The 576,716-nt window shown below is 38.1% G+C and overlaps 2 protein-coding genes across 6 annotated transcripts; one reads left to right on the top strand and one right to left on the bottom strand.

Moving 5' to 3' along the window:
* Positions 1 to 211,854: 211,854 nt before the first annotated feature.
* Positions 211,855 to 455,922, top strand: PPFIA2 (PTPRF interacting protein alpha 2). The gene is made up of 29 exons (XM_068402092.1): positions 211,855 to 211,935; positions 324,897 to 324,998; positions 333,084 to 333,248; positions 344,174 to 344,248; positions 366,737 to 366,853; positions 384,176 to 384,397; positions 386,296 to 386,442; positions 388,432 to 388,566; positions 397,520 to 397,603; positions 397,967 to 398,098; positions 399,071 to 399,133; positions 401,452 to 401,543; positions 405,128 to 405,263; positions 405,764 to 405,984; positions 408,708 to 408,945; positions 411,630 to 411,659; positions 412,506 to 412,636; positions 413,217 to 413,371; positions 420,273 to 420,366; positions 436,484 to 436,565; positions 440,068 to 440,268; positions 443,899 to 443,928; positions 445,562 to 445,737; positions 446,597 to 446,694; positions 448,504 to 448,679; positions 448,774 to 448,842; positions 449,828 to 449,987; positions 451,682 to 451,774; positions 455,583 to 455,922. Exons 1-28 carry the CDS (start codon positions 211,855 to 211,857, stop codon positions 451,738 to 451,740), a joined length of 3,471 nt encoding a protein of 1,156 aa, XP_068258193.1. The 3' UTR covers positions 451,741 to 451,774; positions 455,583 to 455,922.
* Positions 455,923 to 459,373: 3,451 nt separating this feature from the next.
* Positions 459,374 to 565,679, bottom strand: ACSS3 (acyl-CoA synthetase short chain family member 3). Of its 5 annotated transcripts, none has more exons than XM_068400853.1 (16): positions 565,072 to 565,679; positions 558,388 to 558,532; positions 548,043 to 548,231; positions 542,762 to 542,896; positions 542,323 to 542,463; positions 539,861 to 539,941; positions 539,681 to 539,776; positions 522,210 to 522,361; positions 510,299 to 510,402; positions 490,042 to 490,137; positions 485,972 to 486,035; positions 466,321 to 466,402; positions 465,220 to 465,342; positions 460,660 to 460,759; positions 460,405 to 460,580; positions 459,374 to 460,107 (listed from the first exon to the last, which is right to left on the bottom strand). In XM_068400853.1, exons 1-16 carry the CDS (start codon positions 565,383 to 565,385, stop codon positions 460,042 to 460,044), a joined length of 2,064 nt encoding a protein of 687 aa, XP_068256954.1. In that variant the 5' UTR covers positions 565,386 to 565,679; the 3' UTR covers positions 459,374 to 460,041. The 5 variants fall into 5 exon arrangements, with proteins under 5 accessions (XP_068256954.1, XP_068256957.1, XP_068256955.1 ...); XM_068400856.1 differs by lacking the exon at positions 565,072 to 565,679 and adding an exon at positions 549,764 to 549,862 and having other exon boundaries at positions 548,043 to 548,236; positions 558,388 to 558,468; XM_068400854.1 differs by lacking the exon at positions 565,072 to 565,679 and adding an exon at positions 549,764 to 549,862 and having other exon boundaries at positions 558,388 to 558,468.
* Positions 565,680 to 576,716: the final 11,037 nt, after the last annotated feature.

The raw sequence follows: 576,716 nt of genomic DNA, 5'->3' as shown, positions 1-576,716 counted from the left end.
AGAATTGATCTCACTTTATTATAATGTACTGGTAAATCAAGGTGTCTTTACATGCAAAGATGCAAGCTACGTTATGTTTAGTAATTACTTTTCAAGTCGTAGTGGTAGTTTTCTTGCACATTTCAGTCCTCTGAAATGAGCAGAGAAGCAAGCCAGTCACAGCCTTCTTTCACAGCTGCTTTCTAACAGACAGAGAAATGCATCAAGATGCCTGCAAAACTTCAATACACAGCCTAACTATTTTAACAGGTATGATATTTGGTTTGCTTCTGAAACAATGTTCTTCACTGTTCTTCTGTTTAGATTCCTTTGTTGAATGCTACTGTAGCTGATCTACAAGTGCATGCTCATGCACAAACTGAAAAATTGTGGAAAACAGAAGTTGGAAATGTTTGGAAAAACCTTTATGTATTTTGAAAAAGGATTCCTAACTCATGAATAGAAATATGTCCATCTTATGCCTCAGATCATAACAGGAACTCAAGCTCAATGTGTATTGTTTTCATTTACTTGAAAAATACAGTATTTACAATCGTAATTTATATGAAAAGAGACCACCTTTTTAAATTATGATATGCATTTTCACTGGCAAAAAAAATTTGCTATTTATTCCTACAGGCTGGCATAGAATAGTACCCAGCTATTTGAAATAAAAGTGATCCAAATAATAAATATAACTGATAGATCCCTAAACTGTAATCTAAAAAATAATGGAACACTTTTAGATCATTTTTAGTTTAAAAAGACCATGTAAGCAGAAGTCTATTTTGGACAGGCAGTTGTCTACTGCCCATGCATACTGGCTCTCAGAGAGCACATAGGCAATTTCTCTTCACTGCTCAGTTCATTGGTTAAATTCAAACCAAGCAGTAAAAATGATCATTTCGTCATGTGAACTAATGTGCAAATCACTGAACTAACGAAAAGCTGAGTGAGCAATACAGAAAAGATGGCATTTGTCTTAGAGATGAGGGCTAAGACCAAGGGGCTAAGATACACAAAGCATGTCTTAAAAGTATATGGCAAATTTATGTTATATCACCCCTTTGGGGTTCCAGTCTGGGGCCAGCTACACCACTTTCCCAAGCAGAATTTAAGAGCACTGGGAGGTTTCATCATCGTCTCCTGGATACGTAGGGAAGGGATGGATCAGCATTATAGAAGTACCACTGACTACTATGACAGTGGTGGGGAGTAGAAAAGCAGGGGCAGGGATGGGGGTGTGATCTTCCCCTCTCTAGCTAAGATGACAGTAGAGATTGCGTCTGTGGTGAAGCAGAAAATGACCACAAAAAAGGTCCAAACCAAGGCCACAAAATCTTGAGGTTGCAAAGACTTTCCTTACATGGAGTTGCCAGGGAGGCACCCCACTCGGAGGGCAAAACCAGCTGGGGACAGCATTTGATTAATGAAGATATCATGACAATTTTTAAGTATTAAAAGGAAATAAAGATGCTAGGGATGCCTAGTACGGAGCACAGAAATAATTCAGCATTTTTGCCCTTTTGCTTCATCAGTGTCCTTAGTGCAGAAACATGATAAAACTCTCTGTACATAGTGACTATGCAAGAGGCGTTTGCAGTAACACTCTGACATACCTTAGTGTAATGAGCTGTCTGGTGAACTGTCTGGAGGATTACTTCAAGGCAAAGTCTGTGCCATATGACATACCTTCTTCTAGCTCAAAGATGAGTCCAGTATTGCCTAAGCAGCATCTTCCTATAAGAAAGGGATCTTTTTTTCTCACTGTCTTTCTCTACTGAGTCCGTAGATCATGCATCTCCTTTGGGATCCTCTTTCCTTTAAACCATCTCTCTCCAGGAGATAAACTCTGCGTGTGTGTCTTCTTGAAAGGATAGGCACAATCTTCATTCTTTCTAATTTCAATCTTTTTTTCTAAAGATTGATTAACAAAACAACTGAAATAAGTAACTCACTGATATGGTTTTCCTATTACTAGGACCTCTGAAAAAATGATGAATGAGATGAAATCAGGACTCAGCAGCTTGAGCTTTCCTGCATTAATAATTTTTATTTGCATTACTCTTTGAGAGGACGGTGAAGATAAATTCAAAGGAAATATAGGGCTGAAGCTGGCATTAGTCTTAGCTTTACTTGTTTTTACCTCTGTAGTCAATGCTATTGAGTACAGCTATCTGGCACTCTTCTGAAACAATTTAAAACATTGATTCATTAAATTATTTTGATGATCCACTTATTAGGAAAAAAATCTTTGTCAAAACCAAATGAAAGCAAGAATGCATGCCTACAGGCTGCAGCACAGCCTGACAATTTCTCCTGTGTGTCTCCCCACTGCTTCGGCGGAGCAAGGTGGAGGGCTGGCTGGTTTTCACTCTGGAGTTAGTACCTTTGCCAGCTGCTGCATTACACCACGTGGGTGTAGAGCTCGGCTGGTGTGTCTTTACCTCGCTCTGGTTTATGGTGGAGATGTGTGAGACCAGCCGTCAGGCCACTGGCATTGCCAGGACTCTCTGCATCAGTCAGAGCAGAGATCTGAACCCCATCCTCTCCCACCAGCCACCACTGACAGGGTGCAGCTTTATCTCTAACTATCCATTTTAACAAAAATAAAATTTTAAGTTATTAAATATGTTATACTAGAATTACACTAGATGTAGTACTGCAAAATATATTTTATTTTCTTGTAGAACTGCTACCCAATAGGAAAATAATTTTTATTCCATGAAGTGTTCTAAGTATTCACAAACACAATCCTTACTTATGGTGTCCTATAAATTACTAAGCACATAAGTTACAATGTTCTATCTACCTATATGATTACTGTATCAGGTATATTGCAAAACTTCAAAAAGTCATGGAAGAACCATTAATCATGAAATCTTAGCCTGAATGTTAGTTCAGCTTCTCTTACCAATGCCAGTAAACCTGTTTAATTAAGAAAGGAATGCAGTAGCATTTTAAAACTTAAGATATCATTGGCTTAAACATCAATCATATTTTAAAAACAAATTTTAGTTTGAAATATTGGTAGTCAGCTTCCACATTGTAGAGAATATTTTTTTGCTTAAAGTAATTGTAACAGTGGATACATGTCCCTGAAAAGGAATATTATTTTATTATCACTACAAAATATTTTTACTCCTTCCTGAAGTATGATCTTCACAGAGATTGCCCAGCAATTCTTGCCTCCCCAGTGGGACAATTTAAACTCAATTGTCACCAAAGCTTTCCAAGTCTGAAAAAGCAGCAGAATACTATGGTTAATAGGCTTTGTAAGTCCTTAAAATAACTTTATTTTCAGTAATACACAGACACGCAATTTTACATTTCTTAAGCCCTTGTCCATATATGTTTTCCAGAAAAAAATGTTGTTCCACACCTGTTATCAAATGCAAAGATAATATTTTCATAAAAACAGAAATAGCTTGTAAAAACAAAGAAAAACCCCCAACCACCAACCCCAAAACAAACCAACCTGCAAAACCAACACCTAAACCTAGCAGATTTATAGTACGTTTACATGAAAGATTTTTGTGGAGTAAATGCTTTAGCAGAGGTTTAAGGTGCCGACACACATGGTGCTGGCATTTGGAGAGCGGCGCGTGGCAGGACTGACACAGGCTCCAATCACCCAGAGGCACGTCCAGGGGATGCCACCACTCCTGGTTGGCCCTGAGCCCTCCACAGCATTTAAGCAAATAGCCACACTGGGCTGATGGGCAAAGCCTTTCCTCTGCACTGTGCTTCCGTGTATGCTGGAGGCAGCGTTAACTGGCCAGAAACATTTCTACCCTCATGACAGTGTGTTTCTGCCACTGTGCTGCTCTCACCTTCTTTGTGCCAGTACAAGGACTTGTGTAGCCAAGCATTGAAGCCAAGGGGTGAAATCCCAGGCACTGAAGCAAGCCTCATTGAAAAACAGAGACAGGTAACTTCTAAGTTTATTTCAGAATTTAACATGTAAACTGATTCACCATCCATAAGGTTTCTGACCCATGCTAAAGAATACTATTGCTGATTTTGTTTGATCTTTCAGAATACGATTTGATCATTCTTTAATATTTAAACATTTAAATTCTTCTCAGCTCTTATTCAAGTTGTTATATATTGTGCAACCTTATCTCTACAAACACCCTGAGAACAGAAAGAATGTCAGTGACCCTTTACTAGGCAATGAAGAATAAATTAATGAGTGACTGAGTATGTGTGGTGGCTTCATTCTGTGTTGGCCACTGACTCCTCGACAGGAGACCAAATTTTAAAGGGATGATTTTCGAATATCCTTGCGTCTTTTTCTGATGTACAAGGTGTAACACCTTTTCCAGTGTAAAAATACAGGTTGCTGCATTCCTGCTGTCAGAGTCTGTGAAAGGCTCACTGCAAGTCGGCACAATGTCTGGGAATGGAAAAGTGAGAAGACAACAGTTTGAGAAAAATCTGCAATTATTCAAACAGGCAGGGTTTAAATGGCTGCAGTGATCTAAAATAAAGAAGCGTTATGTAGTGTAGGACAGAATAAAGGGCAAATTTTACAATTTTACAGTTGTATATTTAAAACCAAAGCAAATTCAGTTTGTTTCAGGAACATCCAAGTCACACAGAGCAGCCACCGTCAGGACCCTGAGGGATGACACCTACCTACCCTTCTCATAACGTTTATAAACACCTCCTTTTCTTAAAGAAATCTGCAATCCTGCATGGTTCTCATTTCCTTTCATTGCATGTGTATTGACTCTGACTAGTACTAATTATCCTTTTTAGTGCCTTATTTCAGATGGCTAATACTTGCTGTAATGGAAGTCGCATAAATTACCTCCCTTCTGAACTGGGAGAGTAGATTGGAAGATCTTTGGGGCAAGAATTATTCCTTCTTTTTCTATGTAAACAGTCCCTAAGGGTAAATAGCCTTTCTTATCTTGGTCAAAGGCTCAAAAGCGTTGCTGTAATAGAAACATCAAGGCCCACGTGCCATTGCCAATGCGCGATTTAATGAAGCTAACATGGTGCAGAGGGAATTACAAGTCCCGAGCTAGGACCATGAGAGACGTTTTGTTGCAACTTGGCCCCTGTTATAAATACAACAACAAATTTTATTGTGCAGCCTTCCTCAGCATTGTTGACCAAAACCTTACAAAAAAAGCATTATATTTTGTTGGCTTTACTAACATGATATTTATTATGAGAATAATTTAATTCATATTCCTGCTGTGACTTACGTTTTACAATTGTAACCCACTCTCTCAGTGTTATGAAATAAATGCTTACATGTAAAACAGGTAAATGTGTAATATTTTACATTTAGCTTCGGAGAAAAGTAAACATGTCAAAACCAACAACTCCCAGTGCCTTCATTGCTAAAAACCGCATAACCTAAAAAAAACATACTTTATTTTATTTTGATGAATATTTATGTTTGGATTCTTAAGAGTAAGCAGCAATAGTAATAATTCCTGAGGATGCATGGTAACAAGCAGGGTTAGAGGAATGCTGTAGCAGAGTTTTATCTCAATCACAGTGCAGAGAAAGAATTTCTTTCAGCTGAGATGTATAATATTTATGGGAATAAGGGTCACAGACTTCCTATCCTTTAATCTCCAGCCACTTAATGCTGAACATAATAAAAATGTGTTCATGTGCATACCTGCATATACATAAATATTTACAATACAGCCACCATTTTACACTCTGGCAGTGCTGGATGGGGTTTTGAGCAACCTGGTCTAGTGGAAGGTGTTCCTACCCATGGCAGGGGGGTTGGAACTAGATGACCTTTAAGGTCCCTTCCAACACAACCCATTCTATGATTCTATGATAACTACACTTCCCAGTAAGTGCAAAGGTAGAAATGAAGTGCCGCAGGGGAGTGAGGAGTGACAGTGAAATGAGGCACAGTTTGTACATTTAAGCTTCCAGTCTGGAAATTCAGGCATCATAGTTATATCCACAGCCACATATCCCTCTCGTTAGCAGTGAACAAACTGGGGCCCATGTCACAGAGGATTAAGTACAGGCCACAGTGCAAAAGAGCAACAGGAAAAAAAAAGAAGACAATTTAGTCCCCACTTGCTCCAACAGAAATAATTTTTCGGTGAGCTGTGCTTAACTTGAGCCTTTGAAAAATGCCTGTAGCAGCTGGCAAGTGGGGTGAAATTCATTTTGTCCTAAATTATGTCTCTGATGCATAGGTACTGGCAGGAGCATTAGGGTGCCCAGGCTCCCATTTGGGTTGTTCAGCACAGTGGGGGGAAGCAGGAGCTGCTCAGCAGGGTAGAGGGGAAGCTAAAACACCCCCATACCATGGCTGCAAAGCTGCAGTCAGCAGCTGGGATGGGATTCAGGTCTCTCCCCCAACATCTGTCTGCCCCTCAAGTGGAGGGTGTCCTCGGGTCCTGCACTGAACCCTCACAGGGGGACGGGACCACCACAGCAGCAGTGGGTGCCCACCTCCGCCCCTGGCGCCCGCCCCGCTCGCCTCTTCTCGGCCACCAGCCTGTAGAAGCCGGGGCTTCCTGGTGAAGGGCTGACAGGTTGGCACCAGTTCACAACTGCAATAATCGAAATATACACACTAGGGGAGGTCAGAAGTTTCTAGTCAAGGAATGCCTTTTAGGAGGGAGAATCATATTGCTATTTTTATGCATATTTTTCCCCACATAAGTATTACATAAAAGACCCTATTTTAAAAGGATGTTCAGATGGAAAAGGTAAGCACACAAATACTAGAAAAACACTGAGTTATTAATTTCTACCATTAACTGACTCTTCTTTTGCACACGCATGGAATGATTCAGTCTTAACTAGGCCACATCATTTTGATTCAGATGGCTGCTTGCATCGTTTGCTAAATAAGTAGCTATTCAGTATCTGTTTTTCTCCTCCTCATTTGACCTATGTTCCCATGGCCCATTTAGCGCACATCTTATATTTCACCTTTTTTTTTAAAAAAAAAATGGCTTTGTTCACCTTTCTGGAGAACACGCTGACTGAGTGTAAACCTGGCTGTATTGGAAAATGCCCAGGTCCCTGATACTGGTTGTCTGGGAAACAAAGTAATGGCAAATCTCATACTTCAAGAGAATATACAATTTTGTGATTCCATGATTTGGCCACCCCTTAGAATGAATGAATCCTGGGTTTCATCCTTAGGTGCCTGACTGTTTCTCATATTTTATCCCATGACTAGCTACTATAAAACACAAAAACAGTGTTTCCAGTAGCCTTAGTTCAAACTTTTTCTTTCTAATTAGTGATCTTGATTTAATAAGTTTTATAGGAGTTTTTTTAGGTGCTTAAAGGTGTTACTTCGATTCCTAGACTTTATTTTCCCCAAAATAAAATGCTATTAAAATTCTTCTGGAAGGCCTTGGAATATTCTATTATGATGGTATGTCCAGTTCAGCATGGATAATCCTCATGAGAAAATTTACTGAGAGCATTATTTTAACCCTAACACAGGACTCCTGGGGAGGACTATGCTGATGGGATTGTTAAAGCTATGATTGTTAGATACAATGACTGTAGAAAGCCTGAGACTTGAAGCCATAGGGGATGTTAGAAATGACAACTAATTTTAACTGTGTGCACAACTACCAGCTCTGTCTGTAGGATGGTACACCTAGGAGGGTGTCTATTTATGTAGAGAAACAAAAATTTAAAAATAAGTACCTATTAAGAAACAATAAATCCCTCATGAATAGAATTTGTGTATAAATATTTAGAGTATATTTTTGCCTGAACCAAATTACAAAATCATTATACATTGCTAAATCTGTGCTGAAAAGCATGAAGAGATCATTTCTGCATGTGTTTGCAATCTGCAGTGTATAGGGATGAGTGAAGTCCTGATTAGCGATGTTTTACTGTATATCTACAGATCAGTGTAAGAGTAAAAAGGAAGACAAAGACCTCGACACAAACTGCAAAATATAATAACAATTGCTTCTTTTTTCATGACACTTGCATTACTACTTAGCTTTTAAAACCTATGTAAAATGTGTACCTCAGAAATATATTTACCTACAATATATGCATTTCCTGATGCAAATTTCTTGAGGCTGACATGTTTCTAATACTTTTTGGTTGACTAGTACTGGACGAAAAAGTAGAGGGGCTGGATTTATTGGAAAGGACTGGTAAATAGCTATGAAGGGTCACAAATTTGACTGCAGGAAAATTTTATTCAACAACACTCAGTGATTGCGCTGAAATGATTCTTCATGAGGCTAAATTTAAAACAGATTTTTTAAGACTCAGGAAGTAACTACAGAAGGGTAAGAATGAGTGCACGAAAATTATTTTCAGCAATGAGCAATGACTACACGGGAAAACAATTCATTGTGACACTAAAATTTAAAAAAGAACTCTTTTTGACTTTAATTTCAGATTGAGGGGCTACTGAATGTCTTTTGCGAAAATAAATATTTGGGTCATGAAATTGTTGGGTGTCTCTGTCATTGCCATAAAAAGTATGAGAGCTTTCCTTCCAAGCCCAAATTTCCATGTGTAATCTATTTAGCATTCAGTGATGCCTCGTTATCATCACAGACTAAATGAAGCAGAATGGTCTAGTAGCTTGGTTTGCATTTTTCTACTCCATGATTCCTGACCCTAAACTTAATTCAGTTTAGCATAGCTGCATTGTTACTGTCTTTTGCAAATTGGGTTAATATCCTTGCCTCATTACTTCTTCCAGCACTGATTTATAGCTATATAGTAAAACATTGCTAATCAACACTTTATCCATCCCCACAACCTACAAATTGCAAACACACACAAAACTGACGTCTCCATGCTTTCCAACAAAGAATTAATAATAAATATGGTATGAAGTCTTCATAGAAAAAAAGAAATAGAACTTATGTAGACTATTGTAAAAGTTATTAGAAGTTAAATAATTACTTAGGAATTCCACAAACAATAGTCTGTGGCACTTCATTTTTTTTAAAGTTTCTTTTTTATTTCTACAAAGCCAGAAAATTCAGAGACTCTAAAGTTATGATTCAGTCCTCAATGCACAATAATAAAACTCTGCCGCTTTGAAAAACATGTTAGCATATATTCTGGTTTTTTTTTTCAAAGTAACTTGTTGTCTCTTCCATCTTACACAGAAAATAATGGGAAGATCCTATTAGTATGAAAACTATCTCACAATAAAAACAGAGAAGTCTCTTTTCTGTGAGTAAAATTAAAAAATTTTTAATTTCTGATTTTATTTGATTAAAATCTCTTTCAGTAAAGGATTGTAATTCTTTATGCCCCTCCTATCAGTTTTGACACATACATAAGCCATAAAGTGAATGTAAGTATTAATTTATAGAATTAAAGTGCTGCAAAATTGTTTTAATGTATATAGTAATGAGGCTCAAGACTGTAAAAATTGCTACAACCTCCAAGGGATTCTATTAGGACTCATTTTATAATGAGTAAATTTGCACTAATTTTCCATGAAAGGAGAGTATGAGCATTAACTTTTGGTCAGTTTTGGCAATATATATCTTCCTATTTGGCAATTTCATTATAAAGATTTATCACATGCAAGCAGAAAATTAATTTAATTCCTTCCAAGTCAAATATTTGTTTGAACAAATAGAAACCTATCTCCCACTTTTTTTTTCAGATAGAGATTTTTTTAAAAGAAAAATTTTCAGATCATTTAGGGTATGAAATTTATGCTGTTGAACTATGTCAGCCTAAAACTAGGATGCAGTTTTCCTGTAACTAGGAAAGCTAATATTTTTCATAACATTTTTTCTTGCTATATTTCCCAGGTCATATCTGGTTAATTTTGCAAAGCACATACAAGATTTTTAAGTCCATCTCTACTAAAAATTGCAGTTCAAAATAAGCAGATGTATTTAAATACCTTTTTAAGTGAACATACAGTTCCATGCTTTACTGACATTTTGCATCTACCAGTATTTTCTTTTAGGTCCGAAACTATGGCAAAGCGTTAAACACAGGTAAAACATTTTATGCTAATAACTTCCCAAAGAGTACTTAACGCTTACTTGGACTACTCATTACATTTGGTTGTGGATTTTTAACTTGCCATTGAAATAAGGTATTTTTTATAAGACTAAGGACAAGGGAAAGGATCAGTTCAGCACAACTGTTTGAATAAAAACAATCAGAAATTAAAAATTGCTTATTACTTAAAATTAGGAGTAGTTCCAGCAGGGAAGATTAAGATAAAGATAAAAAATGGAGATACAATGGGCAGATATTTTGTAAGTAAAGGAAGAATAATACCTAACCAAATTTAATCCTAGTGGTTCAGGTGGTAAAGGGAAGGATTCCTCTTATTTATTCTTCTTATTTAACTTTAGTTTAGCTATTCAGGGGAAAAAAAAAAGACACTTGAAAAGTGTGATTCACCCCACCTTGGATCCAGAAAGAGCCAGGAAGAAGACATTTCTTGATCATAATCATTATAAAAGGAAGCTGTGTAGTGTCCCTCTTTTCCTGAGCTATTTTACCTGCAAGACCACAGATGATACCTCGTGAGAATAATGTTTCTTGTACCCCTTAATGATTTACTTTCAGGTACTGCTGTTCCCTCCCCCAGTTTATCCCCAAAATATTCTGTTTATTAATAAACAGAAAGGTTCTACCGTTATTGTTTGCACAGTCTGCTCCTTATATGTTTAGAAAGAGAAACAACAGAAACGAAAAGTAAATTAAATAAATGGAAATACTGACTATGTCAGGGAGATTACATCAGTTTTCTTATTTGTCTCATAAAAAAATGAAGTAGAAAGGCAATTACGTGACCAATTCCATAGACAATCTTCTGCTAAAAAATGTAGAACTGGTACAGGCACTGGATTCTTCATGGTGCTAAAGGAAGCAACGTATGGTGCTCATTTTAGCTTTAAAGTCTCTGCTTACAAGTCAGTAGGCAGATAAGTATTTCAGAATCTATGATTGAGATGTGTCGTTACAGCTCTCTCTTCAAAAAATTACAGAATATAAAAATAAATTTCCTGTAGAAGTACTGATGATCTCTTCTGGGAGAATCTCAAAGAGAGCCTTTAGCTTTTTCTATGAGAAATGTCTTCAACACCTTTAAAAGCCATCACTAAAACCCCTTCAAAACAAGTCTGTGAGTGAAAGAGGGGAAAGACTACTTTCAACCTTTCAAATGCTCCATTCTCTATGCTGTGATCTTTTATGACTTAAAAAAGAAGGCAGGTGAATAGAAATAATACCTAGTTTGCCAAATGCCCATATACTTTTGAGAAAATCTGTCTCGGCTCCTTAGCCACTGAGTTTCAGATGTGTATAAGTGGTAGAATTCTTGCTTTGCTTTCAGCCAGCAAACACAGCAGCACAGTATATAAAAATATTGGTCCTCACCCAATCACTTCTGGGGGGGAACAGTCTTAGGACTAGCTAACTATCCCCTGATATGGATCAGGAAAAACTGCTTATCAGCACAGACACCAGACACCATGAGAGGATACAGATGGATTCATTTGAATATCAAGCTTATTTCTCCATTTCAAGCAAATGAATCTTAGGAAACATGGCACATATGTAAGTTCCAAAAAGACAGAAAATAATCAGCATCAGGAGTGGTTGGGAATATGTCGCAGTGAGAAGCCTTGTGGGAGAAAGTCAGAATTTGCCTTCTCATGAACAGCCTTAGAGCTGAGATGACGCAGTCCAGACCAACTGACCTCTCTAGGCATTACATGTTGGAAATTGGTTTATGTGCTTCACATTCAGATCCAGATGCAAAGTTAAAAGAGCTTTATTGCATGAGACATGTAAAAGCAGAGACTGTTTCAGAAATAGGCTAAAGGCTTTGCTCATATCTCTCTCCATGACTGAAAGTAAAGTTAGTAAAAAAGGATTGTGAAGGGACAAGCCTCAGTGATTACAATTGCAATCACATTACCCCTCAGGTCTTTGTTTTGTTTCTCAGTTTAAATGTAACTGAAAACCCTTCTCGGCAACATATTTGTGAAACAGTAGAACAGAGAACAGTCCTGAAATCAGAGCCCAGTGTTTGGGAGACGAAGGATAGTTGCTTACTCTAAAGGAATAAGTGCATTTGCTTCTCTCACTGAGAATATGGTAAAAAGAAAGACGTATTTTTGTTAGAGTGTCAGTTCTTATATTCACTAGGGAATAACTAGACCTCTATCCCAGAGCTTTCACAATCTTCCTCACACACCATGAAACTGCACAACTATGTAGAACAGTGCACAAGGACAGAGCCACATTTGAGGGATAATGTGCTAGATAAATTTACAAGCAATGATTACACAAATATATATAGCATTGACGATATTAAAGACAATTGTATTTCTTTATTATGCTAAGAGTATGCATGTTAAGTCATGTAGTATGCAGGCTCGGTAACTTTTCATCCTTTTTGAGACTCACTGACTGCATTAAACATCCAGAAAAATTGCATTGAAAATTACATTATAGTTATCTTTGAGAATTGTAATACCAGTTCAAATTTCTAAACAAACAAACAAACAAAAACCCCAGATCAAAATCATAAGAAATAAGAGAAAATAAAATGCAGGCACAGGCAGTTGCCTCTTGAACCACTGTAATCACCTATGAATACATCGTCTCTGAGTAGTTCTCTAAGCTGCATTATTCCCACTTAGATTTATTAAAAAACAACTTAGTTTCTTAGAATGTGAATAACACAGCAGGGAGCAGTTTGTAATCATTGCTTACTACTGAAAATACTGTTGAAAACTTTGTTTTCTTGTTTCACGTGTTCATTATCATTAAATCATCTGTTCACAAGTTCTTCCTCCTTTCCTTCGCGTTACTAATGAACAAAACTAAACAAAACTAAAAAAAAAAAATCGACTTGGCCCTCACTACTGAACCTGTTATCCAGCCTTGCTTACCTGAATTGTTGAAATAAATCAGTAACTGGCATATAAGAAAGTGCATATTTAAGTAAATTTACAAGTTACATAAATGGAGACAAATTTATAAATCTAAACTTCCAAAGAAAATAAATTGCATATTTGTCCAGAGCCATCAGGGGAAGCTGAATAAGCCACGGGTATTCAGTGGCTCATCCTTACTATATACTTCTTCTATATCTCATCCTCCCTTTTCTAGAGTATCACTTCCTATGGAGTACTGAAGAAGAGAGTGACTTAGTTACTTTTCACTGCCTTTCAACCCAACTAAGTCAGTCAACTCCTTCCTCCTTCTTTACAGATAAATGACTATGCTCCGTGTTCTGCTGGGATGTCTCGTGAAGGCACAGGACATGGCAGAATTCTGTCTTACTGTGAATTTCTTTAGAGACCAAAAACCTTTCTGAGATTAGTCATCACCTAAACTATGTTATTTTCACTCCTGTTTCTTGACAACTGGATATTATATAGAATGTCTAGTCCTTCCACACTAAAGATTTGTCAGCTCAAGTTTAAGTTTATATTCTACTAAAGAGACTTAGCCAGGTATGGTGATACAAACAGTACTACATAATATACTGATCTCCATACAAGTTCAGAGTTTTCACTCTGAGATGCACAAAAATTGTATTGTAATAAAAACTTGACACTATTGTATTCTTCCAAGTGTCATTTGAAAGAGTCCTTCAGTGTGTTGCATCTTTCTGTTAAAGTTACATCTAAATATTCCACTTAATGGTAACAGTAAGCAGTGAACAGAAGTTACAGAATTCTTTAAAATATCTGAAATTGCAGTGGAATAAGTTAATAAAGACTAAATGGAGTTTTCTTGTCAGCTTGAGGTAGAATAAGAATTTCAATATCTTATATTAGCCTTTGCAGAGTAGATTTGCAGTTTCCCAGGGAACTTCATGTAAATTTGGTATTAATAAAAAATATCAGAATTGCAGATGATATGAATTTTCAAAAGGGACAATGATAGATGGTACTGGCAATAAAGAATTATAAATCTCCCATTATTATTTTCCAAGTTGTCAAACATTTTTATGTACTTTTAAATTATTATTTCTTCTCCACATTATTTTTAATTGCTAGCTATTTTTAAAAGCTAAGAAATAAGCTATAAGGCATCATAGGATCATAGTATAGAATTGTTTTGGTTGGAAAAGACCTTTGAGATCATCACATCCAACCATTAACCTAGCACTGCCAAGTTCACCACTAAACCATGTCCATAAACACCACGTCTATACGCCTTTTAAATACCTCCAGGGATGGTGACTCCACTACTTCCCTGGGCAGCCTGTTCCAGTGCTTGGCAATCCTTTTGGTGAAGAAATTTTTCCTGATATCCAATCTAAACCTCCCCTGGCACAACTTGAGGTCATTTCTTCTCATACTATTGCTTGTTACCCGGGAGAAGAGACTGACATTCACCTCGCTACAACATCCTTTCAGGTAGTTGTAGAGAATGATAAGGTCTCCCCTGAGCTTCATTTTCTCCAGACTAAACCGCCCCAGTTCCCTCAGTCATTCCTCATAAGACTTGTTAGTTTCTCATCTTAGTTTAGACAGTTGAGGTAAGCAATTTATATTGGTATAGATCCCTAGAAATGTACTAAAATCCAGAACACACGAACTATTGGGTCCTTCAAACATAAGACAGCATCACTCACCCAATGAGTTCAGCAGGGGAAGTACTCACAGTGCAGCATGAGTTCCTCTGTCAATCCTCGCTTCTTTGCAGTTTTCCAGGACACTGATATGAATGAAATGGTGCATGGGCATGCAGTGACAAGGAATACTTCGGAGCAGTCTATGTATTCTTTCTGCAGTATGCCAAGAAAGTGAAAGGGGAGAAAACTTAAAGTGTTGAGGCCAATCTTTTGAAAAACAGCTGAAGTAACAGATTTTACACTTTCTGATGGAAGCTTGGATTAATTATAAGGACTGCAAATCTGGCATGACTGATATTCCATGCTATGAAACTGCGTTTCAGAAATAAGAGATAATAGTTAGAGAGTATATTTATCAATGTAGAATACTCACCTACTGGTCGCTCAGCAGGATTAACTACTGCTTTAAACACTGCTATTCCCAATGGTGTCACAGAAAAACTCCTGTTGTCTTCCATGGGAGAAAGAAAGAATTGTTCTGTCTTAAATTCTCTGGGAGGCAATACCCAAACATAATCACACTATCAAAATTCACCTGTGACATGATATTCTTGTCTCTCTCCCTAGTCAGGAAAGGTAATACAGACTGTCCAAATCACATTTCTGCTTTGAACAGCTTTCTCCTGGAGCCAGATTCTTTCTCCAATGAATGCAGAGAGAGTCTAGGGACTGATCTGCTGTTTGGGGCAAAACAGTGTTCTGGGCAATTTTTGTTTAGTCTCAAATTTTATATAAGGTGGAAATAATGTTTATTAGGCTTCTGAGTGACTGATACCATAATCAGGCAATTCTGCTTATTTTTTTGTTTAAAGTCCTGCCAATTGCTTTTTCCCACTCATCATTATGAGGACATTATGTATGTTTTAGAATGCGTTTATTGGCATGTGAGCTGTGCTTTGTTTTATCTAAATTATTATTAATGACAATGAAGACAGAAGAAGAAGGTACAGGGGGAATACTTCCATCAAATATCCAATATTTAGATGACTATTTTGCTGCTGCAGTTTCATTTCTCTACTAGAAAAAATATTTTTTGAGGGGAAATAAATAACTTCTAAGGTAGAAGTTCAGCTGAAGATAAATAGTGTTAAGAAAACACAGTAATGTGACTCATTACTTGAGTCAATCCCTAGAGCTATGGATTTTTGGCTGCTACCTTTATTAAAACCTTTTTCAGAGGGCAGGTAAAGCAGTTGCTGAAATGGTTTGATAACTTGAGTGAAACAATGAAATAGTATTGTGAATATTGTAGAGGAAATTACTCAAGCTAAACCAAAATTCTTTGCCAAACAGTTCAGTCAGGAATTGAGAAACTGCATATAATTTTTTTCAAAACTTATGATTAAGAAAAAAGTATACTTTTTGAAACTTTATTTTAATAGAAAAATGGACTGGTTTCCTGTACAGGTAGCAGAAAAGCACACTAGATTCATGCAGTAATTTTGTATTGGTTTTGATATTCAATTTACAATTGCTCTGTAAAAAATAGAGGAGTGAGTAGGAGTCTTGGATAAGTAAACTATCATGCAAAATCCTGCTTCCAATATTACACACCTACAGTAAAGTTTTAATAACCTTTGTTGCTGGAAGCTTCAAATCTTCTGCATTTACTGAAAGTTTAAGTATTATAAAGTGTATCACAGTACTGTGTTATAACGATCTCAATTCTCTTTCAAAGAACTATTTTATCTAATCTTTAATCTCAATTTCTTTTGTTGGCAAGGAGGTTTTTCCACAGGATTGTGAAGTCAGTGCAAAAAGGTCTTACTGACATCAGTAAGAACTGAATTGAGTTTAGAAAGCCCTATTTCTCATTTTTTCCCTCAGCCTTTAGTATTTGTCAATGTTTCATCTTTCTTTTTACACATAATCAATGATTCTAAAAGTTTTTGTTAGTGTTAGATAATCCAAAGAAAGTGCACAAGACAAAAACCATTAGTGTAGTACTTCAAAGCTAATTTACTACTGATAAATAAATTTGGGTTATTGTAACCTCAGAATCTAAAAATAACCTTCTAAAATTACACATATACTCTAATTCTTAGAAGAGACCCAAAGTTTCTCATTAATTCTTTTTGAAAAGACCTCGAGGAAGACCTGAACGTACAAGGATCTTTTAACTTTATCACAGTCTTTTCATCTGTCCTTATCCAGAAATTGCAACACTTTTAAAATATATATCTTTATTAAAATTTATGCTTTTGAAAGTGTGGTTGAGTCCAGGAGACATGCAGGGAGGAATATTTTTAATATTGTTTTCATAAAAATAAGGCATGTCACAAAAATGACTGATGCTGCTTACTCATAATACTCCATGAGAAGAAAAAATCCATTAGTCTTCCCCGTGCGTGATGCCTTCATTTTTTCCAATAAAATAAATAAAAAAAATGTTTGTTGTGTCTCAGACATGGAAGTCAGTTCTCTGGGGAACTTGTTCTCTTAGCATTGGCATCAGTATACAAGAAATCCTGTCCCTTGATTGACAGAGTGCTTTATTTTGGACTGTTGGCATCTGTGGAAAATTGTTTACCAAATGGTGGCACTCATATTGTCCTTTCATAAAGATGAAAACAGATATTTTTTTAGCATGGCAAATTAACATTAATACTCCTTCTGCTTTGAAAAAAATACAAAAGATAACAGTGCTGGCACTGAAGTTCTGCAGAAATATACATCCTGAAGTAAGTGTTTAAAAACACCTATCCTTGGCTGAGCTGTTTAAACCCTGATCTAGTGAGACAGTTTATGTTGCAATTTACAGAGTTCTGAGCTGATGTTTCCTTTTAAAACTGGGATTTTGTTAATATTGGTATTGTAAGCTTAAATTATATTTTTAAATTAAATAAACTGAGATCCAGAGCAGATGCAAATCTGTGTGACTCCAGCACAAATGAGCAATGTACACTAAGGATCTGGCCTTAGTACACAGTACAGGCCATATAGAGACCAAAATAAAAATTGCCTTAGCTATAACTTTTGCTATAACAGCAGATTTCCTAAAGTAACAGGAAGTTTGCATAGTAAGCCTTAATTACTAAAAATTTTCTAGTCACTGGGATAGTACTTGAAAAAGTCAGAATGGATTTTTTTAACTAAAGACATTTTGCAATATACATTCTCCTCTTCTGGTGGGGGGCAACTTTTTTTTGCACAAGTCTTATAATCTAAAAAAATGTCACTGAAATTACTTTTTTGGCCCTATTTAAAAGCAGTCTTCTTCGAGGGTATAGAGTGGGAAGCAAGGGAATTATGGAGAGAGGAGAACTAGTATTAACAGGATTTACTCATCCTGAAATGTCTCTTTTATATCTGTGCTTTTGAAAAAAAACCTGCAAGATTTTATAAGATTTAGCAATACTGCTGGCTAATAAGAAAGCCTTTGTTTCTCTGTTCCTAACTGCAGGATGATTTGATGAGAAGGAATTCCAGCCATCGCCTTTCTATAGTGAAGTTATCTTCATAAAACTTACATCTTTGTGAATATAGTTTTAATAACTATACCGCTAGGTGACTAACCATGATTTTTGCACTGTTCATGTGAAATGTATAGAATACTTATCAGTTATTATCCAAAAGAAAGATAGTTTTCCACAGCTTTTGCTTCATGACCACAAAACTTTTTAAAAAATACTAACAGATTAAAATAGAATATAACATGGAGCATAACCTGATGTGAAAGGAGACCTGTGGGAGTAAAGAAGGCAAGGTGGAGAGGATAGGAAGAACAAAAGTGAGAAAACTCATGGGTCAAGATGAAGGCAGTTTAACAGGTGAAGGAACAAAAAAGGAAAAAAATCCCAAGTGATGCAAAGGAAATCACTCACCATCTCCCATGGGCATACTGCTGCCCAGCCAGTCTCTGCGCAGTAGCCACCATGGAAGACAAAAAAAAACCCCTTCTTCTTCCTCTAACCCAGTTTTTGTTGCTGAGTTATGACGTTATATGCTACGGAATACCAGATTATGGAATACCAAAACATTGGTGTGTTATCAACCCTGTTTTAGTCACAAGTCCAAAACAGCACCATAGGGGCGGCTGTAAAGAAAGCTAACTTGACAGCCAGTGGACTGTCCCAGGTTCATTTAGCTGTGTGGATTGCTCTTCACACTATTTATATATCAAACCATCAGACATACCAGCAGAGATAACAGATTTATATAGGATTTTCTGATGCTTTAGAAAAAATATTCTACAAGTCACTGACCAAGTTTCAACCTTTTTAGGAATAATTCTGAAAATAAAAGGGAAGAGGATGTGAAGCTGGTTAAATGCCGACAGATTGTCACTGGCTGTTTTTCCTGCAAGCTTTACAAGTAGTTGATTATTTTGTACACAGTTGTACATTCTTTACACAATATAATTGTTCAAGTAAATTTTGCTGGTTAGGCTACAGATGTTTCATTCAGTCTATAATCAGGGCTAATAAAACCTAATAATACTGAATAATTGGTCATGCCATAATGAGATTTGACTCAGCATACTTTTGTATTTAAAAATGCTCTAGATACAGATTAAGTTTATTCTCTTGAAACAAGTAATTCAAATGATGAGGCAGGTGCTTTCTCTGGTTTCATTACAAATCCTCTACTTTCTGATTTTTTTTTTCCAGTTTGAGGATGGATGAAAATCTTTCTAAGGACAGAGGAGACAGCAGCCATGAATTACTCTTCCATTTCAAAACTGAGCAAACTAGACTATTTGTCCAGCTAAACTTTAATCTGTAACATTATGGATCTTCGTAGAGATATTGCAAAGCCCAGCTGGGTACTACTTCTACAACTGGTAGTTCTGTCACGTGGAAAGCAAATGAAGAATTATTTTAACCATTCATGGAAGTTTTAGCATAGTTTTAGCATAGAAGACACTCACATCAACTTACATTGAAGTTGAATACTGCAGTCTGTCATACTGAGCATGTCTCAAAATCATAGAACCATAGAATCATAGAATGGTTTGGGCTGGAAGGGACCTTAAAGATCATCTAGTTTCAACCCCCCTGCCACAGGCAGGGACACCTTTCCACTAGACCAGGTTGCTCAAAGCCCCATCCAATCTTTTGGCCCTCCTCTGGACTCGTTCCAACAGCTCCATGTCCTTCTTATGTTGAGGGCCGCAGAGCTGAACGCAGTAGTCCAGGTGGGGTCTCACGAGAGCAAAGGGGCAGAATCACCTCCCTCAACCTGCTGGCCACGCTGCTTTTGATGCAGCCCAGGATATGACTGGCCTTCTGGGCTGCAAGTGCACATTGCTGGCTCATGTTGAGCTTCTCATCAACCATCACCACCAAGTCCTTCTCCCCAGGGCTGCTCTCAATCCATTCTCTGCCCAGCCTGTATTTGTGCTTGGGATTGCCCCGACCCACACACAGGACCTTGCACTTGGCCTTGTTGAACTTCATGTGGTTCACACAGGCCCAGTTCTCAAGCCTATCAAGGTCTGTCTGGATGGCTCTTGGACTCTGAGCTTTCTCTTTTGAGCTTGCTTTTGAAGTTTTGTGATTGTATGGGGAATTTTTGATTCAGAACTATAAATACAGTAGAACATAAGTAGACAAAAACTATCTCTATCTCTATATTACAAAAGACCCCATACCTGATAACTAAATAATACAGAAGGAGTTTTGCTTTTTCTTGACAGTATCAGAAAAGCGGAGGTCCTTCAGACCAGGTGCAAACGCAACCCCCTCTGAATTCTGTATCTGCAGTAGCATGTTAAGGATAAAGTGTCCAGACCTCCTGGAAGGAATATTACATTTTTAATACAGGGAAAGATTAAAAATGCAATGCCCTGTGAATTATATATCTGCAATGGCACATTACGGGGAAAGAATCTAGACCTCCCGAAAGGGATATTTTTAATACATAGAAAGATTAAAAATCAACAAGAACAACTCATAATGAATGATGTTTAGGTTCTCTGAATTTTTCCATTGCCTCTTTGAAGGACACTATTCTATCCCATTTAAATAACTAAACTAATTGCCATATCAACATTTGCCCATGATAACAAGAAGGACAATATGGAAGCTTTACTACAGAGCAGAGTAACTAAATATGCCCACATTTTAAGATCCCCAAATTAAAATAATTCAAAATATATAAAAGGACAATAAATCATTAAAATAGAATTTGATTACCAGATAACTGTATCACAAAATTGGCTCAGTATAGTGATTTTTTTAAAAAAATCACAACTAAAGGTCCCTGTCATTAGATGCTGTAAATGGTGGGTGTCTGGATGGGTTCCAGCCCTGTTCCTTGCTCAGACAACAGTGTGGTCCCAAAACCTTTTTGTGTCTGATGCACATATTTAATGTTGGACATGATCACCACCTTTCCCTAAACATCTAAATTAGCATCTGAGCTTCCAGGTCTCCTCTTTCCTCAGCAGCCTCTGAGGTCTCTGGGGCAAGAGCTAGAGCCGTGCCTTGCCTTAGCCCATCCTGCGCACTTCGTCCTTCTGAATGCTGTTTTTTCTTCCTCTTTTTTTCTTCTTGTGTAAGTGATATTGGGCTACTCCCACACAGGGTAGGAGCATACTTTTACTATGGATACTAAGAGAGTGCATTGTGTCTCCAGCCTAGAGACCTCACTGGGAACTGCATGCAGTTCTACCTGTTAAGCTACACCCTGGGGTTTTACTCGGTTTTTGCCAAAGGAGCGTGTCCTGGGGGGTGAGGTCTGCCTGTGTATTGACAGAGCCCTGCTATACCTCCCCTCCAGCCTGCCCCCCTCGCAGCTTTAGGATATATTTTTTCCAAGTTTCTTTTGTAACCCAAATATCCAGTGAACTTGAAAATCAGAAATCCCTGTGTTTTTTTTTAAGAGATGATTCATACTCTGACCTCCAGATATCAAAAGTGGGAATACACTGTTTTATTTCCCCCTCGCCACATGACTACTTAAAAATCAGCTCACAGAAGACATTGGCACTGCCTATAGAGACTCCAAATGGTAGAGTCCCAGTGTTAAATATTTATACTCCAAGTACAGTTTGTATGAATACAAAATGAGTGCCACAAACTGAAGTATCTTCATTTTGAAAGCTATTACAATTACAATTAACTTGATAATTTATGTAAGACCTGCTATCTCTTTTTCCTCTGGCATTAGAGATCCAGGGAAGGTTTTCTTATTCTTCATGAGCTGTAGGGCTTGTGATATGCTTTGAATTGAAAAAAAATCATTATTTTGAGGATTTGGGGGCTTGGGTTTGTATTTTTTTTTTTTTTTAATTTGGACTGCTGCTTCATTCCCAGTACTTGATATTTAAAAAGATGTTAGATAGTGTGTGCCCCAACCAAATATCCCACAAAAACACACTTTCTTTGAACGAAGGATGTTTTGTTCACATGATAAAAAGCAATGATGTGCGATATCTGAAATCATTACTACAGGTGTGGTATATGTGAAATATAAGAATAATAAAGAGTACTTTTCTGAAGAACAATTAGTATAAAAATGCTGCTGTACGGATACAGTTCTGAATGTGGCAATGTATTTAAATCCTCATTAATAGCTGGGGTGTTACATTTCTAATTTATCTTTTTTTTTCTGAAGCATTCACAACGTTACATTTGTTATAAGTTCTAGAAAATTAATGCCATCATGATATGACTCTGAAAATGAAGGGTTTCTGTCTTTCAAACTTGAAGCTTACCACAGCAGAATTTATAAGACTTATAAGTCTTGCCTTATATTTTTTCAGTTAGTTAAAGCTTTGGGAAATGTTACTGTTAGGCCAGGATTTCCTTGGTAAGAATCTAATCCTGATTGACTAGTATGCATATACATATATACAAATATAGAGATTTATGTGTGTGTATATACATAAAAAAATTTCAGCACAAAAGATTCATCTCTTCAGAGAATGTAGAAAGGAAAAAGCTTTGGTTTTCTTAAAAAATCAGAGTCTCATATTGTTTGTAAAATGTTAGTTCTTCTTTGCTCTTGGAAGCAACTCAAAGTTTGACAAAGAATTCATCCTAGTGTCAAGAAGATGCTTTTATTGTTCTTCTGTAAAAGATCCCAGATTTGGTTGATTCCTGAATTCCTAAAAAAAAATCTCAGCATTTCTCACAGTTGAGCTGTCTAAAGGTCCCACTTCTCCTAAGTCCAGACTTTCCAGAACCATAGACACTCAGGTTGAGCTTTCCTGAAATTTTTCTTCTCTGCTCTGGGAGGCATTACGCTACAAGACACCAGGACTGGGAGCCTGGTCTCCCCAGTCAGATAAGGCAGTATACAAGAAAAAGAATGTATTCTTACATATAAATAAGTAAGGAAGATGCCAAACTCAGAAAAGCAGAAACAAACAGTGAAAAAGGAGTGGGAGGAGGAGAGAATAGGAGTAAGTATCTCCACAGGCAAAGTGAATATTACTGCAGCTGCAAGCAGTAAGAGAATGGATAGGAGGAACTCCCATCTTCCTCATTTTCTATACAGTAGGTGGGGATACTCTCAACCTGTTTTGCAGATGCACTCAGGAAAATAAATGCAATTAGCGGGAGCTCTGTTTTGAACCTAGGAAAGTATCACATGCTGCCAAATCCTCTGAAAAAAAAAGCCTTGGGCTTCTGCAATTAGCATCCACAATTAGTTATTACTTGGAAATTTGAGCATTATCTGTATACTTCAATTCCAGGTGTGAGAGTACGTATAATAATTCCACTTTTTTCACAGAGATGGTACTAAAATACATGCCTTAACATTTGCTCTCTATTTCATATATTGTGGAAACAGAAACCCTTAAAAAACAAGTTGTTATGTTTTCTGTTCAGGACATAGAGAATGTGTTAGTGAAAAGGGCATTTGGCCAAGAACTGACTGATGTTTATGAAAAGTAATACTGAGTAACTACACATTCAGTGAAGGAAGTAGGAACGCTGTGAAAAAATAATAGAATGAGAGCTTGCAGACGAAATCTGGTTTCCATAATCACAGAGGATCCAAATTAGTGTTATATAGACAGGAACAGAAATTATGTGCTGCTTAAAATTTGGCTGCTTGATCCAGCACTTAAAGACCACAAAGTTCTTTCAGAATAGATAATCTTTTATGTAATATTCATATACTTTAGAGAGCAATTATTCCCACTTATATTGAGTAAGTTGGTGCTGGTTGGCAATAAATCTTATAGCAGCACAATTTCTACAAGCTGTGCTCTACTCCCGAGGGTGCCTGAAAAGTTGAAAATCTAGAAAATTGATATTTTGCCTGGCTGTAAAAAGACATGCTGCCTACCAATCAGGCAGGAGACAACATCTGACAGCCTCACCAAGATTCAGGCATTCGTGTGAAAGCCAAAGTTAATTCAAAGATTCTGTAAAATACTGCCAGGATCTGAACAATGTGTGACAGCGTAAATCAACAATTTATTAATTAGTCATGAGAATCTGCAAATATTTATTTGCAGATTATCTCCACACAACTCCTTCAGGAATTACTGTTTGGAGTTGCTTATTCATTTGTGTTCACAGACTAGCCCCAAGAAAATAAAATATTTTTAAATATGAGAGAAAGAATGGATTGAAATTTTCTCCTGAGTTTCTGTTAAAATTTCTCTGACAAACACCTTTATATTCTACTCATTCATTCTTAAAGGGTGAGGTCAGTTCATGTTTAGGAAGAGCCTGATTAAACTATTTCACAGGCGAAAGGTATTTACTTTCGGAAATTCCCAGTGCACTGACTAATGACAAACTTATCTGTTGTATACCCAATAAAAAGCATTCTTCAAACCATTCACTTCTAATTCCTTAGGTAATTGATTGCATTTCCACCAACCATCTGTAGGGATAAATATTTTTCCCTTAAGAAATCTAACTTCCTAGCACAATTCTGAAAGTTAGTGTAGTCAATAAATATAACAGATGCACCCCATTAGTGTCTTATATACCTCAATAATGAAGAACGAGCAACCTGCCTATGTACTAACAAACAAGAACATCAGTTATAGCATAATATATATTTTCACAAAGAAGTTCTCAACTTGTGGCTCCTGAATCTATGATGGCAGCCTGTTTGCTGTTCCTTCTCGAAGACTTCTGCTTCTCACTTCCAATGGTCAAGTTACACCAGAGGTTACAAAAGAAACTTAAAAATAGCATTTCTTTTATAAGGGATGAGTATTTTATGAAGTCCGAGAACCAAACACAGGGTGTAGTGACATTTTTGACACTGAAGAGTATTCTGCCCAGTCTCCAGCATTCACTTGCAGAGGGCACAGGTTGCCCACAGGAGCAGATGCCTCAGTTATGGTTGGGCACTTAAGACAGAACTAGACACTTATGTCTTTGTGTGTGAACTGGTCCAAAGATCTCTCTGAATTCCCTTAAAACCTTAGCATATGGAAGACGAGACGTTTTACTCATTTGCATCCAGTTTACAGTGTTGAGCTCATGAGGCTGATTTACGTTAGACTAAATGAAAAGAGCACTGGTTATACAGTCCTATAAAGCACAGTGATGTCTTTTTATCATTTGTGTGCTCTGCCACTCTTGGATGTCCCATCTCTAAAAGGCATGTGATATTCCATCTTTGCTCCTTCTGATAATGTATTTGTTTATAATTTTTTTTAGTTACAACTGTGGATATTATCAAGTGTAGGTGGATGCTAATAAACCTTAAACGGATGTACGTAACAGAGACTAAAGATCTAAATGCAAGCAATACCTTTATTTTACCATTCACAACATTCAGTAAAATGTGTGTAATTCAATAAGGTTTTAGAGCCAGTAGAGATTGAAGGTGATAAATGTAATTTGAGCTGTGTAGGTAGGAAATTGCAGTGCACTTTGCACTTGTATTGGACAGCAGAAGCACCTTACCTAATGAACTCTTTGTCTCCTCTACCTAACTGTCCTGGAGAGTGCTAATGGCTATGTCTACTTCATTGATTTTGTTCAGAGCAGAAGTACAGTTTTGAAGCTAATCCCCTGCTTGTCTCCATTTACCATGTGTTGCTTCACTGCTGAGAGCAGTTTTGGTGTTCATGAAATAGATTTTTTTCAGAGGAAACTAAATAAGAATCTCTGCTCTCTAAGTGCTTCAGGACATTATGCTCCAAACCAATGCACAGGTTGCACCACCAGAAGATCTTCCACCATGTAATTAACATTTTTTGCTTACAAAATGAGTCCAACCGCATGAGTAGCTGAAACACTCAACCCAAAGAATGGGTTGAATCGCTCAATCCAGGCTGAATTTAAACTGAAATAATCCCAGCACTATCATATGGTGGGAGGGGGAATAGCCTTAGCTTCAGTCACTTCTGTTTGCAGATCCTTTCCCATTGTGCTGCATTGCCTACTAATCTAGGCATAGAGATATATTAAGTTTAATCTTTTAGCACTTAAATAAACTGATGATTTTAGAAACCCAGATGCAGGCACCACTATGGCTTTCTCTTTTTAGCAGTGGCAGAAGCTTCAACAGGAAACCCAGCAGTTCCTTTCCTCTTTCCATCTTGCAACAGATAGCCAAAACTAGTCCCATCCTTACTGTTGCAGTTAAATAGTGTATTGCAGAAACATCTGGAAAGAAAATGGAGTAAATTATTAACACTATTTGCTCAGATATGTTTCAAAAGTTTCTGATTTCTGTCAATCAGAAATAAAGGTTTTTTCAGTGTTTCTGACTTCTTATGAAGATGAGGCAGCCAAGGTTTCTATGCACTGTGGTACAGAGGGTTTCTTATAGTTTCTTATAAACACACTGAGAAGTGCCTTCAATAGTGCTTTAAGAAATCATTCTGAGAGTGGATACTTGGAAAACAATGGCTAATGTTGATCTAGAAGTCTGATTACAAGATATTGAGTTTATAGAAGTATTGAGCTGCAATGGGCCTCAACAAAGCCAGTAACTTTCTATTGACAAAACAGTAAGATCCTACACTGGTAATTGTTAGAAATCAGGAAATATATATAAAAAACAACTCCTACAAGGTTAAGTTCACTGCATAACATCTCTGTAAGTTCTGGCATATGTATATGCAAGATTACCTAGAAAGTAAAGAAGCTGTTAGCTTCAGATCTTGAAAAGTGCTGACATTATTAGTGATACTGATATAATTCAGATCCAGGCAAAAAAATTATAATTTCCGTACAAATTTTAAAATAATACAAAAGATTATTTTAATTGATAGAATATTCTGTTTGTTGTGAATTTGCATATCTGTTTTTTCCTACAGCTTATTAGATTTTATTCTTCCTCAGAATGAAAGAAAAAGTTCCTTTTTAAGAGGCTAGTCTTTTGTTACCAAAAATAGTTCAAACCAATAAAAAACCTCTTACAAAATTAAAGGGAAGATAGATAATTTCATGATCAGTAGCTAAAACTTTCTGCTAGCCCAGCCAACGTTGCTTAGATAAGGACTGCTTATGTTCATGCTCTCATTAAAGTCACTAGCAATTAGCAGTTAAAGTTGATTAGTCCCTCCCAGCAATTGCAAGTCATCCGTCCCTCTGAGCAGCAAATCTGCCTGGCAGAGGTATGCAGCCACACGAAACAGCCAGAGCTCTTGTATTGCTGAGGGAGGCCGAGAATTAACTAGCGAGTGTTGCCTGGGTGAGAGACATGCCTTGAACATCCTCTCTTCTGCCGTAGGAAGTATGACAGAAATGTAAAGCAAGCAGTGGAGTGCTGTCACACAGGCAGACCAAGTCCATTCACAGCTGAGACAGAATATTGAGCTTGCAAGAATTTGCTCATAACTCCTTTGAATCATGAAATACCTTTTTTTTTTTCTATTCATGAGCATTACACAATAATAAATGTACTGTAAAAGGATTCACTGTCCTCTGGAACATCTGATGGCCACTTTTGTAGTTAATAATAAGACCTAGTTTTAGTCAGAGCTTTTCATGATAACTGTAAATCCTTCACAAATGAGGCCTCATTATCTTCATTTTATAAATAGCGAAATGGATGTACAAAAATGACTTGCTCAAGTCATCACTGTCAAAGCTGGGAAGGGATATAAAATAGAAAAATTTCCCCTTTTGCTTTATTCAGAAGAATGGCTACATAACATGTGCAATATGTGCACCTGAGGGCTGAGCCAGCAAAACAATAGTTAGTGGATTTTGCCTTAAATTTAATGGGAAGAATAGGCTTTCCCCCTGCTCGTTTTATGCTTGTTTGGAAGTGGGTATTTAACAGCAGTAGGGAATGAAGGTTCTGTTGAAGAAATAATAGCAGGCTGATGGTAGGCACAGTATGGTCCTTCTCTGGTCTGCATTCAGCCCAGCAGGAGTGCCAGAACTGCAGTGTTCGCTCACTCGTAACTGTGTTAAAGTATCAGTTAAACCCTTTATAATCTTTTTTTTTATATTACTATTTTCAATTGGTTTTCAATGCATGGGGCTGTCAGCTGCATGCAAAATTTTCAGAAAATAGCCTTTCCATCTCTGTCTCTCATACACTGAATATTGAAATTTTGTAAAAGGCAGGGTACAATATCTTTCCAACTTGAAAAACAAGAGTTCTTTTTCATTGCATTTATGCACCATCATTATAGCACTCAAATGATGTTCAGCAAACCAAAAGTAGGTTGCAAAGCAATGTTTCAATTCTGGAACCTGAAGTTCTTGTGTATTGTATTTTTGCTCTCTGTTATCTCCACTTTTCGTTATAAGCTGTCACTACTTTAAGACAATTTTAATTAAACCCAAAAGCATGTGCAAAACTAAAATACTTGATAAAGAACAGAGGGCTCTGCCATTTGTAGGCTCAGTCCCCAAGATATTGCAAGAGTCCTTGCAAATACTGATTACTTCACAGCTGTCAGTACTCAATGTTTATTTATTAATAATGAGAATGTTTTTGGTTGTGTGTCTCTATAGTATTCTGCAAGCTGTCATGTTTCCAGTCTAATATGCCAATCCATGTTTTCATAGTTTATAAACCTTGTCATTTATGTATAAGGAGAAAATAGGAATAACCCTTATCATGGCATTTGCTTTACTTTCATCTCCATTCACCGTTATTCCAAAATATCCAAGAAGACATAGCCATGGCTGTGTCTGCCACTTTCTTATTTAAGAAAGTTACCTCCTCCTTCTCAGTTTCTGGTCCCTCTCAACCTTTCACACTGAGTTTTAAGAAATATTTCACTTGTGCCTGAGTGTCTTGAGTTTCCTCTTAGAAACTTTAAGATTCTGGCACTTGTAATTTAAAAGTATACCCATTAATTCAAATGGTAGAAATAGTGAAACAACAGCATAACGAAATAACAGCTCTCCCACTAACGTCAGCAGAAAATGTTTTTGAAGTATTTATTCAAAAAAGAAAAATCTGACTGAGAACGAGGGACATACAGGCATTAGTGTGTGACATATCAAACATTTTAAATTCTTTAATTGACTAATTAATCAATGTGTCAATTTTTTCCCTCTGATAAATATTGTGGGCGACAAGTAACTGGAAGTTACAGCACTCCAAACCAAGGAAGAAAGCACTTATCCTAGAGAGTATGTATAGGGTGCATAAAGTGTTATGGGATATTTAAAGTGTAAAGCCTTTCAGATACACAGAAGATGTAACGTTTTCTTGGAACTGAGCGCTCACTGAATCACACAATTAATTTTGATAACGGAATAGAGAGTCTGTAAAATTCTACAGGGAATTAACCAATATGAAGCATTTCCAAGAGACAATGTTCTCCTGCTGATTTATATACTCAGTCTTTGGAGAATTATTAGGTCTAATAGTATCAGTCAGTATTGCTTTACTTCTAATAAATAAAATTGCTGATTGCAGCACAGAAGTGTTAGAAACTGTGAACTATAATCACTAGATTGACTACTACTAGTGGTGGCTGTCAGCCAGTCAAAACACATATGTTGGGTTACTATTTAATACAATAACCTAAGGCAGAACTCCAGCAGAAATCATAATGCATGTTGCCTAAATAAAGAATATCAAAGTGTATCATTGTGGAGAAAATGACTCAATGTTAGGACAATAAACGTACTCTTACCATTAATATTACTTAACTTTTGAGTGCTTCACTTTGCAGGATTAACATTACAGTAGAACCATTTTCAAGACCAAATTTCCTGCTGAGGTCTGAATGCAAATTGCCATACCCAATGAGAGCAGTGAGCCTCTAATCCACGACTGTGCTCCAGGATCTGCAAGATCCACCTGAATGGCAGGGCTGTGCTCCAACACAGACAGCTACTGAGCAACGCACACCTTCCCCAATCCAGTACTCCAATATCATGGCAAATGCCATGACACATTACTGTTGACACCTCTTCTAACTTTTGACTAATGTCTTTAGCCACTAAACTTGCTATCCTTACAAATTGAACATCCTGCCTTATTACAGTTCTGCTAAGCTCTGTACTTATTGCTTTTGTACAGCCTTACTTCACCAGTCCTGTTTTTCCCTGTGACTGAGACCACCTAATCACTGTGATTCCAAAACCCTGTTGTTTTCTTTATAAGTTTCTCTGCATAAATTTCAAAATTACAGGTCAATCCTTTGATGATTTCACATGCCATTTGAGAGATCTGAACTAAACAGCATCTCTCTGGACAGCACAGAGGGCCTAAAGTCTCTTTCCCACTTTCTCTTTGTGGCAGGTTTGCAGGTGAGTAGTTCAGAAGTGTACTTTCACGAGTGGGGACGTCAAAGACGAATTCATCAAATAAGTCCTAATGCAATTTCAGTGTTACATACTATTGGTTAGTGAATATTTTAAATGGACTTTGTTTCAAACAATACCCTATTAAACCTGCTGGGAAGCTATGTCCATTTAGTGAAACTGATAATGAAATTAGAGGATACAGGGAAAAAATCCTCACATTTGAGGAAGTTTCTTTAGTATTCTAAAATAATACATTTTAGTAGTTATTGTACAATGCAAATTATCTTTGGAAATTTATATATAGAGAGGAAAGAAAGACATTACTCAAATTTTCTTTCAGTTAATGAACCATTAAGTCCCATTCTTCAAAAAATGTTATGAAGCCCCCCTCTAATGGAGCTTAAGTCCCTTTGTCCATCTTTCACTTCCCCATTTCCCTGTTTTAGAAGTTGTAGCTGCAGTCTGCAGTTCTTTGAGTACTACATGCTGACGCTGCTTGTGGACCCTGTCACTCTGACCTTGTAATGCTCAGTCTTTTTTTAAAATATCCAGTAATTCTGAGGATTGCAAGTGAGAAAAAGGAACTGGCTGCTTTGTGTCACTCATAATTGGTAACTGGACTGACAAAAAATCTGTGTGTAAGTTTATTTTATAAGTTGTAACAACTACAAGTTAGTTACTAACCAGTTACTATGGGTTAGTGTGAGAAAACCTGCATGCTGATACTGGAATGAAGAGGAACCTCTATAATGGAAATTGTTAGGGACTGTAAATTATTAGCTTCTCTTCTAATATCTAATAATTCTCAACTCTACATTTTATGAAGTTATCTGAAACACCTAATGTGTGTTAAGTATTTTAGGTGAAATGTCTAGCATGTTAGACATTTAACTGACTTTGTGCTACATGGCAAACACAGAGGCACCTATAAATATTAGACTTGAAAAATCTTGTTATGAGGGGTAGAGAAAATATACAGGTAGCTCAAAGCCTGTAAAAAGTGCAATAGTATTATAAAATATAAAAGCAAAAAGCAAAAGTACACATAAACAGAATATGTTTGTCAAATACAGATGCTTTTTCTTGTGAGAATACCATATCTGACTCCCTAGCAGTGAGCTATGCTCTCAGAATGAAGCAGTGTGGCAATGCTACTGGAACCACAGCCTCAGAAGACATCCAGAACACAAGTAATACAAAAATTAAGAAATAATTGCAATAAGAAAGTGTATACTTATGATTGGATTGTAGGAAATGATTAGGGGTTGCCACAACCAGATGAACAGTCACTTTCTGAAAATAAGTATGTTTCAGTAGCAAATTGGTCACCCTGAAATTTGTAATGCTCATTTCCTAGCTCTTTTCTTAGAAAAACTGATTCATAGTGATTTCCTGTAATGACTGAAAGATCCCTAAAGAAAAGTATGCTGTTTTAACCTTAAACCATAAATTTCTTATATGGCAGATACCATTTTATCGACTATGGCTCTTGTTTGTTTTTACTGTGGCATCTGTGTTCCTTTAAAACAATAGCAATCTTGTTCAATGCGAATGGTGACTGTGAAACACATTGTTAACATTTCCTTTTCCAGTAGAATAGTTTTGCTTTTGAGCATTTCTACTTTCTCTCTGAGACCAGTGACATGATTTTCAGCTGGTGGAAATCAGCAGAATTCTGTGGCCTTCCTCCAGAGCTGTAAATCAAAGCTATCCAGACAAGTATTAAAACTTGTTCATTCTGCAGTTCAACATCTACAGGGGTTATTACATCACTAGTAAACAAGATTTCTGCTTCAAGGTATTTTCGAAATACTTCTGCAAAGGAACAATGAAAAGAACCATGAACTTATAAGACATGAAAATACTTAGGGCTTCCTTCTAAGAATTCATACTCTGCATTGAAACATGCTTTTTAACTGTTTCAATCAAGTGCTTCTTATGTGCACTTCTGCAAGAATCTCTGCAGAATAACGACGTTGTCTTGTATATGTCAGATGTCAGTGTGGATGGAAGCAACTACTGCACTGAAGTTCATGAGTAGCAGAGGGTGATCGATTTCAATTGGCAGAAGTACTTTTGGTGTCCTGTAGTGTGTCACTTCTTGTTGACCTACTCTGTTGCTTTCTGGAGTAAAATCCAATAAATGGTGCCAGTCAGTGCCTCCTGTTATACTTAAATAATGCCATGCATACTGTAGAATGGTAAAACAGAAAAAAAAAAATCCGAGCTTCATTGGATTTCAAACTGGTGTTACATCAGTGTATCTCCATGAGATGGAAGAGAAGAGGACCTTGTTGTTAAGCACTGAGATATGATTCAGAAAATGTGGGTGAAATTTTCAGTCTGGCAGATTTTTTTGTGACCTTGAGAAAGACACGCAATCCTAACGTATCTTCACTTCTTCAACTTATTACAGAAATAATACTGTAATGTGTTAAAAAAAGCTTATGTAGGGATAAACTCACTGTCTTTTCAAGAGCTTCTGTACAATAACTAAGGAATGTACTGTTGTATTTCATTAGGATAAGACCTCCTTCTCTGAGCTCCTCTGAAATATCTTTGCTTTTGGTGGCTTCAGTTTAGACTGAACATGTAGAAACTGAATGTGCAGAATGATGTGCAGTAGAAATGGGAAGACTGGAAAAACGTTGCAACCCAAGGAAAGTGTAAAAAGAGGATGGACTTTGCTGTATTGTATGCTGAAAACTTAGTTATATTTGACCGTTCTGATGGAATTTTTAAGCATCTAGGGTTCCCAATGGCTTGCCAGCCCCAAACCACTATTAGAATCAAAACAAAGTCCCACATTTTAAGGGAAGTGTAGAAAATGAGGTAAAAATGGATACCTCCACTTTGGAGAAAGAGGGAACCCATGAGACACTAATCCCAAGGCCACGTAGGACAGAAGATTTTATATCCACATTGCTCAAAGCCATCTCTCTTCTAAAGAAGACAGTAGCATCCCCATCCCACAACACTTGGAGATTGCCTTGGCTGAGTATGTAATCCACAGCCCTTTGAGCTTGCTCATGCCCCATATACTTCTCTAATACATCTGTTCCCTGTGCAACATGTAGTGTCATGATCTTTATAAAAAAAAGGCCTCAGCCCTACATATCTTTGGAGTCTCTGTTCATCTCTTTCCAAAGCCTGATGTTGCCTATTGTTGTTGTGAACATAAAGATCACTGCTGCTGCGGGTGTATCTGTCATCTCTTCAGGTGTTAACCATGGAGAAGCCAGAAAATAGTGGATGCAGTTTTCGACCCAACCGTGAGTCTATCATTCTCTGCAGAATTGCACCTTTTTTCCTGTTGCAAACACCTTGTGGGATGACTAAGGTGAGATTCAGGGCCTGTGAGTCCAATGCTCACCAGTGGGCCAACATATTCTGTATACATAGGATAAACAGAAGTTTTGGGTGCACCTGTGAAGCTCTGCAGGGAGCCAGTGGCTACCAGGCAGCAGCAGAGCGGCAGTATCACTTTGCAGTCCTTGGTGCATAACTATGGGCAAAAGCAGACAAGCAGATGACTTCATAGAATCTCAGAATGGTTTGGGTTGGAAGGGACCTTAAAGATCATCTAGTTCCAACCTCCCCTGCCATGGGCAAGGACACCTTCCAGTAGACCAGTTTGCTCAAAGCCTCGTCCAACCTGGCCTTGAACACTTCCAGGGAGGGGGCATCCACAACTCCTCTGGGCAACTTGTTCCACTGTCTCACCACCCTCACAGTCAAGAATTTCTTCCTAATGTTTAATCTAAATCTACCCTCTTTCAGTTTAAAACCATTACCCCTTGTCCTATCACTATGTGCCCTTGTAAAAAGTCCCTCTTCAGCTTTCCTGGAGGCCCCCTTCAGGTACTTGAAGGCTGCTAGAAAGTCTTCCTGGAGCCTTCTCTTCTCCAGGCTGAACAGCCCCAACTCTCTCAGCCTGTCTTCATAGGAGAGGTGTTCCAGCCCTCTGATCATCTTCATGGCCCTCCTCTGGACTCGCTCCAACAGCTCCATGACATTCTTATGTTGGGGGCCGCAGAGCTGGACGCAATACTCCAGGTGAGGTCTCACGAGAGCGGAGTAGAGGGGCAGAATCACCTCCCTCAACCTGCTGGCCACGCTGCTCTTGATGCAGCCCAGGATATGGTTGGCTTTCTGGGCTGCAAGTGCACATTGCCAGCTCATTTGAGCTTCTCATCCACCATCACCCCCAAGTCCTTTTCCTCAGGGCTGCTCTCAATACATTCTCCGCCCAGACTGTATTTGTGTTTGGGATTGCCCCACCCATGTGCAGGACCTTGCACTTGGCCTTGTTGAACTTCATGCAGTTTGCATGGGCCCACTTATCAAGCCTGTCAAGGTCCCTCTGGATGGCATCCCTTCCCTCCAGCGTGTTGGCTGCACCACACAGCTTGGTGTCATGGGCAAACTTGCCAATGGAGCACTTAACCCCACTGTCCATGCCACCAACAAAGACATTAAACAGCACCAGTCCTAATACCGCCCCCTGAGGAACGCTACTCATCACCGGTCTCCACTTGGACATCGAGCCGTTGACTGCAACTCTTTGAGTGTGACCATCCAGCCAGTTCCTTATCGACTGAGTGGTCCATCCATCAAGTCCATGTCTCCCCTGTTTAGAGACAAGGATATCATGCAGGACAGTATCAAATGCTTTGCAGAAATCCAGGTAGATGACATCAGTTGCTCTTCTTGGAGTACAAGCAAGTACTTCTTGGAGTACAAGCAAGATTCGGGCCACAGATAACCCAGAAATCAGAAAATCTTACTTTGTGATCAGCAGAAAATGTTTATTCAAGGGACATGTTAGGAACAAATCAACTTTTCCAGTACCACCAAGAAATGTTGATTAATGACTGTATTTTCTACAGCTCATAGGACATTTTCTGTGTAACAAATGTGGACCTTTATGAGATGTTTCACTGTTATGAGAAGATTAAGAAGCAGAAAAATGCCAAAGATGCATTTTTTATCTTAGATTCACTTCAGTGCAGAGTATAACTTTATCTAAACATGTGGTCTCTGTCTAAATATATTGATCTTTCTCTCAAAATGACATTTAAAATTATCTTATTTGAATGAGATAGTCTTACCAGATATCTTTTTTATTCAGTCAATCCTTTTTGCAAAGTGAAAAAACATGAATTTTCCTCTGGTGTCTTTGTCTCAAGACTAGCTTTTAAATAGGAGAATATAAATTTGTTTTCTTTTGCAAAAACACCTCACCAGAGTGATGAATGAGAAACTCCAGTGTATCAGTCTTAAACAATTTAAGTGTGACTATAAATACTTTCTCAAATGCATATGAAATATTATTAGATGTCCACGGTTTTTTTGAGATGATAAAGATATGGGGGAAAGGTGGGAGGAGAAAGTGGATTATTCCTGGGATCTCTAGGGTACTTCTGTGGAAATATCTGAAATTTGAGCTTTTCTGTGTTTGACTGTTTATTTAAATTATTTCTGTTCCTTGATTAGATGGGTGTGATTGCATTCTGTTGGGTATTTTCACATTGACAAGTAGTGACTCTTAGGAGAATTTCAGCTGATGTCTCCTGATAGAAAATCTGGCAGGATGGAAAGATGAAAAGCCTTAAAGTTGTAAACATTCCTTTCAGATAGAAAGAGCTGTCTATTGTTGTGCAAGATGAGGGAAATTCAGAATAATTTTAATTCAGAATAAATTTAAATGATACATTTATCTTTTACTTTATATAGTCCTTATTAATTTTCTTAGAAAAAATGCATCACATCAAGTTTTATCAATAAGTTGTAAAGAATACAGGTTAGGTTTTTACACAGGAAAACATTTAACAATACACAAATTCCCCCAAATGGCTGCCATTCTTTACAGTTGAGGTGGGAGTCTTTTCTTTGATTTTAATGAAGATGTAATCAGTTTCCCAATGGAGACCTTGGAAGCATCTGTCTTTATATCCGTGCCCAGGAAGATTTCCCCAGACTTACTAGCTTGCACTGGTCTCTGTTTCTCTGAGACCTAGCTCCACAGCATATAATTTCATGCCATTGTTTCAGGAAATTTTGTGCTGCAACTGCTTCCAAAGGCTGCGGTGCTGTTTAAGATTTCGCCCATTTTTTGCTATCTCTTTAATGTAATAAGCTATGGGGTTCTTTCTTTGACGTCATGTAGTCTCATGCAAGTCATGGACCCCGTTCCTGTAACAGAAGCACTCTGCTTTCTTTGCCATCTGCCCTTTAAATTTGAACTAAGACTATCTCTTTTCCATTCTGTTAAAACAAATAGAAAACTCTTGCCATGAGTAACAATGGGGACAATGAATGATATGGCATAATACACATTGTTGGATTTTTTTCCCAGTTGTGATCAGGAAATATGACAATTATAACAAGAAAAAACAGCACGGAAGCAAAATGAAGAAAAGTCTATAAAAGAATACTTCAGTGTAAGATTTTATTTTATGGTTTGTATTGGAGCACCAAGTATATAAAACCTGAAGCAACTTACCTTCTGATTTCTTCTTTAGGACAGAACTCCTATTTGAGACTTAGCAAAAACTCATACTTTCCATTTTTCGCCACGAGTTCTGTATCTGTGATCACTGCTGCAGGAAAGGATACAATTAACTGCAACACAGATCTTTCCCCTTGCTTATTATGGTTAAATCTTAGATTCACCCTTTGAACCTTAAATGAATTGAGGTTAAATGTTTCTTTCTGAAGAAAGAATTTTTTGTGTTAGAGAACAGGTGGCGTGTTAATAATACGTTTCTTTGGAATAGCACTGCATATTGTATCTCTTCCCAAATGTTTGTGTCATTTTGTTCAGGGGCAAATATGAAACATAAGTACAATTTATTACCTAGGCGTTTTGCACAAGAAGATGTTTTGAACAAGGACAGTAAATGGACTGAGAGAAATTGTTCATGGACTGCTCATCGTGCAGCTATTGTCAGGTAACAGACAAAGGTGGATGTTTTCAGCATCATAAACTCATCATAAATCAAAATTGAAAGCTAAATCAGTCAATCAGTTAAAACTCATGTAATTTTTACACTCCCTAAAATGAATGTATTGGTGCCTAATTCCTTCCAGGTATGTATGGTCTTGCATAACTGTAAACGTCAGGGAGAGTCAAACTTCTCAATGCTTTTTGAGCCAGATTCTTTATTTCTCAGCTGAAATTGAGCAAGACAAAATGCAAGTTCCTATTTCTGGAAAATAAAAACTAGATTTTTTTTATGTCAGGAGCTCAGCTGTATCTAAGTAGAAATACAACAAAGAAGTACTAACGGATTGCAAGATGATTTGGGGCTATGATAGTAACAATACCCTCACAAGGTCTCACCTCTGTGTATATTTTTGTTCAAGAAAGATCTTAGAATTGCATAGGAGTAGAAAAAGATTGCTAAGCTGATAGGAAGAGTGAAATGTTTTCTATATGGAGACTAAAAAAATCTTAAATTCTTTCCTTTATCAAATGAAGGTTGAAAAGAAATATGACCATTGCATAAAACCAAAATGAAAAAAAAAAAAAAACAATGGGAAGAGAAGAAAATCTTTGCACTAAGAGCCAGGATTAGCACAAAAGGAAAATGGCAACAAATTAAACACGAAAAAATTTCTCCAGAAAGTAGAAAAAGGAAACCAAAATAACTCATTTTCTGAGCACACCAAAACCAGAAGTCATTGGCCCCAAAATTGTCATTGTTTTGTGAAAGAAACAATGCCTGCTGTCTCTGTGAGTCAGGTGCTGGACTCAGTGACTCAAGAGGGTCATTCTTCTTTCCAGCCTTACCAAATTGCTAAAAGACATTAGCTTTTGGGGTTTCTTTTTATTTTTTTCATTTTCTTTTTTTTTTCCCCATCCTATGTCTTTCAATGTCTATCTGTCTGAACACAATAGTAACTCTCGATTCTAGTGAACTAGGATAAAGCTTAATCATAGAGTTTATATATTTATTTACTTACAACCAGATTAATCCTAGCATGTGAGGAGGACAGATGTTAACAAGGTAAAATTTGCAACCATGTACATACACGTGCATATGCACACACATACAAAAACATTTCTGCAGAGTTGCACAATTTGATATTAAATTATTCTTCAGTTGATTTTCATTATCTATAAGCTATTTAAATATATATCATTGAGCAGTAAGCTCATGGAAGCAGCTGTCCCCAGAGGTGTCTAAAATGAGGCAGACACTGTTATTAAATCACAGATAGGTCTCCTAATTTTCTTGTTTCAAAATCAAAAATATTTATTGGTAAAACCAGTTGAGGGCTCTGAATAATAACTGCAAATGTACTTGTCAGTCATATACAAAGAAAGAAAATGCATAATTAAATCTATCATACAGAAATGAATCCACTAAAATTTTCTTAGCTATCAAAAATTAATTCATGTTTCACTGTAGAAACCTTTACTTTCAAATACAAAAACTCCAGCACCCCCGTTAGAAATTTCCCATCCAGAAAAAGCACGCACAAGTCTTTGTGTATTAACACTCTCTAATTTACAGTTCCATTTTGAAAAACAGCAGAAGCAACTGGACCGTGGAATAAATTATCAAGGGAAGTGGTCATGGCAACATCACTTCAGAGAGTGAAGCCTGTGACATTAGCAAGGATGGCTTAATGAACCGCTGTGCCAAATGTAGGTCGAGTTGTATTGTACAGATAGTTGGATTACCTGACCCTGAAACCAGAGACTTCAGTTTCTACCACCATCAGTCTGCACCTTTCCTTTTCCGCAGCCTTCCTGTCTCATTCTCAGGCTTTTTCCAGACAGAGGGGGCTGCCAGTGGTGGGGTATGGTTATGTCTCTCATGCAGCCCCCCAAGGGGTACCCAGCAGCTGGGTTGCCTGACTGCCTCCACTGCCTTCCATGCCCCTGGAGAATCCTTGTTTCTTGTTTTGCCTCAACGAGAAACCCACACATGAACCTCATGAGCACACCAGCCTGACAGCCTTCATCTGTCTGTGCCGTAAAGTAGATGAAGCAGGTGGCATAAGACAGCTCTTCTCCTGAACAAAAAAAAAAGGAAAGGAAAATCCTTGACCTATGCTGTCCCAGGACTTGGTCCAGGCATTTCTCAGGCTACTTCTGGTTGCCAAAGGCCAGAGCTGTACCAGGGAGCATGTCAACAATTAAATAGTATAGATGATGTCATAAAAATGCCTGTGCCTACACCATAGCTCATTTCATTAGTGTAGATCTAGCTACACGAGGAATTAGCCCGGCAGGCAGATGTGCTCTTCTGGTTTTGACGCCATCACCTCACAGCTTTTGTTTCTCTTTCTGGTTTTGTATTGTTGTCCCCAATGCCAAATTGAGAAAGGTGGTGTTTGCAGCTGTCAATGTGCAGAAAGAGCGCCATCTCAGTGCCTGGATGCACCACATGACATAACATGGATGAATATATTCATTGTGAATCTAATTATTCCCTTGGTCCCCTTTCTAAAACCTTGTCTATCAGCGTATCTTTCTTTAGACCAGGATGCTCCTCAAAGGAGAAATCTCTATAAGTGTTTGATTTTTTTCTTTCCCTAAACGTCCATTACTGACTAGAGATGGAGACAAGATAGAGGCTGGGTTAAATTTTGGGTCCTGAGCCAGTACTGCAGTTTTGTTCCATGGTCTACCCTTACCACAGGATCTTACTATAGGATTCAAGTAGAGTTTAGTTGCTTCATATTTCTTTAAATGGATGAAAGTTTTTTATAGGAATTACAGCATTACTGAAGCTGCAAAAGAGTAATTTTAGTGAATTATCATTTTAAAAAGAAAGTCTTTGCATGACATTTGCAATAACTTATTTTGTAGCTGAAGACTATAATTACTGCACCTCTTGTAGACCCTTAACAAAAAAATAAAATAACAAAAAAACTTCATGTCCTCAAGAACATGAAAGTGAAACTCACAGTTCACTGAAATGAAAGACTGCCTTGACTATTTTCCTTCCAGACTGTCTTCTTGTTTTAGTAGCTCCACCCACAAGTTCTAGCTATGAAATATGAAACATGAAAGGCCAGAGAGACTGAAACTTTCAATAAAAAAAGCCATATTCATCACAATAACAGAAAAGATTAATTCCACATCAAAGCGGAAAATTAAATCTATGCCTCCATATGTTGTAATAGATACCGGCCCAAATGAGGTACTACGTAAGAAGGACTGTCTGGACTCAGACTACATGTATCCGTGTGAGTGGATGCCTGATGCATTTATTACAAATATAAACAAATCAAACTTCTACACTCTTTAGTTACCTGAAATGCAGTCATGGCTGTGGAATGCAATTTACCTCCCAAATAGCCACAGAGTAGTATTCTGATGACTAAAGAACAACTAGAAAGAAAATAATTTTACTTTATTTTTCCTTTGTAATCAGTAACATCTTACTTTACTTCCCATTTCATGACCCTTTATTAGCTTAGTGACTGGAACAGATTGCCCAGAGAGGCAAGAAGTGACTGATGGTTGGACCTGATGATCTTTTAGGTCTTTTCCAACCTTAACAAATCTATATGTTTCTATATGTTTCTATAAGTGTGGCCAGCACGTCGAGGGAAGTGATTCCGCCCCTCTACTCTGCTCTTGTGAGACCCCACCTGGAGTACTGTATCCAGCTCTGGAGTCCTCAGCAGGAAAGTCCCTGTTGGACTGGGTCCACAGAGGGACCCAAAAAAGAACAGAGGGTTAGAACACCTCTCCTATGAGGAAAGCCTGAGGGAGTTGGGTTTGTTCAGCCTGGAGAAGAGAAGGCTCCGAGGAGACCTTATTGCAGCCTTTCAATATATGAAGGGGGCTTTTATAAGAAAGACGAAGAAAGACTTTTTACCAGGGCCTGTAGCGACAGGACGAGGGGCAATGGTTTTAAGCTAAAAGAGGGTAGATTTAGACTAGATATAAGGAAGACATTTTTTTACAGTGAGGGTGGTGAGACACTGGAACAGGTTGCCCAGAGAAGTTGTGGATGCCCAAACCCTGGAAGGGTTCAAGGTCAGGCTGGACAGGGCTTTGAGCAACCTGATCTAGTTGAAGATGACTAGATGATCTTTAAAGCTCCCTTCCAATCAAATCCATTCTATAGTTGTGTTTATGTCTATCCATTGATTTATCTATGCAAAACAGATCAAAACTTAATAACATAGTCACTTGTCCTATAGTTTGCTGGTGCCTCTAGAGCGAAAAAAGGCAGACAGAAAAAATGTAAAAGAGCATAGCTCAACTACAGTTGCTTCTGGCACATAAATATTTTATTGAAGTAAGGCATTTGTGTAGGTCACCATTTTTCAGTCTAAAGCATTTTCTTTATCTTTGCTCTCATTCACTGGAGAGAATTAAATGGGAAACTCCGACATCCCAGTGCAAGCATAATATAAATTTGTCTCTATTTTGAATGTGTATGAACTAACATGTCCATATTCTTGTCTTTAACAAAGCTGTACTAGTGCAGATTGAATAATGACAGTATTCTTCACTTTCTTGTTTTCTTTTAATAGTGTTTCCTTATCATATTGAATTCTACAGATTTGAATTTTTCAAAAGAATAAAAGAGGAATATGATTCTCTGCATGCCTGTATCTCCTGTATTCATTTATACTATCATTGCAAACTGGTTGTAAAGCATTACTGAGAGTGGCTAACAGAATTTTATACTCACACATTTTACTGTAAATGAAAACAGAAGGAGAAGAGCAGTGTAAATCAAACGATTTATGAGGGGTGGCTGCATGGTGAGAGCCATGTGCTGATAAACACCTGTCAGCAAACAGGTGACTCCAGGACAACCTCTTTCTTGAAAGCATCTCATGTTCTTTTGGAAGTGATTTTAGGAAGTTTGAGATGGTTTTGAATCCTGGCCACAACGCTTAGAAAGATGCCTTCCAGCCTCCCAGGTGTTCAAGGGAACTCAGGGAAAGATACGCTCAGTCACTCCTGCTAGGATCTGAATTTGTGGTTTGGAACAATTTTGCAACCTTGTACTCATACATTATCATTTCATAGTTTGTTTAAAAAACTCTGCTAATTAGAGCAAAGCCATCTTCACCTTGTCCTTGAAGTAATCAATATCTTCTGATACTAATATACTGATCCTCTAGGACTATGGCTTCCTTTCACAACAAGGGAACTTGTGCAAAGCAAAGAGCAAACTGACCTCACCTACATTCTTCTCATCACAAGAAGTGGTTCTGCATCCTGTAATAATTGAATAGTATGTCTCTAACCATTGTGCAGCTAACAGCAATATTATTAGTGGGAAATCTCTCTTAGTGCTGACAAGTTATCTGTTTCTGTTTGTGTGATTTCAATGGAATATATCTTATTAAAAAAAAGTACGCAAATAGACTTAACAGGAAGTTTCTCTTGCTTTTTCCTATTTATTACTAAAGAACACGTACTTTATAATTTAAAAAATGTTTCTAATACTGAAGTAAAAAAACGTTGCTTTAAAGAGTTTTTAAAAGGGTTTACATAGAAACTTATGTGTCCATGATGTATTGAAAAATATAAAATTTTAAAGTGTTCTTGTAGTACAAATCAGCAACAGATTTGCTTTTCATGCTTATACAATAGACTTGTTTGTCACAGGTGGTGTAAAGCAGTAAAGCCTGTACTTAAGGATGCCTACTAGTTTCCATTAAAAGACTCAGTCTGTAATTACTTTAAATCTTGTCGAACTTAATGTACTACTCAGACTGGAATTTTCCATGCTATGCCTACTAAAGAGAATTTGCTGAGGAAGTATCAGCTAAAATACTTTAGCCTTTGCCCAGGAAGAGATCAGGGAAAATATTTTGATTCCTTATATTAACAACACTCTTAAAGCAGAGATTTTTTTCTTTTGAAAGATGTCATGCTTTCTTATTTTATTACATATAATAAAATAACCATAATTTATTCTTTTTCTTAATGTTCTCCTAAACTTGGTCAACTGATAAACCGTTAACAAATTACAATACGCAGATGGCAATTTATGTTCTGCTCTGCCTGCTGTGACCCATCCACTCTCAGACTATTTGTGTGTACTAGCTTGGACTGGGAATATAATACATCTAGGCTGTTCACACAGTAATTGCCAGCAACAGGGGGAATGCAAGAAATGTCTGATTCCACAAAGCTTGCGGGAAAGCAGGGTTGCTTTGCTTCACAGATGCCAGGGCTGACCACTGTTGGCAACCTAAATGTATTCGTTTGCTCCAGGGAAGTGAGAGGAGTTGTTGAGAGCTGGAGCTAGTGAGTTACGACAGTCCTGTCAAGTCACTAAGTGGGAAAGGAAGAGATAATTGCTGGTGAACATGTGTAAGGATAAGGATGGCCAAGTTCCCTGAAGGGACAGCACTTGGTGCCCTTCCCTTTTGTTAAGTGTCCGATGCCACCTCCTCCTCCACCTCCTCCTCCTCCTTCCTCCAGGAGACGTGCTATGTGCATTTCTTCCTGGAAGGCTGTACTAACTAAACTGGCACTTACATTTACAAAGCGTGAGAAATGGTGATCCAGGGAGAGAAAGAGGAAGTGGTTACAGGTGGCTGGAGTCAGAAGAGCATATGAAAATGTTCAAGATCTGACTAGGCTGTGATGTGCTGTCCTGAGAATTATCAACACTGTTTGTCCCAGAAGTGCTTTCGAGTGCCATGGATCAGCAGGGTGCTGAGATGAGAGCTGGCACCCTCAGGAGGGAAGGCTGTGCTGAATGCCAAGAGCTTAGACAGCCAGGGGAAAGGGAGAAGAATTGGATAGCTAGGCAATGGAAGAAGGATTTTTAAGGAGGACAGGATGCAGGAAAAGGTGCTGGGATGGTTTGCAGATTGAGGGAGAAAGAGCAGAAGGAAGAGCTAAGAAGAAGGAACATAAAGGAAAGGAGGCTGGAGTGACACAAGAGGGATGGGCTCAGGAAGGTAAGAGCCTGAAAAGGAGGTGGGTTCAGGTATGCCCATGGAGCGCAATAAAAAGAGAGAGCATTCACAGGAGCATGGTGGTCTCCTCCACCACTCCAAAAGGGGTGGAATGAAGATGGAGGCAAAAAGGAGAGTCTGAGAATAGAGACAGTTCCCGAAATGTTTTCCCCCTATGAGGACCACACTCACAGAATGTGAGTCAAACAAATTATTACAGAAGTATTTATTATACAATACAGTTACATGATCATGAGCATGATCACCCCTTTCCACAAGATCCTGATCTTATTAAGTATGAAGAACAAAAAGAAGTAAGGAACTAGTAGGACAGTCGTAGGTGAAGAATAACTATGGGTTTGTGGTCTGAGTATTTCTGTTGCATCCATTCAGAAGCTCAGTGAACAAGAAGGTAAAACCAAACCAAACCAAACCAAACCAAACCAAAGAATGATGCTCTAGAGGAGTGGAGGAGGTTGTTGCTTCTGCCACTGAGTGCCTTTGTGAGAGGCTGGACAGTTCATTTAAACCAGACTGCTAGTATGTGGTTTTGGACATCTCAAAGAACACACCTGAGCTCTGTTTTGCAGAAAAGAACAAGGAGCTCTGCTTTCAGCATATAAAGATGTAAAATGCATTCAAATGCTATGAAAGTACTAAGCATTCAGAAAAACTCACCTCTGTGTGTTTCAAATTAGCACCCTGAAGAATGGATAGTTTGGATAATTTTGGCCTTAATCTATTTACGATAATTCCCCATGTGTGAAATGGAGTTACCTCACAGAAGGACTGAGTAGATAATTTCATTAGCATCTTTAAAAAATGCACTGGATGCACTGGCAAGCATTTAGAAAAGTTCATGAGAGAATGAACAATTCTGTGTTCAGAATGGGTTCAGAAAGTAACAGATGGATCCATACACCTAGAATACTGAAAAAGAGACAAAATAATATCAAGCTGTGCTTTCAAGGAATACTCTTTATTCTTGCACTTCAGCAGACAGGGTTCTGTGGAAAAAAAGTATATATGTCTACCAATCAAAACTGTATCATGAGATATAGGAAGTCTAGTTAAAGTAGCCTGAGCCAATTTTGCAATTTCAATGTGGATTTCAGGAGCAAGAGGAAGTGTGTTATTATATAACACTAGAGATTTCAATCACTACTTAATTCTTTGGTGTGAATACAGCAAGTATGGTTCCAGAAAGTTTTTCCTTAGTAGATACTTTCATTAAAAGAAAATGCTTTCTCTTGGGCCTCCACTGAGGTGGAGGTAAAGCTCTCATTTAGGTTCAGAGATGGGAAGACTGAAGCTGTTTACTATGCTCCTAAATGTGCAGTGCACATCTGAGTTTTCTATCATTATTATGAGTATTTGATAAAAGTCAGACTTTGGAACTGTACTGTTGTGTATACATTTTCTGGTGCTTTTTAAATGAATAATATCATCTGCGTGTATCTTTGGCATGCTTTCCAATTTTTCTCTTTTAAAAAGCATTGCATTTTGTGACTCCATCTCAAATAATTATCATATCTTGAAATATATTCGTGCTTTGGCATGAGGAAAATAAGATAAACCTGAATCTGTTTTCTTATAATTTTTCTGACCATTAGACACACAACATTCTTCAATAAAGACTTGACAGCATTTATACGGTTTTTTAAAGTTCCAGTGAATGTAATAAATCTCTTGAGCTCAGCTTCTCTGCTTGGCAGTTTCACCATGATCCCTTGTTACGAATAAATTTATATTCTAATCCTTAAGGACAGCTTGTGTAAAGGAAAACACTCTTGAATCAAAATAGTGACATAGCTGTATCATGAAAACCTTTCTGAACATAATGATAACTGTCAGGCACATAGGGAATTCCTACTACTGTGCTTCTTTCAGTTTTAAATTATAGAAAGGCTCAGAATATATTGTCTGAAAGTCACCACACAGAATCAGCAGTGACCATCTACTCCATAAACAGGTCATCATTTCATAATAATTCAAACAGTAGTGCCAAGCTGACAGTTCGTGAAGAAAGAGTGACAATTTTCAATATAGGAAAGTAATTTTTTGCTTTCCATGCCCTAATTCGTTGTTAGTGTGAGTGAATGAGAGCTCAGAAAATGAAGATATGCTCATGTACCTTGCCTCAAGTGTCTGCTCAGTTTAGCCATGAGAGAGTTTAGGTAAGTTTACCACTGAGTACTGACTTGTCACTTATTACTTGTTCATAGAGATGATGTCAACTCAGCTCTGTGGTTTGAATAACTTTATGGATATAGTTACAGAGAGCACAGTATGTACCTGTACACATTTCTTTTATGTATTATGTTGACTTTTTAGGAGCATGTTACCCGCAAAAGTCCCAATGATTGCAGCTATATAAGAATTTTATATTGTGTGAATAGCTGTGGCATGTATCTTGGTTTCTCACAGCATAGTGTGACATAACAGAAAATAACGAATGGTTTCAAAAGAACTGAAGTGTCCTATGCACTAATGAAAATAGCAACAGAAGATACTTTGTACAAACATCAGTGTTCAACATTGACCTGATTATTGTCAGCTTAACATCACATTCTTCATTAGAATAATCAGAGTTCTGCCTTCTGTTTTTAAACGAACTGGTACACTTCAGTCGCAGACTCTGCAGTCAACAAATATGTTCTGCATAGTTCCTCATTTGGAGGGAATCTCTGTTTTCTACTTTGAGAACAGCTGTCTCACCAAAGGAATATTCATGGATATACCAGCAAGAATGAGATTGCTTATGGTCTTGTGGCACTGTTCCTCCTGTTTAGATAATAAAATATCAGTTGAAGCTCCAAGAACAAATAAGTCCAATAAATCACCACCTAAACTGGATATACAAAACAAAGGTAACTATTCTAAAATTACATATATTTACATTATAATACAATTTGTAATTCATACACACAACATAAAGTGAAGAAGATAAATGTGGCCAGATTCATTACAGCCCTGAACCAGTTAGTGTGATGCTAATTATTCTTCCATTTCAAATTAGTTCTACTTGGGGGTAAGTATGTGAAGGCTTCTTGGGCAATGTAGTATGGCAACAACACAGCATGAATATTAGAAGATATACTTTTTAACGGTACTATGCCAATTTGTACGAGGAGGTGGGTCTCCTACCTCATGTCCTAAATACTTTATAGCCTTATGTAAGCAACAAATAGTTGGAGAAGAAGAGTACTAATCTCTCTGAAGAATAGAGACTCGCATAATACTCTTATTTTCTTGTTGCTTAGTTGTCTTGCTTACAATAAGTTAAAAATATGAAAAAAAATCCTTAATACCTTATCTTAGAAATTAAATATACAATTACGCTATAGTAAAATTTCATATCACTAATAATCTTTCAGGAACAAGAGAGAGTGAAACTTCTATATTCTAACAAAACAAAAAATCACCCTGCCTTTGGAACTGAACGCTACAGTTGAAATATTGATGGGCAGCATGAGAAATGCCACCAGAAAAAGCAGTAACTGCCCTAACCACAATGCAAAGCATGGAAACAAAAGAGTAGGTAAAACATCTGAAAATGGGAGTAATCTAGTCAAGATACCTGTAGACATAGCAATGAGCAGATTTTATGAGTGATCATCTTTAGCCTAACTTTACTTTCACTGAAATCAGTAGCAAAATTTCAGCAAATTCCCTGGGAGCACTGCTAGAACAAGACAGAGAGTCTTTGAAAGTCATGCCCTGGAGATTTGAGAAGAATTCTTTGCAAACAATACTTTTCAACTGCTTAATGTCTTCTTATCCTTGTTATTTGAGTATCTCTAAAATGTGGAATGGAAACCTGCTTCTGACTCTGAAGCCGTAGTGTGTTTCCTGTCTGTATCCTCGTGCCACACTGGGTGCAGCTCAGCACTACACCAGCCTGCTTCTTGCTTTGCTTTCCAGGAAACTGCGACAGCACTGTGCAGACCAGAAGGGAGCTGCAGCAGTCCCTGGGGAGGATCTCATCACAGTGACTGATACCCTCAGCGCATTGTGCTCACCTGCCAGTCTGTTTAGATGCTGTTTAGGATGAGCCTCTGGCAAGTCAGACATACAAGTAGAGGCAGGACATATAGAAGAAAGTAAAAATGCATACATATCTCCATACGTACACACTCATATATACACTGTTCTGAGTACCTCAGGGAAAGTTTGCATTCTTCTAATTTTCATTGTTGGTTCCTATCTGTTTCTATTTTACTTAAAGCATATAAGTAATTTCTGCTTCTTCAGATGCTATGGTTCCCTCTTGCAAACCATTACAAATTTAGGCAAGTCAAACAAACACAGATGACTTTCCCTGTAATTATTATTTAAAAATGGTGAATTAGGAAAAGCTATTTAAATGTTACAGTCTTCCAGGGTTTATTATCTTGTCTTTGTAGGAGGACTTTTCTGTCCAATCTGTCTCTATCTGATCTAAATGCTTATATGAGCCCAGATCCAGTGTAGCTCTTAAGCACTTATTATCTTTCAAACAGAAAATTCATTCTACCCTTGCAATTTCAGTGTATTTACTTTTACATACAAAATGCACGTGTGTTTGCTTTTCATTCAAAATGAAGCTTGTACTCAAATACTCTGCTCGCTCAGGACAATAACTGTCCTGTTGGTAGAACACACCTGGCCTGTGATAGCTTTATTGCCATAGACATGCAGCTAGTGCTTCAACTTCCTTCTGCTTTGGCTATGTGGTTTTGCTCTCCAAGCAACATCTCATGACTTATGGAGTCAAAAAATGGCTTTAAAATAATTCTGCATTCTATTCTGACTTTAAGCAAGCAAGGTCTATCCAGCCCTTAAGTATGGAAGTATGGCTATCATGGCAGCACCTCTATTTTAGCCTACAGAATTCTAACAGAGTTCAGGTTCCCTTATTTCTGTGAAGTACAACCTTGGATAAATGAGGAACCTACCTCCTCTATTTCATAAACACCTTTATTTTTCCTCTAGAGTAACTTGTTATATGGTATGCAATAAGGATAATTCCGGGAGCACAACCTATAACCAGCTGTCAGCTCTGTGCTCTGTCAAAGCCATCTTAATCTCAGATTTCACCTTTTCTTTACTACTTATAAAATTCTTCCAGGAATGGAAGTGAACAACTCCTAAAGTGTCTCCTCGAAATTATGTAGTGTGTCTCTTCCTAGTACGCCATGTCACATGTTATTCCCACGACGTTTCTGGATAACTGATCAGCAATTCTTATATTGTGAGCAAAGGTGAATCTCAAAAACATTTTTAGGTTTTTGAGAAAGCTTTGCACAAATAAATATGGCAAATAAAATGCAGCAACTTGTAGTTTATACCTTGGAGTACACCAGTGTGTTGCAGCACCCTAGGTGCCTTAGCTTTTGGTGCTGCTAAGGGCCTTCTCTCTGCAGCTCTGTAACCTGTCTTTTCCCTGACAGCCATTGAGGAGTTTTTTCTTTCACTTTTCTCTTCCCTCTCTCTCTCTCCTAATTTGTTTTCTTGTTTTTCCATGAAAATAACTTCCACCATTAGAGTCAATCTATGCCATCAGCTATGGAAGCCACTAATAAATCTTTGGGTATGTAAACATCCAGTTTGTGCAACATAAGTGATGAAGAATTAAACCCCAACACCTCTGAGTTTCAGATTGCTGCTTTTTGCACCTCTGTTGCATGATGAATTTTCCACAAAGTTAGGAACCTTATGAAACACAACTTGATCCACTTTCTAAATGTTCAAAATGCTTTGATATGTTTGCATGACAGTAGGGGTTGATTACATTATATGAAGCAGAAAGTGTTTGCTGAAGAGCAGACTTAATGTGCTGTTTAACAAGATCAAGGAAGTCTGTCAGAAGATGGAACATATTTTAACACCATCCTTAGATTTTGAAATGAAACTTTCAAAGCAAATTCCTATTAGGGTGGAAAGCTCCTCAATTCAAGCATTTTAAGAAATAATAGCCCTCATGTTGTCAGGATTAAGTTCCAGAAATTAGGTTTTATCTTTAACCACCTGTCAGTTGATTTCTTTGGCAGCAAAGAAATTGAATAGGAAGAACTCTTTTAAAACCTAGGTGAAAAGGCTTCCTACTACTGGCTTGAAAATATGAATTTCCAGTGTAGCTAAATAGAACACTCGGAAAGAATAAATATTAGAAACAGTCTCAGTGAAATGGTGTGAAACTCAAATGGACAATTACATTCACCACTGTTGCCACCTAACAGCTCTATTTACATCAAAATGGGTGGAAAAAGAACTGCAAATGATATTCTGGCACAGACATGCAAAATTATCCAAATGCTAAGAAATGAAGTAGTATTCCTTCATTCACATTTGCAAGCTTCATTAATTATCTCAGAGTTAAAATTAATTTTAACTATTTGCTCGTTAATCCAAAGAAATAAAGACACTGGGTTTATATATCATTAGGGTTTCTTTCATAATTTCTCTCAAATCTTCAAAACCATTGTAAAGAGCAAAAATATTGATAGTGAGTTTCAGAACGTAAAACTGTAAGTAAAACCTGATGTTTTATATTTCAGCAAACAAAATTTCCATCTTTTAATGCATGCTTAAAAAATATGCGTACAATTTTAGTGTTTCAAAAGAGCCCAAGTGACTTGAGGTTCACCTGTCTGTAAAATCAAGGGTTAGAATGTTAGGTGGTAGTGGGCAGCCTGCCTCTTAAAAGTCTCATGGAATCAATATGCTAACTTGAGTCAGAAGATTAATGTGGTCTTTTGGTCAAGGAAATGGACTTGGAATTAAGACATCCGGGTGCAGTTCTGGGGTCTTTTACATTGAGCTTAAATACATTTTCTGTCTGCCTACAAGTAATCCCTTCATTTCCTTGGTTTTTTTCTGTCCTGTATGATTGTAAAACTATTAAGGACAGAGCTGTTGTGAAGAGAGGAATTTCCTGCTTTCACAGCAAGAGGGAGAAGTGGTATCCATCACTATGCAAAGGGGATGTCATGTGGGAAACTCTATTTGAAAACTACTAGTCATTAAAAAAGACACTGATCTTGATATTGGTAAAGGAGGAGTGTGGGCATCAGACAGAGGCCTTCCTATTCCAGTATTCTAAATCCTGAAGTCAGTGAACTCAAAAGTGAAGAATTGGTGCTTATGGAAACATGTTATCTGAAACAGCTGTGCTTTTTCTAAGTGAGTGTGGCTTTTCATTCACTTATTCTAGACTGAGCTAGTAGGAGCTCAGAAGCAACCAAATTTCAGCTGCAAATTAAGTTGTACCTTCTGCTGCCTTGGGAATGTAGCTCTAAATAACACACTCATCAATTCTTGTGATTTTATAAAATCATAAGATTTCAAATTTTCTTATTTTCTAACAAAATTTAAGTTCAGACAATTTATATACTACAGATCTATTTGCAATATTGCTACGACAGGAAATGCCCATCCACCTTTGAACTTGCCAACAAATGTCATCATTGCCATTACCAATGAGTAGTGAAAGAGAAAAACATTCAAATAATCAGATTGCTGGAAAATGGCTTGTTGATCACTGCACATAATCAGAATGAAAAGGAAAAGGAAATATTTGCATAACTGAAACAGAGATAGTAACACATCAGCATATTAATTGCTCATCCAGAAGTTATCAGTTTTAGATATTGCTCTCAATGAGAAGCAAAATGGAGGTAAGTCACTTAGAATCTTCTTGTTTAATCACTTGTCAGGCTAAGTTAGTCGATAAAAGGATCAACTGCTGTATTTTGGTTAAAAAAATAGCATGGGAAATAAATACTATATTCTCTTGAACATAAATATCTTAAAATTCTAAATCCTATTAAAATAGGTTGAAAATAGGTTTTATGCTTGTATAGTTCCAGGCAGTACCAACTCCAAGGCATGTTTTGCACATGGTTATGTACCTATATTTTAAAGAATTTACTGTTTTGGTTTATGCATATTTCTCAGCTGTGCCATTGTGATTTTATTCTCTTGCTGCATGAAAAAAGGGAAAAATCTTTAACAAGCTATTACAAATAAAACTTGTTTGTGTCTGAGCTGTGGTATATGAAGTGATGCACAGAAATTGTCATCTCTCTAACTCCTTGAGAGTTATTCCTTATTCATATTAAGAAAAGTATAGCACTTTGTAAAAGAAAATCTCAGCAACTTCTCAGTGAGAACTTTAAACCTTTAAAATTGTTGTGGAGAACTTACAGGTCTATCGAGGTTATTCACATAAGCAACGGCTGAAGATTTAGGCGCACAGTATCTCTTAACCTTAAATGTTTCTACCTGCTACGCCTGTTTGAGAGAACCATGTATGTATGGCATACTATAAAAATTGTATGGCATACTATAAAAATTACTAAGTGAGGCTTCGGATCATTTTTCCCCCTTTTTTCATCACATCCTCTGTTTTCTAAAGAGCAGATGTGAGAGTGTCTATTTTTTTCAAGACCATGATTCATAGTAAATAATAACTAGTATGGTACTTTAGTTTCCAATGATTCTAAGGCTTAAAATAGAGGCTGTACATGAAGTTGAGATCAATCAACAGTGTCAACCAGCAGAAAAAAAGATATATGTTTTAAATGACCGAACTTTTCAAATGTTCTTGTTGTGTAAAAATAACACAGTTGCTGTGTTCCAGTTACAGTACTGACAGGCTATAAACACAGATGTCTAACACCGAAAACAGATGTTTTCAAAAATAGGCCAGAAACAAAACACTCTGACAACCTACAGTGATGACAAAATCTGACAAGACATAGGGTGCTCAATTCAGTCAGCTAAATTGAGGTGTCTAGTGCCCTCTGAGACTCTCTTGTGTGTCTGAAGCACTCACCTGGGGCTGTCCTACACACATCACCTGAAGGAGTCACATAGCCTTTTGGACTGGCAAAGCTCAAGCACAATACCACAAATGGCACTAGATGCTCTGTGTTTATAAAGCAAACTCGTCGACTTGCACTTAGATCAGCATCTGCCCTGTGATTTCAGAGACACTGTTAACAAATCAGAAGTTGAATCTGCCTCTCACAATTCAAAGACAAAGCAAACGAGACTAAACGGATTTCTCTAATCAAGGAAGGGTTTCAACTTAGGTGAGAAGACCCAAGTTTCTGTCTTCAAAGCTGCGTACCTTTGAGTAAACAATGCTTGGTTTTGAAGGCATTAATTTGATTCACCTGCATCCTAGGTGATTCTGGAGTAATGATATAAAATACATTTGGTCTGCCAATGTGTCCTAGTTTGAGACTGGCAAAATGATGTGATCCATGGAAAGGGAGGGGAAGGTACCCAAACCTGTCCCCACAAGAATGTAGTTGTGCATGTGTAAAATGACTCAAAAATACAACTCAAACTGCAACGTTTGTGCAGGTTGATTAGGACAATTAGTTTTTCATTTTTTTCAAAGGAATGTTTCCAGTTTGTGTGAAATAACCAAGTATCTGTCATTCTTTAAGCTATGGCTCTCAGGATTTCTAAGACATTTTTTGCCCACTCATCTGCAAAGTAGCAAACACTTTTTAGCATGCCTTCTGTGCATGTCTGCTGCTTCTTCTCTTTCTTTGTCAGGGCTTCCTTTGGTTTAAATTCTACTCTGAATAAATTTGTACATCACAGCAGATGTAAATCCATAGAAGGCTGTAAAGAGACTTGAGAAACAAACTGTAAGGAAGCTTGAGATATGCAAAGACATTTTTTGTACTGCTAGCTACATCCAAATAAACAATGGCACAGATAGACCATAGAAGCATATAACCAAGCAGCTACTTTTACCTCTCTGTTCATTGAGAACATATTCCATTAAAATACGTGGTGGCTTAATTCAGAGCCTTTAGTCGTTTAATTTCTCTTAAGAGAATGCTTTGACGCCAGTTTATCTGACAAGGCAAGACTTTAATAAATGAGGGGAAGAGCTTCGAAGACAGAAGTGTAATCAGTACACAGTGCAATTAGTCAAAGCTCTGTATCTGCTCAAAAAAGCAACTGATAATAATGCAAGTAATACTCATTTCCTTTTCTGTTTTATGCAAATCACACTTAAAAAGCTTTGCTCAGTTATACAGAAAAAAACCCCACTCTGAAGTTTAAGTGAAATAACTTTCCCATCTAGATGACCTTTATTGAAGGATGGACAGTGTTCTTAAATTGTACATATATGTCTATATAAAAGATAGCTCTAAGACAGTATTAGACAGTAAGTATTTGATACACTTTATGAAATAAGAAGAGATAGCAAAATAGAACAGGTTGTTTTTCTCATCCAAAACCCCTTTGGAAGTAGATGTAAAAGGGACTCATCTGCAAAGTGCTTTTGTAGCCCCCCCAGGACTGGATATGAACATGAGTAACATTATGAGAGGTATCAATACTGCCAAGAATATTTTGTTACAAGAAACTGTAGCTTCTGATAGTACAAAACCAATGTTAGGCTTTTCTGCAGTACGCATAATAACAGGTGTGATTGATAGCCTACAGATTTTTCTACCATTGTCACTGAACTGAAAAGAAGCTATCCTATTTTAAATGTGGTTTTCTTAAATAACGAGATCACTATCAAACAGCTAGAAGTAAAAGAGTAAACAAAAAATTCTTGGATTGAGTGACCATGGGCTGATTTAATTGAATAAAAGTATATCTATAAGTAAAGTTCTCCAGCCTGACTCATTTCCCATCAGACTTCTCTTGTCTAGGGAGAAAGTCATTTTTCATTAAGAGTTAAATCAGGATAGCTATTGGCAAGCAAGTGGGAAGGCAAAACAATGACTCAGAATAACATCCCACAGCAAACATTTGAGGGTAGTTTGAAGATGAGTCACTGGAGAGGCTAGTTCAACCTGCTGAATTCACTGAATTATTTTTCAATGGCCCGAATAAAAAAAAACACCAAACACAAAACCAGCCTGAGCAACAGAAATCCAGTCAAAAATGAAACTCAAAATGGAAAAGGAATGGAAGGACTGGTAAAGAAGTAGAGAAGATAGGTGTCTTTATTGAACAGTGAGGTTCAGCTGTGATTGACATTTGTGTGTGCAGTATGGTGTTTTAAATACCTTTTTCTTCAATACCATGCTTGAACCTGTTATTTAGATTAAATAATGTTTTCATTCGAAGAAAACTCTCCATTTAGTGTGTTTATCACCACTTACAGCCTCTCAAAGGGAAGAACACAGTCATACCTTCTGGCTAAGAACAGTTGATCCAGAAGGTATTGTTAACCAAGGTTCTGCCTGAAAACAAGAAGATTAGGTAGCACAAGAGATGGAGCATGAAAGATGGTAGCCAAGAAGCTGTATTTATATTCCTAAAAAAGGATTCTGTAGTGCCAAAAGGCCTAGGGACTGGTTTTGGCACTGAGGCCAGACAGCACTGAGTGGTTGCGTCCACATTACATAGTATTTGTCTCAGGGTCATTTTTTTTGTCCCTCATGAGGAACCCCTGACTGTAGATGAGCATTTTTTGTTTGCTCTTTCCAGATTATGTTGTATGCAACAACGTGAGGAATGTGTTGCAGTCCATCAGAATGGTGCTATTTCATATCATGAAACTGAGTGCATCTGTTACCTGCTGCATGGTATGGCATGAGGGCATGAGAGAGTTTTAGGGGTTGCAAAGCCTGGTGGGAGCATAATGTTGGAAGATGACATACAGTAGAAGGAGCTCAGCTTGGTGAAGTCTTGTCCGTGCTGCCTATTGGGAACAGTCTCTGGAATAAGCTATCTCCTGACCTCTGCCTGCTGTTGTCTCATGGGGTATCCACTGGAAAAGAAAATGGTAGCTGAGGCTGAACAGAAGACTCTGTGGGTTTCATTCACGATGCAGGAGTTGCATAGGGGAGGCAGGGCTGCCATCATCACCATCATCAGCTATTGTCCTATCCCCAAAATCAGAGGAAAATTACCCTGGGTTTTCTTGCAGCCCTATGTGATATATAATTAATTCCTGCTGGGAATACTGGAGATACACTTTAGACTGAGAAGCACTCTTCCACTTTGCTAGTGCTTTGTTTGGCAGACCTTGCATCTGACTTGCTCGTAAGAAGTTGTGTCCCCTGTTCTTCAATTTCTACACAGAAGGCACCTACCCAGTTTTTGGAAGCATGGTGCAAGCCAAAAGAAGCTTGGCCAAAGGGACAAAAAAGGTAAGAGGCAATTTCATGAAATATTTTTAAGAAGTTATTAATATGTTTTCAAAATCTGGTAAAAGAGAAATCACCATAGCCTTAGCAAAAAAGAGAGAGCCAAAATATGCTGCTGTGGGAAATAGGTGCTATGGAGCAAATTGCCATTGTACTGACAAAGTAAAACAGAGAGGAACACAATTGAGATAACCCATAGAAATGTTTATTATAATTTTGTATATTTCAGTACACTTAAGAATCACATGTCAAGGACTTAAAGGCTTAACAAACTGGAAACTGGTTGTCCTAACCCAAGGCACTGGAAACCCATGCTAGGAATTCTCATATGTAACTTAAATTCCTACTGAATCAATTTCCTACTGAAAACTAGAAAGAAATCATAAGAATAGCTAATTAGAAGGAAGTAATTTTACATGATGATTCTTTTGTTCAATGTGCACCCGCAGGGAGGAAAAAAACGCGACGCTGATGAGTCATGAAGGTTCTCAGGAAGGATGGCTGTTGGATGGCTTCTCTCTGTCATCCAGGTAGAGATTGAAGTGGAAAGACTAAGTCAGGAAATGATGAACCACGAAACTGTAGGCAGAATATAGAGGAAAACAAGTGAAAAAAAAAGCCAAAAGTAAAAAACTGGACAGAAAACTGAATACAGTGGAAAAAAAGCATTAACCCCCTGCATGTGAAGAGTATGTTACATGTATGTGAAATAAGTGGGAGAGCAAAAATTATAATCAGACGTGCAGTAGGTCAGACTTAGCTTGTTCCTCACTAACAGCATCTGTTTTCTCTCCAGCTATTTTCACGAAACTTGTAGGAATTAATATAGACGATATATCTTCCCTCCAGGGGAGACAGACATACCACATACAGTGTGTAATCATGAAATTTATTATCATATTTAAAATGAAATATATTTCATTATCTCAGCAGTGAAATCTTGTTTATGTAGTTAGCACAATGAAATGTGGCTGAAGTTTTTGACTAAAACAATCAAGATTAGCTAGCAATGATGGTTTATAATTGTTAGGAAAGAAACCATAGAATCATAGAATATCTTGAGTTGGAAGGGACCCATAAGGATCAAATCCAGCTAGAATTTACAGAATTCTTCTGATTTTGCTTTTTTCCCCCTTTTTAAAAATAAAATAATATTCTACATAAGCAATCTAATACAGAAATACTTCAACTCTATAGATAATAAAGCCAGTTCAAGTAATATCAGTGCAACTTTTTCATCTAGAAAACTCCAAAGATGAGAAAATGAAAGACCATGCTGTGCAGAATTGGAAGGCATTGGATTTAGACAAGACATGTGAAAGCAAGCGATTTGAACAAGCTCATTTTTATAAAAACTTCAATTACCAGATTTGCTTAAATTACTTGGCAGTTAGTGAGAAAATCAGCTGGTAGCTCTGTGAAGCTAATGACCAAAAAATTAATTTGAAGTCCACTGATGTCATGAAAAATCAAAGCAAAAATAACCTTCCTTGAACCTTTAGATTTATTAATACCTCCAGGGAGGGACTGTATTATTCATATGTCCTTAATTCAAAACAAATATTTCATTGGATTCCATCATGCCTACTAAGAAGTAAGCTTATTAGCAGTTTTCTTCATAGGAACACTAATAAGATATCTTTTCTCTATACAATTATCTCTTTTCATCAATATTTAAATAATGCATTTCCAAATTCTGAAGTGCTAAATTTGGTTGAAACTGACCAATGTTATCAGAAAATATTGGGTGAAGGCAGAGGAGGTGTCTTACCTACTCAAGCATACATGAAGCTGGGACAAAAAAACCTTGGGTACACCATCTTCACTCAACTATGCATTCTGGTTTCTGGACTTACATCATGATATTTTCAAGTTCATTCATTCAAAATCTGAGTAAAAGATCAGAAATGCAACCACACCATAAAATTTCACACCTCTCTACACTCAAGGGGACACATGGGAAATAATTGAAGTTTATAAACGACAGGAAGAGGGAGAATGACAAAAGACTGATGCTGGGCAAGGAATCCAATAGGGTATTCCTTGGAAAAGAACAGTAAACATTGGAACTTTAGTTCCTCAACAGATGCTCACTGAGATCAGGCTAATGAAAACAGCTTGCAAAATTAATTTAGTAGCCAGAAAATCTGTTTTAAATAAAATCATCTCATCTCAGCTTGTCCAAACATATCACAACACAAATACACCTATATCATTTCTATAAAAAGGTGCAGTTATAGTGAAGCTGGAGGTTTTTGCTACGTATCCAAAAGACTGAGTTTGAGTCTCACTTCACACTCATGTCAAAGCTGACCTTCAGTGGTCCAGCTCTAAGGGATGCAGGTTATCAGGTGGGAAAACAAAGCTGACTGCAATGTCGCTCATACATCACTGGCTATGAAAACTCTTATCATTTAACTATTTTTGCCCAACAAACTGCCTAGGTTTAAGACAGATAATTTGATGTATGTTAGGAATATAATGATGTAATTTTAACCATTATTTTAGAAATTTCTAACTGTTAGATAATGGTTCTCAACATATTTATGAAATGATTCATGCTGCCATCATACTGACCTTCCAAGTCTTCTGAAAAATGCTATTTTTGTAGCACATAAATTGCACAGCACACAGAGATCCCAGCCATACACTGATGCCTTAATATGCCCTCTGTATTTCAATATATAAGATATTTTAAAAACACAAACAAAAAAGGAACAGTGCCTCAACAGATCTTGTAGTCGACTTTGATATGATCCAGTCTTGCCTTTGCAGCAGGTTTTAGCACTTTTTGTGCTCTTTTGTAACACTGCATGACAGAAAATGCTACATGCTCATCTGGATTTGTATTGAAGGCAGTGTCCCCTGCTAGAGAATATGTGAACATCTGCCACTAGCATCAGTGAAGTTGTACAATTAATTAATTAATTAATTAATGTTCAAAGTACCTTAAAGATGAAAAGTGCTATGTGCTACTATTGCTTGTTGATGGCTTATGATGAGTGTATTAAATGAAAGTCTTTCTGCTAATTCATGAAATATCAGAATGAATCTTTTGCTGAACCATTAAGATATTTGAATGCTTTCTACAGGTAAACAGAAAAGAAAACCAGGTTATTTGTTTCCAGCACATCATCTGTAAGATGAATTATGTTTTTCTTTAATTAAACATAAGAAACGTGAGTTAAAATAAAATGAAATGCTTATGAGTTTTACTTATTGTGTGATACAATTTTTTACTTTTTTTACTTCTAAAAAATATATTCCATTACCGAATAGCAAATCACTTTTCATTAATAACTAAATGCACCGTCAACAGTTTTCAGTTGAGTTAATTGGTACCAGGATCAAATACTCTCTGTGACTCTCTGTCAAATGGCATGGTAACAAAATGCTGACTGGTTTAATGACCTGGAGTACACAGAGCACGCCAGTAATCTCAAGTGTTAGTGTAATTATCTGCTAGATTTCAACAGCAAATAATAAACTGACTATCAGAGCAAAGACGGTCTCTTTCTTCCTCAGTTGAGACCTACACATGAGAAAAGAGCAACTCAGTTTCTTTGTTTTCCATCAGTGAGGAAGGATCATTTAATTTTAGAATTTCTAGTTATGAAAAATAGTTATCAGGTTTATTGTAAAGTGCATTGATTTTGAATATATGTGAGAATAATGCATACACAGAAAAGATGTAAAAGAATTTTGATCATTTAATAATTTTTTTTAAATGGACTTCATTTCACCACCTCACCATGAGTAATATCAAGAGGGAGAAGCAGGGAAATAAATATTTTTCGTTCTAGGACCAGACTGAGCATTAATTTCCCCAAGGAGCCTCCTCAGAAGTAATTCCTACAATTTATAAATAAATTTTAACAGTTGCTCCCATTTCAGAGTAATAGCTACATTGATTCATATGTTTGTGTACTGTCCTACTAAGGTTGTTGATTAAGTTCATTTTTTTTTTCTAGATTTTCTAAGCTCTTGTCTTTTCAAATTTCTGATTTTCAAAATCCCTCTAATTCCTTTTCATAGAAGCATCCAAGCCCTACTTCTGTAAATACATGGGAAGAAACAAATATGCCTCTGTTTTCCAATTAATACGTCTGCCTCTTTCCATTAGAAATTTTGTGAGTATCTCTGCATTACATACCTACAAGCATGAAATATTTGAGAGTGAAGTTTGCGTAGTGCTTGGCTCTAGTAAAATATGGCTTTTTGCCTGTCACATTTTTATTTTATCTTCCAAGTAGATCAAGCATCCTCGTAAAATCTGTTTCTTAATTTTCATGAGGCATGAATTCTCTGGGGCTTGAGGCATGCTCTCTCTAAATGCGCTGACAACAGCGACTGCACAGTGTTGCCCACGCACACGCACACACTCAAGGACAGCCTGCTGCATGATGAAATGGCTGAGCAATAACGGATTTGCAGAGGGCATAAATTTGCTAATGGTGATTTGATGTTCTGCTTCCTTCCTTTAAAAGAGTAACAGGTTGGGAGGAAAGAGAGGTCGCGTGGCAGCAGGGAAGACATTTGGAAAGGAGATGGTCAGAGAGTCAGATTCCCTGGGGAGATGGGAGTTGTTTAACACAGAGTTGTCGTGGGCAGGTGGTTGAGAGCACTTTGGCACCTGCCAGGAGGCAGAGACAGCAGCTCAACTGTCTGCCTAAGCAGTGATGCACTGTGCATGCAACTGCAGAAATTTCTGCACAGGGATGTTACATCAAATCATTCCGTAACCACATAAACTGAACTGATGGCAACAATTATGAAAGTACCCACATTAGGAAGTAGAGAATTTTTACACCAGAACTTCCTTGCAACAGAAAGTTAAGTTTTCTTAACTAAGAAGTACCACAGCTTCTCTCAAAAGCATTATACTTGTCCTAGATTAATAACTATTTCCCAAATAGTTTTAACTGACATATTAATTTTGGTATGTAAAACTAAATACCCAACCTATGTAAAGGAGAACCTTTTTAATAAATTAATATTTTTTAAAATGTGACTATGTAGTGAAGTCATGTTGTCACTTCTTACAATACTTGAACAAGTGGAAATACAGAAATTCACCTGCCTGTAGAGATTTTACTTCACAGAAAAATAATGTTAATAGCAGCAGCACTAAGATTAGAATTACTAACAGTTCTTTATACTGTTATTGATAGTTGTTTTCTAAATTATATTATAGTATTGAATTGTAGATTGATGTGTTACTGTGATAACTAATTGTAGTTTAAATAACAGAAGTAAAACTCCGAAAGGTTCTTTTAGAGAAGGCAAGTAGAGGTACCAGGAGCAGAAAGAATCTTAACTGGTTATTACAAAATAACATTATTTGAACGTAAAAAATTAATTTATGAATATATTTAAAAATAATTAAGTGAAAAGTCTTACTGACATATTCAGGGGAGAAAGTTGAGAAGTATTTTGAAGATTTTTTCCCTTATTAGATTGATCAGTGAGATGAAAAATCCTGGGTTTATAAATATATTATTCTTAGAAAGAAATGCTAAACATGATGGGAACTCAGTTGTTCAGTTTGAAAAAAAAACATAGCTTTTAAAAATAACACCTTTCAATTCCCATCTCCCTATTTACATTCCTTTTAAATTTTGAAAAATAAAAAATTGCATTATTAATGGTAAAAACAATAAAGGAATCTGGTTTTGGTCCTGAAAGAGACAAGATATTTCTGATGAAGAAACTGGATGTCTAAAAAGTCATTGCTTTAAGAATAATATACACATAATATATTAACGCGATTGATGTAGTATATGAAAATAGCTTATTTATATCATGAATCATTGTAATAAGTGTCTTCAGCAGAGAAAACCACCATTGCAGTAGGCACTTCATGTCATTCTTCTTGCAAGTTATACTTCAGAGTAATGCTAAAACTTTACTGGAAAGTAAAAAGTCATCACCTCCTCAAATAATCTTTCAAGATGACTCCAACATCCTTTTTCTGGTATCAAAAACATGCCTTTGCTGAGGCAGCTCTTCCTACAGTACAATTATTATAGTAGCAGTGACATAGACTACAGTTTTCTAAAGTGTGAGCCTCTTTTTCCAAAAATTAAAATATTTTCTCTATTACCCATCCTACCTCCATTCTGATGGTAACAAACACAAAATACTATGGCTATAAAATAAGCCTGCGTAAAACTGCTCTCAGGCCAGTATTCTCAGGATCTGCATATATATCTAAGATCATGCTGACCTTTCACATGGGAGGCATGAGTGCAGCCTAAAAAGATATACATAATATAGCTTAAATTTAACAGAGTAAAGCAATCGAAAGTTAGCAGCTCAGGTTTCAGTACGGGCCTATGAGAATATACTTTCAGAAACTTAACTACAAGTTTGACTTCTGTGGAATGAATGCTTCAACTAGCTAGATGAAAGCACCTTTAAGTATAGTTAAAGCTGCTGCAATCACGCCCTCAGTTGCAATGTAGACATCATGTAAAGACCTCCTGTGGAGAGATAAATCAAACTCTGAAAGTAAAATACATTTGGTTTCTCAGATATGTTTCAGGTAATTTACAATTATAAAATTTGCACAGTAGGACTACTGCTTCAACATGATACAGGCTCTTCTGCTGTGCTACACCAGTTCTCTTTGCAAAAGGGAAAACAAGGATAAGAAGTTATTTTAAATTAGAAAAATAGATGCTAAAACAAGAAACTAATCTAAAGCAACACTTTCAGACAGCCACAGATCAACTCATCTGTGCAATTTTAAACTTCATCTTGAAAAGAGAGCTAGGGAAAAGTGCCTTTTATTTCCTTGATTTTTGTCCTCAACAAAAATCTGAATGATTTAACTTAATGATTTTTCATGCCACAAAAAGTGTAAACATGTCTGCCACTATGATATAGGCTTATAGTTGCATTAATTTGTGCAGTTATACCTATTACTGGTACTAATACAGTATTTTTTACGTTTTCTTTCTCTACGCAGAGAGCAGTACAACACACACAAAAAATCCTTCTGTAATAAACACAAGAACTTACAACAATATAATAGATTTCTTCACTGTTTTCAGTGACAAGTTATAAGATGATATACTAATTTCTTGTTTCACATATTTTTCTCATATTTGTTACAGATAAAAATGTGACCTAGTAAAATATACTTGAGAAGTTTAAAGAACAAAAACTAAGTTGATAACAGTCTGCTCCTAATTACTACTTTTTACTACAACTGCATGACAAGTGTGTACTAGTAAGATATATACGTTACCTCTTCGATAGATTAAGCTAGAACACCCTCTTTATTTTTATTCAAAACTGGATGGTATAGGGTATAAAAGAATTGTGACCTCTTTTGTGAGACAGCACTTCAAGCTAAAAGTAGTCTGAAGTGTTCATTTGTCCAGCTTAAAGTCTAAAATACACTCTCTATGTGGCAGTGCCTTTTCCCTGACTGGAGAAGTTCAGAGTTATTAGGCATCTAGTCAATGAGCTCATCCTAAGTAACAAGAGAGGATAAAGTGGGGAGAGGGATGTACAGGGAGGACAGGGAGAGTATATGCATATCCTCACGCCCAGATCCCATGCAGAGTCTGTAGTAGCTTCTAGTACTTCCTGCCTCAGGGGCCTCCAGCTCTCCCAGAACTTCAGACTTTCTGTCCCAGAGCATACCCCCAAATTCTTCCTTCCCAGAACTTTCAAATCCCGATCTCCTCTATGTTCATGCCTCCCTCATTCAACTTAATGCACAGTGCCCTACTACTTTTGTCCGAGTCCCTAGGCTTATTTAGTGTATTTGAGAGATACTCAGCTATTGCCAACCTTTCTCTTACAAATTAACTTCACAATGAACCATCCTATGAAAGACCTCTTTCCATATTTGCGTGAAGAAGGACAGGGAACTGCTAGAGAGAGTCCAGCGCAGAGCCATGAAGATGATTAAGGGGGTGGAAACATCTCCCTTATAAGGGAGAGGCTGAGGGAGCTGGGTCTCTTTAGCTTGGAGAAGAGGAGACTGAGGGGTGACCTCATTAATGTTTATAAATATGGAAAGGGCAAGTGTCATGAGGATGGAGCCAGGCTCTTCTCAGTGACATTCATTGACAGGACAAGGGGCAACGGGTGCAAGCTGGAACACAGGAGGTTCCACATAAATATGAGGAAAAACTTCTTTACGGTGAGGGTAACCGAACACTGGAACAGGCTGCCCAGAGAGGTTGTGGAGTCTCCTTCTCTGGAGACATTCAAAACCCGCCTGGACGCGTTCCTGTGTGATATGATCTAGGTAATCCTGCTCCGTCAGGGGGATTGGACTAGATGATCTTTCGAGGTCCCTTCCAATCCGTACGATTCTGTGATTCTGTAATTCTGTGATCCAAGCCCTTCCATTGAGAACCTCGTGTATCTTCCATTCACGTCTATGATCCTGGAGCTAATTCACAGAATTACATTAAATATTATCATGAACTCTTTGTACTAAGTAGAGAATTGTGTGTCCTAATAATACTGCGATTCCTGAAGAAATATAAGTGTCAGAGACTTACCAAAACGTATGGGTCCCAAAACGTATTTGATGATCTGGGCTTCAGTGATTCTCAAAGGTGACAGAGGAAGTTAACGGCAGAGAGAGAAATTACAGAAGAATACAAACTGCAAAATTATCTTTGTTTTTGTAATAAGTGCCCTAGCTTTAATAATGCATTGCAGATAATTTCTTGTATTCCTGGATATACTGCACTGAATTCTAATTTTTTCCAACTCTTCAGATGTATCCTTTCCTCCAGACCATGCCTTCTCATTTACTCACTTTCTTCTCTTTGATTGAATGTCAGTGTTCTATTTAGCAACTCGTCAAGCTATAGTCCTTAGCCCTGCAAAAATTTGCCTTTATGACTTGTGAAGAGTAATAGGGCTCAATGCTACAGTATTTCTTCCAAACAGCCTCTGATTTACAGCACTCATAGAAAGGAATTAAAAGTAACAGATCTCTATGTGTAAATACTCTCACTGTTGGCTTTCCCTCAAGCCTTTATTCAGACAGAATTTTATTTTGATGTTTCCAGTTGTCACCAGGACAAAATGATAGCCTTTTTGCTACAGTCTAAATATTATAGTGGGACATCTCTTGGTCCTCTTCCTTTTTTTTTTTTGTAGGTTGAAGCTATTTTCCCATTGATTCTTTTGGTCTGCAGATTCTTATTCTGAGCAAAAGAAAATGTAACACTGGGGTTCTGCTGCTTAACAAAACCATTCTTTCACTTTTCCTGCTATTAGCTTTTCATGATCTCTACCATAATTTAGTATAAATAACAAGCATAGCTGTTCAAAGTAATATATATTTTTTCTGTTATTCACAACGCTCTTCTCACTTAGGGTAGCATTACAATTTTTAAGCAATGTTTCTAAATTTGCGGTTAAACTAAGAATAGATTAAAATATCACAAAGTGTCATGTTCGCACTTTATTTTTGTTTTACTGATGAATACAGTGACCAAACTGTCTTATCTTCTTTTAGGTTGCCATTTAATCTTTTTCAGTTATGGCTCATACATTAAAAATAAACGATCAATATTTATGTGTATCCTGAGTTTGCTCTTATAAGGAAAGACAAAGATGTTCTCTCAGAAGATCTAAACCATTCTGTAGGCAAGTTATTTTTAAAAAATGACATATTTTTGAGTAAGTGGAGATCCTGCTACTGTGGGAATATTTGACTGCATGCAATCTTGGCATTGATTCCACCCACCTCAGGCAGAGTTATTTATTATAATGCTTATCGGTGCACTATAGCTAGTTAAGGGCATAGTTTCCTTTTTTTTGCCTAATGCAGTAGAAACCTTTACGTCTTCATTTTTGTTTTAATATAGCAACCAGATTACTAAAGAAACTCTGCTTCAGTTCTGGAACCTATAGAAGTACGTAGACAGGCTTGTGATGTAGATTCATTCCAACCAAGGCATTTTCTGTCCTGCTACTGAGCACACTAAACTCAACTGGAATATAACAGTAATTGTTATGTATATGAAACAAAACTAACGCTAGGAAATGAGTCATCTTTCAAACTGATGAAATATATATATACAATCCTTTATCAATAGTATATACCAATTTGTAAATATATCAATCTAATCTGCTCCTTCCACATTAGCAGCAGTGGTTAAAAATTGCATAGATTTTGCACTGCAATCCAAATCATATGAGGAGAGAAATAAATGCAGGTAGTACTTTTTCTAGTAGTGGATCTATGCCCTGTTTGTTTCAACTTGTAGCTGGCAAGAGAGAAAACATGTAAAATGGGATTTTTGATGCTATGATGAGATTGTTTCTGTTTCTGCCCTGTCTGCTGGTGAGGACACACCCACACAGTTTGGCTCATTACCTCTGAGCATGACTGATTCATTTTTGATAGAAAAAATGGCACAACACTACAAATTAGTCGGCTGGAGCTATAATTGAAAGAAAGTAGAGCACATGAAAGACTTAGTTTGAATGCCCAGATAAATCCACTTGACTTACTAGCATCTGACAAAGCTGGCAAATACTCTGGTGCTATAAAAGCTTAAGACATGCAAAAGCCTTTGATGCCTTATTTGTCAGAACAAGTAGTAGAAAATATTATGTATTTCAAAGAAGGAAAGTGAACGGCATGAAATGTGATGAGTTTGGTTTGCTAGGGTTATATCTGACTTTTACTTAGTGAATTACAGTAAATACAAGCTCTAGAAATTTTTCTTGACTTCAGCCTAGCACAACCATTTCTGTCCACCATAGGATCCTGGAAAATGGCCTGTAGTTTGCATTGACTATATTAATTAAGCAACCTCTTAGAATTTACTGTGGTACTTTATTTTTTTATTCAGCGTTACAACAGGAAGGTTATTGAGGACCTGACTCACAATAAAATAAATTCTGGTATTGGGAAATAAAATAAATTCTGATACAAAATCATGACAACACAAAAGCACAATAACACTTGACAGAGGAAAAGAATCAATATAAATTTTCAGTATCTGCAAATGCTCTACAATCTTCGCGTCTCAGCTGGGCACTAACACAGGTAATGTCTCACCAGAATTACAGATAACTGCTCCAGGAATGTATCAATCCATTTTGCCTGAATTCCCAGTCAACGGAGAGAAAGAAGCACCTCTGAAGACCTCCAGAGACAGATCCAGTCCATCTAACATAGTTGTGTTCTTTTTTTAAATGACTACACTGCAGATGCAGTCAACATTTTTTTTGCTTAAATCTCAGTATCAGCAGAGCCCTACTTGTGAGACAGGCGATCACTCTGTCCAAAGCAGTCACCTTTAAGTATCAATGACTAATGTTAAGTGCCAAGGGAACTATTAAAAATTAGGGAGAGTCCTGGAAAGTAGGTGGACTGCATTGCTACTTAGAACAAAGGGAATTTCGAAATGGACCTAGCTGCTAATTTAGGCAGGATTTAGCACATGACTAAATCCCAATATACATTACTTAGAAAATCCTTATGGGGACTCCTGAGAAAGAAAGGTGAGATGGTGATAAACAGCATTCTCAAGAATCTTCCTCCCAATGACACCATGTTGAGACATTTCCTTTTTAGAGTTACTTCTATCTGTACTCCTTCTCTCATTATGAATTTCAGAAGAGTTATCTTTGATTAGATGTACTATATATCTATGCTAACTATATATGTTAATTATGCAAATAAAAATTGTTAAAATATATTACAGAAATCTACGATGTTACTGTAAGAGTATTTTTTACTGTGATTTACACTTCTTCCATTAGCAGTTCATAATTTTTCACAATGTGTTAACAAGTCTTCTAAATTATTGAGCATTGCAGTAATAATACTAAATTGTATAATATAGCATCTTTGGGTATCTTGCAAACTTGCATTGAATTTTTAACACAGGTCTTCAGGCCTTTTTGTTCCCTGCTTACCATTCAGCCTGGCCATAAGTCTGTAATTAGCTGTGGATTATGATTTAAAACCTGGTTTCCTAAATATCAGTAAAAGCAGGCATAGACCTCTTTCAGAGGTTGTCTTCTTGTACTCCTTTAGTGTTTTTAAATACTTATATCCAAAAAAGGTATTGGGTTTCAAGTTACTTACACCACAGGTGAGGACTCTAGCTTTAAGGCATAGTTCTGGCTCAAAGAATACTTCGTTGGTTACGGTAAAATGGAAGAAATTCAACATGAAGGACTGAGATTCTCCACCTTTCCCATTGACGTTCAACTTAGGGCATTTGCCCAAAATATTGGTTCAGGGTCACTACCTTAACATCAGGCAGACTAGGAATCTGATCCAAAATCTCTCATCTGAAATGGCTCATAATTGATGTAGTCTTTTGCCCAGCTGCTTTCTGTGTATATGTTACATTTCATGAATAAGAAGTCTGATACAAAGTCCTTCGCAGGACAGGGCTCTGGTTCTCGGAGGTTCATGAGCTATGCCGTCAGTTTCCCATTTAACTGGCTGTGGGACAGCATCAGTGTTTAGGTACCTTTCCATCTGCTCACTGACATACAGCCACTGGTGCATACGTCAGAGGTGGAGCTATGGGCTTTGAAAGGTAAATTAGATCTTAAATATTTTGCAATTCTCATCTATAAATCGAAATTATTCCAGGGCTTTCAGAGGACAGGGAATTCAGAGGACTTTTTTCCATCTCCTCACCTCTGTTTAGAGTTTGACAAAAACAATATGAAATACACTTCTAATCAATGTGGATGGTGTTGCCCCACTAGAATATATTAGAACATAGTAAGTTCTAATAAGTTAATATATAGAGGATATATTATGCCCTTGCACTTACTTTCTTTGATCCATTTAAGGATGTTCTGCAGGTATGGCCTTGCATGCAACATTCTCCTTAAACACTGTAAACTAAATTTAGTAAAATTAATTTTTTTTTTGAGTTATATGCCTTTTTGTATGGGAGAGTTGCAAAACTAATTTAATTGGAACTGGATTTTTGAATTCTTGTCCACAAAATTGACTTGTCTAAGTAGAATTTATCAACTTCTCCCAATAAAATATAATAATAATAATGGGAAATTTCTTAAAATCTCTACAAATTACAAAAGGAGGTTTTTTTTCAGCTCTGCTACCATCCACTGTTCACATTCCCCAAAGCAACAGAAAATTACAACCAAACACATCCAAATAAAACCATTTGTACAATTCATGAAACACTGTAGAAAGCAACTTGCTCTTAAAATAAATAACAGTTTTCCTGTGATTAAAAAATCTACTAAGCAGTTCTGATTTCTATTCCAGATCACTCCCACACACTTACAAGGAGCCTGCTATATTTTTTGAACTGCAGAAGATACTAGGATTTGTAATTCTTCCAGCTGCACATGAGCATAAACCACATGGAGCCAAATGTCTTTTTATTGCAACTCTTGCTAAGGTAAGGGAGTTGCCTACTGAATAAAATGTCCGTTCCCAGTTCCGATTCTAAAGTATGCCAACATGACTAAGAGAATAATTTACTTCAACATGTTTAGTAATGAAACTTACTTAAACCTAAAAGTTTATCTCATAACCCATTAATTTAATATATAATTTTCTTTCTGAAGCCATGAAAAAACTCTGCATTACAGAGTTTAAACATGGAAATATTTTCCCTCTTTAATCCAGGTATAGTTCCTTCTTTGTTTCAGATTGCTTTCAAAATTTATTCTTAGAGTCAGTCTTGTTATAGCCACAAGTATTAAGAGCCCTTCATATGATCCCATTTTTGATGTGGTTCAGCTGAAGAGATAAGACATAATTTTAGTTGAGTGCAAATTTTATATCTAGACAAGGTCTACACTCCAACTGTTAAATATTTATTATTGGTAATACTATGACTCAAGGAGATACCACTGCTTGCTTACAATTCCAAGTGAGAACATTCATGCTTTCTCATTCTCCTTCCAGCCATACCTAACACTTCCTAGTTTTCAAGCATTGCTCATTTGACATGGGATATTAAGTAGTGACAAGAAATGTAATATCCATAATGTTATTTTTACAGAGGTATTTCCAATACCATTGGTCATTTTGTAACAGGTCACAAAATTTGGCTGAATTACAGGTTATTTGTTCATGTATTTATTTCTAACAATTTCATTTGCTTTTACTTTTCCTTTTACTGTTCTTGCTGAAATGATACTATTTTTGACTTTTTTTTTTATCAGACTGTTTTAGTCTTACTGCAATTTGTGTTTGCTATTCTAAATCCATTTTTTTTCAGCTTTCCCAGTGTAAATTCAATTTTTCCTCAAGGAAGTTACAGGCAGGAAATATTTACACAGATATTCCAAAGACTGAACCTTTCCTTTAGCTCTCTTTCCAAACTTTCTTCAGAGCTTGAGATCAAATGTCTCCCTGCATGCACAGAGTAGAAAAATAAATTTAAAGGTCTGTAGATATTTGATTGATGTTGGGTTTAAAGATGAACAGCATTCTTCATACCCCCAACCTAAGGATCTGTCTTCCTCAGGGAATAAAACAACACAGAGCAACAGAGTCTGTGCTCTTCAATGGCCATTAACGGTAACTAGAAAGCTTTTCTTTGGTGTATAGGGAAAAAAAGTCCCATTTTGGGATGTAAATACTTCATTCATATTAGACTACAGAAAATAGATAGCCCTGAAACACCTCAGACAGAAAATAAAATGCATTGAACTGCTTTTACCTTTTCTATATAAGCCCAAATTATCTTGTCTAAAGATTTATGATTTTAAAAAGAATGAGCCGGTACTTTCTTGAAGTAAAATATCTTAGCTCAGTGCTTGCAACACCTTTATTACTGGGCTGCGCTAGGATACAGGCCTTCTCATGTTGTCACACTAATTTGTTTCTTCTTTCCTTTCTTAGAGCTTCTTCTGTTTTTCTTTCTTTTGTCCATTTTTACTTCATGTCTTTTTCAGCTGTGCAATTCACTTCTGTATTTTTCATATTCTAATGATTATCTTTTTTTATATCCTGCTTTCATCCTTCAGTTCTGTTCTCAGTCCATCCTCTAATCATCAGAAAACTACAGAGTGGTGTCATCCACTGAGTTCTGCAGATGTAGCAACACAAAAGGTGACACTTGTCTCCACAGCCCAAGTCAGTACTCATACAACTCAACATGTATCAGCACAAAACAGGAGCTAGAAGAAAAGGTAGAAATATTCACACTAGACAGAAACCTTGTTTGCCTTTTTTGCAGACCTGATAAGGATGGATTTTGATTGTTTGTGATTATTGAAATCTGGTTTACATATCCATACTAAAATTTTTGTATTCAGTGTGTAACCTTCTCTCCCAATAGAGAGGATATCATTCTGCAAATTGTTAAATATCATTATAAAGTTTGAGAAAGTTAAAAACATCACAAAGAGGAAACCCGTATAAGCTTGCATTACTGACTTGGTGGTTTTCAGGTGATCAAAACACCTCTAGTGCTATGCTCTAGTACAGTGCATAACAACACCCACTAAGGCATGCTGAATAAAGGCGTGTAATTAAAATTGTAATGCTACTTTAGAAAAATGAAAAGGAATAGACACATATATATTTATTTCCCACAGGTACAGCAGCACTCCTCAATTGTCCAAAACCCTTTTTGGACAAGTCTGAACTCACTCTTTTGAGGGGCTACATCATTCAAGTTTTTTGTACAGCACGTTATCTCCATCTATGCTGGGAACTGTTTTTTTGTTGGTGGTGGGTTTTTGTTTGTTTGGGGTTTTTTTGTCTTAGTGTACTACATAAACTACTGCATAGGGAAAAACATGGTATCATGTAAAAATTAGAAGTGATATAATATGTTCTGTTTTCCTCTGCATAAAAACCCCTAAACAGATCAACCTACTCCCAAACTTCACACAACTAAAACAAGCTGTTTCTAAAGGAATGAATTCTGATACCACTCCATGTTCTGAACATGCCATTAGTCCACAACTAGGCCATCTTCAAGAAGGGTGCCACAGTAGCTATTGAAAAAGGATGTCCAAGCATGGTTCAAGAAAGAGGCAAGTGTGATATAATAGTACATGCAAATCAAATCGAAGCCCTGTAGCTGTAAATGTCATCCTGTGTTCATCAAAATTTGAATATGAAAGATTTCATTTTCTGCTCTATTTGCTGTCTTGGTGCAAAAGATATAAATATACTGGAAAGAGATGATTAATTTGTTTTGAAAAGTGATACATCCTATGCTTTATTTGCTGACCATCTAGAATCATATTCTGACACATTTAAACTCCTGCTGATTAGTATTTTACTTTGAGAACAGTTTCATTGATTTTTGGTCTGGCCCTGAGTCCAGGGAGAAAAGTGCCTAGTATGTGTTCTGATTTGGTTTTGCTTTACATCAGTGATGCAGAAGGAAGGACAACTGATATGTCATTTGAAAAGAAGTGATGTCAAGTCAGCATGTTTCTTTCTGCTCTTCTCCCACTTGCTGAAGAGTCACAAGGGCATATTTAGGCTTTTGAAGTTTGAGAAGTCTTTCCTGAACTCTTTTTATCAAAAGAAGACCATAGCTAGGTAACAATCTCTCTTCCCCCACTCCCTCCCTCCTTCCCTCTCTTTTTGTAAATACTGGAGCAACTGCTACTAATTGAGATGCTGGATACATGCCTACAATGAAGGACGCAACAAAAATGAAAAGGAATTCACAGTGATGCAGACACAACTTATTTCCACTGTAACCATGGTTTCATCAGTGACTACTTCTACTGTTAGTATACCATTTTAAAGGCAAGGAGGAAAACAGCAGGTCTTTCTGATAGCAAGATAGATTTGAACTCAACATGACAGAATGTCTTACACAAGGAAGACACAGGACTTAGGGGAGTATATTATAGTTCTCATTATTGCCAGGACATTCCTGAATTACTGAAAAAAATCACATGCTTGAAAACACAATATGCCTTAACTGATTTCCTAATACTTTGTAGAATACTCTGAAATTATGAAGACTGCATCATGCAGTGAAAAGCTAAAATAGGACAACATACACAGATAGATAGTTTCTAGTATGATCACTAGTATTGTATATGCTCATCAAATATTTTCTTTCAGTCATTTGATCTAACAAGCAGTTTTGGACTAATTTAATGAATTTAAACTACATTCATTCCCAAATAGACATTTTATAGCAGTTCATATTAATACATTTGGAAGATATTTCCATTCCTCTTGAAATTTTATCCGAAACTTGGAACACTACATCTGCACAGTCTGCATCTACTTCAGATATAATGGCAAGGATTAATGCAATATAGAATAAAAAGTGAAAACCAGTGAGGGAAGTTGTCAGAAGAAAAACAAACACACATGAAGACATCTCTATTTCCTAGAAATACTGACTGCAAGATAATTAAAAGTAATATAGTAAGAAGGCTGAAAATTCAAGCACTCAGATGGCAAGAAATCCCAAACATACGCAAAAAAAAACCTATGGGGGAGTATTAGCGTAGCTGTATTTCACTATTCTGTATTTTTAAAATACCTTTTATGAGTTACTTATAAATATAATGGGTCACAAGAGTTGATTCTCTGAAATCCAACAGAGTCAGGGTAGTAACTTAGTAAGAAAGTTTTATCCCTTTTTATACATACCAATGAAAGTCATGACAGAATCTACCAAAGTAGTGTGTTTAGAGATTCTACCACAGGAGTTTCTGTTTACCATCTGCAGGAGAGATCTCGGCTGTGGGACAAACAGCTTACATGAGCCTCAGAACCACTGACAGACAGGGGTGTCTCTCTTGATTTTAACACTTGCATTTCAGAGGTGACGTTTAACAACACATAGATGATGTATCTTTAGGCCAGCCTACCTGCTGTGGAGTTTACTGTTCATATGGAGAAGTCAGGACAAAGGCTGAACTATTTCTCATGCTATTTTTACTTTCTTCCCTAATTCTCCCAGGTTGAGATCACAATTTCAATCTCCTTGGAACTGTTTCATCCAGGTTCAGAAGCACTGACCCACATTTAAAAGGAAAACAAAACAATATGAAAGAAGACACTTATGTACTCGATGATTTTTTTCACAAGCATCACTCTAGGTGTCCTTATTCTGTCTCTCTCCTCCTCTCTACTCAGAAGACCTAGTTAAACTACAGGTTTGACATGCCTATCACTTCAAATCCGAGAGTCATGAGATTGCATGAGAGTGGATTTATTTTTAAACAAAATATGAAACTCTCAGGTTCCATTATGTTGCAAAAGAAGTCTGGAAAACGCAACCAAATGTAACAAATACAGCAATATGTGTAGAAAACCTGAAACCCAAGTTCTGAAATCTATCACAATCAGATACAGCCAGAGAGGAAAGCGTGGACCTCACAGCCGTGTGCCCTCTGCCATGCCACACTTGTGACAGTGCTCCTGAGAGCTCTTACCATGGATGTGCATCCCTTCAGCTCAGCATATTGTTAGCACTAGCTGCACGAGGACCTAGCAACAGTGTGGCAGCAGTGACAGGAGAAGATAAGATGCCTCTCTGGAGGTGAAAGACAGAGAAACATCCTGAAGCGAATGTCTGGTTTGCCCTGAGAGGGGTCCTTCAAGAGCCATTGACTTGTGTTGCACGTCAAGGCTACAGAGGGTAGCCATAACGAAGCACTGGGTGCTGGCTTGAAAGGATCAGTGATGGGATCACAGGCTGACATATATGCTTAGTGACACCTCACTCGCCGCAGCGTACCAACACGTGCTTCTCCTAGACAAAGCTCAGTCACCTCAAATGCACCCTCACTTTAAAACAACAACAACAAAAAAAGCAAGGAAGCTGCATGCACTTCTTATATTTCAGTTTGTTCCCCACTTATGTGGCTCACTATTTAAAGCGTTCAGTCTTTGTGTACAGTCAGTATGAAGTTATTTGTAAAAATAATGTGTGGTAAATTGGCAGACAAGTACAGTTTAAAATATAGAAAATCTGTTGAGTGATTTAGGAGAGCTGCCATAAGATTTCGTTTCTTACATTATAATATGTTTAACATTTTATGCAACATAGTACTTCAAGAAAAATGATAAAATTAAACCGTAGATTCATTGAAAATGCCTTGTAGGGAAGAACACCCAGAGTGACTGTCAGGGCACAGTGGGGGCTGGGGCTGGGGCGGCAGGGCAGGGCTTGGCGCCAGGGCCCATCCCAGCTCCAGCCAGGAGTGGGGCAGCGGGGGGGCACCGGAGCATCCCCAGTCCCGGGCATCGGGCACCTCCCTGGGGATGGGCTGGGACGTGGGCCCATGGGTGGGCCTGGCTCAGCAGGGCCCGTGGCCAGGCAGGGCAGGGCTGTGGGGAACTGGAGACCGGCCCTGCTGCCATGTCACTGGGGCAGGGGCTGACAGTCCCAGGGGGCTGACATGGGGTCCTGGGCTGTGGGCAGGGTGGGGGGAGCCCAGGGTGGGGTCAGGGACAGTCAGGGCTGGTGATGCGCTTGGGGCCCTGGTTTATTGAGCTTTCAAGGGAAAGCGAAATATCTACAAACAGTACCATTTTAACCTTTAAGAAAAGAGATTCTATAATACTCTATAATTCATAGAAAGAAATTCATAGAAAGAAATCTTCAGTGTATGTTTCCAGGGTGGAGTTGATCTGGTGAGTTCATGAAATAATCGGATTTCACTACTTGCACAGGACTACGAAAGATTGCAAATATCTTATAATATATTTGGGGCCTGGGGGCCCTGACAGCAGCTATTAACAAATGCTGGTAACTTTCTACTTACGTTCACCACTTGTTAAAATTCCATAAAGACTCAGAAAACAATCGTTTTCTACATGCAGAAATTAATACGGGAGTCAACACACCAAGTTGTTCAAACACATGAAGAAAAGAGAATACCAATTGGTTTTGTAATTGTAATTAAAAAATTAGCAGACATAAAGAATGATTCATTTGAACACTAAGCACTGTGAAATCCAAAGTCCATTGAGGCTAAAACCCCTGCCTATGTAGAGCCAGAATTTCATCCCTGTTCTTTACACCAATATCTAGCACACAATGTAGTAGTTTCTTTGTGTTCTTCTCGTTCTGTATTAAAAACTATCTCAAGAAAAGTAACAAGTCTACAAAACATTCTTACTTTATTTAGTTAAACTGAATAAGTTTGATTTTTAAGGAAAGTATATAGGCTTTTTTGTTCAGGTATTTATTAGTCAGATCTTAAATAATAAATGCAGGGTGAAGAGATTTGTTGGGGAGCTTTTACTACCTGGAAACTGTTTGGCAAAACACTCAACATATTTTTAAGTTCAAGTTCTGCAGAAACTTGCTCCATGTTTCTGATTTACTATTGGTTAGCATTAAGACTCCACTGGTTTTTGTGTTCCACATGTATAGGTTTTCCTTTATCAGTAAAATATTTTCTATGCCAAACTCAGGTTTCTTTATCTCTTTCCTGGAAAGAGTACACTTGAATGTTTTTCCCTATGTGCATCTGTAGTGTTGAAGACCCATAGCAGGGATGTTCTCAGCTTTGAAAGACCTAATTGGCCCCACCATACTCTTTAGGTCTGAGTTAAGTGTTAGGCGAAGAGGTATCCCATTCCTTCTGATGAGATTCACACAAGAAAATGAGCTAAGGACAGTTTGCCTATGCCAAGAAGACACTGTGAAGGAAAACAGGGTTTAGTTTAGTATTCTAAGGAGGTCATACAGCATCGTGGGGTGAGGCCGGTCAACAAATACTTATTAAATCAGGGTATGGGAAAAGAGCATCCTGTACTATGTCAGTGCTTTGACCACTGAACTGTGACACTAGTGGTAGTCATTGTCTTTACTCTTCTCTCCCTCCCTAGCAGAATGAGAATTATGACAGTCATCTTTTTAACACAGCTTCAATTTAATTGGAAAATAATTGACTAATTGCATTAATCACCCTATGAATGATAACGATTTTTTCATTCTGAGAATGCTAGGTAAGATGCACTCACTGGTTAGTTACATATCTCTCTCACTTTCCTGTCTGGTGTTTAAAATAATTCCTATTTGTGCAGAGCTGCATATTTTTCTCCTTTGCAAATTTCAGATAGTCTTTTTCCTATCACTTGAAAGATTTTTATCTTTTATAATAGTTATCTATGTGTATTAGATTTCTTCTGCTTTTATGTCAACAAATGAAGACAGACAGAAATGGAGTCCCTGGAAGCAAAAAGTAGAGTTGCTTCTTTAAAAAAAAAGGTTAATAATCAATAATAGCTGTTAATAGTCACCTTCAGCCTTCCAGTAATAAAATGGGAAATTATTCCTACCAAAATGAAATGAATGCTAAGAAACTAGGAACAAAAAATCTCCAGGATATAAAGGACACATGGAGGAGTAGAATGTGAAAAAAAGAAAATTTCTTAAGTGTGTAAAAATTTTGTTCTAAAAGGGAACTTCTATTGGTCACATTTTATAGTAAGATTTGCTCATTTTCATGTGATTAATATTAAAAAAATACTTAAATGATATTTGGGGTTTGATAAATTTATCCAGTAATTTTCTGCAGAATTCTTACTGCTTTGAGATTTTGTAGGCATGGGGTTTTTTTAAATTCTCTTGGGGATCTGTTAGTAGGTGTCTACGTGAGTATGTGTGCGTGCATGAAATGTGACAAGTCTCCTTCAGCTGGGATCTTGAGTCCTGCAAACTATGACTTTTTGTTCATCTCTGCTTTTCTGCTTGCCTTTCCTTTCCTTCTTCTGTTAACTAATGGTAGGAGAAGTGTGAAGCTTGTCATGCATACAGATGTTAAGAAATCTTTGCCATGACTGAAAATAGTTTGAAAGTAACAAAATAAATTGCTAGAAGCAATGCACATAATTAGCAGAAAATATGACTCACTTAAAGAGTAAAACTTAGAAACATTTCAAATACATGTATTTCACCCTACTACTGAATTTCTAGTCCGTTACTATTTTCTACTGCGAATTTTTTTCAGATAATTGAAAAAAGTAGAATTAACATTTTTATATCTTTCATTAAATATAATAGGCATTAAATAGAACTAAAAATTAAACGCAGAAGTAACATATTTGACAATAATTTATTATGCCAAGTGTGCTCTAGAATAGCTTACCTTTTGTCTAATGTAATCCATAACAATCTGACATATAGACAGCAAATAACGAGTAGGCTCAACATTACTGAGTTTTATGTAAAATTAAATTTGTAGTGATTCATGTTTAATGAACAAGCACTCATAGTTCTTTGTTCATGGATGGCTGATTATTCATGTTACTGTGTAAGTGTATAGAGAAGTACAGAAAAGAGCAAACCCAAGAGCCCTGTGTTGGTGTGCAGCCTGACAAGGGCAGAGGCTGAAAACTACCAACCCCGTTGCAATGTATTTAATGCTGTTTCGGTCACATTATGAAATATGCTTTTCTGGTTGCAAGAACAGTAGCATGCAAGCCACTTTAATTTCTCTCTCTTTTTCCATTTTTTTTTGGTTTTGTCTGTTAGTTGTTTGATTACTATTTGAGATTGTCAGGTATATTTTGTGGCAGCAAACTCAACAGGTACATAATAAAATGGTGTGTGTATGAAAACACATGTGAGTACTTGAGCTTCCAAAACAAGCAAATAGTTTTGGCTTTTTGTAGTCCCACACCTTTTGCTGTTTTTCTCTTATTGATGATGCTGAACCTAAGCTCATGCCATAAAGAAAATATACGGCTCATGTACTGGCTTCTCTTTCTCAGTTTTATATTAATGAAGAAAATACTTTGTACAGGTGGAACTCCCACAGTCACTCTTTTTCTAGAAACAAAACTGGAAACCCCTTCAAAGTACCTGGTTGTTAGAAGGCTGTTAGATACCACAGTGAGTAAAGAATCCAGCTTCTTTTTCTTGTTTTCTCTTTTTTTTTTTAAGGCCTGATTTCATAATTGGCTCCATGTACTATACAAAATGAATTTACATTGTCCAGAAAGCAAGAAAACTACTTTCTTTTGCTTTAATGTAATTCCTTTAATCAATAATTTGCACAAAAAAACAACCAACCAAAAAAAAAAACCCCAATCCAAACCTTAAAAAAGAAAGGGCCAGTAGACATATATGGTAAAGCTAAAAAAAATACCTTGGTAGAGAAAGACTTAAAATTGGATTGCTAATTTTTGCCCTGTAGGTATATGAATTCTTGATTTCAAAAAGTGACTAAAAACTGTTATTTCGCATATCTGTGATGGAGATTCCCCAGCCATAACACAGCCCCACAAACAACTCATCAGCTTGCAACTTTTTGCACACTGTAGTAATGAAGCACAGAAGACACTGGGAAGCCGTGCTGGAATCTCCTAAACTATTGTTTATTAGACTATCTATTAGACTATTATTAGACTATAGACTATTAGACTAACTTGTCTATTGACAAAGCAAGGGTTTGCTCTGTTGGCAACCAATTATCTTATGAAGTTCTTTCCTAACACCAGAAGTTACCATTCTCTTAACTGCACCAAAGTGGAAGTGGACATGCTTCGGCTACACATGAAAGTGAATGGTTGAAAGCTGGGGGAACATTCTTAAAGTAAAGATAAACAGATCATTTTTTGTGAAAATGTGTTTAGCATTTCAGGTAAGATATTTAACCTGTACGGTTCCTTACATCCCATTCTCTAGCATAGTACTCGTATACTTTCAAAATAATTCACAAAGCACTTTCACTAACACTTGTTTTAACTAGCATCTCTTGAGCATTTTTTCTTTGTCTTGTCAAAGGCAGAAGGTGTATAGTAAAGTGCCTTACTTCAGCATGTTTTCTTCTGTGTCTTTGTTTTGGCATGTTTATACACTGCTGCATTCAGCCCATCAGCTAGGAAGATCCTATGAGGGTCTTTCATTTTATTATTTTTGCTGAGCAGATGAGATTTTCCCAATAATGAAACATTCTGTTACAACAAAAGAGCATAACTGTCAAACCCTAAACTTTAATTAATCTAGAGTACAGATATCCAGAGAACCCACGCAATATTTGAAAGTACTGAGAATCAGAACTTATTTTAAAATTCCATATCCCCATGCTTAAAATCTAGAATGAGGAGTGGAGCGTATATTTTGGCTTTCTTTGAGTAACTCAGTCGAGCTGAGGAGCCATATTTCATGATAGAATCATAGAATGGTTTGGGTTGGAAGGGACCAAAGATCATCTAGTTCCAATCCCCCTGCCATGGGCAAGGAGACCTTCCAGTAGACCAGTTTGCTCAAAGCCTCGTCCAACCTGGCCTTGTACACTTCCAGGGAGGGGGCATCCACAACTTCTCTGGGAAACTTGTTCCAGTGTCTTACCACCCTCACAATAAAGAATTTCTTCCTAATATCTAATCTAAATCTGCCTTCTTTTAGTTTAAAACCATTACCCCTCATCCTATCATTACATGCCCTTGTAAAAAGTCCCTCTCCAGCTTTCCTGTAGGCCCCCTTCAGGTACTGGAAGGCTGCTAGAAGGTCTCCTTGAAGCTTTCTCTTCTCCAGGCTGAACAGCTCCAACCGTCTCAGCCTGTCTTCACAGGAGAGGTGTTCCAGCCCTCTGATCGTCTTTGTGGCCCTCCTCTGGACTTGCTCCAACAGCTCCATGTCCTTCTTATGTTGGGGGCCCCACAGCTGGATGCAGTACTCCAGGTGGGGTCTCACAAGAGCAGAGTAGAGGGGCAGAATCACCTCCCTCGACCTGCTGGCCACGCTGCTTTTGATGCAGCCCAGGATACAGTTGGCCTTCTGGGCTGCAAGTGCACACTGCCATAAGGCAGTACTTACAGTTTCCTGATCATAGAAGGATTTTTATCCAGATGAATAGCACTTCTGTAGCAAAGCTGAAAGATTATGAAAGTTTAAGTAGTTGAAGCTACCTCATTGACACTGAGATAGAGCTTATTGGCAAGCTAATGAAAAAAATTTTAATTTGAATACTGCTTTGCACATGTTTAGTGTAAACAGGTTTGATTTATCTGTGTGTGAAGGAGCTAGGCATCACCTGAAACATTTGTGAGATGCCTCAATGTCTTGACATTTTCAGATGTAGAGGTCATTCATCTTTACCTTCTTATCTTTTTCGGGTTTGTGATGGAGCAAGAATCTTGGGGTGGAAAGGTAGACTGATCATGTCAGTTAGTCTGTTGTGATGCTGGCTATGATGTCTGTTTTACTGCTAATTGTAGTAAGGGGAAAACCGGGGGAGGTGCGCTCGCGGGTGCTGGGGAACGGTCCGGAGTAAACTTCACAATCTCAATGTGAGTATGGAAGCTTCTCGTTTATTAACAAAGAAAGCAGTGGTTATATAGACTATGCATATGTTAATCACGCGCCCCGATCGCACTTGTGATTGGTCCATAGGTTTACATATTCAGAGACGTGACCGCCCCCTCCCCCCCCCCGACGCAGATCTGCTTCCGGCCGAAGCAGGCACCACGGGGTTCTTTCTTTTGCACTGTTCAAGGGGAGTCCAAGGTCGCTAGCTCTGGGCTTAACCCTTGCTCAAAGCCTGGGTTGCTCAGACTGCTCAGTGGCACAGGATCGTGCCCCTTCTCACTCAACCAAACCTCTACAATTCCCCCTTCTTGTTTGTGAGCAAGCCAGGCCTGATTCACAAGTTTCCTTAACGCTTTCTGCAAACAAGAAAATAAACATGGTAACATTAACAAGATAACTGCAATCACAAGAACTCCCATAAGAACCATTTTTTCCAGTTCCATCACCCATCCGATTTCTCGGGGAGGTGTGGTTTTACTGATCGTCTCGGCACCCAAAGTGGTCCCTGGTCGGTGGCCACGCACATATATCCCCGGCCACTAAGGATCACTGGCACCGGTCCTTTCCACTCCCCTGTAGCAGGTTCCCGATAAATCACCTGTAACTGAGGTATAATGGTGTTGTTATTAAATTTCAACTGCTGGTGATGTACAACAACCGGTGGCTCTTCTCGGTCCCCTGTTAAACACAGAAAATTCAAAGTAAACAACACTTTATGCAACCGCGGATGTTGGAATCAGTATCTTACCTCCTTCTGTCTCCTCAAATATTCCTTTAAGGTTCTATGGGTGCATTCGTTGATCCCTTGACCTGTCGGGCAGTGTGGTATACCAGTAACATGTTTCACTCCCCAGCATGTTAAAAATACACAAAACTTTTGGCTGGTGTATGCCGGCCCATTATCTGTTTTGATCTGTTCTGGCACCCCCATAATGGCAAAAACACGCCAACAAATGTTTACAAACCTGTTGCGCCTTTTCTCCGCGACATTGCAGATGCCCAGATTAACCTCGAGAAAGTATCTACTGTGACATGTACATATTTTTGTCTCCCAAACTCTGGAATATGTGTTACATCCATCTGCCATAGCTCAAGTGCTGCCAAACCCTTCGGGTTTACACCAATACCAATGCCTGGTCCCTGAGCCCCACACCTCGGACATGCTTGAACAATAGATTTTACCTCATTTTCTGTTATTCCAACACCCAAAAAGCTTCATCTTTATTGTGGCATTTGTAGTGGCATTGGTTATAGCCCTGGGGGAGTTCCCCCTTTTTGTTTTGCCACTGACAAATGACACCACAAACCATACTTTCGCTGTTAATTACAAGCAGAGACACAGGTAGATCAAGAATGCGTCGCGAAGACCATGCAGTTTGTAATTTGGCGATGATTGACCGCAACGCGCTTTGTTGAGTCTCAGACAGCTGTATGGTGTCAGCAGGGTGTGATCGTCGCAGCAGTTCGGTGAGGGGGGCAATCTCGGTATTCGAGATACCGACACAGTTACGGACCCACTGAATATCTCCGAGAAGTGTTTGTACATCCTTCAGGTTCTTCAAATCTGTATGTAGTTCCACCTTTTGAGGCTGGATTTGAGCATCCGAAATTGTCCATCCTAAGTATTTCCAGGGATCAGCTCGTTGAATCTTTTCTGGTGCAATCACGAGACCTTTCTCCGCCAACGTTGTTGTTAGATGGTGGAGACTTTCTTCTGAAAAAGGATCGGCCTGACATAACAAAATATCATCCATATAATGATAAATGATAGTCTGTGGCCATAGCTGGCGCAATGGTTTCAGTGCCCATACCACATAAAGCTGACATAATGTAGGTGAATTTTTCATGCCCTGCGGTAGAACTACCCATTCATACCTTTGAGCTGGTTCCGCTTTGTTGATAACAGGAATAGAAAAGGCAAACCTCATGGTGTCCTGAGGATGTAAAGATATGGTGAAAAAACAGTCCTTCAAGTCTACAATCAATATATGCCAGCCTGCTGATAACATGTTAGGTGACGGAATACCTGGTTGCAATGCTCCCATTGCTTGCATTTGCTCATTATATTTCCATAATAATCTCCACTTTCCACTTTTCTTAGGGATGACAAAAATGGGTGTATTCCAAGGACTAACTGAGGGTTTGATATGTCCTGCTTTTAACTGTTCCTCCACTAGTCCCTTAGTAATCTGCAGTCGCTCTTCAGTCATAGGCCACCTCAAAGCAGTTGTAACATTAGGTTGGTCAATTTAAATACTGTGTCTCCCTGTTGGATATACACACAATCTTTACACCCAAACGTTAATGCATAGAAAGCAACAAGGCATTGTTAAATAAATCAGCAACAAGTTAATTACTGCAACTTAGGCCCTGTGACCATTTACACATGATTAAACTTACTTCCCACATTCACATCCACAGTAGTCCTCCACCATTTAACATCTCAACCAAAACCTTACACATGTAAAACATTCACTAACAGGCAAAAATACTAAACCTGTATATTTGGTATTGTTACAGCGTCTGATTTTACTCCATACTGTGTAACTGCAGCTTTTGTTTGTTAAAGAATTTTCCAGTCACGTGGTTCCCACACCGGGAATCGAACCCGGGCCGCCGGGGTGAAAACCGAGAAACCTACCCGCTAGACCACTTTCACAACGGTGCTCAGCAGTGTTGATTGACAGGGCCAAGGCGGCAGGGGTGGGTACTCCGGCGGCGTGGAGGGGAGGGGCCAGCCCCCCCTCTCCAGATGCTGGCTGAGCAGGGTGAGGGGCTGACCACCCCTCCCCCTCCTGTTTCCGCTCCCTTTGCCACGCGGTCCCAGGAGCGCCACGTGGTTCTTTGTTCGCAACCTCCTCCTCTAAATTCTTGCTGCGCCATTTCTCCCGGGAGTTCGCCGCTTCTACCGCCGTACGGATCTCAGTGATAGATAGTTTTTTCGTCGCTGACATGCCCTTAACTGCCGGTAACCCGAAGAAACGAGCCAGAACCCCAGGTTTTTCTGTTTTAGCGGGGGGGTTGGGCTCCGGCGGCACCGGCCGCATCTCAGCAGCCGTGCGGGCGACCTCTCTTGCTGCCCTCATAGTTTTTAAAGTCTCTATCACGTTTTGCCAGAGTCCACGCACCTCCTTAATTTCTTTTTCCTCGGGGTCCCTCTCAACAGTCTTTTCCCACATAATGTCTCCCACTTCTTTCCATTCCTCCACAGAAAATACAAGCGCTGTGTCTTTAAAATGTCCCCAGCGCTGGCCCAACTTTATCAGCTTAATTAGCTGTTTCTCCGCTGTCTTGCTCCCTCTCTTATAGAGAATATCTGCAATCAGCACGACTGCAGCCTCTATTTCCATGGCTGCCCTTTTTCCAGTGTCTGCTCTGTCCTTAATTGAACCCGAACAGCACCTGAACTCTGGGAGCTGAGTGGCCAACTCTTCCAGTGTCTGTTCTGCCCTTTTTGACCCGAACAGCACTGCTCCCAGCTGTCTTTTTCCCAACACCTCCTTTTCGCTGCTTACCGCAGTCTAGGAGAGAGCATGCCCAAGGGAACCATCCTCTGCTACCAGTTGAAGTATGGGGAAAACGGGGGGGGCGCGCTCGCAGGTGCTGGGTGACGGGGTCCGGAGTAAATGACACAATCTCAATGTGAGTATGGAAGCTTCTCGTTTATTAACAAAGAAAGCAGTGGTTATATAGACTATGCATATGTTAATCACGCGCCCCGATCACACTTGTGATTGGTCCATAGGTTTACATATTCAGAGACGTGACCGCCCCCTCCCCCCCCCCGACGCAGATCTGCTTCCGGCCGAAGCAGGCACCACGGGGTTCTTTCTTTTGCACTGTTCAAGGGGAGTCCAAGGTTGCTAGCTCTGGGCTTAACCCTTGCTCAAAGCCTGGGTTGCTCAGACTGCTCAGTGGCACAAGATCGTGCCCCTTCTCACTCAACCAAACCTCTACAGCTAATGGTGTCATAGATTGGATTGTTTCTTAATGATAAGATCTTTTATCAGCATCGGTTATGGCTTATGTTATTCTTTGCTGATGCCTCTGGTCAACATCTACTTTGTGGTCCTCACGCTTGGCTTTGGAATTGGTTCCTCCTTAACTCACACTATGTAAGGAATTGCATTATGAATTGAACTACCTTTAACAGATGCATTATGATCATGAACTTTAAAATGTTTTAAAGTATTTTTAAGATCATGATACGTTTTTTCTTGATCACAGTTGCTATTTTGATAGTCTTCATGTTTTTACATTTCCATGGATGAAAAGGAAACTCCTTAGCTGAGCAATGACACAAATTCCTCTCATTTGCCTGGATTTCAGTGACTTTTAAAGACATCACCAGTATCCACTCAGATCTTTTCTATGCCACTGGTAAAGAGAAATTTAGAGCAATTTGTAAAAAAATTGAAACTAGACAAATGGAAAAATTCTGCCAGAAATGGAAAAATTGTTTTCTTGCCTTCATGCAGTTTTTTGCTTGCACCCATATGTTAAAGATAATTAAAACAATAATGAAATTGTAGTCTGAGAATCTGATAGCACAGGTAGATACTCTCAATAGCGCTGAATGCCATTTTTCATGTTTTATGGTAACAGTGATAGAGTAAAATTTTCTATTACACCTTAAGTATTTCAGTAGCAGACTGAATTAAAATGTTTACTCACATCTTATGCCACGTTAGTTGCAAGTAACGCTTCAGCTGAGTAACACGAGACACAGTGGAAAAAGACCAGAATGAGTGCTCTTAGAGAATGTTCCCAATCTCAGATCACAAAAAAGTTCCTCTTCGGTTTTCATGTCTCATATACAACAGTATGTGAGTAACTGGGATTTTCTAGTAGGTTTCTATCAGCCCTTAAATCCTGTCTCCAGAAAAAGCATCCTGAAGGAGTGTCATTAAGACCAGAAGATTCTAGTCCAATCAGCAATTCCATAGCCAGGAACTAGAACCTGCTCTGCAGATCAGACCAACTGAGACAGATATGAAACCCATCCTTTCCCAGCTGAGAACTTTTAGCTGTACTGAGGTGTGCTAACTGTGCTATCAAACTCTCAGGCTTGTCTTTTATTGGTCTTTAGTTGGCTTCGAACAATTCACATCTAAGGGTATGTCCCTGTTCTAAACTTTCTCCTCATCAAATGTCTGTAGTGATAGATTTTTAAGGTTACCATGATGATTTTTGAGGCCACATGTGGACTTTTTTTGTGTATGAGAAAAACTGGTTTATGACAGTCTTCTAGTGAAACACAGCCATCAAGTTATGGAAGGTAAAACCTACAGCTGAAATAAATAGGTAAGAAATGTAAAGCGAGGAACTACAGAGAAACCCTTAAAGCTGCGATAATATGCAGAGAACCTTTGGGAAATAAGCATGAATGTAATTGTAAAGTACAATTAGAATTATAACTCAAATTACATTGGAATGTAATTTATTCACACAATATTGCATTTCTTTTTTCCAGTATCAGCCAAGATCCTCTGAACTTTATTTTTGCACTCCTCTCTTAGTCTCTAATGACTTCTTTATCAAGTGAAGAATAGCTCGAAATATTGCTGCTTTTTTTTTCTATGTAACATTTCTAAGACAGATTGTCCTTTCTCCATCGCCATCTAAAAATCTTATGCAAGCCTTCATCATGCTGTAGTAGCTGTTGGCAAGCTTTAACCAATGAAGTGCTGCATCATCGACATCATGCAAAACAGGGCTACAGGAACCACTTTCTTATTGCTTTGACCACATCACATACCTTTGTAACCCTTACCAGCTCTTCTTGCACCGTATGTCTTGAAAGTAAAGGCAAATCTTTTCCAAGCTGGTTCTTCACCTCCCTATATGATCAGTCATTCCTTGAGAGCACGGTGGTGTCAGTTCCCTCTTTTACCCTGTTCATAGCAAAAGATTTCATTAGTCTCCACTTTATCTTTGATGGAGACAGCATGTGAGAAAGACCCACGGCGAGACTTACACAGGGGAGGAAGCCAGCTTTCAGATGTGTCTTTAAAGTATTCTTTCTGATGTAAGATTATATTTTCTTTTTTAAAATCACCTGGCAAATGGTAAGGAGGACTTCCTATGGTAATAAAGAGTACAGACTCACTGTACTCTTCCTACCTGTCTTTACCTACTTAATTTATCTCCCATAAGTTCCATATACTCAAATATCAGATGAAGCAGAGCCAACTGACAGAGAGATGGGGCATTTCATACTTCTGGGGTAATTAATAGATTTGGTTGGCATACTTGGAGCTTAGGTAAGCAAAACTATGTTTTTGAGATCTGATGGTCAAATTCTATTCAAGGGAAGCTTAAGCTCATAATTAAATAGTACGTTCAGTACCTTTCACTACTGAAGTTTCCATAAAATATATCATTATGCTTTTATGCTTTGATCAAAATTATCCATGCAGTTGTTTTACCAGAAGACGCCTTCCACTGTAGGGAGCATTCCCTTATTATGACAAAGCCCAAAGGACTTGCTCCGTCCCAGTTTTTGTGGTTCTTTCATAGTTCTTCATTTTCCATTTTAGAGTTTTTCCATCTTCCATCTCATTGACCTCAAAAGTGTACATGTTTGAATACAAGGAGGCTCCTTTTAAATTGGTACCACAAAGCACAGGTACTAATTGGCAGCTTCGGCACCATGCAGTAACCTCAGCACTCTGAAACACGATACTTCAGCCACTTACTCGTCTGTGAATCTGCCAAGAGAGGCTGAGGGCAGCAGGTCAACTAGGACAATACTCTGAGTAGCAATAATAGTCTTTCCGTGCTGTATTTTTGCTTTAATGATTGAAAGGCAGAAGGGCATGAGGAGCTGAGGGGCCAACAGACTTCCCAAAGTATTCCACAAATGTTTATAAATTGACTGATGATGAAGGAGGCCTGTCTGCTATACAGCTTTGCAAATAATTGATTCCTCCAGTCCATGGAACAGGAGCTGGAATCTTTTCCAAGGCAAGTGCTGAAAACAACCACCTTGGGTGAACATGGAGAGTGAGCTCAGACCTCCCACATGCCTGGCAAATGCTTTAATCAGTCAGTTGCTGTTTGAAAGAGGGGAAGAAGGAAGGATGTCATCAATGACACTCATCTTTATCAATGTTTAGAAGAGAGTAATACTTCCATGCATACAGATGCTGTTAAAAAAAAGTAAGTGCTGAGTTCTAGAGAGTTTGAAGTTGCAAATCCTGATCTGACCTACATACCTTATTGTACAGAGAGTAATGTGCTTTAACTCCAAAGAAAGGAAAAAAAAAAACCCTAACAATGGAAAAAAAAATCAGATATGCCCTTCTTTGAAGAAGTTCATACTAGCCAGCCTACGTGGCAGCCTGCTGAACACGCTTGCTCTCACGAGTGCTTTCTAAGCTGCTTTGGTTTTCCTCACTCACCTAACTCAAAGCTCAGATTTGTTGTGGTAGCCATGAGTATAGTCTCTGATGGATGATGGATCTTGCCCTCAGCTACAGTGTGATTGTCAGGCAACTGTTCCAATGGTTTGTATGCTGAAGATAAATCCAGATAAGGATCTGGAATGGCCAAGAAAAGTGACAAAAAGCCATTTGGAATAGTGGCACAGTTGGAGGGAAAGAGTTATTTTATTTTGGCTCTTTTAACCCATGCATTGCGCTGAAAGGCCAAGCTCTGGAAACAAACTCTGGCATGGCACCAGTACTTTCTTTGCACGTTTTTGAAATGGCCGTGTTGGCGACTCTTCTCAGCTATTCACCTTCTACCAGACATATGCATACTCTGTGCATTTACATTTGCCAAAATACAGTGTCAGGAATGAGCAAAATAATGGGCCAAACCTACTCCGAAGGTACCACAGCACCGAGCATCACTGAGCCTGAGCCCGCTGCTGGCCGTGGCTCCCCTGCCTCTCCAGCACTTTTCTAAGTGGATGAAATGACTTCAGGCTTCTGAAGCAACACAGTCGATCCTTCACAGACTAAACTCTTTTTGGCATGTGGAAGAAACGTAACAAATACTGAAATGTTTCTTGCAAGAACAAAGTTTCCATAGTTGATACCTACACAACATCCTCAAACTGGGATGAACTTAATTTCAAAGGAACACTCTGAAAACCCCGATTTTCAACGTTTTCTGGTACTCATTTATTCACGATGCGCAGTTCCTCAAAAAACCCCCGTCACGGTCCCGTCTCCATATCCCTTTTCTACCCGCCCGCCTCGGACCGCGTGGGCCAGCGCTGACGGGCGGGGAAGGGCACAGGACGGGAGGGTGACAGGGCACCTCCGGGGGCAGCAGGAGGTGGCGTCTGGCTGCTCAAGCACCGCAACCACCCCCCCGCGCCCTCGGGCTCCTCCGCGCTGCCGGCCTGGCTGGGCTTGTCTCAGCCGCCCGCCGGCCTCCCTCCCGGGGGGCGCGACGCAGCCGGGCGGGTGAGGAGAGGCGGGGTCAGCCCCGGGGGCAGAGGGGGCCCAACGGGCGGGCACGCACCCGGCCGCCTTCCCGCCTTTTCTGACGGCCAGAGAGGAGCCGTGGCGCTGAGGGGAGGGAAGCGCCGCTCTCCGGTGCGGCTCGAGCCATGGTGTCCCTTCCCCCTCCCCTCCCCCCTTTTTTTTTTCGTTTTTGGTTTTTTTTGTTTTTTTTTTTTTTTAGGAGTGGGTGTGAGGGAATTAGCGCCGCGCGAGCCGCGAAGCAGCAGCAGCAGCTGCATCTGGGGAGCCGCGTGCGTGAGGCCGGGGGAGCAGACGTGATTACTTCAGAATTTATTTAAGGACTGGTGGAAACCACTGCGGCGGCTTCCAGGGGAACTCCCCGCCGACGAGCAGCGCGCCGAGCCCAGCAGCGCCCGCCGCCGCTCCCTCCGCTTCCGCCCCCGCCTCTGCCTCGCCCGCTGCCGCGCACTCTCTCGCCCGCCCGCCGCCCGCCGGCGGTGCTGCACGCCCAGGCTTCGGAGCAGGGGAGCGGGCGCTTGCCCACGCCTAGCGTTTCCAAATGTTTAAGATTAATTACACGCCTAGACTATTCAGATTATAGCAGATTTTACCACTGCTTTGTCATGGTCGGATTACAGCAGATGATACGTTTTATTACACTACATATCCGATTAGATGAGATGTACTGGCGTTTGCCTGAACTCTTCAAATTAGAGAACACAGCAGTTCAGGCTCTCGTACCGCTTTCAACACAGGCGTCACCGAGCAGTCAGCCAGGACTCGGGCATTACAGCGCCCGGCAGCCGGTGGGGACGGCAGCCCCCGGCCCGCGGAGGGGAGCCGGTGGCGGTGCGGCGGCGGTAGCGGGTCCTGCCCCGCGGAGCAGAGGCGCTGCCGGTGCGCGGTGTGCGGCGCATGTTTCCGGGGCGGGCGGCCGGGACTCTCCCGCTCTGTACCGCTGAGATCAGGCTCTGTACGGTGCCTGCCATGCAGCAACGAGCTGTGGGCAGAGGATTTCTTTCTGTAAAGCAGGACGCGGTATGTGCTTTTGATCATGCAGGTAGTCGTGCGTGTGCGTGGACTTCAATCACGCATAGAGGCATAATTAGCCCGGGAGGTATTGAAGAACCAGAGCAGCCAGATATCGCTCAGTTAAGTTTAACAAAAGATGAGAAATAAAAGAAAGATGCTTTCCCCCTGGCCCCTCCCCCTGTAATCGCTTGCCTCCAGCTGCAAAGATGCTGTTGCTCGAAAGGGGCTGCTGGAGCTTTAAGAGCCGCTCCCCCCGCTCCTGCTCCCGACAATGGTCTGAGCCGAGCTCTGCTTCCCAAAGCAAAATTTGTAATATGCCATTTTTCCCATGGACGCTTCTCCTCTTGGCTGCTGACGAAGCGACCGAAGAGGATGCTGAGGTGCCAAGCAGCCAGTCTTGCCGGAGGACGGGTGCGGGGACTTGGGGTTCCTCGGAGCAACGCCTGTGTCACCATTGCTAGGAAGATGGTCCAGGAGTGCTCGGCTGTGTGAGTCCCCGCTTGAAGCCGGTGGAGACTGCGGTTGTTATTGATCAAGTGAAATAGCAGACGCCGAAATAAAAGCCACTAGGTACTGAACCTTCTATTTCTGAGTTAGACATTCCCTCCTTAGCCCCGATACCCTCCGGGAGGTGAGGTGCAAATGCAAAATCTTGCTGTCTGCCTCTTGCTGTAGTACTTGTGTGGTATTATTTAAATGCATTTGTGAAATAGGAGTTGGGGAATTTCAGACTAAAAAACGTGGAGCCAACTTTTTTTTTTGGTGCAGTTGAGGGAGATACGAGGCCGGAGGGATGACATAAAGAACAAATAGTTGGAATGAGTCTCTTTTTTAAGGTACTGTGTTGATCACCCCTCCTGTGTGGAAGAAGTGCAGGATCCTTCTGTTAAAGGTGATATCATAGTTTAGCGGAGACTGGCAGGTAAGGAGTTAACTAGGAGGAGGAATATGCGTGTAATGCAACTCAGACAATAGGAAGGATTTTCCTTATGGAATTACGCCGTGCTGCCTAAGAGTGATCTTGCTGAGAACATCTAAAAAGACATAATTGCAGTAAGAACTGGTTTTATCAGCCACTATATCTATTTAATGATTTGAAAAAAAAATAACTTGTAATGCAAAATATCCAGAATGATCCAATGAAATGAGTTTTCAAGCTGATTGTCACTGTGGACAGGCTAGAATGTATGGTAGTTAGATTGCTACTTCTTTTTTCCTGCAGCAAAATTACAAGTAACTTGAAATGACTTCTCAACCTTGGTGTGCAAATCAAATATCTGAGTGTACAGAAAACAAGCTTTTAAAACCAGTTATGGACAGAAAGGTGAGGGAATAAAATTAGATTCACATCTAAGGTGGTAGCCTTCAAGGTGAGCGAAATGAATGCTTGTCTAAGAGCCTTTGTCAGGCAGAAGCCAAGTAGTATTCTTGTCTTCTCATTCCCAGAGTTTACCCAAGTGAAAGAGGTCCAGCTGGTAAATTATTCTCAGGCTACATGAGATTGCAGAGATGTTTGTTACAGCATTCACTTAAAAAAAATAAATAATTCCAAGACTCTTGGACAATTGAGATAACAGAAGATGTCAAATAGGGTGGGGTCCAACGAGAAGAAAGATGACAACTTTTTCATCTTCTACCTTTATAGCAGACATACCACAGAAATTCAAAGTAGTTTTAGAAGAAGTCAGTATTGAGGATGCACTTTCACACCTGGTCCATACATGACTGTCAGCATCTGTAGACAGAAGATATATAAGAGAATTGCTATCAATTTATTTGTTCATGGAGTAGCTCCAGTAAAGGAGCTTTGCATAACCTTAACCAAGGGTGGGCATATCCTGTGCTGTTTGTTGCAGTTTTTGTCCATTTGTCTGCATCTGAGCTGCAGAATTCCTAATTGAGCTAATACTGAGTTCACTCTTGATGGAGACATAATGCAGCTAACGCTGTAGATTTGCTGTGACATTTTTTCATACAACTCGAAACATCTTTAATGAACCATGTTCTTTCCTCCTCTCATAGAACAGGTCACTTTAAACAATCGTTGCTTTTTTGCCAGTTAAATGTTGTGTGTTTAGAAGGGAAATATGTTCATGATTTCTTGTAATATTGTAGGCAATGGTCACATAACATCCAGCATGCTCCCTAGTCATGAACAACATACATTTGTGACTTTTATGCTCCTGTTTGGAGGTAGTAAAATGACAGGAGGTTGATGGCTTGCCGGTGTTAGTGAATTTTCCAACCATCTACACTGGTCCAAACCCACTGAAGTCCAGGATAGAATTTCCATGAATTTAAGCAGTTGTTGGATTAGGCTCCATGCAAATCATTGGAGAAAACGCTGAACTAGGAACCAATCAACCTGCAATAGATTTTGCAGTTGACGGTGGAGCTGATACAGAGTGGACAAGGAGGAGAATGTATTAAGAGAACTTTAATGTGCTGCTTCACAGTCTGCCATTCTGAATGGCTATGATAACTGAGCGCTTCAGGTATAGAACTACACTTAAAATAAGTGCTTAGGCTTTGTTTCAAATTAGAAGAATTCTAAAGTTATTACATTGCCTAAAAGTCTTTTTCTAGGGAGTGTGTATGTGCTATATGGATTTTAACGGAAGCAGTAATTTGACAGTATCCTGCTCCCCCTTCAGAACCTCTCAGAGGGTTTGGATAGTCGTAAGGTGCTACACAAGTTCAGTATGCACTGCAGCCTGTGAGAGTTTTGGGTACTTCATGTGCTCCCTGAGCAAGGGAATTGTGATGTCTGCTCTGTGGCTCCTGATGAATCTAAGAAATGGTTTTTGTGTATTAACAGTAAACTGCGGGTGACTTAAAGTAAATGCATATTGCACTGAGGGATTGCTTTACTTAAGTTCAGAATACCGGGTAAGGTGGTAGACGTTTTACTGCAGAGATACCAAGTTCAGTATTAATGGAGCTTATGTTTTTCTTTTTAGAGAAAGAGAAGCACATTTAAAAAGTCTTATTTTTGTTGACTTAGATCAGTCCAGCATAGCTTTAATTAAGTTGTGTTACTATAGGGCAAGTCAGCCTGTTTCCGGCAAAGGAACGCAAATTTTCTCTTTTTCTCCTGTGAGTAAAGAGGTATATAATGCATGTTTAGGTATTAATGAAGCATATGTCACCTTGTTAAGCCCTTTCCCTCCACTCTTTCCTCTTCTTTGCAGTCCTGGCAGTATGGGAAGTATTGCACAGAACAATGTACATGAGGGCTTACTCTGTTTTTATGGACCTCTGTGGTCTTGAAGATGCAGGACAGAGGTATTTAATCCACCACTTGCAGTTCCTAACACCCATTGAAAGAAATTCCAGCTCCCTCAGTGTTCTTTCTTGGATGCCTGTGTTCCCTCATATATAACTCAGCATGCCTTCTGTCATATCCTGACAGAACAAGATAGCTGCCACTTAGTAGTGGGTTGCTGCTACTGTAATAATCTGGTCTGTTACCAAATCACAGAATCACTGAATGGTTAAGGGTTGGAAGGGACCTCTGGAGATCATCTAGTCCAACCTCCTGCCAAAGCAGGTTCCCGTAGAGCACATTGCACAGGGCGGGTTTTGAGTATCCAGGCGGGTTTTGAGTATCTCCAGAGAAGGAGACTCCACAACCTCCCTGGGCAGTCTGTTCCAGTGCTCTGTCACCCTCAAAGTAAAGAAGTTTTTCCTCATGTTCAGATGAAACTTCCTGTGTTTCAGTTTGTGCCTCTTGTCCTGTCACTGGGCACCACTGAGAATAGTCTGGCCCCATCCTTTTGACACCTGCCCTTAAGGTATTTGTAAGTATTGATAAGATCCCCTCTCAGTCTTCTCCAGGCTAAACAGACCTAGCTCCCTCAGCCTTTCCTCATAAGGAGATGCTTCAGTCCTCTAATAATCTTTATAGCCCTCTGCTGGACTCTCTCCAGTAGTTCATTGTCTTTCTTTAACTGGGGAGCCCAGAACTGGACACAGTACTCCAGGTGTGGCCTCGCTAGGGCAGTGTAGAGGGGGAGGATAACTTCCCTCAGCCTGCTGGCCACACTCTTCCTAATGCACCTCAGGACACCATTGGCCTTCTTGGACACAAGGGCACATTGCTGGCTCATGGTGAACTTGTCCACCAGGACTCCCAGGTCCTTCTCCGCAGAGCTGCTTTCCAGCAGGTCAGCCCCCAACCTATACTGGTGCATGGGGTTATTCCTCCCTGGGTGCAGGACCCTGCACTTGCCTTTGTTGAATTTCATGAGATTCCTTTCTGCCCAACTCTCCAGCCTGTCCAGGTTTCGCTGAATGGCAGCACGGCCTTCTGGTGTATCGGCCACTCCTCCCAGTTTTGTGTCATGAGCAAACTTGCTGAGTGTACACTCAGTTCCTTCGTCCAGATCATTGATGAATAAGTTACTCTTTCCTCACCTTCTCCTGAGGAACAGGATGGTTAATGAAGGTCTTCATTATCTTTTCCCTCTCCTCTTCCATTCCTCCCCCAGTTCCTTTTCTGACTTAGTTTTCTGGGGGCAAGAGCTTGCAGTTCTCCTTTAGTAGCACAAAGATGCATGGGCTTGCTAGATACATGATTAGGCACCACTGGTATAAATAAGTAGGATTTGAGGTATCAAATTAGGAAATTAAGTTGGATGCTTGAAGTAGTCCTCCATCTTTTTCTCCTTTTTTCGTGTGACCAGTCTTGGTACCTAAATCCTTAGTAAATGACTTCAGTGGGAATTTACTCAGACTCTGCAAAGCTGACTCCTGATAGCTGGTTACAGATTTCTGAGTTTATTCCAGAACAAATAGCAAGTCTGTGTTTCTTGGTTCTTGGGTTGGTTTGTGGGTTGGTTTGTTTGTTTGTTTACTTGTTTGTTTTTTGAGAGAATGGTGTTAGGAAAACTTTTTATATGATGTATTCATATTTTTATTTCTCATTAACGATATAGTCAGAAAACTTCCTAAATGTACCAAGCACATCATGCCTTTATGTATATTGTAAACATTGACTTGATAACAGGTTATGACCTTGAACAGGAACAACTTCAGTGTTGGAATTTTGGGGAAAAATATTTACTTATGTTTACTATTTCTTCTCTTGCGTACATACCGCTTAACTACTGTCATACCATACATATGTGTTCCCCTGCCAGCGAGGCTTCAACAGTTTTTCAATCTTTATTCTAAAAATATATTTTCATTATTTGCTTTACTGTAATTCATGGGGTAGGTGAAAAAATGTAAAGCACTAAAATCTTTCTTTAGACCTTTATTTTGTTTAAACCATTTGAATGATAAGTAAAGCCAGAAAATAAGCAAGGCCGTACAAGTTAAATTATAAGACTTTTCAAACTTTTAGATTTAAAATGTTGTGAGACATGACATTTTATCATCCAATATAATATTTTTGGGGTTTTTTTGTGCGTGAATAATTTCTATCAAAGAATAATTGCCTACATTTCCAAAAATAACCACAGATTTTTGTTTACAATTTGGATGTTTAAAATGTATGTGTTCCATTTCCCATCATCATGTGGTTGTGTTTTCAGATTTCACTGCTTTGTAGGGTTTTTTTGGGCTGTTTATTTTCTTTTTTGAAACATCGCTCAGAAATCGTGACATGTAGTGTAAACAGCAATATCTGAAAATGTGGCCATGCTTGTAATCAAGCATAAATGAGGTTTATTTTTTATTTTTCAATGAAAATTTTGTTTACTTTTTATAGAGGTCTTTCAAGTGTATAGACACCCAAATTCTCCATAAGGCAGGCCATCCTAATAAAATCAAGTTTTTAAAAAAAATTTTTAATATGAATGCAATGACATGAGCCACAATGTGGGGGTTTAGTCTTGGTTGTTTTTTTTAATTTCAAATTTCCCTTCAGCCTTATTTAAATGTATATTAAATTTCAGAATCTATGTGGTAACTAAGTGAATTCTTTGAACTTAAAGCTCTCTGCAGACACATGGAATTATTCATTGTGGAAGGGACCTCTGAACACCTTGCCCAATGCGGGACCAACTTCAAAATAAGATCACGTTGCTCAGTGGTGGAGATTATTCTTCTAGAAAGAAGATTCAGTGATCATTGTAAATTTCTGAAGTTTAAGGCAATAAATATTTATATACTCCAATTTTGCTTATATTTCCTCACATTATCTGAGAATTGTAAGAGAAGTTATTTTGCCATTTAGAATTGAAGTTTTTTTCTGTAAGCTTCGGAGAAGGGATTCTGATGCTTCATGCACATTGTTTGTCTTTGCTCATCCCTCCTTTACCGTTACTGTCAACTCTGAATTCTTTTTCCTTAATAGCACTCATCAAAGATATGTAGCTGTAATTGCCTTGTAGTAGTTGCTAGGAATGTATTGGAATGGAATGGAAAGGAATACTACCCTGGGATAACAAAAATCTTAACATTGGAGCTGGTACGTGCAGATCAAATGGAGAGATTAAAATATATGCACAGACTTGATGAACATACTTTTACATCTGAATTTCAGTGTGCACATGGAGTTGAATGGGGAACTAACAACCCATTACACTGTATAAAACCAATTCAGAAGAGTAGAGGGCTGGGAAACTTCATCCTGATCTTTTGGGGCTGTCTCTGGTTATATAGTTGTATACAGTTAATTGTATGACAGGGGAGCAGGATCTTAAATCGTTGGCTGATAAGCACAATTAGAAAACATGGGATCATCCTGCTGAGTTCTGTTCTGAGTAGAATTGATATCTACATGAGTTAATAAAAACTGTATACTTGAGACAAATCTCTGCCACATATGCATGGACCTGTTATTCCTGAACTGAATGCATGTCCAGTAAGTCCAGGATGCATCTGAACTGTCTATATGAAATCGATTCATGCGTATATCATGAAATGTATCCGAGATGTATAAAAATTTCTGTAAACTCACAGATCAGCCACAAAATGAATGTGACATGGGAGGTCTAAAATGTAATAGCAGTGGGCCTGCCGATAGCCTTATTCTGAGCCTTTAAGAACTGCAGCATTGAATGTGGCTGTGTCTCCCCTAGAAATACAGTTGAAAAAGGCATATATTTTTCACAGAAAGAATGACTAATTCTGGTTATTTTACTAGAGGGATCTCTTTAAGTGTTTAATGGTTGAAATCATTCCTGTATGAAATATACTTTAGCTTAACATGGATTTATGGTCTGCGGTTAGTCGGTCAAGAGTAGGTAGTTACAGTGATTCTTTCTAATTTCAGTGTATGAAATATTTCAATTGATTATATTATGAAACTAGAGTAAAAATTCTGGGGGTTTTGGTGTTTTTTAGTTACCAAAATTAGATTTAAAATTCAAAGTTACATAGAAAGAAAATCAGAAGTTGCTTTCTTCCCCCACTAAAAATTTAAAAATAGAATTAAAATTACTCAGGGTATGACCACATTAGCAATCAGACCTAACTGTTCATAGCCATACTATTTTTATTTTATGTTTTAATGTGAATCCCTCAGTTGTTTCCATCTGCATTGTGTTGGTTTGGATCTGTATGTGCTTTTGGTGTGTGCAAACTAACTTCCTTTCAGCTATAATTAAACTGGAAGCTTGCTCTTAAATCTAATGTCCTGACCCCATGTGTGAACCACATCATCATGCGGTTAACCAGGGGTTGTCTAATACATGCACACGATCAGAAGGCCCTGGAAACTTCAAGAACTCTTGTAATTCCCTGACGTGATTCACTTGCTATATAAAGAACCAAATGCGTATGTGCCCTCCTAGTTGTCCTCAGCTGCCAATCTTCAACTACTAAATTGTGATCGGTCTGTTTGCTGACACTTCCTCTGTTTACTTTCGTTGAAGTCCTTTCTTTGCTTTACCTGCCGTAGCTTTTGTTGCAGCCCCTCTTGATGACCTCCCTTTTTTCCTTTTTTTCCCTTCCTTTTAAAATTCTTTAAATATTCTCAGTATTTTGATTCCTTCCTGCTATCAAGCAGAAAATTCATAAAGGGTGCAATAAGGTCCTGGGGAAGTGGCTTTATTCTTGAACATATGCTGGAAGAAGGCCAGCATTTCTTGGGTACAATGTTAAATGGTGGCAGCCTTAGGACATTGAAAGCATTGCATCTGCTGGCAGGTATAAGAGTGATAAATGCCAGATAAAGTTTAAAAAAAGATAATAAGAAAGTGCTTTTATAAAGGCAAGAAGACACAAATCATAGTAAATCAGAACACCATGGCATATATGTCTTTCATGAAGAGCTACAAGAAATCTTTATTTGGGAACCCCACAATAAACCTGCAGTTATTTGAAATGTTCTTTTTTTCTGGGTTGATAACCCTGGAACATCCTGAGAAGCCAAGTTCCCTTCAGAGTTGTTCTGGGGTCCTCATTGTTGGCTCCCACAAAAGATCCATGTGAGGACATGGCCCAGGATTCCGCTTTCCCATGTTCCTCACTGTTGCAAGTATCAATGCATCCCTTTCTGGCATGCCCTACAAGCACTTCTGATCTGGCCCAAGTTAGCATACTGCTTTTGTATATTTGTTTCTAAGCTCAGGGTGGGGAAAGGGAGAAGATGCATGTGGTTACAATGGAATAATGGCATTGATCTCCGAACTGCTGGAAAGCAATGTACATCACCAGTCTTGAGTGCAAGAACAGCTGTACCTTTTAAAGATTCTCCTGGGGCTGTGAGCTGTGGGAGAAGACTTCCAAATAGCAACTGCCTACGTCAGGAACTGCCCACCCGTTCCCTGCCTTCTCTGTGGTCTTACTCATAGCCCAAGTTTGGTACTTGTGCCATGTCAGGATAATGCAGCCCAGGCTTTCAAAATAAGCACACTGCATGGTCCACTCCCCTCCCTGAACGCAGCACCTTAGAGGGGGAAGATGTGGTAATACTGCCATGAGCATTCAACCCATGGATTCTATTGCTGCCCCACAACCACTTATGTATATATGGTTTCCCATGTCCCCCTAAATGCCTATAGGAGGAGATTTTCTATCTAGGTTGAATACAAGGTGCTAAGGTCGCAACAGCTGTCTGCACAGAGGTTTCCCTACCTGTTCCCCCACACACACCAGCACGTGTGAAAAAAACTGCACCACTGTCGCTCTGCCACTGCATGTGAGCAGTGGTAGTGTATGCTGTGCCATGCAGACCATAAACTTGATCTGCATGTGAAGGACATTGGAGATAATTTCTTGCATGATGAAGGTTCACTGATAAGAATCCCTGGGGCAGGAAGCATGCCCCGTGAGATGTTGATGATCATGAGGCAGGAAAGGTTCAGTGACAATCTGAATTTTTTTCTTTGGTCTTGAAGAATGGGCATGCAGAGACCTTGGTCTCTGGCCATCTGCTGCATACTGAAAAGTTAAAATTAAACAGAGCAAGTGGCAGATGGCCTTGGATGTTTTGGTTATCCCTTTGCTCACTGTGAACCTGACCATCCCAAACTGGTTAGCCACAGGTGGGACCTGGGTGGAGACACTCCACAGAGTAATGTCCATTTTCCAAGTCAAATGTACTCCCACAACATGGTGAGAGGATCGTGCAGGCTCCCCTCTGCTGGTGATCCCACATCTCAAGATATCTGTGGACAGTGAACAAAGCAAGAACTCCCCAAAAGCTGTTCTGCCTCTGCAGGGAAATTCAAATGTAGGATGATAGGTACTAGTTTATTCAAACTGTCCTTCTGCTGGTGCAGCTGCAGAGTTTACTCACTCCCCATCTATGGTGCCTCAGTACACACTGTCCATACTCAGAAGAGGAAGTGGTCGGTACCATGAAGATCAGTTGGTAATGGTGCGGGTATTTTTAAACTTGAAGTTTCTTATCACAGTGGAGGCACTGATATATTAACTTCATCTCAATGTGAAAGGACATTGTGATGCTTCCTAGTGAAGCCTATAGTTTAGGAGACGCAAAGGTTTCTGGAATAGAGAGTTTTGAACCTCATGAGTAATGGAGATACGTAGCATCAAATCAGAAAATCCTGAGTAATACCTGACCTAAATATATTGCAGATGTGAGGAACTTTTCCATATCTATCACTTCAAGCTATTAACTGCTTCTCTTGCATTAAATTAATTACTGAGTGGATAATAGCCATAAATAACCTTTACCTTGCCTCCAGTCCAGACACATTAAAAATCGGATCAAGACCCACCTGATACCTCAGTTGTGACACTATTGCCTATGAAAGCTACGCAGTACTAGCTGATAATTCATGCTGATATACCAATGTTTGGTGCCAATTTTGCTAGCTATCACATCTGCTGAAAAAGTAAAAATGAAGAATTCTGAATTCTGCATGAACATTCCGAATATGATCAAGGCCAGCTAATCTAAGTGAAGCTATGTCATTTTCCCAGTAAATCTTAGCAGCAAGCAGTGTTAGCACAAGGATTGCTTGTGACTTAGTGATGGTAGGAGGAGTTGGTTTTAATGAAATAAGTACAGGTGTCTTATCTCTTTTGGTCCCTGGTGTATGGCCTGTCTTTAAGTTACATTCTGTAACAGCTAGCTCTTCCATTTTTCATAAATTCCACTTTCACAAGTTCCATCTTCCTACTTTGAAAAGCAGACCAGATTTAAGAGAATGTAGAGCTAGTCCATCACAGTATTGAGACTGAAGTGGTGAGAAAGTTACATGATGGCACACTTAACAGTGGAAGTGTGTCAACCACGTGTTGTAAAGTTAACGTCCAGAAGGTCCACAGCAAACTCTTAGGTAAAATATTTTAACTTCCAGTAGATGAACCAAAAGCACTTTGATCCCATGTGCTGAGATAAAAGGCTTCCAATAGTTACTACAATACGAGAATTTCCAGAGATTAACCCTTAACTATGTATAAAATTAGGTCTGCTGTACTTCTTCAGTCGTACTAGAAAAACAGTTTCTGATTCTTTGAATGACTTTCATTGGGTAGATATCATCTATTATTAACACAGTTTTTTTATTTTTAAAAATTGAGCTTTATACCTGTCATATCTTTGAGGGTTTTTTTTCCCATCTGCTGAACCCAGTATCTCATAGCATAAGCTTCTCCCCATACACAAACTGAGGTTTTGAAGTTTACATAAGAAGATTTATAACTGAAGAATGGGATTGGGTGATATTATTTGCTCTGCTCAGGACTGTTTTTAGGAAACAACAGTGATTCTGTCCCTGGTAATTCAATTTGCACAAGCTATCACAGGGATGGTAATTAGCAGAAAGTTTCTAGTTCTTGACCTCTTACTGAACGAGCTCACTGGAGAATAATTTCCTCTGAGGGTGGGAATAACTAGACAGAAAAATAGATTAACCTGGCATTGTTAATGCAGCATGATACTGGATCAATGGTTAGCCTGAGTTGTACTGTAGAAATGCCTAGAGCAGGACAAAATATGGCAATTAATGGCAGCTATTGGCGTCAATACCAACAATTCAACAATGACATTAAGTAAGAGAGGGGAGAAAATCAACTATTAAGGAGACAACAATTGCAGAGGAAGTCTTTTCTGTCATTTTAAGAGAGCATTATTTGCAAAACTATTAATAGTTTATAATATTCTGTTACTCTTCATCTCCTTCCAGTCATTCTTCTCTGTTTGGGAAGCACACTCAAAGTCTTCGCAGTGTGGAATTAGTCACTGTATTTAATCCCTGTCTATCGACCATCTGATTAATATTGAAAGCACAAAGTTGAAAGAGGGAACAATGCAATAATCTACTAACTGTGTCCATGTGACAGAGTTAATTCCTCTTATGAAATCCCTTCAAATGTTTTTCTACTGAAGAGCTTTTCCTTGATTTGTGTTTTTTTAAAGCAATGATGTGTGAAGTGATGCCAACGATAAACGAGGACACCCCGATGAGTCAACGGGGGTCCCAAAGCAGTGGCTCAGACTCGGATTCTCACTTTGAGCAGCTGATGGTGAACATGCTGGATGAAAGGGACCGTCTCCTTGATACTCTTCGGGAGACACAGGAAAGCTTGTCACTTGCACAGCAACGCCTACAGGATGTCATCTATGACAGAGACTCCCTCCAGCGACAGCTTAACTCAGCACTGCCTCAGGTATGTAGTCTATAAAGATTTTATTTTAGGTTCACCAATTTTCTACTTAATGCCACTTACTTTAACCCTAATCAGTATTTATTCCTTGAGGCCCAAATTCTGCTCCTTTGAGGTTGGCTGCAGAACTCCTATTGATTTAATAGTACCTGATTTGACCTCTTTGGGACCTGTCTTCCCTTCCAAGTTATGAGTAGGAGTAATGCTGTTGACGTCAAGGAGAGCAAGACGAAGGACTGTAGCTACTGGTTCTTTTGGCTGTTGCTCTAGCATTTATAACAGATGAGGGATTATTTAAATTAAAGATGTAATGATGGGGATGAAGAAAAAAGAATGACAATGTTTCCTGCAGACTCTGTTCCAGATAAGAGTTTCTAAATAGTGTTACAACAAATAAAATTAGCCTCTGTAGGTTAAAGAATGAATTACACACAAAACCAAAACCAACTGATATCTTAATATTATTATTAATTTTTAAAATAATTATATACATTTCATTTTATAAAATTGCTTTGGTCCTTTTTTAGGGACTTAAAATGCATTACTTCAGTTAAAATAAAAATATGATATTGTATTTCAAAAGTATATATCAATATAACATTATTTTTCAATATACTAGAGTTAAAAGCAAAGAAACATCTTAGTTCAGTCTGTGTATCTGGTCAGAGATCTGAAATATACCATGAGTCAAAACACAGTTTTTCTCCATGTTATTTTCTTTGCATCTCCCAGCTGTCACTTGCAAGAGAACTTGATTGTAAGCATGAGTGCCTGGGCATATCTTGGCTGGACAAAATTTTATACCTATTAGACAGTGGCTAGAGAGGAAGGAAGACAGATTCAGCTGTGTGATTGGAAGAAGGAGGTGGTGAGGATGAATCAAATCAGTGAGAAAGTTCTTAAAGACAGAAAAGGTAAAAGGCACCCACTGGAGTATGGAACAGAAGCAGTTGCATAACGGCTAACCCCAGCAGGCTATTGGAGTACCTTGGGATAGGGCTGAAAAAGGGAGATACTCTAATCATTTGATGAATAGCATTAGCAACTTCAGCATTCACTCCAGGCAATAAGAATGACTACACTTGTCTTGGGTCAAACAAACAGGAGTAGCAATGATCTTGATATACAGTAAAATCAAGGTTAGTTTTTCTTTTTTCTCTAATTTATGGGCAGTTGAGCTTCTTTTCCACCAGTGTCTCTTCATAGAAAAGTGTAAAAGAATAAGTGAAAGACAGCATAGATCCTTTATTCAAAGATTTATTGCTAGAAATCTGAAGAAGAGAGGAGGTTTTGCATCTGTGAACCCCCTTTCGGTGTGCCGCTTAGTACAGAGGCACTCTCCGCTCAGCCCATAGTGAGGTATTTCTATTGAGCGCTAGCAGGTGTCTAAGCATTAATGTTACTGTGTCTCATGCAAGCAAGACTCCTGCTAAAATGTAGGAGACTAGCTAAGGGAAGTAACATTCATCATAAATGTGATACAGAGCCTAAAAGAAACAGAAATTCTGAGGAACTGGATCATGATATGATTTTAATCTTTATTTCTTCTAGTAAATGTTGGTGGTGTGTGTTTTTGGATGATAGCCTTATACCCCCTAAAAGTAATTGATCTGTCAGGTGAACACTTTGCACTACCATGTACCATTAAGAATGTGTATTTCAGGTAGCATTCCTCCCTATATCTAAGTAGAGATGTGGGTTTCCCGTATGAGAAACTGTGTGACACACTGCTTACACTTGACAGCAGAACCAGGTTTTTTTCCCATCAATTAGGTTGTCTAGATCTTCATGTAAGAATTCAGTTCTGGAGAAATCTGTTTCTCTAAGTACAGAACACTGGCCTAGTAGTGTAACATTCTAGTAATACAGCCTTCCAGGAAAATAACTTCCATATGACTGCCATACTATTTAGCTTCCTTTCTGGACTTGACGTATTCTACATAGTACTTTTATTCTTTTCTTTTTTGTTTACGGTTTTATGAATGGCAAGCTTGCATTGCTAGGTGCCTGACATAACCCTGTGACAAAATGCTACCCAGTACTTTTATCATGGAGAGGAAGAATTCTGTGTTCATTCGATTTAAGAGAAGAATATGTAAATATACGATAACTATATTATGATTATTATTTAGTTATAATGTGACATCTAATGAGTCTTGCTTTATCAGCATATATTTCTTTTAGCTCTTGATTTCTTGAGTGGTTTTCAAAATTAAATTCTTTCTTAGCATTTACATAGTGCTTTGCATGTAGAAAGTGTGTATTGACACAATTACATTCCGAAGCATTTTTGTTAGGACACTGTTTTTGTTTATTGGCTTAAACAGTTAAAAATATCATCTGGAAAAATTATTGCACTTTTCATAAATAGAATCTGAAGAAAAAGAACCCTCATGAAAACTGGGATAATGAATGATCCATTGAAAAATCTTGTCTGATTGGAAATAGTAAATAATTAATAACATTAAATACGAAGCTTGAGATATTAGTTAATGCTGTTACAGCTACAGCTGTTAATGCTGTAGCCGAAATGCAAAGTATGAGTGTAGATGGCTCTAAGTTTTTACACTGATCTATACTGCAACAGAACAATGTATAAAGTTAACTACATCTTTCAAATGTGAGTTACAGAAATATAGTTGTCTTGTTAATTGCTATCATTGAAGTAATTTTTATTTCCATTAGATTAGCGGTTTCAACTTTATGAACATCTATGTTTAACTGAACAGCTATGTTTAAGGAAGGAGGAAAAAAGTGAGCAGGCAATTACAGACCAGTTAGACTAAATGTAATAACAGAGAAGACTTTAAAACTTAATTTGGAAGAAAAACTAAAAATAATTAAAAAACTTAACTTAAAATTATGACAAGGGTTTAGCAAAATTATCTTTATACAGAATAACTCAACATCACTCTTTGGTACCAGAATCATTAGACTAGGAAACTATGCTGTCTCTAAAATAGATGTATTTTGAAGCGACCCCGTTTAAATTACTAGTAGATGTGAAGTGAGTAAGAAGTAGTAAGATAATTAGTAAGGAAAGTACTAGAGGGAGGAAAAATTTTGACTTACAGTAGACATTGACCTTGGTGCCGGGGAAGGTTATGGAGCAGATCATCTTGAGTGCTGTCACACGGCACGTACAGGACAGCCAGGTGATCAGGCCCAGTCAGCATGGGTTTATGAAAGGCAGATCCTGCTTGACTAACCTGGTCTCCTTCTATGACAAGGTGACCTGTTTAGTCAATGAGAGAAAGGCTGTGCATGTTGTGTACCTAGACTTTAGTAAAGCCTTTGACACCATTTCCCACAGCATTCTCCTGGAGAAACTGACTGCTCATGGCTTGGATGGGTGTATACTTCGCTGGGTAAAAACCTGGCTGGATGGCCAAGCCCAAAGAGTCGTGGTAAATGGAGTTAAATCCAGTTGGTGTCCAGTCACAAGTGGTGTTCCCCAGGGCTCAGTATTGGGGCAGTTCTGTTTACTATCTTTATCAATGATCTGGACAAGGGGATTGAGTGCACCCTCAGTAAGTTCGCAGACGACACCAAGTTGGGCGGGAGCGTTGATCTGCTTGAGGGTAGGAAGGCTCTGTAGAGGGATCTTGACAGGTTGAATAGATGGGCCGAGGACAATTGTATGAGGTTCAACAAGGCAAAGTGTCGCGTCCTGCACTTGAGTCACAACAACCCCATGTAATGACCATCCCTGGCGGTATTTAAAAGACGTGTAGGTGTGGTGCTTAGGGACATGGTTTAGTGGTGGACTTGTTAGTGGACTTGATGATCTTAAAGGTCCTTTCCGACCAAAACGATTCTATGATTCTGTGATATTGCGTGGTACAAAGATGATGGCCCTATATCTAGCAGTTAATAACAGAAGCTTTTTTTCTGATATTTTAGGTAGCAGTAGTAGAGAGGGAAAATATATGTTATAGAATGGTTGTAGGCAGCCACTGAGAGGTGGGTATAAAAAAAGGCAAATGTTATTCTGAAATGTATTATGTAAGAGATTTCTGTTAGAAATAGATAAGTATTAATGCAGTTAAACCAAGGGGTGGTTTGAAACTGATTGTCTGGGTTTTGGCTCAGTAGTGATTGAGAGCCAGCCTCAAGTTGGAAGAGATTCAGCAAAAGACTGCTAGAGCAAAGGGGCAATAACATCTTCTGCATGAAAAGGCTAATTGAAGTTTTCTTACTTCTGGGGAAGACTGAGGTGAGAGGGAATATGAGTGATTTCATAAATTTTCTTGGAGAGGCAGGAAGATGAAGTGACTAGGTAAGGATGAAAGAAATGGTTTAAGCCAAAAATAATGTTGATGGAGGAAACGATGAATATAAGGTACCACGAATAAAGATATATCACTCATCAGAAGAATTTCATTCCTGAATTATCAAGGAATGACATTCAGAATCCATCTTTCTTAGACAAAGACAGGGTAAAAACCCCAAACTGTTTTCAAGATGAAGCTGGTGTGAAAGATATTACATATCATAGTACCTTTGGTTAACCTCTGAACTTGACCGAGAACACCCCTTCCTGTTGTTTATTTGAAACTTTACTGTGGAGAGATTCCACTTCGTGTGGAATCACTCACACAATGAAACATGGGTCTGAGTATTTGTAGTAAAAGTATTAGAATTACGTGATAGTACAGTTAAGTTGAGAAGTGTTCTGTGCGTAATAGGTCTTCTGATATTAAGAATCTAGTTCGCAAGTGATCTTGTTTATTCTTCCCAAAGTTGCCTGTTGACAGTGGGAGCCTCTAAGGAAAGTGTATTTGGGTCTGCACTGCATGTTTCCTTGCGACAGGGATTTACTGTATTTAGGTCATGACTCTTGAGCTCAGCAAAAAAATAATAATTGCTAAATACAATCCAACTCTACTGTAATGGGGAAGCATACTTAACAGTATGTTTTTATTTAATTGGAGTAAAATTAGGTCTTTTTCTGTAGCATAAAAGAGTGCTCTACTAAAAAGATTAGCAGCTGTAGTCAGAAACTGTAACTCCTGTTTTGAGTGGTAGAAAGAGGACAATGTTCAGTTACAACTTTCTCAAACAAATTTCACCATAATCTTCTCTAAGCTAAACTGTCTAGAAAATGGCACCTATATTTGTTGCCTTGTAAACAAATATTGAAAAAATACAATTTATATCAGTGTAAGACTTATAATGAATCATAAGAGTCATAGAGTTATAATAATTATAAATGTGCTCTGATAGACAATGCTGAACTAGGCTTGTTTCGTGGTTGTTTTATTGTTTCTTTTAGTCTTTCAAAAATAAGTTTCAAGGTATGGAAGATGCTGAGCTATTATTTATATGATGTTCATACGTCGTCACTAGTCAAATATGTATATTTTGTTCATTAATAATGTACTTGCTCAGTGATTGACTTAGAAATTAAGCTAATATTCAGAGAATCACAGAATGGTTGAGGTTGCAAGGGACATCTGGAGGTCACCTTGTCTAACCCTTCTGCTCCAGCAGGGTTACTGAGAACAGGCTGCCCAGGACTGTGTCCAGATGGCTTTTGAATATCTCTAAGGGTAGACTCCACAACCTCTCTGGGCAACCTGTGCCAGTGCTCAGTCACCCTCACATTAAAAAGTGTTTCCTGATGTTCAAGGGGAACCTCCTGTGTTTCTGTTGTCTCCGTCACCTCTTGAATATTATATTAACACAAACAGAGAGAATTGTGTCCCAGGCCTGTGGCTGTGTAAGATGATAAAGCAGAACAACTAGAACAACTTTGCGAGCACTTTAAAAGACTTTAAGATGATGAAATGGATCCTGATGATTGTCAAAGTCAGGACAATTTCTCTGATAATTGTCACAGTCAATCTCTTTCGCGTGTCCTGCACTGGGAATTTAGCTAGACATCACTGGGCTCATTATTAAAGGATTGATGAAAATGTGTAAGATCTTTTCACTCTGATGAGTGAGTTACTTTCAGTTTCAATCTGGACCAATAACAGAGTTATATTGTGGATGATTCTGAGAAAATAAATGCCAAATTAAGTTTTCAAATACAATGGTTTGATTTTCAATTTGAATGTTTGTATAATTTTAATAAAAATATTAAATTCTTTTAAAGTCCTTTGAATCAAAATAAAATATTGAAACTTTATTTTTCTGCTTTAGTATGAAAGGTCAATGATATTGCAACAATTTTTTTTGAAAGTTTTGTGCTTATTTTGTAAAGTCAGTATTTTTTAATTTTAAATGTTGCTAAAGAGTTTTTACACTTCAGAGAACAACAGAGCTTAGAGAAATGCTGTTGCAAGGCTGAAAAGCCTGTGAAATCACAATTTGAAAGCAAACTGTGTAGGTGAAGTATTGGTCCAGTTGAAAGTGGTACATCATGACTTGCATTCATTAACTAGTGCTTTGATTTAAGTAATACATTGATTTTTTTCAGTCTTTGAATAAAAAATTTGGTTCTAGAGAAAATTCAGAGATGATGGAAATGTCATACCATCACTGACATCGCTGTAGTTATGCTGACGTTTTCAAGTGGGTAAAATATGTTGGTACATAGTTTTTGTTTCTTTGAAGAATACATAAAGTATCTATTTCTTTATATACCAAATCTTCCCTTTATGTGTGTTTTGATCTCCTTTACGTGGGCAGTTGCTGGATTATTGTAAAGGAGGTCTAAGTTCTGAGTTCACTGAGCATTTATGTTAGCAGATTTTTTTTTTGCATGGCTATAACTCTTTTCATGTTCTGATGATTGGAATCTGCACCTGTGCTGTGTCTTTATAGTACAATTCATTCTGACTAATAAGGCTGTCTAAAAGTTAAGCATTCAGTCTTAATCACATGGCATCTCTCTATAAGAAAATGGGAAAATTAGGCCCTTCAGAAAGGGCAGTTCATTCTGTAAGATAGGTAGGGTGAACGTGGAAATGCTCTGGTTTTGTTTTGTTTTGTTTTTTTCTCGGGACTGCAGAAAGAGCCTTAACGCCTACCTTGGGTGGTTAACTTTTAGATAGCTAAACTTACATGAGGTGAATTCTTCTGTGCATTGTTATAAAACCCCTAAATTTAAAATGGACCTTTTAAAAGTCTAATCTGCTATTTAGCAGTCTAAATATGCTATTCTTTAGTAGAGATCATAGCATAGTTTGGGTTGGAGGGGACCTTTCAAGGTCATCTAGTCTATCTGAGACAGCATCCTCCTCTGAGAAATTGTACAGCAATAATAAACAACTCTGTTAATGGTAGCTAGCAAACAACTTTATAACTTCTAATTTGTTGAAATATTTAATAAAATTTTACAGCTTTATGAAAGACCTTCTAATATTACATGCACAACACAACAATTGACTTGCCTGTTTCTATACTAGCATCTTTAGAATTTTATTTAAAGTATCTTTACTATGAATCTTTACAACAGACAGGGAAATATCCAGTACTAAAGAATTAAAGTCACACTTTCTTTTTGGTCTTGATGAGGAACATGGAGGGGGAAATGGCTCCATTTTCTTAATTTATTTTTATTTATTTTTTTTATTTCCAGCAACTTTGCGTGTATTGTGATTCCAGTGAATCTGTCTGGTGGATATCTAAATGTCTAGTTCTAATTAAGTATAAATTCTTCAACATATTGCAAAAATATAGTTTTTTCCTCTCTAATAAATATCATTATTAGCACTATTGGAAAATCTGTTCTTTCTGGATATAGATAGTAGAATTGTTTGGGGTGTGGGGCTGCAATGCTAAAAAGAATCCTTTGATATCCCCTAGTACCCACAGATTTCAGCTAAACTCTAATTGTTAGCTACAATAATCCAGTAATAAAATCAGTAATAGAAACATACTGGTAATCATTAAGATTTTGTTTCATCTAATAAGACACCACTTATTTAGAAATGTTTACTGGAGGCATGATAGAAGGGAAAATCCAAAGAGGAAAATGTAATGACCTTGTTTTATTGAACCAGTTTATGTAATTTGATCAATATTAAGCTTTAACAGGATTGTGATTAGAGATTTTTGTTGATAGCCTTGCAGTTTCTTCCAGGACTGATGAACAATGAATGTTTTACTGCCAGGGACAAGAAAGGTATAGGAAGACAACAGTAAGTCAGTAGGGCCTTATTCTGAGGTTGTATTTTCTGTTTAAATGTGTGTGCATATAGTGCATAGATACAAAACAGTGAGGTACATATAGATAAATATAGTGGCATAGCTACAAAAATAAAATAGCCCACCAGAAAAAAATAAACACATTTTTAAGTAAGTGAAAATAAATTTTGTTCATTTAAGATTGGACCCTTGCTAAGCAATTTCAAATATTTGCTGTTTGGGTAGAAATAATAGTTTGACTCACAGTATTGTTCTTAAAATAGCTCTTGTTCTTGTGATGAAGATGGAATAATGGCTTTTCTCCCAGTTTTATTTCTTTCTGGCTATGCTGAAGAACATAGAGTACCAATGGCATCCTGTATATTTGAATGAATAATCAGTACTTTTTTTGAAGTACTAAAAACATTCTCTTGTACAAAGGGCTTTTGTAAGGTCTCCATCAATTTTCTTTATATTGCAAGATAACAAATTTTTCCTCACATTTCCACAGAATAATTTAAAAAGAATTCCAGGAAGTGAAACTGAGATCCTATCCCATGTGTCTGAGGTGGAAGTTCTAAGTTTTCTGTCTCAGAAGTCCAGTGAGGCAATCAGCATTTATGTGTAAAAATTAAAGCTTAATCCAGTGCTTGTTGCTCTCTCTAGGAGATTTCCACTGTCTTAGAGAACAGTTGTTCAGGCTACTAAATAAAAACGTCTTCATTTTCAGGTGTTCTGAACCCATGCAGTTCCCACTAAAGTCAATGCAAGTAGCCAGTGTTTGTGACTGCCAAAATCAGTTTAGATTACTAAATATGAACATAAATATTTACATGAAAAAATCGGAATGTTCCTTTTTTTCATAGTTATCTCAACTGTTTATCTCAAGATATGAATATTAAGGGAAGCATATTTATATGTATGTAAAAGACTAGATATTAAACATAACTATTACGTTAATTCTAATAGAGTAAATATAGAGGTAAGTACATTTTGTCACAGGATTTAAATGTATGATGGAGAGACAGAGAATCTGGAATTCAAAGGAAACTTGCTATTATTAAGTTACAATGGTTTAAGTGGAATGCAATGCTGAAATATTAGTTGTGTCCAACCTTAGAAACATTTAGGAAAGATTTAAGTGTTACCTTCCTCAGTTACTTACAGAACATGTATACATGGCTGTTCTTTTTCTACATAAAAGCAAATAAAAGTTGTTTGCATAGTGTTAAATACCAATTTTATTATGGTTGATGACTCCTAACTAATATTATCTGTCAAAACACAGACTGGCTGTATCAGTGGTGTAAGTAGGACGGTGCTGTAGCTGGCGCCTCTCTAGACTGTCTTTTTTTTTAAACTGCCAGCATATTCCCAACAGAGCACAATCATAGGTGTAATTGTACACACAAGTAATTACTTGAATTCTTTTCACGTATGAGTTTATTTCCTTGCTCTTGTGAAGTTCTGTGTATTCAGTAGCATATTGCAAATATTTATAAGCAGGAGATTTTCTCTTAAAAGCTGTGGAGTTTGTAATAAATACTTGATGACTGAAGAAGACTGATGTGACAGTCCAGCAGAAGGAAAAGCTGGGATACAAGAAAAAAGACAGAAACATAAATATTTAGAGGAGGAGGAGCATGAGGTGAATGCCTGAAGCTAGCAACAAGACTAGTACTCCCATTTCACTCTATATCTGCTTCATAAACATTGCTGCCAATTATTTTAGCTTGAACCAGGCACATCAACTCCTACATTAACTATTGATGTCTTATTATCTGAATGCTTATAAAGACACATAACTGAATATGAGATAAAAATACAATGGTGCTGGTCAATGGAATAGAGCAGAGATGGTTATCCAAGTCCTTATAAATGAAGCTGTTGCCATGAAAATTGTAGACACTATAGTTTTCATAACAGCTATAGTCATAACAGCTATAGTCATGCCTGTCAGTGTTTAAGAGGCATTTGGAGAATGGCCTTAATAATATGACTTAACTTGGTCAGCCCTGAAGTGGCCAGACAGTTGAACTAGATGATCGTTGTAGGTCCCTTCCAACGTAACTATTCTATTCTGTTCTACAGCGAGGAAAAACTGGAAAAAATAAAACAATTTTATAAAGCTCAACTCTGATGGGATACTCTTTACTCATGTCTGTGAAAGTGGAGGGTAGAGGCTCAGGCATCATCCAAGAACAGCACATCAAGACAAAAATGCAAGACAAAAATGTAGCTTCTTAAAAATACATCTTCCTTAATAATTTCTCTATTAAAAGCAAAGAAAATGCAGAATATTTAAGAATCAGCTTTTAGAAGTGTTGTCTTCAGGCTATCTTCTATATTAACAAATATTTGCATATGCTAACAAGTATTTGCTCAAAACCATAAAATTATGTTAGGGACATGATTTTATTAAAGTATACATAATTTAGCTCTCACTGAAGTCTGTGGAGTTCTGCCATTGACTCTGAAGAAAACAGGTTTTCTTGTATTGTTGAATGTGTGTCTTTCACATGAGATCCCCGGGAATCTGAACTTCTATGGACAGAAGTTAAGAGCCAGGTAGAGTAGTAACCTTATTTTATATAATACAACATTTCTAGTCTGCTCAAGAATCTGCTCCAGATCATCATTTGCTGAGTATATCTTATCCTTTAAGTGTGGTTTTTTCCTAGTTAGGATCAGATTATGTTGGGTTTTTTTAAAATTACTGTTGGTCTACTGCATTCTTTACCATGTATGAGTTCTAAAAAAACCCCCAATTATACTGTGACAGTCTATTTGCTATAACAGTCAATCATCTGTCAAAACAGATAATATTAAATAAATCTCAGAGACTTACATTAAGGTCCTCTGTTGTAGGTTGGTTTATTTGAAATGATAAAGTAACCAAAATTACAGATTTGTTTTTTCCCATATGGGTTTGGGTTTTTTTTGTGAGACTCTAAGCAGAAGGGAACGTAGTGATAAATAAAGGGAAGGAGTAATAATGAAAAGATAATGAACAAGTAGATAAAGCATACTTATGCATCAAAGTGGTAGAACTCAGTAAGGACAGAGTGAAAGACAGGCTGCACAGGAACTAAAGCCCCAGGCCAGAGTTCATGGAAGTCAGTATGGAAGTTTTTCCGTTTATTTCAATCAGTGATAGAGCTAGTCCTGAAAGACCAAGTAGATAGGGAGCAAGCTGAACAAAGGGGCAGAGAAGCTGCGAATCTGTTCTCATAATTTTTTCACTAGCTGTTTGGCATTGAAGTTACATCCATTATCAAATAATTGCATTACATGTTTAAACAAGTGCACACAATAAAAAACAACCCTGCAGTTTTATAAGGAGAAATTCATCCCCTGTCTTGGAACAACCTTCATGATTTCTTTGGAGCCTGATCTTCTGCCTGAACAGACCCCCAAGACGTCTACAGTTTCACGGGTTGTCCGGAAGGCTGGGCAAATGCGTGAGAGAGAATGCAGTGCTTCTTGAAATGCATGCAGTTACTTCTGGAGTTCTTTGGACAGTGTTTTAGATGTATTCTAGCGAGTTAGGGAAGAAATATGCAGGGGCTTCTGGAAAACATTTTGGTTGGGCATGATGGGGCTTCTAGAAGACGTTTTGGTTGGGCAAGACCATTTGTGATTGTTATTTTTTAGCTTGCCTAGCTAAGCAAATGTGAACATTTGCACTGTGCCCACATCAAAACAAGGCTCATGAGAGTATTTGAGTCTGCGATGCAAAATTCTGATTTTTGCTGTTGTGATGACAAATACTGTATAGGCATTGAACACTCTGAAATAAATACTACATTCAGAAAATAGATTTTCTTATCTCCTGGAAAAAGAAGTTACTCTTTCTTTGGTACTGATGAATAAAAGTGCCATCTGGACAAATGTGTTTTGGAGATGGAATTTGAAGATTATATTTATACACTAAGTTTGTGTATTATACTTCCTTTGCTTAATAATATCAAATCCTGCATTGACAATGGAAATAATGAATACCCAAGACACTAAGAAATGCTGATCACATTTGCAATATTTTCTTTTCTAGAAGGTGAAGGATGAATGTAATTGACATGTAAGCACATTGTTGTACATCTTTGGTCAAAAATGTGTAGAAGACTACTTCAGAAATAGTGAACACTAGATAGATATAATTGCCCCCATTCAATTAATTTGTCATTAGCAGTAAAATCTTGCTATCAGAAGTATTCCAAGAAAAAATGAGATATTTTAAGATAATTTATTATTATTCAGTAATTTATAGACATTCATATCAGATCCAGATCCTTAACTATTATTTGAGTTGCTGTTTGTATTTGCTGTAAACAAACACAGACTTTGTCAGCCAAAACATGTTTAAAATGGTAACAGTGTATATGTGGAGAATAAATCAATTGACTTGTCCCTCTTCATCCTGTTTTATTGAACATTCAAATAAATTCTGTGGCTCATTTTCCTTTCCATCTAAATCTACTTAGGCTCTTAGCTATAATACAAATTTAACTGTCTCCTGTATTAAGAAAAAAACGTGTGTTTATTTTTGTGTAGTCCCACTGATCCATTTTGTGGCTTCTGGCCACAACCATGGCATGCAGTTCTGAGCATACAGTCAACAATCTAATAATATCTCACATGTACTGTCAGATTCCTTACAGAGACTCAATGTTTGGATGGTGTGGGCGGATTTGAGGAGGTATTGTTTCTTGAAAATAGTAATTTCAAAAAATCTATTGTAAATTTCAAAAAATGCTTTCAAGAAGCAGCATAGTTTTTCACAAAATTGAACGTGTCTATGCATTTATAAATTCTCAGATTAAGTTTTCAGAAATAATACTGTGCATGGGCAGATGGTTTTATTTCCATGCAAATAGAAACTTCTCCATACTTTATAAGGATCAGTGAAGATTATTTGGGAACCTACATTTAAGTCTGAAAGTTGAGAATCTGACTTGCAAAACAAATGGTTACAGAAGATCTCAAATAACCTGAATCAGACTTGCTGAAATGTGTACATTTGCCACTAAAAATGTCATTATATATTTCTAATTTCAGCATTTCAGCTGGTTACAAGTCTTTATAATTTAGTCATGCTTGAATCTGAACCACACACTGACAGTCATTTTCTGTTTTAATACATCCTTGATAATTTTGCTTCTTACATTCGTATTACAGAGCTATGATAGCTAGCATTACAAGAAGATCAGTAACAATTTAAGGTAATAAAAAAATCAATGTTTTGATCTATGTTAGAAGATACAGAAAAAAAAAATTTGTTGCTGGTCATTGTATTCTCAGGCATTATAGAAAGAGAAGTGAGAAGAATCACTTTTGCTCTGGACAGAATAAAACAGAAAGTACTTGTCTCCTAGAAGAATACTAGTAGATAGGTATGAAACATCTGAAATGCTACTTGCCCTAACCCAGTGCTGCATTTTTGAGTCCTTCATCATCATGTCTCTTTATTTTGCAAAGTAACTTTCCTATATTACCTAATTTGCATGGTGATAATGATATATTAATAATCACCTTAAAGAAGCCACAAATGTGTTTCTTTTACTCATAGTTTAACAAAGAAAGAGTTTACACTTACAGATTTTTTTAGATGTTTTTTAAAGATGCCTTCCAGATGAGAATATAATTCTTGTTTCTCACTTGTTATTTAAACAAACAAAAAGGTACTTTTTTTGAAGTCATATGGTACTGAACTGAATGTAAAGCAGAAGTTTTCTAGCCCTATACATTAAGAACTGTTTTAGCTTTACAAGTCTTTGTTTGGTTTTTCCAGAGATGGGAGAATGACCTCAGGCTTAACATATAGGCAATGTTGCCAAGTTCATAACCCCATAGTGCTCATTTCTAGAGTACACACACACCAGCTGCTCACAAAGAAAGAGATGCAAAGGCCTAATGAGAGAAGTAACAACAGGACAAGAACTGTACTGTGAGATCTCCAGGACGCTTTCTCAGACTTCTATCATTTGCAGCTGAGGGCAGGTTTTCAACTTCAGTTTATATGCTACTGGTCCAGTCACTTTTGAGCCCATGTAAAATTTAAAAAAAATCATAGCATGGACTTCCACCTACTTTTTTTTTAGATTTGTCACTTAGGACATCACCAGCTGATATCCTCACCTCCACAAAGACCTAAATGATGCAAAAAAATCACTTTTTCGACAACAAAGAAAGCATGTAGATATTTGTAAACATGCCAGTCTTGTACATGAATATGCTTATCTGTATGCAAGCAATGAAATAAATAAGAGAATGCATACATGATACTAATTAACTACAAGCTACTGATCCAGATGCACTTAAAAATCTGAAAACAGATGAGACCAAGTCCAGTAGCAAGTTAAATTTAGTGGATTCATTAATTCAAGTGTTTTCTCCAAGTAAGAAGGAAAAAATCAAAAGGTATGGATACTGCTGAATTCAAAATACTTTTTGCATTCTCTTAATGACTCTGCTTCTGAGAAGAGCAAGAGCACATTATACATTGTCCTTGCAAAATTGTTCTGTTGTCATTTTTGCACAGAACATATCCTTGAGTAAGAATGTAACCTGCCTACCTCGTCTTTTTCCATGAGTCAGTTGTGACTCATGGTTGTTGTACATTGTCCTCCAAAAGTGAGTTATTTTATTTTATGAGTATAAAGTGTGCTATGTATGAAGGACTGTGACACAAGACAAAGTCACAGTAGATATTATTAGAATATTCACATGGAAGGTTGTGCATTAACAGAATTTTAAATGGCTTGTGACATCATCTAGTTTGAAAAGGATGATGCTCTACATGCCAAAGGTAAGTAATATATTTGTTTTTCTTACAGGGTGGTAATTTTGTAATGTAGTAGTATAATTTATATAATTTGATTATATTTTACCCTTAGTATCCTTCAGGATCCTTCTTTTAATTGCTAGTAGTGAAATCAATATTGGTATCTATTTAGAGTGTTATTGGAGATTTAGGTTTCTTTCCTCTATGTCTGACCTTTTTTCCCCAGAAACTTCTGCAGCTTGTTGCTTCTGAAAGCAATTTTTGCATTCATAGTATACACACTTGTTGGAAGCAGTTTTAATCACTCATGAGAGTAGGTTTACATGGAATATGTATGAAACACTGATGACTTCACATGCCCAGTCTTAGATACACTGTCATTGCTGGAGCTGTTCTTGTAGTAATAATACACATGTTCAATTAACTGAGAATTTCTACTAACATTCAATTGCTACTGCAGAAAAGTTTCTAGTGATTTTTATAAAAAAAAATCACAAATTAATCTGATTGCATAATCATCCTGTAAAAAGTTATTTATTATCTAAAACATTAGTTTTTAAATCATTATAGTTTCTATTTTTCATGAAAGAGAAACTCTCTTAAATATTTTCAGTCTTTATTTCCACAGTTTTAGAAGAATATTTTGGAACCATTTAATATAAATGCATCTTTGAATACATAGTTCATTGAGAAAAAAATACAATTCTGTATTAGGAGCAGAGGTTGTAATGTATAAAGAAAGAAATTATTCACTAAAAGTTCTTGTTTTGACAGCCAGACCTATTTTTCAGAGCATGTCATGACTGGGATATTGTTTTGTTTAAGAAAAAAACTAACATTAGAAAAGTTTAAGACTTTTTTTTACAGATATTGGAAAAGTTTTGAACACCTTTCTGAAATGTTTATAGTTTTCATTCGGAAATAGTCTTCTGTTTTGAATTTGCCTATTTGAAAAAAAAAAATATTACCTTCAGCTGGAATAAAACATTGCAGCTGAAATGTAAAGAAGGTTTTGGGGATTTGTCTGGTTTTTGTTATCAAGGAAATTAGGAAAAAAACTCTGTAGTGTAGAAGGTAAAAACAGTTTATTAGAAATTAAATTTTAAAAACAGTTAATTGCTAAACTTTTATTTTAAAGCAGTGAAATCAGCATGAATATGTTCTGTTACTTACCATTGTCTATTTCACTGAACTCTTCTTTCTTATGTAAATATGATCTCAGAAAAAAGAGTAGCTAGGACTCTGGCTAGCCATTCCCATGCCACTTTTGGTAGTGATTACTTTAGGAGGATGTGCAACATATGTGCCTTTTTTTTTTTTTTTTTAATGAGACATAAAATAAATTGGTATTTCATGAAGGTGTAAAAATTCTTATTTGTCCATTTCTCTTCTGTTTTAGTAAGACAACGAATGGTGGTTATTTTGCCTTCCACTACAATTATGTCTCTTGTTACCTTTTTTCCTGAAAAACACTTCCTGGTCAAACATGTCGATTCCAGCTTTACTTAGCATTATTCAGCGGTAGAGTTGATTACCTCCATTCATAGCTTGAGAGAAAAAAAAGAGGAAATACTATGGTGTGGTTTGATCTTTGTAATTCTACCTTTTTTTTAAAGGCAAAGTGTTTAGAAATAAGAAGGGCATGCTTCTAATTAATTGTTGTTCTGTGGTTTAAAATAAAATATGTTTCTTCTCTGTTTTTTTAATTGAACTCGGCATATATGCCCATATACATTTCCAATAGTTAGATATTTTGCACCTGGTTTATTTAAGAAACTGTCAGTGGATTATTTAGGAGTTTTCTCCACTCTCTGCCATCTAACCCGTCTAGTCTCCTAACCCTTTGTCTCCAAAAGTAGTTAATACACTGCATTTGACATTAGTGGCTTTATTTTTCTTCTAATGGGAAGGCTTTTCTACAACTAACATGACATATACAAACCTTTTGGCTTGAAAATCTAATTAATATTCTGTTTGGAACTTCAGAGACAATTGGCCTTTAGGACCTTCTGGAACTGCATAGGACTGTTTCCTATGAAGCTTTGGATAGAGATCATCTGAAGCTTATTTTACCACATACTGTAAATCTGCACTTCAGTGAACTGAAGCAATACCTTGCATTCCCTTCCACGTTTTAGGCATAGCAGGAACTGATGACCTTACTTCTCATTTAGTAGCTATGAGGTACTCAGCATTACTGAGCACATGGAGAGGAAGGAAGGAGAGGAGACTATATTTGAAAGGTTTGCAACTTCAGCAAAGCAGTTGGAGTACATTGGGAATAAGACATAAGATGTTCTCTAAATTCTAGCGTTATGGCATTTTTGTAGAGAGTTTAGTTTCAACTAATTGAAGCAGGTTGCCAATTTACATCTCAAAATATAACATGAAGTTTAATTTAACAATGTTTCATACTTTTTTTCAGTGTTCTATACCAGGGTAAAATGATATGGGAATTAAAATGTGATACTTCTACAGAGCAGTTTACATATTTTTTTTTTTAAATTACAACCTATTTGTTGGTAGGAATGCCCCTGAAACAACCAAATTCTTCATTTGTTTAGCTGTCCCCTATGGAAGATGGCTCTTTTCCTTCATATTAAGCTGTCTGCTCTGAAAAATTGAGAAACTCGTATTATTTCCAGTTTCGAACACCTAAAAGTCACTTCCATGCTTACTTTCATTAAAAAATTTAAAAACATTTTGAAAAAGTTAATTTGCATTTCTACAGTAGGACTGAGGAGCAATTGCATCAAGGAGTGAGGAGACTCTCAAACCCACTGTAGATCATTTCTTACTTTCTTTGTTCAGGGTCACTCAGCTGGTAGAAACATTGCAGGAAAATCTAGGGTCATCTTACAACTGCATTCAGTCAGTGATGAACAGATTGCCTTTGTAGATTGCAAATATGCTTTTCTTGTTCTAAACTATCTCCTGTCTCCGGCAAAGTGAAGCTGATGACAGTGAGGCAGTGCATTTTTTTCAAAGGAAAAAGGTCTTAAATATCCCAGCGCCTGTATCTGCCCTGTATTATATGAGTGATCGAAATATCGACCATTGTTGCATCATTGCTATTTAGTTTTTAAATTATACTGATTTCTAAAGTGATTGTAACAAGACAGGTACCTAATTAGAAAACATAGGTGTTTTTTAATGAGAAGTAAGAGTGACTGTATTTTGAAAGAGCTGCCTTCTTTGGAAGGTACAACTTGTGCTTACAGGATAAAAGCACACATAGAATTCTTTCTGGTAAGTTACATTATATGTAACTTTGTACTTCTAACTGCTTACTTGTGAATTTAAATAGAGCAGTGAGGAATGGCAGTATTCTATTCACATTTACTTCTACTAATCCAGTCTGCAGCAGTAGTTTGAATATAAAAAAAAAAGTGGGACTATATGCTTGGGAGTCTGTACTTGGGATGTGAGTGCATAGCAAGAAAATGAATCCTGTAAAACAAGACACTGGACTGTGATTCAGAAAAGCTCAGGGGTACTTAGGTCTGCCTCTGATGTCCTATGAAACCATAGGTCAGTCACTTAAATTTGCTGTTTGTCAAATCTCTGAAATGGTTTCCTTTCTGTTTCTTTACCTTTTTAATGTTTCTCAGGTGTAGCCCAGGCTTTGATCTAACTGGTCACTCATTTCCTCTGTCACTCAAGAAAATGCTATCTCTCCATACACCGGGATGCACATTACTCTGGTTTCATAATATTGAGCTCTATTAAGGTATACAGTAGTTTTCCAAAGAGAACAGCAGAGTGCTATCCACATGTACTGTTTGAAACTGGGCTGAAAAAGTATTTTAAATAAAACTTTGAAATGGCTTTTGGAGTAGACTGTGTGGACATTCTCATATCAGATTTAAATACCTTTTCTTATTCAAACGTAGGAGCAAAGTTTTACCAAGAAACCTGTTATAATAAAGCTTTTAAGTTACTTTTGAAACAGGAGATGGGGAGCAAATTAGCGTTAACAAATAGAGAAAGATAACCTGTGCGAGACCAGGAAGGTTTAATGCCAGTTCTGAGTGACACTAAGTAAAGCTGAAACTTGTGATTTATGCTACAGGCAAATGAGCACTGTAGGTTTTAGGTTGTAGAAAGTACTCGTGCGATACCTAAAAAAGCAAGATTTGTATTTCATTGCTTCCTTGACTGGTTCATTGCACAGCTGAGTATTTTGAAAGATGTACAATACATTTTGGAACATTCAGTTTTGCAGTTAATATTAGTACTTGTGCAGCAGTGACTCTCAAGGAATGGAGCTATGTATCTTTTATTAATATATGGTAATGAAATAATTTCAGTTAATAAATTAATACACATCTTTAATCCATCTTTATAACCACAGGAAAATTTATACAGCATATAATTCCTACTTCATATTAATGCTGATTCAGTCATTGATGCCATTCAAGTTTATGGTAGGGCCAGATAAGTCTTTGCATTTGCAGTGTCCCAGTATGGGTGGATACTTTTCAGGCTTTCTTCTTTTCATCAAGCTTTCTCAAAAAAAATGCCACTTGAGTTGAAGACTTTTTGCAAATGTCTTTCTTTTGTGCATCTCTTATCTGTTCCATTTAGGTGTCTATTAATTTTCTGCTTATTTTTGGACTATAGTCTTAAAAAAAGGGAACTGTTTGCTGTCTTTTCTGAACATCACTTCTAAGCTTAGGTGTGTAAAATTTCTAGCTGCCTTGAACTAATAAAAAAGAGCCACAGATACGATATGCTGAAATAGTTGAATAAAAGTAATAAAAAGCAAAGCTTTAGCAGCACTGGTTAATGCAAAACTGTGTGGCAAAATGATTTACATTGCTGTTAAATGGTTGTATTTAACGTACAAATTCGTTTTACTGATGATACATGATCTTGCCAGATTTCTACGGTTTTTCAAGCAGTATTCAAGAGCAATGCAAAAAATGTAAGATGAGCTTTCAAAGTTATATACTTGTGGCGTTTGTATAATATTTTTTGGATTTTAAATATTAGCAGTCTTCATAAGTAGCATGGTTATGTGGTGTGTGTACTGTAGATTTTTATCGCTTTATGATTTTTTAAAGATATAAAAGTAGATGTTTTTATCATATGGGTATATAGAGTCAAGGTGCTACAAGAGCTGGGGGCTCCCAGCGCCCAGGGGTCCATCGGGGCAGGGCCTGGCGCCAGGGCCCGTCCCAGCCCCAGCCAGGAGGGGGCAGCCGGGGGGCACTGGGGCAGCCCCAGCCCTGGGCATCGGGCACCTCTGTGGGGTCAGGGACTGGCTGAGGCTGGGCTGGGATGTGGGCCCATGGGTGGGCCTGTCTCAGCAGGGCCCACGGCCGGGCAGGGCAGGGCAGGGCTGTGGGAAGCTGGAGACTGGCCCTTCTGCCATGTCACTGTGGCAGGGGCTGATGGCCCCGGGGGGCTGGTATGGGGTCCTGGGCTGTGGGCAGGGTGGAGGGAGCCTGGGGAGGGGTCAGGGACAGTCAGGGCTGGCGGTGCCCTTGGGGCCCTGGTTTACTGAGTTCTCAGGGGAAAGAGAAAAATCTACAAATTCTACCATTTTAACCTTTAATAAAAAATTCTTTAACTGTTACTCTATAATTCACAGAAAGAAATCTTCAGTGTATGTTTCCAGGGTGGAGCTGATAGTATTGTGATCTGGTGAGTTCATGAAATAATAGGATTCCACTGCTCGCACTGGGCTATGAAAGATTGCAAATATATTGTGAAACGTGAAAACCTCTTTATTTAGCATATATGAATGGCTCATGCTTTGTGATGAATTTCTTTTTTGTCTGTTTATCCCCACATTTGAAATACATAATTCAGAAGGAATTTCCCAATCCAATTTTTACACTGACAGTCATATTCAAAAGCTATGATTTTGCAGGTTATAGCAAGCGGTAAGGTCTTCTGTTCATCCCATTTGTCTTCAGCAGGCTTCAAATAGCTGGTAGGGCAGTTTGAAGAAGCAGAGGGCCTTGGGGATTGCAGATAGGTAACATTCTTAGAAGTTTAAGAAAACTTAAATTCTGTCATCCAGAGACTTAAAAATTATTTGGCTTCCTTTTTAATCTGATAGCAGGAAGATGATGAGCCTAATTATATACGCGCGAGTGGCAAAACAGTATAAATTAGTGTGATTTGTTATCAATACCCAATTAGGTTGTAACTGAGGTTTGTTAGAGATGACAATTCTCATTGAGATTTTAAAACAAAAATACCTCTCAACTAAAATGAGTCTTGAAATTCCTTCATATGAGATATAAATTAGTCATTAATATACTAGTGAACTTGGTCACAGATGATCTTTTATCCTTTTATTATAACATAGATACTTCATGTAATTACTTGACTGAAGGGATATAGTGTACTTCAGTTTATAAACCATATATGATTTTTACAGTCTTTGTTACATCAGGGTTTTAGAGATTGTCTAACATGCAGAAAAAAGGGCACTTCATTTAATAAGGAAGAAGAAAATAATGATAAGGAAAAATACAGTACTGTGGTCCCTATAAATGATGGTTAATGTGTACTTTAACACTTTCAAATTACTGCCCTTCCTTTCAAAGCATTTTAGGTTGGTGGGATACAGTCTCAATGTGACAGCCCTAATTATAAAAGTGTCACTTCTGGAAATTAATAAAAAATTTAATTAAGAGCTCATTGATTATATTTGTGAAGACTGTCTAGCTAATTTAAGTAGCAAAGGTACAGCATGCTATTAAGTGGTAATCTCATGCATTTTAATAGTTGTGTGAATCTGAGTAATTTCAAGGAGACTGTTAAACAAATTCTATGATACTGTTAAAGATGCTTTTAACACAGAAGATTGTTCATACCCCATTCATTGCCAGCTTCCAAATATAAATTGGAAAACAGGTATAGGTTAAATCACTTGAGAGGCTATGTGATTAACCTAGTTATCAGGCTCATACAGTCATTGCTGCTCCACATAACAGCAGCAGTCTGATGGGCACACATCAGCAGGGCGAGTTTGTGTCCTGGTGGGACAGATTGCCCTCATTCTTTGGGGCATCTGCAGCATCCCTATTAGTTTCACTGACTTTAAAAAATGTCCCAGATCCTTAAAGGTATCTTTTGCCTAACTACCTTTGATTCCTCAAAATGTTTAAGCTTCATATGTACTGTTAAGCACAACCAGACTTGTTATCCAAACCTCCTGTCTTCCTCTGCTAACTCTGTACCTCAATTTGCACACCCACTGGCTTCAGTTAAATACTCCTCACCGTGGCAGTAATTCGTTCAGAGTGGCTAGCAGCTGCAGTATCTGTAGCCAACAGCCTACACTGCTGCAAGTGCTTGGAAAAGGAACCTTGATTCTCATCTAGTCATTGTCTGTTTTGGGGGAAATTAAAAACGTATAATTTTGCTTCATTGCTTTAATGCTAAAAAATACAAACCTGGTATAAAATGTAGGTCTCTAGAGTACCATATGTTATTTTTTATTGCCTACAGGCTGGCCAACCGAGTATAATTGGCTGAGAATGTATGTATTTTTTGGCTTCTCAGGCTGCTCAAAACTAATGCTGAATTGCGTATGAGAGAGGTCATACAAAGAGCACAGTGCATTATGCTGGCTGTTCATCTCCTCTAGGCAGAGTTATGCAAATATCTTTCTTATGAGTGGATTTATTTCAAAAGAAAATTCGTCTTTTCTAATCTGTAATCATGACTTGGCTTGTAGTGTAGGTGACTTATTCTGTGACCAGCCTCACTAAGGGAATGCAGTTGCACGTGAAGTAAACCTAGCTTTTGGGAGTAGTATCATCCAAATTTGTTTTCCTGATTTTGTGGTCTTGTAGTCATATTCACACGAAATGGAACCAACTAAAAAGGAAAAAAAATCATAACAAACTCATTAATGAACAAGTCTTCAGTAAGTCTTCCCTCTGCTCACAGGGAGAACTCTATATCAGAAGTATATAGGTACTTCTCGTTATATATATGTGTACAGTTGTCACAGAAACACTCTACCTGGACTGTTACCATTACAGAGCTCTGGTGAAGCAATGTTTTTCGAAAAAGCTTTTAAACTATTGATTTAGGATTAGAATAACTGTTAGTTGAGGCTTATAGAATCTGAACTGATAATCTAACTTATGAAACACGTTACCAGCTTCTTGAAGGCTGGATATGGTCACCAAAGTCAACCAACAAAACCTTCAAATGGCATCTCTAGTAAATCTTTTTTTTCTAGACTAGGATGGGGAACTGAAGTCACTAGGTCAGATGTGGTAACATGCTGATGTAAAATGCGTCAACAAATATTTTGAGAGTTTTTTTATTGTTATTTTTTTCAAAATTGGTAGTCCATTAATAAGCTACCTCCCGTTTTCGAACCTATTGAAATTATCTGTAATTTAGATGCTAAATGGATATTTTACACAGCAAAAAATAATTTCTTGGATAAATTGAGATTAACCTTAATCTGTAAAAATAGATAACAGGAATGACATTTCTTCTTTCTAATGTACTCACTAGCAAGACCTACAAATTGAGGTAAAGCTAATTTCAACATGAGGTAAAATTCTTTGAGTACAGTCAGTGATTATAATACATTATTGGTAAGATAGTAAGAAAAATTGTCAAGGAATTTGGTAGATTCCTAATATTTTAAGTTAAAGTTGTTGAAAAGGAAGACTTCAGCATTTTTTAAGTTTTTCTCAATAGAAGTTTACGTTGCAGTTAAAAGCATATTGCTCCAAAATATTGGGAAGTAGGAGGAGGATGTAATAATATGAAGTTATGTCAAATGAAGTTGTAAACTGGCCACATAGGTAAGAAAGGCTTATTGCAAGACAGTTTACTTCACAATGAAAGGATGGAAAATGCATTCTCAAGTACTGAAAATAAAAATGTAAAGACTACAGCTGAAAAGTGACATCTGTTTTGAAGTAACAAATGAAGTTTGCCACTGATGGTGAAATATGTAATAAGTTATGAAATATGATTTTTTTCATTAGAAACTCTAACTGTAGAGGGCATACTGTGGTATGGTAGTGCTTGATAGCATTGCAAAAGATAAAAGGTTAGAGAAGTCAGATAACCATAAAATTTAGAATGCACGTGAATATTGCGTATTCATGAAAAAAATTAATGATTTGGTTTTTGTGTGTAATTAGAATGGGACGATTAGGCTGCATGCGAATAAAAGAAATTTAATCAATCTTGAATGTAATGGAAAAACCTGCTATAATACAAATATTCTGTTGAAAATAATTCCATATAAAATCATGTATAATAATAAAATGCAGCTAGTATCTTAGCAACTATATGAGTGAAAATCAGGATAGGCGTGCAACTGTTTCTTTGATTGTTTATGATGATACATTGTGGGCAGGAAAATGAATCTGAACTTCTTTCCAAAAGGCTGTGTTACATTTCTTCGCCTGCTAAATATCCTCAAAATCTGAACTCTAAAGTTCTGCATAGAAAATGATGTGGGCTATTCTAAAAGGCTATGTAAGGCTTCTTGAAAAAGAGAGATTTTACTAAAGTAGCGTCCATCAGTAATAATTCTTGGCACGAAATCAAACATTCAGTTGCTACGCTGTGAAGTGGAATGGCTATGAGAAAGGCCCACAGGGGGAGGACAGTAAAAGTAGCAAGCAAACTGGAAGGAAGTCACACTAATACATAAAGGCACAATTTAAAGCATTACAAAACAAAATAATAAAAAAAAACTAACGAGCAAAACAGTTCCTTTGTGGATCAGTGGTTCTTTCTGCTGTTGCTTTGTAACAACAGTTTGGTTTCAGGGCCCTGAATTTATTAATGTGTTATAACGGTACTCTGCATGCAAATGTTTCCCTATTCTGCTTCTTCTGTTTCTCTGTTATAAATTATGTATCAGTATTAATAAAATAAAACTTTTCTCCTTAGAGCATATTTTTAACACAGTGTGGGGATAGGGAAGCAGTAGAGTTTGCCTCATGCACAAACCCTGCTCCTGCCATCCCATTGTACTGCATGTATGTTTAAAGCAAATCCCATGGGCCTATGTATAAATAGAAACAGCAGCTTCATGAAGTGTTCAGCCTCACATTGTTTGTTTGTGGAATGAGAACGTGACCTTTTCCAGAGACACAAAATTGCCTAGTTTAGAAGGACGGATTTTGGCAATTAAGTAATATTTGATAGTTTGGTTATTTTATTAATTTTATATTATTATGTAGCTTATTTGGGGAAGTAAAAAAGCTTCTGATTTGATACATTTTACACATTTTAAAACTGAGTGCAGAAGTAGCTGACAATTAAGAAATGAGCAGAGGGATATTTGACATTACTGATTTGTATCTCAACCTCATTGTGCGCTTTTCTTCCTCAGACTGTTGATTTATTGTTTTCATCCCACATAAATAGCTGTGTGACACAGTTACCTCCACACCCCTTTAAATTATATATATCTGAATGTTCTTTTTTTTTAAAAAAGTGTTTCTGGCATATAATATATAGCTATGCTCCAGTGCAGATAAAAATTTTGATATGTTTTGGTTTGAAAGTTCTTTGCATAAGAAAAGCAATATCTGCAAATGTCATGAAGTATTAATTAACTAATATTAATTAAAAAGTGGCTGGTGATGGAGTAAAAAAACAATGTTAGAAAATTATTTGGAATGAAATCACAGGTGCTTTTTTCTTTTGTTTTTTACTTACTTATAGAAAACAGACTTCTTGCATCCAACAAACACTTGGTTTGCATGTTCTTGAAAGGTGAAGCAGCACAGGGCTAGCTAGCTACACCTGAGTGAGTTCCATGTCAGGGAGGGAGACAGTAACCAACCGGCAAGCAGAAAACAAGGCATGAAGCTGTGTGCAGGTGGAGGCTTGGCGGGCTGGCTGGTTGCAGACTGCTGCCATGGGTCAGGGAGGAAGCTGGCCTAGCCTGAGTTACTGCTTTGGAGAGAGCCTGTTATCAGATGGTTTCCACTGTCAACAGGTTGTTTTTGCCCTCAGTCTACTTGCAGATAAAGGATCTTCAAAGTGGGATTCTGCAGCACTTGAAGTTAATTTTTCTTGAAGAAGTTACATAAAAGTAGCGGAAGGAATAACAGGGAGTGGTAGAAAAATTGTTATAGCTGCTCTCATCTTGGTTGTACAGCAAACTTATGCTTCCCCGCTGGCTCCTATGGGACTGGTTCCTGAAGTCTGTGTAATACATCAGAAGTGGTGTTGCCATGAAAGCAGGAAGATGTTGCTGGAGATCTGTTGAGTTCCTTGTGAACTACTGGATGGTGAAGTGATGAGATGGTGTCCTGTCCATTGTTACACTTCTGCCTCAGACTTTTTTCCCCCCAGTACTTCCCTGTGTTAATGCTCTCTTTGCTTCATCTCTCATTTGCTTTCTCGTGGCAATGCTGATGTTTTCATTAGATTAGATTAATTTAACAGTGCTCCATGCTGATTTAACTGTAGTTACTCTAATTTTTTACTAGAAGTTCTTTGGCATGATTTTTCGGGTATAGATTCACAACACTATGTTTTAAAAGCTCTTATTTTTATTCTAATCTTCCTTACTGTAAAGCAATAAAGAATCTATATCTGTGTTCTGTCAGCCTTATAAGTGACCTTCTGACTTGTGGAGAGAACTTCTTATCTCCTTCCCTGGGGAAAGCAAATTATCCGTAACTAAATTTCAACTCCCCTTTTGCATGACTTATTGATCATACCAATAATTTTCCATTCTTTGTGTTAAGCTTGTGATTCAAGTGTGGCTTCTGTTCAGAATCACCAGACAAAATAGCTTCTGTAGGTCTATCTCACTCCATTATGTTGGTCTAAAACAAGTCTAATTCTGACACCAGGCTATGTGCTGGTGGCAGTGAATTCAGAAATATATTGCTTTCTTCTACACACAGAAGAATTTCATTAGAAAAAGAAAAGTAGTGTCAGGATGAGCCTGTCTGTTTCTTTTCCTCTTCTGTTGTATCACTGTTGTTAGCCTTGCCTCTAATAATAACAGTATGGATTCCTGCACACTCTTAAATTTGTCATTACTTTCAAAACCTGTTAGTCTGTCTTAATTTTCAATTTTCTTCAAAAAGGACATACTCAGTTACCTTAAATTTTCTTCTCATAGTCTGGATATAATATATTTGTTTTGTGCCTTTAGTTAGTCAATGACAATTGTCTGCTACCAATGGTTTGTAGAAATATATATATTTTTTCTAATACCACCTCTTAATATTTCAAATTAAAGTTTAATATCAAATGAAGAAGTTAAGGCCTTGTAGTCATATGTTTGTGCTTCCACTGAATTTCTGAAAAGAATAAAGTATTTGGGGTTTTGCTTACTGATGCATAGTTTCAAGTGCTATTCTAGAAAAACATTTGCTCAATATTCAGTATCTAGTTCCCTGGAAATAATTCAATGAGCACTCAAATGTCCTTGTGGAGCTGATGCAGATTCTACAGTTTTGTGCTGTGTTATCTTTGACTACATGCCATGCCCTCTGAAGTTGTTTATTATACTCTGTATCATCATTAAGTTATACAACATGATTAATTAGCTTTATTACAATAAAACCTTTACATTAAGTAAACTGCTTTGGATGATGATATAGTGAACGTAGAGGGCAAATGGAAGGAAGAAAAATTTTATGTTTTCAAGTTTCTGTTTACGTTTAAGATCAGTACAGATTATTGTCTGAACTTACCTTTCAAGAATCTAATAGTAACAAATCAAATAATGTAAGAGGCTTGATTAATCTGATACGCAGACCAACAACTCTAAACTTAAATTCTGGTTGTTTTGTTACATTTTATTTTATCTGTTTGGTGTAGAAATTTGTGCTCAGTTGAATGTACCACCAGGACAACTTTCTGTAGTAGTTTGGTGAAAGGAGTTTTTCTTAGTTCAGGCTATAGCTATACAAATCTTTAAGTGATGAAGTTAGGATGGTATTTCTAATAAAAAAGTAAATCACTGTTAGTTTTCTTCTAGTTCACAATGGAAATGTTGGGGAATGCAAATTCTGATTTTTACATTAAAGCTGTTCTATGATTTTTATTTTGACAATATCATGCATGCTGCCACTGAAAGTAGTAGGTTCATGCGCACCTAATATCTTGTTACGGAAGCTAAACTTTGAACTCCAAAAATGCAAAAGGAGAGAAATACTGAAACTGAATTTTAGGTTTGTAACAATCCTACCTAATATGAAATAGTCCAGTGAAAATAACCTAAAGAAATGTTGAAGAGAGCTCTTGGATTTGGCAGCCTTTTTCTTGTGCTTCCTCATTGTGAATAGCCATGGGCTAATGATTCCAAGAGTTCTCCATGTAGGACACTGAGATTATTTTCTTAAAGTTTTTTTTTTTTTAACAGTGTAAAACTGGGCAGTTGAAGGTGTTTCTGTTGACTTACGTTACAGTTTAGAGTTCTGATAATGAAGCTTTCTCTCAGAATGTAGCACATTTGCTATCTTCTTGAAATATACCACTTAAAAGATCATTAGTGCTGGGCAGCATGCTGCAAGTGTGTTTATCAGGAGGCCAGAAAATGAAATAAAACTGCCTTTGTGAGAATATGCCTACATGGTTTTTTGGTTTTGCTTTTTTGTTCAACTTCCTATTGGTACATGAGGCAATTCTGAAAAGACTTGATTTCCCTGTGTAATTGTTGTATCCTTAGAAATCTCAGCAATGTTAGGTGTTTTCTTAAATGAAATCAGCCTGTGCTTTTACCTCCAAACCTACATTAATATGTTAAAATTTAAAGAATCAAATAGTATCCTGCTGGTTGCAGTGAATGGGTAAGAAGAAGAAGAAGAAGTTCAATTCTTATTAAAGCAGATAGCTTTTTGCTGAGGAGGACCATCTCCAAGGGATTTCTCTCTTGGGGGCATGGGGCAGTGGGAAGAAAACAGGAGGGTAGCATGTCTTAGACTTGGTGGGTAAATAAAGTTATATTTTTTCCTCCCTGTCTTAATGTGTGGATTAGGTACATTTGCACAATTGTAGACAGCATCAGTTCTGCATGATCAGGGGAATGCAAATTGTCTATTTTAGTGACAAACTTCTTCATTCTTTCCCTGTTGTGTATTACATTAAAGCAATGAGATGTGTAGTTTGTCTAGACTATTCTTGTTCTAATAACGTGCCATTCACAAAACTTATAACAGGAAGAAACTGAACCATTTTGTCTCCAACTGTCTGCCTTTCTTACTTTAAAAACAAATAACAAACAAAAAAACCACTGGGCTCAAAGGTATGGTAATTTCTTCCTCAGCTCCTGCAACGTAGCTTTTCTAGCATATCAAGTTTTTTAGATATCGGTGAACTGAGGACGCTCAACAGTGTTCAAAATAAAACCAGTAGCATTTTAACTGAGGCTTGTTTCTAGTCGTAATCCTCTTGTCCTCTGTTCTGTTTTTTCTTTAACTATGGGAGGGTTTTTTCAAGGCTCATGTATGTTTGTATACGTTACCTGTATGCACAGCAATATCTTAAATTCTGGCCCTGATCAGAATTACTGTGGATATATCTATTCAGCTGTGAACATATTTAATTACAGCCTGGTTTTGTCTGTCTTTTTCACTTGGATCAGGAAATGTACACTGTGTTCTTCCTCACATCTAGTAGTATTTTAGTCATCTGCTCAGTCCTACTAGCACAACAGACTTATTTCCATAGAGAGTCTTTGGCTGCAGAGAGGAAAAATGGTCAGCAGACTGTACTGTGTACTTCATGGCTGTCAACATTAAATCAAAACCTCAGTTTAATAAAAGCAAATCAGATGGGCCATTGTTAGTCTGACACTTTTGGTATGAACTTAAAAAGAAATCAAAATTTTTTATTATTAGAAATTGATAGAGCGTCCTCAACTAAAATAAAGAAGTGATTTAAATGAATAAAGCAACTGGATAAAGATAGAATTTAGAATCATTTAGGTTGGAAAAGACCCTTAAGATCATGAAGTCCAACCATAAACCTAGCACTACCAAGTCCACCACTGTCTCCCTGGGGCTCGGGTAAGGGATGTTGCCAGGAGGCTTCCTGAACCGGTGAGGCCCTCTGACTACTACCCACTATTAGTATTCCAGGTGGGTAGGGATGAGATTGAAGGGAGAAGTCCCAGGGCTATCAAAAGGGATTTCAGGGCCCTGGGGCGTTTGGTGAAGGGCGTAGGTGCACAGGTTATATTCTCCTCAGTTCCTTCGGTGTTAGGTGAAAATAGGGAAAGGACTATGAAAATACAGCAGATTAATATGTGCCTAAGAGACTGGTGCTGTAGGTGGGATTTTGGGTTCTTTGACCACGGGGCAGCTTTCACGGCACCAGGCCTGCTTATGCTGGAAGGGGAACAGCTGAGTCAGAAGGGGAAAAGGGTTATGGCCCTGAAGCTGGCAGGGCTGATTAAGAGGTCTTTAAACTAGGTTCGATGGGGGAGGGGGATAAGACCAGGGCAACCACAAATGAACCTAGGGGTGACAAGCCTGCGTCAGGGGCAAGACCGCTAGCCCAGCTGAAGTGCATTTACACCAATGCACGCAGTATGGGCAACAAACAGGAAGAGCTAGAGGCCACTGTACAGCAGGAAGGTTATGATGTGGTTGCCATCACAGAAACGTGGTGGGATGACTCTTATGACTGGAGTGCTGCTATGGATGGCTATAAGCTCTTTAAGCGGGACAGGCGAAGCAGGAGAGGCGGTGGGGTAGCGCTGTATGTTAGGGAGTGCTTGGACTGTGTTGAAATTGAGGAAGATGGTGAGGATGACAAGGTAGAATGTTTATGGGTGAAGATCAGGGGGAAGGTCGGCAGGGTGGACATTACGGTGGGAGTCTGTTATAGACCACCCAACCAGGATGAGCAGGCGGACGAGGCATTTTACAAGCGGCTGTCAGAAGCCGCCCGGTCGCCGGCCCTTGTAGTCGTGGGCGACTTCAACTTGCCAGATGTCTGCTGGAAATACAACATGGCAGAGAAGAAGCAATCTAGAAGGTTCCTAGAATGTGTGGAGGACAACTTCCTCATGCAAGTGGTAAATGAGCCCACTAGAGGAGGGGCCCTGCTTGACCTGTTGTTTGTGAACAGAGAAGGACTAGTGGGAGATGTGAGGGTCGGTGGCCGTCTTGGGAATAGTGACCATGAAATGTCAGAGTTCTCGATAGTGGGGGAAGCAAGGAGGGGCAAGAGCAGAACCTCTGCCTTAGATTTCCACCGGGCAGACTGTGTGAGCCGACACAGGCAGGACGCAGGAACAGCCACAAGACCACGGATAAAAAGCAAAGAGCAAATTTATTCCCATTGCCTCGCAAACCGGGGGATCTCCGAAGCAGCACCTGGGGCAAAGGCACGCAAGCGGGAACGCAGGCACCGCGGAGCTCGGTTCCTGCTAGAGAGAGAGCAAGAGATTCCGGGCCTGCTGCTTTCGCCTGTATATTAGGGGTTTCTTGCAGGCGGTAGTTTTCCACTGTGCTTTGATCTTTCTCACAGCAGGGCAGGAATCTCAGGCATGAACAATTAGGTGCCCCTGAGTCTTATCACAGGCCTATGTTATCTGAATGCAGATGTTCTACTTGTCCAGCACACAAGACTAGACAACAGTTACTAGTATGATATATGTGTTTTTCGACACCTCAGGTGCAAGTCACTTGAGCGCGTTTACAATCCTCCTCGCCAATCTTCCATTATATTCCCACAAAAACTTTAGCCTGTTTAAGAGGTTGGTCGACCGAGTCCCATGGGAGTCGGTCCTGAAGAGCAAAGGAGTCCAGGAAGGCTGGACATGGTTCAAAAAGGAATTGCTAAATATTCAGGAGCAGGCTGTCCTGGTGTGTAGGAAGACAAGCTGTCGGGTAAAAAGACCGGCCTGGTTAAACAGAGAACTTAGTCTAGAACTTAAGGAAAAAAAGAGAGCCTATTTGCTCTGGAAGAAGAGTTGGGTAACTTGAGAGGTCTATAGGGATGTGGCCAGGTCGTGTAGGGAGAATATTAGAAGGGCCAAAGCTCAATTAGAGCTTGATTTGGCTGCTACAGTCAAAGATAACAAAAAAAGTTTCTACAAATACGTCAGCAGCAAAAGGAGGGTCAAGGAGAGCCTCCACCACTTGCTGAATGAGGAGGGTAGTGTAGTGTCAGGGGATGAGGAAAAGGCAGAGATGCTCAATGCCTTCTTTGCCTTGGTCTTTAATGTCAAGACTGGTTGTCCTCAGGAGACTCGGCCCCCAGAGCCTGAAGTTAGGGATGGGGAGCTGTGTGAACCCCGTGTAATCCAGGAGGAGATGGTTAGTGACCTGCTGTGCCAATTGGACACCCACAAGGCTCTGGGCCTGGATGGGATTCACCCCAGAGTAATGAAGGAACTGGCAAATGAACTTGCCAAAGCACTCTCTATTATCTACCGGCAGTCCTGGTTAACTGGAGAAGTTCCAGCTGACTGGAAATTAGCAAATGTAACTCCCATCTACAAGAAGGGTCAGAAGGATGATCCAGGGAACTATAGGCCTGTCAGCCTGACCTCGGTGCCAGGCAAGGTGATGGAAGAGATCATCCTGAGTGCCATTACACAGCACATGCAGGACAATCGGGGCATCGGGGCCAGCCAACATGGATTCATGAAAGGCAGGTCCTGCTTGACCAACCTGGTCTCCTTCTATGACAAAGTGACCCTCTTAGTAGATGAGGGCAGGGCTGTGGATGTAGTCTATCTAGACTTCAGTAAGGCATTCGACACCGTCTCCCACAGCATCCTCCTAGACAAACTGGCTGCCCGGGGCCTTGGATGGGTGGACTCTTAAATGGGTTAAAAACTGGCTGGCTGGCCGAGCCCAGAGAGTGGTGGTGAATGGGGCAAAGTCCAGCTGGCGGCCGGTCACTAGCGGTGTTCCCCAGGGCTCAGTTCTGGGTCCGGTGCTGTTCAATATCTTTATAGATGATCTAGATGTAGGGATTGAGTGCGCCCTCAGTAAATTTGCAGATAACACCAAGCTGGGTGGGAGTGTCGATCTGCTGGAGGGTAGGAAGGCCCTGCAGAGGGATCTGGACAGGTTAGATGATAGATGGGCTGAGACCAGCAGCATGAGGTTCAACAAGAACAAGTGCCGGGTCTTACACTTCGGCCACAACAACCCCCTGCAGCGCTACAGGCTGGGGGAAGAGTGGTTAGAAAGCGGCCCGGCGGAAAGAGACCTGGGGGTGCTGATCGACAGCCGGCTAAACATGAGCCAGCAGTGTGCCCAGGTGGCCAAGAAGGCCGATGGCATCCTGGCCTCTATTAAGAATAGTGTAGCCAGCCAGTCTAGGGAAGTGATCGTCCCTCTGTACTCGGCACTGGTGAGGCCGCACCTTGAGTACTGTGTCCAGTTCTGGGCCCCGCACTTCAAGAAAGATGTTGAGGTGTTGGAGCGAGTCCAGAGGAGGGCGACCAAGCTGGTGAAGGGTCTGGAGGGTCTGACCTACGAGGAACGGCTGATGGAGCTGGGGTTGTTTAGCCTGGAGAAGAGGAGGCTCAGAGGTGACCTTATTGCAGTCTACAACTACCTGAAGGGAGGTTGTAGTGAAGTGGGAGTCGGCCTCTTCTCCCGGGCAACTAGCGATAGGACAAGAGGACATAGCCTCAAGCTTCGCCAGGGGAGGTTCAGGTTGGACATTAGGAAGAATTTCTTTTCAGAAAGGGTTATTAGACATTGGAATGGGCTACCCAGGGAGGTGGTGGAGTCACCATCTCTGGATGTGTTTAAGAAAAGACTGGACATGGCACCTAGTGCCATGGTCTAGTTGACATGGTGGTGTCAGGGCAATGGTTGGAGTCGATGATCCCAGAGGTCTCTTCCAACCTGATTGATTCTGTGATTCTGTAAACCATGTCCCTAAGTGCCACATCTACTCATCTTTTAAATACGTCCAGGGATGATGACTCCACCACTTCCCTGGGCAGCCTGTTCCAATGCTTGATAAGCCTTTTGGTGAAGAAATTTTTCCTGATATCCAATCTAAACCTTCCCTGGGACAATGTGAGGCCGTTTGCTCTCATCCTATCAGTTGTTGCTTGGGAGAAGAGACCAACACCCACCTCGCTCCAGCCTCCTTTCAGGTAGTCATAGAGAGTGATAAGGTCTCCCCTGAGCCTCCTTTTCTCCAGACTAAACAACCCCAGTGCCCTCAGCCGCTCCTCATAAGACTTGTGCTCTGGACCCTTCACCAGCTTCGTTGCCCTTCTTTGGACTCTTTCCAGCACCTCAGTGTCCTTCTTGTAGTGAGGGGCCCAAAACTGAACACAGTATTCGAGGTGCGGCCTCACCTTATTGAAGATGGAGTTGTTGTTAAGATTGCCTGATAGTTTGGACTCCCTGAGGAATGCTGAGAAGTTCTTAAGCACTGGAATGTAGCCTAATTTTATTTCGCTAACACTGAAGTAGCTCTGATTATCATTCTATTTGTCATGCGATATAAAGTGCCCTTTTTCCCTTCTGCCTGCACATTTAAACTATAGCTTAGTTTTCATTGTAGTTTAGAAGAACTAAGTCTGTCTGTCAACAATGAAACATAGTTTATCATGGCCAGAACTTGTCTAAACAGATGACAGAGAAATGCAATTTTGTTGTTTGTTTGTTGAAGCAACTGGGATTTTTACATAAGAGAAGAATTCCAGCTTCCTTGCAACACTGAAATGACACAAATTACAACATGGTTCTTCTGTTACCTTCTGAAATTAATACATTTTGACATTATATTTGCATAGATTCTGAAGTTCTATAGAGCATAAACATTAAATATTTAATCATATGCAAGTTATGCTACGCTGGCTGGAAGCAAAAAGTTGCATAGGAGATGCTCTGTAATATGCAGTTTCATAATACGCAATCCTGAGCACTTTCTGACAGGTGCATGAGTTCCCTCACGTCCTATTAGGTTCTTTAATGCATTCCAACTCTGTCACAAGTTATCATTCATGTTGTTGCTCTGTTTAGCATTTCTTCCTATCCTTAACACTTTTTATCTTGGAGGTGCGATGACTCTTGAAATCTAATTTTCTACGTAAAAGTTTTAAAGGGTGATGTAACACTGACATATAGGAAAGCAGATCATGACTGCCTAAGAGACTCAGGATACCTGTTGTCATCTTACTTACCAAGTCCTGCAAAAGGGATACAAATGATAACTGCCAAAGTGTTTCATACGCATCATTACACTCCCCCTGCCAGCCCACCATGTCCAGTTTGGTGACTTAGTAGAGAAGGTTATGACAGGATTCTGTGTGTGGAAGTGAAAACAGGGTTAACTACAACCAGGAAATATGATGTAGATCTATTTAGATTCAGAGCTACCAAACAAATGGTGACAATAAATTATTGTGAGTAATGTGTCTTCAAACAGAAAGAAGACAACGTGCTTTGACCAGAGGAACAGTATTAGTATGGCGCTAATAGGACAGCCAGATAGACCTTAGAAATTCAGTCTTATGGAGGTGGGGTGGTACTGATGGTGGTCAGAAAAGGTCATCTAGTACAAAGCCTTCCACTCTTCCCTATTCAGACTTGATTTCATTTAATCAAGAACTTTTTCATGCTTCATTATAGTACTTAGCTCCTGGTGAATGGGTAACAGATTTGGAAGGTGTCAGGTTCGCTTGATGTTTGTAATGCCATTGAGAGAATCTCTGACCCAGTAGTCCATTCCAGTCTAGTCACACTAATTCTAATGTGTGGGTCCTTTCAGTCTAAGGGTGTAGATTAACAGTGAAGGTGAGGAATGAGCAATGAAGCTTCATGGCTGCTGTAAGATAAAAACAGTGCAAACTGCACTGCAGATGAAATAATTAATGCAGCTATGTCGTATGCTGGCTTTGCATTCTTCTCCCCCTACCACTCCTTGACTATAAATTGCACTGACAAACCCAGAAGCGGAGATCCAAGTTGCCTATATGCTCCCTGTCTCACAGGTAGGAATTCAGTTTGATCTGGTGTTCTGCCTTCTAAATGGGATGTGAGGGATGATCATACACATATGAGAGCAATATGTGTAGCTCCACTGCTTGTGCTGATTTTGATGCTGCCAGTGCGGATTTTTTAAGAAATAGTTGTCCCGCCTCTGCAGTCGCAAACTACAGTTGTGCAGAAATTCTTGATCTATATGTTATTCTTCAAGGACTGTGTTTAGTTAAGAATTGGAAAAGGCATCAATCCCTTTTATCTCTAGCAATGCTTGACAAATCCATAATTTTATCAGATGTGACTCTCTCTCTCCTCCCCCGCCCCCAATTGAATTGTTCTATATCTTATGTTAGAAAGAGATACTGGTAATAAAACAGGATTTCATAAAGAAATGGTAAATAAGCCTGAACTTCTGTGTGTACAGTAGAGATTTGCTAAACAAGGGGAGACGCTTAAGATTTTTCCTAGCTATGAAAAGTAAGTTAGAGGTCTGGGGGTTTGTTTTGGATTACTTTTTTCATAGAAATGGCTACACAGTCTCACCTTGTGCCTTTCTTTTGTAATTCTAAATCATACTTGTCAATTAAAATTTGCTGGATAAATTAACATCAGCCTTAACTTCTTCAGAGTCTCAGCTCTTACTCTTTCTCAGCTTTTCCAGTGAGTGAATGACACATGCTGCGTTAAGAGCTCTGAGTAGCTCTTTTTTTATTCTCCAGGATGGTTTATTTCTGGTTGATCTGTTATATCATTTATCCCCTAATCATGGTGGTTAGGAAACAAGATATAAGTTGGGAATTGGGAAGAGTGTATGTCCTTCTATCCTTCTGCTCCTCATTTAAAAATTCTCCCTAAGAATCTACTCTTCATTTGAAATTAACTTTCTTAATTAAGAAAGTTTCAAGTCTTAATTTCAAATTAATTTTGCTTAATTTGCATGGTGCTTCTTTAGTTGTAGTTTTCTGAAAATAGCATTAAAACATAATTTTTCATTGTATAGAGTTAATAATTGCTATATAATTATGTTAGTTATTTCTTCTGTGAGCTTCAGATAAAAAATAAATGTGAGTTTGGGAATTGCTTAATTTAAAACATGGAGAATTTTAGGAGCACTCTTCTGCTCCAAAAGCTACGTAAATCTTCCTTCTCTGCTTCTACTTATTATGTGATTTTAAAAAATTTGCCTTAGGCCCCTCTCATCCTACTAGGAACAGGAAGGAACTAAAGTAAAGGCAAGCTACATCAAGTGCCACACAAAATGGAAGTGTATCAGTAAATAATGCTAGTTCTGTCAGTTCATTTTTGTGATATGAGGAGTTTATGTGACAGCATTCATAACTGATGAATGCTGAAATATAGAAAATTTGAGTTTGGACATGGGAAGAGAAAGAGGGAGGCTCGGACTATGTCTGGCCTTGTTCATTAATACTATGTGTAAACCTAACTGAGTTTCTTCCTTGAAAATGTTTCATAATGTCACTTGTTAAAAATGTGTTTCGGTGAGTTGAATGTTTACTGCATTTCGTGGTCTTTAATTGACATTTCCTGGTATATCAGTTTTGCAGATAAATCAACCTTTTATACTTTGTCAGGAAAATGCATTGACTGCACGATATTTATCACTTTGTAAGAACATATTGATATTATTGTCAGTTTTGCCTGACCGTATGCTTGGACTTGAACAGACTGATGTAATTCCTGTCTTCTTAATGTGTTGAATATAAAAGTTTTAATGTAGAATAGACTACAAATTAGGCAGGGAAAATTCTGAGGATTTTTTTTTAAAAGCCATCTTAAACACAAAAGGATTGTTGAAGTCAGGTAGCCTCAGTTCATGTAAGCAACTGTAGGGGGCAGGAGTTGGGATGGTTACATAATTCTGATTTTCTGTGTGTGCCCACCTAAATTAAAAAAAAAAAAAAAGGCAGCCCACTAGTGAGAGACTGTTCAGGAAGTTTTCAGTCTTTAAAATATTGCTGATGTTAGTCTGATCCCTAGACACAACTGCAACACTGCAATGTGTCTGTAGCATTTTTCTACGCCTGTGCCTATTTTGTTCACCAGTAACAGACCTGGAAGTCTTTTTATATATTCATCCTTTACTGTGGTGAGCCTTTCAGCATTGTAAATTGTTTCATTTTATGGGAGAATAGAATGGCAACTCTGTCAGTTGTTGGCTCCACTATGATTTGAGTACTTTGTGTTACTGGTGTATTCCCCAACTGATAAATGAAATGGATTTGCTGCAGTAATTCTTTCATACTTAAAGCAGATTATAACATTTCAAGGTGAATTTTATTTACTTCAGTATAAAATTATGTCTTTATTTCTTTATCCTGCATCTGTTTCACTATTAAAAAGTCCTATAGAATATCAAAGCATCTATCAAATTGATAATTTTTGCTTTCTGTAGAACTTGATTGTTGATTTGTGAAGACTAAAGATTCGGGTTCTGCATTCTGTGATCACCTGTTTGATTTGTAGCAATTATTTCTTTAACAAAATTAACGACTGATTATGGTAAAAAGGATTCATTTTGAACTTGATATCAAAAAATCATGGAATGGTTGAGGACAGAAGGGACCCCGGACGACCACCTAGTCCATCACCCTGCTCAAAGCGGAGTTAACTAGAGAAGGTTACTCAGCACCATGTCCAGTTGAGTTTTGAATATCTTCAGAGACAGAGATGCCTCAACCTCTCTCAGCAAATTGTTCTAGTGTTTGATCACCATTACAGTAAGAAAGCTTTTTTTTTCTTATGTATGTTTAAACAGAATTTTTTGTATTCCACTTTGTGCCCATTGCCTCTTGTCCATTCACTGTGCATCGCTGAGAAGAGTCCAGCTCCATCTTCTTTTTGCACTCCCATTCAGTATTTATACATATCGCTAAGATGGCCCCTGAGCCTTCTCTTCTCAAGACTAAACAATCACTTTGAACTCTAAACAATTGAGATGGTGTGTACCTTAGAATTTGCTGGAAAGTAACAATTTCAGCAAAGACATGATATTTTCATCTGTTTGGTAATTTTCTATTTGGCATTGTGCCTGCACATGGCGGCTGATGTTTGCACAGCCGTTAGGAATTGCTCACAAAGAGACTTGCAGTAGGGAATCTGGCTCATAATGTTAGATAGAGAAAACATCATCTTTTGAAAATCTGCATATTTTAGATCCAAAAAGATAAAAAGAAAATCTTTTTATAAAACCCATCCTTAGTACTGTTAGTTCATTGTGTTCTATGAAGTTCTTAACAAACACATTTATGTTTGCTGTGGAATTTAGGGTTACTACTCATGTCTGCTAGATGCTTTGCAATGAACAGGGAGATAATTTCCACACCAAAGACGTCCTGTTAAGATAGGACAGTAAGTTGAGGTAGCAAGAGGAATTTAACTTGCCAGTGTGGATTGGCAGAAGGCAATATTGATCACAAAGGTAATCCAGGTGTGCCCACATCAGCCATTGCACAAGTTTTTATTCTTACTGCAACAAAACAGAATTTTATTAGTAGAATTGAAGGGAAGTAGTAAAATCACAGAAATCTGTGGGGAATTCCTTTCAAAAATGAGAAATGGTTTCAGATGAAACTCAAAGATATAGATTATAGAATGTCACAAGTAAGCAGAGTTTTGTATTGTGGTGTGCTTAATGGTCAGCTCCCATTGAATCCCCTGTAGAAGTCCAGTTAGGAATTTGGGTAGCTCTCTTCCTAGTGCTGTAGTTTGACAGAGGGAGAGAAGTCAAGAAACATCATTCCTTTCAGAAGATAAATCCATAATGAATCAAGCAACTACCTTTCACACTTAGGTGCACAAGAAAAATGATGTGAGTTTTTAGGGTTTTTTTTTTCTTCTAGTTTAGGCGGTTACTGTTATGTTGCTGATGTATCTGTAAGCAATGTTCCTTTGAATAAAGGAAGCCAAGCCAAACACAAAGGAATATTATGGGAACTTCCTCATCAACGTTCCATTGTCCAGAGGAAAGAAAGTTCAGACACATTTTATGGGGCAGATATTAAATTGTGTCTTAAAACAGGCAATGATGAGATTTGTTTGTTTTGCTTACAAACAAAAAAGAAATCTCAAAAGAACAAGGAAAAAATGTCCAATTAACTTCAAGTTTAAATAGAGTGTAATTAATTAGAGTATGTGAATTATCACCCATCTGCATTTTGTACATTTTTTCAGATTTTTTTGTCTTTTTATGTCGAATCAGAATAGATTGCCTCTAGTTTTACTTGTTCAAAAATGTGAGTAATAAAAATTGAATAGGCATAGCATGCTGAAATATCTCGGCATAGATGTTCATACCCACTGAAAAAGAAAGGACATTATATTAGAAAGGCAAACAAACAGTCATGAATAATCAAACAAAACTCTCCATGTATATTGGGACTTAAGCAGAGTAAGAGAGAGAAAAAAGAATCATTAGCAAAAGAACAGCTGTCAGAAACGCGTGTTTATTCTTTATGTCTCTCATGAGATATACAGCTTTCTTCTTTTATTGGAAAATCTAAATTGATACTGTCATTTGTAATAAAAACACTTCATGTAGCTTGACTTCATTTGATGTATATACAGGAAGATAGTAAATTCTTTACAGTTCTTCAGCATAGTAATATCTATTAATAAAAATGAACACTTACTAAAAGGTACATAGTGACAATTACATACCAAATCTTGTAGATATTTTTTTTTAATGAAAATCTGGTATAAACATACTCCTGTCCCTATCTGAAGCAAGATGTTGTAGGGAGGTAAATGATTTTCTCACAACTTAATGATTTAACCCTAGTCATAGTTTCTTTAACCTGTTCCACTTTAGTTATAGCCCTCCTTTGAAACAAAACTGCAACATATGCTGAGACCGTGATTTTATTTTTTTTCTAAAGATCTGTGAACTTATTTTTGTAAATGGTCATGAATAGACTTTCTATATTGATCATTGAACTGGAGTGAAGGATCAATAATAGAAAATATTCTGTGCAGTGTCTGAAGGCTGTAATATTTTTTACCATTAAAAAATTAAGAGTATAGATCTCTCTTCCTGTCCCTCACTATCTTTTAGTAGATACATAAAATATAATTCAAGATGATATTAAAATGATAAACTTACTCTCTAACTTCTGTCATGTTCCCCCAAGATGGAAAAGCGTGCTTGTATGAATAAAATATCTATCAAGATTTTGTGATCTGGAGGGTGCAACTTACTGGACCTAGTGGTCAAAAATGGTTGGTTTGACGTAACATAATTCACCTGGAGTCCTGCTTGAGTAAAAAGAATATAAACTATTGCTGTACATGGTGTGTTTAGTTCGTTGTACATAGGTTGAGGAGGACACAGGAAAACACTTCAGGACTTATTAATTTATCTTTTGGTATTTAAAATCACTTATGATATTGGTGCATGAGTGGGCAAAATCTAGCTTTTTTTTTTTTTTTTAAGAAAAACCCCAAACCTCTGAAATGCCTATTTTTAAGTCATTATGCCTCCTCAGTATAAAATGCGTTCTTGACTAGAAGACAACATTGTAATAAATATTACTCTTTTATAACAAAAAGCCTTCCAAGGGATAAACTACATGGCTGAGGATCCACAAGCAGGCTTGCTTCCTCCTCACCCTGCCGCCCCATCTGTTTTGCCTGTTGTATTCTGCCTGTGTAATGCCAGTTACTCGTATGAAAACACAGCTTAAAATTCCCAAAGAAGTAAAGAAATCAAGTCCTCAGCGTATGGTAAGCTTAGGGACCTTAGAACACAAGTGACTTAAGTCCTGGGCAGTGTTTCACTGAAGCACTAGAATAACATGAAGCAAATGTGATATAAAGCTCAGAAACATTAATTGGTCTCATCATTACTAAGTTGAAGGATAAACTGTAAAGTATGTCAGGGAATTTATGTTAAAAGATTAAAAGCAAAGGTAGTACTTTTTTAAAAAGCTGTCTACTTTTGAATATATGTTTATATATACTTTCTATCACATGAAAAGTCTCTCTTTCCACCGGCAAGTCTATTATTTTCTCTGTAAATGGAAGGCACTCACAAAAAGAGGGTAGATATGGAGCAGATATGTAAGACTTGAGCTTATTTTTAGGAAAGAAACAGTATGACCTGAAACACTTAAGATTCTTAGTCCTATCTGTGTTATTTAAAAAATCATATTGAGAAGTGATCAGTCTTTGAAAGTGCCATCTCTGTGAGAGGCGTAGAACCGATCTATTGTGATCGCACTTGAAGTGCAGTCAAGATTACTGTCTCCCCTTCGCTTCACCTGACATTGCGTTTAGGTACCTGCAAAAGGGAACATACATACCTCCAGGGTATGCAAAATCATATAGAACTACAAAATTGGACAAGTTGGTTTCAGATAGAAGCAAACCAGGTTTTAATTCCTTCTTCGACCTTTGTTTTTACAAGGCTTAAGCTTTTGTTCTTTACTTTGGTATATGTTCGTATTTCTTCTCAGTTTTTATGTACTGAATGCCAGCTTTCAGTCATATTTAAGATATTTTGATGAGACAAGTGAAACAAGAAGTCCTGACTGAGAGGCGATTTGGAATAAAATAGTACTTAAAGATGAGGTTAAATGTCCTACCCATCTTTGAGGGGACCTGGGCAATAGCCACTTTACGAAGGATATAGTGATATTTTTCTACCATATTACTGTAAAAGCAAATATATGAAACCTTTCAAGACAATTGGATGTATCTTGGTAAATTGTTTTGCAGGATTGTAAATTCCATTGCTTCCTATTGGTAATATTTGAAAGTGAGGATACTTATCGAAGATTCAACTAACGAAGTTTTGGCTCTTGCTGAGGCTTCTGGTGCATAACTGTGTATACTCCAATACAAACCATTTACAGTGAGTTGGTTTATTTTATTGATAGGAAGGAAGATAGATATCCCCTTCTGTCCTGCTCTCCTTTGGAATTATTAACTCAAAAGTTTCTGAAGGGATTTTAAGCACACACTTTCAAAACAAACATTTTGGTGAACAGTGGAGATATGGAAACATGAAACCACAGATGTTAATTTCTGCCAAAGTTACGAAAAGGGGAGGTGAAAGAGCATTGTAATTAGAGACAGCTGAATATTGTTTGTCAAAGACATTATTCAACAAATTTTTTTTTTTTGGATAATTTGAAACTCACATTTGACTATTTCTATAGCTTGTCAGAGGGAATTCTCAAATTATTTAGTGAATAAGAATTATGTAAATTGAATACTTTGGCTGATTTTTTTTTTTATTTTTTTCCCCTGTTACTTAGTTTGTTTCATTTAAAAAGAAGAAGCAGCTTTACATCTTGTATATCAGGAGCTACTAGGGCTCATTTGAAATACACAAAACTAAAAATGCTTTGTATGTCCAAATCATATTGTGAGTGAAGACTAATAAAGACTGTTTTTTTGCAGTGGCAATCATTTAGTTATTCCGATTCTTAAAGCAGAAGAAATGGATGGGTTAAATGATCTTTCCAAAGACACATAACTGAATTCAGACCTAGATCCATTCAGTAATTGTTGTCTTAAAAAGATATCTTCATAATGAAAGGCAGAGTTTTTTCAAATGTAACCTTCACTTTGAAATTCTGTCACTTTCTGGCTAAGGCAAACCCTGTGTTAATGCCTCTGATTTCAAATGTTGTACAATATAAACAAACATTAGATTATTCACAATTACTTTCATATAATATGAATGAAAAGTAAATAGGCTAAGATGGGATGCATATGGATCTCTTAAAATTATTGTTCCTGTAAGTGAAGACTTTACCAAGATTTCTGTGCTACAGTCCCTTCTTCATCTGTGCCCTTGGTCTTTTCAAGTTGCCTTGTGACTGTGACCCCACACGTCTGCTCCTGTGCAGAGTGTTAGTCATGTGTTGGATGATTTATTTTATTTTTTCTTTCTTGTAAGGAAAGTAACTTTTGGCACTTGGTGGAAATTCCTCCTGGTTGATTGGGCAGTCCTTTACCCGAAAAGGCTGACTTCCTCATTTCCCAGGCAGCTCTTCACCAAACTGACCTCTTGGTCATGTGTAGTTAGACCGTGACAGGAGCTGCAGACAAGGGAGCCTGTGTAGCTTCCCTGTTACATGAGCACTCGGGTGGACCCTTTGGGAAAGGTACTGGGTGCTCAACTCCCTTCCCTGGCAGGTACCAGGAACTTCTTTTTCCCTCTCAAAATAGTTCTGGTTGTAGCTTGACAGTTCTTTTGTTGAAAGAAGAAGAATATCTTCTTCTTCAACAGCTCAGATCTGTTGGGGGAATTGGCAGCTCCTAAAACTGGGCTTTGAGAGCTGGCCATGAGTCTGTTAAGTCCAGCAAATGTACTAGTCAGAGATTTCAGTGGATTGTGTGAAACATCTGGAATGAGGGACTGTGCTGTTATGGCACAAGCCAGCTATGGGTTTCCAATTTACTGTGATTTAGATATGTCTCTTTCCAACCTTTTGTTGTCAGCAGCCGCTCCTGGGATTCAGTGAGCCACTGTGTGGTGGTACTCAGAGCAGGATCTGCTGGGTTTCAGTCACAAATGATTAGGCAGGAACTACTGGCAGTGAGTTGCACCTTTCCTTCAGGTCTACCACCATGGAGTGGAAGGGTATTGTTCTTGTCATGTAGGTGGAGAGGTTCCTTCTCCTTCTAAAGACCAATTTATCTTCCTAACAGGCTAGGTGAAATCTGTGGCTGTGCCAAAACTGCATTGCTTTCTCTTAATCAAAGACATGCCAAGACAGGATGCTCAAGGGTAGGACTTCATTGTAGCTAATGTTTTGGTTTTATTTTCAGACTGAGATGAATTTCTATTTAAAGTTGTGCTTCCAGTGGTTTTTAATAACATGTAACGTTTAGGCTACTCTGAAATCCATGCTATGTTTTCTTGCAAATAAACGTTGTTTGCTAGTTGGTCATAACTAATAAATACATAACTAACTTATTGGGAGGCATTACTAAGAATTGCACATCATTAGGGATTTTATAGTGCTGTATTTTTCATGGAAACTGGTGATTCATTAAACACATTACTTCAGGATGTGATTGCTCTATGCCTTTGTACTACTTGAGTTCAGAAAAATACACCTGCAATTGTGTCATTGTGAGTAACTTAGAAATGGTGTTACTACTAAGACGCTAATATTTTCACTGTGTTTGTGTTACTTTGGTATGTGCTTTGTTCAGTTTTGGCATGAGACATTCACTGCTTGTATTTCTTCAGATGCAAATGAAAAAGTGAACTTTTAAAAGAATTATAGTTTTATTTGCTGCTTTACTAGATTATACTACATGGGTTGATCCACTGTATTATATTTTAATGAAAAGAAGCATGGATTTATTTCAGTAGTCTGCCTACATTCATTTAGCTTTCAAATTAGATAAGAAAATTAACTATTAGTTTGAATGTGTGTCTTTAACAGCGATGTCACAACAATCAACCCATTACCACAACTTCAACCATAATCCAATTTACTTTTTATACACATTGGTGTTTATTTTAAGTCTGTGATTTTTTTTTTTTAAATTCTACTTTTTGCTTTTATATATCTTTCCTTGTTTCCTTCTTTTCAGTATTATATCAGGTTTTTTAGCAGTCTCCCACCTGCTTGCTTTTTAGAGGTCAGAAGGAGACATGTGAGAGTACCACCTCTCATAGCTGCCATAGAAGCTAGGTTTACATGTATATATGCAAGATACCTCTAAAGTCCATATTGGTATATTAGTGTGGCATTTACCTCATTACTTTTGTGGAACGCCTCAGAAAGGCCTCATACATGTGATGTACTTGTCCCTTAATAGGAAGTTGTTGTTCTCACATGTCTTCATTTTTGGGGGGGACCTGTGAAACACGCATCCTATCTGTCAATGTTGCATCTCACCGTAAGTTGGTGTTACTTGGGGGGAAAGAGTTGGATGAGTAAGAGAAGAAATTTCTACTCTTGTGCAAGATCAAATTAATAGTTGTTAGTTGTAGAATTATGGGGAAAAATGGATTTTCTTAGGGAAAATTTTCTGCTCTTTACAAAACTGTCTTAATGCTTAGCCAAAGACATATTACAGAAAAAACTAAGTAGATACCCATGCATAAACTGTGGCATTCCAATAGCTTTTGCAGTGTACTATCTCTGTGTGTGGCACTTGTATTTAGAACATTTTAAAATACGTATGCCCTGATTATGTGTGGAAATACATTTTTGAATAATTATGAACTAATATGTATGTACACTGTAACGGAAGTACAGTGTGTTCTGAAAAATACATTAAAAGTGACATAGCTTTTTCTACTGTGGGTTTTTTTTTTTTTTGGATGGTGCTGGAAAATCTCAATGTCTATACTACACTTCATTTGTTTATTTTTTCATTAATATTTGAGACCTTTCTAAATCATGCATATTTAGATGAGCTATATCTATAACCATGTTGTATTCTCCTTTGAAGAAGATACTATAGCATGATACTATTCATGGTTGAACTTCAAGGATTATTAAATTAGTTATGAACCTGGAATTTTTTTTCTGTATTTTTTTTGTTATTTCCTATGTATACGCATGTGTCATATCAAATCAGTACTACAAATGGCTTTGTGTTTTGTTTTAGCAACATTCGTTGTTTGGCAGGTGTAAAAACATGTTAACATAGATTTGATAGTTTTGCTATTCAGACAAGCTTTTTGCCATGTGCTTAGAAAACACTTTTCTTTTTCCACTGCAAAAATTTTTAGTGTCACTATTACTGTTCTCAGTTATGCATCTCTGTGGTATCTGAAACCTTACCATGTACTTTTCAGAGATCATTTTTCAAGCATGAACATTGTAATAAGACACTAACCATCCAAATATGCATGTTTAGTATAAAAAATGCATGTATAAATGGCTAAACTGAAAAACAGAGCTTATACTAATAACATAAAAGTCTAATGTAAGACCATTTTCATCCAGTGCCTGCTTTTATTGTGGTTAATATAACTGCACATAAGTGAGAAAAGTTTTTGGGAGGTACTGATAAATACTTGTTACTAAGCTCTCATTCTTTTTGTAAGAAATCATACTGTAAAAATAATAATTAAGGAATATATTTTTCATATATCAGTCTTGTGTTTGCATTAAATTTCAGCACCTGTGAGTCTGGATGTCTTAATTTGTATAAATTCTGTATCTAGCAAAAAGAAAAAAGAAAATTTTATTTCAAGAACACTAAATTCCCACTTGAATGGCATAAAATTTATATGATTCTTAAGCAGAGAGACTGCTATCTGCTAGTGTTATTAGAAAAAAAAAAGAAAAGATGGAAGTTCTTAGGATATTCATTGTTAAAATTGTTTTTCTATGAAAGCTAGGAGGTATGTGATGTTCATGAACTTAATGTGCCTAATGCATTGATACAGGGAGAGGACTATTTGGATAAAAATAAACTAAAAAGCATTATCCAATAGATCTCATTAAATGCTGAATTTCTTTTGTGTTTGCTTGATAAGTATACCGTGAAATGGTGGATGAAAGGATATTTGGTTCGGGCTATATTGAAACTGATATGCTAAATTTTTCATCCAAGAATTCAAATTTTGATATTTCACCTTTAATGAATTAAAAAAAAACCTTATTTTGACTCAAAACAAAAGCTTGTTTAAAAAAATATATAATTTTTGGTTTGTTGGGGTTTTTTTTCCAGTTTAAGGCAATGTTGGGCTAATGCTGATGCAGATTTTTTTAAAATTAAGTTTTCTGTCCTTTATTTATATGACTGTAATGACAAAAGAAGTGGTTTCACGGTTCCCACCTAAGTTTTTTTTACATGGCCATTTTGAACATCAGAGAAAAAACATTAAACATGTACTCACTGTACGTCATACAGAATGCAAACATGCTATAACACTAATTAATGTTTCTGGTATTAATATATTTAATTGGGTAGCTAACTATAGTTGGTATTTTAGAGTAGTTAGTTTTAAAGCTCCTCGTGTGGTCTTAATGAAACCAAATGGACTGGCTTTTCCTGTCTGATTTGTGCTTATTACTCCGGACACGTATACCTGGACCTCCCCTCGCGGCAGTGTGAGATAAAGCTGTTTCAGTGTAGGACCAGTGAGGATTGTTTTAGCAGGAAAGAAGGCACAAGCTGAGGACTAGGCTGCTAATTAACCTTAATTAGGAGCAATCTGTTTATAATCAGAAGTTTTATAGTACTTCAGTCCTCTCTGTGGTGGCTCTTTTCAAGAATTCCACTAGATGAGCCCTGTATAACGATTTGAATGTGTGGTGTGTCTGAATGTCTGTGGCATCTTCAAATGTACAGAGTGAAAAACCTTCCTTTGCACTGAAGGAAAAGTGGTTTTCTTTGTAGCAGTAACTGCTACTATACTGCATTTTTTATTGTGTTCTCTGTTACAAAGGTCACATCACCATTGTACAGACATTTGAGGGGCAGAACTAGACTTGGTGCATGCTGGTGCTTTTCAGTAAAAAAATAACTGTAGGTAGTTTACAAAAGGTATAACGCAGTCCATCTGAAAATCTTCTGAGTAAGGACTCCTAAGGGTTTACAAGGTCTGAGGTCTAGGCTGTGACTTTATTTCCTCTATTGTGGCGTTCATCTTTTTGCACCTGCTACTTGTGAGATTTGTAGTTGTGTCTTCCAGGAGGTACTGGAGACCTTTTGAAAGAACAGTAGCTAACAGAGAAACAGGAGACAACAGAGATGCAAAGACAGCTAGAGGGATTTTGGAGCTACCTGTAATACCGCATATTTACTGTCCAGATATAGTGCTTACTGTCTCTGAAAGTTTTCCTGAAGGGAATGAGGATGCTTTGCTTATATAGAAATACTTTCTCAAAAGTGCAAGAATGGGGTAAATATTTTAAATATCAGATGTGAGGTTCAGTAGGCACAGAAAAATGAAAGAGCATGTAAACTGTAGAAAAAAGCTTGAAAAGAAATACAATATCTTGCATTATATCAGAGACATGAAACCTGAAGAGACTGTTGCATTTAAAGGATCATTATTTCTTTTCATTGATATCTTCGTTATCATCCTGTTAATCCAGATATAGGGGAATAGCTCAATTATATTGATTCCTGAAACCAGAAAATGCAACCCAAGGAACAATTTAGACTTACCTGAATTAAACTGGAAGGAAAACCAGTAACAGCTTTATAGCACTTAAATTACAGTTTTAAATTCAAAACTTATTTGGGAAAGTAAGACTCTAATACACTTTCTATGGTGAAAGCAAACACGGTCACAAAAATGTACACAAATATTTCTTTTCATTTTACAGATGCTTTCATTTGAGATGGCCAACTGTAGTGGTCTATCTCATGTATAGTATAAAACCCTGAAATGTCTCACCAAAAAGAAAAAAATTTAGGCTGAGGTTAAAAACTGGAGAAAGTTGTATACCTCTTTAGGGTTAGTATGCCATTCATATTGCTACTTCCTCTTTAAATTTTCCTAATTACCATAACTTAAGAGCATGAGCTTTCATCAAAGTATGTTTTTCTGGGTGGAGGTGAAGGAAAAAGGAGTTAAAGCTTCTGGAGCTGAGACCTGCTGGCAGCAGATTTGAGCTTTCTCACCCTACACGAGCTGGAACAATCCCAGCTTGTAGAGAGTTCATGCACTGTGAATCCAGGCAAAGGAACTGAACTGTAAGCTTGAACTTGGTCCCAAGCTGCTGTCCTTGATGTCATTGTCCTCTGGAGAAAGGATTATTGGAATAGGAGTCATTGTAGTGGCCAGATCAAGACACCGCCACCAAATCGCAGCAGTCAGTAAGCACAAGCAAGAGTGCTGCCATGGGGGAAAAAGGCACTGCCTCCTGCAGAGGATGATTCTGAAATCCAGAGTCTGGCTTGGTGAACCTCAGAACAGAGACATTGCTTGAGGTGGAGCAGTCCTTTACCCTTTCTTGAATCATAGTTGGAGGAGCCTGGATAGGGAACAGCCTTCAAGTAGGTAATGTTTATGTGAGGGTACACGTACAGCCAGTGAGATAAACAACGTCTAGCCCTGTATCTCCTCATAGTGATGAATGCCATCTCTCCCTCCAAACTGACTGACCATATCATATAGACCATCGTATTGTTCTTGTGGATGTTGACGCATGGTTTAAAATGAAGCCAAGGAGCAGAGGAAGGAACTAGTACAGCCACAAGTAAAAGGGAACAGTACTAATGGAAGTGTGAGCCAGCAAGTTTGTTCTACTCCCTCAGTCTCATTGTTAGGAGAATAACTGCCCATTACAAGGTTTGCAGGCAGACAATTAAAACAAGATGGCTTTATGGCATTTCCCCATCCTGTCATGCTTTCAAACCCTCCAAGTCGTCTTTACGTTACTGAGATTCAATTTATTTCACAGCGTGATTTAGGCTCCTCTGTTTCTTTTAAAGAGGATGGAGTATTATATTGACATCAAGACTGTAAACTATTGCAGTTCTATATATGACCCATGATGTCATCATAGCACAGTAGTGAGACACAGCTTATCAGTTTTCCCACTGCATATTCAAGGAGATCTCTTTCTGCATTTTTAGGTGTACGACTTCTGTTTGTTAATTGCTACCACAAGGCTGCGGGGTTTCCATTGCTAACCCATCCCTGCTGCTTCCTCCACTCAAAATCCTCTTCTGTCAGATCTCCATTGAAAATGCAGAGCTATATATGAAGGTACTGGTCTATTCCTGCTAATCGCCCTTTCCTTCCATCCATTATCTTTCTGTTGTTGCAGTTAACTCTCACCCTAGGCGACCTCCTGGCTGTAATAAATGGTTCCTGTACAAATGAGGAAGTATTTAAAATATATTTCCTCCCTCTGCTCTTTAGTCTGCAAAAGTCTGTGGTAGTGCTAATTTCCTTGATTGTGAGAAACCTTGCATTATTATCCAGTGGAGATCATCATCTGGAAAGGATTACTTGTTTTCATCCTCTTCCTTCTGTAATACCTTACATGTAACAGCATCCACAGACAGAGGTGCCACTTTTTGGCCAAAGCAAACAAGAGGAAAAAGCAATTAGGAAATGATACAACAGTAGCCTGCCTCTGGAATATGCCACTTAGCAGAGGAATGCTTCAAAAATAGAATTCTCTTTTTCTTTATCTGTCCAACAACAGTAACCAGAAACATAAATGCTCGCTTACTGAGTGAAGAGTTTGCAAAGGAATTCTCTGTAACCTTGTCAGCTAAAGTGGTGAATTAAATGCCACATCCTGAATTACTCAAGATATCAACAAACTCACAGTCAGGCAAGGCTGAAAATGTGATAGTCCAGATACCGTTTCCTTGCCATCCGCTGAATAGATCACATACGGTCTAGTTGTTGTAGGCAAAGCAGTAATATCCTGACAATAACTTTTAAACCTGGACATGGTGTTGAATTTTAGTAGAATTTTGACATATAGGATATTTTTAGTTGCATGGTTGGGTTTTTTAATTGAATGAAAAAATAATGACATAAAGCTTGGTTTGTTTTTACTGTGTCATGTTGGTTTTAATGATCTGTTGCTCAGCTTGCAGTTTAACTCTAAATATTAGGGGGGCACTGTTTTTTTTTCATGTCTTTCTGGAGTGACATTTTTGGGCATTGACAGAGTACTGTCAGAAATTCATGTTGTATGTTATCCCAGATCAGGGGACTGCCTGTCAGGAATACCAGTAGATGGATATATGGATATGGAAGACAGACCAAGGATTTAAAACTTTGGGCGTCACGTGTATCACAAATGGTTTTGTTAAAGATACACGTTTTTGTCAGTAGCTTTTGGAAAAAGAAGAAAAAAAAAACACAAAAAAACCCTTTAATTTTTTAATTTGGTATAACTTTTTTTTCTTTTCATTTGACTCCAGAAATTAGTCACAGATATGACATCTAAGTCTCAGAAGATAATTTTATCCTTTGAAGAAGAAAAGAGGATGTTGAAATTGATGTTCTACCTGTTTTTCCTCTTCATGTTCTGTGTATTTTCTATGCAGACTTTTACTGTGGTAATAAATTAGCAACATTGTTGCCTTTCAAATCTGTGTTGTTTACTTTTGGCAAGACTCGGGGGTACTTAAAGAGGTTAAACAGGGCAATTACTAAGTAAAGTCTCTCAACACTCTCTCTTGCTAGTGTGAGAAAATGCATGCATGCTTCAAATTAAATGAGTGATGTGAAAGACAAGATTTTAATATATCATAGTACCTTAGAACATGATGTAAATATGTTGGAGCAACATGATGGTATATTGGAAAAGGGAATAAGAATGGACATGAAGCAACAAGGTTGCAACGGGGAAATATATTAGATCTTTTCCTTGCGTGCTTTGTAGTCTTTGAAGAATTCTTGTGGAGCTGGAATTGGTGACCATTATTCGCGATATCCCTGAATTAGTGTTTCTTCATTTTCTGGGGGGAATGAGTCCTCTTTTTTTTTCCTTCCCTCCCCCGGATGTGGAAAGCCTAATTTTGCAAAACATCACATGAAGTAACTGCTGTTCTTAGCATGGTTAATAAGTGTAAAGAGCTCAGTGAAGACACATAAAGTCTCTTCTACTTCCTAGTAATTCTGAGACTATTAAAGAATGTAATGATAGGAAGAAAAAAAAGGAAAAAAAAAAAAAAGCTGCACTTTACAGAGCTTGGTCAGTTTATGAGAAAGGTTTTATAAAGTGTTCGTCTTCATTGGCGCTAGGAGATGACTCTTTCTGTCACAAGCTGATCTTATGCAGTTCCATACTTTGTAGTAAAGTAGTTGAAGTTTTGTCAACTTTTTCCAGGGCCAGGAATTGTTTTGTTGTTTGCTTTTAGTTCCTTCTGTCTTTGTTTTTTTGCCATCAGGTAAAGAAGAGGCGATCAGATCAATACTTAAAAAAATAATGCCCACTGGAAAAAACATGAGGCTGGAAGTTAGAAATATTAAAAAAATGCTAAAATAGATATTGTTTGTTACTGTTTGAACTGAGAAAGCATGTATAATGTGATTAAGTCTATTTAGGGCTATTGTGTAACAGTTCTTATTTATTAAGCTTGAAAAAAGAGTATAAATAAAAACTATTGCAGAGAATTTTGTGAGATTAAATAGTTGACTGCACAGTTTTAACCAGTATGCCTGAAATTAAACCTGTTTTGGATTATTATCTCCAGTTACTTTTACACTAGTAAATATAATAACAGAACTTCAGAGTTTTTAACCAGTGGAACCATAAAAAAGAGACAGTTTGGATAAAAGACAGAATATTCAATTCTGTGGATGTTGCAGTGAACATGTTGCACTGTTGAAACAGTGTTAAAAAGCAATCAAAACACAGAATAAAGTCTTTTGTCTCGCTGTTATACTGCCTCTTTTTTCCTTTGAAGAACTGAAGCCCAAATATCACAGAAACAGAGTAGACAAAGGAGAATAAAAATACTGCATCTCAGGAAGAAAAGGGACTGTGATTATAGATAATACTAAAAAGCAGTCATACTTCTTGCTGTGCTGTGCCTTCAGTGAAATTGCTACTGTCATTTTATTCTAAACTTGTGGTTTTATCAAAGGTGTGCAAAAAGGAGACGGTGCTTTATTAAGTCTAATGATTGCACTTACTTACACACAGAAAATGGCCAAATAAGGCTTTCATATAGAAATCTGCATTATGGTAGTTTAACCATTGTTTAAAGTATTTTACATGTAAGTAACTGTTAATATATTTAGCTTTTTATTTTGAAAGCTTTATAATCTTTACTGTGATTTGTGGGAAATTGAGAAACTTATTTCTTGTAACAGGTGTAACTTTTCAGGGGAAAGAGGAGTGTGGGAACTGTATATTCCTCTGTAGACTCTTTCTTGCAAAACACAAAGTATTTTGCCCCAAAGGTTGTAATGTGCTGGGGTTTGTTTGTTTGTTTGTTTAGCCAAATGGAAGAAATATTTATGTATTTGATATGTATTTGACATATGTATTTCATTTCCATCAGAACATGTCCATTTTCATTCCCATCCATAATCTCTATGAATCTCTCTAACTACGCACTGGGGTCTGAAATGTGCCCTCTCTAAGTAAATGCAGTCTATTTTGCAGTCACAAGTGGTAATTTATTGTTTTGAAATATTTTAAATCAGGTGTAAGAATTACGTGAATTATGCACACCCAACAAGTCTGTTAAAGAAAGTAAATCTGTACGTTGTACAGCAGGTGATGTTTACATGTTTACTGTGGCACAAAGGTGATTGATTTTTAAAGAATGGCATCATCTCCACCGCAATTTGCATGCAATTCTTTCTTTTATAGAAGTGTTAAAATTATTACCTTCTTGTTACCATTACAATTGCAATAATCACATGGAAATCTTGGTGTCCTCTTCAACACTCCATTATTTAGTAAATAGGACATAAGCTTCTGAAACTGCTCCTTGATCTATGCAGGCCCCATTTTCTATTTGAAAAATAAAAACACAAATTATTTTAGTATTCAGATAGCAATTAAATACTATATATTAATATTAATGTATTAAATAGCCGTTGAGCTATTAATGGAACAACTTGTCCTTGGTGCTGTCTCTAGGCACATCAAGGATAGGGGGATCATTAGGGGCACTCAGCATGGCTTCACCAAGGGAAAGTCATGCTTAACCAACTTGATAGCCTTTTATGAGGACATAACCCAGTGGATAGATGATGGTAAAGCTGTGGATGTGGTCTATCTCGATTTCAGTAAAGCGTTTGACACAGTCTCCCACAGCATCCTCGCAGCTAAACTGAGGAAGTGTGGTCTGGATGATCGGGTAGTGAGGTGGATTGTGAACTGGCTGAAGGAAAGAAGCCAGAGAGTGGTGGTCAATGGGACTGAGTCCAGTTGGAGGCCTGTGTCTAGCAGAGTCCCTCAAGGGTCGGTTCTGGGACCAGTTCTATTCAATATATTCATTAATGACTTGGATGAGGGAATAGAGTGCACTGTCAGCAAGTTCGCTGATGACACAAAACTGGGAGGAGTGGCTGATGCGCCGGAAGGCTGCGCAGCCATTCAGAGAGACCTAGAAAGGCTGGAGAGTTGGGCGGGGAGAAATTTAATGAAATATAACAAGGGCAAGTGTAGAGTCCTGCATCTGGGCAAGAACAACCCCATGTATGAGTACAAGTTGGGGACAGAGCTGTTGGAGAGCAGCGTAGGGGAAAGGGACCTGGGGGTCCTAGTGGACAGCAGGATGACCATGAGCCAGCAGTGTGCCCTTGTGGCCAAGAAGGCCAATGGCATCCTGGGGTGTATTAGAAGGGGTGTGGTTAGCAGGTCAAGAGAGGTTCTCCTCCCCCTCTACTCTGCCCTGGTGAGGCCACATCTGGAATATTGTGTCCAGTTCTGGGCCCCTCAGTTCAAGAAGGACAGGGAACTGCTAGAGAGAGTCCAGCGCAGAGCCACGAAGATGATTAAGGGGGTGGAACATCTCCCTTATGAGGAGAGGCTGAGGGAGCTGGGTCTCTTTAGCTTAGAGAAGAGGAGACTGAGGGGTGACCTCATTAATGTTTATAAATATGTAAAGGGCAAGTGTCATGAGGATGGAGCCAGGCTCTTCTCAGTGACATCCGTTGACAGGACAAGGGGCAATGGGTGCAAGCTGGAGCACGGGAGGTTCCACATAAATATGAGGAAAAACTTCTTTACGGTGAGGGTAACTGAACACTGGAACAGGCTGCCCAGAGAGGTTGTGGAGTCTCCTTCTCTGGAGACATTCAAAACCCGCCTGGATGCGTTCCTGTGTGATATGGTCTAGGTAATCCTGCTCCGTCAGGGGGATTGGACTAGATGATCTTTCGAGGTCCCTTCCAATCCCTAACATTCTGTGATTCTGTGATTCTCTGTGAGCTGATCTAAAGAGTATTAATTTCATCTATTTCATATTAACTTGATTTTTCAGGGCTGTTTCTAGTTTCTTAGGGGAACCAGAAAGAATATTTCCAACTTTTATTCTGCCATTTGATTTGTGACATGTCCTGCAAACCTAGTACACCTGAAGCATGCATTTTTTTTCTTCTTTTATGCTGTTGATAGATCTCTTTTACTGTGCCTTATGTTTTACTTTATCGTAATCAATGATCTTTGTACCTGAGCGTGGATTCTGTAAGCTCTGTCAAAATTCCTTCTAATGTGTTAATGCCCTTCTTTTTTTTTTCTAAAATCACAGTTAGTGTGGATACACATGTAGTGAATTACTTAAGATGTTAATATTTTTCTGCTTTAACTTGCAAGCAATGCTTTTCCAGTTTGTAACAACAATTTTTCTCCAGTTTAGAAGAGGATAATGGGGATCAATATTTCTTTCTCACTTTTTCCCCAATAGATACTTTCAATTATGAACAAGCAAGTAATATGCTGCAGTTAAAATTCTGAAAATATAGATTTCTACTCTGTCTTTCTAAACGTAGTGCTTACTTTTTTAAAAGAGTGAAGTACAGGAGATTGTGGCAAAAGTTCATATTAAATGATTTTGTTTTCACAAACCAACATTTTTGGACAGAATAATGTCCCTCAGAAACTCTTATTAAAAAAACCTCTACTTAAATGGAGAATGAAAAAAATATAAATTTTTAATTTTCTGGTGCAGTACTGCCTCTGTTCTTCTGTCTGCACAATGGCATGTGACATACATTCACTATTTTACCTTCCTCACTGCATCAAACAAGCTCTTTGCATTTTTCTCCACTGAAATTATTTTTTGCACTTAAGTGATCAACAGCTGGGTTCTAAACTGAGCTGTAACCTCACTTATAAATCAGTGCTTTGCTTATGCAGCTTCTGTATATAACACTAGTCTCTATGCATGTGGTGCACGCTTTTTGCAGCTATGAAGTGTGAGGTATACTTTGGGCACTTCGTCTGCAAACATTGCTCTTTGTTTCCTATCTCTTCAGCCTTAATTATTCTGCCGTACTAATGTGCATTGTGATGGTACAGAAAAGTCCTCATTCTAGCTTAAACAAACTTCTCTTCTTGCAACCATTTGACTTAATGTGTGCCCATTGTGTGCATTGTAAATGGCAGATTTACCTGTAAAATAAACCTCCTGAGAGTCCTGGCTGTATTTTGAAACACAAATAAAAATTACCTTGGGCATTTGCCCAAGGAGAGATATTAGCGGAGAGATAGTAGTGTTCTTGGTCCCCTCTTTTAAGCTCCCCATGTGAGAGAATCTCTCCCATAATAGTCACAGCAATGTGAAATTGCATAAAGTTCATGAGTCGCCAGCTAAGTCTGCTGCGAGTTAAAGGAACTACTGAGGTTATTTTAAATTACACTGGTGTTTCTGCTGTTACTGTTACCTGTAGTTTCTCTCAGAGGTGTACAAGGAGTTTACTGAATGAAGTTTAGTCTAAAAGGAGCCTGAAAAAGGATTAGGACATGTCACTGACTGGCCAACTAGAGAAGGGTATGCAAAGAAAACAGCCTGCAGCCAAAGAGGAAAAATGGATTTTTCACAGTGATACTAACACAAGAAGCTGATGAGCTGCTCTGTGCTTGTCAGTCTATTCCCTTATGTGAACCCATGTCCAAAGGGATAATGGTAATTTCTGCCTTGTCAAATTCTCCCCTTCTTCCTGATTATCCTTGCACCACTGATTCAATCATCTGACATTCTGTTGCAGATTAATTCCCCTCTCGTGGCGCTTTTTTTTTTTTTTTTTTTTTGTGGAGGCAGGGTATGTATTCAATACAGAAATACATGTTGAATAAGCACAAGATTATAATTTTAGGATGTTCCTTTATGGCCAAATGCTTTCATATCAGCAGAAGGAAAAGGGAAGTAGGAGGGAGACAAATGAAAGGAGGTGACTGGGAGGAAAGGATGTGATGGGGAAATTGTGTTCCGGATAAAATGTCAAGAAGATGGGGATGTGGAGAGTTGCTCTGGTTGTGTCACTTCCGGGAGACTCCGTGAAAGGATTAAGTCACCTGCAAATAACAGCCCTGGATCCTTGTGAGTGTTCTGTCATTGTGAAAGGAACACACTCAAACACTGAATGATTTTCAGGGTTATGTATAATTTCTCATTTTCTGACATCAATCAAAGATGAGTGATATGAATTTAAAAAATCAAACAACCTGTAAGTAATAATACACCTTAAAAACCCACAACAATTCACTGATACTATTCGCTAAGGAGAGTAAGAAACAAAGAAGCAGCTTGAAGCATGGATCTTTACGTTCCATTTTGTGCATTCCTCTCTCCAGTGGTATCCAAAATGCTCAACGAGAAAGAAAGACATATGATGTGTACAAGTACTGAAGAGGACCTGAATAACTGAATAGCCCCATAGGTTATTGAGAGGCTTGGAGTTTTTCAGCCTGGAGAAGAGAAGGCTCCAGGGAGACCTTCTAGCAGCCTTTCAATAAAAAGAGGGCTTATGACAAAGATGGAGAGAGACTTTTTACCAAGGCCTATAGTGACAGGACAAGGGGCAGTGTTTTTAAACTGAAAGAGTGTAGATTTAGATTGGATATATGGAAGAAATTTTTTGTGATGAACCTAGTGAGACACTGGAACAGGTTGCCCAGAGAATTTGTAGGTGCCTCATCCCTAGAAGTGTTCTAGGTCAGGTTGCATGGGACTTTGAGCAACCTGGTCTAGTGGAAGGTGTCCCTGCCCATGGCAATGGGGTTGGAACGAGATGATCTTTAAAGGTCCCTTCCAACCAAAACCGTTATAGGATTCTATGCTTATTATGAGTGGTAGACATACCAGAATAATTTAGCTGTATCATTGCAGCTAAATATGGTAGTGTATAGCATTCAAATTTGCAGGATAGGTGATGCAACCATCTTCCAGGACTTTGAGCATAGCAGAAAATAATTGAAAAATGAGGTGCCCTTTGAAGGCATTAGCTATACATGGGAACTAACTGCTTATTTTCCTTTCATGTTGGTGGTATGCAACCAGGAAAATACCGGATGTGTTAGTAAGCTCTGTCTTCTGATTTCCTTAATGTTAAAACTTCATTGTGTAAAATCTTCATTGTACATAACAACCTTTTTCACCCTTCAGAGGAATTCAAGTGTAGATATTAAAGAGATTTAAGGATCAGCAAGTGTTAGTCCCATAAACTCCAGATGGAAAGAAAGCCCATAGCCCATCTTTTAAACTTTCAGCCGCCTTCTTTTCTAGTACAATAGTTTAATTCCAACCAGAACTTTTTTAAACAATTATGTATTTTAGTCTTTCTTGGGACATATTCTTTAAAAACATTAGAGGAGAAACAGTTGCTCATTTTACGCAGTCTTTGGTGGAGATACCATTTTGTATATCTTATCAAAAGGACAAAGCTGAAGATTTTATTTAAAAGTTTAATGCCCTAAGCTATCATTCCACTAAAAGGAAAGCAGTTTTTACAAATATGTTGCTTAAGAACTTTCATCTGAAAGTAATTAATTAAAAAGAATAAACGATACCACCCAAGGACTGTTTGCTTGCAATATACAGAAGATAAGGAGTTTAAGTTAGTGAATGTATTTGTATGAAAATATAAAATTAATAGCCAAGTTTAATGTCTCACACAGGGAACTTTAGCAGCTATGAAGATCTGGAGGTTTGCATAGGCCCTGCAAAATTTGGAATCCTTCTATTATTCATAATAGTTTTCTGTAATCATCCCAGGCCAGCTACATGCACCATGGCATCTGTCAGCTAAATGATGCACAGTATTGGGAAAGGTGGGAATATTTAAGTTATCAAACTGTCTGGAATAAAATATTCCATATATTAGGAGCACTGTGCTTTGTCCCAGTTTTGAAGTGAATGTAAGAGGTCAGTGTGAGATATTCAGTGTGGGAGATCCTCTAAGGACATAGACTACAATAATTTCTGCAGTGAGCCTGGGATGTTAGCTCCTGTCAGCAACAGCCATGTGTTGGCAGTTTTAGAAAACCTCTGAGGCAGTCCATCGTGTTAGCCCCAGAGAAGATGGTAGGGGAGGAGGCCCTTTGCAGATCCTCTCCAAGTTTTTCAGGGTGTACTGGAACTTCAGGTGTTTTTCCAGTTAACTTGGAAGGTTGGGTTCATGTGCTTCAGCTATGATTCTTAATTGTTAAAAAATAATGACAGCTTTTTTATTTTTATGTTTCTCATTTCTTAGAGATTTGTTCTCACACATGATGAGCCAAAGCCATGCTCCTTATGAAGCTGCTAACAATGCATGACAGAAGTGGTGTGCTTGCTTCCAGCTAGTGATTTGACTGGCATTTCTCTTAAAAATAAAATAAATTCATTTTAATGTGTGAATTTAGAAAGGAATATAAATATTTTATATGTATGTTATGCATGAAGAACAGTTTCAATAAGCTTTACTTTTCCAGTTATCCCACTTCCCAGTAGGAGCTGGGTATGTATTTCTTTTTGAACGGAAATGAAAAATATTCCTACTTATGTATGATCTTCCTGAATATGAATATGTTTATAAATACATACTTATAAGGGGAATTTATGCCGTAGTCACAGAGGCACATCATTTATTAAAAACAATTTAGCATTACTTATGAAATCTGTATTTTTTTAAAAAATACAATTATATTTCTAAACCAAGAATGTAGGAACAGCTTGAAGTCTCCTGTCATTATTAAAGTAATTGCAATACGTAAGTACAGAATAAGGCAATGTTAGAAACAATAATCAAAAAAGAAAATATGCCCAACTCAAGGAAATGTTTATTACTTCCTTTACGTGCTCCTGACTCTTGCTTTTCTTCGTGTAAAGGACTTGCATTATTATTGCATTACTTCCTCAACCAAAAATCATATTTTTATAACTGATCATCTCAGGAGAACAGAGAGAGTAAAATGCAGTTATATTTGCATTCCTACTGCTTAATTGCTTATAGATATGAAGAGAAAGTAAGGATGTGCCTGTAAGACACAGATGCAAACTGCAAGAAGCGCCGCAGCCATGTTATCTCAAGGGCAATGCAGGGGGGCATTGTGTGCCTCAGGGAGGGAGAGACAAAAAGAACAAGTCATTCAACAGGAAATGTGCTTAGAGCAATGCCCTGAGAAACATGTCATCCACTGCTGAAGGTGGTGGGCGGGAGGAATAGATTGCTGCCTCTAATGGCTTGCATTGTTTGCAAGGCTACACTCCTATTTGTGCTACAACTGAGTGATCTTCTGAGAGCTCCAATAGTTGCAGTTATGCTTTTCCCTGTGTACCTACTTTTAGGTGGCCTAAGAATGACTCCTGACCATATAAATTACACAGGAAAGATCATGGCATGCCCTCTGTTTTGGACCTCCTCTGTCATCAACAGTGAATTGTAAGAGTACAACAGTAGTGGTTATAATTTGGGAAAAATTCACAGTATGACTGATTAGATTTTCTTTTGACATTTTAATCATCATAAAGGCTCATTGCTGCTTTGTTGCACTGCAACCTCTGTGAATTGGATAATAAATACATGTCATATATTTGAAGGATTATTCCTTTCCCTGAAATTAGTTAAGCTTGACAAAATGTTGAAAATACTACGATGCTATCAGTTGGCAGATAGGTTGGTTTCTTAGAAATGTTCTTAGACTATACAACACATTTGTTTTAAAATATCATACAGCACATATTTTAAAATCAATGCTGTATAGGTTCTTGAAGCTTAGCTGCTAATGGACAGTTTATTTGAACAGGTAATTACTATGATAACCAGTTTAACATATTGTAGCTTTGCTGAGAAATGCTTTTGGGAACTGGCTTTATCCCAGTAGAATTTAAATGGATTTCAGAACAACTTGCAGTGGATTTGGATAGTATCCTTTCCATCAGCACCTAATTGGCAGGAAATGAGATTAATAGTACACAAGGAGTTCTTCAAAAAGTTGATTGCTTGTAAGCGTGCTAAAATACCTGAGTAACTCTGCACGGCATTACACAGCACCTACTGTGTAAATAGTCCCATTCAAGCTACTGAGACTAGGGAACCAAGTAGATTTAACTTTCAGACATTGCTAACAAAGTTGCCTTATGAAAGTCACATAGGAAAAGGTTCTCAGACTGGATGTCCTAAATCAGTAGATACTTTTTTGAAATTCAGGCTTAGGTCTTACTTTGTAGATATCTGTGTCTTGACTTATGAATAGCATGTCTACAAGCACCGGTAAAGAAATTTGGGCTTTATATTCTAATAACAACCCAGACATTATTTCTAAAAGTTGACATTTGCCATAAGCATTTAGGACTAATTTTTATACATCCAGTTGCTTCTGTATAGTGCCTATTTTTTTATATCCTTCTTAATATGTGTCTGATTTGCAAAAATATATACACAACATGTCTTTTCTATTTGCTTCTTGTCCAAAACAGTTTTAGCACGAATTAGTACATAAATAGTGACTATTATTAATGTTGGCATTATTCTCGAATCATTTGTTACACCCACTCATCTATATTTTGCATGCTGATCGTGTTGAAAATCAATGAAGCATGTGAAATTGTAAACGACAAAGTGGAAGCATTTGCAATTCTATCCACTTCTGCTCACAGATTAACTGTTTAAATCTTCAAAAAATAAAATCCCCATGATATTGAAGCCCAGCAATATGAGGTCTAGCCATGTGAAATTCATCATGCCCACAAATGGAGATTTCTACCTGTTGTACCAAAATTTCATGTAAGGGGTTCAAATGATGAAGCAGCTATAGTCATGTGTACCCATTTCTGTTGTAGATACTTTGCCACACATCATTGATTTATACCCACTATGTTGCTTGTATAGTATGTAAGTTTGTGTGGGTAAAACAAGCGGAAAGGGAATGAAGCAGTGTGGCTGAACTGCTCAAGGTCACTTTTATGAAGTTAGCAGAGATGGGACTAGAAGTCAACCATTTTTGTAATTGTGCTGCAGACCAGTCATTCCCAGAATCCTGTCCAGGTGATTATATCTACCTTACATTACAGTGCCTTTCCTAAAGGGCATTGAACTCCAAGCTTGATTAATGGTGACACATTACTTTCTGTGACAGGAGCATAAGCTCTGAATGAACAATTATTTAAATGTTCTCAGATGAGAATCATGCCCTCGTCATCCATGCTTGATGTACAAACATGGTCTCCTGACTGTCTATGCTTTTGCCCATCTGTTTGAATGGCATAATGCCTGTTCTCAAGTAGGTCAAAACCTTGCTGTAGGGCATGTATGCCAGGCAACAATGGCTTTCAATGGAAGACTGCATATCCCTGAGAGTGTCTTCACTTCTGCAGGAAGTCCTTTCTTTGGTGTAGGATTGAATCGTTAGCTCCTCAGGTTTATATACTTATCCTCAGTTATTGCAAAGCAGTACCTGAACAATAGGAAGGAAAAGGAGAGAATGGTCTAGTATGATGGAAATGAGGCAAGAAAGAATCTCTCTTTGTTTTTATCCTCTATGAACTCTGAGAAGAACAGTATAGTTTTAATGTTTTAAAGAAGTGTGGAACCTGCCAGGCCAAGGGGAGAATCTTGTATGGTGTCTTTTGTGTTAGGTTTCTCTGGCTACTTCTACTCCACATATTCAAGCCCCTGAGGCTGAAAAACAGGGGGACATTGGTCAATGCACAGACCTCTGATTTCTCAAGAAGACCACTTACTGCAGGAGGTATCACACAGAGAGCAGGCTGTCTTAAAATAATTATCATCCAAGTAATGAGTGAGGATGTGTACATAATTTTAATTAGTCTGACCTTAATACTTGCCTTGTTTATATCTGGTACGTAAAAAGGCAGCATACAAAATGGTAGTAATGGAATTGCTATGTGGTATGACTTGCTTATTGTATGAACACTTATCTATAGATAGCAACATATATCTTTTTGCAAGACATGATAGTAAAATGAGTAAAATATCTTGTATATGTTTGTCAATGCTGATCTCCTCTGAATAGAGTAGACATGAATCAATCTTCTGAGTCTGATGGCTTCTGTACTCTGCAAAATATAAGCTAAGGTCTTTTAGGTTATATTGAATAATGTTTTAAATTTTCCATTGCAAAATATTTGAGATGCTGTCGTGTTCATTTTATTTCCAGCGAGTATATAGTAGCATAACAATATAAGCACAAAAATAATTAAAATTATGGTTCAGTTTCAATGGCTGCAGTACCCTGAAAGTCACTGAAAGGATTTAAGACTGGGCATCTGTCCTATTTTTTCCCCCTACAATTTAAGATCTGCAGGGTTATCTCAGGTATGTACTGATTGAAATTGATATTCACATTAATGTACTTATTGCAAAAAAATACAACACTAAAAGCTTCTGGAGTTCAAATACTGCAGAAAACTCCATACAGGTCATAGTGCACTAATTCTATGAAATATAAGAGAATAAGCAAAGTGCCCTCTAGTGTAAAAAGCTTAGCAATGCCTGTTTATAGAGTGAGTATAGTATATGTATATATAATCATCCACTCTATTTTTGATCTAGTAAGAGCATGGATAGAGCTGAACTTTTAAAATTTTGCTGAGAATTCATAGCTGATTTTTTCAGTAGCATATTAGTCTGATTTATTGATTATAAAAGCAAATTCAGGCCTACCACCAGGAAAAATCAAACAAGAAAAAACAGCTCAAAACCAGTATTAGGCATATGCTGTCCTAAAGAAACATCAGTTTCCATTATGAAATACTGCTGGTCTTTCTTTGAACAACGTCAGTCCTAATGGCCTCTGCCAATCTGTTGTGTTTCTTCCTCTTCTTCCTGCTTGCTCCATGCCATAAAGCTTGAACTGAAATTGCCAGTGTCGTTGCCTGTCTAGAACAGACAGAAAAAGTTTGAGAAGAGCTAACAGCATCACCGAGGTGTGTACCTAAGATTCCTCACATATACCTTGTAATTGGTCAGCTGTTTCTTTCTAGCTGTTGTCTAATGCAAGTTCTCTGCAAGGACTGTGGATACATATTTGTATAAACCTTCAGACGGGCAGTCCAAAGTGCTTAAACCAAGAGCCCGAGTCTCAAGATTAGTTTCACAAGTGGTCTTGCTCTGCAAAGCGATTAGATGTATCTGCATGCTGGCCTGGAAGTCTTGAGACAGACAGCTGGTAAGAAGTACTAGATATTTCTGTGCACACATGTGAGCCAGTGCTTCTCAGAATTACTCAGGACTCAATTATCTTCTGAGTTGACAGGCTGTTATTTAGTAGTCTAAAGGTTAGAATAGGAGATTTGAGGTCTTGGTTCTTCTCAGCTTGGATCCATAGCTGTGTCATGCTAAATGAATGACCTAGCCACCAGACTGCCAGCAGCTGTCAGTGAGGCCCCTCAGCATCTGGCCCAGGGAAGCTGTGCTACTCTGCAGCCACAAGAATCTCTCAGGTGGAACAAGGGTGAGCCAGAGTACAGCACAAATCTGGTGAGACCAGCCGGTTGGGAAGGGGCAGCCTGACAGTTCCCGCAGCTGCTGCTTGGGCTACTGGAATCCCATAGAAAACCACTGAACTTTCTTTCAACCAAGTGCCCTAAATTCTTACAGTGCCTTTGTACCAAGGTTCATCTGGCTGGCCTTGTTTCTGGACCCTTGTATTGTTTTGCAGTCCCAGCATCAGCAAGAGCCATGGCAGGAGCCCTCACACAGAATAAGCATTTGCCTGGAAGTTAGGGCTGTCTTGAATTGGGAGCGCTGGTTCTCAACCTCCTAGGCTGTGTAGGTGTTTCTGCCATTAGGACATGACTTCAGTTCGGTATAGTCACATTATGATAGTGTACTGTTTGTCCATATATCTCAGATATGTCTGAACATTCTTCAGGGACCTACAGATGAAATCTGGCCTTCCTCTAATTAAATAAGGACTAGGGAGTGCCGAGTCCTTGGAATGCATCACAATATAACTCCATGAAACAGCAAACTGTCACAGGATCAAAATGAAGTCAGAGTGGTATAAACAATTTCTCTGATGGTTCTTCAGAGCTGCTTCAAAACCACTTGCCAAGCATGAAGATGTATGCAGGGTTTTGGATATTTTCAGAGCAGTTCAGAAGGAGTATACAAAGTACCCTTTTGTCTGCTTTCTCTTGCCATATCCCAGAAATAACAGGTAGCCTCCACAGATGCCCAAACAGTTATGCTCAAAATGTTAGACCAAATCTTTCTTAATAAAATTCAGGAATGTGTAGTACAGATGTCTCAGAGTGCATTAGCAGTGTGTGGTCAATAATGGTGGCCTTTTGCAGCCCAGAGAATTGTTACGATAGACCATAGGAAATGAAACAGCCTACTCTGAAGCACTAAGGGAGAGGTGTTTTCTGTCTCTGTTGTGCTAATAAATGATGGGCTGCAACAGATTTCCCAATTTCATCAGAACTTTCTATAGGCTTATCTCTCTACAACTTTAGACCACCCTCCTTTAAGCGTATGATTCATTTAAATTACATAGTCTGGAGGTCAGTCTGCAGAGGAAGATCTATAGAGGAAGCCTTAGGAAAACTAGCTGGCTAAATGTTAATGTTAGGGACTGTGAATAATCCTCTATTCTTTTCTTCCTAAATTTAATCCTTTCAGTGGCAGCATTATAATAAGGGGCACTTATGGTTTGTCTTGCACTGCTGTTATTAATACTAAGTATGAGCCAGACTTTTTACAGATCTTGCAACTTCCCAGTCAGCAGGTCTGTATTTATGGATGCTATTCTGAGATAGCTAATTTCCTGTGCGCTCTGTGAAGCCTTGGTGCCTAATACAGGATTTTGGATTCCGCCCCAGTGACCAGGTGCCTCCAAGTTACTTGTATAAGCACCTGACACTTTTTCTTATGTCTAGCCATTAAAACAGAGAGTTAATCACTGCTGAACTTCAAGGTATTATGTCCAGTGACATGAGGTAGCTGGATGTTAGGAAACAGTAAGTCGAAGAAGTCCCTAATCAGAGACAAATTGGAGAAATTTTACGTGAGGAAGCAAAAAAGCTGTAAGTGGATTTATTTTACTTTAAAAAATTCATAATTGTAAAAATCAGAGTAGTATAGGTCAAACCTATGCAAATGTGTATGTCAACCTTCATTTAAATATATTGTTAAAGAGATTTAATAGGAGTAACAGATAATGAAAGCTTGAATTCAAGAGCAACTCCTTTTGAATTAAAAGTATTTCACAGAATGTTGAAACTTTGCATAGAAACCTGGCCTGAAGTAATGCAGTACAGGTTTGGGTTAACACTACATGAAACATCTGAAATTAATCACTATTAATAATAAGGATTCTTGTAGATAATAAAGGAACTATTGGTCATCTCACAGGAAAACCAGGCTCCTGAAATGTTTATGACTGTCAGGCTTAATCATTCCTGGATTTACTGAGTATGTGATAAATCTGATAAAATGTGATTTAGTCTCATGAAATTCATTCAAGACAGGTTGCTGGTACTGAAAAAAGTACTCGATCTGTAGCCATCTGTGGCAAATAGAAGTCTTTACAGTAAAGGTCAAGTATCAGTTGTTCTGAAAACTGTCCTACCAAGTGAACAACTCTTGTTGTTGATATTCAGTAGCTGTATAAAATGGAGGGAAAAAAAATCCCATGCTGTGATTATCAAGAAGCAACAGCACAAACAAAAGCATCTTAAAAAATGTAGGTTAAATCAAAACTTGGAGGGAGGGAGCTCTGTTATCTGGTCTACCATCCCTGCTGCTTCTGTTGCCTTTCCCCTTCTGTGCTAGAAGTGGTAAAAATTATAAGGTGAATCCCAATATACTGCATTTTTGATTGCTATTTTATTATGTGCATCCCATTTTCAGGCTATTTTTTCCTTGCTGTTTATCTCTCAGCTAAATTTGGAAAGCTGTCTGCAGGCTGGTGTTCTGTTGAATGAGCTGGCTGCCTGAATAGATACATGACGTGATTTTGCACCAGTTAGGGACTGTAAAGTAAGAGTACTGTTCTCTGGCTTGCCAAGGGCCTCTTCACATATATTAAATCTTGTCTCCTCATATAATGCGAAAAGGCAAAACTAAACCAATAATCCCTTTTCTGATTAATTCTCAGATTTAGCAGATAAATCATTTTGAGGAAGGGAGGAAAGGGAGATGCCTCATGCTCTAAATTAACAAATTCAGGACATTGGTATAAAGTAATGCTAGAAAGGGACCACTAAGATCAGCCACACAGATCTGCCCATAGAATTCCTCCTAGGTACTGCCATACGTTGTGTCTGAAGTGAAGTGGCTGAAACCTCTTCATTTTAGAGACTCAGACTGAATATATCAAATTTTGTGGTAAGTTATTTTGGTTTTAAATTTCTAAACAGAGAAGTGTTGCATCTTAAGTCTAGTCTCATATGCGTACACTACAGTGCCAGAGACAAGAACAAAGCAAATGTATATCTTATATCTAAAATCTTCAGATTTTGCTCTTTCTTTTCCACAACCGAAGTCAACAAAGTGCTTAGTTAAATTTCATACACATTTTCAAAGTTGTCCAAGCTCGGGTTCACAAAGACGTATTATTTCATAAGCTTTTGGCACAAAGCTGCTTATGCGGAAAAAATAAAACCAAACACAGTGCTAGAGAGGAGATGACGAACAGGAGGAAATGATAGAGAAGACAGAAGCGGGGCAGAGCTTTGAGGCACTTCAGCTGTGCGGATCTTGCCTGTGATACAAAAGGGAATCTGAGATGTCTTTGCCTGCCTCTCTGGCTAAAAGTAAAGAGCTATGCTTTTGAAGTCCATACCTAGCTCTAATGGAGGTGCTTTTGGGAATCCTCTAATCTATTCCTTTTTAGTCATACATTAAGCACCTTGTGAGAACACCCCCATTTCTAGTCATCCCATTTTGAGAAATACATAAAATACTGCTTTCCCAGTATCTCATTTTAGATACCATTCCCGTAATGTTTTCTTTATTACGTGAAGGATCTACCATATACAAGTCACAGTTTTACATAACATTGTTGCAACTCCATAGTACAATAGGAATAAAATGAAAACATAACTTTTTAAAAGCATCAGTTATGACTGCCACTGGCAGATACCCAAAAAATCTGTAAAGGAAACTGCCACATGCTGCCAGCAGCTCATGATGAGCACACTCAAATCTTTGCATAGTATTTCCACTTTGAATATGCTTCTTTTAACATCTGGAAATAGTGCTGAAATTACTTTTCCCTGAATTTTTGCTGGAGAATATATAGAAATTTCCTAGGCCATGTTTGCTTTTCACAGACTTTTAATAAATGAGTTTATTAACAGGAATGTTCAGTGATATGAGGAATTTTATTAGTTATGCAGAGTGTAGTTTGTAAGTATAACTGTGAATGATGACATCAGAAGTTGATTTATATTATGTACAGAAGATGTAAATGTGTCCATTTAAAACAAGGGATGTCAGGTGAGAATACTCATCCATTTTCATAAGTGCCAACCAAGAGTTGTTTATAAAAATAATTAGAACCCCACCCAATATTAAATAAATACTGAAACAAATTCTTTTCACAGACTTCAAAACCAGCAACAGAGATACAGTGAGTGAATAATTATTCATTGTGTATTAGTCACCCTGCTGCAGTAATTATTATTGCTAATAATAGTTGTCTCAGAATGTTTGGACCCTGAATTTGGATTAACTTTTTGATACTCATCAAATAAAAGTCCTTAATTAGGCAAAGACTTGGAAAGAATCATTAGGAACCATTGATTTAACATAGCTAGGACTTTGTGGAGACATGAACCATATCTTTTTACTATATTTTCCAGAGCAAGGGGCACCCCAAAGTCACAGGAGATGTACTGTCATTTTTCTTGTATGATAGTTGTAGGATTTCCTTTGTTCTCTCTGGCTTTTGTCCCAAACAGCTGTTCACAATATCTCATGGGATAAAATTGCTACTAGTAGTATCAGATTTGAAAGGATGCAATTCTGCATCACACTGTCTTGGGATAGCTTCTAACCAAACATCATGGTTAGGAGCAGTGTAACTTCTCATTGGATCATATGCAAAACAGCCTCCCAAGTGATGTTTAAGGATTAAAAATTTCTTGTGCATCATGGCATACAGCAATCCATACACCCTCCCACCAGCCCTGGAGGAATGGATCTATCCAATTACTTTATCCTTGTAAAAGGCACATCCAGTTTGGGAAGGAAGGAAAGCAAGAAGATGTACGAGTGAAGGAGAATGATTCATGGAACTTTTACATACAGAAGTAGAAAAATAACTTGTATTTTTTTTGTTTTCCAAGCCTCCAGAAAACAATGTATAAAATTAGAACCTTAACTTTAAACATGGGCCTGCATTTGATTTGAAGATTATACTTTGCTAATAAAAAAAAGTTTGTATTTTGTGGTACAGCTTCAGACTATTCCATACTGGTGCAATTTAAAAAAATAATACGTGTTCAGTTTCCATTGTTAATCAAAAATATGGAAAAAAACATTGTTTGTGCTACTTCCTTGTAGCTTCCTACTCCCTCTCCTTGCTCCCTGTTTAATTGGTTTCCTCTTCTCCTCCCCAGATGCTTAGAGATTGTTCTGTCCCTGTGGCTTTGCTCTCTGTGGCTTCACACTCCTGATTTGCTCTCCGCAGTTGTCTCCTCTGCTGCTCTGCTTCGCATGTGAGCCAGAGCGAACTGTCATTGACAAATCTCAGAGAACATTAGGAGCTGGGATTTTCAGTTTTTCCCCTTGCTGTGCCTACATGTGGAAAAGCAAGAAAACAGGGATGGGGGAGCATAGCATGTTGATGTTTATTCTATTTCCCCCTCTATCCTGTCTAAATGATGATACATATTGTGCTTATATGTGCCTAAAGCATAGCACAATCAGGATACAGAGAGCAGCAGTGTATTGAAACTAAGTAAATGAGACAAGAGCTTCTCTCAAAACCTTGTCAGTCATTTCCTTTAAAAGATTGCCATAAATCCCTGTTTGCTTCATAAAAACTACTTCTGCTGCATATCTGCAGCAAAGTTGCAGAGAGACTGTCTTAACACATTGCCAGAGGGTTTTTCTGACTGAGCCAAACCATGTTCATGGAAGAAAATTGAAATCATAATCATATTGGGACATGCTGTGATCCATGCTAAAAGAAATTACATTTAAAATGTAGCATTTATGTTAGACAAAAGTATTTCCACTATTGATACTTTTATTGATAGTATATTTCAAGATAAATTAATTTAACTTAATTTCATAGAGTATGTTTGCTTGAATTTATCGAGAGGCAATAAGGTCCTGTGTGCTTGTGTAAAGCTTTCTTATTTCTAATGTATTTGATTTAAAGTGAAAAAATACCCAAAACCTGTCTATAAAAATAACATTCCTGCTTCAAGTTTTTGCTTATCAATAAACATATTTCTCAGACATCAGCAATGCTCATTGCAGGCAGTATAATAATCTTAGGGGAAAATCTGGTTACCTATATACTAGGAAAATTTAACTATATAAACTGTCATAGATTAAGGCAGGAAGTGACAGCTAATTATTATTTTTGTGATTAATCTTTGCAATTCAGTAGTGCAGAACATCTCAGCTCCACTGTGCTGCTATATACATAATGTAACATGAAGACATGGGACTAAGCCTTAAGTCTGAATCTCTCCACCTCATACGGGAACTTTTGAATTCTTATTTTCAAGAAGATTTAATAATTTCTTCATTGAATAATTCCCATTTAATTGCTTACACCTACTATGAATCAAAATTAATTGAAATTATAATCTCAGTAAGCATTTTGATGCTGATCATCCATAGACAGAGTTGGACACAGCTCTGATGTGAATGGGGGAAATGAGCATAGACCTTGTGGTGGGGGTGGCCCTTCAGTATGACACTTCAGCCCGGCTTGAATTAGAATCATAGAATCATATAATGGTTTGGGTTGGAAGGGACCTTAAAGATCATCTAGTTCCAACCCCTCTGCCACAGGCAGGGACACCGTTCCTCTAGACCCGGTTGCTCAAAAGCCTCATCCAACCTGGCCTTGAACACTGCCAGAGAGGGGGCAGCCACAACTTCTCTGGGCAACCTGTTCCACTGTCTCACCACCCTCACAGTAAAAAATTTCTTCCTAATGTCTAATCTAAATCTACCCTCTTTCAGTTTAAACCATTCCCCCTCATTCTGTCACTACTTGCCCTTGTAAAAAGTCCCTCTCCCACTTTCCTGGAGGCCCCCTTCAGGTACTGGAAGGCTTCTATGAGGTCTCCCTGGAGCCTTCTCTTCTCCAGGCTGAAGAGCCCCAACTCTCTCAGCCTGTCTTCATAGGAGAGGTGCTCCAGCCCTCTGATCATCTTTGTGGCCCTCCTCTGGACTCGCTCCCACAGCTCCATGTCCTGCTTTTGTTGGGGGCCCCAGAGCTGAACGCAGTACTCCAGAATTCCTCTCCTATAACATGCTTTCACTGAGCTGGCAGCATTCATGTTTATAAAAGGGTTGTATGATTTCTCTGTATCTTGGTAAATCTGGGACCCAGGCTTGAAGCAGCAGGAGAGACCTGCAGGGTCTCCACAGCGTCAGCGGGGTCATGGGGGTGGCAGGGATATAAAGTCCTGTTTCTCTGCCCCAGTATTTCTGCGCACTGTAGCCACAATGTTGGAAAGTGTCCCACCAGTTGAGCTCTCTTGGTACTGGAATTGAGAGCGCTACAAGAAACCAGCCACCTGCAGCATTAATTATTGAGACATTTGCAGCTACGCAGAAAACTTCCTTAGCTTCCTGGCCCACATCAATGCTGTAATTTCAAATAATTATTGGGTCATTCTGTTCACTGAACCATCCAGCTTGGAACTAACGAAGACTTTAAGTTAGCTGAAATTCGAGACACTGCAACTCATTAGTCATCCTGAACATTATTGATCAGAAAAGGATGTTGTAGTAAGCTTCCCTGACATTTGATTTCTTTCAAAAAGAAAGGCTGAGGCACCTAAGCACGATTCCCTCACCAACAGGAGGGAGAGCGAAACTGCCAATAGCATCCTGTGGCATCAGAGGCAGTTGACAGCTCTCAGGAACTGGAAGATCCTTGGGGCAAAACTGCTTTCCTGAGGGCGTGGAGGTACTGGTTGCACTCCATGATCAAGTGGGCATTTGTAAGGCTGGAGATGGGTGATAATCCCTTCACGTGCTGGCATCTTTTGGATACATTCTTCAGAGGGAGGGGAGATAGGTAGAGAAAAATAGTATGCATGATGGATACAGCATCCTGGAGCAGTTTCCTGCTAAATGAAGTTAATTTGTATTTCTCCTTAGGCTGGATCCACTGATACAAGAATCAGATTGTGTGTTTTCTGTGAGCTGGTGCAAGTTACAGCCATCACAATAAAAAAGAAGTAGAAAGAGGCTTTCCTCTGGTTTATTTTTGCTCTTGATTACTTAGCCTGTCGAAGCTTTATTTCTAATGAGTATGAGGTGACCAAAGAGAATGGTACAAGTCTGGTTAGAGGAAAGTCCGTTTGCCCAGCCTGTGCCTGGGGAAAGAGAATGCAAACCCTGCTTGTTCCAGCAGGCTGCACACATTCCTGCTGCTCTTGACACTGGAGATGCTGTGAGGAGAAGTCTGGCCGATCCTCGGCAGCATCAGAAGTAGAAGACGTTGGTTTCTGGACTTTCTTCTGACTCCCAATCTCTGTCCTTGCAGCTGCTCGTAAGCCCTAGGAGAAGGAGATGGTCCTGTGCTGAACCCTTTCTGCCAGCCCAGAGGGTGGAGTTGGGTGCCATGTGTTAGTAAGGGAAGAGGGTAACGTGGGCAAAGGTGGAGGAGGGACGAGAGTGGTTTTTAAATGGAAAGAAAGCGCACTTGTCTCCCAGTCTCCCCAGCTTCCCCACTGCCTATCTAGCTACTTCTACTTCCCACCCCTATTTTACCCATGTAGCTGAGAAGTCTTAAGTATCTTTTAGTTCTGCCCAGTACCTACTTCCACTGTCATGCAACATTATTTGCCGTTTAACCTGCTTTTTCATAGCACTTCAACCAAAAGGTTGACTTTCTGCTGTGAAGATACGATTGCTACAGTATCTCTGTTTGTTACCAATTACAGTTCAAGTTTATTTGTTGGTAAAAGAATTTTTCATATAGCTAAGGGCAGTCCAGGTCACATGAGGAAGATTTCTTTTTTCAAGGAAAACAAACGTCAACATCTGCAAGTGTTGTTAAGTTAGTGAAAATGGGCTAAAATCAGTAAATATAATATGACATATCCCTCATTGGACCAGAGGTTCAGGTTTCAGACATTGCACAATTCCCAATGAAGCCTGTCTTTTTCATCTCTCTATTAATATTTTACTTTACTATGTGTGTTTTTGTTATTTATATGTCCCTATGAGTAACTCACAACTTTATTGGATTTGTGCTAACCTCATTCCCACAAGGTTCAGACGTGTAATCATCTTACGTTTCCCAAGTAAGGAAACAAAATGAAGAGATATCAAAATCCCAGTTTTGACAATTCCACTTACCCTGTTGTCACGGTTTAAAGCTGGGCCAGCTATTAACCCAGTGGCAGATGCTCTCTGTTAACCCTCTTCCCCCCCCCCCACCCTAAGGGAAAGGGAAAAGGGAGAGAGACTTACGGGTTGGAAAGTTAAAACAGTTTTAATAAACTATAGTAATGAAAAAGAGTATAATAGTAATAATAGAAATAATCAAATATATACAAATATACACAAAACCAAGATCGAGAGCTTGGAAATCCTCCTCAGGCAGAGTTGCTCCCCCCAGCACAAGCAGAGGGGAAAATGCAGTAGTTCCCCCCAGCATGGGCAGAGAGGAAAACGCAGTAGCTCCCCCCAGCACAGGCAGAGGGCAAAATGCAGTAGCTCCCCCTGCCATCACACCTGCAGGCTTTTAACTGCAGAATTGGCAAAGCTGGTACCAATCAGTGGGAGACAGGAGGGCCCCTCCCTCCTGGGCCCCACCTCCAGGAGGCAGTGGGTTAGTGATAAATAGGAAAGTGAGAAGGACGTGTATGGGATGGAATACCTCGTTGGTCAATCTTGGGTCACCTGCCCTGTCTGCTCCTCCCTGCAGGTGCGACCCCCCTTTGGCTCTTCACTCATAAGCAGTGAGGAATTTAGCAGTGACCTTGGTTTCTCCAAGACTAATTGGCCTGGTTTGGGCCAAACCAGGACATTCCACCCCTTATTCCATACCATTCACGTCATACTCAGATCACCACTACCTTTTCATTTTCAAATATATATACACATATCACTAGTTTATGATTCATCTTTATGCAAAAAGTTCATCAAGTTCATTTGGTTCAGGATTGTGGGTTTCCATCTGGCTAGCAGTCTCTCTTTTGTCATGGTTCGTGCCCACGGGTTGCAGGTTAAAGATGTCAGACTCGAGGAGGTTACTGGACGCCACTTGATGAAGCTAGCTCCGGTCTCATCACCACTGTCTTAACCTGAAAGACACTTATGCAGCAACAACATACAGTTCAGAATTAAGTAGTCTCACCCAGAATCACATCACCTTCAGGGACACATCGGACTTCACCATCTTGCAACATCACCCACCAAGTACATCCAGGTCCCTGAGCAAAAGCAATCCCACGAATGGGTTTACCTTTGCCCATTGCAGGAAGAATCCAGACAGTTTTTCCCAACAGATTCCTTTCATGCACCACAGGGACTTTATCTCCTTCTACTGTATGTAGAAGGTCTGACTGAGCAGGGCCAGCTCGATTGATAGATCCCCTGGTGTTAACTAACCAGGTAGCTTGTGCCAGATGTTTATCCCAGTTTTTAAAGGTTCCACCCCCCATTGCTTTCAGGGTAGTTTTTAACAGCCCATTATACCGTTCAATTTTCCCAGAGGCTGGTGCATGATAGGGGATGTGATATACCCATTCGATGCCATGCTCTTTGGCCCAGTTGTCTATGAGACTGTTTTTGAAATGAGTCCCATTGTCCGACTCAATTCTCTCTGGCGTGCCATGTCGCCACAAGATTTGCTTTTCGAGGCCCAGGATAGTGTTCCGGGCAGTGGCATGGGGCACAGAGTATGTTTCCAGCCATCCGGTGGTCGCCTCCACCATGGTAAGCACATAGCGTTTACCCTGGCGGGTTTGAGGGAGTGTGATATAGTCAATTTGCCAGGCCTCCCCATATTTATATTTCAACCACTGCCCCCCATACCACAAAGGTTTTAACCGTTTGGCTTGCTTAATTGCGGCGCATGTTTCACAATCATGGATAACATGTGCAATAGAGTCCATAGTTAAGTCCACCCCTCGGTCACGAGCCCATCTGTATGTTGCATCTCTCCCTTGATGACCTGAAGTGTCATGAGCCCACCGAGCTAAAAATAGTTCACCTTTATGTTCCCAGTCCAAATCTATTTGGAACACTTTAGCAGCCTGATCCGCTTGTTGGTTGTTTCGATGTTCCTCAGTTGCCCGACTTTTAGGTACGTGAGCATCTACATGACGTACCTTCACGACTAGTTTCTCTAGCCGAGCAGCAATATCTTGCCACAGTTCAGCAGCCCAAATAGGTTTACCTTTACGCTGCCAGTTGCTTCGCTTCCACTGCTTTAACCACCCCCACAAGGCATTTGCTACCATCCATGAGTCAGTATAAAGATACAGCCTTGGCCACTTTTCTCATTTAGCAATGTCTAAAGCCAGCTGGATGGATTTTACTTCTGCAAATTGACTTGATTCACCTTGTCCTTCTGTGGCTTCTGTGACTCGTCGTATGGGACTCCATACAGCAGCTTTCCACTTCCGATGCTTTCCTACAAGACGGCAGGATCCATCGGTGAACAGGGCATACTGCTTCTCATCCTCTGGTAGTTCATTATATGGTGGGGCTTCTTCAGCACGTGTCACCTCCTTTTTTGGTGGCATTCCGAAGTCTTTGCCTTCTAGCCAGTCCATGATCACTTCTAAGATTCCTGGGTGATTAAGGTTTCCTATTCGAGCCCTCTGTGTAATTAATGCAATCCATTTACTCCACGTCGCATCAGTTGCATGATGGGTAGTGGGAACCTTACCCTTGAACATCCAGCCTAGTACTGGTAATCGAGGTGCTAGGAGAAGTTGTGCTTCAGTACCAATTACCTCTGAAGCAGCTCTAACTCCTTCATATGCTGCCAGTATCTCTTTTTCAGTTGGGGTGTAATTGGCCTTGGAGCCCTTGTATCCTCGACTCCAAAATCCTAGGGGTCGACCTCGAGTCTCCCCTGGTACTTTCTGCCAGAGGCTCCAGATAGGACCATTGTCCCCAGATGAGGTGTAGAGCACATTTTTAACATCTTGTCCCGTACGGACTGGTCCAAGGGCTACATGCACAATCTCTTGTTTAATCTGTTCAAAAGCCTGTTGTTGTTCAGGGCCCCACTGAAAATCATTCTTCTTTCTGGTCACTTGATAAAGAGGGCGTACAATCTGGCTGTAATCTGGAATATGCATTCTCCAGAAACCCACAACGCCTAAGAAGGCTTGTGTTTCCTTTTTGTTAGTTGGTGGGGACATAGCTGTTATTTTGTTGATCACCTCTATCGGGATCTGGCGATGCCCATCTTGCCATTTAATCCCTAAAAACTGGATCTCCCGGGCAGGTCCCTTGACCTTGCCCCTTTTTATGGCAAAACCAGTTTTCAGAAGAATTTGGATTATTTTCTTCCCTTTGTCAAAAACTTCTGCTGCTGTATCACCCCACACAATGATGTCATCAATATATTGCAAATGTTCTGGAGCTCCACCCTTTTCTAGTGCAGTCTGGATCAGTCCATGGCAAATAGTAGGACTGTGTTTCCACCCCTGGGGCAGTCGATTCCAGGTGTACTGGATACCTCTCCAGGTAAAAGCAAACTGTGGCCTGCACTTTGGTGCCAAAGGAATAGAGAAAAATGCATTAGCTATGTCTATGGTGGCATACCACTTGGCTGCCTTTGACTCCAGTTCGTATTGAAGTTCTAGCATGTCTGGCACAGCAGCACTCAGCGGTGGCGTAACTTCATTTAGGCCACGATAGTCCACAGTTAACCTCCATTCTCCATCAGACTTTTGCACTGGCCATATAGGACTATTAAAGGGTGAGCGAGTCTTGCCAATCACTCCTTGATTTTTTAATTGTCTAATCAGTTTGTGAATGGGGATCAGGGAGTCTCGATTGGTGCGATATTGTCGTCGGTGCACCATGGTAGTAGCAATTGGCACCTGTTGTTCTTCAGCCTTCAGCAACCCTACAACAGAAGGATCTTCTGAGAGGCCAGGCAAGGTAAACAGCTGTTTCATGTCCTCAGTCTCTACAGCTGCTATACCAAAGGCCCATCTATACCCTTTTGGGTCCTTAAAATACCCTCTCTTGAGGTAGTCTATGCCAAGGATGCACGGAGCATCTGGGCCAGTCACAATGGGGTGCTTTTTCCATTCATTTTTAGTTAGGCTCACTTCAGCCTCCAATACAGATAACACTTGAGATCCTCCTGTTACTCCTGAAATACTGATAGATTCTGCCCCTTTGTGATCCGATGGCATTAGGGTGCACTGTGCACCAGTGTCTACCAGGGCTCGATACCTTTGTGGTTTTAATGTGCCAGGCCATCGAATCCACACAGTCCAATAAACTCGGTTGTCCCTCTCCTCCACCTGGCTGGAGGCAGGGCCCCCCTAATTAAGAAATGGATTCGTGCTGCTCACAGGGACTGGACCTTCATTTCTCCTATTCACACTTGGGAAAAAGGGTTTTGAGGCCCATCTCCCCTGACTGGGGTCCTGCTCACTGGTAACTGGAGCAGCCATCCTCCTAGAAAAATTCTCTCTGGTATTTCTTTTAGCTTGCAACTCACGTACTCGTGCCTGTAGGGTACTGGTAGGTTGTCCATGCCATCTGCTCATGTCCTCCCCATAACCACGCAGGGCAAACCACAGGATACCTCGTGATGTGTTCCGTTTCCTTTGAGCTGGTCCTGTAGGAGAGCGTTTTCTCCTAACAGCTGCAACGCGCGCCTGTGTAGGTAGAGAGTCAAGTTTATTCTCGATCCTGGACAGTTTGTCTGACAGTTGTTTAAATGAGTCCTTGTTTTCCTTAGTCAGTTTTTCCACAGCCAAGATGCGTGCCTGCAGTGGGGAAGAAATACTATCTTCATACTGTCTCATACAGTTAGCCATTTCACCCACACTAGATCGTGCCATAGCATCTTCTCCCCAGACTAATATTGACAATGTATGGGTATATGTTGGTGGAGCATTCTTCACAACCTTCCGGAACATGGATCGGTTGCATTCCACTTCATCAGGATCTACAGGATCTACAATGTCCCGTGGGTGTCTGTAAATGATCTCTTGCACAGCTAGTTCTCTAAGGTAGTTAATACCTTTTTCTATAGTGGTCCATTTGCTTAGGTGGCTCATAACATCATCTTTATAGGGATACCTGCTCTTTACAGCTGACAAGAGTCGCCTCCAGAGACTGACAGTGTTTGACTTTCTTGCGAGCGCCTTATCAATACCACCATCTCTGGACAGGGATCCCAACTGTCTGGCTTCTCTGCCATCTAATTGCATGCTGTTTGCCCCATTATCCCAGCATCGGAGCAACCAGGTAATAATAGGTTCACCGTCATAACGGCTGAAGTCTTTCCTTCTATTTCTCAGGTCCTTCAGGGATAAGGAGTGGTAGGTTATCTCTATGTCCAAGTCCTCCTCTTGTGATAGTTCTGCTTTAGAAGGACCTTTCTTCTGTGATGGGTCTGTTTTAAAAGGACAATCGAGGAAACCCCCATCTGTGTCGGGCCCTAACTCTGCCTGAGAAGGGCCCTCACCTGCGTCATATGATGGCTCTGCCTTAGAAGGCTCTGAGTCATCATCCTTCTCTTCACAAGCTGATTTCTTTTGGTATTTCTTCCTGGTTACAGGAGCAATTGGTACAGATTGGATAGATGCTGGGGTCTGAGTAGCTGCAGTGGCCATCTTGGGGGGTGTAGCAGCTGTGGTACAGGCTGCCGAGGTGTTAGTGGGTTTAGTGGCTGTAGCGGCAGTACACACTGTAGGATCTGAGATCACAGAATCACAGAATCACAGAATGTTAGGGATTGGAAGGGACCTCGAAAGATCATCTAGTCCAATCCCCCTGCCGGAGCAGGATTGCCTAGACCATATCACACAGGAACGCGTCCAGGCGGGTTTTGAATGTCTCCAGAGAAGGAGACTCCACAACCTCTCTGGGCAGCCTGTTCCACTGTTCAGTCACCCTCACCGTAAAGAAGTTTTTCCTCAAATTTAAGTGGAACCTCCTCTGTTCCAGCTTGCACCCATTGCCCCTTGTCCTGTCAAGGGATGTCACTGAGAAGAGCCTGGCTCCATCCTCATGACACTTGCCCTTTACATATTTATAAACATTAATGAAGTCACCCCTCAGTCTCCTCTTCTCTAAGCTAAAGAGACCCAGCTCCCTCAGCCTCTCCTCATAAGGGAGATGTTCCACTCCCTTAATCATCTTCGTGGCTCTGCGCTGGACTCTCTCTAGCAGTTCCCTGTCCTTCTTGAACTGAGGGGCCCAGAACTGGACACAATACTCCAGATGCGGCCTCACCAGGGCAGAGTAGAGGGGGAGGAGAACCTCTCTCGACCTGCTGACCACACCCCTTCTAATAGAGCCCAGGATGCCATTGGCCTTCTTGGCCACAAGGGCACACTGCTGGCTCATGGTCATCCTGCTGTCCACTAGGACCCCCAGGTCCCTTTCCCCTACGCTGGTCTCCAAGAGCTCTGCCCCCAACTTGTACTGGTACATGGGGTTGTTCTTGCCCAGATGCAGGACTCTACACTTGCCCTTGTTATATTTCATTAAATTTCTCCCCGCCCAACTCTCCAGCCTGTCCAGGTCTCTCTGAATGGCTGCGCAGCCTTCAAGGCACATCAGCCACTCCTCCCAGTTTTGTGTCATCAGCGAACTTGCTGACAGCGCACTCTAATCCCTCATCCAAGTCATTAATGAATATATTGAATAGAACTGGTCCCAGAACAGACCCTTGCGGAACTCCGCTAGACACAGACCTCCAACTGGACTCTGTCCCACTGACCACTACTCTCTGGCTTCTTTCCTTCAGCCAGTTCACAATCCACCTCACTACCCGATCATCCAGACCACACTTGGCTGCATAACACCTACAACTGTCCCTGCACCGATATTTAATCTTATCCCACATCAGAAACACATTCAGGACAACCAAAAATAAAAACATGCCACCTAGACAGCACCATCCTAATTTCGCAAAATCTGGTGGAATCAGCTTGGCAGAAAAGGAGAAGGTACCAGTTTTACTTCGGGAAATAGAAGTGTAATCATTAACAGAATCAGCTAAAGAACGCCTGGAGCGTGCAGATGAAGTCGCTGCTACTGATTCGCGATTAAAGCTGCCCATCATTGTGTCATAGAGATAAGAGATCGGAATAGTAACTGCCCAGTTTATCACAGCATAAATCAGTATCAAACCCCATACCAAAACAATACATTTCGACCAGCGCCCACTGCTAAACTGCATGTAAACATTCATGAGAAGCAAGCAATAACACAGTGCCCATGGCAGGTAAGGCATCATTGCAATACTCAACTGTGAAAGAAACTCTATAAAAAGATGAGATAACACAGCATTCAAAAATGACATCACCATCTTCACTATCTGTTTTAATTTCCAACCCCTTGTAAATCTCAAAGGAAGAGATCTGATACTCTCTCAGCTGAGCTCTCCGGGTCTCCTCCCACCAGAGCCAAGATTCCACTTATCAGAGCAACCTGTTGGAGCCTCTCTCTCGAGCCCCACGTTGGGTGCCAATAAATCTGTCACGGTTTAAAGCTGGGCCAGCTATTAACCCAGTGGCAGATGCTCTCTGTTAACCCTCTTCCCCCCCCCACCCTAAGGGAAAGGGAAAAGGGAGAGAGACTTACGGGTTGGAAAGTTAAAACAGTTTTAATAAACTATAGTAATGAAAAAGAGTATAATAGTAATAATAGAAATAATCAAATATATACAAATACACACAAAACCAAGATCGAGAGCTTGGAAATCCTCCTCAGGCAGAGTAGTTCCCCCCAGCACAGGCAGAGGGGAAAATGCAGTAGCTCTACCCAGCACGGGCAGAGGGCAAAATGCAGTAGCTCCCCCTGCCATCACACCTGCAGGCTTTTAACTGCAGAATTGGCAAAGCTGGTACCAATCAGTGGGAGACAGGAGGACCCCTCCCTCCTGGGCCCCACCTCCAGGAGGCAGTGGGTTAGTGATAAATAGGAAAGTGAGAAGGACGTGTATGGGATGGAATACCTCGTTGGTCAATCTTGGGTCACCTGCCCTGTCTGCTCTTCCCTGCAGGTGTGACCCCCCTTCGGCTCTTCACTCATAAGCAGTGAGGAATTTAGCAGTGACCTTGGTTTCTCCAAGACTAATTGGCCTGGTTTGGGCCAAACCAGGACACCTGTGGATTTCCTGTCTCTGGGAGTAGCCTGGTTGCTGTCAGTCAAGCTTTTTCATGGAGCAAATCACAGCTGTTCCAGGTTTGAAGGAGATCTAAATATTTCCAGAACCCCATCTAAGCCAGCTCCTTAGTGATGGGTTCAAAACCAGCAATAGGAAATTACCTCCAGGCTCCCAACACCCAGTCTGATACTTTAAAACCAAGCGACTTGTTTCCATCACGCAGTTCTATAGGCAACCTGTCTCACTCGTGAAAGGTGTGGGGTGAAACCGCCCAGGACACATGAGAGCCGTGGTGCAGTGGCTCCTGGCCTGCAGCTGCTCCTTTGCCTCTCCCTGGCAGGCAGCCGCCACTCCACACAGCCAGCACCCCAGCCCCGTGCCCCGACAACCAGTGCCACTGCTGTGGGACCACAGTCACACTCCCTCTGCTTCCCATGTCTGTGCCGTGGTGAACAGCATCTCTGGAAACAGAGGGACAAGTTCCCTTTTATGTGACCTTGGCTGGATTGCCAGGCCACAGGCCAGAGACTACAGTGCTTTAAATCCTGTTTTCACAAGCAAATTATTCTCCTTGAAGTGTTTTTCTTCATTGTTTACTAGTCAAAATGTTTTATTGTGCAGGCTTCAGCATCTTATTGAAAATACTTGCACAGATAAAATAGAATTGAACCTCTTACAGTTTCTTGGCATTTTAACTCGTTAGCCACATTAAAGTACGATTTCTTAAGACAGAGCACCATCTTGTGGGAGTACGTGCCCTGAGTGTGCGGAACAGCCAGAACGCTGCTGAAAGCCGTGCAGTTAAACTCGGGCATTGCAAGTTTCAGCATCAGTAGTCTTTACAGTTAGAGTTTTACAGCTAATTAAGGAAATAAGAAAAAATAAAATAGGAAGATGAGATAACATTTATTTTGTGTTATCATAAGGATTCATGAAGACTAATTTGGAAGCATAAAAATAATTTCAGAGCTTATTGAAGTAGCTAAACTTTACGATTAAATAAGGAGGTACTTCTGTACATACTCTAGGATGACAAAGTGACAAAGCTAGATTTGAGAATAATTCCTGAGAACATGAACTTTTTACTTGAGGTTTATGATTCCCGCACAGGAATTATTTTAGACTGTAAGTTTAGCCTATACACTTTCATATAATTGTGTGCTACAGCAAGGCAATGGCCTTAAAAGGGAAGCCATAGTACTGTCCTTTGCAGTAGAGCCAGCTATTAGAGTTGGATTTAAGCCTATAGTGCATTCATTGTAAAGCAGCCCCTTTTGTACTAGATGTTATTATGCTGTAGGTGAAGTGCAGTCTTCTTAGACATTCTGTTATGTTTGATATTTCTCTGTACCTCGTTGTATTGTCTGGCTGGTTCCAGGCTTTGTTTTCCAGAGTCATTAAGTATAAAAATGTCAAATGGAACTGCTTCATTAAATGGAAATGAGATGATAAATTGACTCTATTTATATAAGCTAATCAATTTGCTCAAGCTATCACTTATTTACATAAAATCAACACTCAAAATTTACATTTTTACTGCAGTTTATTTTCATGTGTATGTGGCGTTCTTAGCTCCTCCAATGCAGTTACTATGGCTCTTAACATAGAGCTGTTAACATAGAGCAGCTGTTGAAATTAGGCCTGATATTGCATGCTGATGATCAAGTCTGCGTAGTCGACCCAGCAAGAATACCATTATCCATCACACTGATATTGATCATTTGGTGTATCAGAAATAAAGCCTTTGTACAGGAGCATAAAAGTATCTTGCTTCAAAAGTAAATACAGTATTTCTTTTGCCTTCACTTAACAGCAGAAGACGTTTTCTTATGACAATTACTCTGTTGCACTGATATTATTTTGACATTTTACATATATGCATACATATATATATAATACAGATGTGTATTTTCAGATATATACATCTCTGCAGAATAATTTCCAAAAGTTGATTCAATGAATAAATGAACAGATTTACATTTTATGTCTCTTTCCAACATATGACAACCTTGCAGTAACTGTTTTGTTGGTGGAAAAGCAGTTCAAAATGGGCATAACTTAATGACTTGCTAAAGTACATAGAAGTCCCTTTTGTATTACCAGAGTGGACTTCATAACAATGAAAGTCATTTTTATATTCCCATAAATGTCCTAGCCATCCTATACAGACATTCATTGTTACTGTTATTTCATATCAAGTGGTGTGTGTTTAAAGCAGGTGCTAAATCAGACTGAAACACATGCTTTGATGTGTGAATCGCTCTTTAAGCAGAAAATTTCCTGAAAATTTCCATTTAAGCTTTTGAAGGAGTCAGATTATTTCTGATAGCTTCCTGTAAAACTTCAAACTATAGTTTTATTTTAGAAAGCAGCTTGTTCTTACTGTTGTTGATGGGTAGGGTAACATGACCAATCATGGTGATACCTTTGTTCCTATCCTCCTAAGTGTATTTTGTGTGTGCTCTGGTTATGGCCATGTGTGTATTTAAGCTAAAAGCATATATTAAGGCCTTAAAGTTTGATGTGTCTATCTATCTCCAGTGAACACAATGCAGAATGAGCACAAGCTATGTATTACGCTCTCAACTGAGAGGTAAGTGAGACTTTTTGACCAAGTGTGATAGAAAAACACAGGTGCTGCCAAGCAGGGGAGACTGGAGATCTAACAGTCTGGTATGCCCTTTAACCGTGCTTAGGGATACATACTTCCACAGAAAATGCAAGAAATTTTGAAGAACATTTTGACTATCAATTTACACTACAAGTTGCCTTTTTGTTGATGGTTTGTTTTTTTTTTTTGGAGAGGTATTGTTTTGTTATAAAACCCTGAATTAAAAATAGAAACTAGCATCTTGCACTTGATGTAAGCAAGCTATGATTTTTTCCAAGTTTTTTAAAAATTATTTTATCATAGAATCATAGAATGGTTTGGGTTGGAAGGGACCTTAAAGATCATCTAGTTCCAACCCCCCTGCCATGGGCACAGACACTTTCCACTAGACCAGGTTGCTCAAAGCCCCATCCAACCTGCCTTTGAACACTTCCAGGGAGGGGGTATCCACAACTTCTCTGGGCAACCTGTTCCACTGTCTCACCACCCTCACAGTAAAGAATTTCTTCCTAATATCTAATCTAAATCTCCCTTCTTTCAGTTTAAAACCATTCCCCCTCATCCTATCACTACATGCCCTTGTAAAAAGTCCCTCTCCCACTTTCCTGGAGGCCCCCTTCAGGTACTGGAAGGCTGCTAGAAGGTCTCCCCGGAGCCTTCTCTTCTCCAGGCTGAACAGCCCCAACTTTCTCAGCGTGTCTTCGTAGGAGAGGTGCTCCAGCCCTCTGATCATCTTTGTGGCCCTCCTCTGGACTTGCTCCAACAGGTCCATGTTCTTCTTATGTTGGGGGACTCAGAGCTGAACGCAGTACTCCAGGCGGGGTCTCACAAGAGTGGAGTAGAGGGGCAGAATCACCTCCCTCGACCTGCTGGCCACGCTGCTTTTGATGCAGCCCAGGATACAGTTGGCTGTCTGGGCTGTAAGCAGGCATTGCCATCTCATATTGAGCTTCTCGTCAACCATCACCCCCAAGTCCTTCTCCTCAGGGCGACTCTCAATCCATTCTCCACCCAAATTATCTTACGATTCTAAATATTCTGTGCATGTAGGTTTATGATCATTCTTTAACCTGAAACCTACTAAGTGTTGGAAGTGAAAATTCACAGAAATAGGCTGTACATATTCTAAATTCTCTCACTTTGAATGACTATTCTAATGGATTTGACATTTGTTACCTTTCCCTCTTAAGTTGCTGCCACTTTGTAGTTTTTGGAAGAATGTGGTATCTTTTACTTTGCTCAAAAAACTAACAAGAACATGTTCTGAAACAAATGCCTGCAGCAGCTTCAGATATTGTCACCTTCCTCCTTGTTGAAAGATGCCTACCCTTGGTCTGGGTCACCTCACGTTTTGAAAGAAATGGAGATGTACTTTCATCTCAGCCACTGCAAATCACAATCCAGTGCAGCAGTGCAAAACATTTTTATTAGTAGTTTGAGCTAATGTTGCAGCCTACAAAGTGTAATGTGTGTGAGTGAATCTCCACTTAAGAAAAAAGCAGAATACTATAAATGGGTATATATACATTTCTGTAGTTTAAGAAAATCATTGCCTTCACTCGCGTCTGTTCATATTTAAGATGTGTGAAAAGATTCTTAGTGTTAGGAACAGCTTTTCCTCTTTTGGTTGTATATGTGATGGGTGCCTCCTGAAATCACACATCTAAATACATCTGCCTGAAATCTAACAGCCACAGCTCTACTGGAGACGGAAGAAAGGTGGTGTATTTTTATCTTTGTGTTGTCTGAAGGCTTTTTCTCCCATGCCTCATTATTTCTTATTTAGAAGACTGCTTGAAGGTTTGTTCTGTTGTATTCTCTCTTTTTCTTTTATATATTCTTCAGTTGCTGCATAGTATTGTGATTTCAACGTGCACAGCAAATATATTAAAACAAAATCAGAAAAAAACTCTTCTTGTTCCCCTCCTTCCCCAAACATAAGAAATTGTAGTTTCTGTAATGATCCTGGCTTTGCAGAGTTACTCAAACTTGTAAAAACTGTGGGATGTGTATTCCGTACAAGGAGTAGTTGTTAACTACCATTTTATTATATGTATCAAAGTCAATTCAAGAATCCGGCCCTGTATTATATAATTTGTCAGGATTCATACTCATCCAAAGAGGTCGTTAAAACAATTACATGCAAGTTGACAGGAAAGCTATGTTTAAACATTCTACATGGAGCACTTATTTTCACATATGCTCATAAGGAAATGTTTCCTTGCGAAAAGCTCGGTAAAACTTTCTGGCGTGTTTTGATGAGGTGAACATTAAGGTGTTGCCTGTTACTTGGTGAACAAAAAAAAATGCTGTCATCAGCTACTTAAATTTAAATCATAGTCTTTGTGTGGCCAACAAACCACAATTTCCCTACTATACTGTGTGTTATCTTTGACAAATTCCTGTAGATTTGTCCTAGCCCTGGCAAGCATGGTCCCTGGGGCTGCTGCCTGCTGCTTCTCCTTGTTAGAGCCCTGAGTCAATATGCTTCAGTTTGCCCGAGTTCACTTTTGTGTGGAGCAATCTTGGCCCAATTTTTTTGAAGTCACAGTTAGTTCTGAGATCCATTGGCTTTTCAGTGGTGCCCACAAGTCCTTTTCCTTGATTCCACTTTGTCAGGCAGTCTGTTTTTGCAGCTGGGCATTTGAGAGCTTTAAGAATATGTGTAGAATACAACACATTATACACATTTTATGCATAAGTTGCTTACTTCTGGCTCCAGCACAGCTAGAAGTCTAGAGAAACTCTGCACCTCACACAGATTTCCTAGTTTTGGAGATCATATTGCTTCAGCTTTTTTTTACCACTCTCGAGTGGGGATTTTTGGGTTTCTTTTTGGTTGCTGTAGGTTTGCTCAGTTCTGTTTGGCCTGGTTGGGTGCCACGGCACATCCTCCGCCTGCGCCAAGCTGGCAGTGCTCTGTGTGGTCCCATGACTCAGAGAAGAGGTGACTCCCACCAGCATTTGCTTCCCTTGTCATGCGCTGTCTTTGTATTTTGACACCCACTTGCAGAGAAGGAGAAAACTTATTCTCCCAGATTGCCAGTCCATCATTTTTCTTAAGGTAACTGTAGGGCCATATCATGAATCAAGATTGCTGGCAACAAATGGCAGAGTCTGCATGTTTTGATACTCTATGATGGAATAATTCCACAGTAATAAATTCAACAAGAAATGTTAGCACTGACTTTTTCCTGCAAAGAGTTAGAAAATTTTGAAACATACTCCTAATGCAGGGACAATTCTGAGAAAATTTCAACCTTTACCTAAAATATGTACTACAGACTAGTGCTGAGCAAAGTTGCTTATGTGCGTATATGTTTGCAAGACTGAAACTCTAGAGAATTATCATGAGTTAGTTAATGTCTGGCCTTTTTGCCAAACTTTAAAATATCCAGAAATTAAGAAAACAATAATCCAGAATTATGTCCCATATTTTTCCAGATGGAACATTTTATGTATGTATTAAAAATAGTTTACAATTCACCTTACTGCCTTTTCTCTTGAATGAGGCAACAAACTTACTTAATTTTGATAAGAGCCATAATAACACTTAAAAGGATTCCTGATTTATGTCCTCTGTAATTGCCTTCTGCTTCAATTAGAACTGTTTATTACTAATTTTAAACATAAATGTCACGACCTGGTCGCAACTAGTTCATAAATCCCTTGGAGTAAATTAAGGTGAAATGACACCAAATAACTGGTATGGAATTAAGAAGAATTTATTAATACAGGGAAAGCAGCGTGGTCGTAAGTGTCTTGGGTTTTTAAAGGCATTGAGAAAAGAGAGAAAAGGAAAAGGGAAGAGAGGAAGAGGATAGAGAATATGAGACAGAAAAAGAGATATCACCACCCTTGGATCCGGCGATGTAAGTTGTTCGTAGAGTTGGTAAATTACTTGCAGAGTTGCTCCTCCGGTAAATCGCTTGCAGGATCCATCCTCAGGTGGCGGGCGGGAGTGCATGCCAACATCGCAAGAGAGAAGTTCTAAACTTAGGTTTAGAATTTAGGTCATTTGCATGCGAGATAGGAGAGGGTGGTAACATCCCTTTTGTCTCCCCCCTCCACTTGCTTCTCATGCTAATTGGGACGCCTGCGCATTTGTAGTCTTAGATTGTTCTCGAAATGAGTTGGTGGTCCCCCAAGGGGTGTGTGGTGGTTGTGATCCCCCCTAGTTGTAGTGTCTGCTGTATGATCCCGCTTCTGCGCAAGTGTGGTTGATGCCTTCATGTTACAAAGATGTAGGCTGGCCCCAAGGAAAAGACACCATCCTGCCTCCACAGGACTTATCTCTTCCTCCAGCCAGAGTTGTAAATCACATCAATTAAGACACAGCAAAGGTATTGTTCTGCCCCCAAGGTCCTTATCACTTGCCAGACTTGCAGGCCTCTGTAGCACCCATCCCCTCCTCCAGCCACAGTTGTCAAACAAGTTGTTTAAGGCGTACAGACTCTGTCCATCACAATAACACAAAGGGTTTCTAAAATCTGTGTGCATTAGCTATGGAAGGACTGTAAATTTGAATTAACTGAATGTTGGCATGTCTTTTTGACAAAAACAAATCAAGACACAGCTTGCAGAAAAGTTTGATTTTGTGTGTAGTTGATATTTGTTGCCTCTCTGTTAAAATAATAATGCAACAGTAACAGACCAGTGAGTGACTTAAAACTTTAGTAGTTAATATAAAGCTGCCATGCTGACACCAGTGAGTCAGAGGCATATCCTTATTTTTTTCCTATTTTTCTTTGATGTCCACCAACAATTATGGATTGTAATCTGCGTTACATACCAAGCGCCTATCTCTATGTATGCTGTTCATAGATTTCGAAAGAGCAAGCACTTTGCCAAGGGGTGACGGCTGGTGGAGAAGCCCCAACATACGTCAGTTTTTCCAACATTATCCTTGTTCCAATGAAAGACTTTACATCTCCCCAGAATTGTTGTCTGTCTCCATCTCTTGCAAACCCCTTTTCATTTACTGATGACCTGCAAGAACAGCCTTAAAGGATCTTCACCTGCTGTGGAAGAGTCTTTGGGGGAAGACCCATCTCGGAGCGTGGAGTGGCACCCCCAGCAGCCGCAGCCCCGTCCGGCAGTGCTTGCGGCAGGATTGGTGGGATGGCTGGCATGGGCTGTCCGGTGGGACTGTGGCAGGCCTGGCAGCAGCTGGCAGGCAGTGGCAGAGGATGGGGCCGGGGCTCGGCTGTCACTGTTTGTTTTGCTGGTATTTGGGGGCGTTACACAGAGAACACGTACGTGCAGGAGAGGGTTTCCGCTGATTTCAGAAAGTCAGCCTTGCGGCATCTCAGAACTGAAAACAAATAGATTGTTTTCATGCTTCAATGTAGTATCTTTAACTAGAAATAATGCCTTATAATGCCTTTATATCTTACAGCTCATCGATGGTCGCTTCAGGTTTAAATCCTGCATAAGATGTTCCATTTTGCTAGGAGGATGTCTGTTGTCCTCATGTCATTTAACAAATAACTCTTTCTAGGAATAAAATGAATCGTGCACATAAATCCTCACTTCCATGTCCATTAAAATGAAAATAGGCCTCTAGAGCATCAGTGTCAACTTGGCTATTCTTACCCTAAAGATTTAGTGCCTAAGTCAGTGTTAAATTTGTGACGTACATCACTGCATATCTGAGAAATCACCTGAGTCACATATATTGTAACACTGAATGTTTGTAGATGTCAGTTAACTGCATCCTGCTTGACGGAGATTAGAAAGTGGGCCCTTACGTTTTAAATAGGATCTGCATATACTTAAAGAAAAGCCTACTTAGTGACTAAGGGGCCACTTTCTAATCTCAGATACATAGCATGCTCTGCCTGTTTACTATATATGGAAAACCATGATACTGAGCAGAGATTAGTGTGGCGTTAAACCTGTGTATTCTGCAATAAATTACCTGTATGATGATAAATATTTTAAAATAATTTCTTGAAACATAGAGTGTTTTTTTCTTCTTTTTAAGTGTATCAGCAGCTTCCCTAAGCATTTTTCTAAAACCTCTGTTTAAAAGCCGGTATGCAACTTTGATGTGACCTTTGGTAGGATGATTCACAGATTATTTTTGCATGAATAGTTTGATACCCACATTTGTTCTCTTTGTATCTGCAATTGCAAGTCATACGGGGATAATTAGTTTTCTTTTAGAAGCAACCACAGCACAGTGGGAATGCTGCATCTTTCACATATGGTGAATTCCTTTAAAGTGTCTTCCTTTTTACTTGTTTTTGGCTTTGTTTTCTTCTTCTTTCTGTCTTTCTTTCTGAGGAAACATCCTCATCTTTCTGAAGACATTCTCAACACTGCATAATCATCAGAAATGGCTGATTTTTAAAATGCCTCAAGTGATAGAAAGCCAGTGCAAGACACAGGGGACAGAGTAATATTTAAATATTTGTAAGAGTGTGATACAAAATTCACATCAGCACAGAAGCCAAAACCTAAAGCTTTCTCTTCCAATGATGTTATCTTTCAGCAACAAGAAACAAAAAAGTACTTTTGGCTGGAGCCTTGGGAGGGGCACTGTTCACCCCGCACAGTGCTGTTGTACTCATGTGCTGCTCACAGACCCCTCCCTCTGCTGATTGAATAGTACAGAAAAAGACTGGCTCTGCTACCACTTCTTTTTTTATTAGCTGAAGTAGGAAAATATATACCTTCTTAGCATTCTTTGTGCTAGAAAATTCCTTTGAACACCTAGTGTACGTTAAGATAGTTGCATGTTGAACGGTGGGGAAAACCGAATGCCAGATGGATAAGTCCTCACTTGGTAGGATGTAGTAATTTTTTTGGTGGCAATCATGTAACTAGTCCACTGTTATTCCCTCATCCTTTTGTTTGTGTAGCCTAGTTTCATGGAAAAAGCTCCTCATCTTCCAATCTAAGCCATTTTTTCCCTATGTCATCTTTGCAGTATCTATGCAACAGTATTCTGTGTCAGCAGAAACACTGTTCTGTGACGAGTCTGCTTTGTAACAGTTTTGAAACCTACTCATATAGTAAAATATTTGTTTTAACTAGCCCAGTAGTTTATTATAAGTCATCAGGGGATGCATTTGGTAGATGCAGTGTTCATAGTGTGTGTGTTTGTTGCAGGGTTTAGGTCAGTAGTATTTCCTGTGTCAGCTGGAGGAAGGGAGCAGAAGTACTTTCTTTTCTCTGTGCATGCTTCCAGGGCTGATGCATCACAGACTACAGAGCAGAAGGGGCTGCACAGAGTTGTACCATTTTGGACTTTTCTGTGAATAGTAACATGTCTGAATAGCCATAGACACAACTCCTGTGTTCTGCCATCTTCAGAACAAAACATCAAATGAGGTCTGAGCCAACTAGATTTTAATGAAAGCAACATCTCGTTAATCATTTCTGTAAAATCCAGCTCACCAAATTAGAATCATAGAATCATAGAATGGCTTGGGTTGGAAGGGACCTTAAAGATCATCAAGTTCCAACCCCCCTGCCATGGGCAGGAACACCTTTCCACTAGACCAGGTTGCTCAAAGCCTCATCCAACCTGGCCTTAAACACTTCCAGGGAGGGGCCAGCCACAGCTTCTCTGGGCAACCTGTGCCAGTGTCTTACCACCCTCACAGTAAACAATTTCTTCCTAATATCTAATGTAAATCTATGCTCTTTCAGTTTAAAACTGTTCCCCCTTGTCCTATCACTACATGCCCTTGTAAAAAGTCCCTCAGTAGGCCCCCTTCAGGTACTGGAAGGCTTCTATGAGGTCTCCCCGGAGCCTTCTCTTCTCCAGGCTGAACAGCCCCAACTCTCTCAGCCTGTCTTCATCAGAGAGGTGCTCCAGCCCTCTGACCATCTTCGTGGCCCTCCACTGGACTCGCTCCAACAGCTCCATGTCCTTCTTATGGTGGGGCCCTCAGAGCTGGATGCAGTACTCCAGGCGGGGTCTCACAAGAGTGGAGCAGAGGGGCAGAATCACCTCCCTCGACCTGCTGGCCATGCTGCTTTTGATGCAGCCCAGGATACAGTTGGCTTTCTGGGCTGCAAGCGCACGTTGCTAGTTCATGTTGAGCTTCTCATCAGCCATCACCCCCAAGTCCTTCTTCTCAGGGCTGCTCTCAATCCATTCTCCACCCAGACTGTATTTGTGCTTGGGATTGCCCCAACTCACATACAGGACCTTGCACTTGGCCTTGTTGAACTTCATGCGGTTTGCACAGGCCCAGCTCTCAAGCCTGTCCAGGTCCCTCTGGATGGCATCCCTTCCCTCCAGCGTGTCGACCGCTCCACGCATCTTGGTGTCGTTGGCAAACTTGCTGGGGGTGCACTCAATCCCACTGTTCATGTCGCCGACAAAGATGTTAAACAGCGCTGGCCGCAGTATCCTGAAGAAGCCAATGAACAAGGAAGAAACCCCAGGTTTATCAAGGTGTGAACCAGAAGACTTTCATTGTATGACCTACCAAATCCATAGAACAAAGACATTAATGTTGAAAATAAGTGTTCTGATGGAAAAGGTCCACTGTAGTTTTGACAGCAGCATTTTTAAAGACATTATAGTTAATCACTCTTTTCTTAAATTAACAAGCGAGCAAAAACATTCAGTGCTCTGAATTTAGCCATATGATCCTAGCTCAAACTTAGATCCTAAACCCCCAACCAATCATGAAGTAACTTATTATGAATGCATATATATTACAGCTTTAAGAGTTAGTTTATGAAACACTGAAAACAGTTAAATCATGAACAACCTGTCAGAAGTTATTTACTGTTATAACTGACATGGAACTTTTTGTTCTGTACTTCTAGATTTTTAGAGAAACTACTGGAAGTAATTGCTTTTAATGAAGAAATGGTTACAAAATAAGAACTTATCAGTCAATACTTTTCATTTAGCACTCCTCAGCTGCTGGAGAAATATCTATGTCCTCTCACTTATCATAGATGCTGAGCACCCATCATTTCTGGGGAAGGTGATAGGATATGAGGATGCTCAGCATGTATTGGAAAGGGCCCGTGGTTAGCAACACCTCCTGGCAATCATTAACTGAAACAAAAGTGGGGGGGAAAAACAGGTTTTAATTAAAAATGCTTCTTCAGAGTCAGCTGCTTGTAGCTGCATGTTGCTGAAGGGTGAAATGATTTGTGAAACAAGCAGACTGAAAAAAAAAAACTTAATAAAAAAACTTTTACAAGCAGAGGTGCCTACAGTTTTATGCAGTACTTCCGTCTGCAAGATTCAATATGATCTGTACTCTGGTGATTAGATCAGGAACACTTAGTGAAGGAGGATGTTGTCTTTTGGACTCTGCTGTGCCACTGATTACAGCTATTAAGATTCTGGAGTGTGGCAAGAGAGTGGAAAAAGAAAAAGCCTGCCTTCTGGCTAAAGCAGTTGAGTGCTTCTCTGAAGCATGCTGTGCTGCCTCTGCTACAGACTACTTGTGTGATTTTGGTCAAGTCATATAAACATAAACCTTAGCAGAAAATCAAGAGCTGGTCTTGACACATTCTCTCCGTTCCTAACTCTTGAGACCATCTAAGGTTTGCAGGTCTCAAGCACTCGCAGTAAGAATGACAACATTTCTTTGGTCATATAATATTGCGTTAGCTGAAAAAAGTTGTGTAAGGTACTTCATGTTGGATGTAAAATCAACTGATGCTTTTGGCTGCAATTTGCCAGTGTCACTCAGTCTGAATTACTGATATATACTGTAAAGTAAAAAACAACCTCATCACCAGTTGCACAAAATAAATTAGACTTTTTATCACTTGGATGCAATGACAATATAGAGAAGTACAGATTTTTTGAGTGGGTGTTAGCAAGACTAAGTTAATTATAAGGCCAGGTTTTAAGTAATTGAATACCTTCTTATTCAGAGAGCAACGTCAGAATGTCGAAAATATTGTTAAAACCCTGTTGGGAGAAAATAAAAGATATCAGACTACAAAGAGTGTCATCATCCAGAGTAGTTCATTGTGCTGAATTTTAGGAAATTTAAAAGAAGTCTGGAAATATATTCAATTTAGAAACTTTTCATGAAGATCTGTCCTGCCAAATCAAGAAAACAAGCCAACCTAAGTACTATGCAACTGCTGCTTTCTTATTTCCAAAAGATAAGAAACACCTCCATACCACATGGATTTAATGCTTAGAATAGAATACATAAAAGGATAAAAATTATCAGAAAGAAAACATGGACAGGCTGGGTCGATGGGCCGAGGCCAACTGTATGAGATCCAACAAGGCTAAGGGCCGGGTCCTGTGCTTGGATCACAACAACCCCATGCACCGCTACAGGCTTGGGGAAGAGTGACTGGAAAGCTGCCCAGTGGAAAAGAACCTGAGGGTGTTGATCGATGGCTGGTGGAATACGAGCCAGCAGTGTGCCCAGGTGGCCAAGAAGGCCAACAGCATCCTGGCTTGTATCAGAAATAGTGTGGCCAGCAGGACCAGGGAAGTGATTGTCCCCCTGTACTTGGCACCAGTGAGACTGCATCTTTCACCTTCTTAGCCTGAGAAAAGATGTGAAGCGTTTTGATCACATCTAGTCATTCGGCTCCTCTATTTCAAGAAAACTCTCATTCCTTAAGAACAAGGTTAAATGTTTTAAAACTGAGCCCAACACCTTAAAATAAAATAAAACATCAACACCACCAGCCCAACAAATCTGCTATGTTGCTCTTTGGCTTGGCTGTTACATGATCCAAATGTCGTCTTCCACTGGCACATTTTTCAGACATTTCTTTAGTACCTTATGCAACTACCATGGAATAGTTTTCAACTTTGTTTTTTCCTTTTTCATTTTTAGCACGTTCTTCTCTTTTTTCAACAGCTTTATGTCATCCTTTTTTAATATTGCTAAGACTTATGCTTTTCTAGGAATGTCTGCTTGTGACATGATTCCTCTTGGCCAGACTACACACATTATATAAATTATGTGTAATTTACATTACAAAAGTTGAATGTTCTCCAAGACCAGTTATTTTCCACACTGAAGTACTGTTCTATTCTAGGACTGAAAGTTGCATCTAACTTCAAGATACTTTTAAGATATATACTTCCTTTGGCCAATTCTCTTTCTGTATCATTAGCTTTATTCACCTGAGTTCTGATGTCTGATTACAAGACACATGTAAACCTTGTACAATGTTTTGCTTGTATCTTTTTACATTTGGCTTTTCTTGTGGGTTCTTTGCAAACAGGTTTTCCCTTTAATAGGAGACAAATTTTCTGTTATCTTTTTAATTTGTATCCTTTCCTGCTTTATCTTCTCATTTTTGAAGATTAGTAGGATATATTAGTTTCTCAGGATTTGCTTGAAATACATGGTATTTTCTATGCTCTTGACAGCTTCCACGTAACTTGCATTGTATTGTTTTCGTTTGTTTTTTTCTTCTGTTTGTCTGTTGGGTTTTGTTCCTTTGCATTTTGTGTACCTCTGTTATGTTTCTCCTGTGTTTTTTAATTGTGCTGTATAGATTATGTGCTTTGTGCTTTAGTTTGAGACCTCTGTGTGTGTTTCTCCTTGTTTGCTGCTCGTGGTAAACTCATGCCTGAATTTTGAGTCACCTTTCACGTACTGTTTCATTATTAACTGTGGAGAGTCTTCCAAATAATCTGCATGGACAAGCATATCAAAAATTGCAAAGTTTTGACAACTTGCGTCTCCCTATTCTCTCAGGCTTTATTTCAGACTGTGTGCACTCTCTATTCAGGAGATATGATTGCAATATATATAGATAATATAACTTGTGCCAAGTTTGTTGTAGATGACTTGCATATAGAGAGCCTTGAAGGCTTGGCGGCACACCTGCCAGGAATCAATGATCTTCTATAGACAATATAGGCAGAGCACATGCGGGTTTACATCAACACCTAGGGATAACAGAGTGAAATGAATTAAAGGTATCCATCATCTATGTGGTACCAATCTGTGTTCTCTCCCCAATTACAATGTTGTATTCTTCAGTCAAAAATGCAACTACTGCACTGCATCCAGTACGTTTTGTCTTGATTGAAGTTTTAGAAATAGTTGATTAGTACTGATCATTCATATCCTATCTTTAAATATTACCCTAAACACCAAATTATTTTCAACAGCAAGACTGGAAATGCATGAAATCTTTTATTATGTGCCATAACTTTCAACCTTCTGGAAAGGCTTGGCATGTTTATATGCTAGTAAATCAAAAGTACTGGGAAATGTTCCTGGATGGTCAAACACAATCATCTATAGTAGTAATCTGTTGGCCCAGGCCCTGGCATACTTTTCATTCGCACTAATTTACACTTTTTCCAGGCAATTCCTAAGTATGGTGTGGGAACAGGACTGTTGCAGGGACCATTCCCAATAAGCAGTTTGCATACAGCCTCTTTGGACACTTCAGTGTTGACTAGCATATTTGTGTACTCTTTGTGCCAGCTGGCCACAATGGTTGGGAACTTTCCCAAGCAGATTTATTTTACTCCTATAAATATAGCTTTCCTTTCCCCTCTAATGATGTCACAGCCTCCATGCCAACTCTGCTACCTCTTCTGTTTTAGCTTTGACAGGTTATGCCTGCCTCTTTCTTGCCCTGTTAATGTCTCCAGCGACTCAGATAGCGACTCCAGAGATGGGCATTAACAGTGAAACACAGTAATGTTTGGGATGGGATTGCTTAGGAGGATGATCTTTGTCTAAACTGAAACAAGAAACAACTGAGCTGAAAAAGGGTCTGTGAAAGTGTATCCATGAAACAGATTTGTGCTTGTTGAAAGTTGTTGATAAGAGTAAAAGCTTATTTTTAGCCCTCATAAAAAGGGATGATTTTTAACAGTGGAGCTTGATCTAACATGTCATTTTTAACCTAACTATAGCATTCAGCGTTCCACAATGGACATTTTGTTCTCTAATAACAGTTTACGATTTTACCTTTTAGATGTATTAATTGCGAAAATGAAATTGCAGTAATTAGGAAGAATTTTTCAAGGCTCTTGTAAAGCAAATGAAGACTTCACAGCTTAATTTAATATGTGAACAGTTCAAAGACGTATGAAGCAATAAAATACCTTGTTTAGCTTGAAAAGAAACCAAGTTCATCTGTTCAGATATTATGAGGTAACGTGTATGTAATGGAAAATTATGGGGAGATAATAATGAATGAGTCATTTGAAATTTTTAAAAAATAAAATCACAAGTTTTATTTAAATTGTTGACTCATCTGTGATTTATTTTCCCAACTATTCTATCTTGCTTGTCTGTCAAACCACATCCATGGTCATCTTAATTTTTCAGTTAAACAGAGAGTGCAAATGTAGAAAAGCATTCTGCCATTTAATGAAATTTCTTTCTTGGTCAGTGTCCGAAAGCTTTGAGTTACAATTTGTGTTTGGTTTGTCTAAATTAGTTCGTATGCCACCTGTTCATTCTGAGGCATAATGTTGTTCAATCTTAGCAAACCACAGTTAACTGCAATTTCAGTGCCGTTTTCCATGCACCAGCTAGAAGGTTTGGAGTCTTGGTAAATGAGTGGGAGTAGGAGTAAGATAAAATGTTTGCTTTTGATTTCCATCTGGATGTGCAGAGAAGGAGCAAGAAATATTCTGTCATGGTAAGCTGCTATCTGGAGATGTAGAGACAGACAGTGAAAATGATTGGGGGTAAGAAGGAATTTTTAAGTGAAGAGAGGCTGTCAGGATTAGCACTGTTTGGTTAAAGGAGAAATAAACCACGACATACTTATGTAAAATGTAACTGCTGTAGAGGAGCTATGCCAAATGTACATTTTATTTTCTTAACAGGATAGAGGCCAGTGGGTGAAGTTGAAAAAATTTAAAACTGCTTAAGTCAAACCAATTATATTCTGTGTGAAATTTTTCTATGGGTGTCTGTCTTTGTCATAAGGTATTGCTGAGAATATGTACTATGTCAGACTCAGGAAAGGAGTAACCTTTTATATGAATAATGCAGGTTAAATCTCTGGTTGGCTTGTGCCATTTTTTTCTGCCAAATGAAAATTCTTCCTAATGCACTTCAGTTAGGAAAATATTCTACACATGACAAATACTGCAACTTTACTGTTCTATTATCCATAGGTGCATATGTTTTATATACATCTTAAGTTCATTATATATCTGGTGCTCTACAGTTTTGTAAGGATTTCCTATGTCACCTTAAGAACATATTAATTAACATCGCCACTACTCGACACTTATCAAAATTTAAAGCTGCTTGATACTATATGAAATTCTAAACTAATTTCTAAACAAAGTTCTGAGGTTTGAATTGTAATAAATGCGTGTTGTATCCATTTAATGTACGTAATAATAGACATGTTCGTGCTGCAGTGAACATGAAATAAGCACAGATAAAGTACTAAGAATTAGGAACTGCCTGGCCTGAGGTTGCTATGTTATTTAATCTTGTAGATGTGTTTTAACTTGTTTGTGTCACAATATCTCCTTTTATAAAATGTGAGTAATTTTGCAATTAATTTTACCGTGCTCCATAATATTCTGTATCTTAGTCTGGGGTGTTAATCTTGCATCTGATTATAACAGCAGACTGAATCTGGATGTGACTGTGAATTTGTTGCTGCGGATGTTGCTTTTCACATGATTTGTTTTAGGAAAGTGCAAAAAGCCATTTTCAAGTTTGTGAGGGTTTTTTTGTTTCATGTAGTTATAGGAATAGTTATTTCCAATAGTAAATTTCCCTCAGGTGTACTTAATCAGTGATGGGGTTTTTGTCCTTGATTATAATATTTTCTTGTCATATTTTGATGACTTGTTTAACATTCAGTTCAGGCTCCCAGGGTAGGATTCACTGCACCTAACTTCAGACATCTACAGCGTAGGCATTTCTGTACTGCCTCCCACCTCTGTGGTGTGATTCATCTCGAACTAAAATAGACGTCTAAAATAGGTCAGAAGCAGTGCCCCTTGAAAGTGCCTGTCTTTGTTGACTTTAAAGGGAGCCTGTGGTAACACACAGAGACACTGGCACACACTGCAAATAAAAGCCCATCGGGAGATGCTGATGTTCATTCCTGCCATTGCTTCCTTGAAAGAGAGAAATGGAAAAGCAACCTTACATACATTGGCGAGGAGCTTTCAATGTGGGGATGTATTCCTTGCTCAATAGCAGCCACATAATCCTCAGCTTCCCACCTGGTATCACTCCACCTGAGGTTCTTTGTCCATGAATAATGCTCTTCTTTTGATCTAGCATCTTTGTAGTCTTGCCACTAAGCTTTCAGCATTTTCAAAATGAGCTATGAGTGACGAAACAAGCAGTAGTCATCTGCTACCATGCAGAAGGGACAAGATTTTGTTTAACGATGAGAGTAGTACTGTGTCAGTATCGCAGTGTTTAGTTTAAGTTTGACCACATTTTTATGCTTTTGTCAAGTCGCTATTTTTCCTGACCATGCAGTCCAAGTGTATGTTTTTAGATCACAGTGTTTAATAACAACAGTTCTTTGTTCAGTTAACGTTGGCACACACATTTGTGAATTATTGATCCATCTTCATCTTGATTTTCTAGCTAGAAATATGATCAAGACATAAGAATATTAAGAACATATATATTACACTGCTTATAAGTTTATGGCACTTTTTAGATGCATGGCAAGATAAATCGTGAGTAATGCTGCTTAGTCACTTGCATGATGAATATTGAAGGGATTTTTTCCCCCTTTTTATGTCATCCAGACGGAATGCAGAAAGGAAAAAAAAATACTTTATTTTTCCTATGCCCTATGAGTACTATCTTACTTACTTAATATCCTATCCTACTTTTTTTCCCAAAACATGTTTAATAAAGAATAAAGGTGGCTATTGTGAAGATTAAGACTTAGAAAGTTGTGGGTTTTTTGGGATTTACCATGTTTTGAAGCCATTCAGCCCAAAGATTAGGAAAATGGTGTTTTTATATTGTTGCCTTTTAACTTTTCTTTCAGAATTTTCAGAAAGATAAATAGGATAATTGAAAATCAACATTAAATCAGCATTAATCAGCATGACATATTCTATGATTGCCCAAGTCTGAATTATGAAGGAAATAAAAAATCAAAAATATTTTTAGTTTTATTTGAATACACCTTTCCTAGCACTGGAAAAGTATCTTTCAACTGTATTTGTATATCACAATTTTCTTCCCAGAAAAATGCAACATTTGCTTCTACTTAATAGATATGCAGTTGCTGGATCGTTCTATGTTTTTATAATAGCTTGTAAGGGTATATGAAAGTCTGCTGAGTCAAGAGCTGGAACAGCCATTTGCCCTCAGGACAGTATTGACTGTTTTGTTTCATAATCCCATATCTTTTCTGTGTTGGAGAGGTGATTTTAGACAGTATCAATACACAAACACTCCCATTGCACTTTTGAAGGGGAAAATGGCATCAAGGGGTTAAGGACAAGTGCAGAAGAAATAGGATATGTTTTTAGAAGAGACACTGGTTCTGCTTTCTACCATGACCATTTATCTTTATAAGGCTGTTTGTACGACAATGAAGAGATGTGCGCTATAACAAAGTTGTGAAGTCTTTTCAAGCTAATGTGTTATTACTGATTTGTGGTATGCACTTAAAGAAAAAAAAAGCATTAGAAGGTTTGATTGCTTGTCTTTAGCTATAAATGGGAATTTTGCATTATCTGTAGAAGACTACGTTTTGTGAATAGAGTTGGAGCAACAGGTCTGACATTTTCAAACTTGCTCAGTCACTCCAAGTACCTGGCCTGTTATGTGTACAGCAGTGAGACCTGATGCTCAAAATGGCATATAAGAGCATCAGCAGGGTTGAAGCGGCTTAGAGAGGCTGTTCAAAGACTGAGCATCCTTGAAAATTAGGTGAAAGATGTCTTCAATTAAACAAACGAATTAATTACTGCTTTTGGAAGTATGACTGTAAATATTGTTTCCTTTAACAGTCCTTTAGCAGATTACAGTTCCAAGGGTTGTAATCCCATTCAGAATAGTTGCTCTAGTTAGCTTCATGACAGAAAAGCTACTAGAGTAAATCTACTTTTGGGAATTTTAGTAGAACATCAGCAATATTTCAATTCTTGCACAATGTAAAAGAAGGCATAATTATGCAGTTTTATAGGTTTGATTCTGGTTATTCATGTTTCTCCGGTTTATGTTCATTTCATTCAGAAATATGTTCACTGACACTATGGAGAAATTATGAAATTTTAATCAAGAAAGAAAGCAAACAGACCTTCTTTTGCAAAGGCCTACTGATACCCACATTTCTTACTCAAGTGAGTATTCCCAGTTCCCATGTAAAATATAGGACTAATCACTTGTGAATTTTAGCTTTTGCTTCAGTTCTTTAAGTTCTTACTCAAAGGACCAGTTTAGAAACTTGCATCACTCCTTACGGCAAAAGATTTTTTCCAGATGGAGCAGAAATAGAAACAAATGACAAAGACAATTGCCTTGGCACAAGCTTTCCTGACAGCCTTTATCTTCTAGATATAATTCTGCTACTTATTTTCATTAGTAGTTTACTCTCTGAATAGTTTTTACTCTCTGAATAGTTGTGGAACAGAATACAACTCAGTGTATGTAAAGATTGCAGAATCAGTATAAAATAGATGAACAGAATGAAAATGAATAAAATAATACCATTAGGAAGAAAAAATATTTTTGAAGAGGGGAGAGACAGGCTAGAGAGGATATCTATTCACAGTGAGCTGTGCTAAGTTGTAGTGCTTGAACACGTTATCTCAAATTTGTATCTTTGGTTTTTCCATCATAGACCCTCATCCTATTTTTAACCTCATGATGAGGCACATAATATAAGATGTTCACTTAAAAAGAAAAAGCCTCTCTGCTGGGGATGATACATAGGCAATGATTATCATCTCTTATGTTCTTTCATAATTTCTTTCATCCTTAATGTACTGTGATCCTTTGCAGTAATTTATGTGATTTAGATTCTACATTTACTACTCTTATTTTGCCAAGTACAGTAATACCACTCTGTATAATGTTACAATATAACCAACTTAAAGGATGTAAATAACGAAAGTGATACCTAAGTGATATGACGCAGGGTAACAAGCAGGTAACAAGCTGACTGTTTTCCTTATTTCTTTGCTACCATCTGGGATCACATTATTTTGGAGTTTTGGTCTTGATTCATCAAGACTTAATGACAGATTTGACTGGAATTTTATTAAAATACTCATAAGTGCAGTCACTGCTATAATTCTACATTTAAAAGTGTCTTTAATTCCAAAGACAGTCTAGACTCTAAAGCGTCTTCCAAAGAGCCTCTAGACTTTTTCATGAAATATGTAGTTATGCCACAAAACAGAAATGCAGTCATTCCTGGCATCAAAAGTGAATGGCAGAGGATACAGGTTGTGTGCTAAATATAGCTTAGTATCTGTGCTTTTGGCAGTTGAAGCCCAAGAGTCGTGGAGAAAAGAAAAGCATGTATCTTTTCAAATCAGGTAAGATACATCTTAGTGGAATAGACATAGATCTTCCCTCAATTTTTTGTTGAGGAATACATCTTAGTGGAATAGACATAGATCTTCCCTCAATTTTTTGTTGTTTTGTTTCATTACACATTCTCGCAACTCTGCCATCCTCTCCCTCTTTAAATCTCACATTATGCTCAATGTCCAGAACGCTTCTCTATATTCAAGCGTTATGTTTTCATTCAGTTTCTCTTTTAGATTCACTCAGTGAGTCACTGTCATCAACACATAACTTAAAAATAGATAAAAACTGTATTTGTATCAGGTTCATTTCAGTTACCTAATAAGCTTCTGTGTACAATCTTGATTTACTGATGGTCAATTTATACAGAGGAAAAACAGATCCAGTGCTGAGGAGTTGAAGTGTTTCAAGAAAAACAGAATGGTACTTTGGGTATTTCATCCCAGCTTTGTTGAACCATGCGGAAAGGGAGTCAGATACAGAACTATTTAATCAATACGTCTTGAGAGTGTGAGAGTTAATTTCTCACACCTGTGACGACCAGAATATTGTAGGCCACTGCTGCACAAGAGTCCTGTGCTAGGATGTACAAAAGGAAGGGAAATTTTGCTTCTGCCCAAGCAAATTGCAAAATCAGGCATTGTATCCTTTAAACTTCTTTGCATTGTTGTTGCATTTGATGATTGTTGATTCTGTACTGCATACTTGATAGGTTGTAGAAAATGTATTCCAGATTAGCTCCTGTATTCAGGAGCTAATCTAAACTCACTTAGGTCTTGAATCAGTGATTTTAATTTTATTGACCTTTTATAGTGTTAGAAAAATGAATTCTGAAGTTTACCATTTAAAAGAGAAATGCTTATGAAAGTTTGAAGCTGATTAGTCAGCGTTGACTGTTTTTTCAAAATAATTGCAATACTTGGTAAAATGTCCCAGTATATACAACAAAGCAAGGGTACTTCAAAAAGGAATTGAATTCATATTTGCATTTCCTCTGAAAGCTTCAGTCATTGTCTTGTGCTTGAAAGGGAAGCCATCATACAGAATACACCTGTTGGGACATGTTTTATGCTTTACTATTGCTGACATACAGTTTATACAGCTAACAGAGGGTATTTTGTTCTGCAGTGTACTTGCCTTCATAGGTTACACAAATCGTTATGTTTGAGGTTAAGATAGGGCTCATAAGTGCATGCTGACTTGGTACCAGCACTTGCTCTTGTAAGACGCTTCCCTGTACAAGCACTGGTATTTGTATATTCAAGATACAAAGCGACAAAGAACAATGATGGAAAATGTTCATAATCAGCTCTTAATTATAGAAACAGGATGAATAACAGGCTTTACTTATCAGTAAGAATAAGCTGATAGATTTCTACAAGTCTTCCACTCTAAAAGGATTTTCTGTTTGTACCAGAAGGCTGAAAGGGAGCAAAAACTTCCTTGTACTAGGTTTCATTTTCCTTAATTCTCCCTCCCACTTTGCTTTCTGGGAGCTATACCAGCTGGGAAAGGTTAGTTTCTGAAACTTAATATGTATGAGTTTTATATGTTCTTTAAAGTATATTCCTTTGTCAGATAATATGTTTTTGTGTTGCTTTTTTGATGGAAAAAAATTAAACGCTTTTGGTGTAGAACTTCATTAAATGAGCTGAAAGGAACTGTAAATTAATTTGGATATGGAGAACAATTAGATGTGATGTGTGACTTTATGAAGATATTAACTGCAATTTTATATGCAATTTTAAAATATTTTGTCTGAACTGTGGTAAAGATTTAACATCTTTTCAGCCATTAATAATTGGCGATCAGAACCCTTTAAACGTTAACAGTTTTCAGTTTAAAGCAAGTTCAGGGAATTTTAGTCAGATGAGTAATGTATCATATGATACTCCCTCTATATTGATGTCTACAACATCAGATATTAAAGAAACATCAATTCAAGTACAGTAGCGTAGATTTTGGAAGCGTAGTAGGGTTTCTATGAGTCTATGAAGTAAAAGGGATGTGGTCTAGGTTTAATGTGAAAGCTCTCTAATGTTCTGAAAATCACACGCTCTCACTGCTCCTGGAGGAAGGCATGTTTCTTTAACATGGTTTTCCCTGATACAGACAGAAATGAGAACAGTATGTGATATAAAGTCCATGTTTCTGGATAATTACTCACCTAATTTAATAAGAGCTGGTGATTTAAATCTTAACTCAAAACATCTGCTTTTCTGTTGTACTACGTATTTGAAAAGAAACTGTATCACACAAGCACTAGCAGATTAAAAAGCTCAGTGTCTTTGCCAACTCAAAAAAGTGCTTCTTGTCTCTGCAGTGAGAGATACAAGTTTTTGTACTAGTGTCCTTGAATTTTCAAAGTACTTCACGTAACAGTGTGAGATAAGATATATATATATTTTCCTTCTTTTTTCGATGTGTAACTTACTGGTCTTTTAATACATATATCTCTCTCTCTCTACATATGTACATGTATCAACATACATCTACATTTTTGTATCTACTATAAAAAATAGTAGGCTACACATCAAAAAAGATTTTTAAAAAAATTATACCACACTGAAAGTTTTGGAGAGGGGTATCTAATTAAAATGCAAAGTCAACACAACACATAAAATACAGATTCAGAGCTTGGTAACTCATACATTCAAAAGTAATTGGAACTAAAGCCATCTCAGGAGCATTGCCCCATCTCATACTTTTAAATACGTAGAATTTATTTTCTTTTCATATAGGAGGTTTCTTTTTCCTCTAATACAACTCTTTCACTTCATGGAATAATTAAATCATTCATTGGAAGACTCATTGGAGCAAGTATTTGAATTGGGATTACGTCTCTTGTGAGCGCTTCTACCACTGAGCTGTAGTCATGGTCTGTAGGTCTGTTTCTCTGTTTGTCCTGTTGGGTTTGTACAGTTTCCTTTATTCTGTTCCACTTTCTGCTCGCTTTCAGGCCATGTTGCTTGATACCCAGCTTAGTTGTGGCGTTCAATTAGACATGGGAGACCTGGTTTCAGCTCCTTGTTCCGAGGAGATTGTTGAATCCCAGCTTTGGGGCTGCTGGCTTTTCTGAAATGTGACTGTCTCTCTCTGTAATTGTGAACACACATTCTGCCGTGCATCAGTTCATACTTTACTGAATTTACCTATACTCTGACCGATTCCTGAGAGGAGGCTGGTTTCATGTTTTTCAGAAAAACACGGTTTTACACCAATGTTTTCAAGCTGTTTGAGTGTTACATCAAAATTACATTCTGATTCCATGAAGGTCCTGCAAGAGCATGGTGTTGGCCTGTTTCGCAGTGAGCTAGAAGAAAATTTATAGTTGTTACTGGGAGTATTTTGAGATGAGGTAAAAGTTAGTGGAGAGATAGAGCAAAGGTTACAATGCCATGCCTTCTCTCCAGATCTGTACTGATTAGCTAGGGGGATGTGTTTATTGGAAATGAAATGCAAGGGGAGGCAGGGTTGGTGGGTTTTGTGGTGGTGGTGGTGGTGATTTTTTAAAGTGCAAGTTCCTTCACCTAAGCAGGAATGCCGAAACAAGAGAAAAGATGGGAGGAAATATTTTGAAAAGCAGTAATTTTTTCAAAAGAATGGGCAGCTAAGTCACAGTGGACAGTGATCTCAGTAAGAGCTCCCAGTGGAAGGCTGCAGCTAGAAGAATATGTGCAATGCTTGAGGAACAAATAGGGAACTAGCAAGTCAAAATACAGCAATAGTGCTGTGATCGTGGAAGGCATTATTGAGACTGTCACTAGAGCACTTATATTTAACTTTGGTATTGACCATTTCTTAAAAATGTTGACAATATATTTAGGAATGAACTGGCTTAAGTTTTAGCAAATGCCTGTATGGAAAGATGAACTGAGTTTCCTGTATCCCTGGTAGAAACGAGGATTAAAAATTTGTGAAAGTTGAAGCAAGAGAAGTTCAAACTCATAGGTATAGTTACTTAGCAGTAAAAGTAATTGTCTATCAGAGAAATGTACGTGGCATTTTGCACATGGATTCTTCAAATTATGCATTTGGTGAGGAAGCTAAGAGGTAAGTTTCTGTCATCTTTCAGGGCAAGCAATCATCTTAAGTGTCCCTAAAAGAAACTTTATTCATTGCCCTGCAGGGAAATAGCACACATTTGGTAGGTAGATTATAAAGGAGAAAGTATCAGCTCAGAATAAAAGGTTCTATACTCAGATTCCCAAGAGTCTGGTATCTTTCCTTTGACCAGTTGAGGGACCCCTTTGCTAATACCAGAATCTAGGTCTCTAGAAGAGAAGTCAAAGAGGGGAGAATAATCTGTAATCTGAAATCTAGGTCTCAAGGAAAATGTTCCAGACAGTAGTTTTGCTTTGATTCAGTAAATGTTATAGAAGAAATGTCATAGTAATTATAAGAAATTGTTAGACGTGATTAGGATCTAAGAGGTTTTTTTCTCTTTGGCTTACGAAATATGATTATTGTGGTATGCACCACACTGGCATACACATTTAAACAGACAGACATCTCTGCATCTATCCCAACTCCTTTCGTAGTCATTTTACTTTAGAAGCTGTATTATCTTACGTTGCTAAAAGCATTAAGATAAAACAGAACAAAAAACAGAGGCAGCCTGGCTTTTAGATTTTTGACAAGTTTCATTTCTAAAGTACCATTTCTTAAATGGTTTCTCTGTCTCTCTTTTGAACCTTATGAATAAAATACAAAGTGCTTGACAGCATGTAAAGTTAGTTTTCCAAGCACTTTACATTTTTCACCCTTTACTGAGACCCTACTTTTCAATTTTTGTAAATGGAACACTTATTTTTTGTTGCTAAAAGGTGTCAAGTTCTTTTAATATTACTTTCTTTAATGTCTTCATGTAGTTCAAACAATCTGTGTGAAGAAAAAGTGCAATGAATGCTTTTTGGATGTTTGATGCAGGTGTTCACAAGTATTATTGACCTTAAAAAATAACTTTTTCTTAAAGATATTGTGTATGACTAATGAGCTAAGCTTAGGTCTATAGCTTTGTGAAGCACAGTAAGGCTCAGAATAAAATTTATTCTTAGTAATGTTAGGTAGCCCTTTCCTAAAAAGTGATTCAGATGAAAAAAAAAAAAGAAAAGAATGAGAAAAGAGAGGCTTATAATGTGTATTATATTTAAACTGACTGTAGCTCTGTTAAACAGTCTCACAAATATTTGTTTCCCAGTATTTGCAGTCTGTAGTAGCACTAAAAAATTAAGAAATATAAAAAATATTGACTTGGAGAGCAATACACTGTTTCTTTTATCTAGGCAAGACAGTCAAAAAAAAAAACAAACCACCTACATGTTATTTAAAGCAAGTTGGTATGTGTTAACATAGCTGTCAGCAACTGAAATGATAAAATTATCATTGTTATCAAATACAGCTATAAACTGAACACAAGGCATGCTTCAGGTTAGTCAGAAGAGGTCCTCTCTTTTTCACTGTGCATGCTTGCTTGAAATGAAACTGTGTGTTATTGGTTAACTGGGATGCTTAGCATAATCACTTTGCAAGGCTGTGGTGAAGGGAGGTGATTATCACTGAGAACAGATGGGCAGGTCCCAAGCATTGCCAGATTCTGCACGAGCTCCATGTACTGTAGGTTCTAGCTCTCTTTTCTTTGGCATTTCTAATTTTTATTCGTTGTGCATATTTTGAAGGGCTAGCTGAGCTAGAGGTCAGGGAGCGATGACCTTACAGTTTAGCTCACAGATGTAGGAGTGGGGAATTCAAAGCGCTGTCACTAGACGTCTGAACGGATGGGGCAGACTGCATTTTGTACGATTGCCTCCCTAAATGTATGAAAGGATTTATCTCTGAGCTTAGCACTCTACTCTGCATCTGTAGCTCTCTGTGGATTGTATTGTGTGTGTGACCAGAAATGATATTCTCGGATATGAACACTGTCTCTGCCTCTCCTAAAGTGCATCCTCCTAATGGGACCCGGTTTTATACTTTTCAGGTAAGTGAACATTAATAAAACTGAAAGGATTTTTCTGGTACTTAAACTTTGAGTAAGAGTAGCTAATAGGTTAAGAAGCTTATGTGTTAATTAGTTTTGTGCTGGTAGGAGAAAATATGTAAGAAATCAATATCATCACAGTAAGTTTGCTGCCTTGAAAAAATCAGCATGTAAATTGTTCCTAAACAAACATAAAATTGCATTTGCTATTCATTGTCTTGCCCAATAATATGATCATCTTACAATTCATTACATTTATAGTTCCTCAGATGGAACTATAAAGACGCTCTCTTTCTGTTTAGTTCAGATAAGCACTGTGTTGGCATTATCAGAAATTCCAGATTCATATTGTGCAAAAAAAATATTTTAAAAACTTTGTATGTTGTACCTGTCTGGATTTTTTTAATATTAATCCTGAATGTACTTTCATGCTAGCTGATGCTTAATTTGATTCATGTGGATAGTAATCATACATGTGCAATTGATAGAACAGCAGAATCTATTGTTAGGATTATTACGGTTCTCAGTTTTAAGCCAAGTTTTGCCTCATTCAGGTAAATAAGCTTGTGTGCTTAGCTAAAGGTAAGAATTTATTATATCCTCTAAATCTAATGTGCAAACCAGTCTAATTGCAACCATCTTTCAGTAGGATTTAATTAAAAGAAATCTTCAGTGCTTTGGCTCTGAAAAACTATGTAATCCTACATTTAAGATTTAACAGTAATAAAAAAACCCACAACCCCGCTGCCCCAGCTGCTCCTTACAGCACTCCGGCCCTGCAGGGCAATTCAAACACTCCACTACTTAAAGTGGCAATAGCTTTTTCAGCTCAGCCTCTGATACAGTTTAAATACCCGTCCCATTCCTGATTGTATAATGGTTTTGTGGTTTTGGTTACTTTATGCTGTTGTAAAGTGATGTCTTTAACATGTAATAAATCCTGTGCATGCTGCCAGAGCAAACAATCTGAGGCAATTAAAAGTTGATTATAAAATGCATGGCAAACTTCTTTCACAAAATACAGGTACCCCATTCTTTGGGTCCAATAACTGCATTTCATTCTTGTCTTCTTTTAATTCATGGCTTTTAATTGTACTGTCTTGCCCTTCTTACAGTGGTGTCAAATGATAGTTGAGGGCTGTACAGAAAGAGTGGCATCCTCCTAACAGTGACAATCTGCTGATCCTGGCAGTGATTCAGAGACATGAATGCCCCAGGCCCGTTCCTCTACAGCATGACTACTTTTTTCACACACTGACATCTAAATATTCTGTACAGAGTCCTGTAGCTATGCTCTTAAACACAGTTCCTGACGTCAGGTATTCTTTCTGAGTGTGTTGAGTTGAAAAAGTCACTAAAATAGGATGCTTGGTTGTGGTACCAAATTGACTATTTTATTATGTGGTACTTTATGAAAGTAAATGCTAACAATGAAGTATATAATTTTTTTTACAGTATGTATTGTTGCTACTAGCTATCTCTGTGATTGCTGTAGATATTATCCTACATACAAAAAATTCTCTTTCAAAAATTATTTCTTCCGCTGATTTTCAAGCTGAGGGGACAATAAATAAAAGGGAAAATATAACTGAATTTCCTATTGCGTTATTGATGCTTCAGTGACCAATGCAGAGTTAAATGACCTTGGAACGTAAAGCTGCTCATTCAGGGCCGTCTGTGTTCTAGAACGGCTTGATGTTATCAGTGCTTAAAGAATCCCTGAGAAACTAAAATAACGTGATGAAAAAAGCCTATATCTTCCTGTGATGCCCTTTTAAAATTATTTTTTCGATTTATTTGTTTACATATGTGCAGTATAAAGAAAGATATGTGAAGCAACTTTCCAGTTCTTGCCTTGGCTTCCTTTGTCGTTCCTTGCTTCCTAGCTTTTGACCACCATATTTGTGGTATCTTCTCTTTCCCTCTTCAGTTACTTCAGTCTTTGCTTACAAATGTAATAATTGCTGAGAAGGACTTTATATGACTCTTGTTAATTGTTTTGATCTGTTTTAAACTACTTTCACCTTTTGCTTTCTTACCTGTTCTGTTGTTTCTATATGTTACGTTGTAATCTCTTTGAGGCAGAGAATCTCTTTCATTGAAATAGCTTGCGAAGTTATGGGACAGCTTGATGTTCTTAATTTGAAATACATATGCTGGTATTTAACCTAAACATGTGAAAATAGTCTTAGCAAAGCCAATGTCTAGCATGTTTAAAATTGAACAAATACAAAAATTGTGAGATGAGGGCCTGAACTCTGACTGATGGAGGGTAATGTGTGATTAAGCTACTGAATTAATTGTACATTGATGTAATGATTAAGCAGCTGAATTAATTGTACATCGATTCAAAAGCACAACGCATGTATTCTTTCAGCAACAAAAATGGTACTGAAAGAAGCACAAAGCATGTGTGCAAGTTGTAACTTCATCACTGGCATTTCACAGATGTTCTTAGGAAATAAGACCTAATTGGCCTCTACTGACCAAGGAATCAGACTGGCCATACAGGGATGCATGTAGCAGAGCACTTGAGCTGGGCAGAATCATAATTAGTGGATATCTCTACATGTGTTTGAGCATTTATTAAGGTCTTAATCAAATGCTTTGAATAGTATGCTTTAAAATCAACTTTATAAAGTGTATTCACTTTATAAGTGAGCATTAATTGAAATTAGAAATCTACCATAAATTTTCAAATTCAGAGATTTTCTTGCCTGATGAACTTTATTTTTAGTAGGTGAAATTAACAAGGATTTTCTCAACAACTAATTGCAGCATTTAAAATTATATTTTCACCTGCAATGACACAGGATGAATAAACAAATCTTTTCACTTCCTCCGTCTCTCCCACTTTGTTGTGTTGTATTAGCTTCTTTGGTCTCCAGGACACCTACTGTTCAGAAAAAGTATTGAATTTGAAAATTACATCGATATCTGCAACTATCTAGAAGCTATGAAATTCCTAGTACCTTTGTTCCGCTCAGGAAATACGTCATGAAATTCTTCAAATGTTAAAAGTGGGATTTGGTTCAGTATATTTGCTGAACCACCTGCTATAATTAAAGAAGCTTAAGCTTTCATCCCTAGACTATGTTTGATTAAAGCAATTAAAATAGAAAACTATATCAGAGGAGGTCATATAAAGAAGTTACATACTGTATGCAAGGAAGAAGTTGTAACGCTATTATGAACAAGGGTTAGTTTTATAATAACCAAGGCAATACCAAAGTTTAGTGTTTTGCATTTCAGTATCTCTTTGTTTCATCTCAATTTGCTTGTGCCAACCTTGGCAGACTTCTGCAGCTATATAACAGAAAGCAGTGATTTTCTTTCTTTTTGTCTTCAAGCTTCATAAAAAGATAGTATTTCTGCTACTCTATGTGGATAAATTAGTTTGCCAGCAGTCACATGGTGAGCATGTATCTTTCATGAATATTGTAAACATCAAAGTCCAAATAGTAACATTGCCTTGCTCTCCGGTTGGTCTTGTATTTCACTGTATTTAGCCGGTTATTTGCATAAATAAAGATGCAGGTGGAAAAATCTGGATTAGAAAGGAGATATTTTTCACTTGGTTATTGGTTATGAAATGGGAAACATTAATGCACCGAAAAAATATTTTTTAATCAAGCCGTTTTTTATAGAGAACTTGAGGTTTGTTCCTTTTTTTATGAAAGCATAGCACAAAGGAACTTAATTTTGAAATTTCAGATTTTGTTTTTGAAAGTTGTGTAATACTGCTTTGATCATTTAAAAGCAACTTAAGTTTACATTGGTGTTTATTGTATCCAGTAAATATTTTTTGTTTTCTTAAATTGGTTGGCTACACTAATACATGTAAATACTAACTTGCACAAATTCTAAACATTCAAAATACCTTCACATTGTACATGATGTTTATTTCAACAGAATTTGAAACTGAAAGAGCCTTTTTTCTATTTCAGCATCTTTGCAAACGAAAATGAACTGAAATATTTCTATGAACAGTAGTTTTAACTGTTGTAACTTTTATTTATTAAGCTGAGCACACATCTAAAGCACAGACCTAAACGAGGGCTAAAAGTAGTTGCCAATAGGCAGAACTTAGGAACTAGATGCGTGCAGTAGAGAGAGACAAACACGCTCAAATTGCATCAGTGCACGGGGTCTCATGGATCCAGCTGCATTTTTAGCTTTGAAATCAGCAGTAACAGTTTCCATAAATGCTAAACACAAACTTTCAAATATTTGAAAGCCATACTAGCCCGTTTTATAGCCAGATGAGATTTGTGGTTTATAAATGAACTCTTACGACAACTAGAGTATACTCCTTTTTGCTAACAAGTAGTGAAGTAAGGGCTGGTCTTTTCTGAAACCTTGGGAGGTTAAAGCAATTTTTTAAAGTTATCTGATGATCAGAAAGTCTATAAAGAAATAAAATGTCTTTCTTACAAAACCTGCAGAGAAATCCTAAAATATTCATATGACATAAAAATGTAAATACTCTATGAACTACTGTAAAAGTGCATTGCTGATCAAAGGTTTGAAACTGGGTTACTGGGAAACTGGGAAATGTTTCTATACATAAAACATATCTATCACCGTGATACTGATTACTACTGTTTTTTATTTCTTAGCAACTAAATGTTACACTCCAATGATAGTGAATTTACAACAGAATGAAAACAAAAATGTTACTTTCTGGTACAGAATGTGGTTTGAGCTGTGTGAAAAAAAGCGTGTTCTATAAGAAATAGTAGATGCATTCATTAATTTTCCTATTAATACCTATATTAATAGTTTAAATGAACTGTATACTTACCCAGAACTTCTGTTTTATACTGTCTTGTAGTTCTAATGTTTCAATAATCCTATTGTTCTTTCATGTGTCTTCTTATATGGAAACAGTAAATGAAGCAAAAAGCCTCTCCGATAAGAGAAAGTATCTTGTTAAAATTTATAATGCACTTCCTAGCATACATTTATCATTGAATTATGCTTTGGGCAGGTATGCCGTGCTACTCTGTTTAGTAGGCCATAACTTTTCTTTTTGGCTATTTGGTTGCCTCGCATATTTCTATGCAATATCATTTAATATCAAAGACAACAGCTTTTGAGTTTCTTTGCAGAAATCCCCAGTTCTATGAAAAAATATATTTTTGGTGATGGAGATGGGTTATTAGTCACCTTGTATTTGATATGATCACTCATAGCACTACAAAATTCTTGTAAAATGTGTATTTGATGACTCTGTTCCTACTCTGTGCAGACTTAATTGCACATCTAGAAAATATATCGTCTACAACATGCAGAACAGGGCCAAAAATTTGTGTGTACTTTCAATGCTGTGTCAGCAGGTCCACAGAAGAACTGTGGAATCTTATCTTGAACCCTTCAGCTGGCCAAGCATGTGGGCAGCTCCTTCCAAGCAACCCTCTGCCAGGCATAGAATTTTTCCCTTAGTTTTGCCTAAATAAAGATTTTTGTTTTCTTACTTAATGCACTGGCACAGTATGGTTTTTTTACAAACATCATGTAAAAGTACTAGAGGCATGTTCTTTGTGAAAACTGCAAGTCTGTAGCCGATTAGTAACTTGTATTAGTAATGCTGGTAAACATCACTAAAAGGCCAGCTGTAACAGGAGTCAACTGATTAATTGGTTTTGTGTGAAAAAAGTTGTGGTATAGATCATGTAGGTTGTTGTAGACTTCAGAAGGTTTGAAAGCTGTGTTAATGAATGTAAATAACAGTGGCAGAAAGGCTCACAGTGAGGTGTTTTTAAAGACTTCTGACATGTTAACAGTGAGAGAAAATAGTAATGCTGGACTAGTGCTTTACCCTGTAGCCCCCAAAATAAAATCAATAAAAAGTCTGGGCAGCGTCACAGGCAGGGTACAACAATACAGTGATTTGCATTGCAAATAGTTTAGTAATATTTATAGCCATATAAGTGGGTTTTATATAATTTTTGAACTTAGGAATTTCAGAGGAATAGTGTAAGGAATATGCCTACAAGCTCTTTTACTCAGAAATAAATGACAAATGGCAATAGAGGCTGGTCTTGCATTACAAGTGAGTGTTATTTATTCTTATGTACTATTATTATTCTGTGATACGTATTTTTATTGCCTGTTTTGTGAAGTACAAAATTAACACTTTTCTGCTCAAATACAGACATGTTAATGCAGTGTTAATCTGAATGTACCCCAAAATAGTAATATTCTCTATATTCCAACATTTATAAAATTTTGAAGGAGAAATATTTAAAAATTTTATAGATTAAAACATGTTATACCAAATAAACTTTCAATAAGTTTCATCTGATAGTTCTGTTATTTGGGGTTTTTTTAGAATGCAGAAAACTCTGAGCGTTTGTTAATCAGTCCAGCTGTACTGACAACTCGTAGGTTTAATCATTTTACCGAGTTGGTGAGGATGCGGCACTTGGTCTCCAAAAATGGAAGAGAATTATTCAGGCTGACAGGAAAATAAGAACATCGCATAAGTGTTCAGCTAAAAAGCCCTAAAACTGTATTACTGTCAAGTATTTAATGTAATGTGCCTTAGGTATCTAGAGAAATAATTTTGTTTGCACAAGGGTTTTTTTGCGTAACTCTGTTGTGCCAGAGAATTGTGATTTGCGGCCATCGAAGCTCATGAAACACAATGTCCTCACCACCAATAATCCCGTCCACACCCGTGACACAGGGTGTGTCTTTGAAAAGCTACTTGTTTTCTGGTTATTTTCTGATTTTTAACTGGAATCATTCTGAGAGCTGCCTCAACTGCCACTGCATACCCTCTTCCTGCTTAAAAACCAGTAGCACTGCATGGCCCCACATTTTCCATAGGTTTTTTTTTCCCAGCCAGTCAATAAAATGGTCTGATGATAGTTTTTATAAATACACTGTTCTGCATGCAGTGAACTGAGAAGGGTGACTTTACTGGGTGTTAACTGACTGGTTTGATCTATAGATACATTTGCATCGTCCTCTGGGTGGAAACACACATTGCTTAAGGAAGAAACGAGAAACATTATGGTTCTAAGAAAAGCTTAATTACCATTAACAAGGTAGTGGAAATCAGGAAAAGTAACCCTTCTCCCCAATAGCCACAAGATGAAACAATATATGTACACACACAGACATATGCTGTCCAAAAAACGGTGAAGAAAATAATCGAGCATAGAAGGATACTGTCTAGAGTATTTTTCAATTGTAGAGACTTAGGAAATTATGTTATTTATTCAAAAAATATGATAATAAAAGTAAGCAAAGAATACAGGACCTTAACGCACATACATAAAACAAGATAGAGCTTAAAGGCATTGTGTCTTAAGTCAATGTGAACATAAATTTTTCTTTTGCCTATCACAAAAATATTTTGTCCACATAATAGCATTTTTTCATGTGTTGAAACTGGACAGCAGCCAAGCAGAGCAGTCAATGACCTTTCCCCCTGTCATTCAGAGTGTGGCCAATTCTACTTTGCAAAGTAATGGAGTAAAGAGTCAGAAAGTACCTTTCCTTTTTCTGACAGAAGCACTGGAGCTAAAACAGAGCTGCTGTTTCTTTTGCAGCTGAGTGGATGTGACCAAGAAAAGCAGAGGACCAGCAGGAGGAATAGCAATAGGAGTGCTTTCCTCCTATTCCAGAAATAGGACCATGGTACAGTTTCTGAATCATAGCTAGAAACCGTGTTGCTGGCTCAATTTCAGAAGTGTCTTCAGTGTCGGATTCTGAACCTGGGCTTCTTTTACCATAATTTGCATAGAAAATAAAACTTGAGGAAGAAATGTACTGGTATTTTCCAGAATAGTAAGAATACTAAGGTTTATTACACAATAATGTGTGTTGGTTTGATACTGGTTGGTTGATTCTCTTAACTGAACGCAAGCTGTATAAAGTGAGATAGCAGAATGCTTGGATAATAAGCTTTCCTTATAGGGAAAAATAGAACAATATAGGCATAGCCTGTTCTGAGAGCACAGATTATGTCTCTGTAGATGGGTGTCCTGAACATCCTGTATAAATTGTGATGATCATCTATTGGAAATGGCATGGTTTTTCCCTTGATGAATGTTACCAGTCTTGCTGTGCAGCACTGCTGAAGCTTTGCCATCCCTGTCTGGGAGGATAGTGTAAGTAATTTGCTGATTTCATTGTACATTTCAAATGTATTCCTAGTAGTTGTCTCAGATCTACATCATACTTCCTCCTTCTTGGTTTGCTACATGTTGGACCAAGTAGAGGACAGTACTACTTCCTGGTATTTAGTAAAAGAGGGTATTTGGTCTGGAAGCTTTTAGTGCTGTCTTGACTAGCTTTTAGTACCATGTATAACTTCAACTTCAAAATTCTTCTCAGTATAGCTTTTACTGTCTGAAAGCCTGAATTATTCAGCTATAAAAACATAAATGTAGCCCTTTACATCAGCTGATAAGCTTATGCTAATTAGGTATCCTTCAAGAGCTGGAAATACTGTATATCAGCACTTAAAAAAATGTTTTTCATTTGCAGAAAGATATAGTCTAGAGAAAGATATAGTTGCATAGAAACAACTTACTAGACTTGGAAAAAATTAAATAAATGGAATTACTATAATTACTAACTAGTACAATATTAACTTTATTTTACATAAAGCATTTTGTCCTCATAGTCTTTTTGTACATAGTTCATAAATTTGTAAGGCAGTAGGATCTGTTACTTGCCTCTTATTCATGTAGCATTTACTCATAGAGTCTTCATTGTCATCAGCATCAGCTGATGATTTTGAGAGTTGGGTGATCTACCTGCAGATTTCTTCTTTTTTTTACATCTGTCTTAAGGCAAGGAAAAAAGCAGGTGAAGACAGACAATGCAAAATACTTGGAATGTTGAACTGTCCTGTGATTGAAGGCAAGCAATAAAATGCATGATTGTAATGGTTTTAAATAAGTTGAGGTGTGAATAAACTTTTTTGCTGTCTTTATTTTGGAAATTACTGTGATAGAAGCAGTAAAGTAAATATTTCAATTTTACCTTTATTCATAGGTTGTATTTTCATTTTCAATGGAGCAGCGTTAATATACATCACAAGATTTTGAATACCAAATTTCTTAGTAGTGATTTCAGTAAATCAGTTTTATTTCACCTCATCTATTCCTGTCTATTTCAATATTCAGTTGGCAATTATGCTTAGCAGTACATTTATGGAGGACTATGAGGCTAGGATTGTTTTGAAATGCCAGCTAACGTAATTCAGTTGATACCGTGATTCACTCAAATCTGTAAACATGAGAAAAATATGGATTCCATATTTCCACTGAAAGAATTAGAATTACTGATTCATGGAAATTAAAGTGATCTCTTTATATTTTTTCACTACGAGGAATTATACAGTTTCACATGACTAAGAGTGCTTGTTCCTGTGAAATGTGTTATTTCTAGTGATAGGTCTAACAAAGTATGAACTGATTTGGCTATTTTTTTTTAAATTAAGTGTACTAATACTGCATGCATGGTGGTGGCAGTGTGAGGAATGACTTTATCTATACCATCAACCATAACAGTGCTGGTGCTGAGCAAAGCCAGAGTGGTGAGGACATGCCAGCAGCACTGAAAAGGCATTGAGGGTGTGATTACATGTAGAGATACACTTGTGCTATAAGCCTAGGTGTAAGAGAAGCTACTTGATCTGGATTCTTGTGCTTATGTCTCCATTAGTAAGTAGTGTGGCAGAATAAAAATTAATCTCTAGAGCAAAAGAGGAGGATCTGATGTCTGCGTCATCCATGTTTGGAAGCCAAGTGTGTTATTTTGGAATAGATCTAGTCAGGTCCCATTGGCTGAACATCCACAAATGGATGGAAAGCATTAGATACACCCACAGAGATCATGTTTCAATTTCATTTCATCCAGGAGGGATCCAGTTCAGGCACTCTGAAATAACTTCACCAAAGCAAGTTGAGACAATGGGGAAATCTGCTTCAGACTTCCTGATGCAAACTAAAACACTAATGTAGACTTGATTTCTGTAACGGTAGGCTCTGATAAACAGCATTTCAGAATAAGGGCCGAGTTCTATGAGTCCCAAATTGTATTATGGGAGAGAGTTTTCCTCTGAAGGAGTCCAGAAAGATAAGCCTTGCTATGTTGAGCTAATCTTTGTCAGTATAGCTACATTGAAAAAGACTATGTTGACTCTCTAATGTCATACAGTCATTTCAGATGAATCTTTCAAGGCATGCTATTTGCAGTGTGTTTTATTATTTTCCTAGGACTCTATTACTAAAATAAATATTATGTGGAAAAAATTATTATTAGGATGTTACATTTCTGAGCAAATAAAAAGGTATTAATGTAGTTTTGATGAAGCAAAGAAAAAATTTTTTTACATTGTTATGGAAACCTCTTTTCTTTACCATACTTTTATATCAGTACTAGGCAGACATAAGATTATTACAGGTTAATAATTAAGTCTCTTTTTCATATAGTTGGGAACCTGAATTCCAGATTGGCTCAGTGGACGTATTTGATGTAGCTCATAAGGTTTGAAAACATCTATGGCCTCTGTTGGCCTGAAGCCTTGAATGTCTTGGCTAGCACTGTAATGAACAGTGGAGCATAAAGCTAAATATCTGCTAAACTGTGCTCAGCAAAAGAATTAAATTAGTAACTTACACTAAACACACGCACACGCATCTATTGCTTGAAGTAAAGCTGTCAATATCAACCTTTGTGCTTCGAATAAAGATCTTATGACAGTAGTGCATATGTTCATCTCCTCAGACTGGGAGCGTTGTAGCTTGCTTGAGATAGTCTGTGAATTTTCAGCTGGTCAGTAAAAGAGATCAAAAGATTTTTATGTTTGAATAAACCAAGGGGTGATATTAAAACCAAATCTGGAATTCTCCATCAGCTTCCAGTTTGGTGCCAGAAGAAACAATCCTCTCTCCTTTCAGCAGATACAACAGTCACCATCATGTTTCTCACATACATAAAACTAACACAGGTCACATCCGAGTATAAGTAAATGAAGAAAGAATGAGCAGTTTTGGAACAATCTCAGAGAGATGATCAGAAATAGTTTGTTGTTTGTTTTGGTTTTTTAAAAATTTCTGATAGTGGTATAAAAATCCATTCATTTAACCAAACTGTTAATCAAGGAGCCAAGGAAAATTTCAGGTCAGTAGGGAGCATGAACAACAAACTAAAAGTTACCCATTAAACTAAAGAACCTGTCAATTCTACCTAGATCATCCCTCATGAAACACTACTGTTTACTTCCATTTTTAAACATATCTTCCCAAGCACACATAAAGCTTCTCTACAGATATCATTTGTAAGAGAATACCTAGAGGTATGATGGGAAGCTGTAATGCATTTATTATGGAGAAGTAGTGCTTTGAATTGCTTCTTGGAGTTGGATTGCTGGCAAATAGTTGAATAGCTATCCTCTTTTAATCAAAGTAATTTTGGAAGCATCAGTCATGTGTTTTAGTTAAAGCTTAACTGGATTTTGCATTTACCATAGTATAATTGTGTTTAGTACTTAATACGGCTTCTTTTTTTTTTCTCTTTCTCTCAGAAGTCACTATTGTTGTTGCATTCTTTTGAATAGTAAGAAAACAAAATGTAAAAGCTATGTTGAGATATTTTCTGCTGTGTTCCTTTTTATCAAAGGGTGACTCAGTGAATAATATGCAGAATACAGCTGCTACTGAATGCAGTAGAAACAAGTATCTTTTCTTCCAATACTGTGCTCTACCACAGCACAGCACAGCACATCTTTGGTGATTAGAAGGCAGACAATACTTACCATAGCTAATACAAAAGTCTGTCCCAGTTTGTACGTACCATGAAGGAACTCTCACTTTTGCAGAGCTCTGCCACTAAAGAAGTTGTATCTGAAGTCAATAATGAGTCTCAGCTTTGTCAGTATTCACTATTCACTGGCACTGATTCCAGTTTTCCAGATAAAGGAACTTTAGAAAATGATCTTTCCTTTCAGTGGCTCTCTGAAATAAATAGATGCAAACTGACACAAAAATATGCCTTGATCAAGTAACAGAATTGTTTCAGTTTTTATGTAGCAAATGAGTCCAGCAGTATTTTAAATAAATGAACATTTGTTTTCTTCTGACAAGGCAAAGTTCATATTTTTCACTGCATTTTGCATTTACTCTTTCACTACCAGCATTTCAGACCCCACAGGACACTACATAGTGTGCAGCACCTTTGGTGTTTGTGTAACTAGAGCTCCTGAGGGTGATGTCCCATGTGGACTAGAATCGTAACGTATTTTGGCTGATATACTTTCTACATATAGCCCAATATTAGAAACTCCTAGTCTGTTTTTGCTGCATATTAAAGATACCTTTAATTAGGTTCTTTATGTAGTTCTTATTCATCTTCAACACTTCTATTATGTGATTTTCTAAAAACACCAAGTTTTGTGGTGAAGTTCCCCAATAATCATAATTTTTAGCCTGCTCTTTTATAGGGCATTTTCTTGTCGTAGACTTTTAATAATTTCAAGTAACAATTTAAAGCCACACACTTTTGGTCAGGTATTAGTATGCAGTGGTTGTCAAGTATCATTTTGGGAGTTAGACAGCAGATAGGCCAAATAGCCTTTATGCAGAATTACATTCGTAAGCTCGGAGTAAATCAGCAGGGACCATGCGGGGCAGGGGGGAAGGAAACAAAATCAACCAACAACAAAACTATTGTTGGAAGTTTCTCACAGTTCCTCATTTCCTTTCATACTCTTCGAGGAGTAGCAACATATGGCAACACATCACAGAATGCATCTTATTTTCCTATTCTGAACTGCACAACTCCATTGGAGGTTTGAGGTTCAGGACAAGTTTCATCCTCTCTCTTATCTTTGGCCTGTGAGGAGATTCATAACAGGTCTCTGAAACCAACTCTCCATCCATTTACACATAATTTTTTAATATTCATAGGCTATTTATAGAGGGAAGCTTAGTCCTCTGGAAGCATGAAAGTATCATTAATGTATTAGTGTCAAATTTAATCTCTAATCTTTGTAAAACAACAGCTGAGAGACTAGTCAATCTTTTTTTATTCAACAAGTGGAGGATTTCATTAGGTTATCTAATTTTAAATGCCCTTCCCTCTTAATGTAGGTGTTTTCTACTTAAATGTAATGCTTATCTGTCAGAATTTTTAAATGTGATTGCTAGAAGTGGAAAATAAAAGAAATAAATATATTCCCCCCTTTAGTCTATATTTTGCTGCAATTTGCATCAGCTCTTTGCTTTCCTGTGTAAACAGAAATCTGATGTACATTGAAAGTCTTCTAACACCAGCTCCTGGTCCTGTTTGAGTCTCATTGTTTTTCATTGGAATATACTCAGAACTTCTCTAAACAGCTCTGGACCTGTAGTCCCCAGAGTTATGGGCATGGGCATCTTTAGTTTGAAAACTAGGCTAAGGAAATGTGGTGGCATGACCCTGAAAATAGGCAGTATTAGATCTAATTGTTACACGTTTAGGTTAATTCTTATCTCTGAACTGAAATGAATCTCTTCAAACAACTATTACTTTCTGGAGAAACAGCAGTTTGCACTCTTCTGGTCAATCAGAATCACCAAATTAAATTATCATGACTCCAGCACGGTCTGTGACTCTGTCTCTAGAGTCACAGTGGTGGGCTTTACTAGAACAATAGTATGTCTAGTGTATTGTAAGCATTTAAGGAGAAAAGGAAATTTAGAAGTTCAAAGGAAATGCTCAGGAGAACATCCTACTCTTATTTATCAGTCTTTTAAAATGAAAGTTTAAAGAGGGAATTAGCTGTCCATTTCTGTTGTAAAATCAATTGTTATGCTAACTTAATAAAGATCCTAACTCTGCAAAAAATGTAAAAGAATATAAATCTCCCCTCTCTTTATGACAGACCATTGATTTCAAGGGAGTTATTCCTAATCCATGACTATAAGCATCTGTGTATCTTCATAGGACCAAAGCCTGTCTGCCTTGTAAATTTGCTATCTATCTAGCTTATGCTAAAAATGATACGTCAAGTTAAGTGAAATCAGGAAGATTGTTGTTTCATCAACTCTCAGATACTTTTTTAGAGAAGTGGCGCTTGCAGGTGTAACTGTAGCTCAGTTTGCATAGTCCCTGTGCTTAGTAGCATAGTGAAATATTGCTGCTTTCAAATATTTCGTGCTTTCATTGCAGGACTTGTCTGCTATTTTAATTGTTTGGGTTTTTTTCCCAAAGTACCATAATGATGTGAAACTTCAACACAAGTGTTTTGGAGCAGTTTCTAGGTCAGTGGTAAATTAATCCATTTATGCCTTCAAGAGCATTGACTTTTTAAAATAATATGTATTTTGTATTTTAAGGTAAACCATATGAAGTACATCAGTACTTCCAGTGTGTTTGTGAGTTGATATTGTAGAAGATTTATTTTTTTCTAACATTGTCACGGTTTAAAGCTGGGCCGGCTATTAAACCTATGGCAGATGCTCTCTGTTAACCCTCCCCCCACCCCCCAAAGGGAAAGGGAAAGGGAAAAGGGAGAGAGGCTTCCGGGTTGGAAAGTTAAAACAGTTTTAATAAACTATAATAATGAAAAAGAGTATGATAACACTAATAGAAATAATCAAATATATACAAATATATATACAAAACCAAGATCGAGCTCCCCTGAAGTCAGCCACGTCACCACCGGCACTGCAGGGCAGGCTCCGGGAAGGCCCAGGCTGGGCCTAGCGACGGTCGAGAGCTGGATTCAGGGATGCACGGATCGGGATCGGGGGCAGCAGGAAAACAGACGGAGTCCTCCTTGGACACCGGCCATAGCAGAAAGAGAGCGAGACCCTCGTGATCCCCCCACTTTATACTGAGAATGACGTGTATGGGATGGAATACCCTCGTTGGTCAATTTTGGGTCACCTGCCCTGTCCGCTCCCCCCTGCAGCTGCGACCCCCCTTCGGCTCTTCACTCGTAAGCAGTGAGGAATTCAGCAGTGACCTTGGTTTCTCTAAGAACAAGTACAGCAAGAGCCTTTCTGCACAACATCCCTACCGGTGCCTCAGTGATAACTACAAACTTCGAGCGTTATCAGTCCTGGAAGCAGACACCGTCTGCAAAAACATGCAGTTAGTTTCAGAAAGTGCAGTTACTTAGAGGAGACTTAGCTGAAAGTAAAAATCACTGAAAGGAAAATCGGCCTGGTTTAGGCCAAACCAGGACATTCCACCCCTTATTCCATACCATTCATGTCATACTCAGATCACCACTAACTTTTCATTTTAAAATATATACAGATAACATTAGTTTATGATTCATCTCTATACAAAAAAAAAGTTCATCAAGTTCATTTAGTTCAGGATTGTGGGTTTCCATCTGGCTAGGAGTCTCCCAGGGTAGGAGAGATGGTATGAGCTTTGTCACAGTTCGTGCCCACGGGTTGCAGGTTAAAGATGTCAGTCTCGAGGAGGTTACTGGACGCCACTTGCAGCTAGCTCCAATCTCATCACCACTGCTTCAACCTGAAAGACACTTATGAACACTGTTAGTATTATGCAGCAATTAACATCATGCAGTTCAGAATTAAGTATTCTCACCCAAGATCAAATCACCTTCAGGGACACATCGGACTCCACCATCCTGCAGCATCACCCACCAAGTACATCCAGGTCCTTGAGCAAAAGCAATCCCATGAATGGGTTTACCTTTGCCTGTAGCAGGAAGAACCCAAACAGTTTTTCCCAACAGATTCCTTTCATGCACCACAGGGACTTTATCCCCTTCTACTGTATGTAAAAGGTCTGACTGAGCAGGGCCAGCTCGGTTGATAGATCCTCTGGTGTTAACTAGCCAGGTAGCTTGTGCCAAATGCTTATCCCAGTTTTTAAAGGTTCCACCCCCCATTGCTTTTAGGGTAGTTTTTAACAGCCCATTGTACCGTTCAATTTTCCCAGAGGCTGGTGCATGATAGGGGATGTGATATACCCATTTGATGCCATGCTCTTTGGCCCAGTTATCTATGAGACTGTTTTTGAAATGAGTCCCATTGTCCGACTCAATTCTCTCTGGCGTGCCATGTCGCCACAAGATTTGCTTTTCGAGGCCCAGGATAGTGTTCCGGGCAGTGGCATGGGGCACAGCGTATGTTTCCAACCATCCGGTGGTCGCCTCCACCATGGTAAGCACATAGCGTTTACCCTGGCGGGTTTGAGGGAGTGTGATATAGTCAATTTGCCAGGCCTCCCCATATTTATATTTCAACCACTGCCCCCCATACCACAAAGGTTTTAACCGTTTGGCTTGCTTAATTGCGGCGCATGTTTCACAATCATGGATAACCTGTGCAATAGAGTCCATAGTTAAGTCCACCCCTCGGTCACGAGCCCATCTGTATGTTGCATCTCTCCCTTGATGTCCTGAAGTGTCATGAGACCACCGAGCTAAAAATAGTTCACCTTTATGTTCCCAGTCCAAATCTATTTGGAACACTTTAGCAGCCTGATCTGCTTGTTGGTTGTTTCGATGTTCCTCAGTTGCCCGACTTTTAGGTACGTGAGCATCTACATGACGTACCTTCACGACTAGTTTCTCTAGCCGAGCAGCAATATCTTGCCACAGTTCAGCAGCCCAAATAGGTTTACCTTTACGCTGCCAGTTGCTTCGCTTCCACTGCTTTAACCACCCCCACAAGGCATTTGCCACCATCCATGAGTCAGTATAAAGATACAGCCTTGGCCACTTTTCTCGTTCAGCAATGTCTAAAGCCAGCTGGATGGCTTTTACCTCTGCAAATTGACTTGATTCACCTTTATTCTGAAATGTCTTGATAAAGCTTTACCCTGCAAAATTTGAGAAATGCACTTGAGAAATCTTTCTTATGTCAGTACTTGTGCAGTCACTTTTTCACTGGAATATTTTTTGCCAGTAATTATATATAAACTAAATATATATACATGAATATGAATATGTGCATGTGTGCATAAAAATATATATATTTCACTATGAAACACAGCACTTTGGAATCTGATATAAGTGGCAGGACACTGGAAATCTTGGAGCACTGAAAGAATTCTTAAGAGTAGGGGTTTTTTGGTAATTTTGAGGGATTTCGGCAGCCAGAGTTTAAAAATACCTCTGAGAAAGCATGAGCTCTTACAGCTATGCAGCTGTCATTAGCTGTCACAGATCACTTAAATATGGTGTTGAGTATTATTTAATTACTGACACTATTCATGAAAAGCTTTGTGCTTTTCCAGACAAATTTGAGGGTATGGCAATCTAGTCTTGCTTTGCATAGGTGCAATCAGCTAAAGGCTTATTGTGTGGCCTCCTAGTAAAATAATACGCTAATAAAATTCTAGCGTCCTGGTGGAAGTGCAGCTGAAGCATCGGATATGTCACTGGAATAGAGTCCAGGATAGGAGCTTAGCCTGGCATGCTGGCCTCTATCATACCCTTGATCCTGTGAGTAGGAATATGGTATATGTGAAATGCTTGCACAGTTCAGGATCTGCTTTCCACGCTGTGTAACTAGTTGGGAGCTCTGTAAATAGAACTTTTTTTATTCCTCAGTTTTCAGAATATCACTGGCTAAGGCTGTATGGAAAACTGGTGAACAGAGAGAGAGCTTACCTTCTATTTCTCCAGAAAAGAATGGACTGTCCAGGCTATTTTTCTCATCATTCCCATTTATTATCTGAACGAAGCAAACTTCACCTTAAGACTTTTACCTCTTGGAGACTCCTGGCCTTAAGGAAGCTGGGGAACGTCAGAATATAGTAGGAGCTGATAGTTCACACATGTTTGTGTTTATTCCTCTCTGTGATTTATTCATAGAATGCCAGATTTCAGAAAACTGCTTTTGAATACTTGATTTCAGTTTCAGGAAAAAAAAACTATTAGTTGATCACCCATCAATGAAGAATGATTTCAGAGCTGTGAGGTGAGGAGCCAAGGGCCAGATGCACAAGGAGATATTGTCGTGAGCCTCATTTTGGCTCACAGCTTTCACTAAAAGGGTAGGAATGCCATTGTATCTAAGTCTAAATCTGCAATTAAGCAAGAGAGAGAAAATTTGGATTAAGTATACAATTAAGCACCTGTAAGACCTGAAAATCACATTTAGCCTCTTTTTCTCCAAAGACAGCCAGAACAAGGGAATGAGGTATGTTGGACAACACAGTTCCCTCCATAAATAAGTCAAGACCAAATGCATTTGCTTTTGGCAAGTCAGCATTTATGAAACCATTCCAGGCAATTCCCTGTTCAGCAAACAAAAACTTAACAAATCTAGTAGATCTCTGCAATTGAGCAAAGGGCTAGAGTTAGAACTTCTGAAGATCACCAGTTCTTATAAGAGGAAGGATTTAGAGACATGAATTGTTTTTATTAAAGAGAGGATTTTACCAAGGAGACAATGAGCATTCATTTAGATTTTGAGAAGCTTAAGTGAGAAGGACTCATAGTGTGGTTGAAGAATATGCTGTAAGCTTTCCTATGACAGCTGCAGCGTGTGAGATCCAAATCACAAATTGGATTGCATTTCTCTCACACACACAAAAAATATGGATATTTTCAAATTTAAGTCCCACTCATTTCGTATACCAGCTGCTTTATCACTATTTAGTCTCCTTTTATTTCACTTACAGTTCTGATATAGTTACAGTTCTTTTAACATCTCATTGAAGATGATAAAAATATACATTCAGATAGCAGCTGAGTATACAGTATGGTATGACTAGTTGGTATAATCTACTAAAGGAATAATAAAAACGTTTTCATTCCATATGTTCTGCATATTTGGGAAAACCAGGCATGTTAGCTCTGATTTTTCACCTCACATTTGCATGAAATCAGTAAGAGTAGAAAGTTAAACCCATTATTTTCTTCCACTTAATTTCTTCCAAATAAGAGTGTTATATTACTTCCTGACAGGGTTTAATTAACAGCCCTGGAGATTTTTCCTAAACTGAGATTTGAGATTCTTCAGAAAACTCAACTGTAAATTTATCTGATAAGGAGAAAGCTAGCAGCCTTGTTGTCATCATTATTTTATTTACAGTGCATGTGTGTCTTTGTGCATGATGTGTGAGCGTTAAAATCTTTTCAATTATATGTTCAATTTTTATAAATGGGTGAGCACAGCTAAGACCCATTTTTTGCTAAGTGAAGGTAATTCTACTTTTTCTTTTTTCAGAAATAAATTTGGATTAGAAGTCAAGGGAAATATAGATTCCCTCCATTTGTCTGTGTATTGGGGTCCTCTGAGGACTCATCTTTCTAATATAAAAGTTTCACCTTCACTTTCACAGCAAGGTTCATCTCACTTGGTATTCTATATCTGTCCTGTGAAGTTCTGCTCTACTTGCAATTCCACCAACCTCTTTTCTGTGTACTGTGTAAATATACAAACTACTCTAAAATTCCCTGTTTCTAAGATTTTGAGGACAGCTGAGGATGGTTAACTTCAATTTTTTATGTGCTGATTTTCGGTCAAATCAAACTTACCTGCAGTGTCCAAAGGCTTAAGAGTGAATATTTGTTTTGTTTTTAAACTTAGCTCATATTTTTACATTTGGAAAATGTAAGGAGGAGTGGGTTATTCTTGAGGAAAATTTAGTGTGTGTGTTCACTGTGTACTTACTGGAGGAAAGCAAATCTGAATATGAAAAATGTATATTTGAATCACCTTCTGACAAAATGGGTAAAGGTAAGCTGATAGCAAGGTTTGATGTGTGGTTGTCTGATCCTTTCTTGCCTAATGTTATTTCAGAGAGTGTGATATAGACATGGAAAAATGGCTTTGTGCTACTGAAATGAACACCACTTACTGTTTTTTATATCAAATGTTATGTATATAGCCATGATAAGACTAGGATTTCCAGTGAAGAGCAGATTTAGTTTGGGCTTTTAGATCAATCTTTCTTTAAAGAACACATCTAAAAATAGTGTTTACTTACATTTGTAGTAGAATTGGCCATACTTTCAAATTTGAATACTATCTCTACAATATGTTTACTTTGCTTACATTGCTGAAGGAAATTTCTGTCTGTTTAATATTCAAAATAGTTTTGATATAATCCTATCTGTCAAGAATTGAGAGACAGATCAAAATAAAATTAATTATGTCAAATTTTGCATATAAAGAGATCAGTCTTGACTTAATGAATAATGGTATAGTATGCTTTATAAGAACCATACATTAAAATTGTCAACCCTTTTAAATGCTATATGATCCTTTTTGGATAAAAACAGAGGAACTATAGAGGTCGATTTTAAGAAATAAGAGAGTTTAAGGGAAAACTTGTTCAATTTTTGTACATTTTGTCTGATCTTGACATGAGACATCAACTCTAGGTAAAATGAAACCCTTATGCTTGGTTAAAGGAATACACTTGGGTTTGTAAGAACAAAAATTAGACATATTATTGCTTAAATTCAATGGAATTTTTCACTTTTCTAAAGTGATAGAGATATTTCTGCAGAATTCAAGTAATGATCTATTGAACAAACAATATATAAGGAGCTGTCTGATTATGGAAAATTAGCATTATCTCCTTATTAAAGTGTAATTGTAAAAATAATTGTAGATTTCACCGTGCAGTATGGCTGAAAGTTAAAATCTGTCCCAATTTGCTCTTTTCTGCCATCCTATTTGATTCCATACTGAAATCCTTCATGGAAAGAAGATAGTAAATTCTACAAGTGCATCCATCAAATAAAAGCATACATCCAATAAATAAAGCATACATCAGGCATAAGGGATTGAGAGGTGACTTTCCTTTTGTCCTCTGTCTCTGAAAAGTAAGCTTTTCCTTAAGTACAAGTATAAAGACCAAAGAACTGCATCTTTTTTTTCACTATTTGAAGCCACCAGTTATGGTCATAGCACTGACCTGTAGCAGCTTATGAATGCTATGACCTGCATAATAAGGCAATATATATATGGATCTATTAAGTTCTTGAAATCTTTAATGATTTGGTTCTAGAGTAGTGTAGTTAGGCAGTTTGTAGCAAACAAATGCAATGTCTTTAAGTAAGCAGCTGTCTGGAAAATATTATACCAGGTCTAGGAAACAGTGACTGTTCTCTAAAGAAACCAATTCTGTATAACTGCAGGGTCTAAGGACTTCTACTGAATCTAAGAACAACAAATTAGTAAAGAAGTTAGGGAGTTACTGTCTAGAAAGAGAAGGAGAACTGATCAGTGAGTGTCACAGAGTAAAAACTATATTGATCCCAGGTTTTCAAAGTCTGAGATTACATGGGCCTAAGTAATACTTTAGATAAGAAAATATATTCTTCATCTTTTTTTTTTTGGTCATTAATGTTGAACCTTTTCTCAATGTCTCAGATATTTTAAAGGTCCTGTATTTCAAGTGAGCTGCTCTGAATGGAATTTTTTGGGATCTGCTGTTGAGTATTTGATGCAGGAGATGCCACAGTCCGTGAGCCAAGCATGACTTCCAGAGGGACAGAAAATGCAACTCATTGTCAAAGGGATTCTGTGGAATTTATCTTTCCAAATATCAGCTGGCTTCAAATCTCCCTTGCTTAAAGCCAAAACTCTCTGAAACCCGTATAAGACAGAAGGATTTTTGGTAGGTTTTTGGTAGGTAAAAATATCATCTTTGCCTTCATCACAGAGTGGCAGCACTTGAAGCCTCACTTCACAGGCTAGTTAGACATGTAGTAAGATCTGTAGCTGTGACACTTCTTAGTTCACAAATACAGTTTACTCCCATATAAAAATCAAGCATCTTGAAAACAGGTAAAAACTGAACAGGATATGCCACAATATCAAATGCTTCGTGCATTAAAGCTGTAGGTGAAATGTTTCTTCTGAACATGCCATTAGATAAAAGATAAATTGCTGAGTGTCATTATCTAGGGTTTTTTCCAAGCTAGCAGGTAAATCACTTTCTTAAATGCAGTTTTGAAAACGTTTAAAGAAGTTGTTTTGTAGAAAACAGTAACGCTGGAGAACAGGGGCTCCAAAACAAAATAATCATCTGTTCTTGCAAAGCAGGTATTCAAGTAGAATGATTTTGTTTGTAGACCCACAAATCCAAGAAACAGTATTTATTGCAGCCCCTAGCAGAGCAGGTGGAACTCTGTGCTTCTCAACTTGCTAATTAAACACAAATTAAATCTTGTTTTATGTCAGCTATTGTTTGTCTTTCTCTTTCTTTGTTCAGAGCAGTGACAAGAAGGCATATAATTCTCTTGACTTTCCCTCTCCTCTTTTCTCGCTTCTGCCTACCCTATGTACTGATTTCCTTAAGAAAAGCTAAAATTTTGCATATTTTTTTTTAAGAGATAGAAGAGTAAAATACTTCAAGAAATTTAAGCTTCCTTCACAGCCTAAAAATTTTTTACATTCTTGTGCTTTATGGGGTAGAAAGAACATTTACATTCAAAGTCCTGCTGTGGTAATAATAATGAGAGTTTTACCACCTACAATGTAAGGGTAGCTCTGTTGTAAGTATTCAGGATGAACAACTTGTAAGCCGACCTTTTCCGTCTCTCAAAGGAAGGATTAATGATAAAGGGTGGCATATCTTGTTCAGATTGTCAGTGTTTTCAAAGACTATGAGCCCCCAAAGCTTTGCCACTTTTGTGGAGCTTACTCACTGTGTAAGTGACACATTACACAAAAAAAAATACTGCTTTACAGGAAAGCTGATGGAAGTATATAAGATAAATTACTTCTTTACAACGGCTTCTGAATATTTTTAATATCAAATTTTATAGGAAACCATATCAATATATTCCATGATTTAGTATCCTGTGAATTATTTGTTATTGGATTTTAATCAAATACACATTAAAGTATATAGTATCTTTATGCTTTTTATGAAAATAAATATTTTTTGGTGCCATTATCTTTCTATTGTAAAATTATAAAGCTTTAAGCGTTAACTCTGTCAGTCTTAGAAATGCTGGAATTTGATGACAGTATTGTATTGTATCTGAATTATAAAATGTATGAGATACATTGGCTGACACAGACCGTGGCTGCAAAGGTCCACAAATATATCATTCTGTTAATTCATTTCTATGATATATTTCCTTTAAAAAAATTCTGTTGTCCTGCTGTTTACAGTTGTTGGAAATCAGCAATGTTAAAGGTATGATATTAAAAACAAATAATGGTTCTCTAACTTTCCCTATAGTCTTGCAGAACCTCTATTTCCAATATTCCTACAACAGTAGACATATACTTGGTTGGAGGTATTAGAAATAATCCTTATTATTTGCCCTTGCCATGGTGTGTTTTTTTGAGTATCAGATTAAATATCCTATCTGTAATCTTTCTAGATGGAAAACTGCAACTGACTTAAGTGGTTCTTCGAGACCAAAATAGACTCGTTTTTATGTGTTTAATAGTGCTATTTTAAGACAGTAAGACCAGATAGATAGAGAAGACATTAAGCTAACAAAGCTAGATTTCATTTGGTTTCCCTGTTACTGTTACAGGATGTTAAAATGCTAAGGAATGTAATTTTCGTAGATTTTCTTTATATTAAATAATACAAAAGTATTTTTATATATTATATAAAATAATTAAAATTTGCATATTATTCTGCTTTTTATCAAAAGCATTCAGTTTTTTTCCCTAATATCTATATCAGAAACATAGTTTTATCAAAACCATTATTTCAAATTATTATTTTTCAAAAAATGTTTAATGTCTCAAAATGTTTTGCATTATTCATGCACTAACAGACTCTCTTTCAGAATACACTACATAATGTTAGCTAAGCTTCTACAAACATTTCTGCTAGACAAATGGAAGCAACACTTTGTTGTGTGGTATGTGGTATGTCTCCTTTCTGAAGAACACAAAAATGCTTGACACTGGTCCGTGGGTTCAGCAATACTTTTGCTATCAGACACTTTCCAGAAGTTTTATTTGAACCCTTCGCTTAAGGTGGAGGGGACACCAATCCAAAAAACTCTCAATAAGACAGTATAATTACATGTATATATAAAATAAAATTCAAAATTCATTTTGAAGTTTGATACTGAGTCGTTATTAGGATATAAGTGAAGACATTAAAAATTTAATGCTTCATCCAGAGGAAAAAACAAAACAGAAAAAATATGGAGCCTCCCATAATTCTTTTTTTCTTTCATATATTTGGAACAAAATATTTTCAAATGTTACCTAGACAGAAAAAAACATTTTTTTTTTCCCTAAGCCAAGCTGAGCTGGTGAGCAGAGATGTAGCCATTAAGTGTAACTGCAACTATTACCAGATCATAATAATACATAAATATTAAATATTTTTTCTAAAGGTTTTGATAAATAGGCTAGATCTGTTTTAAATACTGTTGGGTTTTATTCTGGTCCAATTTGATATTAATAGAAATGTGTCAGCGATTCAATCTAGAGGCACATTTCACTACAACGGGAATATAAACATAGGAAGGATAATAAACTTACTGTTTATTGCCAAAGAGCAAAGCCACTACAATAAACAAGCAGCTATGACCTGTACTTCATTTTCAGCATTGTTGGGAGCTTACTGGTAATTGAAGAGTACTAGAACTGTTAAGCAAAACAGCTAGTTTTCCCTTTCCAGGAGAGGGAGAATAAATGCAGGCTAGTGTCAGGAAAAAAGACAGAAAAAGTTGTTGGCATGGATCCGTGGTTTATGGACTCTCTTAGCTACCTCTTCCAGCTTTCACTTTCACTCTGCAAAAGGTTGGCATCCTATGGACAGAAAAAAGAAATAGAAAATAAAAGTCATGGTCATGTATAAAAGATGATTACCACAGCTAGTATTGCATAAAGGGCAGTATACACAACAAGATGAAGAATTTACAAGCCTCTGTCATCTTTTATTAGGAATTTAAAACATCTTCCAGTGATTTCAGCTGTCATTTTTTCCCCTCTCTGAAGCTTGTCTTAAGAACAAACTAGGTTACTTCTCCTTAGGGGGCCTTTGTGATCCAGGAGCAACGAGAGGATTTTGTTGTTTTGTATGCCATAAATACAAACCAAAATACTAGATGATAGGTTTTTTAATCTCCCCTAACCCAAAAAGCAAAGTCTTTTCATAATGCATTTAATAACAATATAGGACTACAGAACAAGTCCATGAAATTTTTCTGGTTACTGAATATGTCTCTTGCTATTTTTTCCTGCTCAGAACTTATGTCCAGTTTCCTTCAGCATTTTGGCTGTATTATGAAAAATATTTTAGATGAATGACCCAGAAAGACCGTATTTTTTTCTTTTTCCCTCTCTGTCTGTAACTGACTTGTGCATATTTTATCTTTGTATGCCATATTTTCCTTATTCTGGTGAGTTTTCAAAATATATTTCTTTAACTGTAGAGTTAAGAAACTTTTTTTTCTTTATGTTAAAATATACACTTATAACTGCACACAGAAAATATGTCTTAATCATGGCTTAATATGCCTGACTTTAAAAATAGGACATTTTTTTTAAAAAATACAACATTAATATTACGTGAAATACAATAAAACTTTTTTCCAGTGGATTGTTTTTACATTCTAGACTGTGTGAACAGGTACTTTCATGTAAACAGTAAAAAGCTCTCCAACATTTACATGGAAAGTTTGAAAGCACACCACCAAGCGTGTTTGTTCACATAATTCAGCACACACGACAAAGCTGCCCAGAATAATCAGTAAAAAATTTAATCTCAATTTTGATCACTCTCTTGTATTTTAATTTAGGCTTGAAAATCACAATGCATTGCATATGATCAGACTACTAATTCAAAAATAAAAAATCTATCAGAAAAATAAACACTTTGATCTATGAAAGTACTTTGAATCTTATGGAAGTTAAAAAATTCACCACTTCCTCTCAATCTAAACGTTTTCACTATGTTGATTTCAATAAGGTTTGTGTTGAGGGAATAGTACAAAGCAATTCAGATCTCCTTTAACTTTCTCTATTCACCTTACCAATTTTTCCCACTACACTCCTTATATGCTCTCCTGAGAACAGATATTTTGGAAAGGACGTTATCTTTAGACTTATCTAATGGAACATTTTCAGTGGGGTCCCAACGTGAAAGGGCATGGGAATGTTAGAAGTGTTTAGCCATGGGAATATTTTGGCACCATATGCTTAGCAGGAAGTTTTGTTGCCGGACACTGATGCTACAGCTAAATTAAAATTAAGCTGGCATGAAACTGATAAGACAAAGCTAATGTTTTGAAGAAGCTGAAGTTATTCCATATTTGGAAGCCTAACTCTACGTAGGAAGCCTTTTAGATTAGAAAAAAGGAAGCAATTTTTAAAAACTTTTCCTACTTTTTCATCACTTTTCCTTTTTCCTAATTTAGATCATATGATGCGATTTTGCCTTTGTTTCTTTTGTTCTAATTTCTAACTATACAGCCTTTTTTTGGAAGAAAATAATATACATCAGATGCACAGCTGTTCCACTCCTTCCCATCTTTTCCTCCCTACTCTGGCCTCCTCCCCTTTTAGAAGCAGAAACCTGCTACAGACAAATTACTATGTTTTTATGCTTCTCTAATGTGCATGGGCTGACCTGTCTGTGTTACCAGCGGGCTGGGAAGTGGAGAAAGCTCCGCAGCTTCTCTGTCCTTTTTCTGCACTGTTCACTTGTTTGAATAAGGCACTTGCAGAAAACTGGTGAGGCATTTCAGAAAGATAGGCAGTCCAGTGTGCAGTGTGGACTTCTGTATTAAATGTGCTGTGACTGAAATGCAAGACTTGCAGGAAGAAAGCTTCATGGTGTAAGAAATATAGAGCCTGTGTATACTAGACAGACTAAGTATAGAGCTATGCACGGAGTCCTGTTGAGCTCTGCCAGCAGTGATTTCCGTTCATGCTATTTTGCACTGTTAGACCTGAAGAATGCCCTTCAAGACAAGATAGCTCTGTTACCTCGGAACCATCCAGCTGGCCATGGATAATCTGCCCAGCACTTCTGCCAGTTTTCAGAGCTTTTATTGACATTTACTGAAACAACACCTTTGACTCAAACTAAAATTTGGTTATGTTTGTGGAAAAATCACCATTAACCATTCCAGACTTTTGATTACACTTCAGCAGCCTGTCTTAAAAAAATGAGTTTGTTATGCAAGAGCAAGTCTTCCTGTCTATCCAAAACCTGAATGTTGTCTCATTTACTCCTTCTTCAATCTCCCTATTCACCCACAGAAACTACCGTTACTGCAATAGTTTTTAAAAATGAGCCTTTTCCACTTCTTGAGGATGACCTCAAAGGGGGGCATCATTTTGCTGGGACTACTATCAGGCACTACTATTGTTATTTCCAGCGATTACTTACTCTCAACTTATTGTTGAGATCTGGAGTTGTGTGTCTCAACTCTAACACAATACAGAGCACGAAGCTTCTGGCTGATGCTGCTGCTGGTCTCAGTTGTAATATGCACACAAACTAAACTGAGGGACATCAAACTTAGTACAATCTTCTGTGTTTTTGAGAAAGCATCAAATGTATCTTAAGTAAAGGGTCAAACTTCATGTTTTTCTTAAACAGACTGACTTCATGAGTCAGTTAAATTGAACCACTGAGCTGCGATCCTGAAAACCCGTTACAAACTTCTCATACAGACTCAGGCAATTTACTTGACCTTCCTTTTCCTTTATTCTGCAGTTGTAAAATGAGATTAAAATGCACCTTTCCCCATCCCTTGATCATCTGATGTGTTTAGATTGAAGAAGTGCTGTTCAATATCTTTATAGATGATCTAGACGTAGGGATTGAGTGCACCCTCAGTAAATTTGCAGATGACACCAAGCTGGGTGGGAGTTTCGATCTGCTGAAGGGTAGGAAGGCACTACAGAGGGATCTGGACAGGTTAGATAGATGGGCCGAGACCAGCGGCATGAGGTTCAACAAGAACAAGTGCCGGGTCTTACACTTCGGCCACAACAACCCCATGCAGCGCTACAGGCTGGGGGAAGAGTGGTTAGAAAGCGGCCCGGCGGAAAGACACCTGGGGGTGCTGATCGACAGCCGGCTAAACATGAGCCAGCAGTGTGCCCAGGTGGCCAAGAAGGCCAATGGCATCCTGGCCTCTATTAGGAATAGTGTAGCCAGCCGGTCTAGGGAAGTGATCGTCCCTCTCTACTCGGCACTGGTGAGGCCGCACCTTGAGTACTGTGTCCAGTTCTGGGCCCCGCACTTCAAGAAAGATGTTGAGATGTTGGAGCGAGTCCAGAGGAGGGCGACCAAGCTGGTGAAGGGTCTGGAGGGTCTGACCTATGAGGAACGGCTGATGGAGCTGGGGTTGTTTAGCCTGGAGAAGAGGAGGCTCCGAGGTGACCTTATTGCAGTCTACAACTACCTGAAGGGAGGTTGTAGTGAAGTGGGACTTGGCCTCTTCTCCCCGGCAACCAGCAATAGGACAAGAGGGCACAGCCTCAAGCTTCACCAGGGGAGGTTCAGGTTGGACATTAGGAAGAATTTCTTTTCAGAAAGGGTTATTAGACATTGGAATGGGCTACCCAGGGAGGTGGTGGAGTCACCATCTCTGGATGTGTTTAAGAAAAGACTGGACATGGCACTTAGTGCCATGGTCTAGTTGACATGGTGGTGTCAGGGCAACGGTTGGACTCGATGATCCCTGAGGTCTCTTCCAACCTGGTTGATTCTGTGATTCTGTGATGTGAGGGGAAGAGAGTAAAGCCATTGACCACACGACTTTCTCTGTTGCTTTAATTTCCCAGTTTTCATTTAGAAACAACTTGCAATTAGCCTTCCTGAGATATTTTCCCGCCATGTACTAGCACCAAAGATGCAATTAGCAGAGCTGCTGCAGCAAGATATCCATCAAGATGAGAAGGAGAAGGAGGGAGAGACTGATGACAGGGCCAAACTGCTTCAGAAAGACCTGATGGACCCAAATTATTATCTCTGATAGTCTGGTTTAGATAACTTTTGGGGCACTCTTTTCATCTGGAGTCAAGAGAAAGATAGGTGGGCTGGCTGTTGAGTAAATATTGTTCTTCATAATGAATGGGGCTTTGCTTTGAAATACCTGTAGACTTATTGCAGTTTGCGAATGAAGTGTGCTTTCTCTCTTACAAATCTAACAACCTGCTTCAATGGTACTAAGAAAACTGAGTCTTTAACCTGGCATTTGGCCTTTAAGCACCACCATAATTACTGGCAGTAGAAGTTTGCCGAAACAAAGACTAAATACATGTTAAAAAGAACCTGTGGACTTGTCCTGTTCTATTTTTGAGAAAATAAACTTTACATTCAAATTAAAGTCAGCCTCAAAAGCCATTCTTGGCTTTTGATATGCTACTCAATTAAATTTTAAGATATTTTCCTCCTTTTTCTTTTGACATAATTTTCTAATAACATGCCATATTATATATGCATGAAAAAAATGACTGCATTAGCAATAGTATTAGGTTTTGCTTTTCTTGAGCCTGTATTTCTTTTGAAACATAAGTAACAAAAACAAAAATAAAGTTTCAGCATACCATTTAACCAGAGGTGATTTGACATATGAAGTGGTATTTCTCAAACATCTCAAGATAAGAAAATGTCAGTAGAATCAGTCGACTAAAACTCCTTAGGATGCTTCATGGTTTTGAGGATAATGAAGTGCAGGGATTTGGCAGACTTCCTCTGGGAAGGCAAATCTTGTCACCTAAGACTCCTATGAAGGCTATTTCACAGATAAAGTGTAGGGGAGGTGTGCCTTAGATGAAGAAATATCAAATCACCTGATTTGATCAATCCTACAGAGTAGAGGCTGCCTGAGGAGACTTTATAACTTGGATCACAAATAAAGATATTTATTCTAAAAGATAAGTTTCATACAAAGCAATAAAGGAAATTCAAGTAAGGCTGAGAGTGCAGATCATGTTTTTGCTCCTTGCTATGTGACATTTTTCATCTTTCACCATAATCATGCTTAGTCCATCAGATATCTCTGGCCACATCTCATCTGATACGTTTTCTTGGGAGCATGTCACATCATGCAGTATCTTAGCAGGTTTGACCAATAAAATTTAAAGGGAGATTTTTGTTTGAATTTTTTTTTTTTACCAACAAATTCTCTATGTAACAAGGTGGGAAAGCTATGATCCCACATGACATTGATTTTTTAAATTTCAGTTTGGTTTCTCTGAATTCAGGGAAGTTATTTGTGTGATGGCCATAGTGATTGTCAGGTTTAAAAATCCAATATGGGATGAACAGAATAAACATGGATTACTCTGCAGTAAGAAATCCTTAAGGGAACAACTTTACTTTATTCCTGTCTTAATAGTAACATAGTTTTTAAATACAAGTTTGTATTGAGTTTGTATGTCATTTGAAGTGTTTGGTTTCTTTTAAAGTAACATTTTATATTATAGGTCAACTATTGTGTAAGCAGGATAACAGCAATGTACCCCCTGAAACTGAAGTATCACATGGTCAGGTAGAATACTAGTGCTATTTATTATTAATGGACTGCTTGTAAAGTCAGGGATATAAATAATCGAGTGTAATTAAGACTGTCAAAAGAACACTATCAATCCTTTAAGTCTATAAAACCATTTAATAAAATGTGATCCTCATTCTGTGTCACATTTAAAACTGATAACCTTGTTTTTTCCTTTTCAAGTTTTTGGTGAAACTAATCCCATGTAAAGGGACTGCCTTTGCCCACCTGGTGCTGTGACAGATTCCGTAGGAAGTGCTACTAAGGAACCTTAAATTTATTTGTGACTTCTCGGTTAGTCATAGACAAGGCATTTTCCTTGTAGAAAAGCACAGAGGAAGAGGTCTGAAATAAAATGCTCCTCCATATAGGCTCTTCTGGGGACGTGAGGCAGGATGGCAAAACCCAACATAGAAAATAACTTCAGCGGTCCTATCTTTAAAGTTGCTTTCCAACTTTCTGGAAAGAAGATACATTTTTGTTGATGATTTTGATGATTTTGAGGATGAAACACACAAAGACTTATCAAAGAAAATGTTCTCATTCTCTGGATGGACTTGGAGATATGTCTCATATCGCTCTCAGTATCAATAGATGCTGGGAAAAATACACTAGCCTCTAGAGTCTGAGCTTTAGAAATGCAATAAAAGAGACAAATATCTAGGGGACAGTCAATTCTAAGATACATTAGAGAGACTGTATAGTTATAGAAATTTAGAAAAAAAGTGGGGCACAATGATGTGGGATAATCTGGCATCATGGAGTAATACGTAGCATGTAATACCTGATACTTATTTAAAAATATGGTAACAAACTGAGAGGAAATTTGATTTCAAATAGGTATATTGTTAATATAAACAGAGAATGTTCCTGTTTCTAGAGCTACCACTCGGAGCAGATTGCTTATACATTTACTGTTTGGCTCCAAACTTTGCCGTGTTTTAGCCCATAATAAGTTTTAAAAAAATCTAAAAAAGAGAAATTGAATAGAAGCATTTTTTCCTTTATATGATTATATTTAGATAAAATTTTCAGAGATCTACATCTTGTGATTAAAAAATCACTCTTTTAAAAAAAATCTATAAGAAAAGTGTCTTGATCAGATTTTGAAATACGACGAACTACTTTGTTATTTTTTAGTTGTAGACTTCAGCATATAAAACAGATGTCTGAGCATCACATTCATGTGCATGTATATAATCAAACAGCTGAGTAGATCAAGGGATGTCAGGCTTGCTTAGCATCTCATGTATGCAGATCATGCCTTGTAAGTTTATTATAATTAAGGTGGGTGATTATTTTAAAAGGTAGAATTACATGAATAAATCCAATTGCGTTGCTACCACAGGAATTGAATTCAAAGTCCACTGTAGGCCTAAGGGAGTTGGCAGTGTCCAATTAAATGAAAAGCATGTCTAATACTAAGTGGCTAACAGAAACATAATTACCATGGATAACTAGAAATAACAAGATTAGAAATGAAAAATTACACATTATATTTCTGGTCCTGAATTTATTGTGCATGAATTTAGTAGTGAAGCCATGCATAGCAAATATCAGGGCTGGGACATAAATAAGAATGGATCAACTTTTAGTATTGTTTTTTGAGGAAGAAGGAAAATATGGGACTAGCTGGTACATAGACATTCACCCTCCTTCTAATACCCCAGCTAAAAACACTGTTGTAACTAGTTATAACACTGCAAAAATCTTACTACAGGTGTTCTTAGACTAACGCAGACCCACACTTGGGTATGGCCTAATTCACAAATTTGTTCTGGCTGATAGTTGCAACTGTGGGGGAATCTTTTTACTGCTATGTAGGATTTTTTAGGGGGTGTTATCAGCTTATTGAAATGAAACTGCTTTTGGTACAAAACCAGGACTGAGTGAACTAAAACCAGGATGACTTCATTGTGTTAACAAAAATACATGTTCTGATAAGGACTATCCTGTGCTGTCCGTCTGCATGAAGAAGCTAATGAGGAACAACGTGTAGGTAATGTAGTACTAACAAAACAAAATATTTTGAACTCCCTTTTAAGAGCAGGGAGAGAAGAACCAAGCATGAGGATCCTTTCTCTGCCACCAGAGAACAGCACCTGCCCAGTGACTGCTTTCATTAGGTTAGTTTGAGGGTGGGTTTATGGATCAAAATCAATCTGAGGTATCAATCCAGTTATGCCTTATACTTTGTTATGCTTGTATACAATGTGTGCTCATTAGCAATGGTTTTTAATTTGCCTTGTCTCTGTCTTCCACAACTGGCTTGATGCCCTAATACAATTCCTGATTGTAATGCTTTTTCTTCCTTCCTTCCTTCAAGTAGTTGTCAGAAACAGTCTACTATTGCTGATTTTTACTTTTAAATTCATCTAGTCTTTTTTCTCCTAGACTGCTCAACTTTCCACTGTACCTTACTGAGATAATCCATTATAACACTTACGCAAAAGACTGTATAATTTGATCTTGAAACGTTTCTGTTTATACTGAGCTTATCCAATTAAAAATAGTAAAGGCTTCATTAATCCTTACAGCTTTGTACATTATAGTTTAGTTACTGCAATATAGTATTGGCAAGAAAAATACTAGTTATATATCTGTAATATACCTACAGGTACTCATGAATTCGGTTTAACTCCTTTTAGACCCAAATGTTTCTCTCCTTATTCTGAGGAAACTTGTATCAAAGCCATCAGTAGTTTTTAATGTGTCCAGAGGCAAATCCTGTAAATAAATTATCTTCATATGCAGGAATAATTAAATCTCAGTCTTGTGATGCTCTGTGCATGGATCATAGATCAGAATTTATTGTATTAAGGAAAAGTACATCAAAGAACTTACACGTTTCACAAAGCAAATCTCTTATTTCACCTTCTCAAGGATACATTACTATTAAAATACACCATGTACTTAGTTTTGTTTTAATTCTTTGTTTATTGCAGAACATGTGAAGCATTTATAAATAAGCTAATACCTTCTATTTCATATTCAGGCTTCTCTTCTTGTCCTCTGCGTTCTTATCGTTTTGACAACTGGTGTGATTTTACCAATACAGCAAACAGGCTTCCATGATGTAACAAACCAATCTGCTTCTGTAACAAAAATATTACTGAGCTTCCTAGTTTTGAGTCCGTGTGCCTGTAGTAAACCATCTTTGTGTATAACTTTTAAAAGCAAGGTGTTTCACTGACGTGGACTGACCCAGACACTCACCTCGCATTTGCTGCTGGGTTTGAGTTTTATGATGTTTGGCCTAAATTCGATTCAGCCTCCCCCAGGCTGATTGGGCTGCAGCTCGCTCTCCTTGCCCTTGCTCTTGCCCAGCTGGATGCCTGCTTTCCAAGGGCCCAGCCTCCTCAGGGCAGGCTCCAAAGCTGTCCCATGGCCCCTTCGTCCAGAAGTGTTTGGTGCTCTAGGTCAGTCGTTCATCTCTCTGAGCACGCAGACTCAGATGTCATGCAGGTATTCCAACAGTGATCATCTCTAGCTTTTGCTAACCCAAGAAAATAATGATTTAAGCAGAACAATACTAGAGTTGAATGTGATTTCTCACAGCAGTTACTGCTAATCAGACATTCTCTGGACTTGGAGGCTCATGATTTAAAAATTCAACATCGTTCCTCCCTTTTCTTCTTCCAGCATCTTTTTCTTTTACAGTATGGATCTCCAGATTCTCTTCTCAGCAACTAGTTTTTTTTCTTCTCTTATTCTAAGCAACTGGAGAGAGTCTTCCTTTATAGCTTTAAGCTTTCTCAGATAATCTCTTGATTAGTTTCACACAGTCACCTTCCTTAGGTATCTGTTGCCTGGCTCCCACTTCTCTGACACTGAGTTTTGAAAAACTCATTAAATTCAGAGGATTGTCTATTTATACTTTCATTATATTACTGTTGCATCATTGCTTCATAGAGAAGTTAGAAAGGAAACAAGCAAGGCTCCACGTTCAAATGAGGCTTGCAGAACTATGATAGAGCCCCCCAAATCAGTTATAATTATTAAGCTGTATCCTGACAGGCTTCCCAAACTATCACATAAGTGAGGAAACCAAAAAAATGGAATGCTATAGGAATGCAAGATCTAGAAAAACACAGCCTTTGAAAGTCAGTTTTGCCTTTAAAATCAATTTTTGTCCCTTATATCTGGCTATTTATTTTTTTAAGCCACACAATATACAGGCATAATTCAGTTAAGAGGTCTTGTATGTGCACACCTTCCTGCAATCCCCAAACCTCTTATTCTGGCACTCTTAACATTTGAAATAATCAGGGATATTTACTGCAATGGGCAAAAGTATCATAAAGGTAAAGAAAATGTCTGGGAGTAAAGGAGAAAAAAAGGTTATGGAGAAGAACATATCATATGGGTCCCTGCTTTAAATTTAGATGCCAAATCAAATTTCACCACCAATTAAAATGCACATAAGTTCTAACCCATGGACTGGCTGTCAGGGGAACAAGTAGTTTTGAAAGAGGAGGGAGACATGTTAGAGTGATGCTGCCAGGTCTAGCAGACTTCGTATAGAATGCAACATGAAATCCAGGAGGCTTTGGTTATCTTACTGGCGTAGTGAACCATGAAGATGAAAGTGTTCAACTTAGGGCAAGACTGACTATCTGGTTTTACCTTTTTTCTTGCCAAAAGCCAGTTGAAAAGGAAGCGTAAAATATGGTTTAAGTTGAACTAGATATTTCATTAGAGAGGCACTTTATTTTACTTCCAGGTGTGAAATACTGTCCCATAAATTTAAATACGTAGATTTTTTTCAATAGCTGAATTAGTATTTTGAGATAAAAATTCAATTAATTTTGAAGACATCAAAATTTAGCAAAAATATTAGTAAAATCTGTCATCTAATGAAAGTAAATTCATAGATCATTTTAGTGAGCTGAATCTCTGACTTTTTGGTGTTACTGTTAGAACGAAAAAGAAATCCAGTTCCTTCCATTATTTTTCCCATGATACGATGGAAAACTTACTTTTATAAGAGGTCGCCATGGACCTACCTCTTTAAAAGTCTACAGTCATAAAAAGTTGCATTCTTCCCATTGCTTGCATTCTTTAAATACTTTGTTCAAACAATCTCAAGCACATACTTTACTTCTGATAAAAAATTACTTCACCGTAATATTTAAATGATACTATACGAAATATTGTTAAAGTGTATAGCTACGTATTTGTATTAGAAAAATATGTTTCTGTATTTTGTATCATACAAGGTAGCTCTTAATCACTCGGCTAAGCATTTTCATTTTTGCCCATCTCTGTTTTTCTCATCTTCATATCCTCTCTCTGGCTTGACTCTACTTCAGAAAAAACACTGTAGCGTGTACTTAAGTGCTTGTCATAGCTGATCAAAGATGGGTTTTCATACTGACAGTGAAGCAAGTCGTCTTTCTTAGCTGAAGTCCCTGTGGTCAGCTGCTCACAGTACAGGTCAGCTTTTGAGCTGTATCAGTGCCTCCTCAGGAAAGCAGAAAATCAGAAGCTTTCACCTTGCAAGCCACTGGACCAGTCTTTCCTTTCTACATCTGGTTTGTGCCTTTTGTGTACCGGTACCAGAACCTCAATGGTATTTGTGGGGGTTTTTTTATTTTATCCTATTGGTATCTGCTTGCAGGCTTACAGGGGTCAAAGGGGCACCATCCCAGGCATCCAGTGAATAGGGTTGCTTCCCTGAATTAGTGCCACTTTTTGTTATCTCATCCTGCCTTTTTTTAATTGTTTGTTTGGTTTTTTTTTAAATGATATTGTTTGTACTTCAGATCAGGATGCTTATCCTGGTTTATTTTCAAATATAACATGGTGACTCTTTGTGCCATTTAAAAGGAAATAATAGTGATTACTACTACCAGAAGGCTTACATCTGGGAAAGCTCTATAAAATCTGCATAATACACTCTACCAACCGACAGTACTCTGTTGGCGAGGCCTGGAAAGCTTTCATGAAGCTAGCTCTGCAATCAAAGAATATGCAAGTGGTATTTATTTTTGTGGGTAAAATTCATTTCTACTGATAGCCAGAGATAAAACTGTATGCTACCAAAAATATCAGAAGAGAATTAACTGACTTTCTTTGTATAGGCAGATTAAAAAAAAAATATTTAGCTAGACACAGTTTCTCGGCGGCCCACAGAGTCTGTAAGAGTCACTTACCCTGAGATGTATCTCCTAATAGAAGTGCCTGTTACTACCCAGCCACCTCTACAAGCAGCTGCAGCTGTGATTAAGAAGAGAAATACAGCTATAAAGCAATTTACTAACCCACTGCTGCTTAATTCATTTGAACATTCCTTATGGCTTTAGTAATCTAGTTTTATCATGTAGTGTTTTATTTGATCCAAATATGCTAGTGAAGAAGACTGAAGTGTGTATGAAGACAAGGGAAAAGTAGCAAAATAAAGAAAAAAAATACAATACGGGGAAAAGACAATTATATGTTAGCTATATTTCCATGATGCTTGTATTTATGGTTTTTAATCCTACAACAGCTGTCTAAAGAATGTTGAAATGTTTTTCAAGCTAATTAATAACATAGTGAAGGCACATTTACTATTTATTAATCAACACATGGTCTTGATTGGTCAAATGAAGCCACTGTTTTATTAGTGAATTATGAAGATGGAAGCTTTAGGTTCATCAAAGTGCATTAGACATCCTTAATTTACCTGAATGTGATGAACTTCTGAAGCTAATGAGATTCCTTGTGCTTAAAATTAAGCACATAGTCTAGTAATTTGCAAGGTCAAGAGACCTTGAAGGTTGGCACCCATAAAAAACATGAGAGAGGAATAAGTCTAGTGTGTCAAGAAGCTGTTAAAAGTATTCCATTTTTTAGCAATAATACTTCCGAGAAGCACAGAATATCTAAAGTGAACGTAAGATATTTATCTAACTGACTTCACATAATTTACAGAAAACCTATCCAAGTTAAACTCATTATCAGTGTACAAAATAATTCATTAAAAAAATATAAATTCTGGCTATAAAAAGGAAGGCAGAGGTAAGCATGAGACATCTTGAACAAGTATTTAAAAAAACATCTGGTAGAGAATGAAATTAACCTTCACAAAATAATAAACATAGCTAAACAAGATAAAACTAGATATTTTTAATCCAGGTATCATAGGTTTTTTTTTTCTTTAATAAAATACCAAAGCTAAAGCAATTAAGGTATCTTCTAGTTGAGAAAAATTAAAGCAAAATTATTTGAAAGATAAAAGTAAAATCCCTTTTCAAAATTCATTTAGTATTACTAAAGAACTCATTGTGTATTGACATAATTCTTATGTAGCCTGTACTTGCACGTATTTTTCTCTCAGGTTTCTCAAGAAAATAAATTACTCAGTATCTTCCATATGTTGTTCCTCATTGAATAAACCTACATAGTTCATGCTGCAATACTATAGACTTCAAGAATGCCCAGCATTGAAGACAAGTGGTTTGACTCAAAAAGAGGAAAGAGGTGCTTTAAAGAACAAGCGTGAATACCTTTTCTTTCCTCACGTGCAATCGGTTTCCAGGTGGTTTGGAAAATATTTTGGTTTTATTAACTGTCTATTCCCTTTGCCCAGGAAGGGCATTTGGCTGCTTGAAGAAAAGATCGAGTCCTCCTTGCTGACTTTTTCTGGGAGCTCTGTGCCATGTTTGTCTTTGTCTTTTTCAAGGTGGCATGGATTTTCACTCTGCTCTGCAATGGCCTAATAGTTTGATTTGTTTTTTTCCTTCTTGCCAATGTTCAAGTACAAATCAATAACTCATGCCACTTTCTTTCTTCAAAAGTGTCTATTTGGCCAATTCCAAGAAGAGCCAAGGTTTTTAGGTGCCTCTCAACAGTTAGAAATCACTGTTCTGAAAATTTAAGTGCTCCCACCATGGTCAGGTGTGAGATTTTACTGGTACCCCAGCTCTTCATTGTACTTGGGAGAGGAGTGAGATTTTTGTTTCTGGACAGTTCCAGTGTTAAAGGGGTCAGTGGTCAGGAGGCTGCAGTCAAGGTATGGAATAAACAGCTTCTTTGATAGCAGGAGCTAAAAAAAAACAAAAAATCCTGTAAAAGCTGACTAGGCATCTAGGAATTTTTTTTATTTGTCTTGGTTTTCTATTTTTTTTTTCATTCTTGTTGATGTCACAAAATTAGAGAGCACCGTAGTGCTCTCTAATGTTGTGGCTTCCAGGGCAGGCTATTTGAAGTCCCGAAAGCTGCCAAGCTCTTGTGCAATCACATGAGTAAGTACCAACAGACAAAGGTAAACGTTGGCTGGTGGACCATGTGTTTAGGAAACAAGGTTAAGGAATTTTAGGTCCAACAAATAAGATATCTTATGTCTAGTGTGATCCCTGAAGGAATTAAAGGTTTTCTTCTCACATGTTTATGCAATGCAAATAGTCCTTTTTTATTACTGAGATCTGGATATGCACAGCTTATGCCTGGTTATTATTATTTCCTGTGTGTATTCAAGAGGGCGGTGGCCTGTCATTTAAGCCTTGCCCAGTATTTGTGTCATGCTGCTTTGTGTGTCTAGGCCAGTTCAGCATTTTCAGAGTCCTTATGCGTTCAGCTGGAATCTGAGAGAAGCCCTCTGGCATTGCTATTTATGACTTTGTTTTGGTGTGTTCTGTTATCGTTCTGTGCGTGTTCGTTTTGTTGTATGAAATGCAAAACTCCTTGTTTACTTTCTGACAAGGGATTAGCTTCTTCTAGAGTAAAAGAATGCTTTGAATGAACTTCTGCTGCTACCAGTGAGGAGGATCCTAAGCTCCAAGTCTTTAAACCTTTTATGTGAAGGGATCAGTGGGGACTTTTAAGTTGACTAAACTGATGGGGATTACCTTACTGAACAACCCTCAAATAGCTGAAAAGGTTAGACATATGTTTCAGACAAATGTACTTCAGTTGAGTAATTGGAAAGCAATGCAGTGTTGAAGAGTAACAAAATATCATGAAGAAAATTATAGCAAAAAATTGTATAGGATTTTTGCACAGAATTTTACCTGAAATTTGATGTGCCGAGTGCAATGTAGCTGTTACGTATGAGAAACAACATTTTTCCTAATGTCTTTGGAATGCTACTGTTTAATTATAAATAATGGAAAGATGTTATCCATTAGATAATTGGATTAAGCTGTAATTGAAAAAAAATTGCTGCTAAATTTTCGAGGTAGCTAAAATAAATATCAAGATAATGGTATGTATTCATATAGTAAAACCAATCTCAGATAGATTTTAGAAAGATTGTTATTATGAAATCCTAATTTACAAAAACCCCTCTTTTTGTAATATATTCACATGGAATTTATTGTAAGTGAATTCACATGGAATTTCCTGTATTCAGTTACTACTGCAGGACTTACTTGACTGCCAGTGGTATTTTATTCAGACTTTAAGGTGGAATGACCAAAGGAAATTTTTAATAATGAAAAAGGTTGTTTATGCATTATTAAAGGTACTCAAGGACTTAAAAAAGTATAATCTACTCCTGCCCATATATTACAAAGTTGCTCAAACCATATGGTGCATCTTCATTGCATTGGGATTCTAGACACTAAAATCGGTTGGGGAGGGGTTCTTAAATTTTGACAGTGTTACATTCAAGTTATTAATGAAAGTGGTTTTCTTCACCAAAGTTCAACTATATTTTCTAGAGAAACCTGCAAGATTAAAGCTGCAGACTATAAGTGTATATCTGAACAGTTTTGACTTCTTCAGAAACAGCTACATTTCTCAATCGGAAAGGGACTTTTTTTTTCTCAAAGAATGCAAAAATATGTACTGAAAGTTTTTATTATATTTTAAAAAGTTAAAATTAGTTTTGCTACATACCATGAGAAATCCTTTTTTCAGCCTCCAGAACTTCTGGGACACTCATGTTGGCACGTAGACTTAGATAGGGAGGGGAAACCCAAGGCTGCCCTCTAATGGCACCTTCTCCAGTGACCCAGTGTAGCACAGCTAACCAAAACTGCCTGGTAATTACTGTATTGTAGGTTACACAAACCATTTCCAGTTATTATAGCTCTTCTTTATTTCTGCAGAATACCTGTAAGAAAATGTACTTTTCATCACATGAAGAAAGAGTTGAAAATATCTGTGGCAATTTTAATATTATAGAGTTCACAAAGGGGAGATTGGTTTTCACTCCTCACAGATCTCTTCTGTGTAAAAAATAAAAGACAAAGGTACTTAATTTATGAAGCAGTAGGTGCTGCTCTTTGCTGAGATGAATTTCATTTTGTCAGTGCACTGCAATTAGAGAATATTAGGAGAATGATTATGACTGTGGGTCTTTTTTGTATCTTGATGCATGTTAGAGCTGTTAACTTCTATCAGCTGGATATCATCCCCAAATTGGGGAAAGAACATGTTCTGGCAGGACTCCAGACATGCTACTGCCAACTGATGCACCTGTGTGCTGGGTGTGACCTTTACAAAGGGTCCAGAAAGCAAAAAGAGAACCTAATTCACTGTAATTGTGGTGAGGTTTTTTTGTTTGGTTTTTGGAGGCTTTTTTTTTGAGCCCTGTGAGGAACAAACTACCTTTTGATGGGAAATGTCCTGGGAATATGAAATAACAGAGAACTGTGTTCTGCTTCAAAATGAGCAAAACAGTCTTATTTTGCATTATTACTCAAAAAAAAACAAAAAGAAGGGGAGGGGGTTGGGGAGATGGGATTATACAGAGCATTCCCATTGCTTTTGAGTACCTAAATAATGTATTTTATAAACACTTCTTTTTAGGTAGTATTAGTTGACTCTGAGAGGTAATTTCTGCTATTACACAAACAAACATATTTCTGTGCTTTCAAGTAACCATGTCTTTGTAGAGTACATTCATTTGATCAAATATGACTTCTAAAGAAATCACACTGATGCTGGCCAATAACACTGGCCTTTTTAATTTGTAGACCTTTCAGCATTACCTAAGAAAAGTTTCAAGTATATTACACTCACCAAGGCTGTCTGCTGGTCTGGAGGAGGCACGCCAGATTGAGCCAAAGCTGAAACTCAGGAGCAGCTGTAAAATGTCTCACGCTCCCTTGGAGAACTGGCAGTATTTCTGATGAAAAGCTGCACTAGAATTTAGTTAATTCACTTTTTCATTCTTCCCGAGGAACAAAGGGCGCACAGTAATGGAGTGGTAAGAGCTGTGTTTACACTTATGCCTACTGCAGAAGCAGTAAGATGACACAAGTATAGCTCAGAAATGCAGACTCTCTCATGAGTAACCCTATAATTTTGTAGGCTTAAGAGAACCTTTCCTATAAGTACTTAATCCTGTGTGGGGTTTTCATGCTTTTTCCGTGCAGCATCTGGGACATTATAAACCTCGTAATTATTAGGAGAGCAAAAACTGCAAACTCCCTAAACTCAAAATCATAAGCTGTGAGTAATTCTCTCAAAACTTCCCCTGTGTACGGATATGATCTAACTGTTGCAAACAGGTAGGTGGATAGGTAGAAGGTACGTAGATACATACATAAGAAAAAAAAAAAAGTGTTGATGTGTACTGAGATGATAGCTACTGTCCTGGATCTCTCTTGTTTTCCTATGTTCTCCTCCAGTCCATTTTGAAAGACAGAGTTATTTCAAATGATGTTTCACTGTAGAGCCTTCTTTCAAATTAATATTTCTTATAAAGTAGAAGCTATGTACTTTTCTAATCTGTGTCACACCAATTGGACGCAAAGGGTAGCAGACGTTAAGAAACTTTCAATTATGTTAAAATAAAAAAAATTAGTCTATTATGTTAAAATAAAAATAAAACCAAAAAGAATTTACTGAAACAAGGGCATAACAGTGAGAACCTTGCAAGATCATAAGCTGGAATATATTTATTATTGGCAAAGCAGTTTTACAAAAATAGTGCCAAAGTAGAGCCTACTTCTGAGTTCATAGAGGTACAGTTTGGCCATTGGTCTGTCAAGGGCATTACAACTGCGAAGGGAAATTTCAGAGTCTGTGAAAATTAGGTACCAAGTTGACGTAAGTTCGATTTCCATGGATACCAGAGAACTATGAGCTTCTCCAGTTTTGGTGGCGGTGGAGTTTAGGTTTGATTCATTCAATGCTTCGTGTTGATAGTGTTTCAGTGAGATAGTGGGGAAGGTATTTACACTGCTTACATGGGGTGTTTACAGCAGCTTTCCTGATAAGGGAGACAGAGACGCTCCTCCACAAGACCAAACTTAGGACTCACCTGCCCTGAGACTGTGGTTATGCAGACCCCTAACCTGACATACCAGCTGAATGCTGTCCATGGGGCAGTCATGGACCCCTGTTCTCTCTTTCCATTACCACGTTGTGGCCTCAAGGTTCTGCCCTCCCCTTTGCTTTGCCAGGACATTCTCTGGATGATTTAAATCACCCCCATGGCTGTTTGGTTTTTTTTTCCCCCTGAAAATTTCTGGTTTTATGAAGTTAAGTGATCTCACAGAGGAGTCAAATAAGCTGCAGAGGTGCATATGGTCAGCGTATGGAAATGGGACCTACCTTTTCAGAACCTGTAAACTCTTACGTCGGCTTGTTAAGTCTGCTGAAAGTGTACTCTGAATCACCGCGGCAGAAATCCACCCTGCCCACTGTCTGCTGGGGTGCTGCTGGGGCAGTTTGGCTTCCAACCTACATGCATCAGTTAGGCAGCGTTAGTATTCCCCCCCACCCCAAAAAACAGTGAACAAGTTGTTTTGATTTTCTCTTTGGCAGTCTTGCACTCTGCCACTCTCTGAAGTCGATGACCTCTTTCTAATCTACATAGTGTCTTGAACCGCTAAACTTGTGTAATTTACCATGTCATTGCAGCTGCCCTCTGGGTTGTTGTACAGGAATTTTGATTATTTTAATTACAACATCATTTTAATTGGCTTTATGAATTATACTCTTTAAAACTTAAAACTAATTACAGAGCATAATTTACATTTAGAAAGAGCACATAGCTCATAATAGTGAATGAATAATAAATTTACTTGACCTGAAGCTTTTTCAGTTATGGTACACTGATACAGAGAGAGTCTAATATCTTTTGTAGTCTATGTTAATTTTTAGAACAGTGGGTTTTGAGGTTTTTGGGGTTTGGGTTTTTTTTTAATGTCAAGTCTCCCTAGAGGCTAAAGATTAAAAGAAAAGACTCTCTGAGTCACCTCTCTGTAAAATTATGAAATAATCTCCTTGCCTAACTCAGACCTACAGATCTGCAGTTAATATCATAATGTATTCTGTTGTTCTTCCCCATATACAAGCTAATTTATTTGTTCCTATATGTTTATCACTGTTTTCTAGTAAAAGATAAGCTGCTAAGACTTTTCTAGTTTGCAACTTAACTTGAATAGATATATTTTAGTATCAAGCCAAATCATGAGTGCTGCCTCCTATATTAAAAATATCCATGGAAATTGGCAGTTGTAGAAAAATAGAAGAATAAGAATAAGCTTTCTAAAACTAAATACTTTCCTTTTCTGTTGGCAGTCTGTATCACAGAATCACAGAATCACAGAATGTTAGGGATTGGAAGGGACCTCGAAAGCTCATCTAGTCCAATCCCCCTGCCGGAGCAGGATTGCCTAGACCATATCACACAGGAACGCGTCCGGGCAGGTTTTGAATGTCTCCAGAGAAGGAGACTCCACAACCTCTCTGGGCAGCCTGTTCCAGTGTTCAGTTACCCTCACCGTAAAGAAGTTTTTCCTCATATTTATGTGGAACCTCCTGTGTTCCAGCTTGCACCCATTGCCCCTTGTCCTGTCAAGGGACGTCACCGAGAAGAGCCTGGCTCCATCCTCATGACACTTGCCCTTTACATATTTATAAACATTAATGAGGTCACCCCTCAGCCTCCTCTTCTCTAAGCTAAAGAGACCCAGCTCCCTCAGCCTCTCCTCATAAGGGAGATGTTCCACTCCCTTAATCATCTTCGTGGCTCTGCGCTGGACTCTCTCTAGCAGTTCCCTGTCCTTCTTGAACTGAGGGGCCCAGAACTGGACACAATATTCCAGATGCGGCCTCACCAGGGCAGAGTAGAGGGGGAGGAGAACCTCTCTTGACCTGCTAACCACACCCCTTCTAATACACCCCAGGATGCCATTGGCCTTCTTGGCCACAAGGGCACACTGCTGGCTCATGGTCATCCTGTTGTCCACTAGGACCCCCAGGTCCCTTTTCCCTACGCTGGTCTCCAACAGGTCTGTCCCCAACTTGTACTGGTACATGGGGTTGTTCTTGCCCAGATGCAGGACTCTACACTTGCCCTTGTTATATTTCATTAAATTTCTCCCCGCCCAACTCTCCAGCCTGTCCAGGTCTCTCTGAATGGCTGCGCAGCCTTCCGGCGTGTCAGCCACTCCTCCCAGTTTTGTGTCATCAGCGAACTTGCTGACAGTGCACTCTATTCCCTCATCCAAGTCATTAATGAATATACTGAATAGTACTGGTCCCAGTACCGACCCTTGCGGGACTCAGCTAGACACAGGCCTCCAACTGGACTCCGTCCCATTGACCACCACTCTCTGGCTTCTTTCCTTCAGCCAGTTCACAATCCACCTCACTACCCGATCATCCAGACCACACTTCCTCAGTTTAGCTGCGAGGATGCTGTGGGAGACCGTGTCAAACGCCTTACTGAAATCGAGATAGACCCCATCCATAGCTTTACCATCGTCTATCCACCGGGTTACGTCCTCATAAAAGGCTATCAAGTTGGTTAAGCATGACTTCCCCTTGGTGAAGCCATGCTGAGTGCCCCTAATGATCCTCCTATCCTTGATGTGCCTAGAGACAGCACCAAGAACAAGTTGTTTCATCACCTTTCCGGGGATGGAGGTGAGGCTGACCGGTCTATAGTTACCCGGGTCCTCCTTCTTGCCCTTTTTGAAGACTGGAGTGACATTTGCTTTCCTCCAGTCCTCAGGCACCTCTCCCGTTGCCCACGACTTAGCAAAGATGATGGAGAGTGGCCTAGCAATGACTTCCGCCAGCTCCCTCAGCACCCGCGGGTGCATCCCATCAGGGCCCATGGATTTATGGACATCCAGATTGTTTAATTGGTCCCTGACCCAGCCCTCATCTACCAAGACAGATTCCTCCTCTATCCTGACTTCTTCTGGGGCCTCAGGGGTCCGGGGCTCCTCAGGACAGCCTCCAGCAGTATAGACAGAGGCAAAGAAGGCATTCAGTAACTCCGCCTTCTTTTTATCCTCTGTCTCCAGGGCCCCCACCTCATTCATCAGTGGGCCTACATTGCCTCTAGTGTTGGCTTTACCTGCAATGTATTTGAAGAAGCCCTTTCTGTTGTCCTTGACCTCTCTTACAAGGTTTAATTCCAAGGAGGCCTTAGCTTTCCTAGTTGCCTCCCTACATCCTCTGACAACAGACTTATATTCCTCCCAAGTGGCCAGCCCCTCCTTCCATGATCTGTACACCCTCTTCTTCCACTTGAGTTTGCCCAGCAGTTCCCTGTTTAACCATGCAGGTCTCCTGGTACCCTTCCTTGACTTCCTGCCTGTTGGGATGCTCTGATCTTGAGCTCGGACGAAGCAGTCCTTGAATGCTAACCAACTATCTTGGGCCCCCTTACCTTCTAGTACCCTGTCCCATGGGATTTCCCCTAGCAATTGCTTGAAAAGGCCAAAGTTGGCCCTCCTGAAGTCCAGGGTTGTGATTCTGCTAGCTATTCTGTTCCTGCCACGAGATCCTGAACTCTACCGTCTCATGGTCACTATAACCAAGGCTGCCCTCAACCTTCACCTCTTCAACCAGACCCTCCTTGTTAGTGAGGATAAGATCCAGCAGCGCTCCTCTCCTAGTTGGCTCATCTACCATTTGCATCAGAAAGTTATCATCAATGCACTGGAGGAACCTCCTGGACTGAGGATGGCTGGCTGAGTAGGCCTCCCAGCAAATATCAGGGTAGTTGAAATCCCCCACAACAACTAGGCCCTGTAATTGCGAGACTGCTCTCAGCTGCCTGTAGAAGGCCTCATCACCGTCCTCATCCTGATCCGGTGGCCTGTAATAGACACCCACAACAGTATCACCCCTGCCAGCCTGCCCCTTAATTCGCACCCACAAACTCTCAACTCGCTCCTGATCCGCCCCTGGACAGAACTCAATACATTCTAGCTGCTCACTCACATAAAGAGCAACTCCACCACCTCTCCTTAGTGGCCTGTCTTTCCTGAACAGGACATAGCCATCCACGACCACATTCCAGTCATGCGAGGCGTCCCACCAAGTCTCTGTAATTGCCACTAGATCATAGCCCCCCGACCGAACACGGATTTCTAACTCCTCCTGTTTATTCCCCATGCTGCTCACATTGGTGTACAGGCATTTCAGGGAGCGAGCTGAGCACACCGATTTCACCCCAGGGGGATGGTAGGCCTCTTGGTCTACCTCAACACTAGAGCATTGCCCCAGTGGTGCAAGCCCAGCTACTACCCCATCCCCCTTCGAATCTAGTTTAAAACTCTCCGAATGAGCCCTGCTAATTCCTGTCCCAGAACCCTTTTGCCCCTACGACATAAACCTTTCCCATGTATTACCGTCACGCCTGGTGTCTTATAAAACCAGCCATTATCAAAGAACCCAAAGCCCTGCCTGTAGCACCAGTCTCGTAGCCAGGCATTAATAGAGAGAATCCTACTATTCCATCCCACGTCATCACCTGAAAATGGAAGGAGGGAAGGAGGGAAGGAGGGAATGTATGTGACAAGACCAAAGAAAATCAGTAACTTCTCTTCCCAAATAAAAACAGATACTCCATAATTAGCTCTTTCCAATACCTCAAATCTGCATGTGTATACATGCTTGTGATTATTTCACAGTACAAAGCCTGGAGGGCCTGTATTCTCATTTTCGGTATTTAAATAGTAGAATATTATTCTAATACTTTCTTAGCCTGCTAAGAGTCGATTACATCTATGTATAGAATCTAATTAATTATTCAGAATCATGAATAAATTTTATGAGTAAGGTATTGTAAATCATAGAATCATAAAATGGTTTGGGTTGGAAGGGACCTTAAAGATCATATAGTTCCAGCCCCACTGAATATTGGTTATGGTGATACGTCAGGGACATAGGGAAATTTACAATTAATGCAAGCAATTTTTTTATTTGTCAAAATAACAACAGATTTTTTAATCTGAAAATACTTACTGTAAAATTCATTCTATGTGTTCATTCTGTGCATTTCTCTTAAACTGGTTTTGGAATAATTGAGTCTACTGCAGTGGCTTTAAGGGAAACTTGTAATTGGTAAGCACAAAGTCAGATTTTATTTTCTTTTGCAAAATAAATTCTGTCCTAAACTATTAATACATGGAGTATTTATGCAGTTACATAATAATCTGCTCAATTTTTCTTTTTTTTTTTTTTTTACTATATTCTGAGGTAACATCACAGTTCTAAAAGATTTGGGCAGTTAAATTTTAGCTTAACTGTCAAGACAATGGGAGGACAGACCTGAATTTATATAATCTCTTTTATCTTGATGCTATTATATAGTTAAAGATTAGGCTAATAATTCTGACATTTCCCCTATTTCATGTCAGTAACATTAATACACTATTGGCCTTCCTATTACTTCCATATGTTCTAATAAGAAAACAATAGGTAGGAACAAGTGTGCGTGAAATGTGTTTATTAAAAATAGCATATGAAAGCAAATAAATGTTTTTTATTAAGAAAAATCTTTTTTTTTTAATAAGCATTCCTTTATTTTATTTGTGGATAGTGTGAACAAACTAAAGGTATGTACTACTTCTTCATAGAAGGTCTAAGGTAGAACATAGTCATTATTAACTTTAGTAGGCATAGTTTGGCCATCATGTTCTTTCCTTCATTGTTACCACCTTGTTCAGATTTACCAGAATTAAAATGTATTTATATTACAGGAATGACTCTGGCTATATATAAAAAGGGAATAGGCCTCTTGGATATTAAGACTGGACTAGAACAGTGTACCCTTGGGAAAATTAATAGATCTGTTATGACACTTCTTTTCCTGTTAGAGGGTTGTTGTCTATATGTATAGATTACATCTCCCAGATGGATAGATCTGTCTTGAGACAGATGGGAGAGTGGGCACTCTGTACCAGCTGTAGGGAGACAGGCATTACTGTAGGGAGACAGGCATTAAGCAGCCGCATCTTGGCTCCACTGTTATTTGCATATCTTGCCTCCTCTTAGAAGTTGTTGCCTTTCTTAAACACATATTTACAATTGCTAGCTGTGGCATATAGTTGTTTTTCTGAAAGTCACTTTTACATTGTTAAGCATTTGTCGTAGATGTTCACATACTTTCACAGCAGTAGGTACAACTGTATGCTAAAAATAATATATTAAATGAGGTTACAGATGCAATACAGAATTCAGTGGTGCCTGTGTACAAAGCTACAGCAGGATACAGGATGATTTTAAAGCATAATATAACCTTTAGTTAATACCATTCATAATTCACATGAAGTGCTAATTCTTCTAATTATATTTAGATACTGTTGTTAATACCTTTATATTGTATATATAAAGATATTTGGCATCAACGTTGTGTTGTTCAAGTAACGTTGTGTTACTTGAATAACACATAGAGCCTTTGGTAGTGACTTCTGTACAAAGATATTTTTCTTTGCATTCAGCTGAGGAGGTGGAAATAGCACCAAAGAGTGGGAGTCTACCAAAATGTCCCTTTTCAATTCTAAGTAACAGTGTACGCATGTTTTAAGTTAAGTACTGTCTCTCCAAGCTACACATCTATCTGCTTGATCAGGTAGCCTGCAAAATGTTCCGTTAAATCCACTGTTGTAATATGTTACATATCTTCCACTGCTTCCTCAGCAAGCAAGTAAAAAGTGCTTAGGGAAGGGAGATATATAGGGACTCACAGTGCATGCATTAAGTCAATGATCCATCCTATTTCACTTGCAATATTTGTTTTACTGCAAAAAAACCCTTCTGAGTACTAGGTGTGTCATTGGACTTATGAAATACTGTGATAATGGTAAAATTTCTTCTTTAACACATTTCTTAATTGAAGCATCTCAAAATTTCCTGCATAAACACATCCTCTTCCCTGCATAGCATGTACTTAAGGCTAAATTTAGGAAATTGGTGCTCAGTATAGCTATCAGCTTTGCTATTGTGAATTTGCGTGTCATCTGCTGAAAGTTCCCTCTGCTAAACATGGTGTAGGAATGTGTTTAGGACGCAGGCTCTGAGAGTCCCCTGATGAATACAGATGCCAACCTCTTTTGTAAGGAAACAGTTGCTTTAGTTTTAATAATCACAAAGAGTGCTTTAAAGTATAACAGTGTTTGCAGAAAGCGAGAAATAATAAGTAAGAGGGCAGGAATGATTCCATTAATTCAGCTATGTCCTAAATTTCACTGGAAGACCTCTGCCAATGGTGTCCCAGTCTTCATCATTGTCAGTAGCTCATTGTGGTTTCAGTCAGAGTATTTATTTGATAAGGGAACTGGAGCATGAATCATCTTCACTTTGAAATGTATTTAACTGGTCTTGTGGTGGAGAGAAAGTCAAGGACAGATTAAACCTTGTGATGCTTTTTGGAAGCTTTTTCATGCATTCCTGAAACCCAGTTTATCATGTGCTGGGTGTGGTGCTGGGGTTAGTAGGACTTTGCTGTAATGAGGCACTTTTGGAACAGCTCTTGAACAAAGTTGGTTTCCTTCTTGCCAAAGAAAATCCAACAGATAGAAGCAGGTGAAAAACAGCCTTAGGAATTTGTTTGCAACAATAAAAAGGGCAACAATGATAAGCAAGCAAGTGGCAGAGGTGGAAAATGAATAAAAGAACCAAGTGCTGATCTATCACTCCTAATGACTGTGTTTACCTCCATCATATATTGTCATGGCTAATAGGTAGCTAACACCCTGTTAATGTTAGTATTCCTCTGAGACTCCAGACAATTGACCAGTTCTTCAGCCCCAGCTGAGCTGGCAAGTTCTGGCCAACTTCAAATCTTATGGATGATGAATGGAAAACCAAATAAATTTGATACTGCATGCACTTATTGCATATATAAATGCAACAATTGAACTCAGAGCATCTCGATGTGTCAAAGAACAGTGTTCTGCCCACTTTGTAATCCCTGAGAGTTTTCACTGTTGTAGGCTGACCTGGGATTGCAGCACAAGGAGACTTTAAGTGTGCCACCTTACTCTGGTTGTAAGATTACCTTAATCTGGCTTTGAATAGGAAGGAACAAGGTCCCTTTTTTGCTCCTCCCTGATGCATTTGTGCATGTAATTGTGCAGCAGCTTCTACGTAAATATTGCAGGCTTTCTGTGTGCACAGCTACGGCCCTTATTCACAAAGCACGACAGCCTGGCTTTCTGTGCTGCAACATCTCTATTACTACAGTAGTTGACTCTCCATGGTGGTATGAATCTGCAGATGACATGAAAAGTTTAAAGCTGGGTACTACTGTGGAGTCCATCTTATGGAAAAATTAGTACAAATGACATTTGTTCTGTTTCAAGAGCTGGTGACGGGTATGGTGGTGATGTCAACGAGTGATGGGAAAGTGCTGCAGAGGTAGAATTATACTGTCTGAAATTTGATCTGATGTTGAATGTATCAAGTCAAGTGTTGTTTAGTGCTCAGTTTCTTTTGTTTGGCAGAGGTCAGATGATAAAAACTTGGAAAACCAAGAAGGCAAATAATGTCTCTGAGAAAATTATATAACTTTAGACCAGTAATAGCAAATAAAGCCCTTACAGCTTCACAGTTTAGATACAACAGAGTTCCATGGACATCAACGGTATATTCTAATGAGTAGCCCTGAAATAAAAGCAATTTGTATCAATAAAACAAAATAATTGATTGTAATTTGCTGTTAAATAAAAATTGTTTACTCAGCCTGCTTTTGAACACTATTTTACAGTGTTTATTTTATTTTTCTTTTCCCCTGTTAGTACTTCTAATTACCTGTATCTTCTAGTTAATAGAATGCATTACATCTAAAAACAATTACTGATTTAAAGAATAACTTATGCTCTTGTTGAAACAAGAGAAAACATTCAGTCTGAGAAGAAATTCTGCAAACAATGCAAAAATAGGATTAGCTAATTTTACACCGTTATTTCATCCAGTTTTCCATATCACTGGTATCAAGGATCTTCCAGGTGGAGGTGGGAGCAAGAGAAGTACAATACAGCTCCCTCAAGGGGAAATTATATGGGGGAACTAGTGCAGAGGGAATAATGGAGTCCTGAAAATGGGCTCAGCCTTATAATGTCCTGTTACCATCATAACTTCCCAACTATGTTGTCAGGCACCTGATATTGAGAGATCAAGAGATTAGACAAAAAGCTTTGTGCATTAAAAGCGTACAAATTGCATTGAATACTTGCAGATTTGTAATTAGGGAGTATTACTGCATGTTCCTGAGGAAGGAAACTCACATGAATACATACTTATTTAAGCAGAAAGATAAAGGAAAATTCTTTATTTGCAGCTTAAGGAAGTGAAAGGGACAATGAGGACCAAAACCGTTAGCTAAATTTGGCCTCTTGCTCTCACAGTATTACAATAATTTTATTTGTATAGTTAAAATTGAAAATAATCTTGAAGCGTCTCTTCTCTGTAAAGGAGCTGTGCATAAACAGCACGTTCTCACTCCACTGATATGTCTCTTGCACACATTCTGAGTCACACACATGCACTTCAGGGACAACTATTTTTTCTCCATTTTTCTCTCCTCTGTAGAATTCTAACATCAACAGCACTCTCGGGAAGGGAGGTGCAATATATTCCACCTGGCACAGCATCACCATTAGCACTGACTCCACTCTGATTCCAAAATGTTAATTGTTCTCGGTGACCAAGACAAAAATAACCATTTCTGACTTTCAAGTTCTGGTGTCAACCTGCAGGCCTTTTAGCTGAAGTATGTTTTTCATCCTAGAATTATTTTTTCAGTAATTTTTAATAGTAATCATAATATCAACTCTTGTACCTTTTGTGGAGAGATTTTTTGTATGTGTTTTTCAGAAATCAGTGTAGAGTAAAAGCCTCAATCCAGCATTTATTTTGAAGAGAGTAGAATTTTAAGTAGCTTTCATCATCTTTCCCCTTTTATTGGCAAAATCAGTCTTGAGGATTTGTTCTTTAAGCAGTTTTCATAAGAAATGCATGAGATATAACTATATAAATCTGTAAAGGTTTGTAGCCACACATATGTACATAGTCTGTACAGTTTAATTGTTACGAGTAGTTTTCAGTATTTACGGACTTTCCTACAAGATTCAAATTATTTTTGTAGTGCTGATACAGTTCCATGTTGTTAGACTTCAGAAATTGTAGAGAAATCTTTAGAAAGACTGCTACTAGAGAAGTTTCATAGTCAAACACAAAAATTAAAAAGCAAGCAATCACCAACCTGAAAATGTTTTGTGTTTACTTTTCCAGCTGCATGCTGATTTACTAGAATACCTGAAAGAGAACAGAATATGCAGCTTATTTCTTATTTTGATGCTTTGATGCTATCTGCATTAATACAAAAAAAAAAAAAAAAAAAAAAAAAATTAAAAAATTAAAAGTTAAACCACAGGAAGATTTTCCTTGGGAATTCCTGTAACTATATTCCTATTTACTTAATTCTGTGTTTAAATGAAATAGAGATATAAAACTGCATTCATTAGTAGCTTATCCCTTCAAAATGTGATGGAATTGAAAGACTTAAATGGTTACAAAAGGAGGGAAATATATTGTTATTAAATATAAAATCTAAATCTATGTCATTTTGTTCTAAACATAAGAGGGTTAAGTAGGCTGCCAGTAGCACAGTTCAATTAAAAGTGGCTTGTATTCCCTAGTTCTGCTATTAAAGTCTGTCTGTTTGACTTAATTCCACAATAAAATTGTTCTATTAAAAATTCTTGTAACAGCATATGGAAAGGGTTTTATGTTAGTCAAGCAGATGCACACAGAATTCTAATATGTACTTAAGGAGATACCCTTTTAACAATATAAAGACTTAACCTATATTTACAGCTGGGATTTGCATGAGGGTTTATTCAGTGAGGTATTAATGGCCACCATGATGCTACACATGCTTTTTTTTTTTTGGTGGGTGTATTCAAATAAGAAAAAATCAGCACAATTAAGATTACGCCAGAAATACCCTTTTCTTTTGATTTATATATATGTGTATTTATATGTGTGTATATATATAAAAAACCCTAAATCAAACACAGGCTGTGATTAAATACTATGAATGCTTTCTGACTAATTCAGCACACTGCCAGCTGTCAAAAAGCCTTTAGTCTGAAGTATGTTTCCTGGTACTGCTCTAAAAAAAAAATCTAAATAGCAAGTGATGTGGTTTTTAAAAGTGTCTGGGTAGCCTAAACATCTTATAGCATAAACTTGTCAAACAAGGTGACATTCTTGAAGCTTGTGAGAAGGGGATACAGAGAAGTGGTCACAGGACATGTGACATTTATATGTTGACTCCCCTTGACTTGAACTTTGGATGTTCCTATGGGCCCCAGGCAAGTATTTGGTTGTGCTGTGCTAGGTATTGGACACAAAGTGTGTACAACCCTAAAGCATATGCAAGTTAGGTTAGACAATTTATTGTGGGGTTAGTTAACACAAAGTCCTTAGGAAAGGCAGCAGGCAGTAAGAACAGCATAATGGGAAGTAGGCATAGTGTACTACCTTTCAGACCATTGGTAGATGACTTTTAGAGGTTACAAGAGAATACGAAGTGCAAGGATTACCAATGTGTAAGAGCTGTGAATCTAAGTGGGAGACTTCTCAGGTGTTTAAGTTGTTCCTGGGCAGAAAGATTTACAGTATTTAAGGAAAAGGTGGACTGATATATGACAGAACAGCAGCTGCTGGCAGACTAGAAATGAGAAAAAAAGGTTAGGAGTATTTTGACAAAAACATGCACAACAAAACAAAGACATAGCTACCTGACCCTCTCTATCTTAGCAAAAATAAAATTACCATTTTGGTGATAGCTCTCTGTTCAAGTAGAAAAACCTGGTGCAGTGAAATTCTGGACAAAATATGTTGGGTTTAATTTGTAAAATAAAGTAGAATACAAGCTTTTTAGTTCACATTGTTTATGAGTTTTTAGTTCAGATTGGTTATGAGTTTCTCTGAGCTTTGTATGTGAGCCTAGAGAAGGTACTGGATATGATGGATATAGTGTAGGCATAATATATATAACATAGCAGATATTTTTATTAATGTACTTGAGAAATAGAGAAACACTCTTAGAACCCATGCCTCTCACAGTTTTTTTCTTTCATAAAAATCATTGTGTTTTGTGCTGTGAAGTAAAATTACACCATTCAGTATATATTTTCAGGTTTAACCTAGCTGTGCAAAGGCTGCAGTTCAAATAATTTTGATTTTCGATGGCAGAAACTCTTATCTCCAAGCTGGGTGCCTATACAAAGGACTCTTCCTCTTTTTGCACCTGTCCAAACTCATTCTTCAGCTTTGCAGTTCTTTAAATCCTGCAGAAATGCAGAAGTGAAGCTTTCTGAAATGGGCAGTTGGCCAGCGGTAATTAGCCGTGTTCCGAAGTGCTGCCTGCTGCTCTGCTTCTGCCTCATGATTTTGCAGACCGCTAATCTGCAGGATTCTTCTTAATCCATCCCTGACGGCTTTCATTTTTAAGGTTTTATTATAAGGTTACACCTCATGTAAAGACCTTGAACTAACTATAATATTTGTAAAGAACATTTTTATACATTGATCATTGTGACATATAATGTTTGTATTCTTCACAAATATTGCATCTGTTTTTAACACCAGGACTGTTATATGCCCTATGTAGTGTATGCACTCTTCAATATTCGTGATACTACATAGAAAGTCTAATTCAGGGTGAGGTATTATTGTTCTGGGCAGGGTAGAAACGTAGTAATGGCTACAAAGAGCGTGCAGTGTAGTAATTTGACACACCAAATTAAAGAAAGGCTGGAACAGAGGTGTAAAAGCAGAAAAAAATACATTACTGCATAAGACATGTAATACTTACTGTACTTTCAAATAATGTTTGCAAACTGCCAGGTTTTTAAGGCATTGTTTTACAGTTGGGATTTATCAGAAGTTGATGTCTCTGTTTCTAAAACTGTAATTTGTACTCTAAAAGCTCAATACTCAATAGTAATTCAGGAAAGATATTCTATTAGCAGCAATAGAAGCATGTAGTTCAGAAGATGAAGAATAACGAAAGTCTTCAGTATTCAAAACCATAATAAAACATGAGCAGGTGAAGATATGACACTTCATTCCCATCCAACAAGTTTTAAAATCTAGACATCACTCCATCTTGCTTTCAAAGTATAAGTAGGGTTTCCCATGCAAGTTCTTTCATCTCGTGTCAGGAAGTGACATGGAAAAAGTATGTATGCAAATTTCTGAATATCACAAAGGGATATCTGAAGTTTTTTCAGTTCAAGTTCACTTGTAAGAAGGTAATTTTGTTTTAAACCAGCATATTCTCCTAAGTGTGGTTTCAGAATGCTGGTGTACCAAGCACAGCACAGTATACTCCTGTATTTGGAAAAGTATCAGATCCAAATGAAATGTGATGGGTTTTTTCATCACCTCATGCTGACAGCTTTGAAAGTCTTGGAGGTCTAGAAATGATAGCGTATTGTTAACTCCACAGAAGGGTATATATTGGTTACAGTTGTTGGGATTACAGTCTCATCTCTCTCTTAAAAAAAAAAAAAGCGGTGAGCTGGCAGTAGTGCTGATCATTCTGACAAGGTATCTGACTATTAAATAAATCTTGAGCACTAAAATACTATGAAATCGACTATTTAGAAGGTATTTGTTACCAGCTTTTCATTTGCCTTTGTGGAATAGCAGTATTGAATGTAGCTATTCTACCTCCATTTGGTTCCAATAAGGTGTTGAGCAAAAGTATGTGCTTGTGATGGTTTAAAATCTTAAGGGTTATTCTTTTAATCACCCAGATATTTTGAATATTTCACAAAGCTCTATTTTGGAAATTTTGGAGAGAGGTTTAGTATTTCTTATCTGAAATTGCCTTAACATGATCCCCAGTCATGGAAAGATTTTGAGAACGTCTCATGTTGACCTAAAGCTGGAAATCAGGTTTCAGAACACATTTACAAGAGTAATCTTAAAAGATATTTATCAAGAAGTAAAACTTGCAGTTTGTCTGTCTCTTATATGATTGGAAATAGATAAAAATCTGAGGAAGGAGCTCTGATAATAGTTCATTCATAATATTCCCGAAGTTACTAAGAATTTCTTTTTTCACTTCTCCAGAACTGGTGAACTTGTTCCTGCTGATCTTGAATGTGAAATGGTTAAAACTGAAGCCCTGTACTAAAAAACAAATATAAGCCTACATATGCAGGGAAAACCACCATTGCATTTGATTTCTTATTGGATTAGTCAATAGTATTTATACTAATGATCTCAATGATAATATGAGTTGTAGTGTATTTTCTGGTATAGCATATGATATATAACCCTAAAAAGTAATGCTAGAAACCTGATAAAGCAAATGTTTAAAATCTAAGGACTTCACGTGCTGTGTTTGCAGTGCTGACAATTTTTTTAAAAGCTTTACTTAGGAATCTCTGCCTACATTTTTTTAAATGCGTGTTTCTGTCTTTTTTAGTTTTGAAGGTTATAATAAGAGTCAACAGAGTCATCAGAGATCTTAGAAACAACTAATATGAGGTGTGAACCATTTCATCTTCTCTTTTGGAGCCCCATGAGTTTATACAGCTCACAGCAGTCCCAAGGGAGCTAACACCTCCGCAGAGCATGGTGCAGAGCAACATAGAAATGCTTGCTTTGTATCCAAAAGCAGGGTGTTATTTTGTTGTTGTTCCTGGGTTACTGAGCGTTCCTTCTTCATAGGCATCGTGTCCCAGTGGTACAGCTCTGCAGCTTCCTATTCTGGAATTAGGTCATTCAGGACAAATTCAGGGGTCTTCTATTGCACAGCATAGCCGTGCTCACAGACTCTGGGCTTCTTTTTGACTCTTACTCTTTGCCTATGCTTGTAAGGAATAAGTCATAAAGTGTACTTTTTGTTCTGTGTGCTACTCGCACATACACCCAGAGAGCAGGAGGCTCCAGATGCGCACACTGAAGAAGTGTAATCAGCCTGGAGAGCTGGGGGCTGCTGGCACTGGCTACAGATACAAGCCTTTACTGGTACATACTATTGCCAGGCTACCTAGTGAGAAAAACAGCAAAACTTAGCAATTTCCCCTCTAAAGCTTGCTGATGAATACTGCTATATGTGAGCAGGGTATTCTTGTTTTTCTGCTGTGAGAGTTAACAAAATTGCAGCATTGTGTAAACACTGTGAAAGAAAAATTAGCTATCCCATCTGCTTTCCTCTGACTAATATTTCTTCCATCACATGTTTAACACTAAGCTGCTCTAATGAAATTAAAAATAGGTAGCTACAGAGGAGCCCACATCTATTCATTGACACTCAGTCTTTTGAACTTACAACCAGGAAAATCACTAGAGTAACAGACCCAACCTGGCATATATATAAAAGCCGGATTGTCATTAAATGCTCCAGTCACACTGTTTCTGTATCTCGTTCTCTTGGGAAAATTTTGTTGGGAAGTTCAAATATGAAGATAAATTTGATGAGGCTTACACAAACTGGAAAAGTGAAAAGGGTTAATTTTAATTCCTCAGGGTGGTTAAAGGCAGAAGGTTTCATTTATCCTGGCCCTCATACCAGCCCATCACTGCAGTATCTGATCATCTCAGAATCACTGTTATGGTAACAATGAATAAATGATCTTCTTGTTTGGCAGCATGATACAAAAATGGAAGAGGATAACTGTTCCACTCTGAGCTTGTCACAGCCTAAAGGGTCACCTGGCCTGCAAGTGTGTAGAGAGTTCAACTGTGGGTTTGTAGGACACGGAGGCTTTATCCTTTACATCTCTACTTTATATCAGATTACCGCAAATACCACAAAAGTCACCACTAGCAAGTATAGCTATGATTAATAAAGCAAATATCTCTCTCTCTCTCTCTCAAACTGTTACAAATTATCAGCAATCAATAGTATAGCAGCAATGAATAGTAGTAACAATCAATAATAGCATTCAATAATAGCAGCAATGAAGTATATATATAATATTATAGATAAGTACAAACTTAGAACTAGTGAAACAAACTTAAGAATAATATAACGGCAAATATACTTACAACAAATCACTGGTATGTATATATATGGTATATAAGCGCATTAAACAGATTCTGGAAGGGGCCAAACCATCCCAGAGGGGAGGACCAACCCATCCCAGAAGGGGACTCAACCATCCCAGAAGTGAAAGGACAAAATGAAATTACTCCAGGTTTGTTTTCCAGACTGTTTTCCTGTTCTTGCAGTTAGAGCAGCCAATGGCTGTTACTGATTCTTAACTTTGTCAGGATGTTTTCCCCTTTTTCCAGACTACTTTTCACGCTATCAGATGATAAGTTGCCATTAGAGTTCATTGGTTTTGCGCTTATCGATGGTATGTCAGGATGTCTCTGGTTTCTCTGTACCCAGCTGTACTTCAAAGATGCCAGCTGCACTTCTCACAGATGCTTCTAGTTCACAGGCCTAGTTCCCAGGCTGGCAGGCATATTCTCTGTCAGTATTTCAGCAGACATTTTCTTCTATTTAGTAATTTTTCCTTCTAACCAGATCGCTTTTATGGCTGCTTATATAAGAGCTATAAGTGTAAGTTTTAATTTTTCTATTAATAAGAACTTTGTCAGAAAAAAAGTGAAATATTTAGTTACAAAGCTGATTGATAGTTTACGTAGGTAATTTGAGTACGAACTAAGAATGTGTGATGTGGTCCTCTTTCTTACCTGTTGTTTAGTAGCTGTGACATTGACCCAGGATCAGACATTAAATCCAAGCAGCCTTTAGATTCCTTCTGTGCTTGGGAAGATTTGCCTCCACTCTTGCAGTCTCAGGGAAGAGGGTGCAGCAGCCAGGCTATTGCTTGACCGGTGCTGATCTCCTGCTTGGCACTGAGCCATCACGTGCAAACCGTTAACGATCAAGTAGGGCAGGGACGAAAATCCAAGTGTGCTGTTACTGTGGGAAGTACCCCAACTGGTCTGAAAGTCATTTTCTCTTCTGGAGGAGTTACCCATATGTAAAGAGGAATAACTCCAATAGGAGACATTAAAGTTCACAGATATCGTGTGGACTTAATCCTCTGGACATTCACCTGAGTGGTAGCAGTGGTTCATATCCATGTTCTGAAAATGGTAGAGACTCAGTTTGACATCAATGTCCTCCCTATTGTATGACTCTTTTACCTGTACTGTGCATTGACATGGGAGTCTCTGTCTTATGCTGGAAATGCTGTTAGTAATTAAGACAGAAGTAAGAGAGAGGTACTCTTGCAGGGTGACAGTGGAGGACAGGAGACAGGCAGCTTTAGTGCCTGAGTGCTAACTAAACTCGCATTGGAATGTCACACACCTAATTTTTTTTTTTTTTTAAATAACAATATAGTAGCTCCTAACAGGATTTCAATTGTATCAAAACTTTTCAATATTAACAGCAAACCTAAACTATACGCATAGATATATGGAACTGAAGAAGATGCATAACCACATAAACTCTCTTAAACAAATATACATGTAAAATGTTTTACTCTCAGTTTCACTGAGATGATGGTCGAAACAGTATGTTTTCAAAGCAGATTGACTTGAAATCACAGCTAGGATTTCCTTAAAATTCCTGTCTTACTGTAGGAACATTGGGGTATTTATCTCACTATACACTATTTAATTATTCAGTATCACATAGGGTTGCAAAATGTCTTGAAATTTTTTTTCCTTATAGATGCTTATCATTAATCCCATCATTGTATTTGAGATGGCTGGATGAGTAAAACGATAAAGCTGTTAAAATTGCATCGAAAGACGCAGAGCTGTTGATAAAAAGAGTGGGATTCTGAGCTAGAAAAGACAGTACTTCCGTTAAGTAAGGTTACATGACACTCGTAGCTAAGACTATCATCAAATGAATGCACTTATTGATATAATGTATGCATCTTTGTTCCACAACAAATGCTGAGTTTATGATTAAAACCACCACACTTCTGATCATATATTATTAACCATGTGTTCTACCAGTGTTAATCATGTATTCCTTTGACGCACACAAGTACATATGCCAAGCCATTGTCTGGAGAGAGTATTAGTTAATACACATGTGGTGAAATTCTTTATAGGTTTGCTTTTTTATATAGTTGAAAGATAATGTGCTGTATTTAAAATGTTATTTAGTCAACTGCAATAATAAATTGCAATATAAAGGATTGACTAAACATCATCTTTTTGGTAAACATTTTTTCCTGAGGTTATTTCCTGTGATTACTGCTACAATTTTAAGAATTTTAAGTAATGTTTTTAACTCCAAAAATTGTAGTGTCGCGTTTTAATTAATGTCATGCACTAAAGTGCAAGCGAAAAATAAATGGAAGAAAAGTCAGGAATTAATCATACTTTGAAGTCTTGTGGGTGGATGGACAGATGGACAGATGGATTTGAGAAAAAATTCACAGTGCATCCTTACAGAACACCTTTTCCATATACACAAAAATTGTAATGATTAGAGCAATACACCTTAAAATCAGTTATTACTAACTGAAGATATTTCTTAGTTACATAAGATACTTCGTTGCACTAAGCCCTTCCAGTCGATACCAATAAGACTAGCTTCAGGAGTGAGCTCTTTGCAGCATTCAGGCCTACACAGAACTGTCACCCTTTGAGATATTTTCTTATAACCAGGGGCAACTCGACTGGGAAACAGTTGCACATACGAATTTTAGAATGTGACTGTCCCGTACCCAACTAGCACTTCTTCTGGCTTTCTACTTTTGGGACGTCACGCTGTGGGTCTCCCCAAGGTGTGGACTTGGCAGCTGTGCATCAGTAACCAAGAGAAACTGCAAGAGAATTATCTGTTTCCCATCCTCCTTCCCCCTACCAAATGCATGAGCTGTTTTCACTGCTTTTAAGATATTCCTTTTAAGACATTCCTGTGAGTTAGCCTAGCCAGGATGACTATTTATGCACATTGTTAACTGGGGGTATGTGCAAGCTAATCCAACTTAGTTTAGGCCACAGTGGAAAAAAAAAGTTACTTGAATCATTTCAAGGTCTACTAACTCAAATTTCTTTGTGTTTTCCACAGGCCAAGAGCAGGCAGTCGAACTGCAGTGCCTCTTTTGGTACATTTACTGTCATCTGCATATTTGCAATTACAATGCTTTCTGCGCTATTTTAATACCTATGAGACGTATTTCCTGTTTTATGTGGAATTGTGATGTTGCGGATTACATTAAAGTTAGCCTTTTAACTCCATTTGCAACTGAAATACAGAACATCTTGGAGGAAGGATTTAATATTGAGTGAAATTAGGGGGGTTTTTTGAGTGTTCCCAAGCTGGAGTAAGTTTGCTACAGTTAAAACGCACAACACTGTAAGGAATCCAGTGTGTTTTATTTTTAATAGAAAATATTACTGTCACCATTCCTCAGTAGTCTAGTTGTTTAGACATTCTCTTGGTCTCTGAATGCATCCTTTACAAATAGTTAGCAACTCGTTTGTATTTTGCTTGAAATAGAACTCAGCTCAGCTTCCCTTCAAGAGAGATGTGGTAATCTTCAGCGACAGAGAAAATGCAGTGTGTTTGGCACCTGCTAAAGTTTTCCTTTCCTGTGCTGGCCTGTGGGCAGTGATGAGGCAGCAATGGTGAAGAAACAGCTTTTCAAAGTGAAGTATTGTGTTTTGCCAAGAAAAAAGAATTAAATAACAAAATGCCTTGTCTGTGCTTGGCATTTCTTAGGAAGCAAGGCTGGTGGCTTTTTGGCTAAGAGAGAGGACTGTGCTATATTCAAACCATCTAACTTTAAGCAATTCACTCAGATGTTAAGAATCACCTTTGAAGATACCTGCCTTTCTCACTCAGGTCAGGAATCTTGAGCTTTTAACTTCAAGTACTCTGAATTATATTTAACTTAGATGAGATGTGCAAATAATTCAATTTCAGTTTTCTTGGTACAGATTCTGGATCATAATTGGTCTTTATTGATCTGTGTTCTCTCCATTTCTTTACTGTACAACTGGTCTTTTAACTGATCAGGGTATTTTGATCTGCCCTTTCCCAGCTGTTAGAAAACTTGCCCTATTTACAAAGATAAGATCTTCATTACATCATGATGGCTGCTGTGTGTTTTATGGGGATTCTTCTGTGGGCTATTAGTTCATATCTTTCTTTTCTCTTTCTAGCTGAGTTTTATGAACACTTTTTAGCTTATAAAAATAATACTTGAAGTACACATACAGATAAAATCATATGATGATTTACTAGGTTGTTACAGTTGCCAACTTTTCAGTGACAATATGACCTAACATTTTGATTTTTTAAAAGTAAATATTGGAAACCTGTATTTCTTTTTTCTAGCCTCAAAATAATGTTCAACAAATTCTAATTTTTATTAAAATTACAAAATGCTGATAGTGTTGTTGTCAGACCCTTATGGTTTAAATTTGGATTTTTACACTAATCAACGAAATACCTCTGTTTTGCAAACTAGATTCTGTATTTTTTGTATATGTGTTTGTCTATATCTGCAGTTATGATGTACTCAAAAAGATTGTTTTTGTCTGGATCTGCAGTCTTTCATGTTGCTGTGTGGGTGAGTGAGAAAAAATATAGCCAATATTTATCCAGTGGTGCTTTGATGCTAATTCTTTGGCTGTTTGAGTAAGTGTTACCAGGGTAATGTTTTACTCTTGTTATTATATTCTTTTCATTGTAGTCAGTGAAGTGTGTACTCTTGAATTTAGCATTTTAAGTTTTGCTATAGTCTCAGTTTTATATGGGCATGGTAATTATTGTTATACTTTAAAATCCTGGTGCTTAGCTAGATAGAATAGCTGTATGCAGAGAAGCAAGTTCGTAGCTATCAGGAAACATTTTCTTCCCTGGACCACTCCTTGGTCACTGCTGCAGCATCAGGGCCTAGTAGCAGAGTAGCAAAGGAAACTGGGCTTGTGGACATGCCCAGCTGTCTTGCTCATTTTCCTCAGGTCTCCTGGCATACATGCACTTTAAGCACCTTTGTCATTATTTTCAACAGATTTTCAACATCCTGTTCATTTCTGTTCATTTTCATTAAAAAGACGTAGCTCTTCCAAGATGTTCTGTTAGGAAATTTGATCTGATTTATGCTTCAAGCAGCTGAAGGGAATATTAAATGTGGAGAAAATAAACTACTTAAAGAAAAGTTCCCAAAGCTTATTTTTTTCATGGGAGTTTTTAGATTTGGGCTTTCATTCAGTGCAAAGTTGAGTTACAAACCAGTGACGAAAATGACAGCTGAAAAAGAGTTTTAAAAAGCTTTTGTGAATAAACATGCTGTTTCAATACATAAAGACACACAATCCTCATCTGCTGGTCTTCACCTGCAAAGTTTCATATTTAATTTAAATCAAAATTGTTTCAGCTCTATCTTTTACAATTAGAATTTCATTTTTGAATGTGCCCTTCTTAATAATGCTTTTCATGAAAGCTTTTGTGGAAAGACTGGGTGATCTCCCTCTCCTACCTAGCCAAGTTATCAAATGTAAAAATCTACATTTGAGCTATAGTTAATGGAGAAGAATAACTAGTTTGACATGCATTTCATCCTAAAATAGATCCTGACATAGGTCAGATGAATTTTGTTTTTATATTGACAGAGTAGGTTTTTTTGGGTTTGGGTTTCTCTAACTCCTTGGATTCTGTGGATGAACACATTTCCCTGCCTGGTGCAATACGAGAGATGAAACTATATCTGAGGGCTAATGCAAAATAATCTTTCGTTTTCAATCACATAGATATAATATACTACTTTTCAGATTCTTTCAGGAGATAGTAAAAAAGAGGCTCCTGTTTTGCCTTTTCCTCACTCACAGGTTCTTTGTTATTTCCAGTGAAAGTGCCTCTACCTCCTGTCCACTGATATCCTGCACCTTTGGGCTATCTTTCCAAGGTGTCGTTTCACTGCCTGCATCTGCCACTGCTCATGGCTTTTTTGAATGACATTAATGTGAAGCTGAACTGATTTCTGACATCTGGCTGTTGCCCAAAGGGTTATGAACAGCTGAGAAAAAGACCAAAGTCATGTTAATTTGTCTTTGCTGCTGCTTGGCAGCATCGTAAGCAGCCTCATTTCCTGAAACTATGTGTTAATCATGAATGTATCACTGCACTGCTGTATATTTGTTTGGTATTTGGATGTCTTTTGGTATTTCAGAGGGTTGGGAGGAGGGGTCTTTCAATGCAAAGAAAAATACTGCTGCTGAAGTCTGTGACTTAGGCTTGTATACTCACCAGGAAAAGCAAACCTTGACAGGCTTGAGAGGTGTGCCCGTGTGAACCGCATGAAGTTCAACAAAGCCAAGTGCAAGGTCCTGCATGTGTGTCAGGGCAATCCCAAGCACAAATACACTCTGGGCAGAGAATGGGTTGAGAGCAGCCCTGAGGAGAAGGACTTGGTCGTGATGATTGATGAGAAGCTCAACATGAGCCGGCAAATGTGCGCTTGTAGCCCGTAAAGCCAACCATATCCTGGGCTGCATCAAAAGTAGCGTGGCCAGGAGGTCGAGGAAGGTAATTCTGCCCCTTTACTCTGCTCTCATGAGACCCCACCTGGAGTGCTGCATCCAGCTATGGGGCCCCCAACATAAGAAGGACATGGAGCTGTTGGAACGAGTCCAGAGGAGGGCCACAAAGATGATGAGAGGGTTGCAGCAGCTCTCCTGTGAAGACAGGCTGAGAGAGTTGGCGTTGTTCAGCCTGGAGAAGAGAAGGCTCCGGGGAGACCTTCTAGCAGCCTTCCAGTACCTGAAGGGGGCCTATAGGAAAGCTGGAGAGGGACTTTTTTACAAGGGCATGTAGTGATAGGATGAGGGGGAACGGTTTTAAACTGAAAGAGGGTAGATTTAGATTAGATATTAGGAAGAAATTCTTTACTGTGAGGGTGGTGAGACCCTGGAACAGGTTGCCCAGAGAAGTTGTGGCTGCCCCCTCCCTGTCAGTGTTCAAGGCCAGGTTGGATGGAGCTTTGAGCAACCTGATCTAGTGGAAGGTGTCCTTGCCCATGGCAGGGAGGTTGGAACTAGATGATCTTTAAGGTCCCTTTCAACCCAAGCTATTCTACGAAAAACAGCGAAGTACATCCAACCAATGTACATGTGTCCCACGCATACATTGTTTATACACACATGGAACATTCCCTTCTGCCTTTTTTCAGAGAATAAAAATTCTCAGAGCTATACTTGCACAGCGCCTAGCAAACATGGTGGCAAATTATAATATAAATTGCTTCAAATAATAATTGCCATAAGACAGCAGGAATGCATTTGGTGGCCCTGACCTATTCAGGACCTGCAGAATGTTGTACAGTCATCAGTGAGACAGGGAGGGAGAGAGCCAGATTGCTTGGAAGCTGGCCCAACAGAGTAGCATTAAATCCCCCAGGAATTAGCACTATCATATGCCTGTCCCACTTATATCTTCAGGAGCAAGCTGTATTTTTTTCAGCAATGTCTTCTCTAGAAGGATAAACATAGAAAACAAACCACCAAAATAAGAACAGTTCTACTAAAACACTTTGCAGAGTGCAGGTACCTATGTAACTGTACATGTGTTTCTCTGAGGGGATAGACTATGAGAAAAATCATTGTACAACAGTGTTAGCCATATTTACTGGGCTTGTAGAATGAGGTTATAGTTATAAAAGTGGTACTTAACTTGTATAAAAAGAGAAAATAGAATATGAAATTATTTTCTGGGGTCTAGGATTTACACTGACAATCTCAGCAGACCTGTTGTTGCTGGAATTAAAATTGGCAGAGCTTTAATGAAGAAACCTCCTTCCTATGACATCATCAGGCAAGAGAGAGAGTGTTTTTATGTACTTTTTATTTTCCTCTTTAACTTTCTGCAACTCTGTCGTTTTAAAAACATAGATTTTTTTTCTATTCTTCAAAGAAAGATAGAGCAGAAATAAATTCTCTTGGTCACTATGTAGCCAAATGCCAAAGGGGAAATCATCATAAATGAAAAGAAGCACTTTCTTTGTTATGGATACCTTTCCAGAATGTATTTAAATCAAAGGTGGGGAGAGGGAAGAAAGTATATGTTCTTTAAAATCCTTTTTATATTGTATTTTTTCAGATAATGTTAAAAAATGTCTGTCTTAGTAGAAATTACCAGTGATGTGATATCTAAGCTTGAAGCTTGTTGTTTGAGAGGCTAGTAATGGTACATTTCAAAGCTATACCAAGACAACTTTCAGTTACACACTCAATTTGTGCAAGGTTATTATAATTTACTGTGCATTCACATCCTTCATACTTAAAATTTAATGAACCAACCAAGAAGTGTTAAATGTGGCCTTTCCTATATCCCCCATCCCTGAGCTGTGTTGCAGAGGGTGGGATGGAGGATGCAGAATCAAAGTCAACCTCGCTCTTGGTTTGTCCCTGTAGTGGCTGAAGCAGTTTTCTCCACTCACTCACTCTAGGTTTGTGCAGGTCTCTTGACCCAGCTGTGCTGAACACAGCAGTGTGGTGGGGGTGGTATGGTCAGTCCTTCGTGGCTGGCCTCCCTGGCCGCAGGGGATGGACTGGGTCAAGTAATTTCTTTTTCATCCTAGAATCATAGTATCATAGCGTTCAGGGAAAACATTATGTCCTTTTTCCTTTGTAAGAGGAGTAAAACAGTAGTTTTCCACTTCACTGTCTGGAGAACTTCTCATTGCTTCATGTGCCTTCTCTTATTTTTCTTAGGAGTTGTCATTGGTTTACATTTAAAGTCTGGCATATTGGGGATTCATAAACCAACATAATATAGACGGTACAAGCTCTCATGTGACAAAGCAGGCAATGACTTGCAGAGGGGGTATAGTAGGAAGTTCCCCCACAGATTTAGGAAACTTTAAATTAATACAAGTTGTATTGCTGTACTGTTATGGCTCTTTTTTGAATATGAAGGATATGAAGGAAAAACCATTACTGAAGCTTAGCTATTTACAATTAAATTTCCAGATCGACTTATCCTGAAGACTGTTTTTGAAGGACCAGTTTGCAGTTGGTCAAAATAGTTCAGTCTATATTCTGATGATTTGGCTTGGTGAGGATATTTCAACTGATGAGGCACAGCACAAATTCTTTTATGTATGTGTATGTACAGTTAAATGATAATTGTATGTTAAGTGCCTTTGAAGAGTACCCTATAACTTGTACTTTCCTAAGTAAATACAGAAGCCAGAAACAGCAAAACACAAATCTCTTCTTTCAAGATGCAATTAGCTTGCCCTCAGTGTTGATGTTTGAGAATTTATAGTGGTGGGAATTTTTTTTATGGTTTTCCCATCATAAGAACACTTATCTAGTCATGAAGCCAGATAACATGGTGCTTAAATCAAAAGTACAAGCACTGATTGGCTTCTTCAGGGAAAAAGACATTCACTTCTTACCTAGTGGGAATGCTTAGTTGCAAAATTCTTCAAGACTGTCTTTCAAGCTTTTCGTCATTATTACACACATTCACTCTGTGAGGTTTATTTTTAGCTGTTCTGTTACTGGAAAATTACCAAAAAAAAAAAAAAGAGCTTAATTTAGCCTTTGTGCTGAAAATATATACATAATAAATGATGTAAAAACACTGTTGTGAACCTGAATCATATCTGTCTGCAGCCTAAAGTTCCCTGAAAAGGACATGAAAAGTGAGCACCAAGGAGACTGACGTTATCACAAGCCTGAATTAAGGCTTCTGTGCTTTATCCCTTACCATCTTACCTTGTCCTTGCACATGTTAATCGAGAGTTGAGGTATACCCTTCTGGGCCTCCCTAGTGTACATGGCGGGGTCGTACCAGTTGCTCCTTTTTGTTTGCTCACACTCATACAGAATAGCCATATCCCAGAGTCCTCCATAGCCCAGATGGAGCAGAGTATCTCTCAGGAGTGCAAGAAGGTGCTGCATTCTGCACTCACCCAAGGGCACGTTTTCTTCTGCCTCATCCTGCTTCCAGGAGATCAGAGGGCAAATTGTACCTCTGCAGGAAACTTCACATATGCTGGCACATGCATTCAGGTAAATGAGGGAAATATTTATTACTACAAAATAAAACTGTGATTCACTGTCCTATTTTTTTCCCTATGTAGAAATGTGAGGATTGGAACAGGAACGGATTTTGAATAGACTTCACCTGACTTTTGTGGGGCAATCAAAGTTGTATGCTGCTGTTGAAAATGATTTAGGCATGCTTTTGGCTTTGCTGTCTGCTGTAGTCATACAGTAAGAATGAGAGTACAGGAAGCAAAATTTTCACATTAGAGCAAGTGTGATTCACTGTATTTTGAAAGTTTTTTCAAAATTTTGGCTTCATTTTGCCTTTGACAAAGCTCTGATAGTCCCTGTGATCCATGTCCTATTTTTGAGATTTCTCTCTCCCACAAAATCCATGAGGTTTCTGAAACCTATATAGGCTCCTCAAGTGTGCCCAAGCTCTGTCTAACCTGGATCTGTCAGAGGTCTGATCTCCTGGGACCATGTGCACAGTTTAGCATTGTTCTTAACACACCTTCCTAAACTACATTTGTCTTATTGCAGGGCAGTATGCAGACACGTGTGAACTGCTGTATCTTCCTTCCCCACAGCCTGGGCTTCAGTGAGAAGATAATTACTGTAGGCTGAGGGCAGGCCTGTCAGCTGGGTGATTAGTGAAGTAGGATTTCAGGGTGTTGGTAGTTTATTTTTTTCTTTTATTTTTCTCTTTCATTTTCTTTACCCCTCTTTCTTTCTTTCTTTTAAATACTAATCATCAATAAAATTCTTTGGAGCTGGACCTGGGATGTAAATATCAGAGTCTTCATGTTTCGTTAGACAGAGCAAAAGAGTCGACATGATTTCCACAGACCTAGTTTGAAAACCAATTAGCATAACATTCCATCATGTTCATATAGTTTCAAATTTTTACATGATATCAAATGGGCATGTCCTTTGTTTTCTACACTTGTAATAAAAAAAATTCTTGTCATTTGAAAAGACTTTATGCGAAGAAAATTCTGACAATTAGGCAAGGAAGTATTTTTTGGTTTTGACTAAGAACTATTCAGACAGTTCCTTTCTTGGCTGTTTTTATTAACTAAATTTTTAATGATGGAATATATGCCTGAATTATTTCTGTGCCTCAGTACAACACAGAGGCATGATCTTGAGATATTTTAATGGCTATATGAACTCAAACTCTACTTCTGTGATCACTGTTCTGAATCTTTATTTGCTGTAATAAATTTCTCCTAAGTTCAATACATTTAAATCAATATTTTATAGTGTAAATATAAGAGCTTATTTTAACTAAGGTGTTTTTCTGCATTCACATCTCAAAAGATTTTTAAAATGATTAATCAAAGAATAATTAGACAGTTCAGTCACTATGATAAAGGTAAACAAATAAATATGAATCTTATTATCTCTTTAAAATGCTCACTTAATGATGTATTACCTGACTTCGTATCATCATGTAACAGTACTGGGGCAAGATTACTATACAGACTGCAAGGGTTATGTGTCTGTTACACTGAAGGAGCATCCTTCTCAACATATCTAAGTGTGGCACGATCTGCCTTCCAACTTCTTTTCCACCCAAACGTCTACCTTGCAAGTGGACTGTGATTCTGAGCCACGTGGTGGCATTCAGCTTTCCTGGTGAGTCTCAAACTATTGGGCTCTAACATGTCCCAGAGGCTGCAGTCAACCCTTACCCAAAAGCATGCTGCGTATGACTGGCAAGTTTGGTCTTCACTGGGCCTGCAAGACTTGTCTTCATTGCTGCATTGCTTTCTAAGCCAGCCTTTACAGAGCTTTAAGACTTAAAGCCTGCCAGTGGGTCTCTGAGGTGGCTGCAGAAGAGGAATGACATGTCGTTTGTTCATAATGATGTTGACAATGAGGTGAGACCTGAAATCACCTGTTGGTTGTCACAGACTTCATTTATCCGGAGCAAGCCCCAAGAGCTTCAGACTTTTCCATCACTTGAAACTTCAGGCAAGTGCAGAGCTGTCACTAGAACTATTGTTAGGATTAAAATTCTGTTCAGATTGTCTAGGGGTAGACTGGGTAGGGTGATAAATCTTCACATCCTTCCTCCTTTGTTCCCTTCTATTGTAGGTGCTCTCTGTCTTTCTCTAATTATAGGTACCAAATCTAGCGTAATGAAAACCATATGTGCTGTAACACTAAATAATAATTAGTATTGAAAAATAATAGAATCATAGCATAACTTAGGTTGGAATTGATCTCTGGAGGTCATCTAGTCCATGCATGGCTAACTAGATCAGGTGTCCCAGTGTCCTGTCCAGTCAAGTTTTGAGATGGTCTCCCATAAACAAGAACACATTTGTGGAATAATTGTTACAGATAGGTATTCAGTATGCAGTCTGTGAATTTTAAATATACCTTTGAGATTATTAAAGTACCCTTTGCCAACATCCAGATATCCCACTTCTCTGCCTCTTTAGAACAGGCGATATGAATGGCATCTGAGAACATATTTTGTTACTGTGAATTCACATGATAACTTCTCAAAGTTAGTAGAATAGATTCATACTATCAAAGATATTACATATACCTGCTGTATCTATGATGTAATGTACCATGATATGCCATGATAACCTCAGGGTCTTCAATTTTAACAGGGGATATTTGTTTTGTAGCATTACGTCTAGTCCAGCCTACACTGAAAAAAAAAACCAACCAAAAACCCAAACAAATGGTTTCTTCATTAGTGTACATTTGTGTACATGTATGTATCAGTATAATATAGATTAAACTGATTTCAACTTGCCTTGAAGGTACTGGTTGTTGAAGTAATCATGTGACATGTGTAGGATGTTACATGGAACAGGCTTCACTTCAGGACAGGCTTAGCTGGAGCCACTTTCCTAGTCTGAGTGCAGAGAATAGGCAGTGAAATTCACTATGAAATATAAACTTCTTGAAATATTGTACCTATGTATTGTGGAAGTGTTCTTTTTGGTTTTGTCTTGTTTTTTTTCTCCAACTACTAAAGTAACAAATAGAATACTTTCTACAGGAATGGCTTTAGAAAGTAGGTAACGGGTCTATTCCTTTTGAGCTTATTACCTTGATGACTGTTCAGATGGCTTGCTAAGCATGACCTCAGTTAGCTCCCCCACAAAGAGATGACACAAAAGGGAAGAAATCGTTCTTTTCTGACATTGCCTAGTTTCACTAATTAACATGAGTAAATAAAATTTTCGGTAGACTAGAACACCTAAATAGCATTTTGGACTGTGGTGAGTGGTATAAAACTGCTCACCAAAAACTTCTTGTCAAGAAACACCAAATATTGCTCTGAGGGAGAATTTTTTATTTCTGAGAGCAGGATTATCATTATTTCTCTAGTAAGTCGGTTCCACCTGTCAGATACCTACATCATAGAAGTCAAAGAATTGGGGAAGATTCTGTACTGGTTTCTTCAACGTATCAATAAATTAGATTTATTTGGTGAATATCTTCGAATTTTTCAGCAGCTTTGGATACTACTGATTATAAAACCTGACTTTCTTTTTTAATCCATGTTCTTATTTTGGACATGGCCTTGAAATTAGTGCTGTGCTGCTCACATCATAACTGAGAGCAGGAGTTCTTGCTTTACTAGAGCTTTGACTAAGGACTTGCTAAGAAGGTTTGAATTATAACAATGTTGGTAGTTAAGAAAATATGTCTTATTTCGTGTCACCTGAACAGCAAGAACACTTGAAAGTCCGGTGTAACTAACCAGTTAAAAAAATGCAGTTGCTGTATGGTGTAAGCTGAGGAATATTGATGTTAGACTTCATGAATTTTCACCTATTTCTTGTAGGTTAATTTACAGAATTAGCTAAAACTTTGTTTAATTTTAGTGCTTCCACAGAAGATTGAAATTGTAGTCTCCTATATCCTTTGTCACTATTTCCATCTAGTTGTGAAATGCAGGCCAGTGTGGTGCATATGTGGGCCGTTATTCGTGATTGCTGTCAGACGAGGTCTTGGAAACTCCAGGAGGTATAGATTGGCTGTGTATGTACCTAGAGGGCTTTTCATAGGTGATGCATTTTCTGAAAATGTTTTCAGATGTGCCACAGCCTCACACAAGGCTTTTCTACGTGGAAAACCAAAAGAGAGAGGAGAAGGACCCTGGAAATATTTCTGAGTCCATCATTTATTTAGGATATAGCTTGAGAATCTGTCCCCGTGCATGTACTTCACAGCAAATAGTAACTGAAGTGCTCATCCCAAGCAAGAGTATATGCATGTTCTAGAGCTTCATTTTCAGAATTTGGTGTCCCTGTTGACCCTACTTTCTCCTCTGATAAATTTTAATACTTATGCATTTTCTCAAGAAGGAAGACCAAAATGTAACAGAAAGTTTCATAAATATTAATTCTAATAGGTTATAGTTACTAGGGTATAAAGTATAAGTAGATGCTATAATATTAGATGCATTCCTGAATGGAATAAATATTTTATCAACATGCATGAGATGGGAACTGCTGTATTACTTACACTGCACAACTCATTCATGGATATTGTATCTCAAGTGATTGACAGTAAAATCTTCATGACAATACAATGTATTTGCCTTAACATGCATAATTTGAGGACAATTTTAAAATTAATGCACTAATTTTATACTTTTTATTGAATATTTTTCTTTAATTTCTTTTCTCTTACATTTGACATTTTAGGTACTATGAGTCCAGTTGGATACGACATTACCATGTCTATAAGGAAATAGCCTTATGGCATTGAAATATCAGGGATCACTCATTTCCAGTTACGTAAAGTTTTCCATAGTAGCCTGAAGAGTCAAAATACTGAACCTTAAACCTATCAGCTACTAAATTGAACACTGTTCGATTTGTACTTTTCATCAATAAACCTCTAATCACAGTCTTATAAGAGGAAAGAGGGGGAAACCGTTTACAGGATAATTTGAAAAATTAGGTTAAAGTTGCTCAGAGATTATTGCTGTTAACAGTGATGGACAGCAAAGATTAATTAGTTAACAGAGCTCAGATGCAGCAGTCAAAAGTATACAGTAGATCTACCTTTTCACACAAAAGTGCAAAATTATCATAAAACATCACATATGAGATGTACGTAAATCTAAAAATGTGCAAAAATGTGTAAACTATTTACACATTAATCCAGGTGCATTTGTTCCAACCCTTTTTTAGTAGTTGTATATGTATAAACATTGAGATTAAATTTAATAAGCATTAAACCATTATGAAATAAATATGTGTGAGACTGAAATAATGAATGGATAAAGTTTATAATGTGTATGTTTTTCTTGTGCTGAGATATTGTTTATTTAAAACAGTGTTATGCTGGCATAATGTGGGCTGTGTTTTCCTTACAAAATTCTGGAGCAACAGTGTTGTTAAAGATCCATCCTTTAAAACATCAAAAGTTTAAAACTGTTTCAAATATTTAAAAACTATTACAAATCACAATGTGAAGTTCATTGGTGATATGTGGTTTGTAGACAGATGAGCATGATACATGCCTATGGCTGTTACTAAATGTATGGATAATTGTAGATTTTTGTTTACTGCGGAAGTAAGTCATAATATACAGTCAGGCTTAACTTCCTCATAAATTGTAATAGTAAAGTCATTATAAAACATATCTTACAATATGTTGTATTTTCCAAATGTTATATTGTGCTATTAAAAATAGTTTAATCCAAAAATACTATCTTTTTGTCAGTTCTGAATACCAGGTTTACTGAAGTGAGTTGGTAAATAGTCACAGATATAAAGCTTAGGTCAATGTTTACTTTGAGAGATGATGAAGCTCAACTATAATTAGCATGAACATTGTATGTATTGTTACATATGCTCTCAACAATGGAAAGAAATTGTTTAGAGGTTTGGTCTAGAACTGGTTTGGTTTTTTTTTTAAATGGCAGTCAGGATAGATTGAACCAGAGGTTTAAAAATTACTTCTAGAACTTTCTGAAAATTTTTGCTGTTAATTTCATCTGAAGTAAATATTGAGATCGAAGAAATGTCATCTGGTCAGATTGCCTACTAGTAGGAGTCTTTCTGAAGAAGAATGTTATAGGTTAGGCTCTGCAAAAATAAATGAAAAAGTCATGAAGAAGGAGGAAAAATAGCATTCAGTGCTAAAATATATTCTTCATATAGCTGAAGGGACTTCCAGATTTTTAACTGCACGTAGCTTTTTTCCTACTATTTTTTGACTCTTACGATAGTTTGGTGCAACACAGAAGTCTGAGACAGCATGAAAAAATTATCAATTTAATAGGTAAATTCTACCTAATAATTTAATAGGTTTACTTCTTTTGATGTCTTTCCATAAGATGTTTTAGTCTGGGGAGAAGATCCTACTTTCTTCAAACCTCACAAACAGGTAAACCTCTTGCTTTATGTAGAGACCTCAGATTAAAGTTAGCCATGGAGCTATGATTATTTCTCCATAGTTATCTGACTGTTTGACAGTGCTTCAGAGTTCACTTCTGTGAACGCAGTACAGAACACCAAAGTGAGTTACTATTTGGTTGTTCTCAGCACCTCATGAGCCAGGAGATGTAACAATACTTTCAGTTTTTCTGTGTGAATTTTAGTTGAGCCACATTTTTGTTCTCTAAGATCAGCGTGCTTGAATGATAATAACATTCATCTTGTTAGGATGGTGTTATATACCATATATACTGTATAAACAAATATACTGTAGCACTGTACAAAATTCTGTTCCTTTCAGCGGAATCTCTGTTGCCCCCTTTTTCAGATGACGGTTGCTGCTGGTACGAGCATTGAGAATAACATTCAAAGGACCATATCCTGCCCTAATGTATGTTCAAAATATCTTGGATTTTTGTGTAATTTAAATGTGAAACCTCCTCATGTGAATTTGATATTTTGTTGCCCACGCAAGCTTGTGCATCTTCAGGTTACTTCACATTGTATATTTCAGGGTCAATGAATATTGTGCTACAAGTGAGGTCTCAGCCTATCAAAATTATCAAATTACTGTCATTTTTTTCTATATGGTTTGCTGGTGCAGCTAAATAAAGACAATGATAATATATTCACCGTTCCTTCTGCATTTACCTTGCTTCCCACTCAGCTCAATGCTCCTGTCAGCTGAAATCAGTAGAATAGCAATAGGCAAAATGAGAAAAGCAATGAGATGCCATATTTATTCTACTTAACCTTGTTCTAAATTGGATTTTGATATAAAGATGTGTAATACTAAATTTGGAAGGAAGGTAATTTCATTTTTCTTGCTTAAACAAATATATCCCATGACTTAAAATAGAAGGGAGGAGTCACTATTGCTCATGAAATCTATTGCTAAGAAATCTGTTAACAAAAGAAGCAAATTATTCACTTGTAGTATAATAGGTCATTTATCTTTTTTTTACTAAAACTATTCAGATAATGGAAAGTCATTGGGCCAAAATCGAACTCTTACATATTAATGGGGAAACATTAATGAGAAAAGACTGTGGCTCTGCATTATATAGAAGCTATTTTTTGTGGTGTAATGTGTTTAATAATTTATTTTTCAGCTAAAGATTATCACGTTTATAGGGGAACTGGCAGAAGGAATTCTGGATAAACGTTTCCATCACCTTAAGTCCTTTTAAGATGTAACAAATAATCAACGTACAAGCACCATGTAGTTAAAATAACTCATAGCTAAGAGAAAAAATAATGTGATTTAATATTGGCAAGAAGTTAGTTCGTCTTCATGGGACGAACATCTGAGAAACATCAGACGTCCATCGGGGAAAAAAATTCAATGTCTTAAACCAATCTTTTTTCTGGAAAGTCTGTGCTCTTAAGGGAGCATAGAGAAATTCTTTACACTGCGTTCTTAGAAGGTACTGCATCTGACTATCTGAATCATCATGGATTTTGGAATCTATTCATGAATGGACCAATATTATAAATGCTTGGCTATGATTTGTACTGTTCAATTCCAGTTTCACACTTGATTCTATGCAGAGGAAAAAAGCTTCCTCAATACATAATGTATGATTACTCTCCAATCTCTTCCAGATTTTCAACATGACTTTTAACTTCTCCAAGTCAATTTTAGTATTTCAGTCTGAAAATAGTACGATATTTAATGGAAGTAGTATGAAAGATAATAATATGACAGAGTTGACAAGCATGGAAGTCCGTACTATTACTTCAAAATTATTTGAGGTCTTTTAGTTTGTTTTCTTTTTTTGAAAAGTACATTAGGACAGGCTCTAAATTGATGCTTTCTTCAAACAATGAGATAAAACACAGAGGTTACCTTTTATTCTTTGGATTATATCCATTACTCTAAAATCAGCAAGCAATTCATTAACTGCCATTGAACAAGAATATCCTTATTCTTGCCTTTAGAGGTCACAAGAGCTGTCATTGTGACCTACAGTTCTTAATTATCCTCCATTTTTAATTTTGTTCCTTTTTTTTGGACTTCTGTGAGGATTTTTTTTTCTACAAAAAGAAATATATCAACCTCCACAAGAAAGGGGATAAAATTTAGAATTCATTAAATGCTCTTCTAACTCCATCTCCTGATTATCCTGTCTAAAGTACAGTGTTGAATTTAATGTTGTTGTCTCTGTTCTAGAGACAGTGGAGTCTAGAGTCAGTCTCACCTGTTGACTCTCTGAAGGTATCAATCTTTCTCTGTTGACTAAAAAGAGGACCTAAAAGGCTATCTTGACTTAGATACCTTGCTTATAGGTGATTAAAATTAAGTAGTATGAACCCTGTTTTCGCAATTTAAGATGATGTTTAGGACAAGGATTGCTTCACCAAACTGTAGCCTCCTAAAAGCCTGGTGTTCGATTAAGCTATGATGCAGCCTCTTTCAATAAAGAAAACAAGGTATTCCGTTTGAAGAATCATCTCCTGTTATGATAGCTTGGATGGATTGTCACTGAGGGGTCTTTTTCTCTTAACTTAAGCAGTAGGTTAGGCAAGTAGCTTAACCTAGACATTAAAGACCATTCTCAAAGCTGAAACTTGGGAAAAAATGAAATTCCTGTGTAGATGACAGTGAAAAATCTTGCAATTCAGTTGAAAGACTAGGCTTTAATATTTCCCGCTGAAATCTCTCCATGAACTAAAAAGAATTCTTAAATCGTCTTTAATAAAAAAGTTAGTTCCCATTCTAGGTTTCACTTTTAGTGTAAATGCACTAAAAATAAAAACTTCCATGTTTAAAACTACTGTTTATTTACTGCCCAGGAGAAAGTAACACAGATTAGTCACAAAGGGTGTGAAACAAGCTCTTGCCGTTATTATTTACTTATACCCAAAGTCATTGTCGAGTGGTCATGAGGCCTAATTTTAGATTCTCACTTTATAAATAGGTGCGACTAAATTCTTAACTCTGAAGACTCCTAACAAGGAGATACAGTATTTGTTCTGTTTCAGACTTCCAAATAATTCTCAATGAAAGTTTATCTTATGCAGATGATTTTTTTATATTTGAATTCCTCAAATTTCAGTTTTACAAGATTTTTGAATTTATAATTAATTATGATGGAAAGTCCTGTTAGATACAGAAGAATCCTGTTCAGAGACAGAATATAATCCCTACCAACATCTGCATGTTATCCAAGTGCACAAAGCCCTCAGCAAGAGCAAAGAGTAGAAATCTGCACTCACCCTTCCACCCAGCATCTTGCGGGGAGGATAGGAAGGGAAGGCAGTTCTGCTTTACAAGTACTTCTCAGCACAAGATCTTCCTGGGGCACTGTAACAATTGCAAAAGCAGATCCAGCTTCAGTTTAGAGAAATACTGTAACTGAAAAGAGTCATCCAAAACTTGATGAATAATTGCAAAGTGTTTTATTCATTCCTAAATCCTCTAGTTCCCTGATGATTGGAAGCTGTTTCTGTAGCTATTCGCTACTGAATAAAACCCAGCTCCTTAGACTTTTTCACCAGTACATTTTTATATTATGACTGATTGTTCTTGTGCTAATTAGAAAAAAAGTGATAAAGGAACAACTTAATGCACTTTGTAATATACGAGAAAGAAAATTAATTAAATGATTTATTTTATTCCATTGAATTCCAAACCCGCAATTACCTGTGTGAACCATAGTTTTAATAATTGGCATTAAGGCTGTTGAATCTAAAGCTGAAACTGTTTGAATGCCTGGTAACTTTTCAATTATTGGGCTACATTGTTCTGAAATGTTTTCTGGTTTCTTGTAATTACTGTGAATTGCACAACTTTGTATTTCTGCTTTTTGTAAAAGGGATAGCTGCGGAGGATGCTCTCAGAAGCATAAAATTTTCAGTCAGCATATATTGCACTGGTTCAGCATTTTAATTACATAGCGTTAATTATACAGTTATAATTAATTATAAAACTCAGTTATTTAGTAAAAAAAAAGGCACAATACATTTGATTTAGCTTTTCTGTCTCTTAATCTCAGACCTAAAATATATTTCTGGAAATATTCATCTAGAAGCAGAATTTGAGATGCTAAAACTGTACAGAAAACATAGAATAGATTGTTCATGCGACTTATATGCTAAAATATTTAAAAAGGCTTTATTAAGTCTGAGTAACATCTCTTAATGTTATTAATAACAAATATAAGCAGGTTTTTAAATATAAAGGGCATACAGTACATCATTTTGCTTAATAGAAGTACACTGCAAAGCTTGCAATAAAACTGAAACTCAAGAAGAAACTGCAATATATTCAAAATTGACAATTCAGATATTATGGTGATTTTGAAGGTACAATTTTGTGGGCAGTTTCCCACAAATTAAAAAATCTAACATGCATGCTGTTGATCTGTGGAGTTTACACCTCCACAATCTTCATTATGGGCCTCAATTTACCTTTATTCCCACATAAACTTTCCGTTTTCTATTTCTCATTATTATAAATTGTTTACACGACAGAAGCTGAGTGAAGAAATTGATATTTTATACAATAGTAATATGCTATTGCAGTTTATTCCCTTCTCTTACGTATTGTTTAGTGGGATAATAAGAGGCACTTAACTGCTAGGTTTGCTGTCTGTCATGCAAGATATCCCAAATCTTGCTGTATACGTATATATGTATATGTATTATTTTTATAGATTAATCTTTAAACAACCACTACAGTTGCTGTCTACTTTGAAAACACTGTTTCCTTATAAGAAGTAATTTCTGTAGATGTACTCTTAAAGCATGTTTGCCTTCTAATATGCCTGGATGGACATTACTGATGGATATAGAGTCATTTAGACAGAACAGTCTATCATACTTTGATATCTCAATGCCATTACTTGATGGCAGGAGACAGTGCAAGCTAATGGTCAAAACAAAGACAGGACACTTTGTATGCAGATCCAGTTGCTGTGGTTGCATGACCTTGAGCTTCTGCAAAACAGCAGTAGTATTACTCCTTTTTTTTTTTTACAGCTCTTTAAGGGCCACAGTAAAAATATAAGCAGCAAAATACAAAAGAAAATGGTGGCAGGTGTTAAACATGCTGTGTTTTCTTCATACGAAACAGCAGAACTTGTCTGTTTTTTTAAAACAAAATTGCTCTATATAAGAAATGAAAACATACTTCACAGAATCAGAATCACAGAATTGTCTTGGTTGGAAAGGACCTTTGAGATCGAGTCCAACCATTAACCTAACACTACCAAGACAACCACTAAATATCCCTAAACAATATCCCTAAGCACCATGTCTACTCATCTTTTAAGTATCTCCAAGGATGGTGACTCCACCACTTCCCTGGGCAGCCTGTTCCAATTCTTGATAACCCTTTCCGTGAAGAAATTTTTCCTGACATCCAATCTAAACCTCCCCTGGCACAACTTGAGGCCATTTCCTCTCATTCTATCACTTGTTACCGGGAGAAGAGACTGACAGCCTCCTCACTACAACCTCCTTTCAGGTAGTTGTAAAGAGTGATAAGGTCTACCCTCAGCCTCCTTTTCTCCAGGCTAAACAACCCCAGTTCCCTCAGCCACTCCTCATAAGACTTGTGCTCTAGACCCTTCACCAGCTTTGTTGCCCTTCTTTGGACTCTCTCCAGCACCTCAATGTCTTTCTTGTAGTGAGGGGCCCAAAACTGAACACAGTATTCAAGGTGTGACCTCACCAGTGCTGAGTACCAGGGGGCAACCACTTCCCTTGTCCTGCTGGCCTCACTATTTCTGATACAAGCCAGGATTCATTGCATATAACTGCAAAGAAAACTAATTATTTAATTTTAATCAAGGGCAAAACCAATCCATTTTGTTCTGTCTAAAGGGATACATTCCTTCAGGAATTCTTCATAGAGCTACTCACAAGTTTTAGAGTAATTACTTTGAAAATGCAGAGGTTTTTAAATTCCAGCATATGTGATTCAGGTTGGTTTGTTTGGGTAGGTGTTTTTGTTAATTACATAGCTTAATGTGTGTAAATTTTTAACATAAATGTTTTTTGATCATCTTATGGATTTAGACAAGGTATAAAGCATATACATAGACATTTTCTACAGTAGTTCTGTAGGAAAACAGGAATTTGCTTATATTTTATCAAATTTGGCTGTTTTGCAGTATCTTATAAAACTGTGGTTTTTCATTCTTCAGCAATATTAAGTCTTTACACTATTTCGAAAGGTGCTTTGGGACCATTACAGCAAGGGGGGTGGGGGGAGAGAGAAGACTTTGGTAATATACAGATTCGTTAAAATATCAGTGAATTTATTTTTCTTTCAAATGAGAATGAAACTTTACTTGCTATGCATTCCGGATACTTTTTTTTTTCTATCAAAGATTAAATCCTGCTTCTTTTCATAAGTTTGTTTGTGTGAATAAGCTGAGCATGTTTTTTTCCTTACGTTTAAGCCAAATGCCTTTATTCTCAGGTAAGCTGAAGCAGAAATATTTTTTTCTATCCTGGGAACCTTTCTGAGATTGAGAGGAAAAAATAATCCAGAACTACTACTCATAGGAACAAAAATTCAGAAGCCTAAACATAATTACAAATCTCCAACCTTTCTCAGGTTGCTATGAAAGCTCCCTGAGCTTTCAGCTCAGCTTCTTCAGCTCTTTTTCAACCTTCATAGGATTCAGGGATTTCCCAAATAGTGATGTACCTCTTGAAAGCTACAAACCCATTTTATGTGATCACCTCACACTTGAAAGTGTCAGACCCTCTTGGCACATAGATGTCTTATTTTTGTCCATAGAAGGAAAAAAATAATCTAGGGAGGTTTTCTTTCTCAAGCTTTTACCCAAACTCCATAGTTCAAAGTGTTCAGGAGTTACTTGATTAGCCAATAAACTTGCAAACAGAAAAGCAATTCAGTTCGTTCTCGCTGCCAGTGCCTGTGCAGCCCTGTATTTTGAGCATGACACTAATCCTCTGGCCCTCATCTCGCATTTCCCTGCCTCAGAGCCAGCAAATCTCACTGTGCAGCTCAACATTTCTGCCTCTGCTTCAGACCCCATGACAGGCAATTTGCTGGCACATCTGCCGCCTGGCCAACCAGGCAAAGTGTGTTAAATCTGAAGGCAGAAAGAGATAACAGAAATGCACTGCAGCTGGGGAGATGTATCACTGGCAAGTGCATGTCTTAGCAACAGCATGGTGTCCTGGTCCTCAAGTATGTGGCTGCACAGTCATGGTAATGCTGTTATGTGCACAGTGTCGGTGTCCCAGCATGGCTTTGCAAGCATTCCAACACTTTCCTGTGACATTTGGACTGACACAGGCCCAATGTGTTGATTCCACTCATTTGAGACATTGAAAATTGTAAAATAGAAATCAGGAATTAGGAGTTGTAGCAGTGTTAGCAAGGGATTTGCAAGGAACAATGCTCAGATGATATCTAAGTTGTTCCACACCCTTTTAATTTTAATTTTTATATATGCACTGAGAATGGTCACAGTACCATATGGTTACCTCTGTTTCAAACGACAGCATGCCAATTTTTAGGTGCTTATCTGTTGCATCCTGGGCGAGAAAGCAACTTTAAAATCAGCACATCAATATCATGTTAAAGAGTATTATATGAAAAAAATCTTGCCTGGATTCACAGAAACTAGATGTTACTAGACAGCTTTACTGAGCAGATCCTCTATAGTGAAATATCCGGGACCCTTAAGCTAGGCATTCCTCTCTCTGTGGCCCACTTAGAGGCTTAGTTGTTGTGGCCAGCAACCAGACACCCACCCAGCTGCTTCCTCACTGCCCCTCTTCAACAGGACAAGGGGAGAAAATAGGATGAGAAAGCTCATAGGTTGAGGTAAAGATGGGGAGATCACAAACTGGTTACCACATGGGAAAAACAGACTTGACTTCGGGAAAATTAATTTAATTTATTGCCAATTAAAATAGATTTGGACGGTGAGAAACAAAGACACAAAAGTAAAATAACACCTCCTACACACCCATACACTTTTTCCCAGGCTCAGCTTCTTCCCTTAATTCCCGACTACTCCACCCCCAACCGCGAGCAGAGCAGAGGAATGGGGAATGGGGGTTGGAGTCACAGAATCACAGAATCACAGAATGTTAGTCAGTTCATAACAGCTCCTCTCCTCTGCCCCTTCTTCCTCACACTTTCCTCTGCTGTGGCATGGGGTCCTCCATGGGCTGCAGTGTGGATATCTGCTCTGGTCCTCCCATTGCCAGCGCCTGGGCACCTGCGCTCCGTACACTTGTGTAGCTGTGCGCTGAGCACGCCTCGCACACGCACATCTGGAAACAGGGATGAGCACTGCCTGTGTCCGTCTAGTAACTGAGATGAAAATGTCCAGCTTTCAGACTCCTCTATGAGCCTCCATCTACAAGAGCGAATGAAGAAAAGTTCATCACCGGAGGCTTTCTCCCTCTTCAGCTCATGTCACATCTCAAACTACCTTCCATGTGCTTTCAAGAAAGGAGCTGGAAAGAACAGAAGCATTTACCTAGCATTTTCTGTTTTCTCTTTCTTTTTGTTTTTGTTTTCCCCGCTGCTTCTGAGACACATCTTAAGTAAGGAGGCTTTTAAGCCACAGAAGGAAGATTTGGAAAGAACTATGCATTGCCTGTCTTTGAAAGGAAGTCTATGCATATAAAGATGTCCTTTGGGGAGAAGAGCAGATTTTCATTGATTTGGTAACATTTTGCCTCTGTATTATTACTGAGAAAAATCTTAGTCCTATCACCGGAAAATAGATGGGAGGAAATCATTCCAGGATAGAGATTTAATGCATAGGAAAAAATTTGCTAGATAACAGTGATGTTCCTAGATACTTTCAGTTACTACTCTTCTGGAATTTGCATTTGTCTGGAAAACAGATACAGAAGAGCCACCAACTGTTAATGACTGAGAAATAGCTCATTTGACCAATTGGCAAATTCCTTTGCAAGAATTAAAAAAAAAAAGCCATCCATCCCTTCCTTGTACCCTCTTACTCTGGTCCAAATGTTACTGCTGACACTTTCCTGAACACTTTTTACGCTGAGTTAAGAGGACTGAAAAGAGAGCTTGACTCTCTGTTGCAGCCATTAGCAAGCTTGGTCATCATCCCCTTTCTAATAACGTAATCTCAGTTTTATTCAGTTTTGAGGAGCTGTATTCTCTTTGACACCATTATGAATCAAAATGAAGTTTACATCCCAGAATTCTTACTGGTCCTTACAAAAAAAAACAGCAAACACAAAGCCAGCAAAGGTCAAAACTGTCCCCTGACCAACGAAACATTGCAAGAAACTGTCCATGAAAGATGACTAGTGTTCTGCTTGGCAAATATGAGCCTAAATGGATTTAGAAAATCCTTTTAAATTTTTATTTATCTGTCTTTGCCACATGGCTGTCAAGTACTGTGGTTTTGTTATCATTACAATGTAAAGTCATTTTAGATCTATTCAGGGCATGGATAATTGCCACTCACTACTATGATCAGTGAAAGTAAACCAGAATTTACTCTGCTTGTAACTTGATCAGTGCATCAAATTACAGACTTACTCTTCTGCAACCAGTAACACTACTCTTTCTTACTTTGGTTACATGTAAATTTTTATAGCTACTAAAGATGGTGACTGACTCCTGGCAGTTTAAATTGTCGATTATTGTGAAAAGAACATTATTGAACATTTACAATACTTTTCAATCTCCTAAAAAATGAAATCTCCCTAAACAGCAGGCCATGTCACTCCCGGTGTGTCTGAAAACAGGTTCACGTGTTTCTGTTCTGCACTTTTTCTGCACTACAGATTTGGAAAGTTGTACTAAGTTAGGTTCTACTCTGGGTAAGACAGTGAGGAGGGGTTTGAGATAGAAACATGAGTGTCCTGGTCCTGAAGACTTAGGACCAGGATCTGTGAAAAAGAAATCAGCTCAGATTTGGTTTATTTTTATGCTTAGACCTCAAGGAATTGTTCAATGAAACTAAGTAATGAAAACTTGAAATCCCTTATTTTCATGGGATTTTAATTGACAACAGCATCAACTTACAGTTTTTTCTTCCTTCCTATTCTATTGACATAGTGGATGGCAAAGAATATCACTTTATAAAGCAATCAGATATCTATTTGTTATATATAATATGCTAATATGTACAAAATATGCTTTTAGAATCAGTGTCCAGTAGGTTGAAATTGTTCGAATTATACTAAACAGATCATTCAAAGTCTCAAAATGGGAGTACTCAAAATCTTAGTAATTATGAAACTTTAAGCTTACATAAACTCATGGACATGATGGTTTTTTTTCCAAATTATGATAATGAAGGTTTTGATTGAATCTTCTAACACATTTTAAAGATAAAGTTAAATACACATATTAAGGATGGTCATTCATAATCTTATATGTGCTTAGACAAAGTTTAAGAAACCTTTTTTTAAACACCTATGCGGAAATCTTTATTTTTTGTTAAAATACATGCCTAACTGCGTAACGAAAGTGTAAAATGACAGCCACAAAATGACAGTACCGAATTAGTTCACAGAGCATCAGTATTAGTCATGTTCATGCTACTTACTTTTAATATTGATGTTCAACAGTTCAGCACTGTTGTCCTGGTCCTAAACCTTCACAGAGTGGGAAATTGTGCATTTCTGTTGGGAGGTCTATGAACACAAGGGTTATGTCAAAATTGCACTTCAGGTGTTTGATGGGTCATTGTGACCACCCTGCGGTTCTTGTTTGCTGCTCATGTGATCAGAGCTCATTGCTGTTCCCACCTGCCCTGCCTGCCGGGGTGTTGCTCTCCTGCAACAATGGTTGCAGATATAAACCTCTCTGATTTATGTGGGGAGGTGCCTGGGGCACATCCAGCCCCGCGACTGGAAACAGTATCTTTTCCCCAACATAGATATAGCTGAGGTGAATATGATGCCAGGGAAATTTGATTTAAAATGCAATCACTTTCTAAAAATGTAACTATAATCTATGTAAATGCATCTAATTTCCTCAGAAGATGGTAGAAGGGATTGTGTGTGTGACAGATAACAAGACAAATCAGTTGCTTTATTGGGTTAAAACAGTGTTCCTTCAATCTAAATCCCATAATGCTGAACTTCTGTCATTTAAAATGGCAGTAGCTGCTGGTGTTGTGGTTGCTAGCTGTAACAACAGCAGTAGCGTAGACTTTGAGAATAACATGTGGGTTTTGAGGACAACAAAACCCCCGTAGATGTTCAGAAAACCCCACTCAAGCTTTGCTCCTATGCTTAGTGTTTAGAGCTACTCATAGAATTAAAATCACTGTAGACTCTAAAACAAAGACATTTGATGGATCATATAATCAGATTAGAGCTAGGACTTCAGTACTGCTAATAGTTAATGTTGATTGATGCTGAAACATACTTTTGGTGTTGGGGTCTCCTGGTCTGTCTTGCTTTTGGTGTGTAACTTCTACTTAGTGAATCTGGGAGCCTTTCTCTCTCTTACTGCTGTGGCGCCTTTGCTGGAATCAAGGGGAGGCAGAGGAGGAAGCTCTCCCATGCAAAGGAGAAAAATCCTGGACTAGAATGAACCAACGATTAGATTGAAAAGGGCAGTCAAGGATTGGAAGGGGGAAAATAATGGTGAATCATTAAGCATGGAGTCTGGAAGCAGGTGGAGGATCAGAGACACCAGTGGGGGCAGGGGCTGGTGGCTGTGGGGGAGGGACATGAACTGAGATGAGAAGAGTGGAGAGGGAAGTTTTCAATGACACATCTCTCCCAACTGAAAAAGCAGATCATCAGAAAGAAAACTTTTCATGGAAATGTATCAAGTTTTATAGGAAAGACGTCTCAGGTCAAGAGACTGAGGGAGGGTGAAAGCGTGACAGAGGTGCCCCCTCAGAAGCTATCCTGAGTTCCAATAGCCAAAACTGTGAATGATGGTATAATAGTGCCTTGTGTGCATGAGGCACTTCTGTAGGCAACTGTAATCCTGGTACTAGCACCTAAATAACACTCTTGCACTCTTCTAATATAGTCCTTTTACTGTAATTATGTACACATACAAGCATATTACATTTTGAGCAGTGAGACAGAAATTTTGTAATTGTTTCCCCAGCCAATAGTTCTGGTCTATTAAATTGCTAATAGTTGTCTGCTAAGAAGAAACAAACATGCCCCAAGAAAGAAAAGGAATTGTTTTAAAGGTCAGTATTACTTAAGCACTTATTTCATGCTTACAGCAAATGGGAGTTTGAAATAATTGGAAAGCATACCCATATTGCAAGTGACGGATTAGAGGAAAAAGTTTACACCAAAGATTATGTTTTGAATTTCCTCAGTGCCTCAAGGAAGTCATTGGCTTGGAAATGCATAAATGCTTTATACAATAATGACTGAATATCATACTAAGGCAAGGATTAAACTTGATTTCAATTTCCTGAAGGAAACCCCAGGGAAAAAAATCTGTGCTGAGACCTCTAACCAGTATATCTCAAATTTAACAAATTTATTTTCTTTATCTGAGGAGCCATGATGACAGACCATTAAAAGAAATTCGTTAAGAGAAACTCTCCCTCCAATATTATGTTTACATTCTAATGCTGCTGCAGTGTGAAATAGATTATGTTTGCAAAAAGGTAGAAGTGGGAATATGATCCTTCTGTAGAGTTTGAATTTCACCTGACCTTTGAATTGCATCATTACTTTTTAATTCATATATAGTAATCCTATTAAAGGTTACCTGGGTAGTGATACAATGAATTTTGTAACTCTCTCCTTTTTCTGATTAAATTGTTGATGCATTTTAATCTAGGTAAATAAAATAAGGACAAAAAAAAAACTTTAGAGGAGCTTGTCATCCATCAGATATTTGTTGTCTGATCTTTGTTGTATCTACTTATTGTATATAAGTAAAACATTTATTTTTGATCTGGGTATGTCTGTCCTTTGTATTATAATCTTAGAGACCCAAAAATATCAAATTATTAGCATCAACTGGCTTCTTATTTCATTATTCCGTATCTTGCATTTTACATAGTAAAAGGCATAATTATACAGTAATGCATAATTATAGGGTAAGGGAGAAGTATGAAGAGACAAGATGATTTGAAATAAGAGAAATATTTAAAAATTAAACAGAAAGAACAAAAAGAAACATATTTAGAGACAAGTGAGCAGAAAGAAATCTGGTGAATACACTTCTAGAAAGGCATCCTGTGATCTGCTAAACATATTAAACTTTCTTGCTCTTAAACATATACTTTTCTATATGAATAGATTATTCTCCAGACAAATAATGAACAAATTTTACTACCGTGACTTCTTGATTTTGATGCATATTGAGTTACTTCTTGGCTTTATTATTCTTGCAATTAGACCAAATCCAAATTTTATACAAATGGAAAAAGAATCCTTTTCAGATCTTAGTTTTAAAAACTTTTCAGGATTAGTTTGACTTTGTCTAAATTTCTCTTCTGAGAGTAGTATTAACATAATTCTGAAAACTGGATAGTGAGAAATCATAATAAATTTTACATAAAGTAATAGTTTATCCACTTTTTAAAATACTAAATTAAAAATATCTTTGAAGAAATAACCTTATTTTGTTTTTATAAAATAAAAAGTAAAATGAGTTCTCCTGTCTTCTCTATGGTCACATCCTCCAGGTGAGGATCAAAAACTATTAACAATTTTTTAATTTTGTCATGATTTGTGGAAACAGCTAGTACTGCGTTTGAGGAATAGGTAGATTAATTTTGAGAGCATTGAAAAAGAATCAGTTGAGGATGCTTTGAAGCATAGATGTCCAGTTAGATTTAGATGTGGAGCATGTGCTGGGAGGCTGGTTTCCTCTCATAAGTCCTTAATATCTTCTGGTCATGAGCTCGTTTTGTGCCTCCCCTTGAAGGGCATGATCCCTACCAGGGAGAAGGGGAAGGAAAGCAAGAATGTATTTGGTTACAAGATTGTAAGAATAGAAGCAGAACTGTATCCGCTTTGCAAAATTATCAAAGAAATAAAAATAGCTTGTGTATATTGTGAAAAAAAGCCTTACTGGATTTCAGAAGTGATAGAAGTACCTCCTAAAATGGTCTAATTTTTTCTGGTGAATTAAAGAAGTACTTTACTATTGACTTCAATATATTTTGTTCATTTTCATCAGATGAAAATTTGGCACTTTGTCCCTTTGATCTACCATTTTGCTAAAGCAAAATAATTAGAAAATTAATGAAATATTATTAGCTCAAGCTTACACTGGAAGTCTGTTTCTTCTTGCAGTCGTGCAAAAGTTTTATATTTCCATTTTGTTTCAGAAGGATTTGGTTTTCTTTTTTTTCCAGGCAAGTATCATTGCTGAAGCTTTATTAGGAACTCTTAGCCTTAAATTAGTTTTCTTTTTCAATTATCATCCTCAAATTTCATAATATGTTTTTATTTCTTCCATAAACAGTGTCTTTGATATTTCTCTTAAAGCAGATGAAAATAAATACAGAACTAACCACTTGTTCATCTCAATTGATTTAAAATATTGGGTAAGCATCAATATATCTTGAAAAAGAATTCATTTTGATTGATAACTATATGTTTGAACAACATCTTTGAAAAGGTGCAGTTTCTCAAGATGTATTGTTTACTATTACTATAGATCCAATCGATCAATATGTGAATTACCTGCCTGGCTATTTAAAAGAATATGTCTTGTCATAAATTACATGGACTGTAGCTGGAAAGTCTGACACAAGGTAGTGCAGTCACAGTGGTAGTCTTTTCTCATTTTTATTTTCTCACACATTTACACCTGTTTTAACTCAGAACCCAAATACAAATGAAGTTGGTAAAAGCAGATGAAGGGTAAAAATAGGACTAAGAGTTCATAATCTGTTTAGTATTTCTAAATTGAGATATATAATGTGATCTATGTGTCATAGCCTGTATCAAATTGCATTTTGCAGTCACAATTTGCATGGTAGATATATTTTTTCTCCAGGAGGCAGGAAAAGACTGGAAATGATAGTGAGTTTCAATCCTGTGAATTACACAGTCACCAGAAACAAGCATACTGCTTACACATAGGAACAACATTTCTTCCTGGGAGCTACTCTAGGAAAAAACCATATACTTCCTAGGTACTGTTTACCTTTTTTCTTCTGTAGTACAATCTGGTTTTATGATGTCCTGCCCACAGACAGCATAACATCCCTGTTAAGTTTCCTGCTGTTGCATCCCTTTGAGGACAAGTTTGAGCTGTTACAGTGGTACAGTTTGAGGATCTCATTTGACCTCCAATGCCAGGACCAGCTGTCCAGGTGGCATACACCTGGGGGCAGTTTTAGCATGCAAGAGATTTAGTTACTTCTGCAAAGAAAATATGCCTTACAGGGTAAGGAGACAGGTTTTCAGGGACTATCTTGTGATGTAATTCCTTTTTGATTAACTATAAATGTGTGACATGTATCTATATATTTTAGCTAGTCCAAAATCCTCCAAAGGTATCCCAGAAGGCATGTCATTCTCTCCACTTCTTGGTTTCCCCTTAAAATATTCTATTCTCACATGACAAAAATTATGACATTTTTCTGGTTAATCGTTTATTAGTGTGTGCAAGGAACAAAAAGGGTTCGTACAGGGTCCCGTGGAAAATTACCTTTTTTTGAAGATCTGACCTGAAGCAAACTGTATGCTTTTATTCTTCACTCCAGAGCTGCACCTGAGGATGAGGTCTTCTTCAGACTGTATCTCTGTCACAGCTCATGATATCATCCACTATCCAGCTGTGAGCAGAGGAGATGAGGTTGTTCTGATTGTACAGATGAACTTTATTTGGTCTGAACAAAAGCATTTGCCCAAGATCAGCACCAGGAAGCAGAGTGAAGTGGCAATGCTATGGCAAACACACTTAGCACAGTCAGGGAGTCAGGAACTGGAAGCTGCTGCAGGACATCTTGAGTCTTAAATCTCAACCAAATGCTACAACAGCCATCTGCAGATTATGTTTTTTATTCTGCCAGCTGTGTGGACAGCTCACGTTGCAATTTCAGAATTGACTGTGGAGGCAGATACCTCTGTAGCTGGCATAAATGTACACTGCTGCTTGTCCTGGAAGGCACCTGAAGGGAAGGGAAGCACAGAACAGTTTTTTCTCATTGTTCTCTCCTATACTTTTCTATCCTTGGATGCAAGGATCTCCTAGTCTTTGTTTAATCTGTCTCCAGGAACAGTGCAGTAGTGAAGGACGGTCCTGACTCGAATCTACTGCTGCACCATGAAGGTTCCCTGTGGCTGGAGGTGATTGGCCATAGCTGTAAGCTGTTAGAATGGTCCCAGCACAATTTATCCCCAGGACAACTAGCTCTCACACAAAGCAGTTCCCAGGTTTAGTTTGGGAGTTGTCTCCCAAAGATAGCAAGCCACTGAGCAATTTGCCAGTAGTTACCATGTTTTGAAGGCTGAGGAAGTGTAACTAGCATAGGTTTGGCCAGAGTATATCATTTTGCCTTTATCCTTGAAGTGTATCAAGTTTCCGCTTGCAGCTTTTGGTGGGCTATAGAAGAAGGTACTGCCGTTGCCTAGGTCTTCATAAACACAAACAGGCATGGTTAATTCTTATGCCTGTCGGAAAGCCCATATGCCTTGCAGTAATATATTTGTTCTTAAATTCTTCACTGCTATTTTGATATACTATTCTTTTGCTTAAATGTTACACATCTTTTTAATTAGTTGTTATGTCATTCCATTGTAGAAGATTACTGAAATCTGGAGATGACTTCTATGTTGTTGAATTTCTTATCCTGGGATTCATTTGTTTGGTTTTTTTTTCACTTATAGCACTGTTAGCTACTGTTTACATATTTTACTTTTAACTCCCATCAGTTTCAGTTATTGTTCATATTTCTGCCATTATTTTGTTCATTTGCTTTCCTACTTACAATTTAATGCACTTTTCAAAGCTCTTTCATTTTGCTGAAAAGAAGACTTCACTGTTAATCAGGGAGAGGAATGTTTTTCCTATGTTTACACTCACAATGTTACTTTGATGTAAAGATAAGAAAGAGAATGGAAATGAGAGCTCCCACTGGAAAGTGAGCTGTGTCAAAAGGCAGCATGGCCCATGATGCTGGCCCACGACTCTGTAAAGAGTTAGCAATCAAAGCGCTGAAGGAGAGCACACACAGTACAGACCCATCAAGCTGTAGATTCTACTGTATGAAAGTGTATAATTCAGCTCTCCCCTGGGATTACTGTTTGTTTGTCAGCCCAGGTGGCTGTGTGGTCTCTCTTTTCTTATTTCTGTTGATTTATCAGGAAAATTGATTATGCGGTATGTAGCTGAACCAATTATCTGTCATGTTGTCACATTGTCTGTGTCTTGTCCCTCACAATTTACTGCCTCTTTTTTTATACTTAGATTGTAAGTTCCTTCGGAGAGAAACCGTATCTTTCTCTGATTTCATACCACACAGTATGATGAAATACTAGGCCTTGGGGTATGGTTTCTAGTGCAAATTTATCAAAATTATTTAACAAGAAAGAAACTTGTTGTGTGTATGGAGTCTTACAGAATAAGGACGGAAGGGAAAGTTATATTACTTTTGCTTGCATCAGCCAGAGACAACATCCAATATATTTGACTTTAATGAGAAAGTGTTTCCAAGTATTGTACTGCTGGTGGCAATAATTTCCAAAGCTATGTATGCATGGGATGATATATTTGGGTTTCTTAATTTTTTCAAATGACATAAAAGCACCAGCTTGCTTTGTCAAGTTTTGATAGTTTAGTTCTTGTCGCTTCAAAAGAAGTTTACTGGTTTAGGCTTCTAAGGCTACCTGGCTTTTGAGTGAGAAACCTGAACTCAGACTCCTAAGTCAGGATAGAGGAATCCCAACTATATAAATCAATAAGTCCGTCCTTGATGAGGAATCCTTCTACTGGATTTAGGTATCGAGATGCAGATTACTTTTTGGAACTAAAAGTTCCCAAAATATTAAGGGGTTCTTGGGATCTAGTTTAGCAAGATTTACTGTGAGGGGCTAACTTTCTGACATGGTTAACCTTGCCACATTAACAGATCTGATGGAGGGTACGGCTGATGATGCACATCTGTCATTAGGGTCCCAGCATGATTTTCTTCCTTGATTGAAAATAGTGCAGTAGGTGCTAGAGGCATTGCCGCCTGGTACTTTTAAGCCATGGGGATTCATTTATGACATTACTGCTACCATAGAAACCCATTTCAACTCAACAGAAATTCAATTCATGGAAAAAGCTTTTGAGTCTGAATCAGCCCTATGTTGTTACTGCTAAGAGGTTTGCCAATGCAGTCAAGACTTCTGGAAATATTACAGTCCCTTGGAGCAGTAGTTTTATTCAGATGCTTTGAAACTCTGACTGTATCCACAGTGTGGTCCCGTGGTCTGTCCTTTTAGTAGAGCCCCAATGTAAACTAACATTCTCCACACATGCCTACATAATATCATCAGTTTCTAAAGAAATGAAGAAATCTGAGGGAGCTATTGAATTTCTGCTGCTGAGTTTTCAGAGTATCAGAGCTCAACACTCTCTGACTAGGTTCTTTTAGATATTACATATGAGGAAGGTTTAATTTTGATACCAAATTTACTTATTTGAAGATATTTGACATTACCATTTTGATTCAGAAAAGTGATACTGCAATATTCTGAAATCGCAACTCAAGCACAATATAGCAATTGCACTACAGTGAAATCACATAATGAACATAATTCCCATTACCATTCTCTATATGCTAACTGTCATGATACTGGGCATTCCTAGTTGCTGGCAAGGAATATATAGATTGAAGCCAACTCAAACCTGTTGCTCTCCTTTGCTGAGTCACTTTTGCTGTTTGCTCAACATTTATACTCTTTGTTGGGCTGAGCCACATATATAGCACCCCCATGCTGGTCTGTCTGGCTGAGGAAGATAATGCTTTCTATTGATTATTTTAGAGAAGGTCATTTACATGACCAGTTGACCCACTCAACTGATACAGCCCTTTATCAACAACAAAGGCCACACTCCGGTCTCCTTGGTGTTGAGATAAGTTCAGCTTCCTTTATGATAGCTGTGGTCACTTCCAGCATTCTTTTCTTAGCTTTGTGAGCACATCATCCTTGTCTGTCTTCTCTGACCTTTATTTCATTGCAGGCGTTCATTGATTGATCACACAGAATCAGCAATATTGCAAATTACAGCTAGTATTCTTGGAAGAGCAAAAAGAACATGTTAAGCAGATTGTATGTGCATCTCCCTCTCTCCTTAACAAGTCTAAATGGCTACATTTAGATAATAAAGCTGAAGCTTGTCAAATTCACCTTTTTGGTCAAGTCTTCTGGAATACAGAAGTCCTAATATGGAAATTTCATCAATAGACAAACAGAAATATGATACTGCACATAGGAAAGGTGAAGAAGACATCAGTCATATGAATAACCCTTTTATTACATAATTAATTCTCTGATACCAAAACAAAGGCTTGTTTTTAAATGTTTTATAAAGATATCTATGAAATACTATCCAGTTGTTAAAGAGAAGGCCTTTAGAGAATAATTTAAAAGAAATAAAACTTTTCATTTATATTTAAAAATTAAGATCCATGTAAGTTCTTATGAAAACTGTTGTTTGAAGATCTAGTAAAGACTGCATGCATGTATGTTCATACAGTTTTACATCAGCTACCTAATAACAGACAAATAAAATTATTTATATCTTGACATAATTGTAGAAAAAGAACAAATCAAGTTGAATAGGCTTCCTGAAGCAAAACAGAAGATACAACTTTATGCAAAGCTCAGCATGAACAGAGAGGAAGGATATTTTCAAGTATTTCTGTTTCAGCAGATATGGGCTTGTGTGTCTATCTATATAAAGTGCAAAAAAAAGGGATAACTCTTATTATCCCCTTTATTTTTGCAAAACAGCCTCATTCAGTTCTCATATTTCATTTTTTCCTGTTGAGAAAGTCTTTTGATATGATTGCAGTGCTTGGGGTTGTGGTTTGTTTGTTTTTTGTTTCCAAAACTGTCTAAAAGGGAGTAATGAACATTGAAATGTTGTCACTGCATTTTAATTCACTTAGTCTTGTTATTTTTGGACACTGAATGCAATTGAAAAATAACTCCAAAATTTAAAGAAGGAACTGTACTTTTCTTAGATGTCCATTTGCTCTCTCCCACATTAGAATACATTGCTTTCTTAGTGTATAAAGCATATATATTTCACTTTAAATAAAAATATTGTGTTAACTTGTCCTATAGCTTAGTGGCTTGTTCATGAAGTTGGTAATAATATTTTGAATAATAGAGACTGGAAATGGAAATGTTAGGTAACACACAGCTTTCCAGAGTATTGAAAACCAATTGATTCAAAAAAGATGAGAAGGAAAAGAGGTGCCTCCAGGTACCACCTTCAGTTCCACAATATGAACTGATTTTCTTGCCTTCCAGTAGTACTAAAATAGATATCTGCCTACGTGGATATCTTCAAGACTTTAGTAAATTCATGTGTGATGACACTAAATATAGTGCAGGCAACTAGACTTTTGGCTGACAAAGAAGTCAGATTTTCAGTTCATCAAGCAGGTCAAGACACAGACAGGGTACTCTGCCCAGATATAATGAGGCATTACCTTTCCAAACTGTTAGGTGGTTTAGCTCCCAGGCAGGGATTTTGCCTGCCAGGTTACCCACGGACAGTTCACAGACAAACTGTGAGATAGCTGCAGTACGTGTAAGAGAGATGATCCCAGAGGTCTCTTCCAACCTGATTGATTCTGTGATTCTGTGAGATGAAGGTGGGCTGAGTTGCAGGCTGTGTGGCCACACCTGCAACAGCATGTTACGAGCAGCTAGGATGTAGACTCTAGCACATAACAAGAATCTCTGGAGTTATCTTCTGCTTTGTTTCTGATGCCCAATGTCTTTCATTTTTTACCTCCTCCTCGTCACAGCCTTTGTTAAATAATATAAACTCAGGAATGCTAAACTAGATGTATGCCTGAAAAAGATTATTCAAGATTTTTTGTAAACTAATGGGCAATGGGTACATACTAAATATATTCCAGGCAATTATCTTTTTGTGATGACAGAGATTTCGGGGCTTCAGACTGAGAGGACTGCATGCCTCTAAATCAAAGTTTACGAAGTGTAGTATAGTATGATTGCTGTAATTATTAATTATCTTCACTACACTTAACTAAGTCCCACTGCTTTTTTTTTTTTGCAAGTTGCAAAGCACACACATTTGCTAGAGAACAGGAAACTAGTGGGGTATCATTTTCTGCAGGATTTATGTTCTTCCTGTTTAGAAAAATCTTGCTTTTATGACCGGGAAATTTATTTTCATATATGAGTGGCATGATGCAATGCTGTAGCCTTAATTCTTTATCTACTTTCTTCCACATCGAAAGTACTGAATCCCTTTTTTCTTGATTGAAGTATTTCTCTACAGTTATAAGAAAATTTCCCCTTTTACAAAGGAACTAAAAGGTAAATGTTTAACATAAACAGCTTACTATAGAGTTTTGCTGGCAATTTATGCAAACAAGCAACCATTTGGTTTTATGAACTTTAAACTAGTACAAGAAATTGTCTTCTGGAAAGACTGTTATCTATTAAGTTTTGCTTTTCACTGTATTTTAGTATCCTCCTGATTGCAATGATCGCTTTTTTCTCAGCTTTCTCACATGATGACTATTTTTTTTCATAGACACACCAAATAGCTGATGAGTGAAAGGAAATTCCTTTATTTACTTTTATTTGCTTTCCAGTTTATTGAAGAAATACTTCCAGATAATTATTTACAAATTTATCTCCTCCTTTTGCCCAGCTGCCCCTCAAAGAAAGCATTAGCCACATTCAGAAACCTGACAGAATAAGCAGTTTGAGCAAGTTAATTTCTATTAGCTATTAATTGCTTATCAGTTTATCAGGGCAAGCATGAAGTTTAATACAGGGCTTCAAAGAATTGATGGGTTAGGTCTAGGGACTGACTATTTAGAAGCTAGAACCTTTACCATTTTTCCACCATTGTGATTCAGTTTGATTTCTCTGCATCCACAAGCTTCTCATACCCAGGTGTAACACTGAATTGGTAGTAATGTAGTAGGATAATGAACTTCACATAGAAACAGTAGCTCTGCAGCACCTCAAAGGCACCTGGGCTTGTTTGAAGTGTAACTTTCATTTAGAGCGCTAGATCTGGATCAGCAAATCTCATATAGTTTTCAAAGTGACAGTCACACTTCAAACAAGCCCAACTGCTTCTGAGGTGTGTGTGTGAAGATTAGGTAGCAAACCTTTATGTAGCACACAGTTGTAGTAAATATTTTAAACATAACTTAAAACAAAAACCAACCAAACCTCTGTGTCTGCCCATTTCTGAATTTTCCTTTTGATGGAGAAACACGGATAGTGTTAAGTGGAGTCATCTAAGTTATATAACTAAATTAACAAAACTTTCTTCTAGTTCATATATTGTGCAGTGTTTATGTGAGGTGATCATATGCATACGTGAGTAGTTCTGGCAATACATGCGAGAAAACTCAAGAATGTGTATACATCTGTCATCAGAACAGATACCACACCACTTTTTAGAAGTCACGGACTAGGTCCCAATTTTGAGGTACTGTCCTGCTGGTAGTCATGCTGCTCTCTGGCATTGCACAGGCACTACCCATGCCCAAAGGGCTAAATAACAAGATGTGAACAGAGAGGCATGGAGTGTCTGGGCTCTGAGCACAATCAGCCTCTGGACCACCTGTCCGGTGGATGGCTGAAAAGTTTATAGCTGATGAGACCTTATTTTGATGTACACTTCTTATTTATCGAGTTCAATCACTGGAGTCCTGCAGAGCTCTTGATAAGCAGTATTTTTTCATATATATTGAACTACTTCTCATACCCAAGAGTACACTGTGTATAGAAGATGTAATTTATAATTTTTTTTTCCTTTCATGAATGCAGGGCATTATTGAACATCAGCGAAAACATCCTTTCCTCAAAATTTCTGATTTGGTGTCCTGTTTTTCTGAAATCAACAAGACTCTCTCTATTATTTTTGCTGACTCAGAATAAACAAAATCCTTTAAGGATAACAAATATTTTTATTATTACCTCTATTAACTCCCAGGCTTTATCAACTTCTTTGTTTAGAAAGAAAAAGATAAGTTTACTCACTATATTTTCAGAATTGAAAAACTGCTATGTGTTTTACATCACTTATCCCATATTCTTAAAAAAGAAAAAAAAAGGAAAAGCTTTAAAAAGACTTCAGTAGTGGGTGACAGCATATGAATGAAATTCCCAGTGTCTGAATGCTAACATCATTTTAAGATGTTTTGTTATTCCTTTATCTTTAATATGTGAGGCACAGACGCTAGTCAGATCTTTATTGGTTGTGCAATTTCTCATATAGAAGACGCCATTCCTTAATTTGGTGTTCTTGGCATCTGTAATTACATTTTGTGTACTTTTCCTCAGGACAAAGTCTATGTCAGTAATTACCTATTCATAGAATCACAGAATCATAGAATGGTTTGGGTTGGAAGGGACCTTAAAGATCATCTAGTTCCAACCCCCCTGCCACAGGCAGGGACACCTTTCCTCTAGACCAGGTTGCTCAAAGCCTCATCCAACCTGGCCTTAAACACTGCCAGGGAGGGGGCAGACACAGCTTCTCTGGGCAACCTGTGCCAGTGTCTCACCACCCTCACAGTAAAGAATTTCTTCCTAATATCTAATGTAAATCTACCCTCTTTCAGTTTAAAACCATTCCCCCTCGTCCTGTCACTACTTGTCCTTGTAAATAGCCCCTCTCCAGCTTTCCTGTAGGCCCCCTTCAGGTAGTGGAAGGCTTCTATGAGGGCTCCCCAGAGCCTTCTCTTCTCCAGGCTGAAGAGCCCCAACTCTCTCAGCCTGTCTTCGTAGGAGAGGTGCACCAGCCCTCTGATCATCTTTGTGGCCCTCCTCTGGACTTGCTCCAACAGCTCCATGTCCTTCTTTTGTTGGGGGCCCCAGAGCTGAACGCAGTACTCCAGGTGGGGTCTCACAAGAGCGGAGTAAAGGGGCAGAATCACCTCCCTCGACCTGCTGGCCACGCTTCTTTTGATGCAGCCTAGGATGCGGTTGGCCTTCTGAGCTGCAAGCACGCACTGCTGGCTCATGTTGAGCTTCTCGTCAACCATCACCCCCAAGTCCTTCTCCTCAGGGCTGCTCTCAATCCATTCTCCACTCAGACTGTATTTGTGCTTGGGATTGCCCCAACCCACATGCAGGACCTTGCACTTGGCCTTGTTGAACTTCATGCAGTTTGCACAGGCCCAGCTCTCAAGCCTGTCAAGGTCCCTCTGGATGGCATCCCTTCCCTCCAGTGTGTCGACCACACCTCACAGCTTGGTGTCGTCGGCAAACTTGCTGAGGGTGCACTCAATCCCACTGTCCATGTCGACGACAAAGATGTTAAACAGGACCAGTCCCAATACTGACCCCTAAGGAACACCACTCGTCACTGGTTCATCATATTTCTTGATGAAGAATGTCTGCAACTAATTGTCTTGTTTTATCTACTGAAGTTTTTGAAGTTCATTTTAATAGTATAGACCAAATGAAAGATTACTGTTAACAATGTCAGTATGTAAGACAAGGTTTGAGCAAATTTTAATGTTACTTCTATTGTAAAAAGCTAAATGTTTTATTAGATTGCTGGAAAGAGCAAAATTGGGATTCCTTCTTGAGGTACATATTTGTACTTTGTGGGTATTAGATTCCTCGAATGTGTGGAGGACAACTTCCTCATGCAAGTGGTAAATGAGCCCACTAGAGGAGGGGCCCTGCTTGACCAGTTGTTTGTGAACAGAGAAGGACTAGTGGGAGATGTGAGGGTCGGTGGCCGTCTTGGGAGTAGTGACCATGAAATGTTAGAGTTTTCGGTAGTGGGGGAAGTAAGGAGGGGCAAGAGTAGAACTTCTGCCTTAGATTTCCGGCGGGCTGACTTTAGCCTGTTTAAGAGGCTGGTGGACCGAGTCCCTTGGGAGTCGGTCCTGAAGGGCAAAGGAGTCCAGGAAGGCTGGACATGCTTCAAAAGGGAATTGCTAAATATTCAGGAGCAGGCTGTCCCAGTCTGTAGGAAGACAAGCCGTCGGGGAAAAAGACTGGCCTGGTTAAACAGTGAACTTAGACTAGAACTTAAGGAAAAAAAGAGAGCCTACTTGCTCTGGAAGAAGGGTCGGGTAACTTGGGAGGTCTATACGGACGTGGCCAGGTCATGTAGGGAGAAGATTAGAAGGGCCAAAGCTCAATTAGAGCTCGATTTGGCTGCTACAGTCAAAGATAACAAAAAAAACTTTTACAAATACATCGACAGCAAAAGGAGGGTCAAGGAGAGCCTCCACCACTTGCTGAATGAGGAGGGTAGTGTAGTGTCAGGGGATGAGGAAAAGGCAGAGGTGCTCAATGCCTTCTTTGCCTCGGTCTTTAATGTCAAGACCGGTTGTCCTCAGGAGACTCGGCCACCAGAGCCTGAAGTTAGGGATGGGGGGCTGTGTGAACCGCCCATGATCCAGGAGGAGATGGTTAGTGACCTGCTGTGCCAGTTGGACACCCACAAGGCTATGGGCCTGGATGGGATTCACCCCAGAGTAATGAAAGAACTGGCAAATGAACTTGCCAAACCACTCTCTATTATCTACCGGCAGTCCTGGTTAACTGGAGAAGTTCCAGCTGACTGGAAATTAGCAAACGTAACGCCCATCTACAAGAAGGGTCGGAAGGACGATCCAGGGAACTATAGGCCTGTCAGCCTGACCTCGGTGCCAGGCAAGGTGATGGAAGAGATCATCCTGAGTGCCATTACACAGCACATGCAGGACAATCGGGGCATCGGGGCCAGCCAACATGGATTCATGAAAGGCAGGTCCTGCTCGACCAACCTGGTCTCCTTCTATGACCAAGTGACCCGCTTAGTAGATGAGGGCAGGGCTGTGGATGTAGTCTATCTAGACTTCAGTAAGGCATTCGACACTGTCTCCCACAGCATCCTCCTGGACAAACTGGCTGCCCGGGGCTTGGATGGGTGGACTCTTCAATGGGTTAAAAACTGGCTGGCTGGCCGAGCCCAGAGAGTGGTGGTGAATGGGGCAAAGTCCAACTGGCGGCCGGTCACTAGCGGTGTTCCCTAGGGCTCAGTTCTGGGGCCGGTGCTGTTCAATATCTTTATAGATGATCTAGATGTAGGGATTGAGTGCACCCTCAGCAAATTTGCAGATGACACCAAGCTGGGTGGCAGTGTCGATCTGCTGGAGGGTAGGAAGGCCCTACAGAGGGATTTGGACAGGTTAGATAGATGGGCCGAGACCAACGGCATGAGGTTCAACAAGAACAAGTGCCGGGTCTTACACTTCGGCCACAACAACCCCCTGCAGCGCTACAGGCTGGGGGAAGAGCGGTTAGAAAGCGGCCCGGCGGAAAGAGACCTGGGGGTGCTGATCGACAGCCAGCTAAGCATGAGCAAGCAGTGTGCCCAGGTGGCCAAGAAGGCCAATGGCATCCTGGCCTCTATTAGGAATAGTGTAGCCAGCCGGTCTAGGGAAGTGATCGTCCCTCTCTACTCGGCACTGGTGAGGCCGCATCTTGAATACTGTGTCCAGTTCTGGGCCCCGCACTTCAAGAAAGATGTTGAGGTGTTGGAGCGAGTCCAGAGGAGGGCGACCAAGCTGGTGAAGGGTCTGGAGGGTCTGACCTACAAGGAACGGCTGAGGGAGCTGGGGTTGTTTAGCCTGGAGAAGAGGAGGCTCCGAGGTGACCTTATTGCAGTCTACAACTACCTGAAGGGAGGTTGCAGTGAAGTGGGAGTTGGCCTCTTCTCTCAGGCAACTAGCGATAGGACAAGAGGACACAGCCTCCAGCTTCGCCAGGGGAGGTTCAGGTTGGACATCAGGAAGAATTTCTTTTCAGAAAGGGTTATTAGACATTGGAATGGGCTGCCCAGGGAGGTGGTGGAGTCACCATCTCTGGATGTGTTTAAGAAAAGACTGGACATGGCACTTAGTGCCATGGTCTAGTTGACAGGGTGGTGTAAGGGCAACGGTTGGACTCAGTGATCCCTGAGGTCTCTTCCAACCTGGTTGATTCTGTGATTCTGTAACGGTTTAGACTAACTGGACAGAGAGCCAAGCAACACAAGAAGGAAAAGTAATTTGTTTTCAGTGTAAAGATCAATAAAACATTTCTACAAAACTGACCACTTATATCTTACATTTCTTAGCAAATGAAAGCAAGTTAATGAAATCCATGCCTTTAATTAATTCCAACAAAGACACCAAGAAAGTGCTATGTGTAAATGCAATTTAATCATAAAAGTCAATATATACTGTAGTAATCTAAATTAAAGGATCCACCAATAGAAAGTAAAGTAGAATTCACAGTAGTGAAACTGTATATATGGATTCATTGTCATGGACTCAAAAAATGGAAATACCTTCCAAATGTCATTTACTCCATCTTCATTCTTTGAGACAAGATCATAAACCCTCACAGATATTTGTCTGAATTGTCACTGAAAGCGTGTCACTACACAATTCCTGTATAGCCAGGTTTGTTGCTTAACTATTCGTATAAAGAATTTTCCTAATACCGCCCTGAACTGCCTTAGCTGCAATTTAACCTGGTTATTTATGCCCCACTCTCAGTGCATGCAGAGAGTAATCACTCTTGTCATTATAACAAACAACCTTTTAATTGTTGGAGCAACATTACTTTGTCCCCAGTTAAACTTCTCTTTTCTGGAGAAAACAATCTGTCCTTTTTAAACCATCTTACAGATGTCCTCTCCCCTACATTTCATTATATTCTCATTTGAACTTCCTGGAGTTCATCTTGACTCTGGTCACTTGTCTTGTTATCTTCCCCAAGAACCAAACGACCCCATACAGCTCCACTTGAATACTAGCACCTAGAAGAATGGGATAATTACTACCAATTTATATTTGTTATTTCCACAATTTTATTTTTGAGGGTGGGCTAGGGAAGGTGATTGCCACCAGCAATACCAACTATAAAGTGATCCCTGATAGCTGAAGTTGGGAATTTTATTTACTTCTCTCAAACAAACTTTAGTTAGGCTCGGTCCGGTCAGAACAGAAGAAGACATCTATGATATAGAAGAGGTAGTTTTCCCAATTGCCTGTATAGAAAAATAACGAGTTCAAAGGTGTAGTTCTTTTCAACCCAAAAGAGATATCTATAGCATGTTGAGTCAATCACATCCTAAAAGTACCTTTATTCCCCTTTGCTGCTCTTGGGTGACCAGCTTGGATATAGATTTTAATACAACATGCCTTTCAAATTAGGTGAGATAAATCCGACGCAGAAAATTTGATATCAGTATCAGCTAGCACCTATTCTTGCCAGGAAAAAGATAAAATACAGGTTATGTGAAGAGATCAGTTGATGGATGAGGTCCGTTAGAAGACTTGCTTCTGTTTTTAGCTTGACAAATCTTTTTCTGATAAAAAAGAAGAAAAGACCCAACTTTTTAACTTAATGATTTTTTGTTAGAATTGAGTATGTATAATATACTGAAGTTTGGGGGTTGTTATTCAAAATAATAGAATTAAGCATGTTTACATTTTCTCTGTCCTCCTTTTCTATAATTTTTTACACAGTGAGCAAATTCATAAAAAAATGTGAAACAGTGGAAAACAGCGAAAATATGAGATACTTTTCACTTGATTTTATAAAGTGATGAAAAAAATTTAACTATATTTAAAATATTAAATTATTTAATGTCAGTTATTTACTATGCTATTTCAAATTCTGAAAGGGGAAAAATATTATTTTACTGTGGAAGGAAGGATGTGTTCTGGATTGAAACAGCAGACTTGTTGACCTATTATTAATAACTGAAAGAGTGATCATGGGTAAAATTTACTCAGAGACAATGCTGAGGAAGAAGGGAAGGAGACAAGTGTCAGAACAGTATGTGTTCCCCAAAATGAGGGAGAAGGAAAGGTCATGCTGTATTTTGTCAAGTTGGCCTGGAAGAAAACAAAAAGATGCTGTGTGGAGAAAGAAGTTGAAGCTAGAGAAGTAAAGAGTTTGCGAAGTGAGTCAGGCAGGCTAAAAATCAAGATTTGTAAGCTGGAATGGGCACAAAAATAAGCTGCACATTCCTTACCAACATTATAAGACAAGGCCTATTCTGTTTACTGGTATGTGTTGCTTCTTACAGTGAGCCTTCATATATCCTCTCTGGCAGAATTTATTTTAGGTTATTTCTTAGGGCCATGTACTGACCTCAATCTGCCTTATCATGAGAGTTGTATGTATGCGTGTATGTGCTAAAGCCATTGCTCAGTCCGTAAAGTGCTTTACTAATTTGCATATTGTCCAGGGTAATTCCCTTTATAACTTTGTGTTTATTTTAATTTTGCAAAAAAAAATATAGGATGATAAGCATAAAATAAAACACTGCTGGCAATGGGAGATTGTAGTCTTGTAATTCAATACAGCAATTTATTCTTCGCTTATGCTACTGCTCTGTGACCGTTTCACATATTTAGTATTTAGCTATCTGGAAAAATATATTTCTGATGAATTGGAATAAAATCAACCCCACTTTCCATAAAATTATTTTATAAAATATTCATAGTCTGCCATTTTAGACCATATTTTGCTCTTTATTGGTAGATGGTAAATTTCTAACTGTGGTGTAGTAATTTGTCATCAGTTTTGATGCAGTAAAATATTTAATCAATCAAGACATACTGATAACAAATATCTTTCATGTTAAAGAGTGTAATTTGAAAATAATAATATACTCTAGTCTGCAACATAACTACATCTGCAAATTATTTATGTACTTTTAGAAGAAGTGAATACAAATATCTGTAAAACAAAGGCATTGATTATTAAATGGAAAAAAAGTTTATGGTGCAATTTCCCTTATTATATAGCTGTTTCCCTTCCATACTTCAGTACTATGATTTGAAGAAAAAATCTCTACAGCCCCAACTAGCAACACTCTCATCACACTTCTGAAAATTGTGCTGCCATAGTGTCTTACATGAGTGATACTTCTACAGAATACAGTATGTATCGTAGAACATTCTGAAATATGACTAAAACACATTGTAAGCCAGTCTACAGTTTCATCCTCTGCTATCTATAATATTATGAGCTGTTTAAAAGTCACCCACCTGAATTAGAAATTCAGCTTTATTGTATTTACAGATGTTTATGAGTGGTGTTTTATCCCATCCCATTTCAGTAATAATCCAACAGCTGTTTAATTTGGTTATAGAGTCTCAGTGCCTCAGTGTTCCCACCAGTCAGGAGCAAAGCACTGAAGACACAACTGTTATTTTCAACGTAGGAGAGTATGCTGTCCTTCACTGTGGTATCTATTCCAAATTGAACCAGTCTGATTAACATGAACTGCAAAACAAGAGACCTTCAAATTTTCCGTTTGCTTTTTTTTATGGAAAAAAAAAAGGACTTTAATTTCATTCTTGTTCATAAATATGTGAGAATGGCTCTAGTTTGGTATAATTGAATTTGCTACATTATAATAATAAATATTAAAAAGTAGTCTATATTTATATAATCTTTAATATTTACTTTTTTATGGATGGAGGCTGTCAAGTCCTTTGAAGCCTCAAGCTTTATAGGTTGATACTAAGGGTGACAAATAAGGAACGTTGAATTTTTAGCATCTACTGCCTTGTGCTTGAGATCATTTTTTTAAGCTTTTGTGCACTCACATCTGCTATCATAATCTGAAGAGTCTCACAGAACACAGGAAATCTTAGGTAAAAAAGTAAAAATCTGTTGTCACAGAATCACAGAATCACAGAATCAACCAGGTTGGAAGAGACCTCAGGGATCATCGAGTCCAACCGTTGCCCTTACACCACCCTGTCAACTAGACCATGGCACTAAGTGCCATGTCCAGTCTTTTCTTAAACACATCCAGAGATGGTGACTCCACCACCTCCCTGGGCAGCCCATTCCAATGTCTAATAACCCTTTCTGAAAAGAAATTCTTCCTGATGTCCAACCTGAACCTCCCCTGGCGAAGCTGGAGGCTGTGTCCTCTTGTCCTATCACTAGTTGCCTGGGAGAAGAGGCCAACTCCCACTTCACTGCAACCTCCCTTCAGGTAGTTGTAGACTGCAATAAGGTCACCTCGGAGCCTCCTCTTCTCCAGGCTAAACAACCCCAGCTCCCTCAGCCGTTCCTCCAGACCCTTCACCAGCTTGGTCGCCCTCCTCTGGACTCGCTCCAACACCTCAACATCTTTCTTGAAGTGCGGGGCCCAGAACTGGACACAGTATTCAAGATGCGGCCTCACCAGTGCCGAGTAGAGAGGGACGATCACTTCCCTAGACCGGCTGGCTACACTATTCCTAATAGAGGCCAGGATGCCATTGGCCTTCTTGGCCACCTGGGCACACTGCTTGCTCATGTTTAGCTGGCTGTCGATCAGCACCCCCAGGTCTCTTTCCGCCGGGCTGCTTTCTAACCACTCTATACCAGGACAGTTAGGCAGAGTACATCATAAATCCTGACGCTGGTACATTCTTCCCATTATCTTTAAATTTATCTAGAAGTACTATCACATGGACTAACATTTAAACAGATAACATTTAAAGTTTCTTTTTGGTTGACTTTTGAAATATAATTTTGAATACTTTGGTACTCTTGTTCTCATAAAAAATCATGAAAGTAACCTGATACAGCTGTTGAATTTAGATGACATTTCTATAAAAGTCAGGTTACATATACTGCAAAGCTAAACCAAAATATGTATATCCAAATCCATTCAATATGTTCAATGGCCTTAATCAGATATATAAATTTTATCTAGTATAATACTTAGTTCTCTATTATTCTTTTTGGGTTTATTCTGGAAGTAAGTTTGTTGGCGGGGTTTTTTTTAAGGTACTGAAAGAGAATTTGGGGGATTTTCTTTTTGCTCAGAAATTATATCTGGATTAATTTAGGACCACAGTCATAATGGTAAATAATTCATTCACAATATCAGGCCGTCCACAGAGAGGCTGCACTAGTTTGAAATGATTTCTTCTACACAGAAAGCAATGGCTGAATAAGTAAATACTCACAAGACTTACTTCAAAATCTGATGTAGATTCAACTGAGTAAATAAGGAAATCCTTCGTGATGGAAAGCTATATAGCAGTTCTCCATTTGTCCCATTTTCTGTTCAGTGAATGTATTGGGATTATTAATTCTTGTAGATGTTAACATTGGCTCTGAGCCTCTGAAAAGTTTTTTTCTTTCTTCCAAGGAGCATTGACTATGTGCTTATGTGTGGATAAGTGTTTGCATATTTCAGAATTTCAGGCAGTGCCCACATTTCTGAAAAAAAATGTAAAATTATAGAATGTGGGGTCACAAGTCCACTCTCTCTTACATAACCGAAATCTCATCCTCTTCGTTTTTCTGTGTGAATTAATGAACTCTCACACTGTCACATTTAATCACACTTTCCACATTTTAGATGTCTTGTAGACCGATAAATAACCCAAATCAGCGTTGGTAATTCCTTGATAGTTTGGAATATGTTTAATGGCTAGGTAAGAGCCACTAAGATCACACCTGAAGAAAAGCACCTTATTTGCTGTCTGTGGAAGCATGATGTGAGTCAAACAAAATAACACTCAGTTCAAATTAGAGATTCAGTAGTTCAACATGATGTGGCCCGCTCACATCATATTATTTATTGTATAATTTTCTACTGGTGGCCAATTTTCTTGAAGGGGAAAAAAAAAAAAACCCCACCGCATAAAAATGGGGGAAAGGGAGACTAAATCAATTTTGCTTACATTTACTTGTGAAGTACAGAAAACTCTCCATGCAAACAGCATCATAGTGCAAACTGATCTGATAATATTTTTAAGAGACTAATTCAGAGACTACTCTACAATTTTGGAAGTATGACTTTTTTATGTATGAAGAGACCAAAATTTTAGTCCTGAGATCCAAAGAGATTTCCTGGGTTTTTTTACCTGGGTCCTGTTACAATACAATATTTCAGGGTACATGTTTTTCAACCTAAAACTTGTGTGCAAATGAACTCTCGTTTTGAGCAGTACTATAACAATAAACATTTCAGAAGAGACGCCAAACCCACATATTTAAATCTTGCATTCAACCCAATCTAGAATCAAGGACTATTATTATGGCTCTTTGAAGTAAGAAGATAAACAGTGAATTACATTCAGAATTTTGTAGTGTTTTGTTTGTTGATAAGAGTCAACAAGGTTGAAATCTGTGTGTTGGTAATGGCAAAATTGCTAAAATAAATCCTTAGTCATTTAAAAAGCGTGGAGAACTTCCAGCAATATTTCCAATGAAGGAATAGTAAGAAAAAAAGAAGGCACCATTTTTTTTTTTACAGAATTGGATTGGATGAAAACATAGTAAATGAAAGGTTACAACTCCGAGGGAATTGTAGTAGATAGCAGTTTCCTATGTTAAATGAGCTGCATCTACATTTGTAGGAAAGCAAATCAGTTGACATAGCTTGTGTTGAATGTAAAATAAAAATTATAAAGCCTTACCATTCTTTCTCCATGCAGAGATTAGTTCACTCATTCATTCCTGAAGTGAACTGTGGTTCAAAGATGGAAAATCCAGAGGAGCAGATTTTTAGCCCAATCTCCCCAGTGTCTCTGAAACAGAATTTTATGGCTTTTTTTTTTTTTTGTCTTACAAAATTTCTTCTTTCTTTCAGTAGGGTGTTTGGTGTTTTGTTTTTTTTTTGTGAGGATGGTGAGAGGCTGTTTGTATTTTCATTTCAACTCACTCTGTACTGGACTATATACACAGGCTGAAGAGTTGAGCGTTGCAGCTAGGAGGTCTCATAATTCCTGTGGCATACCCTCAGCTTGGAGACTAGTTATATATGTTTTCTGCATATTAGGTCATAAAAAATAAACTCTGCAGGCCTCTCCTAGGAACAATAAGCGAAGAAACCAGCATTTGTTAAGCCAGCCCCTAGAGGCAGGGATTTAATGGTAAGGGAGCTGTGGTATGCCTCCCCTGCACAGTCCTGCTGCCAACACATGTGGCAGCGTTGTCAGCCTGCCTGTCCTGATGGCCTCCCACTCTCCCGGACACCCTCCAGCCTCTGCTGACTGTATCTCAGCTGCTTCACCAGGGGAAGTCCTTGACTTTTTTTTTTTATTTGTAACCCCTAGCAGTCCTTTCAGTGACTACAAATTTCTGTTGAATTTGTTTTCAAGGCTTCTGCCTTTATCTCTTCACAGATAAACATGGTATAAATGAAGAGCTGTCATTTTGAGTCAGCTATTTTTCAGTCAGGCTGAGTGTTATAGCCCAAGTATTAAGACAAAAAGAGAAAGAGCAGATAAGATCGGCTCCGAGATTATGTTTATTCAGATGGCAAAACCAAAACTCTTTCTTGTGTTGTTTATTATGAAATAATTTTGTTAGTGTCCTGATGCCATAGTATAGTATAAAAATAGTGCAATCAACTGAATAATTTTCATATCATTGTAATTCACTTTAGTCCTTAATTAGCTTTATAGCAACACAACTTCCACATAAGCTTTAAGAGTGCAGTTGTGCCTGTCAAATCATGTTAGTTATGCGACAGATACTACCTTCAGGGCTCCCAAAGTATGACTGACCATGCAAGATTTCTGCTGCAAATAATAATTCCAGATGACAGTATTCCCTTGATCCTGTATATATCGGAGGGAATTGCAAGAGCAGAGGTCGTTATCATCACATATTATTTATTACATAATTGGGTAAAACAAAAATATGCTTTGCTTTGCTTCTAACCTGTAGGAGAAACATGTTCCCTGGCATGTTATGTTGTCATATCTCAGGGATACCTTGGATGAAAAGGGTTTATTTAAAATGAGTTTTATTTGTAGTTTTGGAAGAATGAATTGAAAAGCAAGTTGTTGTGAGGTTTTATCCTAGTTATTAATTCATCAAAGCAGATGTGACAGAAATAATAATTTGTAAAGCTCTAAGGAAAACTCAATTTTACTTTGAGGCTTTCCCTGTAAAAGGCTTATGATTTAAACACCAAGAAAAAAAACCCTCTTTCTGTCATCATTCGATTCAGAGAAGTCAAAACTCTTGACAACTGAGAAGTCAAAGCTCTTGACAACTGAGCAGTACTTCAGATGAAGAGAGAAAGTTGGCCACTTTCACTCCAGAGGTACAAAGAGGTGACTGTTGTAAATGCTGGTACTGCAGGTATGTCAAGAGCACAGAGGAATTTCTGAGAGCAGCAGCTACTGAATAATTAAAAGGCTTCAATTGGCTATGTCAGTGACTCAAGTAAAAAGGTCTAAAATACTGGACACAGGTAGCCCAGCTGAAGTGGATGCTAATAGTTATTATGACTATAAGCTGAAGATATTTCAAGGCAGAGAGGACACTGTGTTAGGTATGGGACTCTCTGGGAGCAGAATTTTGAGTAATGATTTGTTTTTAAGCAGGGGAAAACTTAAGCTGATGACCAAAATAAATTTCCCTAAGAATAAGCTCCATGCTGCTCAGCAAACTAGTAGGAATTCCATTCCTTAATTATTTGAGATTATATTGACCAAAGCATTAGGGACTGTACTGCTGGTAGGAGGCTTGCCTTGGCACAGCAAAAGATGTACAATTTGATAAACTCATATCTTTTTCTGTCTCCAAGCAAGGCAACAAAAGCATGTTATCAGACTGCTTTGCCTTGCTGTAGTTAGAAACTGGAACTGTAAGTCACCAGATGATACTTGTTATCCTTTTCACCACCTGTCACCTACCCAGATGCCCAAGCATATGGCAAAATGTCTATTTTAATTCCAACTGAAACAATACTAAGACATGAGAAAAAGTAAATAACAACAACTTACTACACAGATTACACAGAAAGTTTATTCTGTGAGATTCTGAAAGTGTTATAGACACTTAGCCGTGTGTATAAACTGCATGTAAATTGGTAACAAGAGTTCCACCCTGTAACACTGTAAAGTTTCTCTTAGAGGAATATAAAGAAAAAAATATGTGTGTATGTGTGGTTTTGTGCTTCAAAATTCTGATTCAATCTGACTTGAGATTGTTGGCTTTCTATTAAATATGATATTTTCATTTGGTATGTAACATTAGTTATAGCCTTAAGGACAGGAGTTTTTTAAAAGAAATTCTGGACGGAATAACACTGCTGGACTGGCAGTTTTTGAATCCTAGAGTAAGACCTACAGGCAGAAGTTTTAATGATACTTTTGAAAAGTGAGAGAGGAGTTTTAAAATTTAAATCTCATTTTCAAAGCTAAATTAAGGGCTTTAACATCAAAGTATGCTGTTGTTATCAAAGCCTTACAAGTTCTTGACCACTAGGGTGTAAAAAGAAAATACCGACTAGGAGGTATGACACAAAACATCACTACATGGTTCATGTTATCGGTAACTAATCTCTAAAACAAAACCCACTTTCCTTACTACTATGCAATTTGCATGGAGGTTTACTGTGAATCCAGTTCCAGCTGCTGAAAAGTGAAAAAAAACCCTGAGTTACACATTGTCAGAATATCACTTGAAATCTGTTTGAATACTTTTTAATATATCATTAATAATAACATATACCATTAACTATTTAGAAACTTGATTAAAACAGAAAGAGCCTAGGAATACCTACCAAACTTCTGTTGAACAGCACTTTAGTTCAGATAAAAGCTTCTTTCAGCAACTTGAGGGGAAGCAGCAAACCGAGCCCTTTGAGATCATTGCTAGCTTTTGTCTTAAATAAGTAGATTTAGTCTGAGCTTCATCCTGCTGGCTGATGTCCAGCCACCTGGACGTGTTTTTTTCTTAAACTGCTTTCTTTTTGGGGGAGGGGGTGAGCAATTAAGAATTACTTCAGTTTAACTCTAGCTGCTTGTGGGTGCTCTTAAGCACTGACTATTTTGGTCAAACTAAAATTAACTTAATATTTAAAAATATGTATATATCTTTGTTAATCAGCAATGCTGTTCATCAAGACTTTTTTTTCTGACATGTGATCACAAATTTTAAAGGCTTTTCATCTTTTGCATCCCTGTTTTCATGAGACATGTAGCATCTTTTTGCTATAAAGGATAAAATTAGCCACTACAGTTTAGTATATGTTGTGCCTGTCAAAAATAAACACATATGGAATGAAATCTTTTCATTATTGAAATGAGTGACAAATCTGTGATTGCCCTTTGTATAGACAAAAATTTATGTATATTGTTGAAGAATAACAGCAATGGTAAAATCAAGACATTTTAATAGGAATTTTGACAACTGAAAAATGTGTTTTTCAGAAAATCTATTAGTTGTGTGTATAAAACTTAACATCAGGAGCAACTTAAAATCCAGTTTCATTTTGTGTTGTTATTTCATACGAAACTCACTCCAAACTAACAAACATGGATATTGCTCTGACTCATCACAGCCTTTCACTATAATGCCCAAATACATTTTAATAGTTAAATTCAAATATAAAGTAAAAATAATGAGAGTATTTTTTTCACAATGCACCTATTACTTAAGTTAATCTAATATTAGATAGATTTTGATCAGTGAATACCTTAACTTTTTTCTCCCATGGCATATTGCCACAGCTGCCTTACAGAGAGGCAAGAGCACTCACTAAGTGGATATGTTGAGTTGAGCCTCATTATGTGTGAAATGTGGTTGCTGTGAAATGTGGTTGCTATGGAATAGGCCAGTTCTGTTCTTCTTCTGGTGTGGTTCTGATAGCTTATGTGTGGGGGATGTTACCATCATCTTGAACCTGCTTTTGTTGCTAAACTTAAATCAGTGTTTTCCATAGGCAATTTTTATTAGATATGCCCAGACTTTAAATGGTTTTGGTAGATGCTGATGCTCACATATGCTATTTTAGTTTGTGTTGATGATTTCTAAATATTATTTAAATTCTCAAACTCTAGAATGCATATGGATTTGATTATTCTAGTGCTTACATCTTGAGTAACTTCATATATAATTTTATTCCACAGGAATTTGCTGCACTGACAAAAGAATTAAATGCATGCAGGGAACAGCTGCTTGAAAAAGAGGAGGAGATTTCAGAACTGAAAGCTGAAAGAAACAACACAAGAGTAAGTATACAGCAGACCTTTTCTGAATATCATGTATGTGTAAAGCAGGAGGAATATACTTATATATAAATTTAGATCTTCATTTGTATAAATAAGAAGACAAAATTCCAGCCTTTTAATAAGCACATGAGACTTGTAAAGGTTCTAAGTAACAGGACGTGTCTACCATGCTACAATCCCGGAGGAAATGACTGTAAGGGTTAGCAAGACATATTACAAAAATAGCAGATTTTCTATATAACATGGTAAGTACATTCAGTTTAAATGTTTTCTAAAGCAAGGGACTCACACAGCCTTCCAAGCCCCAGGGCCTGCATAAGTAGCCTGCACACATCCTCATCTCTTATCAAGGCAAAGGACAAGGTTGCAACAGACCCAGCTTTCTCTTGTGCCTTGGATTTGATCTGAATAAGGATGAGATGAAGATATCACAATGAGTCTGCTGTTTAGTTTGTATTCAGCCATGTGACCCTTGAAGTAAATGTCATTTGCCATAGAGCTGAGTGAGGACAAGATTTCACCCTTAAATATACTATATTTTACTTCAATCAGAAGATGTTATTCTGTCTGGGGACAAGAATATGTGACAGTACCTTCTGAAATTTCTCAAATGGTGTACAGAATGGTTTTTAGAATAACATAATTTGTACATGCAAGTGTCTGGGCAAAGGCAGAATTGAAAGTGAAGAGGAAGCAGAGGAGCCTTTATGGGGTGTGGAAAGGTGTGAGAAAAGAGATGGAGTGGTCCCAGATCAGACAAGAGTCAGGATGGTAATGAACATATGGAATAGATCTCAGAGAGGTTGAACACCACACTCATATCCATATTTCATTCTTCTGTGATCTGGGTAACTCTTCCTGTTTTCCTCCTCTCACTAAACTGATAGCACTTTGGCTGCTCAGATGACATCTTTCTCATCTGGAGGAAATCTAACCATGTACATGACAAAAGAACTGAGAGAGGGTATTTCTCCCTTCTTTCTTCTGTCCAGCTATAGCACCAGGGTTCCATAGACTTCAGAAATCCAAGGAAGGGCAGATAATACAGATGCCTACAAGGAGGCAAAGGTGCCCCATCTACATCCATGCTAGCTTGGAGATGCAAGAGTTGATCACATTTAGCACAAAAGTCTTAGAGGTGATGGGTTTGGGAAATGTGATGGGAGACATAGGTGAAACCTGCTTTTTCTCCCATGACTTTTATACATTCTAAACAGTCCAAAATGACTCCGACAAAAATAGAATTAATTGGTGGAGAAACACATAGGAATTGCACTGCGTTCTTTAGGTTTAGCAAATCATCTCAACTACGAATCTGAAGACTTTCTACAGCTGCTTAAATTATCAGTAACTGCTACATGTATCAGTTATTTTAGTATTTAAGGTAAAAATAGGAAAGTCAATTAAGAAAATAATCTACGTAGAGTAAAGAATACTTTGTGTTAATTTCCAGCACAAACTTTTGAATATGGAGATATAGTTAAAATATACACTCAATTGTACCTATTCAATAATCTACATATACCCATTCCTTCGCACAACATATATCCGTTTGCCTTTCTTTACAGAAAAAAACACCATACAAACTAAATTTGCAATGTCACCTTCTCAGTTGTCCTAAGTTCTTCATAAGTATGCACACAAAAGTGCCTAGCACAATGCTTTATCCATTTCACTAGAAAGCCCATTGAACACCAACTTGGGTATATTAAAACTGCAGCGTACCAATACTTACTGTCGGTCTGATATAAGCACTGCAGACTAGCAAAAATTCCAGTTCAGCCTAGTAACAAAAGATAGTCACTTCCTAAAAAACTGTGAGAGAAAAGGAAGATGAGTCAACTGCAAGTCATCATCTAAGTCAGACTGAGCTCTGTCATAGGCACTTTCTTTGCAAACCAAGAAAATTAAAGATCATCCATTCTTGTGTTTCTTGTGTTATGTAAAAGAAAAATCAGTAAGAGATTTTCCAGGAGAACGTATACCAACGAACGAGAGTTATAGAGTGTGATAATCTTTGTGGGAAGTCCTTGCAGTTAAAATTAGCAAACTCTATCAGTGTGTTTTCAGAATGAGCTAGGTATTGGAGATGAAAAGATTTAGGCTATGAAAAAGTATAAGAAATTGCACAAGTCCAGGTAGATGACATCAGTTGCTCTTCCCCTATCCACCAGCTCTGTAGCCCTGTCGTAGAAGGCCACCAAATTTGTCAGGCATGATTTGCCCTTAGTGAAATCATGTTGGCTGTCACCAATCACCTCCTTGATTTCCATGTGCCTCAGTATAGTTTCCAGGAGAATCTGCTCCATGATCTTGCCAGGCACAGAGGTGAGACCAACATCTTCAACTATGCACTGCAGCCTCATCATACCCATAGATTAGAACTTAACCCTGTATTTTATGATTAAATTTCCCTTTTATTGTGTTGGAGAGCTCTGAGAATATCTTTTAAAGTGTGGTTTTAATACCTTTATTTAGCTCGTTTTCTTAGAGGGCCTTTTACTTAAGTCAGTTTGATAGGTGCTGAAACTAAAACAGGCACTTTATTTTCTTTTTTAAACATTGTAACATAAGTTCTTATAGTGTGAAAACATCATACACATGAAAATAAGTATAACTGTTTTCTAAAGTTCTGTAAAGGCAAAAGCATTATTTCGCTAATGTAAATGACAGTAATTTTCTTTTTTTTGCCTCAGTATTATGATCTATCTTCTAGACTCATGTGTTTCTTCTTTCAAAATAAGAACTTCTGTCACAGAAAACAGAGTGACAATAGATAGTAATATGCAATATATAGTAATTCAATACCTGTATTTTCAGACACTGTGTAATCTAATAGTTATTATATTTGTATTCATTATTCTCATAAAAACCCTTTTCTTCATTTCTATTACTTTGTATCATTATCCAGATTATTACATTTTCTTTCATACTTTTGCTTTGTGTGTGTCTGTTTCCATTAAGGTTTTAGGTTGCCAGTATTTTCTTTTCTGTCTTGGACGTACAGTAAGATGGACATGGGATATATCTTGTAGTTAGGCTGTAACTTTGTTTTTTCAAAGGAAGATTTTCACCAGCAATTTACCAGTATAACTATTTGAGGTCACCCCAGCTGACCATGGGTGCAATTGGTTTCCACCACTGTGAAACAATGCTGAAGAAAATGACTGATTTTGTGACTGGTTTTAGAGATAAATCTTCAACCCTATGTCTGCTTATTTTACTTGTCTTCTCCGCTTGCACCGGAGATGGAGATTCACTGAACAATGTGCATGCTAAATATGGACTGAAAGGAAATTCTATTTTGCCTGTGCTGGTGAGAAATTTTAAGCTAGACCTCGAAAGAGAATTGTCTTCTTAGTGAGTTGCCCCATTCCTCTAACGAATCCCTTAAGATAAGTCTGTCTCATTTTAGTAAATCCCTTATCTTTTATATTTTTTCCCTGTATTCCACTATTTATGCCTCTCCTTTCCTCTCCATCACCCTGTCCTGATTCTTTAATTTCTCCATTTATTATCCTCCTGTGAACTTTTTTTTTTTTAAATCATCAGGTTTGTTGAAAATAAAGATAAAATATTGTATATTGATTAAAATGTGGGTCCTGTAGAAATACAAACTCTCCTGGTCACACTAATTTCAACTTAGTGAGTCATCATTCCTAAAAGCGAATGTTTTAACTTTTTTCATTTTCCATATGTAAATCAGTACCCATGTAGCAATGATAGCATAGTATAATATAAGTAGGTGATAACCTACACACATGTAGTTTATATTGTTAAATTTAACTATGTATTTCCATTTCACAGAAATCAATCACTTCCATAAGTGCTTTGGAAGTGATTTGAGAAATACAGAAAGCTGGGCATATTTTAATTTCTCTATTCTTGTTGATTTACTTCTAATTAGCATTTTAAAGATGCTTCATTCACTCCCAAAATATGCCCTAGAGTACTTTTCAGTCTTTAAATGATTATTTTTAAACATTCTTTGTGCTCATGACGAGTCTAGAGCTCCAGAAACCTCCATCCCGTTTAGCTAAGATACAATTATCAGCACATCATCTTGAAGATCCTAAAATTTGCCCAGCATCAGAGTAAAATTCACTTGTCAGATTGTTTCATAATTCATTGTCAAGCTTATGCTTTCCAGTAGGAAAAGCATAGCAATGATGCGTGGGTGATTCTGTCCCGCCTGCTGCTGTTGATCGTCTTCTTCTTCGCATCTTGCCTGTCCTTCTGAGTGCTCAACAACTGTAGCAGCTTGACACAGTGTGAAGGAGCATAAAATGCTCAGCAGCACATGATGTTTATTAATACCAGAGTTTAACTGCAACATACTAAAATACCTAAAGCTGTTTCTAACAATTATTTCTAGTTTAAACGAGCTACCAATATTATTACAATGTTATTTCAACGTAAAATCTCATGGTGTTCTCACAAATATTAGGAATAGTAATTCTTGAATTATGTAGGGAGGAAAGTCCTCAACATGCCCCCATGCCCAGAAGATATTGTGATTTCCTTCAGTTGTTAAAGTTAAACATTGCTTGGACGCACCATTATCTTCAATGACAATTTTATATGTTTGTATGTCCCTTCTCCTATCATTGTAGCAACAGGACACTTCATAGTTCTGTCAGTGTAGTTACGCTTGGTCTTCCAGCGAAGTAGGGAAGATCTATTACACTTTTTTTTATAATTGTAGTTGGGCCAGAGATAGATAAAATAGCAGTATCATTTCAGCAAAGCAGGGGGCAAGGATTTGCCATCAGGTGCTCAGTCACAGTCAGATGTTCTAACCCTTGGGTTATTCTTCCCTGTCAGCATGGCTGGGAATAATGTGGCACTGGGAGACCTGGTTAATAATACTCTCTGTTCAGCTGGATTTGCTGTAAGCAGTGCTCACAGAATTTGTGGAGAGAGAGAGTTGACTTTTGTTAAAAAATCAAAAATAAGAAATTGCTGTAAACTGGAAATCTATGCCCGCACACCTTCTTGAGCTTTCTTAGGGCTGACGGTAAGGGGAATTCCAGTGTTCAGAGGTAGTTTCCAGAAAAATGAACCACTGCTAACTAAGCAGCTTGAGTGAATAAAACAGTAAGAAAAAGCACGAAATGTTCACAAGTAGTGCAGTAGTTCTCCATGAGTATTTTGACACTTAGCTGTGACATTTATACAGTAAAATAAGCAACACAATATTTTGGACTTGTTTTATTTAATGACTATGAAATATATGCAGACATTAAAATATGGCTTTGTCACCTCTAAAGTGGTAGTTCTAAGCTAAAGGCAAAATTAGCTTTTGTGTATATTAAATGGATGACTTTGATTGGTTTAGTTTTATATATTATGCACGTTTCAAACATGGCAGTAACTCAATCTGAAGTTAAATGTTATCTGCTGCTCTACAAAGGACTAGGGTGCTGCACTGTTCATTCCACACAGTAAATTCCTCCACGATCACCCCATTAGAAATTCTGAGTTCCCACCACTCTGCTCTCTTCTTATACTTGGAAACCCTGTTTAAATTTTTTCCTCTCTTCATCACTCTCTTCAATCTTCATTCTTCCTTCTCTTAGTAAGGATCTTGTCTTGCTTCTGTCCATGCTGACTTCAAATTCCCTATCGAGATTGCCTGTCTACGTAAGTTCAAAATGAGGTGGTGGGTGTATATTAGTGTTTTTCCTGTGTTCCTTATTTATCTCTGTGCTATAGGTTATGTATAATTCCTCTGTCGTGGAATTTTTTTCCATGTCAAGAATTCTGTGTCACCATCATTTTTCTTCTCTCCTAAACCAGATTTTCTCATTTTCCCTTCCAACTGAGACCTGCACGTAGGCTCTCGGAGTTCTCCTTTCCGAACATCACAGTGTTTGTCTGGAAGATAAGTTGTTTAGGGTAGTAGGGCATCAAATATGATAAATTTGCTCAGCGTTAGGCAAAAAAAATATTTACCAAGGTTTTGTTATTCTGGACTGTGTTAGTGGGTGTCAGTTTGAGCTTCAGACAACCACAGACTTATGGAAGGAATGGCCATGGTAAAAGCTCAACTGTGGTTCGACATTTTCCCTTTTTTCCCCAGTTCCTCCAGAAATTCGTAGCATTTTGACTTCATTTAGACTGTTCCAGAGATAGCTATGATGCATTGAAAAATTTCTGCATTAAGAAAGACAGAGAAGACACACAACAGAGCAGGGTGAGCCAGGCTCTAACAGGATCAACCAGTGAGTGGGAACGACTGTAGAGAAATGTAAATCCACAGCACAGGTGAGAGCCATAGTCTGGCTACCCTAGGGCTATGGAGCAGGGTAGAGTCTGGCTGCAGAGCGAAGGAAATGTTGCAGCCACACAGTCTCTTTGGAGAGATGGGGCAGAGAGTAGGTTGCAGCATTAGAAATCAACTATTGACTTACTTTCCTCCAGCTATCTCTTGGGTAAACTAGGTGGCCTAGAAAAATCATGAAGATATATGAATTTAGAACAAAATTCAGAAATTCAGTTCTATTCGTGATAGTAATTAACTGTGTATTAAGTACTGCTATGAACAGAAATACTCTAAGTATTTGCAAGCTATTCTGATCTCATCTGAGTTACAAGCTTACCACAGCACCGTACCAAATTCCTAATGCCTCTATGATGAAGAGGTCTCTTCAGATTTACCTGTTACTTTGGACTGCCTCAAATACTTAAAAATCCACCTATATCTGCTGTCATCTCTACGGGGATTGGATGACAAAGCTTGTGAATTTCTTGCTCATTTTGCTTTTGATAAACACAGGCCATCACTTGAATTCAGAAATGGCAGAAATACCCTCCTTTCTTGAACTGCATGGAGTCATTACAATTCTTAATGTATTAACATTGTTTGCATAGGTGTTCACTATTTTTTGTGAATAACACAGTTATTGTAACATAACCAGGTGCAAATTCAGACACAAGAACCATGCTGAAGAAAAGATAACATCAAACCCTAATAATTTCTGACTTAATAGCAATATATTACAACTATAATGTGATTACACTCCGGTTTTGCGCTTCTATGTCTATTAATTCATGTAACAATAAAGGTCATTTTGTGACTGAGAATAACTGAGTTGCAAATAAATATGTATCTTTACTAGCAGTAACTATATTAAGAATCACTTCGAAGGAGAAATAATAAACAATTATCCATGTAACTTTCAAGTTTCCAGTTCAATGACTTAGATATAATTGTATGTTGTGATTACAATACATCTAATATGCTTTGTGATTCATGAATTTAGCTGCCCTGCTTTAGCCTCACAGCTAACCAATTCTCTTTTGTGTTCAGACAGTAGGAACAGCAATGGTAGCCCTATGAAAGTATAAACAAATGGAGAATTTTCTATACAACATCAACATATTGTTTTAATTTTTCATTTAATCTCTGAGTAATAATGAAAAATAATTATAATATGTTTTTACAATAGGTTATATACAGATTATTTTATAGATATTTACAATAGACTGAAATTTCTCTTTATGGACTTTTTTGTTTTCCATCATGTTTGTAATACAACAGAGACAATGAACATTTTAGAGCACATGCTAGTGACAAATGCCATTAGCTGTGGCATTTAGAATGAATAGTCTTAAAAATTTAATAAAATATGCTGTTTACTTTTACATATTTTGTTCAGTAACTTCCAGTATAAATTAAAATATATTACAGTTAGGGTCAATTAATTATAATCTACTTTAGTATTTTTGCATGATGCTTTAGACTGGCTTTTGTTGTTATTTGGTTGTTAATGCTCCTCATTTACTATCACAAATAATATTGTAAATATGTACTTAATTTAGTTAAATAGTGACCCCATGCTGAGTGATTTGTTGTTCTTGCTTTTCGTAGTAGAGTTTTAAGTGAAATCATGAGTAGATTTCCTGTTTTTCTACTTATTCCATCTGATTTAGAATCATGAAATGTTGTCAAAAATTCCGTCAGTCTCTCCTACAATGAGGTTACCAAGAAAATTGCCATTTGGTACCATGCACTTTGTAGTTAGAATTTCCATGGCATTTAGGTGCATGAAAATTAATAACCTTTTATATCAAATCCAATAGCTGTTACTGGAGCATTTGGAATGCCTTGTCTCAAGACACGAAAGGTCACTGAGGATGACAGTGGTGAAACGGCAAGCACAGTCTCCCTCAGGAGTTTCCAGTGAAGTTGAGGTCCTCAAAGCTCTGAAATCTCTGTTTGAGCACCACAAGGCTTTGGATGAAAAGGTACAGTATGGAAAAAAAGCTTACTAAAATACACTCTTTAACTTACTTATCTGTGCCTTATGATGCAGCAGAGCAACAGTATTGTTTATTTACTTCTTGGAATATGTCCTGTACTTACAGCATTTACACGTGCCCAGAGAAATCCGTAAGAATGTATGACCAATAGCTGTAATGCACTTCAGGTCACTTTAGCTATCTTTTGTATACAATAGTACTGACTTTTCAAAATAAGCAAATCTCACCCCTGTCAGAGATGCTTCTCCTATTTAGCACTAAATAAAGATGACACCATGGAATTTATTGTCTGTATGATATGCTTTTAAGTTATTGCTGAGAAAATGTAAATATATCAAATTTTAAAAACAGAAAGAGTTAAAAGGCAGAATGAGATGTTTCTAACTACATAAAGGAACTTGTCCCTTAAAAATTTTTAGGAGGAAATCCTCCTAAGTTTCAGAGATGTTTTTAGCATTTACTACATAAGCACAATGTTCCCTCTGCAAGTAGGGTAACCTAAAATAAGTAGTAGATCCTTCGTTATCAGAAGTAATGAAGAGCTTGCAGAATCAAGATAAAAATCACTGATGATAAGTGCATCTAGTCATGCTAATTAAGAGGGTGTCCTGTGCTGGAAAGATTCTCTTTGTGAATGACACTTTGTACAACTATGAGGTGTCACCTTGAGCATTGCTTACATGAATTCAGAAATCGAGTTCATGTCTAGAAACAATATGCTCAGAAAATGATGTATATCTGAATTAGTAAGTGTCTCAAAACTGCACATGCAGGGAGCTCATGAGAACCATTGCTCATGAGCAAAGAACCTAGTTCCTTCTCGGGTCTGTCTTGGCTGATTTGCTTGGGCTCATCACTGCGGCCGAGTTGCTTCTCTGTTTGAGAAGGTTGGGTGAGCAGGGGAGACGTTGGGCAGCACAACATCTGAAACTGCTGACTGCACAGCTGAGCTGTGTTGTGTAGAACAAGTTCAATGGTCTCACAGTAATAAATTTAACTTTTTAAAATTCAGAAATATACTCAGAAAGTTGACTGTATTTAAGGAACTATTATTAAAAGAAACAGCTTTATGAAAGGGTAGCTGTAGTTATACAGTAATATTTATTTTTCATTGATAATAAAGGTGTGAAACACTGTGAGTTATGAGTCATACTGGGTTAACTATCAGGTTCAAAGTTAAATGAATTTGAGGAACTTATGCCAAACCAAAATTTATTTTGTGTTTAGGTATCTCTCTTTAGTTATATATTCTATTCAGTTACATATCATGAAAGCATGTTTAAAGAAAATCCAGAAAAGGAAATATAATGACTTCCAGCTGCTGTAAGCAATTAATTGTAATAAGCTTTTTGATGTCATTAAGACTTACAAAATCCTGTATTATTAAAAATATCTTTTGAGGATTGATAGGGTTATGGTCTGAGCTTTGATCTTTATCCAACACTGTAAACATTGCTAAAAACTATAAAGAGAGTAGGGAGCTCTCCTGCTTTTATACTTTTTGACACCATGTGCATAAATATGAGAAATAAGAAGAACTAAACTTTAAACATATTCTGTTTGTTCAGCAGTTATGTACTTCTTACACATTTTCTTTTATGAATGTTTTAGTGTTTAGGTACTATGCAGTTTATTTTACATCTCATTTTGAAAATTATTGCACAGAATTAGATTAAAGCTAAATATAATATTTTGACCTATATTCTTGAAAATTCTATTTTTATATCTTTTTTAAAGTAACAGTTAAAATCAGTATTCAGTTAATTTAAAAATTTTAGAGTGACACAGGTTTATGTATATAATGGGTCTCTGTCCCAGTGGTAATAATAATCATCAGTGTAAAAAAATCAGCCATCTGCAATCCTATTAACAGGAGATTTATTACATTATAAAACAAGTTTTAAAATTGATTGGCCAAAATTGCTTTTTCCTATGTGCTATTCATCTATGCGTTGAACCTTTTTTATTTTGATATAATGTCATATTTTTATTATAAAACATTCCAAGATCAAACAAGGAAGCAGTTTAGTAAATTATTTTAAAATAATTTGTTACAAACCTAGCACACATGATTTTCAGGTACAAATCCTGTATAAAATTATGTCTTTATGTCATAGTATCTCTCTTTAGAAGGACTGGATCAAAGACATTTATATATATCATCCAGATACCTGATAATATAATACTATCACTTTATACCACATTTTCAGCATTATTGGGATTTTTATTCAAAAATAATGGAAGTAAAAAAGACTGCATGCACTCAAATGTGCTAAAAAAAACTCTATGGCATGTGAGTCATCTATTCTACACTTTCTTTGACAGAAGAATTATTAAGTTAGATTTGTTTCAGACCCTTCAGAAATAAGCTATTAATCCACCTATGAAAATTCTTTGAAGTTATTCAGAGATTAGTAGAATAATGTAGGTTGGACCTCCTCGAGGATATTGGGCCCAACCTCCTGCTCAAAGCAGGGCCAACTGTTTCAGGTTGCTTAGGGTCCTGTCTAACCAACTTCTGAATATCTCCAGGGAGAAAACCTATTCTGGTGTTTCACTACACTCATTGTAATTTTTTTTCCATAATACCTAGCTGGAGTTTCTGTTGTTGAGTCTTGCACCTATTCCCTCTTGTCCTATCACTGTGCATCTCCAAGAAGAAGCTGGCTTTGTTTTCTCCACATCTGGTTAGCTAGTTGTAGACAACAATAAGGTCTCCCATGAACCTTCCCTTCTTAAGTTTGACCAGACCCAGCTCTCTCAACCTCTTTTCATATGCCATGTGCTCCAGCCCATGAGCAACTTGGTGGGCCTTCATTGAAGTCTGTCAGTGTCTTTCTTGTACCGAGGAGCCCAAAACCAGATGCGGTCTCAAAAGTCCAGAGGGGAATAATCACTTCCCTCAACCTGCTGACTGAACTGTGTGTCTGGCCTTATTCACCCCCAGGTCTTTTCTGCAAAACTGCTTTCTCTTCCCAAGCCTGTCCTGTTGCCCGGGGTTATTCCATTCATAGTAGTAGGGTGCCACTTGGACTTTGTGTCACTGATCACAAACCTCTGAGCCTTGTGGTCCAGCCAATTTTCTATGCACTGTATAATCCACTTTTCCAATTCATATGTCACCCTTTTCTCTAGGGGTAAATGGAAGATCTTGCAGAAAGCCTTGGTAAAGACAAAGTAAAAAACATTCACTGTTCTCCCCTCATCCATGGAGCCAGTCATCTCATCACACAAGGCAATAAAGTTGGTCAGATGTCATTTGCCTTTGGCAAAGTCATACTGGCTCTTCCCAATCACTGTCTTGTGCTTTATGTGCCTGGAAATGGCTTCCAGGAAGATTTGCTCCATAACCTTCCCAACGCTGGCCAGCTTGTGCTTCCCTGAATCTTCCCAGGATAATTCCTGCCTTTCATGAAGTTGGATACAACAGTTGTGGGTTTTCCGCTCATCAGGAATCTCCTCTGACTTCCATTACCTTTCAAAGATGAAAAACACCTCACTGTGAGGAGATAATCAAGTTTCTCAGCACCTTTGGATGCAGCCAGTCTACACCCTTTGACTTAAGTATGTCTTGTCCTCCTGTGAGGAGGCTTACGCCTCACTCCCATTGATTCTGCCACTATGCTCAGGGAGGCCTGAGGGCAGAACCTTGCAGTAAATACTGAGGCAAAAAACCCATGATATATGATATACTGATGTTACAGGAAATAAACACTGCCCTATCAGAAAATGCACCCAAAACTGAAGTAGGTTAATGGATAAAGAGTAATGAAAACAGTCAAAAGTGCATTGAAAAGGTATCATGACCGTTTGCAAATGAATAATGGAAACTTTTCTTTAATTTTTTTCTTCACAAAAAATGTTGACATTGAAACCAATAATTTAGTGTTACACCCTTGAAAAAGCATAGCAAATATTTTCATAAAAATGTTTTCCTTTTAAACTTACAAAAATCCCAAGAATGTATTTACATTCTTCCTCAGTGCAAATTTTCTTTCATGTTTTCACTTCCTACACTAAAACGTCTCAAGGTGTTGTAACAAGCTCTGCCACAAAACTTGACTTGTCATGCAAGGATTGCTATGTACACAGGACAAGAACTACAAAAACGTCCTCCTTACTACAACAAAATGCAATGAAAAATACAAAACAGACTGGAAGATGGAAAATAAAACATATCAATTCAGGGTTCATATTTCCAGGTAGGCCTGCTTAAGTATAAGGAGAACCAGGAATGATACATTAACTTATTTCAAAAAGCCTATTGTGGCTCTCTATATATTACATGAAATCTGGGCTTTGCCTTTGCCTTTTGGCTGAAATACAGAACACCACAGAGAGATCATGGCCATGATTGCATTATTCAGAGAAAGCATGACTGTCATTGACAGTTATTTCAGTGTCTGACAGCTCCTTCAGCATCCCTTCACCCCCTGTAGAATGAAAGCTTGTCATGATCTTCCCGTGTTGGAGAGCCAGTCCTGTTTGGCTGAACCCAATAGTTACATCTTAGTGAGTAGAAAGTAGTAAGAGTATGCTGGTTTTCTTACCCCATTATCCATATGAGATCCTAGCAGTGCCAAACAACAGTCTTCATAGTCTGTTCCTGCATAGCTGTCGTGTATTTTGTGAGAATTTTCACTTTAGGGCATGGGGATAATCAAAGAGTTAATTTAGTTTATAAATATTTACTATTTTATGTGTGTCTCAAAGAAATCTCATTGTGTTTCCTTCGGTGAGTTGTGTCACAGCAAATGAAATTGATACTGCACTAACTGTATTACTATTATTTAGAAATTTAATTTGACAGAAGGTATACATATTTTTAAACATCTTGATATATGTAATTATGCTAAAATTTTTAGAAATCTGAAAACACAGGACATGGGCAGTTCTGCTACCAATTCTAGATTTTCTCCGTGTTCAGAGTTAAATTCAGTGACTGTTTTTTCTAACTGTAAGGTTAGGTTATGTCCCACAAACAATGAGAATTGTTAAAAAAATTGAAAGTTTTCAATGCTAGAGGTTAGGACTGACTACAACTGGGACCAATGTGAAATTCTGACAACATTTCTAATAGCCTTTGCTATTGCATAAATCACTTGAAATTTGCAGCTGTATTCATAGGGAAGATAGTCTGTGTGGAAACTTCTCTTCAGTTAACCACCCCTGACCTTCTTAATGCTTCCAATCTCAAAGACTTCTCTTACTGCTGCTAAGTAGCTGATATCTTTCTTTGGTTTATTTCATGCAATTAAAAGTTGTAGAAATAATGTAAGACAGCACTATGAAATGTTTTGGGATATTGTATATAGTTTATAATATAGCAAATATTGGAATAGTTTATAATATAGCAAATGAACATGAGATTTACTAGACATCATTAGGGTTGAATAGAAAAGAGAAGCTCAGATTAGCTTCACGGTTAGAATAGACGTTGAGTATAGAGTGGGTCAGGAAGTACATACTCCTTATATGCAATTCAGGAAGAACAAAAACTAGAAAAATGGTTATTTTATTTATACCATTCTGTAGCTATAATTGATTTCTAATATCTGTCTGAACATGTTTATTTTCCTGCAGACATTTCTTCTATTTTGCTTTAAGCTTCGGGTTGAACATTCTAAATGTGCATTTGGAAAGAATAAACTGTTTGAAGCAACTTCTTCTCCAAACCCATTTTTTTGTCGATTTTTTAAGAAAAGTTTCGAGTAGATCTTCACAGAGGAAAGAAACTACCAGGTGTTATTGTCCTATCTAAGATTCAAAAAACACTGGTTCTCTTAAGATTAATTCACAGCAGAAAAGTATACTTAATATTCTAGCAAATAAAAACAACCTATTCATGTCAACATTATCACTATCTTTTTACTCTTTAGCAGGTAGCTAGGAGAGCTTTTATTCAATAGACTGTTAGTGAAAAAAAAGTGATTCAATTCTAGCATGTGCAAGTGGTTTTTTAAAGCTCTTTGTGGGCTGCAGATCTGGAGAGAAAGAAGAAAGAGTTTGACAGCAAGGAATAAAGTGGGAAGCAGTTGCTAGGAGACAGAGAAAGATGGGTGATATTTTGTACTGACAGCAGCACTAACATGACATTGACTATGTTACATTTCAAGATAATGTGGTTGCTTTTAAAAGCCAGAGGAATACCCAGTCATCTGGGCACATGTTGGATACACCCTCTAACCTGCAGACAGCAACCCTTTTCTGCTGTGGCTGTGGCACTGTAATGGGAATCTGTGCTTTAAAAATGCTTATTATAGGATCTTCTGATTGATCAGTCTTACTTTGTAAAACAATATTTAGTAAAGCTTTATCTAGTGCCCGAGAAAATAGAAATACATTGAAGGACCATACGAAATTTAAGTAGTATGTTATTTCTGAAGTGATAAACACAATCTCACTAAGATTGTGTTTATCAGTCTTACTTCTATGAACTATATGAACTCACTTACTGTCTTTGACTTCCAGAAAAGAGAAAACAATGTAATATTCTAATCATTAATTTTCATTCATCATATGAAAAAAAAAAACAAATTAACAGATAAAAATAGTTTGCATTTGTTCCTGCTCCTTTGTCTCTAGCAAGATAGTGACCAGGAACAACAGCCTTTCCTTCACCTCTCAGAAATGAGGATGGGTCTGTTTCTTTTGTTTTTACAGGAAATAAATTTGAAGAGGGAATCCAGTCCAAATTATTTGCAATACATTTATATATGGCTTTTCAGAGGCTTTGGCTATTGCTCTGTATTTAGATTCAAAGTTTATTCAATATTAACTTACAAAGTTCAGGAAAACATTAATACAGTTACTAACTGGTAAATATTTCTCAGCGTAAAATCTTTTTCAAAATATATGTATACCACATACATTAGTATGGCATTTGTAGCCTGTATTCTTTCCTGGAATGCGAATGACCAAACCTGAAAGCTTTTGCGTTCTTCCTCAAGTTTATTTTGAAACCAATTGAAGACTGAGGAAGAAATTTAAAGTGAGAAATAAAGTTACAGTTTCTGGGTTGTAAACCAGAGCAGATTTCTCCGTCAGATCAGAGTGCCGATGTAGCACTTTTCCTCTTTTTCACTGATAGAATCAAAGATTTCCCTCAACTTTAACAGCCACTATGTATGTGGTTGAACATGAAGAATTAGTTGCAACATTTTCAATGTCACCGTGGCAAATGCGAATCTGAATTAGTTGTTCACTGGTCAGATGAAAGGAAAAAAGAAGTCTTCTGCGCCAAGGCAGAGTTGCTTTCAGTTCCTTTAGCAACTCTTATATTCAGAGAACAAACAAGGGCCATCAGACTGCAATTTTGGTTAGGTCATTATAAAAAAGGCAGCGCATTAACTGTGTGCATACAAGGGAGGGAAGGCAAGGCAAGGCAAGGCAAAGGAAACAATTTCCAGCTGTTGCTGTGTCACACTGATATTGTTCCATGTTGTTACTGACAATGGGACAAGAATGAAAAAAGATGTATTTTAATATAATAGCTTAATATTCAGAATTAAGACATTAATTCTCTACCTATTTTTTCTGAAGTGCCATGTAAAAAATGTGTCTCCGAAATTTTCTTAGAAACAAATGCCTATAATTTCCAGGTAGTGTTGTTTTTAGGCTTCAAAATGTCCATAGGATTCAGTTCTACAGTGCCACAGCATATGAAGGTTAAGGATAATTTTTCTGATTCCAACTCCTTGTGGAGCTGTGACCTCCTCAGTAATGTGGCCTAGTTGGTTTGCAAATTCTAACACCATTCAAAGTGAATGCCAGTTTTAGACATCTTATAACACATTTTAAAAACATGCATTCTCATTTATGAAACACTTAGGCTTCAATACATGGAGGTTTCAGGAAACTTAGGAAAATTTAAAGTAAAATTACCAACTCATTGCATTTCATTTCAGCTATTGACAACTACCGTCCTGTGGATTTTCTCTCAATCATCTTATCCTTCAGCAGTACTTCCAGCCAAGAGGACTGAAGACAGGAAGATGACTATCATTTTTCTGTGTATTTTTTAAGTCTAGGTTTAGGTTTCCATTAAGAAATTGTTGTCTGCCAGCTTCCACTGTATTTACAGAGATGATTGATTGAAATCAGGCCTCTTGAGACAGGACTACACCCCTCACTGGTAGGACATGGACTTTAATAGTGGAGAACTAGTGAGAGACAGAAATGGTAGTGGGAAGAGAAGCAAGGTACAGAAAGAGTTTTGGGATCCACAGAGGAATTGGGAACCTCTGGGAAGGCAGAGAGCATGGTAGGAGTAAGGAGAGGAGAGAGATGTGAGTGCCAGATAGTGGACTCATACTACCTTGGACTTTTCATCCATCTGAATAGGGAAACAGATCATCGAGCAGCTCTTGGAAGTTGGTAGAACTGCTGAATTAATGCTGTTTTTCAAGCAGAATATGATTTGAAAAAACAGGAAAAAAGAAAGGTGAATGAAGTAAGAAATACTTTTTCAGCTATTTAAACAATTACAGTTTTTCAAATACAGCTAGAATAATTGATGCATTATACATTTTATGTGAAGTATTTTTATGAAAAATGTAATTAGATGGAAATTATGAATAAATTAGGAAATATAATATTTCAAATTAATTTTAAGTATTTTAAGTGTGTTAGAATTGAATACTACAAAATTTATGTAAAATTACTCTGATGATATCTTATGTACTGCCATAAATCTGAAGCTTTATGCACATTTTCCAGAAATTATGTAGCCCATTTTGGAAAGCCAGCTTTATGATTAAGGGGTTTTACATACTTCTTTGATGAAAAAAAGTACAAAAATTTAATAAATAGGAAAAACATTTTGGGTTCCATTGCATATTCTCACTGCATTCTGTTGTTCTGGTGTAAGAAAAAAGTTGAAACAGTCACGAAAATTTGTAGTAATTTTCACTCTTACCACTGCCACTCAGAAGTGGCTCAGTCACTGCCACTTCAAGATGGCTTAAGCTTCATTTGGATCAGGTGAGGAACAGGCAGAGTCAGTTACTGCAGCTCAGCTATTGATTACATACTCACACCCTATAGGAAATGTCCATTTAAGATACAATATGCATCTTTGGGAACATTAACAGTTGATTTTTTTCAGTCTTACAGTGCTGAAGGAATAGAGGGAAATTAATAAATCAGAAACTGGACTATAAAATTGAGGATTCTTTCTAGTTTTGGGGATTTCTTATACCTTAACACTCTTCAACGCACATTTCTTTTGCTCCTTTGAGCACCTCTCACTCATGATTTCTTTTCTGTTAAGGCTAGCAGCAATGTTTAGTGTATACTAAAACTATAGTTACCTGAGAGCATTCAAATAATTTATGTGAATACATGAAATACATTTTCAAATTTTTTTCTTTTAATAGAGCTGAAGTATGTAAAGACGACCAAAAACTCAAAGTACTGCATAAGCAACTAGATTTACGTTTGTTAGAAAGGCTAAATAGTTTTATTTTTTAGTGTTCATTTCCTGAATATGTATTTGATGTTTAGATTTAGTTAGTTTCAAAGTTTAATTTGGGAAAAATTAGTGTACGTGCTATGTTATAGCTTTGCTAATAAGTAATTTTAATCTGTTAAAGTCTAAGCCAGTCTTGGGAAGTACAGAGTCTATTTGCAAAATGTCACTTCTATCAGTAGTAATGGAAAGTAAAGTATGTAAGGAAAGGTAATATTTATTAGACTGAGGTATCACTGGAAGAAGGATGAAAGCATTAGGGCATACAAATCCTTTTCAGGGGTCTTCTGTATTTGTCAAGGGTGTGAAAACATTTGTACTTGCATGAAAATGTACAATGTTTCATTGTACATTAAAGATTGATTTTTGTTTTGGTTTGTTTTCCAGCTACATCTGTTGATCTAATAGAATATGCTAACTTTCCTTACAAACGTTGCTAACAGCCTTAAACATCCATGGATCATCAGCTGGAACAGCATTACTGCAGTGTAGCTAGAATGGGCACAGAAATATATCTTGAGTGTTGGCTGATTAGCCAGCTTGTAAAGTCATTTAATGTGAGATGCCTAATGAAGTTGTGTAGATTAGGAGAGGAGTTGCCATAGGCTCCCTTCGTAGTCAGAAGAGAGTCACCTACAGACAGCACTGAAGATCTGATTTGCCTTTGATCATATTGGGAGACTGGCACCTGCATTGCTAGCTTAGGTTGTACATCAGCTGATGCTGAGCCAGGGCACTCAAACAACAGTAAATATGTCTTCAGAGATATTAAAATATTATTATTTAATATTAATAATTAACATTGAACAATAAATATAATAGTAATAATAGTAATAATTTAGTAGATAATAAACATCCTTAGAACAGAATAGGTCATCTAGGAAACTGGTACAAACACAGCAGTCTTCTCTGCTTATGAGAGTATATCTTGTTTATGACTTCTTGCAAAACCCAAACAAACTGCATGATGATATCAAAAAGCTTTAGTATGTGTGCCTGAAGGCAATGCTGCAAGTTATTTTTTCAATGAATTTGTTGAATTCGATTAATATGAACAGATTAGTTATCTTCCGTGGAGTGGACTGAAAACATTTGAAGATGATTTTTTCCTTACTCTTTGTAAAAGATGCTTGTGAAAAACATTTTCTTTTTATGCCTAATGTGGTTTTAGAATATTTGCATTTGCTGTGTATTCCATAAAACTATAGGCAAACTGTGGAAAAAGCAGTATGGCATTTAAAGTTTGACACCTGTTTTCATGGGTTAAGTCTTCCTGTAGTTAGGTTTAAATGTTTACTACACAGTATGTCTCAAGAAAGGATGCAACACACATGCCTGCAAACAGACTGGCAAGGCATACAGTAGTGCATATGTCAGATTATATAATCTTTAAAGACTGATAGAAATTACGTTACTGCACATATTTTGATTTTTCTTCTAGGTAAGGGAACGACTGAGGGTTTCTTTAGAAAGAGTCTCTGCACTGGAAGAAGAACTAGCTGCTGCTAACCAGGAGGTAACATAAAACACTTTCTCCCCTTTTGAGGTTCAATTTCTTTAATACTCTGTCCCATGTGTTCCCTGTCACTTTTCTTAAAACTGTCAGGAAAAAAAAAAAAGATAAATTACATTCCGAGCAAGCTGCTCAGTGAGGCTTGTTTAAGGTGGTTGTAAGATTAATACAGCCTTCTGTTTACTGATTTATTCCCTTCTTCTATTCCCTTGTGAGCAAAACAAAATCCAAGAGCTAGTGACAGGTTCCCAAATTTCTTGTTGGACGTGAAAAAGGAGTGAACCAATGAATATGTCAGATACTATAAAAAATTTAATGACCTGAATTTCGATTTTACTCTGAAATTAAGTAAAACACACACACACACACACGTATATACACACTTTATATAAATGTTAACATTGATGGAGGAAGGATTATGGATGACCTTGAAATTTAGGTTTATCTCTTCCCTTTTAATTACAGTGTATCGTGGTGAACTGTGGTGCCATATAACTTGTGAACTAGGACATTGAGATTTTTTTCCTGTATGGTAGTTTGCAGACTGTTGTCTTTTGTTTGGAAGGGTGAACAGTAACACAAAATTGTATTGCACACACAACTGTACACACATATACAAAGGAATTTTGCACCCCAGAGAGACAATTCTGAGGCCAGAAAATACAAATAATGGAGTCTGCTGCTGACTTCACCATCCACATCACGTTCTCATCTCCACCTGGTGTGTGCTTCTCACACTGTTAAAAATAAGTCAGATAGCAATAGAATTGGATTAAAGCTATTTTGGGTTATGTCCATTTACTGGTGTCATTTTACTCAGCCTTAAGGCACAAACTGAAAACAGCCACACACAAACTTAAAGTACTACCAAATAATTCTGGAAAAAATGAATACCTGTAATTCAGAATAATGTGTGATAATGTAAAATAGAGACTCCTAAAGTATTTTTTTTCCAATATTAAGCTAGCAAAAGTTCCTTTCTTAAAGTAACTTCTTAAAAATAGGATCAGCAATTAACATATTAGTACTTCCTTTTTATAAACTATGAACTTCGGGGGGTTGGACTCGATGATCTCCAGAGGTCCCTTCCAACCCCTAACATTCTATGATTCTATGAACTAGATATTTTGAACCATCCCTTTCTTCTCTGAAGTAACTGCACTTTATCTGTGCAAAAATAAAATCTCTCTTTTATTCTTCCATTTCATAATGTCCAGAATACTTGTGTTCAAATGATTTAGTTACACTATGTTGCATAATCTGTTAATTGTAATAGTGTTTATTAAATAGAAAGTGGTCCTTTTGGTCAGTCAAGCCAGCTGAGATGCATCCCAGTCCTCTAATCCCTCCCATTCATGTTCCAATTAAATTCAAGTTCACTTCACTGAGCATGGGACCAGGTCTTTATAACATCACCTTGTTATCTAGAGTTTTAAAAAAAGTAGTGAAACTTGTATTGACAATAAGAAGTAAAAACATGCACAATTAAATGAAATTGAAATAGGACTTTCAAAGCCTTTCTTGACCCGAATCCTTAGAAATGTTGTACAAACTTTGTGTCTATGTGATACTAAAAACATTTAGAAGGACATTTAATCAACCAAGCATAACATGACCATTAGCACAATCTGAATACTGTTATTTCAGTTTCCTATGAGTAACTGTTAAAGCTGAAAAATTGAAATTCAATTAAATAATAATGAAAAAAGAGCTAGATGGGAAGAGATGTGTAAGAGAATGAGTGGATTATTTTCAAACAGTTAATGCATTTGATAACATTCACACACAGTTATTTAAACGAGTGTGTGAAAATTAATTAAACAACTCCAATATATAAGCCTGTTTTTATACTAGGTTCCACAGTGAATACACAGGCAATAAAGGGCTTTAAAAATTCATTGTACTATATGGGCCAAGTGTCCAAGGGAATTGAATATATGTTTTTCAATAATTTCTGTATACCTGTCACTTAATGTCTGTTCTCCCAAGAGAATTCATATTTTCTTTCATACCCATTTTTTCATACTGATTGTAAGAGTGTACTACATATTCAGGACTATATCTAAACATAACATGATGGCAGTAAATTGGTGCCCTGATTAAATGAGTATATGATTAGGTATATAACAAGTATCAGATTGAGGCTTAAAAAATAGTAGAAATGTGTATGTTAAGGTAGCACCTTTCTCTGAAAGCTTATAGCTGTGGCTCTGACAGAGCAACAATGAGAAAATGCAAAGAGTCATAAGTACTTATTGGAAATATCCTTATATAAAAGAGAAAAATTGAGAGACTGTAGTTTTCCATCATTAGATGGTACATAAGCTCTCATTTAACAGTCTTTATAGCATATTACATACATACCAAAGGGAGTGAAATCTGGAACTCTGGCAAAGCTGATTTCGGCTCTAGTTGCCAACACCATCTCACGAAGCACTTCATATTTGATAGGAAATAGTAACACACATTGACTTTAAACTGCAGGGGCAATTGAGATGGACAGTTGGACCTGTTGGGAGAACTTAGCTTGTGTAGCTAATATTTATATGTAATCATACAAGGGTAATTGGGAAAGGCTTTGGTCTGCAGTTCTGATAGTGACTATTGATATGGCATAAGTCACTCTCATTGGTTCAGTTGAACTTTTTGGAAACAAGAATGTCCACCAAATGGTTCATTGCTGTTTTGATTCTGTGAAGGCAATAGTTTCTATTAAAAAGTGATTATGTAGCTTATCCATCTACTTTTCACATAAATGCTGCACAGAAATTATTTTGATTTTATGTAATATTTTAAAATATGCTAGAAATTTGTAATATTTTTAAAAAGTAATTTCTCTCTACTAATTGCAATATAAAATATACATCGAATTATCAAGGGAATCCTTATGTTTACTACAGGTTTAACAACAATGTTATAGGGATAGAATTAACCAAATCAGTTACATTAACTATTCTTCTGAATATGAAGTCTTGGTTCTAAATTGTGTCAAGCTGGAGGATACTTACAGGGTATGTCAGCTCCTTATTAAAACATGTTTACAAACAATAAACATTACACTGTATCTTACAGAGCATGGGATTCAGCTCAGAATTAGGATTCTTGTATTTAGGTGTTTACATGTGAGCCAGATGTCTGAAATTCAACTGTAGTCTGTGGAGCTCTAGTAAATCCAGTCTGCCAGATAACCTGGCAGTTAATCTGCCAGGGATGCCAGATACAACACAAAATTGACAGGAGAGCTGTGTCTGTCTGGAGCTAGAGGTGGGGAAGGAATACCCCTCGTCACTACGATGACACCAAATGCCTATGTTAGGCAACTGACTCTCACAACAAGCTCATGTGTAGACACCTAATGCATAGACCTAAATTTAGGTGTCTGTCTTCTTACAAACAGCAGAAGTTCTCTGAGTCAGGCAGTGGGCTTCTAGGTACGGGGGAGATACAAAATGGGCCTATGTTTTACTTAAAGAGTAGATTGAAAATCTTTAAATATACATTTTACCGGGGGGAAAGTTATTTGACTATATATTTTATTTTGCTGCAACTGATTAGTGGCGGTAGAAGGGACCTTTAAACATAGCAGCAATCTGGATTGCTGTTAGAGAGTTTTCATGCAGACTGGGGCAAGATAATTGTCAACAGTAATTAAATTCCATAGTCATCCTTATAATATTTGCTTTTTTCACCAGTTACCATACAATGTACCCAAAATTATCACACTTTTTTCTTTTATGCTTACACTGGAAGCCATTATTTGTTGACAGCTGGTAGATGTTGTCCTATTCATTGTGTCTGTTGTAGCTAAGATGAATAGTAGATATTGTTAACAATTTTCTGAAGAATTTACCTCCCATTTTTAGTTAAAATTACTGTAAAACATAGCTACATTTGCTTACCCCTCAGGTGCTTTTGAAATGATGCTGGTTTTCACCTGGTTCCACATAACCCATGGTGTCTCCAGATAGTTTTGTTGCTGAAGGTTATAATTTGCAGCTAGCAATTAGACAAGCTGCAAGTGGTACATCCAATACCAAAGCTCAGTGGTACAATAGTGTCTGTCTATGAACATTTTGAAGGCAAATGTGATGTTTTTCAGTGAGTATATGAACATTTTCAAATTCCGCCAAGGTTCTGCTAACCAGCTTCCTTTTTACACACTAATTGGAGAAGAATGAGTCTCATTTGCAAGGGAAGTGGGAAGCAAATTTTCCTTCCTGGTTTTGTCATTTATGATCTTCATGGAAATTAACTTTAATATTGAAATTACTGACAAGATAACCACTTTTGTTCCACAGCTTTTGAGATCCTCTTACTAGTGTTACGAGTGTGAGTCTTTGTTGGAAGTATGCTAAACTACAGCATGTGTAAACAACACACTAAGATATTTCATTAGCGCCATATATCATCAGGAACTCAAGCTCTAGTGGCTTCCATGGGGCAGGAATACATAGATTATAGACAGGCGGTACCATGGCCCATAGTGATGCTTTAATACCTATTTCTGCTGCAATGTGCAGTGTTAAATGACAACTGTTGTGATTTCCATTAACAGATTTCACTATTTCCCAGAACTCTCAACAAATAGTTTCCCAAAAAATGACCTTTAGAACTTTTTCCCCAGTCTTGGGAAATTAAGCTTTATACATAGTTAATACTATACTGGGAAAAAGTAATTTTTTGAGTGGCTATGTTTACTTTGAACATGAATTTTCTCCTACCTTCTTAAACATTTTTCCATCGCTTGTAAAATCTTTCTGTTATAATAAGAATCGTATGATAAGTGGCTTTCCAAAACTCTTTTTTTTTTCTGGTTAATAAAATGTGGCATGGAAAATACAGCTTTAGTTACATTTATTATCTCAAAGATATATTTTAGGAACCCAGAAAACACTGGGACTGCATAGAATATGAAATCAGAGAGATTACTGGTTTGAGTTTATATATAGGTGTGCTACCATATGCTTTTCTTCAGCGTTTGTTGAAAATGCCAATGCTGCTTGCAAATGCCAAATAACATTATATTGCTTCTGTCAATTGACACATAGATTATATTAAAACACTCAGGCTTCCTTTTAAAACCTCATTGTTACAATTTCCACTTGCTTCTACAGAATTTTACTCAACCTTTGAGGATAAATTTAACTCCTGGAGAGTTAATCAGAGAGATTGCAGGTGATTTGGACCATAGATCTCTACTTCATATAACTGCATGCTTTCTCTTATTTGGGCAGTAGGTTTCTTCCTGCAAGTGGGTTAGTTTATTCATTATGGTGCCCTTATGCTACTTTTTATAGCATCCATGAAAGCATTCATAAATTATTTAAGTCACTGAAGAGAAAGGATGATTTGCGATTTATGATTCTTTATATTCTACACCAGAAAATGTAGCCATTTATTCACCAAAGATCTTTCAAATACCGTGTTAATTGCCTGACTTTTGCTATGCAGGGCAAGTCAAGAAACCAGTAAAAAATGGAGATACTTTTAACAGTTGAGGACAGTTTTAACTCTGACCATGAGGGATGCTGCAGACGTGATTGTAATATCATTACTGCTAATGAAGTATTCTGTAATATTTAATATATATGTATTTTAAAGTAAAACCTCAGCTAACAATGGTGTGTTCTTTTTATCCATGGTTGCATGTGAAAACATATTTTTATCCCCAGCTGTTTCAGGTCCTATTAGCTTAAGGCACTTTTTGCTACAGGAGTTCCTTGGTGGCCTTAGCCTTTGTATGTAATACAACGCAAAGTGATTTTTGGAGTAGAAATGTTGTTAAACGAATAATTTGCTGAGAAAAAGAGCGTGTGCATTTCTTGAATGTATAATACACACAGAATTTCATCAATCTGAAATTCAGAAATGATGGGTATCAAATTTCTGGATGGAACTGGGTGAAGTTCAGTGACTTTTTTTCTGAAGAAGGCCAGGCTAGATGGCTTATACCTATTTCTGGTGGCTTTAAGTGTAATTTTGTGTGAAAAATCTGAAACAATCCTTATCTGTAGTATCTCAGTTTAATGTGTTTTCTCAGAATGGTGTAACTGAAAGTTATTGTTTTGTAAACTCTCTCCTACATATTTTTTTTTAAGCTATAACTTTACTCAGGTCTAACTCTTGAGAGACCTTCTTTGTGGTCTGAACTTTAATTTTAAATGTCTGTGTAATTGTGCCAAATTACATCTTTTCTGCAAAGATGCATGTAATTAAAAATAACTTGGTTTGAAATGTAATCTTTATGTGCTGTACGTAATTGCTTCTCATTCTGCCTTTAACCTTAGCCGTCTAGTTAAATGTTAACTCTGCAAAACATTATTATCGCCCTTAAGTTTTAAATGTGCTAATGAAACAAAATAATGATTTTTTTTTTTTGGTGGATGTTTGTCGTACTCCATGTTCCACAGCATTAATTTCTGTCTCTACACATTTGAATTAGGATGTGTGGCATGGCAGCTGAAGAGGTTGAAAATTACAACAGCACTACAACATTCATTGCCTTATTTTTTTGCAAAGTCAAAAAAGAAATAAGCACAAGAAATAATTAGTTAAGTTGCTATAGCTATTTCATTTTATGTCCGACTAACTCTAGTCTAAGTTCTCAGAGGAAAAAAACACTAAAATTCTTCGTGGATTCTCCTCTTCCTAACTTGTTGCTCTGACTACATCTTCATCTGCTGGATCTGCTGAGTTTCATCTTGTTCACTTTTTCAGAAAGCAGAGAGAGGCTTAGCTTTGCTTTTATAATATCACACTGACCTAAAAGTTTTCAGTGATGTCACCCATTTCCATCCTTACCACTTGAACTCTCCCACACTCCAGATAGTTTCCCCTTTAGGCCTTGCAGTGTTTTCTTACTTGTTGCTTCACATCATAGAAAAGTATTCAATAATGCTCCTTTTATCACTCCTTAAACATCATTCCTGTCACCTTCATTGCTGATCATTGTTAAACAAGTGATGACAAATTTTTAGTCTTTTACATCTTTTTTTTTTTTCAACTCTTTGATTCAAATAATTAAAGAAAAGTAACCAGGAAATCTGTGACAAATATTCATTCTATTCTTTTGTTTAGATGTTATATTCTCATTTTTATAATACCTGTGGCTTAAGTTTTCAGACTTTTGCCTTTGGGGTGAAACTGTATTTCTATTTGCATAAAAAAAGTGTGGCCTAATCTTAATTACAACTGCAGTTGCAGAGTGCTGCAGAAATATAAATATTTATTGGTATATTTAGTAGTAATGTATTCCATCTTCACATCTGTATTGGAGTGCTTTTATTGCACATTTTTACTATGATTATTATTGCATTACTACACACCCAACAGAGCTCCGGTAAAGGACTAGGACTCCATTTTGTTGTTAAAAAAAGAAATTAAAACCTGGTTCCTGCTCCAGGGAATTTATAGTATAAATTTGCCATGTAGTGTCTGTTGCTCATACAGCTGTGGAACAGAGGGCATTACTGCAAAGCCAAGGTGGCACAGTGACCTGTGCAATACATGTGGTGGACATCACTTACCGGTTTTAGTATCATTGAAGCTCTGTGAATATCACTCGCAAGACTCAGGCTAGTCTGGTCCTTTTTGAATAATCTTGCTCTTAAAAGCATCGATGTTATTTTAACTGGGGTGACTGGTTTACTGTTCCTACAGCAGAAAAAGTAGGATGCAATCCAAAAGAATTCATGGGTGCAATGATCGACTTTGTAAGATGAACTTGGCTAAATTGCATGACGTGATTTTTGACAGCTTATGGCTGTAATGGCGTCTGCTCAGGTGCACAGTCTGACACACAATTGTTGACCTGGTACACCGCATAAATCCTGGTATGCTACGTGAATTCTAGCATGCTCACCACGTAACTCCATGCTTGGGAGTTACATACTGAATACATGCTCTCACCCCTGCTCCGTGCCTGTTTTTTTAATGGAAGAAAGGCTGGGGCTGCAGGTGTGCAGCCTCCATGAGGTCCTGAGCCTGAATAACTGTAGGACATAGTATTCAGGGCTCACTACATAACACAACTATTCTGCAATTGATCAGCCTGTATGGAAAGTTTCTGTTTTCTGGATCTTGTGAGGTTGAGTTACTGGAGTTATTTTGGGTGTCTGTACAATGCTTTATATTCATCAGTAAATAGGGATCATGGAGTATGCCTGGCATTTCTGCACAACAACAAACACATATATCAATATATGACACAAAGCCATGAAGCTGAAGAACATGTCTCAGAAAATGATAAACGGATCTTCTGATATCTTCTCTACTTTATTTCAGAGAATTGCAGAATAGCAAATCTCTAAGTTTCTAGCATAGATTTTGTGGATTTCTTGTCTACTACATATTCCTCACCCAAAGCAGAAAAAAGGGAGGAAGAGGAGATGGGATGACAGCCAAAGAAATACAAGCTGAGAGGAGAACACAGGGATGGCAGGAGCCAGATGTGCGACTGAGCATATTTCACAATAGTTTGCCTACACACATGAAAACTCCAGGAGATTAATGAAACTGGAAGATTATTTGTATATGGTTAGCTTAGGAAGTGTTCGTAGTCAGCATGAGATTAGACACTGGAATAATTTCAGATTGGATTTAACGTCATATATTTGGCAGCCTGTTTAGGGAGCTTACAAATCAATGGAATACAACTTTTGCTGGCCCTGGTTTCATAAGGTTATGTTAGCAAATGTCTTACTTTAAACACACCAAGTTGCTAAAGTAAAGAACACGGCATATATTTAAAGCATGCTTAGCTGATTTGCATTGTAGAGCTCACTATTACTTGTATAAAGGATATCAGTGAAAATTTGTTTTAATCTAATCTAATCATTTAATGTTTAATTTGCTCACAGTATGCACACACTGCCTTTCATGAGACATCAGAAAGAATACATCACTTGACCTGTTATTTTGGGATTCATAAACTTTGAAATGTATGCCATTTTATCCTGCACTGAGTTATAGATTCGGGTTTAAGAACATGGTTGATTCTCATTCCGTCTCTATCAACTTCAGGGTCATTTGGCATTTGTCAAATGAGTTTTCATGTAGATCAAGATAATTTCACTGCAAGAATCTGTCTTGTTGATTATCATTAACAATCTTCTTGTTCATCCATCTTGATGAAAATGCAAACCACATACCTATTATCCTGTGTTTTTAATCTGCTGGAACAATATATTGTTTTATCATTTGTTTAATGTGCTTCTTTGGAATGATTATGCAAGTTTGTGTATATTTGTTAAATATTACATGATTTGTTAGGAACGTCTACATCGACTAACTCTCAAATAAGATTTTAAATAGTGTAACAAGATCACAGTATTGTATTCTATGCCTATTACTCTCCATAATCAATTTTTAATGTATGAATAGGCCTTACATGCTGCATTTGGATAAAACATGAGTCAATAAATAAAATCAACTTCAGTCTTCAATAGGTTTGTATTTATTAATCAATATTCCCATTAACATATAAACCGAAAACTGTATCATTTCTATTTTCATATTAAATCACCCCAACCAACAGTGCACATGCAGCTCTAGGAGTATTCTACAAATTCATAAGGTAGTTAACTAGCAAGACAATAAAAACTAATGTCTGTGAGCAGTGTCAGCAATAACGTGAATCAAGACTAATTTGCCACTCAAAGGTCTGTATTGGCCTTCCATTGTCAAGAGGCAGAGCAAGGTCCATGAGCGTGACAAATCAATTCCACATTTGTTAATGATAGACTACGAAGAAAATTGTTGCCATTTTGCTACTGCACTGCTAGCACTGATAAAACAGCGTAGTGATAAAATATTGTGAGAAAAATAGGAGCAAAGACTGCGCTGGGGATATGCAAAGGATCTTGGTAAGTATGACCTAAGTAGTCATATTAGGAGATTTTTAAAATCAGGTTTTTTTATTTTAGTGCAGACAAGTTCCCATCATATGTCTGTAATAGAAATAAATGTAGAAACAATTTTACTTGGGATCCAAAAATGTGGAAAAAAAGGTGGGAAAAAAAGTCTCCTAGTAAGAACGTAATTTAAAAGTATTAAAATCTTGACTAAAATTAAATGGGAACATTTGGTTTAATATTTGAAATATAGACTTTAACTCACTCTACTGTGCTTTGATTTCAACAGACTGGGAGCTAGATTTAAGTTGGGATTTCTTCAGTTTCTGCATGCAGATCAGGGCTTTGATATTCTTTAATTGTAGTTCTGGGGTAAGGTTCATTTCCTTTCTGGATTTTTACTCATATCCTATCTATCTGTTGTTTTGTACAATCAATCAGTAGCACAGATGGTGATTTTAATACAGATACACTGTATAGGAAAATCTAATAAAACTACACATGCAGAATAGGGTGGTTTTCATAACAGATATGTCCAGTCAAAATAAATCTGAACAATTTCAAAGTATCTAGGTGACAATATGCAGACAAAGAAAAAAAAATTTCATTTAGGGAAGTCTGTTTTTAATTGGAGGGAAATACATTAATGTAATCAGAAGAGGAAAATGGATTTGCAGTGCAAATAGCTAAATACTTCATTTTAACCTGAGTGGGATTTTTCAAACCAAATTGTATACCTTAAGCATGGGTGGTTATCAGTTAAATGCTTATGTACTAAGAGCAACTACATAAAGCCCTAGAGGCACGTTATTTTATTTATATTCAATGTCCTGGATACTAAAAACATGTTTGTGTGTCTGAACATATATATCCATATATATGTAGGGTGTGTATATATGTATAAAGTATCTTTATATATTATTATATATATCATATATATATACACACACTATGTATATATATTTCAATAACTCATATATTGTTGAAAACAATTAAGATCATAATGTTTCTGCCAAATCCATCCTCAGCTCTGACCAGCTGAAAGTCCATCTCTGTACTACCAATGAACTCTAGGGCTTTTGTATCCTGATTTGAGTACATTACTAGTGTCTTTGTGAGAGTAATAATGAAAGAATAACAATAATTTTGCTACTATTTTGTTGAGCTTGGTTAGAAATTAGTCAGCGGGTGTCAAATACACACTATAATGCAACCATGTAATTGCTATTTGTTATTTTTTTTCCATTGTGCTAGTCTCTGTAAAAGACAGCTCTTTCACTGTCACATATTTCATACAATTTTTGTGACAAATTAAAAGTAGCACATTTTTGTTTACTTAGATAATGGTTTCTGAAGAAACTGTACTGAAACGTAGCTGGTAATCTTCTGTGAAAAATCTTGACAGATACTCTTTTTCATAATAGCAAGCGCACAATTGCTTTAAATGACTCCTGTTCTGTGTACAAAGTGTTGCCAGTACATTATAGAAATAAATGGTGCATGCTTTAGACTACGTGCAATAGCACAAGACAGTTGTTTACACAGTAACACTTAATTCGCTTCAGAATTCATAATGAAGCAAAGGAGACTAATAAACACTATTGCCTTATTACCGGCCTAAAATTTTAGGGTATTATTACATTTAAAGTATAAAAATGACTGCTGATCCAGGCACTTAGTGTTCAAAAGGAGTCAGGGCTCAGTGGAGGTGTAAATGGATGGCAGGAGGTCCTGCGAGCGGCTCCCAGCTGAGTGCCACAGCTGTGGGCTACCCCTGGCCTGCAGTACCCTTGTCACGATCAGAGGTGACCTTTGTAGGTAGACATGTCAATAAAACACTGGGAGCCAGGACCTGTCAATAGTTATCATGAGCACAAACCACCAACAGTAAAAGATCACGTGTAGTTAGTACTTCCATGTTTTCCAGTTAAAATTATGAATCTGCCACTAATTCAGAGCATCTCCAGTCATCTTTGCATGTTGTCATTCATTGTTTGCACTTCAGTGACATGAAAGCAGAGCCTGAAAGTGCTAGCCACCGTACAAGCAGGGTCGCAGAGAGCAGTGCCTACATCAAGATGATAAGAATAAAATAATCAAGACATAAACAGAAGCTGCAGGAGCAAGATGTTTTAGCTTTCTTTGACAGAACTCGAAGCATAGAAGGTAAAGACTTACTTAAACCATAACAAGAACTGTAACTGAGGGCTGGAGCTCAGTGTACTACCTCCTCTTTGTGCCACAAGGTAAAGACCCCCTGACTTTTTAAGTCAACTCTCTTTTACAGCACTCCTCTGATCAGTTTAAAAAGTGTTGCTGTAAATCTGAATGTAGGTTCTCTTGCAGACCTCGCTAGCAAATGCTGGGTTTCTAATAATGACAAGGCAACGCTTCTTGGCCATGAAGGAGTAAGAGTGTAGAGATTCTATTTCAGTTTCCGCTTATTTAAACTCCATATACCACAAACGTACAAGATTTGCTTTCATTAAGCCTACTACTGTCTAGTCTCCAAGGGTTATAAAGACTCCCTCACACGGATTATTTCACTTTAATGAGTATTTCTCCATAGCAGTGAAAGCTAAACAGCAATATTAATGAAAGGTCAACAATCTCAAAAAGGAAGAGAAGAATTTATGATGTAAAAATATTGAAAATAGGTATTACTCATAACTCCTACATATTTTTTCTTTGAACAAAGTAGTATTTCTCTTGACATGTCAGGACACGTTTTAAAGAGCTCGATTGTGTAAAGTTTCTGGAAAGCTCACCACTTACATAGCAATAAAATACACTGGAATCCAGGCAAATATAAAATAAACCTGGCTGAGGTTGTCAGTCAGAAACGAACACTTAGTTTACAAGCGAATTTTCAGAGTGCTACAAAAGCCCTACTTGCAAATTTGTCTGATTCTTTTTTTTTTAAGTAGTTGAATGGAAGAGAAGACAAAGTGCGAAGTTTAAAATAAAAAACCTTTTATGTTTTTTTCTTCCCCCAAAGTGCATTGTTAGTGCTGAAGGTTTCATTCCCTACCTTCCAAAGTTATTTTTACAATCTGAAAAGGCTTTTTTTCTTTTCTTTTGTTCTCTCAAAATGTGGCTAATGTTGATTACAATGCTGTACGGTCCATAGTTATTTTAACTCCTACCTGTTGTGAAAATAAAGCTCTATGTCCATATTTGCGCTTTTAAATATAACTGGTTGCAAAGCTCAGAGCCTGCATTGCTGAATGGAAAAACAAGCATTTCCGTGGTAAAGCAGTCTTCAGGGAAATTCATTTTTATCTGTTGTTTTAAAAGGCTCTGTATGGATTTATGAGAAGCTTGGTTTATGGAGTTAGAATGTGCATTTACGATAGCCTGGAGAACATCTTGCATTCACTCTCAAATGCTATGCATATAGCCAGTCATCAATCCTATGCAGTTCATTTGGTCATGGTACTGAAACTTACTGAGATTTTAGCTGCCACTCTGGGAAGATTCCCCCCACCACAAGCCAACACTTCACTTTTCCATGTGTGTTTATTAATTTCATTTTATACATGGATAGCTCCAAAATTCTGTATTTGCTTGTGTGTTGGAAAAAAAAAACAACAAATCTCTGTTTCTTGCCTTAATCCCTTCTGTATCCCATCTACCAAAGTCAGACACTTCAGTAGATGAGAAGGAATTTCCATTATTAGAAAAGTTTGTGAATCTTAAGACTTTCATCTGCTGTTGTCTAGCAAAGAATGGTGAGAAGGTGGGTGAGCCACACACATCACCTCTCCCCTGGGTTTTCAGGAACACTTTGGTGGTCTTATTACTGGACCATCTCACTAGTACATGTTTCATCACTGTTATTCAAAGATGAGGCAAGCTCCCTACTTGGGCTCTTCCTTTGATCAGGGTAGAAAATTAAGCCCATCAGAATGTGTGACTCAATCCCATTGACTGCTGGAATTAATTAAAACATTGTTGGTCTTTATGACAGGCTAAGAAAGTCATTATTAGTGGATGACTAAATAGAGTTGGTTCAGTCACATTGATTAGTATATAAGTTTCTATTCAGAAAAAGAAGTCTTGTGAGAGTTTAAATGGCAGATGTCAGAATGTTATCTGCCAAAACCATCTAAGCCACTGCACTGCTTCACGTATTGAAATTCAAATAGGTCTTGTTGCAGTGCAATCAAGCTGCTAACCCTGAGATCCTTTGTAGTGCTCCAAGTGTGTCTCTTCAGGGCAGCTAGCACTCAATTGATACCTCTGCTTCTCACCGCAAGAGCTTGTGATCCAACCACTGTCCTACAGGGCCTGTGGTTACATCCAGTTCTGTCCTATTTACTGGAAGACCCTGTAGCTTGGCACCTGCAAGGCTTCCTCCGGCATCCTGCAAACAGTAACAGCATGATGTACTTAGAAGTGGTTTCTTTCATGCAAAATATGATTTATTGTGCCAAAAGGTGCCATGTCATGATTTTTACTTTCCTGCCTTGTTTCTTATCTCATTCCAGAGCACGTAATACAACATAAACAAATACACAGGGACACGTGCAATACTCATATGTATGAACGTAGGGGCTTCCCCTTGTTCTTCAGGATGTATATTTTAGGCATGTTTGAAAATAGGACTGTTCAATTGGCATACATTTAAAGCCTAGAAATGGCTAATCTTGCCAGAACAAATTAAAAATCTTAATAAAGTATCTACTTTCAGGAAAAAATTTATTGCTCATTCAAAAAACTTGCCGCTATACTGTAAAAACAGATTTCCATTCAAATCTTTTCATACTAGTTTGACTACTTCTAAGCCATCATATTATAACACCCACACAGAGTTCTTGTTCATGATTTCCCGAGCAGTCTGTCGTGCAAGCTTATCAGTGATTTATTCAGTGGTGTGAATATGTGTGAAAACATGTGCAGGTAAGCGTATACTATGCTATGCTGGAATTGCTATAATTTGGCAATCATGAGGCTGCAAGAGATTACAAAGAAGTGGGATAAGAAGGAGTGTAAGCTGGAAAGTGGAGGATGGAAAGACTTTCAGACACCACTGTGACAATTTGTTTTGCCTTTGGTTTGTAAATTGCATTAACTTTGTAGACTGGAGCAATCTGCTAAGAAATTTCACATCCCCAGTAGATTGTTCTCTGTACTTGTATAACATCCCCTGCCCCTATAACAGAGAATGCATTTCTGCACCTCGGGTACCACAGTTTCTAGTGTTGCATCCTATATGCAACCGTGTTGAAGTGGAAATTTGTGAACAGCAACTCTGGGGCACTTACTCATGCTGCTTCTGATATTCTGATGATAAACTCAGACTGAGAGGATGCAGGCACAAATGTCTTAAAGTACTGCAGCTAAATCTGTCACACCTCAACTGACAGAGTCAATAAAATTGTAGAAAAGGTAAAACTATCCAGTGAGTTTCTAATTAAATATTGAAAGTCTCTTTTGAACAGGATTCTTAAAAGAATCCTTTTTACTCATGGAGAAATACAATGAAAATTAATATTTTGACATATCCGAGGTTTTTATGTAAGTCCTGTTCTTATAATTTACAGCAGGTAGCCAGGTGTGACCCCCACTGAATGAGATGCATCCTTCCTAAACCTGCCCTCAGGAGCACATAAAATCTAACGTAACTGTCTTAGTTTGTTTAAAATGCCCTTCCCTTCATGAAAAAATCTCCTTTTATAATATCTGTTTTTTACTCAGATTCAAAAAAGGATCAATTCATTTTTCCTGAAAAGGTTTTTGCATCCCATGCTGTGTTTTTCCTCCACCAAAGAGTGAAAGAAATATAGTATATTGTTTATATAAGATCCTGATAATACAAAATGCTGATTACCATTACAATTTCTTTCAAAAGTTACATATAATATGTCAAGAAAATGTAGGTGCATTTCTGGCCCTATAACTAAAATAAAATATGAATAATGACAAATTTGTTGTACAACTGAAACAATTTCGATCACCCTGTTTAAATATTTCTGAACTCTCTAACGAGCAGCTTCTGAAAGGCTGTGTTGAGGTTAACACAAATTAGAAATATAACTGGAAAAGGCTACATTTATGTTTATGAATCAGGATTTAAATTTCCATTGAAGCAGAAGGAAACCACCTCAGTCTCTAAGCATCCTTTTTTTATTTATATGCATATAAAGGTAACTGGAACAGTTTTCCCCACTGTGTCTGAGAAGTGGGCAGGACTGGGTTAGTGTATAATACCATATTACAGGCATGCTTTTTACTTCATAACTTGAGTTATTTCTGGAATTTCTTCAGTTCTTTGATGGTATTTATTTTGCTTAAATTTAGCCATCATAATGGGAGCCTCTAGTTGAAGATAATTGTCTGTTTTCCCTTCAGTCAGGAGAAAAGATATGCATGTTGTTCATCCCACCTATTTCAAACATAGAAGACCTGCTGGCAATGTTTCTCTCTCCAACGTTTATAGAAGGAATCAGATAACCACTTTATTCTAAACATTCAACATTTTGGCCTTTCAGTTATCCTGCTCTGTGCCAGTCAGAGAAGTTCAAGATTTTCAGCTCAGTTATTGTAATTCTGCCTTAAGTCACAGAGTGATACAGGATGCCAAAGGCTGAAATGTAGCATTTTTGCTCTAAGTAGGCTATGCTCTGTGCTGGAGTCAGATATGGTCACTTTTTACAGAACAGCAGCACTGGGAACAAGGCCTCAGGGGCAAAGGAAATTGTTATGGGTAAGAAAAGTAACCAGAATACCATCCTTGTAATTTACAGTATATGATATACATTGATAGTAACAACAGCTTCTCCCTGAGGATGTCAGAACAATTACAGGGAAAGCCTAGTGGCAAGGGGGTTATTTTGTCTGGTCCCTAACTCATCAATATTCTCTGATTCACCCCAAATCTTACCAGGTAACACCACCAGTGATCATCTCAGACTTCCAAACCCTGATCTCCCCTGAGCTTTCAACTACAAAATCATTTTTCCTGTCTAAAGTTATCATTCTTCCTTCCTGGAGTTGTCAGCGCTACTTATGGACCAAATATCGCCGTGATTCATAACAGAAAAAGGAATGCATTTAGTTCCTTTCCACCAACCTGGAGAGATTTTAACTTCATATTTGAAGAGGGAAATATTTATATTTCATGTCTAAACCATATCTGACAAGTTTCTTGTTGTTTTGTAGGTTATGTGCTGCTTTCTTATTGGATTTAAAGTAATTTGATCAAGAAAATAAAAAATTAATTCAGGTCTGTTCTTACACATCTGGTTGCAAAGTAGCAGTCATCCCTTCTTTTAGTACATGCTCACAAAAAAAGCCCAGAACACTAAAACACAGGGCAAAAAGCAGTCAAAACATCACACATCTCTGAACAAAACCATAAGGGGTTGAAGAATGCTGGTGCTTTGAGGGAAAGTCTGGCAGTGAGACAATTACTGCTCCTAGGAAATCTAATAAAAGCTTTTCCATTGGTGCTCAAGGTATGTGTACAGTAGTAAAGAGACAAGACTGAAAGTTCTGTAAATATAAGACAGATTTTTGAATGACATCAGACTGCACAGACCAACAAGTGCGTAATTTAAAAATGGATCTATAGTAGGCAACTGTCAATAAAAAAAGTGTAATAAGTTGGTAGTTCCTTTTCATTGCTGTTGTAGGTAAGTATATGAAGTATTCATAGTAAAGTTAATTGCCTAAAGCCTGAAACTAAAATGAGGTAACGAATGGCCACTCAAACAATTAGAAGTAGAGAACTGATTATGTTTCAGCAGCAGAGGTACCCAGTCATTTAGGATTTTGTGTTTAGAAATGGATTCTGATCTCACACCTCTCAAATAATTTTAAATTAATTATTTTGTAAAATACCCAAATTAAACACGTAGAGGAACTGCTTCATTTTGTGTCTTGTGAGAGACTTTGCTCCATGAATAAATCCGTTGCATCTTCATGTATAGTTTGTGTGTTGTAGTTTATTTTTATTTTGTCCAGTGAGCCCTGTTCAAATGTTGCCATTTTTTTGTGTGCTGATTTTTCCTTTCCTTTTTGGTTATCCTTCAGTTTGGTAATTTTTGCAACTGCAGTGTGAATCTTTTATTTCTTTCATTTGTATGTCTTAGTGTCCTACTACAGATAGTAATCAGACTGTTTCACTTGCTAAATAGATGGGATTTATGCTATTGCTTGCTGATTTATAGTCTTGTGTAATCTTTATTCATTATGAAATTACTGGTTTACTATGTTATCCTTTTCACCAGCATGGCCGATGGGTATGGTTCTATAACATCAGGTAGTTCTTCAGATCAGTTCTGGCTTATGTATTCTATGATATATTTTAATATTTGAAATTAATATTCCCTTAACACCTGAATTCAGACTATTACTTCCAAGTGTACAGGCATGAGATGTAGATTTGGTCATTTATGGAAATGAAGACCAGTTGTAATGTTGAATCTGAATTGTTGAATTCTAACTTCATAAAAAACATAGGATTCAGTGATATCTGTAGACAATTGACACAAATTCTGCTAAGATTTTGGAGGGAATTTATATGGGTAATATAGTAGGGTTGTTTACCAAAATTGTAATTCAAAAAGCTGGGCTTTAGGAAAGTTGAAAATATTTTAGTGTTGAAACAAAAAGATAAAAGTTGTGTAAGGATATGTTCAGAATTATTATGACAGTGGAGCTTTAGCAGTTGTGCCATTTTTTTTCTACGTACCTTTGAAATCCAGAAGACAGAATCTAAATCAATGGAAGTTATTTAAAGTTTCAATGTTATAAAATTGTCCCTTGTCAGTCATAAAGACTGACTACAAAAGTGAGAAGAATATGAAGATCAGCATGCCTGTGAGAACAGAACAAGCTAAAGGAATGTTTCTTTGGATTATAGGATATTTTCATGGGCTTAAGCCACAAAAGTTAGAAAGGTCCAATTAGAAAAGTAATACTCTACACTTTAATCTTCTTAAATTCACATTTTTCTCAATCAAAAAACAACTTTTCTGTTCAGCTGGCTGAGTTTGGCAAAGTTAGCAGGGAGCCAAATATAGACTTGCAACAGGACACTATCTTTAGACTTAACTATGGAGAGACTGGCACTCTGCAATTTTACACTCACTTCAGAGTAGAGTCATGTTGAAATGTGTTGCTGTGGTCCAGGTCAATTCTTGACAAGTGTGCTAAATAGGAAAATAACACCTGTGATAGCAATTTAGAAAAGGAATTTAATCATTTGAGGTCCACAATCAGAAGTTGATAAGGAAAAAATATGTGATATGTGTGGTCACATTTTAGCAGGTATTATTTGGACTTGAATGTTTAGATTGATTGACCAGTTTTGAGTACAACAATGTTAAATACAACAATGGTATTTATCCACATTTATTTGCCATTTATCCGTCTTTTCATTTTTTGGATCTTGTTTTGTTTTCTTTTTAGCAGCTGTGACTCTATCCTCAAGAATGTTACCTTTTACTTTTTCAAAAGAGAACTTATCATGAAAACCATTAAGAATTTAACCTTAGAGGGTTAAATAGTATGTAGGTGCTTGGAAAACTGTCTGTAGACATGTTTCGTAGTAGATATGTCTACATATCTACCTTTTTAAGTAGATTCAGAGACTACCTAGGAAAAAAAATAGAGTTGTCTGTGTCTTCACCCTCATCTATTTCATCATCATCATCCATTCACGCGTGTTTTGGCTAGTGGAGTGGGAGTTGGCCTCTTCTCCCAGGCAACTAGCAATAGGACAAGAGGACATAGCCTCAAGCTTCACCAGGGGAGGTTCAGGTTGGACATTAGGAAGCATTTCTTCTCAGAATGGGTTATTAGACATTGGAACGGGCTGCCCAGGGAGGTGGTGGAGTCACCATCTCTGGATGTGTTTAAGACAAGACTGGACATGGCACTTAGTGCCGTGGTCTATTTGACATGGTGGTGTCAAGGCAATGGTTGGATTCGATGATCCCTGAGGTCTCTTCCAACCTGATTGATTCTGTGATTCTGTGATACCTGTGTAGAAAGTTACACAAATTGTTCGGTGATTAAATTAGCACATTTGCAAATAATTTTCACATTATTGAAAGTTCAAGCTAAATAAAAAATAAGTAGTAAACAAGAGTGTGATAGTAATTAAAAACCTGCTTCAACAAGCTGAAAAGTAAAAATTAATATTTATTTGTAAGACACAGGAGAGTTTCCATGCTTCCTTAGGAGCATTAATTCTGCCTTAATTTATTCCTTAAATCAAGAAGAGAGAACAAGTATGAAAGCAAGTTAGCTGTGTGGTTCTTCACGACTTAGATCTGTTATCTGACGACTACCTTAGAGCTGAAACTGTTAAGACGTGCCAGACTTCAAACTCCGTGTTATTCCTGTATATAGTTACTCTGCATTCATTACAGTAATAAAATCACTGAAACAATAAGCTTTAACAATGATGGATTTTTGGCAAAGAAATTGTTCCCTAATGTTCAAAAATCAAGCGAATCCCCCAAAATAATGATACACATATTGTATTCTTTTATTTTCCTTTCACTTTGAAGGGGCAATTGAATTTTATTTGTTTATTTACTTACTTAGAAAGTGGTGATCCTAGGGTATCTAAAGACCAGCAGAGGCTAAGAAAAAGTAAACTATTGTGGAATATGTGATGAAATGCCAAAATTTTGCAGTAGTATTTATACAATATTCTTATTGAGCTAAAAGGCAATTAAGAATTTGTATTAGACACAGGTGATAATTCAAAATGAAGGCATAGTGAAGTCTGCATTTTAATGGATCAATTGAAGATTATAATGAGAAAAACCAGATCTGTTGTTGGCTGCCAGTTAACATATACGGTGATTTTACGTTTGTTTCACATGATGTATAATTACTGTCCATAAATCATAATTTTATATACATTGAAGTATCTCCCTTAATCTACCTGAAAGTAACTTTAAACACTAATTGATGGCTAATTTTTCTTGGTGGGAAGCATAATTTCTGTGGTTTAGATTTGCGAACCATTTGAACCATAAAGAAAAAGAAATGAGTGAAGCTATTAAGAAAAAAAATGTTATTAAATTACCAATTACTGTGTACAAAGGGAGTCTATGCTAATGAGATTATAAAGACCTTTTTATGTTATTTAAGACAGACCTAATTCTCTTATTTAAGCAAAACGTTTTAAAGCTCAGTCTATTTGTGCCACCCCAAAAGACACAGATTGTCTCAGACAGTTTTAATTCCCACTCTTACATTTTCCTATAATTGCTTTGGGTGAAATGTTGACCTCAAGTCTCAGTCTTGGCACTGAAATGAGTGGGAGTCACATGAGTTCTACAAGGGCTGTAACTTGGAATTTAGAGAGCAGTGAATCAGCCTGACCCATATCACAACAGCTTTCAACATTTATATTAAGGAAGACATTTAAAGTGGTGTGTCCCTGAGATCTGAAATGCTGATCAGAGCTGATTCAAATGGTCTTTACAATCAGAACTCAAGCAAAACCCCCCTTTTTTTTCCAAACTAAATTATTCAGATCAAAATAAATATATTTTTAATGTAAATTAAAATTAAATTAATTTGAATTAAATTAAATTAAATGTCCTACAAAATCTTGGCTGCTGTACATGCTTACCAGGTAGGACTGCCTTAAATCTTCCCTCCTGTCCCATGCTTTTTTATTCTAGGACAGGACAGTGTTTTGGGGTGTTTCTGACTCAGGATTTATGCAAACACAGTACAGTGACAGAAGCCTTTAAATTTACACCAGCTTTCCAAAAATGACATCTATACATCCTACCAGTGTTCTACTGTGTTTAATACACAATGTTATTCATTCAGTAAATCATTTAGTATATGTGCTTATGGAAGCAGAACGGTACAGAGAAACCTAACTGCAATTTATCAAAATAAATAAGTTTTATATTAGCCAGATCTTCCAACTTCATGGTATACCATGTAAAAATGTTTTAGGACCTGAATCTTTCCATCCTGTCTATTGTCTGAGAGGAAGCAACAAAGTCGGACCAAAAGCAGCTTATTTTCCAGTAGCTGCATGGGATTTTTAATAGCACTACCAATAAATAAAACACTATTTTTAATACAATAATACCTAGTCATATATGCACTAAAATAGTCAATGTATACCACAGTAGAGGACTTTTATGCACATGTTTTTCTTAACAAAAACCACTTAAAACGTAAGTTGCAGTAACGAACAGATGTGAAGTTAATAGAAAGCTAGCACTTTGTTTTACATCACTTGGTTTTGAATTATAGCCTTTTGGCACTGTTCTCTTATAAAGCCGGTTTGGCATCCATTGTGTTCTATATGAAAGAGTGAGTCTTGTTCTTGCAGCGTTACGAAATCAGTGCCTAACAGTTCTTTCATCTTTCAAGGAAAAAAAAGTACCGTAGCACAAAGTCAGGATAGAAGATAAGACAAGACAATGTTGGCTATCCTGTCTTTTTTAGATTTCTTTGTATCCTTAACGGCCTTTAGTCATTATTAATATGTTTGGTTTTTAAACCTCTCTGCAAGTACAGACATAATTTTCCAAATGCTACAGATGGCCAATATAGGATCGAAACGTGAATAGATTTAACAAATCATCTGTTCAGTAGTTTCTCAGTTTCTTATGTATATTGACCACTTATTTTCTTTCTTTTGCAGATCGTAGCTTTGCGTGAACAAAATGCACACATTCAAAGGAAAATGGCAGCTGGTGAAGGGCCTGCTGAATCAGAGCATATTGAAGGAATGGAGCCAGGGCAAAAGATTCATGAAAAGGTATAAAATGTTAGTTTTTATTGGATCGCACAATCCATATAAGAAATAATCAGGTGTTAGATTTTTGTAATGTGAATATTTTATGGGATGTCCCTTTAGAATATTGTCTACCTACTGAAACCAGTGTCAAAAAATGAGCTTGTTTAAATGGAAAGGAAATGCAAATGGGCAGGTCCTTGCTCTTTGATAGGGTATTGAGTTAGAGCCACAGATTATAACAAACTTTTATTGGAATTTTTTGCGTAGTCCTACAGTTTAAGGATACTGTATCCTGCTGAGTGATCCTCTGTACGTCACATACAGAAGAGCAAGGTGTAGTGGCACGTATACGTGAAAGGGTACATATGCAAAAAATGCTGCCAAAATCACAGAATCACAGAATGTTAGGGATTGGAAGGGACCTCAAAAGATCATCTAGTCCAATCCCCCTGCCGGAGCAGGATTACCTAGATCATATCACACAGGAACACGTCCAGGCAGGTTTTGAATGTCTCCAGAGGAGACTCCACAACCTCTCTGGGCAGCCTGTTCCAGTGTTCGGTTACCCTCACTGTAAAGAAGTTTTTCCTCATATTTATGTGGAACCTCCTGTATTCCAGCTTGCACCCGTTGCCCCTTGTCCTGTCAAGGGATGTCACTGAGAAGAGCCTGGCTCCATTCGCGTGACACTTGCCTTTTACATATTTATAAACATTAATGAGGTCACCCCTCAGTCTCCTCTTCTCTAAGCTAAAGAGACCCAGCTCCCTCAACCTCTCCTCGTAAGGGAGATGTTCCACCCCCTTAATCATCTTCGTGGCTCTGCGCTGGACTCTCTCTAGCAGTTCCCTGTCCTTGAACTGAGGGGCCCAGAACTGGACACAATATTCCAGATGCGGCCTCACCAGGGCAGAGTAGAGGGGGAGGAGAACCTCTCTTGACCTGCTAACCACACCCCTTCTAATACACCCCAGGATGCCATTGGCCTTCTTGGCCACAAGGGCACACTGCTGGCTCATGGTCATCCTGCTGTCCACTAGGACCCCCAGGTCCCTTTCCCCTATGCTGGTCTCCAACAGCTCTGTCCCCAACTTGTACTCATACATGGGGTTGTTCTTGCCCAGATGCAGGACTCTACACTTGCCCTTGTTATATTTCATTAAGTTTCTCCCCGCCCAACTCTCCAGCCTGTCCAGGTCTCTCTGAATGGCTGCGCAGCCTTCTGGTGTGTCAGCCACTCCTCCCAGTTTTGTGTCATCAGCGAACTTGCTGACAGTGCACTCTATTCCCTCATCCAAGTCATTAATGAATATATTGAATAGTACTGGTCCCAGTACCGACCCTTGAGGGACTCCGCTAGACACAGACCTCCAACTGGACTCTGTCCCATTGACCACTACTCTCTGGCTTCTTTCCTTCAGCCAGTTCACAATCCACCTCACTATCCGATCATCCAGACCACACTTCCTCAGTTTAGCTGCGAGGAAGCTGTGGGAGACCGTGTCAAACGCCTTACTGAAATCGAGATAGACCACATCCACAGCTTTACCATCATCTATCCACCAGGTTATGTCCTCATAAAAGGCTATCAGGTTGGTTAAGCATGACTTCCCCTTGGTGAAGCCATGTTGAGTGCCCCTAATGATCCTCCTATCCTTGATGTGCCTAGACACAGCACCAAGGACAAGTTGTTCCATTACCTTTCCAGGGATGGAGGTGAGGCTGACTGGTCTATAGTTACCCGGGTCCTCCTTCTTGCCCTTTTTGAAGACTGGAGTGACATTTGCTTTCCTCCAGTCCTCAGGCACCTCTCCTGTTGCCCACGACTTAGCAAAGATGATGGAGAGTGGCCTAGCAATGACTTCCGCCAGCTGCCTCAGCACCCGCGGGTGCATCCCATCAGGACCCATGGATTTATGGACGTCCATGTTGCTTAATTGGTCCCTGACCCAGCCCTCATCTACCAAGACAGACTCCTCCTCTATCCTGAATAGTCCATAAGGGGATGACAGAGTCCTAAAAACTAGAAAAAGTCATTTTCCTCTGTGCTACCTATAGATACTCTTCAAATTCATGTCCACATTCATATAGAGAGAAGTGAAGAGCGTTTTACTTACTTGGCACTCTTTAAATAAGAAGTATGTAGAATTTAGGCTAAGTATTTGACACTTAAGGCTGAGAGAGAAAAAAAGGTAAAGAATATCTGATTTAGAAACAAGGTTTTCTTCTAAGTCTTGTTTTTCCAGGTTGATAAAAAACAAGTTGCATATCATCCTCTCTTGCTTCACAGTTATTAAATTAAAATGCAAGCATAACATAATATTTGGCAGACAGCTGAAATGAGCAGAGGTGCTGCTTGGATCTCTAATTGTGCATTTTTGTCTAATGGCATGTGATGAATAGTGGCATAAATCATACTTATAAAAAATAACACTCATCATTACTTATTTATTTTATAGGCAATCCAATTTACAAGGGTGCACTTGCACTGCAAGCATTAATTTCACATGTTTTGCGGTTTATTTTATCTGTGTACTTTTCTTTGAGCAATCTATGTTGTTGAGAAACATACAGTAAACAAATACTGTTCAGCTACTTTCCTCTTCCTTGCAAAATCTTACTCTTTGACATATGTGTGAAATTTTGTTAAAACAGTGAGCATCCCACTCACTTGTGCTTTTAAATGCAACCACACTGCTTAGCTGAAAATCTCTAATTTTCCACTTCCTTTGCAAGCTATGTCTTCTGATTTGAGCCATTGGGCTCATTACTTACAAGCAGAACTAAGTGGAAATAAGAATATCTGTCTTTTAAGAAATCTGCATATTTAAACATTAATGAAAGAGGAATGAAAGCCAAAGTAACACATTATTATCATTTTATATGAAATGTTTCTAGAATATTATGTCCAGAAAACTTCTGTGCTTCATAACTAATTTAAGTTGGTCTTGTTAAGTTGAATTAAAGGCTTATGCTTACTGATTTTTGTTCCTTATAGTAATGAAAGTGTACTAGATAAGAAATTAACAGGAGGCTATATTGACACCACATCAACCAGTGCACTCTAATTCACATCCTCTGCACTAGCTACTCTCTACCTTTCTATTATTATCTTAGTGCCCACCACCAATTCCTCCTTAGTTTGTGAAGTGAAATCCCCACCTTGTAAAGTACTTCAGCTTAAGCCCAGACTCTAAGCATTCATTTAGAAAATGTTCCTTCAACTTGAGCAGCAGGGATGAAGAACAATAAGCTATGAGGCAACGGTTTGCAGCTTCTTATAATACAGGGGATGAAGGTTCAATTTCAGCCAGTCTGAGTAGATCCTACATTTTAAGTTTCCACTTTGTGGCTGATAGTCATAACAATTATATAGGTAAAACTTAAGCAGTACCTTTAGGAAATCACTATATTAATCATGTCTATCTTCTTGGACTTCCTAGGAGGTACATACGTGGTAAAGTCTACACAGACATCGAAGTAGAGCTTGCCTAGGTTCCCAGAACAGGTAGTCCCAAATCAATGTAGTCAATTAGAGGATCCCTCAGGTAAAATTTACCTACAGTAAGAGTTAGCCAGCATGGCTAACATGGAAAACCTTAAGACTGGACTGTTTTCTGAGACTGACGTGTGTCAAAGTTTAACATCCGTTCTGAAGCTGGAATAACTTCTTGTGTATTTAGGAAAAAGATGTCAGCAGATTTCAGCTCATTTGTAGTATCAATACTGAATGATTACTATACTCTTGGGGGAAAAAAAAAAAAGATAATCTGATGCATTGCACAGCAACACAGAAATATTTTGCATTACTGCAATACTTAGAATAGATGCTCAAAGAAGCTATTAAATACTTTTAAGCTACTTCCTCTCAAAAGGATTGAAAGAACAGTCCAAGAACTTTTCTGGGCCATTCATTTTCTTTTTTGAAAAATCTTGGAAAAATTAGACATTGACAGAGAATTGAAAAGTTAATGTGATGCCAATTATTAAAACAATATAACCAAAGTTGCATTAGTCTGTTTATCTACACTGATAGCAAAATTATGAAAAAGCTAATAGTGAAAATTAAGAGCTAAAAAAAAAACACTCCAGAACCTGAAAATCAAAGAATGCTAAAATGAGAGTTTATGTGTATATATTTTTATGAGACAAAAAATTTGGTTCAAAAGGAAGTTGTTCTACTATATCATGAATTGATTTCTATAAAGCAATGGCTCAGTACATAGTATTTTTTTTTTTTTGATGAGCAGTAAGGGAAATCGAGCAAGTTAATCTTTAAGAAATAGAAATCTTATTAATGGTGACAAGGTATAATCGTAAATGGAGACTCATTATCAAGTATAAATGAAACATCTCAAAAGCAAATAATGGTAAAATAGAGGTAATGAGAAGTATTAACTATGAATATTTATTACTTCGGGGAAAAAAAGGAAAAATTCTAAGAAGAGAAAGAGTGAATAGCCTTTAATTATGGTTTCACAAAATTCCAAACTTTGTAAGACATCTGCTGTAGGAAAGCATTAGTGATTCCAACGTGGAATTATCCTGATTTAAAACAAATCAAAACAAAAAAACAACAAGGAGCTTCTTGGGTCTAGCTCTTTGTGCCTGGAACAGACGGCAGATTGCGCTGTGAGTTGCTTTCACTTGCAGGTGGATGCCTGGTCATTGAACAGGTAAGGTCACACAGGTTTTGTAGTGAGGACCTCGACTAGGTACATTAAAATTTCTGCTCTATGACAATAAAGCTTCTAAGCTATATCCTTTAGGCAAGAGAAATTTAAAAGCTAGCAAATACAAAACCTGCAGAGAAGCCAACTTGCACAAACAGAAGAGCTTTAAAGGACTTTGAAAAATTGTTTTAAAAAAAACCTGACAAAGATCACCTGCTATGGGAATTAAGATGCAACCATTTCTATTATCAGATATTCTCCTACCTAGATCTCTGACCACTGGACACCATTTGCTGCCAACCCAATCCTTCATTTGATCTGTAAGGACAATAGTCTGATTTCCCCACAAGTGAAGGCCAGGAAAGACAGAATTCCCAGTGAATAAGGTGCCCATTGGGAAATCTATTAGGAAGCAGATATGAAAGCTGCAAAGGTGGGACTGAACAGCATTAGAGATCAAGGTGATATCAATGGAGGATGCATGCAGTGAAATTAAAGGAGAGAAGCTGGGCAGGTGTGAAGTTCTGCACTGGCACAAACAGTGAAGAAGGAGCTTGCTGTTTGGCAGGGGGGTAGCTTATGTGCACCTCTTCTCAATATTGATTGTTTCCCATCTGAAACAGCCAGCAGTGAGTGACAACAGATGAGCCCCTCTGACAGTGCAAGCAGGGTCTATTGACTACACCTGATGTACCTCTGGGGAAACTTGAGTGCAAGGTGTTAGTAAAGGATTACCAAAGTTACTTTGCTGCCTCAAATTGTTGCACCAGCAACACTGCAGGAGGTTATTTATTCTAAGCAAGCCCAAAATAATGATGAAGTTTTGGTACAAGAAGGGTTGGTGTTCTAATCAGTCCTTTCTTAGCTCAAAAAGAAAGATACGTGGCAGAGATGAAAGTGTGGCTGCGCACGTGGTGTTGCCAAGTGATCTTTGGTTTTCTCAGCTCAGGAGCTCGTGGACAAAAATAGACAATATCGTGTAAAAGCATGAGTGTCTTTGACCAGTAGATTTCTACATTAGTGGGAAAGATTAAATAAAGGAAGCTCACAGATGCATTTGACCACAACCCTTAGGTTGGAAGTATATGATTTTTCATAAAATCTCATAAATGTAGGTGGTTGATGGGGCAAAGTAGAAAAAGGTTGTTATTGTCTGGTAGAATACTAAGTAGGAAAAACTTCCACTCTGTTCAGATAAGACTCTACTATAAATCACAAAGTGGGGAGATGAAATGGATTAAGTGTCTTATAAGCAACAAGCAGAATTATTCAGAAGGTAGGACCTACACTGACAATAACTTAGTTTGAGGTGATTGCCAGTGACGGAGGTCGGATCCTAATCCCAGTAGGAATAAACTTCATCTCTTGATATGGAAAGAGCTCTCTGATAAAACCTCATAGTTATTTTTTAGACTTCATACAAAGTATGGGAAGGCTGGAATGAACAAACATAGCCCCTATATAATATGGGAAACAGGCTTGTAATAATTCTGCAAAGATGGATCTGGGGATTAGTGGGGATGATAAAAATATCATGAATCAACAGTATAAAGGCAAATGCCGTGATGGGATAGCTACATAGAACTAGAGCCTGCAGGATGTGTGAAATATTCCTGGACCTTCCTCAGCACTGGTAAGGCTTCAGCTGAAGTCTTGTACTCAGCTTTGGGTCCCACACTTGGAGAGATGTGGAAGATCTTGAGAAGAATTCGGAAGATAGCAATAAAAATAATCAGAAATCTAGAGAACATAACGTGTGAGAAGAATTTTCAAAAGGAAGGGTGAAAGCCTAGAGAAGAAAAGACTAATGGACACAGAATTATTATCTTCAAATATATAAAATGTAGCTTCAGATAAAAAGGGAATCAGTCAAGGAGTCTCAAGAACTGGAAACTTCTAAGGATTTTTAGGAGAAATAGCTTACATTTGAGACAGGATGCAGTGCCGAGAGGGTGGTGGGCTAGGTGGCTAGCTGTATGATTCTGTATTACAGGGCAGCCAGAGCACTGTTTTAAATTCGATAATCACAAGCACTGTCCTCTGGTTGAAGCACCAAGGCTTCCAACAGTAATATATTAATTCCCAATGAAAGTGGTAATATATTCAGTAATTGCTTCAGAACTCTGACTACAGAAGCAGTTTTATGAGATGCTAAAGCAAGGCATATGTCCTTCTCATTGACAACGACATGGCCAATTCTCCTGTACGAAGGCTAAGGGGATTTTTTTTAATCTGAAATAGTAAAATCATATTAATTATTTAAATCTGTAAAAAAAGTTTCAAAGGAAAAAAAAATAAAGAGATTATGGCATACCAATGATCCAGTTAATGTAGCACTTCTCCTTCTCACTTCCAAACTGTGCAATGTTTTAGAGAAAAATCCATCAAAATAAATATTTTGGAATATTCCTAGGCAAGATTTTTTTTCAGAGTTCTATTTTGTTACGTGTAGAACTATATCAGAAACATTTTTTCCAGTCCTGTCTGAAGTCACTTGGAATAGTCGTATTATTCATATTATGAATAAAATATACATACCAAGAGAGAGAGAGAGATTCTACATTAAAAGTATAAAAACCACATGTATTTTTATGGAACTTCAGTTTATCACCCATTAGTTTGTTTTTCAGACAAATGACTATACAAAGGCTAATATTTTGGTTTTGAAAAAAAAAATTGTACATACCAGAGACTAACATCAGATTATTCACCCATCTGACTCATAACCCATTGTTCTCTTTCCTGTGTAATTTTAAGTCAGTATGATTCTTTCTGGTTTTATCAAAAAGCAATGTAAAAGTCCTTGTAAGTGTATGAAGTAATGAGTTACTTGAGGAATCCAATGTCTCTACTTTTATTTGCCATCATTTTCATCTATATCCAATCAATGGTCATAGTCAGACTGGAGGAAGGAAGTATTTTTGCATAATGTTTGAAGGATAATTTGTCAAGATACCCCAAATATAAGACTTTTCCTTACTAAAATAGTAGTTGGTACATTTAAAGACAAATTGGGATGCCTGAACCTGTGGCTGAATCTCATGCACTGTCTGCCATGTGTAACTCGAGCAAGAAATAGGAATGAGTCTCAGATGCTGATAGGAGTCACAGTGTGCTCTCAGTTCTTGCTGTAAACTGTGTCCCTTTAAAGTGGTGCTTGCTGGACCCCCCCAAAATAGGATACTGAGAATAAGTAATTTGTTTTCAAATTAAGTCATTATTTCATGCTGATATTTTTTTCAGCTTTCCATAAGAGCCATGGAAATTGAATTATTCAATAAAATGGAATGTTTTCAGAAATGCTCATATGCAAATTTGGAAGAATTGAAGTTGCTTTGGAAAACATTTAATCTTTTGATATTTGTATACCTTAAATGTCCACCATTGAAATATCTCCTTCACTTGTAATGATCTCTTTCCTTGATGGTTCAAAATTCATTGCCTATTTATTTCTGGCCCATATTGGAGAATATTCCACAGCAAGTTCCAGTCAAGTTCTTCCCCACAGAATATTTTAGGCACATGGAAACAGATACATATACCCAGATAGGTAACAGTCTGATAGCTCTGGTGCAACAAAGACCTTTTTCTCCTAAATAAATAATGCTATGTTTTACAAGGAACTCAGAGCTGTATAATTACTTTTTAAATGTATTAAACAGCTGGGGCTGTTTTGCCTTATAATATACCTCAGGCGGTTCACATTCAGCTTATTTAAGAATAACATTTTTTCTTCTTACTCAGAACACTAACATATGCCAATAATTAAATAAAATGCCAGTAGTTTATAAATACTAAGATCTGTTAAAACATTGATAGGAATTATGGACATTTTATCCTGTAGGAACTAAAAGGTGTTTTGCTCAAGCAAGCGCAGTGGGCTAAAATGTTCAGAGTGCAGATCGAATAAAATTAAAATAAATAACATAATAAAAGTAACAGGTCTCTTTCAGAGCAGTGATTCATCAGAATCTGTTCCGGTTTTGGACTTAACTATTTTTGGATTTTCTTATCACTTTGCATGGTTAGTACAAAACTGCAGAAGAAAACTTTCAGTTTCAGATTTTACTTATTAATTTATATCACATGTGCTCCTTTGTTTTGAATGACCAGATAAAAAGTCTTTCCTTTTAACTGGCAGCATAGTGGAATAGCAGAGAAAGGAATGAAGGCAGGACATGTGGAGCCTCCATCAGAAGTACCAGTTTAAAAGAGAACTTAGTTAAGGCTTGAACACCAAAAAGCAAAAGGGTGTTTGTAACTTAGAGAGAGTTTGCTGCAAGGACTTTTTGGTTTGCTGTTTACTGAGTGCGGTCAGAATACACGATATATAAAAAATAGTGGGAGATATGATCCTTGCCCCAAAGCACTCACATTCTGAATTAGACAAATAATACCCTTCAGACACAAAATACGTTTGATAATCAGATGATGGGTTGGTTTCTAAGCAGTGCAGGTATCTCTCTGGCTTTCTAATCATTCCTTTCTGGATTAATATTGATAAAGATAATTAAAGAAGCGTGTGCTGGGGGAGACTTAATTAAGTTTGATTACTTGACACACCTGAGGAGGTGAGGAGCTTTCAGAGTGAAAGGAAAAATGGAAAAAAGCTGCAGCTGGGACTACAGTTCTTCATGAATCTAAGGAGTAAGTCTGGGAGAGTATGCAATATTCTCTCTGAAAGGGTCTAGGCAAGTATTTTGTAAGTACTGTTCTGCTCAGTAGTTGAGTATGTCTGCATGAGTAGTTGAGTATGTCTGCATAACTATAAATATGCCATGCTGAACACTACAGCACAGGGATTTTATGATACTGAAAAGCTGCATTACTTATGCATTATTTACATGATAAATCAATTCTCAGTCAGATCTTTATTTTTTTCAAGAAATCTGTTTCATATAAATTAATTTGTCTTTCAGTCATAAAAACTTCTTTTCCTTTTCACCTAGTGGAAACCCCTATATACTTCTACATATCAATCCTGTTAAAACACTGCTTTAAAAGTCTCATTGCCTTTACACAGAAATTTTACACTTCAAGCACTGTGCTAGCTGATAGTGTCAGCTGACTGACCTTTGCTGGATGATTTAGTACAAGGAGTCTCCAGGCCTGTCATTTCTAATGGTAGGCTGGTGAGACTGCTAAGAAAAGGGAGTTAGTAAAGGCAAGTGGGAGGGGTTTGTGCATGTGTAATTTGGTCTGAGCAACTAACTAGCCCTTATTATAAAGAAGCAGAAACTGATTTCTCTCTCCTACGTAAGATCTCAGGAATTCTTCTCACAGCATAAAAGAGAAATAGGCAGGCATTCTGGAAGAGTGCAGCAACGAGAAGAAAAATGCCCACCCATCAAGTAAAACCTTTTTCTTTTTTTTCCCCTACCCCATTTTTCAAAATGATTAAAGTGTGACAGATGATTACATGCATCAGAAAGAAGAAGAGCTGAAAGCTGATCAGGAATCAGAGATATTCCAGATCTTTAAAGTAGTAATAAAAGCTGGTGTTTTTTGATGGCTTGGGAGAAAGAGCAAGACAGTGAGGATGTTTGGAGAGAAAAGTGTTAATCAGTATTGATGGGGGAGGGGGGAGAAGAAATATTTCAGTTGAGAGAACGTTGGCTTTGACAGCTGATTAGAGGTTGGAGAAAATTCAGAGTAACTGAAGAGGAGACCTCTAATGATTATGAGATTACTGCCTGCCATAGACCACAAGATGTGGAACAACCTAAAGAAGCAGCATAGCCTTCAAACATAAAGAGGCAGCCAACCACTTAGAAATGACCGTGGCAGCGTAGGTGTAATGCTATTATTTTTGGCATAGCTTTTCACGTTCTGTTTTGTGTGCTGATTATATGGATGATGATCATGTTGCTTTTGCTTGTTCAGTTGTCACTTGTGATTGGGCTATCGCATAGCTACGTATCTGTGTTAATATCATTTGCTTTCTTTTAAACCTTTTGCATGAGGCATTTGAATGGAATAGGGGTGGAAGAACTGTACACTCTAGTAAAAAGCATCTTCTGGTAACTTGTTATTCATTTATTCTTGCATCTCAAACAGCATCAGTGAAAATTACTCTTTGCAGCATTGAATATTACTCTTACTTTCATAAAGTCAAGTGATGTGTATAATTTAGCTTCCTTTGGTGGTTATTTTACTTTCTTTTTAGTATTTCTATACTACGGAATTCAGAAAAGTTTCTTTGACCTGAGAAATACACGGTATTTCTGTCTCTCCCCTGGTGATCTTGCCTTCATGGCCAGCTTTCTAAATTGAAAAGAACATCTCCAGCACTACAGAGCTAAAAACAATCTTTTTTGGGATTCAGGACAAAAATTTCCAATTTGTCTGCCGAACTGTATTAAAAACTTTTTAAAAAAATCTGGTTTTACAGCTTTTAAACTCTATATGGAATTTCTTTCCTACTCTTCCTCACGTTGAGTTTTCTATATGTGTATTATTCGTAGGAATTATCTTGGTTCAAAGAGAGTCTAAACATAACTTAGGTTTTAAAATTGGTACTACTACTGATCATGTTGTATTTCCAAAATATTTCTAAAGTTTATTTCCTAAATATTTCGATTTATACTATTGAAATTCTGTATATTGCATATGAAGTAAAAGAAAGCTTTCATATCTCAGCTGCCATATCAGCAGTTGACTGACCAAAAGTCAGAGCAACTGGCCAAATACATCCATATTTTATAAAGCAACAGCTGGCACCTGCCTTAGTAGAAGATGAATGGAGAAGTGTGTCAAAATGAAGTGAGTCAGTGATGTTTCTTTAGGTTGAGATGCCATCCTAGAATAACAGGGAGTGAAAGAGGGATATCTTGGAGTCCAGTCACCATGAGTGTTAGGGTCACAGGCTTATGGCAGATATGAGGACACATCATATCTGGAGGCAGATAATGGTATATTCCAGCCTCCAAGAGCTTCTGCAGTGATGACATTCTGTTATTTAGAAACAATTCTGTCTATTTTTATAGCCCTTTCTAAATATTGTAATTTTCGTGAAGACAATTCCTTACTGAACCTTAGCTTGTATCCATTGCTTTATTTTTGATGTGTGCTTTAGATCATTGCTTTCCTGTCCAACTTCATACTGGAAAAAAAAAAGAAAAAAAAAGAAAAAAAAAAAATGCCCTGATTTGGCATGTTATAAGGTTCAACGAGAACTTGCATAAACTTGTCTTCCTTGCTTACATACATTTACAATATTTATATGGACAAATGAACCTTCACATAGTTAGCAAATAGAACTTACTGTATGCAGACCTTTGAAAAGTCATTTTAATGTTAGATTTCACATTGTATGTCAAGAAAAATATGTATAATCAAAAGGGTGTTTTTAACAAAAGTTCTCATGTTTTTAAAGATAACTCAATTCTGACATAACTCGAGTGTAACATAGTGTCAGAAGTCTTCTGGGTTATGCTGTTTGCCAAAGGTAGCCAGCCTAACAGAGGCAGTTGCCTTGAACATTAGGAGGAGAGCCTGAGAGAAATTTGTTCAGCATAGAATCTCAAAAACCACAATGACATTATACAGACTGGAGAACGTGTGAGGACTTTGACACTAAGGATTTATGGTGCAATGAACTTGCAAGTACTCCTTTAAAAAAGAATTTAGAGAGTGGCTTAGTAAAGAGTAGACACAAGGCACACAGTTTTAGGGTTTAAAAAAAAAAAAACAAACAACCAAAACAAACCAAACCCAGTGCTTACACCATAAAAATACTAATTTCTTTTAGGAATTCTAGAAGACCAGACTTCTGAATTTTAAGCTTACTTTCAATTATGGAAAGGTACTTTGTGGTTAGACAGTCCTCAGGCATGGAAATAGTTATGCACATGGGCATCATGTGAATCACCTGTGCTTGTACTACCACAAACTGAGAGACACTGATGAGGAGTTCTATCAAGTAAATGAATCCTGTCTCCACTGCTGATTGTTCAGGGGTAACACACATACATAGTTGACTATAAGGTTCTTTCTACAAAATAAAATGGAGAAGTACTTTGCAATCAATAGCCTGGGACAATTTTACAATTTCTTTGCTAACTGCTGTAGCCTGGTGTCTTTAATCTATTTTCTTGAACTTAAGTGTACTTCCCTTCCTCCACTCATTTTGCCTTCAGTATTATTGCTAAGGCTTTGAATTGAAACGACACTATGAAATGGATTAACAGAGGCTACAATATTCTGGGTTAGTGTTGTTATGCACTTTCTCCTGATGCTCCTTTTAGCATTGGTCTTGTTTTTTAATAGTAAACCAGTTTGCGTCTGGTTTTCCTTTTATTATTTCATGGCAGAGGGAATAGGAGAGAGAAGCAACGATCTCGGGGGGGGATTTATTGTTATGTGTAACACTCCAATTTGCTGTCCTTCTCCCTGCTGACATGCCTATACAAGCAATGGATTGCCTTAATGCTGTGCTTTTGGCATCTTGAAAGAAAGAAAATCTGATACCAGGGATGTTGGTTTCCTTTTCATACTGTTCGGCAGTAGGGAACATTAACATTTATTTCCCTCCTCCATTTCCACAGATGATAAGCAATTCAAAGATTTTTTTCCCCAGACATTTCTTGTTTAATCCGTATTACCCTTTATGGCACTTGGTTCTACAGGGTATTTTTGAACTTTGATTTCCTCTGTGATATGCTGTCTCTGTTGTAGTTAATACCCTCACTGTCACCAGATTTACTTGATGATTATTTCATCTCCTTTCTGTTTCTCCTCCTAGCTCGTTTTGCTATATTTGCACGAGTGTAAAAGCTTTCTTTATGAAGTAAGAGTATCTCTGAAACCTTTAGTATGGACTGTGATTTCTCAGTGGTGATGATACACCACAAAAAAAAACAACTCCAAAACACCACAGCAGGTGGTTGCTATTGCTCTTTCCCTCATTCTCCCCAGTGATGAGGAAAGGAAGTGCTACATTGCTGGGTACAGATGTAGCTGCTCGTTTACCTTTGTTTACTCTGAACTAGCCCAAGCAAAGACATCGGAGGTTGTATTAGGTCTTTCAGGCTGATGCCAACCAGATTTCTCATCTGGCTGAGAAACCCATGGAAGGGGGCAGGGGAAGAGGGCAGAGACCCTTATGGCGTGTGTAGTAGGTGTGCGCACATTGCAGCTATCTGTACCTGTTGTGTCTGTAGAAAGCAAAAAAGAGAAAGTCAAGAATATATGTGATGATACCATTTCTGCAGCATTGTGGTCTAAATAAGTAAATGTGATTGATAGGAGCAGATGGACTCTCTTTTATTGGATAAACTAGTTAGTAAAACAAAGCAAAGCATTGGAGCATATGAGCTATTTGCCACGTTTCTTTTTTCAAGGAAAAATAGCCATTGCTAGTAGGTACTTTTATGTGAAATTATTGAAATTAAGGAATGTGTCCATGTCCATATGTAGGTTTTTCATGACCACATTTGATAGACAGCAACATGAAATTTGTTGAAGACTTTATCTGGATAACTAACTTGTAAGCCAGATCTGGGGACAATGTACATTTGTCATTTTCTCTTCTAGAATGTTTCAACCAGTTAGAAAGTTTTCTTTAATGTTCGTGCCCTTCTTTAAAGACTTACCAATTGTTTCAGCTTACTTGCAGTACTTTCTTTGCCCCTGGCCTCTGTACTAAGTTGACACTATTTCTTGCATATATTGGGGATTTTGAGTAGTGTAGGGATATGACAGTTAAGAATGTCTACTTTGAAACTTTTTTTGTGCATGCTCCTTTGAGAAGATTTCTCTTAGTGCTTTGGGTAATTAACAGAGATCTATTCAAAACTTAGATTTCGTTATTATAAGCATTCACCTAATTGTTTATTTACAAATGGATTGCGAGTAATACACAGCATCATTAACAGGGCACTCTTTGAATACTAGGAAATATTTCAGCACAAAAAATTCAGCCAGATTAAAAAAAAAAATATATATATATATATATATATATGAGGGACATGGACATTTTTCACAAAACCAATAATAGAGAAGATGCTGCAGTTCTGTACCCACAGCTTATTCCATAGGGAATTCCTGTGGGGCACGGGAGATTCCTGCTCCTTTCACTAATTCAGAAAATGCAATTGAATCAGGATCATCTACAGGATGCCTTTTGTTTCTACCAGCATAGCATATTTTCACATTCTTGTTCAAGCTTTTTTTTGTTTGGGAGAGAGGGGAAAGTATGACCATAAAACTGTTGGTAAACACCCTCCTGAGAACCTGAGGAATGTTATGTCAGTTACTACTTGAATTAATGCCTAATAACTTTCTACCTATGGTCTTTTGGAGTGGTTACTCCATGTGCTGTACCCATACAAGGGATATATCATAAAATAACAGCAAGGCATAAAAGTGTCAAAATGTCACTAAAATCCCTAGGTAAACTTGTAAAGTATTCTTCAAAATTCTAAAAATACCAAATTTTAAGCTGAGGGGCGTTTTTTCATTGTTATTTTTAAAGAAAACTTTTTTTATCCCAATCGCACTAAGAAAAATTAAATGTTGACATTTTTGATAAATACCAACCAGCTCTATATATGCATACAGGAATAATGTAAAGCAAAAGTGAACAATGAGTAGAATTAAAGCAGCTTGCACAAAGAGTTCCTCAAAGAATTATGAGGGAAGTTTACGTGCATAAATCAAAATATATATATATGCATAATTGGCAATCATAGCATTTGTCTACTGGTGAGAGATTAATTCTAAATAAAATTTTATTTGTCTTTCCAGAAATCTCAGATATTAAGTAAATTAGTAGAAAAAGTTATATCTTTCACATTTAATTTGTATGTGTTTTGATTACTAATATCTTAAGGGAAAAAAGTTTTATTAATGAAAAGAAAACATTGCTCTGCCAGTGAACATGCTCCTAGATATCGCAGCTTGCCATTTCAAAATGACCATGGTTTATGTCACATTAGGTACATGATCACATGCCATTTATTGCTTTTCAGATTTGGTATTTGACTTATTATAACCCTGCAAGAATTCCTGGACCACTATTTAGAGAGTTGTAGGGCAAATTCAGTACATGGTAAAATTTGTTCATCTGTGACAACTGCTAAAATTGCTGTATGAGTTTAAAACTGTAAAACAGATTATAATTATTATAGATAAAAAGTTATCTCAAATTTATGTAATAGAATAAAGTATGATGGTTAGAATATTTTATCCTGTTTGAGTACTATTTTGTTTACATATGTGATTGCTGCATATTAATGTGATTTTGATTCAAGTAGACTAACTGAACACCTTCCAAACAACAAACTAAGTATAAATAAGTTTTTTAATTGCTATTGTCATTTTACCATGGTGCACTGAAAGTCGATCAATGATGGTTCAGTAGCTAATATAAAATGTCAAGATAATATAATTAACTAGTATAAAGAAAGCAATTTTGGAACTGCTTTATTTGATGCAATGAATTTTTAGAGAAAAATAATTTTATTCAATGATCTGCAGAGGGACAGGTGGTCTTGATGTGGGTTCATTTGATGGCTGATTGGGGAAAGAATGTTGTTAAAGCCATTAAGCAAAGTAATATTCTTTGAATTTTCTAGAAAATTTCTGTATAAATATATTCTGACAATAATAATACAGAAGTGCTAATGAAAGCAAGCTTGGTTTCCTCTCAGATCTTGCTAGGAATATTTCATATATGCATTGCTATACACCCTACCATCTGAAGGACAACAAGCACCTTTTAGGACCAATATTCCTGTATGATGCTCTTTGACATCCTTAACCTATTTAAAATTACAGTTACAGCGAAATACTTTGTTCCCATACTGCATAATATAAATTTAACTGATAAAATTGCACCTAATCAAGAAAGTTAGTGACAGGTTGGACTACTTTGGTTTTATTTTTTCAAGCTACAGTTCAAAATCAAATAATTTTGGTTTTGCTTGTTCTTTTTGCCTATTTTTTTGACATGAGATAATTACATTTGTATGAAACCATGGCTTAGCCTATGCTGGAAAAGATTAGTGTGACTATCTATTATAATGACGCAATGCCAGCAAGTCCTGCTAGTGAATGCACTTTTTTCCTGAAATCATTTGTTTACAATATAAATAATATTCCTGGGATCATATTCCAAATGCAGTGTGAGTTCTGGACTCTTGATATTTTTCTTTATATTCATACCAGGGCTTTGAGCAGCACACAAATTACTTCAGCAGAACTTGTTTCTAATGTAGACCTAACCAGTATGTTGTCCAGACTCTAAGCACTTTCTGCTACAGTGAATTTGTGATTTATTAGTGTTGTTTCCTATCTGCAGTGTGGTCTATTTTGCAGATGAAATAGACTTTGATTTAGTTTAAAAGCTGTGTAAGTTGGTGCTTTTTAGGAGTAGTATTGTTGCAATTTGTACTTGAGGAGCCATAATGTCAAACTAAAGCTATTTTTCTATAGTATTCTTAATGTAAATGTTTACTTCTCTATGTGATGTTACACTCTGGAATCCCTTGAAATGAATGAATACTAATATCTTGCATTTTTTTTCATAACTACACCTGTCTTACCTACCGTGATTTTTCTCCTCCTAGTTGATTTTGTAATTTTTAAAATACTTTCTGTTTTAGAAATTCTTTAGGTAGAGCCCATGTTAAAAGATAATAAATAAATAATGTCACTTCTCTGTTAACAGCGCCTGTCAAATGGTTCCATAGACTCAAACGATGAAGCCAGTCAAGTTGTTGAACTTCAGGAACTACTGGAAAAGCAAAACTATGAAATGGCACAAATGAAAGAACGTTTGGCTGCGCTGTCTTCCCGGGTGGGAGAAGTAGAGCAGGAAGCAGAGACTGCCAGAAAAGAGCTTATTAAAACAGAAGAAATGAACAGTAAATATCAGAGAGACATTAGAGAGGTAAGGAGTTCACCACACTCATCTCATGTTTCTTGATTGCTGTTCCCGTGATACTCAATGCAAACTGATAGAGGCCACTGAATACGGGAAGCAAAAGTTCAGCATTGATAAAAGCCCTTGGATGTAGGAAACACAAAGTTTACAGTAAGACATAGTACTAGAAATCTCTTTTTAAAACCGTGTTCATAAAAGTGGGTGTGTATATGTGCAACTCTAATAGGAGGAAGGCCAGCTCCCTTGTGGCTTAGCATTACTAGAGTGCATTCTGGCAAGTTTTCAGCTATTTCAAGTTTTTAAGATGAACTTTGTTAAATAGAGATGCTGGTCATGTAGATAGTCTAAAGTACATTTTTTAAGACTCCTGGGCTGTTTTATAAACAATTATAATATTTACTCATGTGTGGTAACTTCGTTACCCCTATTAAAATATGCTATTCCCTTCTCTTAATAAATGGAAATATAATTAAATTTTCCTTTTCTTTCCTCCTCTTAGATTTGTGGTGCTCCTTAGTACTCTCCAGAGTATCTTCTCTTGTGTTGAGCTCAATATATGTGGATGGTTGGCTTCTAGAATCTGTTTTAGTATTTTGAAATTAGTTATCTTTCTGTTACACTGCTTTCTACAATATAGGTATTTCATATGGATTTATGTATGTGTGTGTGTATATATATATGCATTTGGATGTATATATTTAACCTGTTATTTCTATCTGGAAGAAATGTTCCTTCAGAACTTCTGATGGCTGACACAGCCTCAAAGTGTCTTCACATCTTTGTACTCTTCCTCTTTTTAAGTATCGTATCATTTTTCTCAGGTTACAAAAAATAGTTTGCACTGTGATGTTTCTCCTTTTCCACTGCTGCTACAGTATATCACGAGGAGTCTCTGACATCTCCACACTCATTTACCTTTTGACAAATATTGCTGTCTCACAGACACTTGATTGTCTCTTGCTGTTTCTTCCTTAAATGCCACATTACACCACCTACAGGCTTAGTTGCTTTCGGCCCTTGGCTTCCTAAGCAAAGCGGCCACTAATACATTTGCATGTAGAATAATTACCAAATGTCAGTGCAAAATCTGCTGCGAAAGGTATTTATAACTGTGGAAGTGCCTGTCTTCATTATTTCATATTGCCACAAAAGATAGTCTTCCCAATGCAGAAAATTAAATACCTGCAACAAGAAGGGTATTTTAGTATTGTGTAACTTGGATAAAATATTGGATTTTTTTTCTGTGTGCTTTAATGAATTACATACGTAATTACTATTTTTATGTTTTTTCCATTTTTATGGTTTGTCATGTCAATAAAAAAAAGCTCGAGATTTTAAAGAAATCCTTAACATATATGGGTAACATAACATACCCATATGTCATGGTTATGTTATGTATCCAACATTGTGGTCACTTGTTTTCCTGAAATTTCAGGACATGTCACCTCCTGTCTGCTACATGTATTTGGCAGAAAATTTTAGCAGGATCCAGGAATAGCAGTAGAAATGGGCATATACATTTTTTCCCCACATCACTGCACTATGTTTCTACTATTATGTAACTATATCACATTTTCTATTTTCTGATCAAGCCTGCTGTTGTTTAAGAAGCAAACAAGTAAATGTGAGCTGCATTTGCTATGTTTTTTTTTTCACTGAAAAATATAGAAACTAGGAAACTATCCATAAGGTGAAGATTTTTTCTGTTTGCTCTACTCAACAGCTAATGCTTTAAATATCATAGTTACAAGAAATCCCAAAGGAAATAAATTCTCTTTAAAACAGAAAAAATACTGCTGATCACACCTTACATCCCTGTCTACTGTTAACACGAAAATTAAACTGGTATAAAATTATGTAGCATTTTAATTGCATGGTTCTTGATGGTTTTTTTGTCACGTTAGGCAATGGCACAAAAGGAAGATATGGAAGAACGAATAACTACACTGGAGAAGCGCTACCTCAGTGCACAGAGAGAATCCACCTCTATACATGACATGAACGATAAGCTGGAAAATGAACTGGCAAACAAGGAAGCCATCCTACGTCAGGTGCAGTATCTGCATTACTCAGTTGATTTCTTCACACACAATGAAAATTAATGCAAAAAAGGGGGCAGATCTACATTAGGAGGTTTCCATTAGGTTAATCTATTCCTTTTTAATCAACAGATCAGTTAATCTAAAAAAAACCTAAGTTGTTCAGCATCTCTGTGCTTCGTAACAACTGCTACAACTGTGAATACCAAAACAATGTGTACATTCAGCATTGGAAAATAACTGTGTTTTCTGATAGTGTCTTGCATAAATGCACATAGTCATATCCCCTAAGTAAAGGATTATATTTGCTTCTTATGTAACAATTTTCTGAATTTTTATTTTCAAACAAAAAATATTAAAAAAAAGCAAAAGAAATTCCCTTGTGCAGGAAAGATCAAAATTTGCATACAATATATTCTGATAATGTCATGTATTAGTAGGGTGTAAATAAAATTTTACAAATCTAAACTATCAGTGAATATGTTTTAGAAAAGAGTATAAAATGACTGTGCGGTTTTCTCCCGTGGTACTTCGTTTCCATGGTGATTCCAAAAGCTGAAATATAAAGTGAACAGAAAAAAATGATTGTAGGTTGAAGAATACAATGTTAACTGAAAGCTAACATGAAATGAATATAATTCAAACTGTAAAAGATGAAATTGCTCCTCAGCCTCAGTATCAGACTTCTTTATTTTTTTTACCTATCATGTCTTCAAACAATATAAAATGCTATATGAGAAATAAGCCCGTATGATCTGATAATCTCTGCTTCTATGATTGTGTGCAGATATATTGACACACACATGCACACATCCCTCTGTATGTGTGTATATATACGTGTATGACTACATCTTCTGGGAAATGGACTTGATGATCTTAAAGGTCTTTTCCAACCAAAACGATTCTATGAAATTAAAGCATCAGAACTCAAATTCTCCAGCTTCTGCCAGCTTCCTTTGACTATTTTAAGAGGTATCTTCAATTGTTAGGGAAAAAAACACACCCGACAATGGAAAAGTAAGGTACTTGCATCTGTCCTTAAAGTTTTTATTGCTGCCAATGTAAGTCATGCTGTGCTGCAGAGGCCTACCTACTCAAAGCAGTGATCAATAGAACTAGGCTTAGAATGTATACAGGCAGACTTGGAGATTATTTGCAGCATTGTGATGTGAAAAGCCTACCTTTTAATGCTTTTGAAGGATTAAAAAAGAATCTAAAAGCATACTCCTTTTTTTCATTATGTCTTCTATTACCTGGAATGAACAGGAAAGCAGGAAACACTTATCAAACCATTAAAAAAATTCTTAATCGTGTCGTGCATCTCAGTAGGCCAGAAAATACTGCAGTTATCAAAAGTCCTCCTGTTTCTCTTCAATGGTTATCACAGATTAATCAATTTCACTTCTGTGAAATTAGACTTAATTGTAGGTTCACAATGAACATCATCACTGCAACTTTAAGCAACTAGCAACCACGATATGATCGTGAATGAAATGTCAGTTTTAACATTTCCTAATATATGATTGGATTTTGTTCAGAAAATTGCATTTGGCAATTTGTTCAGAAACTTTGCTGAGAATTCTGTCCTTTTGGAATTGTCCTTCTGTTCAATTTTAGCTCATACATAAGCTTTTCTGTGAGATGGACTCAATATTTCCATTTAGAAAATTCTCATTTTACTGGCACCAATACTTTTATTTTGCTCAGATAAACAATGCATGGACCAGAGGAGCTTTTTTCTCACCTTCATTAGTACTATTTTGCAAGTCCTTTTCTTCACCTTCATATGATCCTTGAGTCTCAAGTCACTCATTAGAGAGACTGGCAGCCTACACGGTTCCATGCTTGAGTTAATACCTTTCCAATAAGCTCTCCCAGGTTGTGGAGTATCTATGCTCATGTACTGAGTTTTGATCGCTTCCCCAAAGCCCAAGAAATTGAAGGAAAATATTAATTCTGATTTTATTTTTTTATATCTGTTTATCTATCTTTGGTCTTCAGTTGGAAGACAAAAACAGACAGCTGCAAGAGCGTCTAGAGCTGGCTGAGCAGAAGCTGCAGCAGACAATGAGGAAGGCTGAAACCTTACCCGAAGTGGAGGCTGAACTGGCTCAGAGAATTGCAGCTCTGACTAAGGTACTGCCCTGAGATTCAGAAGCCCCATTATTTAATGTTGATTTGCATCCCGATTCCTCACCTCAAGGACAAAACAAAAGTAGTATCAAGCTGATTTGAAAGAAGAAAATGTTTCCTGATAAGTATGTGCCACAAGTTAAACCAGGAATGGTCTCAATGCCATGTTTGTAATTCTTAGCATTTTGGTAATAGGAAAAGTAGTTATCTGTAAGTTAGCCTAGACTATATTTACAAAGGAGTCATATATTTCCAATACAAGTGAGCATTACTTATCCTAGGTGGATTCATTTTACAGCATAAGAGTTTCTTATTTAAGGGGAGAGGGGTGGGGGTAAGTCCCATTCCTACACTTACGTAGTTCTTCTGTATGTTTTCATACACTATGTATGTAAAGCAATAATTATTTTCACTCCAGTAAGTACTGTAAAATCAAATCTTAGTGGCAGCTGGGATCATTTGTACAGCACAAATGAAGACTACGTGCATACATACAAGGTTTGTTTTGAATGATTCTTTATGTCATATATCTGCACAGACAAATGTGAAACCCTGAGAGGACTTCAAACTGTTTTTTCTGATAACTTTATTATATGGCAGCTTTCTTGCAGAAAAATAAGAAGAGAAAAATAAATTTTCAGTAGTATGGTTTTCATAATTGACCTCTAATACTTTCAGGTGTGTATGTAGTTACTACAACTCAGGTGTTATCAGCTTCATAAAGACATATAATGATAATATGTCTTCTTTGTCTCTTAAAATCAGACAAATAAAGAAAAATACATTTAAGAGACTCTATTACATATCATTCTGATTTATCTAAGCTTTCCTTTCTCTATTGCCAAGGAATGTTTCTAGCTATTTATGTGCCTAGCCATTTTTAAATTTGATGGACTTTTATCAGTTCTCATGGTTTTCTATTTATAGCGAGCCTTAAGTGCTGAGCAGCTTATTAATAAAGTCTGATTTTTAAGTAATTTAGTTAAGAAGTAGAAAGAAAGAGAGGCTTTTTGGGGATTTGGGTTGGGTCTTTTTTTTATTTTATTAAGGCAAGATCATTATTCAGTAATCAAAGTTTTGTGCTGTCCACTTTAGGCTTATATGAATGGGTGGGAATCTGAAAGAGAAACTGAAAATGGTGGAAAAAGAGAAGAATCAGCAAAAAGAGAGCTACATGAAATACCAAACAAATATCACTGCATTTTAATAAAAGCTCAGGTGCACATAAGAGCAATCCATTGGCATTTTAACTTTTTTTTTCAGTTGTTTCTGATTCAACAAACAATCACATATTCTAATGCCCTCAGTAGCTTAAAAATATTGTTTTCTATTTTAAGAGGATTTTTCCTGAATAATTTCTCCAGCAATTAGGCACCAGTAAGTATTTTGCAGTCTCGAGCATGTCTTTTCTTGCAACTGCATTTTTCCTTGAACATATATTAATGGCAAATATTGTAAGAAGAAATCCCATTTCAACCATGCAGAGCACTCAAGGACTTCCATGAGATACTGTTGTTATTGTGACCATAAAGCTGAAGTACACATCTCGGTTTGTCTTTTTACATTATTTCATGGATGCGGTTAGAGAGCTGTGAACAGAGCTGACACTCCACCCCATTTCACTTTGATGTACTTTGATAAAGTTTTTGCCAAGCGGGAAGCTCTAGGAAGTGTACTAGACTGTAATGCCAGTTCTGTTCCTTTCTCTGTGATTACATGAAAAACTGGAGAAATGTATTTTATTTAAGAGTATGCCCTCTTGGAATACATGACATGAAGAAGAATGTCAGAATTTTGGCCAATAGGCCAAATAAGCCTGTGTTTTATATATATCTTGTATACAACATCTTTGCAAACTGTAGAGCTTATTAAAGTGCTGGTTTGACAGCTCTGAAGTTTAAAGTCCAGTACTTTTCATGGATCACATAAAGGTAGCTTGGGAACCAAGGACAATGCTGTAGTCACTGCAGCTTACTTAAGTAGTTTTAAATTAGCTAGCTGGTGTAGTTACCACACTAGCTATTCAATGAAAGCTGCAATACCTTCCTAAAGGGCTGAATAATGCTTAATTAATTTTCCCTTTGTTGAGCTCTGTGCCAGCATACACGTCGTCAGTAGGGCTGAAATTAACTGACTTCAGACTACCTTAAGTCTGCCTACCTGAGCTACGGTCACTGCATGTCCATGTATACTCAGTAAATGATGAGCCCCCTGAATCAGCTAGTCTTTCTGCACTGCAAAAAAGTCAAAACTGATTCTCTTTTCTTTTGTACTACCTCAAAGTGGCTTCTCTGAGGTTAATGAGGTTACAATCATATGAAAGAGGTGAGTTAAGCCTAATAAGTTTTACATGTTTTTTGAAGGAAAGTAGTATGGGATAACTGGAAGCCACGACTGCTTCACTGTGGGTAAAATATAAAACCAATTATTCACATGTGGAGAAGAAACGGAACATGTTCTGGATTTGGATGTGATTTCCCCCCCAAGTTTAAAATGTGCATGTTACAATTCTGCATTCAATTTATTATACTCTCCCTTATAATAAATCTGGGTTGGGATTCTGCAAAAGAAGGATGTAGAATGAGATCCTTCTATGGTGTCAGTTTTTAAAACAAGTTGTTTTTCTTGTTTTATATATATGGGCTAGTGAATGTCTTTTGCTACTTTTCCATGCCCAAACTAGTTCATAAGGAGTGAACTTCCAAAAGTTTGGACTATTCAGTGAACTCAGATAAGTACCTATAAATTTACCTGAATCATTTGAACTTTTCTTTGGCTTTGTTTTCACTGTGTTCTGCCCATTGGGTGAGCAACTGGAGGGTTAGTCAGCCTGTGGCAGACTAACCTGGAACAGCATGATCCTATGTACTGTGCCGTCCTGCCTGGCCATCGCACTACCTGTCTGGTCATGACAAGTAGCACAGCTCTCGGCATGTATCCCAAGATTTAGACTGCCATGACTCATTGAGCCACCTTGTACTCACTGTCACAGTATTGGTCTGTTTACATGCCCCAGAGAAGAGGCAGTTGGTAGTAGAAAGAACCTCCCTCCAATATTAACTAAACCTTTCTTTATTCTGTAAGATTTTTTTTTTCCCTCAGAAGGGACAGATATTGGAGCATCTAGAATCTTCAGATGGTTGGTCTGTCAAACATGCTTTCTCCTTGCATGTATTCAAGGAGAGGTCTAGTGGAGACAACCAGCATCCGCCTACTTCCATTCACTCACCCATTAGGTGCTTGTGGAACAGAGGTACCATGGCACATCTCTGGTGACAAGACAGTAGTCACCGTTTTACTCCGTCACTTCTGTATGCAGGTCACCAGAAATACCAACAGTGCTTTTTAGCTGCATTAGAGCAGCACTGAGATGGAGGAGAGGAAACCATAATCATAATAAACTACATTTAGCATAGTAACACATTCAGCTTATTTTAAAGGTGATAAAAAGATGACATGAAAGTTGGAGGCAAGTGGGACGCAATGGTTATTTCGTGACAATGTGGAGATTTGTTTTGCATTAAGTAGGGAAGAAGTTGCAAAAAAATGAAAGGGAAGAAAGCAGTTCTCCTCCATAAGTGCATGTGGTTAAGACAGAAACCTCTCTGAGAAGAAGGGAGAGAGAGAGAAGATGATGTGTTAGCCAGAGAAGGAAGTTGATAAATCTGCTTCTGGGAAAAAAAAATATATAATCTTCTATGGGGAGGGAGCCTAAGAAAACTCCACATTTACAACACATTACTGGCTTCTCAAACCACCTCTCTTCTTGTGTTTCCCTTTCCACAGAAGATTTTGTCCTGATAGGAGGAAGAAATGAAAGAAGCATGTTTGGACAGAGCTAAATGGAAGGTGTTCCTTACTAAACCTATGAGGTGTAGAAGGTAGTAGCGAAATGAAGGAGGAGCCAAGAGTGTGTGGATATCTAGTGACTGAAAGGCTGGGTTTCAGAAACAGGGGTGACTTAAGCCGACATATTTTGTCACATTTATAATGGGTTAGAAGTGGACATGTGAACAAGTAGCTGGTAACTGTGGGCTGTTGCGATTCAGTCACCATGATCACCTATTTTCACTTTCAGTTGCATAGCTTGATTCAAGAATGCATTCTTTCTTCTTGAATAACTCACTCATTCAAAGGATAGCCAAAGGAATGTGTGCCATAAGAAGCCAGCAGAAAACCTGGAGACAGCAGGTGTTCAAAAGTCAAAGTCTCAAAACTGTGGAAATTGGCTTGTACTGTTAGAACAGTTTGGATTTGTTCCCTCAGGTCAGCATGAGGAAGAAAAATTATAGCACCTGTACTGTACAGGTGCTTTCTGCATCTGAAATAGGATATTTTTTTTTCAACTAAGATGCAAAGACTTAGAAAATGTGCAGTGCCAACAGTAACAGATGATATGAAAGCAACTTTTTTTTGTGGGTGCATTAGCAGCAGGAGCAGCAGCAGAATTTTAACAGGGTTAGAGAGCAGTAATACAAGTTGCTTTGGTATTCCCTCAAAGAAAAATTTTCCTGTCTGTTACTGGCTTATACTGGCTATTTCTTTGCTATTTCATAGTATACAGATTACAAAGTGAGCATTAACACTCATGCTGGTATCTTGTAGGGGTCAGACATTGTTAGTTTTTTTCCATATATTTTTAATCCAGTCTAAGATACACAGTTTCACAGATCTATTTATAACTGAATGTGCTGGCTAAATGCTTTAAATGCTGGTTGCTGAGTGCCACACCATGTGTCTTACTAATCCTCCTGTACAGAGTACTATCAAACAGGCATGCAAGTCATATATTAAAAAGAATAATGTAGGGTAAGGTCTGCCAAGCAAGTAGTCACGCAAATTCCACTTTAGAAAGTTTTTAACTCAGTTAACTCTTAGCAAAGCAAGCCAGAAGAAATCCAACTTCTGTTTATGAGAGTCCACAGTTGTCGCTTCTCTCTCACGTGTATCTGAAATTCTGCTAACGGCAACATGAGTAACACATGGTGTCTCAGCCTCTGCCTCGTGCCTCAAGCCACGAGGCAGAGACTGAGAGATTCAGTATTTTATGGTAGTCTCCCAAAGAGCCTATGCAGTGGGAATGTCTGGGGCTGACTAACACATGCGGACAACAAAAAAGTGTAGCCACCACAGTGTGTCAAGCCTAACAGTCTGGCCTGGGGAAGTCTGTGCAGGAGGCATTTGCAAATCCATTAGGGAAACAGCTAATTTCTAGGTCCTTTTGTCTGGAAGGGTCTCTTTGAGACCTAGATTGGGGCCTTTCTCAGTGTAAAGGGCAATGAGAGGTGTTGAAACCCTCATTTTGGGAGTGTGTTCCAGCTTGGCACACCAGGAGATGGAGGGGCTGCTCTTTTCTACTGCAGGTCTTTGTCTACAGGTGGGTTTCTGCAAGTGAGAGAAAAAGGGAGTATGTACTTGTGTTTCTGTCTCCCTAACCCTTACAAAGGGCACCCTTTTGATTCATGTCCCTGCTGCAGGGGCTGCTCATGCATTTGGCATGTAAGAACCAGTGGTTAAAATTCCTAAATAGCATTAGAGCCCAGGGCAGGTACTAAGGCTGCACACCTGTGCTTGTCCTCTGCCAGACAAGCAGTTGAGCCTAATTGTTTAATGTCTCAGTCATAAAATAATTTCATTCTCTTAGAGTAATACAGAATAATACTTTAGGAACAAGCAAATTAAATGCACATAAAGGAAACAAAAAATATTCAGATACATTTTAAGTGTGTTGAACAATGACATTTATTTTGATTCTAAGGCATAGTGAATTTTAATTGATTTTAAAGTCTCTATCCTACCAGAGACATGTAAAGGGAGATGAATGTGGAGATCAACTCTCTTTTCTTTTATGCTGGAAAGCAAAGTACAGGTACTCTGAGCCACATTCAGGAAGATTTTTTAACACCATTTTAATATTCTTAGTAAAATAACTGAAAACTGTCATGCAAAAAGATTTATATGTATCTTAAACATACACCTTACTGAATTATTAAAGCAGTAGGAAGTTATGAAAGAACAGAATTAGATACTACAAGAATCTTAAGAGAACATCATGTTCTTTCAAGAATGTTTTCTATTCAGAATGTATTCAAACATTTTTTTCAATAATGTTTTCTATTCAGAAAGAATTCAGATAACAGACATAATTCTGACAATAATTTTATTCCTTCTCCTTTTCCAAATAATAGTTAGGCCTAATGCCACAATTATTTTATGCCTTGAAAAGGCTGCTTTCTGCTAAGGAGTAAGGTATGGCATGATTGGACTGAAAAATCTATTTTTTAGTTTGAAAAATAAATGTAAATGATATAGCTAGCTGGACCAGCTTCTCAAGGACAGGTTATGACAGATGGCACCACATATCAGAGACCCCTTTGAACCTAAAAGTGTTACGTTTGGTTATCTTCATATTTTGCATTGACCTGCAGTTAAGTGTATAGAAGCAGTGAAGATTAAGTAATTTGCTTTTAAAGTTTGCGGTCAGCTAATGAAGCTTCTGAGTAGTTTAATTTTGTAGGATGATACCCCCAATGAGTTCTACATCTCGCTCAATGAAAATGGTTTCAAAAAGAGGTGGAATTTCTTAAGCCTTCTCCATCATCAGCTCAGAGCTTTAATGGTTTCAAATCTTCTCCTGACCCTTGAAGACACATTAAGGAAAGGCCTTGAACCAATAGAGCAGGCAGGACTCAAAAAGGGGAAAACTCTATATTCTACACAGGAGGATAAAGCTTGGTCACTTTGTGGAATCAATACCATGATCTGGTTTTCTGCAATCATGGGGGACTTTGCTTTTTCAACGCTATCTTTCTATTATCCAATTGGGAGAGGGAGCAATGCATTAGCATTTGTGCGCTGAAACAAACTATTATGTAAAACTAAAAGATAAGATAAAGAAAATCATAAAGGGATTGTCACTGGTCCAAATCATAATAAACAGACAAAATAGTTTCAGATAATGAGTAAGTTCAAATACATCACAATATGCCTGCTTCATGATCAGAAATGATAACTGCACTTAGTAAATGAGCTTCGTTACAAAGTATACTGACTTTTCCTTAAATTTTGCAAGAATCTGAGTTTTGTGAATATACCTACTCTGAAAAGAATAGTAGAGATCTTCAAAGTTAAGCATTATTCTTGTGTTTATACAAAGCAGGATTTTCTCATATGGATGTCTTCACATCAAAAGCTGCAGTTTATATTTATAAATCTCTGGATCAACAGGGCTTGTTTTCTGTCCGATCTTTTGGTCCTGATAATACTACTGAGTTTAAGTTAATGGGTAATTTTAAGTTATGATTTACTTTGATATCTACTCCTAATTATTCTGATAAATCATTAGTAGGCAGCAGTATGAAAAACAGTCTCACTAAAAAAATACAGTTGTAAAATTAGTATTTCTTGTACATATTAAAGTTTGCTCATCTAAAGATGGAGTTCAGGATCTCTTTTTAAGAGAGGGTAAATCTGACAGAGTGAAATAGCATTTGACAAGCGCGAGCTAACAACTCAAAGTCATCAGTAGCACTGTCTATACGCCTTATGCACATTCCTGTTTCCATAGCAACAAATCCAATATAGCATTTCCCTTTCTTTAAGGGCTTTTTTTTTCATTTTGAATGATAACATAGACTTGTTTGATATGACAATAACATGAATATTCATGTTTTGCAACAAATGACCTAATTATGGTCAACTTCTGTCAGAAGTAGTAATGAATCTTTGGATGGATTACCATTTCTATACTCAGTAATGACTTCTCATTCCTATTAATGAATTTTTATTTATAGGTTCTTTTATCTGATGACCTTGATCTTCCAGAGGTCCACCAGGGTGGTTCCTTTCAAAGGGATGAAAACTATATTGTTTATTTGTATGAAAGGGTTTATGTAGTGTATTCTAAAATGGAATACTAAAGCTTGAGCCTTGTCTCTTTTGACATTCTTTGTTTTCTAGAAATTAGGGAATGTACCATAACATTACACAGTTCTGTAACCGACTGATCCATTAATTTAGTATTTATGCATTGTTTTCATTCCTAGAAAATGATACAAGAATTATAAAGGACTTTCTGACATTGGCCTCACAGAGTCCTGTTCTGGTGTTTAGTTTGCCATAATACAAAAAAAAAACCATTAGATTAGAGAGTATTGCTTTGAATCCACTCTGTAGTAATATGTCGTCAGCCAGCCATCACTAACCTTTAACTACCATATATAGGTTGATAGCTTTTTTAGCATTCCATTATTTTCAGTTTCTCCACATCAACCGCATCATATTCACCAAGTATCAGTGTAGTTTATTCCATGTAAAAGTCTGTCAGTTAAAAGTATTAAATTTTCAGTCACACTTTTCTTTTAAGCATTCTGTGCTGTGTTCTGTTCAGTGTCAGTGTCTTTAGTTCTGATTTTTCAATTTTGTCCCTCTCCTTTTCCTTGACTTGTTAGTCTGATCCAACCTCTTCTACCTCATCTGATGATTATCAATATGTTATGGAAGCTAAACTACAAGAAATGATCTCCATACGTAGGAAGGTAGTCCTACTGGACTTTACTTTCTATTGCTAAATAGAATCCATCTGATTTGTTTTCATTTTCTTTAACTTTTATATTTTTTTTATTGATAATCAACCATCGTGCAGTTCAGTGCTTCAGGAGCTTACAATTTTACGATGGCAGGTTTGTGTTCAAACCATGCACAGTCTGCATGTTACATTTGGCTGATTTCATTGCTCATAAATAACCAATGTTTTGCTGATGCTTGGATGTAACAGGCCTTTGTAGCTGACACATTTCAAGCAATGCTGTTCAGCTGCCTGTTTAAATAAAGTTTCTTTTCGGAATACTAAGTTTGCAGTTAGTAGTAGCTTGCTTTATGTTTTGTTTAAACCTTAATGAGATAAAAACTTACAAAGCCACTTAAATTACAGAAAGAGTTTTCTATTTTTTTACAGGCAGAAGAAAGACATGGAAACATTGAGGAACGTATGAGACATTTAGAAGCTCAACTTGAAGAGAAGAATCAGGAACTTCAAAGAGTATGTGTATTGCAGACAACTTCTGTGCACTTTTCATCTTTTGATTTGTCAATATAGCACTACATTATGCACTCCAGCACACAAATCTATCTACTGGTAAATGTTTTATTTATAGCAGTGATGGCAGCATCTTCCTGCTTTACTTAACCATCTTAATATACTAGTTTATGTCTAGTTGCAGCTTTCAAAGTATTCTGCTAATGCAAAAATGAATGTGCATTAATCAATAACTGTAATTATGTTTCCTGTGGAATTTCTTTAAATGGCTATAGTTACCATATTTTTTTTTATTTTTTAATGATACAAGTCTGTACTGGTTAATTTTGGACCCTACCAAGCTGTCTCTTCTATTCTACATTAAAGGCAAGACAAAGAGAAAAAATGAATGAGGAGCACAACAAAAGACTATCGGATACTGTAGACAGGCTTTTGACAGAGTCCAATGAGCGTCTGCAGCTACACTTAAAAGAGAGGATGGCAGCACTTGAAGAAAAGGTACAGTGCAAAGGGCGGTGTAAAGTTGAACTTAATAAACATTTCTGTGTGAAACCTGTTCTACTCTTATTGGGATGGAGGCATGATGCTGATTTTGTATTACAAAATATTACCACAAATATGGTCTAACTTAATACATTCAACTCTAAATTCAAGAGTGCGCTCAAGAATCTTTCCAGAACTACTGCAAATTGGATATGCTGAATATTATGAGTCCCTGTTTTATCAGCGGGGAGTCTGATGAAGCGCTTGTAAAGGACCAGTGCATGACACAGTATGAGGCAGTGAGAGAAAGTGGATGAGAACTGAGGAATGGCCATGTATTGGATGTGCTGTCGTTCCCATATTTTAACCTGCTGATGTTAGCTCACTTCCTCTGGGAAGAGTGAAATGCTGTCACCACAGAAGCAGCATCTACCCTCGGAGAGGGAATGTTATTTACAGGTTTTCTGTGATGTGAGACAATGGGCCTGCAAAATTCAAATCCCATGACCTTTATATTCACCCTCCTTAATCCCTCCCTCTTCTACTTATTCACCTTCAGTTTGATCTGAAGAGAATCTTTCAGTGTCTTTCAGAAGGACATTTCAGAACCTCTCAGAGGATGTACTTCTGGTTTATATCACTGAAACAAAATACAGAGCAAGAAATAGGCCTGCCAAAAGAACAACCTGGGAGAAATAGTTGAGTGTGACAGTTGCTCAATTCAAGGAAAATGCAAAGTTTTTGCTGTTCTTGATAGAACATGGTCCTACATGTTTAGATTATTTCCAGTGTTTTAAATTTAATATATACTCAAAATGAAGCATTAAAGGATTTTAATTTTAAAGTCTAGTGAATATGAAGGCTCATTTGTTACTTAAATTTGCTAACTCATACATGGAGCCTAAACGTATATGGTGATATATGATATTTAAGATATGTCTAATTTCTTTCTGATTTATCTGTTTTTTTCCTTCTTTTTATTTCTAGAACGTTTTGATTCAAGAATCTGAAAGTTTCAGGAAAAATCTGGAAGAATCTTTACATGACAAGGTACTATAAAATACTGCAATTTTATCTGTTTTTATCAAAAGTTATACATTTATAATTTGGAAGTATGTATATGGTGTATTAATTGTCCGACTGGCATACAAAATATTCCTGGTGTCAAAGATAATTCCTTTAAACACCCAGATGTCTTAACTAGCCTTTGAGGGCCTCTAACAATTATTCTGAGGTAAGTTCATGGTTGAGATCGTAGCCTCAGGAAGGCAATACTAAAATTCATATTGATTGCACTGGCTCTAGAATTTTTGTTCTATCAGTTTTAATTCTGAAAAACTCTTGTTTAACAGAGATGTATGCATAAGTGGTTACACTTTCATAGTGAAGAATGTAATTGCTTGATTTGATGCAATTCTTCTTAACAGGTACAGTGGCATTATGCTAAATACAGCTGAAAGTGGCCTTTCTTAGTTCATTGCAAATTAACCCCTAATATTGTTTAGTGAATCAGTCAAATTAATTATAAATATTTATTCCAATCCCAAGTGTTAGGATTTTGTTTTGAAGTTATGCTTGCCTTGAGCGCAGTAGGATTCACAAATATATCTGCCTTCAGATTCGTAGAATAATTTTGGAGTGTATCAAATCCATTTAAAAGAGATAAAGAGATTGTATAGAATTTTAAAAACATAGCTCCATTCAATGCTAATATAATTATATCATATGACATCTAAAATCAAGAACTTTGAGAAAAATAACAAAAGAAGTATCTGTTCAAATAAATTGTTATTTTCATCTACATTCTGATAACCTTGTAGAAAGGCAGAGAGATTAAAGTCCCAAAAAGGACCTTGTAGCGCATTTTAAATAAATAAAATTTTTGTGCTGTACTACCACAGTTATAAGGTGATTCAGCTGTCACAAAATCAGGATCATATTTCACCATCAAGTTAGATGACAAAAAGGACATTTCTAAAGCTATGTCAATTGAAACAGAAGTTTCTATCACTTTGCTACAAGAGAATCTAAACCTGAATGATGGATACCAATTTTGTCTGTGTAAATAAGGTATTTTGTCAATGTTATCTCCAACATAACTTTATTGTTTTAACAGTCGAAGTGTTTAAGAGTAGAAGTGAATACAGTGGCTAATTCTTTTTCAGTCTGTTTTCTGGCTTGAATGTACATTACAACTCTTGACAAAGATGAAAAATCTGGTATAAAAATTGACATTTGTATCAAAAGTATTTTTGCAAAGATATTTTTATTTCTTAAATTTATTGATTCTTGCTTAAGGGTGGGAAATGACATAAATAGAACACATCCACTACCACTCTGCAATTGAAGATGAGTCCTTTTCACACACAACCACATACATCTGACTCTAGAACTTCTAAGTTAACACTTTGAAGGGTTTATTTGTCCACTTCGATGAAGAAACTGATGAAGCAATGTCAGATAGATGGACATAACAGCAAATATTAATAATCTCTAAATAACTAGCAAATGTTACAAGAAGAGTGAGCACCAAGTCATCTCAGTAATTCTATTCAATGAAGAAGTAGTGTAAAAATACTGTAATAAGAATTACTGAATCTGGTAGTAATTAAGCACAGATCCCTTTTCTTCCTAGCATTTTGGAATCCTGAACGCTTTAAACTGTAGGAACAGCAGCATTACTTCTTCATCCCATGATGTCTCTTAATTTGTTTTAAAATTCTTTGATATCTTTTCATTTTATTAGTAGACTGTAGTTATTTCTAGAATTTGGGAACAGCACTTTTTTCCGCAGTGGTTGCTGTCAATAGTCTTTTTGTTAGTTGGTTCCAAAAATCCTGGTTTTGTGGCACTGTCATTTTTTACCAGCAGCACCTCATACTGGAGTTTCATCTACTCCCAAGAGCTAGCTGTAAAGCTGCAGTTCAATAAAGCACTTGAAATGTGGTTGCTCTAAGTCTATGTCTCCCTTCGTAAATAAAAAGGCCGGGATGCAATCTCTGTCTCTAAAGGGCAAATGGCATGTCGCATGCTGAACTATGCCTGGCACGGAGACTGCAGTTGGTGCACAAATCAGTGCTGGTTCTTTTCCTGACCCTAGTTGTATAGGAAGAAAGTAAGTTTCAAGTACAAACCTGTCCTGCCATCACTTCCAGCTAGTGGAAGAACACTAAAGAGTGCTATACAACCTCGTCTCGATGCAGGTCTTATTAGCAATAATGAGACTTGAATGAGTTCACTGCCTTCTCTTATTACAGTCAGTGCTACGTTCGGTTTATCTTACTTGTTTAGCTTTATGAGAGCAGTATCTCATAAAGTAAATGTATTTTGTATCACAAGTAAGTATATCTTACTATTCTCATTTCCAGGAAAGACTTGCTGAAGAAATTGAGAAACTGAGATCTGAGCTGGATCAAATGAAATTGAGGGCTGGTTCTTTAATCGAACCCACCTTGTCAAGGTAATATTTAATGATGAAATTTTCCTAACTTTGAGTTGAAATGGAACATAAATATAAGTGTCAAGCCTTTACAACAGGGATGTGTTCAGGCCACGCATAAAAATAGTAATATATTTCTTTAAAAATGTAAAATCTGTGCAATGATTATTACTGTTGCTTTTCACTTTTTTCATAGGTAAACGTGGCCTTATAGCAGTGAGTATGCACTGAAATATTACTGAGGCTAAGGAAAGTCTTTTAAATTATGGGATGTCTTCAAAAGTATATCCCAAATACCCATTTTTTTCCCAGGAAACCTTAAAAATAAAGTTGAAACCATCATCTTTAATGCTGAAACTGATGGGCATATTTATGACCATATTTATTCTATCAATTATGTCTAATAATTATTTTTTTATTAGCAAGAAATAACACAGCTTTGTTTAGTGTGTAGGATAAGACCACCAATCTTCAGCTAAAGATGAAGGCAGTAATTCAGACAGATCTGCCAGTATCATAAGAGGACATTAAACATTGTGCCTCTTTTTGACAGAAAAGCAATATGGGAAAAATAGTGAGAAAGATACCATAAAAATAGTTACTAACAGCTGAAATGAATTTATAATTCTAGAAAGTCCTTCTTGCCTAGAAGTATCCCTCACAATAAAATTGTTACTTTATTGATAATTGTATGCCATGTCCTGTTTTCATAACAAGCAACTTCTAAAACCTGCCAGCCAAAGCTCATGAACCAAGACTAAATTCAGAGCACTATAATTTTTTTGTTTGCATTAGATATTGTCTGCCCATCATTTCCTCAGACACCTAGCTCAGTACCTGGACATGGTTTCTCCCTCAACATTTTATTATCTCTTGGAATAATATTTTTCTATACATGGAGAAGTGCAAATAGCTGACATTCAGAATGTGATGCTTGTAATTGTTCAAATTTTTATTCCTTTGGGAGTGTAAATGTGACTACAGGCACACACAACACTGTTTATTGAGAGTGCTTGCGAGGACACAGACTATTGAACTGCTGCAACAAACAGCAGAGATGTTTTTGGAGCAGCAATCCTTGGTGAACAGCAGCCTTTCTTGCCGCGTAGATGAGTATCATTAGCTCATGCTCTGTAAACAGGAGTCTGATTAGCCCTTGTCAAAGGGCTGCTTGAATTTGATAAGCTGTCTAAATGTCTTGGGAATTCAGCAGGTTCCCCTAAAACAGTATATTTCCCCTCCCATGACCTCACCTCGCGAAGCTGCCAGCCCTCTCAGGAACAGGGAGCTATCAGCATTAATACTTATTGTTCTCAGCCCTGTATTTGTTCAGTTCTGTATTTGCAGGATTTTGTTATTTCAGCAGAATAATGAAGCTGGTCAGCAGATAGATATTTGCTGCCAGAGACTGGAACCTGGGCTGTTTCTTTTTTCCTTCCAAGTTCCTGCACAAGTAACAAGTATTATCAATTTTCAGAGCAAAGCTCTATTACAGCAAATACGGTACAAACGCTGAAAATAAAAAACAGTCACTGCCCTAAATGCTTTACTGTATAACAGATGAGAGACATACAGACAAATTAAACATACAAAACTCCAAAAGATTATTGTCTGGTGCTGTAGAAGGAGGGCTTAGGACATTTGTAGCTCAACTGTTGTCAAGTGTTCTTAGTGGTATAATGAAAAAAGTGAGTTTTAGAGAATTTTTTAAAAGGTAAAATCATAATTTTTCTAATATTACAGAAGTTTCTGCGGGGCATGATGGGAAGCATAAGAGAAGATAAACTAATGGTTGTTCAGAAAAGGACATTTATGACAACCGTATGAGCTCTGATGTATGCTCTACTGAAAACCTAAGTTCTAAAACATTATTCCGTATCTGTGACATTTTTATGTATCTGATTTGATTACTATGGCACATACCCACATTTCAGGAATTCTGGTGCCTCTTTTTTATTATTTATTTTCTTACATTATTTATTTTTTATAAAACAAACTGTATTAGTGCTTGAAATCCTTCTGATATTATTTTAGATTTGTCACAGTACTTATAATACCAGACAGTAATTACGTTTTCTCATTCCACTCTATCAAAGTAGCTTGTAGTACAGGCTTCCATGTTCTTCCATAATCTTTTTGCAATTCCTAATAAACAGGCACCACAGTTGTAATATTTTATCTTTCACTTTTACTTTATTGAAGTGAGTGTTTGAAATTTGACCAATGCTTCAATCTTCCAAGTATGAGTATATTTCAATTCAAATTAAGTTCTTCTGAAGAAAAAATGACTCTGTGTTAAAAACAGACACAGAACTAGAGCTCAGGAAAACAGTCACGCTTACAGCCTGCAGTTTTCAGCATAGGTAGACATGGTTTTCTGAATTCTTTCCTTCATTTTGGAAAGCAGATATTCTCTTACTTAGCTTTTTTATGTCTAGGATTAAAGCCATCATTTTCTTAAACAGTGTTCCTTTCGAAGTGAGGGAAGCATTTAAGAACAAAACTTATTCCTGTTTCTGTTTCCCATAACTGATTACTAACATTGCTGTGAGCCCTGTAAGTAGGTGACCGTAAGCATTTTTCCCAAGTTTAAAAAAAAAAAAAGAAAATATAAGTGCAACATTAAACTCTCATTTTATGCTCTTATAGATAGTGAAGTATGAAATATTTTTTAGGGGTCGCTATAAACAAAAACTTATTTAGTTGTCTTACTAGTAGAGTATTTGTTACATTTCATTTTTCTACTATAATCATGTTATTCATGTATTTTATGTGGAGATTGCTTATGTGGTAAGAACTAGAAATTGTTCAGGTCTCCACTGCTGTAGTTGAGTGCTCAAATGGTTCATGGGCCTTTGCTCTTCTGACTTGGCTACACAGCCTGTGGGCAGGATGCTTCTGTTGCACCATGCAGGGAACTTTTACTGCTGCTCTTTGACCAAGGACAGAAAGGCCAGAGACCGTTGTCTGCAGCCAAGAAAAGATATGCTGAAGTAGTCATGTATATGCCTCACCACAATGTTCCAAGACTTACTAGGACTACAGGAAAAATTGGGGGTTAAAACTCTCAAAAGGATCATCAAATGAACATGAATCATTCATGACTGATGTTATATATTGCAGGGCAGCTCACTAATATTTTCATAATGTGGAGCACAGACTTACAGTAGGAAAGTGTTATAGATATCCTCACTTGTGAACATGTAACAGGCTTACAGTAACCTCAGGCATATTTATTCAGGAAAGTAATGAAAGGAAAATATACAGGATAGCACACTGAGCAGCCAGTTCTGTTAATTATCTTGTCCTGAAATCTGCTTATTTTTTCATGTCATAGCTTTGGACAATGGCTTTTACTGTGCAAGTCTTTCATTTTGAAATAGCAAAGGTTTCCTTCATTTGTTTTCTTCCTTCATTTTCTTGTAATATGACTTCAAGTTTTCACTTTTAAATTATATTTTGTGCCATGTTTTTGTCATTTATTCTGATACATAATAATTTGTTTGTTTAAAAAAAAAAAATAATCTGTGTTCCTAGACTGAAGGTTATTGGATTGTTGCTCTTATTATTACTGTCTCAGTCTACTTCTGTAACTCTTTTTATAGGCCTCACCTTGACACATCAACTGAGCTGAGGTACTCTGTGGGCTCACTGGTTGACAGCCAGTCTGACTATCGGTCAACAAAAGTGATAAGGCGACCTAGAAGAGGCCGGATGGGTGTACGCAGAGACGAACCAAAGGTTAATCCCCAATTTCTTCCCATGTATTCCCTGATAAGAGAATGTATTTCAGGCTCTTAAGCTTACAGTTCGTTTATTTCCAGAAAAAAAACAAAACAAAACAAAACAACAAAAAAACCACAACAACGCATGAAAAAAATCTCAAACAAAAAACCCGATAGCAGAGGTTTTTTCTATACATACTCAGACAAGAGTACTGTTGTATTATAATGAAGGCAGAAAAGGTTGAAGTTCAAACATCAAAGTTGAGGCATACTTGACTGTCTCTCTTTTCTGGGTATATTTTTGTGTAAATTTTCCTGGTAGTTAATTTTACACAGCATTAGAAATTACAGAAAGTGCTTTACATCATCTGCAGAAATATTGCAAGTATTAATGGCAAATTAATAATTGAATAAGTATTCTTAATTGTTAGTTGCTTTCCTTTCCCATTTTCTAGAAGTTCAACTTTGCAGTTGTTTTCCATGGAATAAGCCACGTACATTCTAATTCCTGCTCAGGTAAAATCACTTGGAGATCACGAGTGGAATAGGACCCAGCAGATTGGCATATTGAGCAGCCATCCATTTGAAAGTGACACGGAAATGTCTGACATCGATGATGATGATAGAGAAACGCTTTTCAGCTCCATGGACCTCCTGTCACCAAGTGGCCATTCTGATGCCCAGACTCTGGCCATGATGCTTCAGGAGCAGCTAGATGCAATCAATAAAGAAATCAGGTATGTAGCCTGGACCAGCTGTGATGCACTGATGATTACAGCTTCAAGCTTCCTTTAGTGAATGAGTTCGGGTACCGTTTGTAACAATTAGGAAACTACTTGTACATTGAAAGGACTGATAATGTGTCCATTTTTCATATGAGAGTATTGATTGTGTGAAGGTAACAATGGCATCTTTATTTCCTAACCATAGAAATTCCTTTCAAAAAATGTTCCAAGTGAAGAACTGCTGGCCAGTTGAAGAGAAATATGTTAGAGAATGCTAATGCATGGCAGGTTTGACAGATTCATAGTCTTCTCCAGGTCTTTTTCACTGCTCTGCATGACTCCTCTTACTCACTAATGATGTCCTATCAGAAATGTCTTATTTCAGTGCTCTTCATGCTTTCTTCTGATAGTTATTCCTATGTTACATCTCATATAAGCCACATTTTCTTAGACATGGTTTTGATTTTCTATGGAGGCACAGAATGTGATTTTTTTCATGCTTCAAGTGGGGTTTCATGCTTGGAAACAGGTGATTAATTCAATGTATCTTAATTTCTGTGCCAAGTTAATGGAGTGATAGACAATCCCAATGACGTATTTTAATTAAATGAGCTTTATAAACAAAACCATATTTTAGGCTTAGAGTATTCTTACATGTTTTTCAGGAAGGGTAACTTTTAAAAACTTAGTGTATGAAAAACATCCTCTCATTAGAAGGAGATGAAGGAGATTACTAAATGTATTAGTGACTTTCTGGTAATACTATAGACAGAAAGACTGTGGTTAGAAATATAATCAAAACCAGATTACCTTTTGCCAGATTTCAGTCATTCTTTGAGCAAGCCAACTTTAAAGGGACAGCTCTATTGGAATATATTGAATTTGAATAACTTTTCTGTTCACAGGGGAGACTTTTTGTTGTAGATCTACAACTTTCACTACTCCCAGAATTTCTTCATTGAGATAGGATTACTCTGCTGTTTTCTAAAATCTCTTATTAGAGCTGTCAAGATAGAGAATCAAAGAGAAATTTTGTTGTTGTGAGGGTAAATCTCCTTAAAACAGTGTATATAAAAGAGAGAACCTTATCTGTATTTTCTGTTATTACAAAGAAGTGAGCACTGTGACCAATTCGGGAAGCTGTAGATGCAACAAATGTATTTGTTTTAAAAAATACTAGCATTTTGACAATTTAACAAGTAATTATGTATACATTAAAAGCTTTTCACAAGAAATTGTACCTGCAGATGATGTAGTGGGATATTATTTGTGCAATCCTGAATCAGATCACTGTTTTACTTCACACAGGATCTTGACTTAAATGTTAGGTACAGTTTTATCCCAAAAAGGAAGCAAGGGTGCACATTGTATATAACCATTTTTTCTGGAGTTCCACTGAGGGTAGTTTATTTCCCCTACTGCTAAGCTTATACTGAAGTATAGGCTTTCGTTACCATCGCCATCATTATTTCAGAACCAGGTAACTAATTTTGTATTCTTTTTTTTTTTAATATGTTTCAGGAAAAATGGTTCTACAAGAATAGTCTTATAAAATGTACTGCATTTCACATTTTCTTGGTTTTGTTTTCTTTTCTTGACAAACACTGTAATGGTTTATCAAATGATTGGAGATATCAAAAGAGACTGAAAATGTATTTTGCCTTAGATTTGTTTTGTTATACAAGATGATTCAGAAGTTAGATTACTAAAATGAAAAAGATTGTTATAATTCCCTCTCAAAATATTATTTGCCTTTAAGTTTCTGCCATGCCTCATTTCAGAAAGAACTGTAGACATTTTATAGAAATTTTTAAATGGATGTTAAGGAAGAAGATTTATCACAGCACAGGAATTTGTAGGTTTCTATTTTCAATGTATTATGGTTTCATTTATTGTACTTGCTTCATTTCACTCAGAAAAGCCTGGTTCACAGTGTCAGACTCCCCAAACTTTGTGTTCTCTCGTTTAACCTTGATGCTTCGTACTTTGTCCTCCTCTTTGCAAAAAAAAAGACTCCTTCTAACAAGGATTTATGGGCAAAGACTTATAAATGTTTTATCTTAAACACATTTTTTCATTCTACGTGCAATCACAATTGAAAACCAAAACTAAAGAACCCGGTGAAAGCATCTTATTGAGGCTATATATGTTTAAGAAGCTTATATTCGTTGCTAACAAGAGAGCTATTTTAACGAAATTCACGTAAAAACTCAATACTTCAGAAACAACTGTCATTTTTTCATCAATTTGTAGGGATGAAATGGACAATTTGTTTTGCATGTTCTCTTGTTTTATTAATATGGATTATTTTAGCAATTCCCCTCTTAAAGGCCCAATTTCATTTGCCAATTTGTGTTTTTGCTTTAGCAACAGAAAATCAGATGAAGCCAACTTAAGACTGGAATTAGTTTCCTATGGGAAACCAGATTGTTAACTGTACTTCCCCTATATTGTCTCCTTCACAAAGGAACCAATCTTCCTGAAATGTCATACATCAAGTCTTGTTGTTGGGCAGATTCTTCAAACAGTTTTTGAGGATGGAGGAATTAAGAAAAAGAATTTTATAATTCTGGTGATTAAAAAATACTCTTTTCAATATTATTTTTTAGTTGACCTTTGATATTCACCTTTGTTTTCTTTTACTTTCAAATCTCATTTGAAAGGAAACATGTTTTAGGGGTTTTTTTGGGGTATGCAGAGACAAATACAACCACGTTATTTTTTTATTTAATAAGGTTAATCCAAGAAGAGAAAGAGTCGACAGAACTGCGTGCCGAAGAGATAGAGAACAGAGTGGCCAGCGTGAGTCTGGAAGGCTTAAATCTGGCCAGAGTCCATCAAGGTACATCCATTACTGGCTCGGTGACAGCATCGTCACTTGCAAGTTCATCTCCTCCCAGCGGACACTCAACTCCTAAACTCACCCCTCGCAGTCCAGCCAGGGAGATGGACAGAATGGGTGTTATGACGCTGGTAAGAAATTGTGTGATGCCAATTTTAGGTGTGATATTTCTAGTATTAAATAGTTCATCTTTTCACTGTATGAATAGCTCATCTCTCTAATTCTTCATTCAACTTTTCATCATACATACAGTTAACAAATTCCTTGGAGTATGGATGTTTGGGTCATGGTTTTTTATCATGTGTTTGAGTATTGCATGATTCACCAGGGACATTTTGATCTGAGGATCAAGGGCCTTCAGTACACAGGCAGTGGAATTAATAAGAAACAGAACAGATCATTGGAATTACTATAATCAATTTATGTGTAAAAAATGTTTACTAATGAAAAGCTCTGAAGTGATAGAGTTATTACACAGTAGTCTGTGGGACTACTGGTAAGTTTAAGTCTCCAGAAAATATCTAGAAGACATTAAAACCTTCTACTACTTAATGTATATGATCGTTTGTATATACTTCTATATTTGGTATACTCTTTTATACTTGCAGCATTTTGTATGTATTCTTCATGACAGTATATCAAGCATTTGAAATAAGTGCGCTTTTTTCCAATAATTCATGTAACTGATATATTTCAACATTAAAAGCAGCACACATAAATAGATACCAAGCCATCAAATTATCATGCAAAGCATTTCTACCATTCCTGTGCCTTTGAAGACATATTCCGTAATCTCTGGTTTGATTTGAAAAGGGATTTGCAAAAAATTTAATTTTAGTCCTAGACAAAAAGAAACAGTGCCACAGTTAAGTCAAGTGTCGACATGTTCAAGATGTACAACTCTGATATTTATAAGAGTGCAGATGCAGGGTGCAGTGTTCAGTGTGGGCCTCAAACCAGTTTGGAGCTTGGGTGAATTAATTCCTTTAAGCATGAGGAGAGAATCAAAGCAGCCCACTCTGCTGATCTCTACATACAGGGAAGAGAACAAGATATGTGTAATTTTTTATTTGCTGTTTCTCTGATAATCTGAATGTCAACAGTGTCCACTTGTGGTCCATTCCTGGGAAGCAGCAGCACTGGTTCCCTGTGAAGTCTCATAGCAGAGGGGAAATGAGCTTTGATCTCAATCTGAAAGCAGAAATTAACTCTCCTAGCCAAGATGAATGCTAAGAACAGCTGGGAGTGGAGCCTGGCAGTTCATTCTGCTCAGCTGGGAGTAGGGACTTTTGTCTACCACCGTCTAGCTGAGTTCTCCCTTTTCCTGGGAACTGACAACTACTCTATCCACCTCTGCCCCTCCCAGTTTAGGATGGTGTTTGCTGCCTTCTTGGGAACTAAAGACAGTGGGTTTTTATCTCAAGAGGAGGTCAGGCCTGGCAGTTGTGGCAGACTGCAGCACTGATTCTTTGCTGTCCCCAAGTTCCCACTGCTGAACAGCAGAAATGAAAATGTTGGTGGCACAGACTGTTGTGGAGGAGGTGGGTGCGCAGGCTGCCACGGTGCCACCCACTTCACCAAAGCAGCACCTTCCTGAATATGCAGTTTGGCTCCATTTCACCAGCCATTTAAACTACACAACCTGGCTACAGATAAGTGGCAAAGGTTAAACTGACCTTCCAGCAGACACCTGCACTGCCTGGTTGCCTTGATTTGGACGCAGTAGCTTTGGGTCAGTAGGTTCATCAGATTCAAATACAAAATGACAGCACAACCTCTGCGCTTCAGGTTGCCATGGCCTCACTGGCATCCAGCAAAAGCTCAGATGGACATGTCTGTATGAGTTGTAGTTGAACTCTTGACATCCCATAAGCCACAGAAGTAGCACCCCACTGCATGCTCAGCAGCACAGCCCACAGCTTTGGTCACCCTCACTGGCAAATACATCGGCCATTTCAGGACACTTCTGCCCTGCACTGTTTCAGCAGGAGCTGAATGTTGAACATCTCCTTCTCCTTAGTGTCTGGGGACAGACATGACAGGCTATCAGTTGGGAAGAGCTCTGTAGAGGTCTAGACTCTAGAGCCCAAATTGCCAAATGATCCTGTGGGGGTTGGCTGGAGGAGCAGTACTTCATGAGCTTCCATGGCCTGGGTCCATGCGGTAAATACATTCTGCAGTTTCTTCAGCTTTGCTTGAATGAATGAGGCATCTACCAAAAATAAAAATGAAAAGGGGGTTGATCAAGACGTGTTCTAGCAGCCTTCTACTGCCAAATAACACTGCAGTAGAGAAGATGGGTGAATTTGTATCCATTGACTGAAAATGGCAGTCACATTAATATGGGATAACTGGAGAGAAATACTCCTTTTTCAGACATGGTATTTGTTGATGATATTTTGTGCTTATACTTTATGAGACACTAATATATTTGTAATATTAGATAAAACTGAAAAAAAAATCTCTGTATTGGTGATAGTGGAAGGATTTATATGAAAACTTCAAAAATAAAAAGTGCTACTTGCACTACTAGCTTGCAATGTCCTATTCTTTGCTAAGCTTATGAAAATGAAGGAGGTGATTTAACTTTAGAAAAAATAACTGCTTTCTCAGAATAACATATTTGTCAGGGGTTATCTTATGTTATGACACTGAGTGTATAATTAGTATATAATATGGATAGTATTAAATTAATGAAATCTCCACTTACCACTTCTGAATGTGAAAAGAATAAACGTGTGGCATTTTGTTATGCTCAAATAAGATTTATTAATCATTCTTTTTTTGTTGTTGCTACTTTTGTTACCAATCTAAGCCAAGTGACCTAAGGAAACATCGGAGAAAGGTATGATACTGTTTTTTTTTTTTTTAAGTTTGGGAGAGCACATTTGTCATATTCCTCTGCTATTTAGATAACTGGGTTCCTTGCCAGCCACTGCATCCCCTCCACTCCTTTCATTTGATTCATTTTAATGCTACCCAGAAAAGCTTGCCCACCAGTGGCATCTTGAAGTAGTAGCCTCTCCAGCACAAACTTAAAGCAATACAGTTGAAAACAGTGTGGACACAAAAGAATTGCCTTCAAATGTATTTTGGCCATTCTTCTTGCTGGAGGAACCAGAGTCAGACTGAAATCTTCTGGAGCAATATAAAGTTGTTTACAGAATTGGCACTGAATATGGCATTTACCCTTACATGAGAGGAGACAGTATTTAAGATACATCATTACATGCTGTGACAAAACTCCTTTTTGTTCATGCTTATTTTCAAGCATTCTGACTATTTTGTTAACAAGCTATGGAGAGAGTTGTCCTGTTTATGTCTGTATTTACCTTCTCACTTACTTCCCTGAGAAACTTTGTTTACATGAATAATACTGTTTAAGGCAAGAGGCCTGCTCATGTATAAGGTTATTTTCATGTTTAGACCTTTACTGGATCAACAAGTTTGGCATAAAAGGAATGATTTTTTTCTCCAAGTGTAATCTCTTTCCGTTCAAATACATACATGCCATATTTAGGCAGTTGCTCTTTCCCAATAGTTTCTTTCAAAAATAAGTATCCTTACAATTTCCTCAAAGAAACTGCTCTTGAATTCATACATGCTTCAGTTCACTTGACAAATTCATTCAGCACATGTTGAAACTTTCTTGAAAAGCTAATCTGCTCTCAATGAAGTCCCTCTCCCTCAGATTGCAGTAGTTGAAGAAGATGGACGTGAAGATAAAGCCACAATCAAATGTGAAACTTCTCCTCCTCCAACACCCAGAGCTATCAGAATGACTCACACCCTTCCTTCTTCATACCACAATGATGCCAGAAGGTAAGATGTTTGTAACATGAATGGGTACTTCACAGTTTTATCACGTATTATTCTTTTCAAATCATGTTGTTGTTTAACTATTCCAAAATGACCTGATTTCTTCCTGTTTCTTCTTGGCAATTGTTTCCCCTGCAATGAGCGAGAAAGCCTTATCCTTTGTCTCTTGCATGACCCTGAGAACGTTTGTCAGTGCTAAAATACATGCTGGTTATTTCTGTTCTGAGGTACAGTTTTGATCACTACTAGATGTAGCGACACTGCAAATCCTAGAAAGATAAACAGCAGGCTCATTCCTGTATTTTTCATCAATTGTTCTTAGCAAATTAAAAATATTTATTTATTTTTGCCCTTTTTTTTTTAATAAGATCCAGTCATCGTGATGGAGAAAAATGTGATCTTGTATTGCTCTACATGTTGCTAAATCAGTTAAAGAGGAAGATGTGATTGTTCCACTTGTTGGGAGATCATTACTAAAGTATAACCAATTAATTTGTTTGCAGAGATGCTCGGAAAAAAAGTTAAAAATTACCTGCAAATTTTGACATGTTATCTATTCCTTTTCTTTATTATCATTTTGTAGTAGTTTGCCTGCTTCATTGGAGCCAGAAATCATTGGTCTTGGCAGTGTCAATAGCAGCCAGGACTCCCTACACAAAGCTCCCAAGAAGAAAGGAATCAAGTCTTCAATAGGACGTTTGTTCGGTAAAAAAGAGAAGGCTCGACTTGGACAGCTCAGTAAGGAATTAGTGGTAACAAGCCAAGGTCACCATTTCACAGTCATTTTTCCATTTTTAATTTTGCTTATTGTCAGTTTCCCATTTGCTTATTTTTCTCTTTTGTCTGGCAGAACCTTCCCATTAAACTTCATTGCTATCAGCAATTATATTTGTCAGGAGTTTGCTATGACTATAACACAAATGAAAGCAGACTTCTGGTACAAATTACTAGAGTCATCCTTTTCACTGAATCTACTGCTTCAATACTTTCTTGAATTAGGGTAAAAGTGCTAACAGTGTACTCTCACATAATCAAAATAAAGAGGAGGTGAGAAAGCAGTAAGTAATAAACCACTATAAGGGGTGTAACTGTGATATGGAAGGTCCTTGCAAGTAAATGTAGTCGCTTTTCTGATTTCAGAGTGTCAATAGATGTCTACTAATGCCTATCACTGAATGTCCTCACCGTACTCTTTCAATTAGCTATGCTGCTCTTGGCAATGCTTTGTTTTCTTCCTACTTCTTTTGCCAAGACCTTAGTCTAATTCATTCCTAGTAAAAATTTTCCTCTGTGGTATTCCATAGGATATGTCTATACTACATGGGAAAAAAAAAACAGTCATAGCATAACTTTATTTAACTACCTTAGGTAGCATGAGCAATGAAAGGTGAAGTGACAGTCTTCAGCAAAGGCTCATAGTCTGCATGCCCAGATGGGTAAATACATCCTGAGCTGTGGTCTATATTGCTAGGCTGATTTAGCTAGATTAAGATTAGCATATCGTAATGCCAACACATGCCAACACAAGCATCAAATTGGTATAGAAGTGTCAGTAAAATAGAAATACTAGCTCTTTCCTAGTCATGAAGATGTCACATAGTATGAATTTGTGAGGCACTAAATTTTTACTGCCATGGTGACCACATAACTACAGGTGCTCCTGGTGCTACAGGCAGGGCTTTGGGTTCTTTGATAATGGCTGGTTTTATAAGACACCAGGTGTGACTGTAATACATGGGAAAGGTTTATGTCGTAGGGGCAAAAGGGTTCTGGGACAGGAATTAGCAGGGCTCATTCGGAGAGCTTTAAACTAGATTCGAAGGGGGATGGGGTGGTAGCTGGGCTTGCACCACTGGGGCAATGCTCTAGTGTTGAGGTAGACCAGGAGGCCCCCCATCCCCCTGGGGTGAAATCAGGGGGTGAATCTGGGATGAAATCGGTGTGCCCAGCTCGCTCCCTGAAATGCCTGTACACTAATGCACGCAGCATGGGGAATAAGCAGGAGGAGTTAGAAATCCGTGTTCGGTCGGGGGGCTATGATCTAGTGGCAATTACAGAGACTTGGTGGGACGCCTCGCATGACTGGAATGTGGTCATGGATGGCTATGTCCTGTTCAGGAAAGACAGGCCGCTAAGGAGAGGTGGTGGAGTTGCTCTTTATGTGAGTGAGCAGCTAGAATGTATTGAGTTCTGTCCAGGGGCAGATCAGGAGCGAGTTGAGAGTTTGTGGGTGCGAATTAAGGGGCAGGCTGGCAGGGGTGATACTGTTGTGGGTGTCTATTACAGGCCACCGGATCAGGATGAGGAGGGTGATGAGGCCTTCTACAGGCAGCTGAGAGCAGTCTCTCAATTACAGGGCCTGGTTGTTGTGGGGGATTTCAACTACCCTGATATTTGCTGGGAGGCCTACTCAGCCAGCCATCCCCAGTCCAGGAGGTTCCTCCAGTGCATTGATGATAACTTTCTGATGCAAATGGTGGATGAGCCAACTAGGAGAGGAGCGCTGCTGGATCTGATCCTCACTAACAAGGAGGGTCTGGTGGAAGAGGTGAAGGTTGAGGGCAGCCTTGGTTGTAGCGACCATGAGATGGTAGAGTTCAGGATCTCATGTGGCAGGAACAGAATAGCTAGCAGAATCACAACCCTGAACTTCAGGAGGGCCAACTTTGGCCTTTTCAGGCAATTGCTAGGGGAAATCCCATGGGACAGGGTACTAGAAGGTAAGGGGGCCCAAGATAGTTGGTTAGCGTTCAAGGACTGCTTCTTCCGAGCTCAAGATCAGAGCATCCCAACAGGTAGGAAGTCAAGGAAGGGTACCAGGAGACCTGCATGGTTGAACAGGGAACTGCTGGGCAAACTCAAGTGGAAGAAGAAGGTGTACAGATCGTGGAAGGAGGGGCTGGCCACTTGGGAGGAATATAAGTCTGTTGTCAGAGGATGTAGGGAGGCAACTAGGAAAGCTAAGGCCTCCTTGGAATTCAACCTTGCAAGAGAGGTCAAGGACAACAGAAAGGGCTTCTTCAAATACATTGCAGGTAAAGCCAACACTAGAGGCAATGTAGGCCCACTGATGAATGAGGTGGGGGTCCTGGAGACAGAGGATAAAAAGAAGGCGGAGTTACTGAATGCCTTCTTTGCCTCTGTCTATACTGTTGGAAGCTGTCCTGAGGAGCCCTGGACCCCTGCGGCCTCAGAAGAAGTCAGGATAGAGGAGGAATCTGTCTTGGTAGATGAGGGCTGGGTCAGGGACCAATTAAGCAACCTGGATGTCCATAAATCCATGGGCCCTGATGGGATGCATCCGCGGGTGCTGAGGCAGCTGGCGGAAGTCATTGCTAGGCCACTCTCCATCATCTTTGCTAAGTCGTGGGCAACAGGAGAGGTGCCTGAGGACTGGAGGAAAGCGAATGTCACTCCAGTCTTCAAAAAGGGCAGGAAGGAGGACCCGGGTAACTATAGACCGGTCAGCCTCACCTCCATCCCCGGAAAGGTGATGGAGCAACTTGTTCTTGGTGCTGTCTCTAGGCACATCAAGGATAGGGGGATCATTAGGGGCAGTCAACATGGCTTCACCAACGGGAAGTCTTGCTCAACCAACTTGATAGCCTTTTATGAGGATGTTACCCGGTGGATAGATGATGGTAAAGCTGTGGATGTGGTCTATCTCGATTTCAGTAAAGCGTTTGACACGGTCTCCCACAGCATCCTCGCAGCTAAACTGAGGAAGTGTGGTCTGGATGATCGGGTAGTGAGGTGGATTGTGAACTGGCTGAAGGAAAGAAGCCAGAGAGTAGTGGTCAGCGGGACAGAGTCCAGTTGGAGGTCTGTGTCTAGCGGAGTTCCGCAAGGGTCGGTTCTGGGACCAGTTCTATTCAATATATTCATTAATGACTTGGATGAGGGATTAGAGTGCGCTGTCAGCAAGTTCGCTGATGACACAAAACTGGGAGGAGTGGCTGAGATGCCGGAAGGCTGCGCAGCCATTCAGAGAGACCTGGACAGGCTGGAGAGTTGGGCGGGGAGAAATTTAATGAAATATAACAAGGGCAAGTGTAGAGTCCTGCATATGGGCAAGAACAACCCCATGTACCAGTACAAGTTGGGGACAGAGCTGTTGGAGACCAGCGTAGGGGAAAGGGACCTGGGGGTCCTAGTGGACAACAGGATGACCATGAGCCAGCAGTGTGCCCTTGTGGCCAAGAAGGCCAATGGCATCCTGGGGTGTATTAGAAGGGGTGTGGTCAGCAGGTCGAGAGAGGTTCTCCTCCCCCTCTACTCTGCCCTGGTGAGGCCGCATCTGGAGTATTGTGTCCAGTTCTGGGCCCCTCAGTTCAAGAAGGACAGGGAACTGCTAGAGAGAGTCCAGCGCAGAGCCACGAAGATGATTAAGGGGGTGGAACATCTCCCTTATGAGGAGAGGCTGAGGGAGCTGGGTCTCTTTAGCTTAGAGAAGAGGAGACTGAGGGGTGACCTCATTAATGTTTATAAATATGTAAAGGGCAAGTGTCATGAGGATGGAGCCAGGCTCTTCTCAGTGACATCCCTTGACAGGACAAGGGGCAATGGGTGCAAGCTGGAGCACAGGAGGTTCCACTTAAATTTGAGGAAAAACTTCTTTACTGTAAGGGTGACTGAACACTGGAACAGGCTGCCCAGAGAGGTTGTGAAGTCTCCTTCTCTGGAGACATTCAAAACCCGCCTGGACGCGTTCCTGTGTGATATGGTCTAGGCAATCCTGCCCTGGCAGGGGGATTGGACTAGATGATCTTTCGAGGTCCCTTCCAATCCCTAACATTCTGTGATTCTGTGATTCTGTGATAACACCTGCAAAAGAATTTTAAGAGTTTGCAGTAACTGTAAAGGCTTAAGCAATATGTAAGCCTGAAATTAAAAAAACAAATTCATATTAAAACATGTCCTTATCACGGCTTACAAACCCATCACTAAAATCGTACAGAATAAAATAAGGTAATATTAAGATCAAACTATCAGAGTAAAATCAAATAACTGAGCATTCTCCATTTATACTCCAACCTTTCTCCTCTCTACCCGTCAGAACCTTGTGTTCTTGAAAAAAAATAACTAATTTCTAATCACAATTTAAATTCCATTTTTTCTCATCATGAGAAGAAGAAAACTGATCTATTCAATCTTTTTCATAGTTTAATGTATTTCAGAATCTATTAAATGAGTCTCTCAAATACACCTGCATGTCACCATTTGCACTGATGGAGAATTTTATAACTTTAGACTATGTTATTAATTCACATTTACATTCCCTAAAACTAATTTTATTGATACTGATGGATTATGCATAATAATCTATGATTTCATAGTAACCCAGGAACATAGAGGACAAAGATGTAATAAATGTGTTGGTCTTCTCTGCAGTTTCATTGCAATGTAGAACAAAAATAAAATAACAACTTTAAAGATCATCTCAGGAGCAATGTAATCTGGCAATAGATTAATTTCTTAATAATACTCAACATGATTAGAAAGACATATGTATAATTGGATAAAGCCTATTTGTAATTCCCAACACGAGCTCATGAAATTGCAAAAAGATATTAGTGCAGATCTGCAATTAAATGAAATTTTTGTGGCTTCCATCCTTTAGCTCAACAGCAAAGATTTCAGTATAATGCACATTTTATTTAATTAAGCAAACTAGGTTTATATGCATGTATAAAACAGTAGGGCTGTTAACTGACCAAAAAGTAGGAGCAAAATATTTTTAGAAATTGAGATGGCATTGAGTAGCTGATTTACAGAGTAGTTTTTCTCATCTTGATTTTTAAGATACCAAAAGAAAAAAAAATATTGAGTGGCAGTTTCCATTCAATGGCAGTACTTTAAAGACAAAACAATTTTTTTTAAAAAAATAGCAATCTTGGTAGTACTTGAATCGATTCCATGACAGCTACGCTATCTGTGCAGCTATATATTTAATAGTTCTATTTATAGTAAGATACTATATCATAGAAATCTAGATAGTAAGTCCTATCATCACTGCACTGCAGTATATTTGTATGGTTTTCATAACCTAAGTTTATCATGCAAAATCAATGAAAGAATCTCATTTAATTCCTTGCTTAAATTAAACATTTTAATTTGATATAGATACATATTCTTATGTTTTTGAATGAGGAAAATACTTTTCTTCAATAGCACATTAAAAACTTACTCCAGAGCCAGCAAGAAACATTTCATGAGATATTCTGTAAAACTTGTGTAAAAACTTAAGGCAAATGAAGTAAAGCAAAGCATGGGTTTATGTTTTCTTCATTTGTGATTGGAGGTGGCATTCTCATCATGAGACTTACAGTAGTGTCCTCTAGACAAGCAGGAGTGTTAAAACCACACCTGGTTTGAAAGGACAGCTTAAAACCAGGCTTTTATAAGTTAACATCATAAACATGATCCAGCAGTAGGTTTTTTTCTCACTTGAGTTGCATGTAAATATGACTTGTAAAAGGCTGTGATGCTATTTCACTATCTAATATTTACACATTATTTTACAGTTAAAATCAATAAATCAGAATAGAAATCTTTTCATTTCTACTACGCTTTCTTAATTATGCCAGTGTCTACTCTAGAATTGCTCACTGTCCTTTAGCTGAGAAATAAGAAGTTGTCATTGCCAAATGGAGTCAAGCACAAACATTTACCATACTGTTGCCTTCCTTCTTGTGCCAGTTACACACCTTCTGAATAGCAGCACAGGAGGAAAGCAGTCTTCAAAGAAGTGCTGCAGCCCCTCTGTCTGCACACATACATGTGCAAATGAGAGGCCAGCACAGAGCCAGAACCAGGAGACTGTACTGACACCTCCATGAGCAGGTCTCTTCTTCCATGAATCCAGGCAGTGATAAAAAAGTCAGAGCACCTTTCAACTTCTGCACCAGGAAAGTCACATTAGCGGACATATTGTATGATCAGCAGGGATCATACAATACCAGTCATGTCCTTAGTTCATAATATGATTTTAGTTTGGTCCAGGTGTCCTGGCTTACTGCAAGCTTCCCTTGTAACTCTAGGCAAGTTATTCAAGTTCCCATGACTTTGACAGCAATTAGGTGCCTACAAGGCACCTCCAGGGAGACCTTGGAGACTTTGTGTCATCTCTGGCTTGGGAGTTTGCAGGTCTAACGACATCAAAGACTCTAAGACTCTCTATGAGAGCAAAATGAAGACTTTAGTATTACGACATTAAGTGATGCTGGGTGATGTCAATCATAATGAGATGGTTCTTGAGAAGGCACTTTCATTTGCACATTTCCCAACTAGGATTAAAAAATAGTTAGGCCATTGCTTACTTAGGACCATGAGACTGAGCCTTAGGAGGCAAAGAAAAACAGGCAAAGGACACCAGGGTGCTATTCTCATATATTTCTGCTAAGCATGAGGAGGAGGAAACAATTTTTCCCTCTGTTTCTACTCTTTTCCATGTAGTAAACGCTTGCCAGAATTTACTTCTGTGGGTGATAGATGTTCTCCACAAACACCAGATGTCATGGCTCAAGGAAACAAACATAGATGATGATGGTGGGTGGGAAGGGGATTGAAGAGTTGAGGAGAACAACTGGGAAAGAGCTATGGGAAAATACGGTGGGGTTCGCTTTGTTTTGTTTTCCAGGAGGTTACATGGAAACAGAGGCAGCAGCTCAGGAATCTCTGGGATTAGGCAAACTTGGAACCCAAGCAGAAAAGGACCGAAGACTAAAGAAAAAGTGAGTACCTTTTTCATGTGACTTTCATTGGCTCAAACTTGATTCAAATGTCAGTTCTTGCGTTGATCTTATGCAGACATGTCGTGAGAAGAAACACCATCTACTATGGCAGTTTACCACTTAGCATGGTTTTTTCCAGTGTAAAAGTTTTTAAAGCTGCATATAAATATAGGCAAAAATATTTAGAGTCTGTCAATTGTACAATATTATTTCATTTGTGAAAGAACATAGGTTTATGAGAAAGAGACATTTTCTCTTTCACATTGTCATTAATTCTGTGCCTTTTGCTTTCCGTGCCTTTTGCCTTCCAAGCAATTCTTAAAAAATATGCAGGCACTTAATGACTCGTTACACAGATTTTTCAGAAGGGAAAAAAAGATTTTTTGCATTATCTATTGAACACATTATTATTTCTATCTATAGAAGTCAAAGGCTGCCCATAAACCCTAGCAGCTTCACTTTCTTTTTGTCTGTCAGCAAATGGCAACCTAGCTTTTTGTTCACATAAATTATACAATAATTTAATGGTATCTTTGATGCACCTCCTTGTAAAACCACTGCACTGACTCATAGCAGCTGCCAGGAGCTAAGGAGAACTATTAAAATAAAACTATAAACACAAAAGAAACCTCTTGGCAGCATCACAGTTCCCGTGTAATTAGAGGGTGTCAGAGAAGAAAGATGGTATTTTAAAATGACTTTGCAAATTCATTCTGTAAATAAACAGGTTTATTTTTCATCCATAACCATTAACTTTAGTGCTATTATTTGGATTCTGAAAGCCTAATTTTTAAAATTTGCAGCGTTTTCAGGTTTCTTTCAGTCTTTTAATGTTCCTTTGCAAAGTTTCAAGAGAATTTGCAATTCTAATCCAAAGAATCTAGGGATAATGTTTCAGCTTCTCTTTAAATTTATATGTAGAATATTTTTAATCACTACTTTCATATCAAGCTCCTGATCAAATATAACTTTAAATGTACACATCTATGTAACGTACAAATGTAAGTGTTCCATTTAAATCAGCCTCAATTTAGCAATTAAAGATAGAGGTGAAGTCACTGTGCTAGCTGAGGGAGAAGAAACGTTTTAAATTCAATTAAGAAACTGACAATAACTTTCACGGGGATATTGCAGTTGACAAGTCTTGTCCCTGCATTTCTTTTCTGTACATTTTTATCACTCATTAATCATTAGAAATACATGGATGTAAAGAGTATTTTACTATGCTTTTTTACTAAATCTAGAAAGCATCTTTGAGACTGTCATTACCATTTGTAAAGAGTATTATTGAATTTTCAGCAGCCTATTTTTTGCAGTCCCTATTTATCTTCCAGCTCTGTGGACTGAAGGTACCACAGTATTGAAATTACTTTAAAGGGATCAATGTGTTCACTTTGTTCACTTTCTCATATGTTAGTTCTTTAAACTGGATAAAATAACATAAGACTTGACACATACTACTGCATACATGACGTGACTACTTCGTATAAGATAGTGCCTACTAAGTTTTGGGTCTGGAACTAGTAGGTGTACAGGTAATCTGTTATTAGACTTCTGTCTAATCTCACACAATTAGACTTTTCCATATTTTCTGCGTTTCAAGTCTTTCCTTTTTTTCCTCCTGTGTCTGTCTGTCCTTGGTTCTTTATGAATTAGATAGCTACAACCAAAATGTTCTCCACTGGAAGGAAAGGAATCTTTCCTTTGTGACTGAGGATTTATCTAGTCTGAACTGTGTACTACCTATCATAAGTATATGTTACATATGACCTATGTCATGAAGATTTTTAACTTTTTCCTCATTCCTTTAGATGTGTCTGTTTTCATAGCTGCTCACGTTGGAATCCTTACAACTGCTTTTAAGATTCCTCTTAATTTACTATCACAGAAAGGTTAACATACATTGCTAGTTTATATATATATATTATATAGTTGTAGAGGAACTGTAAATGGGAAAAATGTAACATTTTGTGTTAGAGATACATGAGATTCTACTGAATTATCATAATCATTAGGGCACCAAGCTATCAATAGAGTGTAAGAAAATTAACATTTCCTTGTAAAAAATGCAGACATGTATTTGCGTGTCTTACCTTGGAAAGTGTTAAGTTGAAGCAGTCCAGAAAGAATTTAAATGAAAAGTTTGTCTCAGTAGGTCAGATTCCTCTTCGCCATCACTTGACAACGCATAACTCGCTCTGGAAGTAGAGCCTTTAAATACATACGGTAGCTGCAAGATTACTGATCTGGATAATGCAAATGAGAATAGTATGCTGTGTAACATTAAGGATGATAGTAATATGTGTGAGGTCTTTATAAGAGGTATTAAGAGAAGTCTGAGAATCATTTGCTATCTCGTGATGTAGCAGTAAGATTTAAGTCCGAGTGTTTGATTCCTTTTTACTGCTAAACAAAACTGCCTTACGAACTCTGCAGAGACAGTGTGCCCAGTCACTGGAACAGAGAGAACAGACCACTTCACCTTGTAAGGATTTCTATGGCTAGTTTAGATAAAGACATAAAACCCCAAGAGAACCAGGCCCACCAAAAGGATAGTTAAAGGATAGGCTAAAGCAGGGAAGTACTCCTTTTTATTACGTTTCAGGTCTGCGAGAGCTTTCTTTATGCTGGCTTTGTCACTCCATGTGATCCCAGGGCCTATTCTCTTTTCTATAAAGCAGGAATAATACCACATACTGAACTTGTGTTTCTCTCTCACAAACGTAAGTGAAGTGAAATGTCTTTCAGCCTTGTTAACAGCTCAGCGAACTTCTCTTTCAGTTCAATGGTAGTTCTGGTGCAGGAAGGCAAGAGTTCTCCCCTTGACATGAAATCAAGTCTGATTCATCACTGTGATCAACAAATTCTCACAGTACTCATTAACCTCACCAGAGTTTGCAATTAGCTTTGAGATAGTAAATTAAAATTGGATAGAAGTTATTATAAAAGGATGAATTCCTGCTAAAATGTTATCTGTGGTATTTCCTTCAGTTTAATTAAGCTCTTAAGCGAAAAATACCTTAAAATGTTAAATTTCTAATTTTGCATTTTTTAATGTATTCAACTTCATCAGTAATTCAGCAAGGATGCCCCTACCCCAGGAATGAAGAAGCATGATGTTTCAAATCATCAGCTGCTGCAGCCAGTAGGTACTAATGGTCCATCAGGTGTCCCAGCCATCTGCTCCCTGAGTAGCAAGCACGTGCATTGACCCTGCTCTGTCATCGTGGAGTTACAAACACACTGCAGTGCGTTATAGTATTTTAGTGCAATTTACATGCATAGAATAGATTACTGAATAATACGTTTCACTCTGAAAACTTTCCTAAGAGAATATGGTAATTCTGGAGACCAATTCTCTCTCTGGTGATTATGGTGTCATTAACCTAAATTTCAAAGTTTTCCTGCTTCTTGCTTAGAAGATGCTATTTAGATGTAAAATTTCTTTCAGTTTCAATTGACTACTTAGGGACCATTAAAATGTAAGTAGCAGTTTGTCTCAATGATATGCTAGACATTTATAAACCTCAAACAAGAGTCTCTCTATTCATCCAACATTTGGTTATTACAGTAGATTTATTAGGAACAAGTCTTCTCCTAAGGCATCAAAGAGAAATTAAGGAAGCTGTGTAGAATTTTTAAATTAAACCCAACATGTTCCTAAAATCATCTGAAAAGATGAACTTGTCTGACTCACCCGTAGATGTTTACTCTCAGACATGAAACATATGACAGCTCTAGTTAGTATTAAAACTTTTTAAGTCTTACTATTTGTAAATTGAGCATGCAGTCCTAGAAAACAAAAAATGAATGTCAGGGGTATTTAGAGCATTTAGGGTGTTATTCCATTGTTTGGTGAAAATAAGTGATGTTGGGATGTGATAAAGAATAATGCACTGCATTTTTATTATTTAAACTAGCTTTTATATTCCACTTCACTTGTTCTATACAAAAGCTGTTAATATTTTGTATAATGTCTTCTGTCTTTTGTCTGACTCTCAGAGCCTGTTTACCTGATGAGTAACTTCTTGAAAAAAAACTCAGATTTTAGGACTAAAAGTATTAATGGCACTGATACCCCTATGTCACCATTACATTCGAGTCCCCTAACGATTCAAATAATTTGCACTCATCTAAATCATAAATTTTATTTGGTTAAGGTATACTCTCCAGAAGGCACCCATCACTGAAATGAAGAATGGAGCTTTTCTCTTAGGACTTATTTTTTCTAGTGATTAACCAGTTTCCCTGTGAAAAATGGTTACCTAATTTCCAGTTCTGAATTTTGTAGTTGGCTCCAGCTACCATTTGTCCGTTTCTGTGTATACGCTATCACAGCTGTTCATAACATCATCATTCGTGGGCGGTTTTGCACCAAATAATATGACCGTGCACAATAACTTGGCCTTGGGGTTTACTCAGGGTTGTCATGATAGCCCAAGCTGGAACCCAGTGTAGGAAGTTTCAGGTCAGACCAGTTTCTATCACAACTCATAAAGGTTTGAGGAGGGTTCAGATACAGGCATAGCATCCTCTGGGACAGCAGAAGTTGATCAGCGTGTGTCCCACAAGATAATTCATACCTCAGACAAAGAGTCGATAACACTGTGCCTAAAATCAAATAATCTGTATTGCCCTTATAAATACATATCCCCACTGACCTCATCTCAGGTAGCAAATTAAGGCACTTAACAGAAGCTGTATAAATGTTTTACTGTCCTTTTCACTAAAATACCGTATGATGAATCCTTTATAAAAATCTTTAACAATGAAGTCAGACAAACTTGAAATATTATCAACAAATAGAGCCATATTTTCTTCCCTTTTTGCTATACATCAGTTGTATTCTGCTTGTCTACATTTTTGCTCAGGAGTGATGTCCAATCGTCCTTACTCAAAAGCCTCACTGATGGCAAATACAGCTCTAAAGAGTCTTGCTTTGTCTTTCAAGGTGCAGTATAGCTCAGAGTGCCAGTAACATATATTCTTTTCAAAAGTAATGTTTGATTTGATCTGCAGCCATATGCAATGTTGCAGCAATTAAGTATCTGCCTGAAGAAGGAAGCATGCTGAAGACAGACAAGACATACATCTTCGATGTTGTATAAAGTGTGTAATGGTTGGTCATAATCACTGATATTTCACAGGATGTGTTTATTTCATCCTGTGCAAGACATCAACATCAACATAAAGCAAGGTTTGAGAGCCATTTAAGTGCTATGTAGTCCTAGATTGTCACACAGAGCTGGATTTGACTTTGTGCATGCTGCTAGTACAGTTTGAAATTGGCCTATGCCATTGCTTCCTCAGCAATCCCAAATACAAATTATTTCCATGAAAAAAAACTTTACATGCCAGTCAGCTAGCCTGGATCATACTGATGGGTTTCCAGCCCAGAAGCTGATAAATTCCCCAGTTTATTAATGTGAGCATTCGAATAACAATCATTACTTACCTCATAGCCTATGAAATAACTGCACTGTGTCATAATGCTGTCACTCCTAGTCATCTGGCGGTGTTAGGATGAGTCAAGAGCAGAGCTTTAGCTTCACTTTTTCCTCCAAGTTTGTTTGATTTGACTCTGCACAAGAATCTATTAATTTCATGTTTCCAAAACAAGCTTAAGATGTGAGGTTTATATTCTCCAAGGAAAATCAAAGTAAAACCATTCTTTCCTATGAAGCACATACATATGCTTACATACATGAATAGAGACTTGTAAAATCAAGACCTAAGTAATTCTCATATGTAAAATTATGGCATAAAAAGAAATTCTTAGTATTCATGGCCTTATAATTAACCTTGCAGAGAGAATTGCAATGCTGTCAAGTCTCAGATGATTACAGTGATGTACATATCAAACAGCAGTAACTTCCATATGAACAGAAGAGCATGTTGTATTAATTGACTCTTCTTCCTTTCTACCTAGAAAAAAAAAAGAATGATAAATGTTGATAAATTCCTTTTTGATAAATGTTGATAAATTCCTAATAATGTTTCAGTCCGTTTCTTTTGTTGGTTTTCATGTGTATATATCCTTCAAAAATTGGAAGATGATAGAGACAAGTCACAAAAAGTACAGCTCATGTTGTGGTAATCCACATTTAAATGAAATCAGTAAAACAAACAGAGCACTGGGACTTAGATTTGCCTGTAGAAAATGGAAGTTTTCGATCCCTGTCAACAAGCTACTTGAAAAAATGTCTAGGTAGACCTTTTTGTGGAAGAAGAGTTTGAAATGCTGTAGTTATCATTTAGTTGCTTTTGAATCCACACAATGCCCCTTTAATTAGGTTTTATGTGTGCAACTGCAATTAGAATTTGACATAGTGTATATTTGTGACTACAGATAATCTCCATCCTCTGCAGTATGCAAATAGCTCTTTCTAATGATTTTCTTAATTGCACACATTTTGAAAAAATTAATCCAATTGGATTAATTAAGGTCTTTTTCTGTATCATCTGTCTAATTTTCCTGTATACTTAATGCTTACTAAACACCATTATATCCTAAAAGTACATGATTTAATTTTTTACAGTAGCTCTTAAGAATACAATAGATTTTTTCCCCAGGTTTTTTATTTTTGAATCTTTAGGAAAACTCGGGTTTTCCATTTGATTTATTCCCTTCCTACCTCATCTATGAGAAACATCTTGATGTTGTTAGTAGCTTTCAGACTGATCTTTAGTTCTTCTTCCCTTTCTAGCAAACAATACTGTGTTCAGTAGCTATTATTTTCCATTTTCTCATTCCAGTGGTGGAAGGAGAGGTATTCAGAGTTCTGATATGCAGTTTGGGATTGTCTGCTGTGTCCACCATGGTTTTCTCTTGGCTGGATCAGTGTCTAATCCTTGAGACATACATAAGGATGAATTTTCTTTTTAAACTTAATTTCTTTAGCAAACATTTTTAGCACTTACTGGAAGACCCTTTCAAATTGTTAGTCAGTCAAAGCTTTTGCAATGTTAAAAATGTGTCTTGCTATTACATTAGATACTTGGAGCCTTTTTAGCATTACAAATGTAAGGATATATGGGTATTTATCTTGCAGAGGATTATTAAACCTTACTCAGATTATTCAGAGGATGAAAAAATTGACACAACATATTTTATTCTATATATAACTCACACATTTTTTTAAATCTTGTATTTTTAAAGAAATATTTTTATCATTTCCTCATAAAAGATAAGGATATTTATATCAACCAGTTATGAGTTTTTAATCAAACAAAACCAGAACAAAGCCCCAGTCCCTGCCTGATCTACACATATAGGCTTATCTGTTGCAATTTGGGATTTCTGGATAAATAGAAGCATCTACCCTCATGCATGCAGCTGGCTTTCTAAACGATGATCTCCAGCAGATGCAAATATCCTGTCAGATTAACTGTTACGGTTTAAGGGAAGAATCGATAAAACACAGCAGAGGAAAAAAATTCTACGTATCTTTTAGTTTAATACATGTCTAAGGTAAATCATTGCGTTCCTTCAATAAAATGGGGACAAAATGGTTGTCTTATGCAAAGGTGAAAGCTAGAATTTAAAGATCCCTTTTTTTCTGCTGTATTTTATTATTCTGAGGACAAGATGCTCAGGAAGTGAAGGAATGTCCCTTAATCCTCTGCTTCTGTAATGGGGGAGACTGGAATGGCCTTCAGGTCCCGTAAGTTATCCCCAAGCAACTGCAAACTGCCAACTCATTAAAGCTGCCAGAAAATTACTTGCATTCCAATTAATCCCCTGTTTATTTCTCTCTACACATATCCAAAGGAGTATTCAGAGGAAGATGTAAGAAGTGGGAGTTCTGGTTCAATAGACTCTGGAAGGTCCAAAATTAAAAGCTTTTCCAGCAGAGGTATTCAATTCAGTCTTTACAGTTAGCTCAGAAGAAAATGAGCATGATGGAGATTTTGGCCCCAAAATCATAAATGCATGTTCAATTCTAATGGTACTTCCATCAGATCTGGTAATTGTTTGAATAATTCTCTAGTCCTTTATTTATATTGCATGCCTTTGTTGACCTTCCTTTCCTTAATGTTCCTTTCTTCTGTGTATAAATTCGTCATTTGTTTCCATCTACTTTTCTGTATCGCACTTTCTCTGCTCTCTCCCAGCTGTTCTCCTGATCTCACACAGATGAAAACAATATTTAAGATCTTGAAACCAGCCCCTCCTGAACTCATTGAAATGTCTGCAACCTCTTCTTAATTAATCAGAGCACAGGCTTTTCACCCCAAAGTTTTCTACAGCTATATCTATCAAGCATTTTTGTATCTCGGTAAATCATTTGTTAATAGAAATATAATTTTCTGAGATGTCTGGGTTTCACTCAGGCATATAATTTTCTTTTTATGATGGCAATTAAAGGATGCTGAAGAAAGTTTATTATCAGTGATGGCACCCTGCTTTATCCTACAGATAATATTACCTATTTTATTGGCAAGAATAGGTTACCTAGAGAGCAAATCACTCATACCAGTAGTGCTACTAATCTGGTATTAGTATGACTGCTCAAATTAAAATACTGCATGGCATGAATAAACACTACAAATGTTAGTCACCTATGTGCATGAAATCTGCATATTTGAAAAAAAAAAGTAACAAAAACCCTAGTCTAGGTCATTTATGATTACCATAAGATATTTTGCTAAAATATTAGTAAAGTGCACATAGAAAAGTAAACCTTGGTTTGTAGTCCACTCAATTTTACTGTGTCTCTATGGTGATTTGCTTAAATCCACAAGTTTGGGATTTTCAGGATTTTTGATGTTACACAAAAATCATTATGAAATTATTCAAATCTAGGCAAAATGCTTTGATTTGAAATTTGTTCCAGATTTGAAATCTGAGATCTGTGTTTACAGATCTTTGGCAAGAATATGTATTGTAGATGGTAGATGTGTTGTGCTGAGTGGTACCTAATAAATAGCCAACATCATTTTAATGAAAATCTCTTTTTGAAAGATGCATCTCTTCTTCACAAGAACATTTAACTGCTTTAAAGCATTCAAAGACCAGTTAGAAAGATTTCCGTGGTTATAATGGTGGTATTATTTTATCTATCATATAATTTTTTTTTGTTATGAACTACTCTATGTTCATTAACATTTATGTGCTTTTTTTCCATTCATCTCTCTCCATCTCATGAAAAGCATATCTGGGTAAGTTCAAACACCATGGCTGCTGAACATATTCATTTTCAGCACCATGTTTATTTTCTGTACTTTATTCTTATTTCCTTTTGTTTTTCTGTAACTTTATGTGACAAATCCATGCAGAAAACTGACCCAAATGAAAACTTTCAAAGTATTCAAAATAATGGTAAACATCGAAAGCATACACAAATTAAGGTCAGGATTTGCTCCTGCAGAATTTATCATAATAAATTAACTACTGGGAGGTAACTGCTGTCAATTTTTTAAAATAAACACATTTTGGGAGGTCTAAAGCCCAGAATCACAAAGACATTTGAAAGTTTGTCAGTGAAAAAATCATGACAGTGAAGTCCTAGATTAACAAATGCTGTTAAGGCATAAATTCTGTTTAATTAAATCACAGAGGACTCAAACTCGTAAACACTCTAGTAATCCAGAGTAACAATTTCTTCTGTCTGAGCCCTCATGCTGTGTAGTAGTACAATTATATTTCATTTGTGCACATAATTTTACTATTTTCTTTTTCACCAGTTCATTTTTTTATGTTTGTTTTTTTTTTTAATTGTTAGCCTGATACCAAGTTTAAAATCTTAATCACCTATTTGATCTATCATACAAATCTTATTTTTTCTTGAATAATTTTTGGAATTTAGGGAGAAAATTTAATCCATTCAAAGCATGTATGAGCTATAACTTTCTAAAGGTGGAAGGATAAAAAGAATTCAGAGAACAGGGACTACCACTTTAATTTAGAATATGTAATTATGAAATGGCTTTATAAAAATAGATTTGAAAGCATTTAACTAACCTGGGAACTCCAGAGGTCTCAATTGTGGTACAGTACATAAAATATTGCAAGGTTATATATTATGGAAGTCTGTTTATTTCACAGGTGTTTTAATATTTTTTTTAATAGTAGCTCTTCGCAACTTTAATTTGTTAGGGTCTATATTAAGCAATCCTGAACATGCTTCACTTAGCTTAATATATGTCCTCAGAAAAAAGTATGCTGCCCTTCAGTTTGCATACACTTAAAATGTACACCTCTATAGAATAATTACAGCATTGTTAAATCTGCTTTGCTAATCTGTTTTATCTGGGATACTGTTCAATTTAGTTATACTTCCTTGCTTTATAGATTTAAAAACTTTTATTTACTAATTGCATCTTGATTTCCCTATTTCAGTCATTCTTTCCTGAAAACTCCTTCAAGTTTGATACAAAACATTTTGTAAAAAATTGAAATTTAGTTTTGCCCATTGCTCTCAGTCTGACTACTATATCAAGTGTCAAAAAGGAGAAAGAATGAGGACTCAAATGGTTTAAAAGCTGGGTCACTTAAGTGCCAAAATTGAAACAAGATCTTACCCAGTTTTTAATTAGTGCAGTGTTTAAGTCAGCTAGATCCTTTCCGATTAAATTAAACCAGTATTATATGGCAATATCAAGTCTGAATATCTTTTTTTTTTCCTACTTCCTACTTTAAAACCATTTATAGTTATGCAGAAAATAAATAGATATAACTTGTTATTTTTATTAGACATTTAATATCATTATTAATATATAAAATTCAACAACCTTATTTTGTCATACAATGACCTTAGCTATGGGGTTCTAGCCTCTCTCAAATATTTAGCAAATGATAATAGAAAAGATAAAATCCAAATCCAGCTTAATTCATTAGAAATCCTGTCTCCTGAATTTTGCAGTCTTTGAATGTATGTTAGCTTTCAAGAGGCAGATGTGTTTAATCTTAACTTGACACCATTCCATTATTTGGACAAACATAGCATATTTGGTCTATTGTTTCTGTCTGTTTCTCTTATAGAAACCAATCATGTATAATATTTTGTTGTAAACTCAACATTTTAGTATCTGTGGTAATAATGATCATGATAGTGTCAGTAATAATAATAATCAGAGGGTCTGCTAAGTAAACATTTTCATCTGTTATCTTTTTGAGAAAATGTGAGTAAAGGCCATTTCATAGGATCTAAATTGCCGGTTAGCCAAAATTTTTAAATAAATTCTGCTTGCATTTTACTAACATGATTTGGCTCTTGACTTCACTGCGCCTCCTTTTCAATTTATCTCACATTTATGATTATATTTTAACTAAGAGACATTATAATATGTGCAATATAATATCCCTGAGGACTTTTGATGTGAACCCTACCAGAACTATCAGAGTAAATGCTATTATTTGCAGAAATATGAAGATCTGTGTTGAAACATTGTTCAGGTTTCATCAAGACAGTGTCTGGGTTTTGTGTACTACACAGAGTGTTTGCATTATGTGTATCACAAATCCTAATCTGTTATTTCTTGTTTGCTTGGGCGGGGAGGCCTCATCTTCACAAAGAAAATTGAATGTCACTGAATGACGTGCTTTAAATCAAGATCTTGTTAACTTCCCACTCAAAGTCTGTTTAAAGATTATTCTTATTTTTAATGAAGTTCATTGAGTTTTATGCAATGAGTTGGTCAGGGTTGCTGATACAGAGTTAGAATTTTCCCAGTGCAAGGGAAGGATATATATGAAATAGAAAATTTGCAGGATAATAACATAGTTTTGCTCTTTTCATTTCCCCTTCCTTTTGCTCCCATGTACCTCTGCTGTCCGGAGAGATATTGAAGCATTCATAGTCCTTACGGAATGAAGCAGTTGCGCTCTCAGCTGGGTAGGCTGATTTGGGCAGTTGTACCTGGCTCTCAGAAGAATGGTGCTAAGAAAATGGCCCAATGTAACAATATCTTTAGGAAGTAATTTTGGGGAGGATTAAACATCAGAAGTCAGTGTTAGAGAGGCAACCCCTCTTCTGACACACAACGCCACAACACAACTTGACGTGACGTGATTTTTCTTTTCTTTGATAGAAGAGTGAAGACAGCCCACTTTGAGGCACTCTCTCTGAAACAGACAAATACAAGCACCTCTCAAATTTTGGGTGAATGCTAAACCGTTGATGTTCATGAAATTTCCTGACTTTGCAAAACCAGGGTCAGGGTAATGATATATTTTTAATAGCATATTGCAGTTACTCCCATAATGTCTCCAGGAAGAGGATTTTATTCTTGAACAGTAATAATATTATCTTTAAAAATACGTCTTTAATTTGGAATTCATTCCAGTGGTAGTAAGTGGTTTAAAGCCTTATCTGCAAAATAATAGCATTTATAGTAATGCCTAATTAATGTCAATTCTTCCTTATCAGCTTGTTTTCATATGTTGCAAAAAAACTAAACGAGCATGGAAATAATTACATTTTAATTCCCTACCTCCTTACCCCAATGCGAAGTGGACACATTATAACATGTAGTACTTTTCTGACAAAGTCTTAGGAGGAGAAAATACCCACGTTCCCCTGCAAAGCATCTTCCAAATTAGAGAAACTGCATAATGCTATTCAGGATCTCTAAACCCTATCTTTGTAATGAAAGGAAGAGGGAGTGATGAACTTTTGTAGGGTATTCATCTCTTCTTCCTCCTGTGATCAGTTGTCTGGTTTTGTAGGAAAAATTGAATTTCAGTCACCAATATTTGGCTTTGGGGACCTTCTGGTTTTAGGCTCGGGAAGCCAATGACTATCCCACAGGAACAACAGTACATCAAGGCTGTTCTGAAATATATGAATTATATTCCAAGATACACAGATAACCAGATTCATTTTTTCTGACGATTTGCACTATTGAACAAAACGATACGTGGTCTTTCCTATGTGACATTTTTAACTTTTTGAAAGAGTGACATTTTTTCTATAGTGCTAGTTCATATCAAAAAGCAAGAGTTTGCTTTGTCTGCCAACTAAAGAATATCTCTCCTAGTCAAAAAAAAGAAATACTGGGTTTAGTTCTGGTTTAGAAATTGAAGGTTCAGGTTCTGCAGATCTTCTAGTGTGTATTGAAAGGTAGTCAAATAATACTGTTCAAAAAGTAAAATATGATTTAAATAAACTTTAGTATTGGAGAGGTGTATAAATGAAACATCTGAGAGAATGAAGTATAAGTTATGAAGCATAAAATTCTTTTTAAGGGAAAGAAATATAAAATATCCTTTTAGTAGTGCACATCAATAAGTGAGGCGCAGGCTTTACGATGGCTGTATTCCCTGTGCATGTCTGAGTAAAGGATTTTAACTTTACACTAAATATATTTTCAAACCAAAATACTTTCCTTCTACATGCCAAGACCCTTTGGATTATACGTTTATCATACTGTAGTCTTTGGCTATAGCATTTATATTGGGCATCCCATTTCTGGCCTGGCCCCATTTTTTTTCAGCCAAAATGAATAACCACACCTATATTTTCCTTTAGCTCTGTGAGTGAGGCTGCCTCTGAAGAAATAGAAGTGCTTTCCTACTCTGGGAGAGTGTAATTGACAAGCACAGAAATAATGCTAAGCCTCCACACCAAGCCTCAGGCTAGTTCAAATGTTGCAAATTCATAGCAAACTGTGAAATACATAGAAATACATACTTTACAATTACAGCATAAAGGAAGTAAGTTCTTCATGGAAGTGAGAACTTCAAGTGCCAATGCCTCTTCTACAGGCACCTCTGTTCCTGAGGCCACACAGAGATTTAACACCACATCAAAGAAATAGGCCAGAAGTTCCTCCTGAACCCTGTCTCCTTGTAGACCACGTGCTGCTGCTCTCCGGCTTGCAGCAGGAGACTAAAACAAGAAAGGAAGGCCAGTGGCCCTCAAAGCAATAATCTCATTTTTTATTTATTGTGATAGCCAGCCCTGCTCTTTCAGCTGTGATGGGCAAGGAGTCTATCCTAGATACGGAAAAATCAGGGATCAGGTTCCTCCAAGGATGGTGTCTCTGTGGGACTCCTGGTTGCAGAAGGGGCTGTTCCCCGGGCTTGGGCTGGCTTTGGGGAAGGAGCAAGTGTCACAGGGTTTTGCAGGGTCCATGCTCTGCCATGGGACACCAAAACTGGCCACGTGAGGAAGGGGCATTCCTGAAAGCTTGGCTCTCCCTAAGGACAGCCATGCCAGCTCACAGCCTTGGTGGCAGCAGGAGCCATGCAACCCCGCTGCGGCACCTGAAGGAGGTACAGCACTGCTGTACCTTTGCAGGCTCCCCACAGAGCCAGCTCCGAAGGAAGGCTGCAACCCAAATACCTCATCCACAGTTAGCTGGAAGGAGGCTGAGTCTGGCCATGCCTTAATTCTGCTTTCCTAAGCAGCCAAGTGTGTATGTCTCTATTGGCCTTCACTTCTTGTCTCCCTGGGAATATGGGATTTCTGCACCTCTTCCAGCTGCTGAAGGCAACATGGTGTTTGTGTACCCAGAGAGCAACTTTTTCTCATTTTACTGAGGATTTTGCTTTCACAGAAAGCAAGAATAGCTCTGCAATATCTTTGGACATCTGAGTGACAAAGGATAAGGTATGCTGCAAAGGATGTGTGGGAGGAGAAGGTAGATAAGCTTCAGTAATGCTGTCAAGTATTTGTAGTGTTACATATTACTACAGCAGAAACATAGAAAGTAAAGCAGCTGTCTTTCTAGTAAAATTCAGAGCAAGGGATTTAAACATGCATGCAAAATTGCTATTTGAGATCCATTTTCTGGTAGAGCGAAATTCTCTCAGTCTGGCCCCTCAGCAGTGCAAAAGTCACAAAAGGAGCACTCCTGAAAAGTAAGATCACTCCATTGCTTTTATTTGCTGCAATGTTGTAGCACATGTATTTGAAAGGCTGCTAAGGCAGTGAAGAATTGCCAAGGGATAACTGAACCACAAAGGCTGTAGTCATAAAGGAGGACAGAGCAAAATGGAAGCTAGAATTCCAAGATTTGTTTTGTAGGAATGTAAGCAAATTTTAATACTACATTAGCATAGTCCCTGTCTAATTTGTTTTTCACTACAGCTTGTTGCTGAGAGCATTCTTTTGTGTTTCACTCGGCAGGAGGCAGCTGAAAACGTGTTGTTAAATAGCAGAAAAAAAGACTTTTGAAGGACTATTTTTTCTATGCTACCGACACAGTGGGGTCTTTATTCTTGCTCCAGGAATAAAAATGTCTGGTCAAATGGTTGAACGTGTTTAATATAGAGCATTCTCCTCATAGTGTAACTGACTGGCCTATACATAATTTTACCAAATATTTAATACTGCTGTATTAAAAGTATATTTTAAGCTTTGAGAATTATGTTTTCCATAACACATTCACTGCAGTCCAGAGAAGCTGCAGATGCAGGAGTTGGATTGGTATCTGATCAACTCAATAGAAATATATCTATGTATATATGTATATGTATAAAATGAGAAACCACATCAATTCTGTAATTATAAAAATGTATATATCAATAAACCATGTGGATTTCTTTTGTATATAAGCAATAAGAATAAAAAAAATAACATATAACTATTAAAAATACAACCAACTCTTAATTAGCCATGGATGGCTTATTTAAGATGCAGAATAGCTGTGCTTGGAGACCCTGGAATTGTGCATAGCTGGTCCAGCAGGGTTTAGTGTTTCAAACACAGAGACCTCTCAAACCCAGCTGCATTACATCCATGCTTAGCTCAGGTCTAGAAGTTGGCACTTTTGGACCTTTCTGGGTCATTACCAGACCAGAGCTAAGCTAGTCTCAGGAAGAATCCCTCAGTTTTCTCTCTTCACTAATGTCTTCTATTACATGGGCGATCCTTTTATATAGGGTATCCCAATTCTGTCTAGCTAAGAACAGATAGAAACCTCACCTTTTGTATGTTAGGTGTTCAAAGGGATGTCAAAATGCACCAAGAAAAAAAAAAAAAAGAGTTGGGAATAGATGAATGCATTCAAAAAGGGGAAGGAGCTGTATTGTTCATTGATGTTTTCTATGCCTTTTCGATGCCTGTCATCGTGCTTCACTGTTGTTACCCTTAACAAAAAGGCATGGTTGCATCTGTATTGTTCTTACACGTACCTCTGCATATTTAACAATTTTTTGATCCATTTCTAGGCATGAACTTCTGGAAGAAGCTCGGAGAAAGGGTTTGCCTTTTGCACAGTGGGATGGGCCAACAGTGGTTGCCTGGCTGGAGGTAAGTGTTGGCCATAATGTGGAAACGTGAGTCACGTTTGTAGGCTGCTTCTGTGTGCTCGACCTTACAAATTCTAAAGGAGACTGTTAAAGTCTCCTCCTCTCTCCCCTGTGCACTGTGTCATGAGCACTAAGCAGATTTTGACACTGGGTGGTGTAAATCAGAGACTAGAGATGAAAAAAGTGAGACAGGATTACACAGGGAGATGAGGACAGAAAAAAGGGGTTATCAAATGCACTCAAACCCCAAATTTTTGAAATCTTATAATTTCTCAATCTCTAAATATCTAGGAACCCCACAGACAGAGTTTCTGTAGGATGATGTGCTAAGGAGAAAACAAAAATTAGCTATCAAATTTTATTTGAGTTTAACACAAAAGTTACGTCTTCAGCATTTTTAATAAATTTAAAGAATTTGTAACTTTCTGTCTTTTTAAAATACAATGGGAAAGGGCTGATTTACCTAGATATCACTCAGAACAGGAAGAAGAGGTGCTCCTCTTGGCACTTTCACCTGGGATGTACAGATGCGGGTTGAAATCTCTCTGATTTGACAGGCAGTGCCTTCATCTCAGAAATCTGATCTGCAGAGAACTCTCCTTTCTTTGTAGAGCCTAAATGAATGGATTTTGGAACCCAACATTCAGAAAAGCTGTCCATCAATTTTCACAAATATCAATGAATGTTTTAGGTGAAGGAACTATTAAAAAAATACTTACCCAGATGCTGAGGGGAGGAGAAGGCAGAAAGTAAGGTTGTTCTTACACAAATACACAGTCACTTTTACATGGCAAGGCTGTTATCAGTTCAATGCAGATACAAGCTCTTTGTTGGCTCAAGGAACAGGTGTCTATTCCTTGTCTATACTAAGCGTCTCTATGTATTCCTACCTATTCTCATGTCTGCTGTGGGTATTATCCATTGATCATCAGATAGAATTTGTAGAGTTTTTCCCTTCAATTATGAAAAGGTCCTCCTCCAAAGCTTTAATAGGAGTATATTCAGGAAATAAATGAAGGATGAGGAATGAAAGCAGCTAATGTCTACAAAATTTCTGCTTCATGTTGGAATTGCTGAAGGTACCTAATGAAAAAGATGAAATGAAAACTGCAGAAAGTCAGTTCAAGGGTTTGCTCATGTCCTTGAAAAATCAGATGGTATCTTCCTTCTAAAAAAAAAAAATCTCTGTTAATATGGAACGTTCATTAATTTGGCCACTACCTGACTTTTTCATATGACTTTGAGAGTTCTGTAAACAGATTTGTATCCATCAGAAATATTCAATATTACAGTCAAAGCTGATTTGCTGGAAAGGTGAACATACAAGGGTCTATACATTTCTGAATACTGAGAAAAATCTGCCCTTGATGTCCTCCGGCGTGATCCAAAATTTGAAGACGTTTCTGACAAGTTAAGCCCTAATCTTTCTTTTTGCCTTGATTCTTAGCTGCAAAATAGGCTGTGCTTCCTACTGTCTCAGAGAGAGGCTGTAAAGAGAAATTGATGTCTGTGAACTTCTTGGGAAATGTGATGAAAGTAGCACAGGAAAGCCCATGAGGAACTTTTATGTTGCAGTATTCAATGCAGATTGAATAGTGATGATAAAAAGGTATGAGGGCAGAAGTACTGAATTTATTCAGTGAGCATTTAGTCAGCAGATGGATACTGTGTGCGTTTCATACTCTCCTGGGAAAAATATAATATGTGACCCTTGGACTAAAAAATGAATTAATATGAAAAGAGACAAAGGCCCAAATTAAAGAAGTATATGTGATTGCAATGGTGACATTTCCAAACTTTTCAGGGCTTAACTTTTTGGCCTTAGAATTTATTCTGGTCATTTGTATGTAGCACAGACATAGCTGAGGTATATTTTAAGAACTGTGGGTTTTCTTAACTAATTCTGGAAAAGTATATCAGTCTTGATATCTGGGTTCTCTGCCTAGAACAATTACTATGCCCTCTTTTTAGAGACTGTTTTTGTCTAACTGTATTTTTTGGTAGAGACAGCTGTTTGTTAAAGAACTGATTTACCTAATTTGTTAAAGGACTAATTTACCTAATGAGTGGCAAACATTTGAATCTATTTCTGCAGGGTGAATAACTCCCAGTATTTACAGTTTCCTGCTATTCAAGTGCATGTATGAAAAAAATTAATGTCAAATTAAATGAGAATATTAAATACATTTTAAAGCTATGCATAGTTTCTTTATGGCCCTTTGTTTAAGTGCCATCTACATAATTCTTTTTTTTTTTCATTTTTTGACTTTCATGAAACTTTGTATTTCATCACAGTTAGCTGGAATTAGATCATATTTGTCTGAAACATGATGCAGTCATTCCTCAAGCCCTGTGATATATCCGGAGTCGGTATGGAAAAGCCTGTCTGAGCTCTTTTGGAATCTGACATTCAAGACTTTTTTCTCTGTGACACACAAGTGATCTAACAGCTGTCTTTTAAGTAAATATGTCCCAGACAAGGTATAGACTTGTTAATAACCACACAGTACTTCCCTGTACTGTGAGAAATTAAACAAAAATCCTTTCAGTTTGTCTCTGCTTTCCAGATTTTCTAGTGAATTTACTGATGGCATATTTTTAATAATTTCTGTTACCTTGTGCCCTCTTTTAGTAAGCCATTATTAAGAGAAAAAGTTAAAAACATGAAATCGTCTCATTCTGATGGCCTGTTCGAGATGTACCGAGAGAGAGAGTTCTTGATGACTTCACTTACAGTCACAGATGCTTTATCCCACTGAAATTCAAACACAGAGAGTTGTTAATTGCCATCTACCTGGAATTAATTAAAAAAATTTGAAAATGTAGAATATAATATCACATAGTATCACTGCATTGTATGTTGATGTTTCTGTTTCAGAAACAGTAGAATATTAGCTCTTTTGCTGCCCAGTGGAAATCTTTTGTAATACATTATGCTTCTTCATCCCAATGGGGAGAGCTATGTACTAAAAAATGTAATTCACAGCACCAAGCCATGTGCGATAGTAATCTGGAAAAGAGTGAGGAGAGAGGACAGGGAAGGGCTACTCTCCAGAGAGAAGTATCTTCTCTCAGGTTTCACAGAGCCTAGGAGTCTCCTGGAGTTAAGCACCTAGAGAGGTATGTCTTTGTTTTCCATTGTGTTATCCCCAAAATCTCAGTGATTATGGCATTCACTGCTTATGTCCTTCTCATGCTTTTCCCTATAGTGTAACGTATTTCACACTGTGACAAAAAACTTCCTACATGTATGTATCCCTGCTATGGAATTGTCTCCTTTGGGAGCAAAGGTCTGTAGACACTGACAATCATATTAATGAGGCAGCACGAAATGAGAAAGCTGAGAAAACCTAGAAGAATTCATACTCAGGTCCCAGGAAAGACTGCTGTCGTACTCATTTGTGTGTATTACCATGCTTATTCAGATTGATAGGTGCCTTGATGATTAATTTTATTTGAGAAATGAGCAATGCTTTGGATGAATGTGTCCTTTCTCTCAACAGCTCTGGCTAGGCATGCCAGCCTGGTATGTTGCTGCCTGCCGTGCCAACGTGAAGAGCGGAGCTATTATGTCTGCTTTGTCCGATACTGAGATTCAAAGAGAAATTGGAATCAGCAATCCTCTTCATCGCTTAAAGCTCCGATTAGCAATCCAGGAGATGGTATCGCTGACAAGTCCATCAGCACCTCCAACATCCAGAACAGTGAGTCTTGTTCAGCTAACTTTTTCTTCCCCACTTCACCCTGTAGGAGGCTAGAGAAAGACTTTTATAGTATGAGAGTGGCTCTATGGTAACACACACTTCACAATCAGTGGAAACTGTCCTAGGGAACTTACGAGGACCTGTTCATCAGTCGCTTGATTGTTAATCGCTGATATTTTTCCTTTAGAAGATATTCTTTTTTGTAAGATGTGCTTTTGGTTAACTTTGATGTTATCTAAATTATCAGTACTGAGCATCTTATTTGTAATTTTGCCTGTATTTTTGCCTTTCTCTTCCTTCAAGTCATCTCTCCCAACCAAATCAGATTGTGTTTCTCTTTCTGTTTGTTTCTGGGGGGGGAGTGTCAGGCAAGGCAGGAGAGGGGAGAGGTTATGTAGGAACACAGCTCTTTTGACTCTTGTTCCCATTCCTCTTTTTTGCATCCTTTCAAATGTCATCTAATCTGAGTCAGCTGGCTTTAGGTTCTTCATGCTCTTAAGAGAAGCAGTGATTGGAGGTGTGAAGGGAGAGTCTGGAAGGAAGAAGTGGAGCGTGTGCATTCAGTGAGGAAGGGGAAGAGTGGCAGCAGATGGGAAGGAAGCAAGTAAAGAAGAAACACAGAGAGAGACAGGTCTGAAAGGAAAGGGGAATATATCAAAAAGGGCAAGAAAATACATTAGGGGAGAGTAAGAATGTACGTGCTATAGATAAAAAGCACCTTTTAGTAGAAAATGAAGAAAAACAGGCCAAACTGATGAGGAGCAAAAGAAACAAGATAACGAAAGGGGAGTTTCAAGCTGAGAGGCTGATGGTGAAGGCTATGAAAGAAGCAACACAGACTGTGAAAAAAAAAAAGTCAAGCAAATATCAGATCAGATGGGAAACATGGCACAGAAGTGAAAGACAAAGACTACTACTCAGGTAGTGCAGCCCAGACTTCTAATACTAAGATGAAAATAATAATGATGTTAATAATAATAATAATATTGTCTTTTGTAATCTCTCACCTTCCTGGAATTCATGGAGAATCTTTTTGTGGAAATGAGAATTGAGATACCTTTGAGGGGTATGAAAACCACTTGAGTTACATGAGCAATTGGGCAACAGGACTCTCATGTTCCTATTGACTGGCCTCTTATCTTCACATTGCTAAGGTTCTTTAAATATGATAGTTCCCCATCTGATATTTTCTCCCCTGAGAATGGTTGTATATGTCATAACCGTGGTAATACTATGAATCGTAATGGATTTCACCTAAGTAAAGCAGTATAGACTCAATATGATGCTGAATTACTAAACAAAATTCATTTTGATTTTAAGAGCATGAGAGCATGTTTCAAAGCATAAGCACATTGACATGAAATGAGAAAATAGTACATGCAAGCTAGAAACATTGGGAATAATTTTGCCTTGTTTTTTTAATTCTCCCAGAGTAATTGGCAGCACAAAGCTGCCCAGCCCTGGCACGTGTATTTCTGAGTCCCAAGTCTTTCTGCCTCCCCTCTTAAGAAAGGAGTTAATTTACTTCAGCTCTCAGGAAAACACAGCACATTTCACCTTATGTGCACAGGAGACTTCCACACCCCCTCCCTGCCTCATCTCATTGTCCTAGTAATAATCAGACTGAAGACAATAGGATGAGGAAAAATCATTTTACAAGTGAATTTTCTTGACATTTTTGATTTACAGAAACATGGGGAAAGTAATAATTATTTAGATTACAATATGAGCGTGTGATGAGTGCAGAATATTTAGGCTGGAAAATCTTTGAGAACTGAAGCTTATCTCCAGACTGAGCTATGAGCTAAAGGTTGTATTTGTCACTTATGTGTGAAATGCGGCTTTAATTATTATTCTTTCCTTTGTGACGGTGCTCTGCTGGATTTCATCCATCAGTTCTAGTTGAAATACTCCATCACGTCTGTTCAGAATCCTCTAATGAAAGATACAAACCAAGTTGTCTAAAGTTGTCTCTAGTTGCAGCTCGGTAGAGGCAAGAACATGGTTGTGCTGATGGTGATGCTATACGCTGTTAACTTACAGTGGTGCTGCCTTTCTTCTTTACCACTGCTTACCTAATGTGGATCCCACCTGCCTTCCTGCGGGCGTTGTCCATAGCCCTCAGGCAATGTTTGGGTGACCCATGAAGAAATGGAAAATCTTGCTGCTCCAGCTAAAACGGTTAGTCTTTCCAATTCCATTTAAAATAGTTTCAGTGCTCGAAAGAGAACTGGGATGTATCTGCTTTAACGCAGATGCTGTATCTTCTGAGGGATGCTTCCCAAGCACGCCATTAGAAAGTCGCAGGGAGTAGTGAAACTGAATTTAAAGAACACTTACATCATTTCTCAGCAAAAGGAATTACAAACTGTATTACGATAACAAAAATTGTGTGAACCTAAAACCAGTATTGAAGTTTTACAGTACATAATAGTTTCACTGCCAGTGTGAAACCTCATTTAGTGAAATGAAATTGTCGCAGTTAGAAGTGCAACATTTCCCCTGTACTCTACTCCCTAGTACCTCTTCTAAACATAGTTTTATATCTGCTGAAATAGAAAGAAAATAAGAAAAGGCTTGAGAATGGTGCATTAGACAACTCAGTGTTTTCATTAATGCTGAGTCTTTCATGTCCATACTCGTGTATTCATGCTGTTTGATTTTGAGTGCATGGAGTGTGCCATTTATTGATTGATTTTTGTCAAACCTCTCCCTGCTTTTGGGGGACATAAATAAATATTAATAGATTTTATTCAATAGTTCTGAATTTTTTCTTTTATGTGGAATGTATGTTATTTTAGGTTTTGGTTTTAGCATTACATCATAACAACTCTATAACAGTGCTTATAAAACATAATACAATCCTACAGTGAGATGTCTGAAAAACACATCTTCAGTTTGGAAAACTTTATAGTCAGTCCAATGCATAAATGGTGGAGGAGGTACTGAAGCTACATTTTGATGCAATAAAGTCTTTTTCTTAGAAATTTATGCTTGCTATACTATTTTAAGTTTTCTCATGAACACTTATGAGGCAGATTCCCATCAATATTTTTTTTTCTACAACTGATCTAATTTTCAATTTTATTATTGTTGGTAAAGATAAATACAAATATCACAACACTCAACTGACCAGAAGTACAATTGATCCTGTTTAAAACTGGCCAGCCAGAAAAATATAGTTTTGCCATAAAAAATGTTCTATAACAAGCTCCATTACAATACATTCACAAGAAGACAGCTTTTTATTGTCAATGTTGCAAAATCTGACTAGAAACAAAAAATGGCATCTCTAGTGCCCAATTTTGTAAGTAAATTGTTGTGTTTTAATTGTGAAACCATAAAGTGTTTAAGATAATGCTGTAAAGTTTCACTACGCTATAATGATTTTATATCTTGAAAACTTAGCTAGATTTGCCCTACTAAGATTTTATGGGTTTGATCTCATAATTTTTAAGGTAGTTTAGCCCAGGGCATTGCCACTGACCAGAGTTATGTTATTGGCACATTTTACATGTATGTTTTCATTTGTACTATGATTAACATACACATGAAAACCACGTCTTTTTAATAACTCATTTTTATTGTCTTTTTACCTGCTTTACTAATTGCTTCCTGCTGATAACACAGAAAGAGTCTGAAGAAGGCAGCTGGGCACAGGTATAACCCTTTCACCTGATTTTTTTGAATGGAAAGCTAATAATAATGTAATTAACAGTATATCAATATGCTTAGAGGAGTACAGTATTATGACATTGTCTTGGTGATTGAATTATGCTTTACACATATTAGAGTTCTTCTAAGACAAAGAAAATATTATTTGGACAGGTTTGCTAGGTAAAACACAGAGGTACATATGCTGTACATATTTTTTCTTAAAAGAAATGGCTACGTTCCAGAGATGACATCTACCTCCCAGCTAAATCTAGAAAAAATATTTTCCCCATTTTTGATAATAGGCTAATAAATTATGCCACGAGTTTGAGATCTAACACTTCTAAAATTACACCAGATTTTTTTTAGAACAATTGTATAAATCACACCCAGTATCACTCTACAAATAGGCTTGTATAATAAGGAACACAATTTTTCACTTAGACTATCAATTACTTATATTTTTAAACTTTCCCTCTAATATATGCACACTCTTACACAATCTTATTATCTTTACTTATGGCATTCCTTCTCTCTTTAAAATCTCACAAGAATGAGACATGAGGGGACTATATTTTCCCCCACAGAAAATATATCCGGCTCGCACTGTTTTATCCTTTTGTCTATAATGACAGGAGACATTAAAAACAAAACCAAAAAGATAGTTAGGCTTGAAAGTGATGCTCAAAGCTGAGCACAATCCTATTGAAGTGTTAATCTTGCAATTTATGAGTTCTCTTTTCTGTTAAGTTTTACTAATACCAAAATAATTGACAATAGTGAGATGTAAAATCTATTTTGCACCTTAATTGTGCAACCCGTAAAAAAAATAGCTCAATATGCATGTGTTTTTTTCATATACTTTCTTCCTCACCCTATTGAAATTTCATCTATGAAGTAGCTTAATGCCTGAATGCTAGCTTCTAGGAGGAATCTGGTTTGCTCCTACCTTAAAGAATTAATTTATTGAGCTACACATATGATGCACTTACTTAGGTTTAAGCTGTTCACAACTGAAAATATCTCATTAATAGAATGTATTTGGTCACCTGCTCTGACTGATGGTGAAAATAAGCTTGGCTGACAAACACCTGAAATTAACTTTTAGTCTCAAAAGGACTACAGGTGTGTAACCATGAAGTGTCATTAGATCCTATTTAGGAAATCCTAGCCCCGACTAAACAGTGACACAAACTTCAGTTGATTCCCTGGAGCCATGTTTGTATTACCAAGCTCAGTGTAGGATTTGCCTAGCATAAATATTCTAGAAGGTCAATTGAAAACAAGTAAGATTATGAAACAGACACATTTTGATTATGTAATAAGTTTGCTTGCATTTAAAACTCAAAGTTGAAACTATGATTTCTTATTACAAAAAAATTGCTTAAAATTTACAAAGACAGAAAACAAGACATAACAGGCAAAACTACTATTAATTAGTAACAAATATCTCACAGTCGCTTCCACCTCAAATGTGAAAACATTGTAATAATGGAACGCTTTTCTTTTAGACAAGATTTGTAAGCTAGGAAGTCTCACTAGAAACAAGCATAGCAGGTAGATGTTCTGTCTTCAGTCTGTGGTGCAACCTTGAACAAACTCAAGAATTTATTGCCCCTCTGCTTTTTTTTTCCTATAGACCCTGGCTTATGGTGATATGAATCACGAATGGATAGGTAACGAATGGCTCCCCAGTCTGGGTTTACCTCAGTACCGAAGTTATTTTATGGAATGCCTGGTAGATGCGAGGATGTTAGATCACCTGACAAAGAAAGATCTGCGTGTGCACTTAAAAATGGTGGATAGCTTTCATCGGTATGTTTGCACAAAGACTACACCTATAAAGACGTTTATGTGTCTGATGTAGTGCTCAGTGCTGCACGAAATAAATACACTTGCTTTCTGTTGTTCTGGTTTGGAAAACCACACAGAAAAGCGAGCACTGAGTGTCAGAAATCTGAACTGAGAGGGATTCCTTTAGCAATAGCAACCGCATTGCAATTATGTCTCCCATAACTAAGATATTGGTACAGATAAATTTCATAATGAGTGGGGAACTATTAATATATAAATAAAGCCTTGACAACACAGAAACAGTAATAATTTATTAAGTGGTTTAAAGTATCAGAAAATGGTAGATTAAGGTTTGAAGCCCTGAGATCTCATAATAATGAAAAGCTATTGTGTGTAGCACATAAAAGCTGTTAAAAGTACAAGCAAATTGACAGTTTTTTGGGTTATCTAGGGGTATAGCCAGGAAGCTAAATTGGAAATATGGAAATAAAGGCATTTAGACTTTAGGGAGAATGATGTTTATGTGACAAGAAGTGGATTTTTTTAATGTACTGTCTGATTTGTCACTTTTTTTGAAGCCTGATTTGACAAAACATTTCATGGCTCACAAGGGCTGGCTTTTTGTGAATATGATCTTTAATATTTTGGGTTTCTTATGCTAGAACATTTATTCAAACATACTCATTTTGGTTTTGTCCATTTCATTTTTGAACTCTGTGGAGGTTTTTTAATGGTTTTTCTCTCCCCTCTGTCCTCAAGATTTGCTACATGGGCACCATGAAACACCTCATGTGATATGCATGAAATATACATCCTACATATGTTCCCATCTTCAAAAATATCTTTATTAACTCTGTAAATGTTTCTCTTTAAATAACAGAACAAGCTTGCAATATGGAATCATGTGTTTAAAGAGGTTGAATTATGATAGAAAAGAACTGGAAAAGCGAAGAGAAATGAGTCAGCATGAAATAAAAGGTGATAGTTACTGGGAATGAATACTGGGAATGTTTCTCTTTTGAAGCTTGACACTATTAACCCCTTGTCATGCCATTTAGCAAAGCATTTAAGCACATGCTTTAAGTAAAACTAACATAAGTCCATCTGTCTTCAGAACACAAAGCATCTCCTTAAATTAGGCACAGTTGAGTACTTTGCTAAACTGGGACTGCAGTTCTGAATGGCTGTTTGATACATATATTTTGCTAAATTCGATTTTGGGGACAGATCTTATTCTAGCCTCTTTCAGTCTTGGAAGCAGAAGGCCAAGTAGCCTGCAGATCAATGGGACATGCTGGGGGCAGCACTGGGAAGTTGGAGCACTTGGCACCCTAATGCTGTGCTCCTGCTTTTGAAAACCTTTGCCTTTGATTTCTTACTTCAAAACGTGTATCATAGAAAACGTTGCTTAGAGGGGTGGCCACTGAGGCAGTTGATTGGTACGTAAGAAGAGTTTCTAACAGAACTGACCTTATCAGAAGATTTAACAGCTGATTTAAAAGTATTTTTCTGTGTAAAGCTCTCTAGAGCAGTTGCATGGTTCCTTTTGTATATAACTATTAGGGTTGGGTTTTTTTTCCATTAACAAAAACAAATCCTTTGATTCCTTTAAGCATTTCCAGTTGTAGAGACTGACAGCAGTTAACACTTCTCAAGCACAATGCTGATTGGAAGAGATTTTAAAAAAAGGGAATTAGAAGGAGGAAAGGCTATAGTGAAAGCGTGCATTTGCTCAAAGCAGATGATGGCATGCACCAATGCAAAGACTTTGATTTGGGTGTGGAGGCATCAGTGTCAGTCAGCCTGAGTGGGTACAGCTGGAGACTGGTATGGGGGAATTGGGTATTGGTCTCAAATTCTGGTGTTGCTTCAATGCTAGTCACCACTAGCACAAGCGTAATAACCCATAGCCACCTTCACCCTGTCGTGCATCGGTCAGCGAGACATGGTGGGATTTGGTCTCAGTGATCCCTGGCTGCCATGCTGTGTTTCAGCTGATCCTGACCCCAAAGTCTGGATGTTCTTGGTCAGGCGATGGAGAACGCCTGCTCCCAGAACAGCTACAGCAGCTGGACTTGTAAGGGTTCAGGAAAAACCCTGATCACACAACACTCAGTATTATGTTTCCCACTCACGAGTATGAAGTTCAGTATAAGCAACTTCCTTTTAATCTTACAGGCAGGGTAGGATACTTTTTTTATAACAGCCAAATCCTCAAAAATGGTTTCCTAGTTCATTTTTTTGCCTTAGCTTTATAATTGGCATGGACCTTAACAGTTCAACCAGCTTCTGAACCAAAAATAGTTTTAGTCTCTAAAATTGTGAACTCATCATTTGCTTTATGGCATGTTATAAAATGGCAGGTGCTGACCTGACTCTCTAAATGTTTAATACAAAACTCTTAAGTGAAGCCTTGAGGAATGGGTATTTCTCCTGTGCCCTTGCACTGTTAAACTGCAAAATCTTGCTTAAGAATTGAAAAGGATGTCTATAGGAGGTGGGAGGAATTGCATTCTGGAGATGCCCTCTGGAGACACCGTTCTCCTTTGGAAACATAACGTAGAAAAAACATGTAACTTGAAGGTATCTAAAATCACCCAGTTACCCCTCACACCTTGGATTTTGAATAGGAGATACTAAAGCTATATGAATAGTTTGCTGGCATTCCTCATTTAAGAAATAAATCAGTGTGACATCCACAGTGCATGCACATCTACATGCATGCACCTGTACAGTTTGGAAGTTATTGGGTACCAGGAGACTGAACCGGCGTTTATGTCCTTACAGATGTGCTGGTATGGAGCAATGATCGAGTCATACGCTGGATACAAGCTATTGGCCTCCGAGAATATGCAAATAATATTCTAGAAAGTGGTGTACATGGTTCACTTATAGCACTGGATGAAAACTTTGATTACAGCAGTTTAGCTTTATTATTACAGATTCCAACACAAAACACCCAGGCAAGTTTGCTCGTGCTACTTCTGGTTAATCTGTACCCGTTATTGCCTTTTATTCCTCTTCAACCATTTTAATTTTTTACTTTGGTATCTCTAGGCACGGCAGATCCTTGAGAGAGAATACAACAACCTTTTAGCACTAGGAACTGAAAGACGACTTGAGGAAGTAATTAATTTTATTTTCAGTACTTATAAAATATCACGGTAAAATATAAAAATTAAATTGAATGCATGAAGACATGTTAATTCACACATTCGTTAAAAAGAGTCAGTTACAGCTTTAAGAAAAAATTAGGAAATGCCAGTCAAGGTTTTTAAAGTAACCTCAGTATGGCTACATATTCATATCATTTTGGATGCTAAATTTGAGACTGCACTCTTACCTTAAGATGAACATTTTTCATAGAGGAAACATGCAGAAAGGTGTGGAAGTTTCACTGGCCAGAGCAAATAGGGACTGGGGAGGGATGCCTGTGCAACCTAGTCTTTAGGACACTTACACTCTTTCTTTTAAAAAAAAAAAAAAAAGAAAAGAAGAAGAAGAAAGAAGAAAGTGGCTTTTTGGTGGGTTTTTTTTTTTTGATTCTTCAAAGTTAATCAGTATGTCATAGAGTGGGATTTGGGTCAGTTATCTAGGATGGGGAATCTCAAATCCACCTATGGGAAATATTCATCTTAAGAGTCCAGTGCAAAAATGTTCAAGTCTTGGACTGCTGCACGGGAGGAGGAATAAAACTTTTAAGGACTTGCTGAAAATTTGAGATGCCTAAAAATTCTATGCATGCATATGAGCGTTTAATTCTTTATTAGCACTTCACATAAGCCTCCTAAGGCAGTAACAAACCACTGCACTTTCTGTCACTGTATGTGGAAGCGATCTGACTTTTAAGAAAGTCCTACTTTAGCTGATGCTAAAACCCTCTACTATATCAAGCCAGAGATTTAAGAAGAGTTTTCCACCCTAACATTTAATATTTCTAAAGCATTTACTTTTACAAGAATGTCTTGAATGCATTGCAGTTACTGGATGCAGTGCAACAGAGCAGGGTAGTTGTGGAATACGTTTGACAGTGGGAGAGACAGCAGACAGCAGGATAATTAATTAAAAAATTTCATTTTGCTTTATCAAATACAAATCTGTGTGTTGACAGAGCGACGACAAGAACTTCAGACGTGGCCCCTCCTGGCGACGACAGTTTCCTCCGCGCGAGGTTCACGGGATCAGCATGATGCCGGGCTCCTCGGAAACGCTGCCAGCTGGGTTCAGATTAACCACCACATCAGGGCAGTCGCGGAAGATGGCGACTGATGGTACGCAGTCATTTCTGCACTTACTGTTGAGAAGCAAGAGGCTTGTTCTGGCATGCTAAACTGACTTTTAGTGCATGTCTGTCTTGCACCAGAATGGCTGCGTTCATCTAACTAGGAGGAATGAAGTCTGGGAGAGCTGAATTAGGGAATGGAAAAGGACTGACTTGGCATACTATTGATTTTTTCAGGTTTGCTTCAGACTGTCAGTGTTTATTTCTAAAAAAAAGAAAAAGGCAGGCAATCTAGCCATCCTAGATCTGCAAAGGAAACATTCAGAAAGAGAGGAATTAATTCTCTGCCTTTCATCCAAGATTGCATATAATATCTAAGAAAATTTTTCAGCTCATTAGCCTCTCTAGCAGGTGGAGTGTATTTTAGAGAATGAACTTAGAAAGGGCGGTCATCACCTTTATTTTCCTATTTGACTTTCAAACAAACTAGCTTAGCCTTGACCATCAAAAAACTCAAGTTGCTAACAATTAATAGCGATCAGATGGGTACTGCAGTTAGCAAATACTGAATTTCAGGTACTAATTGAGTTACTGTCTACCAGTCATAATTTTCTCTGGCAATCTTTTAAGTTCCAAAAGATGAACTAACTCAGCAATGATTTGAAAAGTAACAAGCAGATCATAATTAAAAAAATAAGTAAAATTTGAAAATCATTGTAAGAGGGCAGGGAGAAGGGACAAATCCCACTGCAGCTATTCCTTCGGGTATATGGATGATAAAGCCATGTATACCTGCCTGAAGTTCTGAGAAGTACCAGTACACAGACTGGCCCAGTTCAAATACTGCTGTTTACTTCCTAAATTCCTGAGAGAATTTAGGTCTATTAATAGACTTGTCTCAAAGTAATTTAATACACTACTTGTAGTGATTACATTCTGAATGAACTTGGTATGACAATATTGCCATCTAAATTCCATTAAAGCCATCTAAATTCCATTAAAGTTTCTCACTTTTAAAACCAATACTTTATAGTTGCAGTACAGATGGAATAATTTACTGATTGCATCACTGAATTCCATTGACTCCACTGCTCATGTGCACGCTTTGCTTTTAATCTTGCACTTTTTGGCCATGATGAAGCTGTAAGACAAGAATCCATTCCAAGGCAAATTCCATGTACAAATAAAGGTAGTAGCTCCCTAGGCATTTCCATGGCCCACATTACTGTAGTAGCTAAGAACCTTACAAATAGTCATGGATTTCATCTTCTAGCCATGCTGTAATATAGAAGATATTATTCCTGTTTTACAGATGGGTAACTAAGGCACAGGGAGATTTAGTGATTTAATTGAGGACTTCCAGACAGCTTATTATTGAGCTGGGTACTCAACTCAGTAGACTTAAAGGTCTACTTAAAGACCTACATCTTCATCCAGGGTTTGGCTTCCTACCTCCCAGTGCTAAGAACGCTACAGTATTTAAACAGCACGATAGGTACAGTATTAGGACTTCCAACAGAATTAAGACAAAATTGAGTTTTAAACTGTATTCACTTAACACAGATTTCAATAGTACACCAGACATGAAGAAACTCTGAGTTCTGAACTAGACCATGCCCAGATCATGTCATGGAAAGCCACAGAGCAATTTAATAGCCATCCTTCCAGTGGGAAACAGGATGATTTATTTTCTTCATGATTCTAAAGAGGTTCTGGTTTGTTTCTTTCTTTTGCAATTTGCAGTTGCTTCATCACGACTGCAGAGGTTAGACAGCTCAACAGTTCGCACATACTCATGCTGACAAGGCCTAGCAAAGAAGCCAGCACTGAATTGTTGTGAGTATTCATAAGGGGCCATCATGAAAGCTCTTTATAACTGCACACTACACCCAATATTCCTTGGCATTATTCATGCAAGAGCCTGCATGGAGCAGAGGACCTAACTCAGACTCACTAGGGTGGTCATTTGATCATGACAATAGTGTCAAGCTCAGTCCAGGAGACGCTATGCTATTCTTTTCCCTATCTCAAACAGCAAGTTCTTTCTGCGGAAACCACTCCAGCAGATATAAGTTTTCAGACAACTCTGTTCAGATGATAGCTCACACCAACCATAACATATTTTGTATGCCTTGAAACTTAGCTACAACTGGGGAGACAGCAGTAGGCACAGGGAGTGAATTTACTTTATAAGAACTTGAAGTAGTTCTACCAGGAGCTAGGGAGAGAGGGGGAAAAAAAAAAAGCTAGTAAAGCAGAAGATATTTACTTTTTTTTTTTTTTAATGAAAGGTATGGCTCAATGTAGAACATCAGGTAGCTGCATAAAGCTAGAACAAAGCTTCCTCTATACAGAAAATCTTCCAAAGTTATCTATTACTGAGATTCTTGCATTTCTCAAATCATTCAGAATTGACCAGCAGCAAAGAAAGGACATTCTGAGGTGGATGCAGCTTTGGATCAAATCTAGTACTGGAATTCATGTTGCATTTCTCACCACTTATCTTTTGAATATGGCTATGAATCTCTCAGATTATCTTTTGAATATGGCTATGAATCTCTCAGATTCACTATTCTGGAGTTCTGTGGAAATACACTGCTTTCTGCTACATCACAATTTTTGCAAAAAATACTAACATGATAAGCGCTTTCATCAATATGGCACCATTTCATGCTAATATCTTGTCAGTAAAACAGTTTTCTTTTCCACTTACGTTACTCAGGGGATTGTAGGGGAGCTGGAAAGAATATTTTGATAGCACCAACACCTCACCAGGCATTAAACATGCTTTGATAGCTGTTACATGTTGTAGGGAAGGTATGCCAGGATCTGCAAGAAAGTCCTTTTTTTTAGATTTCCAGGACTGGGAGAGGCTTGGGGCCATTGAGACTTCACTAATTTTGGGCATGTTCAAAAAGTGCTTAGGAACAGCATATGTTACCAGTGAAAAACATAGACTGCTCAGGATCCTACTGATGACATGAGCCTTACTTCATAGACCTTCAGGAGACTGCAAGAGTATAAAATCTTAATCTAGTCAAAAGGGAACTTTTCATGCCACCACTGAAAAATAACTGCAGTAGTTTGTTTTGTTTTGGTTTTTTTTTCTAAAATAGGTAAGTTTAGCAGCTGGTCCTACAAAGATGATGATGAAGCACATAAACTATATAAACCTTTTAATGTGTACTTATGTATAGATTAGAGCTTGGGGTTATGTCAGTAAAGTCAATGACAGTACTTTCACTGGGTTCAGTGGGGGTAGAACCTGATAGCAAAGATGCTTATCTTTTCTCCTGTATGTTTCAGAATTGCAATGTTGAAAGCAATAAAGTATGAGCAAGAAATTAAGTTCAAATGCCAAGCAACCTGTTAGGCCAACAGCAATGGGCCAGGCATATGAGGCGGTATTTTTCCAATAGGTTTGAAGAGTGCAACAAGGGCAGAAACTGAAAATTGGGTATGTTCACAAAAATTAATTTAAGATTATCCAAACTGTTTATCCCCACTGTATTCAAAAATCTCTAAAAACTAGAAATACACAAACAGAAGTAAAGTAGCAAACTTTACTGGCACTGTATATATATGGGGGTTATGTATTTTGAGCAAAAAGATGTTTATACAAAGTAATACAAGCTATACAAGTTAACTTCAATTTCTATAGGAGTATTAGTAGTGTTTCAAGTATCAGTGATATGTATCACATCGCTACTTGCTGCTTGTCCACTATTCTGCCAATTACATTCTAATCTTAAATGCTCGAGCACTCTATATCAAATGTACATCTAAATTGTAAAGGCTAATATATGAGCATGACTGACACTAATATACTACTTTTCTTTTCGCTTACCATATACTCCTTTCAGAGAAGCAACAAGGTGGTGTGAACTAGAACTTTAGTATAAGCAGTGTTCATAAGTGTAATTTCAAAATGTCATGCAAGTTAGAAATCAAACAGCAAGTTAAAATAATTTTGGATTTCAGTAATTATAGAAAAAATATGCAGGGAAAAGATTTCCTTCATTTTGCTTCATGAGGCTTGGAAACTTGAACAAATGACCTTAGTCTCAAGGATGAATGGAATAAAAACAAAATTTTGTGATCACAGTTCCCAAGTAACAGTTTCTTCATGGACAGAACTGATTGATTGATACCTGGACAAAAGGGAAGATTACTCATTACAACATGCCTCCTGAAATTTCCAGATCCAGGTCAGACTGAGACCCAGGCTTGTAAAACCTTGCCTAGAATACATCAGTAGTTGTGTTACTCTGGGGACTGAACTATCAACTATCTGAATGCATAGAATCAGGGACTGACTCTAACCAAGCAGCAGAGGGGATGGATAGCTGGGTGAGCTATCACACAACAGCAATATAAGAGAATTTTTTTAATACTAAATGGGAATACGCATCTGAAGAGCAGACTGAAAACAGAGCTGCAAATGGGTTGCAGATGTAACAGATGAGACGGCCTGTGATGACAGCAGGCTGCAGATTCTTGCATTCTGCTACTCACTTTTCTTACAGAGAATGTCAAAGCCTCGTATTTCAAAACGGTTTATGCCAACAATACCAATTAGGTACAGCCTTACAGTATTTCTTCACAACAGCTGGGTTCAATTCATATGTTTTCAAGTTGCTTTTCAGGTATTTTTTTAAACATTTGTTAAACCACCACGACAAGGTGCCAGAAACCATGAACTGACATTCTCAGAACAGTTACATGAGCATACTCTGCACAGCCTGGTTTGAGTGCACTCTCAAGATCAGAAATTTAAGAACATTTAAGACTGCTGGTGCATGGCCATTTAATCTTGCAAAGAAGTTTACCGTAGAGCACAAGTAGGTCAAGCTTTCTGCTGTGGTGGCTGGATGTTGCCCAGCTGAGTATCTGTGGTGCCATTACACAGCCAGTGGAGTTGGCAGTCACACTGTCTAAGCTTTCCCAACACTTTTATGAAATACTTGTCACCACCCAGTCAGAAGGCTCAGCCAGGACAGTTTTGTTGCCACAGGCTGGGGCAATCGAACATACTAGTTTCACTTTTACACTCATGAAATGTCAAAGGGCATTTGGCAAAACCAACGATGTACTTTATCAATGAAGGGTTCCAAAGAGGATTTGTAAAGACAGATGGAGAAGAAGAGTTCCAAAAAGATGTGAATGATAATCTGGAAAGAGCTGGTCCATAGCAAAAAAATCGTCAGGGTGAAAAAGGTAAATGCTACCGAGCTTCAAGTGACCAAGGAGAATCACAGAGTACAACAAGGTCTATATGCTTAAAATGTGTGTTCAGCCTTATGCCAAACAGGCAAAGGTCTCCAGATGCAGGAAACTAACCCCAGTGCTGAATCAAAACATTAAGAAAACAACTGTAAATTAACATAGGTGGGAGACTGTTTTGATCTAGGACAAAAATCAGCATATGTTAGTAAAAGATTAAAATGCATTATGAATAGATTTATGTTGCAGATCTAAAATTAAACAACAAATGCATGTCTCCCTCAGATACTCAAACCCCATGTTTTAGTAAAACATGCAATAGTTTAATTAGTGCTGTAATATTTTCTGTTGTCATTGCATCCTAGACCAAATTAAAATCAAAGAATCTCATGAATTAATGTTTGTTTATTTTTTCCCTTAGATGTCATCTCTTTCTTCTACTTCACCTGAAGTGCACTACCAATACTTAGGAAAAAGAACATTAAAACTCTGCAAGAACAGGGTAATAGGGAAGAGAACACATAAGGTTTATCAGACAAACAGACATGATGTTCCTTTCATGTATTGGTTAGTTTAAAAAAAAGGATAAAAAAATACCTAAAGTACTACAAAAAAAAAAAGAGAAACAAAACAACCTCCCCCTTTCCTCTCAGCATCTCTGTCATCAGAAATTTGGCACATCCAAAGCTTTTATCAACTGAAGATACTCATTTTTACATTGTTCCATCTGTTTTATTGTAAAATACTAGACATTTACGTATTTACTGTGTATGTATTTCTTTTGAAATGTGTAAGTCTTATGTAAATGGATATAAATATGATTTTTTAAAAATAAAATCTATGGTACATGGGGTCTCAGTGCAAACATTTGACAATACAGCGTCAATAATACTGTTTGTATCTTTCCATTCCACCATTTTTACAGTTTTTGGATTGTAACAGTCAAATGAATATGTTTAGCAGAGTTAGAAGCTTCAACATGTTCCTACTGAGAAAAATCTGTCAATATTTAGAGCTGAACACCTGCCTCTGATGATGTATAATAGAATGACATAACCTGGAACTGGAGCCAAAATGGACCTCTACAGACAAAATGGAAATGTCAGATAGCTGTAGAGAAGCTCCATGATGGCTCACCTCTTAAAAACAAACAAATAAACCCAGAAGAACTGTTTACAAAAAAGAAAACAATTTAATAAAACATGATTTATACAAAAACCAAAAACTTTCTTCTATGTTGCCTGCGGACCAAGAATCTTGCTTTACCAAGAGCCACCTTTTCGTTCCAGGACCTTCAGACACCAGCCAGCATTGGAAAATTAAGTCTAATATTTGCATAGAATCAGATTCTTGTTTCCAGATACATTCAACAAAGAAAATGAAAGAGAAGCCAAACCCCATCATTTCTTCATTATAACAGGGCATTAGACAGGCTCCTGTCTAACGTTATGCTTTTAGCCAAGATGGCCTTGCTGAGACTTCACAGAAGTCAGTTTTATCAGAGGAAATAACTGAAAGACAGCGTGATTAATATATAGTGTATAAAAGTTTAGAAGAGCAACTATTACCTGCTGTGGCTTTATTTGGTGGTGTTATTGTTGTTTATTCTTTGTTTAAATGGGAAGTTTCAAAGTAAGACCTACTTAATAGTCATTTACCTATTTGCTATTTTTCTGCTGCTTGATCTTAGCTCAAGACCTGTCTTTTAGTTATTTCTTTTAGCAGTTTGATCTGCAATGTTTGCACGTACATAAACATTTGTTTTGTCTATTTTCATTTGGCAAACTTCAGTCAATCAGATGGTGAAAGATTTTTCTCCCCCAATGTCAATAAAAAAATTCAGTGCTATTTGTGTTTATAAGTCTATTAAGCTTGGTACGTAGTAGCATTAAAATAGTTGGGATGCCAGATACTTCTCATAGCTGAGCAGAAGCACGTTTTGCCACAAACAGGTATGAGTTACGATGGATTTACTGGTCAGAATCTGCCACGAGAGGGAGCACGGACCTTGCTGATGGGTGCGATATGATGGCTTGGGTTAGCACACAACTGTATAGATGTGACTCTGTACAGTTCCTCGGGCTTAACCGACATCGCTGATGATGTTCCTCCTTCTACTCCCTCAACCTCCTTTTAGATTGTTTTAGTTCAGAATGTCACAAGTAAAGCAATGCAAACGCCATTTGCAGTGGTTGCAGCATCACTTGAATACACTTCCCCTTGTAAACGCCAGCTCCCATTTCACAGAATTTCTTTTTCAGCCCACATCATCACAGCTCACGCTCAAATTCAGGGGGCAGAGGGGATTGAGGTGTGTTGGGGAAAAGAATGAGCAACATCTTGCGACCAAAGCTCCAGGTATCCTGCCCTAGGAGTACAGCACTCCCAAATCATCTATTGCCACAGTGGAAGAAAACACCAGAAGAATTAGAAATGTATTTTTTAAAAGAATATTATTGTGACTTCAGTTTTGATCTAAGGCTAATATATAAAAATCTCCTAGTACATCCCTGTCTTCCCCATATGAGCTGAAGCTCTACTCTCATCAGCTAGAAATTGTGGCTATGCTAACCATTGTCTAGTTGGCTCCGACCCTTTCAATAGACTGGGAATAATTATTACATCAACCTCTTCCAGCCAAGTTTCAAAAACTCCCTGACCATTCAAATCTACCCACATGCTTCTCTCTAAAAACTATATTAAAAAAATCAGTGCTCTCCTATCACTTGTTAAATGGGCTTGTTCTTCCTAGATGGTATAACAAGGTTGCTGGGCAGCACCAGAGCCATGCACAAGAATGACTACTCCTTCTCCCCTTCTCCAGCTCGACACAGAGCTAAAGCTGTAGACAAAGCATTCTGCAATCGCAGTTCCTCGGCAAAAGGCTCCTCTGGAAAAAAAAAAAGCAATACCCGTGAAGCAACTATTTTTCTATACTGTACTGCTGCAATAAGGTGGCTTTCTTTGGGTTTTCTGAATGCTGATGAATGAGACATTTGGCATTTCTGGAATCCTCCACAGTACCAGGGCGGTAGCAGAATGAGTACACCTGACCACTCTGCCACCCTCTTTTATCCCAGTCTTGATCTGAAATGATTCCCACCAAAACAGAAAAAAGAAGAAAAAAGAAAATTTAAAAAATAAAATATTTGTTTTAAAAAGCTCAGGATTCCTCAGAAAGCAGAAATAAGTTATTACAAACATTTTTGTCATTTTGTCATGGAGACACTTTTAAGAACACAAACTATTCAAGCTCTTCACAAACAGTTCAGATGACAGATAATTGTATCTTGTCATTATTATTTTACTCGCTGTTCAGATTATGATTTTCAACTATATCAAATAGCTGAGCAGGGCAGCTACCTTATCATGCAATTATTTGGAAAAAAACCCCATCCAGCACAGACTGAAATTAGGCTGTTTTTTTATATGGCTGTATGACCTGGTTCAACACGGTTGGCTCAGCTGCATGCAGTCCCTAGTGCAAAAACACATGACTATTTATTTATTTCCTATGGCACTGGTAGGGCTCATTGATGAGGCACAAGGCAACACCAGGGTATGGCTCATGTTAATTAGCACCTATCTACCACCTTTTAGCTCCTACATCAATCTGTTAATTTATTTTATCACTTAGCAGTGCTATCATCCTTACTTCTACCCAATAGGAAATAACAGTACTTCTGGACTCTTGAGGACACGCTGCCATAACAAAATATGTCTAGACTTAACTTCTACCTTAGCTTAGCCTAAGTATGGAATCTCTCTTTTATACCAACATCATCGGAATTTGCGTATTGCTTACTGTTTCTTCCTCCAGAAAGCATTGCTGAGTTTGAGTAACTTCTCTGCTTTTAAACTTTTCTGTGAACATATATTTTTAAGAGGAATTTCACATTTATTGTTCAGTGAACACCCTGCAGCTTGAGAAGTAATGCATTTAGAGAGCGTATCCTACATCCCCTGGTTTGTTGAGAGCCCTGTAAGTATTTTGAAACAGCCTATAAAGTCAAGAATGGGCTGCCTGGTATCTGTATTTGCTAAATTTCTTGGTTATATATATATATATCTCAGCGAGTCTGAAACATCTAATTATGTCAGCAAAAGCACATTCTGGTTATCCTCATCATAAGCGATACAAACCACAACAACAAGACTACCCGAAAATGTAAAGGGTAAATGCCTGCCTTTATTTAAAATACATGGGTTTTATTGAGTATTACTAAGGACAAATTAAGATTTTCACAGATTTGAAAGCCAAAAATTACCTATCATTATACAAAACAGACACTTCAGAAAGTTATTGAATAAAAAAAATAGAGGCATCTAATTTATAGCAGAAAGACTTAGAAAAATAAATATCAGTGGAATCAAGAAAACTAATTTAAAAAATTTAAAATCTATAAAAATGTAAAAGACATAAAGGCTCATATGTTAAAAGTGAGGAGAATTTATGTCTGCAATAATTTTCACATTAGAATTCCTATTTATTGGTGTCCTCAGTTCATAACTTACCTTTTGTAAGCTGTTCTAGCCAAGTTCAAGTTACTGGTCACATTATAAAATAATGGATTGAAGTGTAAGGTTATATGGCATCATATGAGATAATCCAGTCACTCCTTCACTTTAAGGCTATATAAATGTATGAATTCTATTTGCAATTCTTAGCAATCTTAATATCCGCCATATAATGACAACATCCAGAGACTTTAGTATGCTTCATTGGCTGTGACAATGCAGTAAAGAACACAGTAACATTTCTGAAGTAAAAAAATTTAGTCCCAAATCATTGCTAGTTTCTAAAATGTGGTATTTCCTAACAGAAAGTCTCTTTGTATACTTCAGTAACTGACATGTTTGTTATCAACCTATTATCCCATTTAATTTTTCTTTAGCACTTCTTCAATGTGTTTAAACACGGCAGCATCTTCAATGGTCGGTGTTATCTGAAAAGGAAGAATATAGAGAAGCATGTGATAGTAGATTGCCGTTCTTCAACAGTAAGACAGAATTTCATTTAGAAAATCTTCTAAATTTAGCCTTCAAAAGCAATCAAGAAAAAAGTATCTGGAAAGTTCTGGAACATGAAAATCTTTTGGGTAAGACACAGTAGAAATAAAATATAATTTACTACCTGGTATCATGGACCAGTCACAGAATGGTCTAGAGAATCAAAACCATGCTGTTGTGTCTTTGGATGTGCACATGTGCCTAATTCATTAAAGCATACATCTCCAACTTACCTTATATGGCTTTCCACTGACAAGTGCAGAAAGAGCTGAACGTGGTATCTTGCCAGAGCGTGTTTTTGGTAGCTGTTTCACAAACACTCCCTTCTGGAAAGCTGCTACTGGACCAATGTTAGTTCTAACTCGCTCAACAATCTCTTCCAAAATCTTCTCCTCTTCTGTCTTGATACCTAGTGAAGAAGTTCATATCCTTTAACCTTTCTGGCACCTTTGCAAGTCTTAGTAACATCAGTAGTAGCGAGCTCTCACCTTCTCTCAGTACACACAGCGCAAATGGAACATGTCCTTTTAAAGGATCCTCCTGGCCCACAACAGCACAGTCTGCTACAGCGTGATGGAAGAGAACACACTGAGGGACAGAAAACAAAACTAAACTGAACTAATAATAATTGAACATTTCAGTGAAAAAATTCCATAGGCATGGACATAAAAAATAGACTTATTTCTTACATTCGGACAGCAAAAATTATTTAGTCAGTACACCTCAGAATTCCAATTACACTTGTTGCAGACGCACATGTGTGTATACTTCCATACAGGTGGTTTTCAAATAAACAAGAAATAAAAACTATGGTGGCACAAGATACCAATATAGAACAAAGCAAAGGTGATTTCCTTACAGCTTTGGAAAAGTACATCTTTTGTTTTTGTTAGTGAGAACTTTGCTGGAACAAATAACATTAGTCTAACATTACAAATAACATGGAGTTAAGCGTGTGGAGTAAGGACCAAAACCACAGAAGCACTCCTACTACAGGGCTATAAAGTCATATTAATTAGTTCATTCTCTCTGGCTCATTCTCTCTTTTTCATTCTTTGCTGCACCAAGGCATAGTTTCAACCAAAGCCAAATACAGGCCCAACCTCAGCTTGCAGCCAACCTAGTTCAGCTTACTCTCTTGGAAGCATTAGGTCTCATCCTCCTTAGACAAAGGGAATTAAACCAGAGTCCCCTCCTTCCTACTACATGTTTACACAATTATGCAAGTGATGGACGGTAGCACTAGTATCTCAAACTCTCTTTTAGGAAAAAAAGAGAGAGATTCTCTTCTCTTTCCAATTAGCCAGCTGAGGTTCTCACTTCCTGGAAAAAAAATGACCAAGATGTCTCAGTACATACTGAGAAGTGTGTCACTAAGTATGGAACAAAGTTGAACTTAAGATATTGGCAATTGGGAATCCTCTTCCAAAGCAACTGGCTCTTTTCATGTAGTTACCAGTGTCCCTTGGGGCATCTTGCTGTCAACAGTGCTTTCAACGTATCCTCTGTGCTCAACCACAAAGAGGACCTAACAGGACCCTACACAAAGGCCACACAGAGGTCACACAATGTGACCGAGCATATTAATTTATTTGTGCATACAGGGACTATACATTTGACAATAACAGATCTTCACATACTGTGTTGTCAAAATCAAAGGCAGTGGGACAATTGAAAGGAAGAGTAACTAAAAAGTTTTTAAGAATAAAGGCTTTTTTTTATAAGTAGGAACACCACATTTGCATTGGCTACTCATACAATGGCATGAGCATGAGTAAGAAGACAGGAAAGGTACAGAGAAGACAGGAGAAAAAAAACCTGAAGGAAGGAAAAGCTGAATCACTGCTGTTCCAATTAATAAAAAGGATGCTCTTGTGTGACCTAGTTGTGAAAGCAGTGGTGGAAGGAACAATTCAAAGGGTCTACCATAACCCTACTAAACGCAGATTTCACCAGCCTTAAGATTTGTAGTCAAACCAGGAAGGAGAAACTGGCTCTCTGTGCCATGGTCATTACAACATACACCAAGTAGTTTTTAGCAAAATAAATCTGCACAAAGTGTTTCTTGCATACTTTGTTTGACAGAAACTATACTTACTTTACAACTATGATCCCAGAAATCTCCCATGCTACAAAAAAGCAAATGGGAAATACTTAGCTTAATATTAGAAGCATGCTCTATCGAAGCACAAAAGCATGACCATTTACACACACCTTTTGAAACTGTAGGTTTTTCACAGTAACAAAATGGGATGCACACAAGCCACATCTAGAACAGCAAGTGCAGCAGCCTGGAATTAGTTCTGCCTGGGCTCATCCCAGAACTAGAAGGGCAGAAGAGCCTGCTGTAAAAACGATGAAGCTAAATATACACAAGTGCATTAGAATGCAGATGCAGTCTACTTTGTCCCGAAGTCATTGTATCCAAACTGACAAATCATACAGGAATGAATCTTACACAACTCCAAATCTCCGTGGTATTTCAATGCATCACATGCACCTATGAGCTTCGGTCACTTCTAGTCCAGAGGCTCAATAATGCATTCCATTTCCTGCTATAAATACCCATTCCTTCCTGCTCTGACTTCTTGACCCTAACGATAGCAACTTGATTGCCACCGAAAAAAAAAACAGAAAAAGAAGAAAATGCAATGAATTACGGAAAAGACGACTAGTAAGGTCTACAACCAGAGGAACTGTGCTTTCCACAAAAACATAGGAAAAAGGTCTGCAGTAATCTGACATTATCATCAATATCATAATTACCTATCAGGCATCAATAGGACCCCTATGGTGGAGATTTAAGTGTTACCAGCTTGTTTTGTAGTAGCTTGTTTGTTTCATTCCAGTCTGTGACTTGTTCATAAAAGTCTTACGTTAAGCTGGAATGTTGCAGCCACTGCAATATTTTTCTTCACTAATCTATCCAAAATCCTATCAACATGACTTTGACTTTGGGACAGCTAATTTCAAATGATTGAAAGTGTAAATACTAATTTTAAAATTATCGAACTTTGTAAAACAGCTGAAAAGAAGAACAGAATCAGCACTAGACATTTAAAAATTGTTTAAAAGTAAGAAATCTCAAGAAAGTGAAATGGCATTCCTGGAATGATCACTGGCCACAAGGATGGACATCTAATGTGGCACCAGCCAGAAACCCCACCATCAGGAAGGGGATTTCTCATGCTACATTCCTAGATTTCAAATCTGTTGCCTCAGACAGGCAAGATTTGATTTGGGCTTTTTCAGAAAGAGTCAAGGCAAGCAAGGACACCACAGATGTACAGACAAAAGAGATGGATGGATCAACACAAGCTGAGGTTGCCATAATGGCTAATATTCACCGATCGGCAAGGTAAACAGTAACACCTACTGCACTGCAGTGAAGATGGAGCCCAAATGATACTAATAGATACCTTAGACAAAGAAACTAATTTTTTGGAACATAATGAAGCCAAAATTCTTAGTCAAAGCACTAAGGAAAAACTTGTTAAGCTTGTAATGCAGCGATAATGTAAATGCAGACATTATACTTGTTCAACAAGATGACTGTCACTTAATTAGATGGCGATTCAATGAACCTCTAATTCTGTATTTACTGATCTTACTGAAGAGCTAACTGTGGTCTTGTTAATGCTTTCCCATTTAACTAGCAATTTGCCGTGCATGCATTATCAACATTCTTGGTTTTTAGCTTTGTTCAAAAGGTGAATAGAAAAGCTTCTACAATTTTCTAGTGGTGAAACATTTTGTTTGTTTGTTTGTTTCTAGAGGAAAGACATAACTAGCAGGGAGAAAAACAGAGACACTGAACTCGGGAGGATGGATACAAAGGTAATACAGCTGAGGAGGTGATTCAATTCATCACTTGTTGTACTAGCTTCAGATTCAGCCTGAAGCGAAGAAACAATGCCCAGCTCAGCCCTTGAGCAGAAGAGCAGTAAGGGGTGGGGATGAGATTCCCTGCTGCTGCGCTTCAGTACAGCAACACAAAAAACTGACTTCAAAGGGGAAAAGGTTGAAGCGGACTGAAAGCCACCTTTATGGCTTCATAGACTGGAGTCAGCGACTGGTTCAGCTCCTGGCTGACCGATCCTCGAAGGATTGCCTATGCTTATCTGAATTTGATCTGTGTAATCAGAGTTTCTTCTATTCTTTTTTAAGTTTTCCAGCCTTTTAAAAAAATGGTCACTAGACTAATAGACAATATAAAGCCAAAAATGACTAACAGATTAGTTTGTGATTCAGTGAACAGTTAAATTCAGAGTTCTTAAAAGCGTATTTTTCCGTTGTACATGCCCAGCACACCTTTTCCTATACTCCCTGAATAAGCAATTGGTATGTCATCAGGGAAATCTGTAACTGGCAATCAATCACAGCGGTTCCAGAGAGGTGAATGAACAATTGTATGAAATTCAGATACTATTATGAACTGCACTAATTTCAACTTTTTGAGTTGCATGGATATTACATTAATGACTTTCAATTTAACAGCAGGGGTTTTTTTACAGACATTTTCATTGTTCATTTAGCACTGCTCATACAATATGAGACAAAACAACTCTCAAGAAACTGTGAAGAAAACTCTTCAAATCAAGAAAAAGCACTAAATGTGAGTCTACGTAAACTAAAAACTGTATTTTAGGAATAAAAGTTTCTACTCCTAAGAAACTACAGCAGCTGTTCAACTACTTGGCACACTGACCATACATTAGCTTAATGTATTCCCAAATAAATACGTTATCAGAGCTTACAGGAATGCTTCCCATGCTACCACAGTGCCGCTTAACTCCACCTTAAAATGTCAAATCATGCTTGTTTTATCAATCTCATGGTACAAACTGCTTATTGTTGACTAAGTTTATTATGGTTCTGGAAAGCACCTTAATAGGAAGGACCTGAAACAATTAATGCTTTTGTTAAAAGTACCAATGCAAATGCAATCAAAAAAAGCAGAAAGAAAATGAGAGATTTTGTGAGATTTTCAATCTCAGCTTTCCTTATTCATCTTTCACTCTTCTATTTTACTGTCAGGCAATGCTCACCTCTTCAATCGCGCCTGCTGAAATTCTGTGTCCAGCAACATTGATCACATCATCAGCTCGAGACAGGACATATAAATAGCCATCTTCATCCATATAACCTGCATCCATAGTATCATAATATCCCTAGACACAACACAACCACAGATAAACTCAGAAATAGTACTAGGAACATCCATCCATTTCCTGTGAAACCAACAAACAAAACTGTTTGTTTCCAATGAAATACCTTATTGGTGCCTGAGAGATTTAATTCTCTACTATTTTTCACCATTCTTATGTCATAATATACCATGCAGCTTCCTTTCAGAAAAGATTTGTAGTGTTTGTTAAGACAGAACAGAAGACAATACATAAACCTGGATTTTCTCCCACTCTGCTTTCTTTGACCCCTGACAACTTGGAGAAGGATGTTGCCTGAATCTACACAAGGAGAACGAAATTGTTACAATACAATGACAGTTGTCAAATTGCCCCTAAAGATATTCCTGTTTGTTGGATCCAAACATTCATCATCATGATGCAAGTGCACACAAAAAATTATCTGCCTAATCAATTCACTCATTTACTTTTATTGAACCAAACTTTCCATTTTGGACATCCACATAGGACCAATCTATCTATTTTTATACGGAAAGGAGGAAGCCAGTCCTTGGATAGTTCATCTGACAAGGAAACATAACTAATTCAGTAAAGAGCCTCCAACGTATTTACATGCACAGAGGTTAAGTGTACATTTTGGACTGATACTAAGTTAGAATGACTGCATGTCAACAGCAGTAGTATATTTGAAGCTATGCTCGTCTAAAGTTATAAGGCTTGTATCTCTCATTAGATCAAATGACATACACCAACTTTTATGTTCAGAAGCTTGAGGTTTACTTCTTGTGTTTCAGATCTTAAAAAAAAATCCAGTGTGCCCAAAAGCTTAAAGTATGTATGAAGGAAGTTTTACCTTGAAATGTTTTTAATTCTATAACACACATATCAATGATCTCCCATTAAAATAACATGATATTTTCTATGTTATCCAGTTTAAATCTACTATCATTGAGTTCTACAGGATGACCAAAAATTTTATATAATTCATTTTGTAATTCTTACTGGAAATTTTTGGAAATATAACTTCTGGAATGTTTCCTGATTTTCCCAAAGACCTGAGAATGCTCCAGGAGGCAAAGGCAACCTTAAATTAAAAAGAGAAGAGTGAAGTAGTTAGAAACACAGATATAAAGAGTAAAACTCATGCTTTCCATTCATACTTTATATTCAAATGAATAATCATATGCTATACAATCAGAAACCAGTTCTGTTTAATAATATGCTGATAACAGATTAAAAAGACCATATATTTGCTGTGATCACATGCATATAGCTCTGAACTGCATCCAGACCATGCCTTTTATATAACATAAGCATCTGTGGCATTCAGTAAAATAGTGTTTGGTCTAGTGAACACTATATACTGTACTATAAATATGTTATCAGCATTCAGCTTTCAACATTTCCAAGGTCGAGTATCTGTCAGAAATGTGTGCATATATGCCACGATATAGACAACTTGATTATTATAGGTATCTCTTTCTCTGACACACATACACACTCACACATTGAGATATGAATTGAATTATCAGGTGCACAGATCTTCAGTTTCTGTAAAAAGATATAACTCAAATGACTTCAGTCATGAGAATCTGAATAAAAATGTTTTTCTTTTTTATTTAAACTGTGCATAATATTACTGGAATTACTGGATGAGTTCTTTGAAAGTATATTGATAAAATTCACTTTTAGAACTCTCTAAAATAACTGGACTTATTTTTATTTTTTTAAGAAGTGAAGCCGCAAAATTTTGTATTGCTTTATTAGTTGAGATTTCAATGCATACTACACACCCATTCTTCCATCTAGGATATGGGCATGACAAAATATGGGATATTTTGTCCCTGGTACCCAAGGAAGGGTACCAGGAGACCTGCATGGTTAAACAGGGAACTGCTGGGCAAACTCAAGTGGAAGAAGAGGGTGTACAGATCATGGAAGGAGGGGCTGGCCACTTGGGAGGAATATAAGTCTGTTGTCAGAGGATGTAGAGAGTCAACTAGGAAAGCTAAGGCCTCCTTGGAATTAAACCTTGTAAGAGAGGTCAAGGACAACAGAAAGGGCTTCTTCAAATACATTGCAGGTAAAGCCAACACTAGAGGCAATGTAGGCCCACTGATGAATGAGGTGGGGGCCCTGGAGACAGAGGATAAAAAGAAGGCGGAGTTACTGAATGCCTTCTTTGCCTCTGTCTATACTGCTGGAGGCTGTCCTGAGGAGCCCCAGACCCCTGAGGCCCCAGAAGAAGTCAGGATAGAGGAGGAATCTGTCTTGGTAGATGAGGGCTGGGTCAGGGACCAATTAAGCAACATGGACGTCCATAAATCCATGGGCCCTGATGGGATGCACCCGCGGGTGCTGAGGGAGCTGGCGGAAGTCATTGCTAGGCCACTCTCCATCATCTTTGCTAAGTCGTGGGCAACGGGAGAGGTGCCTGAGGACTGGAGGAAAGCGAATGTCACTCCAGTCTTCAAAAAGGGCAAGAAGGAGGACCCGGGTAACTATAGACTGGTCAGCCTCACCTCCATCCCCGGAAAGGTGATGGAACAACTTGTCCTTGGTGCTGTCTCCAGGCACATCAAGGATAGGAGGATCATTAGGGGCACTCAGCATGGCTTCACCAAGGGGAAGTCATGCTTAACCAACTTGATAGCCTTTTATGAGGACGTAACCCGGTGGATAGATGATGGTAAAGCTGTGGATGTGGTCTATCTTGATTTCAGTAAAGCGTTTGACACGGTCTCCCACAGCATCCTTGCAGCTAAACTGAGGAAGTGTGGTCTGGATGATCGGGTAGTGAGGTGGATTGTGAACTGGCTGAAGGAAAGAAGCCAGAGAGTGGTGGTCAATGGGACAGAGTCCAGTTGGAGGCCTGTGTCTAGCGGAGTCCCTCAAGGGTCGGTACTGGGACCAGTACTATTCAATATATTCATTAATGACTTGGATGAGGGAATAGAGTGCACTGTCAGCAAGTTCGCTGATGACACAAAACTGGGAGGAGTGGCTGACACAACAGAAGGCTGCGCAGCCATTCAGAGAGACCTGGACAGGCTGGAGAGTTGGGCGGGGAGAAACTTAATGAAATATAACAAGGGCAAGTGTAGAGTCCTGCATCTGGGCAAGAACAACCCCATGTACCAGAACAAGTTGGGGGCAGAGCTGTTGGACACCAGCGTAGGGGAAAGGGACCTGGGGGTCCTAGTGGACAACAGGATGACCATGAGCCAGCAGTGTGCCCTTGTGGCCAAGAAGGCCAATGGCATCCTGGGGTGTATTAGAAGGGGTGTGGTCAGCAGGTCGAGAGAGGTTCTCCTCCCCCTCTACTCTGCCCTGGTGAGGCCGCATCTGGAATATAGTGTCCAGTTCTGGGCCCCTCAGTTCAAGAACGACAGGGAACTGTAGAGGTTTGGTTGAGTGAGAAGGGGCACAATCCTGTGTCACTGAGCAGTCTGAGCAACCCAGGCTTTGAGCAAGGGTTAAGCCCAGAGCTAGCGACCTTGGACTCCCCTTGCACGGTGCAGAACAAAGAACCCCGTGGTGCCTGCTTCACGGGAAGCAAAACTACGTCCGGGAGGGGGGGGCGGTCACTGCTCTGAATATGTAAACCTATGGACCAATCACAAGTGCGATCGGGGCGCGTGATTAACATATGCATAGTCTATATAACCACTGCTTTCTTTGTGAATAAACGAGAAGCTTCCATACTCACATTGAGATCGTGAAGTTTACTCCAGACCGTTCCCCAGCACCTGCAAGCGCGCCTCCCCCGGTTTTCCCCTTACTACAACTGGTAGCAGAGGATGGTTCCCTTCGGCGTGCTCTCTCCGAGACTGCGGTAAGCAGCGAAAAGGAGGTGCTGGGAGAAAGACGGCTGGGAGCGGTGATGTTCGGGTTCAATTAAGGACAGAGCAGACACTGGAAGAGTTGGCCACTCAGCTCCCAGAGTTCAGGTGATGCTCAGGTTCAATTAAGGACAGAGCAGACACTGGAAAAAGGCCAGCCATGGAGACAGAAGCTGCAGCTGCGCTGATTGCAGGTATCCTCTCTAAGAGAGGGAGCAAGACAGCGGAGAAACAGCTAATTAAGCTGATAAAGTTGGGCCAGCGCTGGGGACATTTTAAAGACACAGCGCTTGTATTTTCTGTGGAGGAATGGAAAGAAGTGGGAGACATTATGTGGGAAAAGACTGTTGAGAGGGACCCCGAGGAAAAAGAAATTAAGGAGGTGCGTGAACTCTAGCAAAACGTGATAGAGACTTTAAAAACTATGAGGGCAGAAAGAGAGGGCGCCCGCGCGGCTGCTGAGATGCAGCCGGCGCCGCCGGAGCCCAACCCCCCCGCTAAAACAGAAAAACCTGGGGTTCTGGCTCGTTTCTTCGGGTTACCGGCAGTTAAGGGCATGTCGGCAAACATAAAGCCATCCCTGGTGGAGGTTCGTACGGCGGTAGAAGCGGCGAGCTCCCGGGAGAAATGGCGCAGTAAGAATTTAGAGGAGGAGGTTGCGAACAAAGAACCACGTGGCGCTCCTAGGACCGCGTGGCAAGGGGAGCGGAAACAGGAGGGGGAGGGGTGGTCAGCTCCTCCAGACGCTGCGCGGCTGGCCGGCGGAGAGGCGGGCGGGCTCATCCCCTCCGCGCTGCCGGAGTACCCACCCCTTCCGCCCTCGCCCTGTCAATCAAGATCCACACCACCTGACCGTGGGAACCTGGAAACGGATGTCCTGCAACAGGTTTTGCGGGAATTGCAGGATTTAAAGGTACAGCGACCCGAATTAAGAGCATCCGCTCCTGGATTACAAAACAAAGACAACTCCAGGGATGCTCCGCTTCCACCTGCACCTAGGGCACCGAGGTGGAGTGGGGTGATTCGTGATGCCATATTAGAAGGACACTGGAGTGCAGCAGCAAATCTAGGAGGAGTAGGAGCTTTTCCAGTGCTACAACAGAATGGAGTAGCTACTTGGGAACCACATGATTGGAAAATTCTTCAACAAGCAAAAGCTGCAGTTACCCAGTATGGAGTAAAATCAGATGCTACAAGGAATATAGTCTCCTGGATTTTTTCTGCGGATCTTTTATGCCCGCATGACTCCCGGAATTTAATGAAACTGTTGCTGACACCTACTCAGTTCTTGTTGTGGGGTTCAGAATGGGCACAACGAGCAGCCAATGAAGCTGCACGGAGAATGAACGATCCAAATGATCCTTTACATGGAGTTACTATGGACATTCTCACAGGCCAAGGAGCTTATTCTACGGTGCAAGCACAGTTACAGTTACCAGCAGTACTACTACAAAAATCTGCACAGCTTGCATTTGAAGCATTCCAAGCCTTGCCTGGCTCCGCGATCCCGTCATTCGGATCGGTAGTTCAAGGAGCTACGGAGAAATATGAGAACTTTATTAATAGACTATGGGAAGCCGTAATGAATCATCCTGATCTTGATGAGGATAACAGGCAGCAGATGTTAAAGATCCTGGCTTTTGATAACGCAAACAGACAAACTAAACAGTTGCTCGCTAGCTTACCTAAAGGTGCAGGAGTGGAAGAAATGGTGAAGCGAGTCGAACGTGCTGATATGCAGAGAGCTAACAATACCGTTGCTGCTGCTGTACAAAGTGCTGTTAAGGAGGTGGTTCAACCTTTGGCAGCGCTGGTACAACAAAGAGGGACACTACGACCAACACGAGTGGGACAATCCTTTCAAGGAAATTGCTATCGATGTGGAGAGAACGGACATGTCAGAAAAGATTGCCGAGCTGCTGTCTGGTGTGATACCTGCCAGAGGAATAATCATACAACTAAGGTGTGTCAGGGAAACTTCCAAAGGAGCGCGGAGAGGGGCCGCGTGAGGAAACAAGTCAACCCATCATACGAACCAAAGGTTTTTTACAACAGCACCAACCAGCAACCCGAGGAAGCCTGGGGTTCGACGTGGAAATTACAGTAGATGTCACCTTGCGAAGTCAAGAAGTACAGAAGGTCCCTACTAATGTGCAGGGTCTGCTAAGCGGGGATTTCAATCCCATGGGAGGACTTCTGTTAGGATGATCTTCTGCTGGTATAAAAGGACTTATAACACTTCCAGGAATCATAGATGCAGACTATACAAGGATCGTATATATTATGATGTATACACTTAATCCACCTATGTTTGTGCCAAAAGGTAGTCGAGTTGGACAAATAATCCCCCTCTCTGCCTATCAACAAGGTGCTAATACGACTACCTACCGTGGAGATCGTGGATTTGGCTCCACAGGACCAGCGGTATGTTTTACCATGAGAATGGACAACAGACCAAATATGTCAATCACAATGTCTCAGAACAACACTCGTATAAAGGTACAGGCCTTGTTGGATACAGGTGCCGACGTCACCATTGTCAGTCGATGCGTCTAGCCAAGGAATTGGACACTAGAAACACCTGATTCACATATTGCTGGCGTTGGCGGGAATTCTACGACAGCTGTTAGTCATCACCCTGTGACCTTACACTTTCCAGAGGGACAGTGTGTAACTTTGAAAGTTTATGTCTTGTCCTTGCCTGGGGTTTTGGAAGCACTCATAGGGCGAGATGTTTTAAGTCAGATTGGTGCGGTTCTTACAACCACCCATTTTTGATAATGGCCGCTGGTGAGCAGTCGCCCAATCCACCCTTGACTTGGTTATCAGATGAGCCTGTGTGGGTTGACCAGTGGCCTATGACTGAAGAGCGAATGCAGGTTACTAAGGGACTGGTAGAGGAACAGTTAAAAGCAGGACATATCAAACCCTCAGTTAGTCCTTGGAATACACCCATTTTTGCCATCCCTAAGAAAAGTGGAAAGTGGAGATTATTACATGATTTACGGAAAATTAATGAGCAAATGCAAGCAATGGGAGCATTGCAACCAGGTATTCCGTCACCTAACATGTTACCAGCAGGATGGCATATATTGATTGTAGACTTGAAGGACTGTTTTTTTCACCATATCTTTACATCCTCAGGACACCATGAGGTTTGCCTTTTCTATTCCTGTTATCAACAAAGCAGAACCAGCTCAGAGGTATGAGTGGGTAGTTCTACCGCAGGGCATGAAAAATTCACCTACGTTATGTCAGCTTTATGTGGCATGGGCACTGAAACCATTGCGCCAGCTATGGCCACAGACTATCATCTATCATTATATGGATGATATTTTGTTATGCCAGGCCGATCCTTTTTCAGAAGAAAGTCTCCACAAACTAACAACAACGTTGGCGGAGAAAGGTCTCGTGATTGCACCAGAAAAGATTCAACGAACTGATCCCTGGAAATACTTAGGATGGACAATTTTGGATGCTCAAATCCGACCTCAAAAGGTGGAGCTACATACAGATTTGAAGAACCTGAAGGATGTACAAACACTTCTCGGAGATATTCAGTGGGTCCGTAACTGTGTCGGTATCTCGAACACTGAGATTGCCCCCCTCACCGAACTGCTGCGACGATCACACCCTGCTGACACCATACAGCTGTCTGAGACTCAACAAAGCGCGTTGCGGTCAATCATTGCCAAATTACAAACTGCATGGTCTTCGCGACGCATTCGTGAACTCCCTGTGTCTCTGCTTGTAATTAACAGTGAAAATATGGTTTGTGGTGTCATTTGTCAGTGGCAAAACAAAAAGGGGGAACTCCCCCAGGGCTACAACCAATGCCACTACAAATGCCACGATAAAGATGAAGCTTTTTGGGTGTTGGAATGGGTATTCCTTAGTGTACAACCAAAGACAAGCATACAGACTAGACCAGAAGCCATAGGGGAACTAGTGAGAAAGGGTAGATCTAGGATTATAGAATTAACGGGACTGGATCCAGCGGATATTAGTATTCCTGTTAATGCTGTAGACCTAGAATGGTGGTTCCGTAATTCTCGACCCACTCAGGAGGCGTTTTTGGGGTACGAAGGAAGAGTCCATTCACAGCAACCGAAAGGTAAATTATGGCAGATATTACAGAAAAATCAATGGATAGAAAAATCTAAAGTACAGAAAACACCAATAGTGGAAGGGTTAACGGTCTATACAGATGCGGGAAAGAAACAGCACAAAGAGGTGTGTGTGTGGCAGGAAAAAGGGAATTGGGTACACCACATGCTGTATGGTCAGACCGATGATACCTTACAGACTCTGGAACTATCTGCTGTAGGCTGGGCCTTGACAAATTGGCTGGATGGGGCTATAAATATAGTCACAGATTCTATGTACGTAGTAGGTGTCATCCCACGCTTGGAGGAGGCATTGCTCCGAAACACACAAAATCCCCGCCTTGGGCAGTTATTCTTGCAATTATGGTCTATTATGCGACAACGCAGTGCGCCTTGTTGCATAATACATGTGCGGAGTCATCAATGGGATCTTGGTTTGGGGAAGGGCAATCAGGTGGCAGACTCCCTGGTTAGTCCTGCTTGCCATACTCCTCCTTTAGACAAATTTCAACAAGCCAGACAAAGTCATGAGCATTTCCATCAAAATGCAAAAGGAATACAGAGACAATTTGGAATAACAGAAAATGAGGCAAAATCTATTGCTCAAGCATGTCCGAGGTGTGGGGCTCAGGGACGAGACATTGGTATTGGTGTAAACCCGAAGGGTTTGGCAGCACTTGAGCTATGGCAGATGGATGTAACACATATTCCAGAGTTTGGGAGACAAAAATATGTACATGTCACAGTAGATACTTTCTCGAGGTTAATCTGGGCATCTGCAATGTCCGGAGAAAAGGCACAACAGGTTTGTAAACATTTGTTGGCGTGTTTTGCCATTATGGGGGTGCCAGAACAGATCAAAACAGATAATGGGCCGGCATACACCAGCCAAAAGTTTCGTGTATTTTTAACACGCTGGGGAGTGAAACATGTTACTGGTATACCACACTCCCCGACAGGTCAAGGGATCATCGAACACACCCATAGAACCATAAAGGAATATTTAAGGAGACAGAAGGAGGTAGATACTGATCCAACATCGCGGTTGCATAAAGTGTTGTTTACTTTGAATTTTCTGTGTTTAACAGGGGACCGAGAAGAACCACCGGTTGTTGTACATCACCAGCAGTTGAAATTTAATAACAACACCATTATACCTCAGTTACAGGTGATTTATCGGGAACCTGCTACAGGGGAGTGGAAAGGACCGGTGCCAGTGATCCTTAGTGGCCGGGGATATATGTGCGTGGCCACTGACCAGGGACCACTTTGGGTGCCGAGACGATCAGTAAAACCACACCTCCCCGAGAAATCGGATGGGTGATGGAACTGGTAAAAATCGTTCTTACAGGAGTTCTTGTGATTGCAGTTGTATTGTTGATGTTACCATGTTTATTTTCTTGTTTGCAGAAAGCGTTAATGAAACTTGTGAATCAGGCCTGGCTTGCTCACAAACAAGAAGGGGGAACTGTAGAGGTTTGGTTAAGTGAGAAGGGGCACGATCCTGTGTCACTGAGCAGTCTGAGCAACCCAGGCTTTGAGCAAGGGTTAAGCCCAGAGCTAGCGACCTTGGACTCCCCTTGCACGGTGCAGAACAAAGAACCCCGTGGTGCCTGCTTCACGGGAAGCAAAACTACGTCCGGGAGGGGGCGGGCGGTCACGGCTCTGAATATGTAAACCTATGGACCAATCACAAGTGCGATCGGGGCGCGTGATTAACATATGCATAGTCTATACAACCACTGCTTTCTTTGTTAATAAACGAGAAGCTTCCATACTCACATTGAGATAGTGAAGTTTACTCCAGTCCGTTCCCCAGCACCCGCGAGCGCGCCTCCCCCGGTTTTCCCCTTACTACAGGGAACTGCTAGAGAGAGTCCAGCGCAGAGCCACGAAGATGATTAAGGGAGTGGAACATCTCCCTTACGAGGAGAGGCTGAGGGAGCTGGGTCTCTTTAGCTTGGAGAAGAGGAGACTGAGGGGTGACCTCATTAATGTTTATAAATATGGAAAGGGCAAGTGTCATGAGGATGGAGCCAGGCTCTTCTCAGTGACATCCCTTGACAGGACAAGGGGCAATGGGTGCAAGCTGGAACACAGGAGGTTCCACTTAAATATGAAGAAAAACTTCTTTACGGTGAGGGTGACCGAACACTGGAGCAGGCTGCCCAGAGAGGTTGTGGAGTCTCCTTCTCTGGAGACATTCAAAACCCGCCTGGACGCGTTCCTGTGTGATATGGTCTAGGTAATCCTGCTCCGGCAGGGGGATTGGACTAGATGATCTTTTGAGGTCCCTTCCAATCCCTAACATTCTGTGATTCTGTGATTCTGTGATTTCACATACACATCTGCCGGAAGAAGAGAAGCTACAGAAGTCTCAGCTAACACAGAAGTGGGTGTTTTTTCTTCAAAGCTCTGATGGGGTTAAAAGCAGCTTACTTGAACTGCCTAAGAGGTACATATTCAGACATATCAACACAAGTTTTATGAAGCTTAACCCTAGTAACAGAGAGAACATGCAAGCAAGCATATTTATCCAGATAAAATCATAAATGCCTCATAGAGATTTTACTAGCATATGCCTGCATTCCTAACCAGCAAATTTTTAGCCAGAGGTTATTTTATTTTCTACTCTGACAGTGCCCCTATGACACCAAAAGGCAACATCTCTAGCAGTGAAACATCCCTCTGTACTGTAGCAACACTGATACCATTACAAGTCTCCTATGATGTTTAGATCACAAGAACAGGTGCTACCAGCTCAGTGACATGCACATTTCTAACATCACATTTTCAAAAAGAGTAATTTTATATCTATATATATATATAGATATACTTTTACCTAAATATCGTATAAATAGTACAAGCTACACTGAAAAGGCCATATCATCTAGTAATGATTCAAATCCAAGATTTTTTACAGTCCCAGTTTTTTCAGCTTAATTCAGCTCGATTAGCATAATAGAATATACTACTATAAATATTGCTACTTTCTCTTATTGTTCTGGCTCAACACTTCTATAAATCACGCTCCCTGAAAGTATCGTTAAGGTAAGGCCAGAAATGCCAAGACACTTCCCAGGTAGTCACCCAGGCTTCGGGAGGGCATGGTGGCTTTTGCCCATCTAGAGAGAATTCACTGGCCTATTTTAAGCCTTTCAAGCTTAGTAAGCATCCTTGTGATACACAAACATGACCTATAGAGTATTTGCCTTAAAAAAAAATAAATGAGAAAAGCAATATATTGATCCTGGTGTTTGTGTATGTATGAGTTTAAAAGAAAAATCTCTTGTTTAGATTCAAGAAAAACCACTAGAGAATGGTAGTTACTATGGTTGTTGCCTGGTTGCTAATAGTATAGCAATTCATAACAGCCTCAGTCATTGCAAATTTTGCACTTCAAATGTATTTAAGAGTCTGAAACATCCTTCTGATGGGAGAGAAAGGAAAATTCATATCAACAAAGTCGTTAATAATTTCTCCATAGCTCTATTCACTACTTTGCAGTTAGTCATTAAATAGAAGGGCCAATTTTATTGCTGAAATCAGAAAAACATTTTCCTTTCTGTAACTGTAATTATTTAGAAATCTAAACACAGAAGTATGCAACATATCACCAAAAATATAATCCCTGCTCCCACCATTTGGGGGTTTTGAGGCTTTTGGGTTTTTTGGGGGGGTTATTTGTTTGGTTTGTTTTTTTTTTTTCTTGTGGTTGTTTTTTTTTGAAAACAAATTGCAATGATAAGGACATCCACAGTGCATATTTCGTGAGTCTATGGAAACCACACTGCTAAACTACTGGCTACTGCAGGTATCTCTATAGAGCAAATCATAGCACAATACAGACACAATCTGAAAATGTGCCTCCATGACTTTCTGTAAAAGATTATTTGCAGTTAGGACTCCATTCCATCTACTAAGCAAAAACTGAATGCTGTCTTCCACGGGTCCATCTTTCAGGCAAAGTAATTCCAGAGCAATGGGTACATACAATTCTTCTGTGATAGCGAAGTTCTTAGCATCACGACTGACTAGAATTTCCAGGTACTGTGCAAACACAAATAATTAATAAAATTAATAAAGGCAGAATTCAGCTTGCTAGAACATTATTACATGTACTGGAATTTTGCCAGGACATCAGGATTAAAATGCCTAGAGCCAAAAATACCTCCATCCCACTGCTGTCAGTAGGAATGCTGCATGAATTCCAAAGGGAGCAGAATTGGATCATTATCATGTGAAAGGAGACAGAAGAGAGAAAATCAGATAGTCAGAAAATAAGAGCAACCTGAAAGCCAACATCTCTTCCATTCCGCAACTCCTCCATGGAAAAAAAAAAAAGGAACATTTTTAAATGTTGGTTTTGGGTCTGTTCTCCCTAGGAAACTAACACGCACCTACAAAAGTTCTATATTTAAAAATTGTTGCCTCTTTGTCCAAACATTGAGTTGCTACTCAAGGCCTTTTGGGGTTATTTTTATTAAGAGGATATATTGACCAAAAAATGCCAGCTATGCATAAGTAAGCATGATCGCCCCAGACATGATCCTGCTTTCCTTTCACAAGTGACACAAGCACAGAAGACCAAGATAGCAGAAGGGAGGTTCCTTCATCACCATTTCCACAATATACAAAGAAGTTGCTTTGCTTGCTTTCCCTCTGGGAGGTATTTGCTGTATTTCCCCAGCTATCTGTTAACTTTTCTCTCTCTCATCCTGCATACCAAGCCAAAAAACACCCAGTGCTGAGTCTTTGTATCTGCTATCAGTTTAAAGATAAGCCCTCCCTTACACTATTCTTGCTTGGATTTTTCATGTGGTCATAACTCTGGCAGCGTCTTCTATCTCACCATTGCTTCTTCCTTCTGGAGAGGACGGCCACGAGCTCCAAGAAATACCAATTCAAGACAAGCTTGCCAGCTTTTTCTAAAATATGAATGTGTTGCCAGCTATACTGGATCAGGTTAACTACAGTCAACTCATCCCATTTAACTAGCAAAGAATAGGCACAGTCTCAAACCCAAGTCAAGGTTCAAGCCAAAAACCTACACTGAGCTGAATCAAAGCTTGAGATAAGTTTACCTTTGGATTTCAAACTTAAAAAAAAAGATGTATAAGTCTTAATTTTGATCTCACTCATGCCAGTTTTTCACCAGTACAGCAACAGCAGTACAAATGATGCTATTCTCCATTAACTCCAGTGAAATTAAGGTGACAGTTGCAGAACTACAGGAATACACATCCAGGCCCACTTCTCATTTCAAGGTTGAATACATTTAGAACTGCATCAGGAAAACTAGGTAAACTGTGTGAATTAATGATATAAATTATATGGGTTCATTTGACAACGATCCACTCTGGTTACATCTTACAAAGATAAGGTAATTTCATTATAAAGTGGAGAAATTAAGGCAGATTAGGGGAGCTTGGTAGCATCACAGAAAAACTCTGAACTGCTTTCACAGTCACTGTTTTCTGCTAGAGGATTTTAAACAATCTTTATCTGTTTTTTAAGCATTTTTTACAGTTCATTTATTTTTCATACAACAGTGCCTGACCTTACACAGAATAGCCCATCTTTAGCTTAGCCCAAGAAAATCTGACTCTGTGTGTCATATCCTTTCGTGATGCCACTCATCAAAATGATGTAAGATTCCTTGTTTATGAAGCAAAGCAATTACAGAGACAGCACTCAAAAGATAATTTACAGAGAAAAGCAGATTTCTGAAAGTACAAATGAAAGTCCAAAGCTATTAGAGATGCTACCTTGCTGAGTTTCAGAAAAGACATCCTTTTATTTCATGGTAGACAATGGTACTCACAGGCTGTTCATTACAGCCAGTCAAAGCAAGTCTAAGCCATTGTTAAATGAGTTTGGGTTTGTGATATATTATTACTCAGCATTTATGTAGTGCTGTGCATAAATATCGCGCTCAAAATTTTTGATTGCAAGTTCAAAAGCCATCTGGAATCTTGAAGCTTTTTCAGATGTGAAGAACAGTAGCACTGAAAAAAAGGGTGGAAAAGGGGCAAGAGAAGAGAGAGCATCTCGAACATTCACAAGTCTGCATGAAATATTCCTTTAATTAGCTGAAAGAGGTCACAAAAGTAGTTGGTTTCAGTGTGGATTTTGCAGGAAAAAAAACCTACAGTTTAGTGGGGAAGAGAGAAAGCATCAAAAACTAGTGAAAGTGCTTCGAAAAGGTTAAAAGTAAAGAAAGTTCAAATGCTACTCACATGTACTCAGTCAGAAATCTGTTACAAAATCCATCTTTGGCCAAACTGCTCCCACACTGAAAGTCCTACTCATGTCACTTGTAAAGGGAAAAGACAAAGCTGATAAAAAAACATGTGGGAGGCTGGCATGGAGAGAAATCTTTTGAGCAGATTCATCATGATCATCTAATCTGACCTCCCATATAACACAGCTTAAAGGATGTCATCTACCAAATCCTGTCTCAAACGCGTAACTTTTGGTTAAATGACAGTGTATCTTTAAGATAGCTATCCAGGTGTGACCTAAGGGTGTCAAAGAAAACCAGCATATTCTCAAGAATTTGTTCCAATGGTTTAATACTTTCACTGTTAAAATGATGTGTTTTACTTCTCATCTGAATATATCTAGCTCCAGCTTCCAACCTCTTTATGCTAGATTGAACAGCAGTCTCTCAGAGACGTCTTTGTCCTGTGGGTATTTTCCTGACCTTGAGTTAAGTCTTCACTTAACTGATCTTGGATAAACTACATACCACAAGTTAAACTCTAAGTTTCTTTAAGCCAAGCTTTCCAGCACTCAGGTCACTCTCATTCATATCTTCTCCAAAACCCAGACAGTCTCTCAATAGCTTTTTGAAATAAGGACGTAAGAACTGAACATAATGCATTAATGGTTTTACTAGCATCATATCCACAGATAATAATAACAGCTCCTTTTCAATTTCCCTACTGAATAACAAGGGATCATATTACCTGCTTATTTACACTAGCAGCTACATTTCATTCAAAGATCTTGTGTACTCAGAGGTTTATCCACTGTAACATAAAAAGCTCCTTTGAAAGTCACTGCTTTCTAGGGTACAGTCCTTGATCTTATAAATCTAGCATATTTTCACCCTTCTTAGGTGTATCACTTTTACTTACAAGAATGTATTGTAAGTGGTCTATGCAGGATAACACACTTTCTTTACACAGTTCTACAAGCAACACTTCCCCCCCCCTCCAGCAATCTTCCTTGAGGGCAGCCACTCAGATGGGTCTGCAACATGTCCTCTGTTGGGCTGCTTTTAATTTTCTGCTACTGTATGTAATTTTTTTGTTTATTTTCTATTTTAAACACCACTTCCAAAATGGCAAAGCACATCATTAAAATGACAAAAAATAAAAACAACTCAAGCAATGGAGATACAGCTTAATCCCTTTCAGACACTCTAGAACAATCACATATGAGAAAGACAGACATTTCTTAGAGTGTCTAAGTACTTGAATTTTGGGGATTATTACATTCATAGAAGGAAATTTCAGAATATTGAGTATTGTTTTTTATCATTTAATGACAAATTTAAATGATGAATTTAATGATAAAAGAATATATTATTTTAAAAGCACAGAACGGCAATAGCTTCACACACTTACAAAACGAGAAAAATTGACAACATTCATTACTGAGACACTATGTAATGGTAAGATCTTCAGCAGCTATTTTGGCATCTCAGGTAGCTTCTATCTAAATGTCTTTCTTCTGAGCTAAGGCCATATACCCCTCTTTTGGTTTCAGATGGAGTCTCCCCTTGCTTTCACTATCTAAAAACATTGCCATCGCCTCCCAGCCTCCTTTGCTTCCTGGGAAGGGGAAGAGCGCAAATGAGAGCTGTGACCTTTCTCATGTGCATATCCCAAGTTAGAATGCCCACACGTTGACCCATCAAGTCTTACAAGATTTTTCTTTATTTTCTTTAATGGGATAGTGAGGGACTACAGTGTGCTGCAAAAGAATACATCTTTTTCTTTCCCTTTTCTTCCCTTTAAGCTCTTTTGGTTAGCATTTCTATTACATTCCTGGCTTCAGGTTGCTTCACACTTCCACATAGATACTGACTTTTTTTTTTAATGCATTGTAAGAACTATTAAATGAGCAAGCTTTTTATTGAACATCTATTTGCTCTCTAAATACAGTACAGAGATTGAACACAGCACCAGAAATAGTGAAACTGTGAATAGGTTGCTTACTTCTGAACAACATCTCTTCCAGTAAAGGATATTAACTTTACAGTATTTGCTTCAAAAGTCCTGTCACATTTCTATTCAGCTAACTTAAAATCTAAAATTATAAAAAGCTGTAGATTTATCATGACCCTTTCTTTATAAAACCTTGTGAATAAATATTATTTTTCAATACTTTACACTCTTATAGCACTGTACATAAAATCTTGCATGATTTTACTCTACATAATGGGGTGGCTCATCCTTTGAATAATTTTAACTATTGACAGAACATTATAATTTTCCTTACTCTTCTTCCACTAATCCCAAATTCATGAAAAAAAAACCCACAACATTAATGGTCTGCAGAGCCTCTCATACAGTCACTATTCTTACATGCAATTTAACCAACACAACCAAAGCATTTCAGAATCACTGTATGGTATATCATTGTCTCACCTCTTTCTGAATACGGAACAGAAATATTTATGTGATTCTGTGCAGTGGAGATCGGTAAAACAAATTCGTAAATACTTATCCTGTAAACCTCCATTATTATGGCACAAAATTAACAATACAAACACTAGAGGAAGTGTAACTAGGATCTAGCGGGAAATTTACTGGCAGGCATTACTCTCTGGATAGAATGAGTATAAGGTAAATGTAGTCCTCTTGCTGTTGTGGATGAACATAAAGAATAATGCCAGCTAATGAGACAGTGCTGACAACTGCTTCATAAAATAAACAGAATGGGTTCGCGATCTTTATAATGTACAAGAGCAAAACTGAGTCTCCCACTGCACTGGGATTTAAATGGGGTTTCTCTTTGCTGATGTTCTTTATGACAACAGACAACTTTGAAAATTCTCATGGCTAATCATGATTACATGTACACACATACACGCACCCACATTTTCAAGTGTGTATTAATTACAGGCAGGTCAGAACAATGCATGCAGAAGCACGTCACTAAATCAGACTCATCTTGCTAATGGAAACGCAGGTAATTGCTGCTGTTATTTTCACTTCAGAATAAATCCTCGGTTACTTATCTTTCATGTTCAAAGATTCTAGCTCAAAAAAATCTCTGTTGTAAGAACAGATATTTTAAATACTATACTTATGAGCACTGCAGGCCTCATGCAGTCCCCAACAGTCTTTACCGGCAGTTAGAGTGGGATAAAAATAACCAACAGCAGCAGCATACCGCTTTTGCACAGCTGGTATTGTAAGCAGTGTGTGGCCATTCTCCTCTCCAAGAAATACTGAAGAATATATCTCAATTCATATATGCTGCACATAAAGCAAACACCTGTGTTTTTTCCTAAAACAGTACACCATATTTTGCTGCTGAGTGTATGATAAAGTAACAGTCAAAACTATCCTGACACCCATTTTCTTCTAGCTGCATGGGGTCATGTCCCTGGGGTGACACACAAACACTGCTAGTAACAAGGACCATCCCCACTATTTTTAAGAAGTCTGTACATGTAGAAGCCTGTTGAAGTGATGAAGAGAAATGCCTTTGCAGGAAGGCGTTATGAAAACTAGCCCTAATCAAAAAATGAAAAAAGTTGTACCGCTAAATAACTGCTTAGCTGAATGAAGCAGAAGATACAAAATGTGATGCCTTAACTTAATGGCCACAGATTTTTATGACCAAAAAAACAACTAAACATTGCAGCAAATTGTCACTTACCAGAATGAAACCTGGAACACAATGTTAAGACACTGCAAACCATAACATCCCAAAACCAACTTCTGTTAACAGTCCAAAGATTCAAATGTTGGAAGTGTTAAAAAATCTACAGTTGGCCTCCTAAAGATCACAAATACCTTTGCCTTGTTTTCTTGTTGTTTTTTTTTTTGTTAACCTGCAGAATGAATTTTAAGAGATGCTACTGTCTCAAAAGATTAAGTCATAAAAAGGCTGGAAGGGAAAGAGGGATGATAGTTAACCTTCCTCAGAATTGGTTTCATATCAACTATGTTAATGAAACAATGTTATTCTTTGCCCCCTACTCTCCCCCATTTCAGAATGGATATTACAATAAATGTGGACATGATAAAACAATAGTGTCCCTGTGCCATTACTCTTTCTTGAGTGATCCAATGCAAAAAAAAACCAAAACAAAACAAAACAAAACTCTCCCCCTTTTTCCCTATCAATTTATTTGACTGCAGCAGAAGTCATGCTGGGCAACACAAAACAAAATAAAACAAACAACAACAAAAAATCAATATATAAAGACATTTGTAATCCCTTAATATAAATGCCTAAACGCAGGGCCACATTAGGAAAGATAAATTCTGGCTTTAAGAGTTTGAAATAATCCCGAACAGGATCTTCTAATATGGCAATAGTCACTCCTGACAGGCACTGAAAGATGAAGATAGTAATGACTCAGAATTGTATGCACACGTCTACCAACATTATCTGTTAGCAGATATAATTCAGCTTGTTTGGCAGAGTTGATAAAGATGGAGTTCATTTCACTTCGCTTTTGGTAGATAATGCTAAGCACCTACCCTAAGCTAGCTGTGTCACCCCTGCAGTCAGCGGAGAGACATGAGCACATCTGGAAGGTGCTTTATTCCACCCTAGCTGAATGCCTAAGACAGCTAGGATCAATTTTCTTACAAAATACCTTTCTCTCTCTCCATTGATGACATAATAAAAAGCCTACGTTTCATTATGGCATCAGGGCGCTACAGAGGTGAGAGCTTTGAAAGACAGCCCTCAACTCTGACCTGGGTTACTGATACTGCAAACCAGTCTACTAAAGGCTGGAGTAATTTTAATTATTCATACTCAACAATGGAATGAATGCACAATCTTACACCTCTCACAGGAAAACTATGTCTAAATATGAGTTTGCTGACTCAGAGGAGATTGTGTGTGCACTTAAACAACATGCCTGTGTGTCCTGGTGGCTTAGCCTAAGACGCTAAAAATTAGGCAGGGTATAGACTTCATCTTGAAAACACAGATCTGTTTCACACAGTACAATAACTTCATGTGGTACTATCCTAATCTTCACAGTGGTCTAATTACACAGATCAGTAGTACAGCTAAGCAAAAAACCTCCACACTTCAGCAACTCCGACTCCCAAGCGAGCACTATGCAGCCAGCCAGCCTGCATTTTTAGCACTGCCTTTCTGCAGCACGCTCCAGTGCCTGTAGCTGTTACGTGTCTCATCTCCAGCTCACGTGGCCACTGCCTCAATCCTCAGCTAACTTACCTCTTTAACAACTCATCAAAATCGGTACATCTGTTTTGGCTTTTGAAAAAATTTCAATTCACTGAAGGTTAATGCTAATCTTTGTATTTCCTTCCATTCATCCAAGCAAGCAATGAAGAATCTGAGTTACCACAACTCTCCTAAATTTTACCACTACAGAAGTGGAGGAATGCATTTCTTTTGGGTCTTGTATTTGCTGGCAGTTAGGAAGTGTTCAGAACTGAAGTATTTTCTATGACTGAAAACAGGTGGCTACAGCTAAAGTGTTAATCACAAGGTAGGTATCTGTCCGAGGAAAATGCCATTTGCCTAGAAGCCTGACAGAGCTGGCATGGGCTGTGGGGAGCAGTCGCCTATCGAGTTTTACAGAAGTAAGGAAAGGTTCTGGCAACAGTGAGATGGGCAGAAGGTAAGATAAGAGGCTTTGAGCAACCTGGTCTAGAGCGAAGGTGTCCCTGCCTGTGGCAGGGGGGTTGAAACTAGATGATCTTTAAGATCCCTTCCAACCCAAACCATTCTATGATTCTATGGTTCACAGTGTTACCTAAACAGAGGCTCCTTTCTCTAAGAAAAGGTGCACTTTCAAGAAGAATATTAAAGCTTATGGAACTCATCTGACAGGAGTCTGGTAAACAGTACTAAAATCACCTACATGACCCACAGCAGGGTTATTTTCTTTCTTTTTTTTTTTTCCTGGAGTTTTCCTGTATGTATTTTGTCCAAGTACCACCATAATTGAACACCGATTCATGCAATGCACACTCAGAGACATCTTGCTGGTTTTACAGAGACCAGAAAACATGTATTCTCCCTCTAGGAATGTGCATCAGTTGGGATTAGGAGATAAGTGAAAGAGAAGGCAGCATCACACCAGTAAACCAAAGCAGGTCAATCTGCACTGTGGTACTATTTCACTAAACTGAAAGATAAAAAACAGTGAAGAGAATGATTGAATATCTTGCTCATACATTCCAACAGAAAGGCTTAATCCTGTGGCTGGTAATGAAGAAAATGTTAAACTTTGCTGTGGTCTATGAAAAAAAAACAGCAATCCACACTCATTCACTCACACAATTTCATCTGCAATTTTTCAACATTAATGGACATAAAAAGTTCTGGCAGTTTGGCATCAATATCAGACAGCCATGCTCTTCAACCTTCATTACTTCAATTATTATTATATATATATAAACTTCAGTCAAAAGACAATCAGCCCATGTAGGAAGATTCTCTTAACTATAAGATACTTAGTTTGCTTACTTTACCACAATATTTCCTAAAGTCTTTGCCTTCACTGGTTCCTTATTTTCATCCAGAATCATCACTGCAAAAAAGTAACATAGGAAGAGAACGGTCAAGTAGTGTATTTTCAGGTGGAAGACAGTGTCTTTCTTCATGGAGATAAACTTATGTCACACTTCAGAATGGCAATACACCAAGCAACAAAAGGAATTAAGTAATTTGGGAGTTCCAAACTGGATAATCTCATGACCTTACTAACATTCAGCCTTAAGTACAAAAAGTCTTAAATAATACTCGTGCTTTGGGAGCACAAATAGCTCAAAGTCAAAAAGGGAAAAATACAGAACTGAAAATTAAAGGACATCTTCATACTGGAAAAATCCAAACTTCCAAATAGCAAAGGACCCTTCAGATACAGGACAAATACAAGAAAAGTGTGCAGGTAACATGACTAAGAAATAACAACTAAGATCACTGGAGGCTAACCCAGATAATGTGAGAAACACTATTAGCAGTAAATAAGTGTGTCTGGTTTTCAAAGGCGGTCAGGAGACTCGGAAAGATGCTCCCCAGCTGATAAGGCTTACTCTAGTCTAGCCCAAACAGGTAAAGTAACCTGTGAATCACCCAAAGCCACACAGCAGGGTAATGTTAGAGCACAGCGAAGAATCCAGACCTCCCAACAGAAGCCTTTTCCCTGGATGACACTATCCCATCACCTTCAGTGAAAGCATCATAGCCTGGTACTGAGGTTTCTGAGGAAAAACACCTGAAATAGCCTCTTCCATGCAGTCATCCGGGAAATCTACTACAACCACCCATTCCATCTGAAGGTGTGGGTATAAGGAAGGAATAACATACTTGGCCTGTGATAAATGGAATTAAACAAAGTGAAATGACTAAACCATGGAAAAACAGGGAGGAAAGGTTTTGATGGACTGAGCTGACATGGATTTAAAAAACATGCTTTTTGAAGTCTGCCCAAGCAAAAAAAGCAACGTTCAGCTGGATCTATATTACTACAAATAATCTTACCTTCTGTATTAAAAGTTCCAGAGGAAACAGGGAAAAGAGGACGACAGGCTTCTGACTAAAATCCTGTTAAGACTCTTATGAGTAATATATCCTATCTGTTCAAAGAATGCCAACATCTGTGATTTACTATTTCTGGCTGAAGTTACCCCTTCAAAAAGGATGGTAATTTTTAAGTAACTGAAGAGCTTGCTGAAAGCAATGGCTCAGCACACAGACACAAGCAAGTCCACAAGGCCAGTTTTACAAATCAGTGACTCGGAAGGAGTAGCTGGGATAGGAAATCAATAGGATGAATAGAAACATAGAAGACACTTACAAAAAACAGCAAGAATGGCATAAACAAAACCCATTTATAATCTGTAAACACATTTTTTTTCTTATATATTTTTAGATGGTGTAAGAACATGTGTGAGAACATAGTATCATTAGATTCGGAGAATTCAGGCTCAGAACACACAACGAAAAAGACCCACTCACATGTAGCTTTCAAAGCTTTCTCTGCTATTTTTTCCTATTTTTATTATACTAAAGTAAAATCTTACCAGTTTATTGTAACTATTTTATCAAGGAAGCAATTCCAGCATTTATCCTCCTCCTTGCAACAGTGTATTTCAATGTACAAAAATTTGGGGAAGGCCGCTATTATACTGCTCACTCTTGAATTACTGAAGAACTGACTTAATTCTTCAAAATGTGGGATTGCTTCAGTTTGAAAACAATGCAATGATATTATCTGGAAAGGGTTCAAGTAGGTCAAATGGAAAGCACAATATAATGTCTGATTTAAGGCAACAGAGCTAGAAATTAATGTGGGATCGATTCACTTTTAAATGCAATTTGTGCCACTGCACTTTGATATCATAGCTAAATACTGCTTTTATTCTTTATATTCTAAATAATCATCAAAGAAATCAGTTTATTTTAGCAATACTGTGACGTGAAAAAATTTAGCTGTGCTTAAAAAAAAAGTAGATTTCGTAACTTTCCATTTATATCGCAGCATAAATACAACATAACTTCAGCAATGTCCAAAACCATTAGCAGCTGCATGTATAACCTAAAAATACAGAATCTAGCTTCTAAACGGCATAAGGATCTCTTCTAATTAATATCGTATCAGCAGCAAAACAACATCAAAACAGAAGTGGGTGACAGCAAGACAGCTGACAGTACAGAGTAATTTCAAGATCCACTATTTTATGAATGGCTGCATTACAGGACATAATTGGCATCAAACCAAAGACTGAAATAGATAAAGTTCTTTCATAAATCTTTAGTGAATTTTAGTGCTCATTTTATGTTTCCCTTTTAAGGCATGCTAAAGACATTTCCTTCATTCTATTTGAAGAATTTCTTTACTTACACTAGGCCCAATGTTCCAAAAAATTCATAGGAAATTTTTATGTTCTTGCTACTCATACTTTTTTCTGGGCCTGACTATCATCTGATAGCATGCGTGATGCAATTACATTCTTCCACTCTTCCCTATTTATTACAACTCTGGACAAACTTCATGGCTTTGTTTTAATGTCGTTTTTAGGCTATTGCTTGTCTTCATGCCATAACTGTAAATGCCAAAACCCAGAGCTGCTGAAAATGTTTATTTTCTTTAGTGTTCCCTTCCACTTGTATGTATTAGAAGAAAAAAAGAGCTCAGCTCTTTCCGCTCAATGATGTGAGAACTTTTCCTGAAGACGGTTTGATCTTTAATGTAATTATTTTTCGGACTTCAAGTAATTCTTGAAAACTGTGTTAAAAATCAGGGTTCTCAGGTATGAAAATATTTTGGATTCTTAATCCTGTGGCTGCACCATCTGCATGCAAATACCTTCCAGACAATGGGTGCTCATCCTTTTAATGTTGGTGCATAGCCTACCTTTTCTCCCAGCTGGAAATAAAAATGCTCCACAAGTACTGAAAGATAATGTGCTTAACAACTCTCTCCAATACGAGCCCATATACCTATACAAAAAGGCAGAAAACTGACTTTGATTTTCTTAAAAGTATGACGTGAGTTCAAATAGAAGATTTATATCCTTGCCTCAGTAAGAATTTTCATTATGCACTTCAGAATACTTCTAATATAAAATTGCAGGGCCAAAAGAAAATCTAATCAATCTAATCAATATAATCGATGTGTTTCTGAGACATAATTATTCGATTTACATCTCCCAAACCAAAACTATTTAGGCTCTGAAAATTGAAAACACAGGTATAAGAGAATACTCAAAGTGTGAGGTATAGCAATTATTTGTCTAGTTATCATTTCCTTTTTTGCTGATGGTTATTACTAACATTTTTCTTCCTGATTTGCCAATACAAATTTTACTGCTGCTCTCATTTAAAACAGTGCAACTGCAGAAAAAGCCTTAAAGCATAGTATTTTTTTTTTGTTATATCCAGTGTAGAAGTATGTGGTAGCCATTTCATATGATAAAGGTAAGAGTAATTGATCAATTTTCATAGAATCATACAATGGTTTCGGTGGGAAGGGACCTTAAAGATCATCTAGTTCCAACCCCCCTGCCACAGGCAGGGACACCTTCCACTAGACCAGGTTGCTCAAAGCCTCATCCAACCTGGCCTTCACTTGCAGGGAGGGGGCATCCATAACTTCTCTGGGCAACCTGTTCCAGTGTCTCACTACCCTCACAGTAAAGAATTTCTTCCTAATATCTAATCTAAATCCACCCTCTTTCAGTTTAAAACCGTTCCCCCTCATCCTGTTACTACTTGCCCTTGTAAAAAGTCCCTCTCCTGCTTTCCTGTAGGCCCCCTTCAGGTACTGGAAGGCTGCTAGAAGGTCTCCCCGGAGCCTTCTCTTCTCCAGGCTGAAGAGAAGGCTGAATTTTCTTGAACATAACTCTGAATTTCTTATTCACAATCACATTCCACAACGCACAAAAAAAAAGCAGAGCTTCCTGTTACAGGAAGGAGGAAAATGCGTTAATAACGCTGCAATTTGCTTTCCCTATGAGGTATGAAAATTCATGACCACTTACTCAGGAATATAAGCAATATCTTTTCTAGTAGCACGTTTAGCACAGCCTTACCATTGTATCCTGGCACTGGTTTTCCTGCCTGTCCAGGTGGAGGTGTTGAAGAGTTCCCCAAACCAATACAGGAAGCAGTAATTGCAGAACCAGATTCTGTTAAGAGAACACAAATATTGCCAGTTAAGATTGTTCTTAGTGTCATTATTTACTGGTTCTAAGTCTTGCTTCTAGTTCAGCACATCAAAATAATAAAATAAAATAAAATAAAAATCCCAGACAAGCACTGGAAGATTCAGAATTCAGGAGCTTTTATGTATTATCTAATGAATGTAAGTTCATTACAGAAACTTGCATTCTTCAAAAGGGAACTTTTTCCATTCCACAGAAGACAGTCAGATATTTCAGATAACAAGAAGGCTCAAAAATAAACAGGGTAGAAAAGTCAGACCTAAATTTTCAGTGTTGCCAAAATAAACTCAAAATGAACAATCTAAGGAATGGGAATCAAAGTGCTGCAAAATTTTGTGATCATAATCCAGATGTTTTCTCCTCCTCCACCTACAAACATTGAAGTTTTACTAACCACAGCATTTTGGAGTGGATTTCTTTTGCAGGGGGGTGGGAGGTGGGGAATGTGAGAAGACAAATGTCTCTTGATTTTTGAATCTTAGGAAGATACTCGTTCATGTAACTGCTGACAGATACTTGAACACTGGCGCTGCGTGCCCTTGCTCACTGCACAGAGTCCACGGATGGCAGGTCTGGAATCCCCTCTGAAGCGCCAACGTAAAATACCTTGTTAGGAGCTTCCAAATGAGACAGCAACAATATCCCCCATCATACCTATGCCTTCCTAATTATTCCCACAGTTAGGCAGCTAGAAATTCCTCCCTCCTCACCTTCCTCTTTTTCTTAAGAAAACTCAATTTCTCATAACATTTATATACTATAAGAGTTGTTGTTATAGAAGAGGAATAAAAACTATCAAGTCATATAACAGAGAGTCTAAGTCTGAAAAAAAGACCAGTTCTTTCCCTCTTTTCTGTCTTTTCCTCTAAGAAAAAATCTATAGAAATTACTTTTAAATACTGCTGTAACTCTGAGCCACAGAAAACAAAGCGTAGGTGGTTGTAAATATTAGCAGGAACACAGTATGAGACTATTACTTTAAAAACATGGCTTTATCATTCTAGAAATGTCCCAAGTCTCAGGTCACTTGGCCTGGAATTCATAGCCCACACCACCCTCAAGGGTCAGCACGACAAAGCAGGTTTGTCTTCAGCTCTATATTTATATCTGATCAGTATGGTCAAAACTAGTTTCAGTTCTCTTGCATTAGGAAATTACAGTTGGTTTTGCTGTGAACTTTCTCAGCTTCCATAATGTTCATCTGCCACTTCAGAAGTTGTTAAATGACTATTCAAGTGCTAAAAGAAGCAAGAACAAGAACACAATTACAGAAACTTGTGGTGGTTTTACGTTAGGTGTTAGCAAGCAGCTGAAAATTAGCATTAAAATAGCATAGTTAAGCTAGGGCCTAACTCCAGCTGTGGGACACAGAATGAGAATTATCAACCCTCAATGCTAATAAAGACAGGCTAAAAATTTTGCCCCATCTTTCCCTGTTCCTTCATCTACATGCACATTCCCTGCACAATCGCAAATCCTGATCTTTTTTTCCAACAAGAAGAACACCCAAGGTAAAATTACAGTGGTGACACAATATCAAAATGATCTAACAGACCTCATCCGTGATCACACCAAAAGTTGCAGGAAGAGAAACTCACAATTTATTCAACAGTTTGGGAGCTTCATTTTCTGCACAGTATCTATACTGAAGACTTTTTTCGTCTTTTCCTTGGAACAGAACGAAAAATGATATTTTTCTTACAGAACAGTGAATTGGAAAAGACAGTGGAAGGGATAGTTTCTTTTTTGACTGTTAGGAGGAAAAGAAGTGGTAGCACAGAGTATATCTTGCTTTACCTATTGCATGGCAAGAGCTAAATACCATACTGTAACAGATCAGATGAGAAAGGTATTCTCCTGTCACCAAAACATAGCAATTAGGTTTGATATGGAGCAGTAGGGAACACAGCATCACTGTTAACCTGAGGTACCAGTAAGATTTGCGTGAACTGGGAACTGACAAACATTTCTAATCAAGAGCTCTCAAGCAAAAAACCCTGAGGGAGAGGGAGAATCTGAAATTTCTGAAAATTAGTTTGGATTTGCTTGACTCTCTGACACACTGCTAATGAAAACAATATAAACTAGAAAGGAAACTTCATCATACTAATTTGTCTGTATCTGTCCCTGCTTTTTGGACAACAGTGAATAAGACTGAATGAAAGTCCATTTATTCTAAACAAGAACCATAAGCTCTAAAACTTCATTAATAGGTCTGTATAATTGCTGCTATTTCTTCTATTGTCTTCTCAATTACCAGAGGATATATCTTTTTCATATTTACCCAGTGCTCTAATATCTAAGCCGTACACTCAGTTCCCATGGGTCAATAAGACATTTTAATATACATGAAAAAAATATGGTTTTTTGGTGCTTGGAACAGATATTAATCCAGAGACGGAATCTCAAAAGCATCTGCTCTTTGTGTTAGGTTAACCGTTTCTGAATGCTAAAGATTCCCTTACAATGCAGAAGTACGAAGGAGTATTGTGAAAGGAAAGCATGAATCTTTGTGCTGTACATTTCTTGGGAAATCAATGCACATCTTCCAAACAGGATGCTGGATTGAAATATCATTTTCCCAAACCTATCAGAAAACAGCAACCCTTTCTAGGACAGCATTTTTTATCACAGAAAAAACAGTCTGACTTGGAAGTGGAATTCAATTCAAAATCCTGCTGAAAAGAAATCGTCACTGTTCAGAAGAATACAGAAAAATAAGTACTGATGAGAAATTTTCCTTACCAATTATGTGTAATACAGGTACTGTGTGGCCCTTTTATGTATTTCCAATAAGTAAAGTTGCTTAAAAACCTTTGGTTTCAATTAAGGTTGATTTCTTTACAATTCAAGTCAGGACCTATATGCAGATTATAAAACCCAGGTCTGAAAGTTGAAACAGCAACAGTTTGAAGAAGGATGCTTGTCAAATGGGCATTGTATTCCACCTACCCCTTACCTCAGATCTCTGAATGTGCAAACAGACATCCCTTACCTGACACTCACTTGTTTATAGTTGCAGATTCTCTGAAATTAACGCACAGAATCTAGACAGATTCCCAATGCTGAAGTCTTTAGGAACTCGCATATTTTTAATGTAAGGAACAGAACAGAACTGTCTTCCAGTCAGTCCCTTCTGCAAACGTTTAGGTGCTAACCTTCCACTCACTACGCTAGCAAGTTTGCTTGCCCTCCATCTGTGGAAGGCTTTTGAGGGACAACTGGATCATAAAACCAATTGCCTTCCTGAATAACACCTTATAATGTGACAACGAAACAGTTATTTAGAAGAGCAATGTTTTACACTGGAAGAGCAATGTTTCACTAGTCTGGCAACTACATTCAACATCTGTTGAGTTATAATGGAATGAATACATATACCTCTGAGAATAATGAAAAGCACTTCACTGAGACTTGGAAGAGACAGTTAGTGAGAGATCGTCTTAAAATCATAGCTGTTAAAGTGTCCCAAGTCCCTCCTTATGTTTTTACTTTCAGGACAGGGCTGGTGTAAAGAAATAGCCCTCGAAATTCAAAGATGTGACCTTCGCTGTTTTGTCCCATTCTACACGTAAGTGAAATATATTGTTTTAAAGATATTTCAATATTATTGAGCTATACTGGACAATTAATGAATAGTCCGATACAGGCATTTTTGTTGCATTTGCACCTCGGAAAGCAATTCTTATGGCAGAGAAGGTGCTGCTGACGCAGAAGAAAAAGTACACTCTCTTGCGAGCAGCAAGGGGGAGTCTGTAAGGCTACGCCTGGGTACTCATCAGAAAGCTTCCATGTACCCATGTGCCTGACCTGCAGAAGCTGCGCTCTGCCAAATGATGCAGAGCAACAGCGAGTAAGTTCTGAGCTCAAAATTGTCAACAGTCAAGTTCAATCAAAATAAACAGCTTTGAAATAACTCAGGACTTTAAAGATGAAAAATGTCTTGTACCACTTACATTCCTGATACATTGTAATTTCTAGACCGTGCCTCATGTTCCTCAACATAATAGACTGTCACACTGCTGAAATATTGTATTTTCTGGTACGAAGTACTTAGGGAAAATACACTGCGTTCTGACATTAATATCTGAGTTAGGGCTGCCCTAAGTGAGTAATGTAAGACTGTCTGCTTTGAATTTCTTAGGATGCAATGGATAGACACTGGAAGCATGCAACAGAGGTGGGAAGTTCTTATGTAGCAGCAGAAAAGAAAAGAAAAAGGAGCAATTGTCATAAATTAGCACATTAATGAATGCAATAAATATAATACTCTAAATTCTCACTGTGGCAGTGCTGTTTTGAGCCATTCTCCTGGCAACACTGTCATTTTGGTTGAGGGGAATCAAAGGAATTACTACAGCAAAAGACAGCACTGAAAAAATGGAGAGGAGGGTCTATGGAAGGGAGAAAGCTTAAGGAGCAACTGACAACAAATCCATCCAAATAGCAAGAATGCAGCTCTGAAGAGACTCCTTGCACATGCTCCCTCCACACAGTGTCATTTTAATTATGCCAGAAATGGTGGAATTAAGAATTCAATACAGTAACAGCAACACACTTTCTAGCATGGGAACAACTATTTGTCATTCAGGAACAGAAAACCACAGTACCAGATTAATTATAGCACTTTAAATCTGCATCACAGCATACCATATTACTTCCTTATAATAAAATCAAATCTAACACATCACAGAAATAGTATGTACTGGGAGGGTTCTGAAGATTCAGGGGCCAAATCATCAAGTATTCATACAGGCCTCATTTTCTTCATCCCTCAGCATATGACTATGCAGAGCAAAGAAGTAATTTTCCCAGTGAGCTCTTCATCACTAAAACCCAAGCAAGTTTCTAAGTCTCTGACTGCACTAGTACTAGGTGATCTCACTCACAACTTCTGATTTAGCACTGTTAACCCTGACAAATTCTGCCTAGATAGCCATGCTGCAGGCTGGTAGCCCAAGCACCACTTTAGTCTTATGCTTGCTGGTCTTGGAAGATAGCCTTTGGACAGTACAGCTCAGACATGCCTTCAGCAAGGACTCAAAAACATCCACTGTATAATTTTGCCATGAAGTTTTCTTCAGCTCTTCAGTGGAAAAGATCTACACCCCCCACACAGCTCCAGGTCGGTGCATGAGACATGATATAGTATTAATGTGCAGAAAGACCAAGTACACCTGGCTAGTGCTGGGTATTTAACTACAAACAGTCTGATGCTAATTATCCATCAACACTATAACAAGGAGATGACACCTGGCCGCTATTATCCCAGGGCACTAAAGGGCACAGAGGAGAACAGGTTGGATAATCCCAATGCAATGTGATGTGTGGTGCTGGGCTGTCAGCTGGCAGACTGCCACAGAAGCCCACAGTACAGCTGCACCCACATCATTAGTATATGTTGATATGCCATGATTTTTACTGCCTTCTAATGGTAAAGGCTAGTGAAAATTACTTTCCAGATCTATGATAATTATATCATGAACTTCTCCATCCATTTTACTCATTTCCTCTTTATTTTGCTTAAGCCTGACATCAAATGAAGTAAAATTTAATGACAGAGCTTATATTTACTGAAACTCTCATCTTCTAATATATTTAGCAGGGTACTGAAGCAAATTATAACAGAAAAGTGAGAGTAGCCACAAGGAGACAACAATGACTGAAGGATCTGGAGAACTGTAAATTCTTAAGGGTTCCCTGATTCAGTTTTACCAACTGTCAGAATGCACGTGTGAAATTAAATCCAGTTCACACATTATGCCTAATTAGGTTAGATTAAAGACAATCTGTTATCCTAAACTCTGAAAGGCTTTGCTGGCTAGTAGTGAAGCTTCAAAAACTCTTTCATGCATCGTTTGGTATTTCATTTCACCCCTTATTTCTGAGGAGTATGACAGATGCAGCAGAAAAATTATTGAACAGTGATGGTAATTATCATTTATTTTTCCTCCATCTGACTGCATTCTTAACTTACTCCTTTTGTGAATTAACCACATGCAGCATCAATACAATAAAATACCAGGTACATACAGAATGCCAAAACATAGTAAGTGAGTAGCAGGGATCTCAGCAAAACCCACAAGAAGTATCAAATTTTAGGTGAGGTATGCAAGTTGAGTGATTTTTAATCAAGATTTTCATACTTGTCTTACAAGGAGTTTTTCAACTCCTTACAAACTTAAGTAAAGCTAGGGTAAAGAATATGCAGTAAACCAACTGGAAAGAATTTCAGTTAAGACTTTCTTGCTCAAATATTATTTAGAGAAACTATCACATCTAAGCATGACTGTGTCCATCAGGCTGCTTACAATTTAGATTACATTCATTTAGCAGAAGATCGGAACAATTTGTTACCTTGAGGTGGGATGGCTGCAAAACATGTTCATTCATCCCACTAGTACTCTACAAAACAGAGTGTAAAACCTCTACAAGTTAACTGCAAGCCTCATGGAAAAACAACTGTGTTTTTCACCTATTCTTCACATCCAAGTGAAATTAAACTTGACCTTTCTCACTTGGTTAAATTGTATACAGAGCCTTAAAAAACCTCTACTTAACTGCTGAACTTTCTCTACTCAGAAACTGTAGTGCAGAAACTTCAGTCAGAAAACATGCAAAAGAGATATAAATATGAAATTAACCAATCCATTTTTTTGAAGGGTGACTAAGTAAACCAGAAAGATCCGTTAATTAAACAGACTCTGCAGTACAGATGTATTTGCAGAATAGGACCAATGCGTTGCTGTTTTTCTGGTTATGACTACTTGCTGTTCAGTATTCACTTCCACTTGAAGCTCTCCTGATTCTCTGTATTCTTTATTGTACAGTAGCACCAAGAATGCTCAATCAACAACAGGGCCATGCACTACAGACACCACAGAAGGTAGTTGTTGTCTGAAAGACAGCACAGACGATAGCTAAAAGGAACAATGATGTGACAACCATATTCATTTTTATTTTCCATTATACAAAGAAGGATGATTTTGTAATTAAAATGCACAACTGGACACTGTACCGTTGATTTGAGCTAATTTAAATGCACATCACTGAAGATAACTGTAAAAAAAAGTGTGGTCTCATTATTCTTCTACACTTTGGCTGTACATTCCCATCTTCCTTTTTCTCCCATTTTAACATGGAATTGTATCAAACTGATTCAGATTAAAAAAAAAAATTATTATTCTTTCTTTCAAAGGTTTTGCCTAAATCAATGCTCTGATTCTGCTTGCCATGTGGCCACGTGAATGGTAGGACTGGCCTAAGAGCAGGGGTACAAAGGCAGTGCCAGAGATGAAGGAGGGATGCTCCACTCCCTCTTTCATGGGTGGTTTGCACTTACGTAAGCTTAGACCATTCACAAATCACATCCCCAGGTACACACTGCCAACGCCAAGCTATTTATCTCAGTATGTTTAATTTAAACCAGGAATAGTATCACAAGTATTTCCTCTCCCACAATCAATCTGTCCATTTAGGCTAATTCATGGTTTAGGATATCAGTTTACATTTGAAATGTCAAATGCAACACAGGTACACATTTAAGTGCTTTCATAAGCCAGTCCATTTTTCTGAAATAGAGCTTTAGCGACAAACAGCTTTCTGAAAGCTCATCTATGTAGTTACTCTAATGGTTTAACTTTATATCAGATCATAACCTGCAGTGGTATTGATGAATGCCTCCCACCTCAGCTGGGACACTATTTCCAATCTTTAAAAGGAAATACTGCATTATACTCAGTGTTGCACTAATTAAAGTGTATTCATACTTAAATAAGTGGGCAAGCATTCCCCTATTATTATGCATGTATACAGCACTGAGAATGACAGCTTCAAGCTTGTTTACACAATCCAGGAATTATGACGTTAGTATTAACCTGACTGTGGAGCCATATTAATACGTGTACAACAACAGCTGTGTACAGCTAGCCAGAAGCAGAATTTCTTGCAAATGTACAGAAGCACAGGGAAAAAAAAAAAAAATCACATAATAAGATGAAGGTATTTGAAAATCTGAAGCCTGTTTCTCAAAATAAAATCCATTTTGTTTATAAAGTAATATATTTTCTGAAAATACCTGAGTTTCCATGCTTATTTTTAGAATTTAACATCAGAAGAGAAACCAGCAATTCTTTTTGTATTTTCTAAGTGCTTCAAAGCACTTGTAGTCCTAATGCATCTAGTACCATGAATACATATTACACTTGTGAAGGCCAAATACTTCTTGTATAACAGTTCTATTGCTATATTCAATCCACTCATTTAAAAATAAAATCAACCCCCAAAACCATTAAAATTCCTCCAAGGCTCCCTCTCACAATCCTATCCAAACACAGAACGTATTTACAAACCGTGCTGTTTGTGGTATCATACATATACACAAGGCCTCTGAAGATGTCGAAGCACATCCAAATAAAATCTCCAGAACAAATGTACAAAATGTAATTGTAAAGAAGCTCTACCTACCTTAGTTAAAGGTTGGTGGGCCATGACGAATATTAAAACCAAAGAAGGGAATAAGTTCAGTTATCACGAACTGGCAAGCTAGTCATAAAGCACCAGAAGTTTATACGTTCACTCTGTAAGTATAACAGGCTCCTTTGCCTCCAAAAGGTAATTTATAATGTACATCTTATAAGTTGCCTATAGCAAAACGACAGCCAAGATAATCAAAGGAGAATAGGAAGCTTTTTGGTCATATTTTGAAGATGTCAGATGGCATGTTTAAAGATGCATTAAATCAGGCAATGCATTGAATTATATTTTCAGACTAAAAATGAATTTCCAATTTTTATTTTCCTCCTACTGTAACATCATAACTGATATATGATGAAATACTAAGAGATAAATGAAGATTATAAAAAGTAATTACACATCTCAGTGCTAACCGTTTACTGTTTAATCATTCTGGGGAATCTTAATATATTGTATGCATAGTAATACTGCCAGGATGGAAAAGACACATAAAATTACTGTGCAATTAAAATATTTTTTTTTGTATCAGGGTCTAACATCTTAGAAACTCCTGTTCTCTCTCTTCCTTCACTGGGCTGTCTTAAATCCTGCAAAGGATCATTCCTTCCATGCACTAGATGCAGGCAGCTTACTGCTAGCTTTCCTGTTCTTAAAACATCAGGAAAATCATCTGCTTTACACTAATGAGGACTTCATTCTCCGAGTAACAAAAAAAGCAGTTGCCATGCGACAAGAATGAGATCAGCAACCTGTAATATCTTCACACACTTACAAACTGGAGGTGCTGTCACAGCTTGTCTCCTTGAGGCAGATGAGACTGCACCATTTAACATACTCATTCTAAAGGTGTCCCCTCTTCTTCTTCATTTACCTATTCAGCGTACGCTAAACATCGTTCATGGCTGAGCTCTGTAACTTAAGAGTGCATTACAGTTCTTTTATTTTCAATCATCTAAACCCTATCAAGGAAATTTTTAAAAGGAGAAAAACATCTATAACACTTCATTCATATTAATGCATGTCGCCGGCTACATGTGGAAAGACAATCAGAAAAGATTAATAAGCACTGAGAAACCAAAGTCAAATGAGAACAGAAAAGCTTAATACATATTTTCTATCAATTCTAAGTTAGAAAATGTCAGCACAAATGAGACAGAGTGTCTATGGCACAGCTGATACTGAATCTGTATCAACACAGAGGAAGTGCTGACCAGTGGGAAGAAAAGAGTATAGCCAGCAGGAAGAGAGAATCTTCCCAGCAATTTAAAGAACAGAGGTGTTTGATTTTTTTACGAGAAGGACCTAGTGTGCTTATTGTCTTAACCATGCACAAACTGCCATCAATTCCATAAATAAAAACAAAAGGGATCTATCTTCTTTTCAAGCCACAGCACTCAGGCCATCTCTGACCCAGTATCATCTTTGCAACGTGGTACATTTTCCAAAGTGCATGAGAGAACTGAGAGCCATGTGAAATGCACATCTGAAATAACCTTCAAGAGAGAAACACACTTCATGTGTGTTTCTTTTGGAGGAGAAAACACACTTCATGAAATGGGGGAGACAGTGAACAGTACCAAAAAGCACAAAAAACCTATGGAGTTATAATGATTCACTCAAAGTTAAAACACCTTGGAGAATATGTATATAACCCAGACATAGTCTTTCATGTCCAATACACACATAAGCAGTACATAGTAATAAACAAGACATTTCTGTAAAAACTATTTCTCAGCTAAGCAGATACAGCCTAAATTTCTGAAGAAGAATCCTCTTCACATGGATTGCACAGAGAAAACTCATGAAAATTCAAGACTGGAGGATGAGTATAGATGACTGTAAGACTGAAATGCTACAGAGGGCAACACAATCAGGGAAGGAACGTCACATATTTTTTTTACTAAGGCATGTCACAAATTGTACATGACGGAGATGCTAAACTCAGCATGAGCAGAGATTCAATATTTTACCATTAGATTAAGAAGGATCACACCAATTAAATGCCTGGTTTTGAGCACTGGCAGTCTTCAACGCTTAACTCTCTTCTCTACCCACCTAGAAATAGGGTGCTCTGAGGTAAGGTTTTCACAAGTAAGTAATTTCACCACATTTCAAAATACAAGCTCATTTAAGAAACTTCTGTAATTCTAATGTTCCATGTGACTGTCCACATAAAGGCCCAAGTAGTTTATATCATAATAAAACACCTTCAACAAAAAAAAAAAAAAAAAAGGTGGGGTGGAAGGAGAGTGAAGCTGAGGGAAATTTTGTCTCTGCAATTACAGCACACTCCTGGGAGGCAGACACAGACTGGGGGCTCCAGTGTCTCATGCTGAGGAGGGGCAGGTTTCCCTGCTCTTCCTCCACACCTGAGTGGCAACATTACTGGAATACTGTGACAGAGAGGCACCGACTGCTCTTCACAGGTTTAAGAGACTGGTTGGCTCCCCCAAAGCAATTTAGCCCAAATTACTTGGCTCATTAGAAAACAAGAGTGTCAAATCCTAATTTAAATCCATGTCACTCCTTTAAGTTATCATAACATATCTTAAGATATCATATGATACCTTAAGATATCATAATTTAAATTACCATAAGATAAAAATTGCAAGAATTATCCATGTTCCAGCCTCAAGAGAGAAGCCAATCATCAGGACAAGTTAGGAAAGAGCTCCTTGATTTTGACGCACGTTGACCAGACAGACAAAGAAAAAAATACGTACAAGTTCTGTTCTTTTTCCTTTCTCTGAAGCTAATGGTAAAGGCCACTGTACAGAATGAGACAGCCACACACTACTCGAAGGTCAGTCTCTGCCTTGACAATGCCCATGGCCCCTGAGAAATTTCCTCCTCTCTCTCCTCCAATAAGAACAACCAAACACCTGTTTGAACTCGGTGTCCTAACATGACATTGAAGGAATTACGAGCTACTGCAACTAATGACACGCAGTCCATATCTGCACAAGTCTGATTACTAAGCAACAAACAACGGCTGAAACAATCTTTATGTTAGGACAGAATGCAAGCCCCCAGGTTAATGATAAATGATGATAAATGACCACTTTTCTCCTCTTCCTCTATATGAATACCTGTTATGAGTTCAGTTATCCAGAAAATTATGCTCAGAGGCTTCTGTAATTCAGGGCTGCAGAGCTGCAGATGTTTCTTCGGAGTAATTCCCACTTCTGAACTGTTCTGCAGAATATCAGCTTCCACTAAAAAAATATGATCCTATTCTTGACAAGACACACATGTCTAAAAAGCATGAACTGCATCTACACTGAGGCACCATCTGATAACCTAAACCAGTAGCCTGGACTTTGGAAGAAATCTGTTTCATCTCCTTCACCTCAGCTCCAGATTCTTGGGCTCTGTAACTCCACAACTGAATTTCTGGCATTGAGAAAAAAATTTCCAAGAATTGACTCTTTGCTGCAAACTAAACAGACACCCTTTGTTTAGTTTACCTTTCCCGCTGCCTCTTGGTCTGAAAATTTCACCATATTAAGGAATGCACTGGACTGATCTGCACAGTTCTGAATGGGGCAAAACAGAAGATGGCTGAAGAACAAAATCTGGAATCCAACTGTCAAATGTGGGGAGATGGAGGTCTAGATTGGCAAGGTAATTCACCTAAAGAACCGTTCTGTAGTGGACACCTGGAAAAATTAGCTAACAGAATTCAGTTGCAAAATCCATCTTTCCGGATATTTATGAGAAGATTCTGCACAAAGTTGCCAAGACAACACAATGGAAACTAAAGACTGGGTACCATGTCATGCTGCTTGGAGACCACAAATAAACTCTTCCCCATACATGATTGTGGTAGGAAGTAGTTCACTGAAATACATTACAGTGAGTACACTGAACTATGATTCCTATTTTTTACACTGAATTCAATGATACACTTGTTTTGTTTGTATAGTCCTAACAAAAGATCTGTATAACCATTACTCCTATGTGGAATTACATAATAAGAGTGTGTCCCACTAAAGAAATCACCAACATAGCAGATGCATGTTTTAGAGGTAAGACACAAAGAAGGAACAAGAACAATTCAAAAAGTGATAGAGTATATTAATTAATTGTGCTGCATAACTTGGGGAATTCCTACCAGTAAATTTTAGCACACTGTGTCTCAGAGTATCCAAGATCTCATTACAATGTGTGCATACTATAACCTTCTTTTTCAGCAGCCATAATGTACAGCAAGCACTATGTGAATTTTGTCCTAATGCCTGCTGCAGACACCCATTCCTTACTGGATAAGGCAACTTATTTCCATGAAAACAGGAAACGTGCACAATCTGCCTGCTAGTGAGCTGACACTCAGGACATAGCAGATATCTCCAATTTGAACCTCCTACACTTGCATGCTCTGTAACTTTGATTCCCATAGTACACGACCAAAAAAGCTGTATGGAAACACATCTCTTGCCTGAGATTTTATGCATGTCAAATTTTACCACTGAATTTTCAGTTGCAGTTCTGTTTCATCCGAATTTTCCTATACATCCTCAAAGACAGAGTCTCAAAATGTTTCCATTTAGAAATATCAAGAGAAAAAAAACCTCTTTACATCCTATACTTATTACAAAGAAACAGATATGACTTCTTAACATTTTTTTAAAATGTCAAAAACAATGTGGTAAGAGTTTCATTTTCTTTCTTTTTACTACAAAATACTGAATAGCTAATGTGAAAGCAGTTGAGGATGTTTAACACAAGCTTTCAGAGCCTTCATGCTTCCATAGCTCGTCACAACCTCATGGCTGTTACCCTTTTTTTCTTCTAGAATTCAAAGCTAGCTCCAAAATCAAGGTAACCCAAACTCACATTTCTTTTCGTACTGAGGCTTCTCCCAAAAATGTGACACAGCAAGTACAACCCCAATACTGTTTACACTATTTCAAATAGATTTGGCAAGGTGCCCTGTCATGTATTTACCTGGAATACTGAAACAGAGCTACTGTATCATTTCCTTAAAACATAACTAAACACTGAGACAGAACAAGGTCCAAAATGTGCATTCCTGTTCCCTTTCAGACAAAATATCACAAAACATGTAAATATGACAAGAAAATTTATCTCTGAGTAAGAAAAGCTCTGTTTTATAAAACTGAATTTGCAATGGCTTCCTGGATAGCTTGGGGCAAGATACTCGCCTTTCTCAATTTAATGTCTGCCACACTGGAATAACTTCACTTACTTCACAGGGGTGTTAAAATAATTAATTGCTTGTGTTTGCACAACTACTTTGAAGATGAAAATTGCTATTTAAATGATAAGTGTAATTTCATATAAATAAGCAAAAACTAAACACCTGCAAAAATCCAAAACAAGACTATCCTCTCTCCATGTATAGATGAGCACAGGATCTGAAAGCACTATTCTTTCATCCATTGCCATGTCTCCAAAGAAAACAAGTGCTTATCAGTCCTTAGTGCCTCAAATCCTACTTGCTGCTTATTGATCCTGTGACGCACATTTCACAGCTTGTAAGATGTGCTTACTATACTTGTAACACAAATATTCACATTTAAAATAAGCGTTATTGACGAAGGCGTACTGACACAAATCAAAGTCTTAATCAGTCAAGCTTTCCAGGTCTAGCTGCTTCGAAGTCCCCTAATAAAAGCTTTCTTCTGTTTCAACATACTGTTTCAACTCACAGTGATTTCATATACTCCATAAATCTTCCAAAGACAAAATGAAAGAAAACTCTATCTACATTTCTTTGTCCACACTCATTTATAGTTTCAATATATAGCAAAGGAGACAAGAGCTTTGAAGATACCTTACTAAACCCAAAGAAACAAGGGGTTTACACTCCCTTCGTATTTTATAATATTTTTGTTTGTCTCCCTTCACTCATACTCATTTCCATCTCCAAATAATGACTCAGTCGCTTATCATCTCTACAAAGCTGATCTCTCCTTTTCTCAGTCATAAACAAGGGAATAGAAATTACCCCATCATACAAGAAACACTAATTACCCAGATACTGGAATGCCCTCCTCCTCAATCTTCTGCTTTAGCCTCAGTTGAAAAAGCCAATGACTAAGACATAACCGCATAAGTAAGATCTACAGTATTCAGGTAAAATTCAGATGCCAACATTTCTCACAGTTTTGCAATGCTCTTGCTTTGGAAGAATGCAGACAAATATCAAATTGGGGAATAAGCAAAAATTTGCTAGATTATCAAAGGTCAAACATGTTTTCTATCTAGAAGTAAGTCAGAAGCCTTCAATCTTGGGCATAGGAAAACAGCGATTTATAACTTCAGATGCAATTTAACTACAAAAAAAGTAATTCATAAAATCTAATAGTTTTGTTATTTTGAATTGAATTTTGTTATTTTAAAAAATCCATTTTAAAAACTTATTAGCTCCACATAACATAGCTAATTGTCTCAACCTCTTCCTGCTAGAAGTGATTAGGGTTTTTTATTTTGTGCTTTTAGTTGTGATTTTTTGAGATAGTTCGGAAAATTTTTATGTCTGAATTTTTGAATCCTCTATTCTGTCATCAGTCACTAACCTTGAATATTTTTAATATGAAGTGAAACAGCCAGTTATCTACTCCGTAAAATATTTCACATTCAGCACCTTACAGCTTTAACCTAGTGTACCAAAATCCAGTACTACTGGATTGAAAAGGCTGTTCCAGCACGGAAATCCACTTTCAACAATATTTTACCAAGTGACAGACACAGTTGAATGTGACATAACTGCTTGGTTTTTCACAGTTAACGGGATACGTTTTGTATTCTGCTAAAAAAGAGGTGACTGAACGGCAGAAGGGAAGGCTGATTTTGTCTGCTGCCCTGGCTGCTGTGCTCTGGGACACGCAGAGCCTGTCAGAGGGAAGAGGATCCACTTCTTTCCCCAGAGCATTTGAGCATGTTAATCTCAAGGGAAGTTCAGGAACACAGGACAGTGCGAGGAGAAACATTTCTATTTCATCTCACTTACCAGACCTGACCATTCTTTATTCTAAAAGTTACACAAATCTAGTTTATTAGCCTGTATTCTATTAAGCATTTTTCCCTATGCCGGGGAGGCAAGGAGGTGGTGTTGCACTTTATGTGAGAGGGACTCTGCCTTGTCAGAGATCAGGTCAGGAGCCAGCAAGAATTTATGAGTGAAGACCAGCAGGCAGACCAACACACATGCTGTTGTATCCGCTGGAGACCTCCTGATCAGGATGAGGCCTGTAGACAAGGCTTTCTTCAAACAAACGGAAGAAGTCTCGCATTCACAGGCCCTCATCCTGATGGGGGACTGTAACCACTCTGATATCTTCTGGAAGGACAACACAGCAGGGCATAAGCAATCAAGGCTTACGCAGTGCATTGACGACAACTTCCTGACAAAGGTGATCATGGAGCCAATAAGGAAAGGTGCTCTGCTGGACCTCATACTTTCAAACAAGGAAGAAATGGTCAGGAGCAGCCTTGGCTGCAGTGACCATGAGACAGTGGAGTTAAGGATTCTGAAAAGAGGAAGCAAGGCAAAAACAAGACCACTGCCCCAGATTTCAGAACAGCAGACACTATTCTCTGCAGAGATCTGCTTAGAAGAATCCCATGGGATAGAGAGAGAAGAGGGTTCCAGGAGAGCTGGCTGATATTCAAGGATCACTTCCTCCAAGCTCAAGAGAAGTCCGTCCTGACAAACAGGAAATCAAAGGCAGGAGGTCTGAATGGATGAGCAAGGAGCTCCTAACTGAAATCAAGACACAGAAAGGAAGTGTACAAGAAGTGGAAGTAGGGGTGGATGACCCAGAAGGAGTATAAAGGTGCCATCCAATTGTGCAGGGATGGGGTTAGGAAAGCCAAAGCTCACCTGAAGTGGAATCTGGCAAAGAACATGAAGGGCAACAAGAAAGAATTCTACAAGTACATAAACAGCAAAAGAAAGAGTAGGGAAAACATAAGCCTGCTGCTGACCAGGACGGGGGATGTGGTGGCAAAGGTCACAGAAAAGGCTGAGCTACTGAATGCCTTCTTCACCTCAGTGTTTACTGGTAAGACTGACTTTCAGGATTCCCACACCCCTGAGACCAGAGGGAGTCTGGAATAAGGAAGACTTACCCTTGGTGGAAGAGGACCAGGTTAGGGAGCACTTAAACAAACTGGATGTTCATAGTCCATGGGGCCTCATGAGTTACAGAATCACAGTTGCACTCATGAGTGCTGAGGGAGCTGGCTGATGTCATTGCAATGCCACTCTCAATTACCTTACAAGGGTCATGGCAACTGGGAGAGGTTCTTGAAGACTGGAAGAGAGCAAATGTCAGCCCTCTCTTCAAGAAAGGCAAGAAGGAAGATCTACGAACTACAGGCTGGACAGCCTCACCTCAGTCCCTGAGAAACTGATGAAGCAACTAATGCTGGAAAGCATTTCCACACACAGAAAGGACAAGAAGGTGATCAGGAGTAGCCAGCATGGATTTATGAAGGGGAAATCATGCTTAATCAACCTGAGTGCCTTCTACAATGAGGTGATTAGCTTTGCAGATGAGGGGAAAGCAGTGGATGTTGTTTACCTCTATCTTAGTAAGGCTTTTGACACTGGCTCCTATAACATTCTCATAGATAAGCTGACAAAGTATGGGTTAGATAAATTGACAGCGAGGTAGACTGAGAACTGGCTGAACAGCCAGGCCCTGAGGGTTGTGACCAGTGGCACAAAGTTGAATTGAAGGCAAATCACTAGTGGTATACCCCAGGGGTTGATACTGAGGCCAATACTACTCAATTTCTTCATTAATTAGCTGGACAATGGGAAACAGTGTGCCCTCAGCAAGTTTGCAGATGATATAAAACTAGAACGAGTGGCTGATGCATCAGATGGGTGTGCTGCCATTCAAAGGCATCTCGACAGGCTGGAGAAATAGGTCAACAGGAACCTCATGAAGTTCAACAAAGGGAAGCGCAAAGTCCAGCATCTGGGAAGGAGTAACCCCAGGCACCACTGCACACTGGGGACCAGCCAGCTGGAAAGAGAAGGATCTGCAGAGAACGACCTTAGGATCCTGGTGGACAGCAAGATGATCATGAGGTAGCAATGCATCCTCGCAGCAAAGAAGGTGAACAGCATTCTGGGCTACAAAAGGAAGAATGTTGTCAGCAGGTTGAGGGAGATGATCCTTCCTCTGTACTCAGCAGTGGTGGGGCCACATCTGGAGGGGACAGTTCTGGGCTCCCCAGCACAAGAGATGGAGCTACTGGAGAGAATCCAGTGAGCAGACAAGAAAAGGGACATCTTTTGTACGGGGAGAGGCTGAGAGAGCTAGGACTGTTCCGTCTGGAGAAGGCTCAGGGGAGATGTTATCAATGTTTATAAATCCTGGATGGGAGGGTATGAAAAGGCAGCCAGACTTCTCAGTGCTGCCCACTGACAGGACAAGAGGCAATAGGCACAAACTAAAACACGGGAAATTCCAGCTAAGCACAAGAAAAAACATTTTTACTGTGAGGATGGTCAAACACTGGCACTGGCTGCCCAGAGAGGTTGTGGAATCCCCATCTATAGAGATACTCAAAACTGGACAGGATCCTGGGCAACTCTCTCTAGGTGACCCTGCTAGAGCAGGGGGGTTGAACTAGATGACCTTAAGAGGTCCTCATCAACCCAGTCGATTCTGTGATTCTTCCTTCCTTCTTTCTCCTTATCCCTTGAAATTCAGTTCTCTGATAGGAACTCTGACTTAGTAATTTTTTTCCTTCAGACTGAATGCCTTGCTTACATTCAACAGCACACCTCTCTACAGAAATCACATGGAAATAAAAATGGGTCTTCATTCTTATCAAATTATTAAACTCTCTCAAACATTGTATTTTTAATGGCCTTAGCTCATTAAGTCCTGCTACAATTTAATTTAGGAGCATGCTGTGAATATAAAAATCAAGAAACATACTGTACTCTGAGCTGGGCTTGTGGTCTTCTTTGAAAAGTCTCTCAAACACAACACATATGAGTACAATTATGTCCACACACTTAAGATCTCTTATTGATACCTGAGATACATCTGAATGAACACAGTAACATTAAACCTTTGCGCTAAATATATGTCAAAGCTATAGGCAATTATATATATATGTGCACATAGACAGACAAAAACACACGCAAAATTACATGCAGTAATACTGATTAATGTCAGTTCAGTGCGTAGTCAAAGACATTATTTAATCTTTTGATCTTTTTCAGTTAATTGCTCATTCTGCATCACTGAGGCCTGTTCTTGCCTACAGACATTAGGATCATAGAGAAGTGAGCAAAATATAGGTCTTGTCCCTCGTATTTACCAATTAATTAGCAGATTAAATCTAGATTAAACAAAAATGACACTACTATCTTCCAATACTTCCTCAGTATTTATCTAGGATTGTGGGGGTTTTTAATAAAAATGATGCATTTTAAACCTCCTCAACTGATTTCATTACATAACATATACTATAGATGAACTAAAGAGTTTTCCACTTTTTATTCTGCTATCTGACCCATCAGGGGAAATCAAAACAGTTTTCTCCATGTAGAGAGAGACCAGAGAAAATTTGCATCTCAGAACAATGATGCACAGAAAATAGAAGAGGTATTCTTGGAAGGGAGTAAGGGAGGGAGGGAAAGAGGGAACTTTTGTAATACACTTCCTTAGCTTAAATAGCAATAATGTGTGTAAGATGCAAAATCCGAATCTGATCTTGTAATAGTGAAATTTAAAAATATATTAACCCATAGTTATAAGGAGATACACTTGATCAAGCCTTAATCCAGAATTCAGCTGGGATTTTTGACAGAGTTACACATAGATTGGTACGCCGATTCCTCCATTACAGTCTAAGAATCTAATCCTCCTCCAGACAGGATGAATGGGAAAGGTCCAAACCTGCGCCAGGGGAGGTTCAGACTGGACATTAGGAAGCATTTCTTTACTGATAGGCTGGTCAAACACTGGAACAGGCTTCCTAGAGAGGTGGTCGATGCAACAAGCCTGTCAGTGTTTAAAAGGCATTTGGACAATGCCCTTAATAACATGCTTTAACTTGGTCAGTCCTGAAGTGGTCAGGCAGTTGAACTAGATGATCACTGTAGGTCCCTTCCAACTGAAAATATTCTATTGTATTCCAAAGAATAGGGAGACACTCCAAAATAATCAATAGAAGTTGGATGAGATCCATACAGAACAATATCAAAGACCAAGGAGTCTACTCTGTGCTGCAGCTTATTTGTTTTTAAATACATAAAAAAGATGTGCAAAAAACTTAACTTAAACCTGAAAGCCTCCCTAAATACCAAATTTTCTGTCACAAAATAGTCACACATGCAAACAATATAAAAATACACCTGGAAAAAATACTGACGCAAACATTTTTTTCTTTTTTTTTTTTAAACACAGGTATCAGAAAATACCTTTTTTTTTCTATATAGCTTTTAAAAATGCTGTGGTTTAAATATATCCTGAAGTCACTTTTCAGACCACTTCCAAAAAACATTTTTCCTGCTTGAATTTTTATTTTCACACTTGGTCCTACCTACTTAAATGTTCATGGGAAGAGAAACCAGTTCTACTTGCAGACTCAGGAAACAAGTCTGAAAACATCTCCTCAACGTATTTTACAAACGGTATTTTAAAATACTCACCAGTTTGCCACCAGTGGTCCAAGACAGGTACCTTGAAGACCTTTTTTGACCATTCTAGTGTGTCCACATCACAGCGCTCACCAGCTACAAATAACGTTCTGAACCTTTAAATAAAAATACAGAAGTACATATCTTGATCTGGATGAAGAAAGGAAAACAAGAGAAAAAATTCAATAAATATCTCTGGTCAGTGTCCCAGATAAAGAGAAAAGGGGAGGGAGAACTCTTACAATTTGTATGCTCCTTCCTACTAAGTCACAATTAGAATCTTAGCAATATTAATTTATGCTACTTAATACATCATGTAAAATAATCTCTATTTTCTGAATGCAAAGACCTTGGGAGACCAGAGGCAAACAACTGTCAGTGGAAGTAAAAAATAATTAAATGCTCTATACACAGGAACAAGGTAGATATCCATTAGGCAAAACATAAGAATGAAATACTAAGACAGGGTCAGAAACAGATATCAAAAATTAATGAAGAAATAAACAGAACTACAAGGAAATGTCTGTAGCATGACTCTTCGTTTTAAGTTCTTAATAATATTCCATTTAAACAGATTTTAGCAGTTTTAGAACTGTTGAGTCATCTTTTTATAGGCCTTTGGAAATGAGTTTTGGGGGAAACAATGGGACATAAAGCCATTTTCCTGTGGAGAGGCAGGCTATATATGCATAAATTAAAAAAAAAAAGTAATCCTACTAGATAATGCCCATCAGAACAACATTCAGCAGCCTTGGGTCCCTGATCATAGTACTAGACTTCAGCTCATTTGGCTGGATGTTTTGGAACCAACTTCGGCAGAGAAGAGATGCAACACCTGGCAGTCCTGACAGACATGATCTGCTTGTTTGTACCATTAAATAAGGTAATGCTATATAACTGGGTATTAAACCCACACACAGTCTTTAACTTCAGAATCTTTTACCAGATGTTTAGTCACACTTTATCATCCTTCATTGAGCACTACAAATTCACTTCGCACCCTGTTTAGAATGATAAGGTCCTCTATGTCAGTGGTAGCTTTCTTAAATATGACTATCAGTACCCAGAAGCTAGACATTACCGTACATTACTGCATGCTGCTAAGGTTTTGATCTTTCTAACACTTGCACCATAACTTTGATCACGTCATAGTAGATTCTTTGCACTTATTTCCTAATGAGTAATTTAAAGCCCCATTAAATTGCATATGGTGCGGCCTCACCTTGAGTACTGTGTGCAGTTCTGGGCCCCACAATTTAAGAAGGATGTTCAGGTACTCAAATGCATCCAGAGGAGGGCAACAAATCCGGTGAAAGGGCTGGAAGGCATGTCCTCTGAGGAGTGGCTAAGGACCCTGGGTTTGCCTAGTTTGGAGAAAAGGAGATTGAGGGGCAACCTCATGGCTCTCTACAGTTTCCTGAGGAGGGGAAGTGGAGAGGGAGGTGCTGATCTCTTCTCCCTGGTATCCAGTGATAGGACACGTGGGAATGGTTCAAAGCTGCACCAGGAGAGGTTTAGACTGGACATTAGGAAACATTTCTTTACCAAGAGGGTGGTCAAACACTGGAACAGGCTTACTAAAGAGGTGGTTGATGCCCCAAGCCTGTCAGTGTTTAAGAGGCATTTGGACAATGCCCTTAATAACATGCTTTAACTGTTGGTCAGCCCTGAATTGGTCTGACAGTTGGACTAGATGATTGTTGCAGGTCCCTTCTGTCCTGGTTTGGCCTAAACCAGGCCGATTTTCCTTTCAGTGATTTTTACTTTCAGCTAAGTCTCCTCTAAATAACTGCACTTTCTGAAACTAACTACATGTTTTGCAGACAGTGTCTGCTTCCAGGACTGATAACGCTCAAAGTTTGTAGTTATCACTGAGGCACCGGTAGGGATGTTGTGCAGTAAGGCTCTTGCTGTACTTTTTCTTAGAGAAACCAAGGTCACTGCTGAATTCCTCACTGCTTACGAGTGAAAAGCCGAAGGGGGGTCGCAGCTGCAGGGGGGAGCAGACAGGGCAGGTGACCCAAAATTGACCAACGAGGGTATTCCATCCCATACACGTCATTCTCGGTATAAAGCGGGGGGATCACGAGGGTCTCGCTCTTGCTCCTCTTGCTCGCCTCTTGCTCCTTTCTGCTATGGCCGGTGTCCAAGGAGGACTCCGATTGTTTTCCTGCTGCCCCCGATCCCGATCTGTGCATCCCTGAATCCAGCTCTCGACCGTCGCTAGGCCCAGCCTGGGCCTTCCCGGAGCCTGCCCTGCAGTGCCTGTGGTGACGTTGCCGACATCGGGGGAGCTCGATCTTGGTTTTGTATATATATTTGTATATATTTGATTATTCCAATATTATTATTATACTCTTTTTCATTATTATAGGTTTATTAAAACTGTTTTAACTTTCCAACCCGTAAGTCTCTCTCCCTTTTCCCTTTCCCTTTCCCTTCGGGTTGGGGGGGGAGGGTTAACAGAGAGCGTCTGCTGCAGGTTTAATCACCAGCCCAGCTTTAAACCGTGACACTTTCCAACTGAAATAGTCTATTCTATTCTATTCTACAGTCATGGATACTCATGACACTGGCCAGACACAGTCACCTAACAAGATATTAAAGAGAAGAATCATTTATGATCTCACCTCCACACCTCCAACAAAGAAATAAGCAATCCTCTTCAGACAGAAACACAGACCTTTTAATTCAGGTTCATGATGTACAGATGAAAATGAATGGCCAACTATACTAAGATGAACTGCTGATTCATATTCAATACTTTGTCATCAGTACATGCCTAGTTTTCCAGTCCGTGTTGTGACAGCATAGCTTCTATTGATAGCAATGCATAGTATTTATCTTACTTGGCTCTTACTATCCAAAAAATATGTCTATGCTCAACTAGTTCTCTAGGCTTCCTCTATAGTTCACAAAGAACAATAGGCAACTTTAGAGAGTACTTTAAGAAACTCAAAAGGGTAAGGTTTATTTTTTACATAACAAAAACAAAATGAAAACCAAAATGAAACAAAATCCAAGGCCCTAGAGCAACAGTAACACACACGACTAAGCTACAGTATAGAGACTTTGTTAAGTTACCGTTTAAATAAATAGCAATAGACACAGGTATTAAGTTACTGCATTATAACTTGGACGGATGTTCCTGCATCTCAGAAAAAGAAAATCAGGACCGTCTTAAAGTTTTGGACATTTTTATTTTGTTGCACACTTGAACATGTTCCTATTTAAGCAAGATTTTGAAACAGAAATCATCTATTTGGGAAATAAAATCCAAACCAGAGGGAAATTTTAAGACATAACATTTCTGGTTTTGTTTTACAGATAAATCACAATGGAAAACTGCACGCCCTTCCCCAGAAGGCTGATGTGGCAATCTGAAACACTTCAGCCATGTCAGTGCCTGTTTGTAAGCACCAGGCACAATCCTGCCACAAGGAATAATGTGAATTCTAAATGCAGAGCTGCCACACACATACCCTGTCGCTACAGACCAAAGAACTTGCTTACCTTCTGTAGTATCTGCACAGGGTGGGCTCACGACTTCCTTCTCCCTAATCCTCTCTACTTGCATACGACCAACAAAGACAACACTTTCAGTTTATCCAGAGGTGCAATCTAAAACCTCAAATAGTTGAGGGAAGAGAGGAAAGATATGAGGCAAACACATTTTCAGACTCCACATCAGAAGAACTCTGTTTACTAGCAAATAACCTCTTTCCTTCTTCAAGTGAAAGTGTACAGGTGTGCTCACACTACAGGTGACTAAACACTTCATGAACAGCCTGTCATGCCAAGAGAAACTGCAGAGCCACTCTACCAAGTACTGCATCAATCCTCAAGGCTTCTGAAATGACAGAATGCCTAATTAAGATATGAACAGAGCTTCATATGGCCCAATATCAGTCCCTGGGATTAAAAATACTTCTCCAAAATGTCCCTTTGTTAGGACTGCAGCACACTCTACCCCAGACAGATCAATGTCAGTGACATTTTGTTTCACTTCAAGTCTTCACACAGTCCATTATGTATGAAGACAACTGCTGAACAAAGGACTTGACTCTTGTCCTTCAGCAATGGACACAAATTGCATTGATTTTGTAAAACCTGTAGATTTGTGGCCACAAGAAGAGAGAATTATTAAGAGATGGGGGGCATGAAACAAATTTCACTTCAGAGGCATGTAAATTAGAAAGAAAAACTACAAAATTCATCTTTCCATGTAGATGAAATCCGGAAAGCAATTTAGGAAATTATGAGAAAAATCAGAGCAAGTAACACAAGGGTGTCAGAAATGAGAGAGACAAATATACAGATCAGCCTGTCTGGGAATACCTCTAAGCGGGAACCTAGAGATTGACCTCTCATCTAGAGACCACAGACACCCCATAATCAGGCTGCCCAAACCAAAAAGCATACTTTGAATATTGACACTCCATTCCTCTCCAGAGGACAGGCAGATCCCGTTAGCAAAAAAGGCAGCCTCTCACAGTGTAAGGACTAGTGACCTACTTGCTGTGTAGATGCAAGGCAGCAGAATGTGCAGAGTAAAGCTACATCTGGAGACAACGTTAAGTAAAACATGGGATGAACCATCAGGAAGTGCAATAAGCCATGCGCCCTAAAATTGAACAGAGTTTTTTTCACAATGACGCTTGGCCTAGACATAAAAAAATTGATGAGTTTATTTTCTTTTAGATCCATTTACAGATCCATAGCTAGAATACAGGAAAAGAAATTTCCACAAGCAAAAGATATTGGGAACTCCTGTCACCAAGGTAGTGACCCCTGCACCAGCTAAATATAACAACCTGAGAATGGTCTTATCTTTGAACAAAGTAGAAGTAGTAATCATAGACGTAGCCATAATAATAACTTTGATAAATGAAAACCAACTTACTGCACATCTAGTTACAAATTTATGAAAGTCAGAAGATCTTGAAAAATTTTACCACGTTGAACTTAAACATGCAATGAAAGAATTCAACTTCCTTAATTTTAGAACAATGTTTCAGCCAGCCTTCCTTTCTGACACCCCAAGATGGCTTGGAGTGGCTTCTTTCTTGGAATAGAAGGCAGGGGGTCAAATGCATAAGTAGCTTTCACATCAAATAAGCATAGTTTTCTGTACTCATAAATATACAACATCATTTTGGTAAACTGCTTTCTGAGCACAACTCCCACATTAGAAGATAATGATTATAATGAGTGTGACCCCAATCAATATCTTACACCTGAATGCTTTCTATTGTAAAGCACAAGCCATTGCTGATAATTACAGTTAATAGCTAACTGGAAGTTATAACACAGATAAAAGTTTATGATAGAAGAGAACAAAATATTGTGTAAGTAAAAACCACAAATATGTATTTTGTGAAAAGTTTTTTAAGACTCACGTTTACATGCGGGACATTCCTGTTAAGCATTGCTGAATTTACATTATATGGAATGTTCTGCAACTAGGCATGTTAAACACAACATTTCAGCTATGATGTAAAAAATCAATTTATGAATTCATTAACTTTATAAACTGCTGAAAAATTTGGTTAATTGTCCTTGTTTTAAAAATAGGACTATTAAAACACCAAGGACTTAAAAGACTTGATGAAAAAGTTATGACATCATGTTATCCCTTGACCCAAAAGCAAAATTCCTCCCTTCTGAATTGCCAGCTTTAATAATCAGATTTAGTAATCTACAGGCTCAAGAGTAATCTTATGTTGCAAGAAAGAAAACGGATTAGCTCTTTGGCAAATGTACAGCACAAAACCATCAAAAAGAATACCAGAGCAAAGTGCCATAAGCCTAACAAAGCACAAGAACTATGGAATTATTTTCTCCTATCAAACAGTACAGCAAGAGAGAGATGGCAATGGTTATAAAATGTCCCGCTGAACAAGTTTTTAACGGTCAACACTTCAAAGCATGTCAATGAACCTGTTATTGCAATCATCTATCACTGCAATGCAGTTAATAGGGAAGAAAGATCTTAGAACTTCTCTGTTAAATAAATATGTCCTAAGCTGTTGCTCTGAAAAATCTAAATTCCTAACATAAAATTCAGTGCAATCAAGCTTTTAGGACCTATTCAAGAGTCCAGCAGAGCGGACTTGAAGTATCACCTGATACAGGGGACAAATCAAGGTCCCCAATGACCCTGACACAATCTAAACTGTTCAATATAGCATGTACATTTTGGTGTCACTCCAAGCACAAAAGAAACCACATCTCCGACCATTTCCCAAAAGCAGGAGTGTTCACATGGGTAATAATCTGAGCTGCACTTTTCCAGATTAAAAGATCTCGGAAGTGGTTTTAATTCTGGAATACATACACCAGTTTTTTTCTGGCAAAGAAAAACTCTATCTGCATCATGTTAAATAAGCTTTTTTCTCCTGAAAAGACGGCGAGGAAGGTTCATTTGTATTTCTTAACATAAACTGGAAATAAAGAACTCTTACTAATTCTTAATGCACCCGGAGACTGCAGACACCTAAACACATAAAATAAATAAATAATATTTTCAGGTCTTCTGATTTTTCTCCATCGATGTGTTTGCTTGTTTTCCTCCCTGAATAGATTTTACCTTTGTCATGAGAATCCAAGCACTGCAAGTTTGGGTGACAGAGTCAGAGAGACACAGAACACAACTGCAGCTCAGCTCCTTCTCACAGTGTGGGTGAAAGGGAGCTCCACAAAGGCTCTTCACGAACACAGCTCAGGACTCTAACACGAAAGGCCATACATGATCTACAGCAGCACAGAGTAGGGGGTGGCAGACAGAACTGCATAATGTACTTCAATGTCCTAAATTCTGGGTCTTAATCACATATCCTCTAGCAGCATGTGTGAGATCAATTACATGAGAAAGTATTGTGTTCTAACAGTTTTAAGTTCGCTACTTTAATTTCACAGAATCACAGAATTACAGAATCAACCAGGCTGGAAGAGACCTCTGGGATCATCGAGTCCAACCATTGCCCTGACACCACCATGTCAACTAGACCATGGCACTAAGTGCCATGTCCAGTCTTTTCTTAAACACATCCAGGGATGGTGACTCCACCACCTCCCTGGGTAGCCTGTTCCAATGTCCAATAACCCTTTCCGAAAAGAAATTCTTCCTAATGTCCAACCTGAACCTCCCCTGGCGAAGCTTGAGGCTATGTCCTCTTATCCTATAGCTAGTTGCTAGATCCTCTTGTCCCTGTGTTACGAGACAGAAAATAGGAGTTCCTAATCTACTTTATATTCATTATTTCTGCACAGTTTTTATGCAGTCTCATATTTCTTTCTAAAGCAAGTGCATTAATATCTGGTATCAGATGAATAAGCAAGAATCTCTAGATTCTCTGGATATAAAATGACAGAACATTTGCAACTGACCTAAAGTCAAGAAAGCCAAGCAGTCAACAATTAAGTCAATTAAAGGATGAAGTGTGATTCCAAATACGGGAAGAGTTAATGGCTCAGTGTTATGGAGTTACCTCGTGAAGACAAGAACAGATTCCAAAAGCTGAACAGAATGTACTCAGGTACATGAGGGTCGTAGAATTTGGATGTTACCTGCTTTTCAAACAAAACAGGCAGCAATATGATCAGACAGCCTGCTTAGCAGCACTGTGTGTTATCCAAAGCTGGGTCTTTAGATCCTCTAAGAATATGTGGTTGAACAGGGCTTTTATCCTACAGTATGAAAAATTTAACATCTCTTTTACTGTTAAGCTTGAGCCGTGTCTAAGACATAGGTGATGTTTTGTGTCAAAGACAAATAAATTTCAAGATTTGACTCCAAAAGCCAACAAGGAATTTGAGGCATGCACACTAGAACCTCTGGAAACCTCACATATAATTTTGCGCAAAGGCTAGTGATGCCACCAACATCAGTTCTTAATGGAAATTAATTTATGTAATTTCAAAAGAGCACAAGTCTGCTTGTAACTCAATTTACTCCTGAGAATCAAGTACTCCCTTCTACACTGGAAGCTGGCATTGCCTACCAACTCTGTACCTAATCAATAACTGCCTTTTTTAACAGGAATTTTTAAAAGTGACATTGACCTTTATGAGTTTTTTAAAAGAAGTTTTCAGGGATGAAATGTACCATGATGGAAACCTCTTTCAGGACTGCATTCCTGAACATGTGTTTTGGAGTCTCTAGAGTAAGTAAGGATACATATTAGCCCAGGTAGCAGAAAGACATCTCATTTGAAAGATTCTGCACTATATAACAAGAGAAGAACGTAACATAGATCAAGTAAATTAACTAAAAGTAAGACTGATTTCAAACTGAAACACACAGAATTCACTTGACCTTGGACAGAAAAGCCCATCCAAGTAACACTCAAAAGCAAGGATTTTGCTAGAATGGAAATTTTAATCACCTGTTGGACTCCATTTCTTAACAACTGCACCTTAACCCATAAAATAGATATACACTATAACTAGATGGATGTTAATATTGAAATCATCATAGGATAGACAGTCTAATTTAAGCACCCCTCCAAATTCAGTAATATACACCACAGTATCACAGAATCATAGAATGGTTTGGGTTGGAAAGGACCTTAAAGATCATCTAGTTCCAACCCCCCTGACATGGGCAGGGACACCCTTCCACTAGATCAGGTTGCTCAAGGCGCCATCCAGTCTGGTCTTAAACACTTCTGGGAAGGGGGCATCCACAACTTCTCTGGGCAACTTGTTCCACTGTCTCACTACCCTCACAGTAAAGAATTTCTTTCTAATATCTAATCTAAATCTACCCTCTTTCAGTTTAAAACCATCCCCCCTCATCCTATCACTACATGCCCTTCTAAAAAGCCCCTCTCCAGCTTTCCTGTAGGCCCCCTTCAGGTACCGGAAGGCTGCTATGAGGTCTCCCTGGAGCCTTCTCTTCTCCAGGCTGAACAATACCAACTCTCTCAGCCTGTCTTCTTGGAAGAGGTGCTCCAGCCCTCTGATCATCTTCATGGCCCTCCTCTGGACTCGCTCCAACACCTCCACGTCCTTCTTATGTTGGGGACCCCAGAACTGAACGCAGTACTCCAAGTGGAGTCTCATGAGAGCAGAGTAGGGGGCAGTATCACCTCCCTCGACCTGCTGGCCACGCTGCTTTTGATGCACAATACAGTTGGCTTTCTGGGCTGCAAGCTCACATTGCTGGCTCATGTTGAGCTTCTCATCAACTATCACCCCCAAGTCCTTCTCCACACGGCTGCTCTCAATCCATTCTCCACCCAGCCTGTATTTGTGCTTGGGATTGCCCCGACCCACGTGCAGGACCTTGCACTTGGCCTTGTTGAACTTCATGCGGTTCACACGGATCCACTTCTCAAGTCTGTCAAGGTCCCTCTGGATGGCATCCCTTCCCTCCAGCATGCTAACCGCTCTACACAGCTTGGCGTTGTCGGCAAACTTGCTGAGGGAGCACTCAATCGCACTGTCCATGTCGCCGACAAAGATGTTAAACAGCGCTGGTCCCAATACCGACCCCTGAGGAACACCACTCATCACTGGTCTCCACTTGGACATCAAGCCGTTGACCACAACACTTTGAGTGCGACCATCCAGCCAATTCCTTATCCAGCAAGTGGTCCATCTGTCAAGTTCATGTCTCTCCAATTTACAAACAGGGATGTGGTGCGGGACGGTATCAAACGCTTTGCACAAGTCCAGGTAGATGACATCAGTCGCTCTTCCCTTATCCAGCAACATCGTAGAAGGCCACCAAATTTGTCAGGCACTATTTGCCCTTAGTGAAGCCATGTTGGCTGTCACCAACCACCTCCTTATTTTCTTTGTGCCTTAGCATAGTTTCCAGGAGGATGTGCTCCACGATCTTGTTGGGCACAGAGGTGAGATTGACTGGCCTGTAGCTTCCCGGGTCTTCTTTTTTTCCCTTTTTAAAAATGGGGGTTATATTTGCCCTTTTCCAGTCAGTGGAAACTTTACCAGACTGCCATGACTTCTCAAAAATGATGGATAGTGGCTTAGCAACTTCATCCGCCAGCTCCCCCAGGTCCCGCGGATGCATCTCATCAGGTCACATGGACTTGTGCACCTTCAGGTTCCTTAGGTGGCCTCAATTCTGATCTTCTCCTACAGTGGGCAGTTCTTCATTCTCCCAGTCCCTGCCTTTGCCTTCTGCAACTTGGGTAGCGTGGGGCTAGAGCACTTGCCAGTGAAGACTGACGCAAAAAAGTCATTTTGCATCAGCCTTCTCCATATGCCAGGTAACCAGGTCTCCTGTTTCCTTCTGGACAGGGCCCACATTTTCCCTAGTCTTCCTTTTATCACTGACATACCTATAGAAGCTTTTCTTGTTGCCCTTGAAATCCCCTAGATTTAATTCTATCAGGGCTTTAGCTTTCCTAACCGTATCACACATAGCCAAGTAGTTACGAGCGTCATGACTAGACCTAACAGTAAGATAACCCTAGTCTAACATGAAAAGAGAGGCATGCTGAAGACTGTCAAAGTTACTGCACTATACTGGTGGTTAGAGAATAGTCACTGGACTTAGGTCTGTACTATACAAAATCCGAAGTCTTTTTCAGCTGTGGGTAAAAAAGACTTTGTATTTTGTATAGTACTGACTTAAGACAACTCAAGAGAATACTAGATACTAAATGCTGCGCTAGAGGGTTTAGTAAAAAGAAGTCACATTCCAGGGAATGACATAGCCCAAAGCCGACTGAATTATGAGACAACTAAATCTGCAGACGAATGGAGAAGTTCATTAACTATGCACTGAATACAAATGATGAAATACCTCTTTACATCTGAGGCAACTGATATCAGCAAGGAGACTCTTATCTGGAATTCTCATTTGGCCAGAAAATGTGACAACTTACAGAGCAGGTTAGCAGATTTTCCATCAAATGAATACTCTAAAGACAGACTAAGTCATTTTAGTCATTGCCTAAAAAATGCTGAGGAACAGCAATTAAATTTCTAGCATATGAATCACTTTCTTGTTAATAAACATCACAGAAGCATAGTGCTTTACGGTCTCAAACGAGCTTGTTTCCTATTTCAAGGAGGGGTAAGGACTGATGATAGCACTCAAAACAGATGGAGGAAAGTAATGACAAACTTGTAATGAGTACCTCAGGAATAAATCCAGCTTACTAATAAATAAAACTTTCCTGAGCAATTAAGAATGTGGAGGTCTAATGAAGCTACATGGGTTTGCATCTTCCCCTTCTCTTTGGACAAGTGTGACAAAAGATGTCTTACAACTGAATACTGCCCATACAGTCTGACATAGTCCTTGATACTGAGCAAATTATTCAACTTCAAGATTCAGTGTGGTCCAAACCCACATATTTCTCATTTTTAGACTGTTTGCCATAGGATACAGAAACTTGGTCTGTAGAAATACAGAGGGGATTTGTGAGGATGAACTCAGTCATGACTTTGAAGCATTCTGCTAGTATAATCATAAACGCCTTAAAAACAGTATGAGATAACAAACAGCTCAGTCTTTGGAGCACATAACTGTAAGCAGTAACTAAGTTAAGGGAAGATAAACAAAATACTGACTAGCTGCTGATTAAATGAACACTAAAAATCCTGTGCACTCAATGAAATGAGAAGTCATGTGGGAAAACAGTACAGGATCATGTAATCCAAGACTGTAATACAGGCTACACAAGCACAGTGGAGTAAAATGAAGGTTGAGCAAGTAACCCTAACTCAGTAAGAGCTCTTAACCTTAGAGTCGTAACCTTTTTAACAACTTTCATCTCCTCCAAACTATCAATATAAGTTTACAAGCAAATACATGTACACCTAAATCGTCAAGAATACATTTGAACTCCGCTACACAGAGGTGGGCAAAACCCCAGACACTGCTATTCTTAGTTCATTCAGCCCGTTTCTGTAAGAAACTGCTTCCAGTGTATCCTTAGTTCACCTTTTCAGAGAGTACTGCTTTCCCAAGGCTGCCTCAGGGTCCTGCTGACGGATTGCTCTAATTGCAGTTGGTGAAGTAAAGAAGGCAGCTACTTCATGCTCTGCTAGCACACGGAAATAGGCACCAGCATCTGGCGTTCCCACAGGCTTCCCCTATGGAGAGAATAATTTAAAATGTCACAGGATAAAAATACTTCATAATTCCTTGACAGTTCAAGGCTTGAACGCGTAACAGTAGTGGCAGCACAGTAACAGAAGTAATTTCAAGTAAGACTTTAAAGAAGGCTTTGTTAAAAATAATACTGTAAGCGTATTCACTTGTAGAAATGAACTCACAAGCTCTGGGCACAGCCTCGCAAAAGAACACAGCACATGCTAGCTGTTACTTAGAAAAAGACAACAAATGGACATGTGACTGAAAAGTTAGCCACAAAGAGCTGTTATTACACTGGCTGCAGAGGTAGTCACACCTACATCTGCCCTTACTGTGAAGCAGCCTGTAAAACACCTGGTGTCCCACTGAACTAGGAGTCTCTGGACACAGCGGCACTGCAGCTATATCCTCATGCACAGGCCTACAGGACATAATGCCTAGAAATTTCCTCCCAATTCTGGAAAAATTCCCACTTAGCTGCTTGCAGCTGGCTTCTTGGCACCTTTGTGCTGCTACCCCACATGAAGACTGCAGAGAAGCCAAAGACCCCTTTTCTGTTTTACTGTGCTACCAGACTGTGGTCTGGTTTGTGGTTGGGTTTTTTTTAAACTAAACATTGTCTTGAGCTAAGGAGCATAGTCAGGAGAATTATAAACAGAAGTAATCAGATGTGACAAATTGTCCAATGGTAAGTAATAATAACAAAAAATAATCAAAAATACTTTTCTGTGGTGCTGCAAATATGAAAAGCAATTAGCACAGGATCATGTAATCACAATCTTACTGTATGTAATTACCACAGTGCATTAACTGCACCACACATATTCTGAAATCATGAAAAGATGATGTTAAAGTAGAATGAGCATTAGCTCTACAGGTATTGCCATAACTTTTCACTAGAAAGGCCACACTTGGAAGATGAACTTTGACAGAGCACACAAGTTAGGAGAGACATACACTCTTCATCCTGCAAACACAGCTTTCTTGATGCTTTATGCAAGAAGCCACAAACACAGAGAAAGTTTCACTACTGAAATCATAGAATCATTTAGGGTGGAAAGGACCTTTAAGATCATCAAGTCCAATCATTAACCTAGCACAGCCAAGTCCACCACTAAACCATGACCCTAAGCATCACATCCACAGGTACTTTAAACACCTCCAGGGACGGTGACTTCAGCACTTCCCTGGGCAGCCTGTTCCACTGCTTGACAACCCTTTTGGTAAAGAAATTTTTCCTGTTACCCAAGCTAAACCTCCCCTGGTACAACTTGAGGCCGTTTCCTCTCATCCTATCACTTGTTACTTAGAAGAAGAGACTGACACCCGCCTCGCTACAACCTCCTTTCAGGTAGTTGTAGAGTGATAAGGTCTCCCCTGAGCCTCCTTTTCTCCAGGCTAAACAATCCCAGTTCCCTCAGCCGCTCCTCATAAGACTTGTGCTCTAGACCCTTCATCAGCTTCGTTGCCCTTCTTTGGACTCTCTCCAGCACCTCAATGTCTTTCTTGTAGTGAGGGGCTCAAAACTGAACACAGTATTTGAGGTGCAGCCTCACCAGTGCTGAGTACAGGGGGACGATCACTTCCCTAGTCCTGCTGGCCACACTGTTTCTGATACAAGCCAAGATGCTTCTTGGCCTCCTTGGCCACCTGGGCACACTGCTGGCTCATCTTCAGCCAGCTATCGATCAACACCCCCAGGTCCTTTTCTGCCAGGCAGCTTTCCAGCCACTCTTCCCCAAGCCTGTAGCATGACTATCTTTACAGCAGCTCACCATTCACAAGACAAATTCATACCTTCACCACCTTTGTGTAAATGCATATTTTGAATAGATAGATTAATAGGTCAAGTGGAAAATAACAGCATACGAAACTCTAATTAATACTTTTCCTTCTACCAAGATGCAAAAGGAACACAGGTATTTGAATACCTTGAAGAATTTACTAAATCCACTATTTTTATTCTGATAATGAGGCACTAGTAACACAGTAAATGTCTTTATGAAAAAAGACACTACTCAAGTTAGTTGCCCCACCCAAACATAAAAAGCAGCACACTGGCTGTGATGCAGGCTCACAGGAGTTCACCCCTTTCCTTCTCTCGCCCCTGCCCTCCCCACTGCAACCTCCCCCACACTTGCTCTGCTTCCAGCTATGCCTGAACACTGGCAAGAGCACTGATGGACCATTTGGCAGAATTAAAGAACGCAGGACGCCTGAGGTCAGATATGTACCATTGGCTTTGCAGTCCTACAGTGAGATACTGCTGGTGAGAGGAGCGCTGCAGCAGAGGATCACCGTAAAAGGAAAAAACCACCAAGACAAAACAGAATGCACAATTGAAAAGACAATTTTTTTTAAAGGATGGAGAGGCGGTGAGAGGCAAATGGAAAGAAAATAAACAAAAGAAACAGTCCTCAGCCGAACTAGCAGGGAGGAGTATCACCAATGCCAAAACCTCTCTTTTCGCTAATAGCCTATCCTAAATTACCAAGAAGAAATGCAAAAGTATGCTATTTGCATGCCAAAAAAGTGAGTTATGTCCTTTTTCCTGTCATACAATGCACAGTTCCCAAAGAAAAATCTTTCACCAGACTATCTTTAAGCATCCTCCTTGCACACTTCTTCATTGCAATTTTCATGTATTCATCCAAGTGTTTATCAATATTTGTTCATGAACCTATTTGTTCAAGTTCATGTCATCTCCCTATAATGTTCACTATACCTGCAGATCTGCAACCATCTGGTTAGGAGTTCAAGTCCACATCACTAACACTTAAACAAATGGTCTCAGACTGAAAAAGTCTGTATTTCCATAAACTTCTCATTAATTAATTACATAACTGAACTACCACCATTTGTAATAATCTTGGACAGCAACAAACCTAACTGTGGAGCAATCTGAAATTGATTAGCCTGCCAGTAATAACGTAGACTGTTCTTTTTAACGAAATGGGCATGTCCAGAGCCTATAAAAGGGCTGTGTCTGGCCCCAAGCACATCCATTCCCTCCCAGGGGCTCAGCTGCTGATGCTCAAGGCCAGGTTTGCCATGGTGCAGCTGTGTAACCTTAGATCAGACTGCTAGGAAAACAGCAGGGTTGTGAGAAGAGCTGAAAGGAGTCTCCCCTTGCTCGGGAGGCGATTTATGCTCAGGCCCTCACCCTTGGTCCCTGCCCAAGCTACATCGCAGCCGTGCCTGTGCCTGACACCTCCAGCAATCTTGAGCCTGAGTGCATCTTCAACACAAGCAGCTAAACCTTCAAGAGTGTGTGGGTGGGCATACAGGGCTCTGACAGGCTGATATTTATATGTCACAGGTAAGCTAGAACAGCTTTGGCTTGGAGAAGCACCATTCTCAGATCTAGGAGAAAAACAAATAAAACAACACAAACAGCATAAGGAAAAGGAATAGAAAATTCCCCTGACAGTCAATAGGAAATAATACCCACAGAATAAGGTGACACTTAAAATATTCATTTAGGAAAAAAAAAAAAAATCCGGCCCAGCTGTAAAATATTCTTACTGATTCTGCAGAAAAACTTCCCCAGTGCCTTGGTAGCTGTTCACAGTTCAGCAAATGCACAAACAAAAACTGACATAAGCAAAACAAATCTGAGACAGTGCCAATTAATTTCAGAGCCCAAAAAACTACAAATAAAATCGACAAAGAGTTCTCATTTATTATACAAAAATTTTAAGAAGTACTGCAAGATGCCATGAGAGGCTTATTACCACATGCAATTTTGGTTTTTAAAAAGTTAGCAATATAAGCAATAAAGCACAAGGTAATTGAATTCAGAATACACTGACAGATTTCTGAGTCAGTTGGGGACTATGAGCAAATTAGATGCTTCCACTCAATTTCTGCAGGGATCAGTTCAAGACCTGTTGCTATTCAATATTTGCATCAATATTGGAGATGAAAAATTATTTTAAAAGTTACTGGCAATAATTTCTGTGGTTGGCAGAAACTGAGAGCATGGTAAACAATCACAGAATCATTTTGATTGAAAAAGGCCTTTAAGATCATCAACTCCAACCGCTAAAGAACAAGACCAAAGCAGTCAAGAGTGATCTGCCTCACCTTATTTAAAAAAGTAGAAACAGACACTTCTTGTACCAGCTAGGAGGATTCAAGTAGAAAAGACTTTCTTTTAATAACCTACCACGAGACTCTGAGACAGACAGAGAGGAACATCTTTCTGGAAGTACCTAGATTTAGCATGTAATTTATCAGATGTCTACCAGATGAGCAGACATCCTCAGGCAGAACGTCTAATGTCTCTAATTGATGGATAATACATGATTATGAAAGAAGACTCATAGTCAGAGAGCAAGAATGATCAAGGGGGTAGAAAAGTTCTCCTATGGAGAAAATCAGAAGCCACTGGGATGGATTACTTGAGGAAAAAGACATATAAGAGGAGCTATAATAAAATAACCAACAACGCATCAGTAACAGCTCAGCAATTCCCTTTCTGTCTGACCCCTAACAACTAGGGGCTCTTCAATTAAAGACAAATTCAAAATTATGAGGAGGAAATTCTCTCTGCATAGCCAATATTATACATGGAACTCATTGCCACTAAAACCTGCTGACACCAAAGCACACACAAAATCCTGACACATCAGGATTCAAAAGAATATGTTCATAGAGGCATTTGCCTTTCTGCTGCCAAACCTCCACTAAGGACTCGAGATGATACATCCTACTGAAATCGCTCCACAAATACAGTCAGTATAGATGATGGCAGAAAGATCACAAAACTGGCAAACTCCAGAGGCAGTGCTTGCTTTGTAAGCTGATGATAATGCCTTACAGAAACTGTAGAGAGGCTGGATGTCCCTAAGTTGCTAACAGTTGTGCCAAATTAGAGTAATTTTAAACCTGTTGCTGTTGTTGTGTACCCTGTGGATCTGTTGCAACAGCAGGGACTGGAAGGACCCCACTGAGTGTTGTGAAGAAAGCTCCACTTGCACAGCAATGTCTTGCTACAGCCCTGTGTGGGACAATAGCTCCTTCTCTGTCCTAGACCACTTAAATGAAGTCCTTCATGCACGGCTCCTTGGCAAGTGCGGGCATCCTCTTCCCTACCCTAGCTCCAATTCAAAGTCCCAAGCACTGGAACCACTATGCTGACTTTTTCCTGACATCACAAGACCACACGCAGTAACCAGACTTTCTCTTCATGCTGCTCTGTTGCTTGCAATCCCATTAGCAAGAGCAACCCAGAGTGGGCTGTGAGGCTTCAAGTAGCTTATTTATAGCTGAAGTTTGTCATGCCTTGGAGAAAAACAATCCAGGACAGATTATAAAAAAAAAAAAACAAAAAAAACAAAAAACCTTGCTGTATTCAAAGGAATTCATTATTGTTTTCACATTCCTGACAATGGTGTTAAAGCAAGTAAAAACTGAAAGCATGTAGTTTCCATAGCAATTGTTAAAATGCAAGTTGTCACCTACTAAGTAATTTAAAAATAAACAAACCACTTTAAGAAGTGAGGATATGAAGTCAGCCCAGTTTATATTCAATAGTGGTTGTCAGTAAACAAAGGGGGAAAAGGTGTTCTTTCTCCATACCTAAACAGCACACTGATACTCCCCAACACAAAACCCATCATTACGCAATCATTTAGGAAAAACTTTGACTACAAATTTATGAATATTCACTGTTAAGACAGTCTTCTGAGCAGAGGAAAATTTATACACTAGTCTTCTTTGTAAACATTTTTTTTCTCCCTGTGTGTACAGAAGCCTTCCTTTTCTTCCCATTTTTAATCCTCAAAAAGACAATACTGATGTCATGAACACTGTCTGAAGACCTGATTGGTGGCATCTCAGAGACAGAAAATGGGAAATGTACTATTACTGTTTAATAATGTTCTCACCAAGAGCAAAAATCATGAAGCAGACATGTAGTTCAACCAGATATTAACTCTGATTTTTCTTTAATACTCACTGTTAAAGCAGTAGGATTTTTACCCTTTTTATTTTCCACAACCAACACATTTTAAATTCAGAGGTACCTTTATACCAACAATAACCATCTTGATTCACACAGAGATAAAACTTCACTGTAAGATGACCTTGTAACAGAGACTGCTGAAGGAATGCATCACTTTCCTCCCCGCTCCTTCTTGTCTTACTCTACACCTGCTAGAATGAAAACCTCTTCATTGCAGTATTTATTTTAGTGATTCTCTTCTGCCAAATTCATGCAACAATTTTAATGAGGCCCAGTGTATCAGTGGTCAAAAATAGCTACTATAAAACTACCGAAGTCTTTTCCTTATCTTTGAGAAACTGACATTTTTCTCACACCGCTTTCCTCTTCTACTTAACTAGCATGGCGGTGACAAGTTAATCCCTTTGGAATGAAGAATCTAATTAACACCTATTAGGTGTTTAAACATTAATTAGACTATAGTAATTTAATACTCAAGCTAATGTGATATGTGATTCTATAAATGTGCATTTCTGCTACCGGGTGAAGTTTTTGCTCCTTGTCATTCAGAATATCAGAGAAGTCAACCACAGTGGTCCCCAGCCTTAAAATTCTACTAATTTAGTGGGAAATCACTGGCGTTTTTCCAGACAAACTAGAAAATGGAACTCTTCTGTAACAGAATTAAACTTGAAAAGGAATAAAAATTATTTCTTTCTTTTTTACTATTTTATTTCTATTTTTCTAGTGAAAGTCATTTATAACTGGAGTTCTCTGCTTAATTATTCGTAGACAACCTGAAGCCACTGAAGCCCCCAAAATTGCATACCAGAACTATACTGAGCATCTGGAAATGAAATAAAGGTGGAGTCAGGGTGTGAAAACTACCCAGCATTACGTAAATTGTGCAAGTTATAAAATCAGCATAGGAAAGAGCTCAATTTCTTTCTTCTCCAAATTTCAGCTCACACATTTAGTGTCGATACACTCCGATGAGGTATGTTTTGTGTTCACTGCCTCCAAAACTTCTTGATTAAAATGCAAAGGAGCTTAAAAGAAGTACTTATTATTCATAAAGAAGGATTCTAAAATATAAAAGAAAAAAAATCAAAGCAATACTTTTTGACTAGTGAATAGAACAGTTGAATAAATCAACTGAAAACTGTGGATGATTAAATACACTTAAAAATGTAAGAGTCATACAAGAGGGGGAAAAAAAAGATATTAGTATCTATATAGGCATATTTACATAGCATGTAGGCTTACCTTTATGAACTCCCATCTGCATATGGGAATGCATATGTATGACACACACTGACACTGCAAGGACCAGCTCTTAGCAGCATATGCCAAGATTTCTCACACTCCTACATACACAAATAAGAATTCGGTCTACAAAGTCTTTAGCCTAAACAGTCAACAATTTACTACATCATGTACTGCAAAATCAGAAGTGATCCTAACTGGAGGACTATTATATACTGCAGAGTTAGTGATCTACGTAACAGTTGACCTGAGAAGGCGCAGGCCTGTACTGTGCTTGTCTATCTTTTCACTTTGCCCAGAAGGTCTATTCTGTGTGGGTAAATTCAAGCAAAATAAGAAAGTAAAGATTTCTAGCTTGTGTGGAGATCATATACCAGAAAATTAACATCACATATTGATCCATACTATCTAACAAAAAATGTCATCAGCTATAGAATCAGCAAAGAATAGATACTCTTTTCCTAGAGTATATTTCTGCTTCATAAATCTTCAACGTATTTACTAACTCTGATTACCTATACAAATAATTTAAGTTGTTGGGAAAGTAGATTCAAGATTGAAGGACAGTATGTTTACTTAATTACATATAGCTTACAGTGATGTCCACACATCCTTTTAAGCCTTCACTTCCAAACAGAACAAGGTCAAAATAAGTAACAGGGTTTTTTTGCTTAAGGATACTGAATTTGCAAAGATGTCACAAGGTCTTTACATACTATAAAGACGTAACAGCAAAGATTGTTACCATCTGACAGGAGAGGGACAAATGGAGTCTTGTGAGATTTAAGTGCAGCACACAGACTGTTCTTCCTCACCCTTTCACCTCAGGAAAAGGCAGATGAAAAACACACACTGAATACTTCAGTATGCAAAGCCATATATACTTCAGTTAATTTTTCATAGCCAAATCTTGTTTCTCTTGTTCACAGTGGTCTCTTCTGTCACCACAATAATGCAGAAAACAGTTCAGACTTTCTCTGCTTCACAGGAAAAAACGATCTTTTGATAGGCAGCAAACAGAACATTGCAGTGATCTCTTTCTTTCATAAGCAGTTAACTGAGCCTAAATGACTTAAATCAAGATATTAAAATCAATGCCCAAATTATTTAATGAACCTTCAGGAGTTCTCACAGATGTATCCATATTTGTCCTACATAAAAGGTTCAAATACATACATATACCTATACAAATGCAGATATATATATATATTTGAACATACGAATTGTGGGAAACTTACTGTACTCTTTTCCCACATAAAGACATATTAAGTTACCAAGTAATCCTTTCTGCAAGAGAGTCTACCTCATGAGTTTAACACATTATTTCATTTACCTGTTCCTCTTGAATTCTGCCTTTTTTTCTTTTCCTAGGACTTTGCCCTACTGTTTTTAAATAAACTCCTTCCTCCTTTTTTAAAAAAACTACTCAATTACTTTTAATTTGCAACATCCTAGAAATAACCTTGCTTCCTAACATCCTTCAGAATTCGTATGCGCACTAAGAACCAAGCGTCACTCCTGCAATCAGCAAGCTGACACTTGTCATTGACTCAAAAGCTTTCAGAAGTTCCACAGTGAGCTGGTTTGTAAATTCACAGAAGCAAGTGGATTCCACCAGATTACCGCATCGGAGACTCTTCAAAAAAGAGCTAAGCATAAGCAATACTCAAATGAATGGCTGATTTTTATTGCCATAGTTGCACTGTAGATATTCTCTGCATCGTGTATTTCAATAATTCATTCATTGCAAGCTTTGATGCTCAGCACTGACAGTAAGCAAGTCAGTAAACATCTGGACAGAATCACAGAATCACAGAATGTTAGGGATTGGAAGGGACCTCGAAAGATCATCCAGTCCAATCCCCCTGACGGAGCAGGATTACCTAGACCATATCACACAGGAACGTGTCCAGGCGGGTTTTGAATGTCTCCAGAGAAGGAGACTCCACAACCTCTCTGGGCAGCCTGTTCCAGTGTTCGGTCACCCTCACCGTAAAGAAGTTTTTCCTCATATTTAAGTGGAACCTCCTGTGTTCCAGCTTGCACCCATTGCCCCTTGTCCTGTGAAGGGATGTCACTGAGAAGAGCCTGGCACCATCCTCATGACACTTGCCCTTTACATATTTATAAACATTAATGAGGTCACAAGACTAACCATTTGTTTAAGTTTTCTCAGTTGCTGCAGTCATTGGCTGGGAGCATTAAGGCACGTGAACATCTCTATCTCAGCCGTTTAGGGGGAAAAAAAAAACCTTGTGCTTGTTTTTGTAATTTTGTGGACTGTAATATTTAATAAAAAACACTTGTTTTGCAAACCTGCTTTTCTGAGAGACTACTGAAAAATCAATCCAATGCCTAGAAGCTAAAAAATGAAGTTATTTGCCTCAGGTCTTACAGCTCACAAAATTATGTGGAAGAAAAACATCCTGACAAAAGCTCATTTTCTATTTCATAGAATAACTTAACACACTATCCACAGTCTTTCCAAGAACAGAAGGAAAAGTTAACACTTTCAGAAGTTAACCACAAAGTTAAAAGTTAACCACAAAGACAAAAACAAATTCCAAAACACATTTTTAAGACCTCAAGATTTGCTTTGCTTTTAAATATTGCATTTTGTTTCTTATTTTACATTTTTCTGTTATAAAAAAGGTAAATAACAGGATTTTGCACAAAGCAATATACACTGCTGTCACCTAGTCACAACCTGCTGTATGAGAGATTACCAATCTTCTTCCTACTACATGCACTGGTAGAAATAAACTTAGTATCATGTGAAATAATAACAGGAAACATGAATCCGAGCACATATGGTGTCATAGACTTTGTTTACATAGCAAGTAGCAAGGTGAATTAGAGCAGATCAGCAGATCAAACCATTTAATGCCAACACTTTTTACCTCTTCGATTAGATGTTATTTGAGGCTTATTTTAGACTAGACTTTGCCTTGTTCACTGGACCAATAATGCAGTTCAAAGTTTTTCTGATGGAAAACTATCCTACAGATCTTTGCTCCCTTGACTAAAGGGACTTCTCTTGGAGGGAGTGGCATGCTGTCCTTTTCACCTGTTTCATGCAGATGACAGTAGCATGGCAGTTCACACATAGCCAGTACGCTCAACCATAAAGTTTCTATATTCCTTATCTTCCGTATCTCTGGTCACAGAAACAAAACATAGGCCAGTGCCTTCTTGCCAAGGGACAGGATCATTATGTTCTCAATGCCAATGAGCATGATGAGAGATGCTGCATGCCCTTGCACCCCACACCATAGGGTACACTGACAACAGTGCAGCACAGGCCTAATTTAATTGTGCTTCTACTGAATACATAATGGAACCGCAATCTAAATTTGGTCATCTGAAAGGCACTGGGCTATGTGGGACAGACACTGTGCAAATGTTTCCAATACCTTCCAAATTCAGGGTATCGCTTTTAGTCTGAACCATTTCTGAGGACAACTTTGAAAGCTTCCTTCAGACTGAAACACTGAGTACAGCTTCTGCAGCACCCGTATGCATAGGTCTCCCCTCTCTTTGTTATAGACGGGGCATCCAGCAATGCTCCTGTGTCAGGACTTTGTCTGCTCCTTCACTGAAGACAGTCATCAACCTGTAGAGGTTTGGTTAAGTGAGAAGGGGCACGATCTTGTGCCACTGAGCAGTCTGAGCAACCCAGGCTTTGAGCAAGGGTTAAGCCCAGAGCTAGCGACCTTGGACTCCCCTTGCACGGTGCAGAACAAAGAACCCCGTGGTGCCTGCTTCGCGGGAAGCAAAACTACATCCGGGAGGGGGGGGGCGGTCACGGCTCTGAATATGTAAACCTATGGACCAATCACAAGTGCGATCGGGGCGCGTGATTAACATATGCATAGTCTATATAACCACTGCTTTCTTTGTTAATAAACGAGAAGCTTCCATACTCACATTGAGATCGTGAAGTTTACTCCAGACCGTTCCCCAGCACCTGCAAGCGCGCCTCCCCCGGTTTTCCCCTTACTACAACTGGTAGCAGAGGATGGTTCCCTTCGGCGTGCTCTCTCCGAGACTGCGGTAAGCAGCGAAAAGGAGGTGTTGGGAAAAAGACGGCTGGGAGCGGTGCTGTTCGGGTCAAATAGGGCAGAGCAGACACTGGAAGAGTTGGCCACTCAGCTCCCAGAGTTCAGGTGCTGTTCGGGTTCAATTAAGGACAGAGCAGACACTGGAAAAGGGGCAGCCATGGAGATAGAGGCTGCAGCCACGCTGCTTGCAGGTATCTTCTCTAAGAGAGGAAGCGAGACAGCGGAGAAACAGCTAATTAAGCTGATAAAGTTGGGCCAGCGCTGGGGACATTTTAAAGACACAGCGCTTGTATTTTCTGTGGAGGAATGGAGAGAAGTGGGAGACATTATGTGGGAAAAGACTGTTGAGAGGGACCCCGAGGAAAAAGAAATTAAGGAGGTGCGTGGACTCTGGCAAAACGTGATAGAGATTTTAAAAACTATGAGGGCAGAAAGAGAGGTCGCCTGCGCGGCTGCTGAGATGCGGCCGGCGCCACCGGAGCCCAACCCCCCCGCTAAAACAGAAAAACCTGGGGTTCTGGCTCGTTTCTTCGGGTTACCGGCAGTTAAGGGCATGTCAGCGACGAAAAAACTACCTATCACTGAGATCCGTATGGCAGTAGAAGCGGCGAACTCCCGGGAGAAATGGCGCAGCAAGAATTTAGAGGAGGTTGCAAACAAAGAACCACGTGGCGCTCCTTGGACCGCGTGGCAAAGGGAGTGGAAACAGGAGGGGGAGGGGTGGTCAGCCCCTCACCCTGCTCAGCCGCGTCCGGAGAGGGGGGGCCGGCCCCTCCCCTCCGCGCCGCCGGAGTACCCGCCCCTCCCGCCTTCGCCCTGTCAATCAAGATTGCCGAGCGCCGTTGCGAAAGTGGTCTATCCGCTAGGTTTGTCGGTTTTCACCCCGACGGCCCGGGTTCGATTCCCGGTGTGAGAATCACGTGATTGGAAAATTCTTTAACAAAAAAAAAGCTGCAGTTACCCACTATGGAGTAAAATCAGACGCTGTAGCAATACCAAATATACAGGTTTAGTACTTTTTTTGCCTGTTAGTGAATGTTTCACATGTGTAAGGTTTTGGTTGAGATGTTAAATGGTGGAGGAGTACTGTGGATGTGAATGTGGGAAGTAAGTTTAATCATGTGCGATTGGTTATAGGGCCTAAGCTGCAGTAATTAACTTTTTGCTGATTTATTCAACAATGCCTTGTTGCTTTCTATGCATTAATGTTTGGGTGTAAAGATTGTGTGTATATCCAACAGGGAGACACAGTATTTAAATTGACCAACCTAATGTTACAACTGCTTTGAGGTGGCCTATGACTGAAAAGGGAATGCAGATTACTAAGGGACTAGTGGAGGAACAGTTAAAAGCAGGACATATCAAACCCTCAGTTAGTCCTTGGAATACACCCATTTTTGTCATCCCTAAGAAAAGTGGAAAGTGGAGATTATTACATGATTTACGGAAAATTAATGAGCAAATGCAAGCAATGGGAGCATTGCAACCAGGTATTCCGTCACCTAACATGTTACCAGCAGGCTGGCATATATTGATTGTAGACTTGAAGGACTGTTTTTTCACCATATCCTTACATCCTCAGGACACCATGAGGTTTGCCTTTTCTATTCCTGTTATCAACAAAGCAGAACCAGCTCAGAGGTATGAGTGGGTAGTTCTACCGCAGGGCATGAAAAATTCACCTACGTTATGTCAGCTTTATGTGGCATGGGCACTGAAACCATTGCGCCAGCTATGGCCACAGACTATCATCTATCATTATATGGATGATATTTTGTTATGCCAGGCCGATCCTTTTTCAGAAGAAAGTCTCCACAAACTAACAACAACGTTGGCGGAGAAAGGTCTCGTGATTGCACCAGAAAAGATTCAACGAACTGATCCCTGGAAATACTTAGGATGGACAATTTTGGATGCTCAAATCCGACCTCAAAAGGTGGAGCTACATACAGATTTGAAGAACCTGAAGGATGTACAAACACTTCTCGGAGATATTCAGTGGGTCCGTAACTGTGTCGGTATCTCGAACACCGAGATTGCCCCCCTCACCGAACTGCTGCGACGATCACACCCTGCTGACACCATACAGCTGTCTGAGACTCAACAAAGCGCGTTGCGGTCAATCATCGCCAAATTACAAACTGCATGGTCTTCGCGACGCATTCGTGAACTACTTGTGTCTCTGCTTGTAATTAACAGTGAAAATATGGTTTGTGGTGTCATTTGTCAGTGGCAAAACAAAAAGGGGGAACTCCCCCAGGGCTACAACCAATGCCACTACAAATGCCACGATAAAGATGAAGCTTTTTGAGTGTTGGAATGGGTATTCCTTAGTGTACAACCAAAGACAAGCATACAGACTAGACCAGAAGCCATAGGGGAACTAGTGAGAAAGGGTAGATCTAGGATTATAGAATTAACGGGACTGGATCCAGCGGATATTAGTATTCCTGTTAATGCTGTAGACCTAGAATGGTGGTTCCGTAATTCTCGACCCACTCAAGGAGGCGTTTTTGGGGTACGAAGGAAGAGTCCATTCACAGCAACCGAAAGGTAAATTATGGCAGATATTACAGAAAAATCAATGGATAGAAAAATCTAAAGTACAGAAAACACCAATAGTGGAAGGGTTAACGGTCTATACAGATGCGGGAAAGAAACAGCACAAAGAGGTGTGTGTGTGGCAGGAAAAGGGAATTGGGTACACCACATGCTGTATGGTCAGACCGATGATACCTTACAGACTCTGGAACTATCTGCCGTAGGCTGGGCCTTGACAAATTGGCTGGATGGGGCTATAAATATAGTCACAGATTCTATGTACGTAGCAGGTGTCATCCCACGCTTGGAGGAGGCATTGCTCCGAAACACACAAAATCCCCGCCTTGGGCAGTTATTCTTGCAATTACGGTCTATTATGCGACAACGCAGTGCGCCTTGTTGCATAATACATGTGCGGAGTCATCAATGGGATCTTGGTTTGGGTAAGGGCAATCAGGTGGCAGACTCCCTGGTTAGTCCTGCTTGCCATACTCCTCCTTTAGACAAATTTCAACAAGCCAGACAAAGTCATGAGCATTTCCATCAAAATGCAAAAGGAATACAGAGACAATTTGGAATAACAGAAAATGAGGCAAAATCTATTGCTCAAGCATGTCCGAGGTGTGGGGCTCAGGGACGAGACATTGGTATTGGTGTAAACCCGAAGGGTTTGGCAGCACTTGAGCTATGGCAGATGGATGTAACACATATTCCAGAGTTTGGGAGACAAAAATATGTACATGTCACAGTAGATACTTTCTCGAGGTTAATCTGGGCATCTGCAATGTCCGGAGAAAAGGCGCAACAGGTTTGTAAACATTTGTTGGCATGTTTTGCCATTATGGGGTGCCAGAACAGATCAAAACAGATAATGGGCCGGCATACACCAGCCAAAAGTTTCGTGTATTTTTAACACGCTGGGGAGTGAAACATGTTACTGGTATACCACACTCCCCGACAGGTCAAGGGATCATCGAACGCACCCATAGAACCATAAAGGAATATTTAAGGAGACAGAAGGAGGTAGATACTGATCCAACATCGCGGTTGCATAAAGTGTTGTTTACTTTGAATTTTCTGTGTTTAACAGGGGACCGAGAAGAACCACCGGTTGTTGTACATCACCAGCAGTTGAAATTTAATAACAACACCATTATACCTCAGTTACAGGTGATTTATCGGGAACCTGCTACAGGGGAGTGGAAAGGACCGGTGCTAGTGATCCTTAGTGGCCGGGGATATATGTGCGTGGCCACTGACCAGGGACCACTTTGGGTGCCGAGCCGATCAGTAAAACCACACCTCCCCGAGAAATCGGATGGGTGATGGAACTGGTAAAAATCGTTCTTACAGGAGTTCTTGTGATTGCAGTTATCTTGTTGATGTTACCATGTTTATTTTCTTGTTTGCAGAAAGCGTTAAGGAAACTTGTGAATCAGGCCTGGCTTGCTCACAAACAAGAAGGGGGAACTGTAGAGGTTTGGTTAAGTGAGAAGGGGCACGATCTTGTGCCACTGAGCAGTCTGAGCAACCCAGGCTTTGAGCAAGGGTTAAGCCCAGAGCTAGCGACCTTGGACTCCCCTTGCACGGTGCAGAACAAAGAACCCCGTGGTGCCTGCTTCGCGGGAAGCAAAACTACATCCGGGAGGGGGCGGGCGGTCACGGCTCTGGATATGTAAATCTATGGACCAATCACAAGTGCGATCGGGGCGCGTGATTAACATATGCATAGTCTATATAACCACTTCTTTCTTTGTTAATAAACGAGAAGCTTCCATACTCACATTGAGATCGTGTAGTTTACTCCGGACTGTTCCCCAGCACCCGCGAGCGCGCCTCCCCCGGTTTTCCCCTTACTACAATCAACCCACTAAGCATTCAGGAGTGCCTGGAGTGGGACAGGAGGAATACCCCTGAATATCAATGTCTTTCAATCTGGCAAATGTCATGCAATGATTAAAAAGGAACTGATTCCCAATACTTCTCTCTGTCCTCAGTTTTCCCCTCCTCCACATTTGTGTAATTCACACGCTCCCTTGCTGCATTCAATCAAATGTTTTGGGTAAATCTGGCTAGCCCAACTATGCCTTACCCCAGTCTGCAGTGCCCTTCCCTATATGACCTTTCCTGAGTGTGCCTTGGGGCAGAAGAAGATACAATATACTGCTAACAACCACTACCTTAACCACTGTATATTCAGAGAAATGGTATCATCCTGAATAATATTTGTTGTACAAGCAGCTGATTGCAGGGCAGGGACAGGATCTGACATGTGGCCAAAAGTACCAGCAACACTACCACCACTAGGGAGGTCCTTTATACACTGCATTTGAGGAGAGGAAGAGACAGTGTGGCTGGAGTTTTGTGCAGGAGCCTAAGTTACAGATGGTGCTCTAACAACTTCTATATTCACAATGTCATCAAAGCTTGTTTCATATGCTTTTTCATGCCGTCCGTATCCAGTACATTCACTATACTTTTGCAGTTCTTGTATGCTCTGCCATGAGTTACCACTAGATTTCCTTTCATGGTTCATACATTTCTAATTACCATTACAAATCACAAAGGTAATCAGCACGCCACAATGGCAAAGCTAAAAGAACTTCTGCCTCTGGGACCACTGAAAAAGACAGAACAATTACTATGTGGGCTTCACTCTGCACAGTGCTGGGAAAGCTGGGATATACCCAGAATTCCTAATGTCAAGTGAATGCAGGAAACCAAGTCTTAGCATGCTTAAGAGCTAACAATGTTTGTGCTTTTACAATGTCTTTCACTGTCACTGATGGATACAGGATTCACTCCCTGAAAAATAAAGAAGATGGTTCAAGCAACAGGTTCTTGCCTGGTGATTAGAGAATCAACAGTAACTTCTGAAAAAAATAACAACGTAAGGCAGCATGATTGCTTTTTTGCACACAAACGTTAGGATGCAGCAGGCCACTCTAACTGGACTAGTCTCCTCTCCATCCCACTGAGTTTCACCCCCAAGGAGAAGGATCAAGCCCTGAATGTCATCTGAGTCATGGCTTCAGGTGCCTTGAGTGGTAGGGGGAGGAAAGAAGAGACAAGTCTCCTTAAGAGTTCTTGCTCCAACCGCAGAGCTCCCAATTGCCTCAAACTCAGATCCAGTAAGAATCCGCCATCTCTAGTCCCACAAAACAAAGCATCCTCTCCTACATCCACAATAAAGGTAGTCTAACGGCCTGTAGGTGAAGGTGGTACACTCCACCATCTGCCATTTCTAAGTTTGTTGTTTCAGTGTACCTTGCCCCGCTGACCATCACCAGTGATACAGATGAAGTAGACAAGTTTGAAGGACAGTGAAGTAAGTTTTCCTTAAGAATTACTGTAATAGACTGGAGAGTATAAACACTGAAAACATACACACAATTTAAATATATACAGCATGAAGAATGGACAGGCATAAACAGAATCATCAGGATCACCAAGGGGAGGAGATGGTACCTTTTCAAAGCCTGGCTTTTTAGAATGGATCATACCTCATACAAAACTGTAGTATTTCCATGAAGGAGCGGCCCATAGCAAATGTAGGAATGACCAACAACCCAGCCTAAATCAGAAGCTGCCCACCACACCTAAAATGAAATAAAAACATAAATATAATGGGGAGTTTTTAAGAGGAGTTCAAAAACATTTACACGACATTTAAACAGAATTACCTCACCAGGTTTGAGTCCATATACAGCTGACATTGTCCAGTTCAGCATAACTGCATAGCCACCTGTTGGTCTAATAACACCCTAAATGAGAAAATTTGAATATTTAAGATCATTTGAAGGACGCAATGATATTCCTTTCTTCAATGGAATTTTGGTTTTTTTTTATCAGCAACAGACTTAAAGTTGTCTAATTCCAATACTCCTCACTTAAGTAAAGGATCCATTCCAACAAGTACATGCTTGTGCTAGCATTCCCACTGAAGAAGTAATTTTGGAAAGCAAACAAACAAATAAACAAACATAAAATGAAATTAACATAAAAACCCAACCTGAGCCCTAGATGACAATAGTTTTCAGAAGATAACTAACAAAGACTCAAATTCTCTCATTAAAATCAGATACACAAATATTTAGTCAACATATGCTGAAAAAAATAAGAAACTGAGTATTTACCTCACTTAAACTGTGGCCATCTAAATGCTAGGCATGTTTTAAATTCATTGCCTAGTCTTTCTGTATCATCACTGGAAAAGAGGAGCACCTCTGGAGCAGCTGATCCTTAAAATAACCAGGGCGAATTACTCCCTGAAATGTACTCTTCTTTCTGCACTGACTCTTTTTAAAGATGTCAGAAAATTGGCTTAAACCAGATGTCTATTTTTGAAAGGTTTAATATCCAGGCTGAAGTATACATCCCAGTCTTAGTCTAAAAGAGGGATTTGAAAATTAGAACGAGAGAGTATCAATGGCATCATGCACCTTGGCAAGCCAAAAACTGGCTCTGGAACACTGTTAATATGAAACATTTTGAAATACCTTGTAATACTTGTATGTTCAATATATTTTTATCATCTTCTAGTACATTGTTTCTAGAAGAAAGAATTAAGTAAACTATGTCTTGAAGTCCTGAACTAAAATTCAGGTGAAATTCATCAGACCAAACAAATATCTACAGTGCAGACATTACAATACAGCTATCTGTCTGTGCTAGGCACAGTACATTCTGTGTAGTTAGCAGAATGTAACAGGCACTTTCAGGCCTCATCCAAGAAACGAGGGACTGTAGAGACTTATTAGCTCATTAAAATGGAGATTGTCACAGCAGAGAATGGTTAACTAACACTTCACAAATTTCAGAAAGCAGACTGCCTGTTAGTCTCAGCTTCTAACTTAGTCCCTGCTCCAAGATTAACAAAAGTTTTGTTATGCAAGTCATAACCAAGTAATTTTACTTGCACGACCATTTAAAAGCAAGTTCCTTAAATTAATAAAAAAGGTATTTTATTCATTAAGTTATTCATTGTAGCTTAGTGCTAGCTGACAATCTCCCTCTTACAAAGGTGATTCATTCACCAAGGTGTCTATATTTTCCTCTGGAGAGCCAACACAGTGAAGCAAACTTCTGAGAACTTTTATCTCTGAGATACTATATTTTGAATTAACAGAAAAGTTACAGACAGTTAACAGACAGTTTTTGAATTAACTATATTTTGAATTAACAGGAAAATGCCTGTTGTAACAAAGGATCTTATCTTGGACCTTTTGACAATATAATTAAATAATTCAGATACATATGTTGCTTTAAAGTGCCCATATTCAAGGCAAAAGCAGACTTTTTTCTCAGCAAAATTGATGTTTGTTTTCCCTTACCTCCTCATAGATTCTGAACTTTACAGGTCACATCATTAAATAATTTTCTAGTAGTAGTCTAAGCACTGCCATATCCAAAGATTTGTGATACTGTCTCTGAAATTGTGGTGGTAAGACCACCGCCAGAAAATTATACTCAGCTTGTCCTCTAAACTTTAAAAGAGAATTATAAATACCAAGCAAACACTCAAGAGTTTGCTTTTAAAATAAGATCTTTTAAAAACAGATCATTAAGACTAATTGACATTTGAAAGCAAACATTTTCAAAGAACGCCCTATGTTAGTTTTCAATTACTCAGTCCAAACTTTCATTTTCATGGGAATTATGTTCTCAGAACTGTTCAGTAGCACAAGCCTTCAGAACATGCTTAATACCATTTAATCTGTAACGTCATTCAGTACATCTTATCTATGGGAAGATTAGCTAATATGTAAATAATGAGTAAGCAAAGGCTATTCAGCAATAAATGTTATCCCACAAGTGATATATTAACTAATCTTACCATTAAGTGACTATACTATGCTTATCTGAAGATATTAATGGATAAAAGACATTCTGCTGTCCTCAAAAGTTTATACTGTACAAACATTTTGAAGTAAATGCAGTTTATCTTTATATTACTTCTATTTAAATGAACAAACATGATTTATTCCTAAATGTGAATAAATGAGATTAAACCATTTCTAGCAATGCTTATCATTTACAGCACTAAGCTCTGGCAAACATTTTCAGCCTTTTTAATTAAATATTTTCTCAAGTGGAACTGCAAGTAGGTTGGTCACAGACATTTAAACTACAGACAGTCCTTTACCTTGGGCAAGCCTGTTGTTCCAGATGTATACAGAATATATAGTGGATGGTCTGAGGGAACGGAGACACATTTGTAATACTGTGCTTTTGCAAGCTCTTCTTCCCAGTCAAGGTCGCGACCTGGGACAAGAGGAACATGGCCCTGCCCATTGAAAAACAGAAAAGTGTCGAAAGAAAAACAGATGGAGTAAATGAAAGTGGGTCAAAAACCATGTACTATTCAATTTTCTGTACAGTACTATTCAATTTTCTGTACACTAATCTCTCTGCTGCATTAGTTCTATTTACTGTTTAAATCTTATGCATATAAAGTTCCCCTATAAAACTCAAAAATAAACTACAACAGATACACCAAAAATTTTACTTGTAAAAGAGAAAAGGCACATGCACTACATACACACCTGAAAGTTAACATAAAGGCACAACAACTGTACACCCACCAAATTAGGTCGCTTGTAAATGAGAACTTTATCAGGTTTTCTCTGTACGCTTGCCAGTGCTCCTTCTAAGAGGGATATGTATTCCACTTTCCTTTTTGGTTCTACTCCAAAACTTGCTGTTACAATAAGTTTGGGCTACAATAAAGAAGTTATATTGTTAAGATATACATTTGCAATATATTTTATTTATGTAACCTGATAACACGTTTTGCATTAAATTATTTGATTAATGATGCTCAATGTACAAAATTTATCTTCACATAATTAGAAACGGGGGTTTAGATCAGTTTTCTAAGCAAATCAAGCTTGTGTGATCTTGCTGTCCCCGCATCTGGTTTTTTGTTCAGGAGCACACTAATAAATTCTGACACTCTTCACCACTTTCAACCAAATTTGAGTAAGAAATCAACAATATTAAGTTCTTGTAAGTTGCACAAAAATTATGAACAGAGACAAAAACCCATCTCCATCTTAGCCCCTCCATTAAGGAAAAGTGGTACAGCGATGTCAACAATTATCTGTCCTGTTTAGCCCACTTTCTAATTATCTGCTTGCACTCAATGGCGTATTGCAAAACTAGCTGTAGCACTTTGCTGGTTCTTTTCCAGCCTGCAATTAAATGGCACAGGAGGGAAAATAAGGGTAAGAGGAAAAAGAAAGCAAACAAGAGATGACAGGGAACTAGAAACACAGGAAGAGAATAAGCTAAAGTCATAAGGCACATGAGGGAAGTAAAGCTAGAGTCTTTCAAGTGATGGTTGCAGGATTCAGGATGTAAAACCACTAAAAATCAGATTTCTACAGTTCTGTGGGTTTTTTAAGAGTAATTTCTATTTCCAAATGTGGATTCAGCATCTTTGTCATTAAATTAACCTCAGGTTTTATGTAAGATTTTCTAAGTCAACTATAGATACAAACTATTTTGACTTAGGTCCCAAGATCAGTATTTTTATTTCTTGTATTTCAGGAAATAGAAGGTAACACCAAAGAAACTACGTGTTAGAACACGTTTTAACTGGAGAAGAGTAAGCCTTCAATCTCCTTGCTTTCGGAGTTTTAGAAGTATATTTAGCATATGTCCCTCAGTCTGATCAAGCTAGTTTACTAATTGTATGCATTAGCATAAATCTCATTAAGTAGGCACAAACCACAATGCCACAGTTAAGGCTGCATTAAACTCAGCACAGAAAGCACAGATTAAATTGCCTTCTTGTGCAATAATAAAATGTTTCCTGTCCAAATCTGCCATTCAGGGATGTTTGCTAATTAGTTTGTATTGAAAATAAAGATTTCGGATGAGCTTTAAAATTTCAGCATTCGTCATCTTTCTCTTTTGGGATTCACTGATTTTAGTAAAAGATGATAAAATACAATGCAGTTAAACTGAAAACTCATCTGAAATTAGACTGTAGTTAATGTGAGATATTAACGCAGTTCTATTCAATTGTTAAGATGAAAGACTGTTGTCAACACCAGGTTTACAGTCATTTGTAAATGGTGCCGCCTCTGCTCATCAGCTGCTTTGTCTGCAGTAAGGAAGTTTAAAAATAACCAATACTAAATTGGCTAAGGTGATGTATTTCCCAAGTGAGCGTTGCTACTTGGAAGCATCATAGATCACTCTGGGCAAACCAAAGGTCCGTTACTGGCTTTAACTGCTGTTTTCTAGTGTTTTGCCTCTCTCTGCCTACTGACATTACTTCCCCTGCATCTCCGCTCCCATATTGCTTTTATACACCCATTTCCCACCTCTTCTGTGGCTCCATGCAGTCCTACATGGTAAGATTAGACAGAAATATAACAAGTTTGAAGGAAAACCAGGAAAGTTCAAAGGTTTGCTGCAGAAGGAATGCCAATGATAGTGAGCTGTAGCAAAAAAAATATGAAGTAGAAATGCGATAAAGCAAGGCCCAATAGTACCGGACCAATGATTTTATTCTGTCGTAAAGACACCACCTACAAATTCTTCTATAGTCTCTAATGGCACACAAGGCAAAGTTTAGAAAAAGCAATAAATACATTTTATTGGGCCAACTAATAAAGCTGCAAAATGCCCAAACTGAAAACCAACCAGCTTTGGGGCACAAAATGTTAGGAGTGTCACGAAGAGGTTTACAGTGAGATCCAGCACACAGGTCCTCACTATTGAATACACAAAGCTCCTCCTTCTTCGTGCCCCAGTCACACATCTGATCACAAGCCAATGCTCAAACTTACTGCATTTTTGTTGTTCCTCCCTCCTCCTTAAAAAAAGTGACACACATCTGAAAGAAAACCAGTGCTTATGCAGTCATTATATAGTTCTGCTGCACCTGCTGGTACTGCTGTGACTTTATGGTTAGATGATCCACATCAGATTGCCATGCACATTTAGTTATTCCAGACATTATACAGTGTTCTAAAGAAAGAGACCTGAATCACACTATACAAGTAGTTAAAAATAAAATGCAAGATGCTGCCTTCTAATCTACAATACATATTCCAAAAATAAACAGTGCTTCAGGAGAAGACAAGACAGGACTGCAACTATTATGAGGCAACTGTGCATCTGAAGTATCAGCAGCTGAGCCTGCTGTCTAATCACTCAAAAGGTTGGATCATCTTATGATGAGAAGTAGGGGTAACCATTCATAGCCATACCTGTGCGCAGCAACTATGTCTTATTCACAATAAACTAGTACAAAACATTAGCTCATTTTTTCAAGGAAATCTTATTAAAATATCCAAATATGTCAACTGTAAATAAGTGAGCAATACAGTATTTCTGACCTCAGTGGAACATAGTAACAGATAGTTTTGAATAACTTGGGTGTCTCATACATTTTGTATTTCAAAGAATTGTTGTTCACTTGCAAATCATAATACTGCTTTAGTAAAGCATTTTCAAAAATCACGTCTGAAAACCTCCATTACTTGCATTCTATTTTGCAGAGTTTGGACTTAAAATCTAAAAAGCCCTCCGAAATGGCAACGTAATTATTGTGATTCAAAAAAACATGAGAAAATTTGGTTGTTGAAGGCATAGCAACTACCCTATCAAATAGGCATATAAGCACATTGTTCTTAAGTATCCTCAGTTTTCTTAGTTTACTAAGATAAAGTGCTTAAATATGTCATGTTAATTTCACAAAATACAGTTAATGTCCTTCAAAAGTATCTATTGTTTCAATATTGCAAACTATATATTCCCAGATCTAGGTGAAAGGAAAGACGACAAGGAACGCCTGTTCTCACGCTCTGTATCACTTCATCACAATTCACCACAGAATGTCTGTAATCGCTAATATCTGACAACAGTAAAAATTATCAGCTGAAGGACTTTGCAGCATTCCCAGACCTATTTAAAATTCAAGATAAATTAAGGTAAGCTGGTAAAGTATATGTACCTTTTCACAGTCACTAGACAGTGCTTGTTGTTTCCTTCACTTATATCTTTCAATGAAATGTGAAGTTTGACCTTTCTTCCACAAGAGCATCTCACAGTCAACTTTCCATTCCACATCTTTAACTCTTGCTAAGTAATCTTACCAACATTAGGTCTTCTAGCAGCATCTAAACCAATTCACATAAAAGCCTAACAGAAAGGTTAGGGTTTTTTTGAGACTGCTTCAATTAACTTCTGAGTTCAGCAGACTACCATCTATCTCAGCTACTTATATACATATCTTAAAATAATCTCAGTAGTGTGCAATTCACTTATCTAGAAAGCTTTACAGCATTGCAAAATTGGGGCATGTTTTGAAATTTAGATTGAGGATGTGCTTCTCCTCTTTACTTACACTTTCATTACACATCAGATGGACCAAAAATAATCCAAAATATTTATATGTGTCTTTTGAAGAAAAAAGAAAAAGGCAATGTAGATTAGGATTTAACCCGTGGCCTGCAGCCAGTAATTCTATAGCGAACCATGCAAAAGAGTTGCTCAATGTGACCTTGGGTAAACTACTTAAACTTTCTCTGTTTTCTATTTAATGTATGAAGCAAGGATTATGGTTACTGTGCTATCTCCCTTTCTTCCTCAGAGAAAGTTCATTGGGATTAATTAGTTAATATTTGCAAAACATTCTAAAAGTAAACATGCTGGATGATTCATATTGTAGCAACTTCCATTTTAAAAGTCTATCATTTTTTCTCCTGCATTATTTTTCCCTAACCAAAAGCTTCTATGAGTTAAAATCAATTTTTACAGCTCGTTGAAAAAGTGAGGGAGAGGGAAGAAAGACAAGGAAAACTATGGAGCAGTCATTAAATCTCCCCCCAGCTCTTTTTCACAATTCCAACAAACCATTTCAGCTGTTTTATTAACTTTGGCTTTGTTAAAACATCAATAGGGAGGAGAGGGAATGCATTCAACTTTCTATTTACAAATATTCATAAAATTCAAGCCTTGGGGATCCGAAAAGCACTTCTGTACACAAAAATCTAAGTAAAAGTTCCAGAAATCCTGTGGACTTTACCCTGCATAATGTTTTGGCTTATACGCCTAATGAATGTCATTCAGTGATAGATGGCTACAACAGATGGTCTGAACGATCCAGGTGACTGATCAAGATGAAAAAGACTTTTGTCTTGTTCACTGGTAGAAAACAAGAACAGAAACTTCCAGGACAAACATTGTTAGCTGGCTTGAAACTAATGCATACACAAGCTACTAATATGCACATATAAGTTACTAAGTAGGTTATTAAAGTACTATTTGCATTTTCATAATGCTTCATAAACAAGTTCAACTTGTGCCAAACTTGGAAGCCTTTCACCTCTATTAATTATGTTCTCTGCAGAGTCATTCGCTTAAGACAACTGGTTCCCTAGCTGCCTTGATTCATGTACAAATTAGATGAAGTAGCTATATAGCTGAAAAACGTACTACCTAGTATGTATAATCATCAAGTAAACCAATGAAGTCATTTAGGGCTGGCAGCATTTTCCTCATACACTTGAGGAAAATGCTGGGTGAAGAGTCAATTTTAGGTGAAACTTCGTAGACGAAGATTGACAAATGGGAGAAGAAAGTATGCTCTAAACAGACAGCAGTGTGTTAAACTCATGCTTTTTTCAAAGAGGTTCAAATTTGTATCTCAATATCTGCTATGAAAGTATCACCCTCAGCACAGATGTAGTACTTTGTTCACATTTCAATGTTAGGTATCATAAACAAACTGAGACTGTATGCCACACAAAGAGAAACGCTATCCTCTCTGGAAAATAAAAAGGTTTTTGACATTGATTTATACGAATAACTAATGCAACAGTGTTTGTTGTTCCAAATCCAAATTACCTTTGCATGGTCAATGCGAACAGAAAGCTCTTTAGATGCAAATCCACCAAAAATGAGGCTATGGATGGCTCCTATTCTTGCACAAGCCAGCATACAGTACACCGTCTGTGGAATCATGGGCATGTAGATGACCACACGATCTCCTTTCTTCACACCATGTCTGACCATGACATCAGCTAACTTGGAGACCTGTACTGACAAAACATTCACAACATATTAGTTGTTTTTCCGGATCTGCTGTTGCGCCGTAAAAAACAAAACTTTCACACAATCAACAGACACAGGACATTAAGGAGACAAGCCAGGATGATACAGAAAGTAGATGAACGATGCAATCCAGGTTCAATAAATTTAGGACAATTTCCTTTTTGCAAAAAACAGTGTAATACAGCTCTCTTTTTTTGGTAAAATGAGAATTGACTGAAGCTAATTATTTTAGATATTGGAGAAAAAAATCAACAGCAATGTTTTGCAAAATTTTAAACCATTATTTCTTTTATCCAGATAACTGCTTATATTTCTCAATTTTAGCTTTTAAGAAGGGACGTAAACAGGGCATTTCATAATGCAAATTCTGTCCTAACTAGCTAAGTTTGAAACATAAATCAATATGTAGTAATATTTGCTCTACTACAGTGTTGCAAACTTCTCAGAACCCGAGACAAGAAATCTTATCCCCTGAACCAAATGTAAATACAAATTAAGAAAAATACATTTAGACTTAAGAAATCATTTTTCCTCTCACTTTCAGATTTTCATTTTTAGTATGCAGAAGCCTGAAGACAGACTATGCATGGCAGCAAAACTCTGGAACTCAAAAAATGTGATAGATCAGCACAAATGTCAGCCATCTGTATCACCCTGAGAAAATATTTATTACCTCAACAGTGTATAGTATTCTGTCACAAAACGAGTATTGAATATTTCATTACACCAGGACAGACAATCTACCACATAGTAAGTTCTGTTGGAGTGAGTGTGGGAGCCTGTAACAACACTGTGCACTTGTCCTGACCTGCTTGTTGCGGCATGGAAATGTGGCAACTTCTGAAGGAAAAGCAAATTACTAATTCCCCAAAAGCAACTGAATGAACTCAGCTGTCAGAGGTTTCTCAAGTTCCAGAGGCTGACACTGGATACAAGTTCCAGAGGCTGACATTGGATACAAGTGTGTAACACTTGGTATCTAAACCTGCTCACTGCCTTTAAATTTTGCAATTAGACATCAGAGTGTAGAGGTGTATAAGTAATAGAGGTAGAAGGGCATGTAACTGTGCATAAAACACAGGGTAATAGGTTAACAGAAAAAACTGTAGACTAAGAAAAAACAAAGTAGACTAAAGCTAATAGGAAACAGGATGGAAGTAGAAACATCCCAGGAAGTCGTGAGCTGGAATACTGCATGGTTACACACCAGTCAGAGGTAACAAGAACAGGAGTTTTTGCTTGCAATAGTTTTAGATTAGTGATAAGACTACAAAGTTAAATCCTCTAGGAAGTTCTTGGGATATCTGAAGACATATATATATATCTAAGTTCAGAACAAAGAAGCTGCTTTGTCTTACAGGAGAACTCTTCTTACCTACAACAGTAAAACTCTTCTTTAAAGGTTACCATTCACTACAAAATACTACAATAAACACAAGAAGTTTAAACATTCTGATTTCATTCACTATCAATGTAACATGAATCTACTCACATATGAATTCCTCACATCTTACCTGTACTGCATTATTCCTTATTTATTCATTATATCACACAGATAAGGTTTCAAGTAAATTTAGTCTCGTGAAAGACTCTCTTCTTCAGGTACTATCAGACTGGAGAGAAAAGAAAGGGGAGACAAAACTCCTGTGAGCAGCAGGGGGATGCTGCCTGTAAGAGATGTTTTCAGTGACCCAGCAAATAATGCAAGCAATGGGAGCAGCCTATGCCAATAATACACATTGTGCAAGCAGGACAGGAGGGAAGGACCCTCTTTTTCAAGGATGAGCTAGGCAGGAGGGTAGATTTTCTTTGAAATGTTTTACTTTCATCTACATTATTCATCAAATTTGAGTTTTCTCTATTTAAAATATTAGCTTATTCCAGTTTAATATTTCAAATTCTAGTACCACTGTTACTTTCCAAGATTTGTAGGCATTAGGCTCTTTCTTTTATGGTCATATTCAAGAAAACTTGGGGCAATTACAACCAACCCTAGAAGCCTGTCTGATACATGTACTGAAGAGGATAATACAACATTACTCACTGCTTCTCTCTTCAGTGGGAACACATGCTCAGACTTTCAGCAGCCTGAGACAGTAACATCCAGAAGCATCCAACCTGTGTTTGCATTAAATACACAGCTTATCCACAATCAAACTATGCATATTTCTACACTTCAGCCTGAGGATTTAAGAAAATGGAAACATAGACGTCCCAAGCACGCCTGATTGCATCAGAAGATAACAGCATAGCTTCCATCTTTCATAAACATTGCATAAATTCCTGCTGTTCTTTTCAGCCACAAGAGAGAATATGTTCATAAGGCAAAGTCATCACCATACGAAGATGAAAACTCACACAAACTAAGGTATATGATTTATTTGTAACAGACCTCTCATATTAAATGTTATTGATATCAAAAGAAAATATCTTTAATTCTAGACCTATTAATACCTATCAATACTTTATGAAACTGATATACACCATCAAAACCCAACAAAAATCAACAAGGCCTGGGCATGTACACAACTAGAATTTATGGCCATACTACCGGCACTTACAGTCATTTCTAGACAGGATTGGTGAAAGCAATTGTAAGTAAGGATAACAACTCTACTTTCAAAGGTAAAACATTAAAATCTGCAAAATCATTGTAACACAGAGCTAATATCACCTTGTCTCAAAGAACTGAGAAAACTAATCCTTATCTTTGCCGCTTGCGAGAGTCTCAAGCAGAGTGTTGACAAAAAGGCCAGAGGCAATGAAAACAATATTTAATGAATAATTTTATAGCCAGTGTAAGTGTGGATAGTAGGAAATAAGTAGTTAAACACAATGGATGAGTATTATTATCATTATTATTATTATTATTTTATAATTATTAATGATGATGAAAAAGGCAATGTTTGCCTGCTAAAGGAAAAAGGCATCCTTTAAAGAACATAATTAGTAATTTTGTAATAGAAGACTCCCAGTGCATGTATACAAGCTGGGAGTATACATACTTCGGTACTTGGCTGTAGGAAGGAGGCAGTGAAGAGATCTGCATGTACTTGTCTTTTTTACTTAAACCTATCATAGGTAAATTGTACTTACAGCAGAATATGTGTAGCATGCTGCACACAGGAACCACATGTCTTCCATGCAAACCCAGTAATCACTGGTCTGCACTTAACCTCCCTACTCTGTGGAGTTTAATGTCACCGAAGACAACAACTCAATACAACACATAGGTATCTATGATTTTCCTGTGTGCCCCTTTCCTCATCCTTCTGACAGCCAGGGAGCATTTGGACTACATAATACATAATAAAACACTGTCTCTATCTGCAACTATTTGGAAGACTAGGGAACCTCATAAAGCAGGTTTACATTGCCCTTAAGATTGATGCGGAAAGCCTGAAACACTCAAGCAATCACTCTTTCTAAAAGGGGGGGGGGAAGAGTGAGTAGAGACATTTCATTAAACGTTAAAAGCCATGAAACCTTCCACTCTGTTACAGTGTATTGTCATTTATGGTTTACATTAAGACAGTGTACTTTATCACTCAGGATTTTACAGTTGCTATTTTCCTACCAGCATGCTATTTCTCCGATTTTCTTCAAGTCTAAGATTGCTCTATCACTTTAATATATTTGACACTTCAGTAATGAAATCACTCAAGACCAAGTGATATAATAAGAAACTCAAGCAGGCTTTCAGCTTTGAAGATCTGGGCTTAAATTACACTTCCATCAAATGCAAGCCCACAGTGAGCATGGCTTTGTTTTTACTCAGCCACCAAACAAATACTACATCTGCATTAGCAGCTCAGGTTTGGAGAAGTACTGCAGTTCTGAAGTAAATCACTTGGCTGTACCCAGTAGTTACAAAAAGCAGTTTGGGTCCATGCCAAAAGAATTCATCTTAGAAGACACTAAAATGGAAATTCCGCTCCAAATGCTCAAAAGAGGAATTTCAAACCTTCTTAGGTTGAACAACAACTGGGTCTTACCAGTGCTGAATGCTTCAATGCAAGCTAAACACAAAAGGATTTTTCAAATACCAAGAGCTCCTGACACGTCCTGAAGTGCATCTCATGGTGTAAAAAGAGCACACACATTCCTCTAAACCAAAGGCAGCAAGCCGCCTTATGCTCTTCAGCTTCTCCACTGTGTCGTTTTTCCAAGTACTCCTTGCTGCTTTCCCTTGCCCCTTGATCAGCCTCTTCATTCTTCTATTACTCTTCTTAATTATTGTTTCCTCCTTTTTCTACTGCTGCAAAAGCTTCTCCAGCAGATGCATCACCCTGTTGCTAATGTCAAGCCTGCTGCCAAGTGGGAGAGGACAAAGTGGTGCTGCATCCACTTCAAATAGATGAAGACCATGTTCTTGATGAGGAGGCAAAACCGTGCTTCAGAGGAGGCACAGTGCATGGGCCCCTACCAGAGAGATCTTGAACAGATCTTCAGGGGAGATGAGAGCACTCTGCCAAGCCCGCTGCTTATCCAGACATCCAAGGACATCCATGGACATCCAAGGACATCCACACGCTTGGTCCCAGGATCAGCAGTCCTGAGACACAGTCTAGGGAAAAGCATGGCAATGGTGCTGCACACGTCTACATGCCTGCAACCCCCAGAGGACCCCCACAAGGCAAGATGCAGGAATGTCCCCTTGGCCCACTCTCTGCCACAGCAGGCTATGGGAACTGCAAAACCAGTGGTCCACATGCCCACCTGAGTAAGTGTGTGTACTCCTTTCCTGTACACTTTTGAGTGTAGGACTGTGTTTAGGAGGTTTCTAGCAGAGTTAGGGTACTGGTTGCAGAGCTGTGGAAAGCCAGTGTGAGTCTCTGGATTGACTGAGAGGGCTGCTATGCCTTGAGAGACAACTCCCCAGGGACTGTGAGCTGTGAGAGAAGTTCTGTGGAGCAATAAGCTCCATCAGAAACCACTTGCTCCATCCCAGCTCTACCTGTGTGCCAGGCACAGTCCTGGCAACTGCATAAGCCATGAACATGGCATGCCTCAGTAACACAGCCCTCCTAGGCTCCTGCACAAAAATCCAGTCACGCTTTCTCAAATACAGCGTATAAAGGACCTACCTAGTGGTAGTAGTGGTGCTGGTACATTCTCCCACAAATAACAAGAAAAAATATAAATCAGGATGATTACTATTCCTTTCTCATACATTCAGACAGCTGCTGGGATTGTGGTTAGCTGCAGTAATTTCTCCTTCCTTCTTTCAGATGCCAAGAAGTTCTTTGGATTGAGAGGAAGCTGGGGATTTTTGGGAAGGGCCATTTTCCTTCCCTGTTTGGGAGATCATCTGTGGACTGTGTGTCTCCAAGGAAGTACTGGGATGAGATGGGGATTCCATAATACTTATCAGCTTGGCATGGATTTAATGTGTGATCAGAAGTGATGCCATGGCATTCACTCTGCAGAAGAGATGGGTTCCAGACAAGCATTTGCCTCAGAAGGAATATCTGGTACTTGTGAGGGACAGTTCCTAGTGGTCTGCATGACTCCTACAGCATCTATGTTCCCCTAAAAGGCCATTATTTGGACAACATCCACTCAGAGTCGGGGGAGAAATCAAGCAGTAATTAGACAGACGAAGGGTGAGCATGGCACTTCCTAAAGGAATCCACAAGTCAAAGAAGCAAAGATTTGTGGGATACCTATGTTCAGACGGCTTTGAAGTGAGCTATGAGATACTCACTTCAAAGGATGAAACTAAACCTAGCCCAAAGTAAAACTCACAACCCACATATAGTGGAAATGTCAGGAGCCTCAGCAGTTAATTCAGCATAGCTTTGCTTCACCCATCTGCCCAAGCTGCACCAAATTATACATTACTGTAGGCACTGCTGATGTTGACGTGCTGCAGTATAACTACCTTCAGTCAGGGGAGATCAAGTTCCAACTGCTTCTTCAGACTTTTACAGTGTCATTTGGAAGTCTTTTGTGTGGAACGTGAAAAACCCAAGACACCACTCTTTGTAAATTCCTGATTAGTCTCATCCTTTAAAGAATATAATATTGATATTTTTGAAGAGCTACCCCAGTGACACGGCAGTTAAATCTTTCTAGGACATGCACTGAAAAATGCCATTTGACATTTAAATAAGATAAGTAAAACCAGCATTAAAGAAGCCTGATATATAGTTTTATCAAGATAATGTTGCTTTACCAGACAAAGAGGACAAAAAGTTGGGTTGTCAGTCTCAGTAGAATTTCTGTCTGTATTCTAGTTTGGATTCTAAAGCAACTCTCAGAAAAAGTATCTTGAAATGAAAGTCTCTATTTCTAGCTAAGAAGAATTGGTCATTTTTCAAGGCAGAAGGCAAAGAAAGAAGGTGGAGCAAAGCATGAAGAATGAGAAAGACTACTAGAAACAAAATAATCTGGGTGATTCCTCAGTCATATACAGGAGATATGAGCAGAGCAAGATAGATACACACATAAATCCAAACTGACAATGGCTAATACAGCTATTTTGGAAGAAGATGCTTTTAGGGTGCGTAATTATGGAAAAAACTTCATAGAGAAGAAATTACATCCTAGCCCACTGTTGATAACCTGAAGCCCTTCTTTCTCATCCATATTTTTGCAACATTCAATGCTGTCAGAGGCTTGGGGGAGGTGTTGGTTTTAGTAATCCCATCATGTCACTGCACTCAGAAATTATTTATTATGGCACTGAATTCAACATGTTAACTATGCATTGTTATTGAAAAGAATCACAGAGAGAAATCATACTGGATTTGTGTACATGATCTGTCAAGTGTAAACAACTGCAAATAATACGACTCTCAAATTCCTGAGATTTCTTTTTAGCAAGCGAGGCATTCTAGAGAATACACTTCATTATGTAAATAGAAGGGTTTTTTCACCTACCTTTGCATTAACTTGAAAATGGTAGTATTTTCCAACACACTCAGAAAATTCATTTTTAAATGAACAGAAGCCATTGTTCCTTATTTCTTCTGGGTATCTTTATATTTCCCTACAGATTCAGTAATATTTCTAACAGAATTTGTGTGTCCCTTATCTTTTCCTGCCACCTCACGACTGGAATTAGAGTATCTCCCAAGGCATACTCAAAACTTTCACCTACATCCCCGTTTCACTGGCTTCAGCCCAACATTGTAATCCTCATTTAAAGGCCTATAACAGGCATCAGTAAAGAAAAAAGTCCAATTAGTACATTCTGGAAGAGTCTTATGTCTTAAATTTGCCAAATTCCTCCTCTCTGCATTTGGAAGATTTCATCTGTAACAACATATAATTAACACACTTCAAATGCAACTGTATGCACTATGTACAACTTCACTTTAACTAACTGTAATTGTCGAGACTTTCCAAGTGTGAAGACAGTACGGTTGTACAGAATATCAACATAAACTGCTCTTGCCATTATTTATATCAGTAAAGAATTGTTGAAATTGTCCTGCAGTCCTTCTCCTCCAGTTCTGCCAAAAAAAGAGTGCTGGGCACTAAACGTCCACAAGTTTCCAACATTTCTCTCAACTACTTACAGTTTAGTGGTGCCTAACCTCTACCCCACCCTCCCCAACCAAAGCACCTATGCCATATTTTTTTTCATCCTTACCACACATTTGATCCTGGAACAAATGTTCCAGCCTGCTACAAAACTCTGCATCTTCCCACCCTGTGACCCACAGTTATCCTACATAACTTCTGGTGAATCCATCTATAATCTCTACTTATATTACCAAAAACCAGAAAGAATTTCACCACTTCAAGTGATGATCATAGAGACATTTTGAACAGGCAGCCTCTCTGAAAAGACATCCTCATTACACTATTGGCTTACTGGTCAGACAGACTACTCATCATTCATTGGATGCGGACAGTCCAAATGACAGTCTGCACACAAATACACACTGTCAGGCTATTTCAAACTGGGAAAGGAACTCGGGAAAGAAGGCAAAAGCCCCACCAGGAGGTTCATCAGCTTTGGTCTTATGTCTGATCTGCACCTACACTGATCTATAATGAAACATGCAGAGCGCTGAAAGTCTATTTCCAAACAACAGGATTAGTACTTTTAGCTTACACTGAGCAGATTGAGAACACAGTCACAAGCAGTGACTGAGGCTGTGAGCCAAACATTATCACCCACGCTCCACAGTGGTTTGGTAGGCCTTTTCTCAAAGTCTCTCCTAGACCCTACAAGACCTGTGACACAAAATACACCAGCCCACCTCTTTCCCATTTTCAGCAAATCTCTTTGTGAATACCTTTGTCATCAGATGTCCAATAGTTACCAGGTAAATCAAGTTAAACTTATTCCACAGAACGGACCAGACAGCTTCAACAGACAAGATATTAATCTCAAATCCTACCTTTCACTTATATTCCCTTTTGATTAAGGAGAAGAGCAAACTGTAGAGAATTCAAAAACAGTATGTAGATAGGACTCAGCTATCAGCAAGATTATAATGAACTTCTGAGCGAGTTCTGCTACATACCCCCAGAAAACTTAAACCACTTCTTTCATTCAGTTTGGCAATGCTGCTGTAAGAGGAAATGTGAAGGAAAGGAATTTGTACATCAGCTAGCAAAACTTTCTCATTCTGCACAAATCTGCCATACCCTAACACATTTAATACGCTTATAGAGAATACAGAGACACAAACTTAGGAGATTTAATACCAACATCAAGCTTAAAAAGCAAAACAAAGGCTACTTTTCAAGTGCTTTTCAGGGAAAATTTCTAGAGTCCACTTAAGATAATTTACATTAAAATGTTGTATTACTTCATTAAATAAAACAAGTACATATAGAAAATGATTTCATATATATATTTTGTAGATATATTATGTATAACTTATACTTATATATGGCACATGACATAAAACTGCATATAGAAAACTATAATTTTATATTAGAAATACATATAAAATACATATCTATAAAAGAATAAATAAAATTAGATAAGGAGCTGGGCCCTTTTAAAGTCCCCTGATTTCTTAATACACTGAAGCTAGTGGTTCTAGCTCCAGCATACTGTATGGTAAGTTCTACGTTCTTTTTTGAACTTGGTAAATCAACAGAAAACTAGTGAGAGGTAAATGTTTTCTATATTTTCCTTAAAAGCTAGAGTGCAGTACAGGTTTATCATATTTTTGTAGCTGTATGACTTCTCTTTTCTTGCAACAGTGGAATAAAACCCTCACAAACTGAATTACTGCATTGTGAAACTCATTTCACATTTTAAACCGTAGGTTCACATTACTCCAGACACCAGGTGCATATCTGAAGTAGAGTGAGTGTGTTCCATTCACTGTAATGCATCTTGCATGTTGAAATACATTAAGGAATAATATGAGTCTGACTCCAACATTTCTTTGGGCTCAGTGTTAGGTGCAACTGCTACATATAACTGGAAGAAAAAAGCCAGATAAACAGAGGATCAGCGTGAGGGCAAACGACCAGCTGATGGCTGTCAGAGCGGGGAAGCTTGAATGGGGCAGACAAACACCCATGATGGCAACAACCCATGGTCAGGCACTGAGTAAATCTGAATGGGCTGATGCAGAACTCCATATTCACAACCCCAGTTAGGGGAAAGCTACCTCAGCCAACAGGGAAGTCGAAATCCACAGACTTTCCACACAGAAAACTAGTGTGGGGCCACCCCACTATGGCCTACAACAGGGCAGGTGATGCAGCTCTCTTTAGAATTCCTCCCTGTCAAATTGCATTTGCTGTACACCCAATTATGTGCATCAATAGCCAAGGTAAGCATCTTCATTTCTACTGGAAATGTATTTTTGTTCATCGTAGCAACTGTCAAGTGACTTGACTAATACTTTGCTTTACCTTTTAAATATGAAATAAGAACTGTTAGAGGGAAAAAAAAGAAATCAAATAGAGAAAAGTTCAAAACTTAACCAACCAGGAAAAAAATTATTAAACTGCAGAAGAAAAAGAAGAATTAGAGGAAGATCAAAAACCTCTTAGATGCCGTGTAATTGGGTACAGGTACTGAAGCTTATAAATCAATACTGAGCACAGCAAAATGAATAAACTATCAAGGCAGACCATTTCTACCTCTCTCACATCTACCTGCTGTGCAATATTTACTGCCCATTTTCAGTAACAAGGTTATTCTCAAACATACCTGTTCAAGAAGTTCCTTATATGTTATTTTCTCTTTGGCATTTGTTACAGGACTGTCATAAATAATGGCAATTTGGTCTCCTCGTCCATTCTCAACATGACGATCTACAGCATTGTAACAGATATTCAGCTCTCCACCTACAAACCTAAAAAAGAAGTTGGAAGTACGTAACAGCCAGCCTTCTAAGCGAAGACCATTTTTTTTTGCCTTTTTTTTTTAAGGAGTGAGAGCATTCAATTAAAATATAGCTCATAAAACATTATATTCAGTTCAGGAAGTCATTTAATCTATAATCCCACAATTTACTGAAAAACCTAAATGAGCCTATTAGTGAAAATAGTGGAAGTAAAGTATCGTACCTTAATTGACTTAACGAAGAATCTGCTAAACTTTGCATCAATCATTCTGACTTTTATAGCTAAGGTTTCACAGAAAAAGCATACATTCACATAAATAATCTGACATTATGAAAATGTGTTATTACACTACTTCGTATTGGCATGCACACATACCTTCTTTAAGAACAGGTTCAGGACTCAAAATATTCTTTTTCATCTCTTGGCAATAACACTTAAGCATACAAGCATCTGTATCTAAATGAAACTGACCCCAACAGTTACAAAATCTTATAAATTTGTCTGACATTCATAATGCATTTGACATTACCATGTTTTACATCAGTGATTCAAAATCCCCTGTAAAGCGATGTGAGTCACAGCCTCTTCCACAGCCAGACATTTGCAGAAAATTCTCATCTTCTAATTAAGAAAAACACTTCACAAACTCAGGTTTCATTTTTATTGTCATTTTACATAGAAAAAGAGAATTCAAGTGCAACATAATCCTCAAGTAAGGAAATACAGAAGGCATCAGATACAAAGATGACTCTACTAACTGAAAGATGACACAGAATCTAAAAATTAAAGTTCACTCTAAATAACGCTCTTTGTGTTTGTTCTTCTATCTGCACATATCTCTCTACAGCAAAAAGAAGAGCAACACACAGAAAAAAACATACTTGAGAGTTTCCAAAAAGTTCTATGGGGACACTCACTGTGAAAATGTAATATTGTTATAATGTAACTAGAAATAAAAACAGATGGCCTAAAGCAACCCACTACTAGTTAAAAGAGTATTTCCTTCCTCACCTTTCCTGTCTCGTAAAAGAGTGCTCTAAATTAGGATATTTGATACATTATTCGTATAGCTATATGCACAGATGCCATAGGATAGTCTTTACTGTCAAAGAATGACAAATATTAAACCAAAAGCAGTCAGGACGTTTAGGATGCAGCAATCTCTTATTGTGACTGCTTTACAACGCCATCAATAAGGAAAGAGTGGGGGACCAGGAAAGTAACAAAAACATTCTGTACTACAAACCTCTTCCCATAAAAGAAGAACCGTATGAACAATAAAGGATTGGGAGTTGTTTCATGTAATATAGAGAAACTCTGTATTACTGTCATAAAAGTTGTGTAGGATTCAGGTCATCCATTGATTTTTATATCAAATCACTGCAGGATGATATGAACAAGGGAACAACAGAGCACAGTACCTGGTCTACTATGCATAACCACTTAAAAACGGTCAAAACATGAGCCAGTACCAGAGCCTGGATTCTTCTAAAGATACATGGCAATATCAACACTGCCACATAAATTTTTAAGAATCGCTTGCAAACAAGTATGTAAAAAAGATGTGATTGCAAGTTGAAACAAAAACCAAGACTATCTGAACAGTGTGATGAGAGCTTTGCTACGCTGTTCAGGAGGGAGGCTCTTACGTGATCACAGAAGCAGAGAGGCACCTACCATGACCACAATTGCAAGACTTTTGCTCCTCTACTGTCACCCAAGGACATGCTCAAATACCTCGTTCCAGCTGACAAATAAAAGCTGCCAGGCTTTGAAAAGTTGCCCTGTACTGCTGCAATCTTCTGTTGATTCTGTGATTCCCAAGGAGATGAATACACATGAGGAACTTTGATTTGCTTGAATAAGTTTTAGTTGGAAAGAAACAGCAGCATGAAACCAGGACCCAGTCTTGGAATAAGGACCTCAGTGAGATGCTCCTATTGAAAACAGAGTTCTAGAATCAAAAAGAAAATATTCCAATAGACTACAGAAAGATCAGAGGTGGATCTGCAGGATATTTGTAAGAGCTGCCAGTAAATCTTGCTGTAATAAGCAGGACTGTAAAATGCTAATCTGTTGCTAACCAGACAATTATCTCAATGCGGTTACCAAATGAATCCAAGTCTGAAGAATCTTTTTTTAGGCTGTGTTCCTAACGCTGAGAAATTAATAACATTCAACAAACACAGCAGAGGAAAAGTAAAACAAATAAAAAGAGTCAACAGCAACAACCCTAATACATAACAGAAACTGGATTCAGTTCACTAGCAGTCTCTTTGAAGAGCTCATCTACCATCCACTGGTGCTATGGCGGAAAAAAGAATGACAGGGTTCTTCCTGTCAAAAATAACAGCAGAATTTAAAACTGGTTATAATATCAAAACAGCTTCCTTCACATCAACATTTAAATCAATATTCCAACCATATCTACCTATCCTTTTGGTAAGTCTTTTTTCCCATACATCCATCAGCCTTTGATAAACCACATTATGCATAACTTAGCTCTAATAAGGCATCTTTTCAATAATTTCAGTGTGATTACCCACATTAGGACCCCCTTGAGTCTCTTTAAAGCTGCCTACAGCAGTCACCTAGGAATTACTCCCTCTTCGTGACTGGGGCTCACCACCTTCCATCCCACTCCAGCCCTGAGGTCTCACAGAGTTTCTGCTGTTTCACAAACAGGAATCTCAAGCACATGCACTTACCTCTTTCATCATACTTTAAAATGACTACTCTATTAACCTTTTAGGGGTAGGAGTAGAAGAGGGCACGAAAGCACTGATATTCTGTTCATGTTTTACTCTTCGCAAGTCAGTTAGTTAGGTCTGCCATAGGGGAACTCCCCTTACATACAGCTTAACATCTACCATCTATGGCTTGGAAATTTTTTTTACTGCATTCAGTATTTTTTTGGATGTGACAACAGCCTACTTGCTAGCAATGAAATAAGTATAGTAGTGAAGAAGGCAACACATAATTATGTCTTAATTCACTCAAATATTCAGAAGTTATGCTTTAATTTCCAACACTATCTGCTATCTTCAGAATCAAAGCAGCTGTATTCAGAGACAGTTCTTAGTCTTCATTCAATGGCTCAAAAGGCAAGATAATTAAGAATAAAAAAAGAAAGAAGGTAAAGGTTCTGAATAAAGCCAGCAAAAAGAAAAAACTACATTAAAATTATTTTGCACCATAGCTGTGAAAAGGCATATTGCTAAAATCCTTTTATGCTCTGCAGGGTACATGTACTTCTCCAAGCTGGGTTCCCAGGAATCAACTGGATTTTTTTTTTAAAATTTTTCTAGATGAAGTGAGAACAGCAGCTGAGTGAAGTGTTAGACAAAACCACGACAATATTAGATATTTTGAGATAATATTATGTTAATTGATCCAGCCACATTTTTAAAAAATGTAAGCAACATTTGTATAGCAATCTGTGCAACATTCCTAAAGTTCAAAGGTGATTTTATATTGCGCTTATGGCTTCAGATCAGAGAAAAAACATAACTTGCAAAATTGCCCTCTGCTTGCATGCATTAGGAAAAACTGTTTCTATCACTACTAAATAAATACTTTCCAACTGGGATTCCACAAGATCCCAAAACAATCTGTTAGTGTTTCACTACCTTTAGGATTAAAAAGATTTTTCTTTCTAATGTCTAAAATCTACATCTCCCTTGCTGCAATTTAAGACTTCTAGTTCTGACCTCTTGAAAACCAACTCGGAGAACAGTTTTTCCTTCAACTTTGTAGCCAAACTCTCCGTAGCTAAATTTTACATGTTTTAAAACTTACATCTCCTTTTTTGGCTTCTACACCAAACATCCAATTCTTTCATCTTTTTATTGACCAATCACGCTTTCTTGCTCTTCTCATTATTTTTGATGTGGGCAAAACCAGATGATGTTTTGTGCTGTATCAGCCACTGATGCAGGTTAGAACAGTCAATGGTACCTGGGACTACTGCTTCAACAAAACAGCCAGGGGATGGCGACACTGATCACATACCTTTCAGAAATCATTTTGCAACCCACTGATGTAACATCGGTGTTACCAATGGAAACGATTAAAGAAAACACACCGGGGCATGCTGCATGTTTCTTTCCTGCTCTTACAGTATTTAGAGAGGATGAACTGGCATTTGCCTTATAGCTACATTTTAAATACATTAACTGCCTCCTTCGACTTCTTCAACTGAAGTAAATGAGAATAGAAAATACACTAAAAGTATCTGTTTCCAGAAGTCTCATGTTTGGCAACCAAAACCAAAGATACTGAAGATAAACAGATATTTATTAATAATATTTAATAATATGTCTCTGAAACAGGAGACAAATTCTAACTCAAGAAGCACATACATGAACTTCTTAATACTATTTTTAAGGTACACTGCTTACTAGGTAAACCTCCGAACCAGAACTACATCTTTACCCTGTTAGACTAGCAAGCTATGTTCTTCTTGGAAGCCTGGCCTCTTCCTCAGTTCTGTTCCATCCTCTTTGTTTTCTCTTCAGTATGTCCTCTGAAAGAGCCTCTCGTATCCTCTCTCTCTTATATTCAGCCTTTTTCTCAAAGAACTTACCTATCTGTCATCCTGCCAAGCACACTGAATGCTGGTAACCATCTGGGACTTCAGAGGTATTAGAGTACTACACTAGTATCACATACAGCCTGTTATCACTTAAGGTGAACTTAAATAAAAAAAAGAAATAAAACTGCATGTTGCACATTAAGACATTAAAGAGGATTACAAAAATTTGAATGCTTACTGTTTTATTATCCACAGCAGAGCAACAGCTACCTGACATCCAAACAATAATTATGGCCTGACATTCAGTCTTCAAAGACTTGCATCTTTGCATAATCCCACAGAATCACAGACTGGTTGAGGTTGGAAGGGACCTCTGGAGGGCACCTGGTCCCATCCCTCTGCTCAAGCAGGGCCACCTGGAGCCAGTAGACCAGGATCATGTCCAGATGGCTTCTAAATATCTCCAAGGATGGAGACTCCACAACCAACTCTGTGCCAGTGCTCAGTCACCCTCTAAAAAAGTGTTTCCTGATGCTCAGAGGGAACTTCCTCTGTTTCAGTTCGTGTCCATGGCCTCTAATTTCAGTCTGTGGCAAACTGCATCCACTGACGGGAGAAAGAGGCAAGTGAGACTTGAGCCCAGAAACAACGCCTCGAAGGTACGTCTGACTTCAGCCCATGAAACTTTATCCCTGCCATAAGACCAAATAACTTCCATCTGAGAAGTCACAATGCTTTACAGACCTAACCATGCTACTTTCAGCAAGCAAGCTTATCATGCTCAACAAATCAAACCACATTTGTTTGACAGAATCTGATAGCAAAACCACGCTCACTAGTGTCATGTATTATATACTCATTCCTTAGTTCTTAAAAAGTAACCACTGTATTGACTCCTTCATTATTCTATTCAGCAATGCCAGAGGCAGTGATCTTTACTGGTCTTTAATTATGCAGGCAATCCTCCTTGCCTTTCTGAATAGTGCCATGACCTAGAAATCAAGGTCAGTGAACCACAGGTCTCCCTATCCAGGCACTTTAGGACTTCTGACTGCTACACAGTCCTGCTGACTTAACGAGATTTTTCCTGGCTGGGTGCTGTTTAACATTCAGCTTAAGACATATAAACAACTTTCACTGCTAGAGGTGCCAAGCAATACATCAGACACCAAAAAGAAAGCAAAGCAAGCTCCACTCTACTGTTTTTTCATTCAGGAAGATTTGAGAGTGATTAAATATATTTTAAGAATTATTAGTGTTTTTAAATTAAAATCAAACCAGGAAAATATAAAAATGGCCAAGAACATTAATGTAACAAAGATGATCCTCATCCTGCATTGCCTTTTTTATCCTTTATCAGCTTCTACTCGAGAAAAGTTCAAAGAGCATAACGTAAACTTGCTGAAAAAGAGGCCATGGTGGTCAACACAAAATTTTAACAGGTAAATCACCTTTGAGAAAGTACTGAAAATCCTAACAAATAATTTATAAGAAGGATATCATATTCTGTCTTAGGGCTGTCTGCCATTCACCACATGGAGATATATATATATACATATATATTACAATGCCAATGCTTTTGCCAAACATTACCTTAATCACATCCTCTAAATTATGACCCACGTAGATAGCTTCTGAGATTAAACAATCCTGAAAGCCGCTGTTTCTGTGTTTTGATACACATACCTCCCTGGCACCTGATGCCTGGGTTCCCGTGCTCGCAGCAGCCAGTTCCCAAGCCAGGCCCAAAGTTTAACAAAGTGTAATCATTAAACTCCTCCATGCTCTGCAGCCGTCTCCTACATCACCTACGGCACACCGACCACCCCACATACGTGCTGGGGTACTTTCGTGTTAACCACGGGACGCCCGCACCCAGCGCACCCCCAGCCCCCTGGGCAGGCAGCTCTTCCCGTTACAGCTGAGCTGTGCCCTCCCGCGCCCCGCGGGCCCGGCCGCGCCCGCCGCTCACCCCGGCCCCTCGGCCGCACCGGGGGACACAGGCAGACTCACCAGGAGGCGCTGCCCGGGCGGCCCCTCTCCAGGGCCCGGGCCCAGGGCTTGTACCACTGGATCTGCTCAGCGGCTGCTCCCCACACCTTCTCGGGCTCCGCCACGGAGGACCTGAAAACTTCCTCGTACTCGCCCAGCGCCCGGGAGGAGGCGGCACGGCCGCCGGGTGGCGGGCGGCGGGCTGCGGCGGCCCAGCCTGGGAGCCGGCTCCCCGCGCGGGGCTGCCCCGGCCGCCGCCAGGCACCGCCGCCGCCCCGGCCCGCCGCCGCCCCAACAAGTTTTGGCAGCGCCGGCAGCCTGCTCAGGAAACCCATTTTCCGCGGCCTTCAAGGGAGAGGCGCCGCACAGGCTTCGTTGAGGCTCCAAAAAGCCCTCGGACGGCACAAGACGGAGCAGCTACGGCGGCGGCTCCCGGGGACCAGCGGGGCACGGCGGGGCTGCCCCCGCGGCGGGCCGAACCGCCCCCGCCCCGCGCTCCGGTGCTGCCCCCGGGCGCCGGCTTTGCTCGCCAGCGGCCAGGAGTCATGGGGGCGCGGAAGCGGCTCGGAGCAAGGCGACGAGGGTCGCCTCAGCCGTGGCCGGAGCCGCACCGAGCGAGGCAGGCGGGCGGGCGGCCGCCGCTGCTGCGCCCCGTGGGGCCGCAGAACGACTGGGGCGGGCGCCATGTCGGGGCGCCGGCCCTGTCAGAGCTTGGCTGCGACCGACGGCGGAGAGACACTGAGAAAGACGAAACCGAGAATCTGAGATTATTTTTGGCTTAATGATTTGCATGACATGTAGTCGTAATACTCCTCAAGTATTTATTTTGAAAGACATTCTTGCTTAGAGAAAACTTCCCTGCGATTAAATGAGGCATACTTGTTCTTACCAGGACAAAAAGTTTATTTTGTTTTCCAGAAGATCTCCATCATCTGTAGTGGATCTTGTGTTTCGCGCATCTTGTCAGATATTTAGAAACCCTTCCTGAGTTTCAGTGTTAATGTTTCAGAATATTATAATCCACGAGTCAGCTAAGATATACACCAGCTTCAAAGACCTTTTTTTTGTCCCTATGAAATTATTTTGGTGCTATAAGAGGTCTATCCGTTACAAGTCTCTCAGGAAATTCTTCCTGCAGTCGCATTATAAAAAATGTCATATGGCTAAGGGGAACTCCATGATGTGTTTTATATTCGTCATTAACTTAGGCATCTGTTACCTGACTGTTGTTGAATTAGTACAAAAGGAACATAACAATATATCTTATTACAAGTACAGGAATAAGGGGATGAGAAGAACTACACTGTTTAGCCACTACAATAGGTTTAATGCATGAAATCAATTTCTTATCCTGGCTCAAAAAAAAACAGGTGTGGAGGATTTGGCCTATAAAGTTAAAGTTCATTAGAACTTTTAGGTCACCTTCAAAATCACTAATAGTCTTTCAGCATAAGGACTGGTTGCTGCTTCTGTTTCTGAGGGAAATACAATTAGCTGACAGAGAGTTTCCCGTGGCTTGCAGAGACTATTAGCATTGCCCAGCACTGTATGAACTACCTGTCCCACGCTGCACTGCAATTCACCTCTCTTTCTGCCCCATCAGTGCCACAATAACATACAGCCCTGAGTAGCATAGTGCAATTTCCAAAATGTCCAAGTTAAGGATCAGAGACTTATTTCTAGAAAGAAGTTAATACCCCTGAAACCTAAAACACCTGAAGGACTAAGTGGACATTTTATGAAAACTTCCCTACTGCAAGGTAAAGGCTACAGCATGCCAACAAAGCAAGAAAATAAAAAATACATTTCTCCAAAAAAAAGAAAATAAAAAATGCATGCTCTCAAATGTAATCATAAAATGCTTTCTCACACACTTGCTGTCAATAGAGTCCACTAGCCAAAATTTAAAAAATAAATTAAAAAAAAAGAGAGAAGCTTGCAGAGACTGTAAATACAGTGACACCATGACAGCCCAGAACTCAAATGTCATTGCTGGACGCCTGGTAGTATTACATGCATTGTACAAATGTGCCTGAAGAACACAGCTTCCTGGTCAGGTCACACATAGTTGATCTCAGAATTTTAAAAATATTCCCAGAATTAGATCTTTTATTTCCTACCTTTATGATGGCTAGGCTAATTTTGACTTAAAAGAACCATTCTGACTAAAAATTGTTAGGGAAACGTGAACAATTTTTTGATGCCTGCTCAAAAATCAGCACACACAACCTTAGACTTGAGGGTGTTCGCAAGCCCACTCCGTGGCTGAATCCAGTGCAATGACTGTCTACGTGAGGTGTGCAACTGGTGGACTTAACGAGAGGTATAAATTGCCTCAGCCCAATTTGTGAAGCCAGCTCCCCCAAATAAAATTGTTAGAGGTACATTATGACCACTCCCAAGGAGTAACCCTTCATATTAATTGCCTTACGAGCTACCTTCTTTGGATCACCAACACTTTGATGCTCATCTACTTAGGAAGGGACCTATAGCAATTGGACACAGCCAGCCTCTGGGTGGTGACAGCAATCTGTTTCTGAGCTGGAACAACATCTCCCTTTTCTCTACGGGTGAGAAGACTGTTGAGGCCAGGCTAGCTAAAATATTTGAGTGTCCTGTACCATGTTAATTGTAGACACTAACACTGAAAGAAGTATCATGAGTTTTAAACACTGAATGGGTTGTGTCTGGTGATGCCTAATATTTCTTGTTGTGTTGAAGAACAATGCTAACCATTTTTCCACTCTGTCCGTAGTGTGTGTTTAGTGTGAAGGTATAAGCATTTGGCAAAGGAATTGGCATTGCAACAGTAAACACTCTGGTATTCATTTTGAATATACGTTCTGCTAGAAATGATACACCAGGGGTGTAGGGGATACAAAGGAACTTAATCGGAACATGAAGTGCATTAAATTCCTATTTTAGCTAACATCCTAATATCTGTTTCCTGAAGGAATGTTTCTAATGAGTATCTGTGGAACATACTTTTTTAATTAAATTCATCACAGCCCATACTGATAGCTAAAAGGGTAAAGAAGGGATTGCTAGTTCTCCCAATTGCAAGCTAGTAATTTAAGGTTCACTTACAAATGCCATTATAGAAGATTTCTGAACTGATGACTTTTTCCCTCTAAGGATTTTTTTCTTTTTCACAAAACTTGATGCTCCTGAAATTCACACTCAACAAAGAATTTTGAAGTAATGTCAAGTGATGTGTGTAACAATTACCCTTGTAGCTGTAGACTTCACTGAAAAACATATATATGTTTCTAGGCATAGATCTAGCAAAGAACAAACTGTGAAACATGGCCTTGGTACTTCTGAAATTGCAAAATAATTTATCTGAAGCCTTTCTTTTGTTTAAAAAAACATTTTTTCTGCAACTGTATCCTTTAGTGTAAGGCATGCATGTTTGAAGATATATGTAAGTTGAAAAAAAGATTAGCAGAAAAGTATTGTAAATATCATCTCCTGTATACGAAATGCTCTGTCTTAGTAGACAAGACTTCCAAACTTCAGTAATACAAATTTCAGTTAGAGTCCTTTTGTAAGCACAAAGTAAAACTGTAAAGAATTAGTACATATGTTAAATCACTTTGCTAGGGTTCTATACCACCTTTTGTCTTAGACTGTATCTATCCCAAAGAACTGCCAGTCTTGTACGAATAAGTTTCACCATCACTGTATACCATTGATGTCTGAAAAATAGAGGCAGTCACAGTTTTCTATGATATGCAGTAGTGTGCAGAGTTAAGTTCAAGTCAAAATAAACTTTTTTTTTTCCTGAAAGGTGATGGAAGTAGTAGTAGTAACTGGCACCTTCTAAGGTTCATAAGTAGATATTCTTCTTCCAGTTTAATATCCGGTCTTATAATATTAAACATATCACAGCTTTACTTGAAATCCACTAAAGATCTTCTATAGAATTCAAAATTATTAAACTATTGCTTCAAAAAAATACATATTTTGATAGAACTTTTCAAATAGACATTTTGACTATTTTTAGTGAATATAAAAGATGGCATGGCTTGTTCTGCAATAGTTCTGGTCATAGGGAAAACCAAAACAAAACAAGCAAACAAAAACAAAACAAACAAAAAAACCCACAGAAATACCTGTACTCACTACTCTTCTTTGTTTGACTGCTGCCTTCCTGCCTAAAGACGCCTTCATGTCAGAAGTGTTAAGTATGCTTAGTTTTTGCAGCACTCAGAATAGTGATGCAGTGCTGAAATCAATGTGTCCGTGGTGGATCATCTGTCTGTCCACTGAAGTGCTGGGAATTCATAACTTTCTGTTTTTTTCTATCTTCTGGAAATGAGTGTGTAGTGTGCTGGGAGACAGATGATGAAAACTTATAAAAATGTGAAAATATCTGTCTCTGCAGGCAGAAGCCACTTTTTACAGACTTCTGGAAAGTGCTGAAATGAAAGTCTGAGTCAGTCCAGGTGAGAATGAGTTAGAGATCCTCTGGGATGAAAATGTGGTTTTAGTATCAATTGTTACTGATATTATCATTTGATTCTTCCCTGAGGAGGTCTTACAGTTCAGGACAACCTGTATTTCATCCAGATTTTTCCAGATCTAAGTTCCATTTCAGAAAGCTTCTTGGGCATATGCTTAGCGTTATTCATGTAAGTAGTCTTACTCACATGAAACCCTGCTAAATGCCAGTAAAATGTTCAGACAGCTTTGATAAAACTCTGCTGGGCAATGAACTTTTATACTTTTAAGTTCTAAGAAGTCTTCGAAAATGTGAGAAACAAAACCAGATAGATAATGAGGATTTCTTAATTTTGAAAAAAACTAAAAAAAACCAAAACAACACCTAACAAGTCAAGAACATGAAAGCAAAATAGTTTCATGCAAAAGCATATAATTTATGATATGTTCTTCAGTATTTAGGCACACTTAAGGAAAAGAGTCCATGGTAAATTCCATGGAGGACAACTAGAATTTTAGCTTCTGCTTTGCATTTCTGCTGTCGTGGATTTAACTTCCAAACTTGATGATGTAATTTTATAAAGACTATCACTGAACTTTGATTTTTAGGTCATCCATGTCACTGAGTTGCCCAGCTTCCTGAAATTGCATATTATCAATTATTTGTCTCTACAAGAGTAAAATCTGCTGTTTTATCCAAAGCTATTCCTGTTTCTTTGAAATGCCTCTACCACAGTTTTCCAGATCACTGCATCAGAACCATCACAGGCACAAGCACTGTTATTACAAAATGTTCAACATTCAATATTTATTCTTTGAAGGGGACAAAAGGACTTCAAGCACTGGCATTCTTATTGATGTTCCTTTTGAACTTGATAACAAAAATAACGATGGAATTCGCAACTGTTTTTTTGCCCAGAAAGTTGTCTTTTTCACAGAAATACAAAAGAGTTCATTAGCCCTCAATCTAAATGTTAATGTCACTATTGGCATAAAAATAAAGTAATTTTAAAATTACCTGTTATATCAGTATTTCTTATCAGCAGCACTTTCTCAAATTGAGAATACAGCCCAGGAAGTATGAAGAAGTTAGCCACTACTGGAGAAACTCTGTGCTTAAAAATTGCAATGACCCTAAGTCCTATTTTCAACCTTCTTTGCCTAAGATAAAACAGGAAAGCTGATTTTTCCCAGAATATCCAGATTTTCCTGGGTCTAAGGTAGAGAGACTCTGTCTCCTATCTTGGCAGGGTTGGGGAGGGTGAGGGGGATATGACTTGTATGGAGCTAAAGATGGAAAGAAAAAGACATGCTTGAGATCTTCAAAACAATACCTAAAATCTAGTACTGAGCTGCTTTCACACTCAAAGCTCTCTGTTTCACATGAGAGCTCTGGGTACACAAAGAGTGCAGAACTTGCATTATTGGCTAGGCTAAGGACTCCTAGGATGCTCCTAGGAGCATGGAATTAGTTGGCACAGCTTTAGAATTTATCTCATCACCTGTCACATCCCTCTGCATGAAGCTATCTGTCATATTGCAAGGGCAGCAAACTTGCCTAGGAGCCTGGTCCATGGCAAATTATGGCTCAGCACATTAATGTATACTGAACGGCCTAGTTTTGTATAACTAATGTTGGCTTAGTCTGCGCCATTTCTGGTTATCTCCCAAAGTTTCATTCTTGCAATCCCATTCTCAACAGTTGCTGGATTTTGTTCTTGTGACATATTTCATGATCCTTATTCCACTGCATAACTATATTCACCGCATGACAAGAAAAGCTAATGTTCAAACACTGTGGCAATGTGCTAATTTAGTTCATCTGCAGAATTATCGTGCAAGCAAACCAGAAATTAACACCTAAATTGACTAAGCACAAAGTCAATAGCATGTTTCATTACAACTGTTATTTATTAACGTGTGCTATATTTTTAAGAATGCTAGTTCATCCAGAACCATACAACAAATAATTCTGTGAATTTCTTGAATGATCCCAGTTTTGAGCAGCTCAGACTGGTGAAGAATGGATGAAATTTCACAGCAGCTTAGGGAAGAAATAGTAGCTGTCACTCACTTTGCCCCAAATAACATCAGTAATAACCTCTGGAAATAGCTTTTTCTATAGCTCATCTTGCAAATTAGCATGTCACAGGATTCTGGAAGAATCTAAATAAGAAAAACAGGCATGAATTCAGGCCCAAGAATCACTATATGGAGCAGAAAAACTCTTACTGGTAAGCCAGCAGCAAAACCATAGGTCCAAATACATTCAGTTGTGCATTCAAGTCCACATTTTCTCATGGCCTTACTCTCTCATGGTGCTGAAGTAGGCTGCCAGACATTTACATTTGCACCCTCAGAAATACAGTTCCAGAACTAAATTTCATGGCTATGAGGATTTTAGATTGCAAGGTAAAATTTTAGGCTCACTAAATCTAGAGGCCAGAAGTCTTTGACTGTAACAGAGCAGAGGCTACGTGCCCACCCTCAAAACACTGGTTTTTATTAATTTGCAGTCTCTATAGTTTTTTATACTAGTGTAAAATGAGTATGGCAGATTCCTGGACACTTATCGTACTCTTCACATATCAAGGAGAAATTCAAGGTAAAAGGCAGTGAAGAATCTTCGGCCATAAAATAATCTATTTAAGTAAGCTCTCTGGAACTGGAAAAAAATGCAGGAAAGCCAATTTCTCTGTCAAATCAGTATCATAGAAGTGGAATTCAATGAGGCATTCATCCCAAATTGAAACCTGGTCATTTGCTTTATCACTGATGTCCTATTTTTCCTTCTCCAAGCACCCCTGAGTTTACTCAAAGTACCTATACAGTTCTGCTTTTTCAGGGTCAAAGGAAGGAATTTCAACATGCACACTGCATGTTCAAATATTTGCTCACTCCTGTTAAGGGAAAGCAGTGAATAACTTCTAGGTATATGTTTTAGAGCACAATAGTGGATCTTCAGGATTTATTTTTCAGTAATAGCTATAAGGGGCTTATACTCACTATTTCTGTTCCCTGGAATAACTGGGTTACTTATAAATCTAAAGGGCATTCAGCTGGTTCTGGCTCAGTTATCCAGTGTATGTATTTGGAATTATGTAACAAACAATATTTTACTGCGAAACTTAATAGCACAGGCTACATTTCCCATTCATTTTGAAGGTCTAGATCGCTAGTGGACTCTTCTTAAGCCATGTAGATGTTATCACAGCCTTTGAGAAGACTGAATTCATGAATATTTGTGTGAAGTGTTTAGATGTGCGTTACAGAGGGCAGCTTAAGCATCCAGTGTGAGGCTGGGAATTTGTTAGAATTTTAGAGCCAAGGCTAGTGAACAGCAGGATGACCATGAGCCAGCAGTGTGCGCTTGTGGCCAAGAAGGCCAATGGCATCCTGGGGTGTATTAGAAGGGGTGTGGTTAGCAGGTTCTCCTCCCCCTCTACTCTGCCCTGGTGAGGCCGCATCTGGAATATTGTGTCCAGTTCTGGGCCCCTCAGTTCAAGAAGGACAGGGAACTGCTAGAGAGAGTCCAGCGCAGAGCCACGAAGGTGATTAAGGGGGGGTGGAACATCTCCCTTATGAGGAGAGGCTGAGGGAGCTGGGTCTCTTTACCTTGGAGAAGAGGAGATTGAGGGGTGACCTCATTAATGTTTATAAATATGTAAAGGGCAAGTGTCATGAGGATGGAGCCAGGCTCTTCTCAGTGACATCCCTTGACAGGACAAGGGGCAATGGGTGCAAGCTGGAATACAGGAGGTTCCACATAAATATGAGGAAAAACTTCTTTACGGTGAGGGTAACCGAACACTGGAACAGGCTGCCCAGAGAGGTTGTGGAGTCTCCTTCTCTGGAGACATTCAAAACCCGCCTGGACACGTTCCTGTGTGATATGGTCTGGGTAATCCTGCTCCGGCAGGGGGATTGGACTAGATGATCTTTTGAGGTCCCTTCCAACCCATAACATTCTGTGATTCTGTGATTCTGTGAAGGCTTATGGGCGCTATCCAAATAGGTTGCTTTATTGGCCCCAAACCCTAAAAAACCCATTTAAATTGTCATGTCCATGTATAATGGTCTCTAGAAACCAGAGTCTAAAGTTTGACTTCTTGGCCTCTGGGAATATTAGGCCAGCAAATCCAGTGTCCAGGCTTTACAACTTTACAAATATAAAAAAAAATCCTCGTGTAAAAGCTGAGTCCTTACTTTTTAAACAGATTTGGTTTTCATCTCACATAAAAATTTTACATGGACTCATTAACAGCTGAAAATCATTTTTTATGCAGTTAATTCTTTGATATTTTAAAAAGTCTCTTTTCTTGTAAAGAGCAGCCCTGAAGGATGGCTCTCCCTCTAGAGTATACTATGATACTTCATACAAAACAAACAAAAAAGCATCGTCCTTGTAACAATTGGAAAAGCCAGATGGCATCTTCTGTAAAATTCAATTCCCAAAAAGTTGATCTGTTTTCTTGACAGATAACATATTTAATGAAAAAGAACTCACAGGATTCTATTTTCCCAATAACAATATTTGCTCCCTTTTTACACCATTTATGGTTTGCTACTAAATGTCTTCATTCTTTTTAGTTTAAGTCTAGGTAAACCTGGAAAGCAAAAGCTGAAAACCTATCTCCTCCCATTCTGGCACTAACATAGACGTGACGGTAGATAAAACATGAATAAAATAGAAAAGCTTACTATTTGTGCTTGCTAACTGCACCATAACCAAATATCACAAGGTTCATACCTATACAGACAATCTAGGCCCTGTGAGTTACACAATCTCTGACCAATCTGAACTACTTTTTGAATTGTAAGAAAGAACTTGTTATAAAGATTATGAAACTATTGTGGATATTTTCTGAGTCTAATTTGATTAGCCGTTACTTTCTATTTCTGGCAATAAGGAGTTTTGAACACTAGGAAAAATGATGCATCCCGAATCACCTCTCCTTCCAAAGCTAACAGCATGCACATATATAGGTTAACTTTTTTAGGACAACTACAGGGTGGCTTTCTGTACCATCACTACCTAGTTTGTTACGGGGTTTTACCAGTCTTAAAAATCTTCAGATCCAAGAATCCCCGTGTATGGGAAAACATTCCAATCACACACATTTCTTTTACATTTTAGTAATGAAACAGCCTGACAAAACACAAAGGATAGTAAAATATATGGATGAATTTAAAGAACTAAATTAATTTGAAATAAAGTTAATCAGAGAAACAAATACTTCTTCATAAACTTTGTCTGATAATTTGTGGCAGTAACGGTCTTATTTTCCTGGCAGATCCAAACATCATAGGAACAAAATCACAGTCTCACAACGAATAGATTTATTTCCAGCCATCAGATCAAGGATGTGTTAGGGTAAGGATCAATCCCCTCTGATTTATGTCACAATACCTGTAATGCCAATTCAAGCAACAGGCTTGCCTGTAAACAGCTGAAAAACACTAATTTTCCTCAGCCTTACTCTTCAGTATAAAGGCTCATGATAATTCCATTGTAATTTCAATGATGATAGTTCAGAAAAAAAATCCTTCCTCTTTATATGCTGAATATTTTTGCATACATTTTCAAGGCTTTTAGAATTTTTGCAAAGTTACCTCTAGATCTATGAACATTTTGCAAAAGCACATTTTAATGAGGAAGAGAAGGCATTGAAATATATAGAATACAAACAAGTGACAAAATCACAAGCATTAGTTTTCTTAATACCTTGTTTGCATCTTGTCCAAAGAAAGAATTACTCCATTATAACATGTCTTCACAGATAGTGGACATCAGATTTTGGTACGTCTATATCATTAGATTAGGTAGTGTCATGCAACAATAAAAGAATAAAAAGTAGACTCTAGTATAACTTCAACTTAACAACCTATCCAAACATGAAATTTCATTGTCTGTCACAAATTTAGCAATAAAGCAAAGAGATGCCAATTCCACTTCCCGTATTCCTTACACTTTTGAAGCTACAGACAGAAAGCTCCCTATGACAGAATTGTTTATGATCCAATTTCACCCATTCAGTTACACAGAATCTCTCTTAATCTTCCATTTTTTTCCAGCTACCCTAACCTTTTTGTTTTTTTGACAGAGTTCAGTTTTGGTGTTATTTTCTTGTCCTCTGAGGGTTTAAAGTCCATCTCATTTTCATTGAACTAGTATGTACACTATTCTTTAGAGCATTTCATGGTCAAGTCCAAACTGTTTTCTTCTTTTTTGGTTTCTGTGAGTTAATTTCACTTCTGGAGCTCTGACTTTTGGTGTATTGCAAATGGTCATCATTGCAGTGCGGAGAAAAATACAAAGGCTTGAATATGCCTCTGAACACTTTCCATATATTCAAAATTAACTGCGTATTTGACATGTCAAAATATTGCCAGATTAATTTTATATGTCAAGATTCTCTTAGATCATAACTTCGCATTTTGAATGCCTTCATTTGAGGACTGTAACCATCCTATAAACATTAATGAATTTATTTTCTCAGTAACCCTGTGAGTTAGTATGCATTAGAACCACATTTACATTAGGGTAAAGTAAAACATTAAATACTGCAGTGTTATATGAATATAGCTCCTCTAGCCATAATGATTTTTTTCCCAATTTACAACCACCACAAACTAAAACAAGTTGGGCACTGCTCTTTAGCCAAAATCAATCAGGAAGGCTTATGTCTAGGAAAGCATTAGTTATGTATCCAAATAAATATTTAGGCAGAATCTTTGCTTCTAAATTCAAGAGAGCAATCAAAGAAAGTCCTGAGGCACCATAAACTATGCTACCACATTGCCCAGTGTGGTTACTGATGACACCAAGCATATGAGATACCTAGACCCTTCTCAAAGGCACTAGGTAACCTAAGTTGGGCATCTGAATTGCTCCCTAACTTTATCTCCTGCTGTATGAGCACGCTAATCAGATACAACCCAGGCTGTAGACAATAGTACCACCTCCTCCTCTTCCACCATTAGCAGCAAACAGTGAGGCCTCTTCAGTTACTTGAAAGAACTTTTGCACACATTGATTTTTCAAGACAAGATCTGAGGGTCAAAAAACAATGGCAGCATCAAGCCACAACCTTGATCTGGGTGCCTAAATTCCAGGAGCAGGGAGGGAAAGGGAACTCAATAGATTTCTATTCATTATTTCCTTTTGGCTCTCTGTAGGAGCCTGGTTTGTTGTGGTGGTTGTCTGAAGAAAGTAAAGATAT

This window comes from Nyctibius grandis, chromosome 5 (genome assembly GCF_013368605.1).
Source record: "Nyctibius grandis isolate bNycGra1 chromosome 5, bNycGra1.pri, whole genome shotgun sequence".
NCBI lineage: Eukaryota > Metazoa > Chordata > Aves > Nyctibiiformes > Nyctibiidae > Nyctibius > Nyctibius grandis.
Note: the sequence above shows the minus strand (reverse complement) of the source record. Positions and strands in the feature narration are given on the sequence as shown.

Excerpts from the sequence above, each read along its gene's own strand:
- ACSS3 (XM_068400853.1), bottom strand. The coding sequence starts at position 565,385 with ATGGGTTTCCTGAGCAGGCTGCCGGCGCTGCCAAAACTTGTTGGGGCG. Across the intron at positions 548,232-558,387 it reads ATAAGGAACTTCTTGAACAG|GTCTCCAAGTTAGCTGATGT; the intron begins GTATGTTTGAGA and ends TTGTCAGTACAG. Across the intron at positions 465,343-466,320 it reads TATATTTCCAAAAATTTCCA|GGATATTATGATACTATGGA; the intron begins GTAAGAATTACA and ends TGTTGTGTCTAG.
- PPFIA2 (XM_068402092.1), top strand. The coding sequence starts at position 211,855 with ATGATATTCTCGGATATGAACACTGTCTCTGCCTCTCCTAAAGTGCAT. Across the intron at positions 411,660-412,505 it reads TAAGGAAACATCGGAGAAAG|ATTGCAGTAGTTGAAGAAGA; the intron begins GTATGATACTGT and ends CCTCTCCCTCAG. Across the intron at positions 412,637-413,216 it reads TACCACAATGATGCCAGAAG|TAGTTTGCCTGCTTCATTGG; the intron begins GTAAGATGTTTG and ends ATCATTTTGTAG.